This window comes from Pleurodeles waltl, chromosome 6 (genome assembly GCF_031143425.1).
Source record: "Pleurodeles waltl isolate 20211129_DDA chromosome 6, aPleWal1.hap1.20221129, whole genome shotgun sequence".
Taxonomy (NCBI): Eukaryota; Metazoa; Chordata; class Amphibia; order Caudata; family Salamandridae; genus Pleurodeles; species Pleurodeles waltl.
The window spans coordinates 1,631,346,654-1,631,923,369 of NC_090445.1; the positions used below are offsets into that span (position 1 = coordinate 1,631,346,654).

General features: G+C 43.6%; 1 protein-coding gene across 1 annotated transcript; it reads right to left on the minus strand.

The window, feature by feature from the left end:
• Positions 1-100,081: 100,081 nt before the first annotated feature.
• Positions 100,082-452,435, minus strand: BRINP1 (BMP/retinoic acid inducible neural specific 1). The gene is made up of 8 exons (XM_069241525.1): positions 452,134-452,435; positions 351,862-352,129; positions 217,539-217,729; positions 207,409-207,578; positions 195,103-195,208; positions 125,753-125,989; positions 120,747-120,969; positions 100,082-101,418 (listed from the first exon to the last, which is right to left on the minus strand). The coding sequence occupies exons 2-8, from the start codon at positions 352,077-352,079 to the stop codon at positions 100,275-100,277; spliced, it is 2,289 nt and encodes a 762-aa protein (XP_069097626.1). The 5' UTR covers positions 352,080-352,129; positions 452,134-452,435; the 3' UTR covers positions 100,082-100,274.
• Positions 452,436-576,716: the final 124,281 nt, after the last annotated feature.

Consider the following 576,716-nt stretch of genomic DNA (forward strand, 5'->3'; position numbering starts at 1 on the left):
CTTATCCCCCCACCCAACATGCTTGCCATCACATACTCCCGCCCTTACCCTCACACCCATCACCCCAACAACCCACAGATACCCCACCAACACAACCCACACACCCCAAAACCAAGCCCTGCATGTAACACCATCACCCAAGCATGTCCAGTACAGAGACTCACTCATGCCCCAAAATCAGCAATCACACAAGGACCAAGCCAATAGTTCAAGCACTGGAGTAGAGGGTCACTCACCCATTGCACACGATGGCACACACAGATAAAATAACTATGCATTAATACCCCAACAGGACCCCTACCCAACGTCACCGGACAGGCGGTGCCAGACATATCCAGTCCCCCCACAGAAGAGGCCCACAGTGATGACAGCAGCTCTGCACGCCTGAATCAAGATGACCAGCCCGGCCCATCTGGGACCTCTGGACAGTCGGTTCCCCAGCCACTGTCACAAGCCACCACAGAGCCTCCCCCCTCAGGAAACACCAGCACAGCACCCACCCAGCGGGCCCATCCCTCTGTCCCCAGGACACATCAATCAGCAGTGTGTCCACCACTACAGGGAACCCAGGCAAACCCACTAACACAGGACGATCAGGGACCTGAGGGCAGTGGCAGTGGCAGTGGGCACACGGTTCAGGGGACAGAGGCACAGGATAACAGGGAAGCTGGGAGGACTGCTGGGTGACGGGGGGACAGGCCCAGGGAACCAACATTCCATGAGGCACTCTCAACATCATGGGAGCTTACTATCATTCCCAGGAGACCATGGCCTAAGTTTCAGGAGACCCTGCGGCTGCAGGAGGAACACTGCCTTGGGATCAGGGAGGACTTGAAGTCCATTAACACCACCCTGGTCACCATTGCAGGGGTGCTGGCAGACCTTCTCAACACCAGGAAGGACACTGTGGCACAACAAGGGGCCCCTGACACTAGCCTGGACGATGAACAGCCCTCCACCTCCGCTGATGCTAGTGGACAGGAGGCACCGCCACAGGAACAACAGGACACCAGCACCCCACCCCCTGCAGATGGAGAACCACCCCGCAAACGGTGCCTGAGATCCAGGAACAAGACAGAGAACATTGCCAAGACCCCGACAGGAAATGAGACCCCCCCCGAATGTCACTCTCCTGTCCCACTATGTCACCCTGTCCATCCTTAAACTGCCATTGCTCCACTTCCTATACCCCTTTGGACAATGCACCTGTGAAACAAATAAAATAGACTGGACTCTGCCATGGACATTCCTCCACCATCTCCCCAGACCATTTTACAACCCCACCCACTTATTTGCACAGGAATAAACACGCTTCAATCACAAAACAATCTGGAGTCAGTCTGTGCTTTCACAATTGTGTAATTGCAATAACTATGGAATATAACAATGTCAATGTACTTGTTCACATACCAATGTAACACAGCTGTAGTCCAGGAGTTAACAGAGCAGAGGGCACAAAGTGGGACCCAGATCTGTGAAATGGAAAGTCAAAGTGACAAGTCAGGGTCCATACACTGAGTGGAAATGACCACCATCTGGCCCATCCTCCTGCAGAAAAGGCTCCTGCTGTCGCAAAGCCAGGTTGTGCAGCATACAGCAGTCCACGATTATCTGGCACACCTTCTTCGGTGAGTAGTATAGGGAGCCACCTGTCAGATGGAGGCATCGGAATCTGGCCTTCAGGAGGCCGAAGGTGCGTTCGATCACCCTCCTAGTTCGCCCATGTGCCTCATTGTAGCGTTCCACTGCCCTTGTGCTGGGATTCAGCACTGGGGTCAGTAGCCATGACAGGTTGGGGTAACCAGAGTCACCTGCAAATGTCAATGGATATCTGTTAGACACACACTAACCCTTAGGGACAGCCCCATACCCAGACACCTATGTCAACTGTATTGGGACCTTGCCCTCAACTATTAGCCACACAAGGTGCCTTTGGAGTTGACCTATCACATAAGGGATGCTTCTATTCCTCAAAATGTAAGCGTCATGCACAGAGCCGGGATACTTGGCATTGACATGGGAGATGTACTGGTCTGCCAAACACACCATCTGCACATTCATCGAATGGTAGCTCTTCCGGTTTCTATACACCTGTTCATTCCTGCGTGGGGTACAAATGCCACATGTGTCCCATCAATGGCACCAATGATGTTGGGGGTATGTCCCAGGGCATAGAAGTCACCTTTCACTGTGGGCAAATCCTCCACCTGAGGGAAAACGATGTAACTGCACATGTGTTTCAGCAGGGCAGACAACACTCTGGACAACACGTTAGAGAACATTGGCTGGGACATCCCTGATGCCATGGCCACTGTTGTTTGAAAATACTCACTGGCCAGTAAATGGAGTACAGACAGGACCTGCACTAGAGGGGGAATTCCTGTGGGATGGCGGATAGATGAAATCAGGTCTGGCTCCAACTGGGCACACAGTTCCTGGATTGTTGCACAATCAAGTCTGCATGTGACTAGGATGTGTCTCTCTTCCATTGTCGACAGGTCCATCAGGGGTCTGTACACCAGAGGATGTCGCCTTCTCATCACCTGCCCCAGCAGACGTGCCCTATGGAGGAGAACAGCGAGCAGAGAGTCATCCAACACTGAGGTATCACAATTTGTTATTTGCAGAAACGTTAATAATCTGCAATGTGTGGGTATCTGTCTATATTCCCGGCCCAGATAGGTGTGAAGCAGTTAACATTCATCCCATGTGGCCTCCTGAAATGGCGGCTGTCTGACCTGTAAGGTGGGACAAGGGGATATGAGGTAACTGCGCTGCGTTGTACACCGTCACGGTGGGCGGTCGAAGACCGCGGCGCAATTCTGCATTGGTGAACATTGGGCCCTATGGGTCCCAGGAGCCAATGACGATGTACGCTGGCGGTGACGATACGCACCACCGCGGACATGACCGCCATTTTCTGTCTGTTCCCTCACTTGATACCTGACCTTCAACAGGAGAGGACCTACACTGCAAGTGCTGCTGTGACCTGTGTCTGGAAGCGACGATGGCTACAGTGTCTGGGGAAAGGGCCCCTGCCATCACTTCGGAGGAGTTGGAGAAACTAGTGGATGGGGTCCTCCCCCAGTACACGCAACTGTACGGTCCTCCAGACAAACAGGTGAGTACACTGTGTGTGCATGCTGCATGGGCAATGCCTGTTTAGAGTGGTGTGGATGGAAGATACATGGGGGGGCTGAGGCCTGCATGTGCGGATGGTGAGTGTATGTGCGTCAGGGCATGGGTGGGAACTGGTGGGCAATGAGTATGACGGTCCGGACGGGGAAGTAATTTCCTTTCCCCCTGTAACATGTGTCTAGGTCAGTGCCCACCAGAAGAAGGGTATTTGGCGTGCCATCGCCAAGGATGTCTGAACCCTGGGGGTCTCCCACAGACGGAGCACCCACTGCTGTAAAAGATGGGAGGATCTCCACCGCTGGAGCAAGAAGACGGTGGAGGCCCAGCTGGGGATGGCCTCCCAACGTGGGAGGGGTGCCCGTCACCCCATGACCCCCCTTATGTTCCGGATCCTGGCGGTGGCCTATTGGATGGGCACTTGAGGGCATCACAGCAGCCACAAGGGGGTGAGTACACTCTCATTCAGCTGACTCTGCGTGCATTACGAGGTGTCTGGGTGGGGGAGGTGGGCAGTGGGTTCACCTAGGCCAGGGCGAACTTGTTAGGCAAGGTCCCTTGTGAGGCATGCAATGTGGCACCTCAATCCCACCAGTGGTAAGAGCCATCTACACCTAGTCAGGCTCTTGTGACTCCCAGGTGTGCAGCAATCGGTCTTAGGCCTCGTGCCCCATGGTCAGCTGAAAGTTCTAGGAACTGTCAGTGCATGGCGTAGTGCAGAGGGCTGCTCCGTGTGTGTTGTGTCCGCCAACGGTAGTGGTGTTGCATGCACTGAATATGTCTTTCTTCTGTCCCCCCCCCCCCTTTTTGTGGTCTCACTCTTCTTGTATGCATTAGCATCATCAGGCGGAGGAGCACTGGCACCGGAGCAGGAGGGAGCTGCAACCCACTTGGCCCTGGAGGGTGATCCAGCGGAGACTGAAGCCACCAGTGGGACGGAGGGCCAGGGGAGCTCCACGGCGGGGACAGGAGCAGACAGCAGTGACAGCGACTCCTCCTCTGATGGGAGCTCCCTTGCGGTTCCAGGCATCTCTTTGCCCACCGCATCAACAGGTACAGCCGCCGCCCCCTCTACCAGCACCGCCCTCCCAGCAGCCCCTCAGCGTGTTTCCCATGCACGCTCACCCAGGAGGGTGGGCATCTCCTTCGCCCCAGGCACCTCAGGCCCTGCCCCAGTCAGCCATGCTGCCCTCAGTGAGGAGGCTATTGACCTCCTGAGATACCTCACTGTTGGGCAATATACCATTGTGAATGCCATCCAGGGTGTAGAGAGGCATTTACAACAAACAAATGCATACCTGGAGGGCATTCATTCTGGGCAGGCAGCCCAACAGAGAGCATTTCAGGCTCTGGCCTCAGCACTGATGGCAGCCATTGTCCCTGTGTCCAGCCTCCCCCTCCACCTTCCTCCACCCAGACCCAATCCCCTGTACCTCGGCATATCCCCAGCACACCATCAGACCAGCATGCACACACATCAACACACAAGAGTGGACATGGAAAACATAAGCACCACACATCCCACAGGCACTCACACAAGCACCATCCCCATGCAGACACAGCAACATCCACTGCCTCCACTTGTCCCCCTCCTCCACGTCCTCCTCCTCCCTCCCTGTCTCATCTCCACTCACACCTGCATGCACTACATCCTTAGCCACTACCTCCATCACCAGCACGCCCATCTCCACACACCGCTCATGTGCACTCATCACCCCCACTACCATTCACACATCCCCAGTGTCCTCTCCCAGTGTGTCAGTGAGCCCTCCTCCCAAAGTACACAAACGCAGGCACACACCCACCCAACAGCCATCCACCTCACAACAGCCTCCGGCTCATGCACCTTCACCAAATTCAGCAGACGTACACCTCCTACAACCACTACCTCTACCTCCACTCCCAAACCCCGTCCATCTTCCCGTCCCAGTGTGTCTAAAAAACTCTTCCTGGCTAGCATAGACCTCTTTCCTACCCCCCCTCCTCCCGTCCTTCACCTAGGGCCAGGCTTTCCAGGTCCCAGCCCAGCACCTCAGCCACCACATCCCCAGGCACAGCGGTGCCAGCAACTGCGGGGTCATTGAGTCCGCCACCCATCAGGGCTGCCAGTGTGCCACGTAGCGAGGGCAAGGACATTCCTCCACCTGCCAAGGTGAAAAAGGTGCCCACATCCTTGAGGGAGAAGCCGAAACTACCAGCCACCAAGGGCTCAGCAAAAACAAAAGGGGATTGAGACAAGACAACTGTGGCACCATCAAAGGTGGGGAAGGGACAAAAGCAGAAGAGCAGGTCAGGAGAGGGAATGGCAGCACCGACTGATGGACCAGTGTCACACCTTCTGTCCACGACCACGCCAACCTGTACGGAGGCGAACACCGCTAGCTGCCCCACCACCACAACTGCCACCTACACCGCCACCTGCACCGCCACCTGCACCGCCATCTGCACTGCCTCGGGTACGTCTACAGCCTCAGCGACAGTCCCCAGCCTCTTCCTCAGTGGGCAGCCGTCCGAGGCTGCAGGAGACGTCCTGCTTTGTCCCTCAGCAGGTGCTGACCCATGCACCGCTGCCACAGACACCGCCGCCAGCACCGCCGCCACAGACACCGCCTGCATAGACACCGCCACAGACACCGCCGCCACAGACACTGCCGCAAGCACCGCCACCACAACCACCGCCGCAAGCACCGCCCCTGGCCCCGCGGTGTCCTCGGACACCAGCACCACCGCTGACATGGCTACCATCCCCAGTGGTTAGTCGTCTGAGGCTGGAGGTGAGTTCCTGGACCCTGGGCAGCTTCCATGAGGCATGACCTTCATCACTGTTTGCACCTGCAGGTGGAATGAGAAGCCGCAGCAGTGTGGGGTATGTCGCTGCCTTTATGGCGTATCATGCTACCTGAACCTCGACAATCTCATGGCACGCACACCCAGGTGAGGGAATTGTACCGGCCACACTGCATGTGGAGCATTCTGGGCACCATGTCTCCTCCAGAACCAGTGGAGTATCACATCCACTACCTCAGTCCTTGGCAGGATGAAGCACTCTGGGCAACAGGCCCCCTCCAGAACCAGTGGAGTATCACATCCACTACCTCAGTCCTTGGCAGGATGAAGCACTCACAGTGTTACAAAGGAAGCGTACACACTGCTAAGCAGAGTAATTCTTTGAGGCACTTCTCTGGCCAGTGTGGAGGCACTGAACAGATTCATTGTAATGCCGCAAAACCTTTTTATGGCTGTTATCACTGAACACAAGGGACCAAATAAAACAAATATTTGAATCAATCTTCCCCTTGGTACACTCCTGAATTAGAGAGACCAAAAACAAATGCATCTTTAGGGAAGGTCTTGGAAAAAGTTCTCACTGATAGACTTGTTTCAGCAGGCAGGGTGTGAAAATATGTGTTTTTTCTGTGTTTTCCCTTGACAACGTTCAAATAAAATGGACTGTGGGATATAAATATTCTCTTCTGAGAAAGATTGTTAAAAACAACTATCTTGTGCAGTGTCTGCATGAGAGCTCTTAATGACTAATGAGTAATTTAAAATATGACTTTACGATAAAATAGAATTTTTCATTACAATGCAAAAGACACCAAACCTGAACAGTTTGCCTGTCCTCATTCTGAATATACAGCTTATTAAATGTAATCCAGTGGGATAGGTAGGACTTGCAATAGCGAGAAAAAAAAAAAACACAATTTAAGAATTTTTCACAGGACATGTAAAACCTAAAAGTACGTCGTACTTTTTAAATACATTGTTGCACCCTGGCCAGTGGGTTGTGTAGGGCCTACTCTAGTATTGACTTATATGTATTAAGAAGAAAGGTTTAGGCATGGCAAAAAGTTTATTTTGCCAGGTCACAATCGCAGTTTAAAACTGCAGATACAGACAGCAATGGCAGGGCTGAGACATGTTTAAAAGGCAACTTAAGAGGATAGCACAGTTAGTGGCGCAGGCCCACTAGTAGCATTTAATTTACAGGCCCTGGGCACATGTAATACCACTTTACTAGGGACTTATAAGTAAATTAAATATGCCAATTGGGACAAGCCAAAGTTACTATGTTTTAAAGATTGAGAACATACCCTTCAGCACTGTATGGTTGTGGTAAAGTCCACAGAGCCCTAAGGCCAACAAAAATGAAATCAAAGAAGTGGCAGAATAAGGCAAAACATTTGGGGTAATACCACTCTAAGGCTGGCAGGTCAAACGATTAGGGATTTCTAGTTACCCCACCATGATGTTTATCAAGTGTCAATACAGCTTCGTAGTGCAAATAGTATCTGTCATAATGTAAGATATGGAAGAGTTCTTCTCTAAAGTGTAAGTCTATTCCAAAATTTCATTAAACTGAAGAGAAGGCATATACTTAGGGGCTTATTTACAAGCTTGTAAATAAACCCCTCAGTCTGTAGAGTGGTCATTTTTATGTATCCTTTGCACGTTTGCTTCAGGCGTTAGGCCTTTGTGCACTTTGCCCTGGATGTATTTTATTCCTTTGTTGGCAGCATCGGGCCTCTGTGCACTTTGTCCTAAATTTTATTCAGCTTCGTACTGTTATTTTTCAAATAGCCAGTTCTACGGTCTTGTTTTATTTTTTATATCACACTGTTTAGCCTACTTCAGCACTGGAGTTCTCAATAACACATTCTTGCTCACTCTGTGCTTCAGTCAAGGATACAGTCTGGTACATTGACGATAGACGTGGTAGGAGTTTAGTCTTTGGGTTGCAGATATACATTCTTGCGTATGGACGTTTTGTTATCACATTGACATGTTAGTTATAAAAACACTTCCTTGTCCTAATACACGCAAGAGGGAGATTCCGACCAGGGAACCACAACTAGACGCTGACTGCCCTGTTGCAGATGCTGATCCAGATCACAGGCCTTTGCTCAGGTATGAGGGTTAATGTCTTCCCAGGGACTCTGAAAGGCAAGCTTAGAGCTTAACATGCTGTGCTCGAAATAGAACTTAATTAGAGAGAATGGAATCTATTAACACTATGATAGCGTTGTTCTTATGTTTCACTCTCATCGTGACTATTTCAATCCTACTGTTTTGTATGGTTCTGGTTATTGCGGCTCATGCCTTATTATCTAAAATGCAGTCGTTTTTATTAAAAACAATATATAAAACTTAAACTGCCTTTGTCATTTGTATATGAGATCATACCGTAAATGAGAGAGCTGGTTGGGATCTGAGTGACCACGACTTCCCTGAGAAGTTCCAAAGATGTCATGCGCTCGGCTGCCCAATCATCCCTTCCCCTTGGGAGAGATGAGGCACTGCTAGTTAGCCGGAGCAAAACCCGATTGAAGGTGACAGAGGTCCTTCTAAGTGGGTAAGACTCAGTCCCCCACACCAGGAACGACCCTGCTACCTAGAAATCCAGTGGTCTCATTTAGGATAATGAGAGCCCACGCGACAAGTCTCTAATTCAGAGGTTGCTTCTGCCAGTGCCACAGAATCAATTGCTTCTACTGCAGTTCCAAGACTTTTGAGTCACGGAAACACGTTCCAGTCCTTGTGTTTCTTTGTAGGCATCCACTCATGATTTGAATCCAGGGGATTGAGCATACCACACCAGATGCCACGCCTGCTATGATATTACTTAGAGAGACTCCAGTGTCTGTAGTTATGGTCAGTGCTATAGCGTCAGTCCCCACTCTAAAAGCGGCAGGCCTAACAACATTCAACTTTTCTTCAGGTAGTTATTTTTATTATTGGCAAGTGTGTTGTAAATGCTACCTTAGATCCCCAGTGGTGAAAAGACATATGCTTGTGGTGGGTCTTGTAGATTTATTACCACGCTGGGAATATTTTCTGGAGTGTACCCTGTAGAAAGGCTTAGTGGTAAATTTGTAACAAGTACCATGGAAGATTCAGTGCTCACAGAAGAGAGCAGTCAAGCAAGATCCTAGCTCCTGCTCAATTTAGATAGCCCTGATTCATGATGAATTTCACTATACAGTCTTCATCTCATCTTGTACTCAATATAAAAAGAAGTTTCAGTTTAAATCCTGCTGAAACTGGAACTACAGTCTGGTGATCCATTCTGGCCATTGCTTGACCTTGCACTGCCTTTAGACATCAAACTTCTGTGCATTTAGCTTTCAAAGGATGTAGGTAAAATGGCATAGCAGTGGTCGGTATTTGTTTTCTGTAATGGGAATTATTTTGCCAGTCTCCGTTACACCCCCACATATTATCTTAGAGAACAAAATTGACGGGAAGCCATAACTTTAGAGTTTGTCTCTTTCTGGATTAACCCAGAAAGCAACATTCTTAAAAGCTTGCCAAACAATGTATAACTAACAAGCTAGCATTGTTCCAGTCTAAGGGGGACCTTCCAAGAACTACTGTTCACACCTTATTTCATTTCTGGTCCACATCTTTGAGAAATTTTATTGATTTATCATCAGGCATATGCACAAGAAGACAGTACATGCATTAACCAAATTGTGGCAAATCTCTTCAATTATTATATAAGGGATTTGATGTAAACCTTTTAAAAAACAATTATGATTGATGAATCAAGTTGTTTTTAACAAGATGTCCTGCTATATATAAAGCCCATCTGCTCCACAGATGAAGGAAGCTCAAATAACCTTCATCCCTGTGTACACAACCAGTATGATGTGCCGCAATCACTATGCCTTCATGAAGGACCCCATTTTCACAGCACACATACCAATACCACAAACCACACATTCAGGACGAATCAAAGGACCCAGCAGTAGAGAAACTCAATGGGTTTCTAAGACCTGTAAATATGTCTCCCAGAGGGACATTTGAAGTTCACACTAACTTTTTGTCACGTAGCTACTGAAGGAGCAGAATCCTCCTTATGTGTATAGGTGTATCTTACAGACAACTATCACTCTGCTGCGGGAGGAATAAAATCAACACAAGACCTCTTCACTGGTCTGGTGTATATCTAGGCAGCTAGCAAAAAAAATAATGGTTTGAAAGGGCACAGCTATCTTCACTTTGAAGGGACTATTCATTTCCATTCATGAAATTACTTAGTCATATTATTACAGTAATGAGGAATTATAACAACAGCTACCATGGACTGTAAAAACCGACGTAGTTTCTGTGCAGGGATGCGTCCAAAAACTCTTAAATCAGATAACTAGCACTGTAATTCATTTACAAAGCCTTGATGGTCCTCTGATTGTAAATCCTCTAACTTGTAACTCTGTTTTTCTTCTTGATTTTCAGCACAAAAGTTTTCTTTTAGGTTTGGCAGTATCTACCCTGCATTGTGAAAGTGCTGCTTTGTGTTTTTTGTATTATGAGTGTCTTACTGTGAGAAAGTGAAGTATAAATTAGAAGTGATGGTTGTCCACCACAAATAATGATGTCATTATTCATGTTAGGGTCAGTAAAGGTTTTCCGTAATTTAATAATATAAGCCTAAGTTCAACCCCTGGTAGCCGAAAGGCTTAACCTAAGTGTGTAAAGCACTTGGAAGCTCCAAAACTGTCACAAATTTGAAAACTAAATAAAAATCTCACCACAATTAATATAAATGGAAAGCTTTTTAAAGAATAAAATGACACCACAATGTCAAAAATGCAATAAGGTGAACGAGAGATGTGAATTTTTTAAATTTTAAATAGAAATAGTGCCAAAAAGTGGAAAGTGTCAACCACGGGCCACTGGTTGCACTAGACCAGAACAAAGGTAAGGCTTGAGGCCAACCGCAATGGAGCATGGGTCAGATGCAAGGACACGGTTGGTCCCTGTCACAGAGTTGTCTTCGGACATATAATGTTTTCAAAAAGTACTCTCTTCAGCGGGGCAAGGGTGCAGGCTGGATCACAAGAGGGGCTTGCCTGTGATAGGTTGATGAAGGTTGAGGTCTTAGGGAAGCCGCTGATGAAGGCTGGAAAACCTCAAACTAGAAATGTCTTGAGTTTCATCGCCAGGAAGCTGTCTGGAATGCTGCTCAGTGTCGGGCCCTGTGAAGATTTCTACCTTCTGATTTAGACTCTTCCCTGAAAGTTTGGTTTCCTCAGCAGACTAATGCTGCAGGCTGTATCCAAATAGGGTCCAATGTCGTCAGATGTTAGTCATGTCGGGCCCGTTGATTCAGACTTGCTGCTGTGCAGAAATATGTAACAGGAGTTGTGGCAAAGTCAGGTCCAACAGTGAAGCACCCATGATGGGTCGGCCCGCAGGCTGGTCCCTGTTTTTCAGCGGTTCTCCAGGCAAAAAGTTAGCAAAATGTTTTCAGGCACAGTTATTTAGGTTTGGGCAGGAGGAGTACACTCTGACACCAGCCAAGCATTCCAAGACCTCAGGAACAGGACTTAGGGATCAGGACTCCCTCCAAAAGAAGCTACTGATAGGGTCTAGAGCTGCTCCAATTTGAAACTGCCCAGCTAGGCTCTTTCTGGAAAGTGGACTTCTTGAAGCTTTTGTGTATTGTACCTTAACAGAAGGTCAGCTAATTGAATCTTTGAGTCCCCTTTTAGTCCCAGGTACAAGGTTCACGTCACAGGTCTCAACAGCAGGTGGAGTTCTTCTTCTGGCTTCCATAGGGCCAAAAGTGATCTGAAGAGGGTTTCCTGGGGTGCACATTTACACCTGGCGTTAGCATGTGTGTGGGGGTGACTCCTCGTTCTTCCCTAGCAATAATGCAAATGTTCCCAGGGGTAAACCTACAGAGCTTTGCAGATGTTCCTATGTGCTCTACCACAAAAAATCCTAGAATGACCGTTTGTACCTAAAACCAAGATGACAGAATCTTTCTTCCTTTGTGAAAAGCTCTTGTGCGTACCCTAGAGTGTGGCCAGAGAACTGAGCACCCCCTCCTCGTTTGTCACTCAAAACAGGATCTGCAGGCAGCTCATCTGCGACTGGGTTTGGTACCTGGCTGGTTAACAGGACAACAGAGATGTTATGCCTAGGTGTTAGCTATATCTGCCTGGGAGATGGTAGGCCAGTTTGAAGATAATGAATTTATTGGGCATTGCCCAGAGGTTCATGATGACAGGAGAACAGGACACTCCTAACACCCAAAATATATGCCTCAACCCTGTGAGCAAGTTCACACCTCATCAAGGAGCTATTCTGCTTCTGGGTGACTGTTGGCAGCTCATGCAAATTGGCTCCTAGAGGGTTTAGGCAATCAAAAGGTGTCTTTTTAAAAGTACTTTTTGTAAAATATTTAGTACAAATCCTACTTTATCAATCAATTGAATTTCTAATAAATATTTTAAATTGTCCAAGCCTTAACTTTTTAGCTGGTTCCTAGGTGGAGATAAAGTTATTTAATATTAATATTACTTTATGGGATTCCAAAGCAGTTTGACAACCCTCACATATTTAGCATCTCTAAATGCTCCAAGTCAGAACAGAAAATTAATAATCAAGAAACAAAGTTATGGTTTGATCTTCTCTCTGTAGTTCTCTCCCAAAACATGCTAAAAACCCTCCTATCCCAGTAGATAAAGACACCTATCTTACTTTTTAATGCTGTATGTGTCTACTTCCCCTGACTTTTCTGTTTTGAAATGGTTATATTCTAATAGAGGCCCCAGTTCTGTGGATGAAATTGCCCGTGTCATTTAAGAATTAAATAATAGTTGTGCACAGGGACCAGATGATATACTCACATGTCTAGTTAAATGTGACTCCTGCTCATAGATGGGTATCCTGAAGCAGCTGTTTGATTTTTATTTAATTTAGACAAAGTCCCTAAGTCTTGGCAAAGTACTAATACAATTCCTGTTCATAGAAAAGGAGGTTGGACAATTTCCAAAAAAGTATTGTCCAATTCCACTTTTAGATGTCAGCAGGAAAATGTTTGCCAACTGTTTATTAAATCATTTAGATTCTTGGGTGAAAGCTGCAAAATTATCGCTCATCAAACAGTTCAGCTTCAATAAGGCTTGCTCTACAATTGATAACATCATGTGCTTATATGTAAATTGTGAAAAGTATGTGAGGTTGTGTAAAATGAAAGTTTATAAAGCATTAGTTTATTTTAGCTGCTTTTTCAAATCTGTTGATCATTTAACATTTTGGCATAAGCTTGTGAGATTGGGCAACCCCCTTGATTTATTATCCCCATCTCTTCATTATGATAATTGGATGAAAGTTCTCCTGGGGACTGTAAATGTGTATTTTGAAAAAAATCAATTAGACAGTGGCCCCAAACCATGTTGTATTTTGCACCTCTGCTATTTTCTTTAGATATATCTGAATCTCCTTTCTCTTTAGGTCAAGTTGTTACAGATCCATTTAAATTTGGATCAAGGGAGGTTTCCACCGTGCTGTACGTGGATGATTTAGCATTATTGTCACTCACTCCTATTGGCTCCCCGAAGCAAACTGGGCCCAAATTTAAGAAAAGTGGGGCTGCATCCAATGCCGTGCCACTTTTTTTGCGCCCCTTAGCGCCCCCCTACCACCACCTTGTGTGCACCGGATTTAATTTCGGGTGCACCGTGGCGCACGGTAGGGCAATAGCATAAACAATTTTTACGCTGAGGTACTGTGCAGGATTAGCACCAAAATTTTTAAAATCCTGCAGAGTACATGGGGGCCAATTGAAAACAATGGTATGCCCCCTTTGAACGCCTGCTTTGTGCAAGTGTTAAAAGTAGCCACTAAAAATGAGAAATGAAATTTGCACCAATTTTGTGGTCCCCCTGATGGGGAAACGCTCCCCTTGAATTCTTTATGCCTGGAGCAGGCATAATGTGGCAACAGGGGTTACAAAGTGGCGCAATGCATGCATTGCGCCACTTTGTAAATATAGCGTTGCAAATTAGTTCTCACTGGGCCATATTAGCATCCTTATAAAAGCTCTTAAATCTGGTCCTTTGGTATTTTAGCTTCATTTTCTGTTGCACATAATCTCTCTGTAAATGAGACGAAGACTAAAATTAGGAGAGTGGGTGTCAAGGATACCAAGGGGCAGATTTAAGAAAAGTGGGGCTGCACCTAGTGCTGAGCCACTTTTCTTGCGCCTCCTTAGCACCCCCTACCGCCACCATGTGTGCGCCATATCTAAAATACGGCACACCATGGCGCAGGGTAGGGGACAATAGCATAATTTTTTTAATGCTATTGATGTACTCTGCAGGAGTAGTGCCACAGTGGTGCCACTCCTGCAAAGTACATAGGGGACCATTATAAATAATGGAAGCCCCCTTTTAACGCCTGATCTGGACAGACGTTGAAAGTTCAGAAAAAAATGGTGCAAGGAAATCTCTTAGATCTCCTTGCACCATTTTTTCTGACCCCCTACCTAGGAAACAACCCCTCTTGCATACATTATGCCTTGGCCAGGTAGAATGTGGCGCGCGGGTTTATGCATTGCACCATTTTGTAAATATAGCATGGGGAAAATGCCACTTTAGCGCCGCCTTAGTGTAAAAACATTACGCTACGGCAGAGCTGAAGTGGCGCTAGGGGCCTATAAGTTTCCAAGGGAGAATTAGTGGTAAAAGAGTTTTCTTACCTAGGTAAAAACATGTAAATAAATTGTCATGAGTCATAAGACTCCATTCAGCTTTCAAAATCGAAGTTCAGAGAATCGGCCTTTTTTACATTTTTAACGTATCATGTAAGAGAAATGTTCAATCCTTTTCAGAGGCGTATATTGCTAGTTTTGTTCCTGTCGCACTGCATGGCATGGATTCAAGGTCTCTTTCCTTGCTCCAAACGATTTTTAACATTGAATCTGTTCTGTGGAAACCATACCTTGGCATAAGCTCTTCCAGTTTAATTGAAATGATACATCTTGATCTGAGTTTGATTGGTGTAAGTTTTCAAGCTTACTGTGAAGTTATTCGTTATTTTCTTCAATTATGCAGGAGTTCAGCAAGCACACTAAAAAGTGTTTGAGGGGAACTCGCAAATGGACAACAATAAAGGGATTTACACATTTCGAACTGTCTATAATGATAGTTTACAAGAGAATTACCTGAAAAGTGCTGAGGTGTTATCCTGCTTAACTAGCAATACTTTAAAATGTTACTTAAAAAAGTGCACCAAAAATTGAAGTTTTTACCATGACCTTCAATAGTGTTTACAGATAAAAAGACTTCAGAGGGGTTGTATGTTTGCACAATGTGGTGAGATGCAATTTTAGTTAAAGGGAAATGTATGCCCTATTGTATGTAACAGTTTTATGAAATTTAGATTTAATCAGATTCAGTTTGTTGATAATGTGTGAATCTAGAAGGATGGGTTATCCTGCCATCCATGCTGTCATCATTGTGGGGTTGTGAAAAAGGACTTGAACCCTGTTTTATTTGTTAGTCCGCATCTTTTATATCTGAAGCAAAAATTATTTTTCCTGTGATTTTAAAGTAACGCACGTAGAAGCATTTTTCTTATTTTTAAATACTCCCACTGTGAATATTTGGTATCGTCTATTGAAGTTTTTTGGATCATTTCTTGTAATAAATTGATTCATCTGTTTGTATTATAATGTATAATGTTCATTTTTATCATGTATTTATGTTTTTTAAATTGTTTACTTTGTAATGTATTGTATTTATACATTCTTGTGGTTTTAAGTGCAATCTGTAGATACACATTAAAAACAAAATAAATACACGTAGAGCCTTAACATTAACAAATAACAAATGATTATTGCATTCCAATGCTTTCCTATGGACCAGCTAACATTGCTACAGCGAAAATAGCTTTTGAGGACTTTTCACATGTTTTACATTCAATTTTACCTGTCCCACTTTTAAATATCGTGCAAACTGTCTTACAGGGCACTAAAGCTTACCTATTGGTGACATTAATATTTTAAAGGAGTGTTTAGGTAAGCTAAAAGGGGTTATTTTGACAGGTTGAATTTGCAGTTGAAATTTGAACAGTCAGGTTATTGGTGGCAGCCATTCAGTCATGTATTGCATTGTTACTTTATTGGTGGCACATTGTGTAGATCATTTATCCTAACGACTTTGGGCCATATTTATACTTTTCGACGCACAACTGCGAAAACGCAGTTGTGCGTAAAAAAAGTTAACGCCGGATAACGCCATTCTGAAGCGCCATGCGGGCGCCGTATTTATTCAATGACGTTAGCCGGCGTTAGCCGGCGGCGCTGCCTGGTGTGCGTAAAAAAAAATGACGTACACCAGGCAGCGCCGGCGTAGGGGAATATGGAGCTTGGGCGCCAAAAAATGGGGCAAGTCAGGCTGAGGCTTCTGTCCCCTGGGCATGGTCATTGGGCATAGTGGCATGTAGGGGGGCACAAATCAGGCCCCCCTATGCCACAAAAGAAAAAAAAAAAAATACTTACCTGAACTTACCTTATGTTCCCTGGGATGGGTCCCTCCATCCTTAGGCGTCCTCCTGGGGTGGGCAAGGGTGACAGGGGGGGTCCCTGGGGGCATGGGAGGGCACCTCTGGGCTCCTTCCGAGCCCACAGGTCCCTTAACGCCTGCCCTGACCAGGCGCTAAAAAACAACGCAAAAGCGGCTGGACGTCATTTTTTTGGACCCGCCCACTCCCGGGCGTGATTTTTGCCCGGGAGTGTAAATACGGCGCACATGCCTCGGAGTCAATTTTTTAGACGGGAACGCCTACCTTGCATATCATTAACGCAAAGTAGGTGTCCACGCTAAAAAATTACGCAAACTCCATGGACTTTGGCGCTAGACGCGTCTAACGCCAAAGTATAAATATGGAGTTAGTTTGGCGTCGGAATTGCGTCCAAAAAAAACGACGCAATTCCGGCGCAAACAGAGTATAAATATGCCCCTTTGTACCATATGTAAGGGTTGTATGGTTAGGTTAAGTATGCCAATTAGAAGTATAACAACTCAACATGTTTAAGGGGTCGAAGTACAGGCATGGGTTCTGGTTAGCAGAATTGCTGAGCAAAAAAGTCAGAAAAACAGCCCTTTATGGAAAAAGAGGCATTGTCTTTCATTCACATGCATTATCCCTCAACTAGTGAGAAGATTTGATTTTGTTTTTTCCAGGCTTCATTATTTATTTTGGTCCTACAAGATCTCTAATATCTCAAGTTTCATTTTCCAGATGTGCATTAAACTTCCATCTGATAGAATGTTGTTTTTCTACAATCTATCACATCTGCCTCAAGAGTTTGTGAAGATGGGGCTCTTCTCTCCTCTGAAGCAAACAAGGTTTAATTTGACACAGTTAGAAATGGGTCTCTGGTTGGCAGTCAGTTTGCACTCTGACCAAGCAGGGACCCTCATTGAGGGGGAAAGGTTCCCAACCTCCACTGAACCATCTTTCTCTTAGGCAGACAGGAGGTAAGAAAGTGTCTCACTTTCTTCCTCCACCCCATCATCTGTTGCCAAGAGCATAGTCACTTCCGTCCTCTCAAAATGAGGTATGGGGCGGTTCACATGCAGGCCCCTCAAAGGGTTCCTAGGAGTCTGCAAGTTCACCAAATAGGTGACATCAGTCTTGCGCTTCACCTCCTCAAAAGCCATCACTCACACATTTTATCCAGGATGAATATTAACCAGAGTGGAATTGTGGTCATGCTACTATTTCATATCTTCCCAGGCTGGCTTGCAGGTTCTCTTGGGCAAGCTTCTCAAAGTGGGAAGTCTGGTTCCTAAAAGCCAGCAGATGAATGAATACATCCTGGTGGGGGCTTACTGGAGGCTTTCTCCAAGCCTTCCCTAACCAGACTCAGAGGTCCCTTGGCCATAAAGCAACGCAAAAGGGCTAAATCCAAGACCCTCTTGTGGCACCTCCCTGTAGGCAAACAGAAGGCATGACAAGAGGATGTCCCACTTACACCTCAAGTGCTCTAACAAGCCCATACCCATGCCTTTTCAGGTGCTGTTGAATCTCTCAACCAGAGTGTTTCCTTGTGGATGGTAAGGAGTGGTAAACTTGTAGGTTACCCCACACTCCTTCCACAGAGACTTCATATGGGTATATAAGAAGTTGGTACCCCTATCAGATACCACCTCTTTGGGGAACCCCATGCGGGTAAAAACCTCCATCAATGCATGTCTCACCATAGGGGCAGTGATTGATCTTAATGGAATGGCTTCTGAGTACTGGATGGCATGGTCCACCAAGACCAGGGTAAACCTGTTACCCATGGCTGACTTGGGATCCCGAGGCACCACAATGTCAATACCAACCCTTTCAACAGGTGTACTGACAACGGAAAATGGTTGAAAGGGAGCCTTACATTTCCCCCCAACTCTTGTCACTTGCCTGTCAAGTTTTGTAAGACCTGCAGTGCGCCTCAGAGTGCCTGCGCATTTGGGGTCAGTATAAGTGGGTGACAAGCCGTTCAAAGGTCTTGTCCTTCCCCACATGTCCAGCTAAAGGAACATCATGAGCCAGACCCAGTAGGAAGGCTCTGAAACACTGGAGTAGCACCATCACATGGGAAGACTTAGGCTCAGCAACCTTAGGCTCACTATAGAGGAGGTCGTCTTCCAGGAGGTCAAGTGTGATCCAGACTCTTTGCCAGACGCCTGGTCTGCAGCCTGCTGCCCAAAACCCTCCAGAGTAGGGAATGTTTTCTGTTCCTCACAGAAAGCTTACCTGGTGGGTCCTCCTTCCTGCTGCAACTGAGTCAGCTCGGCTACCACCCCCAGTCAGGCCACCTGTTCCCCTGTAGTCTCAGGGGCATCCCTCTCAGGATCAGCCTCCTCCCAGACCGTGGGAACTTCTGGGGCGGGTTTCCTGCACCCCTTGCCCTTCCTCCTTCTAGCAGGCACCTGGGCCACTCTTTCAGGTTCCAGGGCCCCCTGATCACCCTGATGGGCTGCCATTGACTGGGTGGAGACACACACATCCAAGCAGACCCAACATCTCCAAGTAAGACCTGTGTTCCACCTCCTTCCAAGAGGAATCCTCCAGGTCACTGGCAAGCAGACATTGTTGGACTCAAAGCTACTCTCAAGGCACCTGAGCCCCTCTCCTTTCAAAGGGAACCTATGCCAGTCTGCACCGGTGCTCTGAGTTGTCTACTGCAACTACTTGGTGAAGTGCATGGGGAACTATCTGCACTTCTCACAGTAGTCACACTGCCTCCTGTGTCTCTCAAAGCCTCCACCTTCTGTCCATTGATGGCCACCCTGTACTTTTTAGTGTTCTCAGGCACAAGGGCCCTCTGGACCATCTCACTGTCTCCTAGTGAGACAAGGGTCATCTCAGCTGGCCCCCACCCACCTGGAACCAACTCCTCCGCAAGCGCTACTCTGGCCAAACCCTGTGACTGAGTACCAGTGGTGCTGTGTCCACTTGGGACATTTGGGATCCCCTCTCACATGACCCTCCTGGTCACATGCATAAAACTTGTGGGGACCCTTCTCTTCAGGTTTCCCTGTAGAGACCCATGGCTTCTTTTCAACTGTGGGCTGGGAATTCTTACCCTGGGATCTGGGTTGGGGCCCTATAGAGACCTCCCCCTGTTTACCCTTACCCCCCACTTCTTCTGATGGGGACCCTGCACAACCTTGGCGGAGTCTCCCCCATACCTCTTCTGGACCCTGGTGCTTCCTCATAGATCCACTTCCTGAGCAAGCTTTCTGGGTTCCATCAGATTGCTGTCAAATAGGTGCTGGTGCAGCTCTGGAAAACAAAGACTATACAAGTGTTCCTAAGCAATCAAATTGTTCAGCCCCTCATAAGTTGTCACCTTACTGCCCTTCACCCAACCATCCAGTGACCTGGAAAAAGAATCAACACATTCTAACCAGGTTTGGGATTCCTTCTTTTTATAGAACCTAAACTTGCCCTTATACTGCACTAGGGTGAGACCACACCCTGTGAGTTGGGCGTCCTTCATGATAGAGTAGGTGAGTCTCTGAGGATCCCCTGCGGATGTCAGTGTCCCTCCCCTCTACCTCATGGTGCTTCCACAGACCTGCCCCCAATGTGCGTCAGAGGCCATGTTCATGTGTAGAGCAGACTCACACCTCTTGAACCATAGATAGATGCCATCCTCCCTCTTGTAATCCTTCACCAGATCTTTAGGAATGTGTACCCTCCTCTCAGGCTGCATTGAGGTACTGCTGACACCATCTCTACTAGACTGGCTCCTAGGATCCAGCTCCCTTAAACAGAGCTCGTGAGCCAAGAGCATTGTTTTCTCTTCAATGGCCAGCCTCCTCTCGTCCATCTCACTTTCCATCTTAAACTTCCCTAACTCAAACAGGTGCACCCTCTCTGCCTGCCTGTCCTGCAACTCCTCAGGAGTCAGACCCTTGGATGAAACACTGCTGCCTGCCCTGGAGACTCTCCCCCCAGGCAGAACAGGTACATCCACTTCACCACTTGGATTACTTTGCACATCCTCACTCTCCTCCTCCTCCTCTGTGTGCCTCCCAGCCTTCTTGGCTGTCACCCAGGCCCTCAATGCCTTTTGCAGCTCCTCCTTTCTGGAGGAGTTCTTGATTGGGCAGGCAAGATCCTTACAAAACTGCTTCAGTTGAGCCACTGTGTACTCCTCCAGTTTCTCCAACTCAAAAACAGCCTTTGCTGCCACAGCTGGTGCATCCTCAGATTGAGACGTATTGGTGAGTACTCACAAAAAATTCAAAGTTCCAAAGTAGTTCAGAGAGTTCCCAAGAGAAGTTCAAAAATCAAAAAAAAATTAAGTAGAAAAGTCCAAAAAGAAAAAAAGAAAAAAGCAAGTAGTATGTGGGCATGTAATGGTCTGCACTGAAAACAGTAGCGTACACTAAATCACTATATGTCAAGTACAAATACAAGTTCTATCCTCACCGCTGATCACCAATGTTAGAAATGGGGTCTCTGGTTGGCAGTCAGTTTGCACCCTGTCCAAGCAGGGTCCCTCACTCTAGTCAGGGTAAGGGAGACACTTACTTGGGATAACCCCTGCTCACCCCCTTGATAGACTGGCACAAGCAGTCAGGCTTATCTCATAGGCAATCTGTAAATTATGTGTACTAACACACACAGTAACTCAGTGAAAACACTACAAAATGGACGCCACACAAGTTTAGAAAACTAGGCAATATTTATCTAAATCAAACAAGACCAAAACAACAAACATACAACATACCCAAGTCAAGATATGAATTTTCAAAGTAAAAAGAAAATACTCGAAACATTGTGTGTACAGTAAGTACCTGCTTTGTGTCAAAAATAAAGCCACACAAGTGAGCATGCGTTACAAAAGTCAAGGATGAGTCGATTCTTTACTCGCAAGTGAGACCGTGCTTCGTTTCTTCTCCGGTTGGGTATGCAATGCATCATTTTTCTCCCCGTAAGAGGGTGATGTGTCGCTTTCTGGAGAGGGCACCTGGGATCTGTGCAGATTCACGATGACTTTGATGCCCAGTGACGATGCGTGAGAAATCCTGGTCACACGGTGATGAAAAACAGTGCTGCATGGGGTTTGCTTTGTTTTCAGCAGCCGCAAGCAGTTGTTGAGCAGTTTCTAGAGACGCGATGCAGGTGGTGTGGTGAAATCAGCTGCGTGGCGGGTGGTGCGTTGTTTTTTACAGCCACTTTTCAGCTGGTGTTATACCAGCTTCACCTTTGAAGGTCCCAGGGACTGGATAGGGCACCACTTGGCAGGGCAGGAGTCTCAGCAGAGAGTCAAGTGCTGGCAGAAGAAGTCTTTGATGGCCCTGAGACTTCAAAATAGGAGGCAAGTTCAGTCCAAGCCCTTAAAGATTCTTCACAAGCAGGAATATACCACAAAGTCAATTCTTTGACCCCTTCCTCATGCTGAAGCAGCAACTGCACGCAAGCCCAACATAGCACAGTCACAGGCAGGTTCAGTACTTCTCCTCAGCTCTTCAGCTCTTCTCCTTGGCAGAGGTTCCTCTTGGTTCCAGAAGTAAATCTGAAAATCTGGGGTTTGGGTCCACTACTTATACCCCTTTCTGCCTTTAAAGTAGGCAAACTTCAAAGGAAAGTCTCTATTGGTCACAAAATCCTGTCTTGCCAAGGCCTGGCCTCGGACACACACCAGGGGGTTGGAGACTGCATTGTGTGAGGGCAGGCACAGCCCATTCAGGTGGAAGTGACCACTCCTCCCTCCACTATAGCCCAGATGGCCCATCAGGATATGCAGGCTACAACCCAGCTCCCTTTGTGTCACTGTCTAGTGGAGAACAGCCCAACTGCCAGTCTGACACAGATAGGGAATGCAAAAGCAGGCAGAGTCACAGAATGGTTTAAGCAAGAAAATGGTCATCTTCTAAAAGTGGCATTTTCAAACCAACAATTTAAAAACCGAGGCCCAGAATTATGAAAAATGGTGCCGCACTCAGTGCAGTGCCACTTTTCTTGCGCCCCTTAGTGCCCCCCTAATGCCACCATGTGTGCGCCATATTTAAAATACAGTGCACCAAGGCGGTAGTCTAGGGGCCTGGAATCATAATTTTTTTACGCTAGTCTAGAGCTTTGCAGGACTAGTGCCAAAAACATTGACGCTAATCCTGCAAAGCACCCAGAGACCCATTGAACACAATAGGAGCCTCTTTTTAACACCTGCACTAAGCAGGCATTAAAAAATGCTGATTAAAATGGCTCAAATGAATCTCATAGATTCCTTTGTGCCATTTTTATGGCTCCCCTAGCGCTGGAACACCCCTGCATACAATATGCCTGATGCAGGCATAATGTGGTGCAAGGGGTTACAAAGTGGCACAATGCAAGCTGCATTTTTGCCCTTCCAACGTCACATTAGAGTAAAACAAATTACGCTAATGTGGCGTTGGAATGGCACTAGTCCACCATAAATCTCGGCCCAACTTTACCAAAAGATGTATTTTTAAATTGTGAGCTCAGAGACCCCAAAAGGCAGATCTCCATCTGCTCTCAAAAGGGAAACTGCAATTAAAATGTGTTTAAAGGCAGCCCCCATGTTAATCTATGAGAGAGAGATAGGCCTTGCAACAGTGAAAAACAAATTTTGCAGTATTTCACTGTTAGGACATGTAAACCACATCAGTACATGTCCCCCTTTCACATACTCTGCACCCTTCGCATGGGGCTACCTAGGGCCTACCTTGGCGGTGTCTCACATGTGTGAAAAGTTAAGGTTTGGGCCTGGGAAGTGGGTACACTTGCCAGTTCAAATTGGCAGTGCAAGACTGCACACACCTACACTGCAGTGGCAGGTCTGAGACATGTTTATAGGGCTACTCATGTTGGTGGCACAACCAGTGCTGCAGGCCCACTAGTAGCATTTGATTTACAGTCATTTGGGCACCTCTAGTGCACTTTACTAGGGACTTACTAGAGAATCAAATGTGCCAATCATGGAAAAGCCAATTACACATACAATTTACACAGAGCACACTTGCACTTTAGAACTAGTCAGCAGTGGTAAAGTGCCCAGAGTAACAAAACCAGCAAAAACAGAGTCCATCACACAGCCAAAACATGGGAAGCAGAGAAAAAACAGACAGTGTAGACTACACCAAGGATGCCACGTCTACCAGACACCTTTCAATCCGGACTAACGTGTCTCACACACTCCCTGTAGTCAGTCAAGGCTCTGCTACTTGACCGCTCACCAGCTGCCTCCTGTGACACCTCAAACTCCAACTGGATTGAAGGCTACCTCGTAGAGTTGTAGTTACTACACTGGCTCTTCCTTGTCTCAAACTCTTGTACCTATCTCCTAAGACACAGCAGTCAGAGGTAGTTTTAAAGGTTTTCATTTTTCACTGCCACTTGAGCTTAGTTATCCCTCAGCCAGTCAGTCTCCATCTGTCATCGCTGGAATGCTTGCTCTTTATTTGGAACTTAGAGCATAGAGTTTCTCCTTAATATAAGTCAATGGAAATGTGTGCAGGTGAGTGAAACTGTTACCTGCAGGAAACCAGTGAGCGGGTGGCAGTATCTTCTCATGAGAAAGCATGTGAAAAGAACCTGAGGACTAGCTATAGAAAATAAACAAGTGCTTACTCCACTGCTTTCTACAACTCACACTTTGTGGTGCAAATCCCCAAAATGAGCCCATTTACTCTAACATGTCTGCAAAGTTTACTGTGCACCTGAATCCCAGCAGCCATTTTTTCAGTGTTGCGCAATTGCCCTTTGTCTGCAATGTATAGTAAGCGTAGCTTCATTGTGCTAAGACCTACTCTTCCTCATTCTAATTATATTTCACACTACCCCTCTTGGAAGTGATGCACATTGATTTACTTATCTTTTTTGCTACAAGATTAAATAAATAGGCGACTAATTATATCTTCTAATAGCAGGGATGGTTAGAAAATCATGGGAAGGGAAATGTATGTGCAGATTTAAGAAAAGTGGCGCTGCCCCCAGCACAGCACCACTTTCCTTACGCCTCCTAGCCCCCCACTACCACCACCATGTGTGCACCATACGTAAAATATGACGCACCATAGCGCAGGGTAAGGGGCAATAGCGTCAGAATTTTTTAAGCTATTGATGTACTGTTCAGGGTTAGCGACAAAATGTTGGCGCTAACCCTGTACAGTACAAAAGGGCCCATTATGAATAATGGTGTGTCCTCTTTTAACGCCTGCTCTGAGTAGGTGTTAAAAGTGCCAAAAAAAAGATGCAAATAAATCTTTTTGATTTCTTTGCACCATTTTGGCCCCCCTAATGAGGTAACCCCCCCCCCCTTGCATACTTTATGCCTGGTGCAGGCATAATGTGGCACAAGGGGTTACAAATTGCGCAACTTTGTAAATCTGGCGCTTTTTTTTTACATAATATTGCTACATTAGTGTAAAACAATGATGCTAATATGGCGATATTATGGCGCAAGGTCCTGTTAAATCTACCCCTTATTGTTTTATTGGATTTGTCTCCAGGGTGATCCACCTCATATGTTAGGACTGAGCTAGGTTATGGTATGATTTAACAGAATAAAGAATAGTTATAAGCAATGGGAGTATATCGTTGCTTAAAGACAGGAATAGTGATAGGGATTTGAAATCTCAAGACAACATATATTTTAGCCAGGTAAAGTGCTGCCATTCCATCTAAACAAGTAATTTTTCTGTTCTTGTGCTTCTGTTTGCACAAGGCTATGGCATTTGGCTGCAGCCATGCCCCGGCTATGCCCTGCTGAAAATCACAGGATATATTAACATTTCATGAATACATTTTCCTAGCTCATATGCTAGGCCTTGTGAAACCACTTATTTTAGAAACCAGAAGAAATAGCATTAATCCCCACAAAGGGATGCCAAAACCAGCATACGGTTTTCCACACTTTCTCTTCCATGGCTTAAATAAATGTATGCACATTATGAACAGGGGGATATTTTAATGGTAAGAATGGGAATGCAAATGAGCACTTATTTCCTAGACGGATATGGAAATATTGTGGTTGTCCAAAGTGATAACATCTTACCGACTTCACACCGTTAATAAGGACCATGTATTTACATATGTACCTCTGCACCTCAATAAAAGGTATTTTCTGACGAAGCAAGACATGGTTCCCCATAAGTTATAGTAGCACAAATGCTTAAATATGCTCCGAAGGATGTGTTTATATGCTGATTTCGCAGGTTAAGGCTTTAACACAACACAAACAATCATATGAATGTTTGTAGGAGCTTCAAACCATTTTTACTAACTGTGACAAATTAAAAAGAAAAGAGAAGTCTTTTGTGCACCCAATTTTAGCTTAAATGTGCAAATAACATGTGAATTTACACCCATATACTGCTTTCATTACACTGCCGTTACAGTTTTCTGTAACACCTCAGTTTGCGACACCTTGCGTAAAGCCGTCTTTGATCCTTGTGCACCTTACCTAAAAATCCCCCCAAAATTCTAAGTAAGATGTGGACCATTTAAAACGTGCACTTCCCTAGTCTCTCCCAATGAGAATAGTCATTATATACATTCTACAATGCAGTACAATAATATTATACGAGTATGGTGGGATTTCCCATTGAAAGAAAACTGCTGCACCAGCAGAGTGGGAGTTTTAAAATAGTAGATACTCATAAATTTTAGCAAGGCAGATTCCCACTGTGCCTTTTGGCAAATACTTGATCCTTTCATGGGCAGACGTCAATTTATATCGAGGGTGAGAATTGGGAGTGAATGCCCCAAAAATTGATTAGAATATAGGAGATGGTGTTTCTCCATTAAGAAAAATATTCCCCCCTGAAAAAAATGTTTAGCATATGTCTTTGCAATTTATTAGGAATTTCTGAACGTCCTAATAAGCATTTGTGAGCTTAGTAGTGAGAACATTGTTTCTGGGAAAATATTGACAGCTTCAGAATACCACTCCTGTGAACCTGTGTGGTTTATGAAAATGTCGTAAACGTACTCCAGACTTAGTAGCAATCCTCTTATCTTTAACCAAACAAAACAGGTTTCACTAACCACCCAAAGCGATATTGAAGTGCAATCCCCATATGCATTCTGCACAGTGAAAATAAAGGGCTGCACTTACAAGCCCTTTGCGTAATCGCTGCATCATATTTTTTTTTGATGCAGCGGTGGCGCTTGCAGTGCACCACACTGCTCCATATTAAAGAAACTGAAGCATTGGGCCTAATGTGTCAGTTTGTAAAACCCTGCGTCACATTATACCTGTGCCAGGTATAATGTATGCAGGGTAGGCATTCGCACAGAAAAAGTCACGCAGAACTAACACAGTGAAATGTACATTTCACTGTGTCATTCTTTTACTTCACTGTATCAAAATTTTACTGCCTGCTCACAGCACATGTAAAGTGGACTCAGGGATTTTTCATAGGGGTGATTCCCCGCACTGCTGGAGTTGTGTCAGTTTAACAATGCTACTCCATCAATGTGTGAGTTTAGCACCAACAGATGCATCAGAAATACTTACAGATCTGTGAAAATGTGCACCATGGAGGTCTGTAATTTAAATACAGTGCATCCATGGCGTTGTCAGAGGTGTGTGGAAAGCGCAAGAATTCTGACGCATCTATGGCGATGAGGCCCAAAGTAGTGAGGACTGGAAGTCTTACAAAAAAAGTATTGAGATCTCTGTATTCAGAGAGGCAGGCACCTGGTGGGAAAGGTGACACAGGGCACTTATGATTAGGTGAAAAGTGGTGCAACGCAAAATGATTGCCCCTGCCAAACAAAACATGATGAGGGTCACCTGAGTGTCCCATATTTCATAGATATTCATTGTACTTGTGTTACTGGGGGACCATGAAGGATTGAGGGTCTCCTGAAGGGTTAGGACCTTCCTGCACCACAGGGGCTTCTGGCATCTCCATTACCCACCTGCAGGTGAAGCAGTATCCTAACCCAGAGACTGTAATCAGACTCTTGCTGTACTCCTTTTTAGGGTCGAGCCTGCGTTGCATGCGCTCGCACATGCGTATCGCAGCGAGACGCTTTAGTATTTAGAAAAGGGCTCGGAGCCCTGTCAACTTCACGTCAGTGTTTTTCATTGGTTTGGGTTTGCCTAATAAAATCTGCTTGCTTTCATTAGTCGAAGGCACGCATACGTCATGCCTTTTCTGGTAGCTAGCCCTGCTCGAGCACAGCAACCAAGTACAGAAAACATGCGAGGCTCGCTGTTTTCCATCGGGCTCGTGGACTTCTTTTTCTCTAATTTACGAGCACGATCTCGCTTGGCAGAAGTCGAGCGCTTTACATAGTTAATTTCACTTTTTCAGGTTATGTACATAAATGCACTTTTGCCCAATAGGTGAAAAGTCGGGTTAGGAGTTTACAACGCGATCAGCCCTAACATGAGCAAAACCGAGACCCGTTGCATTGTAAATGCTTGTTTCATAGTGATGTAAATTTCCTTAGAGAACAAATTTATCAGACACATCTATCATCACCCCAGTTTCAATATTGATATTTCACACTGCTGCTGGTACTACCAACCTACCTTTGCACTGGCTCAGGTTTTATTTTGAACACATATTTGCACTGCCACTATTATTCACTATGCCTCAGCCCAAATGTTTGTTAGCATACCCGTGAAACATTGCACCAAAATCAGTGCAATGCATATCATGCAGAGATGGAGTGAAATTGTCACGAGTTAATCTTTGTAATCATAAAATGGGTGAACTAAGGGGTAGATTTAAGGAAAGTGGCACTGCACCACTTTCCTTGCACCCCTACCACCACCAACCATGTGTGCGCCATATCTAAGATGCGTAGCACCATGGCGCATGGTTGGGGCAATAGCATCAAAATGTTTGATGCTATTGTTGTACTCTTCAGGGTTAGTGCCAAAATATTGCTGTGAACCCTGAATAGTAGAAAGGGGCCCATTGAAAACAGTGATGTGCCCCCTTTTAACACCTGCTCTAAGCAGACTTTAAAAGTGCTGAAAAAAATAATGCAACAAAACCTCCTAGATTTCTTTGCGCCATTTTTTCAGCCCCCCCAATGGGGGAACGCCCACTTTGCATACATTATGCCTGGCGCATGTATAATGTAGATCAAAGGGTTACAAAGTGGCGCAATACATGCATTGCACACTTTGTAAATATGCCGGAGGGAAAAGGCCACCTTAGTGCTGCCTTAGTGTCAAAAAGATTACGCGAAGGTGGCGCTAAAGTGGCACTAGACCCTCTTAAATCAGGGCCTAACTGTTTACAACATTGTTCTGATGCTTGTAATTGTGGTTTCAAAGATCAGATATCTACTTTCTTGCATTAAATAAATTGCGAAGATCCCTTATTAGTTTATAACTAGGTAACTACATCTATAACCTTTTTAGCATCGGAGTAGATTTAATAAGAGACATACAAGATTACGAGACGCTGACAGACATTTTCAGACTTGACAGACATTTTCAGATTTGTATACGTTCCTTCTGTTACTCAATAAAACGGAAGCTTGGTGTTAAGAGACCGATTTAAGATGTTTAAAAAAAATAATAATACGTGAAAAGCCAGGGACAGTGCTCAAAAGGAGAAAAGTGAACTAAATATTTAATGCAACGATAGACGAGAAAAGCTCATGATTTAGCATTTTCTGCATAGCGTCTTTCTTTTTTGCTCTCCACAGTGGGCCCAACGTGCTTGGTTTTTCTTAATTTCTACAGATGCTGAATAGTCTTTCAAGATCTCTGCAAACTGCATCATTCCTTATTGGTATTCCTTCTGTTTCTAGACATTACGCCTCTCCTGCTTGCCTTCCTAACTCCCTGGGATACACCCTGGATCTCATTTGATTTATCTTTTTTGCTGCCTGCTGAGATTGTACTTCTCTGGGTCTGTTTAACTTGCTCTCTGCGAACATTACATCTAACCTGAAGAGCCCATTAACTCTAATATGTCTGCAAAGTTTCCAGTGCACCTAAATCCCAAAAGCCATTTTTTTCTGTGTTGCACAATTGTCCTTTGTCTGCAATGTATAGTAAGCATAGCCTCATTTGGGGGTTTTGCACCACAAAGTGTGAATTGTAGAAAGGGGTTGGGTAAGCACTTGTTTATTTTCTATAGCTAGTCCTCAGATTAATTTCACATGCTTTCTCTTGCGAAGATCCTGCCACCTGCTCATTAGTTTTCTGTAAGTAACAGTTTCACTCACCTGCACACACTTCCATTGACTTGTATTGAGGAGAAACTGTATCAAAGTGTACTTGAATGTATGGATTGTACCATGATATGCTCCAACTGGATTTTGGGTGGAAGCTGTGATCATTTAACCCAACAATGACTGCACATTATTTTGCTTGCATAGGGGATATCTTTCCATTAAGCACATTAGACTTTAAGACCTGTTGTGTTTTACTTTGCATCGGCAATTAATCCGTATTCTCTCCCCCTTTGCAGATGATTCTGTAAATTGTGAACTTGTCATTTGCAACATAGCAAGCTAGCAACACCATATAACAACTAGCTTTTTATTCAATGTTATAACATCTGAGGACGATATGTGCGAGCCAAATAGCTCATACTGATAAATTATTTTTGGTCCTTCGATTACACATATTGGGACGTCATCAAATAAAAATGCATATGATATGACGTCCAGTTGACCAGCTGATTTGGTGGATTAACGTTGGGGCATCTTCTACTCTTCTGTCTTTCCTGCGTGGACTGTCTTACTTTCAGCAGACAGTGTGCTTGCTCTGCTCAATCTCTCCTCAGACAGAACGTCTCTCCGTCTTGGTCTCTGTTGCTCTATGTAGTCGGGTTGCTTCTACTGCTTAGATTCTTTTCTTCTATTCAGGCATTGTCTTTATGCGTTTTAATCTGTCCTCTTCTGATGGTGTGTTTACTCTGCTTGCTCTCTATTACCTGAACCAAACAGGATGCCTCTCAAGCTTATACCCTCCTGCCCTCTGCAGAATGCGTGCCCCTCCTGCTCCATGTCTCTTTCTGCTATGTTTTTTCACATTGTAGTCTACTGTTGCCTGACGCTTGGGTGTCTCTCCCTTTAGTCACACCTGTTGTCTCCAGGAGAATATCTGTCTTCTGAAGAAAGGGTGTCTTTTTCGTTTTTTTACTTTTCTTCCTTTATGGATACTCAAGAATGGATTTAGAATTTGGCAGATGAGTTACTCTCACATATGTGATGGCACTTGTAATAAGGTGGAGGGGATATCTTTCATGTTTGTGACTGGGTACCCATCAGCCAAATTCTAAGGTGCCGATTTTGAGTTGGATGGAGAAGTACTCCATTGCAGTGGCCACTGAGTATGTCTCCTTCAAACTCATGATTCACCCACCTGATTTAGAGGTGGGCAGACCAGCTGTATGTCGATGATGGAACCTACTCTAGCTCCTTTGCTGACATACAGAATACAGGCTGTCAGAGGTTAGTTATCAGACCATCGACCCAATTTAGGGGCATATTTAAGAGCCCCTAGCACTACCTGAGTGCCACCATAGCATAATTTTTTTACACCAAAGTGGCTTTTCCCACGCACCATATTGTCAAAGTGGCGCATGCATTGCGCCACTTTGTAAACCCTTGCTTCACATCATGCCTGCAGCAGGCATGATGAATGCAAGGGGAAGGCGGTTCGGTGCTAGGAGGCCCGCAAAACTGGTGCAATGAAATGTAACAAATTTCACTGCACCATTTTTCGCATTATTTTTAATACCTGCTCAGAGCAGGTGTTAAAATGACACACTCATAGAAACCTATGGACCTCCTTGCATTTTGCTACACTAGTGTCAACATTTTTTATGCTAATGTAGGAAAGCACCACAATTACGTCAAAAACATTGATGCTATGGTGCTAACAACCACCAGGGTGCACTGTAATATAAATACGGTGCACTCATTGTGTCGTTAGGTGCCGGTAGGGGGCTGCAGAAAAAGTGGCGCATGATCTCTGATGTGACACTTTTTCTTAATTATGGGCCTTAGAGTGAATAGTGGGACTTTTTTTTGCTGTCCGTCACAACCAGAACAGTAGAAATAAAAAAACTCCAGTTGTGTGGGGGACATTCATCTTAAGCTTTAACAAAAGCAAATCCTCTCTTATGGAATTTGTTTTTGAAAAAAGTAAAAGTTTGTAAAAGTTTGATGGCTGATCGTCATGTTTGACTGAGATGTTTGTCAAACTTTTACAAAATTGACAGGAACACCCTCAATGACGGTTTCTGAGAATATTAAGAGATATCTGCAGGGCCGGCAGATAACTCTAAATTTGGGGGATGGAATGATCCTCATGGCGACAAAGTAATTTACTCCATCATGCTGAAAAACATTACTCTGTCCTCCAGAGAATCAGACTATCACTCTCTTCCACTCTATCTCTCTTGTCATTGACAATATGCCTTACCAGAATGGACATTTTTTTCCTTCTTTGTCTCTTCCCCAATAACCTTATTTTCCAAACTGCTTGATGAGATAAACCATGCAGTGAACATAACTGGTCAACCTTCAGCCCGGTGTGAAATATGTAAATTTTATCTTCATGTAAATGAAATATATTTTGCCATTTTCTTCTTAATGTTAACTATGATACCAAGAAATGCCCATCCATGACATAAAGTCTCACTCTCTTTTCCAGCATTGTAATAGACGAATTCTCAAGTAGCTTGTTAATCTTTGAAAGGTTACTTTTTTTAATGTTTCTAAGGTACAATGTGTACTGTTCTGCTTTTTGCCTCAACATTTGAAAAGTCTTACTTTGTTTAATTAGGTCGAGCATAGCAGTGTGCAAATTCAGCTTTTTCCAATGTGTTGTTATCTAGTTGGGCTTTTAACCACGCCCACCTCACGCCCATCACTATCGCTTGTTCATGGGCTTGCCCTTCAAAAATCCTTTGTTATCATTGGTAAATGCTTTACGTTTTTCCTCCTTGGGGCGGTTTGGTTACTGCCTGGGACATTGACGCTATTACATGGATAATTGCACGTTTGCTGATGGGTTTGACTGCAAGCAAACTTCTTTTTCCTTTTGTGTGTCTTCTTCATGCTCATGGCGTGGTGCTTTGAATCAGCTCACTTATGTGAAACTGTATTACTTTTCATTTTCAATTTACATGGCAAGAAAAGTCCGGTTAGGAGTTTACCACGCTTATAGCTCTAACTCGAGCAAAATAAGAGACCCATTGCATAGCAAATGCTTCTTTTTGCCATGTGATCCCCATTAGAACCCCATGTATGAAAAAGTATAATTTTATCCCATGTACTGGTGTATTACATATTTAATTTCCCTCTGTGCCAGAGAACCCCTTGTTGCCTCTTTCTGAGATTCACAGATTGTTTCAGCAAAAATCACAAGCCCTCAGAAAACCATCCGCAAACACTGCTGGCCCATTTCATGGCCACATGCAGTTTGGAAAGTGATTTAAATGTAGCACAGTTTGTCACTTCTCTTTCCGACACTTTGTGAAGATGTTAAAATGTTGGAAAGTGACTTTGTTTCAGGGAATACAGCAAATTACCAATCTGCAGATTTAGGTTTTGACACAATAAGGGAAACATAGTTACTTGATAAGAAAAAAATGCCATAAATCAAATTTTTCAGGTGACTTTTCCTAGGTTTTTTTTCCTTCTAAGATATAATTTCAAAAGATTCTTAACACAAACACTGCTCACCCCTGTTGAAAAGGGAGATTTTTGCCTGGTATAACCATACCCCGTATTATTACTGATATTGATACTGCCCTTGATGAGTCCAATGAGTAAGGCAAATATCGTTTAGTAAGGTATTTTGAAGAATATCACACAGAAATCCTTATTTTTATACTGCTTCCCATTATAGTTTGCCCAGTATTTTACTTGTCGGCTTTCAGGCAATGAAGAGTATAGATGAAATACCCCTGATCTCTGAGTTATCACATATCTGGTAAGCCCAATTTGGCTGGTGTATGTATGATTGTATGTATATGGTATTTCTATATCATGAACCTAGCCAAAAGCATTGGTGACTGAAGTTGACACATAAAGATATTACCATAGGATTGACTAAGAAGCTCTCATCCAACACACTTAATTGCCCCGGAGTCCTTGGTTTATGCAGTAAAATACCACAAATAAATAGATAGATTGCTAAATAAATAAATCTAGACTTCTAGATTCTCACCTGTGAGATTTGCATTCCCGACATGGGACAGTATTAGCGGTGCATTCAGTTTGAGACGATATACTGTGTAGGATCAATGGAACATAGCTTTATTGATGAATTGTGGTCTAAGTGCTGCATTTGAGACTGTAGATTCTCTATCACTTTATCTTAGAAACCAAATGGGTGTCAAAAGCTGCATCACCTTCTGTTTTTTCCCTATCTGACAAAGGCAGATAGTTAAATGGACATGGTACTGGTTACAGTTGCAGGTTACAGAGTTCCACACAGTCTCCCCACCATCAGTTTAGTGTGAGTGAAAACTTTACTCAATAAACTTTATAGTGTTGTATTTGTGAAAAGCAGACGTATTTCTACAAAATACTCTAGATATTAAACCCAAAGTACATAAGTATTTTATGCACTTGAGTGGCTATCTGAATCTATTTGGTTGAATTCATTTAGGATGCTGAGTTAAGACACACAGCAAGACAGAATTTACGTAAAAATTAAATACATATTACATACTCTCCTTCATGCAGTGACGAGTTCAAAGGATTATAACAAGCACACATGGGGATGAGGTCTACAGGAAAGGGGTGGATTGCATTAGATATCCCTAGTTGGGAAGGTGGCTTTGAGGCCGAAATTAAGGGTAGGTTGAGAGGAAATATTCCTGCTCTCAAGCGGAAGGATATTCCTGTGAAGAGTAGTGACTAACTAGGAAAAGAAACGGCATTATTGTGTGATAGGATTCAGGAGCAGTGAGAATGTGAAAGACAAGGCTGAAGAGGAACTTCTAGTAAATGTAACAGATAACAGCTGAACTTACAGCCCTCCTTATTGTCCCTTTCCTCTTCTGAACCTCTTTTAAGTATCTTGCAGGTGCTGCAGCACCTCCTGCACCCCTACTTCCAGGGCTTATTTTATTTACTATATGTGTTCGACAAATGCCGTGAGAATATTTATGCAATGTGCCCAGGGGCCTGGAGGTAATAAGGCTAGGTGTCCTGCATCCAGACGGTATTTAGGGCCTGATTTTGAACTCAGCGGATCGGTTACTGCATCACTACAGTGACAGATAGCCCATTTGCCGAAATATAAATCACATTGAATAAAATGAGATTTAGAATTTGTGGAACAGGATATAAGTTCCATTTGTGACGGAGTAACCCATCTGTTGAGTTCTAAATCAGGCCCTTTGTCTATATTCTCAGTACCCGATGAGTTTTTATGCTATGTGCTTAGTGCTCTGAGGATATTATATAATAACAGTGATGAATGAGGGTTTTGAAGGTAGGGCGTATTCCCTGGGCCATTTTCCCAATTTGCCCATTGCACTCATGGGGAGAACCCTGAGACTCACACCAATTACACAAACTGTATGCAATTATAACAAGATATTTATTGTTAAAATGATCTACCTACAAAATACTAAAAACTACCCTATACTAAACTAACCTATATTGCCTATACTTATAATACAACAACATCTATCTAACCTATGCTAAATTTAACTTACACATAAAACACCACACTCTAAAACATTGGCCCTCCACCCCTTTAAGAAACAAGAAACAAGTAGGGCAGCAATTACTTTATTTACAAATTTATTGTTTGTATTTTTTTATATAAACACATATAAAACACAACATGACCCCCCACCCAACAACCCACCAATAAAAACTTAAGAATAGTAATCCACCCCCAACTACACTTATCCTACCTAATGGCTACACTGCACTAACCTACCACTAACTGCATAAAACCCAAACTAAAATATGGTACAACTTTAAAAGGGAGGGGAAGGAACTGGGAGGTAGTCCATTGCTGTACAAGTTCATTTCCTGGACTTCTTGATCTTCTTCTTCTTTATGTACTTTAACAGTTTGCAGTAATCTGCCAAATCTTCCTCCAACTTGTCCAAATGCCTGAGGATCAGGTTGATGTCCCCACGTAGGTCAAGTACAAACTGGGATGGCCCAGCGGCTGGTGGTGGCAAAAGTGGTGCCTGTGTTGCGACTGGTGCTGCTGATGTGTATGGGGTGGGTGCAGCTGGGAGCTCCGCATGGTTGATATGCCTGCTCCATCCTTGTCTTGGGTGGCTGTATGGGTCCCCCATGTGGGAATGCTTACCATTCCCCAGAAGCTTTTTCAGCATAGAAATGGCATGCCATGCAGCAGTATTCTGAGTGCACCTCCAGGATGTGGCAGTAGCGTTCGGACCTCCGGTTGAACTGGCGCCTTTCTTCATTGGTCATGTTAGCAGCTGTAAAATGAGGACACGCAACCATGAGTATCAGCATTGGGTGGAGTATGTACAGATTTGTAACTTGCACTGCTACAGCTGATTACACATACAGTCCTACACACATTCCTAAAATAAATGAATTGCTCCTCATCTACCCTGTGCCATGTTGGTTGTATGGATGCCCTGAAGGCCACAGTAATTGTGTCACAGCTTTGGGTGCTGCAACTGTATCCAGGAGCATCTTACATCATTAGCAGATGCATGTCTGATATCCTCACAGCACCAGCTACACACAGAGAATTCTTATACATCCGTGATGTGACCTACATCAGTCACAATTTACATGGTGGCTGCACCATATTGATTTCACTGCTGTCATCTGGGGTTAGGAGATTAATAGACATTAACCTGAAATATCTTGAGTGGAGTTGTCCACACATTGTGTACACTGATTTCTGTAGTTCTGGACATTATGGCTCCTTGCTGTACCACTACCTCATCATCTAAAGAGGGTACTGTTGCACCTGTGGTGTGTGTATGTCTCCTACAGAATCCCCCTAGAGAGTAATGCAGTTGGAATCCTACATCTGTGCCGTCTTGCCAACAAGTGTGAGCTATGTGTGGTACACATTGCTGATTATGGTGCTGAGACATTGTTGTTTACAACAGGCATGCTGTGTACACATGCAGCTGGCCTGTGACCTATGATGGCAAACATCCATGAATATGTGGTCAGCCATTACTATTCCTTTTACCCACAATTCCATGCCAGCACATGTTGCCCTTATAACTACATGCAAGCCAATCTCATTTCACAACCCCACAACATACATGATGGGAATGTGACGAAGCACCATGCTGACGGACAATTGGCAGTGCAGCACTCTGCCATATTCACAATGCAGGGATGTAATGTATTGAATAGAAGAGGGTGCATCACTGTGTTGTCACCTACGCCAGCGCTATTCTTGCTTCCAGTACTTGACACAGCCATCCTTACCCCATGGTGCATAGTTGGCCGCGTTGAGGGGGAGATAGTCATTGTGCATGGATGGGCACCTTCCTACACAAACGAAATCTTTAAAGGGTCTTTGCACTTTCGATGTGTGCTGACAAATGCAGCACCCATTGAAAGAGCAAAATGTGGAGGGTACAACAACATATATGTTAGCTCATTGTGGCCACACCCTGGTGTGTTTTCAAGATTTGCTACAGCCTCTAGTGTGAGAAAATGTGTAGATCTGGGTGGTGCTAAGGCACAGCCACACAACACCCATTGCACGCTCCTTCCACGCAAAGTACTGCATGTAAAGAGCCCGTATTGACAAGTTAATGTGAAGCCACAAAATGTGCCCTAAGCCCACCTTTTATACATGGTGCAGGGCATAGCATCCCTGCAGCCTCACAAATATTGAAGCTCCAGTGGTGCTTGGGCCTCCTACATATGCCCCATGATGTCACCATCCATCCTCCTATGATTGCTGATCATTGGTCCAGACAACTACATCACTCATTGCATTCCATGCTTCTAATTAACTCAACAAACCCTGGAGTAGCTAACATAAGGCACAATACCTAGTGGATGCATCGGGGTCTTCAAATCTCACCACCTCTCCGATTGTGTATGGGGCAGATCCACCTGTAAGACATGAATGTTAAACATTGTTTAGTGGAAATCCTAGTTAAGGTAAATGGACAACATAGTTCAGTGTAAACTTGTTAGGCTGTGTGAGGAAGTCATCCTAATGGAAGATCAGTAGATATAAAAGATAACTATGATCACTCAATCACACGTACTATCTGATAAGGTAGACCTACACCTCCACAAACCATCACTGTCCATGACACTCCAGTGGTGAATTTCACTGCATCATGTCTACATGGCATTGTCATGCAGCTGTCAGTTAGCACAACCCCTCCATGACCATTTGGGACAGCTTGAACATGTATATCCCACCTGAGGGCCATGCTATGGCTGTTGCAGTGGCTGGCTCATCATCACAACCATAGCATGTCAGCCTGCATCAGATGTGGTATACAACTATGTCATGATCATAGCAAGCTGATGAACTGCTACACTGGGGTTGTGTGAGTTTTCCAAGGTGTTGATGATTGACACTAAACATCCTTCAGTGAAGTAAGTGAAATGTGTGTGCCATCACAAGACAGTCACACTATGAAAATTGCAGTTGCAGTGGACTCATGTGAAGACAGTTGTAATTACCTGTACATTGACTGATCTGAATCATGAACGTATTGCCAATGGTGGTGTGTGCCCTGCCATTGTTGCCATGGGATACCATTGTTGAACCAGTGAGGGATGAGTACATGGGCATAGGAACATGGCTCAATACAGACACACTTGCTCAGTGGCCAGAAGATCCATCTGGTGTTGCAGGTTAGTGAGTGATGTGCCAGTGATGGAGCAGAAGCAGTGCAACCCCATACTGTCAGTGAGGAGCAGTATGGGGACCCAGCACATATTTGTGGTAATGGAGACCATATAGGCTGACTCTGATACACAATGCACAGGTCTAATGAATCTGCCAGTAGTCTGGACCCAGTACATGGTCAGGCTCTGTAACATGGCCTTGCATAATGACACCTATTTGGCTACAGTAATGCAGCACCTATTGCATCTATACTGTTCTTGGGGGCCTAGTGCACCCCTTACTCACATCCATGTGTGTGCATAGTTATAATTAAGTCACAGAATGATGGGAGTGTGATCCAACATCATGTATACATGTGAAGGCCAATGATGTAAATGTAAATGTAAATTAGCACTTGTATAGCGCACTACTCACCCGTTAGGGTCTCAAGGCGCTGTACTCATACCGCTATGGAACCCCTCCTGGCTTTTCCCTGTGAGGCGCCCACTCCTGAGCACCCCCAGGGTGAAGCCAGGCATCCAAGCACTGTTGGGGCCGTTGTGGAGATTAAGCAAGCTATTGCCCAGAGTTGGACCCATGAATTAGATTAGGCACCGAGGCGAGAATTATCTGGTCAAGGGGAATTGAGCCCAAGACCTGCCGAAGCGGGACTTGAACCCTGGTCTTGAGCCAGATCTCTGCTTCAGGGTCTGCCGCTCTAACCATTGAGCCACACTTCTCCGCAATGATGCACTTAGTAGGAGATGCTACAGATAATGGAACCTGCTGCAGAGTACATAGGGACCCTTCTCAAACATATCTATGCCCATATTTCACACCTTCACTCTGTAGCCCTACAGAGTGTTTGGAATTCATACTTAGGAAAATTTGTTGTGACTCTGAGGTTTGGAGTTTGCCCTCCCTAACTAATTTTTACACACCCTTTCATGCCTGTTTCATGGCACAGGCGTCATTCCTAGCTGTGTATTTAAAAATTTAACTGTGCATAGATCACTACACTTGGGACTATATATATGGCGGTATTGCAGCACCTAGTGCTGTGTCTGTTTAAGTGAGGGACCTAGCGCACTCCTAAAACCACCATGTGTGCGCCATCTCCAATATACTGCGCACCATGGTGGTATTTGGGGGAGTAGGGTCAAAATTGTTTGGCAGTAGTCTGGTGTTTTGCAGGATTAGCATCATACTTTTTTCCCCTAGACTCGCTAAGCACCCAGGGCCCAATGGATCGTGAAGGGAGAATCTATTTTAACGCCTGCAAAGAGCAGGAGTTAAGAAATCCGCCACAAATGGGGTTCAGCAATCTCATTGACTTCTTTGTGCTAAATTGGAGGCCCCCTTTGCACCAGAATGGATCCCTTTCATACATTGTGGCTGGCAGAGGCATGATGTGTGCCAAGCTTTTCCAAAGTGGTGCAATGCATGCATTGCGCCACCTAGTAAAGACTACGTGGGGTAAATGGCAGGTTAGCGCCGCCTTTCTGTCAATATTATGGCACCATGGCAGCGCAAAGGTGGTGTTAGTGGCTGTTACATATGCCCCTTCATGATGGTTATGAAGGGTTCATCATACATGTCTCCTGCATTGGCTGTATTTTTCTACATTTGAACTGCAGACCTCAACTGGTACAGAGACTCTTCATACAGTTTGCATAGAATCAATCAATCAATCAATCAAAATAATTTGTAGAGCGCGCTACTCACCCGTGAGGGTCTCAAGGCGCTGGGGGTTATCGGGGGGGGCAGAGAGGGTCACTGATCGAACAACCATGTCTTGAGGTTCTTTCTGAAGACCAGGAGGTCTTTGGTTTTGCGAAGGTCGGTCGGGAGGGATAGAACATGCTTACAACCATTACAAGCAGCAATCAGACTTATCTGCAACTGTCAGTCAAATGCTAAATGCAGCAGATTGTATGGCAATGGAAGACTTACCAACAGTTCCGCCAATTCCCAAATGATCCAGCAGATCCTGCTCCCTTGCCACTAGATCTGCCCACCGATGCTTGAGCTGGTGCCCATTGTGTCCGGTCTTGAAAATTCTTGCCAGATGGTATATGACCTTGGCCCACCCCAGCTGCCTTGCCTCGGTGGGGTAGCCCAGGATCACCCTCCCTCCCAGTTCCAGAATCAGGGGCAGGTAATGGGCCACCAACCAAAAGAACCACCCAGTTCATCAGACGACATTCTCCCCATCCTACCCTTCCCGGACATTTCAAAAGGGGAAAGGACATCACCCAAAATAATATAAGAAAGGAAACTTAAACCCCACACCTACCCAAGCTCCTCAAACTACCCCAACAACTAAACTACCCCAGACAGACTCCCCACAATGCAATGGCAAAAACAGTACATTATAAATACAAATTAAGAGTAAATAGACAATTTAGACATCAAAAACACAGGACACATCACAAGAGACACAACAAGACCTCCAAACACACCACAAATCCACCAGCACTTTCAAAACACAACCACACACAGGGTTGTCACAGGGGAACAGACTGTGAAGTGAAAGTGAAACTACACTTTCTGTAACATGCTTGCCGGCAGGATATCCTGGTACATCACTTCTTGGGCATGTGCGTCACATTTTCAGTGGGGTTTTTTGACGCATGAGAGTCATGCATCGATTTTTCTCCAATGTGCTCCGAGAGTAGTGGTAACATTGAATTGCTGCTCAGGGTCCAGGTGTCATTTTCTCAACTTTACAGTGTGGTGTTGATGCATTTGCGTCGTTTTTTACGCATATCGAAATAACATAATTTTTTTTCAATGTAGCCCTTGAATGCACCCTGACTAATTTCACATGTTACATGGGCTGTTCTACTATGTGGTATATGTTTTTTAGCTACATGTGCAGGTCTATTCATGAATGTCATTATGGTGTCATTGGTATGTGCAACCAATACATGTATTCATGACTCAGCTATTGTTGGCACATGTGTGCTATGTGTTTACATATGTCTATGACTAGTGAGTAGCAGGTGTAGTACATAGTTATGTCTGTGGGCAATAAATGTCTACATACCTACAAACATATTTGTATTTAGGCCCTGTGTCAAACACATGCTAAGACATGTGTCAACCATTACATTTTGTACTCAGAGTATGCAGTGGACTAGGACTGCATTGATACCACGTATTTCCTGTGAAGTTGAGTGTGCATGTGTGTCTACTCACTGGTTACTTATCGTATTTAACTAGTTATAGGTCAGCTACACATGTGCCATGGAGTTTACCATGCATCTTAGTTGCTTCAAATGTTATGGACACTTGTGTTGGTGAACAATTCTATATGCCATGTGTCCGTATAGACATGAGCTGTGTCATTTGTGTCATGTATCACAACATTGCTTTGTCAAGGGGATGCGCAAGCTCACATTGACATCTTCCTGCATAGACAGAAGTTCTCTTTTTTACTATTGCCTGTGTAGTGACATCACTTTTGCCTATCTTCTGTACAATTGATGAGAAGATGTTTACTCTCACAGGTTTTGTGACACCTATGCCATTAGTTTGCTGCTAGGGTAGCTTTTGTACTGAATCCATTCACCTTACTATGGCTGGCCCATTATGGTGGTACATGTGTGCAGAGATCTTTGGAATATGTGTGCACTGCTCCAAATGTATTTTCATATCTGTCAACATTATGTTAGTCAGGACTGTCACATACAATGCTGTACCCCAGTGTTGCAGTGTTGCAGTGTGGCATAGATGGCAGGCCTACTCATCTTCATCAAGGTGCAGGTTAATGGTGCTCCACTTCACTCTGCCCCCTGTGCACGTGCATCAAGCATCTGACATTATCATACATTGATGTTGTCAGAGCAGAGGTGTGTGGGTTTATTAAGCTGGGATCTCTACCATTTATGATAGCTAATTTCCAGCCTGTGCACACTCCCTAGTAGATGGAGACATGCACAAATGTGGTCAGCCCTGGTTGTAATGAATTCCAATGCAGTACTTGATGTCAGCCTTCCCCTCTCAGGTCCAGAGGTCGTGTGTTTACGCATGTAGGACATGTATGGATGTTTTGGAGTCCAAAGTTGTGTCCATGTTCAGCCTGCTTAGGGGTTGCATAACTGTTGTGACATAGGTTGGACAAACAACATGGTACTGATGGAGGTGTATGTGACTGTCTCCTGTTCTGGTACCATGCGAAGGGCAAATACCATGGTATGGTAGTGGCAAACATGTCTGGGTCATATACTAACGTGCCCACCCTCTCTGTGCATCAGTTAAAGTTTGACATGTAGACATTGGTGTCTTACAGTGTCTGTTTTGGTGTTTGTGTGGTTATTATCCATTTTTTCTGCCATAACTGGTGAGGTATGTTTGTCTCCTCCATTGCTCTAAGTCTTTTGTCTGCTAGCACCTTGTACACATCTTCTACAGCAACGTTGTCAGGTGATATAGGGACAGGATACAACATGTGACTTATGTAATGTGGAGATATTCCCTTCTCCTATAACTGTCAACTTAGTAGTTAACGTCCCATCAGCGAGATTAGTGATATGTAATGAGTGCCAGACGCACATGACATTACACATGCCTCAGCACTTGAGTAGTCTCCACGTGACATGACGTGTTGGATCAGCAAGAATTTGTGAGTATCTCAGAGCTGTCCATCCACATCCACCGTTGGACATGGCAATGCAGTTCTCCCAGCATGCCACAACCTAGCTGACTCTTACCATGACTAACTGATGTCAAGGTGTATTATCTTCTTAGTGCTGTATTTATCCTTTTCCAGATGCTAATGATATGGCTGTGTCTACTCCTACTCAGTGTGATGTGGGTCTCAGACAGTATAGGACAATGCTGCACATGTTCACACATGTCACACATGATTGTGATGTTGGAGGCCAGTACATGTATGAGCTATTTAGTTAACTTTGGAAACATGCAATGGATCGGTCATGTAAGTGACAATGAGTGGTTTGTATTGCTATGTGCTGCGTAATGTTGTTATATGGGGCATACTGTGTAGACATGCAGACACAGGTTAATCATTGTGGATTATGGCATACCCGTTGCTATCTAGAATGGACACCCATACATTTGTCTTCATATATTTCTCATTTTTAACAGTAGGCATGTGTGAATCAAGCCTATTTGTGTGGCAGTTGTGCATCCCATGTAGATAGGGTGTGTTACACACTCTGCCTATATTCCAGTCAAACTATCATTTGGCTGGTGCATTCTCCATTAAAAATCATACACCATACAATCTGTTATATGTTTGTATATGGATTCAACACCCCTAGCTGCTTTATGTCATGGCCAACTCATTGGCCATTCCCCAGCCAATGTGCATGTGCCAAACATGATTTACAGTCCTCCATGTGTCAGGGATGTGGCCAATTGCAGTGGCAGGACATATTCCCATGGGCACACTGTGCAGGCTCAGATTCCAACACTGACTAAATTCCATGGGCAATTACTGAAGAAGCATTGCTACCTATGATGTCCCCCTCCCTTGACACACATGTACGTTGCAGGCAAAGCTACAATCACACAGAGTAGTGACAGTGTTCAGTTCTAACATTACTTAACCTCCATTTCTTGACTGCCCCTACTTATGTGTGCCACCTTGCATGGAACCTGCTAGGCATGGTGTTGTGGTGGTGAATGGCCTATGAAATTGTACATTGCCCACATGACGTAACATTATATGTAGTGGTACATGGATCTTGGCCTTCAGAAGTCACATACCTGGGATTTGGGTGTCAATAATATGTGAGATGGAGTCTGTAGAACCCCCTACATCACCAAGGATGTGTGTACCATACTTGTTATTTTTGTGTATCTGACATGCTCCCTGAGATTATATTCAAATTCCAATTGTACATGTATTGGACAATGAGTAGGCCAAGAATTATGTTGCTAAACAAACTTTATTGGAGTTATTTACAAAGTACTTTTTTGGTTGACTAGGTATAACATTTCTCACAATTGTCTGTCTCCTGCGAACTCCTGCTGATGTGTTTGGTTGTTCCTCCTCAAGGTCCTCAGTCCCATCATCCTCCTCCTCCTCATTGTGGACATTTACTTGTTCATCCCTGGGGACATTGTTTCTGACACACATGTTGTGCAGGATAGCACATACTAGTATAATCTTGCATACCACCGGGGGAGCATACAGGAGGCTTCCTCCTGTTATGTCCAGGCACCTGAACCTGGATTTGAGAAGGCCAAAGGTCCTCTCCACCACATTGCGTGTTTTCCAGTGTGCTGCATTGTAGGTACGCTGTTCATTGGTTGTTGGATTTGCAAATGGGGTCATGACCCACGGCTTTATGCCATAACCTTGGTCAGCTGCAAAGATAAGAGGGAGAAATTTAATGATGAGTTTTGAGGGATCAGGAATATTACATGGCAGTAGTTGGTTGCAGTTTGAGTGGTGAATCAGAGGTGATTGTGGTGTTGTGTATGTTCCATGTCTTGTAATTGGGTTAAATTTGACTGTGTTGATGTACATGACATTCTTGGGTACTGACCCAAGGACCTGTATATGACCATCAGGATTCCAATACGGAAACTCATCATGTATGTAACATGTTTTGTGTAGTCCATTTCAGTAGTAGGGTCCTTATATCGGATGAAGGTTACCACCTCCTTGCAGCACAATGGTGTCAGATATGTAGCCAGCATAGTTGCCCTACAAAGCCAGCCTATTCCGTTGATGGTGGCATGTGGCATTACGCAATAAGTGCAACACTTAGTGGGCCTTAGTGGCAGATGATGGTTTTGTCAGACATCTTGGCCCTCATTACAAATCTGGCAGTCTCAAGAATTCCAGCCTCATAGTGGCAGTTGGACTGCCGTGGTCTTGGCAGAATGACAGCCACATTATAACCGTGGTGGACCCACTACGGTTGGACGACCAACATTGCTAGGTTGCCATCTCCGGCCGGTCTTAATCTGCTCTGGATTTCGACTCCCAAATCTGCCAGCCTTTGCATGGCAGTTCCACTGCCATGCAAGGGCTGGTGAAATGGGGGTTTCAGGTGCCCCCTGAGGTTCCTGCACTGGCCATGCACTTGGCATGGGCAGTGCCGGGCCCCCATGGACAGACCTGTAGTGCTTTCCAATGCCCGAATTACATGCAATAGAAAGCACAACCGGTGCTGCTGCATCTGCCCCAACGCCACATTGCAACCGGATCAATTATGAACCGGCTGCAATGTTTTGGCACTCTTCCCAGCTAGGCCAGCAGATGGAACAATTGTTTCCTCCTACAGGCCCAGCAGTGAACTCCAAATAGGGCTGGCAGTGTTTAGACCACAATGTCGGTCTAACAGCTGTGGAAGTTTGCCAAGCTCCCTCTTGTGGATAACAAACTCATGATGAGTGTCCAGGTGTCCAAGGGTGTGTAGCACATATTAGTATGATGATTACATTTGGTACAGGTATATGTCCTAGCTTCTTAGTAATTGGATTTTCAACCAAACTTACTACAAATGCACAGTGCAGACTTTGGGAGGGAGGCCAGCTATTTTTCTGAACTGTCACTTAGTACAGTGTATGTAAGGCCAGTCATGTCCTCCATTCTCCTAGAGGGGCCTACTATGGCATCCATGTATATTCCAGTTTAGCAGTAAATCAGCACCATGGTGTACTATAGTTACTCTACAGTACAGTCATGATGGTGTTAAGGGCGCTAAGTGGGGCATGTGAGGTGTCAGTTGAGTTTTTGTGGCACCATTTCTCATGATTCTGCCCCATTGTCTTTATTGGCAGGTAGATTAGTCTTCCTATGTGTGTAATACAATGCATTCTACAGATGTATGTGCAGCCTACATGGATGTCAGGTACATGTAGATGGGATGTTGTTCTAATTGGCACTACTTGGGTGGCATTAGATGTAGATTGTGCCTGCGTCTTGCACAACATGAATGAGGTGGGGATGTGCCTGGGTGTGACTTTCTTTACATGCCATAGGCCATAGACATGGCAGAGCTATTGTTGGTTTGGTCTAATGTGTGTGAAGTATACTTAGTACTCAACCAGTAGACACTGGCAGTGCCAGACTTGTAGTGGTTTGTGGTCTTCTTCTGTATGCAAAGAGGACATAGCTCAACCTGTCCTTCACGTGTGTGGCTGTTAGTTTGTGGCTGTGTTAGGTACCTGTGGGTGTGTGCGTTTGTGATGTCCAATAGAGGAACATCTTTGGCAAAGTAGGTCACAAAGTAAACAATTAACTACCACCAAATTCCTGAAGAAGCCATGGGCTTGATTATGACCTTGGCAGAGGGAATTACTCCATCACAAACGTGACAGATATCTGGTCCACTGTATTACAATTTCCATAGGATATAATGGAACTTCTAATATGGTGGGCGGGATATCGATCACATTTGTTGCCTGTACATCTGTGGTCCCATGCCCATGTATCTTTGTTGTGGTGTATATGTTGTTTGTCCTGTAGGGGTGGTGTGTGGTGTGTATATTGTTTTGTTGGTTGACTTACCAACAAGTAGGCCAAGCCATATTGTCCATCCTGGAAGCACTAGTTGATGGGGGAATGCCAGAATATGTAGGCATAATGTATGCTGCCGGGGTACTTGGCTGAGATGCTTGTGAAGAGCCCATGGTGGTCCACAATGTCCTGCACATTAATTGAATGGGTTGCTTGCGGTTTCTCTATACATGTTCCATAGCTGCAGGTGGCAGCAGTTGGACATGGGTGCAGTCCATTGCACCCAGCGCATGTGGAAACCCAGCAATTAGATAGAGTCCTTGCTCAGTCTCCTGCTGCAGTTGCTGGGTGTTTGGGAAGCAGATGTGGTGTGAGGCGGATAATGCCATCTAGGACCTCAGGCATCAAAACTGATATTGATGGCTGGGAGACACCAGCCACTACTGCCCCTGTTGTCTGAAAGGATCCAGAAGGCAGCATGTACAGAACATGTGGAGCTTTGTGATGGTTGGTATCTTGTACAGAGTTTGTTGCCTTGCTGTAATGTCTGGTGCAATCTGGTTCAGCAGGCGTAGAATGGACCCCCTGTTGAGAAGGTAAGTCTTGATGATGTCTTGCTCCCTGAGGCGAAGGAGGGTTGTTCTCGGCCAAAATATCCTCTCCTGCCTTCTGCGTTGCCTTTGTGGGTGCTGTGGTGGTGTTTGGGGTTTCTGTTGTGAATGTGCAGGGAGCAGCTGTCATTGCAGATGTCTGCGGGGTGTTCCTAGCTGGAGCAGTACGACTTCCATGTTGTCCTGGAGGTAGCAAATATTCCTTCTGTGATTTTTCCTTAAGTAGTGGTTTATGTGCCTCATTTTAATGCCTGGTCAGAACCAGGTGTTACAATTTGATGCAAAACATGGTTAACTTCAATTTTTTGGGTCCGCCTCCCACCCGTGCATCATTTTAGCACGTGCTACAGACTTAGGCCCTCATTACGAACATGGTGGTACAGACCGCCATGCCGGCGGTGGTGGAAATAAACACCACCGGCATGGCGGTCTGTACCGCCATATTCTGAATAAGGAAGGGCTGCCACCGCCAGCCTACCGCCAACAGGCAGCCTGACCATGGCGGAATACTTTATCCGACAGGGCAGCGCTGCAAGCAGTGCTGCCCTGCAGACAAAGAACCCTTGTTCCTCTGGCCTTTCCCTAGCAGGTTCCCCAAAGGCTGGCAGAAGGGGTGCTCTGGGGCCCCCCTGGGGTCCCTTAACTGTCCATGCACTTGGCGTGGGCAGTGCAGGGGCCCCATGCAGTGCCCCGTCACCCAGGTCACTGCCTGATTTACAGGCAGTGATCTGTGTGACGGGTGCTGCTGTACCTGCCGCACAGCAGCACTGACGAGGGCTCCATGTGGAGCCATCTGCAATGTCCCAGCCCTGCATTCTGCTGGGCCGGCAGGCGGAAACACTGTTTCCACCATGTCTATTATACAGCTGGCGCGGTCTCAAGGGGGCTGGCGGTCTGTGAAAAGACCGCCAGCATGAACACGGCGGGGTTTCCCGCCGTATTCATAATGACCCCCTTAGAGTCAGTTTTTGGATGGGAACGCCTACCTTGCACCTCATTGACGCAAGATGGGTTCACCCATCCGAAAAAATGATGTTAACTCCTATATACTGTCAAGATATAAATATAGAGTTAAGTTTGCGCCAAAAGTGCGTAAAAAAAAAATTACGCAAATTCGCCACAAACAGTATAAATATGCCCCTAAAGGTATTATATAACAAATAGCGGTCACCCATTCTTCGAGTGGTAATGGCACTGAAGGTGTTATATAAAAATAGGGGTCACTCTTTCTCTGAGTGCTCACGGCACTGAAGGTGTTATATAACAATATGTTCGCCCAGTTTCTGAGGGCTCAACACATAGAAAGCCCTATGTAACCATAGCAGTGCCCATTCTCTGAGTGCTCACGGCACTGAAGGCGTTATACTATATCCTCTAGAAATCACTTTGCTTTCAATAGAAAGACACATGAATGGAAACGGGGAGCAGCAAGATGGGTTATTAGACACAGAAGCCCTACGCATGAAGCTAACTCTCTGGAGCACAATGTAGCAAGGGATATGTTGGAATTCACACACTTGATGAAAATTATTAAAAGTTCGAAAAAAAATTGGATTTGTGTTAGAAATGGGGTTTCTGGTTGGCAAGGGTATGCACCTTAGCCAGGCAGAGCCCACCCACTCTACTCAGGGCAAAGGAGTTACACTTCCAAGATAACCCCTGCTCACCCCCTTGGTAGATTGGCACGAGCAGTCAGGCCTATCCCAGAGGCAATGTGTAAAGTGTTTGCATAACACACACAACACACGTGATGCACTATCCCCACCACAAAGGAAGCACAACACCAAGTTATATGAAAATATACTGTATTGTACACAACACAATTATTAGACCAAACACAACATGTCAGTAATATCCTGCTACTCAAGCAGTTGTCAGAACGTTACACAATAGTTGCTCTGCAGAACCAGCAGTAGTCACATATAACACACAGGTTACTTATTATTCTGCAACATAAGCAGTAGTAAGAAATCACATTACTACACAAATGCACTTGTCATAAAAATATCATAAATGCCCATACCAGGAACATTATACAACATATGGCAAGTCAGGAAAACATTTTATCATGTCATGCCCATAAAAGGAACATTAGCATACATATATAAAACATCATAAAAATAGGTAGGCAACTAATAAAATCAATAATGTCCATATAGGAAACTTATGACATATATATGTCTTTTGAAAGTACCTGGTTTTCATGATGAGGCACCTCCAGTGCCATGAGGAGATAACAAAGGGGGCCCCTGGTGCTCCTGTGTGCAAAAACGGGGGCCAAAGCCAGCACCATGATTGGGGGAGGAGGGGGGCACCATGCACCCCCTCTGGTTTATAATGGACCCCTCCTGGGGCCTACGATCTCTGGGGCCCCCCAGCCCTCTACTGGCCTTCCAACAAGGGGGGCCAATACAATGCAAACCAATGACAAGGGCCATAGATGTGGGGCCTCACCAGACTGACACAATGGAGGACCAGGAAATTGATCGGGCTCCGCAGGGGCAGGGGGAACCTCCGATGAGGCTTCCTTCCTTCCCCCCTGCCCCTGCTCTACACAGTAGAGGCTCCGGAGGGGCAGAGAGCCTAGGAACAAGGCTTTCCTCCCCACCCTGCGTCTCCTTCCTTGGGATCGGCCCTCCCGAGCCGTGGCGGTGTGCAGGCACCAAAGCAGGTGCCTGCCTGTGCCCCGGGGCGCTCTGCAGAGCTCACTTTTCCCCGGGGGTGCAATAGGAGCGAGCCCCGGGGGCACAGAGGCAGCGCGTCACTTGCGCTCATGAAATTTTAAACACCTGGGTCACGGCAGTGAATCTCGGTAATCGATAAGCGATTTAGCAAGCGCGCCGCTGGTAAAACGAAAGTGCTGTCAAGGCGCTTGAAGATAATTAAAGCAGAGCGCTCCTCCCAGCGCTCACACAAACTTCAGCGAGGAGCCTTCCAGACGCTATGAGGTGAATGAGGCACTCCTCGTGCTTTAAGTAGTTGCAGGGGTCAGGGGACACATCACCCTGCCCCTGGGGAATAAAATTAAGGAAAAAAAAGGAGCAGAGGTGGCAGTGCCCAGCAGCAGGCCAGCGCAAGGGGGGTGCAGGCAGTTCCTTACAGTGACCAAGCAGGTCCTTCCAGCATTCTTTGTCCAGTTCCAAAATTTCTCCAATTTGTGGGGAAAACACCCCTGTACTTATTCACAGTTTTACAGTGTGATACAAAGGAAGGGGAGAGGAGGTTCCAATCAGTTACAACTGGTTCTGGGAGTGCCCCCTCTCTCCTCCAGCACCAGCTCCAAACATCAGTTGGGGGTAAATGACCCTATTGTGTGAGGCCAAGGCACAGCCTTTACAAATGCAGGTGTGCCCCTCCTCTCCCTTCTCTCAGCCCAGGAAGACTATTCAGTATGTACATACACCTCTGTGACACCTCCACCCTCCGTGTGTACAGGCTGTCTGAAAAGTATGCACAAAGGCCAATTGTCACTCTGCCCAGACGTGGATTGGAGTCAAGCTGCAAAATACCAGAGTCATAAGCACAGAGAAATGCTCACTTTCTAGAAGTGGCATTTCTGTAATAGTAATAAAAAGTCCACTTACACCAGTAAGCAGTATTTTTACCACCATTACAACCATACCAAACATGCCTACGCTACCCCTCATAGATCGGACAATACCCCCTTCATATAAGACAGGGCATTTCTAATGCAATCCTATGAGAAGGCAGCACTCATAGCAGTGAGACACCAAGCTAGGCTGTTTGTCACTACTAAGACAGGCCACGCAACCTGGCACATGTCCTGCCTTCTACATACATAGCACCCTGCCCATAGAGATAGCGAGGGACTACCTTAGGGGTGACTTACATGTAGTAAAAGGGGAGTTCTGGGCCTGGCAAGTAAATTTAGATGACAGGTCTTTGTGGCAGAAAACCGTGCACACAGGCCCTGTGCTAGCAGGCCTGAGACAGGTTTGAAAGTTTGCTTCAGTGGGTGGCGCTGCAGGCCCACTAGTAGCATTTCATTTACAGGCCCTGGGTATAGAGATACCACTGTACAAAGGACTTACAGGTAAATTAAATATCCCAATTAGGTATAAGCCAATCATAGCAACTTTAGAAGGGAGTGCATCTATACTTTAGCACTGATCAGCAGTGATAAAGTGCACAGAGTCCTAGAGCCAACAGCGAGAGGTAAAAATAGGAGGAAGGAGGCAAAAAGTCAGGGGATGAACCTGCCACAAGACCAGGTCCAACAATTTGTAAATATCTTTGTTGCCTGTTTGCACTTATTATTGCTTTAGGATTAGAAACAGTTATTGTTTGTATCACTTTTCATATACTTTGCGTTTTGAATGTGTTACCTACACCTCTCACCATCTCTTATTGACCTTGTTCAGGGATGATCCCTTACACAAATTATGAGACTCTAAAAGTGGTGCGTATCTCACAATCCTCCCTCCACAAGATAACAAGATACATCTTGACCAGAGGCTGAAGAGCATTCCCTGTTTGTTGCACTCAACTCTGCTTCATATCTACTTATGATCGCAGAAGAACGTGGGTGTCTAACCTGCATTATAATGAAAACCATTACATTCTGAACCAACCCTTTAACCCGGCATACCATACCCTTATCGTTTTATGAACAAGACAAAAATCTTCAAACTGACCTCATTAACACCTGATAGGCTGTGTGGCCCAAAATATCCATTGGCTGCCTTAAAAAGCGCTGAGTGAATGGGTTCAATTGACTCTGAGACTCAGGTGAAGATCCATTTTGTGTGAGGACCGCTGCTGTCAAGACTGACTCCAAGTGGTGAACAGTATTTCTTGCAAGACCTTTTTGTTACTGGCCCAGACCCCTGTCCTCTAAAATAAATAATTATGTCCCAAGTCAAGTGTGTACATCATAGTCGTTAATTTTCAAATCATTACAAAGGTTTGTTATGGTACTTGGTCAAAATAAATATGGCCTCCGTTATTTATAATGGGCCCCTATGTACTCTGCAGGAATAGTCACAAAACTTTGGTGCTTCTCCTGCAGAGTATATCGATTGCGTAAAAAGAAAATTACACTAAACCCCCCTACCTTGCACCATAGTGCGCCATATTTTAAATACGGTGCACACATGGTGGCGGTAGGGGGGCGCTAAGGGGTGCAAGGAAAGTGGCGCTGTACTAGGTGCAGTGCCACCTTTCCTCAATCTGCCCCACAGTTTATATCTGATAAAGGTTTAATGTGCTGCATAGCTAAATACTTTTAAGGTCCCAAAGGCGAGACATATTGGCTATGCCAATGCTTATTTTTCTAAGATATAAGCTTTTTTTGTACTGCATTGGCAGGTGCTAGGGGCCAATTTGTAGCATGGTTAATCATATGAACAACGTTTTTGGTATTTCTGTCCTCTTCCTTAGTGGAAGGAGAGTGACCATGGTTGATATGGGATCACTTAGTATTTACTGATATACACATTTATTTGTCGGTCGTGTATGCTTTAGGCCCTGTTTCTTGAGGAGGCGCAATGGCTTCTAAAAGTCTTGTTGAAGGATTTCAGGCCTCTTTGAACAGATATCGTTTAAGCTTTTCTAACACAGCAAAATTAGGGGGAGTCCTGAAAATTAGATCCAATGCATTCTGCACCTGGATAAATTTCCCTCTGTGGTGGATATGGTTGTGTCTGGCTTTAACCTTTCAGTTTGGCTTACTCAATCTTAAATTGAGGTTGATTGTGTACAGCGGGAAAATAACATGTAAGTATTTGGAACAAAATTACTTAATTTTTTTAGGGTAGTACAGAGAAAGTTCACATTTATTCATTCCTGTAAGCTAACTAATTTCTTTGAGGGCTGTTGACAATTTCTTATGTATGAAGTAAGGGCAGGCTACTTGGTTATGTAGGCTCAATATCTTTGAGTTCTCTTCATTGTGTGGGGTTTGGAGTAGGCAATATTGCAACAGTCATGTCTTGGTAATGCTAAAGCATACTTTGATTAATTGAGATACACATAGGATCGGGAAGATCCTTCCTAGTAGAATAGCGTGGAAGGTGATGTTTTTGAATACAATGCTGGTTTGGTATTGAAATGATAGATGTATGTTGAACTGTACTCCTGAATTCTTTACTACCCAAGCAAGAGATGAACTAGCTTCCCCTTTCATGAGGAAAGGCAAAATAAAATTTACTAAGTGTCTCCCTCTATGGATTTTGGTTTCAATACCATTTCGACACATGAGTCTCTCTATCATCCCGTGATTATCGTTTTTCGATAGGTGGTAATGAAGTTGTTCTGTATCTACAGCTGCCCAGCTGGATGTGGGTCTGGTCACTGTGTGCCAACGCTTGCGATTCATGCTGATGTCACCTTGCAGCTGGGCCAGTGGTCTCTAGCAGATACTGAGCAGTAAAGGTGTCAGTAAAGAACTGTGCTCTTCAACCAGCTAGTTTTTCATGTTACCGATGACAACGATGATCCCTTTACAGATTGTTGACTTATGTTTGACAAAAATAATTGCAAGATAGTTCCAGTGATCCAGGACAAATTCTCCGGTAGTGTTGTGCGGGCTACTTTGTCTCATGCTAGAGGTGGATCTCAGAACATCCTGTTTCTGGTTTTCACCACTATAATACAACAAAATCTCCCTGCTCTTTATTCATATTGAGTGTTCCCTATTCTAATCTGAATGTTGCCTTTGGCTCACTGGAAACTGGCTACCCAATACATTCTACATGTACTCCTGCTACTCATGGGATCCCTCATCAGCGAAAGTGGGTTAACTAAAATCGCATTTCTACTGTCAAGGACTAATGCAAGGATTTTTCTTTCACTTGTTCACCTAGAAAGTGACTTAGTGCGGCTCAATAAGTCATAAGGCTGTTACAAAATTGATATATTAAGCAGTCTGTTAGTCAGCAACCCACTTTGGGACTTCATAGCAGACTTAGAAGGAGAGTAGACTCTTGCAAAAACCCTTATCAGACCTTGAATGTTCAAAGCATTATTACACACCTTGACTAATCACTGCAGGGCTAATTAACACCTATATCATCAGAGTTTTCAGGGTAGTTGAAACTTTCTCCTTTCTCAAAGTGAATTCTTTCTAAAGCCCAATGAGCTGAATGTCTGTCCCCTAATTAAACAGTTGCTTTGATGCTGGTCAAATTTCCAACTACCAGTAACATAATGCCCGTCTGCAAGGAAGTATGTTTTGACCCATAAACCTCCTCATGCTCACCAGTGTTTTAATTTTATTTTTGCTTTTAAACCTTCTGCATTTGGACATGTACTGTGAACATATCTTCTTAATTGAATCTCTTTTACTGTAAACTTCTGTTTAATATGATTTATTCCACTTCAGTGGAGCTCGGGTAAGAATCTCTGCCAGTGTGCTTGTGAACACTTCTGTACACATGCAGTGCACGTGCAGGTTAAACAAGAAAGACTGTTGTCATGTTTAGCATAGCATCTGCGCACTGATAGCTCTGTGACAGGTGGGGTACAAAGTAAGTTGGCTAAGGCAGTATAATTCAGTTTGAAATCCCAAAATAAATGTAACCTTTTCTTTTGATTAAATTGTAAAATCTGTACTGTTTAAACTGTTTTAGGTTTTGGGTACAATAGCCCATGTTTATACTTTTTTTAGCACCACATTTGCATCATTTTTTTACACAAAAGTGGTGCAAACTTACAAAATACGGACCATATTTATACTATTTGACGCAGGCTAACGCCATTTCTTAGCACCACCTGTGTGTCAAATGTATACTTTGACGTACTTGGCATTTAGGCATTTTTCCCCCATGCATTTTACCCTATATATGTGTTGTTTCCTGAAAGGTTGCACTGTCCTCTCCTGCAATTCCTGTAATGATCTCCTCCGGGATGACGGCTACAACCATCTCCTCCATCTCGTCCAGGGCCTCCTGCTGTTCTGGACTCCCACCTCCATACTGCAGTGCTGCCTTCCTGTTCCTTGCCATTTTCTCCTTTGTCCTGCGCTTGCAGTCATGCCAGCATTTCTTTCACTCAGTGACAGTTCTCCTGACCTCTACCACACTGTTTATCTTGTCCACAATTTGTTGCCAAATTGCCTCTCTAAGAACTGGTCATTTTTTATGCTAACCATTGTGCTGCGTCGTAAAGCAAAATTACGTTAATACAGGAAAAATGACTCTAATCTGGTTTGCAACATGGTAAACGTCACAAACCGGATATGCGTAATTTCCCCCCGCAATAGCGTCTAAAAGCGATGCAAAAGCAGCAAACAGTGCTAAGGAGCCCCAAAATGGATCCCAGAAGCCAGGAGAGACCCCAGGAAGACCTCACTCTACCAGGAACCAGCCAGGAGGACACAGAGAAGACCCAGGGGAGAGACAAGAAGAAAAGGAAGTGCCGTTTCAGTGCAGAGGAGTATGAAATACTGGTCAGAGAGGTGACGGAGCACCAGCATCAACTCTTCATCACCTCTAAATTGCCAACTGGGAGGAGAGAGGCAATTTGGCAACAAATTGTGGACAAGATAAACAGTGTGGTAGAGGTCAGGAGAACTGTCACTGAGTGAAAGAAATGCTGGCATGACTGCAAGCGCAGGACAAAGGAGAAAATGGCAAGGAACAGGAAGGCAGCACTGCAGTCTGGAGGTGTGAGTCCAGAACAGCAGGAGGCCCTGGACGAGATGGAGGAGATGGTTGTAGCCGTCATCCCGGAGGAGATCATTACAGGAATTGCAGGAGAGGACAGTGCAGACTTTCAGGAAACAACACATATATAGGGTAAAATGCATGAGGGAAAAATGCCTAATTGTCAAGTGCAAGAAGGGGGAGGTACATACCTACTACACAATGCATGTCAGCCATGGAAATCAGGCAGTGGAAAGGGCAAAGGGGCATGGCACGGGTGCATGGGCTGTGCAGGGGCATCCAGGGGCACAGCACAACACAACACCAACAACCTTTGCATGGGGGCACACCACCATGCCAAGGCTGCTGGAATGGCAAAGCCAGTCCAGAAGGGTAAGGCAGATTATAAAACTGGGCTGCTGTCACAGGATAACTGGTATTGTCAGAATGTGAACTAGAGGACAATGCCTAGTCTCAGGGCAATGCCTGAAGCGGCATTTACCATTGACAACATTTGACACTACTACTTGTGCTGTGTGTGCTGGTCAATTAGGGTTTTGGATGACTACATGATCACTCTCCTTCAATTCCTATCCAAGTGCAACTCCTGTCAAATGCTCATGCCCATAGGCTCAATAAACATCAGGCACTGTCACTTACATTATGAAGTGCACAGCAGTAATCTCAAACCCATGCTGCCCATTCCAGGGTCTACCCCGTGCCTGTGTTACAATAGCTGCAATGCCAGCTTGGAACATCTCAACTGTCATACTGCTAAGAAAACAGCATTGAGGGGGAGGGCATATGTGTGTAGCTAGTGAAGCACACCCGCACAGTCAAAAGAGGAAATGGCACTCTGGCAGGCCCATCAGTGCAATGCAATGTAGCACACATAAGCAAACATCAACATGACACACTACCAATGCTGATACCTGTATTATGTCATGCCAATGCAACACATGGTATGTGCTAGGTCTCAGCAACGTATAGATGTATGTGAAATATCATAGACTGGGTCAGGGCCATATTGTTATGTGTGGTGCATGTGGCATCAGAACACCAACAAGCATTGCAAGGCCTCACCATGCTAATGGTAGCAGAGGAAGGGTTGAGTAGGAGAAGGTGGCAAGACACAATTTGGACAGAACCTACACCTAGAGGATGTGACGCAGAAAATTTCCAAAACGGCCCACACTACTCGTGACATGCAGGTGGGCCCATAGGCCTGTAAGAATGCAAATATTAATGACAGGAACAATGAACGGGAACCTAGATTACAATGTTCCACTAACAGGAAGTCAGTGATGTCACAACAAAGACACACTATTTGTACAATATCTCATTGCAGAGGACGATGGCTCTCCTGTGGATCTGCCTGTCCTGGACTACCCTGATGACATGGATGACGAGATGGCAATCACCAGCCAGGAAACCCTCCAAGATGTCCTGGGAATTCTCCAGACCCCACCTCCTGTCGCGAGGAGGAGCACAGATGTAGCAGCCACCCCAGAGGGCCCACCGACCACCCCAATAGAACGACCTGCCAGCTCCAACACAGCTGAGGACTCTGATGACACTGGGACCACCTTTGAGAGGACAGTTGTGGGAGTACAACAAGAGCTGGCCAAGGAGGTGCGGGTGGGATGCAAAATATGGCTAGGACAACCACAAAGCTTTGTCCAGCTGTACATGGATTTAGTGAGTGGAACACATGTAAGGAGGCCTGCCAACTAGGAGTGAGTCAACCATTGGTCAATCACATCTTCATTCATTTTTCCATTTGTAGACCACCATCACTATCAGATCTCACTGACACATTTCCTAAATCACCCACATTGATGCAAGCACACATCTGGCCTTGACCTGCATGCAAGCCTATAATATACCACTTAAATGCCACTTAAATGGAGTACAACATGTGGGTCTAGATGCTGGGGGACAGTCACCCATACAGTCCTACATGTTCATTACATTACAGGGATGTGCACGTTTGCGTGTAAAACTGATGCATCCCTGTCTTGTGTAAATTAGGGTATGACTTGCTGACAACATTCTGACAATGGACCACCTCCAAGTCAAATGTGGGGCTACATGTGGCTACAAATCACCTTGTTCACTCTGCCTCTGCCTATTGAGCAGGACTAGACTCCCAAGGTATGACTCTCTGCCAGTGAATATCTAACCCTTGCATGGAACACTATGTCAACCTCCAGTCAAATAACATATCAGATCACATGCCAGCTCAACATATCTTGCTATGAGTCCAACACACAAGAGCCAATCACACAACAGCTGTAATCACAACACAGGACAGACATTTTCACACTTACTGGATATGTCTGGGTCCTCAAATCGAGCCACTTCCGTAATGGTATAGGCGGCCGGTCCACCTGTAAAACATGGAAAGGAGATATATGCTCAATGTCTGATCACTGTACAAATGTGGGAACAACATATCACAGTGTGGCTGCAGGTGGGGATCTGGCTGCAGGTGGGGATCTGCAGCGCAGAGTTGGAGGCAGCCACTGGTGGTATTGTCTGGCGTTGGGCTGCACATCTTTGGCGGTGAGTCGCCCGCTTGCCCCCCTCTGCCCCAACTGAGTCTGACCAAAAGCAAGGAGCACATGCGGTGGCTGGCGGGGCGGTGAGTAACGACTTGGGGCTGGACAGAGGCTCCCTGCAACCTGGAACATGGCCGGAACAGGGCGTTTGTGCTCTGGTGCCGGGGCCGGGAAATCGCAAGACCCAATAATGCAGAACAGTCAGAAACTAGAAACAGTACTTGCCACAGTAGAACACATTGGAGATTCACTGGAGCGTGCCCGCACATCGTTGGAAGCCAAAATAGACAAGGTGGCGAGTGACCTTGTCCTGCTGCATGCGGACCATCGCAAGTTGGCAGACAAAACCAGCGAGATCGAGGCTAAAGTAGATGAGTTAACATGCGTGGCCTCCCGGCTGAAAACAGAAATGGAGGACGTACAAGCCAGGGTGGCAGAGTTGGAGCGCCGAGTGTAAGACGCAGAAGGCCGCTCTAGGAGGAACAACATTCGAGTAGTGAGCCTGCCGGAGGGTGCCGAGGGCCGGGATCTGTTGGCCTACTCGGAGAGCTGGCTGTGGGGGCTGGTACCAGAGGGCGAGCTCACCCCCTTCTTCTCTGTGGAGCGTGCCCATTGAATTCCGCACCCCTTTATCATTCGCCTCCTCCACTATACAGACAGAGACGTTATACTATGAACGGTGAGGGCCGCCCGCCTCCCCGACTGGACGGCACGCAGATCTTACTTTTCCTGGACTATACCCTAGCGGTGCAGAGGGACCGAGCCTCCTACCTGCCCCTGAAGCATAAGCTACGATCCCTCAGCCTAAATTACTCTTTGTTATTTCCCGCCAGGTTGCGTATTGTGGCGGAGAACAAATCGCATTTCTTTGCCACACTTGAGGCGGCATGGGGTGGCTTGAGTCATCGGGACTGACTTCTGGTGGCGCACCTGAACGGGCTGGGCCGGTACCTCGAGGCAGACGCAGTCGGGCCAGACGGGACCGAAGGAGAAGTGAAGCTCGCACTAGCCCTGCCGCATGCGCGCCAGACCTAGAACAACTAATCCAAGAGAGAAGGGAAGCAATCCACACTGCTGCAGCGATAAGTGCGTCCCCCCCTGGTGTCGGGGTCAGACACAGAACTCTTGCAGCCGGCTAGTGATCGTCCTCTCACACCAGACCGCCTGTCGGAATTAGGCCTCACTGAAGGCCACCCTGTGATGCCGGCCACCGCGGATGAACTCTGTTAAAAGATCCTCGAGCAATGTTGAGAAAGTGTACACTGTTGGAACCGCCCAACTAACTAAACTTACATTAGTATGGTCCAGGAAATGAGCAGGTAGCGGTTCCGATTGACGAATGCGTGTGTTGGACTCTGTGTGGTTGTGTGTATTGCGGATGGCGTGGCGCCCACCCTCGTGCGCTGCGCTCCCCTGCGGTAGTAAAGTGTGAGATTGCCCTTGTGTTCCCCTCTATTTTCTCTGTTATCTGCTATAGCCAGATAGAATGGCTTGTGTTTGAACCGCTTTTCAGCAGGTTTGGCCTACCCCACACTCCCTACTAGTGGAGACACATAGGCCCTCATTCTGACCTTGGCGGTCGGCGGAGAGGCGGCGGTCGGACCGCGAACAGACCGGCGGTATTAAAAATGGCATTCTGACCCTGGCGGGAACCGCCAACACAGCCCGCCAACTTAACACTCCGACCGCCACAGCGGTACAAACAAACAGCGCGGCGGTTCCCGCCAACAGCCCGGCGGCAGACAAAGTACCGCCCACCCTATTACGACCCACCAATCTGCCACCTTTTCCGGGGCGGGAGCACCGCCGATAAGAACACGGCGGAAACAGACTACGAACGGGAAAACGCTCACCTCTACGCACTCCACGCGAGATTCCGGCAGTATGGAGCCAGAGTTACAGGTCATCCCCGCACTCCTATTCCTCCTCATATACCAGGAGCACGCCCGGCGGCGCGGAAGACATCGGTGAGTACTGCACCTACGACACAGGGGAGGGAAAAGATTACCGGCACACACCCACCCACCCACACCCACCACAACACACACATCAATGCATTCCCACAGATCACTGTCACAACCCACAAACCACCCCCCTCCGAAATAATGCAAAGACCAAAAGAAGAGATCATAAACGGCCAGATATATTGAAATATGGACACCAGTAATCCAAATAAATAAATAAACTATGTACAAAATATATACAGCTACTAAATGTAGTCCAACCACTGTCCGTGGATCACAGGGGTCCTGTGCAAAGGGGCAAGGCCCAGTCCCACGACAAGAACTCCACGGAGAGAACACTGCAGGGGCATCAGAAAGAAAATAGGACAGGCACCTCAGGGGGAAGGGAAGGGGGGGCACCTCAGCCACTTGAGTACACGACGCCAGATCCACGAGGGGACTCCATGACCACTGGCCCATCCTGGGGAGTGCAAAGCCACAGTCCATACAGTCCATACAGTGGGTGGCCTGCCCACTGGGCCATCCTGGGGAGAGCAAAGCCACAGTCCATACAGTCCATACAGTGGGTGGCCTGCCCACTGGGCCATCCTGGGGAGAGCAAAGCCACAGTCCATACAGTCCATACAGTGGGTGGCCTGCCCACTGGGCCATCCTGGGGAGAGCAAAGCCACAGTCCATACAGTCCATACAGTGGGTGGCCTGCCCACTGGGCCATCCTGGGGAGAGCAAAGCCACAGTCCATACAGTCCATACAGTGGGTGGCCTGCCCACTGGGCCATCCTGGGGAGTGCAAAGCCACAGTCCATACAGTCCATACAGTGGGTGGCCTGCCCACTGGGCCATCCTGGGGAGAGCAAAGCCACAGTCCATACAGTCCATACAGTGGGTGGCCTGCCCACTGGGCCATCCTGGGGAGAGCAAAGCCACAGTCCATACAGTCCATACAGTGGGTGGCCTGCCCACTGGGCCATCCTGGGGAGAGCAAAGCCACAGTCCATACAGTCCATACAGTGGGTGGCCTGCCCACTGGGCCATCCTGGGGAGAGCAAAGCCACAGTCCATACAGTCCATACAGTGGGTGGCCTGCCCACTGGGCCATCCTGGGGAGAGCAAAGCCACAGTCCATACAGTCCATAACAGACCCCACTGCCACTGGAGGAGGCAAGTTGGCCAGAGGACATCCTGCAGCCCTGCCCGAGATAGATCCTGCCCTGCCACGTCTGCCAAAGGGCCAGCGGTTCTTGCCCTGAAGGGCCCAGTTCAGCGGTTCTTGAGACGGCGGGGCCCAGTTCAGCGGTTCTTGCCCTGAAGGGCCCAGTTCAGCGGTTCTTGAGACGGCGGGGCCCAGTTCAGCGGTTCTTGCCCTGAAGGGCCCAGTTCAGCGGTTCTTGAGATGGCGGGGCCCAGTTCAGCGGTTCTGGAGACGGCGGGGCCCAGTTCAGCGGTTCTTGCCTTGAAGGGCCCAGTTCAGCGGTTCTTGCCTTGAAGGGCCCAGTTCAGCGGTTCTTGAGACGGCGGGGCCCAGTTCAGCGGTTCTTGAGACGGCGGGGCCCAGTTCAGCGGTTCTTGCCTTGAAGGGCCCAGTTCAGCGGTTCTTGAGACGGCGGGGCCCAGTTCAGCGGTTCTTGAGACGGCGGGCCCAGTTCAGCGGTTCTTGAGACGGCGGGGCCCAGTTCAGCGGTTCTTGCCTTGAAGGGCCCAGTTCAGCGGTTCTTGCCTTGAAGGGCCCAGTTCAGCGGTTCTTGCCTTGAAGGGCCCAGTTCAGCGGTTCTTGAGACGGCGGGGCCCAGTTCAGCGGTTCTTGCCTTGAAGGGCCCAGTTCAGCGGTTCTTGAGACGGCGGGGCCCAGTTCAGCGGTTCTTGAGACGGCGGGGCCCAGTTCAGCGGTTCTTGAGACGGCGGGGCCCAGTTCAGCGGTTCTTGAGACGGCGGGGCCCAGTTCAGCGGTTCTTGAGACGGCGGGGCCCAGTTCAGCGGTTCTTGCCTTGAAGGGCCCAGTTCAGCGGTTCTTGCCTTGAAGGGCCCAGTTCAGCGGTTCTTGCCTTGAAGGGCCCAGTTCAGCGGTTCTTGAGACGGCGGGGCCCAGTTCAGCGGTTCTTGAGACGGCGGGGCCCAGTTCAGCGGTTCTTGCCTTGAAGGGCCCAGTTCAGCGGTTCTTGAGACGGCGGGGCCCAGTTCAGCGGTTCTTGAGACAGCGGGGCCCAGTTCAGCGGTTCTTGAGACGGCGGACGGTCTATGGCCAACTGCTAATTGCCTGGTGGTGCCCTCCTGGGCAGCGGGGATGGTGCTCCTTCACTGCCCACCTGGGCTGTGGGTGGTGGGGCCCTCCTGGCCAGCTGGGCTGGGTCCTCCCTGGGCAGCGGCTATGGGGGTGGTGGGCTCTCCCGGGGCAGCTGTGCCGGTTCCTCCCGGGGCAGCGGCTATGGGGGTTGTGGGCTCCTCCTGGGCAGCAGGCCTGCTGCCTGACCTCTCCAACTTGCTGCCCTTGCCCTCCTTAGTCGTCGGCCTGTGGCCCTTGCCTCCCTTTGGAGCTGTGGCTGGTGACTGTCTCTGGGTGGTGTCCGGGGGGGATGTAGAAGGCGGGCTCCTGCGGCGCCCCTTCCGCCTTCTGCTCCTCTTCACAGGGGGTGGGCTGGCTGTCCCCTTGCTGCTGGGCGAAGATCCAGACATGCGGGCTGGCGGGCTCCAATACCCCTGCACCCTTGTCAAGGGGGCTGCAGGGCTGGTGGTGGCTGAGGTGCTCTTCTTACCCCGACGAGAAGGAGGGGGGGGCTCAGGGTCAGGAAAGAAGTTAGTAGTGGCGAGGAAGAGCTTCTTGGGACAATGGAGAGTGGTAGGTACAGTGGGAATGGGAGTGGAGGGAGAGGATGTGGTTGTAGGTGAGTCACGTTTGCTGTCTTTGGGTGCAGGTGCAGGAGGGATAGGCTGTCGTGAGGTGGATGGCTGTTGGGTGGGTGGGTGGCTGCGTTTGTGTGGTGTGGAAGAGGGGGTGACAGACACAGTGGGAGAGGACACAGGGGACGTGTAAATGGCAGTGGGGATGGTGACTGCACGTGTGCGGACTGGAGTGGAGGGTGTGCTGGTGATGGAAACACTGGCTGATGGTGAGGTGAATGGAGGTGTGAGTGTAGACGTCACAGGGAGGGAGGAGGGAGACGAGGAGGTGGGGGTCACAGAGGTGGTAGTGACTGTTGGCATGTCTGCATCGGAATGTTGCGTGTGTGAATGTCTGGGTGATCTGTGGTGCTTATGTTTGGATGAGCTTCTCTTGGGTGTTGAGGTGTGTGCAGGCTGGTCTGATGGTGTGGGTGGGACAGGCAGAGGAACAGGAGACTGGGAGGAGGGAGTTAGTAGAGGCAGGCAGGAGACAACGACAATGGCTGCCGTCAGTGCTGAGGCCAGAGCCTGGAACGATCGCTGATGGGCAGCCTGACCCGAATGAATGCCCTCCAGGTACGCATTGCTGCGATGAACCTCCCTCTCCACCCCCTGGATGGCATTCAAAAGGGTAGTCTGCCCAACAATGAGCGTTCGGAGGAGGTCAATGACCTCCTCACTGAGGGCAGCGGGGGTAACAGGGGCAGGGCCTGAGGTGCCTGGGGCGAAGGAGATGCCCGGCTTCCTGGCAGAGTGGGCACGGGGCGAACGCGGAGGGGCTGCTGGGAGGGCGGAGATGGTGCGCTGGGTGGCGGCTGTACCTGTAATGGCGGGGGCACGGATGGTGCCACCCCCGCAAGGGAGCCCCCTTCCGAGGACGTGTCCGTGTCGCTGCAGGCTCCAGTCGTCCCCGTCGTGGAGCTCCCCTCGCCCTCCGTCTCACTGGTCCAGTCTGACTCTGTGGCATGGCCCTCCTGGGCCATGTGAGATGCAGCTCCCTCCTGCCCCGATGCCACTTCTCCTCCGCCTGATGATGCTGATGCACACAAGCACAGAAAGACAAACAAAAAGGGGGGGGGGGAGAGAGAAATAAAGGGATATTGAGTACATGGATCTCCGGTACAGTTAGCGGACATGACAGACACAGATGCCCCCTGCACTAAGTTGCGCACTTGGGGTCCGCTACGCATTCCGTGGAACATGCCCTACACGCCTAGAGTTGTCAACTGCACCCATGGATGACACGGCCCAGGGATGGCTGTACTGACACACTACTGAGGGTGGTGGCTGGGGACACAGGGGCTTACGGGGGTGCCCAGCCTACAGATATCGCCCTGGCCTAGGGGGACCCACAGCCCTCCTCCCCCACCCAGACACCTCCACTGCACGACAACAGAGTAGATGATGCTTGTACTCACCCCCTTGTGTCTGCTGTGCTGCCCTCACGCGCCCATCCAAATCAGGGTAGGCCACCGCCAGGATCCGGAACATCAGGGGGCTCAGTTGACGGCAGGCACCCCGCCTACGTTGGGAGGCCATCCCCAGCAGAGACTCGGCGGTCTTCTTGGTCCCGCGGCGGATGTCCTCCCACCTCTTGCGGCAGTGGGTGCCCCGTCGATGGTGGACCCCCAGGCCCCGGACTTCCTTGGCGATGGCACGCCAAATCCCGATCTTCTCATGGGCGCGGACCTATGTGACACGTACAGGGAGGGAGAAATACCACGTTCAAGTTACTCAGCATTTTCCTTTCCAGTGGCCCAACGCCCCCCATCCCCGCCAGGCCCCCCGCCAGGCCCCCCGCCATGCCCAACATGCCCCCCATCCCCGCCAGGCCCCCCGCCAGGCCCCCCGCCATGCCCAACATGCCCCCCATCCCCGCCAGGCCCCCCGCCAGGCCCCCCGCCATGCCCAACATGCCCCCCATCCCCGCCAGGCCCCCCGCCAGGCCCCCCGCCATGCCCAACATGCCCCCCATCCCCGCCAGGCCCCCCGCCAGGCCCCCGCCATGCCCCAACATGCCCCCCATCCCCGCCAGGCCCCCAAGCCAGCCAGTGGCCCCAAATCCAGATAGAATTAAACTCACTTGTTGGTCTGGAGGACCGTAGAGTAGCGCATACTGGGGGAGGACCCCATCCACAAGTTTCTCCAACTCCTCTCCAGTGAAGGCAGGGGCCCTTTCCCCAGTCGCAGCAGCCATTGTCCCTTCCAGACCGAGGTCACAGCAACACTTGCAGTATAGGTCCTCTCCTGTGAAAGTTCAAGTCGCAAGTGGATAAGTAGATAGAAAATGGCGGTCACGTCCGCGGCGGTGCGTACCGCGGCGGTGCGTCCCGCCACCGCCGGCGCCCTTCGCCATTGGCTCCTGAAACCCATAGGCTTCAATGTTAACCAATGCGGCTTCGCGCCGCGGTCTTGGCCCGCCGCCCGCCGCGGTGTGCCACGCCAGCGCATTGACCTCACATCCCATTGTCACACTTCACAGGTCAGGCAGCCGCCATTTCCAGGGCCCACATGGCTCAATTTCAACTGCGTCACACAGGCCTAGGCCTTGCATAGCCACTCATACAGGCCATTCACTGCATAGAGAATCGTATACTGTGCTAGCTGTGAGTACGTACCTGTGGGTTGCCTGACTGTGTGCTCCATGTTGTCCTTCCTAGGCACCGTCCGCTGGGTTGGGCGAGGAGACGGATGAATCCTCCCGTGTACCGACCGCTGGTGGACCTGTCGACAATGGAAGAACGCCACATTATCCTGACCTACCGTCTTAACCGTGCCACTATCCATGAACTGTGTGCCCGGCTGGAGCCCGACCTGATGTCCCCCATCCGCCAACCCACAGGGATTCCCCCTCTGGTGCAGGTCATGTCAGTACTCCATTTCTTGGCAAGTGGGTCATTTCAGACAACCGTGGGAATTGCTTCTGGGATGTCTCAGCCCATGTTTTCAAAGGTGTTATCCAGAGTGTTGTCTGCCCTGATGAAATCCGTGAGGAACTACATCATTTTCCCTGAGGTGGGCGAACTGGCTACAGTGAAGGGTGATTTCTACGCCCTTGGACATATTCCCAACGTAATTGGTGCCATTGATGGGACCCATGTGGCTTTGGTTCCCCCAAGAGACAGGGAGCAGGTGTACAGGAACAGAAAAAGTTACCATTCAATGAACATCCAGGTGGTGTGTTTGGCTGACCAGTACATCTCGCATGTAAATGCCAAATTCCCAGGGTCAGTGCATGACGCCTACATCCTCAGGAATAGCAGCATCCCTTACGTGATGGAACAGCTACAGAGACACCGTGTATGGCTAGTGGGGGACTCTGGGTACCCCAACCTGTCGTGGCTACTGACCCCAGTAAGGAATCCCCGGACCAGGGCAGAGGAACGGTACAATGAGGCCCATGGGCGTACTAGGAGGGTGATCGAACGCACCTTTGGCCTCCTAAAGGCCAGGTTTCGCTGCCTGCATATGACCGGTGGATCCCTAATGTACTCACCTAAGAAGGTGTGTCACATCATCGTGGCCTGCTGCATGCTTCACAACCTGGCTTTGCGCCGCCAGGTGCCTTTCCTGCAGGAGGATGGTCGAGACGGTGGTGTTGTGGCAGCGGTGGAACCTGAGGAGAGTGACGAGGAGGAAGACGACGGGGCTGAAACAGACAACAGGGACAGAATCATTGAACAGTACTTCCAATAGGACACAGGTAACATTTCAAAGATAATTTAGTAAAAGTTAACTACTCTGCAGCATCTCTGCTGCCTGTCTATTTGCCCCAGTGTATGATGACTGAGTTTTGGCTTTTCCCTCCCTATTTCAGATCTGGGGTCCCCACTACGAGTCCTGTGCTTCGTTTCCCCATGGACTACAGCTTTGTGGCAGCTGTTTGTTGACTTCACCATGTACAAGGACATATTTGCACTGTCATGTCAATTACAATCTATTGAAATCACAGCCAGACTCCTGATATTTTGGTGCAAAATAGGTGTTTATTGAAGTGCTCAAAATGGGATGGGTGGTTTCAAGTGGGTGGGGGCTATGGTGAAGGAATGTCCATGGCAGAGTCCAGAGTAACAGTCACACAGGTGCATTGTCCAGAGGCCTGTGGAGAGATGGAGCATGGGCAGTTCGAGGATGGACAGGGTGACAATGTGGGACAGTGGGATGACATCAGGTGGTATCCATTGCTGGCGGGGGTCTTGACATCCTACTCTGTCTTGCGAGATCTCAGGGCCCTCTTGCGGGGTGGTTCTTCTCCTGCAGGAGGTGGGGGTCTGGTGGGCTGCTGCTGTGCGGGGGCCTCCTGTCCACTAGCGCCGGCGGAGGTGGATGGCTGTTCTTGGTCCCGGCTAGTGGCAGGGGCCCTTGGGTGTTGTTCAGTGTCCGCCCTGCTGTTTACGAGGTCCTGCAGCAGCCCTACCATGGTAACCAGGGTGGTGTTGATGGCTCGGATGTCCTCCCTGTACCCCCGATAGTGTTCCTCCTGCAGCACCTGGATCTCCTGGAACCGGGCCAGTACCGTCGCCATCGTCTCCTGGGAGCGGTTGTATGCTCCCATGATGGTAGTGAGGACCTCGTGGAGAGTGGGTTCCCTGGGCCTCTCCTCCCCCCCCTGTCGCACAGCTGCCCGCCGAGTTGCCCTGTTTCCCTGGGCCTCTGCCCCCTGGCCGGTGTGCCCACTACCACTGCCCCCAGGTCCCTGTTGTTGTTGGGGTGGTGGGTTATCCTGGGTGCCCTGTAGTGGTAGACACACCGCAGATTGACGCGCCCTGGAGACAGAGGCATGGGCCCGCTGGGTGGGAGCTGTGCTGGTGTTCCCAGAGGGGTTAGGGTCTATAGTGGCCTGTGCCTGTGTGAGGGGAACCGACTGTCCAGAGGTCCCCGATGGTCCGGGCTGGTCATCGGTGTCCAGATCGACAGAGCTGCTGTCATCGCTGACGGCCTCTTGGGTGGGGGGTGTGGATAATTCTGGCCCCTCCGCCGCGGTGTGTTGACGGTCGGGTCCTGCAGGGGTATAGAGGTATGGTTATAGTTTCAATGTGTGGCATATGGGTGTATCTGTGGGTTCCCGTGTCCCCAAGTGCTGGCATTCGTGTGTGGGGGCTTTGGTGAGGGTGGCTTGTGGGGGGGATGTGTATATGCATTGGGCATGCTTTGGTGATGGGTGTCCATGCTTAGTGGACGCATGCAGGCCTAGGTTTTGGGATGTGTGGGTTGTGATGGTGAGACATTGGCGGGGAATAGGTGTGCTGGGGGTGGGGGTGAGGATGGTGGTGGGGGTGAGGGTGGGGGTGAGGATGGTGGTGGGGGTGAGGGTGGGGGTGAGGATGGGGGTGGGGGTGAGGGTGGGGTTCGAGGATGGGGGTGAGGGTTGGGGTCTGATTTGGCATGCAGGTGGGGGGGAAGCAGTATTGAAGCTTCAACTTACCAGTATCCATTCCTCCGCCGACTCCTGCGAGGCCGTCAGGATGCAGGATGTTCAAGACTTCCTCCTCCCATGATGTGAATTGTGGGGGTTGAGGTGGGGGTCCTCCGCCAGTCTTCTGCACGGCGATGTTGTGCCTGGATACCATGGAACGCACCTTCCCCCGTAGGTCGTTCCATCGCTTCCTGATGTCTTCCCGATTTCTGGGGTGCTGTCCCACTGCGTTCACCCTGTCGACAATCCTCTGCCATAGCTCCGTCCTCCGGGCAATGCTGGTGTATTGGACCTGTGTGCCGAACAGCTGGGGCTCTACACGAACGATTTCCTCCACCATAACCCTGAGTTCTTCGTCTGTGAAGCGGGGTTGTCTTTGGGGTGCCATGGGGTGGTGTGTATGATGTGTGGGGTGGAGTATGTGTATTTAAGTGAGTTGAGTGTGGTGGTGTGTGTTGTTTTGTGTGTGGATAGTGTGTGGGTGATGGTGTTGAGTGGCTGTGGCTGTTATGTTTTGGATGCTGGTGTCTCGCTCTTGCCTTCTTTACGATTTTGTAAGCGTAGGGGTTTGTGGGTGATGTGGGTGGGTGTTTTATATTGTATTGTGTGTGTGGGATTGGTGTGTGTATGTGTATCAGGTGTGTGGGATTCAAATCGTCCAATGTGGGTGAGTTTTGTTCGTTGGTGGGTATTCTGACCGCGCCGGTGTGTCCCGCCAATGGAATACCGCGTTTGAATGACCGCCGCGTGGATTCGTGGGTCGTAATGGGATGGGCGTATTTCTGTTGGCGTGGCGGTGGAGGTTTGGTCACCTCCACCTTTCCGCCGACCGCTGGTCTGGCGGTCTGTTGTGGCGGTCGGATTTTCGGAGGTTTGCCTTCTGCGGGTCAGAATGACCGTGGCGGGTTTCCGCGACCGCGGCGGGATTATGGAGGATTTCTGACCGGCGGTCGCCTTTTACCGCCGAGGTCAGAATGACCCCCATAATGTGTGGTTGTGTGGTTACACGCTACTGTTTTCGTTGTTGGGTTTGGGCGGTGACCTGTTGTCTATCTGCTCTGATGGCATTAGTTATGTTCTGTTCTTGCTGGAGGACACCTATTGAGCACCCGATTGTTGGCTGGGAGTGAAAGAATGTCGATGCGGTGCTGCGCGGAGGGGCAGGGCGGGGAGAACTGAGAGGTGATCTATTATCTATGGTATGTCTACATATACAGCAATTACCTGGAATGTGAGAGGCATTCACACCCCCAAGTGGCGATACGCTATCTATTCCTATCTTAGAAGACACTCAGTCCATTTGGCGTTTTTACAGGAGACGCACCTAGTGGGGCTGGAGATCCCCCGGTTGCCCCAACGCTGGAGAGGACAATTATATGCGACAGGTCACTCAGCATACGCCAGGGGTGCATTGATTTGGATTAAATCTGGCACTCCCTTTGAGGCGGAGGAGCAGGTCGTGGACCCACAGGGTAGATTTGTGTTGGTTCATGGGAGGCTGGCGGGTCATACTGTTGTATTAGCCTCTATATATGCCCCAAACACAGACCAGACTTCCTTTTTACATGGCCTGTCTCAGCACTTGGCGGGTTGGAGTGGCCTTCCATGGCTGCTGGGAGGGGGACTTCAACAGTATACTTGATGTGGATTTGGACCGCTCCTTCCCCCGTTGCCCACGTCACCGGTGGAGGCTGCCTCGCGCAGTCTGGTGAGCTGGACTCAACAGTGGCAATTGGTAGATATATGGCGGCAGAAACACGCGCAGGACAGGGTCAACTCCTTCTACTCTGCCCCACACTCCCTCCACGTGCGCCTAGACAGAATGTTTTGCACTGCGAGCTTCACCCCGGTGATAATGGGCTCGGACTATTTGGGGCGCACGCACTCGGATCACAACCCATTGCTTGCGTGCCTGCGTTGGGGGTCCTCCCGTCCGGCTGCTCCCACCTGGAGGCTGAGGCCGGAACTTCTAGAAGACGCTGCTTTCAGAGCATCACTGAGTGCTGTAATCCCAGAATGTTTTTAGCACAATGAAGGCACGGCTTCGTCGGGTTTGGTAGAATGGGATGCATTCAAAGGTTTCATCCGGGGTCACTGTCTGGGAGCTCAGTGTAACTTGCGTCGTTCTGTTGAACGCGATCTGACCCAGGTGGAGCGGGTCTTGTTATGACCCGAGGGGGAGGTAACCAACAGTCAGGCTGAAGATTCGATGTTACCAGCGATACGCGCTGAACACCTGTCGCTGGTAGAGTGTCTGCGATGTCTGAATTATACTGTGCACTCTGCGAGAACCCATGCTTCGGCTGACAAAGCGGGTAAGCTCTTGGCTTGGCTGATCCACTGGGATTGTGAGAGGAGTCCGATAGTGGAAATCCGCTCACGGACAGGGGGACTGTTACACACACCTGGGGAGATGCAAGCCAAATTCACGAGGCATCACAAGGCGCTTTACGCCTCAGGGACGCCTCCCGGGGATGATTCGGGTGCCAGGTTTCTCACTGTGAGAGCTGCCATGCTTAGAGAACGACCAGATTGAGGCACTTGAGACACCCTTCGACCTTGAAGAGATCAGGTCTAGTATCCGTGAGCTTGCATCTGGCAAAACGCCGGGCCCGTATGGGTTGCCAGTTGACTTTTACAAGGCCTTCGCGCTACAATTGGTGCCCAGGTTGCTTCGTGTATATGAGGCAGCTGAGCAGGAGGGTTATCTATCAGCTACTCAGAGGGAAGCGATTCTGGTCTCCCTTCCCAAGCCTGGGAGGGATCCAGTGGAAATGGGTTCATACAGACCTCTGGCAATGCTGAACACCGATTATAAAATACTAGCTAAGATACTGGTGACGCGCCTCGCGCCAAGTGTGCCGGGTCTGATAAATCCCAACCAAAACGGGTTTGTACCGGCTAGAGACACCTCCCACAATATCAGAAGGTTGTTCCGGGTCATGCAGTATGCGAGGCGTGATTGGCCGCGAGCGGGCTGCCTTGTCCTGGATCTGGAGAAGGCCTTTGACTCTCTAGAATTGCCCTACTTGTTTAGAGTGCTGGAGCAGTTTGGTATGGGACCATCCTTTATCCGTCTAGTTAAACTGCTATACACCAGGCCGCAGGTCCGGGTGAGGCGGGATCCGAGATATTGGAGCCGATCCGGGTGCACAGGGGCACGAGACAGGGCTGCCCTCTCTCGCTGTTGTTGTTTTCACTCTCTATGGAACCTCTGGCGGCGGCCTTGCGCAGAGAGGGGAGTGACTGGGGAATCCCTCTAGGGGACGGCCTGCACATAGGCCCATATTTATACTTTTTGACGCTAAACTGCGCTAACGCAGTTTAGCGTCAAAAAGTTTTGCGCCGGCTAACGCCATTCTGAAGCGCCATGCGGGCGCCGTATTTATTGAATGGCGTTAGCCGGCGCAAGCAGACCGGCGCTGCCTGGTGTGCGTGAGAAAAACCACGTACACCAGGCAGCGCCGGCGTAGGGGGAAAATGGCGCATGGGCGTCTTAAAATGGGGCAAGTCAGGTTACGTCGAAAAAATCGTCGTAACCCGACTTGCGCCATTTATTTTCGACGCCCATCCCCCATCAACATGACTCCTATCATTGTAAAGATAGGAGTCATGCCCCCTTGCCCAATGGCCATGCCCAGGGGACTTCTGTCCCCTGGGCATGGTCATTGGGCATAGTGGCATGTAGGGGGGCACAAATCAGGCCCCCCTATGCCAAAAAAAATTATTAAAAAAAAATAAAAAAAATACTTACCTGAATGTCCCTGGGGTGGGTCCCTCCAGCCTTGGGTGTCCTCCTGGGGTGGGCAAGGGTGGCAGGGGGGGTCCCTGGGGGCAGGGGAGGGCACTCTGGGCTCATTTTGAGCCCACTTGTCCCTTAACGCCATGCCTGACCCAGGCGTTAAAAAGCGGCGCAAATGCGCCGTTTTTAGCCACGCCCACTCCCGGGCGTCTCTTTTGCCCGGGAGTATAAATACCACGTAAAGGCCTGGGAGTCATTTTTTAGACGGGAACGCCTCCCTTGCATATCATTAACGCAAGGAAGGGGTTCACGCTAAAAAATGACGCACATTCCGGGAACTTTGGCGCTATTCGCCTCTAACGCCATAGTATAAATATGGCGTTAGTTGGCGTTAGTTTAGCGTCGAATTTGCGTCGAAAAAAACGACGCAAATTCGGCGCAAACGGAGTATAAATACGGCCCATAGTGTTGTTGTATGCTGACGACCTCCTTCTGTACAAGCAGATCCCGCCGGAGGCTGGGTTGCTCCTACAGCACTTTGCGTTGATATCCGGCCTCAAGGCCAATTGGTCTAAGTCTTGCCTCTTTTCCTTTGACCTGGGGCTTTCGGATCCGGGGCTTAATTTGGCCGGGAGTCCTGTTCTGTGGCAACCATGCACGTTCAGATACCTGGGCATTCGAGTCTACCACCGCGAGGAAGATATATTCGAGGGCAACATTGCAAGAGCGGTGTACTCGGTCAGGTCTGAAATGTGGCGGGCAGGATAGCACTCCTAAAGATGGTGGTCCTGCCACGACTTTTGTATTTTTTCTCAAACCTCCCGCATTATGTTCCCCCTGGTTTCTTCAGGGCTCTGGAGACGGGGCTGAGAGACTTCATCCGGGATGGCGGCCGCTGCAGAGTTGACCTAAAAAAGTTGTACCTACCACCCGACAGGGGTGGACTCGCAGTCCCCAATTTGGAACACTACTACCTGGCGGCCCAGCTTCAGTGGATATCCAGGTGGTTGGCAGATGCCCAGCTTGCAGACACGGCTTCAGAGCGGGGTCCCTGGTCGCTCCAGCAGATACAAAACTTATTTCACTCGCTTACACGTGCATTGACCCCACAGCCGCTGTTTCTCAGGGTAACCTATAAATGTTTCTGTAGATCCCTCCGCCTCACGGAGTCGGTGATCTCCTTTGCGCCGGCCCTGGCGCTGTCGGGTACGCCAAGGGGCCCCAGAGTCACGTCGGACTCCGAATTATGCGCATGGCACGAAATGGAGTTGTGCACATTGGGGGATCTCTATGAAGAGGGCCAGCTGCTACCCTTTGCTAGGCTCCAGGAGCTGGGGTTGCCGCCTGGTCAGTTTCTATTATACTTCTCCTTGTTACGGGCCCTGAAGTCCGGGTGGGGGGATGTCTCGGTGGCTCCTCCCACTCACCTGCTGATTCAATACCTGCAGGTGATGGGTCGGGGTCGCCCTTGATTAGCTGGCTTGCAGATGCCCTGGAGAACTCACACTGCCCTGGAGAGCGAAACGCTACGCGCGGCGTGGGAAGTGGACACGGGCGGTGCAATCGCGGAGGCACGGTGGAGCTTTGCTCTCTCAGTCCACCTTAATGTGCCCCATAATTCTCGATTTCGCTTAATTCAGTACTATATAGTACACAGAGCCTACCTTATGCCAGCCCACGTGAACAGATACTTTGCCTGCGGAGACGTGGCCTGTCCCCGATGCCGCGAGATTGGCGCAGACTTGTTACACATGGTGTGGTCCTCTTCTAGCTTGTGCTCCTACTGGTGGGTGGTAATTGACAACTTATCTGACTGCCCAGCACAACGGATACCCTTCATGTGAGAGGCATGTATACTGGGGCTATTCCCCAGAAGCAAGCAGCACAGAGCAGAGGTGCGCTTCACGGCCTTGGGGCTTATTGTGGCAAAGCAATTAGTGACTCATAGGTTGAAGTCACCAGATCCCCCACCAAGGCGGAGGGTACAGCACTGAAACGGGAGGTGTTGGGGCTGCGCCAGTTCCCTCTGTCTACCTGCTGGGAGGGGCTGATGTTGCGGCTGCGGAGCGTGGACAAGGACCCAGTGGAAGGAGGTTTGGACTAGTACGAATGAGTATCTGTTGAAGAAGAGATGCACTGCGTAGGATGACTGAGGGGCATATTTATACTCCGTCTGCGCTGAATGTGCGTCCAAAATTTTGACGCACATTCAGCGCAAACGTTGCCCTATATTAAACTTTGACGCCCGCGGATGACAAAAGTCCGCCGTGTGCGTCATTTTTTTGATGCGGCAACCCGCCTTGCGTTAATGATATGCAAGGTAGGCGTTCCTGTCCAAAAAATGACTTAAACGGCCGTGCGTCGTATTTATGCTTTCAGGCAAAAATTACGAATGGCCGGGAGGCGGAGCCGTAAAATTACGCACAGCCCGATTTGCGTCAAAATTTAACGCCTGGGTCAGGGCAGGCGTTAAAATGGGGCAAACACACCTGTATTTAATCAGAACACACAGAAGCAACAGCAGAGCAGCAGAGCAGCAAAAGGGAGACATGGGGGTGATTGTTATACAGCGTGCACACAGACGCAGAGCCCAGAAGCTACAACAGCAGCTACCACAACACCAGCAGGGACCCCAAAGGCAGGGCAGAAGGCAGGAGAGGATATTCCGCCCCAGAACAACTCTTCATGGCCTCAGGGAACACGACATCATCCAAAGGTACAGGTTGAACTGGCAGGCCATTCAGCAGCTGCTGCGAAAAATTGAGCCGCAGTTGGCACCCACTTTGCTGACACCCCGCACCATCCCAACAGAAACCAATCTGCTTGCCGTACTTCACATGCTGGCAAGTGGCTCTTTTCAAACAACTGGTGCCCTGTTTGCCGGAATATCACAACCATCATTCTCTGCCTTTTTGCCCAAAGTACTGGATGCCATCATTGGACTTACACCCCGCCACATCTGCATCCCTAACACAATGCAGAAGCAGCAGGAGACAAAACAGGGGTTTTACCTCATTAGTGGCTTCCCACACGTCCTTGGTGCAATTGACTGCACACATGTACGCGCCTTGTGCCACCTGCTGCAACTGAACACCTCTACCGCAAAAGGAAGCACACACATTCCATCAATGTGCAGGCCATTGTCGATCACCAAGGATTGATCACCAACATCGTGGCTAAATATCCTGGGAGTGTCCATGACTCATTCATCTTCCATCACTGCACCATCAATGAACACTTCCAGGATGGACGGTATGGCAATGGACTACTTGTTGGTAAGTACAAAAACCTACTTATATACACACTGCACAGCAACCCTCTAGGGCACACAACACATACAACACAACAGCAACATGTGAACAGGAACACACTGAGGTCGTGACATCCCTAGCCATGTTTCTTAGTTCACCATTGAACCTGTCACACATTGGAAATTAGTGTACAGTCAAATGTTAAGACGTCAAAGATCACAACGTGTGGAGTGGGTTGCCTAAATGTCACCTTGCAAATTGTAAGTGTCCCAATGACGTTTACATTAATCCATTGCATAAGTCTAAAGGTATGGGATGTACAGGGTACATTGATATGAACGTGTTAACAACACTGTCAAAATGAATCTGTGTATGGAACTATCATCTCACCCCCAGTGAAGACGCAGGGACACCTCTGTCACAAGTCACAATGCTAGGGAGGGCACACTGTACTGCAAATCCCAAAACATACTGCTGACAACCGGTTAGCAGCCAAACACTCATTCAGCCAAGGAAACAACACAATGCAGATGGTACATCCTACAAGCCTAGGATGCGACATAATAACACAAAAGAGTCACAGACAACACAAGACAACTACTGCCATGATAGGTGATTTCAATAGGGCTAGCTACATCAACATGATCACATTCATTTTCTCTTTCAGCTGATCAGGGGTATGGCATCCAGCCATGGATAATGACACCTATTGGCAACCCAAGTACTGCAGCAGAGCGTGCCTACAATGACGCCCATAGGAGGACACACACCATAGTCGAGAGGACCTTCGGCATCCTCAAGTCAAGGTTCTGGGGCCTCGACATCACTGGTGGTAGCCTCCTATATTCCTCGGAGATGGTCTGTAAGATCATCCTAACATGTGCTATTCTGCACAACATTTGCATCAAAAGGAACATTCCCCTCCTGGAACCAGAGCCACACATGCCTGAAGAGGAGGAAGAGGAGGATGCTGGCCTGCAACATGAGGGGGAACTACAGAACACGGCTGCTGGTATACGCAGGCGGCAACATATCGTGAACAATTTCTTTTAAATATAATCACCATCACCACTTTATAAACTAATTTAAATAAACACATATAATAATCACCATATCATTGTTTGGCTATTCATTTTTGAACACCTTCATCTCTAACTATCATGACTCACATTGATCATTTGTGACACAGTTCAGCATGATTACCTATTTGGATGTAAACTCAGACAGCTTTATTCATGCAGTTTTTGTAGTGTTTCCTTAGATTTGTGTGCACTGGTATATGTGTTAGTATTGCATGGTGACAACATTTTGCTGCCACTATTTGGTGACTTAGATATCCCTTGAGGAAGCATTATTCTGTCCAACACAGCATGATGGTGTATGGTTTCTCACTTCATCAGATATTACCCTCAGGAAGGGAAGAGTATGATGCAATCATGGCCACTGTGCAGATTTATCTGACTACATAATATCAGGACAGGTGTATTGACAAGCTACGTAATTTGACAGTAGGCACATTTCAGTTATCTACTGCACAGTTGATATGTCACATTACCCAGAGACAGATTTGTTGTGTAAGTGCTATTTATTGAAAAGTGCTATAGTGCTATCTGTACATTGTCCATGATTGTGAGTCCATTAGAGTGACATCTTACATTGTGATCCGACACAAGGGGTTACGGAAATTATTTTGACATGCTGGGGTGATGTTTCAGACAGTGCAGGGGGACAGGATTTGCCAATGAGTAGGAGAGAGACAATCACTGGGCAGGCTGACAAGATATACAGTGGTGAGCAGAACAGTCATTAAGTAGAGTTGTTGCAAGACTGGCATGTTACAAAGCTCAGGACCTTGGTAATAGTTGGCCATGTGGCAGGGACTAGTGCTTCCGGGTACTTTTCCGTATGATGGTGATCTGTTCCATGTCTTCTTCTTCTGATGTGTGTGTTGCCTCCTCTGTTCTTGGTGGTGGTGGTTATGAAGGGGCAATACACACCTCAGTGTTAGAAGACGTGGAGTCAGACATCCCGGTCGCTGCTACCTGTGAAGGTCTTAAGGGCAGTACGGCAGCAAGGAAGATCTGCTGGTTCCTGAGAATAGCAGCAACATCACAATGGTAGGCAGCCAGGACGGCCCTGAGGGGTTCAATGTTGCATTCGTGCACGCGTTGACAGGATTGCTGTTGTAGGTGTTGGGTCAACTGTATTACAGCTGTTCTGATTTCCTTCTGGGTTTTTTGTTGTTCCTGCAAGATAGATGTTAGGGCTTGCATAGCTGCTGCCTGATCTACAGATGACATCATGCACGAATGCACCCCCTCTAGGCTGGCTGCCATAGTTTGCATCCCCACCCGCACCTCCTTGGCCAGCTCCCGCTGTACCCCAACTACAGTTCTCTCAAAGCTGGTGCCTGTGTCGTCTGAGTCCTCAGCTGTATTGGAGCTGGCAGGTCTTAAAATTGGGGTAGTGGGTGGATCCTCTGCAATGGCTGCTTGTTCTGTGCTCCTCCTTGTGACTGAAGGTGGGGTCTGGAGGGTTTCAAGGACCTTTTGGATAGTCTCCTGGGAAATGTTTATCAGCTCGTCATCCATGTCATCAGGGTAATCTGGGACAGGTATATCCGCAGGAGATCCATCTTCCTCTGCAATGAAACAGGGTACAATTAGTGTGTATGTGTTGTGGCATTAGTGATGTGACATGCCTGCCTTGTGATGAATTCACATTGTGATCTTGTTTCGTGTTTATGGCTCCAGTCTTTTAGATGGGCATTCTCCCAGGCCTATGGCCCACCTGCATGTCCCATGTATGTTATTAAGTTATTAGACTTGTCGTCATCATCTCTTCTAGGTGTTGGTTTTGGCCAAATAGTGATGTGCCACCTTCTTGTCCTACTCAACCCTCCGTCTACATCCATTCTCATGGTGAGACCTTTCACTGGCTGTGGGTGTTCTGATGGCACTGGCAGCACACTTAACAATCTGGACCTGCCCTAGTCTCTGATCTTTCACATCCACTTAAATGTATTTGACATGTAGCATATCCTATGCATAGCAATCTTATGACACGATATGGATGTTGGCATTGGTAATGTGTACAGCTGATGTTGGGAATGTGTGGTACATTGGATTGCCCTGATAATCGTATCAGTGTCCTATTTCCTCCTCTGACCATGCGGGTGTATTTCAGGGACCAGTTACATGTGTCCGCCCCTCAATGCTGTTGTCTGAGCAGTTTGACATTTGGGATGTTACACTGTGACCCAGCCACAGGATGGACCCTGACATATGCAGCATGGGTATGTCCTTAGTGCTGTGTAGCGCCTATTGTTGTTTACATTGGCTGATGGTTGCAACAACTATGGGCATTGACATTTGACAGTACTGGGGCCTTTGTCTTTTTTCAGGGGATTGTTGAAGTTGTCATCCTCAACCGTCTAATTTAGGTGTGTATGATCCATGGGGAGGTTACTGCCATTGGCAACTTGAGCTGCACACAGAGCGGAAGTGGTAGTGGCAACTGTTGTTGCAGTTACATTCCAGTTGTCGGTATGGCTAGAGGTTGTTAAGAGGGCCCTAGTCAATGTGGGGGGTATGGTGGCTGACGTGTGCCGGGATGTCAGTTTGACGTTGTGCCCTTCCCTCCTGGTGTGGCTTTCCCTTTGCTCCATCGTTGGCATGGCAGCATGCCCCCATGTGACTGTTGTTGGTGTATTGTAATGGTGTGCCCCAGCTACTGTCTGTGCAGGGCATGCCCCCATGCCGTGCCCCTTTACCCATGCCACTCCATGTATATGATGACTTACATGCAATGTGTAGTAGGTATTCCCCCCCGGTTGCAGTTGACATTCGTGCATTTCAATTCCCCATGCGACTTACCCTGCATGTGCGTTGTCTCCTGGTAGTCTGCACTGTCCTGTCCTTGAATCCCTGTGACGATCTCCTCAGGGATGACGGCTGCGACCATCTCCTCCATGTGGTCCAGGGCGTCCTGGTGTGCTGGACTCCCAACTCCAGTCTGCAGTGCTGCCTTCCTGTTGCTGGCCATCTTTTCCTTGGTCTTGCGCTTGCAGTCATGCCAGCGTTTGTTGCACTCAATGACTGTTCTGCATACTTCAGCCACACTTTTAATCTTGTCAACAATTTGTTGCCATATTGCCTCTCTCCTACTGATTGGCAACTTTGAGGTGACAAACAGTTGGTGCTGGTGTTCCGTCACCTCTTTAACCAGAATTTCCTGCTCCTCTGCACTGAAGCGACACTTTCTTTTCTTCTTATAAGTGTCCTGGTTCTTGTCTGGGTCCTCCTGGCTGGTTCCTGGTCTGTTGTCATCTTCCTGGGGTCTGTAGTGGCATCTGGGATACATTTTGGCTCTCCTCTGGTGAAATGGCAGTGTTTGCAGGTTTTTTTGACGCTATTGCGTCAAAAAACGGCGCATATCCGGGTTTGCAGGGTCGTAAATCGACCCACAATCATTTCCGCAGCGTTAACGTCATTTTGCTTTACAACTTGATGCTGCGGTGTGCGTCAAGATAAATGACTCCCACCTGTGGTTTGCGCCGCCGTGCGACAAAGTATAAATTTGACGCCCGCACCGCGCACCAAAATGGCATTAGCCTGCGGTAATATTTTTGATGCAAAACTGCGCCGGTGCAGTTTTGCGTCAAAAAGTATAAATATGGCCCTGAGTGTGGGAATTGGCGAGATCCGCTATAGCGCTGGGAGGCGGGAAGGCAGTGTTTACTGGACTTGATGCTTGGCCCAGCCCCTCTACCGGCATGCCGGTCAGTTGCAGTATGATCCACAACCTGATCGGGAAGGGATTACATGTGAAATAATTGTATAGATGTCTGCAACCAGCAGTTGTTACTGTTGTTTTTGTTCCAAGGTTAGTTTATATAAAGTTCATAGTATCTGCCCCCTTAGCAAAGATACACGCAAGTTGTAAACTTGTGATGGAAGCGATGGTGCGCCAGCGAGTGCTGCCAAATGGCATGCTCACTAATAGACGTTAAGTAGGCTATTAACTTCTTAGGCTGCACCTGCGAAACAGGTTGATAACTGTAGAGTACACAAAAAGAGAAAACAATACTAGATGTAAATCGCAGGTAACGCAGTAAACGGACTACACATTTGAGCAATTGCAGGTTTATGCTGAACAGTATATTACACCATCGTATTACTGTCTTACCGACCAATACTCAATGATATTGCCACTACATACTGCACTATGTTAAAATGATACTACTACCAAAATATGATGTAATGTAATGATAAAATGTTAATAAACAGATTTATGAAAAAAAAATAAGGGACCAGTCGTATTTTTCCCATGGGAAGCAATGGACAGAAGATTACAGGTCTTACCGACTACCAGGCAGTGCATTATGTGACCTGAAGGCTATGCAGGCTAAGGTAGTTGTACTATGGCATGCCATACAGAAAAGGGTAGGAAACAGGAGTCAGAAAGGGAGTCTGGGTGATTGTAGATGATGAATCCCAGGGTACAGATAGCCCATTTACATTGCCCCCTAGAGAAGGGAGGTCAGAGACTTAAAACATGGCTGTGGCAGGACTTATTACCTGGGATGGACTGCACAGGGCATGTCTTGTGAGCATTGCTTGTCATACCTGGGACACTCGTGCTATCCATTTTCAGGATTGATGCACCTCTTGTCACACAAACTCCTTGCAGAGATAGCTAATGTCACACTTACTGATGTCAAGGGTCTGGTCATACATTCCTGTTACTGATGCTATTTCACATCCACCGCCTCACGTATGATGTGCTTATTTGCCTTATGATTGATGATGTCATAGTTATGTGTCATATGCTACAATAGACCATGTTGTCAACATGGATGTCTGTCATAGCTGTGGTCCTATGAATTTGCCCTTCAAAGTTGAAATACAAAAGATGGTTTTCATACAAACTGTGTGTGATGTTTGCTGTACAATCATACCCATCAAATGTGATGTGGCATCAGAAGTAGTCAGATCTGTCTTTGTGACATGCTCCCTGAGGTAATACCCTGATTCCTAAAGAACATGTGATGCATAAATAATTACCCCAAGCCGGATTCAGTGATAAAGTGAGGTGTTTAATTCCATATCGTAACAATGTGTTTATAGCGACTATTGTTGAAAAATGTTTTGATCTATCTGTTGTCTGCGACACATTTATACAGATGTGTTTGGATGATCCCCCTCATTTTCACGGGCAGCGTCCATCTCCTCCTCCTCTTCAGGCAGTTCTTGTTCAGGTTCATATAGGTGGATGTTCCTCCTAACACAAATGTTGTGCAGGATGGCACAAGTCAAACTGATCTTGCAGACCATTTCTGGGGAATATAGGAGGCTGCCTCCGGTGACGTCCAAGCACCTGAATCTGGACTTCAGGATGCCAAAGGTCTGTTCAACAATGGTGAGCGTCCTCTGATGTGCCTCATTATAGGCATGCTCTGCTGCTTTGCTTCGGTTGGCGAATGGGGTCATGATCCATGGCTGCATCCCGTAACCCTGATAAGCTGAAAGAGAAAATAGGAGTAAGTATTTTGTTGTTGCTTGCACCAGGAATGTCATGTATCATGGCAGTTGATATCTTGTTTTGTCGGTGACACATATGTGTTTGTGGTATTGTGTGGGATCCTGGGCTTCTGTGAGGTTCTTTCAGCATTGGATTGTTTGACTTGAAAACTTGTGTTTGGCTCATTGACCTGATATCTATGGTTTAGTTTCAAAATTGCAGTTCAGTGTGTATTTCTCATGCGTTATGTAGTGAGCAAGATGTTTTAGTGTGCGTTTACTGGAGGGGACATGATACTTCCAAACACATAGAAGATTCCACTGTGGTTGGAACATGGTTGCACTACATGGCCTGGACATGCCATCCAATGAGACATATGTCATTGCAGAGGAAATGCAACAATGAGGCCCTTTGCTTTGGCTGGGCGACAATGCACAACACATCTCCATAAGCTGGCAGCACTGAGATGTTCAGTATTGACAATGCACAATTGTCCCATCTGTGGCTAGGTTCTAAGCAAACCTTTGTTGTTCCCTTTGCCAGTGGCTCATGTGCAACCATGCACCTACACTACTGAATTTGCTCCAGGTGAATTTACTCACTGGGCTGTGGAGGTGGATGTATGTGTGCAGGAAGGGCCATCTCCCTGTATATCTGTTATGTAGCTGGAGAATTGGCTCTTTCAGTATGTGCAGCAGTGTGCACTTTGCATTAGTGTCACATCAACATGTTTTCATAGCACAGTCCACTTCCTTATTGCTAGCTGGCAACATCACCCTAGGAGTGATGTGAAATGTTGGTACTGCCTCAGTATTTCCATGTCACCTACATGTGAGTCAGCATCATCATGCTATGTGTCTCATGGTATTTGGCCAGCAGCAACACACATTGCACACCCCTTACACAGTATTTATTGTTTGGGAGGGTGTGGGATTGACTATGTGGCCTTACGTGATATTGGATGGTTAATCTTCCAAGTTGGTCTGCCAGTGCAGGTCATGTCATTGTCACTGTGTGGTTTTAAATTGGTCCCTTGTGGCTCTAGAGTGGCATCTATTGTTATTGGCAGCCGTCATTTGTCCATAGGTTTGTATCCCAGTGGGTCAGGATATCAAACATCTGCCTGTGTCACGCCTCAGTGTCTTCCTTGCTACATGTCAATGTAGTGGTGTATGTCTTGTGTGTCCTACAGGGTTGCTGTGCCGTGTGTATATCACTAGGTTTATGGACCTACCGACAAGAAGGCCATTGCCATATCGTCCAGCCTAGAAGTGCTGATTGATGGTGCTGTGGCGGAAGATGAAGGAATCATGTACACTCCCAGGATACTTTGTCAAGATGTTGGTGAACAATCCCTGGTGGTCAACAATGGGCTGCACATTTATGGAGTTGGTGTGCTTTCTGTTGCAGTATAGATACTCGGTTGCAGCAGGTGGTACAATCCGGACATGTGTGCAGTCAATAGCACCAAGCGCATGCAGGAAGCCATGTATTTGATAAAACCCCTGTTTGGTCTCCTGCGGCTTCTGCTGTGTGTTGGGGAAGCTGATGTGGCGGGTTGTGAGGGAGATGATGGCATCAAGAACCTTGAGAAGGAAGGCGGAGAATGAGGGCTGCCTTACCCCAGCTACCAGGGCACCCGTGTTGCCACTTGCCAACACGTGCAGGACAGCTAGCACCTTGGTCTCGGGTGGAATAATGTGGGCTGTCTGCAGCCTGGCTGTTAACTGTGGCTCAATTTCGTGCAGCAGCTGCTGTATGACTTGCCAGCTGAGTCTGTACCTCTGGATGATATCCTGTTCCCTGAGGCCCAGGAGGGTTGTCCTTGTCCTGAAGAGCCTCTCCTGCCTTCTGCGTTGCATTTGGGGTCCACATTGGTGTAGTGGTAGCTGTTGCTGTTGGTTCTGTGCCCTGCGTCATCTGGCATGCTGCATGAGTAGCACCTCCATGTCATCCTTCTTGAGCAATGATGTTGCCTGTGTGAGTTTTCCCTAAGTAGTGGTGTGTTTGCCCCTTTTTAAGGTCTGCCCTGACCCAGGCATTAAAATTTGATGCAAATTGGCCTTTGCGTAATTTTTTGGGTCCGCTTCCCAGCCATGCGTCATTTTTGCCAGGTTGGATAAATATGGCGCACGGGTGTTTGAGTCCTTTTTTGGACGGGAACCCCTACCTTTCATCTCATTGACGCAAGGTTGTTTGGCGCATCCAGAAAATGACACAAGCTCGGATATTTTGACGCAGACGGGTCTAGCGTCAAAATAAAATATGGTGTTAAGTTTGCGCTGGATTTGCGTAAAAAAAAATTACGGTAATCCGGCGCAAAGGGAGTATAAATATGGGCCTACAATTGTATCTTGTAAGTTTGCGCCACTTTTGCGTCAAAAAGCGGTGCAAATGCGGTTCTAAAAAAGTATAAATATGTGCCAATGTGCCTTAACTGCACCTTTTGATTGGCACCAGGTCGGTAAACTATTGGTATGCCTTTGTGAATAATTTGTGGGTCCTAGCCTATCAAGCGTATATGCTTTCATTTTTTTTCCTTGAGGTTTAGTAATTTTGCATATCTATATTATCATGCCCAGCACCACAAAGAATCATTTTTAGGTTTTGGGGTACTGCCAGAAGTGTAGCAGACCCCTAACAGAATGCCTGCATTTGTTTTCATAAAGGGGCAACCTAAGCCTCACAGGGCCCAACATCAGTGATTCTTGCAGAGGATTACAGGCTTTTAAAACACTTTGAATGATGACTGTGTATGGATCTTCTGATGTTCTGGTTTCCCTGTAGTTATTGGACACCCTGGTTTAATAAAAGAAACAATACTTACCTCCACATAAATAAGACGTCCCTGGCAGAATAGAAGAAATACCAATATACAGTCAGTAGGTCACCACAAATGTCAGGAACTGAACTATGGTAACATGATCTGAAATGGTGATAGAAAAACCCTCAAGGATGCCCTCATGCAAGGCTGAATCAGAAAGCCTCAAGGATGCCCATATGAAAGTCCAGAAATAGGGTTGATTCCAATAGGCATTCTAGTAAATGTGCTGCTCGTCCTGGTCTCGGTGAGACTATTCATATCAGTTAATAACAATCAAAGTGGTATTCCAGTGTTCTGGGTTGCGTGCCAGAACTGTTACTGAATCGTTTAGTCCATACATTCTGGTTCTTCAGAACATTGATAAGTATGTCTGCTTTATTGGGTGTGAAAATGGTATCAAAGTAAGCCTATGAAAGGAATGGAGGGTATTTTAACCTGTCCTCATTTACAAAATACTAAACTTTTGTGGAGCTTGAGGGGGCATACAATTGTTACAGATGCTATATCCCAGAATTTAATTTTATAAGGTTGTTGCTGACGGAACTGACCAAGACCTACTGTGCTGTGTGGAAATATTAGACGTTCATGGAAACTCAGGGGCTTATTTACAAGCCCTGTGGTGCAGAGCGTTGCAGCAAGGGACCTTGCCCCGCTGTCCGGAGCCACAGAAAAAGGGTAGAAATGCACCGTATTTACAAGATACTGTGCGTTTCCTCTTTACCCCTGTGCTGGTGCACAAATTGCTCCCTACGGCCAATACAGGCACCCTTGCACCATGGTGCATGGGTGTTTGCATTGTCACTAGGATTGTTTTTGTGCAGAAAGGGACACTTTCCTTCACAAAAACAATCCTGGGAGGCATTTCCCTCCCATCCTCTGCAGAATGTGGCACAGCAAAATTGCTTTTGTGCAGGAAGGGATATCTTTCTGCACAAAAACAATCCTGCGAGGCATTTTCCTCTCATCCACTGCAGAATGTAGCACACATAGAAAGATGGAACAACAAGGAGAAATAAAGATATTTCTCCTCTTTGCGTCTCCCTGGGGGCAGATACAGTTTTGGCTAATTCCCAGGTTCCTAGGTTCACAGACTCTTGTAAATCTGAGAATGCATCAAAACTAATGGGTGTTGTGTGGGAACACCCACTGCAATGTCCATGTTGTGACTCCCTGACGCAGCATAAGGCAATGCAGTGACTTGTGCTGCGTTGTCTTACACCAGATCTAAAAGGCTTGAAAAGCCACGCAAAGTATAGATATGGGTCTGCACTAAACACCACTGGTGCACCACAAAAAGCAATGCACCAGTGGCACACGGGGCTTGTAATATACCCATCAGTTACAACTTTATCCCAATATATAAGTATCCTTTGGACAGCAGTTGATCCTGACTTGAGGCCAGTCCTTAACCATTCCAGTCAATAAGCTAATCAGCTCCCCATTATTGTCATTTCACTTGCCTGCCCTAGAAAGCCTGACTTGCTTCACATCTTCACCAACCACGATGGCCTAGGAGCCTTGTGTTACCTGAGAAAGATAGGAAGCAAGGACATTGAACAAATTAGAGTTCCTCGCACTGAAGGCATTTATCTCTGAGAAAATTTCTGACTATCCTTCATAGACCCATATTTACTGAGAAATTGACTAGTCAGTGTGGATGCTGTAGGAGAATAGGGGGTTGCCATATTCTCAACAAAAGTTATTCTGCTGGAGTATTGATTTAGATGGTGAATACAGATGTAAACACCACGCCCACAAATTCATACATACCAGATGCAGAGCTCATATACACAGAACTGTCACCAACCAGATTGAAGACCATTATCAGATTTGTTACCAAACAGGTTGCATCAGGCAATGTCCACACACGGCTGGACTTGAGTATATAAGGCTTGAGCTGGAAATATAGGAATGTAGGGGTTGTAAATGTTTGCTAATCTTGCAAGGTTGTATGAAGTATTTTAGATTGCAGCTGGGCAAATGTGGTGGTGCCAGGGCTTAGAAATCTGTATTTTGCCAAGTGATGCACATGTGCCAACGCTGCTTACCAAGGAACAATCACGGAATATAATGCTCTACTTGGCATATGAGGCTTTATGTTGCCTTTGTCTTCTGCTTAATTTGTTTAAAAAAAAGTGCTGGGGCCCTCATCAGGAGCCCGCAATAGCTTGCATCACCCATTGCCCCTGCCAATGCTGCCAAGACAGTACCAACACAGCTACTAACCATCACACTCCTGCAAGTGTGATAATTCTGAATATTCTAGGTCCCAAAAACTATAAGAATGGCCTGGGTGCCAGGTATTAGTAATTTTTTTAATATCATTTGAATTAATAAGCAACTGTTGTGCTAATCTCTAAATTAGAAAAACAGTGCACCCATGTGGCAGACTGTCATAAGTGCTGGTGTTGAAAATTAAGTGGCGGTGCCAAGCACCAGAAACCATTAGGTCAAATTAGGCACTGCTTTTGTTTGTATTTTACCATACAATATTGTGTCAGGGTATATGAGACAGTAGGCATATACATATGTTTTTGGGTTATGGGTGCAGTACCTGGAAATGTGTCTCTTTGCCTGGATACAGGGGACTATGCCTGCAGTTCAGATGTTGTTACAGGTGTATTGAGGTTAATTAGGCATTTATTTGATGCCCTGCCAGGGAATTTAAATCTGTGTTTGCGCAAATGAGGCTGTACTCAGTGCCTTCGTGAACCACGTCCTTTAGCAGCTAAGCAGTAGTGTGGTGTGTCGCTAGGCACAATGGGCTGCTAATCTGAGTTTTATAAAATGCTAGTTATTTATGGGATTCTCATGCCTACAAATCAGCAGATTAAAGTTCCTGCATAACAATGCAAGCAAGAATCATAACACAGCGGAGGGGTTTGGAGCCAAGCATATTGAAGGAGCCTGGGAAAGAGTAGTGATGAAATTGGCAAAAAGCAGACCATACATAGATAGTGGGGGAAACAGGGGATAGGAGAGAGGAAAGGGGGGAGAGAGAGTGAGAAATGCATGGAAAAGAAAGATTAGTAGGACAAGAAAGGAAGAGAAGGAAGTGAGATGTTTCAAAGGAATGCACTCTGGCAGGAAGATAATGTAAAAGACAGGGTGGAATAAAGGATGTGTCTGTGAAAGGAAGGACATTTTAAAATAAGAATAGAAAGAATTAAATGTGAAAGAAAGGGACATGGAGAGAAGGAAGTGTAAGATGAGGATTGCAAGGAAGGATAAAGGACAACGCAAGGGTGACAGGATCGATGGATGCATAGAAAGGTGAAAGGAAGGGTGGATCAATCAAATGATAGAATGTTGAAAGGTTGGATGGATGAATGAAAGAATAGAAGGATGCAATGGTGAGATTATCACTATGGGGAACAGAAGGGTGGATGAATGAATGGGTAAAAGAATGGATGAATGGTTTGAAAGGATATACAAGTGTATAGATGGGTGGGTGAAAGGATGGATGGGTGGGCTGTGGATGTATGAAAGGATATATGGATAAATGATAGGAAGGATGTAATAGACGATCAATGGGTGAACAGATGAAAGATCAAATGATGGCTGGCTGATGGTTAGAAAGGATGGTTGGCTAGATTGTTGCATTAATTGATGGATGGATGGAAAGATGGATAGAAAGAAAGGCAAAACAATGAATGCATAGAATGGAATGGAGAAAGAATGGGTGAATGGAAGGAAAGACACACATTCCCCACATCCACAAAAGCAAAACTGGAGGTCGCTCATTTGCACATCACACACATGGAACGACCTCCATCTACACATCAAAACCTCCTCCTCACTCCTTCCTCACTCCTTGAGTTCTGCAAGAAGTTGAAGACTTGGCTCTTTATATAGGAACCTCAGGGGTCACACAGCAGACACCTGCCATAGCATCTGAATACCCCCTTTGGTGGTTAGTAGGCTGAGGGGGTGAAGGGAACTTGTCTAGGGCTTTCTTATTGGCACGAAAATATGCATTACAGTGGGTATTTTCAATTTTCTACTTATTCCCTTGCACATAGCATGTGACAACAATATGTGAACATGCGGTGTGATGTATGGCCATATAAAGCTCTGTGTATATGATTTCCCACAGGTTATCAGCAGTGGTCCACCTGCAAGGGAATTTGAAGCTTTCAAAAGACTGTCACATGAGCTATTACATGTCAAGATTGCTGAGAGTCCCAGGTGTTTCTAGTTACACTGACAACAGGGTGGGGGCCATTGACATGGAGATTGGTTGGGGCAGATCTTGCCAACCATGAAACATATCAGCCCTGGATGTCTTTTTCAAAAGGCTTCTTACTCTCATCAGTTCCTACAAAAATGCAAGACGCTTTGAGGGGTTCGGAGGATTATAAAGAGTTTTTCTGAAAGTGAGTTTAATCTGTATTTCATTGTCGTACAATTGGAAGGACACATTGTAGTATTTAGGGATGTTGACCACAACAATGTATTACTATTAAAGAGGACTGGCGCAGAGCCTAGATCATTTGCAGATCATTTGTTAGTAACTGCCTCGGTCAGCAGGATGCTGTAGTTGGAGCTGTGGCAAATGTGTCTCTCGTAACAACACATAGGAAAATGTAACTGATTATATGATGTGTGACTGTGTGAGGTGTGATTAGGAAATATTGTGGTCCTGGGTTCAAGTGTTTTTATAACACCAGATTAGAACCATGCTTGACAAGACGTGGATCTTAGAGCCTGAACAATAAAAAGATTTACCCATCAGGGGTTGGTTGACTTTGAACACAGAGAATATGTGGTTTAAGTTATAGTTCATGGTACTTCATTCCATTACTGAAATTGATAGCTCTGACTAACTGAAATCCTTGGCTACACAATGAAATAGAGTTGTAAGCAGTGAAGTGTGCAACTGCAGAGTACAGCAGGACTGGAGAACAGTTGGTTTTTCAGAAAGAGGTATCAGGAGGCAGTACAGGAATAGGAGAATGTGCAGTAATCAGAAACACACAGAACATATATCAAGTCTGGTGTACTGCACTTAGATATCACCTCTCCTATTCATACTCTTGTAGGTAGCTGTCCACCCTCAGGTGGGAAGTTAATCAACTCTCTACTCACCTATTGGCCACTTCCAAGACAAAGGGAGGCCAATGTGTATATATATATTATATATATATATATATTATATATATATATATATATATATATATATATATATATATATTATATATATTTATTTGCACACATATAGTTATAGATTTTTTTATTTAATAACACTTTTGCTGTGCTCATTTCTAAATCAGACAGGCAGCACGCACCACCAAGTGGCAGATTGTCATAAGTGCTGGTGTTGACAATTAAGTACCAGAATCCCCTGGCTCAAATTAAGCACTGACATATTTATTGTTATTTGTTGTTATTTATTATTTCAATAGATTTCTGACTTCACAATGCCAGCTGTCAGAGCCAGCAGCTGAGGTGAAAGGTAGGTCAGGTCACGGAGCATAATTGAAGGATTTGCTTTTCTTTTTTCTGCTCTATTTTTCGAGCTTACAATGACAAACACCTAGAACATATTTATTTTTGTTCTCCTTATATTTTAAAACAAATCTCTATGTTTTTGATGTCTAAGTGTTTTGATGTGTTAATTTTACACTAGAGGTTTTATTTTTATTCTTCATGTTTCCAAATATGTTCACTCTATAATATGAAAGATCTATGCACCGAGGTTTTAAGTGGTTTATGGAAATGGTGATGGTGTGGCCATCTACTAAACGGAATTAAGTACCCCTTGGAATACATGATAAGGATATTACCTTCTGTCTTGCTCCTCTATATGATTGCGAAACTCTTCTGTGACTTGCAATATCTTTATGAGGTATGGCAGGGGGTATTTTATTCCTAAAACTAATGATAAGAATATGAATAAGAATAAGAATATAAGTAAGACTAAGAATGGTATTATTATTTTTATCATTATTAAAGAGACATTGGCATCAAACTACATTTCTGGTAGATCCACTGGAAACTTCAGAAGAGCATGTGACCTTAACAGGCTAATCAACTTACTTTTGCATGTTCATAAATGACTAGTTCTTTCTAAAAGCACTCATGCATCACAGTCCAACAGTTGAAGCAAGGTTTACAACGTCTTCCTCCTTTTCTGTGTGTTTGCATCCCTTTTTCCCTCCATGTGCAGGTATGTCATTCAGTATTATGATGCAAATGTCACATCAGAATATTCTTCCTATAGAAAAGCTATGCTAGACTCACACACACACCCTAGCGATGTGGTGCTAATGTGTGCGCGCGGCACATGGCAGCTGAAACCTCGCCGGTGCAAGGGAAACAGGAGGAGAGTGCCATTGCTATGTGAATTTGGTGCTCTCCTGCTCTCTCCTCGTCTCGCAGCACAGCGCAGATTTTTTGGATGCTGCACTGCACTGTGTGACACCTACCAGAATCTGAGCCCAGATATCTACTGAATTTCAAGAGCTGGAGATAGGATTCATGGGGGTTCAGATCCTAAGTGAGCAATTGGGGACTTTGTTCTATGGACTTATTTGCATCTTGGTTGCATCAGAATCAAACGCCAAACTTTGGTGGTTCTTCATCTGGAAGCCACATGACATCTTTCTGATGGAAAGAGGAATGTCTATGAAGGAAGCCTTGCCTTGGTTTAAATTGATAGTGACGTTACAGGTGCCGGGGAAAAGGTGAAATGGAATCTGATCATAGTCCCTTCAAAATCCCAAGGTTGGTTTCCAGTTCTTGTGGAGCTTTATTCTGAGGTGCTGCCTTTTCAAAAGTACCCTCTGGTTCTGACTGGTCTGGAGGGTATCCCTCCTACAGGTTTGGGCAGACCAGTCCCTTCCTGAGAAAAAAAGCATGGGCCGCTTCTTCTTATTTGAGGAAGACTTTCTTCTGATATCAAACTTCTCTGGCTAGTTGCACTTCTCTCATTTCTGAGAAATGGGGAGCAGCATTGGAGTACATTAACCCGTATGAGTTACAGTGAAGGAATGTCCTTGAATATCAGAATCAACACCATCAAAAATGGATGCCATGCACATAGAAGTAATGGATACTGTTCAGCTTAGTTCAACAATTCGAATTAGTTATAGAGTAATCTTCTTCGAGAGATACATCAGTCTTGTCAGAGGACTGGCCTGTATGAAAACCAAGAGAGTTCTTTTAAGGGTGATCACTCCAATCACCTGCAAGGGTTGGGTCACAATCAGTTATGTAAATGACTCTACCCTAATCGTTTTGACCATTTTGCAGCACTGGGTGGTCTAGAATCTGCGAATATCCAGGCAGACCGATCAAATCCGGTGAGCAATCACTTATCTTCAACCTTTGGGGTTAAAGTCACCAAAACTGTGCATGTAGTAGAGAGACTGAATTTTACACCCACTGTCTCTCAGAAAAAAAGATGGGAAAACAAGAGACCGAGAGTTTGAACGAGAGAGAAATCTCATTTAACAATGATACATCCGCGAACGCCTCCAAAACCATGGTCAGTTTTTTCCATTTGTTTCCTAAAAGCATTCATCAGCAAGTCACCACTGATTCAACGCTTATTCAAAGAGGGCCATTAAGGATGGCACAAAAGAGGGACAGTTGCCTTGGCATTATCTTTTTTTATACTGTCATTCATTATGGTGGATTCAAGAGATCAGTGACGCAGGTTTTTGAACAAAAATAGACAACTTGTTTAAGTGGTTCACGATGGAGAGAAAGAAGGGTTCATTTCTATGGCAGCTTTTACATCACTTGAACTTCAGTGGTTTATTGGACTCATTCGTGTTTCTCCAGTGAGGCAGAAGACTTCAACAGAAGACATTTAGGTAAGAGCCACCTGCTGCTCTGGGAAAAGGTCAGTGATGACTGCCTTTAGTCCAGGGGTGGCCAACTGGCCAAATGCAAGAGCTTTGGGATACACACATGCAGATAGCAAATAATCAAAAATTGAATTATTTACTTAGACGTTCATTATCTTAAAATTCTTGCAAGGCTCTGACTATTATGCACCTACACTAGACACCTTATGCCGATTCACAAAGCTATTAGTGCAAAAAGCATGATTTAGAAGTGCAAAATCATCTTTTCAATTTACTAAATGCAAAATTACACTCACAAATCGATGTACTCATGCTTAGTACTACTCTTGAATAATGTAATATTATGCGGAAGCAGATCTACTTCCAAGGGTGTGGGCATTCCATGATGCACATGTGAGTTAGTGGATGTGCTGTATATTGAAAGCACTTTCCCATCCTGTCCTAAATCAGAGATTACACCTGACGGTAGGTGTAATAAATACCTATAGTAAAAATGAAGTGGTAACAGCACAAAAATTGGTGGAGACATGGGGTGCGAAATACTTAAATAAAGAAACAATTTTGAAAGTGCACTCCTGCTACGCTATTTTGTGACTAAATATGCACCCTCTACTCTTACACAAGTGAATACTCCTGAAAGGACCAGTCGCCAGAGCTTTCCACGATACTCAGGTTTGCTGAAAATTCTCAAAAACAACAAATGTACTTCAAACATAGGTATAAACTAATGGGAGTAAATTTACGTTTCTTTTGCAAATTGGGTATCTAATCTAATCTAATTTAGATAATCAACACCCGTTTAGCCGCCATCCTAAAGATCCTGAGACAATAAATATACCACCAGGAGACGGTAAGAAGCTGCAAGTGCAATTAAAAAAAGGGCCAAATTTAAGAAAAGGGGCACTACATCCAATGCGGTGCCACTTTTCTTGCACCCCCCTGCATCCCTCTAATGCCACCATGTGTGTACCATATTTATGATACGGAGCACCATGGCGGTATTAGGAAAAATAGCGTCAAGATTTTTGACGCTTTCCTCCACTAGCATCAAAAAAGTTGCCTCTAGTGGAGCAAAGTGCAAGGAGGCCCATTGATTACAATGGGTGTGTCCTTTTAATGCCTGCTCTCAGCAGGAGTTAAAAATGACTCCAAAAACGGGGCAATGAAATCTTGCAGATTTCATTGCGCCATTTCTGCAGGCCTCTTTGCGCCGGAACACCCCGTTTGTATATATTATGCATGGCACATTAATAATGTGGCGCAAAGGGTCACAAAGTGACGCAATGCAGGCATTGCGACACTTTGTAAATATGGCGAGGGAATAAGGCCTCTTTAGCGTAAAGAAATTACACCAAGGCAGCGCTAAAGTGGCACAAGGGGCTCTTAAGTCTGCCCCAAGTGTTCTATGACAGTGAAATATAGAATATATGGTAAGGTTTCAATATTTATTTATCACAGTAACCAGTGTTTTTACTGGAAGTGAGTTTAGATCTTATGCGATCAACCAAAAATTAGCTTTAAGAACTACTACTGGAGAGGTGATGGCTTCTACTTGCTGATTTCTTTAACTACTGCATTTGATTGGGCAGAATTTTGAAGGTCAAACTGATAAAAAGTGTTTTATTGCCTGTTGTGTTCAAAGCAGAAGGACTGACTTAGTTATGGTGACAAGCCAGGTTTGCCATTTGTCATATTCCATGGGTCTGATCAGTTATGGAAATGAATTTTCACATATTTGTAATTTTATGACTATGCCAATGGTTGCCTTGCGGGAAAGATTTTATTCAATGCAGCACTCTAGAGCTGTTATGATGACAGCAAGACAATGATAAAAGCTATGGACATGATTGGTACATTGGGAAAAATTACGTCAGATGCCACTGGTCAGACCTGTTTATCATGAAATGTTACAACAAAGGCAATAGGGCTGTAAATATTTTAAAGTCAATACGTCTTTAAGGGTGGATTGTTATTACGCTGTGTTAACGTCGGTAGACAGCTAGGGGCATATTTATACTTGTTTTGCACCAAATTTGCATCTTTTTTTAAGCATATTCTGTGCAAAACTAACTCCATGATTATACTTTGGCGCTAGACCTGTCTAGCACCACATTTATAGAGTTAAAGTCATTTTTTGGACGTGGAAACCTACCTTGCCTTAATGAGATGAAAGGTAGGCGTTCCCGTGCAAAAAATGACTCTCTGGCCTTAGCGCCATATTTATCGCCCCCATACTAACATCATCCGCGGAGGGAGGAGGGGTCAAATAATGTTGCAAAGCTTGCTTTGCACCATTATTTAACGCCTGGGTCAGGGCAGGCGTTAGGGGACCTGTGGGCCTATTTCCATGGTGCAACACCATGGAATAAGCCCACAGGTGCCCTCCTCAGGCCCAAGGGACACCTCCGCCCAGACCAGAGGGACAGCGGTGGATGGGGGACCCCATCCAAGGTAAATATAGGTAAGTAAAGGTAAGTATTTTAGTTATTGTTTTAGAGTGCCATTAGGGGCCCTGAAATGGGCCCCCCCATGGAACTGGTTGCAATGGCCATTGGGGTGGTGGGCATGACTCCTGTCTTTTCTAAGACAGGAGTCATGTGGTATGGATGGTTTTGCATCAGAAAAAGACTCTAGGCAGGTTTGAGTCATTTTGTTTTACTCTAACCTGCCTAACGTCATTTTTTGGTGCAAAACCCCCTTCTTCCATACCGCCAGCCCCGCCCGACTAACGTAATTTATTTACGCTAGCCTACCCTTTGCACTGGCTTGCACCATTCCACAAATATGTGCAGTTTTGCATCAAAAAGTATAAATCAGGGCCATATTTTGTTACACAGACACTTAAAGATTCCTTACAAGGCCAGGATTTTAGTGTTTGCTCCACTCTTTGACAAACCCATGGGAGGGACGAGTTTCACTGTGAGAATCTCAGTTAGGCCCAATTTGGAGGGGCTTTGTATTGTTTGATCAACTATAATTCTACACATATTTGTAATGTTATGCACATATGTCAAGAGTTGATTTATGCCACAGTTTATGTTCAGTAGGCCTGAGTTTCTTATGGCTGTAAGCAAATGATAAAGGCTATGGCCTCATTGGTTCATTGGGGAAAAATTAAGTCAGATGTCGTATTTCTGACCTGTTAATTATGAAGAGATAATAATGACAATAATCCTAACCTATTCATAGTTACAACACATGTTAAACCCAATAGGTTTTTAAGGGTGAATTGTTATTACACTGTGTTAAATGCTGTAAATGGGTCCTAGTTTGCATGGAATCTAACAGATTATAATAGTAGCAATTCGCATAGATGATTTTTATTTGAGAGGTCTTGTCAGCCTTGTGGCCGAGTTGTGTATATTTTTGCTAGCTGTACGTTTGTAATTGTATGCACATCCTTTAATAGTCTGTGTATTAAAGTATTATTATTATTATGATTATTACTTTTTTATTATTGTTAATCACATTATTATTATTCAATTTTCAATCCATTCTGACAGCTTTAGCAGTTTGTCAGACTCTTGTAAATAAAATAAATCATAAAACACATACATACATTTCCATACATAGAGATACTCTGGATCAGCTCTCTTCAGTCATTGGTCTGTTTCAGTGTCTTAACATTGTGTTTCTGCCCATAACTGCATACAGCATGGGGCCCACTTCAGCCATTAGCTAGATTCCCTCCCGAGTGGCAGCAGCGTGACTGGCTTATGCAGTGCTAGGGCTTGAACACCAATCACTTTAGTTTTTTGAACACCAATCACTTTATTTTTACATTTGCTCCTTTTATGGATCCCCATTTTTAATTTCCTTCTATTATTTATATTTTGTTCGGGCATTGTATTGGTGCACCTGATAGCCCTGCAGGCAATGCCACCAGGTACTCATTTCGTCTGGAGTGCATCTGTCCTGCATGGCAACTGTTTCTAAACAAAGTGGCTATCTTGAAGTGTTTTCCAACAGTGTATCATTGCCTTATTGTTCCAACATAGCTTCCACATTTAGAAGCAACACATTAGCCACCTTGAATATGAACTGTGACATATCACTATACACAATGTCATTTCAAGATTGTAAGTCAGTGCTTGGTTTAGTAATTTTTTTAAAATTGTAATTCTCAATTGAAAGTACATGCCTGCCACGGTTATGTGACAGCATTTTCCTCTTTTCTATTTTTGTGTTTTATTGTGGATGGGTGAGTGGATTACTGTAAGAAGGAGGCAGTGAGTGGATGAATGGATGCGTGAGTACAAGGATGAGTGGCAGAATGCATGTACGATGAGATATTAAACAACAGATTTATCTTAGTGTTGTGTTACCCTTGCGGCATGCAAGGTATTGCAATGGCAATGGAACACTAATGTCAAATTTACTAAGCAATGCAACGCAACTTTGCATGGCCATGTGATGCTTGGTAAATCTGGAGTAATGCAAGGCAGCGACTCTGCACCACAGAAGTGTTCCATGGGTGGAGCGTGGGTGTTCCCACGCATCCACCAATGGATTTTGGTGCATTCCCAGATTGATCATGAGTGATGAACCTGGCAATGTTTCAAAATGCTACACCTTGGTAGGGGAGGAGTAATGAGGAGAAATATGTTTATTTCTCCTTGTTTTCCTCTTTCTATGTGTGCTGTATTCTAACACCTGCATACAAATGCCTCTAAGGATCGTTTTTGTGCCTGAAGGTGGCTCTTTCTGCGCAAAAACAATTCTGCTTAAAACGCCGGCACCCTTGCAACATGGCGCAAGGGTGCCTGCATTGCTGCAAGGCAGCACTTGGGCGTCAATGCAAGTAGTATAGGAATGCATCAAATAATGTTAAATATGGTGCATTCCTGCCTTCTCCGTTTCACACAGTACAGCAAGGTGCGCTGCATAATAAACCTGGGCCTGAATTTCTAAATTCCCAGTAACTGAAGAGGCACTTACACATATAAGCCATACCTTTTAGCATTGCCAAAGCTTTTTTAAATTAACCTTACCACACATGAAAATACTATCAGTAAGCCCAACTTATTGACACTTTTTTGATCAGGAAGAATAACAGAATGATCAGTATGAGACAGATGGTGCCACAAACCCTGCTGACTCCTGAGATACTGAACTCTTGTTGTGTTCAAGAGAGCACAAGATATGTTTTGCGTCACTAGTTTACAAGTTTCTACAACTCAAGACTAGAAAAATTATGGTTCAACACTTTCTTGCTCCTGAATTCCACTCCATGTTATATGAGCAGAAGTACTGTTGAGTGGCGGCCGGGACTGGCTATTGATGCGCTATATGGCAGTTCCCATTGTTGAAGGAATAAAGAAAACATAATAACTACCTGCTAATTGTTGATGGCTGCAGAGTTCTGCTCTATTTCTAAAAATAGGACCAATCATTGAGCCCTTCGAGGTTCCATCCTGTGTAGTACTGTGTGCTCACTTCCAGAATGAGTTTAGAGCTTGATAAGACAAGGGCATTGACAGTTTTACATTATGGCTAATATTTATGGGCTTTTGGCACAGGGCAGCGCAGCAAGTCACCTTGCTGAGCTGTCCTGTGTCAAAGGGAAAAGGCAGGAAAGCACCATATCTATGGCATACAGCGCATTCCTGTCCTTTCACACTGCACTGGTCCCATTTTGGCAGCCTAGCACCAATTCAGGCACCCTTGCACCAGGGTGCAAGGGTGTCTACGTTGTAGTCAGGATTGTCTTTGTGCAGGAAAGGGCACCTTCGTGCACAAAAACAATCCTGGGAGGCATGTTCCTCTTTCTACGTGTGCTGCAGAGTGCAACATACATACAAAGTGAAAGAAAGAAGGAAAAATAAAGATATTTCTCCTCATTGCACCTCCACTGGGGATGCATAGGATTTTGGCGCTTCCCCAGGTTTACAAGGTCTTGCACATCTGGAGATGCAACAAAATCTATGGGTGTTGAGTGGGAACACCCACCACAACGCCCCTGGAATGCATCCCTTGTGCAGAATAAGGCAATGCAGCGATTTGCACTGCCTTGCCTTACTCCATATCTATGAGGCTATTGCAAGCTACGCAAAGTGGCTTTGTGTGGTCTCATAGAAATTATTTTAGGGTCAAGGGGCTTGTAAATATGCCCCTAAGTGGCCAATCACATGTGGGTTAGTTTTAAGGTGAGATATTGTCACATTCTGTGTTCTTGGTACTGGAGTATTACCACACCTAAATAATGGCAACTCTAGGTCATATTCATGGGCTTTTGAGGTAGGACAGGGCAACGCAACAAGTCATCTTGTTGCTCTGTCCTGGTCAAAGGGAAAGGGCAGGTCAGCAATGCTCTGTAGCTACGGCATACTGTGCATTTCTGGCCTTTCTCACTTCGCTTGCACTGTTTTGGCAGCCTAGCACCAACCCAGGCACCCTTGCACTATATGTATGCATTGTAGGCAGGATTGTTTTTGTGCAGGAAGGGACAGCTTCTTGCAAAAACCAGTCCTTGGAGGTTTAAGGTTTTGGCGCATCCCCAGGTTTACAATGTCTTGTAAATCTGTGGATGCATTAAAATCCATGGGTGTTGCATGGGAACACCCACTGCTACGCCCATGGAACTCATCCCTTGCACATGGTAAGGCAACACAGCGTTTAGCACTGCCTTCCGTTACTCCATACCTAAGAGGCCTTTCAATGCCAAGCAAAGTGGCTCTGTGTGGCCTCATAGATATGATTTTCAGGTTTACGCCGCTGTTGTATTATAAAAAGTGATGCAAAGGCGGTGCAAGGGGCTCGTATATATGCCCCTCCGGGTACAAAAAGCTCAGGAATGCTTGGGTTGTTTGTTCCAGTCTAGAACAGGAGCAAAGTCTCATCCAAGTTGAACACGTCATGACCTAAAGTTCAGCAAAAACGTGTTGGCCAAATGGTTGCATAGCTTATCAATCAAAGTTATATTTGCTGCGTAAAAAGTCACAGTTTTCTCTCTCTTTCTGTCTCTCTCGTGTTTTTCTCTCGCTCTCTTTCCCTCTCTTTCTCTCTCTGTTTGCCTAAGTACCCACAGACAATTTACGTTTTCTTTTCCAAAGCAGCCAGCTTAAAGATTGTTAAGTATCAATCTACACCACTAACTAAAGCCATCTTAGAAATCCAAATTACCACATTGCAATTCTTGAGTGATCATACCAGTGTAGTGCCTTGTAGGATTGATTGGAATTTCAGTAGGCCTGTAGATGGATCCAGACACTCTGCCGGCACTTCACTTCCATGCATTTAACAAAGACCTGCATTGAACCAACGTATCAATCAAAGGAAGGGCACACAGCTGGTGTGAGCATTTTTTATGGTTGAGTAAAGAAACAACAAACATGCCCAACAGTTTTTATACAGCTGCTAGAATTCTTCAGGTTCCCCTCCCCAAAAGGTTTTCATCCCTCTCACTTGTTTATATTTTAATTACATTTTACAAATTGTCATGTACAGGACAAGAAATTGTTGTGGATTGTCTCAGTGCTGGTGTTAACACAGCTTGGCTGTCATCTGGTCAGACTGTTTCAGGATCTCTGTGTTGTACAGGTCAAGGGCATGGTTTACCCGAATGATCTCACTGTTCGTCAGCTTCAGCCGGTGCTTGAGCATACAGGAGAACAAGTCCAACTGAGGTTTCCCTGGAGCTACTGGGGGAGCCAGTCTGTTGATTCGGTCCCGAATATCCAGTAGCAGCAGCATGACCGAGGAGGAGGAATAGAACTGACCACCCTGTGTGTATGACTGATTGACCTGCTGCACAGCACTGCGCAGCAGGTCTGCATTGAAACGCAGACTGTACCCGTACACCTGCACGTCAGAGATCTTGATATAGAACTGGCGCTTGGCAGGATCAGACAAGTCCACTGGGCCCTGACCAGTGGTCTCATTGCGCAGCACGGTAGGTAGGCGGGTCCGGCTACGTAGGTAGATGTGGACAGTCTCAAAGAAGGTTTTCCAACGATTGCCTAGAAGCAGAGTCCAGTTGTAGCACTGGCTGCTCTGCAGGCGCATCTTCTCCCACCGTGGGTAGCCATGTTCTCCAAACGGCATGTTCCATCCCTCCGAGTGACTACCGCTGAAGGGATTAACATAGACAAAGAACATGGGATCCAGGCTGCTGTTCCTGACCTGGCAGATCCGCATGGAGATGCCAATGACCATGTGAATGTAGTCCATTCGATTCTTGTTGCTTTTGAGGGTGAGAGACATACGCTTTCGCAAGCGTGGATCAAAAAAGGTATCAAGACGGATCTCATTGCTGATGAAGGTGGTATGGATGTTGAGTCGTGAGTCCATTTTCTGGAGTAAGTACTTGAGCTCCAAGTCTTGAAAGTCCAGGTCAGTCTCAAAGCTGATAAACTGCTCACTGCGTTCAGAGTCTACATTCTGTGGTTCGCAGCGGCCTCGATACAGCTTGTAGCCCTTGTTGCAGGAACCACATAGGGAGATGTTGGCCAAGCTGCACATAGCACAGCTGTTGTTGCCACCGATGATGCAGGGGATTGGTCGCTGGCAGAGGCTAGTGCTGCTGTGGCATACACAACTCCTCTGGCTCTCCAGGAATGTGCCCCAGAAACCATTTTCATTGCAGTACAGGAGAGACTGTACTCGAGTGAGCCACTGCTGGATGGTCCTACGGAAAAAAAGAAAAGAACACAGATTTAAATCCTATACTACAAGAGTTCTGGTGAGAGCTGTGAAAAGTTAGAAAACAATATTATAAAGCACGGTGGGTAACTGCAATGTATTATTACAATGTTAACAAATGACCAATTAGGGACAAAATAGTACAAGAACAAAAAGCAGAAGTAGCAATGAAGCAAGAACACGTATTTTTAGACAGATGACAACATAAATAGCAAAATAATTTAGAGACGTTCTAGTGTATAAGAAGGAAATAATGGAGCAAAAATGAACAACGATAAGAGTAAAACTGCAAGCAAAATTCGATGTACTCCAGTCCTGTAGCATACAAAGCACTTAGGGCCGTATGTACTAAAGCTTTTTTCCCATAGACACAGAATGGGTAAAATCCTTTGATACATCTGGCCCTTAATTACATATCTAGTTCATTCAAAGATGGAGCAGTGAACAATTATCATTATTATGCAACACTAAGATAATCACATTCAATGTGAAATTAGCTCTTACTAATTGACAGATCACCTGTGCCCAGCCGCACTGGTGCTTCCGTTCCCACATATACATGTGGAGGTGCCACAGGTTTTCTGACAGTAGAGTCTCTGTTGTCTCTGCTGCAGGAAATGCTTGATTTGATGTGCAGTCCACCACTGGGATGCTAGGCCATAGCGATGGTTTCCCAATTCTGTAAAGGGTAGGAATCTGTTCACTAAATTGTCCTGCAATGGGCCAACATGTGTGGTGTGGTAGTCCCAGGCAGGGAAATCATCCAATAGCCCTTACAAAATATATATGTCCATGATGCCCAGGGAGGAATCTTACTGGGCCTCAGAGAAATGTATTTTATTTGTTTTTCAAAAACAAATTCCTGCTTTAGAAGTATGTTTGAAAAACAAAACGCTTTCGATCAGGTGCACCAAACGTGATGCCTGTCAGCATCCTCTTTGGCTTTAAGTGCAACCAACATAGGGGCTGTTGTGCTGAAGGTTAAGAGCTTCCCATCACGCATGCAGAAATGTCTAAACCTAGCTTATGGATCTCTAACTTGGAAGAAGAGAGCACACCTTCTGCTGACCTGTCCAGCCAACAGGTCACCGTTAAACATCTGCAGCCTGAAAATATACCCAGACGAAATGCATCCATTGTTTCTCGACAGTGTAAAGGAAAACTATCCAGGCATAGCCAAGGGAATCTTTTATCTCTAATCCCGGGTACAGGGACCAGATGGCAAATAGTAAACAATCATTGTGATCAGTACAGTAAGGCCCTGATTTATACTTTTTGGTGCAAACCTGCTTTAGCGCAGGTTTGCATCAAAAAGTTTACCGCCGATTAACGCTATGCCTGGCCGCTAGCTGGGCGTCATATTTAAGGAAAGACGCTTGCTAGAGGTAAGACCCGATTAGCGCCAAAATAAATGACGCTAACCGGGTGGGGGAGGCGTAGGGGAAACAGGAGGTTGTGCATCAAAGAATGGAGCTAGTCAGGTTAGAGTCAGAAAAATTACTCTAACCTGACTAGCGTCATTTTTTGACGCACAACCCCCATAGACATGACTCCTGTCTTAATAAAGAAAGGAGTCATGCCCCCCTGCCCAATGGTCATGCCCAGGGGACTTATGTTCTCTGAGCATGGTCATTGGGCACAGCGCCATGTAGGGGGGCCCAAGTTAGCCCCCCGTGGCACTTAAAAAAAAAAAAAGTACCTGGACTTACCTGGGATGGGTCCCCCCATCCTTAGGTGTCCTCCAGCTGTGGGTGGGGGTGTCCCTAGGTGCAGGGAAGGGCACCTGTGGGCTGTTTCCATGGCCTCTGACCATAGAAAATGGCCCACAGCTCCCCTAACGGTTACCCTGACCCAGGCGCTAAATAATGGTGCTAAACAAGCTTAGTGCCATTATTTAAGGCCCTCCTCCTCCCGTATGGGAGGATCAATAAGGTGCAAAGGCCTTAGAGTCATTTTTTGCCCAGGAACGCCTACCCTGCAAGATAGTTTTCCGCAGGCAAAAAATTACGTTAACTCCAATATTTTGAATCTAGACGAGTCTAGCATCAAAATATAAGTATGGAGTTAAGTTTGTGCCAGCTTTGCATTAAAAAATTTTTTACGCAAATCCAGCGCAAACGAAGTATACATTTTCCCCAAAGTGTCAACCTCTTTTAAAAGAAGTGGTCAGCTACTGAAGGCAAAGGGAGCTTGAACATTTCCTCCAAGGAGGTAGAATGTGTCAACCCAGTAAGAGTCAAACTTTGGGTTCAGGGCATAGAGGCTATTAAGTTTCATGGGAAGAGAAAAGAAACTGCTTTGTGAGCAGTCACACACTCATTAGGAAAAGTAAACTCTAAAAACACAACCTTTGCCTTTGAAGAATGCCTTAACACCAGGCTAATCACTAATAAAGTATCCAATCACTTCCCGTGGCAGACTTAATACCTAAGATCAGAGTTGCAAGGACCCCTGGTCAAATATATCACTACAACAAAAGTAATTTTCCTTTCAGTTAAATAGGACAATGGGGACTTAAAAGACCGAAAAGGTAGAACACAGTAAAGAAGGCAGTCGTATCCTCTGCAGAAAGCCACAAACAAGATCGATTTAACCTGCTCTATTGCACCGTGAACATGTGCTTTTCAGTATTATGTTTGGAGACTGTTTTACATTTTTACCACCTAGATGAGTTTTTGGTCATGAATTATTGATCCCTGGTATTCATACACACACAAGATAGTTTTCAGTGTGTAGTTTGCAAAGACTGGGCTGTGTTCATTAAGGTCCCCTGGGAGAATCACTTCTTCCATCAGAATGACATAAGACCTATTTCCCCAATTTAAATACGAGGTCCTAAAGGTCACTGAAGACACATAAGCAAACAAACCAAGCAACTGAGTGCTGGACAACTGAGAGAGGTTAGCTGCAATCCTCGAACAGAGGCCTCTTAATTATTCAAGAGGCCATGAAGTATGGCTAGAGGTGCTTAAGGGAGAAATTCATGAATATTTTACTAAATATGATGAAATGAGAGTGAATTCGAAGTGAAGTGGTAAAGCTATAGAAACAAAGGCATGTTAGAGAAAAGAAAACTGCAATGCAGCGATCAGGGATAGAGGCTTTTAAATGCCAAAGAATGGCAAACATGGTACTGCGACATTATCACTGTATTGTTCTCAAGGTACCACTGCATAGTTGAAAATTAAAGTGTTCATGTCCTTGTTTCTAAGACCGGACTGCTGCATGATGGTGATCACGGGGCAGATTCATGGAAAGTGGCCCTGCACCAAATGCAGCGCCAATTTCCCTGCGCCCCTTAGCGCCCCCTACCGCCACCATGTGTGCGCTGTATTTAAAATACAGCGCACCATGGCGAAGGGTAGGGGGCAATAGCGTCAATATTCATGACGTTATTGATGTACTCTGCAGGAGTAACGCCAAAATATTGGTTCTACTCCTGCAGAGTACATAGGGCCCCATTCTAAAGAATGAAAGGGCTCTTTACAGGCGTTAAAAGTGCCGTATAAAATGGCATAAGGAAATCTCATAGATTTCCTTATGCCATTTTGTCGGCTCCCCTGACAGGAGAATGCCCAATTTGCATACATTCTGCCTGGGGCAGGCATAATGTAGCACAAAGGGTTGCGGGGATTTTGGCCTTGTTGGGCCACATTAACGTAAATAAAAATTACATTAATGCGGCGTAAGGTAGCGCTAGGGCACTATAAATATGTCACATTGCAGCTAACATTAGAAACAACATGTCTGCCACCATGCACAGTTAAAAAACAATGATTAATATAAATGGTAGTTTATAATAGTGTCCTATCTCACCCTATTTCTTAAAGAAATCTTTGTGGGGAGACAGTGGATGATATACTTGTATTTGGGATCATCATTAACTGTGCTTAATTTGAAGAAAAATGAAATGCCCCACGTTTTTCTTATGGGTGCGCTACCAGCATGGTCAAATGCTGGCAATTGGTGATTACAAGGGTTGCCTAGGTTAGATTTCATTTAAAGTTTCTTTCTTTCTTCCATTGTCATACACTTCTTGTCTCTTTATCTCATTGCTGCAGGGTATTTTTCATCTCTGTGTTTCACTTGGGCCTTGTTTACTTATCTGTACTTCTTTGTTCTTTCTCCTTTTTTCTCTCTTGCACTGAATCATAGTCCAATAAAAAAATTGAAAAATAAGTACCAGCACCCAAACACGAATGACACTGCACACAGCTGCAAATTCCAGAAAACTAAAGCACTGTCTATCACAGCATTAGACATGCACACATGGTAGGCTGGCCAGTGTTATTGTACACCGTCCCCTGATTCAATACTATGAAGACTGCATTGTACATAAGGGCCTGTGAGGGACAACAGGCCTAGGGTTTTGTTATATTTGTATGTGCAGCAGGGAACAGGGCACACAAGGGATTAATTAGAAACTGCAGACAAGATCCACACCCAACTTGGTGTGAGACAGAAAAATGTGAATTACAGTTTTACATTCAGAGGGATTTTCTCGTCTACCTTGCAAGGGTCCACCAGTCATACATAAAGACCTATAACAGGCTGGCATAGATCACAGTGCTTTTAAGTAGAGCTGAGTTGTATAAGACGAGGCAATACCCTCTTAACCCTTTTGACCAGGGTAATGAACAAAGGTAAATGTTATGTGGTCAAAAAGGGGGAAGTATTCCTAGACTTCCACAGTAATTTATTGATTAGGTAATTATGTATGTCCAATCTATGTTGCTTCAATTGTGTTTTATTGTTTTCATTCTTTTCAAACAAGATTTTCAGCAGTATGTATTATACATTTTTTGCAACAAGAAAGAACTTTACTTTTGGTGGTAGGTGCTCCTGATAGTAAAAACGCAGTGAAGGTGAATATTGTGCGAAGAAGTGATGGTGATATATACAATATGTACAGAAGGTGGTTTAAGAACAATATGGACTTCTAACGGCTCCGTCAATCCAGGAAGCCCTGAAGTCACATAAAATTCCTTTAGAATTTTAATCCACATTCAGAATCATGTCAACGTTTTCGACCCCATTTGTAGACATAAATCCATAGAGGGTCATCATCAGGACTGGGGATATTCTGTTAGGATGCACCTGTGGATTCCAGTGAAGGATCAGGGTCTTCTAATCAGATACGCCTTCAAATCTATGGTTCGCTGTAAATCGTCGTATAATTGCTGAGGCCTGGTCAGCATGTGCGATTTTGATCAATATTAATATTAAATCAGCCGAGCCAAAAATGGGGGCTAAAGGCTCACGGTATTTGTCTTTGACATCTTTTAGCTCGGTGGGTGTATACTCGTGTGGCCAGGATCGAGTAGTTGGCAGAAATTGCTTCCCCCTTTTTGACCCCATAACATTTACCTTAAGTAGAGCTGAGGCAGTTCAACCAAGGCATTGAAGCTCTGCTGTACAGGAGCCATGGTTTATGCACCTGCTTGGCAAAGTGGTAGTTTGCTAAGGGAAAACAGTAGAACATAATGGCCCTGTGGTACTGAGAGATTTCTCCCAGCATGTGTGCATCAATACTCTTGTTTCCTGGTTGGGTTCACCAGTCTTTCCTATTTACAACCGAACAGGAAACATATGTTAGAGGGACATCCCTAAATGTGACAGATGTTCTGACATACATTGAATGGTGGCCCTTAGTTTATCAGTCAAAGATTTCAGCCAGTGGAACAAATAGAGACTTTGCTGTTGTGTTCCCCTGATACGAGAGAGCGGGGGAACAATGATTTTGGAGAAAGAGGAACTGCTACTTTTCGATGTCATCCATCCACCTTATTAATTACAAGACTGGTGGACAGCCTCGTGGCCCACCATGCAAAATGATTGCCCCTCCTTCTCTAACACAGAACCACCGACCATACTTAGAGATCCCCACCAGGCAGTCAAATATCTCTGTGTCTTCAGCAAATCTACCACCACGATGGCTCTTCTGAAAGCTGTAAATGTTTACAGAGCTGCCACCATGCTTAATGCACCCACTGGCAGCTCCTGAACAGGAAATAACCACTTTGGGACAACTACCCTAAATATGGCTGGCAAGCTGACAAACATTATTCTTTGGTGGATGGGCTGCCAGTCATAGGTTTACACCCAAGGCATCAGCTGATGCCTCACTGTCAAAATCCAGAACTTCGCCCCAACTCTCAATCGCAAGGGGTGATTGCACATTTGGTAGCTGAGACATTAGCTGATTTTTGGAAGTTGCCTAAAATCCCAAAAACGATTTTAAATTTTTAGAAAGTTTTTCTAAAAGCTAAAGAGCTGACAACATAACAATTATGTACTCACATCATAGAACCCAGATTGGTTAGACAGAAGCGCTTACAGTAACCATTTTTAAACTATGTTTGAGTGACTTCCAGTTGAAAGCAGAAATAAATCAGTTTGGGCACCAGATTGTAAAGGTATCATGGTAAGATATCTAACAGCCACACAAATAAAAATTCTATGCATTGCATTTATTTTTATGTATCAATAATACGTGATACATACAAGGATAATGTATATATTCCTGTATTTCCTGGTAACATTGATGATTAAAGATCAAACCAAAGAGCTTTGAAAAATCCTTTGAACAATGTTGTTTTGTGTTACATTTAACACAAACATTTTTTTTTCTAGGTTTGAGATTAAATGTTAGTGGTTTAAATGTCACAGGATCTCCCTGGCCTTTTGCATACACTCTGTCAACAAGTGTGCCTTAAGAACTGAGATTCCTGCCTCTGACATGCGGACATGGACTTGGTGCAACTTTGAGATCTCACGTCAGCCTTATTCACCTGAATGTTTCCATGCCCTTTGTACTTACAGAGGCTTCCATCCGCTTGTGCTAGGATGCAATAGCAACAAACGTCATCACTTCTTCAACCTTGGATTGAGACTATCTAACAACAACCACTTCTCTACATGATGAACCTTAGCGGGGACTTCAGAATATTAAACACTGAAGTCATTGTCCATAGTGATGAAAATAAAATTGCCTAATGCTGCCTTTTAGGCTAAAATTGCACACAGAGTATGGCAATGTACTCACTGTTTCTGCTGGTACATACTTCCCACATGTTTCCTATTTGGATGGGGTGTTATATTTTAAAATTCGTTCTAACTATATACTTATTGTATTCTTTGTGTCCCTTATTTTTACTGTATTTTATTGAGATTATACACTTTCAAATCAAATGCATCTCAATGGATGTTCATGTTTATTCATATTTTTAGTAACTCAGAAAGTTGGTTATCAATTTAAGAATAGAAGACCCTTACAAACTCGATAAATACATCTTGGTTAAGTCTCAAATAAGTCTCCGGATATAGGGCCAGATGTAGCAAACACTTTGCGAGTCGCAAACGGTGAAAGTCGCCGTTTGCGAGTCGCAAATGCGTGTTTGCTATGTAGAAATGCATTTTGCGAGTCGGAACCGACACGCAAAATGCATTTCCGAGTTGCAAATAGGAAGGGGTGTTCCCTTCCTATTTGCGAGTCGCAGTGGTATGCAATTCCATTTGCAATGGAGTCGCAGTTACCATCCACTTGAAGTGGATGGTAACCCACTCGCAAACGGGAAGGGGTCCCCATGGGACCCCTTCCCCTTTGTGACTGGACCCAAAAATATTTTTTCAGACCAGGCAGTGGTCCAAGGGACCACTGCCTGCCCTGAAAAAATCCGAAACAAAAGGTTTCGTTTTTTTTTTCTAAGTGCAGCTCGTTTTCCTTTAAGGAAAACGGGCTACACTTGGAAACAAAAAACTGCTTTATTTAAAAGCAGTCATGGACATGGGTCTGCTGTTCCCAGCAGGCCTCCATCCCCGTGAGTGCCCAGAGTCGCTATGGGGGCGCAAATTGCGACCCACCTCATGAATATTAATGAGGTGGGTCTTTGCGACCCCATAGCGACTCGCAGAAGGTGTCTGAGACACCTTTCTGCATACCAAATTGCGACTTGCAATTTGCGAGTCGCAGGGACTCGCAAATTGCAAGTCGCAATTTGGTATATTGCTACATCTGGCCCATAGTGTTTAGCCCCTGGTAACAATGGCACAAGCAGCAGGCACCTGCCAAGAAAAAATTCAAGCAGTACAACAATTATGAATTTAAGTACACAGCACGATTACATTTCGAAACCAATTTAAAATCATAAAGAAATAAAATACAGAAACAAAAAGACATCACAATTATTAAAATTGGAGATGGATCAGAGATTGATTTTTCTAATCTGTTAAGGCAAAAAGTTCCTTGACTGTTGAAGCAGCATTGAAAACAACTGTAATTATTTGGCCTCACTGATGCATGATTTTATGCTGACCAGCGAAATATGGAAGCTGTTTATACCAAGCAAGTTGACCCAGTCCTAGATTTTACCCTAGGGATTCAGACCTTATTTAGCTTCTGGTGGGTTGACCACGGCCCCACCAGGGGAACGGTGATCATGATCCTTGACATCCTGGACGAGAGCAGCTAGTGGTATTTTGAGATCCCTACCTTTGCTGCTCTAACGGGAGTCAGTGCAATGGCACCCTTTCACAGCAGGCCTGTTTCATGGTAAATGTAGCTGAACCATCACAGTGGAAACAGCTTTTTGGCATTCAATCACTGCGAGGGCACACTTTTTCATATATCGGGGCCTTGCTTTGCATATTAGGTATCTCCTATTGTGGTCTTAAAAGGTACATATTAGTATGTGACTTATTAATATATAAAAATAGGTGTTCTTACATGGCTGAGGTACTTTTCCTTACTTATGCCTCTGTCGTGCCTTTAAACTGCAGGTCTCCTGGAGCGGAGTGATGCTCCAGAGAGCCATATGTGGATTGTGCACGCACACACTGCTGCCCACATGTAACATTTAGGGCCTGATTTAAGGAAAGTGCAGCGCCACTTTCCTTGCGCCCCTAAGCGCCCCCGTAATGCCACCATGTGTGCGCCGTATCTAAGGTACAGCAAACCATGGCGGTCGTTAGGGAAACTAGCGTCAACAATTTTTATGCTAATTCGGAGCTTCGCAGGATTAGCGTAATTTTTTTTACGCTAATCCTGCAAAGCCCTTTGAGGCCCATTGTAAACAATGGTGTGCCTCCTTTTAACACCTGCTCTGAGCAGACGTTAAAAGTGCTGAAAAAAATGATGCAAAGAAATCTCTAAGATTTCTGTGCACCATTTTTTCGTCCCCCTTACCGGGGGAACTCCCCCTTTGCATACATTATGCCTGGTGCAGGCATAATGTAGCGCAAAGGGTTACAAAGTGGCACAATGCATGCATAGTGCCACTTTGTAAATTTGGTGTAGCGATGTTGGCCTCTTTGGGCCACATTAGCATTAAAAAAAGGATGTTAATATGGCACAAAGAGGCCATGGGGCTCTTAAATCTGACCCTTAGGTTCACGTCAAGGGCGCCGTGCCAAGATTCACTTTTCTGCAATAACTATATTAAACAGTATTTGGTACGAAATGTAAAAGCACTTCTTAAAATCATTGATTACTTCGAAGTACAAAACATGTGAATTAAGGTTGAAGCAGAAATGTGTATTAGCATAGGCATTTGCCTTACACAATAGCCAAGCTACATGGGTGCACATTAATGTGCAAACTATTTTTTTCATTTGACTGCAAGGTGCTCCCTGTTTATTACTCCGGTTTTGAGACAGGGCTGGGAAGAGGAAACAGCAGAACGGTAGTCAAAAGTTTCGAGGTGGTTAGTAGTAACGCTTGAGGAACCATGAGGAAGGTAATAATTGTACAGTAGTCTGGTTAATTCACTATGGCATCAGGGGGACACACTGGAAACTGCTGCCCTACACCTGGACAACTAACCCCATGTCTGGGGCTGCAGGGGGGCTCAGTGGATTTGCACAACGGGGGCTGCTAATGTAAGAGTAACGTCTGTAAATGAACGTGAACGCATCACCCTGTATATGTATGATCCGTACAATTCTATGTTACGTAGTCAACTCTGCAGCACCTTAGGTAAACATTACTTTCCTTCTACACTGACCTCACAAAACATCCAAGGTTTTGTGGATTAACTTTACCTGACTGCCAGACAAAATGTTTGATTCAGTGGCTCAAGAAAAAGTGAAAGCCTCGTAAGGCGCAAGGGTTTATCTTTTAAACAAGTGGCTTACCAAATAGCTATGGAGTAATGAGCAAAGCAGCATATGTACTCATAGCATGATGACTAAAGCTGTGTCCCATGAGAAGGCCATTAATGTCAGTAAGAAGATTTATATTAAAGGTAAGTGAATTACCTAAAGCTACCTCAAATAAACTGTGTTGCGGGGGAGATCTTTTTTTGTGCAGGAAGGAACAACTTCCTGCACAAAAACAATCTTCAACGGCAATTTGTCTTTCCATGTGTGCTGCAGAATGCAGCACATATAGAAAGAGCAAAAACAAGGGTAAATGAAAGCATTTCTCCTCGTTGCGCCATACAAACACACCCCTGGGGTGGCGTTAGATTTTGGCACTTCCATAGATTCATGATTTCTTGTAAATCTGGGGCAGCGTCAAAATCCAATGGTTGTTGCTTTGGACGCCCACAGCAATACCCATTGCACGCCCCTTCCACGCTAAGTGCTGCATTTGAAGGCACCATATTTACATTGACTATGCTCACTGTGAATAATACAATTTTCCTTCTGCATAATGTGCAGATGTTCCACAAATGATCTCTTCTTCAGTGGCATGAACTGATGGGCCAATGTGTTCTTTTTAAAAAAAAATATATATATTTCTTTTGCCAGGATGGCAACTCCACAGGCACTGCTACTGCCTGCAGCCTGCACAGGCACTGCAGGCATCACCCATCTTTAAATGGAAGTTAAAACAACTTCAAGATGGCCGTCGGTGCAAGTTCACATAGTTAATCACCTTTATAATGCTTTCTTTAGAAACCATTCGAAGAGGGCCAGCATGCACGCACAAGCATGAGTGGCCGCCTATGAATGTTTTTGGCGATGTATAACAAAAACCATTGGTATATATATACCTGTGTGAACACATTCATGTGGTGTAATGATGGCCATCTTTGAATCAGCTTTGGTATGCATTCCTAAAACCAATCAAAGGAAACACGCAATAGCAAGGGCAGTAGCCTAGCTGTCCCAGCCAGACCAATTTGCTTTGCTTCTTGTACCTTAGAGTAAGCCTCCCCTAAGTCATCTAAGTCACCAAGGGCATATTTAAGAGCCCCTAGCTCCACCTTAGCACTGACATAGCGTAATATTTTTTTATGCTAAGGCGGCGCTAAAGTGGCTTGTTCCCCACTGCATGTTTACAAAATGGCACAATGCATGCAATGCACTCTCTGAAGTCAAATCTTTGCCATTTTCAAACTGTGGACTACTGTAAAACAATAACATTAGTGTACACTTCTGAATTCTGATTATATCTAGTTCCTAGGTGTACGAGACGGCCATCTTTGGACAGAACTGCTTTACTATATCTCACATTGTCTCGCTTTATTAGCTATTACCTGAGCACTGCATATTTACACATTCTTGCACATGTAGCTCTTTGTGCAGATAGCCACATTGATTGCCTTCATTTTTATCTAATACTGAACTGAATATTATTCCATTACATGAGCTCAATACTTTTTCTTTCGGTTTTATGTCCAGTACGTTTGTTCAATTGACACAGCGTTAGGTAATTCATCTACCTGCGATATAAATGTACTTACGTCTATTAATGGGATTCCCGCACATTATATAGCTTTACCCGTCTCCCCTCAACTAGAAACACTATTTTGCACATTGCTCCCAAAGGACCCATTGCTCTTCATTCGCCACATAGTGCACTGCTGCAGACACAGAAAGGCTGCGGGGATGGAGCAATTGCTCAAACACTGAAATCAGGGGTAAAGGTCAAGGCATCCAAGAAGATACATGCCTCTAAAAGCGCACTCCAGAATATTTTATTGCCATTTGTCATTCCAGAAATAAGGGAAGACTAAACCAAACAAATGAACAAACATAATCAAAGCAGTTTCAAAGAGTGCTAGCTGCAATTCTGCCTATAAGTAAATACTGAGTACTCAACACAGTCCAATACACTCCAACACAGTCAAATATTAAATCAGCCCTCGGCTCCTAGTTTAGTCTCTCCCTCTTCCTTGCAAACCTGAATCTCTATATCTAGATATATATTTTCTATGTTTCCTAACTTACCTTTTGTTTGTTTTGTTCTTGCCTAAATCTCATTCTTTTTTTTCTCCCATCTATATCTTGGATACTTCTATCGCGTCTGCATTCTCCCTGATCAATTCTTACATCTTCTATCTTTCCTCAGTGTCCCACATTGGTTACATGCTTGTCTCGATTTCTTCCTGATTACTTGCCTACTTCCAAGTACTTCATGCTAAACATTTCCCCGTTTCTACTGAGTTATATTATTTTGACAAAATTAATGCCTTTTGTTTCTTGATGTTTTGCAACTTCCAGACCCTTGCCTGCTCCCTGCCAATTCCCTTCTCCTCTCCTTTCTATAATATGTATATATTATGTAGAGCGGGTTCTTGACCCACTACATCAAGCGAATTGTAAATGTTTGCGGCAATGGCGTGGTCAGAGTTTTCTGACAGATGGTGGGGAGAGACATGGGAAAATAGCCAAAAGAGATGAAGGGAAGAGGTCACAAAGAGAAGCCTAGCATGGAGTGAGCCATGGGAAGGAGGAGAACAGCTGGTGGGCAGGAGGAGACTACAGTAGGACAAAGACCAGATTATAAATAGCTCTTCCAGTTGTAGCTGGAATGGTGATGAAAACAGAAAGGTATTGAGGGATAGAAGAATTGGACAGGAGAATGACTTGTGACTAAGGCATTTACATAATGAAGAGGAACATGTAAACAGGAGTGAAAAGGAGAAGTTTTACAGGTGTTGGCTAGAGAAAGCTCATAGAAATAAACTGGAGAAGGAAAGTGGGGAGTGGCGAAGAGGGACGTAGGAGACTGAGGCCCATATTCATACTTTTTGCCACAAAACTAAGGAAATGCAGTTCTGCAGCAAAAAGTATAGCGCCGGCTTGCGCCGTTCCAAAGCGCCAGCTAGCGTCAGAAAAAATGACGTTAGCCAAGTGGGGATGGCAGCATGGGTGAAGGAGGTTTTGCCTCAAACATTGACACTAGGCTGGTTAAAGGCAAAAATAATGCTGTTAACCAGCCTAGCGTCATTTCCTGATGCAAAACCATCCATACCACATGACTCCTGTCTGATAAAAGACAGGAGTCATGCCCATCACCCCAATGGCCAGCACAGGGGACAAGGGTCCCTTGGGCATGGCCATTGCACCCAGTGCCATGCCGGGGGGCCCATGTCTGGGCCCCCAATGGCACTTATAATATATTTCTTTAAATACTTACCTATACTTACCCTACTTACCTGGGATAGGGTCCCCATCCTCTGGTGCACCTCTGGTGTGGGTGGGGGTTTTCCTGGGGCTTGAGGAGGGCACATGTGGGCCCATTCTATGGTGTTTAACCATGGAAATGGGTCCACAGGTCCCCTAACATCTGGTCTGACCCAGGCATTAAATAATGGTACAAAGCAAGCTTTGCACCATTATTTAGCCCCTCCTCCTACCCGTGCATCATTTTAGCACAGGGGATAAATATGGGGCTATGGGTTTAGCACCATTTTTTTAGATGGGAACGCCTACCTTGCACCTCATTGATGCAATGTCTGTGCACGCATCCAAAAAATGGTGCTAACTCCAATATTTTGATGATAGACATGTCTAGCGTCAAAATAATAATATGGAGTTAAGTTTGCACAGAATTTGTGTAAAAATAATGATGCAAATTCTGCACAAATATAGTATAAATATGCCCCAGAGTATGAAGAGGGATAAGTAGCAATGAAGAGAGATAGGCAATAAAGATGGTCAAACTATGAGGTAGAGAGGCACAAAGAGGACAGGTGATTTAAAGTGTTGTGTGGTGGGGTAAAAAGACGAAGAATAAGGGTAGATAAGAGAGTGAGTTCTGATGGAGAAGAACAGGAGATGGATTGAATTGCCGACCAGGACAGCTAACAGATGGAAATAAGGAACTACAGGAAGAGAGCAAAAGTAAGTTCACAGGAGACGGATGTCATGGGAGACAATCAGGGAATACACTGCAGTTGTGCGAATGGGTATCATAGCATGACATATGACTGAGAAACAGGACTAAAAGAAAGGGAGAGTAGGGAGAGAATTAAGATGCACAGGTATTTTTCTTAAACGAAGAGTGACATTTTTTGTCAGGGACAATATTCGCAGGGAAAGGAAATGGAAAACCAATTGAGATGAAGAGTTTCTAATAGGATTTTCAAGCCATACCATCTTTTAGTGGCGAATAAGATGTCTAGAATCTATATAGAGATATATATGCTTCTAATGTCTTACTGGGCCAGTGTTCATCTTCGAGTCAACCCTTACTCTAAAGCAAAAGCTAAGTCAATCTCTGCCTTTTATGAGGCCTAATCTAAATGAGAGCAAACATTAATAATGTTAATACATCCTGTTCGAGTTACTCCTTAATGAGGGTTGAACAACATATTTCTCTATACTTCCCCTAACACATAATACACATTAGTGTGAGCTCAAACACCCAGTGTAATGATCCACAACATCTCTTAAATACCTTGATATCCAGATCTACTCAGAACGTGAACCTATACAGAGAGAGAACTATGGTGGAACCTTCAACATGTTTACAGGCATTTAGAACATTGGTTAAAATTCTCTCTAAGTATGGTTGGCAGAATTATTCTTCTCATGCCAAAATTTTGATCTTTTTGACCTCCTCCTGCACACTATGGGGCATGTTCAAGAGCCCCTATCGCCATTCTAATGCCACATTAGTGTCATTTTTTTGCTCTAATGTGGCGTTAGAAGGCCAAAAAGGCAGCGCCATATTTACAAAGTGGCGCAATGCATAAACGGTGCCACTTCGAACTCTGTGCTACATTATGCCTGCGCTACGCATAACGTATGCAAAGGGGGCATACCCCTGTGTTAGAGGGGCCCAAAAAATAGTGCAAGGAAAGCTAACAGATTTCCTTGCGTCATTTTTTTCAGCACTTTTAACACCTCCTCAGAGCAAGCGTTAAAAGGGGGCATGCCATTGAATACAATGGGCCCCTTTGTACTCTGCAGAAGTAGCGCCAACTTTTTGGCACTACTCCCGCAGAGTACACCAATAGAGTAAAAAAATGAAGTTATTGCTCTCTACCTTGCTCCTGTGTGCAGTGACACTTTTCTTAAATATGCTCCTTTATGTGCCACATCTCAGTCGCTATTGATCAGAACAAAATGGGCAGGCAAACAGCCTAGAGTTTAAATGGTCTGCATTTGTTCTCCTTTTTCAGGACGGCAGACCTGAAGTGCCAGGCCCCCTCCTTTACAATAATTGCGCACAGGCACAGTTAGGGGCATATTTAAGAAAAGTGGTGCTGCACACAGTGCAGTGCCACTTTTCTTGAGCCCTTTACTGCCCCCCTAGTGCCACCATGTGTACACCATATTTAAAATATGGCGCACCAGGGCGCATGTGATGTACTGTGCAGGAGTAATTCCAAAATGTTGGTCCTACTCCTGCAGAGTACATAGGGGCCTATTGTAAACAATGGTGTGCCCCCTTTTAATGCATGCTCTGAGCAGGCATTAAAAGTGCCAAAAAAATGGCACAAGGAAAACTTTTAGATTTCCTTGTGCCATTTTTCCAGCCCCCCTAATGGGGGAACGCCCCCTTTGCATACATTATGCCTGACATAGGCATAATGTGGTGCAAAGGGTTACAAAGTGGTGCAATGCATGCATTGCACCACTTTGTAAATATGGCGCAGGGATTTTGGCCTTGTAGGGCCACATTAGCGTAAACAAATGATGCTAATGTGGCACATGGAGGCGCTACAGCAACTGTACTCACCCTACCTACTCCTTATCGGCAACCTACATATCCCTCTCACTGCTAAGGCTAAAGAGGGGTCACCTCACTGGGAAAACTATTTCACAGTGGCCAGTTTGCCATTTGAAGAGTTTGTTGGGACAGCCAGGGGTCCTCCACTAGATGATTTCCTCCACCAAGGGCTTCAAATGATGCTAAAACAACTTCTGAGAGAGTTACCTGGTGTTCCTCGTGAGCTGACACAGCTTTCATATCATTGTCCCTCATGGGATAAAGCAATTAGGTCTGATTTAAACTTTGGCGGTTTAGATGCACACAGAGCATCTATGTCATCAAGTCAATGATCCGTCCACCAAGATTATATGCGGGCGGACCGTAGGTTTAATCATGGCAGAAACTGTTCCGCCTCTGCCATGATTAAGCACCTCCAACGGACCTATGAAGTATAGGTCATCGGAAGCAGACTTCCAATTCCACTCACCTGATTTAGATCACCACCAGGATTAGTGCTAAATGCTCCCTCTCCACTAAAGAGTAATGCTATGGGGAGAGGGGCAGTTTTCTTTTTATCACGTTCGGACTGGGACACCAATGCAGCCGTAGCTACTTTTGTCAGACAGGCCCCCAACAGGGAGCATAGCGAGTGAGCCTGACCGCTACAATAGGGATTGGGCGTTCCCCCACGCCAAGAGAATATGGGAAAAAGCCTAAAAAATGGTGCATTCATCAACACTTTTTCATTATATATTCAAATGTATTGATTTTTAAAGCATAGTAAATGACAACCTTACAGTGTACCAGGGTACAGCAGTCTTTATTGGGGTTCTTCAATGATTCCCTCACCATCACCCTCTAACATCTCTCTAGAAGCCCTCTCTCACAAATGTTTCATTTGTTTTATAGCACCTCGCTTACCAGCATAGGGTGTTGAAGAACTTTACATTGCACACATATATAGAGACAATGAATCATACATGTGGAAATCAGTGTATAGAAAATGTTGACAAAGGGGACCACAAGTTGTAGGATTCACGTCATCTACACTGGTAGGCACTTTTGAAGAGTGCTGGTCTGGGGAAGCATAAATTCTGGATTCTGAATGTAATACAGTGGTTAGGGTTGACTTTACTAATAACAATTTATTTCTTCACAAACAAACCCTTTTTAGAAAAATTATGATAATCAAAGACTGGGCAAAAAACATAACTTTCTAACCTGCGCCATGCAGTTTTCTTGCAGCTCTTTGATGGCAGTTCATAGCTCACTGTGCTAGATTATATTGTAATTTATGAACTGCACAGTAACAAAAGGAGCTCTGTGACAAAAGCAGTATCCCACTGAACTATTCTCATAAAATACTGTTCTGTGATATGCATAGTACACTTTCTTTGCAGCAGGTATATTAACCCTCTGTGCTACCTTAGATGAGTCAGAATTGCCACTAGTCAAAACCCTGATCCTTCTCTAGCAGGTACATTATTCACCCTAGTTATCTTGACACTGTTATTGTTGCCTGAAAACTGTTGGATAAACAAGGAAATCGGCAGTGTTTTTAAAACTGCTGCATGCAACAAAACTGCTCCCCAGTAACAAAAGCACCCCTTCCTGCAACCTTCCAGCCTCTCAGGGCAAAGCTTGAAGCTGAATGCGGCCAGACTGGCCTTGTTTTTGATGTTCAAAAATAATATCCTCCTTCTGAATTTTCTTTTTGAAATGCAAAAGAAAACAGTTTGGTGCATGCTTCTGTCGTGTTGATGGAGCCATGCACAAAACTGTAAACAGTACTGACAGAAGCTGCCATGACAGCGGTCCTGCAACGTTTTGGAAATAACTGCCAGCTGGGTGGTAATTTCTAAATTTTGCGGGCGGCACCTTCACAGGGTGACAGAGTAACTTACTCCATCTCTCTGATGGAGAAGTACTCCACACACCAACAAACAATCTTCCAAAATGCATCATGCGTTGGCGAGGATTACGCTGGGCAGGCAACTAAATGACACCCAATGAAACTACAGTTGCCAGCAAACCCAGGTTTCTTTAAACGGTCGACACAGAACAATTGATTTCAAGTACTTATACTTGATCTACTACACTCCTGATAGCAAAGGAGAACTGCAGATTCATGTGACTTTGTGCAGAGACACACTGAGTGGACATCCTGAGGCTGGATTTCTACACCTGCCATGGAGATGCTCCCACGTGACACAATAAAAAAACAAGTACTTGAGTACTTGGGATGCACCTAGCACCGGACTCATTAATTGCCATCTTAGGATATGTATATGAGATTCCCCAGATTGGTTACAGTCATAACTTTGTTTGGCTAAGAGACACATAACCATGGGAGGGGTCAGTGCCCCTACTACTGCCAGGCCATGGCGTGGCATACAGGCTTGATAGATTGCAATGTATATAGTGAGCTGTATGTCCAGCTCCAACATTCCAGTATGCAACCAAGCAACACCTGGCAACCGCTGGACAGCTTGTTGTCTGGACAACGTCCATCCCCTGTTGTTTAACATAACTGACCTGATTTTGAGGTCATTCTGAAAAAAAGCTCACATATGCATAATTTTGTCATTTGATTACCTAGGGAGACAATATATTTGGCTGTACTATATACAAGTACAGAGATTGGTGTGAGAATAGCTTATCCTCTCTACCGACTATCCCCTATTAGCTCTACATGAATATTGCAGAACTATGCTAGTTACTCTTGGCGTTGTGTACTATTCGTGACAGTATCTATGGTCCCGCTCCAAGCATGATTTGATGTTTCCATTGTTCCTTCTTTTCTTCTGTTCTGTGCAATTATAAACATGATAAAATAAAGTATAAAAAAAAAATCTTCCCTACCCCACCTCCACCATAGCATGTATCGTGATGTGATCCTGGTTTGGGCAACACTAGGACAAGATCGATTAGCAATAAAAATCAGTCTCATGCAGGCTGTAATCTGTCCCTTCTCTTTGTCGCTCTCATTTGTTTACCTTCAATTCTAACCTATGCTCCACCTCTATTACCACTGCTTTGGAGAGGAAAATAGCAATATCTTTTCCGAGTAGCAGCTCATCTTTTCAACATAATCCCTACATTTTTGCATCAATCTTTGCTGTTGATGCAAAGCTGTAGGAAAGAGGCCCAGAACGCCCACTCATTCTTAACTTAGAGTCTATGTTTAATAGCATATAGAGCTACAACTTATATCAGGGCCCTAGACGGGGCGTTACTTGCACACACACAACAGTGGCTTGTGGATATTTACCTCCACTGATGCATTAGGTTGATGTATTCTGGAGTGCTGTGTCCTATGAGCAGAATCCCTAGCTCTACTGGTTATTTACCTATCCTGATATCTGCTTCCCATAGTCTCTCAAATGACAGAAAGGCTATACAAGGCATCAATGTCGGTTACCCACCTTTCTCGAGGCAGCTGGTGGTTGGGGTTGTGCCTGCAGCGGACACTCAGGCCAAAGAGCTTACGGGCAGTTCGTTGAATCTTCTGGCGTTGGGTGTCCATGGAGCTCTGCAGCAGCTTGTAGCGGGTCTGCAGGTCCCAGTCATTCCCCCAGTGCTGGTGGATGCTCCCAATGGTCAGGAAGTGATTGTTCGGTAATCGTTTCATGAATGACTTGAACTCATCTGGTGAAAACACATCCACAAAAAGAAAGGCTTCAGTAAACTCAGTGTTGAGCTCAGTGCAAGGTATGGGGCAGACTTCTGAACACTGTCCCAGGCTCTAGCACTAAAGACAGTGAGCAAAAGGTGAAAGACTATGAGATGTGTACTGGGATGACAGAGTGAAAGCATTAGGGTGTAGAAAGGTGACAAACAACAAAACTCACTAGGGAAAGGCCTAGATCTCAAACAAACTGGACACATGGGAACAGAGTAAGAAATGCTATCAATTGTTGTAAGCATTGTATAGGCTAAAGTAAGTGATAAAAAACGAATTAATCTAAGATGAACTATCATTCGTCATTTGTCTATAGATACATACAGCCCTTTTGTAGTAGCCACACACAAACCTCTCATGCTTCGATCTTCAGATTAACACAAAATTATCATGAACGGTGGCACCTCTCCTCCCCCAGCTACATTTTAATGCATAGAGTAATATCTCATTATCTGTTGTAAAGGTAGTCTGCCGAACTGCGCAAAACACCACCAGGAAGAGCGATACAGAAAAGTACACACAAATGTCAAGGTTAAACATAAAATGGACGGTCCCTACACTCTTAGAAGTGTGTGAGAAGGAATTTCTTGATCAACTCACAATTAACCCTCATGCACTGGGCTCTCCATCCCCCACCAGAGCAGGAAATGGGATTAAGGTGGGATGTGAGCTGTAATGTTAGAATTTCATTATCTGGTTCAGGGTTGAGGGAATACTAGTGGTGACTATGGGGTGGAGGCGAGAAATTATTGCTCTTGCCCACTCTATTCATGTATTAGCAACTGGTGGACCAATGTACTTGAAAATTTATTTGAGATCCACTTAGATATAGTTTGGGGATTAAGGGCCAGATGTAGCAACCGTTTTGCATGTCGCAAACTGCGAAAAACTCAGTTTGCGACATGCAAAACGGCCATCGCGATGCAGAGTCACATTTTGTGAGTCGGTACCGACTCGCAAAATGTGATTCCGACTCGCAAATAGGAAGGGGTGTTCCCTTCCTATTTGCGACCGCATCGCGATGCTGAGTTGCTTTGTGACCACGAAAGCGGTCGCAAACCAACTCGCAGTTACCATCCACTTGAAGTGGATGGTAACTCATTCGCAAAAGGGAAGGGGTCCCCATGGGACCCCTTCCCCTTTGTGAATGCCCAAAAAAACGAAACTAAATGGTTTCGGTATTTTTTCTTTTTGCAGCTCGTTTTCCTTTAAGGAAAACGGGCTGCAAAAAGAAAAAAAAAAACTACTTTATTAAAAAAGCAGTCACGGGCATGGTTGTCTGCTGTCTCCAGCAGGCCACCATCCCTGTGAGTGCCTAGACTCGCTATGGGGTTGCAAACTGCGACCCACCTCATAAATATTCATGAGGTGGGTCTTTGCGACCACATAGCGAGTCGCAGAAGGTGTCTGAGACACCTTTCTGCATTTCATATTGCGAGTTGCAATTTGCAAGTCGCTATGACTCGCAAATTGCAAGTCGCAATTTGAAACCTACCTACATCTGGCCCTTACTGAGCACAGCAAGTAACATCTGATGGCCTCTGGGTACTGTTCAAATTGGACAGCCCGGAACAGAGACAGAAGTGAGATGATCAACCCAGTGTAGTGCAAGCTCAGCCCGATTAACGTACTCACTAATGCTGGGGACTAAATAAATGAAGGACCGAACGATGTTGTCTATAACAAAATAAATCAAAATGTTAATATTTATATAACTCAATCATTTTTACTTTAAAATAATGAAGATTTATTTAGGAGAGCAAATTTGGATCACCTTTTTTTTTTCTTATTTTCCTCATGGTTTTTCAAGCAATATGTCCTACATAGACCCTTGACCTTCATTTGCCTTTCTCTTTGCAGCCTAAATTCCTCAATTATGTTTCCCCCGAGGGTTCCATTTCCTTTATCCTGTGGAATAATATTACGGTTTAAGTCTTAATGTTCATGCTCCTCTTGCTCCTTTCAATGTAATATAGCTTTTCAATTTTTGGTTGAAATGCATGTATTTTCCATAAATAGAAATAAATGGGATGTACTGTTTTTTATTGCCACCATGAGACTGCATACTTAGTGGTGATGACGATTACCCTGCGCAGTACAATTTGGTCATGATTCATAATTGTTTAAATTGATAAGATAATGTAGATGATACTCTTACTTGGAATTAATGAAATACTGAGTATATTTGCTATGGCTAAATACAATGCAATGAAAAAGAAGAAGACTATTCTTGCCTAATTTTGAGAAAGGTTGGTTAATCCTGACTCATGGATCGGAGCATAAACATAAAAGTGTAATTATATGTGTAAATGTCAAAAGTGCAAACCTAACTGAGGAGCAATGGATCAGTGCCTGCTAAAGGGACAAATGATCTTAGAAGTGATGCCAATCATGCCTGAAACATACCAGAAAAAGTTGACAAAGAGTTTTTCCTACCGAAAGTCATTTTCGGCCACAGTTTAATTAGGCTTGGGTGAAATTTTAATTATGTCGAGTAACTATAGTAATGCTGGTAATTCCATGTTGCTATTTTGATGCAAAATTACAGAAAATTATATGATTATGCCCGTTCATGTAATTATAAATAATTTGGAAAAAATATCCTACCACAGGATCACAGGAACAATGCATTTATTAGTGTGGGCAGCTACTGTATACTGCTGTTCGTGTTCTGTTGCATTTAGTGCTATTTTCTTAGAGCAAAATGCATCATCAGTTCCATTTTTGGACGTGAGGGTGCATTTTGTGCCAAAAAAATAGCGCTAAATGATGGTTTATACTCCTCATGTTATCCCATGTAAACTGGCATGATTTTGCTGTAACTTCAAGAATTCCGTTTCAGCAAATGCCGCTAGATTCGCTATGATACATCGACCCCTAATTTTTATCTTTCCGTGGAGTTTCGAGGAATAACCGATGGAAACATTGGGGTTATTGAGGTATGGTCAGGCTGCATACGATTTCTTCAGGACAGTAAAAGGATGTACTTCACTGTCCTGGAAGACTACAATTTACCATATTTAAAGTTCTGCAGCAAGCGGGCCAAGATCTCTGTGCATCTAGAAGAGCCATTGCCATAGTCAATACTCCCATGCAGTAACGTTTTTTTTTTTTTTGTTTCATAAAAACAAACTCACAAAGTTGGAGTCTCTTTTAGCAACAGAAAAAAAAAAAAACATCTTGACACGCTGGACGTTGTTTGGCCAGTAACTCCCTAAACCAGAACATGCACTCTCTATGAACCCCTATAGACCCCTATTATGAGTGGTTCAGTTAATTGTGATATGTGAGGTAACTTCTGCTACCGCACACATCACAGGTATGATTTCTGTGATAAATACCGGCAGATCAAACCTCCCAATATATATAATGGTGAAAATTACAGGTATTTACCGGAATATGTTGATTTTGCCATGGTAAGTACCAAAATCTGTTTGGTATTCTACAAAAACTCAGAACTGCATTGTATTTATCATACCTGGTAAGTTCGACTGGGCGGAGTTGGATTTTATCAGCTGTGATAATTAGCATACCAATTATCAGGCTACTAGTAATGAGGGTCACAGTGTCAGACCTGGAATCAGAACGCACAGCGGGCATCAGCCTCGTCCCCTCTGAGACAAATGTCATACATTTATTCTAACACTGAATATTTATTGTCAGCAAATTTAGCAAAAGGCTCTTCGATTGCTTTGGGAAAAACATTGCACAGAGGTAAGGAAACCCATATTAACAGGGCTGGCTTTGAACTGAGCTAACAATATTGTTATAGCCAAAGAAAATGAAAAAGATCAAATTTTTTTTTTCTTCTTGTGGTAACTCCTACAACATGCAAGCAAAGACAACCCTAACTCAGAGAGCGCGTGGGCTGTAAATTACTAAATTATATATAAAAGGGATACAATAACCATGATTCATATTCTTATTCATAAATTCTGTCTTGTTCCCCTTAAAGAGACGTTCATGCCACAGCTCGATTTGTTTCTGGGAGAAAATGGTTGAATCATATCACCCACAGCTTACCTTTTGAGATGGCTTCCCATAGATAGCACAAACCTCTACAAATGAGCCTACTTAGGTCACAAACCCCCACACTCTCAACAGTTCCCTTTACTTGTCCAAAACGTGTATGAGTCCAATGGGATCGCGAGTATTCTGTGGCTGTGTACCTGTCATACTTTTATCGCGACCCCTGCCTTCGAAAACAACACAAACCACAAGTCATTCACTCTTTGAATGTTCTCACACCGTCTGGATTGCAATCCCTACTTCTGTTTACACCAGCCTCACCTTTATTCTTCAAAAGGGAACTGAAATACCAATTATTTAATTAAAACTATCTCCCACACTTCACACTAGCTTTCAGCAACCAGATTTCGTTCTTCGCTTGATATTCGGTGATGTACCTCTCTCATTCTCAACTTTTGATGTTGATTTTCCATCTCACTAAAACCAGCAGCATATTATTTAGGGATCTGTGTACATACCCATGTCTGTAGAGGGTCTGCTATGTTAATTTTTGCTATGTTACACATTTGCATGTTGTTCATACCAAATACTTCGACCCACCTACCTCTACAATTCGGTGTTGGATCCATATTGACCTGCTTTATATGTCTTTTGCGTAATACGTATTGGCGTTGTTGTTCCCATGGGCCTTCTCTATTCTAAATGTGACTTATACATGAATAAACAATCACACAAACATTAAATAAGTACATGTACACATGTCTACTTTGATGTTTATACCTGAATTTTCAAAATCTTTGTAGGCGTCCGTCCAGGTCTTTCCCATGTTGGCCAGAGTATACTCCATGATCTGTATGTCAGTGATGGGGCAGTTGCATTGTGGGTATTCTTCGGCACATTGGCACACACACTGGCTGCTGTGACAGATGTATTCTCCCTCACCATTGCACATAATATAGCTCAAGGCCGATTGGACAAATTTCTCCTGCAAATATTGTGGGAAGATGATTTGGAGACCTGGGTAGAACAAGACAGAAAGAGTGCAGGAGGAAGGTCAACAAAGCAGTTTGACAGAGTTTGGAAAGCAATTTGGCGGAATGAGATTTCTTTCCAACTGTCAGGATCAAGAATCCCAGGGTGGAAGATTGATGCCTAAAGCCTACAAAGTCTATTGAGCTGTAATGGCGTGCATTCTGCTTCACTGTGGGAGAAGACAGTCTATGTACTTTGCTTTCATCTGCAGAACTTGTTGTATCTCCTAGTAGTGGAAAAGAACATTGTGAAAAGAAACATTCAGTTTTCATGACTAAAGTAATATTTACACCTGTAAGCGCACTGGATTATTAAACAAGGATTGACATAGCCAATAGGTCTCGCCTTTGGCATCTTTAGGTGCTGACAGTTACTTTCTGTACAAAGCAGAGGGAAATTGAGGGGCATATGTATAAACCCCTAGCACCACTTTGTGCCACATTTGTGGTATTTATTTTGACGCAAATGTGGTGATAAGGTGGCATTTCCCATGCGCCATATTTACAAAGTGGTGCATTGCTTGCATTGCAGCACTTTGTAAACCTTTGGGCTAAATTATGCCTGTGCCAGGCATAATGCATGCAAGGGGGTCTTTCCCCGTTAGGCGGGCTGAAAAAATATTGTGAGGAAATCCAAGTGATTTCCTTGCACCATTTCTTTCAGCACTTTTAATGCCTGCTCAGAGCAGGCATTAAAAGGGGGCATACAGTTATATATAATGGGCCACAATGTACTCTGTAGGTGTAGCACCAACATTTTTGCGCTACTCCTGCAGATCATATCAATAGCGTAACATAAAATGACGATATTGTCCCTACCCTGCGCCATGCACGCCATATTTTAAATACAGCGCACACATGGTGGTGGTAGAGGGGTGCTAAGGGGCACAAGGAAAGTGGTGCTGCACTTTGTGCAGCACCACTTTTCTTAAATCTGCCCAAAAGCACCCCAAGACACCATCTTAAACTAAATAAAGCTCAATTCAAATTGCACAATAGGAAATGATGAGATGACAAAAAAATGCCTCAAAAATTTGTAAGCGCTTCTCTTTTGGGACTATATCCCACACCTCCATTCCAAAAAATTTTAGTAGAAAAATCCTCACTTTTCCTAACCATCATTTTACTGATTCTCCTCCAATTGTCTCTCATGCATGTCATGCTGGTACAACATGGACCATGTTATTAACTTGTAAGGAAGATGAAACAAGTGAACTGCAATGTTTGTAATCATGTTACAATTTATACTGTTATGTAATCTCTTCTGCTCCCACTATACCCATGAATCTCATGTCTCACTTGTTATCTATTACTGTACTATAAAACGTACCCAGTTCCTGAGTTTTGTGTGAATATGTGCAACTCTTATTTTCAAAACTGATTTTCTTTTTTTAAACAAAAAAAAAAGTCAGACAGTGAATTTTTAGACAGCCTGCCCACTCCCCGTCCAGACTTGAGTCCCGGGTAGGAGAGGGAACAGTGGCTATTCTAGTGGCATGAAAGCAAAAAGCTAATTTGTCAGTGTCCTGAATTTCTCTTCTTAGGATTTCTCTTCTTGTAAGAAATACAAGCCAAAGGTTATATACAAAAGTGTAAGGCTTAGTGGAGAATGACTTGAAGATTAAACATTCCATCACAGGCTAACGCACTTCCCAAACAGAAGAATTTAATGGGGCAGTTATGTCGCACACAGCAGTGAGGATATCCCTGAAAAACTAGCAAGATGTTGGTGTGTGGTGCTTTCTGCTGAAACACCACTCCTGGCAGACACACAAAATAGGTATACAAAAATGTCACAGCTATGTTCTCTGAGAGGCCCGACAGGCACACATGCTACGCCGGCTAAAAAAGTGGAAACACAAGCAGGAGACATTTAAGTTGTTTCAGGTAATTTTTCCTTGAAGTTAGTTAAGCTGCTCAGTCCTACTTAGACCCCCTGGATGCTACTTTGAAACAAGTAGTGGCAAAATCATCAGGTCTTGACTTCAGGACCTTTGGACTTTGCTAATGCTAACAAGTCGACCCGTCATCATGGCTATATATATTTTTTTTCATTTACCTATCCAAGAAGGATCAGTAGATTTTAAAAAATGCAAGGAAAAAAACACAAAAACTATGGAGAGAGCAGCAGGCAGGTGGGATTGAGGGGGTTGGAGGGGATAAATAGTACATCAATCACACTGGGAGCAGTTGACAGGCACAGATTAAGTTGAATCAATCTGTGCTTAGCACCCTGCTCCACAGAAATGCTAGGAAATTATGTTTCGCCTGTACTATCCAATTAATGAGCCTGTAAATAAGAGTGATGCTGAACTGCACAAATTGCAAGCATGGGCAGGCTCCAGCCCTTTCCTGTATACAAAAGTGGCTTGCAAGTGCCTCCACTTTATACCAATCAACTCTATGGCATTCCACTTTACACCACTCCACTCTTAAGTCAATCCAGTCAATGCCACTCCACTCTAAACTTTCCATTGTCTATGCTATACAACTCTATGCCACTCCATTGTATGCCACTGCAGTCTGCTCCACTTCAGTCTACACTATTCCACTGTATGACATTAAGCTCTATGCCACTTTGCACCACTCCACTATATGTTATTCCACTGTACACCACTCCACTCTACTCCACTCTATGACCTTCCACTTAATGACACAATTAAGCAACACTGCTCTACAATGTAAAACACTTTATTTATTAAAAAGTTAAAACCACTGAAATTCAAAGAAAAGCATATTGGTTAAAGATTAGTTATAGTTAGGAAAACTTCATTCTTTTTATACAAGCTAAACTACACAAGCATTATAAAAGTGAAAGTTTTAGTTATAACTTAAATTTATAGTTTACGCACCACTTTCAAATTACTATAACTCGCGCATCTCCGTACGCACCTCCCTATGTCCTCTATTCACTGAAAAAAACAAATGTTAAAGTGACATTATTGTTAAGTGTGATCAAAAGATCTGATTTTGTTTTTTAAAAACCCTTAGTAATTCACTGAACAAATTAAAGATTAAAGTGACATTATAGTTAGGTGAATGTGTCCATGGCAACATAATATTTTGAACTAAAAGAAACACAGAAGTTCATCAGTTATAGTTAGAAGAGCTAACTATAACTTGCACCTCCCATGAACTGTGTATGACCTCACATATTACATCAGTCATAACATGTTCTATGACATCAGTTATGACATCACTGATGACAACTCAAATGACATAATGGATAACATCACTGATGACATCATCCAAGCTTCTTTTGTACACATTACTCTATAAATGAGTATGGCATTAGAGGTCTGAACATTTAAGTAAAAAATCAGGTCAGAATGATGTGAAACATCATTAATCTCATCACACATACAACCTCCTTAGGTGCAGCAGGTTTGTGTGATGTGCAACCATAAACTTTATCAGTAGCCAAGTTCATATTGACAATCAACCACAGATAGATGGGTAACCCCCTACTGCATATGGTGGTCAATCCTTATACAGTGGTTCAAAGAAAACCAAGTTCCACCAGATACTAAACTTCTGTTACATAACTTATGCCCTACCACGGACAGCCTTTGATTACTTCTATCAAACTCTTCACAGACACCACACCTATGGTGAGAAATGAAGTGGACATGAGTAGCAAAGTGGGCACTAGAAACAGTGTTTACCCTATGCAGAGACTTTACCCTGTACCACACTGTTTGCAGACAGCCAAACTCTCATGAGGAATGCACTACAGATTATTAAAAGTATCTACCAAGCACAGTGTTCACTCTATGCAAAATGGCTCCAAAGAAAGACTACTCACTGTAAACACCGAGGCCTAGAGGTGCTCAGGTCAGAATACCCACAGCCTTCTTACTCTGCTGAAAACTTTACAGATAGCCCATGTTCTGTAACTAATCAATCACAGGTACAGTGGCATGTACCTGATGCACACACTCTTCTATCCTTTATAGAAACTGTCACACAGAGACAATTATTTCAAAACACTCAAGAGTGCCTTCAGTTAAAAGGGTCATACATTGCAGAATGTGGCACACTGAAGCTCAGCAAATCATTTTGCTTTGCTGCACTGCGTCACATGGAAAGGGGAGCAATATGCAATATTTAAGCCAATATGCCACATTTCTGAGTATCCATCTGTGCTGGTGCCCAGTTGGCCGCCTAGTGCCAGTGCAAGCGCCCTTGCACCATGGTGCAAGGGTGCCTGTGTTGAATCCATGATTGTTTTCGTGCAGGAAGGGGCACCTCCCTGCACAAAAATAATCCCCTGAGGCATATTCCTCTATCTATGTGTGCTGCAGACATAGAAAGAGGAAATAACAAGGAGAAATTAAGATATTTCTCCTTGTAACCCCCTCCCCTGGGAAGGCGTAGCATTTTGGTGCATTCCCAGGTTTACGAATTCTAATAAATCTGGGAATGCATCAGAGACCGTGAGAGAATCCACGCAATGCCCATGGAATGCCTTCACAGGGTAGAGTAAGGCAACACAGGGATTCGCACTGCGTTGCCTTACTCCAGATATATAGAGCCACACAGTGCCACACAAAGTAGCCTTCCGTGGCTTCATAAGTTGCATATAAGGTTTATGCCATTCATGTACCAGGTTGTGTTGTGCAAACGCAATACAAACCTGGTCATAAATATGCTTATATATATATATATATATATATATATATATATATATATATATATAATACATAGTGTCTTTGCCCTGTTCAAACCTTTTTCTCAAAACCAAACTACTTGTATCCAAAATACTGGACACAAATCATCAGCTGTCACCTGCACTCAGCGTTAGTCCTGTACAAAAACATTCATCATGTACATAGGGCTGTATTTGTGAGGGCCTTGCACCATTGTTGAATCTCTTTTTGTGGCGCAATGGCGACACAAACCACTAACTCATATTTATGAAGCCACACACATCCACTTTGCATGGGTTTGAATGGGCCCATAAATATTGAGTAAGACAAGGCAGAGCAAAGCACTGTGTTGCCTTATGCTATGCTAAGGAGGCATTTGATGGGTGTTACAGTGGGTGTTCCCACGCAACACCCATGGAGTTCGATGTATTCACAGATTTGCAAGACCTTATAAACCTAGGGATGTGCCAAAACCTTACACTTCCTGAGGGGAGGCACAACAATGAGAAATCTCACTATTTCTCCTCTATTTTTCCTCTTGCTATGTGTGCTGCATAAAGCCTGCAGGGTTTGTATTTGCACAGGAAGGTGACACTTCCTGCATGCAGCACAGGCAACCTTGCACCATGGTTTGGAGCTATGCTGCTGAAAAGACCACCAGCACAGGGGGAACGGACAGGAATGTGCCTTCTGGCATTGATACAGCACATTCCTGCCCTTTCCCTGTGATGTCGGCAGTGAAACAAGGTAAGGTACCCTGTGCCACATATCCATAAATATCCATAAATATGCCCCTAAAGACCTATACACACCGATGACCCATGATGATGTCATAAGTGATATCATCAATGGTGTCATGAGTGATGCAATATGTGAACTCTTTAGCATTGTATGGTGGGGCACAAGTTATACCTACCTCTGCTAGCTATAATTGATGAGTTTCTTTTTTTTTATTTTTTTTTTTACTTCAAACATTATGTTGGCACTGGCCTATTCACCTAACTATAGTGTCACTTTAACCTACAATTTGGGGGGGGTCGTATGCTCCCCTTTTAAATTATTTTGGTTCCAGGAGATGGGGTCCTTGAGGTGTTTGGAGGCTCGGGGAGGATGGCTGCATGCCAACACCCTTCTAAAATTCATTGTACTGCACCCCTAAGCCATGATCCACCTCAGAGAGATTGTTTCTTTAAAGCACAGGAGTCTGCCCTTTTCTAATTTGACTGTAGATTCATGGACCCATTGCAAATTCATGGTAACATTTAAAAAAAATAAAAATGTTTTTTAGACCTCCCCCAACCAGGCCTAAGGGGGCAGGCTAGCCCTACTCTGCCCTCTTATATCTTTTTTATGTTTTTTGTTTTTTTCAGGACAACGGACTGGGCCTAAGATGGCTGCATTGTTCTTGATGTGGAGGCAGCCAATCAGATATCATCTTAAAATAAGTCGGCTCCGCACTATGACATATACAAATGTTTATGAGCCTTAATATCTGAAAAACTACTCAATGTATTTAGAACTAATCACAAAATGCAAACTTTCTGGACCAAGCTCTAGCATTCTGGAAAATTTGGTGTAATTCCTTTCCTTTCCTTTTTTTGGGCTGTACCTATGTCTAAATTTCCTATGGAAAAATGAATGGGGAAAACCCATTTTGAGACCCTGTCTTTTCTTGTCCCCCACTTGACAGATCACCCCAAAAGTTTCCAGGAAGGAGCTGAAGTGGGTGAGTCTTTTTTTTGGGAATGTTTTGTGAAGGTTTCTCAAACAGCGCCATAATTATATGGAAACCAAAAAAATTTTTTCCTTTGGAAATGTGGTCTTAACTATTACTACCGAGTAGCGCTTGCTACTCAAGAAAAACTGTAACACCGCCTGTCACCGAGGTAAATGTGGTGCTTTGATGATCTACATAACTTTGGTACTTCTTATGAGTATTATAGAGTTATAACCCACAGCACCTTATAGTAATTTCTCATAAGTAATTGTCTGAATTGGCACGTTAAAGTTTGTTTTCGTGTTTGTTATAGAACATGACATTATTCACCATAAGTCAAGTAATAAATTTGCATTACATAACATGACATCTTACTCTAAGGCACAATACAAACCACGTGACCAATTAGTTGCCTAACATACTAAAATTATATTGAAAGACATATATTTTACTTGCCTAACAACACAACACCAACATATCATATGTAACGCCGCTTGTATAACATATTCCCCGCGCCCGGCCTGAGAAGCTCACATTGACTACAATCTCATGCCCTTGCCATCCTCAGTGCTGTTGTTGCAGCATGTCGGATGCCCCCTGCCCTGTGTAGTCGCCTCGCGCCCTCTGGACACACAGCTGCTTTCACCTTGAGAGTTCTGCCTGTCAGAACCTGTCAGCATCTCCGGTGCACGAGACGCTCCGATCCTGCCCTGTGATTGGGCCTTTCGTGAACACTGGCTCCGGAGTCTCAGGGCGGGCAGGCTGGCAGAGACAGGAGTTTATGGCTCGAGCGGATGAGCTGAACTGCACCGCAATAAAGGCGAAGAGGTCAAATACCCATCTGTTTGTGCTCCTGTTGCTCAGAATTACAGGACTCGTGTCTGACAGCTTGGTAAAGTGGAATGAAAATAAGGCAATAATTCACGCGGTGGAATGGGGCGGCAAGTGCAGCGGGGGCAGTGAGCTCATTCACTGGCTAGGCCATATTCCCCGATGGCTCATTTATAACTCACAGGGTCAGGGTGAGCAGAAGGTGGTTGGAGGGTTATCACTTCCACGGGCCCCGAGTAGTTTCAGAAGTATGCAATAGTAATGAAAAATCTCTCGCCCTCTCTTCCCCCATTCTCTTTCGTTCGTTCTGCCCTTGTCGATCTCTCCCTCTCTTTCCCTATCTATCCCTCACACATTCACACTCGTTCCGCAGTCTGCCCACAGATTTCTACCCCTTCGTCTCTCTCTCTCTCTCTCTCTCTCTCTCTCAAGTTTTAACTATCTTCTTCTCTACTTTTTCCTTTCCTCCCTTCTATATCTCTCCTTTCTCGTTCTTTCTCCCTCCCTTCCACTCTTTTCTGCTCTCTCTCATTTCGCACCTGCTCTCTTTCACTCCCCCTCTTTCTTTCTTGTCATCCCCCTCCCTCCCAACACCTTTTTTTTCTCCCTTTTTATCTTCCTTATCTACTTTTTCAATGCATGTGTTTCATGCAGAAACGCTTTAATCTATGCACAGACACAAACAGCCAGGTGAATGGCAGTAGTGGGTAGATATGGTGAATGACAATTAAAATGTCAGGTGGCTCAATATAAATACATGTCCATGTAGAGGTTGGGAGGCCGATGGATAGGCACTGGCTCAATATAAATACATGTCCATGTGGAGGTTGGGAGGCCGATGGATAGGCACCGGCATGAAAATGGAGCAGTGGAACATTCATGGTATGAGTGAGCGGGGAACCTGCGGAGGTCAGTGCTGATCATTGCAGAGGGGTTGTGAGCTTCTGCTGAAGCCCATGCAGGTGGGTGAAGCCCTGCTGCTGCCTGTGAAACGTGTTCTGGCATAAGCAGCCATGTGTGTGAACACATTGGGCAGATATGCACACCAGTGGTGCCAGGATCTCCAGCACCGGACTGCAGCGCAGTGGAGAGGCAGTCATGAGGCAACCTGGCATAGGACCCCCACAAGGTCCTAAAGAGACCACGTGGTATCACAAGAGCATAGGCCATTGACTGCCTTTGTGGTATAATGGTCCCAGCCATATTCTATGAGCCCAGCTCCCACAGTGACACAGACTGTGTTTGTGTCAATAGGGTGTGTGGGAGGGGTGGGATGGGGAGGTGTTCTCTGCTCTTCCAGTTCTCCCAGAACACTCAGATACAAACCAGAGGACTAGAAGAACACTGACTACTGGCTAACTGGGCAGTGGATAAGGGACAGGAAATTATATCTCTGACGATGCCCAATGACCGCTACGGCAAGCTGATCGAGGAGCAAGTGTGTTCCATAGCCCCAGTATCAATCAAGGCGGCATCCTGCTGTTGCTGTTGTTTATGCGCAATGGCTGTCCCACGCAACAAGGACAAATGACGGCGCTCCCATCAGCGCAGCAGTGTCGTGAACGTATGATGCAGCATTTTGGAGCAACACTCCTGGAGCATTTGGAGTGTGACTGGTCTTTGTCATTCAGACCGGTTTTGTATTGTGTGCAGCCCGTGTTCCGGTGCCTTTGGTGCTCTTTTGAACATGCACTGGAAGTTTGTCTTTCACAGCAGCGCCCCCCAGCAATAGATGCCGATCTGTTGATGTTCTTGCTGAGGGTTCATTACCAGACATGCGCACCGAGGCTGCGTTTGCTACGTGAAGCTAATTATGAGTTACCCTTCCTGGAGGAAGTTGCCATCAACTCATCAATGGGCACTCCACGGGATGCCACCTTGGTTGATACTGGGGCTATGGAACACACTTACTCCTAGATCATTTTTGGTGCGGACTTCCCGGTTCTGTCATCTGCTGAAGTGGAAGATCTCCTACTTTCCATGACTCGTACTTGATTTGGAACTTTTCTAAATTGACATTTTCATTGAATTCGGTTATAAGCCACGTGCTCATGTGTTAAATTGCTAAGTAGCGTGCTTGTGTGTCCTTTTAACTTGTCAAAATTGAGCAGGGGTTTATATATATCTTAGGTTGGGAAATTTTAGTTTGGGCTTGAACCACTTTCTACCGACAAGGGGAGGGTGTTGTGTAGCCATTTTAGTTATAGATCCATGCACGTTAGTTTAATACATTAGGCCACTGTGCACCTTGACCTAGATATATTTTATTCAGCTTTGCATTGTTATTTTTACAATAACCAGTTTTATGGTCTTGTTTTAATTTCTTCTATCTAACTGTTTTTGCTTAGCCCAGCACTATGTTCTCAAACAACACATTCTTGATCACTCTGTGCTTCAGTCAAGGCTACAGTTTGGTACATTGCCAGTGAATGTGGTAGAGGTTTAGTCTCCAACATTTGCAGAAAATACACATCCTTACGTAGGGACATTTTCTTAGATTATCAGCTATGTTATTATAAAACCACTTCCTACTCTCATTACACGTCAAGAGAGAGACTCCAGCCAGGGAACCACAACTGTACGCTGAATGCTTCGCTGCAAATGCTAACACAGACTACAGGCCTTTGCTCAGGTATGAGGGTTGATGTCCTCCCGGGGGAACCTGAAAGGCAGGATTAGAACTTAACATGCCGTGCTCAAAATATGATTTATATAGAAAATAGTCCATCGATTCTAGTGGCAATGTGATAGCATTATTCTTATGCTTCACTCTCATCGTCACCATTTTAATATGGTTGTGTTGTGTTGTTCTGGTTATTGCAGCTCACGCTTTGCTATCTAAAATGCAGTTGTTTTATTAAACCAATCTTTAAAACTTATACTGCTTTTATTGTCATTTATATATGAGACCGAATTGTGAATGAGAGAACCGTATGCGACCTGAGTGACCACGACTTCCTTGAGAAGTATGATATGTCATGTGCTCGGCTGCCCAATCATCTCTACCTTTCGGAGAGATGAGGCACTGCTAGTTATCCAGAGCAAAACCCGGATTTAGAGCGACAGGTGTCACCCACCGTGGGTTAGACTCAGTCTCCCACACTGTGGACAATCTTGCTGCTCAAAATCCAGTAGTCTCATTAGAATAATGAGAGTCTACGCAACATTACGAGGAGGGACAGGTAAGATATGGGAATTATCTATAAAACTGCAGTGCACCTGCCACTATGTTTAAGTAGTTGGTCAAAGAAACCCTACTTGTAACCCCACTTATAACCTACCACCACTTGTAACCAATCAGAGTCTAAGTGGGCTAATCCAAGACAAATAAAGCTTTATTTAAAGAAACGTTCACAAACAATTTCAACATGAACCCAGAAACAGCCTAAAGAACAGAGGACCTGATGTATCTATTCATTTTACCCATTCTATGACTATGAAAAAATATATTGATACATCACACCGAATCTTTTTGTTTGCTTCCATTGCAAGGTCAGTTAGGGGGTGGGGCAATTAAGCCCCAAAAATAAAAAAATACAAAGTGCCAATGTAGACGGAGTCTGGTTGATAAGTTGCTGACATTGAACCCTCAGGTCCTCGGTTTGAGCCCCCTCTTTACAGGCACTTCATTGAAAATCGTGTGATACCTGGAAATCACTTAATATAACTGTGCCTAAAAGGAAGTATATGAAATTGAAATGCGAATGTGAAAAATAATGTAATTATCTAATTCATAGATGTAATAATAGAGAGCCGTTGATTTTCACACGCTTGCTCCTTATTAAACCAATACATACATACATATATACATACATACATACCTTGAGTATTCAAAGCTCATCTGAGTTATCACAGTGGGTTGTAGAAATGTCACACTTCAGCAGTTGTTTGTGTTGAATAAGAGTCTGATGAGCCTTTAATCATCTATTAAAATTACTCATGATGTTTTTCTGAGGCAGCCCCTCCTAAGCTCCTCTTACAGGCCAGCAGTATGTGCTCTGCCATTGCGTGTTGCAAATATATACAAAGAAAAAAGATCAAAACAAGTACGAAGTGGGAAGGCTATTAGTTGGGCTCGAACTTGAAAATCCATGTTGTGTAAGTTTCTACGGCTCAGCAGACCCCCACATACTCTCTCCCATTCCCCCAAACTGAACTATCGAAATCCTTCCACGTTCAAAATAAGAACCTTCTTGTTGCTTTCTAAAAGAGTGTGAAAATCCTCAAAGTTAAGGGACATTGAAATACCCTCTGACTCAAAGCTTAAAAGAACCATGTTCACACTAATACCTAATAGGTTTGTTCCCATTAGGCTAAGGTTTTCATAATTTGCGACCATGGACAGAAATTGCTTGGAAATAAAATACTGGTGGAATAGCAAATCCGTCATTGGTGGTTGAGGGATTTTACTCACTTTACCCTGATCAAATCAATTCTCACCATCCTCTCTCCCTTACTGTCTCCTTCTCTTTCTGTATAACCCTAATCTTATAAACAATTACCTTGACGACGCTAAATAATAATAACATCTTAAAAGCTACATAAGTTAAAAAGTTAGCTGACATCATGGTCGGATGGTTCGGATCTCGATTGATATATTCTTCCAGGGCATAATATCTTACACCTCTCCCAGTGAGTAGGGTTTCTGATATTAAAAGAGGTTACTTTTGTAATTGCATTTGGACAGCACTTCATTTTTTGGGCTACAGACTGCTACTCTCAAAGTTACATTTATGTTATTCATGGTTTTTGCGCCATTTGGCTCCTAAGGGTAGCAGGACACTTTTTATTCTCTTAGCACAGACTGAAAGGCCACCACTTTGTTCCAAGCAAAATCCTGCTTTTGGGCCTGCCGAAGTGAAAGTCACATGCTTCACTGCAGCGAAACATTTGACACACAAATACAAACAGAGATAGATGAAAAACCGCGCATAGACCTATTTTTAGTGCTTCTTCCTAACAGTCCTACCACCCACTCACAATGTTAGCAAGTAAAATAATCTTAGCTGTTTCTCAGCTGTATCTACTGTGCAAGGTCATCTACTGGCAAGAAAGGAAAAATGGGTTCATGCATCTGCTGAAGAGATCTAAGTTGATTCTGCGCTTCTCAGGATTTAATAATGTCAAACTAGCTCAGGTGAAAAATGCACCTGCTAGAGAAATTTGCAAACGACATTCTGGTCACACGTGTTGAAACTCAGGAAATAGATTGCATGCTCATTTTGCCTTCAGCAGTGCACCTCATACAACTCAGAGATCACTAACTGACTTCTGGTAAAAATGGCTCGGTTAGTTCATAACTTTGTTTCAGAGGCCCAGGGTAACCTTCTGCTCACAGACGGTAATCCTGATGCGTAGATCAGGTGGTTACGTTCTTCCTCCGAACATCAGCAGGTAAAATGTGTGCGATAAGTTTCAGTCCCTACAAGGCTAAAAAGCAGCGTTTTTTTCAAAGCTGATATAACATGTGCCATTTACTAGATAGAAATTAACACTTGCTATGAAAAGTCAAAAATCATGAAATACAACTTTCCGCAGTTTCTGCTATCTACCTGTACTCATTTGGTATCATCGCAAATTTTCTTTGCTTTGTCTTTTTAAATAATTTTACAAGGAAGATTTGATCATATCTTAGTTAACCTCTTGGCAAACATGTGAAAAGATATGGCAGAGTGCATCTTCCTATATCTTGGAGAGGCGGATGCACGTTTGGCAGTGTCCAGTTGTGTTGGCTGTGACTTCAAACACACTTCAGGGCATGGCTTGATCTGTTGTACGGAGTAACACTAGTTACACTAGAGTACAGTTTCCAGGGACAGGCCTAAAAAACTGAAATCTATTGGAATGGATTTTAAAATAAATCCAGCAAATACATTCAAACTCGGGGTGACAAATCCAGAGCACAAGAGCCTCCCAAACACAAAGGGGGTCATTCTGACCCTGGCGGTCATGGACCAACGACCGCGGAGGCACCGCCAACAGGCTGGCGGTGCTTCCGGGGGCATTCTGACCGCGGCGGTAAAGCTGCGGTCAGAAAAGGGAAGCCGGTGGTTTCCCGCCGGCTTCCCGCTGTCCCAGGGAATCCTCCACGGCGGCACTGCAAGCAGCGCCGCCATGGGGATTCCGACCCCCTTCCCACCAGCCTGGCTCTGGCGGTTTTCACCGCCAGAACCTGGCTGGTGGGAACGGGTGTCGTGGGGCCCCTGGGGGCCCCTGCAGTGCCCATGCCACTGGCATGGGCAGTGCAGGGGCCCCTAACAGGGCCCCACATAGATTTTCAGTGTCTGCGTAGCAGACACTGAAAATCGCGACGGGTGCAACTGCACCCGTCGCACCCCTTCCACTCCACCGGCTCCATTCGCAGCGGGCATCCTCGTGGAAGGGGGTTTCCCGCTGGGCGGGCGGGCGGCCTTCTGGCGGTCGCCCGCCAGCCCAGCGGGAAACTCAGAATGACCGCCGCGGTCTTTTGACCGCGGTATGGTCTTCTGGCGGTTTCCGCCAGGCCGGCGGCATCCGCCGCCGGCGGGTGTCAGAATGACCCCCAAAGTGTTTTAATAGAAGGGATTCTCTCTAGGATTGCTACCTTTTTCTGACAAAATACCAGCTATGCATGCAAGTTTTGGAGTTCTTGAATGGCCAGAAGCTTCCACTCAGAAAAAAAGTTTGTGTACAATCCTCCGTTTCCTTTTGACAGGCAATTTTTGCCCGTATTTGCTTAAAAACACGTTTGAATGTGTAGGCATGATGAACTTTCTTTTGAAAATGTTTTCATCTTGTATTTGACACTTTCAGTTTATGCGTCAAAGGAACAAATACAAGATTTTTATGATTTTACTGATCTTTTTACCTATCTTTGCATGAAAGCACCAGCCAGGCCTAGATCCAATTCAAAGACAATACTAGAATGTGACGTTGACAGAGCTGCGTGCAGGGTGCACATCTCCATAATTTGGTAATTTGAGAAGAAGTTCGAACCGTGGGTCTCCTTCACATAACCTTACTGAACGGGGGGCGCATGGGGGTTGGGGTGGGGCGGGGTAAGGGGGGATTCAGGTCTTGTTATACCTCTTGGGTTTATGAGGAGGTTACCTGTCATTTTGTCACACAGAGGTCTCGTGTTTTTAGATGTATTTTAACCAGGCTGGCTGTTCTAGGCACATTAGCACTCGGATCAGCCTTCCAGAGGGCGACACTGTCACTATTAAAGGCATTGTGAATGGCCCACACAAACATGCGGCATATAAATAATAGGTCTTGCTATTAGCTACTGAATGGGTCATTTTTATCATCTAAAAACACGAAAGGCAGGATGAAAAAACTACAAAGACAAAAATACGTGTACAATCCTTGTGTGCGTTTTATACATTTATTCCATGTAGCCACTTCTGCACAAGTCACTGTTCTTGTACATCAAGTGAAGTTTTAATTAGCAAATAACGTCACACACATTTTTTATACTTACTGTTCCTGCCTGTACTTAGGCCCGCTATTTATTATTACTATCTTAAAACATCACTCCACATGCTTATTAATATGGAATTCAGATTACCAGATGATGTCATGTCGCAAAGGACGTAATATTCGGATACAGGACTTTTTTTTCCAAATCCAAGTTTTCAGGTAATTGGATTAGGCGAAGTGCAACAGGACTACAACTACCAACCTGCATTAGAGTTTCCGATTACAATTCAGAAAAGGACCACAACGTTCCTGGGTCACTGGAGTCATCTGGTAATATAGGCCCAGATTTAAAAGGCCCTAGCGCCATTCCAATGCCACATTAGCGTCATTTTTTTACACTACTGTGGCGCTGGAATGTCAAAAACTCCACACCATATTTACAAAGTGGTGCAGTGCTTGAATTGCACCACTTTGTAACTCGTTGCGCCACATTATGCCTTTCAAGGGCTGGGGGGGTGGGGTGAAAAAATGGGGCAAAGAAATCCAAGAGACTTCTTTGCATCATTTTTATTGGTATTTTTAACACTTCCTAAGAGAAGGCGTTAAAGTGCGGCTCCCATTGTTTTTAATGTGCCTCTGGATGCTTTGCAATATTAGTGTCAACATTGTTGACACTAATCCTGCAAAGCGCCAGACAACCGATAAAAATGATGGGGCATATTTAAGAGCTCCGAACACCACTGGAGCGTCACTTTCATGACGCTCCGGTGACGCTAAGCACTGCTCCATAGTTACATGGAGGTGTAACGCCACTTTTTTGTATGGGCCCCTCTGACAGATTTCTGCGTCAGACGGGCATGCAATGGGTGTTGTGGTGGGCGTTCAACCAAAACACCCACTGCTTTCGATGCTGCCTCAGATTTCCGAGTTGTTGTAAACCTGAGGCAGCGCCAAAACTATGCTACATCAGCATGGCAAAACAAGAAGGAATGCTTTTATTCCTCCTAGTTCTTTGCTTTTTCTATTTTTTCTTCATTCTGCAGCACACATAGAAGAAGCAAAATGTCATGGACGATTGTTTACATGCATGAAGGGACTTCTTCCTGCAGATAAACAACCAGTCAACGTGACACTTTGGTACTTCTATGTGGGCTGCATTTTGTAGCACACATAGAAGTGCCAAATTGCCATTATTGATTGTTTATGTGCAGGAAGGGATAAACAATCTATCCCTCAATGCAGTCACCCTTGCACTATGATGCAAGGATGCCTGCATTAGTGCTAGGCAGCTTAATTCAGCGCCGGCGCAGGAGGAAACGCAGGGGTGTGCCATATTCCTCTAAATACGGCGCACCTCTGCATTTCTAAAGTGGCGCAGCGTGGGGCTGCTATTTCTGGCGCTGTGCCACTTTAACATAAATGTGGGCTTGTAATGCTAGTACCGCTGACTACCGCTATGGTGTGCTATGTTATAAATACGGCACACACATGGTGGCGTTAGGGGGGAGCCATTCTTCATAAATCTGACCCTTAGTCTTGAATAGATGGAAAAGTTTAAATAAATCAAACTTGCAGCCAAAGTGAAATGTCACTGTTCACGTACATATATTACAGGGTACTAAACAAAACTTGCCTGGTTGCTGCAAGCTTATGTTTCTGCTCAATTTGGTGCTGCTACACATATATAGGACATAAAGCAGAGTCAATGCTAGAGTTCCTTAGATTGCCTGGAACTAGTGAAAATAGCAAGGGAAATAGTGCGCCCAGTGTTAACGAAAAGTCAAGGTTAGTGGGATATTTCTCATCTAAGAAAAATAGTGAAATACTATATGTCATGTTGCATCAGACATTATTTTATAGTGTGTAAAAAAAAGATAAAGTTAATACCCAAGCTTGGTAGCTGCAAAAAGGTAACGCATTTAGACAGCTGGTTTTATCATTTTAACTGTGCAAATCAAGCATCACCTACAGAGGCCGGCAGAAGATGAATATAAACACAGCTGCCAGGGAGGCAGAACACGTCATGGTCACAGTGATTTCAAACTGCGTGATTGGACCTCTCCATTCAAGGTGAATGCAAACTAAAAGGAGCACAAAGTTCAGGTAAACAAATTTTTAAGAGGCAGACTTCACTCAAATGACAGGTTTGCAATCTTACTTAGTTAATCTCTTCCTAACTTATGCTGGAAAAGGCAACACAACAACTGAAGGCCCCCTTTAAGCATAGGGGAGTATGAATGCTTTCCAACTCCTCTTTGTGCCTTAAACATAGCATTTTGTGGTATTAACTGAAGATGCAAAATGTGGGGGAAGATTTACAAACACCTCCTCCCAGCCCACATCGTACCCTTCCCTCACCCATTGAGTTGGGACCTGGGAGCAGATGGTAATTGTGATGGTTAGTCCACAGGGATTTGGGATTCCATGTGGAATTCCACCTAGAAAATGTGGATCCATGCAGTTATTCTGTGTTTTGCGTGGATACAATCATACTAGGCAGATGGATGTGTAGAGATGGCACCAGAGTCTTTACTTTCATCTGCCTGGTATTTCCACGCCCAAATACACCTACGTTGTAATTAGGGCTTTTTGGGCTTCACTACCATCCCATTAAGAAGCACCGGGTCCTCCTACAGAGCTCTCCTCTTGAAGCATCCACAATTCCACCCTTGACAGTACAATACCTACAGTGCAATTTACATCAGTGGCTCGTCTCTAGTGGTAGGTAGATTATGAGGTCAGTCAACCAATAAACCTTTGAATAAGAGCTTGTTTTTCTGACCAGAAAATTATGTGCACTGAAGTAAAATTCAGCTGTACATAATGTTATGCATTGGGCGCTTGGAGAATGGACACCCCGATGCCAGTATAGAAAACAACACCATGAACTAGACTTAAAGATCGTCGTCCATTAAGTAATAAAGAAACCTCCCAGCAATCCAGCAATCCCCTGACTTCCTCTACACCAGTTTTATCATTTTCTTTTGTCCATGAACATTATGCCGTCGGGGAAAAGATTGCTTCTCTCAAGTGGATGTCCCAGTTTAAGACTAGTGTACATTGTACAGGATAAACCTTCCGTGTCCTATGGAAACCATTTCATCTCATGCTATTCGAGTCATGGGGCTTGTAATTCTCTCATTTACCACAGAAACAACGAGCATGTGCAATGTACACCATACGAAAATAAACATACCCCTTCATCACAGAGACAAGACAATCTCAAACCAGGACAATCTTTTGTCATTGCCACAACAAAGGCTACAGAGCTCCTGAGTCACCACTAAATGATCCACAATTCAATGATCTCATAATTTACAACAACAAAGTTGCTAGAATCATTCACAAAGAAAGTATGTGGTTTTCTAATGCACCAGAAAAAGAGACACCTATGAGATAACGGATTACAAGCCATATTGCTATAGTCACGCAACAGCACACCAGAAGTCAACACTACCATCTCTTAAACAGAAAAGATACACCACAGGTGAAGAGACCAACTATCCCATTTAACAGAGATACTAGCAGGTTTCTTTCAAAATTGCATGCATGATATCAGATGTCATAAAGAATGAGCTATCTCATGTACCATAGGGACAGCCATGTCCCTTCATCAGAAATAACTGAATATCTCACTCTCCAGAGAGAAGAGACTATTCATTGCACCATGGTAAATGTTGAGATGCTCCACCCTTAGAAAAAACGGGTCACTTCTCTCACTAACTAGAATATACATTTTTAAATACTATGGGTATTGGTCTATATCGTATAGGAAGGAACATGGGTTCAAGTTTATTAGTTAAATCCATATATTTGTACATCCTATCAAACGTTCTCTGCTATTGAACTCACAGGACTGTGAAAATAGGCACTTATATAGAAAACCAACACAACAGTACAACAATATAACCCAGCATAAGAACATAATAAAACAAAAAACACAACGAGATAACAACAGAGCAACACAAAAACAAACAAATATGACAGCAACTTAAACAAAATGGAATGGAATACTACTGAAAAAAACTACACAATAAAAATATATAACATACCAATGATCCATCTATGTAAGTTAACTTTGCATGATGCCGCCTCACTGATTAACTACCACTGGGCACTATAAATATTTGTGTCTCTGTACATATACATATTAACCTACATTCAATTCAGACTTTGCCAATTAACTGTACATTGAGGCTTCTATACCTACAAAGCACATTCCAATATATTATGAATCCAGTCATCAGATAACTTCTCCATCCTACTGAAACATGACCACCCTTGAAACTCTATGTAGCCTCCCCGAAGCAAGGAACATCTTATTCAGATAAGATGCACACTACCCACAGGGTTATTAATGACAAGGCACAGATGCATTGTCAACTCGAAAATTGTGCCTACTGCAAAGAAGGATGCTCATACTCAGACTGGCCTTTTCTGTGTGGACCAGCAAGGTCTGGAACCTACTCCTGAGAATAATGATGCTCTACAACCACACTAAGGGTTCAGGCTGTAGTGATTTAGTTGTTCCTAAAGACGAACGGCTGCACCCACCCCTTAAACCTAAACCCTGAGCCACCAACCCTAATAACCCCCAGCCCCCCACCCCACCCCAAAAACTAAAAATACCCCGAGTCCCCACCCCCACCCCTAAACCTAAACCCCCCAACCCCCAACCCACCCCTTAAACCTAAACCCTGACCTCCCCTCCTCCCCAAACCCTAATCACCTCGAGCACCCCACCCCACCCCACACCCCCCCAAAAAACCCAGCCCCAGTCCCAGCCCAACTTACCTCCTCCTTCACCGCGTCAACTCCGACTCACTTCTTCTGTAACTTAACCACGCATGTACGTGGTTCAGACATGCGTGGTTAAGGTACCAGAACCAGGAAGTCGTGGAGAAGGAAAGCATTGTTTCGCTTTCGTTTTTCACAACTTTGTGGTTTCGGAGTCGTTGTTCCGGGTGTTTCCCGTACGCACTACCACCGACAAAAAACACACACTCTACATAACATTGCACGGTAATTTCCGACTATAATGGAAGTACTAATGGTAGATCGTGCATGCCTCTCATATTACACAGTATAAATGAGCATTAGATTGACAACATTAAGGCTGTGCAGAATTGTTTGTATACAAAAGTAATTTTCAAAAACGCGGTGACAGTTGTATGCAAATCACATAATAACTGTTTACTTTATGTATATTTATCTTGCAGGAGTCTTGAGGTCAGCAGAACATGTCTTGCAGGAGCAGTGAAGCTGGTTGTGTGCAAACGCAGCTTGCACTGCAGAGGCAGCAACTTTCAGCCTCTTACTTTACAAACTGGATGGTCTAGACATTGGAGATGATGTCTAGGCTGCTGCTCATCCCTTTTCAAACACAAGACGTTCAACGATTAACATGCCTAAAACATGTAATTCTTATGTGAATTACACATGCTAAGCCGGGAAAAATATACGCATTTTCACAAACACCAAAATTGCAACCTAACTACAGTTTCTGAATTGCCTGTGCTTTTCTTTTAAGACGACACCTTCCTTGTTATTGAGTACTGTGCTTATCCCTGGATATGAAATCCTACATCTAGTCCTGCCTGGGAAAGTCGAAAGAGATTGCGTTGTTATTTACCTACACGCCTTCTTGTGGACAGGTACCTAGTCTGATTTATTTAGCCTATGAATGTCTCTCAGTTTTCCTGCAATTACCACCAGCTAAGACTGATATGTTTCACATTGTGCTCCCTCCTTCTGGGAAAGATACACTCATTGCAAAGCAGTTCATTGATTTCTGCCCTGCTCAATTAATGGAGTCTCAAGAAATTATTATACAGCTGGTGGCTTTAATTTAAATTAGAATAAATGTTCCTTAATGTTTGTTAGACAACATCTTGGACCAAAATTTGACTCATGGAGCACAGGCACAAAGGAAGAGGAAGATAGTTGATTTTAAAACTTTCAAGCAAGTATACATCGCTTTTTTTAAAGTACCAAAGTGTGTAACGCTCTTTGTCTCAATTTTAAAGAAAATTAAAATTGCAGCTGGAAAAACAATCCTAAAGCTTTACCATGGACATCATTTAGGAGTCGCCAGGGGTCTCAAGGGCTGTGACCCCTGGCATTGCCTTTGCGACCCCTTGCACCAGAAATGTCAAATTCAGTGCAAGGAACACAGGGGCAATTCGTCCTTATGGACGTGGGTTGGGGCTCCACTCTCTTGGTTTTCGGTAATTTTCTGTATTACACTAATAGTGAATAATAATATTTTATTAGCATATTAATACATTGTTATATATTTATGTAATTAAAATAGTGTACAATTAGCTGGAATATGCCCTTTTATGGCAGCTGAGGTGAGTAAAAAATGCTTTTAAATGTATGTTGTGTGCAAACTTGCCAGTGAGTGTGTTTGTGTGACGGAGAGAGAATATAAGTGTGAATTTGTGTGTAAGTGAAAGTGGAGGTCAAGGAGCATGTGATCTCACTTCCGCTACCCCAGGCATTTTGGTGAATTGACACCCATGAGCTTTACGTTAAATTGTGCTGGCAAGAAGGCTCAAATTCTAGCCCTAGAAAGTTCAGTTTAGCTGGTCATCCATTTGACATTGATAATACAAGTAACCAAGTTAATACTGAGTATTATTTGTCCCTCTTTTTCTTTACTTATGTGAAACCAGGAAGATATTTTAGGAATTTCATTTGATTTATGCAAACCCAAGGATCACTTGCATGCACAACTGTAGCTAACTGTAGGCAAGAGTGTTTAATCAAGTAAATAGTTGATCTAAAAATAATTAACGTGATGAGCATGTAGTCTGCTGAAGGACTTATTGAGAGTAGGAGTGTTGACAAATGGCTTTGCACTCAGTGGCAAAATACATTGAATTGAAGTAGGTTAATCAAGGTTATACAGTTGCCCATGTAGGTTCAAATATGTGTATAAAAAGGAATTTGAACAGCTAGTTATGATGAGTTGCCTTGACAGCAAACTTGTTCAATGGATCAATAGATAATTCCTTTGCAAGAAGTACTCTAAAACTGAGGCCCAGATTTACTAGAATCTGGTGCATCAATACTGATGCGCTAGATTTCTTGCACCACCCCACTGCCACCTAACGACACCATGGTTGCGCCATATTTACAATACGGCATACCTTGGCACACGTTAGGCCAATAGCGTCAACATTTCGCTATTGTGGCGGTTTGATGCACTAGCGTAAAAATTTTGGACGCTAATGCAGCATGTGCATGGAGACCCATTGACTTTAATGGGGGCATCCTTTTAATGCCTGCTTTGAGCAGCATTAAAAATGACACCAAAAATGGCGCAATTAAATCTTGTTGATTCATTGCTCCATTTTTGTGGCCTCCTAATGCTGGAATGCCCCCCTTGCATACATTATGCCTGGCACAGGCATAATGTGACACATGGGGTTGCAGAGTGGTGCAATGCATGCATTACGCCACTTTTCTAAATGTGGCACAGCAATTTTAGCCTCGTTGAACCAATTATGCTTATGTGGCACAAGGTGGTGCTAGGGCCTTGTAAATCTGGCCCTAGTGCTTTCTCTATTTGCACCAGAGGATGACAAAACGAAGCCCATCAAGGATGAGATGTTCTTTAGTGCATGCAATGTGAATACAACACCTGGAAAACCGTTTTCTACCCTTAGCTTTGGGACTGTAGCAAACAAGCATGAGATCCTGGGCAAGCCACCTAATTTGTCTTCTCTTACATAAGAACATTGCAGGCACTTGATGTAGGAAAGTACCATCTTGCCTGGCATGTTACCCCCATATATCACTGTATATATGTTGTTTTAGTTGTATGTGTCACTGGGACCCTGCCAGCCAGGGCCCCAGTGCTCATAAGTGTGCCCTGTATGTGTTACCTGTGTGATGACTAACTGTCTCACTGAGGCTCTGCTAACCAGAACCTCAGTGGTTATGCTCTCTCATTTCTTTCCAAATTGTCACTAACAGGCTAGTGACCAATTTCACCAATTTACATTTGCATACTGGAACACCCTTATAATTCCCTAGTATATGGTACTGAGGTACCCAGGGTATTGGGGTTCCAGGAGATCCCTATGGGCTGCAGCATTTCTTTTGCCACCCATAGGCATAGGGAGCTCTGACAATTCTTACACAGGCCTGCCATTGCAGCCTGAGTGAAATAACGTCCACGTTATTTCACAGCCATTTACCACTGCACTTAAGTAACTTATAAGTCACCTATATGTCTAACCTTTACCTGGTAAAGGTTGGGTGCTAAGTTACTTAGTGTGTGGACACCCTGGCACTAGCCAAGGTGCCCCAACATTGTTCAGGGCAAATTCCCCGGACTTTGTGAGTTTGGGGACACCATTACACGCGTGCACTATACATATGTCACTACATATGTATAGCGTCACAATGGTAACTCCGAACATGGCTATGTAACATGTCTAAGATCATGGAATTGTCACCCCAATGCCATTCTGGCATTGGGGAGACAATTCCATGATCCACCGAGTCTCTAGCACAGACCCGGGTATTGCCAAACTACCTTTCCCGGGGTTTCACTGCAGCTGCTGCTGCTGCTGCTGCCAACCCCTCAGACAGGTTTCTGCCCTCCTGGGGTCCAGCCAGGCTTGGCCCAGGAAGGCAGAACAAAGGACTTCCTCAGAGAGAGGGTGTTACACCCTCTCCCTTTGGAAAAAGGTGTCAGGGCTGGGGAGGAGTAGCCTCCCACAGCCTCTGGAAATGCTTTGATGGGTACAGATGGTGCCCATCTCTGCATAAGCCAGTCTACACCGGTTCAGGGATCCCCCAGCCCTGCTCAGGCGCGAAACTGGACAAAGGAAAGGTGAGTGACCACTCCCCTGACCTGCACCTCCCCTGGGAGGTGCCCAGAGCTCCTCCAGTATGCTCCAGACCTCTGCCATCTTGGAAACAGAGGTGCTGCTGGCACACTGGACTGCTCTGAGTGGCCAGGGCCAGCAGGTGACGTCAAAGACTCCTTCTGATAGGCTCTTACCTGTGTTGCTAGCCTATCCTCCTTCCTAAGTAGCCAAACCTCCTTTTCTGGCTATTTAGGGTCTCTGCTTTGGGGAATTCTTTAGATAACGAATGCAAGAGCTCATCAGAGTTCCTCTGCATCTCTCTCTTCACCTTCTGCCAAGGAATCGAACTCTGACTGCTCTGGACGCCTGCAAAACCGCAACAAAGTAGCAAAGATGACTACTGCAACCTTGTATCGCTGATCCGGCCGCCTTCTCGACTGTTTTCCTGGTGGTGCATGCTGTGGGGGTAGTCTGCCTCCTCTCTGCACTAGAAGCTCCGAAGAAATCTCCCGTGGGTTGACGGAATCTTCCCCCTGCAACCGCAGGCACCAAAAGACTGCATCACCGGTCCTCTGAGTCCCCTCTCAGCACGATGAGCGTGGTCCCTGGAACTCAGCAACTCTGTCCAAGTGACTCCCACAGTCCAGTGACTCTTCAGGCCAAGTTTGGTGGAGGTAAGTCCTTGCCTCCCCACGCTAGACTGCATTGCTGGGTACCAAGTGATTTGCAGCTGCTCCGGCTCCTGTGCACTCTTCCAGGATTTCCTTTGTGCACAGCCAAGCCTGGGTCCCTGACACTCTAACCTGCAGTGCACGACCTCCTGAGTTGTCCTCTGGCGTCGTGGGACCTTCTTTTGTGACTTCAGGTGAGCTCTGGTTCACTCTTCTTTGTAGTGCCTGTTCCGGCACTTCTGCGGGTGCTGCTTGCTTCTGAGTGGGCTCTTTGTCTTGCTGGATGCCCCCTCTGTCTCCTCACGCAATTGGCAACATCCTGGTCCCTCCAGGCCACAGCAGCATCCAAAAACCCTAACCGTGACCCTTGCAGCTAGCAAGGCTTGTTTGTGGTCTTTCTGCGTGGGAATACCTCTGCAAGCTTCTTCACGACGTGGGACATCCATCCTCCAAAGGGGAAGTTCCTAGTCCTCTTCGTTCTTGCAGAATCCACAGCTTCTACCATCCAGTGGCAGCTTCTTTGCACCCTCAGCTGGGATTTCTTGGGCATCTGCCCACTCACGACTTGAGTGTGACTCTTGGACTTGGTCCCCTTGTTCCACAGGTTCTCTCTTCTGGAAATCCATCGTTGTTGCATTGCTGGTGTTGGTCTTCCTTGCAGAATTCCCCTATCACGACTTCTGTGCTCTCTGGGGAACTTAGGTGCACTTTGCACCCACTTTTCAGGGTCTTGGGGTGGGCTATTTTTCTAACCCTCACTGTTTTCTTACAGTCCCAGCGACCCTTTACAAGCTCACATAGGTTTGGGGTCCATACGTTATTCGCATTCACTTTTGGAGTATATGGTTTGTGTTGCCCCTATACCTATGTGTTCTCATTGCAATCTATTGTGACTGTACATTGCTTGCATTGCTTTCTATTGCTATTACTGCATATTTTTGGTATTGTGTACATATATCTTGTGTATATTTGCTATCCTCATACTGAGGGTACTCACTGAGATACTTTTGGCATATTGTCATAAAAATAAAGTACCTTTATTTTTAGTATATCTGTGTATTGTGTTTTCTTATGATATTGTGCATATGACACCAGTGGTATAGTGGGAGCTTTGCATGTCTCCTAGTTCAGCCTAAGCTGCTCTGCTAAGCTACCCTTTTCTATCAGCCTAAGCTGCTAGACACCTCTTCTACACTAATAAGGGATAACTGGACCTAGTGCAGAGTGTAAGTACCCCTTGGTACCACTACAAACCAGGCCAGCCTCCTACACTTGAAATGTTCTACAGAGCAAACGTGTGAAGCTCTGTTTGGTGTATGCAACCTTGAATCATCTTGTAATTCCTCCCCTCATATTGATGTACAGTGCTCTGTTGCTCCTTTGTTAATATTGAGATAAATAAATACAAAGGCATGCACATCAAGGACAATACTCTAGCACCACACTCCCCTCTTTACTTCTTCTGCGTACAGACATCACATATTCAACCATGAATACCACCACATACTCATTTCATGTAAACCTTGATGCACTACATGCTTCACAGATAGGGGAAGGCGTAGACTCTTTTCAATCTGTAAAAAGGAAATAGTGCTTAACACCTTCGTAGTAACGATCAATGAAGCTAACCCCAAAAGTTTATAGGAAATACTGCAATCACATCCAAAACATCTATCCCAGAGAAACCTTTTGCCAAGGACCTTCCTGACAGCACATTTACACAATTTAACCTCCGAGCTGATGATGTTGCTACATCTATCTGTCACCATTGTGAGGGAGTAACTCGTCTGCCGAAATCTAAATCAGGCCCAGGGTCTGTAAGGTGGCAACAGTAAAGAAATGGAACAAAATCTCCATAGAACATCTACTACCTATTCTAGAGTCCAAACCCACACCCATACCACTTTAACATTCAGTTGTATTCAGTAGAGCAAACCATTCCATTCTAAGTAACGATTTCAGTAATCATGGCATCGCGGGCACCATCCTCGATTTGTTATTGGCTTCCTCTCCCAGCCATTCTATATCTTGCTGATAATGTTTGACCCATTCCTTTTCCACTCCACTTCTGGCACGTATCTCTAAGGTTCAGATCTAGACCTCCTGCCTAGAACAGCGCACTCCTCCTCCACTGGGATTTATTATATGATTGCTCATCGTCGCTTACCACTTTATTTATATTGTCATGCTCTTCCTATATTTATCAACAAAGCTCAACAGCCAAATATCCAACTCTAACACAACTCTCAATCACCTGATGGCCATTCAACCCCTGTATAATGTAGCAAAAACTATGATAATCTTATTCTCCACCTAATTTAACCCATGTCTGAGGTCCTACTCAGAATATGCTAATTCTTTTCATCTCAGGCAGGAATCTAGGACCATGAAAGTACAGAAAAACTCACCCAAAGCCTTTTTTCTCAACTATAGGTACCACAGCCAGATACATGTTTCTCAGTATCAGTAAGCGTTGACCCACAATCCTTTCTAATCTGCATATCTGTAAAATCACTTGTGTCAAAATTAGATTGGTTTGCTTGTTTTCTTGTTAAACTCCTTAAATATGCCACCCCCACCCCGATAAAGTCAGCAACCCTGCAACGTGAACACTCAGATTTTTCTTATAGACAACCAACCCCACTCCACTGTAGATATATTTGTAGACATTCTTATTGCAAAAGAGCTCAGTTTAACATATATTTACTGGTCTTCACCCAAATTACCTACTGTGCATGGCATAACTGACTTCCACAAACTGAAATCACATTCTGAGTTCAGTCACGCCCTCACACTCAACTTGATGCTCAACCCCCACCCCCAAAGCATAATGCAACCTATGTATGATCTGTAATATATTTATGATTGGAGTGCTTTCCGCTTTACATTTTACCATATTGTTTATGTACCCACCCTACTGAATATGTTTTAATGCACCACTTACTTTAATATGTACAACATTTTGAATTTTATTGCTCTTCAAATGAAATACAAATATGAACATGCATTAATGGCAAATTAAAGATTCTGCAGTGGTCAATAGGCTAAAACGACCTCTGAATTATTGCCATTTAGATACAGTGAGTTGTCTTAAAGTCAAGATTGCACTCTGCGGCGGCAATTGATTGCCAAGCTGCTGCCTAAATTATAGTCGGAATCTATTATGACCTGTGTAAACAGCACCCGTTAAATCTTTTCGAAAGTGGTTGACAATTACCCCGGGCATGGATGAATATAAATGTTGTTTAGGAAACAGCTAATACAAAGCAATAGATATTTTGACTATTCAACAGTGCAAACAATCAATATATGTGCCTCATGTGAAAAAACACTATACATTTGAAATACCAATTAATTAATGTGTTTCATGAATTACTGCAAATGCAGGCAGACCATTGTCTGAGCCTGGTCAGGAGCCCATAAGGCAGGGAGGGGTTCCTGAGATAGAACCGTGGGGATTGAGGCTTTTTATCACCTGTGTCCGGTCCCCTGTCCTACTATGGCTCCGTAAAATGGGGCCAGATTCAACCCTTTCCACACTTGACTCTCAGTAGTAGTGAGGGATTGCAGGTACAGGCTTTTCAGGGAGGTTAGTGTGAGGGTGACTCTGGCTTAAGAATCAATACCATCCCTCCAGCAGAGCATAACCCATCCCTGTGTTTGTCCTTGTAAAATGAGAAGAATTTTACTACACAGAAAGCATTGAATTACACTACACACTCAATTATCCACGAATACTCAGTTGAAGGGTGCAAGTCTGTGATCTAAGGGCCTCTGTTCTATCTCCCCACCCATCGCTGGAGAGTCTCCCCCTTTCACTGGGTTCCCGCTTTACAGGTTCAGAGTTTGAAGCAACCGTGTGGGTGCTGCTTGTACAGGAGTTTGAATTACCACTCACTCTATCAGGTTTGTAGCAGCAGTGCTGGGCCAGTTTTGGCCCTCCTACGGCAGCGGGATCTCACCAGCAGAAAGAAGACTCCAGCTGGCATGGGGCAGTCTTCTCTATGGCTGTGTGGAGCCAGCCATGCAGACTGTCACTCAATGGGTTGCAACATGACTTGAGGCTTCTGTAGAGCCCCACTTCTGAGTGGTGGGATGACGATCACAGCTCACTTATACACCCCGGTGGGTTCCTGACTCACAATCTTAATGTGCCTTACTCTGATACTCCTGTGAGAACTTGATGCTTCTTTTTGAGAACAGCAAACACAAACTTGAATATGATAATTCTATGATTTTACAGCATGGCAAAAGCCAGGGGCACACAGTCGCTCAAGGTAACCACCTCCAACTTTCATGAGGGACTCCCAGGGAAATTTTTGGTTCACTTAATCTTCTGGATTGGTCCCGACCCAACAACACAATAGGCAGTGCCTCAATCATGCAGTACACATGTGGGGTGCACAGGTCACCAGCTGGTACTTATTTCAGCTTCACTCAAGCCTACCACACGTGCACATCACTCCAGGTGCCTGGTGACTCTTAATGTTGCACTGCCTAATCCGGGACTACTGTGTGTCTTTTAACGTACTTGCTTAGTTAGTCTCTGTCAGCCTTACCCAATGTTAAAGGCCATTACAACATGCTCTTCTATAAACTACTTATCCTACAGAGTTAGTGCTTCCTTCCCTCACTCAGGGGTACGATATCTTGGCACCCAATAAGGTCCAGTGATGCCTTCCTCAGACCAGAATCCAGGTGATTTTCCTTTGCCTCTGAGGAGTTGCCTCTCTGTGCGAAAACAACTCTTGGCTACATGATAGTCTCTGAGTACTCTGTGGAACACTCCTTCCTCAGTAGAAGAGGCTACAACAATGAACAACAATGAATACTGAGCTCCTATTTTTCTACCAATTTCATTGACAGAGGATATGTATTCCAGGTCTCCTTCCTTGGAACCGGTTTGGGTCAGTTCTCCTTCCATGTTTCATGGCTAGACCAACATGCAGACTTGGTGTATGTTTTTAAGGATGCTTCACCGGGCATGACTGTCTCCTGGTAGAGTGCCCGCCAGTTAACCATAATGTGGTGAGAGCTGGCTGCACCTAGATTTTTACCTCACAGAGATCAAGAAGGGAGTCAAGGATCAGTGCCCCTTCAAAAGACTCCTTTTCCTAACAGCAGATACCGCAGGCACCACCCTGCACCCCCTGCCATCTACCTAAAAAAACAGCAGTCAGAATTATTTACAGCCCAAAGTATCAGGTGAGGCCCTGGCACTTCTAAGGAGAGCCGGTACCCACCATAGCTTCTAGTTCTCCGCCCTCCCATCAACGAGATGATGGCAATTCACATATGTTGTTTGGAAAAAGAAATCTCTCTTTCATCTTGTACTGTGGTCTAGGCTGTGGGCTTCCAAATGTTTGCATTCATGATATCGGGTTCATTGTGAGCAGCAGAACCTTTTAAATGAATGGGCGGATAGGAACACATTCATGTCTCAGGTAAAAAGGTCTGTTACTAACATAGTATGCTTCCACCATCATGCTCAAAGCATGAAACACATGACAAGGATGTAAGTCCTCAATCACTACAAGGATGCCCTTGGTGCACCTCTCCTTGTTTAGAGCATGGTACAGAACAGAGCATTTTCAAAAAAGGGGCCTAGGTCAACATGCACATAGAATATGTGTGTTGCATGACCTTAAATCATAAACCGGGACCACAGGTATATTCAGTGGACATTCTTGTCCTAACAACTGTTATTTTAATATAAAATGCTAAACATTGCATGAATTATTTTAAACAAATATAATTACAAAATAATTAACACATAACTAAATTTTGTGCATACACATTTCTGACAAAGGGTCGGATTTAGATATTGACGGTTGGGTTACTCCAACATGAGAATGATGGATATCCAGTTTGCGAAATCTAAATACCTTAGGAAGTAATAGGATTTCGATTTTGGTGAACAAGATATCCGTCACTGTTGTGATGGAGTTACCCATCCACCAATATCTAAATCAGGCTCAAAGTGTCAAAACAGTCTGCTTAAGGTCTCCATATCTTGGGATTTAGATTTCGGTATATGGGCTATCCCTCACCGTTGTGATGGAGTAATCCATCTGCCAATATCTAAATCAGGCCCAAAGTGTCACATCAGTCTGTTCCAGGTCAGAAACAGTCTTATGCAATTGGCTTGACCTAGAACATGGAAGTTCCTAAGCTGAATGTCACTAGTTCTGGTAAGTTGAAGATGTGTAAATGCTGATCCAGCAAACAGACTAAGAAGGAAAAGTCAAAAATAAGAAGGTGGTTGGAACAAGGGCTCTTAATAAGTGACTTTTGAAATGCAAAATGGACTACTTTCTGAGCCACTGCATTAGGTTTATGTTATCGGTTTGGTATTTTAGTCATTATGGCCAAGGAGTGACATCATATTTTATTTATCACTGTTTTTGAGGGTATTACTTGTTGTCTTTAACCCATGCATGAGCAGTACTGTGACTAATATGTAGATGCACCATGCTAGATTTGAACTGATCTCTTGTGCTACTTTACTAGCACAATTGTGGAAGATAAGAGATCTGAAAAATGTCTATGAACACATTACACATAAAAAGTAAATTCATGTAAACTAGGAAAGCATAGAAGAGTCACACCTCAATGTGATGTAACAATTTGTATGAACGACAGGGAATTTTTACAAGTCAAGAAACTGTCTTGTGACAAGTATGATGCTAGTAGTTCTTAACTTTATGTTTCACTGTTAAATAGGATATTACTGAATATCTTCATTTGCAGGGGTGGCTCCTCCATGAGGGCGGTGGAGCGTTGCCCCACCCCTGCCAGCAGCGGCAGCTGAAAAACCTTTACAAGTAAACAATAACAAACAGGGTTTGTTATCATTTCCTTGTAAAGGGACGGGGCCACGGTGGTGGCGAGTGTGAGGGGGAGTGCTCAGCACTCCCCCTAAGAGCACATGTGTGTTTGGCTGGCTGTCTCGAGCACCTCAGACACACATGCGCAGTGGGCTCTTTCCAGCCCTGCAACTGTGTGGGCTGGAGAGAGCCTGCACAGGGTCTCATTCTGCCTGAAAGCACCCTGGCTGGGCACTCCAGGCCAATCCTGACGCTGCTTTGGGCAGCGTCAGGATTGGCCCAAGGGCAGGCTGGGAGCCTGTGCCTGCCTCCAGCCAGAAAAGGAGAGGAGCGTGGCGCGGCGCTGCACGGCGTAATGGTAAGTTTATTGTTATTTTTTAAAAATTGTATTAATATTTTCGTTCCCCGCCACCCCATGCTCCTCCCTCTCGCGCGCCACCCCACCCGGACCCTCCTCTTTTAACACCCGTGAGCTGCGACTGTTCATTTGTGCTGGGAACATGACCGCACTTCAAAGACAACGGACTATCTCATAACCATATTTCTTCCATACTTAGAGCACTCCACAGGCTCCCTAGAAAGAAGAAAGGACAGCTCAAAGTGCTGATTACAGTACACAGGACACTTACAACCCTTGCCCCCTTTTCTGGTCCCTAATCTTACTCTCTATTCACTCAGCTATGCTTTCCATTCTGGTAGAAATTTCTTTCTGTATGTACCAATAAGCAAATAAGTCACTTTTGGAAACATAGGGCCTGATTTAGATATTGGCGAATGGATTACGCCATCAGAACTGTGCCGGGTACCTCGTATTCTGAATTATAAATTCCATCCTGGGATTTATTTTTCTGTGGACAGTGTAACCGGCACCATTGTGAGGGAGTACTCGTCTGCCAAAAAGTAAATCAGGCCCAGAGTCTGTCAGTTGGCAGCAGTAAAGCAATAGAACAAAAACCCCAAAGAACGTCTGGCAAACTCTCTTCTCTCCACTACAAGGAAGAAACTGCCAATTTTTCTTTTTAATTACTAAGTGACTGCCTTTTTATTCTTTTTGATAAAAAAATATAGATTTCAGGATTCTGCATACCTTATGTATTCTCTTGAAATGATAAAAGTATATGGGTTTGATTTAGAGTTAAACAGTAACAGAAAATGCTCAACGAATGACACATTTACTTCTGTGCACCTGGACGCATATTCTTCATTTGTTTATTTGACAGATGGTAGTTATTTTGCTAGGAAACGTCACTGTCTTCTCTACCAGTGGCAGCCAGCAGCTTTAGAAAGGAGGGGGGCAGGTGGGAAGCACACACTGCTGACCCCACCCCACTCTGTGATGAAGTGTCACTGATTGACACTCGCCCTGGGCGCTTCAGGGCTTAAACCCTTTTCTCGTCACCCAGGGGAGGGCCTCGAGGCACCTTTGCTGAGCCGAGGAGGTCACGCCCATAGGACCTCCTCAGCCCAGCAAAGTTTAGCTCAGGCAGCCAGGAGTTTGCGCAAATCACGCATGTCTGCTCCTGCTGCCTGACCTGAACATGAAGAGTGTCTGTCAGGCTGACCTTTGTTCACCCTGACAGACACTCTTCATGAGGGGCAAAAGGTGGGGGAGGGTTGGCTCCTCCACCCTAAAGGATGGGCCACGTCTGTTCACTATCTACCCTGCTATGTTATGGAGTTAACCACCAAGTGATAGAAAACTGGCCGCCTAATAAATAGTGACTCATTTGTTCTAATGACCGAGTCTCAGCTTAGTGTAATCCTGCCGCTTAATATTTTCTTTTCATTTAATGTTAAATATATTGTCCGCACATGGTACGAAATACTGAACATCCTGCTAGGGAAAATAGATATATCAGCATTGACAATGGACCCCCACCGTTGGGGTACATTTCAAATGCCAACATTTGGTGGCAGGAATAAAGCCACTTGTGGTTGATTTTGGTGGATTATCCACTTGCATATTTATGCATCAAAGTGGCACCTCACTTGGGCCCAGATTTACAAGAAACTGGTGCAGCGCTGTGTCAAAATCAGCAGTGCAGTGCTGTGCCAGTTTGAAACACAGGGATGTGCAGGTATTTACAAGAATACGGCACAGCCCTGCGTTTCCCCCTGTGAGGCACAAAATTAAGCTGCCTGTATCAAAGCAGGCATCCTTGCACCATAGAAGGGATTGATCTACAATGATGTTTTGTTACTTCTGTGTGTGCTGCAAAATTGATAGGAGGTGTAAAGCCACAAAAAGTGGCGTTACACCTCCTTGTAAATATGGAGCAGTGATTAGGGCCACTGGATCATCGCAAAAAGTGACTCTCCGGTAGCAGTAGGGCCTTGTAAATCTGGCTGTTGGTTTTTACAGCTACCTTAGTGGATAAGCACAGAAACCTTTGCATTTGGAAGATTTGCTTGAAGCTGATTATTGTTTTAAGGGGCATTGTTTGCACTCACGATTTGTCTACTGGCCTCCGTGTGTAAAGTAAGTCCAGAATCGTGTTGTAGACAGGGGCCCCTTTTTCATTTTTATTGCTGAATATAAAGTTTGTCGATATTCTTCACAGTCTTCACTGTCATACCTCTTTGCAGACACTGGAATCATGAATGTTCCATTAGGCATTTGTTGTTAGACTTGGTGCAATCTAGGCTACCCAATAATGAATATAAATGTTGATAACAGCCATCATTGGGAAGTACATGAGATGCATTCTGTAAGCACTGCAGCTAGACAACCGTATGTTGAGGACGCCGCTAAACAATTGTCATCACAGTAATCCAAGGTAGTGGCACACCTCACAGAATTGGTACACGTTGATTATGGTCAAAGCAAAATGGAATTAAGAATCTATACCGAAAAGTAGCACCCATTTGTGGAGCACAAGACATTTGTTTATTTGCTACCAAGATTCTGCTCTGTGTAAAACTCTACTGGCTAAAGCCTGCATGAGCTGTCCAGAAAATACGATTCCATAAATGCTTTTTTCACAGCTAAGGACTTCAGTATTGTCATCAGTGGAATTTCCATGTATTGCATCCAACAGAAATGAGGAAGACATATCTGTTACATGGTTGAGGGATCCTGGGTGATAAATCATTTACTCTAAATGATTAGGTAGTGAGTTATAATAAGACAATGAATATCCCAGGGCAAACTGAGAGGATGTGCGGTACTCCACATGTAACCCTCTGAGCCATACTGCTTTGGAGGTCTTTAATAAACTCTGTATAAAACTTAAATTCTAGTAATTTGCATTCACGAACAGCTGAACCAATAGAAAAAAGTCCCCTTGCTGTTTGCACAGACCACAAAGCCACGACCATCAAAGGAGCATCTGCAAGTAACATTGATGGGGAAAGGATGCATGGCCATGTTCATACTTCTAATTTTCCATGCACAAAGAGTATTAAATTGTGCGATTAACACAATTTAACATGTTTCCTATCCACATGACATCATACCTGATCAGTTAAACACAGGCATATCACTTTAATAGTTGGAAGACTTCTACATTTCTTTTTAGAATGATCTCTATATATGTATCTAATGTGAATATCCTGAAAATATGACATGGGCCTGTCCATTTTGGACCTACATAGTGTAACCCAGTCCTTAACTTATAGTATGTGTTCATTGTTGCGCTGTACAAATACACATAGCATAGCAATCTATATGTAAAAGCGCAAACCCATCACGTGTAATGAACAGTCCAGCTATCAAACCTCCTCCCATTAATATAACGCCTATTTTGCTGCTGATGGAGAAATAATGTACAAACATTTGCAACTACTTTCCAACTGGCGAAAAAGGTGGAAAATTATAACTTAAACTCAGACCCATTTCTACACAGCCCTAAATTGAACAATATTACTGTGTGCCATAAGAATGTATTTTTCTTGAGGCTTTTAAAGTGCACAGTGCTCCAGCACAAAAGAACATTGCGTGATGGATTAAACTGTTTAGAAGTTAGAACACAGATTAGGCCGATATTTGAAATATTGTGATGCTTTTATTTTTTAGGAGAATTCATGGTTTGAAATATAATATTACAGCAACCCTTTTAAACAGCACACAGTTTCACGCCAAGGGGTGAAAAAGACAAGAACAGAATAAGGGCCTAATCTACTTCCTCTGTGAAAAAGATGTTTACACTCTGACAAGTTACATGCTTACGTACTATTTCGAAAACTGGAAAACATGATCTATTTGGCAGGGAACGCAGCCAGGAAAAAATAACTATCATTCTTGCTCAAAATATAACATTATAAAGCTTGTCTTTAAGCAGCCTTTGCAAGACACCAGAGGTTACACAACCGGAAGGCCAGAATATTTCTAAACCTCCACCAGCATGAACAGAGCAAATGCACACTTAATGTGCTCTATTGGTTTCCATTTAATGCTAGGATTAAGCCTGGGCCACTAACAATCTTGCATAATTTCCAGCATTTCCCATTACAGTTGCTACTGAAAATGGTTGAAATTACCACTTAATTGAGGTTTCATTTCGGTAAAAATCCGTTTGTGGGAGGACATGAAGAATGAGAATGAAGAAAATGCGAATGTTTAAATGTCACGTGTAATTCTGCGCTGTTTTTTGTGTGCAAAATGCTTCCTCACCATGGAACCATTCGATGCTTTGCTAAGAAATAACGCATTATGCGGCACCGGCATTACTCACAATAATGTTCAAAATGCATCTCTGTCAAGAATGCATTTTATGCTAAACAATAGTGCAACATTCTCGACCGCTATTTGGCGTAATCATGTGTAACTTTGCCTAATTGTTTAGGCATTTGCAAAAATTACGCAAATTTCCCCCAGTTTAAGCAAGGATCAAGTTCATATTATTTTCACTGGGCACAATGAGAACTGATGGAAAGGGCCAGAATGCCTAAAGAGGCTATAACCTCATTTCATACCTCCAACCAACTTACATTCAGCATCCACCAAACGTATTAACGAGAGGTCCATCGAGCAGGTAACACATGGCCTCTGTCCCCTAGTTGGCACATTACACCTTTCAATGTATACTCAAGGGCTTAGATTGAGGAAAGTCATCAGCGTTTCATCACATCAGATCCAGTTATAATGACAAGAGGTTCAGGAAACTTCTAGCAACTGAACTATTCAGTCATAATCTTAACAGAGCTATCATTAACACTCGAAAACATCAGACATGGCAGAAAATCTTTGCAATTGAATGTAACTTTCCTCCTTTGTATGTGTGCCTTCTTTTCAGTCCCCACCACTCTGAAGTAACCGAATAGCTACATACAGAACTTCACAGAACTTCCAAATACATGAATAATTGAGCAAACACTAAACTGGCTCTCCTTTCGACCTAAAAAATGCATGGACATCAATGGTTTCTTCCCATAGACAATGGATATTAAGTGAAGCCTTCAACTGACAGACGTACCTTGATTTTTAGCTGTAACGTGAGGATAACCAATGTCTTAAGCTTTTCGTAAGCTGAAATATATAAACTCCTAATAGTTTTTCTAAAGCTTTTATACAAGATTATAAATTGGAGCATTATGAGATAGACAATATAAAAATATGAAAAAATAATAAAAAAATAGGTCTTGAATGTCTGTGTGGGACATTCATCAAATTTACAATGTGCCTTCAGAGTAGCTAAATTTAAATAGTATGTATATCAAGATCAGAGAAGGTGGGTGAAGATCCCTTTGTGAAGTGAGGGAAAGTTTTCTGGCTTCATCCCAGGTGATTTTAAGTACTACCACTTGCAAATTGTCCCATGAGCAGGACATCCTTGGCCAGAAAATTCTGTGGTGTGACTGGCGGCTTGAAACCCGCCACAGGACTTATACAAGGTGTAGGTTGGGATGTGAAAGTATACAGTAAGGCGACAGGGATTGTCTTCATACGCTGGGATAAAGTCTTAGGGGGTAATTTTGACACTGGCGGTAAGAGACCGCCGGGGCTAAAATGATGGAAGCACCGCCAACAGGCTGGCGGTGCTTCCTGGGGGATTTCGACTGCGGCAGAAGCGCCGCGGTCGCACCGCCGGGGATGGCGGTTTTCCGCCACGATGGCCCCGGCGGTAGTAATCCGCCAGGGTAGCGCTGCTTGCAGCACTGTTTAGGGGATTAGGAGTCCCCGACCTTCAGCCTTTTCCTGGTGGTTTGAACCGCCAGGAAAAGGATGGAAGTACGGGGAGTCGCGGGGCCCCAGGGGGCCCCTGCACTGCCCATGCCACTGGCATGGGCAGTGCAGGGGCCCCCTGACAGAGCAGACAGTGAAAAGCGTGACAGGTGCAACTGCACCCGTCGCACAGCCGCAACACCGCCGGCTCCATTTGGAGCCGGCTCCATGTTGCGGCCCACATCCTAGCTGGGCCGGCGGACGGAAACTCGGTTTCCACCCGCCGGCCCAGCGGGGATATCAAAATGGGCACTATGCGATTGCAGCCGCATCGGCGGCCGCCCGCCGGTTACAACTTGGCGGGCGGCGCTTGCCGCCTGCCAATGTTGTAATGAGGCCCATAGTCTTTCCATTATCTCATCTTTCAGATAATTTGTTGAGTATGTGTGACATTTTTCATATGTTGTGTTGAATCCATTTCTAAAGCACGCATATATTGCAGAGTTTCTTGTTGCTAATTAACCAAAAAAGCCACCATGAGGACATTACATACAGGTGCGCAGTGATATCATACCTCTGTGGCGGATATTACAGATAGTCTCCTCCCTACTGGCTACGTGTCTTGTTGGAAATTCAAAATCCAATATTTATTTATTCGTATTCAGGCCTTCAGCCTAGTGATCGATTACCTGAAGCTATTTTGTTAACATCTTAGTTACCCTAAACCACGAAACTTTAATCAAAGACAATAAATTCTCGTAAAATTAAATCTAAATATTTTTTATGACTGAATATTTTCCATGCTTCTGTGTGAATTACAGAAGAGTAATCGTTTTGATTAGCTGAAAGGTAAGAGCATAGAATGTGGACCACAATAATATGTTTAGAAATGCTTCGGTACATTTGAGGTTGTGGTCCTAAACATGACCAGAGGGAAATATGTACTAAACAGAAATACCCATATCATTACAAGACACACAGGCCTAGGTTCACTATTTGTAGCAAGGCACCACGGCAACTGAAGTTTCTGCACTGCCTTGCATCAAGGGGAGAGATGTCACATCTACTAATATATGACAGATTTTTTCAGTCCTCGTCTGCTGACGCATTTTTGTCTGCCATGCACCAAAACATACACTCATGCGTCAAAATGCAAGGGTGTGCGCGTCATAGTGCAAGGGAGTGCATGTTCTCTGAAAGCATAGGTTTACACTGGAAGGAAATCCTTCCAATACACAAATTCTTTTTAAGACGTTTTGCACCTTGTATGTACACTGTCCAAGGTAGCACACATGCAAAGATGGAAAAATAAGGAGAAATAAAAACATTTCTCCTCGTTATGCCTATTTGAAGGAGAAGTAAGGTTTTGGAGCTAATCCCTTTCTACAACTGTTAGTAGATACAGATTTGCATCAAAACGCAAAATGCGTGGTTGGTAGCATGAGAACACCCATCTACCACACATGGAATGCCCCCACGAATGAATAAAGCACAAGGTAGAGCATAGCACAACTTTGCTCTACTTTGGTGAACTTTCCAACACAGATCCTTTTTTGCAATAGATAGAATATCCCATCTTAAAGTGTTAGTAAGTCTATTTCACACCATACAGACTCTTCCATAGGTTATGCTAATCTTTATGTGTATAGCCACGGACAGCATGTAACCTTAATGTCACAGTCCGTAGGGCACTCCAGTGATATATATTTTCAACAAAAAACTTTTGCAACCACGTCAATTCCATTTTTGATGTGTATATTTTCAGTGGGGAGCTGATAGGTTCAGAATACTCTGCGGCCAATGCTTCCTGAATGGTTGCACTTTGATACAGTTAGAATGATTGCGGGGACCTCAACTACTGGCATGGTGGTACATAGCGTTCCTAGAACCCTTGAATACAATAGATATTTTCAGATTGTTTCCATTGAAGTGATTACGAATGCTTGCAGGATACCAAGGTCAAACAAACACTGGAATAGTTTTCCCTGGACTCAAGGTCAGGAAGTCCATATTGTGTGTCACTTCTGATGGCTGCATTTACGAAAGAAACTTCTCAAACAGAGGACCTTATAAAAAAGTTTCAGCGAGGAGAAGATTTCTATTACAGTTACAGAAACACTGGCAAGCATGGGAAAGCCCCAGAAGGTACAAATAAACAATATTTAAATTTCACAATAGGAAGTGGCTAAACAATAGAATTTTCCTTCACTTAACAAAAGCAATAACATGATCAAAATAATAAAATAAAAAAATAACGTTTCACAACTAAACACTTACAAAGACACTTTTTTGTGAATAAGTTTGGCTTATATTTAATAATAAGTGGTTGGCTTTCGAACCATATGCATCTCTCTATCTGCAATGACAATAAAAACGTAACCAACTGAAAAGCGATGTCACATCACTCTAATATTTTATTTTATAAAATAGTACTCCTGGTAGTTCTTTATGTTTAAGCCCTGGCTCAGAATGTAACTAGCCTTCCAGTGGTAAAAACTTAAAAGTTTTTACAGAATTCTGAAATGTATTACTCGCTTAACTTTCTCAAACCTTGGCTGTAGTATGTGAAATACATTTCCCTCAGTCTCTGTATGAAAAATCACAAATAAAAGTGACACAAGACACCGACGGGAACTGGTTCCGGAAGAAAATGTATTGATGCCTATTCACGCATCAGTCTTACAATTCCTCTAGGTCATTCGCTGCTCAAACTACTCTCCCGTAGGAGAAAATGACACACAAAACCATAATCAGGGAGGCGAAAACATTAGGTAAAATATGCAGAAGCTAGCAATCGGGATTTATGGTAGATTTCACTCACTTAAGACAAATTTCGCCTCAGCTTAGTCTGTAGTAGAGATGAAATGTTCTCACAGTGGAACATATTCTACTTTTGAGCTGCAGTAGGCATCAGTTAAAACAATAAGAGCTGAACATGTATTTTAAAGTTTAAAAAAAAAAAAAAAATCTAGAAATATTTTGTGACAATACCAAATTACTTCTGTGTGATAAGCAGGAAGCCATGGATTACGAGGAACAGTGCACTAAGAACAAGCTAGAATGTATTAAATATGACTCTGGCCTGTCGGTTCTAATCAATGGTCTCATTCAAGAATTGAAATGCTTTTAGGGAACATTAGCTAAACTATTCCTCACTTTAATATTCGGAATCTTTGCTCGGAGGCAAAATCCACTTAACACCTAGATGATAAACAATGCTGAAAAACCTGCCTGATGCATTTTTTAATCATTTATTGGCATATTTATGTCTTTTTCACAAGCGTGGACGCTCGGTGCAGTAAAGAATGAAAGACTGAATTCTGAAAAGATTGATTAAAACTATGAGACTTATATAGAGTTTGGAGGAGAGGTTACTCCATCACACACACGACTGATGTCCCACCAACTGCAATACAAATGTCGTAGGCAATAATGCACGTAATATTCCACATGCGATATTCGCAACATTAGTGACATATTATCCTGTCTGCCAAACCCTAAATAGAGCTGTATGTGTTTAACCCATGATTATATCATTATATGACTCTAGGGGCCTGATTGCAACTTTGGAGGAGGTGTTAATCCGTCCCAAATGTGACGGATATACCACCAGCCATATTACGAGTTCCATAGGATATAATGGACTCGTAATACGGCTGATGGTATATCCGTCACATTTGGGACGGATTAACACCTTCCTCCAAAGTTGTAATTAGGCCCTTGGTGTCCCTCATAAGCTGCTATCCTTGATTCCACTGCAAATAGTGATAAGAGAAAAACATACCATACCATCTGTCCTCTGCAGAGGATTTGTGATAAAAGAAAAGCTTGACTCTGGCAGGTATTATTTAATTAGATAACTTGAGGCTAAATTTTTTTAAATAATATTAATAACAAATAATAATAATAATAATAATAATAATAATAATAATAATAACGGATTCAGCAGGAGAGGTATTTGCTTATAGAGATTCATGGTTAAGTTTTTTTCTTACGTAAGCTCTGTGCACAACCGATGTAGCCCATTTTAATGGCATATATAGGACAGGCATTGTAAATCAAAACAAGAATCTAACCTCCACAGATATTCAATGCAGCTCCAGCTGCATCATGTACTCTCCCTTTTGCACAGTCCCTCAAAGCAACTGTATTCCAGCAATATGGGTTATTTGCAGCTTAGTTAGGAGTTTCCATAATTATGCTGCATATCAAGCAGTGGAGGCTATGCATGAGTATCTGTGGCGTGTATCACCATTGCTCTATATTACCTAAAGAGTAGAGGCATAATCATTCTCAATCTGTACATCATCACATCACCCCTTCTGGCTCAACTCCACACTCTTCCAGCCCTCAAGAAAATATAGTATACAATATTACATTTCACAGTGCCCACATTACACCTTCCAACAGCTCCTCATAAAGCACCTTAAATCTACACATTCCACCACGTAGTCTACCACAATAGCATACCATCTCACACTACATAACTTTTCATCATACTGTACCACAGTGGCAAACACCACTCAAAGGGCCACCGAGCAAGAAGCAACTACTGAGCCTAACCATAGAGGTTAGGACCTTTTACTCGTGATGTCTCAGGCCCAGACCTACTATGGATCCTGAGCAACTGGGCCCAGTACCCCTTCAGCACTAGACTCTCAGTGGTAGTTCTGGTCAAGCAGTCCAAGACTTCCCGGGGAAGAGGACATCATAAAAACAGGGAGCAGAACTCATATTATACCCAGCAATAAAGGAATGTCCAGTCAAATACTTGATTTTATAAAAATTGAGGATTTGTATATGACCACAAAATAAAATTCGATATTCACCAACAATACAGACAGTCCCTTGAGGTCAGGTCCATAGTTTTTCATAGCCAAGTTTCTGAGTCCCACTCCAAAAAGATTGCATCACATCTCACAACAGCAAAGAAAATGACACTTAATCATACCGTCAAAGTAGCCATGAACACAAGCATTTAACAGTTGATCTTAAATTGTGCCGAACATGTGTAGTTCACTTCTTTGGAAGACTTGTTGTTTTCCATAGGGCATGTTCTCGATGCAATACACCTTTTCACCAGGCATGGTACAATGTCACATTAACCGTATCTAGCATGAAGTGAATACAAAAAACAGAAACCTATATGGCACACAAGCACTAACACGTACTGGACCATTACCATGAAAGATACTCTATTGTCAGACTGTCAGGAAAAACCGAATAGGCCCAAAACAGCACCAGGCAAAATCAGTGAAGAATGTAAGAGAGCTCTCTGTTACAACTCTCACACACAACATCAAGCTATCCATCACTATCCCTGCACACACATGCATGTTGATAACGGAATATGAAAGCTATCCCTACTGCAGCAAATGTAGTTGCACCAGAGGTTTGAGGAACCTCTCTTTAATAGCCATCAGAAGTCCACTAGCCCAATGCAGCTTCCTTTCGTTAGGGCCCTTTTGCCCCCCCTTGTTTTCATACTGCCCAGAGGGATCTTCTTAGTAGTAACCTATGGCCTGAAATCAACAACCTTCAAAAAAGTGGAAAAAGAAGCAATACATATTTGCTAAATGGAAAGGGGCAAACGCTCTGTTGGCCAGGAAGTTAAATTATTGTGGTGGCAAGAACATTATATATAACACTGTTGAAGTTGATGGGCACGATCATATTCTTATTGTAGGACCATCCCAATGTTGGGGACAACCATTATTGACTGATAAGGTCTAAACAGCGCTAACTAACCATTATTAATAATTCTATACAATATTATCACATGACATATAGCAGAGCATAGCATAAACATAATGTACCACAAAATATCAGAAGGGGACATTGCAAAATGCAGCTACTAAATACAGAATTCAAATTGTTTAATCTCAGAGTCTACAAACTTTACCCATTGGCAGTTAGTTTCCTAATATTAACAGCATTTGTAATGTTTCCTGGATGGGTAATAATCAGTTTCAGAAGAGACTATATTTTTCCATTCAAAATTAAAGTGATTAATTGTATGCCTGCATTTCCAAGTGAAATAACAACTTTTATATTACTTACATTTTTCCCCAGCCAAGAAATATACAGTTGGCACAAGGTGTTTAGGTAACTCTTATAAAACTGTGTAGGCAAATGGATGTCCATTGTGTTGGGGCTGAATCCATAATATTAATTTCTAGATATTGTATAGTTAAGTCAGCTGATCTGCAAATATATACCTTTTTCAATATGTTTAGTTCAAGAAACCAGCTAACATTCAGTAGTACAGATATGTTCAAGTTAGTTTTAAAGCCAATGATCTCTTCAAAGTATACGACAAGAGGCCTGGAAGCGGTCAGTAATAGCCACTATATTCAAAAACGGATACAGAGAGGACTCCACGTATTATAGGTTGATTTCCCTGACTGACGTTGAAGTGAAGATTGTAGGGAAACTGATTTTGAAAAGACTCACTACCTGCGCTAATGAGAAGGGAATTCTCTCTGACCTACAGTATGGGTTTAGAACCGGTAAAGGTACAAATGATCAGAATTTAAATTTGCATCTCCTAATATCCAAATACACTAGGGTGAACAGGTGTTCTGTCCACTTGGCCCTTATGGATCTCAGCTCATCCTTTTACTGTGTTAGCAGAGATAAGCTTTGGTCAGGGCTGGGTCCTTGGAGGTTGATCAAGCACTTGTTTCCTTTATGAGAGACTTACACAGCAGCCTAACAGGGGTGGTTAGATACAGACTCAGTGAGGAATATTCCCAGTCCTTTGAACTAAAAAAATTTGTCTGACAGGGTTGCATCCTCATACTTTTTTATTTCTGCTGTATATGAATCAGCTAGAGGAGGTCCTCATTGATATCAGTTCTCATACCCCTAGTGTTTGTGGTGGATCAATTCCAGTGCTTTCATACACTGATGATGCAGTTTTAATTGCTTGTACAGCTAGGAGCCTCCAACGACTTTTAGAAACATTTATTGATTTTATTAATAATTTTGATTTATCTACAAATTTTAAGAAGTCACATCTGGTGGTAGGCTCCAAGAATACAACATCCTGCAATCTCTCAGTACAGGGTCAGGTCTTAACGAGAGTAGAAAATATCTCTTACTTGGGCTTGTTACTTAATTTGTGTCTCAGCTAGAAACCTCTGCTTATGAAAAATGGAAGGACTTTACAAAGAGCCATTTCAGGGCAATACAACTTTGCCAGATACATTGGGCATAAGCCCCCTAAATCTTTACTAGATATATACAAGGCTAAATGTGTCCCGATGACTACCTTTGGCTGAGAAATTTGGGATTGTACTAATATTGATTGTATTCAGGTGATGAAAAACAAGTTCTTGGGAAACTTACTGGCCGTTAGCTAAGGAAAACCCACTGCAATTATCCATGAAGAATTGGGCATGTACTTTTTGTTATAGATTTTATTTGTGTTTGTCCGCTTTTATTATGGTGTTCTGTTTGGCACAAGGAGAACTTACATTTTAAAAGGCTCATACGCCAGGATTGTTTGTTTTTTGATAAAGCACCCAAAATCCCATGTTTACAACATGTCAAGAAATCTATTTATGAACTAGGGCAACCAGGTCTTTTTACCAACCCTAGAGACACAGTGGAAAGTGATTGCACATGGGTCAAACAGGCTTTCTCCCAGAGAGTGGCACCTGAATGAGAGACTTCTATCTTGACAAAGCATACCATGCACAGATACATACTGGTTAAATCTGTCAATGGGAAAGACCTCTACCTTCTCCTGAATATGCCAAGTAGGCAGCGTTGTTGCCTGACATTCTTGAGGTTGGACGTTTTCCTCTAGATCGCGTTTCCTCTAGCTAGCATTTCTGAAGGGAGTTTGGTATAAACCTCCTAACATGCCTGTTTGCAACTGTGATAACATCTCGATTTGTGACACTCTGCATATATTACTTCTCTGTCCAAAGTTTTCCAATCTCCTACACAAGTATATCAGGCCTCTCTTGATTTCCGAACATTTCAGACAAACTAGACCAGCGTATCTCTTCTTACAGCTGCTAGCGACACCTAAATTGTGTTTTTTTTGTTTACCACATTCTTTCTGGTATCCCATCTGTAAGCCATTAAGTATCAGAATGACATCAGGACAATGACAATACTTTTTAGTGTTATCTTAACACTGAATTTTGGTTTTATTTGATGTATCTAATGTATTTTTAACTGGTGCATGATTACTGTGACACACTGTTGTTATTTTATGAGACGTGCACTTTTATGATTTTATAAAAATCAAAAAAAGCCTATTATTGATTGATTGATTGATTAGTTGATAAGACAAGAGGCCACCTAGTGACAATAGCCCATCAACATCTAACCTATTTATTTTTTTGATCTTGAACCTAAAGTATTATCCCTCAAATTTAAACATCATGCATTTCCATTGGAAAATGATCAGCGTCTGACACTGGAAAATAGCATAACAGGGCAAACCTGTTGAAGGAATATATGTAACATGGCATTGACCTTATATTTGTCTTTTTTGCTCTTATCACAATGTGAGGTCCTATGTAGGTTATCAACCCATTTCACAACACCAACAAGTTATGGCATGATCACTTCCAACTTATTAGCCAGTAATTTAGTAGTTTAATATCCTTATTGTTTAGTGTGACTGGCCTGTTTAAACCCCTCATTTGCATTGTATTGAACAGCTTTGGAGATCAGTGGCATATCCACCCCATCCATTCAATTACATTAATAGAGTGTTAGGAGATGTTAGGAAGGATAGTCATGGGTACAACTAATGTGTTCTGAAAGGTCTTGTAGAAGTCGTTAATAGTTTCTTCTGGACACCGGCTTTGTTGGGTTATGTGAAATTATGATCTCTACCACCAACAGCAACCTATATCGAGAGGTCATTTTTTGGAGTTTGTCTGCAATTTATAGATTTTTAGACATGTGTTGAAAAAAATTGTTTACAAGCTTAATGATTATAATAATAATAATAATAATAATAATAATAATAAGAGGACGAAGAAGAATGAGAAGATTGTTAAGATCTTTTACTCAGTTCTACATCCTGCACTTAGGTCATTTTTAAGACCTGTAATTAACAGATATTACTATTGCCCACTTATTGACTTCTCCAATACTCTAGCCCTTTTGACATGCTTATGACTGTCACATATGTTTTCTGTTTTCTACCCTTCATGAAAATAATGTTGCTGTTTGTGTAAGGCACATTCCACTTCATAGGTTAGCAGCTTAGTACTACTTTGTGATTTAACATAGTTATTTTGCTTCTTAATCAATGATATGATACATGATATTATGATATGATATGAAATGATCTTTGTTATTTTTAATAAAGAGCAGTGTCACTTTGAAATTCCTTGATTCAGGCAAAAACATAGGGTTGGACTAAATGACCTAGGAGCAAATAACCACATTTTCAAACTCTGGATGACAACAGGTTAGAAATAAACATCAGTGCGAAACAAATGAAAAAGGGAAATGGCAGAAAACGGGAAAAGAAGGGAGTTCACAAAGACAGAGAAACAAAAGGAGGGAAGCAGAATGAGGAAGAACTTGCAAGAGTGGGATGAAGAGACAAAAGCAGAATGAGGAAGAACTTGCAAGAGTGCGATGAAGAGACAGGAATTGTAGGGCAGTGGAACAAAGAGGCATGAGATAGACTGGAGCCCTGATCAGGAGATACACTACGTTTGGAGTGGTAGCACTAGAACTGTAACAGCCCACCAGTACTGAGCAATTACAAGTTAATTCCCATATAATGGTGAATACACTTGTGAATCAATGTTACTGCACTGAATTCCACATGGTGTTTCCTTTTCCATTTGGATTAAAACTCACCTGTTCTGAGTAGGCGGCAAATAATAGTGATGGGGCTGGTGTAGGAGAAGGGTGGATGGAGGATGGAAGAGAGAAGGAGAGGACATAATTTGAAAGGGAGAAGCAGTACATGCTCCCCTTCTTCCTTAGAAGGGAGTCAGCTAGGGCCAAGGAATGGGACCGAGCTAGACAGCAGGCCAGTTCCAAAGGAATTTTTCTAGGCTTGTTTTTGGCTGGTAAAATCAGTTTTCTGTTCCTGCACCCAGTAAATCCATTTGTGAGAACAATGGCCCACTCATGTTCTGAGCACAGCAGAATTGTACACGGGATATCTCCTATGCTCAAATTTTAAGTGATATTTGGAAAACCCAGAAATTGCTTGTGCTAGCAAACAGACTCCTAAGAAAAACTTTGCTCCCCTAACACTTACTTTTTTTTTTTTTTTTTACAAATGAATTATGCCTAGCTGCTGCAAAAGTCGAAATATTTTCTTTTATTCAGCAATAATGCCAACCATCACCTTCTCCTGTATCATACCAGCCCTGTATCGAAACACATGATGATAAGGAAGCCCCTTAAAACTGAAACATGATAGAGAAAAGCCTCTGAATAATTACAATTAGGTAGACTAACCCTATGATTAGACGGCCTGGTATTTAATGTTAATTCCACAAGCTACCCATGCGCGCGCACACACACACACACACACACCACCAAGGAGGCTGGGTACACGGCACGCGCAGGGTGGGGACGGTTGGATGGACATGTGATTTGCTCTCCAAAGCCCTGGTCCCTTTCTGTCAGGCTGTCACTGCGTGTCCAAGAACTCGATCCCCCTGAGACCAGGGCACGCGGCAGGTACATGACAGCGCAGGGGCTCATGGGTGAGCAGGCGCTCTAATCACTTTGGAGGATTGAAGCCTACAACGAACTCTGCAGCCCGTGACTAATTCCTAATAAGGTCTCTGCACACTGCAGTGAGAGGAGGAAGTAATTATTGTGTAAGCCATCACCAGATTGGCGCGATACCATTAAGAAGGATTTCCGAGAAGGTCAGACTCAGCACTGACAGTTGGATCCTGCCTCTGCTATACCAGAGGGCAAATCTGCTATAAATTATAGGTAGGACACCTAGACTTATTATATATATTTTTTTACATATGTTTGTATGTATCCACTTTTAGTTTTTTTGCACATTTTGTTGGTAATTAGCAACACTTACGGGCATGTTTATAAGCCCTAGTGCCTCCTTGCGCCGCCCTAGCGTCATATATTTTTATGCAAAGGTGGCATCAAGGGGGCCTTTTTCCCTTGCTAGATATTCAAAGTGGCGCAATGTTGACAGTGCACCCCTTTGTAACCCCTTGCGCCTCATTATGCCTGAGCCAGGCATAATGTATAGAAGGGCACATAAAAATTATGCAGTGAAATGTACAAGATTTCATTGCACCATATTTCCCATCATTTTTAACTTCTAGCCAAGGCAGGCATGAAAGTGGCGTTCCCATTTTTTCCAATGGTCCTTCACATGCACTGCTGGACTAGTGCCATCATTTTTGGTGCTAGTCGACCAATACGCAACAATAGCATAAAAAATTTAAAGCTATTGTGCTAACATGTGCCATGGTGCGCTGTATTGTAAATACGGTGCTACCATGGTGACATTAGAGGGGTGCAGGGGGACATGTGAAAAGTGGCACATCATACACTTTCTTGTAAATATACCCCTTAGTTTTAGTTCTGTGGAAATATTAGGACTTTTTAAAAAAAATTACTTAGCAAGTTTTAATGTATTAGGGACTGGTTGGTTTCTAATTCTTTCGTGTTCCTGTATATCAATAAATACAGAACAGGATTTAATTAGTGTATATCTTTATATGACTGTCAAAACAGAAAAAAACGAGACGTAATTATGTGGCACACAACACAGCGCAAACGAGGGATGTGCAGATAATTTACATACATCACTCGTGTTAACATGTATGGATATTCATTAACTGCATGGATACACAGCAGACGTTATCAAACTGTCTTCACCATTCCAGGGGCGTAACACAGGCCCCTCCAGCTCCTGCTCTGCAGGAGTCCCTCAGTTCTTCAAGACCTGCCAACCCATCACGGGGCCCTCCAGTCAGCACAATACCAATGAATATCAGTAGGATATGAGGGACTCAGGTGACCCTCATTACATTCTGCAAAGGGGGCGCCATCATTGTATGTTATACCGCTGATTCACACTGCTGATTTTGCATATACACATGTAAGGTGCACACACCAGTGGCAAAATGAGAGCCCTGAAGCCATGCAATGCAGGGGTCCTAGGCCCTGCTGAGGGTCCCCTCAATCGCACAGTGGCTAGTTTGTGGTCTTCGTGTGGTGGCAATCCTGAGAACGATAAAGTGCTTTCTGGGAGATCTTCTATGCAGCTGGGTCTTTGAACAATGATTTCAACTGCTGCCACCAACTCACTATTAGCCCAGTGAGGTCTTGGGTGATTTGTTAGGAAGCGGGGTGTTCAATGGTGGTTTTAATAGCTTCTGTCATACAGCCCTACGGGTGCCGACACTTTGAAGGAGCAGTCACATCTTATTTTGTATTTACTTTTTTTTTCTTATAGCCCAAACTTAGCCTACACGTCTTATACGGTAGGAAGGGATTAAGTGATTTGCCTAAAATCACACAATGCTGGGACTCAACCATAGTTCCCCAGTTCTACAGTTAGCAGCCATGGACTTTCGGTCACATCCCCTCCATCTCTTTCAGCCCTATAAATATTTGTAGGTGACTTTCACAGTCTCCAACAAATATGCCACTCACAATACGACTTCCAGTAAGCCGCATGCTGATTGGTGGCTGTCCTTTGATAAATCCTGAGGCCCATGATGTTAGTCCCTCACGGCATGTGTGCGAGTCTGCGAGCCTGCTGGGGTCTCCCATCATAAAACTTCCACTGCTCTTCTTGATCAGGAGGGTCACAGGCAAGAACGCTCTGTAAATGTTGTCACTTGCCATGTATTAGCCCCCTACTCGTGGACTGGAGCGCCTTGACTGTCCTGGCGCTGAACTCACCTAAGAGGCAGGAGGACCCTGGGCTGGTTGAAGGTAAGTTGAGAAAAAACACACTTCTGTAGTGTAACTGCAGTGGTGGTAAGACAACAAATTAAAAATTAGAGACAAGCCAGGGATTTGGCTTGTGCATGAGCCTTGAACCATAAAAACGTTCGGCACGTAATTTATGCAACATAAGTGTGAAAATATGATAGTCTCCTTTAAATTTTGAAAAACGTGTAATTCTTTACCATGTGGAAGTGATTCAGCTCAGTATGTCAGATTATATGACTGTATTTGAGGGTTACTTACTGAAAGTGATAGGTTTTAAACATCAATTTTTTATTTCCAACCCGCCAAACCTTTCCCACCTGCCTTGAAAACAATGCTATTTGTGAACCAAGAGACAAGCTAGGTGTAATGTGGCCCGTATCTGTGGCTTACAGTCTTATTATGAATGTAGCAACATTGTCGTCTATTGAATCAAACACAGCTGCTTAGGCAGAGTACACATTTATCAATATTCTCTTTAAAAAATGAAGTTGTGAATGAAGCCAGGGTTTTCTGGTTTTACAATTGAGTCACTAGATGGGCATCTTTTTCTCTCTTCTATTGTATATCAAAGTTTAAAGTATTTCTATTATTCATCATCATCATATATACTTTATTCGACCATGGGTCATAAAAGTTACATATTAAATTGTACAAAAAAGGTACGTTTGCTTCATTATGCTTTTACACTGGCTAAAAATAATAAGGTTTAGAATAAGAAAAGCTTCTATAGGCAATGGCATACTATAATCCACCATTATTCCCGATACATAGCTTAACATTTAGATACCAGGGTTTCTGAGACGTTTACTTCATAACGTTAAAATAGTACAAATATTTAAAAGCTCTTAAAACAATATGAGGTGGTTTCAAATACAAATTTCCCAGGTGGTATCATCATCAAGATAAATACAAACTATCCGACCCAAGATATAAAGATTTAAAGTGCTAATTTGATGTTACATAGTAATACAATTCCTTAATAATTTAGATGGCATACTTTAACAAAGAGAGCCTACTACCGGCACAATCATTTGGCAAGTTTAAGCACTGTCAAGTCATTAAGACACAAGCACAGTGTGATAAAAAGCTTATATAATAACTTAAAATGGTTATCGGATTCATGTTAAAATGGCACGAGTACCAGACAGGTGCATAAAAAATAGCTCTTTGTGGCTAATACTAGTGTTAAAATGGCAGAAACACATGATGATTACCTACATAATGTCTAAAAAATCTATTCCAAGCCCTGTCCAAACCACATGGTCAATAATTCGTCATCATCTTCATCATCAACTTAGTTCATCAATGACCATAAAAGCACATAAAACAAAATATAATAATTCTTAAGTGAATAAATAAATACATGTCTGTAAATAGGTGTAAAAACATTAAAACAATAACTTGAATTGCACATATGACTCTAAATCTTACCTATATAGAGATAAGACCTTAAATAACTTTTTGAAGATGGCAACGTATGCGTCAAGCTGTTGCTAAATACTTGCTTACTGAAAGAATTACGTCAGCTGAATTATGGCTTTTTAGAACCCGTAGAGCCAAAGAGCAATTCTTGAATCCCATGTCCCTGCAAATCTTGCGGATCCATTTTGTTCGCGGAATCGCATAGGCTGGGCAGAAGAACATGAAATGCTCAATGGTTTCAAAAATACTGCCACAGGCAGGGCATATATCGGGAAGATTAATCGACCCCCACCTATGAATCAATGACATCAGGGGCAGAGAGCCAAAACGAAACCTTGCATATAAGCTCTTGCCTTGCAAATCCGGTATAACATCCAAATAGAGTTCAAACTTTGGGGACCATTTAATATCAGTAAAGGAATTAGTTAAGCGACCATGGGATTTATGGGTTATGTAGTTGTCCTTAACGTAAGACCAATAGGTTAACTCTAAAACATTTTTGTGCCGTCTCTCTAATTTATGGGGATTTTCCCAATAGTCACCCAGACCCAAAAGCCGGAGCCAATGGGCCACATGGCGAATCCAGGGAAGAGTATTAGCATTTTGGCATTTCAATAAATCGAGTAATGCGGTCTTATATATATCTAGTTCGGGGGTTATCCATAACCTGATCCAATAAAGGAGAGGTCTTAGAGTAGCTAGATCTGCTACTCGGCTTAACCCCAGATCTAGAAATAATGGAAGCAAGGGTGTGGTGCGTGGACATGCAATTAAAGCCCTTGCAAAGTTGTTTTCCCCCACACTGATCTTATTGCAGTTAGCGTAACCCCATACCTCCGCTCCGTACAGGGCTGCACTTTGAGCCTTAGCTGTGTAAATTTTTATTGCTGGGGAAACAACCTTTGTAAAGGAGCTTTGATAGAAACGCAATATGGATGAGGCTCTATGTTGAAGGAGCCCTGCACTTTTTGTAATCTGCTCTTCCCATAGTAGTTTACTGGTTAACCTAACTCCCAAGTAATCTATAGAGCTTACTTCCTTCAACGGTACTCCCTCAATATGAATGAAACATCTTTTCCTAGGTCCCTTGGATAACACCATCAATTTGGTTTTGTTAATGTTAACCTCCAACCCATGATCGCTACAGAATTGGTTAAACCGGTCAACAAGGGTTTGCAACCCCATTGGTGTCTTAGAAATGAGGAGTGAATCATCGGCAAAGAGCAAGATAGGGATTTTTTGTGTATTCAGGGAAGGGGCATCATTCTGGCCTATGGACACAGCCTTTACTACTTCGTTGATAAATATGGTAAACAGTAGGGGGGCTAACACGCAACCTTGGCGAACTCCTCTTCTGATTGGGATCCGTTCTGTCAGTTCGCCTTGTTCACCCCACCTCACTTGGGCATAAGTGTTCTCATGTAGTCGTTTTAACAGGAGTAATAGATCCTCTGGGATTCCCAATCTACCCAGCACTTCCCACAGTTTGGCTCTTGGGACCAAATCAAAAGCCGATCGCAGGTCTATAAATACCACATACAGGCATTGTTTGGCCACAAGTACATATTTCCAATGCAATATGGCCAATCGAAAGACCTGGTCTATCGTGCTTGTTTTTGCACGAAACCCTGCCTGTAAATGGGAAAGGATTTGGTACTCCTCAACCCAATTGATTAGCCTCTGCAAAATTTGTTTAGCAAAGATCTTTTGTAGGTTGTCTATAAGGCTAATTGGCCTATAGTTAGCTGGGAGATTAGCATTCCCTTTTTTATAAATGGGTATGATCTCTGCCCCTTTCCATGTACCTGGAATTTGCCCCCCTGCCGCTATACTATTTGAGATGGCATTTATATACCAGGACCAGATATGTGGTTCCGATCTATAAAGGTCTCCAGGAAGCTTATCTGGTCCAGGTGCTTTGCCAGGTTTTAGGCTATTTATAGCCTCAAGGGTCTCTTCTATTTTAAAGATGAGGCAACGCTCAGGGACACACTGAGACTCCACTTGGGGGGCCATGCGGGAATTTGATTCCAACAATTCTGTTGGAGAGTGGACCACATTGGTGTCCATTGGGCCCTCTGGTAGGGCATAGAGAGTAGTAAAATGCTCTACCCAGCTTTCTGGTTGGATATGGTTGCTGGGACAACTCCTACCTCCATTTTCTCTTTTAGACAGAAGCTCCCAGAAACGCTTGTTATTCTTCTCTCTGGAAGCATCTAATAATTCCTGCCACAGGGAATCCTCCCACTGCTTTTTTGCATTAGACAAAGTTACTTTGTATAGGGACCTGGCTTGTTTAATTTCCCCCTGGGAACCAGACATTACTGCAACTCTTAACCCAGACTTAGCCTTTGAGCACCTCTCATCAAACCATCCCTTGCGTGCCCCTTTCCCTTCATGTGGCTTTGACCGCCTTGTTTTATAAAAAAAAAAAATGTAGTTGAGTATTCATGTTGTCATGTATTTTGAGAATCGGAATGTTCCCCACAGCCTGGTCTTCATACTCAGCCAAACTATTTTAAAAAATCTGATATATTGCTCTAATATGGTGAGGGTTGGACACCACTTTTGGCCATGTAATCTTGGTGAATTTATTATTCCAACAAGGTGGCGGAATGATTGTGACATGGTTATTAAGTGTTCTCCTGAACATTTCTCCAGAAAGAGTAAGGAGCAAGGGGAAATGGTCACTATCACATCTTACTTCTACTTTCAGATCTACCAATTGGGGCCACAACCTAACATCGACCAAGAAGTAATCAATAGTGCTTGTCGACATGCCCCTTTTAAAAGTAGGTGCGCTGTTCATATCGGATGGAGTTCTGCCATTACAGGCCCTAAGGCCATGATTTAAACATAATGTGGCTAATTGCATGGCCACCCGAGATTTTTTGCAAGGCTGGGTAATAGATAGTTGTGGGATCCCCCACTGCTCATCTTCTTCATCAGTTAAACCACTTATGAGAATAGAAGGCTCGAAGGTACAGTTAAAATCTCCAGCTATGATTAGAATAGTTGAGGGGTGGAGGCTGCCTACAAATTCAGACAGAATAGCCAGGGTATGGGACTCGGAGCCATTTGGGACCGATCGTATATAAGCATTAACAATAACAATTGATAATCTTCTGTTAAACGTAATACACATGGCTTTTAGATCTACAGAATCAATTCCCAAAAGCTTATAGTCACACTGCAAATTCTTGTTAACAAGTAATAAGAGCCCACCTTTTGCCCGGCCCCTCCCCTTCTCTGGAGGTATAGCAGGTGCACTAAATGAGAGAAATCCATCTATATTGGTGGCATCCTCCGCCCAAGTTTCCTGAAACAAATATATGTCTATTTTTTTAATAAAAGAGGCCCATTCACCATCATCTAATTTCTTTGCCAGGCCGGCAACATTCCATGACATAAGTTCTAACGTACATTTATCTTGGTTTGTCACCACGATTGTGCATCCAGCGTCTACCGCGCTCGGGTCATTACTACAAGTGTTTGATGATGATGCTTTGTCATCCCCCGTAAAATGTAAGGCCTTGGAGCAGGCCGTCACATTAGTTACTAGTTCAGTAGTCAGTCATACAGGATTAGGCAACGGCCTGGGATTAACTTCCTTTCGTGCAGCACCTCCGCGGGAATTAATTAAACCATCAGATCCTGCCAGTCCCATGGCTGGTCCAGTATTTTGTGGGTGTAACATGAGTCTAATTCCCTCCCTGGTTGTTGCATTATCCAAGTGGGTACGACAATCAAAGTCCATTAATTGTGTCACCATATACTTGTCTTCAAAATAGATAGTTATTATGTCAAGATTGGTCCCTGTGATGCTGCTTCTCTTGGCCGATATTATGTCAGAACGAATAACAGAGAGACAACTTCGTCGGGAACGTATCCAATGTATGACTTTGTTGATCAAGGAAGCTTGATTCTCAGCTAACCCTGGCGATAGTTTTGGAACATTAGTCAAATAGATTTTATTTGTTCCCTGACTTATAAGCAGGTCCTGTTCTTTATTAACTATACTCTCAATATTGTATCGGGAGAGAGTGATGTTGTTAGAGGGAGTCTTATGTGACTTGTTAGGGGTTTGTGTAAAGCTGGAATCTTGGACAGTTTCCGGTGGGTCGGATTTACTAGTCCTACCTCTGGCCCTGTCACTAGTAAGATTACTTGACCAACTACCTTGACGGTCTCTGTGCCTAGGTACATTTGTAGACCTCCTTCTGGGCCTCATATTGTCAATATTGGGATCACAGCGGTAGTCTTCCCTCCCTTGAAGAGCTGTCCCCCTTCTAATGGGGAGACAACAATTGTCCCTTAACTCCGTCCCCATTGATGGGGCAGATAATGGGAAGGCTTCTTCCCCCCTGACCTCCCCACAGACTTTACAAAACCCGGCACAAGCACGGTTGCTCTTCATAAGATCTATTAGTACTAAAACCAGTCCCTTAACTTCATCAACTCTCTGAAGAACTGTAGCCAGGTTGTCTCTACTAGCTGCTGGTTCTTTGCCTTCCGACTCGAGCTGGGGGATCAGTGAAATAACACTAGGGTTGGGTTTTCCAACTACTGGCTTGCACTTGGGCACACTCGTGGGCACGGGCGAATCCTCTATTACCAATAGAGGTTCAAAGCGATTAGTACAGAATAAGCTAGGGACCACCTTGATCACCGGAGTCAGTGGTAGAAGGGTTGGTGTATGTGGTACATGTGGGAGACCCAGCTGGGATACTGGAGGACTCGCTATGTTATAAGTGGGTATCGGGAAGGGGCCCCTACAATTATGCGGCCCCCGTCTCCATCAACCCCTATTATAGTATCTGTAGGATCCCTTGACCCCTTCTTTTTAAATAACTCTGGGATTTTCCTATCCTTAGGGGGGCCTCTCTTTAAATTAGTTTCCCCTAGAGTTGTTTGTGTACCTAACATAGACTCAACTTCTTTAACTAGGAGATCTATTTCATCCAATGGGTTAGACCCATTGGGTATAACTGGATTCAAAGGTCTACTTGGGCGTTTTTTTGCGATTTTAGTACCTTTGGATTGCGCTGGTAAATCTATAGCCTTCCTTTTCCCCATATTGGGAAGATGCCCGCAATGGGATAGCTTAGAGGAGGAACTAATGAGGGAAGGGCTGAGTAAAGAATAGGCTTCTCAATTTAGGAATAGTAGGATGGTGCTATAATCTGTACGCTCTTAAACAACTCTTAGATAACAAGTAATTCTCTTACTGCAGGTGAAAGAGATGGGGCCCAGCCCAGCCTCCTCCGGTCTCTGACGGGCTAAGGACGGGCCCGCCCTTGGCCCGGGCTTCGCCCGGGCGCCGCCCGCGCGCGTCCCGCGCTGCGGGAGCGCGAGGATAATTTAAAGGGCTCCTGCCCTATTGCGTGGCTCTCTTCCCGGCCTCCCGGCTGTGACAGCGCTTCCCGCGACGGCGGGAGCGCGAGGATAATTTAAAGGGCTCCTGCCCTATTGCGTGGCTCTCTTCCCGGCCTCCCGGCTGTGACAGCGCTTCCCGCGACGGCGGGAGCGCGAGGATAATTTAAAGGGCTCCTGCCCTATTGCGTGGCTCTCTTCCCGGCCTCCCGGCTGTGACAGTGCTTCTATTATTCTTGGCACAAGATGTTAGAGTGATGAGGTCGGCAGGCACAAGCTACACGAAAACCCTGTTTTGAGCTTGAGGAACAAAGAGGACCTCAGGCTGGGCCAGAACTAAGCGTCAGGGGCTCCCTAACTCCTATATTTGTTTACTGGAGCGAGACAGATCTCCCTTTCTCTGCTGATACTGTGCCAGAAAAGTTCCAATAATCTGAGATTAATATGATTCTACATATCCCTGTATGTGCACCTAGTTCAGTCAGAGTGATTTTACAAAGAACATCATCACTAGTCCTGTTTTGTAAACACAGTGGCATATTTCAGAGCCCCTAGGGCTACCAGAGCATACCTTTTTGTGATGCTCCGGTGGCGCTATACCCTGCACTGTATTAAGGCGGCGTTAATCCATTTTAGTGGCTTAACGCCACTTTATAAATACGGCCCCTTCACACACACCACTTTGCGTGGAAGGGACGTGCAGTGGCTGTTGTTGTGGGCGTGCCACAGCAACACCCATTGCATTTTGAAGCTGCCTCAGATTTATGAGTTTTCGTAAACCTGAGGCAGTGCCAAAATCTAACGCCACGTCAGGGGTGGCGTTAGCAAGGCACAACGAGGAGAAATGCTTTTATTCCTCTCGTATTTTGCTTTTTCTATGTGTGCTGCATTCTGCAGCATGCATAGAAAGAGCAAAATGCCAGTAGTTATTGTTTATATGTGTAAAGGTGTCCCTTCTTGCACATAAACAATCATTTCAAAACTACACTTTGGCACTTCTATGTGTGCTGCATTCTGCCGCACACACAGAGGTGCCCAAATCAAAATTCATGATGGTTTAAGTGCAGGAAGGGACCCTTCCCACACATAAAAAAATCAAACCACTCAATGCAGATATCCATGCACGATGGTGCAAGGATGCCTGAGTTAGTGCTAGGCAGATAAATTTAGCACCAGCGCAGCGGGAAACACAGGGGTGCGCCGTATTCTAATAAATACGTTGCATCCCTGCTTTTCTAAAGTGGTGCGGCACTGCCAATTTTGGCCTCTTTTTTTAGTAAATCTGGCCCACAGTGTCCTATTAGCATGAGAGTTTGGCCAGGTGGAAGGTGCCATGAGAGGTATTACTGACAGCTGGTATTTGCAGCACTATGGAACAGAAAATACTACTAGGGGATATGACACTCATTTTCATATTGAGCTTCATAACACTTTTAACATATTGTAACTATTGTAGGAAATAAGAGCTCCAATTTCACAATTTAGTTTCTAGTGTCTGTATAGAGAGAAAAGGACACCCGAGAGAGGAGGGAGTGAGTTTATAAAGACAAAGGCGAGGAAAGGCAGGAAATAGGGATTAGAGAGAAAAGAGAGAGACTAGGGATAGCAGTAACAAAGAGACAGAGACAAGCTGGCTATGAAGAACCATGTGAGTAAGAAAAACACCAGGCAGAGTGAGAAAGAAAGAGCGAGAGACAGGAGAAAAAAGAGAGACAAAGGGAGAGATATTGCAATCAACAGCTCAAACAAAGAGTAGACAGAGAAAGGGAAAAGATGACCAGCAGAAATAAGTGCTGAAAAGAACTCGTACAGCACAGAGAAACCAATGTATGTGTAAGACAAAGAAAAGTAACAGTGTGTGTGTGTGTGAGAAAGTGAAAACAAGAGAAAGAAATACAAAGAAAGTGACAGACAATAGCAGAAGAGAGTAAGAGGACATTACAGTGAGAAAGGATACATGTAAATGGAAAGGTTATAGAGGGATACTCTGGTGAGAGAGGGAGATAAGTGTTGAATAGAAAGAAAGGTGAAAAAGAGACACTATTGGGGTGATAAGTGAAATAGAAAAGTAAGAGACAAAAGACGACTAGGGTAGGAGACAGGTAGGGGAGAGGAGTGAAAGAGGCAGAAGAGAGGAAGAGGGACAAGGCATTGACGCTAAGGTTCTGCCCTTGCTAGTTGAGATAGCAGCAGCTATCAGATATGTATACCTTAAATTGGAGGCAAACATACAATGGAAAAACAGTCCCGTTGGTTTAGAAGAGAGATGACAAATGTAATCCAAGGTGAGTCAGCAATTTCGTGCAGGCTGAATGGGAGGTGTGAGTGCAACATCTGCCTCACCTCAGCTATATCGCTATAGTACAGTAAGGCCCAGATTTACTAACATTCTGTGTCGTGTGTGCCAGCTTATTGGGCGCAACTACAACATAAAATTTATTTCAGAATTTACACAGCGTTGCAAACCTAATTTGCATGGCTTTGTGTAGACTTGCAAAAAAAAAAAAAAAAAACACAAGGAAGCAGGGAGGCGTTAAATGACTGGGGCACGGGCGTTCCTGTACACGCATCCATGTATTTTGAAAAAAAGCAGAATAAATAAGCAATTAAAGTTTCGCAGTTGGCGAAAATGGGAAATTGCCAGCTACATGAGAAAGTGGAGTTTCCCATTATTGCTCAACGTTGTATGGTCTGCCAGTCTATGATCACTTTCTGCATTAGGCTATCCCCAAGCATGGCATCTTGGAGCTGGAAATGGCATAGATAACGATGCACCTCTCACAGACTGCCAGTAGACCTAGGAAGGGCATCCTAAACAGTGTACAGATCCAGGTTGGGCGGTGGGCTTATTAGGAAGGGTGCAGGTGGGCAGAAGAGGACACACTGCATCTGGCAGGATGATTAGACATGCTGCGTAGGGGCAGGCTTTGAGCAGGTCAGGCAGGCTTAGGAACCGTTAGTGGCAGATTTAAGAAAGGTGGCGTTGCACACAGTGCAGCGCCAATTGTTTTGCACCCCTTTGTGCTCCCTAATGCCACCATGTGAGCGCCATATTTATAATATGATGCACCATGGTGGTAGTTAGGGGACTAGCATCAGAATTGTTGACGCTAGTCCAGCTCTTTGCATGATTAGCATAAAAAAGTTTGACGCTAATCCTGCAAAGCTCCGAGAGGCCCATTGTAACCAATGGAAGCCTCCTTATAACGCCCTCTCTGAGCAGGTGTTAAAAATGCTAAAAAATGATGCAAATAAATCTCTTAGATTTCTTTGCTCCATTTACCCCCCTCCCTGTCCCAACGGGGAAACACCTCCTTTGTATACATTACCCTTGATGCTAGCATAACGTAGCACAAAGGGTTACAAAGTGGTGCAATGCATGCATTGCACCAATTTGTAAATGTGGCGCTGCGTTTTTGGCCTTCTAACACCACATTAACATAAAACAAGCATTTGCAATGTAATGGGTCTAGCATTTGCTCGAATTAGAGTTATTAGCGTTGTAAACTCCTAACCGGACATTTCTTGACACATACATTGAAAATGAAAAGTAAAACAGTTGACATAAGCAAGACGATTCACAGTGCCACGGCCACCATGAGCATTAGTGCGAAGCAGAGACACTAAAAGAAAAAGAAGTTTGCTTACAGTCCATGAACGAGTGGTAGTGTTGAGTGTGAGGTGGACGTTGTTAAAATCCCAGATACATACCAACACATCGGAAAAGTAGCGCTTGCACGTTGCTATGCTTGACCTAAAAATGACACTAATGTGGGGTTAGAATGGCGCTATGGGCTTTTTAATATGTTTAAATAGTTTGACAACCAGGACCAGCATTATTTAGGCAGTGCACTGCCCCTCCGTGTGCAGTGGTGGTGATAGATTGTGTACACAGAGATCGGTTTCCTAGACCCCATGTCTCTAAGGACTTAGTCAATGTGCCAACCCAATTCAGAAAAACTGTTGTGCTGCAACACTACACAGCCCACTGAACAATATATTTGTGAGGCGTGTTCAATCTAGCACTAAGTCACAAGACATTATAGGAAAAATTAGTGAGACCACAAACCCTCTTTGATTAAGGAATAACACACTCTGTAAAAAGGATGCATTTTAATTATTTATTTTCAAACTAATATCCTAGTCCACTGAACTGGATGCACATTTTAACCCCAATAAAGTTTGAATAACAGATACCACTGCAGCAGGATTACTGTTATTAACACACAGCAATCTTATTTTTATTTTCTCCTTCTTCTATGCCCTTGTCTAATTCGAGAACTCTAGCAAAGCAGCAAATGAAAGCTATTTTGAGTTTCAGAGAAGGAATACACCTGCATACCTGTTTGAGCAATGAAGTTGTTTGAGCAATGAAGTTCTCTGCCCAAGAAAATAGCAGGACCTGATATTCTTGTCTCATGAGGCCAGCTGCCCTGATTTATCGGCACTTGAAGGCTAATCTGCTAGCCTCCCCATGAAAAAGGAGATATAGGCTCTCATTACTCCACTGCCTGCCAAACACGTACCACCATCAGGCCACCTGTGTGGTCAGAACACCGCCAGCCCTATTAGGAGTTCACCGCAGGGCCTTAACATTGATGCCACTGCCCGTAAATCAGGTAAAGAAAAGCACGATGGGCCATGCAGAGGCTGGCGGAAAGGGGACTCATAATCCCCAGGGCAGTGCTGCAAGCATCGCTACCCTGGTGGATTACGATCGCCAGGGTGTCAACTGGCGGCAATCTGGCAGTGCCTGCAATCCGACCATGGTGCTTTCGCCATGCTCGTAATGTTGCAGTCGGACTGCTACTTCGGTCCGACCGTGACCCAGGTGGTCTGGTGACCGCCAGGGTTATAATGAGGCCCACAATGTATAACCTATTCCAATGTTGCCTGGTGTGAAGACTCCTCTCTCCAGTTCACTTTCTATGCTAAATTGTTATAGAAATTTTTTATTATTGAGAACTCTTGGTGAAATCAGCTAATGGAATGTGAGATGACATGATGCCCTTTCAATTATTTTCATTCTATGAGTCTGTGTTCTTTGAATGCCATCAAAACCGAGATATTAAGTTTTTATTACTCATAGAAATTAATAACAAGCTGATGTAGAAAAATGAAGCAGTCAGCATTTAGATAAAACATTGCAAATCTATTCATGCAGGCTTGATTACCACATTGCAGAACATAATATTATAAACCCAACATGCATCATTTAAATCACGTGTGTTCAGCATTTTTATCAATTCTTTAGCATTTGTAACTCAAGCAAGGGAATGCCCGGAATAGAAAAGACACAATATTCATGACAGCGCACCTTCCACTAGTTGTACTGAGTGCAAACAAGGAAAATACAAACTATTACATAGAATGCTCTGCATCCAGGGCATGGGTCAGTGTATCAGTCAAGGGAAGAGGCTGTTTGAAGCAGGCGCTGTGTCTTTCACAGTGCAGGCAGCATGTGGCCTGCTTTACAAGCACAGATAAAGTTCCCCCTGTAGGAAGGTGCAGTGCGTGACTGTACTGCCTACAGGCGGATGCCTGGGGAGTCCATTGAACCCATTCATCCCCTCTCTATGGGTGCCCTCAGGGACACTGACAGCGCATCACCCCTTTGTGACACACAGTCAGGGCGACTTCTGACAGGCTCTTTACCTTTATGCCCACACCAATAATATGGCATGGGTACAGAGGCAAAGACTCCATGCAAATGTGAATGCTACTTAGGATCGAACTGGTACTATATGTGTGCACAAGCAACTACGGCCCCTTCTGTAATACCAAAGCATTCCATGGTGCAAAAAAGAAGACACCACCACTTATTGCATACTAGGGGATCACTTGAACCCAATTGTCTTTAAAATGAAGAGTAGATGGAGTGGAGAATGGGTCTCACAGGAACAGATGTGATGGGTGGCTGCTGAGGATCACAAGCCACCCACATTAACAAAATTGCCCCATACTTTTTAAAACTATGACTAGCTAAGAGTTGCAAGATGCATGGTTTCATAATTTACAAAGCAACACATACTGCAAGTATACATAAAACATAATGATTGACAATTAACAACAGGGCACACTGCTGGTGTACACACACTGAGGATTCCATTGCTGAAAGTGTGCAGTAATGGCAAGGTAAGTCTGACGGTTCCCCTATAATGGGTGAATGGCTGTATATGTCAGGGAAGTCAGGGTTAAGTATTACCATGGCATCTTAGTTTTTTTAGGTTGGCATGAGCCATTTTCCCTCTCACGGACTCATAAAATGACTAAACATTGCCTGAGCCTTCCTAGGCAGTCTCTGAGCTGTTGGGCCTCATGGCTTCACTACAAACACCCTTTCTACATGCCAAGCTATATGAAATTCAGGAAAGGAATACAAAAACTCAATTACAACATGGACAGTTTTGGGAAAAGAGTGACGAAGATCATCTGATTCATGTATGTTTGCTCCAGCTAGAGCCTTGTTACTGGCAGCATAGAAGTGAGTACTAGTACGTTTGAGGAGAATCATGCTGCATACATACTTAATGACTACAAAAGTTGCACATTGTTGTTCTGTGGATATACTAGGCACAACATTTCAAAGCTACACGTGTAGGCTTTCAGGAGCACCTCTGCAGGTTCCATAGTGACAACCTCTTGGAGGAGCAAATTACTCCACCATCTTCTCATAGTGTATTGTGGCTTGCTACCACAACTGATAGGTTGTGTGTTTTAAGGATATGCAAGTCTCATAGCATAGCAGTCACAGTTCTCTACAATAACTACAATGCTCCACAGTCTGTGGGGTCTTGGTCAGGAGACTGGAAGGCGCACCTTGAAGGCACACCTCCTTTGATAAAATACTTATGAGCTTTACAGTTACCTCAAAAAATGGTGAAAAGTGTGGGTTATGGTGTACTATTTTACAGGAAAAATATAAGTATTGCTGAGTGGGTAGTTAAGCCTCCCAACTATTCAGAGATGTTTCTGGTTAAGAAGCTGAATGCCATTTCAAGACGTCTTTTGCTTTGTGGCTTCACAAAACACATGCCACACATCACATGATTTAAATATGATTTCTGTCAGCCTTTGCATCTAAATGTACTCTGATCTCCCCATCTGCATATTATAACAGCTCTGGCACTTGAGTGCCATATAAGAAAGGAAGCCTAACATTCCATGGTCTCTTCTGTGGATAAAAGCCACCACTCATCTTGCTAAGTTAGAAACTAACTGTTAGATCTGTCAGTTTTAGGGTTGTCTCTCCCAAACGTTTTGGCTTCCTCCCCTTATTTTTGCTGATATCATTTTTGCTGGCCTCTTGGAGTTACCTTTTTACAAATAAGCTGTAACTTCCAATTGGGAGCAGGTAAACTGTTCATTTTTTGTCCTTTGAATTGTAGTGAATAATCTTCTATCATGGCAAAGTCAGATTTTAAATTGCAATTTTTTAAATGTCACTTTTAGAAAGTTGCCATTTTCCTGCCTTAGCCATCAGTGCCTGTAAGCTTCTCTGGGTCACATGTCTTGATGTAGCTGACAGTTGGCCTTTGTGTATTCCTTCAAGACAGCCACACATAATAGAAAACTTAGGTGTGCCTGGATAGGCCATCACTGGCAGGATAGAAGGGCACATCTGAGCACATCCCAATTTACACTTGAATAGACTGTGTCCTACCTCTACACAAAGGGCTGCATGTCTCTTGTAGTTGGCCTGGAGCCAAGGCAAGGAAGGCAGACAGCATGTGCACTTCAAAGAGAATTTCTAGAAGCTTCTCCCACAATCCAGAAGAGGAGCACCAGGTAGAAATATCACCATGCATCTGGGCCTGTGGATACCCTCCCAGGAAAAAGAACTGCTGTGCTGCTAAAAGGACTTCTACTTTGCTGGACTGTAGTTCTAAAGGACGGATCCCCTGCCGTGCTTACCAGATGCCAGCTGTACTCTTGTCTGGGTGAGAAGGACTGGACCTGAAACTGTTTTAACCCAGGATGCCAGAGTGATTCCAAGGGCTAGTTGCCTTCTCTCCTGATTGAGCCTTAGGGACATAAGGCTTCATCAACATCGACCCCAGCACCTGGACTCTGCCATCTGTGAGTCTACCCTGCCAAGTTGTGCTACCCTAGTCCTGGAACCTTTGAAGTGGGACTAAAGTGCTCTGCCAACCTCTGGGGAACCGATGCAGCTTCCCTGCTGTGTAGTAAAACCCCAAGCAGAACCGATACATCACCGCTACTGCATGGAACCAATGCTGCTCGACGCATCGTGGACACAGGCCCTCACATCCCTCATCCATGGCAGCCTTGATAATGATGCCGGACTGCGCATGGCTGCCTCACAGCGCCTCAGAATTAATGCAGTACCCAGTCTGCATGACACATCTTAAACGCTGGACTCTGCATCACAAGCCCTGATTGACGGGATTTTCTGCGATGATGCAGGACCTCACACCACAGCCTTGCCACATCTTGGAACCCACACACCACTTCGTCTGCACACCACGTCTTCTACGCGGATCCTTGCAACGCTCCATAAAGCAGGATTTAAGGTACTTTGTTTAATTGGACTTGGTCCCTGCAGCAACCCTGTCCTCCATTGTGGTCAGCCTGACCTGGTCCGGAACGACCAGATGTCCACAGTTAGCACTTTGTGTTTTTTTTGGTGCTGTTTTTACTTACATTTTTAAACCTACATCTCTCCGGTTCTACTGATTAGGTTTTTGTTGTTTTGGTCTTGTTTTGTTTATTAAAAATTACTCTAATTTTCTAATCTGGTGTGAGATCCTTTTTGCTTGGCGTTTTCACTATATCACTGTTTGAAGTGTTGCACAAATACTGTGCACATTGCCCCTAAGTTAAGCTTGACTGCTCCCTGCCTAGCTTCCAGGGATTTGAGCACAGGTTAAATTGGGGTTTGCTCATGCGTTACTTTGACAAAGATTGTGGTTGCTGCAGCACCAGGGATCACACCAGAGTCAACCAACACCCAGTTTCTTACAGCAACCAACCAAGACTCCACCAGAGGAGACTACCTATGGGTGAAACTTTCAAAACTGGCACACCTACATATAGTGCTTTTTCACTCAACACAAAAGAGGGAGAGAAGAAGTAATGAAGAGAAGGGGTCCACTGTGTTCCTTCCTGTTACGCAATGGAATGGGGCATGCTGCTACCTGTGAATTACATTGGAGAACTGAATGATATCAGAGCAATGTTTTAAGTGAATAGGTGATGGAGGGGGTTCTTGTGGGTTTAAAATATCTGTCTGGTTGCTGTTATTACGTTAATATAGAATAGGGCATATCAATCACAAACTCTGCATGCTAAAAGAAATATACACACATACATGGTGTCTGTTTGTCTGCATCTGTAAAAAAATGAAGAGATAATGTGGAAAGTCCTGCAACACTGACACTTATGTGCCCAACAGCAATGAGAATGGCTAGATTCAATGATTTTTATTGCACTTTTTGATTCACATTGCTGTTGGGCACATAGGTTTCAGTGTCCTTTGAGCATGTAGAGTGTGTGATTGAGCTGCACTTTGCACTTATGTAATGAGTGGTTTCAGGGAGTAAGACCTATGGCCCTGACCTTGCCACAGTGATGGGTGGCTTAAACATGTAGACCAGATACAAAGAGGAAGTTAAGACCATTGAACCCCTCACAAACTTCCCAATTTGTTTCCCAGATTTTTATAATACCTACTGGAGTGTATTTTAAAATAATAACAGCCACCGGACAGGTATTTCTAACTCACAAGAAACCCCTGCATCTCCTATTCACTAGAAATATTGGTCTGATACCATTCAGTGCTCCCAAGTAATTCATAGGTGGCAGCACGTCCTGTTCCATAGAGGACAGGAAGGTAGCAAATGATAAGTATGCCACCAAGGCTAACACTTGTGGGTGAGGGTTCTCCTTACATAAAGCGTTTGCGTTCTCAGTAAGGAAAGTCTGGTCAGTGGATTTGATAGAGCAAGGCTCTCTCAATTGAGTACATAGCGCTTTTCCTAGACAGTGATCCACGTGTGGTTTTATTGCAGGGAATTGGCTACCTTATGGATTTCAAATTTGTCTCTGCTCAGGCCAGTCAATGGTTTCAAAAACTCTATTTCCATAATAGGGTTTCCATCAACAGTCCTTCCTATGTTCTAAAAAGGATTCAAAACTGCCATATTTAGTTATACAAAAATACATTTATACGTTGTAAGGATTTTACTATGGTTAATCAAACTCAAGCAAGTTACAGGAGAGGTGAGCATTACAGAGCAATATTATCAATTAGCTTTATCTCACACATGAGGTGGAACAGTAATGCATGCAGCATATAGCAGAGAGGGGTGGTCAAACTATGAAACTGTGTTTGAAAGTAGTTAATGACGCATACATTTGCAAATTTGGCAGGATAAACTAATTTTTATTAGCCACATTTTCGTTTTCACTAGGGGTGTGCAAAATGTAAATAATTTGGGGCCACATGTACGAATACTAGGTTTTGTGACTTGCAAATTGCGAGTTTTAGTTACTCGCAAAACCTGATGTACAACAGTGTGAATGACACTGTTTACTATTCCCAATGGGGTCGCAAATGACCTAGCTCATAAATATTAATGAGGTAAGTCGCAATTTGCGACCCCATTGTGAATGGCCGTCCTCACAGTGATGGTGGCCAGCTGGGGGGAGCAGACGACCATGTCTGTGACTGCTTTTAAAAAAAGATTTTTTTTTAAATTCAGGAAAATAGTATGCATTTAAAAACGAAAATGAAAATATTTTCGCTACCATTCACAAAGGGGGAGGGGTCCCATGGGGCCCCTTACCATTTGCGAATGGGTTAGCACCAATTTGAAATTGGTGTTAACTATGATTGTTTTGTGACCGCATTCACGGTCACAAAACAATCTTACATCGCACAGCGACTCGCGATTAGGAAGAGAACGCCCCTTCCTACTTGCGGCTCGCAAACCTATTTTGCGATTCGATAAATAGATTACTGATTCGCAAAATAGGGTCTGTACATCCCAAAGTGCTTATTTCTTTTTGCAAATGGGCCAATTCTGTGAATCAGGCTGTTTGTGACAAGAAAAAAGGTACGTACATCTGGCCCTTAGTTTTGTGTAATTACATGAAATTTCAGCAAAATTATGCAAAATTATACATACTAAGATGAAATGCACGCCCATTTTTTAACACTATACTTTAGGGCTAAATGCATCCACACTTTTATTTTTGACAGCAAGACGTAATTTTCAGTTAAAAATCCATCATGAAACACAAAAGTGAAGCGAGCAACAGGCCCTCGAATTCTAGCCAATTGTAATATACTCACACAATTATGATAAAATGTTGCTGATGACATTGTGCAATAATGCAATATATCAGAGTGATGAAATTTAGGGAATTTCATGAAAAAATCGTAAATCAAAACTCCAAAAAGTATGCAAATTATTCCAGCGTAATTTAAATTTCGCCTAGGCCTCCTTTTCACCCTGGCTACAAGCAGTGATTTATCTGGGAATGGGGAGAAAAGACCCTTAAAATTTGTGGCAGTGAAATGAAAGGGAAAAATATTTTTCATGGAATAAAAAAAAGGAAAACCTTTTAAAGGGCAAAGGTCCATTCAAAAGGTATTTACACACACCTACGTATATCAGGGGTGGTTTAAATCACAAATATGATTTGAAAAGTTTCACAAAAAATAAGTAACGTTTGCTAGCCAGTATTTCTTGTGAAAATGGAATACAAGGAGATACTTCACATTCAAAAGGCACACAAGATATTGGCAAGAGACTGGCTCAAGGCCTTGATTTTACTGTTCCGTGACGTAATTTTATACTCAAATGCGCTTCCTACGGATGAAAAAGCGCAGTAAATATTTCACCTGCCAAATCTTGGGAAATTTCAAGAAATTTACAGGACAAAAATTCACAAAGTACAGGCCCAATAAATATGTCTGTGTTACTTTGACATCTGCAAAAAAGATTTAACTTGTGATGCAAATGGAATTCACGAAAGAATTTTTGAGCTGGTCCTGGGACATTTTGACTGCCTCTACGCTCAAGGATCATTTGTAAAATTCTGCATGAATTCAAAAAAGCTCAGAAATTCACTCCAAAAACAGGAGAACACGGTAACGAGTACATTCTCTGACCTTTTTGAGAAATATGCTGTGCACGTGCATGTGCAAACTGCTGATTTAGCACAAGTTCAAAAGGCATTTGATAGATTTAAAAAAATCTAAATATGCCATGGTGCAGACATTAGCTATTAGTCAGTGGGAATGAAAAGAGATGACCGGAGTTCTTCACTCAGAAATTCTTTAAACTGTTGCCCTTCCTTCATCTGCATCTAATCTACCCTGTGCTTACCTTGGAGATGAAGTTTACTTTCGGTGCTCTGCAGTAGGACGGAACTCACAGAGTCCAGGTTGTCGTAACTGCTACATCCCAGCGGACCAGTCCTGGTTTCCGTGACCTACAAGACAGAGAGCTTTGTGATTTTTTGATTCTGTTACTGAAGACATCACTTACATATGTTAGTCTACGGAACTGTGTCATCGTTTCTTGTATTGCTGGGTATATAATAAATCACAATAACCTCTTTAAAGGGGAACCTTAGTCCCCACAGGTGTATATAAGCATTTGAAGTATGTAGTACAAAGTAACTACTATAAAACAAGGAGCTCTTCATGCAGAGTTTTTTTAGTAGGTAGTTCAGATGTAGGTGTAGAGAGAAGGCAGAAGTGAGGAACACTGGTGTAAGAATGTTAGATTACAGTGGCGAGGGGAAGGCACTATTGGAGATGTGAAGTGAGTGGAAGATCAGTGGGTGGAAGGGATGGAGCTTGATAGATCTCCACTCGAATGACATTGGCCCCTCTGTGAGAGCTATAAAATTAGTCAGATTCTATATAGCCTGTACGAGCAGTGGGCAGTATTTATATTTCTCTCATCTGGAAGTTCCTATCAAGTCCTCAGGGTGCCCCAGCATGTGAGGAAGCTTTCTTCATCGCTTTCACTATAGCCAGCTGCCGAAGGCTATACATTTTGTTCAAGGCCCTGAACCCAAGTTATAGGCCCAAGCCAAAGGTGAGGGCTAATAATGAGGTTGAGGGCCTTTAGCAACTAAAGAGAAATAACATAATACGCAATGATACCAATGTCCTTCTGAAATACCTGTGGAAACGAAAGAGCAACAGTTATCATGGCCCGCGTATAAGTTGGGCTGCTATTCGTGTTGCTTATGGGTGTGGTGCCACTTATTTGCAAACTACACCCCATTCATGGGAAAAAGCACTCATGAATATCATGTATAAAACAATAGACAAATATAGGACAAACTACATTTAGAAAAACATGTAAACACATAGACGCGTGAAGCACCTCTAGAAACACACATGTGGTGCATAAGTGACCTACTTTTTTAGTGTCTACGCTCTCGTATTATAGATCCTCTGCGTGGAGTGTGTGCCTGTAATAACACACTGAAAATATATGTAGAATATTAGACTCACCAAATGGCCGCTTCTGTGACGTGTTACAAAAGGGGGGGTTAACGCACTTACTTTGTCAAAGCGACACTTCCGCGTGGTGCCTAATGCTCACCTTCCCGGGGACCGAAACACCATGACACGCGTGGGCGTAAAGTTTATAAACTCACTGCAGCTGACGCGTCTTGACCTGCTACTACGTGTGGCACTAGACCACTCGATTTTCAAAATGGCAGCCTCCAGTGGCCCAATTTAGGGCTTCGAGGACCCCCCCAAATTAGGAGTCGTCTGTTAGTGTCTGTTTTGGCACCGACCTTAGTAAAGAACTGGAAAAGAAGGTGGGGGGGTGGCCGGCTGCATTTATCAGGGGGGTAGGAGCTACTTATTACGTGAAAAATAGCCATGTGGATTTAAATATAATAAAGGATCAATATATATATATATTGTTTTTTTTATTGAAATCCCTAAAGTAACATTTACTGGTGTATTTTACATTTACTAATAGTGCAATACTGCCAAATTTGTTTTTCACTATTGTAAGGCCTATCTCTCCCATAGGTTAACATGGGGATTGCCTTGAAGTATTATTCCCCATTGGTAGCAGATAGAGATACAGAGTTTGGGGTCTTTGAACTCACAATTTAATAATACATCTTTTAGTGAAGGTGGTTTTTAAATTGCGTGTCTGGAAATGCCACTTTTAGAAAGTGGGTATTTTCTTGCTGAACAATTCTGTGCCTCCGCTTGTCTGTGGAACACATGCCTGGGTCAGGATGACAGTTGGGGTGGTTGTGAATTCACTCTAGACATTCATGCAAAGAGAGCTGAGGTGTGCCCTGCATATCCTGATGAGTCTTCCTTGGCAAGCCCCTGGAGTGTGTCTGGGGCCAGGACAGGGAGAGGGGGGGTCTTGTGCAATACAAAGTCTTTCTTTTGAAGTTTGCCTACTTCAAAGGCAGAAATGAGTATAAGTATTGGGCTGCTGACCCCACAACTTGGATCAAGAGGAGACTCTGTCAAGGAGAAGCTGAATAAATGGGAGAAGGAGTGCTGTGTGTGCTTGGTGGGGTTGGCTTGCAGTTGCTGCTTCTGCTTTGGAAAGGACAAAAACTGGACATTGCTGTGCATCCTACTTGTGAAGTTTATCCAAGGGCTTGGACTGAGCTTGCCTCCCGTTAAGAAGTCTCAGGGACAGCAAAGACTTCACCAACCAGCCTCTGGGTTCTCGTACTGAAGACACCGATGCACCAGGTGGTGCCCACTCCAGTTCCGGGGCCCTTGAGAGCATAAAACCAAGAAGAGTCAGGCATTCCAACTTTAGACTATTCCAGAACTGGCGCTGCTGCCCACTTCCACACTTCTGTCTGCACCCAAAGCCATGGTCCTCGCTGAAATGTAATAAACATGATCAATGTCGTAGGCTTGGCTCCGCTGGCCCAATGCTGCCACAGCCCCTCTGAATTCCCATGACATCGTGAGTCCGAGTGCCCTGTCACAGATGTCTGTGACATCCGACTCTGTCGAGGCTGCTGTGGCCCCGTGGTGTGACCTCAACCATGTGACGTTGCCTCATCACATCTTGACCCGCTGGATTCATTGACCCCACCGGATCGTCAGGAACCAACACCTCACTGCCAACATCACCTCCCCTCCGCTGCCTCCGCAAGGAAACAATGCCTCACCTCCATAAGCAACCAACACCGCACTTCCTGCGTAGCAGCCCTGAACCTGCACTGCCTCCAGCAACGCCTCACCTCCCCGACTCCTTGCCACATTTTTGACTCTGCCTCATTTCTAAGGTACTGTTCCTGGGTTCCATGCGACCCCATGACCGACGCCGCACTTCCTTGCAAGTGGCATCGGACCCCATTATGTTTCACCAAGTAGTTGCTGTGAACAACTCTGAGCACCAATACAAGGTGGTGCAGGTTGCCTTTAAATGGGGGGGAGGTCTCAGGTTACTTGAGGATAGCTGTGAGTCCAACCATGCTTGTTGATTGTCTGCTAGGTAAAGACCTGGAGGAATCCTCTTGGCATGAGGTCCAACACAGGTCAAACTTGGAGATGGTGGGTCTGCCTGAGTGGGCATGCATGACCACTTGGTGTATGGCAGCCGGTATGGGTGATAAGGAGGACCTGTAGCCTGAAAAAGTGGCCCAGGTGCCTGCCAGGAAGAGAAGGAGCAGGAGGCATGGGAAACTCATGCCAAAAATTCCCACAGTCCGGCAGGAGGCTGAATCTGGGGGACACCCCGGAACTAACAGGGGAGCAGATGGTCGAACTGGGGGATGTGCCTGAGCTGACCCATTGGCAGCAAGAAGGGGGTCCCACCAGGGAGGAGTTCTGAGAGGTGCAGAAGACATACCCTTCTCTTGAAGTTCTGCTGAGGCAGGCTGCAGACCAGGTAGCTGACAAGGAGTCCTGATCTCATTGGATCTAGAATGGAGAATGGTTTCCTGTATATTGAGCATAAGACTGCTGAACCTAGGGTAGCAAGAGTGCTGGTATTACCTGACCGTTTCAGAACCTTTCAACTGGGTCTGGCTCATGATGTGCCTTTGGCAGGACATTTGGGGCAGGATAAAACATTTGAGAGCATTGCCACCCACTTTTACTGGCCTCAAATGCAAAGGCACTCTGATGCACATTGTAGGTCCTCCCAGACTTTCCAGGCAAGTGACAAAGGTCGGGGGAGATGCAAGGCTCCTATCCAACCATTCCCCGTCATGAGCACCCCTTTTGAGCAGGTGAGGAACGAAATTGTGCTCCAAGACAGCCTTGGGCAACGGGTACATCCTGGACTTGGTGGACCATGCAACCCAGTAACCAGAGGGTATGCCTCTGAGGTCAGTGACGGAGCCCATGGTGAGCCAACAATTGATGGGGATCTTGTCCCACATGGGGCTTCCTAAGGAGGTGGTATCCGACTGGGGTACCAACTTCATATCCACATATATGAAGTCACTGTGGAAGGAGTGTGGGGTGACCTACAAGGTCACCACTCCTTACCACTCACAAGGAAATGGGTTGGTTGAAAGGTTCAACCATATCCAGAAAGGCATGATTATGGGTCTGTCAAACTCCCTGAGGCATAAGTCAGACGTCCTCTTGACCTGCCTTCTCTTTGCATACAGGGAGGTGCCAAAGAAGGGACTTGGCTTTAGCCCCTTTGAACTTCTGTGTGGGCACCCTGTAAGAGGACCTCTTAGCCTGGTGAAAGAAGGCTGGGAGAAAGCTCCCAGTAGGCCCCCAGTATGTATTTAGCTATGTTCTGGCCTTCAGAAACCAGACTGCGTGCTCCACTTAATTCGCCCAGGTGATCCAGGAAGCAAGCTAGGAGGCTATGAAGAATTAGTATAACTAGAAAGACTCTCCGTTTGTGTTCCAGCCTGCCCAGAAAGTATGGGTCATGGCCCCAGTGGAGCTTTGTGCTCTACAGGACAAGTGGTCTGGACCTTTTAAGGTGGTGGAGAGCAAGCTTATGTCACCTACCTGGTGAACTTGCAGACTCCAAGAAACTCTTTGAGGGTCCTACATGTGATCTGCCTCAAACCACATTTTGAGAGGTGTGACCTGACCATGCTCTTGGCAACAGATAATGAAATGGAGGAGGAGAGTGTACCTCTTCCTGACATCCTGTCTGTCAAAGAGCAAGATGGGTATGTGGAGGGTGTGAACCTCTCCTCAACACTGACTCTAGAACAGCAGAGGGACTGTCGCCAGTTGCTGGGGCAGTTTGGTTCTCTGTTTTCCTTGACCCCAGGAGTTACCCATTTGTGCAACCATGATGTGGACACTGGGGACAGTCCCCCTGTGACAGAAAAAATCTACAGGGTGACTGACAAGTTCAAAGCAAGCATCAAGACAGAGGTCTCCAAGTTGCTAACCTTAGGGGTGATAGAGTTCTCCAGCAGTCCTTGGGTCAGCCCAGTGGTATTGGTCCCAAAGGCTGCTACCCCAGCTCCCACACCTGAACTTAGGTTGTGTGTGGACTACTGTGGTCTCAACGCTGTCACTAAGACTGATGAGCACCCCATCCCCAGAGCTGATGAGCACATAGACAGGCTAGGAGCTGCCAAGTCCCTTGGTACAATTGACTTAACGTATGGGTACTGGCAGATTGCCTTGGCCAAAGAAAGGTCAGAGTTTTCAATGCTAGAGGGGAACTACTAGCTCTGAGTCATGCTCTTTGGGTTGAAAACACTCCTACCAAATGCTGGGGTCGGAAGTATACCTGGGGAGTAACCACCTGCTAATGAAAGTTACAGGCTGGTCTAGACCCTCTATGTTTAGCTGTGCTGGAACTGTCCCCAAACAATTGTCTGAAGCTTTGGTCTGCACAACAAATTCCTTTGAGGAGCTGTGTGTCTTCAGCATGGGTGCCCTGCACATGGATGCCTTCAGTGCATTATAAGGGGTCTGACAAGCCTCAGTTCAGATCACTTTTTCGGGCTGCTTCTTGGAAGTCAGCTCTGTCAAGGGGGCAACAATGTTGCTATAGCCCTTGACAAATCTCCTGTAATAATCGTGAGACCTGAAAAGGCTCTCATCTATGTCTGGGTCCTGGGGGGTTCCCAAGCCAGAATGGTGTCAATCTTAGGTTATAGAGGAGCCACCTGGTTGTTCCTCACCTGGTGGCCCAAGTATACCACTGACCCCTGCCTCGGCCAAGTCCCAGAGAAAAAAAGTAAAAAGAAGAAGAAAAGGCAACAAGGTAGTGACACCCTGACCCTTCAGCTCTGGTGCTGGGGTCCCAGAGGGACCCTGCTAGGGCATAAAAAGCATTTATTTTAAACATCCCACCCTTTTCTTTTAATTAGATGCCAGGTGGGCAAGGCCCTGGGGCATTGGGGGCTTTCATGAAGGAGGGGGACACATGGGGACCCCCTCCTTCGGCTTCTATTATCCATGGGGGCTGACACCTTATCATACACTGGTAATTACCCCACTTATGACATCTTTGATAACATAATTGATTATATCAATGTAATATTTTCAGTAAAATGTTTGACAAAAAAACTGTTCATGGTGGGACACGAGTTATAGTTACTTTAGGGCATGAGTTATAGTTACTAGAGATAACTCTAACTATACCAGGTGAATTTCTATGGTTTTCTACTTTTAAAATGTAAGCCTAACTATAACGTCCCTGTAACCTTTGGTATATATACACACATATATATATATGTGTATTATCTAGTGCCGGTTGCCACTAGGTATTTATAGTTATGACCTAGTTCCAATGGAAAAAGCGTTATTTGTTTTGCTAATAACTTTGGCACTGTTTGATGAATCTTCACTCAATTTTCTGAAAACAACGGACATCGCTTGAGTTGTTGTCTGGAAAAATTGGGGGTAATCTGTCAAGTGGGGGCTGAGAAAAAGGGAGGGGTCCCAAAACAGGTTTTCCCCATTAATTTTTCCACAGGGATTTTGATCAGCAATAGTGCCTAAACCACTGAATGGAATTACACCAAATTTTGCAGAAAGGTAGATCTTGGTCCAGAAAAAGGCCTTTTTGTTATGGGTATTTGGTGTAAATCTGTTCAGTAGTTTTAGAGAAATTAAAAGAAATTTAAATTTGTATATATAGGGATGCAAAGGATTTGCATCCTCTCCCGATCTTGTGCTAAGATTTGATTGGCTGACAACAATTCAACAAGGAAGTGCTGTCAGCCATGTTGGGACTAAGCTTCAGCCGAGTCTCACAAAACAGGTTAAAATAAAGAAAAGGGGCCAAGGTAGAGTCACCCTGACCCCTTTGTTCTGGTGGTGGGGTCACAGAGGTACTCCCCCCCACCCCCAGGCTAAGAAGCATTTATTTGTATTTTTCTTTTGCTGCGGAATCGCAACGTGGCTGCGAGTCCTCACCAAAGCTTTCAAAAAATGAAGCTGGGCTCCCGCACTTTGTCATTTTGAAGCCCCCGGGTGGGCCAAGTTCCGGGGGCATTATTTAAGTGTGGGGGGCACCTTCTACTCCTCTGGGAACTGCCACGTCCCTGGGGCATTGATCAATGTTAATGCAGGAAGGGCTGCCTGGCACCACCGCAGCCCGGGGGCCACCACCTCCCAGAGGCGTTTGTTTAATTGTGTGCAAGGTGGCGGAGCGGCACCTCTGAAGCCCCAGGGACTATCAACTCCCTGGGGCATTCATCTCATTATGTGCAGGGGGGGTCACGCAGCCCCGCACCCCCACAGCCAGAGGGTCACCACCTCCCCAGGGCAAATGTTAAAAAAATAGAAAAGGGGCCCAGCACACCACCGCCTCCATAGGCTATTCTCGTTGGAGGGGGGCCGCGTGGCCCTCCTCAAGGAGCCACAGATGGACCTGGGGATCACCACCCCCTGGGCCGGCTCCTGCTATGTCCTGGGGTGCCAACCCCCGGGACATAGCTATTTGCTGTGACTTGACTGTAGCCTTGACAGCTGCCACAAAGTCACAGCAAACACTCTGCTTTCTGGCAGAGGGACCTGTCAAGTAGGAGCTGTACAAGGTGGTGGTTGGATTAACGTATTGAAATGAAAATTACTATATTTTTTTTTAAACTTAGAAATTCACTAAAAAAAACAAAGGTTACAGTGATGTTATAGTCAGGAAATAGAATTTTAAAAAGTATAGAAATTCACTTAAAAAAACAAAGGTTACAGTGACGTTATACTTAGGCTCACATTTTAACTGTATGTAACCCTCGAAATTCACCAGTTATAGGTAGAGTTACCTTAAGTACCTATAACTCGTGACCTAAGGTATCTATGACTCATACACTTGCCCTGCACTGCTAATTACCCACAAATTAAGGCACTCATGACATATTTGATAACATCATTGATAATTTCAATGTAATATTTGCAGTAAACTTTTTGACGAAATCAATGTGCATGGCGGGGGCGCAAGTTAAAGTTACCCTAGGGCATGAGTTATAGTTATTGTCTTCTGAAAATTCCAAAGATTCAGAGAGCTAGTGGGGAGGAAGATCTTTTGAGTATCCAGTTCCTAAACTTTGGAACTCAATGCCACTGGCGGGGATCACCACCTTCCTGAGGTTTGATTATTATTTTGGAGTGGGGCCATGTGGACCCCTTCCTGTGGCTCACTGTGTCCCACGGACAACCACCTCTCTGGGGTTTTACCCAAAATAAGGAAGGGAGCTTTGTGGAGCCCCCTCCTGCGGCTTTACTATGCCCCAGGGACCAGCACCACCCTGGCTAAATAATTAAATAAAACGGGGACTGCTCTGACCCCTGGTCCCGGGGATCACCACCTTCCTGAGGCCAGATGCATAAGTTACACTGGGAGGGGGCCATAAACGGCAGGGCTCGTCCTCGTATGCCTGAGTGCCCTGACCCCACCAAGGGCACCCAGTTTATACTGATGGGGACTGCAAGGGGACCCTTAAGGCTCCTGCAGTGCCAGCTGGCTCCCACACCCTATTTATCTGCAGGTCCGTGCAGCCCCCCTCATTATTATAAAAAAGCCTGAGGGAGGTAGTGGTCCCTGGGGCTCAGTGAGCCACAGGAGGGGGTTCCACATTGCCTCCTTCGAAATAATAATAAAGACCCCAGGAAGGTGGTGGTCCCTGGTGGTCTTAAAAGCTCTAGGAGGGGGCCCTGTTACCCCCCTTCTTTATTTTTAATATGCGCTTGCCCCCAGAACCTGTCCCATCCCAGGCCTTTATTTTTAACAGGCTTTGAAAATTTCAAGGGGTTTCACAACTCCATTGCACTTTTTTCCAGTGAAAGATTTTTAGCTCTGGCACCAATGCTAGGGGTTCGGGTATTCCTACCTTGCCTGTTTCCTTTTCTTCATGTTTTTTTGGGTCTCGGCTGCATTTGCAACCCAAATGGCACTCAACACTTCCTGATTGAAGTTTTGCCACCAATCAGATCTCTGCACGAGATCGGGAGCATTTGCAAAGTGTTTGCACCTTTGGAGATACAATTTTTTTTTAATAACTCAGAAACTACTCAACTAATTTACAGCAAAACACAAAACGCCCTCCTTTTGGACCAAGAGCTACCTTTCTACCAAGGCTGATGTAATCCATCCAGCAGTTCGGCTGTAGTTGTGTTCAAAATCCTTATTGGAATTAACATGGGAAATACTGTTTTGACAACCCCTTTTTCTCGGCCCTAACTTGACGAATCACCCCGATACTTAGCATGCACAATAAGGCACTTCATTTGGAAAACTTCATGCAGATTTGTCAAACAGCACCAAAGTTATAGGCAAGTCAAAAAACCTTTTTGTTATGGAAACTAGGTCCTAACTATAACTACTTACAGGCGACTGCGGTGAACTCCGCTTCGCTGGCAGATTTCAGGGGGTTTTGGCACTCTGCGCTCCAAGCGGAGCACTGAGTTCGGCAAAACAACTCCGCTAGCCGGTGACAGAGGAGAGTTCACTGGTGCACCTCTCACCCACCCCTACTTTACGAGCATTTAGGTGGAACTTGTGTAAACGTCCACGAAAAATGAAAATGTGGATATTTTACAGTCTTTTGAATTCATTATTAGTGAACAATGTTGTATTACCCAGCAGCCAGTGTAACCATGAACTAATAGGTATGTTAATGTATTTGGTGAACGCAGGTGTGCACATGATTTCTAATATTATGTGGCAGCGGCTTGAAAAGGCCCAGCACAAAGATTACTTACTGCTGAGTTTTTTTGTTGACTGCCAAAATCGTACTTAAGAGAAATTCAAGTTGAAAGAGCGGTGGTGAGCCCTACAAACGTAGAATTTAGTAGCATAGTTTTCCAGAGAAATTTTTTCTTTTGCTCACCATATACACTTGAACCAATATTGAATTTTCACATTTAAGGAGCAGTTCTTCTCCCTATAATGTTCACACATGGAATTTGTGGTTGGTCTGATTCAAACTTCTGCAATATGCAGTGCATCCTGCCATTAGTTTGGCATGCCTAATGTGAAACGTGGGAAAGTCAGAATCGTGGCTGCAACTTCTTGTCTTCCGTGAGTGGGTGGGACCTAGTGATGTCAGCACAGGGAAGCTGACTGTACTGAGTAATCATCCCTGCCTATCACCTGGAGCCAGTATCTCAGCGTGAGGTGGGGCAGCCAGATTCTGCCTGATAGCAACTTCTGTGGTCGATTGCACAGTGCTTAATTTGTAAATAAAACGTGCTGGTGCCCAAAGCTCTCCTCTGAAACACGGGTCTGCTGCAATTAAATATGTGAGCATGGAATACTGCGGCAGGTATTCCTGAGGCTATCTCTGGCCTCATTAATCCATTTTCAGCCACTCAATGCCCCTTCGGCTCACTCCTGCAGCATTATGCTTTCTCCATTTATGCCACTTTTTCGTTTCTCGCTTCTTCCATCTTTTCTATATGTATCTTTTGCTCGTAGTACATGCTTGAGGCAGAAAAAAAGGGCCAGCCCTCAAAAATAAGTGCTGGTGCCCCGCACTGGAAACAACTGGCACAACTTAAGCACTGGAATCGCCACTCAGGCCATATGTCACTAGGCTCGCTCCATCTCCTGTTGCCTTCTACATTTCTATCTCCCCCTCTTCCCAAGCACCGCAACTGTCTGCTCCAGCCTACGCCCCACCCTATGCTCCTGCTGCAGAGTGACCTTTATGTGTAGGGCTGAAGTAGCCCTCTGCATCGCCCACCAGGACTCCATCCCTCGTTCCCACAACCTATCCTGAGGCCGCAACGAAAACAGTGAGTGAAACTCCTACCTGCTGCTAATTGAGGTTGCCCACTGCAGTAAAGGCTGCAATGCCACCCCCTTACCCATTCCCTGAGAAGGTGGAATGCAACTGCCTTGTGGACCCGCAGTGCTCATGTGTGGCAAGGATAGTTCTCACTAGGACAGGGCAGCATTCTGCTGCATCCGGAACGCCTTGGAATATCACTGAGTTTTTAGGTAACTCCGTGGAATTCTGCAGAGTAGAACTCCCCAAGCTTCACCCACCCGATATATATGTTCAGTTGCCCAAAGCTTGCAGCGAGTGGTGGTTCATCAGGTGCTTATCAGCATTTAAGTATTGCCAAATATTGCAGTACAATATTCCCCTCTATTTGAAAATGCCAGCACTGCGTTAGATTGTGAAGGAATAGTCCTTTATTGAGAACTCTTGGTGTAACACTTATCTGCAATACTTTCTATCGTCGTTCCAAAAGTGAATGCCATTACTTCATTATTTCACATTGTAAACACAGAGTAAAACTACGCAATATGTCATAAGTGAATAGTAAAGTGATTGCACAAAATAAAAAAATAAAATAAAGACATTTTTGAATCTATGGAATGCAATATACATTCTTGAACCTCTGTACAACCTGATCAGATGTTGACTGTAGGGCAACGCACTGACAATTGTGGTATCTGAAATACAAGCACTCATTCAACATTCGTGTGTTGTATCTCAGAGCCAGCATCATAATAGTGAAGTCAGTGGGGTAGCATTAGCCCCCGCAGTGCTGAGGGGGGCGTTCTAAGGAGGCCCCTCAGCACATCTAGCCCTCTTCACGGGCGGCGGGACCTTGGCCTGAGGGCTCCTGACTGGGTCCAGGTGTCCCCTCCATTTACTTTACAGAGGGAGCCCCATCAAGTTTCGTTCTGCCACTGAGTGAAATCTTCATGTGTGTGTGTGTGTGTTTGTATGTGTCTGAGGTTATGATGTAACAGGTGGCGCTCCGTCATTTGACTGGAGCGAAAGAGTGTAGTTCCACAAATTCGGTATATTAAGGCAGAGTGAGAAATGCAGGTGACCATTGTCACAAGGTATGTAAGGAAGTATATTCATGAAAATACACTCGCAAGAAATAATATAAAAAATATTTACACTCACATTTACATTTGTTGCACTTTGTACCCAACTAAGTTGCACCACAATGACAGACAGGAATAAACAGCACGCCAACTTAGCTCTTGGGATCAAGCCCTCCATAAAACGCTGGTTGACTTGTAAACAAAGGATGCCTGCATTTCTATTCTGTTTCCATTCTGTGACAAGCTATTTAGTCAGCCCTGAATTATACTCTTTCATGACGACTAATTCTCATTAACTGCTTTCATAGTGACAACCCCATTTTAATTTCTCTCAATCTCTGATATGCTGTGTTAATATGTTGTTCTTGGTCTCTATTTCACAAGACCATTGCATTCTCACTCCTCATATCCCAAAAAGTATATGGAGACAGATTTATATACCTTAATAGCACCAGTGGAGATCTGGATCTCATGGAGACGCCGCATGGTGCCATCTCGGTCAACAAAGTAGGAAGATGCCAGTTGATGTAGTGCTTCCACGCTCTGTGTGGCATTGCCAGACTTGCGGTCCAGCCGGCTTTTGTCCATGTACATGGTAAGTGCTTCCTCACCTGCAGAGGAAGGAAAAGCGAACATAAGAGAATGTTGCAGAACATTTAGATAACTAAAGTAAATGTAGAATGCAGAAATTTCTTCACATCTTGTAATCTTACTTTAAGCATAGTCTGGGTTATTAGAGAAGAGCCCTTCTTCAATATCACACAGGGAACGTATGCAAATTCTCAAAGTCCCCAAATGAGGACTGGACCAATTAGGTGGAAGATAATTGAAGACATAACAGTAGAATATAACGATTTCAGCAAACCATGTGCAAGCAATCGCTCAATATTTCCATAAAAAAATCTCCAAATGATCTCAACCTCCTTGAAAAGAACAATGTTGAAACATGTTCTAAAAAAAACAATATTAGAACAGTGAGATACTGACAGATCATCAACATATTTGCAATCTTCTCTGAAGCTCCCGGTTTGGGTGAATTTTTTATAGGTTAGCACCAGATCTATTGGAGAAAATGTGAGAGTGTTAATGGACCCTGGATTCATGTCTGTCTTACCATTAGAACATAAATAAATATTTCGGCCTTATGAAATTGTTTCGTATAAAAAATTAGCATATTCGCATACTGACTCTCTTATATCTATTCATAATATTCAACTCAGTGAAATATACTAAGCTGTGGGAGTGTGTTGTGTGTGTAATCAAGTGCTATGTCCGATGACACCTTTTAGATTTACGTTTCTTGCCTAAGTCTGGGAAGGAAAATGTTACTTACCCTGAAAGCATGTGTTCATGGTATGTAGTGCATGGATTCACATGCTGTAGATACTTTTGCCATCTAGTGTTGGGCTTGGACTTTATACAACTTGTTTTTCTTTGAAGGAAGTTCTTTTGGGTCATAAAATCTAGTAACTCCACCTATTATTGGTATTGCGCAGGGGCATTGGCCGAGTTTTTAGATTGTTTTTTTCCACAAGGTGGGTGAAACTGAAGATGAAGCATAAATATGCACTGAAGATGACCATGCAAAAGGAACAAAATAAGAATGAGAGGAAAGTAATAGAATCTGCAACAAGCTCAGTTGACCTGGGAATAAGGGTGGGCCCATGTGAATCTACAGCACTACATGCTACAAACAGATGCAGACAAGTTAACATTTTCCATTTGTGGCATGTGTATCTGTAGATACACATGCTGTGCATTAACTGTAAAGCTGCCCTCCTACAAGCAGTGGCTTATCAAGAGAATGTTGCAGCAGACTAAAAAAGTGTATGTAGGACAGTCTGGCCAACTCTAGCTTGCTGTCTGGCCAGAGCATCCACACAACAACATTTAGTGAAGATATGTGGGGTATACCGGGTATCTGCTTTGTAGATCTCAATCAATGGTATGTTACTTAAGAAAGCCATGGAGCCCCCGTTCTTATGAGTAGAATGTGGTCTAGGAAGGGAAGGAATGATTTGCGTAACATGTTTATATACCTTTGACTAACCAGAGTGCTATGCCTGCTTTGGAAAGAGAATGTTAGCTATAAGGCTTGGAGAATGACACAAACAGTTGTTGCGAAATACTTTTGTTCTATCAATATAGCACATTGGTGCTCTCTTGACATCAAGAGTATGCAAAGGGTGTTCTACTACATATTGTGGTTGTGGAAACAAGAGTGGCAGTTCAATCACCTGATTAAGATGGAAACTCGAGACCACCTTAGGAAGGAATTTTGCATTGGTTCTGACACCACATTTCTAGAGTAAAGAGTGCATCTTACTGACTTGTAAGGAAGTGATGGCCACAAGAAAGTCCACCTTTCAAGACAAAAAGGCAAGAGTGAAGGGGTTCAAAGGGAGCACTCATGAGTCTAGTGAGGGCAATATTTAAATTTCAAACCAGAGCAGGGGGTGTCCTGGGTGTAATAACTTTTTAAGGCTTCCATAAAGACTTTAATAACAGGCATTCTGCATAGGGAAACCTGTTGTCTCTTCTATATGTGGACTGACAAATGCAATTGGATTGAGGTATAGACTAGGCCTGATTTCTGAAGGTGTAGAAGGTAACAAGCTATATACTGTATGGCGCTGTGAGGGGATTAATGTGTTTTGGGAGGCAGTAGTGTACAAAACATTTTGATTTGGCAGCATTAATAGGCCCTGATGGTGAGTAAGCTTGCCTCTTTAAAAATTGACATGCACCCTTCTGGTAGTTTCAGGTAACCAAATTCTAAGATCCCAGGAGCCAGATAACAAGGTTGAGTTCCTGAGGTTTGGGGTACCTGAGAGTGCTGTGGTTTTGTGTGAGAAGGTTCACCTGTTGGGGGGCTTCTTGTGTGGGACTACAGCGAGTTCTAGCAGTGTGGAATACAACAGCTGGCATGCCCAGGTTGGTGCCCTTAGAATTAGTGTGAGAGATGTCTGTCTCCTCATCACGAATGGTAGGAGTGGGAGAGGTGGAAAAGCATAGGCAAATATCCCTGACCAACTCATCCATAGTGCATTGCTCCTGGACTGTGGGTGTGGTAGTCTGGTGGTGAAGCTTGGGCATTTTGAGATTTTATCCGTGGCCAACTGATCTCTTTGTGGAAGCCCCGAGCATTGATATTATGGTAGTAGGACCTGAGAGTGAAGCTCCGATTCATGTACATGTTGATGCATCAGGGTGTGCATGTCTGCTATATAGTTGCCAACACCCCTGGAACATGTTGTGTCAATAGGTGTATTCTGTGAATTATTGCGCACCTCCAGATCCACTGTGCTACATTGGGCAGCTGCAGTGAATATATCCCCCATTGTTTTTGTAGGTAGAAGATAGCAGTTGTGTTGTCTGTGCATATCAAGATATTGTCCTGAATGATGGGGAGAAAAAAACAGGGAGCATGCTGGATCACCTGAAGCTATAGGTGATTGATGTGAAGAAGTTGCTGGGTAGGGCATGAATATTTGAGATGAGCTCCCGAACAGGTGAGTGAGGCAGCCGTTGTAATGGCCCCTTGCACACAGTGGGTCGAGGAAGAGTCACCCGTAAAACATTGTTTGTGTTCTTCCACTGCAGAGAGTGAAGTGTGCTACCCTAAAACAACACTAGATCTTCTAGATTACCCTCTGCTTCAGGCCACTGTGCCGCAAGCACGCCTGTAATTGACTCATGTGTAGTTGGACATGAGGGACTATAGCTTTGCAATACACCATTATGCCTAGGCGGCTCATCACAATTCTGACTGTTACCTGCCCATCTGACTGAAAAAGAGACAGCAAGTTTTGTAAGGCTTATACTCTGGTTGGGCTGGGGTAAGCTTTTCCCACTCACACATCCAGGACTGCATCAAGAAAAGACTGTACCTGAAGGGACTGAAGGTGGGATATGGTCTGCTTGATGGTGAAACCCAGACTATTCATGCAGGGTGTGAACTGTGGCCTGGGTGTGCTCTAGACAGAGTTGTTGCATGGTGCTCTTGATCAGCCAGTTGTCTAGGTAAGGGACAACATGGATGCTGCTCCTCCTGAGATCAGCAGACATTTGCTAAAGAATTTTGGTGCACTGGTAACAACGAAGGGGAGCACTTTGGATTAATAATGGTGTTCACTTACCACAAACTACAGAAATCACCAGTATGCTGAGTGGATGGGTATGTGAAAGCAGGTGTCCTTCAGAACCAGGGCAGTCATGAAGTCGTCTTTCTGCAAGAGTAGCATAACATCCTGTAGAGTCATCACATTGAAGTGCTCCGAAAGAATGCATTTGTTGAGAGGCCTGAGATTGAGGATTGGCCTGAGGGAACCATCCTTCTTTGGGCTAAGAAAGTAAATTGAGTATACTCCCTTTCCACTGTATTTGTGTGGAACATGTTCAATGGTCTCCATGTCCAGGAGGACTTGTACCCCTTTGTGAAGGAGGCACAGATGTTTTTCAGACAATCTGTGTTGACAAGGGTGGATGTTTGGTGGAGTTTGTGTAATCTCTAGACAATAGCCCTCCTGTATAACATCTAGATCCCAACAGTCTATAATGATTTATGCCCACCGGGGCGAAATCCCTTGTAAAATTTCCCTGACAGGTGTTGTGAAAATCAGGGGAAAAGTGCAAGACATCACTGTTTGCGGGGGTAGCAGTTGCTTTAGGGATGGCAACCTTACCTTGACCTCTTCCATTATTTCCCCAATACCCTCTTCTAGTAACCTTGTGAGGGACACTGCTGTGTTAGCTTTATGAAGGTAGAAAGGTAGAAGAGGTTTCTGGAGTGGGGGTCTTGGGTGCACTACGAAACTGTGTGCACCAAAAGTAACCCCTGGGGGGGATTTGTGTTTGTAGGGCACTTATGACCTTAGCCGTCTCAGTGTGCTTTTTAATTTTCTCAAACCTCTTATCTACCTAACGGCTAAAGAGATGTTGACCATCGAAAGGGGCAGTGGGTAGGTACTGCTGCACGTCCGGCTTAAAGCCTGGAACATGCAGGCAGGCATAGTGCCGCAGCAGAATATTAGTATTCATACTATGAGCAGCTGTATCAGCTGCATCCAGAGGATAGTGAGTGTTAGTGTTATTGATGATCTTCCCTTCTGCCACTAACTGCTACCCCTTCTTACGTTACTGCTCTGGGAGGTGCTCTACCAAATCTGCAATTTGGTCCCAGCTTGGATGGTCATACCGAGAGAGCAAGCCAATTGAATTTGCAATTCGTCAATGGGACATCAACTGCACTGCCACTCTCTTTGCCCCCACATTAATTTTCTTCCTGTCCTGGGGCTGTATCATACTTACAGCGCATTTTCCTTGTCTGTGTCAGGTGCATCTTTTGATAGATGTGTCCGGGGCAAACAAGAAAAGTGTGCCTTATTAGGAACAATACGCTGCCCCCAGGCAGCCGTGAACTCGCACTTGAATCTTGAAGTCACCTAAGTGGCCTTTCAATCTTGAAATGTGCTCCTGAGGAGCATGTTCAACTTATTTTTTGAAGTTTTGACAGCTATTTTCTCCCTTTCTTAATGGCATTGTCCATCAAATAGGAATTGTGTGCTGCAGCTCTTTTTGTTTTGTCTTGCATTGTTTGGACATTGGTTGCCGATTAACCTTATGGTTGCTGATTAACCTTACACATCCAACTATTTGGCTGTGTTACATGTGTCTAAATTGTATTAATAAACGTTCAATAGCATATCTTTGGGATATTCTTTACTCTGTAATTAATTAATTTCTGTTTTTGTTCCGCTATTGCTTTTTTTTTTCATTTTGTATTCTCTTTTTTGAGCACTTTTATCAGTTATTAAACATCCCTCATTTAATTTTCTTACCCTCGTCATAGTGGTTTCCTGTAATTATATCTAGTTAGTAATGGTATCCCCAACTATCAACAAAATAATAATAGACAAAGGACTATGCAACAAAACCCAGAACGGATGTTTCTACAAAATGTATTCCTATTGCACAATCAGTGATTATTCATGTTTATATTAGATTATAACACTTTTAGGATTTGCATTCAATATCATGAAAATATGGTCTTAAAACACAGCTTAATACAATCTTAGCCAAGTGAGACCTATTTCTGTTAATTGTACAGTCGAGAAAACAGGAAATATGTACTGTGAACTACTCCCTCCTCTGCACCAATGATGTCTACTTTCATCTGTTAGATGTAGAGCCTGTTGGATCAAGAGCAGTATTTATTGATATCCGTCTCCTCCTCATATAATTGATGCTCTATATATCTTCTTCCTTCTGCATTTACATATTAATAACCTCTTTTCCTCCTCATGTTCTCTCTGTCATCCAGATCGCTATTTCTCTCCATTTCATTCTCATTCTGAAGCAGTGAAGCCAAAAGGCCAACTAGTCTAATATCTCAAATATTTGATACTTCGTATTTTCTACTTCTTCCACCTCACTTCTCTTCTACTCTTCGTTTTCTAGCTTAGCCAGTCTACTGACTACCAAATGTCTAAAACCCTTTCTGTTACTTTTACAGACATTGAGCATCTTTACAGTTGAACTGCGACCTCTAATGTCTATGAAAATAGAAAGCTATAGGTTGTGGGTAGATGAAAGTATCATTTGTTTTGGATTTCCCACATTCACATGAATTTTTAACATTAATAAATTATTTATCATGTTGTTCGGCTTTATAAGAGACTTTCTGACTATCAGTTTCACATAATATTTTCTTCTCTCAACAATTACTTCATTCTGAGTCGCTTCACTATGGACCTCACTGTTCCCCCATTAGCTGCTTGTGATGTATCAAGTACTCACTTGCCTTCCTAGAATCCACCTCCTTTTCATATTCATCTTCCTTACCGATTATGCTTTATAATCTCATCTCCCACCTATATCCCAGTCCCTTTCTTTCACCCTTTTCTTTCAGTTTTAATTCTCTACTAACCTGTTCACCGCCTTATGTCATTCTCTTACCGTTTCACTTACCCCCACTGTCCATTGTCACATCACTTGCTCTATCTTCACTCTCCTTTTCTACAGTCTTTCCATTCTCTCCCAAAATTCTCTCTTATCCACCTCTCCCTCCTTTTGTCCTTCATTACCTTATAAAATCTTTCTACCCACTATCTTATTCGCCTCTTGTACTTGTCTTCTTACACTTAACATCTTTTGTTTTTTAAACATAATTTTGCCTTGTATATTAAGTTTTGCAGGAGACCATCTAGCCCCCACATTTTTTGTTCTTTTAGCAGCTTTGATTCCCTGTGCTGACATATTGTCAGAAAAGTTCTCAAAAGAATTTGTTCATTATTCCTTAGTTTGCATATAAATAACTAATCCATTGCAGCTTTTGAACCTTTTTGCACATATTTTGCAACATATTCCAATAGTACAGATAGAGATAATTTATTTATGATACACATATTTTGCTCCAAACATCTGCCATCTTTTCTCACTTTTCTCACTTAATTTCTCACTTAATTTCCTTGTTTTCTCTCATCATCAATCCATTCTCTTGCTTCACTCCTCTTCATTTCTTTTTTCCCCATTTTGTCCGACTCAATGAGTTCCCTTTTCTCCTATAGTCAATCTTCATATTCACCTTAAATTGTCCCTCCACTTCTTTCCTTAACTTCTTCTTCCCTTCATGGGAATCTTTTTTATTTTCTTTACATATGTATTTTCTAACTTTAAATACCTGAACATATCAAAATATTAATATTTGTCAGACGTACAATTGAAGGGTAGGTATAGTAAAAACAATTGTTTAATAACGGATATCATTATAGTTAGGAATATTGGCCTAAGTTAAATCCTTTCTAAATGGCGTTTTTGAAACAGGATCTGCCCTAGAAGAAAGATAGCTCAGTCCTGGCCCATTCTTCTCTCCTCAAGGCCGTACATCATTCGTCTTTTTGGATGAACTCATGAGTATAAATTGAAATAAAGAGATAGAGTTGGAATTTGAGATGTGAAAGGACAGAGTTTTGCAAGACTGTAGGGAAACTTGAATAGTATCTGAGTACTCCATAAGCAACTGCCACTATGCAGAACCTGTCACATGCCAATTAAATTGGCAATCATCTTTTCTCAGTCCTATCTGCATAAAAGACACTGGCTTGTTGAAAAAAATCTAATTTTTGTCTGAAGGCTTCATGGCCTATGGAGCAGAAATGGAGAAAATACATTCATTTCAAAACAGGAAAGAAACAAGTCGGCCTTGTCCACATGCATTAAAGTGCTTGTGAATAATTCACATCCTTGGCCATCGCAATATTAAAAATATATTTCATGCGGTGACTCTATTGTTTTGCAGCAAGCCACATGGGTAGGGACGCCCTTCAGGCGCAGGAGTAATTCTCTTTTCAGCACGGCACTGTCGGCCTCCAAGTTTGTGCTTCATCTGAGGTGTGATGGTGGCTCTCAAGGTCCAGCTACTCGAGCACCGCATGGCCTCTGAATATTTTCCTGCAGTCCTTGGACAGGGGAGGCTTATTATTCTTTACGAACGAATGCGGTACTGCAGGTGACTGTACTTGTGCGCCTTTCAAAATGAGATGTGTGTGCTTCTCGCTTGCTCCATCCCATCTCATTCCACAGCCTTTGAACAGGCTCCTTTCTAAACAACCCCACTTCCCAAGTTGATTTTTCTCACGAAATCACTCTGTATTCTCCTTTATTTTCCTGTGTCCCTGCCTTACTCAGGGCTGGCCCTTCTCGAAGCACTAAAGGCAATGCTCCAACAGTGACAGTAGGCTTTAGTTGTTACTAGAGTATGCAATCAGAGCAGTCTAAATTCTTAACAAATATATATTGTTTAGGTCTGGCCTTAGGGAGAGTTCTAGCTGTCGCGCCAGACTATTGTTTTTTTCCCTCAAAAAATGCATACCTGATATACATAGAGAGACAGGATTTTGGTCAATTGGTTTCATCCACGGGTCATTTAAGTTGTCATTTACAGTTTGCTTCTGTCTATTTTCTGCACACTGAATGCGGAAATCTGTCTTCCCACCTTACCCGCTGTTGTGCCTGGCCTATGAGACAGTTTAAAGCATCCCATTAGACTATTGTTGTTTTCTACAAAAAAACATTCATAATATGCATACATAGAGGGACTCTTGGTCAGTGGGCTTTATTCACTGGTCTGTGAAATTACCATTCATATTTTGCTGCTGTCCACTTGCAACATAGTGAATGGGGCCATGGGTCAGGTCACTTTATATATTGGGTCCCTTCACCTTATATATGTAAATTTTCAACAATATAAATACATATTTATAGAAATATATTCATATATATATATATATATATATATATATATATATATATATATATATATATATATATATATTTTAGAAATATATGTATATATGTGTGTGTGTGTATATATATATATATATTTATATATATATATATATACACCTTTTAACCTATAACATCCTAAACCTAAAAAAATCCTTTCCCATTCCAAAGTTTCCTTTCCATTACCACAACAGAAAAACCCATGACCAACCTAAACCCTAAAAATCCCCTTACCTCCAAAAAAACCATACTCAACACAAACCCTACAAAATCCCTTAACACCCAAAAACCCATAGAACCCTAAAAACAGAAAATCTCCTTACCACCCAAAAACCCATACCCACCCCAAAACCTAAAAATGCCCTTACCCCAAAAAGCTATACCAACCCTAAACCTTAAAAATTCCCTTACCACTCTAAAACTCATACCCACCCTAAAACTTTATTTTTCCTTATCACCCCCAAAAAAAAATAAAACATACATTCCCACCCTAAACCCTAAAATTTCTCTTACCACCCAAAAAACGATCCCCACGCTAAGCACTAAAAATGTCTTTACTACCCAAAAACCTATTCTTACCTTAAACCCTAAAAATCCCTGTAGCACTCAAAATCCTAGAGTGCTGCAGGGTACTCTTTAATGGAGCTGCTCTCCACCTGAACTTGGGAGCAACCCAGAGTTCTCTTTTCTGTTTGTGTGTGTGTGTGTGTGCATATAAATATATTTAAAGGCTGTTTCACGCTAGTAAGACTCTTTAACTGAGACCAGAAGTTTGCATCTTACGTTTGTTTATTTATGTGCTCGAACGTCAATTGAGCTACCTGCATCGCTTGATGCACCTAAACTTCCAGATGGGCCACAGCTTTTATATATATATATATATATATATATATATATATATATATGAAAAAGGTTAATACCTGCAAAATACTTTCATTGAATTGGAAAACCTTTTCCACGCATATGCCTTTACCATTCATGCCTTTACAACGAAATTGATTGTAAAGGCATGTGTGGTAAAGGTATAGTTGTAAAACCCTGTGTGGTAAAGGCAGTGAGTGGTAACGGTGCCTGCATTGTACCGGCTGCGTTGTAAAAGCATGCGCGGTAATGGCACGAGTGGTTCTGTCATACGACCCTTACCAGCACCATCTGCTTCACTCTCATCTATCACACAGCATCCGAGTCTTTCTTTTCACACATTCACCCCATTTGTCTGGTCTAGGCCTTAGCTCTCCTGTCATCATCATCTCCACTTATAATACATGGGTAGAAACGATACCCACCTCCCAGTGTGGCAGAGATGAGGATGTGTGTGCCGTATTTCTTGATGATGGTGTCAATGAATTGTTGCGTGGTGGGCCTCCTGCCCAGCAGGCGGATGCTCCTCTGGAATTCAGGCATCAGTGGTACGGGGTTCCGGTGCAAATCCTTACGTTCAATGGCTGTGTTCCTAACCTTCCAACGGGCAAACTCCCTGCAAGAGCCATCAAAAAGAATCAAAACTCAGGGTCAGAAACAATCAGTGACAGGATGTGAAAGAAGAGATCGAACATTACAGGAGAAATGTCTGGGTAAAGTGAAATGTACAGACTGGAGAGAGAGAGACATAAAGTTGTGAAGAAAGGACACATGGAGAGAAAAAAGACTGAAAGTGATGGAAACATCAAGGAAAGAAAGCAAACGTAGAAGTTGAAAGAAGAGGGATAATGTGAGTGGGATGAATGACCTTATATGAAGAATAGAGGTAGACTGGAGGGTGAGAAAGAGGGGCTTAACAGAAAAGTGCATAAAAGGAAAAATCAAAGTAAACATTATGGAACAAATTAAAAAAGAGACAAAAGATTAAGGAGTTAAGAGAAAAGAAAAAAGGAACGACAGACGATATGAAAGGACAAGGAGACAAAAGAATCATTTTGAAATGGCACAGAAGAAATTGAAATGAGGAGTAAAGAGCGAAATGTGATGGAGCAAACTATTTGCAGTGAGAAATCAGGCACATCAGGAAGACACTAATAAAGTCGAATATATGGGAGAGTAAAGAGAGATAGAGAGCAAAATTAACGATTGCTTTAAAATGGAAAGGAAGTAAAATCAAATAAGGGAGTAAAATGAGGTCTGAAAAGGAAAGAGATTGGTGGAGATACAGAGAGAAAGTGCATATGAGAGAAGAGAGTACACGGAGAGAAGATTTATCTGATATTTACACGTGGGCACAATTATTGTCTTCAAACATTTGAATGCAAATCTATTATCTAATACACATTGTTAACGATCACAATAACAAGAAGCCACTCTTTTCCAGTACACATATGTATTGTTGATGTAAACATAATACCTTGCAGAAACCAGTAAGAAAGAACTTGGCGAAACACATTTATCTGATTATTCTGCATCCAAGTGATGTGAATAAATACAATTTGAACGTGTGTTTAGGTCCAAGGCTGGTAAACAAAGAGAAACACCGAGGCCAGTGTTGGAGCTTTCGAAAGCACATAGAGAGAAACAACATCTGAGGTATCCAAGGCCACTTAAATAGTAATCAGAAAACTTACTGAATGACAGTGTGTCATTATTTATTTGGCACACGTGGGTGTACAGCGCATCTTTCACTGTAGTAAACATATGTAAAGCCAATGTTCTGTGGTATTTAAAAATACCCGAGGGTAGATTCATTAAAAAGTACAACGCAGTGAAACAACCAAAGTTGTGCTACAGGGAAACAGCCGGCCTAAGCCATATTTACTAAGATGGCCTGCTGCTGTTCTATTCCCCTGTGCAGGTGCACACACAGGCAACCCAAATCCACACTCACACACCTTTGCACCATTGTGCAAAATGTGTAGATGATGCCCACCATAAGTTTTGTCCTGAAAAGAGTAACCTTCCAGTAACAAAATGCTAAGTGTAGATAAATGCTAAAACATTTCACACATTGTGTGTGTGTTGTACAGTGTAGCACACAAGCAGTGTGTGAAATAGTAAAAAACACATTCTTGTACATGATGGGTGTCTCGAAGAGACGTTATTTTGTAGTGTAAAGCCAGGTCTGACAATCTTTGTGGAAATGGCTTCAAATTCCATGGGTGGGAGCGTTAGAAGAACCCTTTGATGCAAATGAGCACAGAGTGCTGTTTGCAATACTTCAACATCAAATTTACCACACAAAGATGGTCATCCGCTAGCAAGTAAAACATTTATCAAGACTTGGTTTGCATCACTTTTTGTGACTCTGAAGTCTTGATACATCTGCTTCCCAGGTAGTGCTAATTTGCACAGAGCTGCCAGCTACCACCCTGTCATTTGGAGCAATGTGATTTATTGCATTCCTCCTCTGCTTTAATTGATGTTTTCAGCCAAAGAAGAGCACCTAGGGTTTCATTACAAGTATGGCAGATTATGTTTCATGTGGGGACACCACTATGCAGTATTGAACATGCTAGATCCCATGTCCGTGGCCCTTGTTTAACTGGGTACAATCTGAAAGTGGTACAACAGCAGCTGGAGAGGGGCAGTGGCTTTAGGCAGACACTTGCGTTTCCAGATTTCTATTTCAAGTGTATAAACCCTTCAGCCACATCTTCCCCGGACCGGCTCAATTGCACTCGAAGACAAACAGCACCCGGAGCCTGACTGAAATGAGTTGGATGCCATACTGGACACGGGGGGTCATGGCCACTGGTGGCTGAAAAGTAGAGGTGCCTGCTACAAACCAAAGGAGAGCCACAGTAAGAACTGGAGGAAAAAGGTCTCTATGGATCATACATTGCCAGAGAGCCCTGATACTACTACAGTGGTGCAGACAGCGGCGATGGTCACCTCATGGACACACCGAGGCCGGGCCCAGGAGATGTCTGGCAGACGTAACCCCACCGCTCTTTTCTTTTCTCTTCCCCACCTCCCTCTCCATACCCTTCTCCTTCTACTTCACCTACTCCCACTGCTCCCTCCTATTCTACACCTCTGTTCTTCAATTGTTATTTCACTGCATTAAACAGCTCTCTGGATTGACATAGAGGCAGACTTAAGACATGAGATGAATGATGCATTAGGACCATTACCAGGGATTGGGCTGTGAACGGGACACTAGTCATACCAACACATTCCACCCCTGTAGGATTGCTGAGCAATAGAAGAAGTTAAACACCATTAACTTGTGTTAAGTAGGTCTCAGTTTCCTTTTGGGGTGAGATTCTCTATGGGTGGGGAGACATGAGTTGAGTTTTGTGGTGTTTAACCAGAGTGGAAGGGGTTACAGGTTGAGGGGTTATACTCAGTTGCATGCAGTGTTGGGGGGGGGTTCTGATGTCCCTTGGTGGGTAGGGGGATGGGACAGAGGAGGGAGAGAGAGGCGAGCAGGGCGCGAGAGGGGTTGGACCTAATATGCGATCAGTGACAGTCTACGGATACTCAACTGGAATGTGAAATGCCTGAATACCTTTGTGAAAAGGTATAGAACACATTCCTAACATAAACGAATGGCTATTCATATTGCAATGCTACAGAAGACACACTTCTTAGAGGGTAACACCCAGAAAGTGCCGAAGAAATTATGGGGACATCTTTACTCATCCACTTTTTCTCCCTAAGCCTGAGGAGTACCCATAAGGATAGCCCTGTGGTTCCTTTCCAATTGCGAAGATTCACAGCAGATGTCAGGGTCAGGTACGTCCTCAAACACGGTGACCTAGATGCGAGGGAAATATGCCTTCAGAATACGTATGCACCACCCCGATTGATTCTTGACGTGCGTTAATCTGATGGCAGACAAGTTATTGGGCAAATAGCCATAAATGAGCTGCTACGCGCACACATTGCTGATGGATCTGTGGCTCCTGCAGTGAGAGAGCACCAGGCTTTAATGGGTTTCTGGGATAAATTGGAGGACCCGCCATTGACACAAGGACAGATGTAGGGGCTTGGAAGGGAAAATACAACTGGAGGAGCTGTAGGAAGCTTGTGGAATATGGCCACAGGAAAAAGTCCAGGACCGGACGGATTCCCAGTGGAGTTCTACCATGAGTTTGGCCCAACACTCCTACCTGTGCTACTGGAGACCCTCCGAGAGGCATGGGCTGTTGATAGCTTATGTCTGCATATGCATGAGACCCTAGTGATCATGCTATCTAAGCCAGAGAAGGATCTAATGGACCCAGAAACTTATCGACCTCTGTCCATGCTCAACGTTGACATCAAGCTGCTGGCCAAAGTTCGGGTGCTGAGACTGAGCAGAGTAATAACTCAGGTCGTCCACAGAGATCAATGCGGGTTTATACCAGGAATACACATGAAGTTGAGAAGATTATCCCATGTTCTGCATGAGACAACTGGCATGGAGATTCAAGCAGCGCCGGTAGCCGTAGTTATTGAAAAGGCATTTGATACCCTATTCTGGGAATACTTGTGGGAGGCACTAAGTTGACTGGGCCTGGAACAGGATTTCTCACCTGGACTGGGCTGTTATATGCAGGGCCACATGCCAGAGTATGAACTGAACGGGACAGGTGGTGTCACCTGTTTTCCCCGCTGAGAGAGAAAACAACAGGGGTGCTCCCTGTCCCCACTCCTTTTTGCACTCTTAATTGAGCCATTAGGGATCCACATTCAATAGGAACTGAGCACTTATGGTGTAACATAGGGGAACACAACACATGCTGTGGCCATGTATGCAGACAATGCCTTAATATACCTGTCATACTCAGCCCAATTGGTCCCACTTCTCATGAGACTCATGGCCGACTCTGGAGCGATATTGGGGCTGAAAGTTAACCCACATAAGAAGATGCTCTTCCCCACTGGCTTCCCTTGTTGGTCGAGGGAGACCTTCCAGCACTGGAACTGCAGTGGTGGTCACAGCATTTTTTCTATCTGCAGATGCAAATCACACACGACACAAACCAACAGTGCTACATGGGAAGAATCCTGCGTGGACTTCAGGCATCGATACGGTTCTGGAATACGTTGTACGTCACCGGGATTGGTAGAGTGGCATTGAGCAAGCTGGTTTTACTACCAAGATGTCTTCACACCATGTAAAATGCATTCTGTATGCTGCCACAACCTCTTTTCATACTTTAAATAGATTATTGTTTATTGATATCCTGAGTGTGGACAGGGAAGCATAGCAGTGAAGAGTCCTGCGTGGACTTCAGGCATTGACACGGTTCTGGAATACGTTGTACCTCACTGGATTTGATAGAGTGGCATTGAGCAAGCTGGTTTTACTACCAAGATGTCTTCACACCATACAAAATGCATTCTGTATGCTGCCACAACCTCTTTTTCACACTTTAAATAGATTATTGTTTATTGATATCCTGAGTGTGGACAGGGAAGCGTAGCAGGGAAGAGTCCTGTGTGGACTTCAGGCATCGATACGGTTCTGGAATATGTTGTACGTCACCGGAATTGGTAGAGTGGCATTGAGCAAGCTGGTTTTACTACCAAGATGTATTCACACCATGCAAAATGCATTCTGTATGTTGCCACAAACACTTTTTCACACTTTAAATAGATTATTGTTTATTGATATCCTGAGTGTGGACAGGGAAGCGTAGCAGGGTTAGACTGGAGTTACTAATATGACACTTGGCCCACAGAGGATTGGGTTTACTGGATCTTCAATTGTATTATTTTGCAGGATTACTGCAGTATGCGGCTCTTTGGTGCGAGACCGTAGAAACTGAGAGAAGTCTTTGCTGACTGTCTTAGTAGAAGCTGAAGCCCTGCCTAGTCTACTCATGAGGGCATGCAGACTTCCTGCTGCCACCCCCTTCATAGTTACACAGGTGGCCTGATCATGGGAGTTAACTGTCAAATTGGTCTTGAAGCGCACTCCGTACACCAAACTCCTACCGATTTGGTGCCTTAGACCATTCCTGGTACTACGCAATTCCACGGGCCTGGCACGATTGGGGAAACGGAGGTTGCCAGACAGTAGAAGACCGATATTTGAATGGCAAGTTCCTGACAGATGAGGAGGCCATGACGCAATTTCGAATAAACCCGGGTCAGTTCCTTCAGTATGCGGGTATCACTCAAATGATCTACGAGATCTGGCCGACATTCCCAGATGAACCCAGCAAATCAAAGGTCCTTCAGATAATGATCAACCCTAACTCTGACAAAGGCATTATTTTTTGACTGCAGGCAGCCATCAAAGATAATAGACACAATAATATGGAATTCCTAAAAGAACAATGGAATGGGGGGCTTGATTCCCCTCTAACTACGGGAGAGTGGCAATGCCCTGGAGCACTAGTACAAGAGATTGTGAGTAATGCCAGATTTAAACAAATGCAATTCGATTACCTGCATAGGGTGCACTTAACCCCACAAAGACTCCACGGTGTTTATCCCACATGGGATGCTGACTGCAGCAGGTGTCACATGGCACCGGCAGGTTATGTACACATTGCATGGAAATGCAGGGTAGTGCACCCCTTCTGGAAGACTGTGCAGAAGGAAGTGCGGAGGGTGAGAAAGATAGAGGTGACACATTCCGACATTGCCTACTAGGACTGCTCCCACTTCCAAAAAAGGGAGGTAAAATGGCATACCGCTTTCCTCAGCTGAGCCTGGTTTTAATCAGATGCAGAACTGCGATGCGTTGGAAAGTGGTGGAAGAACTTACTGCAGGGGGCAGAGGAGTGGACTCAAAAGGGTCCAAGTGGAAGAACATGCTGAAAGAGACCTGGATACTTAGGGGAACTTTATGGACAGGGTGAGGAAGGAGCGGGGAGAGAAGATGAGACGGAATTCGCCGGCAAGCCCCGAGGGAACTGCTGGAGCAGGAGTAATGAGTTAGGAAGCTTGGAACACACATTACTTAAGGGTTCACACCTTCATATTCAGGGGGGCTTTTGTTTAGATGGATCGACTGTGGCCCTACCTTGTGGCCCGACTCCCCTGTGTTTACTTACCGCTCTCCTAGGGACGGGGGAATTCACCTCACTGCTGCATATTATTGTTGTTCAGTTTTTTCACTTTTTCTTTCTTAGTTATTAATAGACATGCTTCAATAACCTTAACCAACTCCAATGTCTAACGGCAGTTGTTGTATATATCTTGGAAATGAGAATAAAGAAATTTTAAAAAAAGTGTATACACACAAGATTATTTTTAACCTATTCCCACAGACATTTGTAAATGCATGCAGTTGTAGTACATTTGCTCTAGAGCAGAAGTCTTCAAAATTTTTTTGGTGCTCTCAGCCCCTCAAAGCAACATTTTTTGAAGTTGGGACAACTTTATGGAAATGCTTGGGGATGGGGATTATGAGATAATTTCAGGAGCATGTTATTGTATCTCACAATCTGTGCTACATGTGAGTACTATACAATAGTAAATATGTCAAACAAAAACAGAAACTGACCAAAAAGCACTCCCCCACATAATTGGGGTCTTATCACCCACTCACACTACTGGGCCCCAGAGCAATTGCACCTGCTGTACTAATGATAGCAGCACCCCTCTATAGCTGGATGTCTTCTCTGCTCTGCCTCTTTCACTAATTCCCCACCATACCTGGCCAACACTCTGGTCCTTAAACAGACTCTCTGTCCCTTTCAGAATAAAATATTCTTGCACATGTTACTCCCACTTTGCAGTAAGGGTTTCCTCAGCTCTACTGCTAGCAAGGCCCCATGCCTCATTGGAAAGTAAGACAGTCATGATTGTGATGAAGTGTGGCTCTCACACCTTGGGCCTCTGGACCAATTAACCGGTTTCACTAATGATAGTTACAGCCATGCAAAGCAAGCAGTCTGCTTTTCTCTTTGATTTAAAAAAAAACATTGACACTAATCTTACTCCATTCCCCTAAGGGTGCACTGGGTCATAATTGGGATTTAGTTAGCCCCTCACACCCCTGGGCCTAGTAGCTGTTGCACCTGCAGCACCAATGATACCTACATCCCTGAGAAACAGGCTTCCTCCTCTGCCCACTCCACAAGACCACTTGAACGCCTGATGCCCATGGTAGGCCCTCTGCTCCTCTGTATAATAAAAAAGAGAGAAAAGCCCCACATGGGTCCTATGAAGGAATGATGACCAAGGCATTTATAGTAGCAAGGACAATGGACTATACTTTTTTGCTAATAAGATAGCCATATTTAGGGTGGAAAGGCCTCCTCAGACCCTTGGGTCCAATGCCACTGCACCCGCTGCACTAATGAAAGTGCTGGGCCTTTCTTAAAAATGACTTCCATTTCCTGTCATCTTCCCCAGTGCATATCTCTGAGAAAGCTATCTCTGTCTGTTTACAGATGGAAAATTATCACCCAGATAGCACCGCCTCCAATGGGCCATGTCATTGATGTTTTTAATAGAACTCGGTCCTTTCCTCTTTCTCCTGGGCCCCTACTCTGCAGGTCCAGGGGTGTGAATGATCAGAGCTCAGCATCTGAATCAGACTTCCCGAACCTCCCTGCCACCCCTTCAAGTCACCAGAAAGGACATGCATGTCCGGGATTTATGGGAGCCAATGAGCCCATGATTTTTCATTTTTACAAAAACAGTTCCCATACTCTTTATTAAAAAAACATTCATCTCCGAACAGTTTAACTGGATTTTGAGATGGCTCTGGGTGAAAGTGAAAGAGGAGGGGATGAGGCTCCCATGTGCTGTGAAGTTGAGGGCAGGACACAGAGCTAAAAAACAAATAGCCCTTCTCACCAAGGTGTCTGCTCCCTGAAAGATTTGTAAATGTGTGCAATTGGATAATCGCAAAATGTAAAGGCCGCTTGGGACTCAGTATAGGCTTTAATTGATGGCATCACTTGAGGTTTCATGATGACAAAGATGTATTGTTTTGAAAGGTGACATAAGAGTGTCGAGTCCTGCAAAGTGCCTTTAGTGGACACTTACAAAAATGCTTGCACTAAGTACAGTCTATTTACAGATTACTAAATATATACTTTGCAATCAACTGTTTTATATTGAACACTAAATCATTCTGTTGCAGCCTAACTTATACTGTGTGTAATTCTGAAATAAAATAATGACTTGCATACTCACAGTGCTTTATATCTTAAGTTGTGACCTCGTAGCACTATAAATACACAAGCTCTGTTCCCCACTGTGCTAACCAGGATTCATTTCTGAGACTCTGGTCTCGCACAGACAATTGTAGTAACTGCATTAACCATCTGAGGTTTGATACAGTAAAATAGTGCATTTCCTATTGCTTAGTTTAACTTGCACTTAATTTTCATTCAAGATGTGTGCCTCATTTTATAATCTACTACCTGAAGGTGAAAAAAAAATAGATTCAGAATATTTTGTTCTTTTTAGTCATGACTTTGAACCCACATCCTCACGGTCACTGTTCTCATGCATTTTTTGTAGCACTTCAGCTGCTGCTTGTCAATTAAGATAGCCTGGAAACGCGCTAAATAAACAACCTCACGCTTGCAGGCAATCTTCATTTACAAGTAATTACTGAGGCATTTGGCCCCCTTGATAGGAGAGAGCCACCAACCCCTAGGGAGGCGTGCCCCACAGTCTGAAGACCTCTGCTCTAGAGAAAGCCAAACCACTGTCCTGGCCGCCTACTTAATCTATGTGTCATAATCAGGGCCACTGCAATTATGTAATTTTGTGGCTTTGGCATTTTCTGCATAACTTTCGATTTGCTGCACTTGTCACGTAGTCCATCATCTTCTACATAATTTGCATATTTTAACAAAAAAGTAGCTTCTGGCTCAAAGGATCCAAAGTTACTTAAAACTCTACTACACATTTTGCTATGCAGTGACAGACCTTTGGTGTATAGAGGCAGGTCACTTTCAGAGTTTAGGTAGTAAACTGATATTAATGAGGTGAAAATTTTGCCTGTACAGAGATACCAAGTGTTAAAATTACAAAACTGTGAAGTAATGCCACTATGAAATGTACTGCACTACATTACAAAATTTGCCTTTTGTTGCCGCGTAATTCAGGCAACCATGCCACACAGTTTGGTCCTTCTTTTCCATATAATTCCTATGGCCATGGCCATGACATAAAGAAAATACTATTAGATCTGTAAACATTTTCACCAATACTGTTGACTCTTGCACTACGATTCTGAGAGGCACCAAGGGCGGTGAGTAAATTGCCCAAGACTCTAAATTGTTTTGCTGCACCAGATTTTTACTAAAGATTTTTGCTAAAGAAGGAACAGGTGAGAGTCCTGGCCAAACAAACCTCAGCAGATTTACTTCTTTGAGTGAAAGCATGTCAGAGTTAACACATTGTGTTTGTGTGTGTGTCTATGTGTGTGGTTTGTGTCCACATGTGCGTGTGTGTGCATGCATCCTTTCATGAGTACATGTGTGATTGCCTGCAGGAACTGCATGCATGTGTATGTGTGCACGTGTGTGTGTGTACCTATTTCTCTTGGGTTTAATACCACCAGACTTGGCAGCTTAATGCAGTAGGACCTGAGCACTTCAACTGTTTCTCACTGGCTATTGAAGGTGGGGCTCTGCAACAACAGTATCATTGCATCCTGGCACAGCCCATCTAAACAGCACTGAGGAAACTCCTTGTGATCTGGGATCTTCATCAAAGCACATGGGCCCATATTATAGACATGGCCCGCAGTCCCTGTTTGTGCTGTACCCTATTACAAATAATGTACTTCCCTGAGGAGAGACACAAACTGGTGCTGCCCTGGGGGCACCGCATTCAGTGAAATATAGAGTGGCTGACCGAAGCAACCAGTCTGTCCTTTTCTGTAGAAGTGGCACCCATCTGCATTTTAAAAAGTGCACAGATATTTCCCTGCAGGTGGGGACTGTGATTGACTGCACCCACCTGATGAGGGATGACTCGGGGATAAATGGGACACCATTTCACAGCTCAAGAGGTCTGCTTTAAGGGGGTGTACTGACAGTGAACCCCCGTTTTGTGACAAACTGTAAGTCTGCCTCTTAAAGGTCTTTTTGACTGTAACAGGGCACACAGGCAAAATTATTCCCTCAATTGCATAGGGCCATGCTCCTATGCAGATGAGGCAATGCTCCCTCAAGATAATGCTAGTGCTAAAAAGAACATTCTTTTATCTACTTCTGCTGCCACACCTGTAAGAAGAATCATCAACAACTCTTTAACTACAGGAACTTTTCCTGAAGACCTGAAAAAGTCATACCTACGTCCGTTATTAAACAAAACAAACCTAGACCCACAGGACCCCAACAACTACCGACCAATCACAAATGGACCTTTCCTGGGCGAACTGATAGAAAGAGCAGCATTCGACCAGATGTCACAATTCATTGAAGACAATTTCATACTGTCAGACTACCAAACTGCATTCCGTCCAGGAAGAGGCACTGAATCGGCACTCACAGCAATCTTGGAAGATCTTAAAAACACAGTTGACTGCAATGGAGTTGCTGCACTATTTCTCTTGGACCTCTCTGATGCCTTTGATACGGTTGACCATGTCACCCTAATTCAAAGACTCCACGAAGCCGGCTTAGAAGGGACTGCTCTCGACTGGATTACATCCTACCTTCAAAACATATTATCTATTCTCCCCCTTCTCATCCAAATGCTACCTCACAAAAGCAGGGATCCCCTAAGCATCAATCATCTCACCTTTGCTTTTCAACATCTACATGATATCATCACCAGAACTGATCAATGATTTTCAACTCACATGCTACAACTATGCAGATTACACACAAATACTACTTAAATTGGAATGCTCCAAAGACAATGAAAACTCACAAATCTTCAGTTGCCTCAGAGCCGTTGATCAGTGCATGACTTGGAGGCATCTCAAACTAAGTGCTTCCAAACTGGAAATACTCCCATGTGGTGACTGGAAAAATTATGAGCCACTCTGCGCCTAGCCTGACAATCTTGGATCACCACCTCAACTATCCAAGGAAGTTAAAAACCTTGGAATTACCATGGAAACCAAGTTAACAATGAATGACCAAGTGGACAAATTAGCACGAATAAGCTTCATCACCTTGACGACTGTGACGCATCTTCCCCCACCTCGAATTTCTACACAAGGTGCAGGCTACTATCTCTCTTGTTCTATCCAAACTGGATTATGCCAATGGCCTCTACCGTGGATCATCTCTATCTATTATGAAAAAACGACAACGTATGCAGAACTCCGCTGCCAGGCTACTATTACATGTAAAGCCAGAAGCACACATCTCCCCTGCCTTGAGAGCACTACACTGGTTACCCGTTGCCAGAAGATCCACCTTCAAGCTGCTTTGTATCACCCACAAAACTGTACTTGGAACAAGACCACTTTTTTACCAGAAACAAAATAACGAAATACATTCAACAAAGAAACCTTCGCTCAAGATTGGCGCCCCGCCTTAGAACACCACCATACAAGAAAAAGACTATCGGTGGTACATCCTTCTCCGTTCAAGCTGCCAAATTATGGAAATCATTACCCCCAAATATAAGATCCATGGATAACTATCTTGTCTTCAGAAGACTACTCAAGAGATAGCTCTTTCCTTCATAACCACCATTTTCAAACTACAATGGTCTTGACATGCCTTTGTTGATAAATATTTTTTATCTGATTATGTGTATATTCTAGATATGTATAGTTTTTTAAGAAATAAGTATCGCTGCTATGTCACAATAATAAATTACACACATACTCTTTACACCTGTAAGGGATTTGTTTGATATGTATGTGTATATACGTATATATGTGTATGTTATTCTATGCTTAACATGTTCATAGGTCATCACATAGCTCCTACATAGGTTGTTATATTAGATACCTATGAATCCCTGCTCTCGTTTTTATATCACTCTGATCAAATGTTTTATTATCATAAGCATTTCACGATTTAAAAATTGAGGAAAGAAAAATAATGTTAGAAAGTACACTTATTAATCAACTTCAAAAATTACAAATCTTGAAAGTCTGTGTTTATACAATACTACTTTTCTTCTCATATTATTATACCCATTATTATATTACTTGAACATATATTCCCTCACTATGTATTTACATATCTATTTATTTATTACTCTATTCCTACTGTACTAGAGAAAAATTAAATACAATTAAATAAAATAAAATATAAAAATAAAATTCAAATTATAAATAAGTGAATTAAAGTAAACAACAAATAATAATAATGAATACATAAATTAAATAAAAAATAAAAATACTGATTACAAATTATATATATATATATATATATATATTTATATATATATATATATGTATATATATATATATATATATATATATATGATTATACATAAATAAAAAGATTATAAAATTACTCTCTTGTAAGCTTTACTTTGGCTCCCCATCACCCTTTGTCACATCTCTATCAATCTATCCTCCATCCCCACTCTGACTCATCACAAACCCATTCTAATACTTTCATCTCCAAAATAATCCTGTTTAAGCTCTTTCCTCCTCTTCAACATCTAGCTCACCCCCAAACTTCAGTTTACTTTCAGATCTCCCAAACAACCCTACTAAATTCTCCCTCATTTATCTCACCTTTGACTCATCCAAAACCCCTCCTACTACTATGATCTCCCTAACCCTTTCCACAGACTCTTGCCTCCTCCATCTCTCCTTTACTCATCCCAACCCTCATCCTATTACTATAAACTCCCAATTAACACTTCTGGATTCTTCCCCTCCTCTATCCCTCCATTACTGTAGTCAATCCACCTAACAAACTCACATATCCTCTGCTCAAATTAACTCCTAATAATAAAAATACTGTACTCATATTTCCCTATTCTAATCCACCACTAATTCCTTTTGGGTTCCGGAGTAGCACGCTACTCGCAGAAAAAGCGCCTCTACGCCTCGTTAGGGGTAGTAAGCACTATATAAATACTCTTTCAATTACAATGTGTGGCAAGACTATCAGTATTACACAGGGTGCCTCACAAGTGTCCGTGGCTTTTTCTGTAATACCATATTGACTTAGGGCTGCTCAAAGCAGGTACACACCCTATGGTGCAGTGCCTGCGGGACACTATGCATAACAGAGCCCCTGCTGTGCTTTTGATCCGGAAGTACTGAGCCTTTTTCCCACTACTTCTGGTGAGATAAGCAGCAGAGCTCTTGATGGTGCTTTGTATTTCATTTCTAAAGGAAGTGTTTTTGTTCCCTATCAAGAGATACAGGAAAAGTGATAGAGCCAGGTGCTGACAGCATAGGAAAGCTTTACAACAACACCAGAGGTCACAAATCCTTCTAGAGAAGGTATTAGATGGTAGGTCCCATACAGCAGCACTGCCAATATGTAAATAGATGCCCTGTACCAATAGTTTGTCACCTTTCGTTTTGAGGGGGTGGACTGATATACCAATGGCCTTAGTGTGATACTGAGACATGTGTGGTATACATTCAAGTGCAAAGCGACATTCAAGGCTTGGAAGCTCTTGGCTGTAGATGCATTTGCTACAGTGTGTTGTGTTGCGTATGAGTGAGTGAGATGTTTGTAAGTTGCAGGCAGCTGAAGTAAGTCAATGGATGGAGGGCGTTTATTTTCCTTTAGAAGCAGACTAAATAGAAGTGCTTACTTGACAGTCAATCAGTGGCTCCTTTAGTTAAAGTGCTGTCAGCAGGGAGTATGCATTTGCTGGTCAATGAGGCATATCATCCAGCTTGCTGTATTGAAACGGCCCTGAAAGCTGATTCATGGGTTTTTATGGTCCTAAAAACCCGCCCCTCGTGTTCCAGAGCAGCTACTGGACTTTTAGGTCACATGCGCTCCACGGAAACATATAATGAGCACTGCTAGCCTTCGGGACAGGGCGCACAGACTCAGCTAATTCCCATTCAATAACTGGCGTCCCTCTTTTAAAGACAATGATTTTTAGGAACAGATCTGCTGAGCAAATGTGCATCCACAGCTCCGGAAATATACCGATAACATGCGGTCTAGAATGTCGGTGTCAAGCAAACTTAAAAATATATTTCAGGCTAGATTTAAAGCTGAATATCTCAACGGAATTCTGGGATACGATTGCACTTCCTGTGGTAGCTGTGGTAATATACTGCGAGATAAAAAAAAAAAAAGTTGTCATTCATTGGCTCTTATCAAGCACCAAAAGTTTTAGATAAAGTTTCAAACTAAAGGAATACCAAGAGAGATCCGTCACTTCCGGCATGGATATCGATGTTTTAAGGACAGTGATGTACTCTGTTCTTGTAAAATTGGCAAATAATTTATTCAAAAGGGTATCTACTGAAAACAGTGTATAAACAATAAGGTAACAATTGTAGGTGAATAAGTAGTGTAATTATTAATATCGCAATCCTCCTCTGAAGTCGCTCATAGATGCTTTGCAAGGGAATCGGCCTTCCCAGTTTGTGGAACAGTGGCTGCACCCCTCGTCCCAGAGGCCTGCGCAAACTCTGAGTTGTGGCTCTTAAAGATGGACTCTGGGGAGAAAGACTTTGGGGAAGGAAGCTCATGAAGCGAGAGGGGAGTTATGAGGGAAGAGAGGCTTCGGTGCAAAAAGGCAAAATCATTTTCTAAAAAATAGAAAAACGTAGTTATCAGCAGGTTTTAGTGGCCCTGAAATGTATAAACACTGATAACAACCAATTTTCTGAATTTGTGAAAAAAAGAAAAAATACCCACTGTGATTTACAAAAAAAAACAACACTGACACTGGAAAACATAGCAGAGCCAGAACACACACCAGCACCTCTGGGGGAGAAAACATGTATCCCATAGTCCCAGACTCCTGCTTAAGACCTTGTCCCAGACCTACAGCCATCCTGAATTTCATTTACCCCCTGCCCTGAGCAGGTGGGTAATGCTCTAGATAGAAGGACAGAAAGTGGCACTATTCTATTGCATCTCCAAATTGATTCATCTTCCAAGGAAGGGCAAAAAAGCTGTGAAAGATTACAGCTATCATGCAGTGAGAGGCAGTGACTGCAAGGGAATGTGATCTTACACATCTGACCTGATTGGACTGGAAATTCTCATTCTGTCCGAAATGAGAACAGAATTTTCAGCTGGGTCTGAAGTGAAGGGATGAGATGTCAGAACCTACTGAAACTTTCATATATCAGATCTTGTCAAGCCAAAAAGTGGATCATACTCGAGGATTAACATTAATGCAGGCTTCTCCAATGAGTAGCTCGCAGGTTACTGGTAGATCTCCATTTACCTGGAAGTAGCTCTCCTGTGTGCAGCTCAGTTCACTAAATTAAAAGCTTTTGCTGGTTCAATTAATATATGCACACCAAACGTTTTAAATGTCTATTCAGACCTAAATGTGTGCATTTTCCGAACCCATAAGCTGATGTTTGGACAAAAATGGCTGAATTTTAACAATATAAATTTAAAGATGTTAATTGAGTGATAAATCATGCAGTACTGAAGAGACTTATAACTAATAATATGATTTGGTGCAGCTTGCAGCTATTTGTGTTACATATTACCCATTTAGAGGCTTTCTATACTGACAAGACATTTTTACACTACTGCTTGAAACCATGCCGATGAACAGAAGTGAGAACTGCTTGTGTCTACCTTGTTTTGGCCACTAATGTAATCTTGTTGGTATTCCAAAAGAATAACAACTATAGAATATCGTGGAACCAAAATATTGTGGCAAAAATATCAAGGACCAAAATATTGTGACGGCAAGTTTACATAAATAAGAATACGTTTATTATACTTAACTCCACATGTATCTAACTTGAGGAAATGTAGAAATGGAGAATATTAAATGTATACATACTTGTATGTGCCTACCTTCTCAGTATTGTGGTCCTTGATATTTTACCACAATATTTTTGCCCCACAATAGTTTTGTCCTCAACCAATTTTGTGGGGCATGGTGACTATTAAACCACTAATAAAATTAGTGGCTAAATTTGGAGACCCCTGGATTAAAGTATTGGAATAATAAATGGGCCAAAATTAATGTTGTTAATTGGTTCTCTTTGAACATCCCAGTATGGACCATTTTCTTCTGGTCATGACCACACCGGGTAGGGCCTGCAAGACAATAGTGAGCCAGAAATGCAGGCTCTTTATTTATGTAGCTATCAACAGTCTTATCTAACACATCGATATGGAAGCAATGGTGCATTGTAGAGGGTTATAAAAGTGAGGAAGGAAAAATGCAGAATAAGAGCAAGGAATATCATACGAGACTTGATGTTAGGTATATATATTGTAAATCAAGTCTTCTGTCATTGGGTCTCTGCAGTTATATAGGAATAAGTATCTGGTCATGTCTAACATGTCTATGTCTCACACATGCACAGTAAAGTCACACATAAAGGTAAGCACAGGATATGTATAGGTAGCAGGAGTCATGGTATTACAAATACAGGTATGTCTAGTTTATCTAGCTGTGTTGTGGGTTAGCACTGCACAGGTCTCACAGGTCAGGGGTACACTGCAATCTCACAAGGCATGTATGTTAACTCAGGCCAGGGCTACACAAGTTACATATATAAGATCTGTGAAGGTATTGCAGTTGACACCAGTACACATATCACAAGTTACATCTATACAGGTAACACAGAACATGTCTATGTAGGTTGTCCTAGAGCATACCTATAAGGGCTAACACGGGTCAGACCTTTAAAGGTTAAAGGTTATAGTAGACCAGGCCTATGAAGTTAATCACAGATCCTGTATGTTGACATCAGAGGACAGATGATAAAATTCAACAGGAATCTTAACCTGATCCATAAAGATGTGCTAGATGTGGATCTCAAGACTTTTGCAATAAAGATTTGTATCTGTAAACTCTCTTAAAGCTTTTGTAGCAGGAATAAGCACAAGAGAAGACGTGGTGACCGTGTAGTTAGGATCTCTAATTTATTTCCCTTCTGGGCAAGACAGAAAAGTCCTCTCTTCAAGGAACACCTTGCCACTGTACAATCCACCAATAATTGGTTTCCTGTTAAATCTTCACCCCATACTTTTCAACCTTACATTAATCACCATTTGAATCAATGCTCCGTGCTTGCTCTGACATAGCCCTCCTTTCTAAACCCATTTGCTTTATTGACTATTTAAGCACCATTCTGTTCTTACTCTTTGGACACCCACCATCGTACAGCATTCCATGGCTTTGTAACGAAGACCTACCTTTATAAGTAACCCTCATATAAACAAATATATAAGTAGTTATGCAAATTTTAAACTAATGTTGGACTGTGGGGAAGGTGCTCTGGAGTATTCATAAAGTTAGCAAAATTAGACGATCTTTATTGCATTTTATGCATCCATTCATCAGTATCAAAAGATAATCTCTTCCAGCACTTCTGGATATATGCAGTCAGTGAATGCCTTTTCTCACACATTCCATAACATGAACTGAATCACTTTTATGAACTGGGATGAATAAGAGTACTGTGTCAATGTTTTGTTGGTGAAAGGTGGTCAATTGGCAACAATGTATTGAAGTCTGATGCTGCTCAGAAGGCTTCCCACCCTGTCCACCAGCATGCATTAAGCTGCTCAGATGAGTGTGACAAACAGTTTCTTCTCTGAATCGACCGAAACTCTTTCCAGTTCTATGATCAATCTCAAAGAGATATGGCTGGAAATGGAAGAACAGATGACGACTGTCCAACAGTACGAACGCATAAGCTCGAGAGTGAGCAATGTCCTGGGTATAAGAGTTGTGGGAGTGATGAGGCATCAGTACAGGGAAAGAGTTCGAGGATAGACAACACTGAGTGATGTGATGGTGCTCAGTCTCAACAGCATTAAGACTGTCTATTATGCAGAGTCATCTAGAAGGAATTACGGTAATACTAATTTTGGGTCCTTTTCACATACATCTTGGAAAAAAGAGGCAAATTGACGTTAAATATATTCTATCCTACAATATGTTCAGCTTTCCAACAAACAAGTGACATGATCGTTCTTGAAAAGAAAGACCAGATTCACTGTAGAACATAGTTTATTAGCTAAATTAGTTTATAATCATGCAAATAGAGCAAAGCCAGGGTTTTTATTGGAAGGAAGCAGCACCCTCAAATACCTTGGTGAAATGCTTCATTATCAGGTCCCCCCTAACACCAGTTGTGATTTGTTTAACGTAGTGAGCTTCTGGATGGTAAGGAGCTCGCATAAGAGTCTTGCTGCGCATTTAGGGGCATATTTATACTCCGTTTGCGCCGAATTTGCGTTGTTTTTTTCGACGCAAATTCGACGCTAAACTAACTCCATATTTATACTTTGGCGTTAGATGCGTCTAGCGCCAAAGTTCATGGAGTTAGCGTCATTTTTTTGCGTGAACACCTTCCTTGCGTTAATGATATGCAAGGTAGGCGTTCCCGTCTTAAAAAATGACTCCGATGCATATGCGTCGTATTTATACTCCCGGGCAAAAATGACGCCCGGGAGTGGGCGGGTCTAAAAAACCTGCATTAGCGCCGGATTTTAGCGCCTGGGTCAGGGCAGGCGTTAAGGGACCTGTGGGCTCAGAATGAGCCCAGAGGTGCCCTCCCCTGCCCCCAGGGACACCCCCTGCCACCCTTGCCCACCCCAGGAGGACACCCAAGGATGGAGGGACCCACCCCAGGGACATTAAGGTAAGTTCAGGTAAGTATTTTTTTTAAAAAAAGTTTGTGGCATAGGGGGGCCTGATTTGTGCCCCCCTACATGCCACTATGTGACCATGCCTAGGGGACAGAAGTCCCCTGGACATGGCCATTGGGCAAGGGGGCATGACTCCTGTCTTTGCTAAGACAGGAGTCATTTCAATGGGGGTTGGGCGTCGTTAAAAAATGGCGCAAATCGGGTTGAGGCGATTTTTTTGCCTCAGCCTGACTTGCACCATTTGTGGACGCCCATACGCCATTTTCCTCCTACGCCAGCGCTGCCTGGTGTACGTCGTTTTTTTTAACGCACACCAGACAGCGCCGGCGGCTAACGCCGGCTAACGTCATTGAATAAATACGGCGCCCGCATGGTGCTTCAGAATGGCGTTAGCCGGCGCTAATTTTTTTGGCGCAAAACTGCATTAGCGCAGTTTTGCGTCAAAAAGTATAAATATGGCCCTTAGTCTCCATAGCAACCTGATTTCTGACCACGCACTGATTTGGCATCCTAGTATCTACCCGGTTTTAAAGGTCTTGGTGAATGATATATTTGTTTAAAACTGCCTTGTGGAGAGGCTGGGACTGCTGCCTTCCCTCATTGGCTGACCTAAGGTCAACCAGTGAGGGAAGGCAGCAGTCCCAACCCTCCTGGGACCTGGAGGCTGAAGGTAAGTGTGTGTGTGTGATGTTTTAAATTGAATGTTTGGTGCACGCATGCATGTTTGAGTGTTATGAGTGTTGTTAATGGATGTGCTTGCATGTGTGTGTGAAAGAATGAGTGTGTGTAATCTTTTTAAATGAATGTTTGGTGCATGCGTGCAAGTTTGAATGTTATGAGTGTTAATGGATGTGCGTGCGTGTGTGAAAGAATGAGTGTTTGGTTTGTGATGTTTTAAAATGAATGTTTGGTGCGTGCGTACATGTTTCAATGGTATGAGTGTTGTTAATGGATGTGCGTGTGTGCGTGCGTGTCTGTGAAAGAATGAGTGTGTGTGTGTGTGTGTGTGTGTGTGTGCCTCCCAAACACCCGTCCCCCTCCCTCCTAAAGCTTCCGGACGCCACTGCTAATCAGCCCTAGTATTCAGCAACTCCATCATTCTGCCAGGCAGCCCTGGGATTCTGAGAAAAAGTTTGGGCACTTACCATTTTACAAATTAAGCATTGCGTGCAGGTGACATATTTTGTGCACTTAATTGGAACTTATATGCATTAAACTTTTTGCGATTAGAACAAACTCCTAAGGAAGATGCCAATTCTTCAGACTAAACCTCTTTGCAGGCTATTAAAGACACACGGCAGACATGGGAAAAACGAACTGTTGAATAGTTGTGTCGGAAAATAAGCTGCATTGACAAGTCTTATTTTTAACTGACAGGTGTCATTTCTGAACCTCAATGGAGCTCGTGAAAATGTCATACTGCAGTCACTGGACTATGTATATGCAAATATATATGTAAATACATTTTCCTCGGAAGAGAGCTTCTCTACAACTCGGTCACCCACTGTGTGAAGTCCTTGACTGAGGAAATCTGACCTTGGATTAACTAATGGGTAGGTGTCTACAGATTCCTCCCCTTCTCCAAGCCTTGCTCATTACTTGGTGCTCTCCGGTGACTAGAACATGGAGGGCATATTTAGAAGCCCTGTGGTGCAGGACAGCACAGCAAGTGACCGTGCAGAGCTGCCCTGTGCCACACGGAAAGGGCAGAAATGCACCATATTTACAAAAGATGGTGCATTTCTGTCCTTTCCCCCTGCACTGGAGCACAAATTGCTGCCTAGCACCAATGCAGGCACTCTTGCACCATGGTGCAAGTGTGTCTGCGTTTTCAGGAGGATTGCTTTTGCGCAAGCAGGGACACCTTCCTGCACAAAAGCAATCCTGGGAGGCATTTTTGTCTGTCTTTCTTGCTGTGTGCTGCAGAATGCAGAATGCAGCACACATAGAAAGAGGAAACAGTGAGGAGAAATAAAGATATTTCTCTTTGCTGCACCTGCCCTGGTGAGGCATTCAGGTTTCATGCATTCCCAGGTTTATAGATTCTTGTGCATCTGGGAATGTGTCAAAACCCATGAACACTCACTGCAACACCCATGGTACGCTTCCCTGATGCAGTGTATGCAACGCAGCGACCTGTGCTGCGTTACCTTACTCCATATCTGCAAGGCCATGAAAAGCCAAGCAAAGTGGCTTTGTGTGGCCTTGTAGATATGGGCCTGCACTAAGCGCCACCAGTGCGTCACAAAATGTGACGTACCAGTGGCACACAGGGCTTACAAATATGCCCCCATGGTGTACAAGTCCTCAAGCTCCAACCAACTTTGCCTCAAAGTACTTGCACGTACAGCTAGCTCTGCCATGACGAGAGCTCATTTGTGCCTCAGCTATGACCAAGCACATACACATATCCCAGTTCTCAGACATGCTTTATTCTGCTACCAGCACCCACACCACTAAAATGGCCACTCAAAGACTGCAAACCTGGTACCTTTCTACCCCACTCTGTCACCAGCATCTGCTATAACTTACTATTATATTTGCACCACATGAAACAGGACCATACGCATTGGTCTTTTCTTGGCCACACAAATCAACTCCCTTATCATTCATACAAGAATTCACTCTTCAACCTCTAAAGGAAAATTAACATTGCTTCAGGGCCACATGAATTGCAGCATTGTGCAATTTAATTTACAATGATAATATGTAATTGCCTGGCTTGCAATTTAACTAAAATATATATGATTATAAATGGTTGACTACATTTTAAGTAATAACTAGAAATATTTATATATTTTATTATATTAATCCATGTGCTCCTAACAGCCTTGTAATATTTTGACACCTGCTTGACTCTTTGTCCCCCAAATCTATAGAATACAATCTTGAATCACCCTAAACAAACACCCCCTGGACCTGATGCATTCAGTGTGAAAAGAAAAATACAAGTAAATAATAAAGTCAAGTACATTTGATAAATCAAACACTGCTGTGTGGTCAGGTAGCCTCAGCCTTTGGAGTACCTCTTACCCTCTAGTGTTTCAGAGAGAGAAGACCCTTAAGGATCCGTTTTAGGAAACTTAAATCCCCTCTTTCCTGGTAGCGACAACTGACTAGTCTCCGTTAAAAGTATTATCTAAGATTTGCCAGGGGCATGTGCTGTTCCCTAATATCTGCTGTACTTACTCCATGAAGAGCTTGGCATCGTCTCCTCTTGTTATACATCATCCACTGATTCGTGCCTCTGGAAATGTCTCCCTCGATAACACTGGCAGCAGAAAATCAATGGCGGCAAGATTTGCTTCCAGAAAGGTGAAGGATCTTAATGTAGTCAGTGTTAAACACGAGACAGCCTTGCCAGACAAGTAGCGGAGGCATCTTGAGACAGCTCTTCTTCTTGTCTGAGATTTTGCTACAGCCCACTCATGTGCAGGCTTCAGGCACACTCCACCTCCACTGAGTGATGCAAATGTACTTGACAAGTTAGAGCAACTTCTTCTATTAGAAATAAACATATCGATGGAGTCCTCAAGTGACCTCTTTTGAGAAGTATTGAGAAGCTCCTGACCGGGAACAAAGACGTTGTTGGTGTGTGGTGGACACAGATTTCTAGTAGTAAAGCAAGAATTGGGACTGTATCACGGTGTTTCTAAAGCATATAATCTTTGTTCATCACTTTTTTGAGGATCAATTTATTGATTCTCAAATGGCTTGTGCTGTAGATTACTGGTCTCTAGAAATAATAGTTTCCTCTTCTTGTCTGCCACAACCCACCACAATGAAATCTTAATTGGAATTCCACATCTCTTTGTTATGGTGGATAATCTCAGTGTTTTCCAAGACACTATAGATAGCAGTGAAGGGCAAAGGAGGCATGGAAGGATTCACGATTATTTTCGAGTTTGACATATTCAGGTTATTCAATAATATCGTCGAGCTTTGTCTATTTCTTTCTAGAAAGAATCTAGCCTGTCCTGCAGAAGATAAGAGAATCTGATTTGCCCTTCTTCGTTTATAAACATGTTTATCAGTTTAATCTCTGCCAAGTATTGCCGCGTCGGAGGACAGGTCAAATGCTGTTAAATTAAACAACAAGCCATGCCCGGCTGCCAAGAAAATATCGGCCATAAAAAAGACATATAGGAATGAAAATTATCTTGTGGCACTCTTATTAATGAGGAATTATTCAATATAATAAATGATAGTGAGGTCAAGACGTTTTTCTTCCAGTCTAGGGAATAAAGATGTAATTATATAGGGAACCATGTGCAGAGTAGGCGCCACGTCGGTACGCCGTATGGGAATGAGTGATGTTAAAATGAGCGTCCATCCACTGAGTACGGATGGCCTGTGTGAATGTACGAAGATCTTACCGGAGTGCAGGCACGCAGTATTGTCCCCAGATGGAATCAATTTATTATTATCACACTCTAGCACAAGTGTCCTACACTAGTAATATTCCATAACACGGGGACAAGATTTCCAAAATGAATCAGTGAATGTCAAGGGCGATCCATTCCTAGGATAAGGTCCTGACAGAAATGTAAATGTTGGGGTTCTCTACTTCCAAAGAGGATCCCAGTACACATTCGGAGCACTGTAGTCTAAATAGGATGTTAAATAACCTGACCGAAAGGAGCGAATTAATTTGTCTGGGTAACTTTCACAATCAACAATATCGCTTGCTCTTAAGTCTTAAATTATCACAAATACGCTGGACAGAGGGGCCAGCTTAGAATGAATAAAAAGGATAGAATACAGTTTTCGATAGAGGTGATGTACCAAAATGTATATCAGTTTAGGTCAGCCGCGGTATGTGGTAAATGGCTGTTGTGCTTACAGGTACACCGAAAGGCCGCAGCATTCCCTGCGTCAGAGGTCATCCACCATCAAGATCTATCACACGGTATTTACTCTTTTTTTATACCTTGCCTTCCGGTTGATGATTATATTGGTTTATTCTCGTTAAAGGAGAACGTCCAAAAGATTGCACCATACCAGTGTTTCATTGATGGGAGTGGTCTACAGTGTGCAGTGCATTATGGGACTAGACCCATCTATGACACCAGAATCTCCAACATGCACAACTTCTAACCCTCCCAGATTTATTTAAATATTGTTATAAGTGCAAATCACCCATTGCATCAACGGAACGATGTAAAGCGGGAATGATCACAGTGGGACAGAGGTCCATTATGAACATTCACAGAGACTCACGCAGTGCTCAGGGTCGTTTGCTGTTTTGTGTCTGTGCCAATCTTCCCAGATTCTTACAGGAGCCACGCCTCCCCCACAGGTGTATCCTGTGAGTAGCACAGTGCAACCACTTCATACTACCCTACTCACGCTTATAGAAGCAAGGTAGCTCAGAATTGTGACTGTTTGTGCCACACTCCTCACAAATATTACAGCCATGACATATGTGAGCGGGACACACACCAATACTTACAACAGATATTTTGCATTTACAAATGCCATTTCGGTGCTTCACAGTGCAAGATGGTACATTCGCTCAGAGCAACTACAGAACTACCCAAACCATGTCAAGTTTTAGTTCAAGATTTGGAACTCGAATTAGATCCACATGAATAATTGCAATAAAAACAGTACAGTCAGTTCTTAATTTGTAAATAACTGAGTGCCAGGGCCCTTGTCAGGCGGCCACTGCAGCTTGCACCACCCATTGCCCTTGCCAGCGATGCCAGTAACAGGACCAACACAACCAATGACCATCATACACCTACAAGTGTGAATGTTAGACTGTTCTAGACACCTAAAGCTATAAGAATGGCTTGGGCAACAGGTGTTATCCGTTTTCATGTATATTGAATTAATAAACAGCTTTTGTTGTCCTGGTCTCTAAATTACATAAACAGTGCCACCATGTGGCAAAGTGTCATAACACTCTGACAATTAAGTGCCAGTGCCGAGCACTGGAAACCACTGGTTCAAATTAAGCACTTCTTATAGTGATAACATTAAAACACCAAAACCCTGCAATTCAATTCATTGCATAATATCAAAAAAGGGATCTAACACGTTATTCAACATAAATGTAAGAAGCACTTAAACATTTTAAAAACTTAGTTACAAAACATTTCATTGGGTTGAGAAAACAATAAATGAATGTCTTCAGCTGTCGTTCAGGCATTAAGGCCCTCATTACGACTTCGGCAGTCTTACAAAAAGACCACCGAAGCCGCAGGCACCACTATACCACCTGTGCTGGCGGTATTTGTGGCTTCCTACTATGACTTTTCCGCTGGGACAGCGGACGGAAACAGCGTTTCCATCTGCTGGCCCAGCGGAAAAGTCACATCAACATTGCAACCGGCTCATAATAGAGCCAGCGGAAATGTTGATGTGCAGCGGGTGCAGCAGCACCCGTCGAGCATTTGGGCAGTGAAATGCACGATGAGGCTGTGCCTTGGGGCCCATGCACTGTCCATGCCAAGTGCATGGGCAGTGCAGGGGCCCCCAGGGGCACCCGGAGTCCCCCTTACCATCAGCCTTTCCATGGCGGTGTTTACCACCATGGACAGGCTGGCGGTTGGGGAGTCATAATCCCCAGGGCAGCGCTGCTTGCACCGTTGCCCTGGGGGATATGACCGCCTGGCGGAAGCCTGGCGGTCCAGTGGAGGGGCCGGCTTTATGGCTATGGCTAATGAGCCACAGTCATCACACACTGCCGGTACACTGCCAGCCTGTTGGCGGTGTTACCGCCAGTGTACCGCCGGCCACCAGGGCCGTAATGAGGCTCTGTATTTTAAAAATAGAATTCTTAATAACACTTAGCAATGCAAAAGCAGAACGGGGCAGAAAAAAATTACATGGTTCAAGTCTTAGATACCATTATTACAAACGTTGTGTACATTTATTGATCTATGCCATTTTGCAATTAAAACTTTTAAGGGCAGAATATTTAGGCACAATAGAACCTACAACTATTATAAGAGTGAACTTTGTGTCACCATCATAGTGTTCAAGAAAAACACCAGCTTCACTGATATTGAGTAATCTTTGTAGATACCACGCTGCTCACAAATACTTTCATGGATACAACACAGTTATAAATGTATTATGTATACCAATATCCTAATGCTTACATACACCAAGCTCAGCACACTGTTGTAAAGGTAATTTGTTTGTGTGGGTAAATTGTGTGTAAACGTTAGACCTCCCAAACACTCTTGAACCATCAAGAGTGATTTGAGTGTCAATACGGTACTCTTCCCCCAGTTACCATAATCTAAGAGGTGATGTCCTATAAACAATTATTCTTCCACAGTACTCTCCACAAATGCTGCTCCGGACCACCTTCCATTTCAACCTATATAGCTTCCTGAAAAAAAAATAGTGCGGGCTGATGTTTGCATCACTCTGATAAGAAACTCACGTGTCGAGGTATTGGCTAAACTGAAAGGCACTTAAGGAGTGAGTCCTTCTAGCAGCAATATACAGCCAGTGTCTCTTCCTTCCAGCAACAATCGATGCAGCCAGTGCCCCCCCTTCTAACAGAGATCTATGCAGCCAGCAGTAACCTGAACAGTGACGACTCTGTCCAGCAGTAATCTACACACCAGTGACAACACCTTCCAGCAGTAATCTCCACAACCAGTGCCACCCCCTCCTCACTGCAATGTACACAGCTAGTCACACCTCTTTCTAACAGGAATCCAGGCAGCCAGTGACTCTTCCTTCCAATAGTAATCTACACAGCTTATTACATCTCCTTCCCGTGGTGATCTACACAGCCAAGGACCCATCCATTCAGCAGCAGACTACACAACCTGTGACTACTTCCAACAGTAATCTATACAGCTACTGGCCCCTCTTTCAACAGAAATCTATACGCCTGTGCCAACACCCCTTCCAACATCAACCTAAACAGCCTGTGGCACTCCTTTTCAGAAGAAATCTCTGTGGGTTTCCAATGGCAGTATCCCCTTAACACAATAGACTCTGCACCCTTAGATTAAACATGCCTCAATCAAGAGGAAATTCTTTGCTGTCTTACACAAGTCATAATTTCGTACAGCAAGTCTGTGAGCAGCCTTAAAAACTCCTCCCTTCTATTTCAAAAGCAATTTTTGTAGGCTTCAGACATCATTCTTCATTTAATTGTAAATAAAGAATCCCCTAACTATAACATACTCAAGAGGAATGAAGACCATGGGATCATCTCCTTCAAGTAAAATAGAGAAAACATATATTAAAAATTAATCTGTGAGAGTACTATGTATATATGATATCAAAGAGGGGCAGTAGCTCAACAAAATAAAAATAGAGAGAAAGAAGCACTTATGCCATCATAGACATTGTATTTGTGGACCGACCAACCCACAATAAATTTCACACATAACCACCTTATAAAATCATTTTCTTTAATACCTGCTACCTCCAGAGCCAAGATGTTCCTTCCCACCTTAACCACCATTGTGAGTGCAATACGTTCAGTGCAAGGCTCTGGACCCTATCAAAAGGGTCTCAGTTCTCAGCACATCTTCATCCACCTTCAAACACATCATCCATGCTTATAACAATAACTTTTAGATTAGCTTTTTTCAACAATTAGGGCCCTATTATGAGTTTGGCGGTCTGAGGAATGCCAAACCCCTGCTGGCGGTAAGATCGCCGCACTCCTGGTGGTCTGACCATCAGATTACAACCCTGGCAGTTGGACCGCCAGGGGACCACCACCACCATCAGGTGGGGTGGTGGGTGTCGGAGTCGTGGTCAACCACAGGGGTGCTGAGTTCATCACCACCGTGCTGATCACGAGTCCCCTTTCCGCAAGCCTTTTCATGGCCTATCCCCACCATTAAATGGCTGATGGAAAGGCAGTGCTGGGGGCCACAAGGATCCCCCAGCACTGCCCACAAGCATGTTGTGGGCAGTGTAGCTCCCCCCTGCCCAGCATCCTGAGAATGAGCACTGTCTGCAATGGCAGACAGTGCGCATTCTGAGGGTGCTGGAGACACCCTCTGTGCGACTGCATTGGCTCCATGAGGAGCCGAGGCCGATGACGTTGCACTGTTTCCACTGAGTTGGCTGGTGGGAACCTCCTAATACAGAGGTTTCTGTTAGTTAGCTAAGTGGAAACACTGTAATTGGGCCGGTGGGACCGCCAGCTCCATGATGGTCTCCTCCCCTTGGGTCTGGCAGACCAACAGTTGACCCACCAGTCTCGTAATGAGCCCCTTAGTCCATATTTTAAATTTCTGCTTAACTCAAGAACGATTTTTCATTTGAGTTGCTACTAATACTGACATGTCTCTATGTTCTTAATGTTCCCTCTGCCAAAACAATCTATTGACTGGTACACATTGGATGATCTCTCCAACTAATCATTATACTCATCCTACAGGGCTATTTCACCTGGGAAGATACAACGACAAGCAATCTGCTTAATTGACCTCACTATTATTCGAAGTATCATACGAACAAAACCAAGTCCTATGAATGAATAATGTTTCCAAAAACTGTACATCCATCTCAGTAATCGCTCCCTCCACAGAAGAAGCAGCCTCTGTTGTGTGGCAATACTCTGCAATAAAGAATGTAACCCAGACATCAATGCTGGATGTCACAAGTGACCCCTATCACCACCTACATTTTTCCCTCACAACCTATTAAGAATTTCACCAAAAAACAGGGAATATGCACACAATGGCATAGTTTACTAGACTGCAAAGATGAAAACCCTGCATCACGCTCTAAAATTCACAATCTAAATAGGGCGATCAAGTTATTTCCCATTTTCTGTACTTTGTCAGAGTCCACACAAGGTCAGCTTACTGGACCCTGAACGTAACTTCCTCTGTAAATGGATGGAACTATTCAACACATCTCCCATGTGTACATCTGAGAGCGAGGAATAAGTCAACTTTTGTTGACCAAACGAATTCATATGTGCATCCATCCTCTTCCAGCCCCAGCAACTATTTCAATAACATGATGTAACTGAGTGTCCTCATCACACACGACCTTTCACCCTTATTTGCCAACCCCCATATCTTGGACCTAGACCTACTTGGCTATGTTTTATGTGCCCTCACAGCCATCATCTCTGTTTGCATGCATGGGTTCAGGCCCCACAACACACAGGAAGGTTAAAGATGAAAAAATAACTTCATTAGATAAAACCTAGACAGGTCATCTGAGCATCAGGTTGCCCAGAGCCATCTGAGTGTCTGCATCAAACCGTACAAAGTCACATTAGAAATACCGTTTCAAACACCCAACTTCAAACGTGCTTTACAGTAAGAACTTACATAATAACAAATATATAATTGAGTGATTAATTAAGCAAGTAAAAAAAGAGAAAACAAATGTATGAAGGAGGCAAGGAGGAAAGATCATGAGGCTAGTTGGAGCTTGAGAAGGAGCAAGACAAAGAGAAAATAAAACAGGCTGTGATGAAACAGACAAGAAGAGAGCAGGGGCGGTTCCTTCGCAATGGCGAAGGAGCATCACTTCCCCGGCTAAGCCAGGAGCTGAAAGATAAAACGATATTTCATTATTGTTTTATCTTTCAGCTGCTGACTCAGCCATCAGCAGGTGCAGAGAGGGGTGGGGATTGGCCACGGAAAGGGAAGGAGGGGAGTGGAATCTGTGCACCCGGTTGTGCTACACAACCTGGCTGGAGAAACTGCAAAGACCCCAGAGCAGTGTCTGAGCGGAGGTCGAAGCTGCTCAGAGCTATTCTGACATTGCTCTCATGCTAACTTTAGCATGAGAGCAGTGCCAGAATCGCTGGGGATCCTGTGCTGGTATCCCAGTGAATGTTGGGACACCAGAAGAAGAGCAGAGGTGCAACGCAGCAGGAGGTGACGGGAACAGGTACTTTTTTTAATTACTATTTTTTTATTCCCCCCGTTCCCTCCCTTGAAATTTGTGTCAGCAGCCACTGGACGAAAGTGAGCGAGACAGAAAGAAAGAGGAAAACAAGACTGATGAAAAAGCACGGTGGTACAGACAAAGAGAATGTGAGAAAGTTAGAATAAGAAGAGGACAATGACACAAATATTTAAGGTAGAAGAGACAGAAGACAGCAGAAATAAAGAAGGGAGTTGACAATGAAACAATGAAGACAGCAGAATAATGAAATATCGAAGGATGTGACGGTGAGGAAAAGGAAGGCAAGAACTTCGGAAAATAATCATCTGAGGTGAAAGCGTAAAGAGCAAAGCTTAAAAGAGAAAAAGGGAAGAAATAGATGGAAAGTCAGTCTCATTGATGGGAAGAAAATATGAAGGTATGAAGTTCTTTAAGGAGAGAGAATCAGTCAGGCAAAGACAAAGGAGAGAAGAGAAAAGGGAGGCGGGAGAGTGGTGTTGAGGTCTATAGCAGGACTAGATATTTCCTAACTCTCATTAGAAGATAAACACAGAGGACAGAATTCTAGCTCGAGTATCAATCACCATTAGAGGCGAGGCGGCACACAGCAGAGTCTGCGAGCTCCGTTAGCTCATATCTTAACCTTCCCATGGACAGCACCGAGTCCGAGGGGACCACAGCAAAGGCTGCGCAATCTTTAATAGAGCACAGCATGTCAGAGCCAATTAAAATATCGCTCTCAGAACAGATGACAAGACCAGGGGCCAAGTGTGGAAACAAATTCAGCAGAGACCCCAGGGCCACCGCTTCAGACTAAAAGGAATAATTAGGTGGGGAGACCTCCTGGGCAAGGTTAGTGGGCTAGGAGGGTGTTGGGAAGGATGCTGCAGTCCCACATGGCCTCTTAGCTCAGGCCTAGCTGGCTGCTTCTGCACATTCAGCACACAGCGGGTACCCTTCCAGGGTCTGATCCGCTCATTCAGCGCAAGGATGTGCCGATATGCCAAAGCTAAGAGGCCCACATGGAGCACACACACAGATATGTAAATATCATGAGTCTTAACTCACAAATGATGGACATCTGTCATTAAAAAAGAGTTATAAGTAGCCCTGATCACTAGACTCCATCCCCAATGAGCACCCATACATATGCCACCAGCCCAGATCTGTAATGTTTAGCACCAATATCTAAAGATCCCTATCCAGTCCTAAAGGTTCTGCATAAAAACAAGACCTTCCCCTCTCATGACAACATTTAGCAATGGGTGCCTGTCGAGTTAATAGATGTCAGAGTGATATAAAACACAACATTGAAAACAAGTTCTCTTGAACCCCAGAACTCATACTTTCACAGGCAGCCAGACTCGGTAGAGATACTCTTCTGTCTGGCAATATGATGCTGTCCATGTATATACATCTTTACAATCGGCAGATGTCATTTTATCCCCATTCTTCACCTGCAGGGTCCTCAAAGACAGAAAATACAAGTTTTTTTTAGCAGGGCTTTTGAGTTAAAAGGCACTTGCTTGGTATTATAAACCTTAAAGTGAATAATGTTACTGCATGTGTGATAATTGAAGTAAATGGAGATCTTTCAGTGATTAAAGTTTGACTTTTTTGTCTTCAAAAGCTTTAGAATAGTGCTTTACCAATGGAATTACAAAAGGATGGTCTAGTCAATATTTATGACTTGTGAATTGAAAAAAATGAATAAAGCAATAAAGCAAAGTTCACGTTCCTTAACACACTTAGGCTGAACGTGCCGTTTTATTTAAAGGGCACAACGTGGGAGCAGTGTTCACTGTTCAGTCTCTAAGGCCTTCATTTGGATTACCTTGTAAATTAAAGCTCGACCGATAACAGGAGAAACCAGTCAAATTATGCGTGAATTATGCGTGAAGACGATGCTGTCCAGAATTTGCACCTTTTACTGGGAAATACCTGGTCAAACGTGTATGGGTACACATTCTCGAAATTATGGAAAAACATTGCATTGAGTGTGCAAACACATATTCCCTTGATTATTTTCAATTTCTGAGGGCCAGATATAAAGTGTTGCAGATGAGCCATAACCCTACAGCATACCAGTTCGAGGGTTTGGTATTACTGCTTCGCAATGCCCATAGATCTTACAATGAAGGGTTACACTTTTTTATTTCAGCTGCTGACAGATTTTAGTTTTTTACCTTGAAACTGTCACTTCATAACAGCCTAATCTTGTTCCAACCTTTTTAATTCTCGTTTCGCACTTAGCATTGTTAATAAAGCACCTATAGTTAGTTCTCTTCTTTACATTACATTTTCTAAAAAAAAATATAATGGTAATTTTTTTGCTTCCAAGAACAGGATAATTTGTCTTTGGAAAGACCCTACCTCTATGGGTTGAAACACATGAGCGTTTATGTGCATGTAACCACAGCAAACTGTGGGTGAGTCCAACATTTTCTTGTCTGTCACAAGACATGTATAACAAAGATTGACTTGATTTGTTTAAGTGAGTGATTATTACATTAGGCATTTTATTTGACCATATATGCTGGCAGGTGGTCATCTTCTGCATGTACAGCCCCCTGGCCCGGTACAGACGGATGTTCATCTTCGCCAACTGTGACCTCCTGCCAGAGTGCACATGAGTGCTTGTCATGGGCACTTGTGACCTCTGGGCTGGATACAGACAGATGCTTGCTTCCGCAGTTGCAGCCTTGGGACTGAGGATTGGACTTCCACTTCTGAGGCAATGACTGCACCTCATTGAGGTACACCACTTCAGGCAATGGCTGCACCAGATCTTCATGCATAATTATGGGATGCCAAATAGCAGGGTGCCATTCTAACTGATAGTATCTTCACACAGTTAAGTGCAGGAAATATACTGGGAGACCAGGAGAACCTCATGACAAGGGGAAGGATCAGGTACGCTCCTGCTGACAGCTATTTTGGGGTGTTTCACATGTCAGAAACATGCTGAGCTTCCTCACCTGGACAGTCTCAACTCCTGCAGGATCAGGCATTCTCCTTCTCCCTTTGAGCAGGCAGTCAGACCTCTAGTCACCAAGCAAACCCTCAGCTTTTTCAGCAAATTCACACAGCCCCTGGGAAACTGGGGCCCATATTTATACTTTTTTAGCACCGCATTTGCATCATCTTGTGACACAATAGCTGCACAAACGTACAAACTATAATTGTATTTTGTAAATTTGCACCACTTTTGCATAAAAAAGTTACGAAAATGCAGCTCTAAAAAAGTATAAATATGGGCCTAAATCTCTTCTAATACTCTGCAGATCACTCCCTCCCTTGGTGAAGAGGAATTTGAAAGTAGAACAAACTGTTGTGATTTGCATTCCACTTTTCAGTAAGAGATGTCCATCTGGCACCACTGTCTAAGTTTATGGAACTTGTTTAGGTTGATTCATTTTTAAATAATTTTCTGACTGTAGTACAGACCCAGGCCTTAATTACGAGTCTGGTGGTCCTGGGACCTCCAGATTAGCCAAGGTGGTCTAACTGACGCCGAAGGGGTGGTCAGACTGTCACATTATGACCATGATGGTTCAGACACAGTTGGACCGCCAGCCACGTCACTTTTCGGCCACCCGACAGCCTGGCAGTGCTGGCAGTCCCAATCCGCCAGGGCAGGGCAGTGCTGCCGTGGGGATTACAACCTCTCCCTCCGCTGGCATGTACATAGCGGTTTCCCCACCATGTAAAGGCTTGCAGAGACGGGGGCCCATGTGGGGACCCCCCTCGCCAGACCCGTCGCGCAAATCACTGTCTGCCTTGCACAGTGATTTGCACGACGGGTGCTGGTGCACCCAACGCACAACAGCATTGCCGCCAGTCGTATTACGAGCTGGTGTCAATGTTGTGCGTTTCTCGCACGGCCAGCATGCAAGTTTCTGCCCACTGACCCAGTGGGAAATTCATAATAGGGCCAGCGGGAACCGCACTGGCGGTCTACTGAATGTGGGGCTTTGGTGGGCGTTTTCTGCCTGCCAAACTCGGAATGAGGTCCCCAGTTTTTTGTAAGGTGATGGCTCCCACAGCAGGTAGTGATGATGCTGGCTCCAATTAGGAGTATCCAAAACATGTGTCAATGAAGTGTACATACTTTGCATCTGGCTGTCATCAGCCTTCCTGAACAAATAATCAGGGATAGACAAAAGAGTAAAAATCTGCTAACACAACCCCATCTCCCATACCATTCACCAAATGGTAGTGCTCAAGAAATCTAATCAGCAATGCCTTGTCAAAGGTCTTCATAGAACCTCTAAGTGAAGTATTTTCTCCATCCTTCTTCACTTCTGTGTCTGAGTTTCGAGCCTCCAGGTACATGAATATAATATATATACTTTCACTGTCAGGGAAAGCTGTATCCACTCTCCATCTTGGGTCAAGCTAAACCAGGGCCCATCCAAAATGCAGCGCAGTTATCCCAGAAAACATACTTGCATTGCACACAGAGTTTTGCATGGGCCCCCATATGCACAATTTAGGCAGACTCACCATGCATGTAGATAGATCATCAGCACAAGGATATGGGTGGCACATTTAAGCAGAAATTGAACCCAAGAGTAGCAGATAGGTAGCAGATAGGTCACACTCCTTTCTGACACAAAAAAGAGTAAGTTACAGACTATTAATTTGCTGAATTTGACATACTGTCACCACCAGTTAATGTCAATAATCCATAACATGGACAACAAGTCGACAAAAGAGGGAACAGTCATTCAGCCCCTTCCGGTCGCAGAACCAGATCTGGACCTTGGCATTACCATGGGCGTGCCTAGTCCTCAGTGCATACTTAGCAAGTTGAAACAAAAACAAGTCAGGATATTATTTTCATTTGAAGTTGGTATTAAGGACATGGAGGTACACCCATCCAAAAAGTGAATTTCAGAGGTTTTTTCCAAAGAAACGTTTTCCTGAGTTATTTGATGTTAGTTGTTTAGATGTATGATGGTTGTTGTGTTTCCTATGACGATGGGTAAATGTGAGAATAAGGTAGGATATGTTTGATGGTGGCTGCAAGGGTATTTCTGCTGGCACAGTTGACACATGATGACTAGTGCGTGGACATGAAGGCAGACATGTTGTTGGGTCAGGTGTGACTTTGGCCTTGTGTAGCAGGGACTGTGGCCAGGCCCTGCTTCCAATAAGCTACAGCCACCCATCCAGTGCTGTGCAAGGCCTTTGGCTGTGCACTTCAAGGCTGACTACAGTGCCAGGCCGTGTGCCCATTCCACTGTGGTTTCCCAAATCCCATTGCACACAACCTGCTAGGTACCCATCCTGTGTTATGCGCAGTCTTAAAAAAGGCCATGTGCCCAACCACTTTCAAGTGTGTAGCAGGGATTGGTTGCAGAGACCTCCAGGCTTTGCATACGGCTTAATTTGTTAGCTGATAAAGTTAATTCTGATTAATTTAATGATGTCAACGTTATTAGTGAATTAAACTCTAATTGTTCTTCCATTTATGTTTGCTCCTGATGAATCTGCTTAAAACTTGACAACCAACAGTAAGCTAAACCTGCTAAACGTCTGCCAAATTGTGGGTGGATTCATCAGGATAAAATTCATTGGCAGCTACACACCCTTTTCCATAATCTTTGAGTTTATTCCCCTTGATAGACCTGCATGAAATAGAGAAAACCAAGAGTAGGCTAAACATGCTAAACCTTTAGCAAATGTAATGCCAATCCATTAGACTTTATAAATATTATTACTAGTCCTAATATGTTATGATGATCCCCTTTTTTAGCTCCTCCCCACATTGGGTCTGCACAAAATCTGAAATACTTGCACGGGGTATAACTGTGTGTCTGCCTGGCACATTTGATAGACATTCATTAAACAGCGCTAAAGTAGAATGCAATCAAAATTTGTATCGCCCCCTCATTATCATTGCCCCCTTTCTTTATGGAGAGGCATGAAACCCGACACACCAATAGGAAACTAATCCTTCCTAGCATCTGCCAAATGGTTTGCAGATTCATCATGCAGTGACAAACGTATAAGCAAATGAATGCTTTTTGCCCCCACTTTTTAAAATTGTTCCCCATTACTGCTATGCACAACTTAAAAAATACCAATAGTAATCTTGAAGTACTATGACAAATTTCAGGTGTATTCACAAAAGGTGCAAAAGTTAAAAGCAAAATAATGAATGACTTTTCAATTGCCAAAATATACCAAGTGTTAACTATTTTAACCCAGCTCAGTCTCTTTTCCAAATATGAATATCTCAAGAACTACAAAATAAAAAAAAAACATGCTTTGTGAGTAAAGGTCTACTTTTATGCCAAGTTGGCTGCAAAACCATTCAGTGGTTCTGGCTCTAAAATTCAGTAAAATTTAGTTGGGGCGGTAAAATGGGAAATGATACACTTTTCACCCCTCCTTCAATTTTTTTCATAGGTAGATCTTCAAGAAACCGGGAACGCCAAAACCTAGCTGACTGAGTTAGTAGACATGCAAATCCGTCCACAGTGTCAAAAATGTAAGAAAATAAAAAAATGCCCTTTCAATGGAAAGTGTGGCTGAACCAAAACTAAGCAGTGACAGACACTGTGAAAAAGAGACATCTGAGGTGGTTTAGAGAGTGCATTATAGAAGCTGCTCTAAACCCCAAATTTGGGAACTACCCGGGGTTATTTATTATTGTTGGGGCTTCCTTATTTCTGGACTAAGCTATGTCTCTCTGACGCACTGTAAGAAGAGCGAAACACATGTCAGGAGCTGCTTTTATTCATTCCTGGTTGGCTTGAATGGTATTCTACCAATCCCAAACTGTAATGCTGTGCCCGGAATAGCAAAAGGCTTTTGACATTTTTTAGCGATTTGTGGATGACACTATCTAATCCTGTGCTTAAAGACTTTTCTGCAAGAATGACTCGGCATGGATGGCACAGTGTTAATGTTGTGCCTTAGTCCCATTAGTGTCTAATATTAAAAGGTCCCTGAAACATGTATCTTTCAGGTTTTTTTAAATGTAAAAATATGATGGAATGCCTACAGATTGAGGCTGACATGCAGCTCACCGTTGAGACACTTCATCTGTATCGAGGCACATATTTGCGTGAGTGAATTGGATAAACATGTGAAATAGGCAGAATGAATTACAAGGGGACTTTGATAGGTTCCAAGATGATGACCATATAGTAGTAATATTTGCTGTCATTTTGTGTCCTTGTTTCTATTGCACCTTTACACTAAATGATTGCTTGCTATGACTGTACATGTAACCTGTGAACAAAGCTTTGCATCAAAATGTGCCTGGTGAGTCTGATGCCATTTTTACAAAATAAAGGTATGATCAGCTGCCTAGCATTAAATATGGGGCCTCACACATGGCTGATGCATTTCAGCTACTGCCTTTTTCAAAAAAGATGAAAATGTGAGATAAAAAATCCAAGCACTGATCAAGAACTCGTATGTTAGATCGATAATGGAATGCTAATTGATATAATTGACCACGGAATATACCTAGTTAAATTGGGCACAGTTTTACATTTGCCTCATTTCAAACCATTTTGACACTACTGAAGCATAATTCACTGATATCTTAAGTATTTTGGGCGCCTGGGGCCAAACGTATTTTGGGAGCCCTTGTTTGGAACAGCTTTGAATTTGTGATCCAAGTCAAGCTCTTTCATGCCATCTTTGGCAGGGCACTGACAGTGCACAGGCTCACTGATCCAAATTCTAAATATGATTTAATCTACTATTCAAGATAATGACGTGTTTTCGATATTGTAAAATAGCAGAGGTTCACTAATATTACTGTAATAATCTCATACGTGAGGTCATATTTTAACCTAATAGCACTTTTTTATGGATGTTGCATGAAACATAAACACAATATTTCTCTGCAAAATATGTGTAACACGCTCTCTTATATCACCCACATTACAAGCATATAAAAGGAAAAGGGTATTTAAAGCAATATGTTTAATAATTATTCCAGGTCATCAGGGCAGGACTCTCTGCAGAACGGAGCTGGCTCTATCAGGGGGCCCTGGCCCAGAACCCACTTTGCCCATGCCTCAAAACGCCTGGCATAATTCACAGTAAATTATCCTTCAGCACCAGAGGTATCAGCGGTCCTTTTTAAATAAAAGCATTATTTTGGCGTGCATTAAAGCTTCCACGTTTGTCTTCTGCCTATTTCCACGAGTCATCCTTATAGGATACAACACCTCACTCTCTGGCCTCATTAAATAAAGCTTTCACACTGGGGCCATCTTTCCAAAGGGCTCGGCATAAGCCTTTAACGCCCCCTACTCCACAGAATCCTGGTCTGAGTCCCTGCAGCTTAGCTAATTTTAGACTTGCTGTTTCTACTCAAGCTTCCTGAAAGAAGGCAGCTTCCGGCCTCATTAACACTTCGAGACAAAAGAGCCCTCTGATCCTGAAGAGTGGGGGCATTTTACTTGGCTGTTGGACATTAAAAATAAAGGCTGTTAGAATTGTTGGAGCTACAGCCATGATCAAGGCACACTTTAGAGCTTTTGACATCATGGATAATAATATTCTTTTTAACACATCTTCAGTGAGACAGGTCTGGCAGAATTGGAACTGCTATGAAGAGCAACCTCTCAAGTTGGGAATACCTCCTTCTTCAACAACTATTTAAACATAAAATAAGTTTGGACCAAATAATGCGCTCACATGCGTGCACACACACAAACGTATTATATCCTTCGTTCCATCTATCATCCTTTTGTTTATTTCTTTTGCCTTTTTCTTTTCTTTTACCCTGTCATTCGATTTCTTGCCTCCTTTACTTTTTCCTTTTTTCCTTCTTTCCTTCTTTTTTGCTTATTTTCTTTCCTATGTTTTCCCCTTTTTTCTTTGTTATTTTTGCCTTGTTTCCGTCTTTCTTTTCTTCTCTCTTTCTGTTTTGTCTTCTTTCTTTCATGCTTGACTTTTTTCGTCTTCTTTGATTTTTCTTCTTTTCTTTTTTGTTCTTCCTTTCTTTTTGTCTTTTCTTTCTTTTCTTCTTTCATTTGTCCATTCTTTCCTTCTTTCTTGTGTGTACCTTCCTTCCTATTTTATCCTTCAGTCCTTCTTTCCTCTCTTTCCTTCTCTCTTCCACATTTGCCTTCTTTCTTTCTTTTCTTCTTTCTTTCTGACTTCTTTCTTCCTTTGCTTTCATTCTTTCCTTTTTTCTTTCTTTAATGCTGTCTTTAATTTTTACATTATTTTTACCTTATTCCCTCCAATTTCCATTTTCCTTTTTATCTTGCTACCTTCCTTCCTTCCTTCCTTTTTCTGCCCTTCTTCCTCCTTTTTTTGTCTGCCTTCCTTTCTTGTTTGTGTACTTACTATCCATTTGTTACCTTTTTTCCTTCCTTCATTCCTTCCTTTCTTCCTTCCTTTCTTACCTTTTTTCATGCCTCCTTTCTCAAGGGTAAGGCTAGCAGCCAATGCCAAACCAATGGCTTTTTGAGGTATGTGTTAGCCTAGACCTTTTGCTTTTACTAAATGTATTTATAACACAGTTACTTTTAGAGGGTTTCAGCCAGACTGTATCCATTAGTCTGTGATTGTGTCATTTTCATTTTTCTTCAACCTGCTCCAGCACGCATCAAATGCCAAATGTAGCCAACTTCAGCCATTGACTGGCTTTACTATGACTCACGGCATGCTGCCCTTTCACATAGAACACATTCATGTACTAGGTAGTTCCCTTCAGTGCTGAGTGTACGATGTAATGTATACTTTTTTGAGACCAGAAAAAACACTTTTGCCTTAAGCCAATATTTTTATTTAGATTTAATGCGGACCCAGCAGCTTTCCCAATGATAAAGTGTTGCAAAAACCATCTCAAAACAACGAAACAAAATCCAAAAGGCTGTCAGTCAATGACAGACCTATTGGCTTTGCAAATGCATGTTTCCTGTATTGTGGTGTCACAATCTGGGCAGATGCACCACCAAATTTTACAAAAAGATTGTGGGGGCTGCAAGGAATGCAGCAGGCCCTCATAAATCATATATTAAAAGTAACTCTAATTTTCCTGAGGTGGATACAGTATGACCACAGGGAAAGTTTATAGTATTTGTAAGCATTTCTATATCGGGAGCGTTTGCTCTTCAGCTAGGAATTTTAGGAAACATTTGTGGTTGGTGTTATGGCTGCATTATGTATACTGTTGAGGCTTATGTTCCTATAGTGATGTGACGACCTCTTGACAAAAGGAATAGGCTTGCCTTGTTTATTGATGTGGACACCCCTTGAAAAAAAACAACTGGCTTGCCTTCATACAATGATGTTGTGGCTCACTGACAAAACCAATAAGCCTGCTTTGTATATTGATTTACCCCTTGACAAAGCCAATAGGCTTGCCTTCATTTAATTATGTGGTGACTCAGTGACAATGTCAATAGACTTGTCTTCATATAATGATGAGTTGACCAATTGACAGAGCCATTAGGCTTGCCATGTATATTTATGTGGTCAAACCTTGACAAAGCTGATAGGTTTGGTTTCACATAATAATGTGGTGACCCCTAACAAATCCAATTACTTGCTGTTAAACTTTTCATCCTTGGTGTGGTCTCCCGTAACTTTTTGCCTCTGTTTCCCAGGTTGTTGATGTGTGCTGGACTCTGATTTTGCTGTTTTTGTTACCCTGGGCACTTTACTACTGCTCACCAGAGCTAAAGTGCAAGTGCTCCTTTACAAAATGTGTATGTAATTGGCTTATCCATGATTGGCATATTTGATTTATTAGTAAGTCCCTAGTACAGAGCACTAGAGGTGCCTAGGGCCTGTAAATCAAATGCAAATAGTGGGCCTGCAGCACGTGTTGTGCACCCACATAAGTAGCTCTGTAATCATGTCTCAGACCTGCCACTGTAGTGTTTGTGTGTGCAGTTTTACTGTAAATTCGACTTGGCAAGTGTACCCACTTGCCAGGCCTAAACCTTCCCTTTTCTTACATGTCAGACACCCCTAAGGTAGGCCCTAGGTAGCCCCAAGGGCAGGGTGCAGTGTGTGGTTAAGGGAGGACATATAGGGGGTCATTCTGACCCCGGCCGGCGGCGAAAGCCGCCGGCCTAGCTGGAACCTCCAGAATACCGCTGCGCGGTCAAAAGACCGCCGCGGGTATTCTGAGTTTCCCGCTGGGCGGGCGGGCGACCGCCAGAAGGCCGCCCGCCCGCCCAGCGGGAAACCCCTTCCCACGAGGAAGCCGGCTCCGAATGGAGCCGGCGGAGTGGGAAGGGTGCGACGGGTGCAGTTGCACCCGTCGTGATTTTCAGTGTCTGCTAAGCAGACACTGAAAATCTTAGTGGGGCCCTGTTAGGGGGCCCCTGCAGTGCCCATGCCATTGGCATGGGCACTGCAGGGGCCCCCAGGGGCCCCACGACACCTGTTACCGCCAGCCAGGTTCTGGCGGTCAAAACCGCCAGAACCAGGCTGGCGGTAAGGGGGTCGGTATCCCCATTGTGGCGCTGCCTGCAGCGCCGCCATGGAGGATTCCCCAGGGCAGCGGAAAACCGTCGGGACACCGCCGGTTTTCCGTTTCTGACCGCGGCTGTACCGGCGCGGTCAGAATGCCCATGGGAGCACCGCCAGCCTGTTGGCGGTGCTCCCGCGGTCGTCAGAATGACCCCCTTAGTAATGTGTTTTATATGTCCTAACAGTGCAATATTGCTCAATTAATTTTTCACTATTGCAAGGCCTGTCCCTCCCATAGGTTAACATGGAGCTACCTTTCAATCTGATTAAAGTGTAGATTCCCTTTGGGAGCAGATGGACATTTGGAGTTTGGGGTCTCTGAGCTCACAATTTAAAAATACATCTTTTAGTAAAGTTTATTTTAAGATAGTGTGTTTGAAAATGCCACTTTTAGAAAGTGAGCATTTTCTTGCTTATACCATTTCTGTGACTCTGCCTGTTTGTAGATTCCCTGTCTGGGTCAGTTTGGCAGTTGGGCTGGTTGCACCTCACACTAGACAGTGACACGAAGGGAGTTGAGGTGTAGCCTGCATATCCTGATGTGCCATCTGTGCTAGGAGGGAGGGGAAGAGTTGTCACTCACACCTGAAAGGGCTGTGCCTGCCCTCACACAATGCAGTCTCCAACCCCCTGATGAGTGTCTGGGGCCTGGCATGGGCAAGGCAGGATTTCACATTCAAGAGAGACTTTGCTTTGAAGTAGGCCTACTTCAAAGGAGAAATTGGGTATAAGAAGGGCACCCGAAATCACAGACTTTAGAACACCTCTGACTTGAGAAGAGCTGAAGAGCCGAGGAAGAAGAGCTGCCCTGCCTGTGACTGTGCTTTGTGGAGCAATCCTGCAGTTGCTGCTTCTGCCAGAGTAAGAGGGCCAAGACTGGACTTTGTGTGCCTTCCATCTTGTGAAGATCTCCAAGGGCTTGACTTAGAGCTTGCCTCCTGTTGTTTGAAGTCTCAGGGACAGCAAAGACTTCTCTCTGCCATCACCTGGAGTCTCTGGAGAGACTCCTATTCTGCCCTGTGGTGCCCATCCAGTTCCTGGGACCCTGAAAGGAGAATCTGGCAGCCTAAGAAGAAGAAATCCACACACAGAACGCCGTGCAGGGAAAAGATCGATGCAACTCTGATCTGCAGCTGAAGAAACGACTCGCCGTCAGCTTCACGGCTGAAAATCGACACTCACCTGTAACGTGACAGAAGAATGAACGCATGGAGCTAGAGAAATAACGTGCAGCATCGCTGACGGGGGCTGGGAGATCGCAACCCGCTCTGCATGGTTTTCGGATCATCGTGCGGCTGGATTTCTTACGCAAACACCGCTGGGCGTGTGAAAATAACGCAAGGCCTGCCCGGACCCGAGAGTGCTGACCAGATCGACGCATCGTTCTCCTGCAGAGAGAAGAAATGACGCGCCCGACCCCACGAAAGGAGAAACAACGCAAGGTCTCGCTCGTGAGTGAAATTGATGCATCGTAAGCCCTTTTTGACGCACACTTGCCCATGCAGGGTTATTTTTGACGCACCCAAGGTACATTTTCACGCTAACAGTGTTAGTGTGTGTTTAAAACTACATGAAGACTTGCTTTTTAATTGATAACTTGATTTGTGTAATGTGGATTTTTGTCTTTTTGGTCTTGTTTTGTTTAGATAAATATTCTCTATTTTTCTAAACCCGTGTTGTGTCATTTTGTAGTGTTTTCATTAAGTTACTGTGTGTGTTGGTACAAATACTTTACACCTAGCACTCTGAAGTTAAGCATACTGCTCGAGCCAAGCTACCAATGGGGTAAGCAGGGGTTAGCTGAGGGTGATTCTCTTTTACCCTGACTAGAGTGATGGTCATTGTTTGGACAGGGGGTAATCTGACTGCCAACCAAAGACCCCATTTCTAACACTTGCCTTGCATATTGATGTGATCACCCCTTAACAAGGCCAGTAGGCTTTCCTTGTACACTGATGTGGTCACCCCTTGACAAAGATAATAGTCTAGGCTTGTATATTAATGTGGTCACCTGTTGGCTAAGCCAATAGGCTTGCCTTGTAAATAATGATGCTGTGGACCCTTAAGGAAGCCAGTAGACCTGCACTATTTAAAATAGCACCCCTTAATATAAGGATGAGAACGCTCATCCGCTGGGCATGCATTCAAAAAGAACTAGACACTCACTGAAAAAACTTTAAAGTGATGTAATGAATGAAAAAAACTAACATTTGCCAGTTATATTTAACTAAAGTAACCATAACTCCTGCCTTTGCCATGAACTGCTTATGTCTTCACATATTACATCATACATGGCATGTGCTATGTCAGAGATGACATTTGAAATGATGTAATTGTTGACAACATGGTGCAGGGCAAGTGTGTGAATCATAATTACCTCACTTAACAATAACTGGTGAATTTCAGTGTTTGTTGGAGTTTAAAATGCTTTTTAGGTGACATTTTCACCTAACTATAATGTCACTTAAACCTTTGTATGTTTTTCAGTGAGCTATATATATATATATATATATATATATATATATATATATATATATATGTATAGATAGATAGATAGATAGATAGATAGATAGATAGATAGATAGATAGATAGATAGATAGATAGATTTAGACATATATTTTAAAGGTTAGAGTAAAGTTATGGTTAGCTTTGATTATAACACATCAACGTATGTTTAAAAACCTTCAGGAAATCACTAATACGCAGTTACAGTGCAGCTATGATTAGGAAAAAGAAACACACCGAATTTCACAAGTGATTGTTAGGGTCACAATCCATAACTTGGGTAACAGCCATAAACCATAGCTCACACACCAAATGCAGTGTCCATTGCCTCACCTTTAATGAGATGGGATTACAAAAGTTGTAAATCATCCTACAGAAGAGAGTGCATATCACATTATCCTTATCACTCTTATAGGGATTACTATGAATGTAGTATTATTAATTAGTTTGATAAGTGATGTTGTTTATAGATATTTTGTTTTCAGGTGTTGTTAGTTATCAGTATAAATATAGTGTGGTCATTATGCTTTGTTGTTGATGTTCAAGTTGTGGTTTACAGAATTACCCAAATCAATTTTTATGCAACTTGTGTACCCCTACTCAGGAAAACAGAACCCAGAATACATCCAGTTGGCCAAATAGACTGTTTTAGGTCCCTGGGGCAACAAATGTGAATCAAAGGCCACAGATCCATAAAATATTTTTTTAAACAAAAACATACAATCACGTGAGCCATGAACTGCACCTGTATGAAAGATTGGGCATAGTGTTTGGTCAGCTTTTCAGCCAAGGCCCACTGATCAATGCTGAATGACACATGGAGCTCAGGTTGGGCGCAGGACTTGGCTGTGAAGCAGACCCTCTGGCCAACCCGACTGCATGCAGTGTTAGCTGCCTACTTGGAGACCTGGGTGAAAGCGAGGCTGCAGATTAAGCTCTGCATTCAGGCCCTGTTGTGCAAGGTCATGCACCCAAACTCCACTGCACATCGCTCAAGATCGTACGCAGTGAGTGTTAGTTGCTTGGTAATATAGCTGCAGATTCTAGTCAAAGTCCAAAACATGGGGGGTTGTGGACAAGCTCTGCTTGGTGCCAGTCCCTGTGGCTAAGCCCCACTGCTGCCTGGGGAGATTGGGTTCCAATTTTGCTGGCTGAGCAAGGCCGGTGCCATGCACTGCATGGGTTGGACATCCAGAGATTGGGTGCAGAGCCTGTAAGCAGGCAAGTACCTACACCCTAGGATAAATATAGGGGAAGCATGGCATAGTCCCTTGCCAAAGCCATGCCCCATGCCCAACCCTATTGTTCACAGCCTTTGGCCAAGCACAAGACAAATTGATCAAGTGGAAAGTTGAATGCAGGGTCTGGCCAAAGGTCAGGCCCTGAGCTTAACCCTTGCATCACATGACCAATGGTTAGCTAAACAAACAATAATTGACACGCCTCCAGGTACTGCTCATGTTCTCACACATGACATCACTGACAATACATGATCTGCATAAAATCCCTAATGGCTTCTAACATACCAGAAAGATTGTGACCTGATTTATATGTGTGATTCAAAGGCTGGCATAGGCTATATATTGTAATAACTCACAATCTAAACCTCTCCTATTGCCGGGTTAACTCACTACATCAAAAGGAAGAAAGAACAATATGATCCCTAATACCAAAGGTAATTGGACTATTTGACACAATTATTAGGCTTCAGGAAGAGCACCAGTTTGTCTCTCAGTAATTGGTACCGTTGATGTTCCATTCACATCTGTTGCTGGACAATTGCTGGCATTCATTACTTGGTGATTCTTACATTGTACAACAAAGAACACGAATCACAATCAGAAGTAGCAAGAGCCGTTCCTAATCTGACCCCAACCAGTAATCAGGGCACGTACTTCTACAAGCTTAAGAAAGAAGGCTCCCGGTTTTCAGACAGTCGCTGCAAACACGACTTGCAATATCAGTTCTTGTCAATCCAATTATTTTAAACAAAATTTGTAGATTCACATTTTGTTGGCCAAGTGAACAAAAGTTCAATCTTCGCTCACTCCAAAATGTTTCTCCAGCAGTAAGCTATAATTGACCTTCTGTTTTGTCAAGACAAGTATTTTAATGCCTCTCCAAGATGGGAGCAAATCCAATTTTGTGCCAGTGATTTGTTTTGTTTTTTATTTCCGGAAAGAAAATACCGTTTGTTTTTTTTGCATGAGTGAACTCTTTTCCCACCTCCAGTTTTTGAACCCTCCTGTCACGTCATGTCATTGACTCGTGTTTTGAGCCTTTTTCTCTGTTGGGTTCTGTGACCCAGCAAGGTATTTTTTAAATGTACTTCAAACTGGTGGGCGTAGAAAGCCCTAGGATACATTTCTCACTGAGTAGAAGAGAGAAACCCATTCCTTCCGTTTTTTAAATGAAGGCTGTTTAAACTTAATTCTGCGCTATGGTCGACTAAATCCTTAGCTGGGGTACCTCCATAGATCTTTTTAAAGAATAAAAAAAAACTTACTATGAATTTTTTAGTTTCCTAGCGTTGTGAGAACAGCTTTGACTTTCTGCATTTTCGTTCAGCTTTCTGCCTGACCACGTATCGCCATCCCCACCCCATTCTTCCCTTAGGGATTCAAAATCTGATTTTAATACATGAGTATTGGTATTGTTTTACCTGCAGAGAACACCACACTGGTAGAGCATTCTATCAAAGCTTCGCCTACCAATTATAGAGGTAACTAAGCCCCTCCAAACAAGCTATGGGGAAATTGGAAGTTTTCTCACAGTGGAAATTAAAGGGAGGGGAAAGCAGAAATGTACCCTTCCAAAGATGTCTCTCAAAACCACCTGACCAAAATCCACCCAGTACCGTTTAAACGGAGTTCAAGACATCCCCTTGTCTATATATGTTCCATGGTTACAGATGGGATGGGGTGAAATATGGTGTGTTCGTGTGTAACATGGCTGGGAGAATATATGATGAGCAGTGTTCTTCCACAAGAAGACCCCATGAATACAGCACAAAATGGGGGTTCATGTCCATTTAACCACTGTGAATTTATTGTACCTTATGAAGCTTTTCCTTGCAAAGTATTTTCGCTTGTCTATGCATACATGCCAACATTATGAACATGGAAAGAGGGAGATTTTGAAAATAAAGTTGGAGGAATGTATTTTCCTCATTCACTTACATTGGAAGTTGAGGAGATTTTAGTTGGAAGACAGCAAAAATAAAGCCCCATTTGAGCTAAAAAAATGTTATTCCTCATCAAGGATCAATTTTGCTATTCCTCATGAAGGATCAATTTTGCTATTCCTCATAATGGATCAAATCATGTCTTGGCCCTCAAAGTCACACTATTGCTTTCCCCTTCTAGAAATATTGTATCGGTACTGACATGGAGTGGAGGTCCCTAACCATGAAAGCAAGTCTGCACCTAGTTCCTGTAAACAAGTTACAAATAAAAGCATTTGCTTTCGAGAACCATTTGAATCATCATTCTACTCCTTATAAATCTAGAAGTATCGCTATTCAAATGTGCAGTAAGATCTGGACAATAAATCCTCATATCTCTCTCACTAGTGTAAGCTAGTGGACACCGTGTACAGCCTATATCTCATACTTAAGTGTGCTACACAAGCATTTCAACTGCAGCCAAGTGTTTAAGAGGCGAAGGCATCTATAATTTGGTACCTCAAGAGACCTTCTGTGGTTGCCAAGACCATTCTTAGTTCTATTTGAACCCATGTTAAAATAATTTATTTTTAATTATTTTGAACTTGTGAATACACTTCTAATTAACTGTGACATGTCATCCTGAATTACCACTGGATCCCACGAGTCCTGATTCAACGAGAAATCGAACCCTGACTCAAAAAAACAGTTATGCGCTGATACGTTCATCTTTGTGTGTCTGGGTGGTTTTAAGAGATGCTCGGCTATCTGGGCTCAAACCCACTGAGCTGCCATTCCTTCCACCCAGTATATCTCTGAATTTAAGACAAACGGGATGCCCAAAACTATGCCCGGAGATTAAATTATTCACATAGAAAGTGGGCTGTGAGTCTGAATTTATTTTCTAACAAAAGTGTACATTTTGTGTGTATGGCAGCAGTCATTAACTTAAAACTGTGGGAATAAGAGAGTCAAACAGATTGGTTGTTAAACACACAGGTACTGCCTTAGTGGAGGTTGTGATTTGGGCGTAGAGTTATGAAAACGTTGGATGCACCACGGTAGATATATCATAGCATGCTTGATACAGTTGTATTCTTCTGTCTGTTTCTTTTATCCATTCAGCAACATTGTAATAGTAAAACAAGAGACCTCAGATATTTCAAAAGATAGCTGAAAACAAATAAAATGTCACTGTGATTATGGCCAATTACAGCTCCTGCTATCTCTCAAGCATAAGACAATAGTTCGGATTGGATCTCAGCACTCGAAAGGCTTTTTTAAGCATCATTTAATTCTCCTACATTTCATGTAAAGAAACACCTAAGGGATGATTTAAGAATTAGTAGGTGACCTGTATGCCCCGCTAGGAGGCCCCACCTCCACCCCTAGAAGAACACCACCTGCCCCAATTAGAGATCCCTATCATCCTGGCAGGGATCCACATGCCAAGAGTCCATCTGCTAGTGCGTTGGATGCTCTTCCGCCAAGGCTATCAGCATTCTTTTATTTCTATTTTCAGATATAACCTTCCAACCAGAGATTTGTTTCTAAAAAAAAAATGATCCTACCAATAGTTGATTTTCCCCAACTAGTAAGCTAAAATGTTTATCAGGAATTTCGCATTACATAAAGGTGCTCCTCTTGATGCAGCACATGGCTGACAGGCAGCAGAAGCTGGGGAAGCTTCACTGATGGTTACTGTGCAATTTCTCACCTCCAAATGAATCTGGGGAACTACGACAGGGCAGGAGCCCTACAATAGCAGTAGGGCTGCCCTTCCATCAAATAGCTCTGACAGGATATTTAATTCATCGGGTATAGTAATTCTGTTTTATTCTGTATGAGTACCAGATCTACTGTTACGCTCTGAAGTAAGCCTTGACTGCACAACATAACCTATGTCAGCTACAGAGAGGGAGTAAACCAGTTATCCAATCAGAGTGAAATAGTACACGAGGCCCTGAAACATGAATAATACATGACATTACTAATCACAATTACTTCCCAGTAACCATTGACCGAGACGGTGGCGAGGCAAAGGGCTACAAACACCCTAATATGAATGAAACAGTCTGAAGGTGTCCTTGGCCTGATTCACAAAAGTAAACTAACAAGTTTGTGTCTTTTTGTGTTGTTGTTGGTATTCACAAACTACCAGTTAATATTAAGTTTCCTTCTGTACAGGCTGCAGTGGGGCAGAGAATTCGACACTTAAAAAGTAATACCTGTCCTATCTTTTTATGTGCAGAGTTCTGTACAGTTGCAAACTTACTATTAACCAGCAGTTTTTGAATACTAAAAAAAACATGGTAAGGTTACACAAAATTGTAGGTTTACCTTAGTGAATCATTCTCCATGTATCTAAATGGTAATAGCATTTTGAACCTTTTCCTTTCTTACTCCTAATCAGTATGGTGCAGTATGGTGCAGTATGGTGCTGGCTTATTGTGTTTTAAATATCCTGCAACAAAATGTGTTATTGAAAAGGTTGATATATATACATATATCATCAATGTATGTTGATTTAAATTTCAATTTAAAGCTACTTATTTGAGCTCCAAATGTATTATACAGTGCCATCTATTTGCAGACCGTTGGTCCTCGTATAATTACGACGAGTCAAATGGCCATATATAATGGAGTGCTATTTTTATTTGAGAAATTATACGTTGATTCTTAGAGAATTAAATTTGTGAAGTGATCCCGAAATATACATTAATGTGCATGTAATTTTTCCACCATTGGCTGCACCGGAAGTCTGTCTTCATTGGTTGTAAATTGTGACGTGGTTTAAAGCTTTATTTCAATGACAGTAATGAAGGACCAATTGATTGTGGTGAACAAGACCTTGTTGTTAGGTCGAAACACGTTCTGTTTTTTCCTCTGTCGAACTAAAGGAAATGGAACTCAAAACACCCAAACCGGTGTGGCTTGTGTTTTTCACTGGAATTGGTGAAGGTTTTCGCAGGAATATACAATTAGCGGCGTCCACTAACAAAGCCCCCACCCGCTTGGCTGGGCGTTCACTTCTCCGCCTGCTCATCAATATATATATATATATATATATATATATATATATATATATATATATCTCATAAAGGTATGTTAATGTGTATGTTGATGTGGACTCAGAATAGAAAAACTTTATGTATCAATATTATACATTTCTCCACGACCTTTTAGTTGTCAATATTTTTGTAGACGATATTGTGATATCCCTTATGAGCATTTAGTTTTCATGTCATGAATAACACAATCTATTCATGTGGTATCCATGATAAATATTACAGGTCCCCTGTTACTTGATATCGGGAACTAGTATTTTATCACAGACGGCCTTCTCACTATGCATTTGAGGTGAAGAATGGGATCAAGGATGGGCTCAACTCGAGGATGAGTACAAAATGGAATCAGGGATCTTAAAATTAGACTACCAGAACAATGATGGATCCCCCTTTAGTTCATTGTAAACATTCTCAGACTTGCAATATTCCATATAAAAAATAAACACTATACCTAGGTTTTCCCTTTATGAGTAGCCGTTTCGGTAACAAAGGGTTACATCAGTGTGTGCTGGTTAAATTGAACGTCAATGTACTCTTTTTAACAGATATCGTTATATCTACAAATCATTTTTTGTATGTTTTATATTAAAGAGAGAAACATTGGAGTGGTTGCTCACGAAGCTCTTTATCCCCTGAATAGTATCTCTTTAAAAGGATCCTACAGCAGGATTAAGTCACATCAAATTTACGATGTTTTCCGAGGAACACCATATTTTCCATTTCAATATCTCCAGGCAGAAGTTCACATGAGTTTCAGAGGCAGGGCTACTTTAAAGTTTGCATCCTCAGCCTCCTGTATCAAGCACTGACACACACCTTTCCCCTCCCTTCTGCCTTGAATCTCCGATAAATGATAAATTGCTACCTAGTGAGCATCGATTAGTTTCTGGAATAGTGCATATTTTATCCTGTCCTTATTTTACTCATCATAATAACAAAAACGGTGCACATTCTTAAAGTACTTTAAACTCCATAGAATGTTTTCAGAAAAAAAGCAGCAATAGCAGAGAACTGGGCCAAGGTAAAAGGAAACTGAGCAGTGAGTGGCATAGCAAGGGCTCCATGCTCCCTAATACAAACAAGAAAATGTAGACCAGTTTTTTTTCTTTGTAAAACGTAGTCTCTAATTGGGGTGAGGTGGGCCCCTCACTACCTTGTACCCCAGTGTCAAGGCACCTGCTGCCCTACTGATAGCTACCTTGAAGCTCAACTGCATTGGCCAGTACACCTGCTCTCGTCCTCTCTCTTTCACTCTCTATATGCATGTATTTTTCTCTATTTCTCATTCTCACACTTTTTTCTCTATTTCTCTCTCCCCATATATATATATATATATATATATATATATATATATCCAAAACAAACAATTGCCAAGCAATTGACTCGTTGCACTCCAGGAGATTTCATTGCTTTATCCAGAAGTGTACTTTAAATGGTACCACCACCAACGCATTTCGACCTCACGGTCTTGCTCACAGTTTAAACTGCTTAAAATCTGGAGTGCAACGAGTCAGTTGCTTGGCAATTGTTTGTTTTGGAAATTGTAGCGGAATGGTCCTTTTCTCATGCGTGTACCCGTGAATTTGCACGCCACAAGGTGGACCATTTGATGGACTCTATATATATATATATATATATATATAATGAAAAAGGTGGTTGATGCCAACGTAGCACATCCGAAACCCAATACCAATCAGTCTTCAAATTACAAGAAGCAAACAGCGAATGGTGCAATCCTGGTTGAAAAAACCCAACCACCAAGGGTTTCAATGGTACACAAAACCACAGGCGGACCTAAGAATAGGAAACATCTATGGCATGTGCTGTAGAAACAAGATGCGAAAGAAAAAAGCACAACCAGGGTACTCCCAGGTCAATAAAGTGTCCGTATGAATCCAGTTGTTTTTGAATGTTTATTTCGCCAGAAAGGCTAGTACTAATGGTTCAAGAAGTGAACAAGTCCATACATGTCATAAATAAATACATGTTTCCTCGACTACTACTGCTGAGCCTTGAAAAAGTCCAATAGGACGAAACACGTGTTGGCTGTTGTTCTTTTATGACATGTATGGACTTGTTCACTTCTTAAACCATTAGAACTAGCCTTTCTGGCGAAATAAACATTCAAAAACAACTGGATTCATACGGACACTTTATTGACCTGGGAGTGCCCTGGTTGTGCTTTTTTCTTTCGCATCATATATATATATATATATATATATATATATATATATATATATATATATATATATATATATATATATATATATTATATCTTATTCTTCATACATTCCTCTCTAACACTCTACCCCTCTCTCCCTCTTCTTTTCCTACACAGACCCACCTCCCTTTGAAGATGTTATTTCTCCCTCAAGTGGACAAAGACATAATCCCCCCCTTCTCAGCAAACATCTGCAGTCAAGTTCAGGTAGTCTGTGAGGGTTGAGGAGCAATTCCATTTTCCAAAAGGTAGAAGGAGAGAAGCAGCAAACTGGATAAGGGGAGAAAATGTTGCACAGATATTTGATGTAAAATGGGTCCTCCGAAGCAATCGTGATATATGAATGCCCTTACTTCACCCTAGGGACTACAGGGGCTTGTGTTATTCCCCTTCTGATGGATTTTACTATAGTTCACTGCTGCCCCTGAGTCTTTAGGAAAACGGTGTGAGATCCTGAAATGTGAGCTCTCTGAGCTAACAATATAATCAATTTATCTGGCACAGTCCTCTCAGTACAACTTGAAACATTTCATAATGATGCAAGAAATGTTTAAAGCTTTCTATTAGCCTCACTTGCAGGATGTGGGTCCCTTGCTCCCTGCACCACTGGATTCAAGCTAGCCTGGCTAATGAGGAGTGATTTCTTGAAACCGGTCCCAGGATGCTTGTTTCCGGTCCAGGGAAGACCTGGCTTGGTAGTTTGGGTTGGACTGTTCCCATGGGGAGCTGGGTCAAGACTGATTTGCATATGGATGGGTCCAAACTAGGGTGATGTGGCAAGCAAAATAATGACCGAATAAACCCAGATCTGTACTGTGGGAGAGGGTTTGAAAAGTTTTAACAATCCGTCCATCATATTATTTTGTGGTGTTGCTATGTGCGCCCTAAGTGACTAGGATATGCCCATATGTATCCTCCTCACAATCTGAACTACTTTCCCTTTCCACTGGCATTTAAGCCCCCCTCATGCACTGCTTCTCACATGATGATTAACGTGATACACCAGTGTCAACGTCAGAAAATCAGAAGCTCACACCCCCCACAGTCTTACTGACAAAGCTACATCCCTGGGTGGGAAATAAGTCACCAGGGCAGCGGAGGTTATTATATAAATCCCTCTGGCAGCAGGACGGCTACCCGCCAAATTCTAAACAAGAGCCTATGTTTGGTAACTTCAAAAGGTGAAAAACATTTTTTTGGGTTAAAGGGATATTTGGAGTTAATTTGAGAATTATAAGTAGTAATCAGTATGATTGTCAAATGAAAAAAATAATTTTGTCAGTTACTATGTGGTGTATTGAGTCACAGCTCCATTGGAAGATTAGAGGGAGAGTATTTCACATATGACAAGTGCTTCTAACAGACAGCACTGTTAAGTTATTAGGAAATGCTTTTCCTCTTAGTACCCCAGTGTGACTCAGTGTGATAATAATTTGATAGGAATCGAGGCTCCCAGGGTTGACTCACTTGGATGACTTTGAGTAGGTTAAGATTGAGCATTTTACAAAATGGTCTACTTTATTCATGTGTTTTAAATTCAGTGACTCCTCTCCTTGGTGCTTTCTCTAAAAAGTGAGAAAGTGTTTAACAGGTTTGGATGTTCCTTTCTTTCTTCATACTCTGCTATTGTGGCACAAAATGTATCTCCAATTTTGTGAAATGGTTTCGAGCAATTTAAACCGCTGCAGTGAATTTTATAGTCAACTCTCTACGGACTTTGGGTTGGAGAGTAGGAGGGTAACTCTAGGGAGGGGGATTCACTGCTCCTCACTCTTTTATGCATCACGACTAGAAAACACAGAAATTGCCTTTGGAGAAAATGATTAAATTAAGTGTTTAAGAATGCGGGATACCAAGTGCTAGCTTAATGTACTATACCAGAAGATGCGCTAATGTATTCTGCTGTCACAATCATTGCTGCCCATTATCTGGGAATTAGGCAGATGTAGGAATGTCTAGGGATGTAATGAGGCCCAGACTGGAAACCTAAAGCAGCCCTCGAAAAAATGTTCATACAAGCTCTGCTCCATTCCTCTCTCTTCCCATTCACCCATTCTGTCTCTCTTTCTCTCTCCCTCTCTCCCTCTTTCTGTCTCTCTCTCTCTGTCTCTTTCTTTTCCCCTGCTGTGTCTGATGCCATGAAGTCGAGACAGAGTCGGCAGCCGTTCACCTTCCAAACCAGCCCGCAATGGCTACTGCCGCCGGGGGAAATACCCCATGGAGTAAAGGGCCAGTCTGGCTATGGATGTAATGATTCCTTTCATCCTTTTACTGCTCCTCGATAAGGCAGAAGAGCTATGCTTGGATGGATAGTGTAAAATCCACTCCCAAAATAAAGTAGCCCCTCTCTTCAGGGTTCCGGAGAGGGTTCCGGAGAACTATCTTCTCTGGAACCCTGAAGAGAGGGGCTACAACAGCAGCTGGGAAGGCCATTACATTTCTGCCTCAAGCTCAAGGTGGCCTCAACTTTAGACATTTGCTCATTTTTATGCCTTTTGATGTGTCTAGGTGCTTTTTTCCCCCCTCTAACTAGTGGATTGAAGAGCTAAAAGTGGTCGTGGCTCGGTGGATTTCCGAGAAGATATCCCCCTAGAATAATACATAGGTCTCTTCTCTGAACAGGGGTATCGGGCTTCTTACGGAAATTGACCCCTCATAAGATGTTTGGAAATATGTTCGTTTCTGGCTATTTTCTAAACGCTGAGAGCTACGAAAACTGAAAGTGACCTGACCTTCATTGGTTGGTCTGAGAGGGTCTGCTTGTATCTTATTAAATATATGTCTTTATATAAAGCATTGTTTGATGGTTTTATAGGGTTATCCCACAAAGGCTGAAACACTTCCATTGCAGTAAATGCCCTGAGACATACCTAGACATGCATTCATGTTTTTGATATTATGAACTGCTGATACAGAAAATTATTTTATTTAATTTGAAAAAGTAGTTTTATCTGGGGAGGAAAGGGAGGCAGCATTTCAATGCATATTTTTAGGTTTCCCAGAGCCAGAGAGAGTTGCATTCCCGGTATCTGAGAATAATGCAAAGCAGCTTGTCTTCCAACCACTTAAGGTCCCAGAAAGATAAGCCTGTGGATCCATTCTGAGAAAGCAGTGGATAACCATTTAATGGTAGGAGATGCATTGTGGCCTCGAGCGGAAATGCATTGTCAAATGATGTTACTTAGTCGAGAGGGTGTGGTTAGGCCATTAGAGAAAAGCTGCCCACGTGCCCTTCCCCACATCGACTGAGGTCGCATCTCTCTCATTCCACTTATTGCACGAACTCAGTTAAACACGTTCGCCATCATTACGAATGGCCCAGTCTTTGGTGCCTTTACCGCACGTGACTGATAACAATACTGTGGTATGTTATTTAAGAGGTACAATAATGAACACCTATTATGATTTTTCCCCTAAAATAGACCATACCATGCAGACTCGGTGTTTGCAGCGCAAAATGTGCATTTCTCCTTATTTTTATCCCTGTAGGCTCTGCCAGGGTAAACCTGCCAAAATTTAATGGGGGTTACGCTTTGAGATAAAAACTGCTAAACTCATTACTTTGATATTTTCTCGCACCTACCGACAATTACCGTATCACATGTAATAGGTGCCATAGGCACTCTACAGAAGTAGTGCAGTAGCTGTGTGTGTGGGGGGGGGGGGGGGGGGGAGGGGCCCCATCCTATCCTATGCTTGCTTTGGAAAGGTACTTGGCCGTGGGCGTCAGTCTTCTTCCATAAAGCAGGTGCAATTTCAGGGCAACTTACAGTGACGGGAATATGGGACCGATTGCATCCTTTGAGAAGAACAACGAATTGCACAGTGCTGTGCAAATAGTGGCAATTTTAAACGAGGAAGCAGTGAAAGGCTCAGCAAAATATGCGAATGGGATGTGTCTGTGTGCACATGGAAGGGGACAGCTCTTTTTCTAAAATGTCGCTGCTAGAGCTGATGCATGTCTAAAGTTCTGAATACCAAGTGTGCTTAGTTTTGTCGTAATGTCTCGTTTTTAATCACCCTGCACTTCCTGTTTCATTATCATACACAAACACGATCTCTTAATGCCCGTTTCTCCCATTGTCTGTGTTCTATTTATTTTCCTCATTCTCTCTATCTTTTTTGATTTCTCTCTCTCGCTCTTGGTCAAAGTCTGAAAATTAAATGTAAGTCACTTTCACCAAAAATGAGTTATGACGTCCACCAGCAGGAACTTCTGCCCCAACAGAGGCACTACATTTTACCAGAAATCTACCTACTGAGGGGCCTGGTAAAGGGTCGAGGGAAGAAATCCCCTTGTAGGAGCCAAGCTACAATAATTCCTAGTGGGACAATTTTAGTTGAACTATTGCAATTTTGCATATCCAGCTGAGAGGCCCCTTCCAACAGTGCTGAACTATGAGGTATATCCATTACTGTCATTTCCATACTTCTGGTGTACAACCTATTCCAGAACCGTACCTATATTACAGACTTCACCATACACTAACATCTAAGCATCACTGTGCCGTTACCCAGTATCACACAGTCTATAATAAGCATAGACCTTGTCTATTTAACATCACATCACTCCTAACACCAAACTCAGAAAACCCTCTGGAACGCTACATGATCCCTAATATCACATGACTTATAAAGTACTGCTAAAACTGCCCTCTTTTATGACACAAGCCTAACCTGCAGAGAAAAGGTGCCTTGACAAACATGACAGACAGATTTTCTTTTCATCACCCAATATCATCGCTAACATGCAGTGCATGTCATCTCTAAAGGTCCTCACAAGTCGAAAATAGTGCAAGATCACATGAGCACCTACATGAACCACAGACTGCCAACTGTCATCAAAATAAAACAGGATCTTGAATCTGGAACAGAAAATGCAACCATTTATCACTGTGTAAATGTGCGGCTAATCTTCCTTACACCGGCCCCACCCAGCAGGGGCCCAAATTCTGGGGGTGTTTGGAGTATTACACTCCCAAATCAATGCATACTGCTGTTGGCAGCTGGGTCCAGGGGCTTTGAGTTGGCCGTGGCAGTGCTAGTGTTGGGTTTTCAAGTCACATGTGCCTTCTTTTTCTCCTTCCCAGACCTAGCATGGTCAGAATATTGAAAGACAATTATTAGGTCATATTAAAACCTGATGATAATGACCATGTCAAATATAAAGATCTCTGCCTTATCATTTTATCTCCTAGAGAATTGTTTTTTACTTGTGTATTGCAAGTACAGTGCTTGCAGTCTTTCTCACGAGGAAACCTAAGCAAAATAATTGCTAAATGAACAAATATAACGAAACCTTCCTTTAACCACTCACTAATATTCACAGCCTTCCCTATATTATTGTAGAAACTAAATTAAATGAACACAAACAAATGTCAAGTTTCATAGGCAGTGTTTATATGTGACTCACGAGAACATGAGCATTTGGTCAACATGTCCAATTTGTGGACCTTTCACCAGGTCTTTTTATTCATGAAAATCACAAAAGGTGTGAAACATACATATCCAGTTATGATACAGGAAATAATATTGATGTGTTGCTGGCCACAGGAAGTAAGAATTACTTAAGCCTCAAGCACAGAACCAATTACAGTGGATTGACATCATGTGATACAGGCATGATACAAGATGGTGACAGGTAAGGTGTCTATATATCCTGGTAGCTGGGATCATCAAATTTGGCAATATTGGGGTTTACACAATACCGGCCCAATGGAATGCAGGCCTTTGATTCCAGCTGTATGTGGTCATCGATCTGCCTGACTGTTGTTGGGCGAATAAAGCAATGCATGTCACGTAAGGTGTCCCTGAGCCAGCCTTGCACTACAAGCTATTCAGCCAGGTACATTACTGTATCTGAGGTCATCCCACTTCTACGCATATTTTGAAAGCCTGTGCCCTCATTGAACATCACAGGACGTGGACAAGATAAGATGGATTCCACACAAAATAAAACAGGCTTCCACATTGTTACAAGTGCTGCTAATATAACTCAGATGGCTACACAGTAATGATTTGTATGTTTAGGGGGAACACACTTAATGGATTACATACTGTCCGGAATTAGTCAATTGTCCCCTTTAACCCAGATACACCAATGTGGGTATCTTGCAACAGTGTATGGTTGTTTTCCTCAGGCCTTTACCTGTAGCCAACACAATGCCTTGCGAAAAAAAGTGAGCTCCAGACAGTTCTTTGCAACATTACATGGTGTTTTGCCTGACAGGCCAAAATTCAGATATGTGGTAAGGATGGTCGTATGATGGTCCCTATGATATGGAATAGAATGTGTCTTGTAAAACTGATCTAATGTTCCCAATGAGTCAAGACTATGTCCTGGCACCAAGTGATAAGCTGTATTGCACCCTGTGATCCTGCTGTATGTATGTAAGCAGAGCATGCCCAGTAATAGAACACCATTAGCATAAAACATGTCCCACAAAGTATAGAATAATAATGCATTGCTGTTTATACACTTCATACCAAACTTCTGCTTTACCTACACGCAGTAAGTAACATGTGACTGTTACCATTTCACCCATGGTGGAATAATGGAAGGCTCAGTCTGCCTTGAGGAATCGAACTTGTGATTTTCAGATCACTGTTGATGTCACAAATGAGTTGGCTCCCTAAGGCAGTGTGCACCTTTGCAACTGTTTCTATTTTCTCCTGTAGTGTCTCTGGTATTTGCTTACCTCTGCACAGGTGCTGGCTCTGAGCACAGTGATGTTATCAATGTTCTGGGAAATAGTTCTATGTGTGCCATTTTACAGAAGCTCAGAGTACCAGCATCATCATGCTCCTGGTGGGATAAGTGGGGCACCTGTCTCAGTACTGGACATCTTTTTGAAATAAATTGTTGAACTCTCTCTGGTGAGTCTCTCAAACAACAATGTAATGAGATAAACCAGAAATGATGCAGCAAAAGCTCTTCATGTCTCAGTGTGCAGTGCTCAGCACAGGGGACTGCAAACCATCTCACACGCGGTGCAAGCTATGTTCATCTTGCAATGTTCCTCCTGTATAATATGATGTCATGGACGCTGCAACTACACAATGATAACTGATGTATGTATTGAATCATAGGAAGACTGTATTATAGCAAAGGTGGCAGAAGAACTGAAGATGGATTATAGTATGTTCTCTTCCAGCCCTCTTTAAATTAGAATGCACACGTATGATACAAGAGTCAATATATGGCAAGAGGGATATCATCTTTTGAGCCGGATGAAAAACATGGCAACAGAGCTGCTACGTTTACAATATCTGGCTCTCTTCTTCCCTGTTTTCTGTCAACTCCAGCTGAAGATTTTGAAACCCTCTCCCCTACTGCTAACCATTCTCTCACACAACGATTTTTACCTTCCTAGCAATGTTACCTCTTTCTCTCTCCTTTTGAAGAAACATCCACTAGTTTTAACATTGCTTATCCCATTTGTTGGCTGCTGTTTTTATTCTCCAAATAGACCACAACATGGAGCCTAATGGTTGGACCTAACCCTTTGCCTTTTTCCTCTTATTTTTATTGACCTGTTTTTTTGGCTTTAGGGCTCTGGGCACTTTACCACTGCTAACCAGTGCTAGTGGGCCTGCAGCAATGATTGTGCCATCCACATGAGTATCCCTGCAAACATGTCTCAGGCCTGCCATTGCAGTGCCTGTGTGTGAATTTTTAAACTGCCATGTCAACCTGGCAAGTGCACCCACTTGCCAGACCCAAATCTTCCCTTTTATTACCTGTAACACACCCCTAAGATAGACCCGAGACAACCCCATGGGCAGGCTGCAGTGTATCTAAAAGGTAGGACATGTACTGGTGTGTTTTACATGTCCTGATAGTGAAATCCTACTAATTTCGTTTTTCACTATTGCAAGACCTATGGTATACCTATCCATATGGTAACATGGGGATTGCCTTGAAATATCTTTTAAGTGTAATATCCAATTGGGAGCAGATGGACATGTGGTGTTTGGGGTTTCTGAACTCACAATTTAAAAATACATATTTTGGTGAAGTTGGTTTTTGAATGGTAGCTATGGCCATTATCTTGGCCATTTTCTTGCTTATCCATTCTGTGCTTCTGCCTGTCAGCTGAATACATGTCTGAGTGGATGACAATTGGGCTGTTTGTGCATTCACTCTAGACACTCACACAAAGGGAGTTGAGGTGTGCCCTGCATAGACTGATGGCCCGTCACAAGGCTGATGAGTATTCTTGAGCTAGAGTAGTGGGAGAAGCTGACACTTCCACCTGAATAGGGCTGTGCTTGACCTCACACAAAGCAGTCTCCAACCGTGTTGAGTGTGTCTGGGGCTAGGGCAGTGCAAGGCAGGGTCTTGTGCACTAAAAAGACTTCCCTTTCCGTTTGCCTACTTCAAAGACAGAAAAGGTATAAGTACTGGACCTCTGACACTACATAGTTAGAATCCTTCTAGATACAGGAAAGTCTGCAATGAAGAAGAGCTTGATGCTGTAGGAGGGACTGCCTCTCTGCCTGTTGCTTTGTTGTGCTGGTCTGCTGCTTGTTGCTTCTGTCCTGGAAATGATAATACTGGACTGGGCTTTCTACATCCTGCTTTCAAAGGTTCTTCATGGACTTGGACTGAGCTTGCCTTCTATTAAGAAGTCTCAGGGACATCAAAAACTTAATCTGCCACCCTTCTCTTGCTGAGAGTCCTGACTTGCCAAGTGATGCCAAATCCCTTTCCTGGGCCCTCGGAGTAAGGTCTGGTGCAACAAGAAAGAAACTAGTGCACTGTCTTCCAGAACAACTTCGGAACCGGTGCAGCTCTCTGACCTCGTGCAGCTGCCTGCACCTAAGCCGTTGTCCCCACTGAGTGCAATGACTGTGACCTACAATGCAGGCCCAATGCTGGTGCAGCGCCTCCTAAGTCCTGCCACAGTGTGAGTCAAGAGTGCTGTGTCACCGACATCCATGGCACCCGACTCCACCATATCATCGGTGACCCCGTGGTGTGATTGTGACATTCAAAGTGGACGCCTTGTGACTTGAACTGCTGGATTCATCCACCCCAATGTGTCGTAAGCAACTGACGTCTTGCTGTCAATGCCACATCATCTCTCTTGCAACCACAAGGAACTGACACCTTACTTCCCCTGCCTAGTGGTAAGGAACCAATGCCTCACTTCCCAGTGGCAGTAAACAATCAATGCCACACAGGCTCCAGCGATGCCTTACCTCCTTGTGCAATATCTTTGTTTCCTCATCGTTTTCTAAGGTACTGTAACCGGGGTCTACACAGCACCATGGCTGGATGTACTTCCTCGCGGGTGGCCCTGGACTGTTGGAAGCCACTCCATGAAGCCATTATGATAGCCCCAGTTGGAGCTACTGTGTTCCTTTGCACTACACTATATTTAATCTTCAAAAATTCATATCTTTACTTGTGTATGCTGGATTTTTGAGGTTTTAGCCTTGTTTTACTCAGACAAATATTGGCTATTTTAATAAAGTGGTGTTGAGTCCTTTTGTGGTGTCTTCACTGTGTGTGTATGTGTGTGTGTGTGTGTGTGTGTGTGTACAAATACTTTACACATTGCCTCCGGGATATGCCTAACTGCTTATGCCAAGCTACCAAGGGGGTGAGCAGGGGTTATGTTAGCTGTGTGACTCCCTTACCTCGTGACCGAGGGTGTAAACCACTGCCAACTAGAAACTCCATTTCTAACACTAATGAAAAAGATTTCATTCATCAGGTAAAATTGTGTACTTTTCTGCAAAATGTTCAACTAACAACGCACAAGGTAGGGCATTCACTGAACATCTGTTGGCTCTTTAAATGTGGTCACACCAGAATATTTTTCAGACCATCATCTGATTAACTTTTTTATCTATCAAGCTAGTCCTGGAATATCCTGTCTTCCATCAACGTCACCTTCCAGACAGTGAAAGAAGATTTCATCAGAGTCACTCTGTTCTGCTCTAATGTACCCTCCAAATTTAAAAGATCTCGATGTCTAGCTATTCTGCCTCCCGCAACTGGCATGCTGCCATGCACGATTCCAACTTTCCAACACCTACTTGGCATATCAACTCCAGTACCAGGTCAGCTACCTGGTTTAATGATAAGCTCCATCAGCTTCATGGTGTCACAGAAAGCAGAAAGAGCCTGTAGTAGTAATCATTGCTTCGCTTTCTTTCCTGATGGGGAAGAGCCTTCGAGTCTAAATCGATGCCACCTCATACAAGTTTTATCAGGTTTCCTCTGTTGCACTTTGCAGATGAGATAAAACCTTGGATTGTATGCACTCCTCACTGAGGAAGCATGCCACACAATAGTTGCAGTTCGCATCAGTCTATGCCTTGAATAAAATATTTCTAGCTACTTAGGCATAAAATCCACCCTATACCATTGCCTGCAAGTCTTCCCTGGTCAAGTCGCTAAGTTAATTACTTCCCCACCTTGTTTTGGTAAGGCACTTCTTACTCTTGTACATCAGCAAAGGTTCTCCTTTCATGCCCAATTTCTCTCGAGACACTATGCCAAGGCCATTATTCCATTATTGAAAACTTGCCCAATTATTTTAAAAACATTTGGTTAAGTACACTTGTTTGCCAACTCTAGAATCTTCCAACAAGGTTCTCCTGAGAGTGCCATATATTCTAAAATCTAGAATTGGAGATTGATCGTTAATCTTCTAAATTCACTGTTAATGGAACACTCTTCTTAAACGCAGGAAAAATTCCTCTCTGCTTAGTTTCAAAAACAAATAAAAGCTGCTCTTTTTAGCTAACATCTTTAACTGAATTTGTTCACATTCGAAATCAATGTGTTTATTTTGCGTCAAGGATCCCTCTAGGTATTAGTGTAATTTCCAATCGCTTCTTAGCATAACATAATTTAACTTGTCATGACATAGTATGTCATAACGCAGCATAAGATTTGCCTGGTTGCGGGCTTCTTGTAACTGAGCGAATAGCGCTTTATTGTTTGGGAGCATGCAGCAGTTCGACATTGCACATGAAGAAGTTACAGAAGGTAGACCCACTCCCCAGGATAGAGGAGGCCTTGAGAAGCAGTGCACAGTCTGCAACCAGGAACAAAAGGTATTTTGCACTGAAAGGTGACCCAAGTGCAGCACTGAAATCGCTTTCCATCGTGGAAGTAACAGCACAAAGTTTTTTTGTGACTCAGAGCTACTAAAATAGCATAGCCTGACGTTGTGTTAAATTTAGCATCAAAGGAAACCAGGCTCAAACCAGGGCAAGTAGAATATTGTATGATAGTTCTACACCTAACAAACAATTTTTGCAAAATTACTTATTTCCCGTTGCACATCTATAGACAGCTGTCCTCTTGTTACATTTTGTTCAGGAGGTTGTGCTTAAAATACCAGTCAATCTAGACAGTACTATCTCACGTTGTACCATAGTGAAATGCTTAGCATCATCCTAAAACAGCTTTTTGAACAAGAGTGCAGCTGTTGACTTCATTGCTACATGATTCTTACTAAATATAGTGCTGTGTGATTTCTTTTTGTTCACCCATTGCAGTGCTGAATGTCTGGCTGGTAAACTAGGCCAAGATGCAGAGAAATGTGGTTGACTTGGCTCTTTGTAATCACGTTCCTTAGTTTTTGAGACCTTCATTGTGAATGGCCAGTAAATATTCTTGGTACTTACCGCTTTAGGATTTACTGCTAGTTGGGCTTTATTTTGGGTGATGATGGAGATGGGGCATTTTTAGGGCATAACAAACAAAATGTACACTTACTGTGAAGATTTTGATGGTATTCCACCTTCTTGCAGCACCTGAAATTGTCAGGTGAAATACCAATGAGCAGTCGTTTTCTGGCTAAATTCATAAGTCTGGTGGGCTCCCCTGCGAACTACTGTTACTGGCCCCATCTGAATTAATGAACCATTTGCAGGAAGGAGCACAGTCATACTGCTAAAAAATCTACACTAGGCTCTGATGACCTCACTGACTACTGTCCATCACCCATCTACTATAAGATCATATCAATACTAACCATCTCCTTCACAGCCACCACTATGGCTTCAGGTCACACTGCACCATGGGCACTGCTACCTTACGTATTGTAGATGAGGTTCTCTTGAACACAGATGGAGGTAACCCCTGCCTCATCATATTTCTGGCCCTTTCAGCTGTCTGTGATACACTCATCCATCCCACAGTCATGCGCATCCTGGAATCTCTAAAGGGATTCACCAGCCATGTCCTTTACTGGTTCTCCTCCTAACTTTCCAACTCTATCACCTATATAAGATCTCTATCACCTCTGAAGTCCCCCAGGGTTTGATACTGTCTCCTGTCATTTTTCACCTTTGCTTGGAGCCAGGTGGTGCTCTACTCACAGATAACAGCATCAAGATTTACTAACATGCTGATGAAACAAAGCTGTACTTGAAAGTCTTCTTTGCTTCTGACATTCATTGCCACAAAAGCTGCTTGAACAACATCATGTCCAGTGTCTATTTGAATGTCAACAAAACCAAGACAGGATTCCTATTATTTTCAAAAACCAATCCACAAAAACAGTGCAAACCTGAGTCGATGACATGAACCTTGAGGGCTTCAAACTCCAGCTATCACTAAATGCCAACTCACTTGGATTCACTGTGGACACCAACCACACGCTCATGGAACACACTGCTAAAAAGAACACAAAGACAGCCTTTTATGAGCTCTCTCTTCTAAAGAAAGTTACACCGCTTCTTCCAGAAATCAATTTAATCACTGCTGTTCTAGCACTTGTTCTTTTGCATCTAGATGGTGATAATGTGGTACTCTATGGCCTCCTATACTCCACACTGGCACCCCTTGGGGGCATCCTACATGCCACAGTATGTCTCATCCAGGTCTTGAAGAAATTAATAAATATTATCACCCCATCCTGAAGGAACTCAATTGACTCCCCTTGCTGGCTTGCATCATCTTCAAAAACAGCTGCATCATTTGAAAGCCATAACAAACAGTAAACCCATTTATTATGTAGAGACGTTTCCAATCTCTGGTGGTATGTAGCACACCTGCAGCCAGGACACCATCATATTACATACTAAGAAGTGTACAAAAAAAACCAAATAAGACAGCAGGCAATTACATCTATGCATTCAGGATCTGAAACGGCGCCCCAGTAATCACCTGCTTCCTGTTTGAAGCACGGAGAATAAAGTTTCTTTGTAACAAGGAATGTCACACATTTTAGCTTTGAACCAAACAGTGAGTCATTTGGATGCTACAGTGGGGCCGGAGAACACTGGTATCATAGTCCAACTGACTCAGAAAGCAGAGTGGACTAATGTACAGATTTCAAACATCTACATTTAACCTCGAGGTCAAGAATTCAACTACCAACACTGGTCTTTGAGCCAATGATTCTTCTGAGGTTTCAATTAATCCCCTGAATCTGGGCAATAATAATGCCTTTTGTTTTATTGTACCATTTTAAACATCCATACCCCTGATGAGGCCATACAGCACTTCAACTACTATCAGATTTCTGGTGCTCTTTCGGAGTATACATTTGGAAGGAGGTGAAATGTTGTTGTCCTATATATGAGAATAGGAGCAGCTGCACACAGGGGTACCTACCAATTCTTCATGGCTGAGTGAGTGTGGTATTTAGTTTGTCCCATATGGATGCTTTGAATGAGCTCACAAAATCACAATGATGCACTGCCTTTTAGTCAAGATCACTTTATTTTGCTTGCTGGGACCTGTGAGTCATACTTACATTGTTAAAAGAAAACCAAGAGTCCCAGAATGCACCGAAAATCTGTGGTTAAAAATGATGTATGTGCTTTTATTCATTTTTTAATTGAAATAAACTATTATGTCTGCGTGACTGTGTAATAATCACAAACTATGAAGGGGACGCTAGAATACAAAGGACTGATCTAAAGAGAGAGGCCCAGATGAACGAGGCTGTTAAGGAATAATGTGTTGTAAAACTAAAGTTAAAGAGAGAACTGAGTCTGTGTGAAATAATGAGAAGTGGATGACACAGCTAAAGAGTCGAAGATGTCTACAGGTGTCTTGGAAGGTACAGTGACATCTGCTAGTGTACAGTGTGCCTATTCTCCAAACTAGGAACTGGGTACTACATAAAGTCTGATCAAACAATGTTGGTCAAATGGAAGACCACGGATGCCAATGTTGAGAGGGCAACAAGGCATGTCGACTCAACAATGTCATGGCTGCATATGTCAAAGGAAGAACAAAGCATGTACAGGACACAGCTGGATATATCGAGAGAACAATAAGGCATATCAATAACACAGCTGGATGGATCAGGGAGACAAACAAACATTGAAAGGTCACAGCTGTGTATAATGAGAGAACGATGAAGCACACGCCAAGGGCAAAACTGAATATTTCAATGGCACAGTGCTGAATGTCACGAACACATTTAGACACTTCAAGTGTACAACCAGTCTTGCCAACCACAGGGCTAATTATATAAAAAGAATAACCAGGACTGCTAAGACAAGCTAAACATGGAAAGGGGACTTCTAAATATGTGTACTGTGCATCTGGGAATTTCAAGAAATACTTCAAGTGGATGACCTGGCATGCCAAGTGTCACGACTCCATCTTGTGCCCTATGTGCAGTGGTTTTCACTCACTGGGCTCATGTCACCTTTCCCCTGCACCGCCTCCCTGCCCTGAGTAATCCAGATCATGCTTTCCTTGTGGCGCCTTCCAGTCTTGAGCACTCCATGGTTTGCCTCCCAGGAAGCCTGGACCATTGACCCTCCTGTTCTGTTGCTATGCCGTTTAATCTGTTTTGCACCTGGAGATTATCTTGTGTCATTTTAGGATAAGTATGCTTCCTTGGTTACCCATTGAATTTACCCATGATGTACCAGGTTCTTTTATACTTGTTACATTTTTCCATTTACCATTTGCTCCTGCCCAGTTTCATTGGAAGTTTCCATGTTGCCACATGGGACACGTGCCTTTCTGGAACACTCTTTTCTTCCAATATAAATGCCCCCTCTGAACCTGCATCGGTGCTTAGCCTCGTCCCCATCCTGTGCAAGCTTTGTCCATACAGTCAGCTCCTGAGTCACTCAGAACTACTAGCGCTCCACTCTTCCAATCCTTCCTGATGATGCTATGACCCTGGTTTCTGCAACGCTTCTTGGGTCTTGCTTGTAAAGCTACAATTCTGCTTCCTCTTGAGCTCTTTGCATACAGCCTCCTGTCGCCTTCGGATTCCAGTTAAATTACTAGGCAATGCTAAGTACTTTCTCTTCAGGTTAGTGCACAGTAATCCTTTATAGTGGTAAGCAGGCCTGACTATCAGTATCTTCAAGACTCTAGACTTGTTTCCTATTCCTTCTCTGTCAATTTCCTCTGGTGTTCCTTGTTTGTCCTACTCTGGACCCTCTCTCCAACCTTGGCGCTTGAACTGTTTTTGCTCATGTACTATAGAGGCTTCATTCTGTGTTTTTCCGTTGAACAGAAGTGTCAAGAATATTGTTCTTTTAGAAGCGTTTGATATCTGTATGAGCCTTGTAACTTCCAGTAAGTGTTTATAGCATACTTCAAGAGTGTCAGTAATTCCAACCTATGTACCTAGCGCAAACTTGGGAGTGCTAGTAGCCCCAAACCATGTTTTTAGTAGAACCTTAGGAGTGTCGGCAACTTCAACCGTGCTCCACGTGTAACCTTGTTCTGAGTGTGACCTTTCTTCTAGCATACCTTGGGAGTTTCTCTAAACTCCAACCAATGTACCAATAGTAACCTTGTTTCTAGAATGCATTGACAGTGTCCCTAACTGCAATCTAAGTATCACATGCAACCTTTAGCATGCCAGTAACTCTAACCTATGTTCCGAGTGTCAGAGGTTCCAATCAGTATTTAAAATTCCTCCACAAGAGTTTCAAAGGATTCTCATCCAAGAATCTGATCATTCTGCTCTGTTGCAGTGTTTTTTCAGAAAACCTGTAAGTGTTGGTTTTTGAAGCAGTGCATTGTAAATTATGTAGAGGCATACTAGTGTATTGATGGTAAGTGCCTGTTCTTGTTGTTCCCAGTTTATTGCGTCTTTGCGAAAACAGAGGTGCTGGTATCATAAACGTCCACCTTCACATACCCAGAATGTCTCAAGTACAACGAATCCTGCTAAACCGAGTAGTACTGCTGCTGAGCAGATTCAGTATCACAAGTTTTGCTTTTTACTTTGTCCCTTCCTCCTTCACCTTCAGGATGGTGCGGGATCTAGGAGTTTCATCCCTAGATCTAGCATTATCATGAGGGGGAGTGGCAGTCCAAAAGTGAATGAACAATGTGAATTTTCTGGCAGAGGGGATGCGAGGGGCTCTTTATAAAGTGTAATCCACCCCAGATGTGAAAAATAAAAATGTACATAGGAGAGAAATAGGTAGTACTGAAGAAACAAGCATCTCAGCTTCTAGCAGAGCGTTCACTATGTAGAACTTTCGCGGTTTTTCCTTCCACAAAGCTGAGCCCAATTTGTACAAGGAACACAACTCTGCTAACATATCATTGCTTTAAACTGCATTCTCGTTTATTAATATAGAGACACCTCTATATACTATCCTCATGCCTTCCACTTGCCAACTTCTCTACTTACCATATTAGTCCTCTCCAATAATCACCTTTGTCTCTTCTGTAACTTTTCCATCTGCTACCTTGAGCCCCTGCACTCTCAGATTAACCCATTCCTCTACAACGTTTAATTGCATTTAACACCATTTGTGCCCTCAAATCTGCTTCTTAACAGCCACGCCCTACCTCCTACATGCTACAATCTATGCATAATCACTTACGTAGCCTCCACCACTGGTATCCAACAACTACATAGTGCATTAAATTACATTATCAGTAATTTGACTAGGATTAAATAGCTTTGTGATTTAATGGAGAAGTAAATAAAAATAAATTCAAATGAGGAATGAATAATTGGAGTGCCACATCACAGGAGCAATTACATTGTGTTTTAGTAAAGTGTATGTAATATAGAACCAGTGGTGCTTCAAATTAACTATATAATTTGGGTATATTTTATAGTTCATCTAGCTAGAAAGTACATTTTATTCGCTGACAGATACTGAGGAATACTAGCTTCTAAATTATTATAAGGCACACTTTGGGCCTGTTTTTTAAAAAGTTTTGCGTAGCCTTTATGTAATTTTTTGACGCAAAACTGGCGCAAATTTACACAATATAATTATATTTTGTATGGTTGCGCTGCTTTTGCGTCACAAAAAATATATTTTGTAAGGTTGCACCGCTTTTGCATCAAAATATTTATATTTTGTAAGGTTGCAGCGCTTTTGCGTAAAAAATTACGTAAATGCAGCGCTAGCTTTTCAAAAATCAGGCTCTTTATTTCTCTCTGTAGAGTGAGTTGAGAAGGTACATGAGGGCATTTCTAAGGCAAATGATTAGTCCTGAAAAAATATACTTTGTATACAAAGGCCTTGAAACGTCCTCACAAAACAGATAAAACACCATAACCATTTATTCAAGAATCACACAACACTTAATTTGTGAACTCCTCATTAATATAAAAGACACAAAACCTAATTGTGTTAAAGGGAAGGTGAGAAAAGTCTAGGGTGCAGAAAGAGAGAGAGAAACGAAAGATGCTTGTTTTACACTCGAGCAATAAGCACACCGATGTTGAAATTATTCAATGAGTACCTCTGATGCGCTATTACCAAATATAATAAAATATCTCTGTGTTACTCTTCGGCCCAAATAACGTTTCTATTTGCTCGGTTGAACTTGGTAGCAACAGCGGCCATTTGTACTAGTTTAAATCCAGGTTGAGAATTGAGAAAACTTAGATTTACAACTCATTTCAGCTAATTCAAGCCTTCATGCTGCAAACAATAATGAATGTATGTTACATTTCACAAAACCAGCCACAATCTCGAGCTGTCTGGTGACCACCAGACAAACACTACCTAAACACAGCATTGATATAACAGTTTTCTTTTGCACTTAAATCTATTTTTTTATCGTGCAACAAACATTTATTTGCGGTACAGTTTCTAACCAACCTGTACCTCCTGTTGTAAGAAATCATGGTAAATGTGACTTGATGGATGTCTTTACTAAAATACTTATGCACATGGTGCTTTTAAAAGGTATCTTTAATTGCCAATAACTCAAAATCACAAATAAATCCCTTTTCACAATTGGCATTCGTGTTATAGCAGTAAAAATCAAAGCAATGCTCTGAATACTTTACCCATTTAAACAGGTGAAATCTGACAATTTTCTCCTTAATTCTCTTGCCCTTCTGCCCTTCTTTCTAGAGTATAATTCTTTAAGTAGTGAACTCCAGCTCTGCTGAGCAAGTGAAATGACAGGTGGCGGGAAACAAGAGAAGGATGGAGAAGTAAAAGATGAAAGAGGTAGATGAAGACATGAAGAGATGTGTGGTAGTGAGAGAAGTATAGAGAGAGATGCTTGGATGTCCTACTAATTTACTTTATCCAATTTATGAGATTGATGTACACAGACTCCATGTTTGACAGCAAAGGGCCAAGTCATAAATGATGTGCTCTACAGTTCAACAGTGAAAGATGCAATCGATAAGAAAATGAAGCCACAGTTATCAGAAATCTGAAAAACATGAAATGAGTTATGACTCAATACATTGATCCATCAAATAACACATCTATTACACTTTCAATCTAGTAATAATTTATGAGTACTATTGGTTGTGAATTTCCTCAATTGTCCTTGACATCTCCAGGGTGTGGATGCTTCTGTAAATAAATAAATTGAATACCACACTCTTGAACTTCACGTTCTAGAGGTCAGGGCTTCTACAAAATTGGTTAGATGTGCATAGCATAGGAGAATACTATTGAGGAACAGGAAGCTGGAAAGTGTTCCAGAGAGATCAATGCCAATGGAAGGTAGGTAGGATGCTGAGAAACTGAATATAGGTTAGGTTAAGAATTGACACAGAAATTGGAGAAATGTGAAATTAAGATGTGATGTTTAAAGATTGCAACACTTCAGAAATATTCAATAAGTTATGACTATCATAGCTTATGGCTATATGCGTCTTTTTTGTAGTGATATTTTGCTCAGCTTTAACAAGTGTATTATTTTTGGAAGCATTGTTAGCACTATTGTACAATCAGAAGCCCAGGGAAGCGTTGTTTAGAAAGTGTGAGCCGAACACCCAATTGCTCTCAAATGACCGTGCTTTGTGTGCCATCAGGTAGAATACTATCAGAACACTGTGGACAAAATATGATGCTACAAATTTATCATAGTCAAAATAGCCTAAATATGTGTGTGTGTGTGTGTGTGTATATATATCTATCTATCTATCTATATATATATATATATATATATATATATAGATATATATATACCCACACATACATACATTGAAAAAAACAAAGGTTACAGGAACGCTATAGTTCTGAATTTACTTGTACAAAAGCAAAGAAATTTAGCAGTTATAGTAAGAGTTATTTCAAGTAACTATAACATGCGGTCTAGGGCAACTATAACTAGCGCCCTCACTATGCACAATTTTCTTATCAATAATTTTATTGCAAATGTTACAGTGATAATATCAAAGATGCCAAAAAAGATGTCATTAATTATATAATATGTGGAGTAACTAGTTGTGCATGGCGAAGGCACGAGTTATAGTTACCTTAGGGTGTGAGTTATAGTTACTTGAAATAACTCTATCTAACTATAACGTCCCTTTAACCTTTGTTTTTTTCAGTGAATTTCTATGTTTTTTAACGTAAAGTAATTTTAATTACATTATTCCAACCACCGCCAGTCCCTGCAGTTAAGCCTTAACAACCACCCAACCCCGCAGTGTGCACAGCCTTTGGCCATACGCAGCGGGGTTGGCCACAGAGCCTGTCTCCGTCAGTGGATCTATGAGTAGGTGTGGGAGTCTATGAGTGGGTCTGAGTGGGTGCATAAGTGTTTGAGTGGGTGTGTGAGTGAGCGATTGAGTCTGCAAGTGCATGTATGAGTGAGTGAATTAATGTATGAATGAGTATGTGAATTATTTTTGCATACTCTCAAATATTCTTGAATATTCAAAGATATTGGAGGATATTCTTGAATATTAAGGAATATTGCACATGGTGAAAAAAAATAATTTAAAACCCTTAATTTTACCCTCAAACACCTCTCTATTATACCTCCACCCTGACCCCTCATGCCACTTATCATTTCTATTTTCAGCCCTGGGGACCCTATCCCTTAACATAAAATGGTGGACACAACTTTCTAATTGGTTGCGGCCAGCCAATCACAGCATTCCTGTTGTTACATGCATTTGCAAATTCACCATGATTATCGTGAAAATTGTGCGGCCAGAGATATACAAATTTATTTTCCTTTTAGTTTCTCAAAAACTACTCAACGGATTTACATCAAATAACTGAAAGCACAATCTGGGTACCAAAATCTAGCTTTTTACCAAATTTGGTGTAACTCCATCCAGTGGTTAAGGGCTGTAGTAGTGTTTAAAGATCCTACAGGAATTAATATGGGAAACTTAACTTTTTTGACCCTCCCTTTTTTTGACAGATCACTCCAAAACTTTCCGTATGCAACAAGAATCACCAGGGCACTTTTTTTGGAAAATTTCGTGAAGATTCATCAAATGGTGCCAAAGATATAGGGAAGTCAGAAAATGATTTTTCTATGGAAACATGGTCATAACTATTACTACCTAGTGGAAACCGAAGGCTGGGTGCAGTGGTGGTTGGATTAGTGTATACTAATGAAAATTACTTCATGTTAAAAAAGCTGTAGAAATTCACTGAAAAAAACAATGGTTACAGGGACGTTATAGTTACGTTCTGAATTTACTCGTACAAAAGCATAGAAATTCAGCAGTTATAGGTAAATAAAGTTCTTTCAAGTAACTATAACTCATGCCCTAAGGTAACTATAACTTGCGCCCTCGCCATGCCCTGCTAATTGCCCCAGATATTACAACAATCATGACAACTTATATAATATAATTATACATATAAATAAAATATTACCACTCAAATTTTTTAAATAAAAAACTGTGCATGGCGAGGGCAGGAACTATAGTTACCTTAGGGCTGTGCAGACAGTGCTCATTTCACAGAAGGTGCTAACTGATTTGCAAAGAGGAAGGTTAATCTTTGGGACACCTTCCCTTCTTGAATTGCGTTATGGGACCTCAACTTGAGCTGGTACTGGTCAACAAAACTACTGTCTGTTTACGTCGATGTATTCCCAAATGAGAACACAGCTCCAGGCCCTTTAATGAACATTGCTGCTTTAAGAAAAAAAATGTTTCCCTTTTGGGAATGCCAACACTGGGATGGTGGTCTGCTGTTCTTTGCAGGCCACCATCCCTGTTCTATGAGTCAATCACAGGGCATTGCAAGCAGCACTTATCTAATAAACATTTTGTGACCTTTTGTGACTTAAGATTTGGTAACTCAATCTAATACTGCATAGTTTGCATTGCAAAATCAGACGCAGATCGCAAAAAGTCTGTGTGTAATTTTCCACCAATTCTTGCAGTCTGTTTCTTAATGAATTGAGATTATTGTTTTCAATCTTCTGCAAGAAATGATCTAAATGTATGACTACTATTTATTAACAACATTATGCTCCAGTAAATGTGAATGTTGGTTGTCTGTGCTTTAAAAGATTTCTATTTCAGTTAATGATGCACCCTCTGAGTTTAAGATGGAAAAACAGTCTACACAAATTCTGATGGCTCTTATCACTTTACACACAAAAATGGGTTTGGAGCCTCAAATCCAAATCACAGCTTGAGAGAAAAAGCAAACCAATATGAACAAATGGACGACAAGTTCAAAGTAAAGGCCATGCAAAGATCACAAAAATACAAATAAAATTCTCTTGAAGATAGACTGATGATACCCATAAATACACGTCAGAATAAGTTAACGAACATCCTGCACAGCACATATGTATAACTTGCAATACATAATTACCTCTTCTATGAAAGGGACTACAACTCATGATGAATTAGGAGCTTAGAAATGTTATGAACCTGCATCAACACACAAACAGAATACTCTCTTAACCACGACTAAACGTGTGTGTGACAGAGTTCCTTTTTTCCTGTTGTGTCTCCTCTTACAAGTACCTCAAGGTGTTTGATTGGGATGTTCTAAATTCATGTGATTTGCTTTCATGAAATTGTGGGGGAAATTATGAAAAATTATGTGCAATTACATAAAATGCAAATCTATCATATAGTGCTATATTTTAGTGCAAAATGTGTTTTCATGTCAATTTTAGGCCACAAAAGAGCATATAAAATAGCATAAAAACACAATTGCTTTGAACAACAGCTGTTATGTTATGACTGTTCAAATTGTTCCCATGCTCCCACGCCATTATTTTGCAGCAAACTGTGGCATTATTACACGAAGTGGCTCAATGGCTTAATTTTAGGAACTCTGAGAAACAAGCATAACACAGTGTTTAGAAAGTATGCTATTTAGGACAACTTAAGTAAATTTCTCCCTTTCCAAGCTTGTACACGCTGGCGACACTTAATAAGCTTCTTCAGTGCCATATCAACTTGCTCCGGTTGCTATAAATAGGACATTGATTGGTATGTCTTCCTTTAACTTTGCATTCAAATGATGGCTGCTTTGAGAAATCCTAGAAAGGCAGTTGTAGTGCCCAGGATTCATGGTAGATCATGTGGGAATAAGAGACGTTTGTTAGTAATGGAGGGCACTAAAGGTTCTCAGTGCACCCTGCCAACACATACTCTTGTAGCTGCCTGCAGAGAATCAGCCTATTTATGTGTCAGGCACGCACTCAACAGGCTAAAGCCACCTCCCTGCAATTATCAATTCTCCCAGGGCATTGGTGTTGTAGACGTTTCCTGTTCGCTCCATGCCTGAGTAGTTGTTGTTTTGCTCTGTTAGGGGTTGTCCTTGGTCATGCTTAACAGGGAGGCATTCGCTTATGGACATGTTGCAAAGCACAAACCAGATCTGGAGATAATCAGGATGAGCATCATGCTATGAAGCCATGGAGTATATAGAGTGGCAGTGAAGCTTGTGAAAGCACAACATTTGCAGTGAATATTAAAGATGCTGTATCCTTGTGGGTGAGATAGACAAAGGAGCAGCTGTCAGGGCTATTGATGGCTATGTGGTTCTTCAATTGAAGCACAAACAGATCAAATTCTACTCAAAAGGCACCAACATGTGACTTTGACCAAAGGCAGACCATTTACAGATGTTAACTAATGATCTGTCTGTTTCTGATTGCTGTATTCAGGTGTTAAACCTGTACTAATGAGGGGCAACTTTGCCAGACAGCATTATTAGGTACTGAAATTTCAAAAAATGAAAAATACCGTCACAGATTGTGTTCTATTTTGCCACATAATTTGCCTTTTCTTACAACATAATTGCATACACGTGCAGCATTCTGACCCCCCTTTGCTGCATAATTTTAGAAATTCTTTATATGGGACATTGATTATGACATTGGTTAGGATACAGTGAGGTTTTCCATTTGGCTTGACGGAAATGTTTTGATATTTCTTCCTATGTTCAAATTGCTTTTTTCCGTATGTGCATTGTTCTAAATTAACATTTCACATTGACTCACCTGGCTGCCTTTGTTCTCAATTTTTTTCTGGAAACTTCATTGTGGTTGTTTGTTTGGGCTTTTTGGTAGAAGAGTCTGTTAAATGTTCTTTTCAGGTGTTGATGTGCAATTTATTTTATGTTAGAGCATTTTACCATTATCCTCGTTTCTTCTTACCTCTGTAACTTCCAATGTTCTATATACCCTCCTTGTTCCTTTCTCTCTCTTCTGACTGCCATCGTGCTTTCTAGTCACATCCATCCTACTTCTACTTCTATTTGCCAAGTTCTCTTTCTAAAGATTTCTTATATCTCAACCATATCTTCTAATTTTCGTCCATTTTACAAAGGTGTCTTCATTGTCCAGGATTTAATTATTTTAGCAAGTGTGAATATCACGTTCTACATAGACTGAATAAAATAACACTGATTTTAATTAATACTGTTCCTCGTGATGCCTTTCACCAATACATTTTCTTCCAATTACTTTACAATACAATGTTATATTTACTATCAACTAATATCTTTCTATTTAATCTTTGCTCTAAGTTTCAGACACCAGAATATTTTATTGATATGTAAAATAGGAAGGCTTTGTTTATTTTATATATTTATGTTTCGCTTGCTTAACACAGTCAGACAATTTTTACACAAAAAATCATGTCTTAAATATATTGTTAAGACAAATGATGGGCTGTATTTATGTGGTGCACTTAGACCCCTGAGGAACTGTTCAAATTAAACTCTTTCCTGCAAGAGTTGTGTTACCAGTCCCAGAAGTGAGATTAAGATCATTAGAAGACCTCAAAATTGTAAATGATATACAATTTCCATTAAACTCTTATTATTGCATGTGTATAACAACATGTGGTAGATAGAGAACCCTATAAACGGAACTACTGCCTCTAATATAGCACTAACCTGGAGGTTAGTGCTGGAGATTGCTACTGGCAAAAGGGCTGTAATCGTATTAGAGCTTCCAGTTAATTGAGGTCTGAATGTTTTGAATTAAACAAGGAAAAATGCAAAGAATGCCATTAGAATGTTGAAGCAGCGTACCTAAGCCAGGAACGATTAGCCCTGGTCACTCCATTGTGTTCAATGTCTTCAATGGTGCGCCTAACTTTTCAGTGTTCTATTATAACATCATAGACCACTCTGCGGCCCACACCAGTCGTTACAGATGAGTCACGGGCAAACTTAAAAAAGATGGCATGTTATGAATGGTGTATCCTGAGGTGAAGGCCTTCGATGCTATTGGAAAGTTCCACTCATTGGGGATAAAAGTTGTAAATTAACCAGAAAAAAATAAAAAGAAACATTTGGATGTTGAAGTATAAGGCCTTTCCAGGCCACTCCTCACCCACTTCCACGCTGTTCCTTCAAGGAGCTTTAAACGTTTCAATACTTTACTAGACGTAGTCGAAGTATCAGGCACTTAAGTTAAGTATGACTTACGTTGAGCATCCCATTGGTGACACTACAGTAGTAGAACATTCATGGACTGCTTATATTGATGGAAGGAGCTATACTTTTACTTAAATTGTTATTTATGCGTATTCAGTAGTTAGGATACTGCTGTACTTTTTGGCCAAGTATTTTTTTATTTGACATTAAGCGCTCTAAGAGTTACTTCGATTACTGAGTGCTTAACGCAACCGTATGAAGTTTGTTTCAAGGCAGATGACACATTTGAAACTAATGAGAGGCATTCTCTTTAATTGCAGTAATTGCAGTGCATTCCAGCTTTGCAAATGATGTATTTTATGAATGCGGTGTAAGTTATTCAGAGGTGAAGAAAATGTGCGGATGCGTTGGGATTTAGGATAGATTAAAATGCAAGCAAGCTTTTTGAAACCTATTATTCTGTAATATCCTGCACAGTCTGGTTTTGATTGGAAAAAATGTGTTGTGATGCTGACAGATTAAACTGTTAGATCCAGTTACAAGGTTTGCCAAAGTGCTTGTATCCGCACATTCCTCTTTGGAACAAAAGAGCATCATCTCTTGGTGCAGGTAATGAGTTGGAAGCAGCATGTGCTGATCCTCAGCTGCGTGTAACCACTTGTTAGTTCTATTATGATTACATGTGTGGAATACCAATCACAAAATGCGAGGTTGAAACTGCCAAGAAGCTGGGAAGAAATTACAATACAGCCATGTACGATGTGCTATCTGTGGATTTGTAAGATTTATATAGGCTAAAATATAAGCATGGGATTATGTGTTAAATATCCTACTGAGAACAAAGGAATAAAGATGCATTCTCATCCTTAAACACACACATGGTGTTGAACAGAATCATTCTGGATACAAGACGAAGATTTGGCAATGCCAATTGTTTTATCGTTTGTATGGTAAAGATGTTGTCTTAAGCTTCAATAAGACATAGAACATGGGTATTGCATGTGAGTTAGCAGTGCAAGCTTCCTTCACACATGCTGACTAGATGTAGCAGTCTCAGTAGTCTCAGCAGCAGGGCGAGGTTCAAAAATGAACAAACATGCAAAGGCGTGAAAGAGATAACATAGCGACAGCGCACCATAACACCGGCGGCAGCAGTGTAAGATCGCTGCCACACCACAAAATAAGTGTATTGTGTGTAATAGCAGTGCAAGCACACCTTGCCCACAATGAACAGGTACGGCCTGTGCACCAGCAGTGCATGAGTCACACGCAACATGCATGGCAATGGTAGCTGCACTACAAGCTATCCTTGCACACGTGCACACACAACACACATACACACTCTCTCTTTCACTCTTTCTTTTACAGAAAGTCAGCGGCGTGGTTGTGCTCCACAGACATTCCCAACAAGTGTGCTTTACACATCATATGTGCAATTCCCATAGTAGCTTCTGATAGTGCCATTTTGAAGGGGTGTGTTATAAAAGAAGGTGAAAGAAGATTCAAGTGGGAATTGTAGAGGTCAGTCTGATGGCTACATTGGTTGTGGTATGGGTAGGATCTAGCCCTTGGCACGGAGATGCTCGGGGTCAATAGGCGGAGGGTGTTTTTGCCGGTGACACATTTGAAGGACAGGCACATGCCTGGTGGGTCTCACTAGTAAACAGCTACTGGAGGATAGACCCTAGTCCATGGGTATGCACAAACATTTCTCCAAGGGGTACAAACTATGATCTGTTGTGTGCCTGAGGGTCACATTAATGGCAGCAAGGTGGGAGTGGGCCTTTGGGGGACAGGGAAGCTAAGGTGGGTGTAGGGAAAGCAAATCACATATGTTGTGTGGTCAGTGAGTCATGGAGATTTGTTGCGGTTTTCTTTCCATACTGCCCTCAAAGTAAGCCCTCTCTAGAAGAGTCACAGATTTGAAAATACTGTGTTATTCTTTTTCTGAATTGCTCATCCTAAACTGCACCTTGGGGTAAGCCTATCTGCTTGCTATTGCTACTGTGGGAGAGGCAAGTGTAAAACTAAAAATAACTTGATTATTGAACCAAATTGAAATGAAATACAATTGCAGAACATGAAACCAGAAAACACAGAATCAATCCCTTCTTCCCCATTTGACCTAATTGTTTGATTCTAGGCAATTGCCTAGTTTCATTTTGCCTCATTTTTCTTAATTATGACATTTAAGAGCACATAATGTTCTCCATGTACAATAACAATCTTAACCTACCAAAGTGTTCCACTGGCAATTGACTTGTCTCTTAGTTCACTATTGGCATTGTTGTCAGGGTGTTAGGAGTCATGAATATTTCTGCACTCCTTATTGAAAATGATCAGTTTTAAATAAAGTACTTCTGAAAACACTCATCTATTCTTATGTACTAAGGTGTAACACTTCTGCATGCTAATGTAATACATCGTTTGAATTTTTAAGAGACTTTATCATATTTTTACACGTTTGTTGCAAGATGTATTGAAAAATGAATGTACTCCTGAATTTAAGTTTTGCAGGGCACCTCATTTGTTTCTTTTCTTTTACTTCAGTCAGCCTGCAAATATACACTTTCCTGTTTAACATATGTTTAATGTTAGTGCTTCCTGAAGTAAACAGCAGTCTAGTGCAGTCATTCAGCCAAGTGAAGGTCAGGAGGGCCTCATGCGGCCCCGGGCTGTACTTTGAGCACCACAGATCTAGTCAGACTGTACCATCCTACAGAAAGAGTCTACAAACCAGCACTGATGCCAACCCCATGAGTCACTGGGTGCCCCGACTTTGGGTGCAAGTTCTCTAAAATGGATAGTTAAAGGGTGCCATCCCAATAAAAGTCTCCTTCTCTGCATTGAAGGGAGTAGATCCAATCAATAGACAAAAGGCGGGAACATGGCACATCTAAATACTGTACGAGAGGCATAGCACTTATCAGTTTATCATCCCAAGGGTGAGGCTGTACTCGCTGTGGTGGAGTTTGCACATGTGCCAGTAAGGACAACACTGGTGCATCCCACTCCAAGTTAGGGCATTCATAAAGGTAAATCTTTGTTGTAAACTTTAGTTCAAATAAATATCTTGAAGACCCCATTAACGTGGCGGAGATCTCCGACAGGAGTGGGTTGATCATCACAGCTGTAAATCTATTAGATTTCAAGCAGGTCTTTTCTTGAACATTTGAGAACGCTGATGACCACTGTTGTTGGCATTCCTAAACTACGACCCTGACAATCACCCTGACAATCACCCCATTCCCCTGAGGTTCTTGGATCTGTGAAACCACAGGACAGCTTCAGCGTTGATTGCTGTGAATATTCATATGGATGTTTTTTTGCAACCAACAATCAAAGACATGTCCTAATACTGTGCACCAGACCTAACAACATTACCTCTTCGAAGTACATGAGTTCACAGAACATATTATGACAATGTGGGCATTTTACTGACCAACATAGTTGCTAAGAGGCCTCATGTGTGACTTACCCAGTAATACTTTGAATGATAAGATTTATGAGCATAGGCAGGTTTTAGGCAGGTTTTAGGTAAGGTGAACAACCCGAATGTGCCCCACAGTGGTAGAATAGCGTTACTGAAACAAAAGCCTGAAAATTGTTTCTTCAGTTTGTGGAAGCCTCTAACCAGCACAAAACTAGTTTACTTTGGTGCTCCGAATCGTTCCTGCACACAGTGTTAAAAGTTAATTTCAAGTTCCAGAAAGCACTGCCTCTAAAATATAAAAACTGGCTAAAGGTGTCAAAGGTGCAAGGGAACACATGGGAGAATGGAAAAAGGTAACAAGAGTGGTAAGTGAACTAAATATGTATGGATAAGCGAATCATTGAATCACACTTATGTGAATCAGAGCTCATTAAGCTGGTTAAATGTGTGCAGTCTACAGATCACATGCCGATGCCCCTGCTGCCCATCATCATTTTTTAGGAGATGCTATTAAAATTAAGATAAATTAATATCATTTTGACTGCCTTCCAGGTTTTTAGAGAGCGGATGGAGGGAAGATGAGGACATTAGCAGGCTGCCCTGCTCCATTCCCATATGCAACTCTGCTAGCAGGAATGTAGGAGAGTAACACACACGCGAACGTGAATCACGTATACATTTGATTGCACGTTTATTCTAAAACTGACAGTTTTGCTGGGGCAAAGACTGAGAAAGAAGCTAGGGGTGTGGGAAATTTACATGATTTGCTTTTGCATAACTATGCAAAAATTCTGGGCAATTACGTGAAATTGTACATAATTACGCAAAACACAAAAGGCATTAAGGGTTATATTTTAGCTCAAAATGCATCCTCCATTCTGGATGCGGGGACACATTTTATGCTAATATAAATAGCAACAAAAACACGAGTTCTGCAAAGGAAATCAGCTTACATTACTGTCACTAGCATTGTTCCCACACTTCTGCGCTATAATTTTGCTGCAAACTTGGTGTAGTTACATAACAAAGTATAATTGCATAATTGTAGAACTTTAATGTAACAAGTGTCCAACAAAATTCCCAAAACGACACCAGTGTAATTTCGCTTGAGCCTAGAAAGAACCTGACCAGAAGTTCCGCCAAATGTTCGGTCACTCTCAAGATCCCCCCTCCTATTCTCTTTGGCTTAGTATCTCAAAGACGCAGAGACCCATGTGGGACAATTAGTGCTTTTGCCATCCATTGAACCCTACTTGTATTTTCAATGATCACTGCCTCCTTTCCAGCATCTTCTGCCTCTACCCTGCGTAGGTCCTAGTGGGCTTAATTGGGCTTAGGAGTCACTTAACTGCTATATGAATATCTATGGCTCCTTAGTCTTGAAAAGATCTAGCACCACGCCATGTGAGTGCTGGGCAGGCCTCGACATGCTGTACACTTTTGCTGGAACAGGATGACACAAACAATGCTTTGGTGTCATTGGCAAGCACTTGGAAACACCACCAACTGCTGCCATTTGAAAACTAGGTGTAGGTAATTGGATCCAGAGTCATAATGCCAATGCACTTTGCCATTGTGGTTGTGCATGTGTGTTCAACTATGTTTGTGTGTGTCCATTCATAGTCATCAAATACTTTATAATATGGGTCATAATGTGATCCTTTTTTGGCATTTGAAATATTTGTGCCCTTGGCATATTGTGAGAATGCTTGGCATAGTAGATTGTATCTTGGACCTATGGTGCTCCTGGCATACAAATAACCTGGGAAATTGTGGACATTCTTACGTGTTTGATGTTGCTGTGGCACACACGTGGCACATACGTGGGCAGAGACATTTTGGGATTTCTTGACAACATGGTGGCAATCCCTGGTGATATAATGGTCGTCTGAGATATCATGGTAGTTACTCCTAGCATAAGATGGCATAATGGTGAACATCCTTGACATTATGGCGTCCGACACTGGTCTAATGATGTCTTTGGAATCTTTTGCATTTAACAAACAACTCTATAATAATAATGCCATGGCCTTTTAAGTGATGTTAAATTTATCATCTGTTGCTAGGGGTCCCCGGATTTGTGGAAATGACAAGGGAGGATTTTCATGGATCAATTCAAAGACATTCAAACAAGGCTCCCAGGCAACGTCCTGGGTACATAAATTACTGTCTGCACAGTGGGGATTGTAACTAATTTCTAAATGATGACGTTAGCTCCTAAACGCTGCCAGAAACATATTTCAGTAATTCGTCTTTTGTACATGGGAAGCTTGGTGGAAAGCCCACCAACATGACCTGACTGACCTCAACTTTGGTTAGATGAATCAATGATGATTTGAAGATATGACACTGCTGAAAAGCATTCGTTGCTAGTATTTTCAATCCAAATAAGAATGGAGTCGAAATTTAAAAATGCTTAGGTACAATAAACATAGATTTGCACATTATCATTTTGTTCATATGATATATTTTTCAAATACCAAAAAATCAGACAGGCAGTGAAATGTTTCATTATTTGTCATTGAGAAATGCTTTTTCTGGTGTGATCTACATGGAGACTCCTTCCACAATCCAGCCAATATTGTATTCAAGCTTTTTCAACCATCCCTGGCATTGTCATACCGATCTTTGCAAATCTAGGTTTTTGGCTAGGATAGTAGTCTCAATTCTTTGTGGGCAACAAGGCCTTATGGTGGGTGCCCCCTGCATAATGATGGTCATCCACAGTGGTACGTGTTATCCTGCACAGTGTACCATTCTTGCATAGTATTTCTATCCTTGGAATAATTATGGACATCTCAGACATTGTTGAGATTGTTTCAGGTGTATTGGAGGCTCTAGCATAACGAGACAATCTAGAGCAGTGTTCCCCAACCCCCGGGCCACGGACCGTTGCCGGTCCGCGGATCAATCGGCACCAGGCCGCCCGAGGAACTTCAAATCTTGAAGGCATGTTTAAATACAATTAAATTAAAATTATTAAATCACAACAAGCGGGCCACGGAAAAATTATCAAACATTTACCGGTCTGCAGCGATAAAAAGGTTGGGGAGCACTGATCTAGAGCATAGTGTGTGTGTGCATCTTTGGCATAATGCTGGCCATCTCAGACATAGAGGTGTCAATCCTTGCTAATGATGGTCCTAGTGGCCTTCCTCAGCATATGATTGCAATTTGTGACTTCTAAAGTATATGCAGCCTAAGCCATACATTCCAGAGATAAATGGCAACACCTGGCTTACTATGGGCTTTTTGGAATATGAGAGTGTTGCATGCACATGGGAAGAAGAGTTTGTCACTATGAGGTAACTGTATGTATGAGTAATTGACAAAAATGACAAGCTGAAATTTGAGCACCAAATAAAAGTTAAAACTCTTTTGTTTTTGGTAGGATACTGTTAGAAATTGGGTTTTTGGTTGGCAGTCAGGTTGCCCTCTGTCCAAGCAAGAACCCTCACTCTAGTCAGGGTAAGTCACACACAATCCAAAATCAGCCTGTGCCCACCCTCTGGTAGCTTGGCACAAGCAGTCAGGCTTAACTTAGAAGGCAATGTGTAAAGCATTTGTGCAATAAATCATACAACACCATAGCATAACACCACAAAATACACCACACAGTGTTTAGAAAAATATATAATATTTATCTGGGTATCCTCAGGTCAAAACAGTCAAAGTTGCAATATGAATTTGTAAAGATATCACTGAAAAGTGATATAAAGGGCCTCATTCTGAGGCCGGCGGGCAGCGGTCGCCGTCCGCCTGGCGGGATCCGCCATATGGCCGCTCCGCGGTCGAAAGACCGCGGAGGCCATTCTGGCTTTCCCGCTGGGCTGGCGGGCGACCGCCCGAAGGCCGCCCGCCAGCCCAGCGGGAAACCCCTTCCCACGAGGAAGCCGGCTCCGAATGGAGCCGGCGGAGTGGGAAGGTGCGACGGGTGCAGTTGCACCCGTCGCGAATTTCAGTGTCTGCTAAGCAGACACTGAAATTCTTTGTGGGGCCCCCAGGGGCCCCACGACACCCCATACCGCCATCCTGTTCCTGGCGGGCGAACCGCCAGGAACAGGATGGCGGTATGGGGTGTCGGAATCCCCATGGCGGCGCAGTAAGCTGCGCCGCCATGGAGGATTCCTGAGGGCAGCGGAAAACCGGCGGGAGACCGCCGGTTTTCCTGTTCTGACCGCGGCCAAACCACTGCGGTCAGAATGCCCTGCGGAGCACCGCCAGCCTGTTGGCGGTGCTCCCGCCGACCCCGGCCCCGGCGGTCCTTGACTGCCGGGGTCGGAATGACCCCGAAAGTCTCTTTCAAACACAAAGTACCTGGTTTCTGGTGGAAAATCTCCTCAGAGGGCCACAGGAGAAGAGATACGTGGAAAACTGGTGTGTGCGTCGATTTCTCCTCAGCACACACGGACTTGCGTCGTTGTTTTCCACGCGGGGAGTCGTGCGTCTTTTCCGGCGCGCGGACAGTCTCTTTCTGTGGTTCGCGGGGAGTACCAGATGTCCCGGGTTTGTGCTGGGATTTTCCTGCTTGTTTTCCGGCTGCGCGTCGTTCTGCGGGGCTGCGCGTCGAAGTTTCGATCTCACGGCAGACGTCGCGTCGATTTCTCCTGGGGAGTCGGGCGGCGTTGTCCTTGCGAGGCCGTGCGTCAAAGTTTTGATCTCACGGCAGGCGTTGCGTCGATTTCTCCTGGGAAGTCGGGCGGCGTGGTCCTTGCGAGGCTGTGCGTCAAAGTTTCGATCTCACTGCAGGCGTCGCGTCGATTTCTCCTGGGAACTCGGGCGGCGTTGTCCTTGCGAGGCCGTGCGTCAAAGTTTCGGTCGTCCCGAAGGCGTCGCGTCGATCAACGTCGGTGTGCGGCGTTTTTCTTGCCGCAGAACAAGCTGTGCGTCGAAAATTTCGGGGCACGGAGCGTCCAAGTGGAAGAGAGAATTCTTTTTGGTCCTGAGACTTCATGGAACAGGAGGCAAGCTCTATCCAAGCCCTTGGAGAGCACTTTTACAGCCAGACAAGAGTTCAGCAAGGCAGCAGGCCAACAGCAAGGCAGCAGTCCTTTGTAGAAAAGCAGACAGGTGAGTCCTTTGAGCAGCCAGGCAGTTCTTCTTGGCAGGATGTAGTTTCTGGTTCAGGTTTCTTCTCCAGCAGGTGTCTGATGAGGTAGGGCAGAGGCCCTGTTTTATACTAAGTTGTGCCTTTGAAGTGGGGGTGACTTCAAAGAGTGTCTAAGAAATGCACCAAGCCCCCTTTCAGTTCAATCCTGTCTGCCAGAGTCCCAGTAAGGGGTGTGGCAGTCCTTTGTGTGAGGGCAGGCCCTCCACCCTCCCAGCCCAGGAAGACTCATTCAAAATGCAGATGTATGCAAGTGAGGCTGAGTACCCTGTGTTTGGGGTGTGTCTGAGTGAATGCACAAGGAGCTGTCAACTAAACCTAGCCAGACGTGGATTGAAGGGCACAACAAAGTTTTAGTGCAAAGAAATGCTCACTTTCTAAAAGTGGCATTTCTAGAATAGTAATATTAAATCCGACTTCACCAGTCAGCAGGATTTTATATTACCGTTCTGGCCATACTAAATATGACCTTCCTGCTCCTTTCAGATCAGCAGCTGCCACTTCAACAATGTATGAGAGCAGCCCCAATGTTAGCCTATGAAGGGAGCAGGCCTCACAGTAGTGTAAAAACGAATTTAGGAGTTATACACTACCAGGATATATAACCACACAAGTACATGTCCTGCCTTTTACCCACACAGCACCCTGCTCTAGGGGTTACCTAGGGCACACATTAGGGGTGACTTATGTATAGAAAAAGGGGAGTTCTAGGCTTGGCAAGTACCTTTAAATGCCGAGTCGAAGTGGCAGTGAAACTGCACACACAGGCCTTGCAATGGCAGGCCTGAGACAAGGTTAATGGGCTACTGAGGTGGGTGGCACAACCAGTGCTGCAGGCCCACTAGTAGCATTTAATCTACATGCCCTAGGCACATGTAGTGCACTCTACTAGGGACTTACAAGTAAATTAAATAGTCAATCATGGATAAACCAATCAATAGTACAATTTACACAGAGAGCATATGCACTTTAGCACTGGTTAGCAGTGGTAAAGTGCCCAGAGGTCAAAAGCCAACAACAACAGGTCAGAAAAAATAGGAGGAAGGAGGCAAAAAGTTTGGGGATGACCCTGTCAAAAAAGCCAGGTCCAACAGATACAAACTGTTATTGACAGACCACTTCAAACATTTGTTTGGGGATATTAATTTTGCTACCGTTGGAAATTCCAATATTTTGGAAAATGTTAAGTTGGTGTTAGAGGAAAATGTGTGCCTTTATCATAACCAGAAAAGTATTGTTTGGAGGCAAAATATGTGCATTTAATGAATGTTCCAATCTTATATTTGAGGAGATAATATGTTTGGTACATGAGTTTAAAATGTCTGAATTTTAAGGAAATTGTAAGATTTTGGTGTCAAATCATTGCAATTCTTTACCATACTCAAAGTGAATATTTGAGTTGTAATTCATGATATTGTGTGTACATTTATTCCATCTCTACAACTGACAGAGGCAGAAGACTTTGAGATTTGTGTAACCTATGTTACTGCGTTGTTAGACTGTATAATGTCTCCATAATTCTAGAAGTAGTTGTACTGTTTGAGTCTGCATTAGTGATCAAGGACGAGTCAAAGATTTGTTGACCAGAGCCTAAGATTGTGATATATGTTAAGATTTTTATGTTTTCACCCTGATCCTTCCTAGAAGATTTCTAGCAATATTGCATGGCTTACAAACCACTTGGAAGGGAAATTATGGCAGAAAAATAGTATGCGGAAGATAGAAAGGACTAGTGGTGCCACATAACTATTGAAATAAGAAAGGAGGCCATGTGAAGGCTTGAGCCCAGTTTGCCTGCATCACCTATATGTTCAGTGGATTTCTAGCCAACTTTAGGAATGGTGTGCTGAAAAAAGGAACAGTCTTGGCACCCTCTTTTCAAAGTGATAGGATTGGGGAGTTCAGTTCCCCAACACCCACGTCAAGGGTTTGATTTGCTGATCAGTAAATTAACTTTTTGGAATATTTCATGAATGTACCTTAAGACTTGCTTTTGAAAGTGTGTTTTTTGGTCATTTCATTTGAAAACGGTGATTTAAAGTATACAGTGTGGCCCCACTTAACAAAGAAGCAAATCAGGGCAGCTCATTACACCCAAACACATTTAAAGTTCACCAGCTACCACTGAAGTTAGTAAATAGTAATGATTGCTAATTATTTGAGTTCCAGCTGTTAATTTATTTTGTGGAACAGAAGAGCGCAACATTACTAAATTATAATGTATGCCATGAGTCCAGCTGCCAGATCCCAGGTGAGCTTCATCTGATGAGCGAAAGAGCTGTGTCAAAAGACAAAGTACAGGCACAGCGTGTCCAGCAGCATTTACTAAAAGAGTAGCCAAAAAGAAAAGGTCATGTTGATTAACAGGCTGCTTGGGCAAAATGCCCAGCAACCATCCTGCGGGGTATAACAGTAGCATAACCTTCGTTTCTCTCACCACAAGATCTGAACATGCTGAGCCAGGAGAAACTAGCCCACGTCTAATCATATGATCTGAGTCTCGCGAACACCTCCCTAGTAATGACATAAATAGCCAGAGGTCGTACAGCAGAAGTCAGATTTACCCTACTTGTTGTATATTACCACCTTCTTCTGAATGTGCCCAGTGTTCACCATATAGCTAGGGTGGGCGAAGTTGGGGAGCATTTTCACATAGAGTGGCATGCCAAATTTACACTAGAATGATGGGTTTTATGCATTTTACTCTAGGCAGCCGTGTCAACATTGGAACTCTTGAAATGTTTTCCATTCACCATTCTCAGCATCGTTTCACTACAAATGATTCTGAATGCCTTTCACACACCACCATCCAGTTTGCGTAGTGAACAATACTAGTGCCGCAAACATGGAACACATTGAGGGACATATTTACAAGCCCCTTGAGCCCCTTAGCACTGCCATAGTGTCATTTCTTTTACACTACGGCAGCGCTAAACAGGCCCTCACCCTGTGCATTATTTATAAAGTGGTACAATGCTAGAAATGCGCCACTTAGTAAACACTTGCGCCATATTATACCTGTGGCATGTATAATGTATGCACTGGGGACGTTCCCCTGGAGGGAGGCCCAAACAAAATGACACATTTTTCACCCAGCCATTCAAGCATAATTTTTTAACTCCTGCTCAGGGTAGGTGTTTAAGTAATGCTAGTGCTATATCCTATGGGCCTCCATGAGCTTTGCGGGACAAGTGCGAAATTAAGGGCACTAGTCCAGCAAAGCACCATAGTAGAGTTAAAAATGTTGAAGCTATTGTGCTAACATGCGGCATGGTGTGCTGTATTGTAAATACAGAGCTACCATGGTGTTGTTGGGGTGCAGGGTGAAGCAAGCAAACTGGAGCATCAGAGCCGATGCGCCAGTTCCTTGTAAATATGCCCCTTAGTTTCACAGTTCCCACAAGACAAATCTACTCCTGGCAGCACTCCTGGGAGAGAAAGCTAGATTGTTGTTGTAGAGATAAAGAAAAGAGGAAATTAATTTTGATCCATACAACACTAAACTTGTATGTAAAAAAGTATGTACAGAAACACATGCAACTGTGCATTCAACTCTAAATTGTTCCTATGTGTTATGTTTTAAACAGTTGAAAATAAGCCTCATCACATCTGCGGACTACATCATTCTGTTTCAGCTGCTTTTGGCGTAGTTTGTATAATTTGTAACATTTTCTTTATTCACGGAATAAAATATTTAGGCCTTTTATTCTCCACATAACTCTAGTATAAGCAAATTAATTATTCTAAAGCAAGGCGTTGCAAATTATATCATGCTTCTCTAAGTTTGGGGGCAGAGTGGAACAAGATGTTACAGCTAATTGAAACATTTATTTATCCTCATTAATGCACTGGGAAATTCTGGTATGCAAACATTCGAAATAAAGAGCTGTTTTTCACCAAGTGGGTGACTGTCAAAATACATAGAAGAAAAAAAAAAGTTTGAGTAGTCCTTGTTGTGATTGGGAGCTCGGAGGTGTAAAGATGTCTCCTGTTCTTGAGATTTGTCATACTAAATGTCGCAATTTATGAGTTCTCATACAGATCTTTAACAAATGAGCATCTGATGGCATTGGCAGGCTGCTTAAACCAGGTACTGCGAAATGTGCTCTACTCATACATTTTACATGCACAAATAAATGAACTGAATATTAGACAAATTAAAATGCATTTTGTTTCTCTGGTTTCTGATTTTCTCATGTTGTGTTATGTCTAATGTTCTTAAATGTATAGTCTCTAGCCATAGCCAGTGCTTCATAAAACAAACAAAGTAAGTAAATGTAAGATTTACTATTGTGTCATGAGAATATATGTTCTGCGACTGGTCCATCCAACCTTGCTTTCCCGTTATGTCAGACCAATAGGGTCTGTAGTTCCTGCAGACATTGCGAGAGAACACTCAAAGGATCCATCTTTGTATCCCCAATATACCTATAAGGTCTGGAGAGGATAACCTACCCTGCATCTGGAGGGCGTTAAAGACATTATTCAATGACATAGGAAGATGCTATTAAGAGAACAGTGGATTTGGAAAGAGAAGAGTATATAGCGCACAGAAAAAGGAGGGCGTTGAAGAGAACTGGATGGTATGAGCTGAGGAGAAAGAATGGACAATAATAAGAGTTTGGAAGGGAAGAAAGTTATAAGGGAGAATGTATAGGAAGCGAATGGGAGTATGGACAAAAGAAAGAGGATGTGAGAAGTGGAGGGCATGGAGAAAGGGATAAGAGAGGAGAGGGTTTTGTAGAAGGAAAATTAAAGGAGAGAATATGATGCAGAAAAGTGATGGTGAGAGATGAAAGAGAAGGATGTGGGGGGAAGGAAGGATGAGTGGAAAAGAAGATTGGTAGTGATAAGAAGAAAGAGGGAAGCAAATGGGTGCAGAGAATTTGAAGGTTTAGGGAGCCATAAGTATGACATGGGGACAGATGTATGTATGGAACAAAGAGGAGGCTGTGGGAGAAGAGAGACATTCACATGTAAGACATTGATTATCAAGAGCGGGGGAAAGGCAAGTGGTGCAGCAAGCATTATTTGAGCAGCCACTGTGACATAATTTACAGCTGGGGTAAGACCAAAAACACTCCTTGAAGTAATAATCTGTGGCTCAACAATACCAATGCAGTGCGAATTAAAAGACTTGACCCCATAGCCAAGGGAAAGGCGAGAAAAAGAGCAAAAAAGCAAAAAAATACACCATGAATGCCAAATTAAAAGATAAAGTACAGAGGATGTCTGGCAAAAGAATGTTAATGCTAGAAACTTTAAAAAGAATTCTAACAAGAGAAAATAGAGAAAAATCCGTCTTTTTTGTTGAAATTCAAGAGGGATGATATCCACCATTAATGTCAACAGCAGTTCTTTAAAGTCTATTGAAGAATTACACAAGATTTGGACGAGGTCTGGAATAGTGTAAACGGCACGGCTCGTATCATTGGTGCGAGAACCCTTGAGGTACAGGCGTGCGAGGAGGCTACCTCATCAATAGCACATGTACAACACACTGGTGCGTCTGCTATGTTTCTGTCACTCATACAGTGCACAACCTGCCATTGGTGTGGCATGACATCACTTGTGAGGATGATTTTCCAAAGAGTTGTGAGGTTCCGGTGAACATGAGCCATTCATAATGTGAATGGGTTTCGCATTAATGTTCTGGGGTGTGTGACGGGTGATACCAGAGGGCTGTACTGAATAAATGATGTATCTTCTAGAAGTGTAGGCTCATCGCTCATCTCCTTGGACACCTACTTTGGTGTACGAGGAGGAATATGTGTTTGAGGTTATATATTCACTGTACCTTGTCATAATAACATATTTTGAAGGGACTGATAGCTCCTCATCACCACTTTACAAGGCCCCAATGAAAGTATTTTAAGACTGTGCAGCTTGCAAAATTTGCTAATTTTAAATTATGTCACACTCATGAAATTCTGACAATTTTGCGTTTGCAAACTTTCGTACACATTTTTGATGCCCAAGTCTGGTGAAACAGAATATCTTGCAGGAGACATTTTCCTCTCAAACCAGCCCCCTTTGTCTTGTATGGTAATTAGTTTTTGACACTTACATTTGTTACCCTATATTTGCACATACCAAAGTAAGATTTTTGGTTAAATATTATTTTAAATATTGTAATTGGGTTGTGAGAGGAAATTATAATGTATGGAGGTGCAAAGGAGGCAAACTGGAGGAGATGGGGAGAGAGAAATCAAGAAGAAAGAGGAGAGGTGGGTTGAGAAAAATTGGATGTGAGGAGAGAGAAGGGGGTGTGGGAGAGACGCAGAGCGTGTTACAGGAGAATACATGATTAGAGAAGGAAGTTGTGAGAAGCTGGAGATGTGGGAATAAGAGAAAGCTAAAACGGCAGACGAGGATGAGAGAAGATGTGGGACCAAAGGTAGTGTAACAGGAGTGAATACAAAATTGTGGTGGAGAAGATGGGACGGTCGAAAGAGAATAGAGTCTAGGCAGATATAAAGTTGCATCTACTCCAGCGCCTGTGGACACAGCTCACATGCAGAGCTAGATTCTATGAGACTTTTCATGCTTAAACCCCTCTTCTGTGGGCAAACATTTTGCAATCAAACATAAGCTAAAGAAGAATGAATATATATGAAAAGTATGCTTTAGATGAGCGCATACTTCCACAAATAAAATAACCAAGCTTATATATGGGGCGATAGGAATAAGGTAAGAGAGAATGTGAAAATGTGGTGAAGGAAGGACAGAAGAGAGAATAGGGGATGAGGGACAGAAGACAAGAATATGGAAGAGACAAAGACATAATATTGAGAATAGAGGAGAAGGAAATAGGAGAGAAAATCAGAAACTGGGAAATAAGGGGTTGTGCCTAGGAAAGTTTGCATCTTGAACAAAGGAGAATGTTGGAGCGAAGAGTAGGATAATGCGGGAGAGAAAGAAAAAGTGGGGGAGAAAATAGAACTAAGTTCTGAGATAAAAGGATGTGTTGGGGAAAGTAGAAGAGGATGTAGGAGAGAAGATAAAGGAAGAGAGAGAATAGAATCTTGTGAGAAGAGAAAAGATAGATGAGGAAAGAGATGCAGGTGGACAGATATTAAAAAGATGTGGGAGAGAATTAGAAATACGTGATGAGAGATGCGGGGAGAGAAAGCTGAAAGGGGTAAGAAGAGGAACATGGAGTGGTTTCTCTAGAAGCCTTTGGTGCTGCTCAGCAAAATAGCACTTTTGTTTTCAGGGATAATGCAATAATGCAAGCAGATTTTCTCCATTTATCGTTCATTCTGGCACATTATCCAGAACACATTTGTTTGCTTGAAGGTCTATTAAAGTAAAAACAAGCATTTCTATTTGGAAAGAGCGTGCCTGAGATTCGCACTTGGTGCTCTCATGGTGGCCAGGCTGTGTGTGTGGGATGGGCTGTGCGCCTTACGTTGTCCATGAATCCCTTTGCTCTCTAAGAGGCCTAATAGAAACGCCGGAGAATATTTGAAGCACGCCAAGTGCTCTCAAGAGAGCGGTTTAACTCATAGTTTTCCGAGATACGCACAGTGATTCAATTGTGGGCTAAATTGTGGATTTATCAGTTAACTAAAAGCAAAAACATTATTTGAAAAATACTAGCGAGGTATGTCGAGGTGCTCCTTTATGAGTCAGAATTAAGTTTGGCAGTTGTGTCCATGTGAATGGAGAACCAAGAACGCAGTCAAGGGCATTTTTCAACAACCAATGCATCCTGAGCTGACTTCGAATTCAACAAGCATTGGCAAAGCAAATCGGTCTTGTGTTGGCTGCCAGCCTTTTGGCTTAGCCAACACTCAGGGTTGGGCTAGTGAAAAGGGAAATACGTCAGTCTGGGCCATTTTTTGTCTGTTTGTGGGCCTGATTTAGGTTCTTGTGGACCCTCTTTTTGCTGTTGATTAGGTTAAAGTTACCATAAACATTGCCTGCAGCAAGCTGCAATCTATGCAGTCTGTTTTACCTAGCAGAGCACTTAGCAGGCCATTACAAGCTCAAAACTGCAGATTTGCAAATGAGTGCCACTTTTATGTTGGTTCCAGTGCCTATGTTTCGTTTTGCCAGTTTTGTGGTAAACCACTTTTGTCAAAGGTGCTAAGCTTCCTCCAATATTTAAAAAAAAATAATTATAAAAATGTTTTGGCCTCAAAAAAACACAATTGCCATGACAGTCACTACACTGAAGAGAACTACTTTTGTGTGAATGTGTGCCTTATGAAAGAGCAGAATACTGTCACGTTCAGGTTAGCCACTGGTTGCAGTGGCCTGACCATTCACCCATGCTGTGGGTTGTAGTGGTGGAAGAACATTGTGAATGATACAACAACAGACCTATAGATGAAGAGGGCTCACTGAAAGCACCAATAAATAAGTATATTATAATTTTACTAAAATCAAAATGTTTTGTCAAACAACAGTTCTAAAATGCATTCAAATGCCAGATTGCAATTCAGTGTTGTGTTGCTTTTTTTCCTGAGACATTTTGCTCTTCAAACTGTCTGCAAAGGCTGTGGAGGGCCGTTGTCATAGATACAAGAGTGTGTAGTCCACCATTGTTTGAACAGCAAATTATTCAAACTCTTCCAGAATTTTAGATAATTGCTTTGGTTGGCACAAAGTTCAAGAGAGAAATAGCATGTAGACTACAGGTGCGGCTCCTCCATGAGGGCGGAGGACCGTGGCCCCCCTGCCAGGAGCAAGAACAGCAAAACCTTTATGAGGAAATGATAACAGTGTTTGTTATTGTTTCCTTGTAAACAGGTGGGCCACGGGGGTGAAGTGCTCTGAGGGGGAGTGCTCAGCACTCTCCCAGCACTCCCCCTCAGAGCGCATTTGTGTTTGAGAGCCTGCACAGGCTCCCAGTCTGCAGGGCGCTTCCAGCCAATCCTGATGCTGCTTTAAGCAGCATCAGGATTGGTCACAGGGCAGACTGAGAGCCTGTGCCTGCCTCCAGCCAGCGGAGGAGCGGTGCGCTGTGTGGGAGCCAAGGTAAATTATTATTATTATTTTTTTTTAAACTGTATTAATATCCCCTCTTGCCCCCCCACCCGAGCGCCACCCCGCACCGCCCCTTTCAACAACCACGAGCCGAGACTGGTAGACTACAGATTTAAGCAAAGTGTGGGACTGGAATCATGGTACTGTTGGGGATGTAAATTCAACTGCAGCATAGTCTGTAGCTGCCATCCCAACTCGACTTTTGGTATTGTGTGACCTTACTCTAATCACTTGTTGGTTATGAGGTAGAAATGTTTATAAAAAGACTGATTTTGGTATTAATCAATATTAATATGTGCCATTCATTCATTCATGGTCTCATACTTAGCTCTCTCTGTACATCTTCCCATGACTGACACTACACGGGCCAGCTGAATAGTAAAGGGATTTAGGCAAAAGGACACATTAAATGTTTATAAGTGTACCATTCTTTCTTTTCTTCATTCGTGTGTGCATCCGTTCATCTCTCAGTACTAAGGAACTGAGTATTGTGGAAACACCAGCTGCTATAGTTTGTAGTAAAGGACCATTCATTCATGATTTCAACCGTCCTTGTTTTCGGTCTTTTTTACACTCATCAGATTTTTCCAATCATGCTGCATATTAAGATATTATCACATCATATTCTTAACAGGCAGCGGTTCATTGTTAAAGATTTGATTCTGAAAGAACCCTTAATTTCTATATGTCATCCATGCATTCATTTATACATCATTCCTGGCTAACCCCGTGTGCATCCTCCCGTGACCCCGTTATCCCTGCAAGCTGCACCTCAGTGGTAAGGGCTGAGGCTTTGCACAGCTGCTTCCCAGGCATTATTAGTGTTGCAATGCACAGCCCCAGGGTGGACAGGCAGCTTTGATTGACATGAGGCACCGTGAGAGGTTTGTTGCGGAGCACTGCAAAGCCTTATCAGAACCGTGTAATAACACCCCTCCACCGAGCTCTCACAATGCAGCAAAAGCCAGGGAGTCTCAAAGGAAATCAAAAGGTTACAGCGGCTCCAATTTAACCAAAGTGTGTCGAATCCAACAATGCCAGCCATTACTGCAACAAGATTTCCTGCTTCACCGACATCCGCAAACACCTCGCTGTCTGGGGAGTTCCTTTGTATACCCTGGGCTGAATAGGCCTCCTAGTGCAGACAAGGACTAACGCTTCTTCCATTGATGGAGTACAGCTCTCTTCGCCGCCATGACACCCCGGGCCGGCTGCGTCCACTGCTGTAGGACCTTCTTTCATTCAGGGCCGGACTGGCCGCAGCGGGCATCGAGCATTTTCTCGGGAGGCTGGAAGGGTGGGGGCAGATTTTACAGTTGTGGGGCCGGTTTTGTTACTGGGGGGCAGTGCTGCAATATTGGCCTCCACTAACAAAAGCAGCAGTACTTCACAATTGCAGAGCCCCCCCACCTGGGGGAGGGAGGAAGGGGTCAGAGATGGTCAGGCAAAATTGCCTGGGCTGCTTTGGGTTCCCAGTCTGGCCGTGCCTTCATTACGCCCACTACTCTGCCATTCACAACACTGGAGACTGCAGGCAAAGGCGCGTGCCGTGACTCTGCCTTTCTCCTAAATGCGGGCAAGTCTATGGGACCTGAAGAGAAGGCTGGAAACTTTGGGAACATGCTGCAGTACCCGAACTCACCCAGTTTACAATCCCTGTTCCCTATGTTAGGGGAAATTAGACGAATTGTGTCCTTAACGGGCCATTTAATAGTGTTTTGCTGCAATTTAAACTCTTATTTCCTAGGGCACCAAGAGACTACTTCTTTTCTACATTATGCCTTAACTAGTTGGCCTCAAGTTAATATGTTTAACTTCTCTCTAATTAACTTTAGGAATTCAGGGCATGGACATATTGTAGTAGCATATGGTCCTCCAGGGCACACTCTCTGAGAATCCAGCAAAAGCGGAGTCTTCCTTAATGGGCCACTTATCACATGGCTATGCCTAGTGAGGGATAACCTCAGCTTGACTTAGTCCACTTGAGTCTTTACTACTTTTGCATCTTGAACAAGGGTCCTGCACCACGTGTTCTCTTTTATCTCCAACAATCTTTGCAGAGCAATGATCCTTTAGCAGATGTGCTCTTTGCTAATCCATACACACCACTCTCCCTCCAAGTCCTGAAGGTCAAGTGTCATGGACCAGATGTGGTCTTCTTCATCCCTAGTCCATTAACATCAAGGAAATCAAGCCAGACGACATACAGCACGTCTTCTTGACAACCCATCTCCATACTATACAGATGAACAAACTCAATGGGCAGTAGTCTTTGAGTCAAATCAAAAGCATTTCTTTTTAGCCTCAGCTACAGACAACTTTAGCTATCCGTTGGCGAGACCTATAGTTTCTATATTACGTACATATAGTAAGGGTTTGGGTCAGCCCCTTGCTCATGACTGGACAGCTTTGTTGTCTCTTTCATTTCCTTAGTCTTAATACAATGGCTTTCCTCGCTAGTGTTTTGTTTTTCCTACCCCCAGGAGTACTTCAGTCTCAACACGTTTTGATTGCATGGTGAATCCTTCTGCTTTTAATATTAGACCTCGCTTGCATTTGACAAACTATTTTTAATCCCTTTCCTTTTGTCCCTCCTCTTTAATGATCTGCCGTCTTCCCTCTCCCTCCATCTACAACCCAACCGCCTCTTGCGCTGCGCACATCCTTATTTTTCAAAAACTTATTGCCACCTCTCACACTATCGACAGGTGGCCAATTTGAAATGGTGTTAATACCATCTAACAATGACAGCCTGCTCATGCACACACATGCACAGAGGGCATCTATAAGTTGTTTTACTTTTATTTAGGCCACCTCTCATTCAAAACCAACCACTTCTAATGCACGCTTTTCTGTGGCAGCCATCTTTGAAGAGGATTTATTAAACTAAACTAAAATGCATTCAACAATAGATTCCATTGGTGCACATGAATTATGGTTGCAATCTTTTAACAACATTTTTTAAAACATTACAAAACACATTCAAAGATGACTCTCATGGTTGCTGCAAATGCAAGTTATGAGAAAATATGAGTTGAGATTCCGGGTGGTTGGAATTTCCATTTCCAATCAGTATTTTCATTCCTATATGCTCTAATTACGAATTAAGCCTCCTAAAATAGGAGTATTCTGCAGATCTGATTTCTCAGATCTGAATTCCAGACATAATTCCAAAACTTCATCTGTTTAAGATACCCATTCATCACTTGCTCTGAGCAGGTGTGAGGGTGCCAGTGCACGGTGGGGTGTGGAAGAGGGGGGTGATAGTATGAGAGAGGAACAGAAAGGATGCTGCATGACAGCCGAAGCATTACATGGTCCCTTCCACACCTTGGAAGGGGGTTAAGTGGGGGCAAAAGAATAGGACCAGGCTACAATGTACCACATTTACAAGGCGGTTTAACTAGACCGCTTTTCTGCCCAGTAAGATCAGGTCCATTGATCTGGGAAATCTGGGTTCAAGAAGAAAGATTCACTCAGGGTTGAATGGAATTCCATACAGAAATTGTGCTCCACTCAGCTCATAATCCGGGCCTTACAATAGCTGCACATTCCTTTACCAATCTTACTCCCACTGGGCCTGCAATTGACCTCTCAGTAAAAAGGATTGACGTTGTGATACACTCAAGGGGCTGACGTCTTAGCATAATCTTCTTAAAATGAAGGCATCTCCCTCCTCAATGTATGAGAACTAAGATCCTCACATTCCAGGTTCCTATGAAAAGGTTTATATAAAGTCACTAATAGGTTATGACCAGGGGTAAATATGGGTATAACTATTAGGATACGTGTAGCTGGGACACAAATGGGCACTATGTAGGGGGAATTACACTTTTGATTTTTAAAATAAAATTACATTTTACATTTTTGCAATTGCATTATAGTATCCACATATTTACAGTTTTAGGTGCAGGGATATTAAGTGATTTGCACAGTCAATTGTCAGAGCCAGAATAACAGCCCACTTGAAAGTTCCAGACTTTACAATGACTTGCCGAGACATAGTTTAAAGCTGCAGACCTGTATGTGAGATATCAAGGATCAAGAAATTGACACCCTGCAACCATTCCCACAATCACAAGTTAGGAGATGCTTGAAAAGGCCACAATGGGTGATGAGGGAGTTGCTGTAGTGGTATGGCCGGGTCAAGGACTGGGAGAGAAGGTATTGCAGTTGGTGGGAGGACCACAAAGCATACAACTGGGCTACGTGTGCTGAGCAGCATTAAATGGGAGGGAGCCCAGGGGAATTAAGGACTTGGGCAGGAGTTCAGGTTGATCTTATTTGGAAATATTTCAGAAGAAGCCACAGCAGCATTCACCACTGACTGTAACCTGCAGATAAGCACGTTTACTAACATCATCCATGTGTAGTAATCAAGTTTACGTGGTCACTTTCAAAATTACTCGTTTTTATTATAAGTTAAAAGTACAATTCTAGTTAGGCTACCTGCACATGCCCCACCAAGGGCAATGATGTCCTCTCTGTTAAGCTTATCCAGGTCCAATGGAGAAAAAGCACTGTAGTTATAGCTCATTCTGCATTCACCCATTCAGAAAAAGAGCAGTGAGAGATTGACAAGAATGTCACAGCACTTTGACCTATACAAGACGTAGCTGAACACAAGATAATGCCAGACATGACTTTGCCTCAAGGACATCTATGGACAGTAGAAAAGAGGAATAGAATTACTACACCTGTTCTCAATAAACAGTAACTGGGATGTGACACAAAGCCTTTGGAAACAAGAACAGCCTTCATTTTGTGGGCATAATAAAGTATATCAGCAACGTGTCTGGGAGATGGATGGTGAAAATAATGGAAATGATCATCTGAAGTAAATATTTGCACATAATAGAAGCAGTGCTCAATTTGAGCCGGGAGTTGTAGGTGAAGCCCACCGGGTCCCTTTTGCGGGGAGCAGTACTTATTTTTCATCAGACTGTGACACAAAACAAAAGAGATAAAGACAGAACGGGGGGGCACGAAGAAGGAAGAAAAGAGAAAGATGGAAAAACAGTGTTGTAGGGAAAAGGCAGGGGTGAAAACGAACCTGATAGAGTTAGTAAACACAAAGAAAGTCTATGGAGGTGGATGAAAAGAGGCACAGGATAGAATCAAATTTAGACAATTTTGGTATTCAGCAATCCCAACATTTGGCAGTGTCGTGGTAGGCTTCTGAGAAAAACTTTGGCCCCCTGTACCTTTTCTTTTACAAATTAAGTGCTGAGAGGCAAAGAGTGTGCTAGGCTCTCAAGATGATCCTTGCCCAGAAAGGATTCAGAAATGAGTTACTACCGTCATTGGATACTGGAGTGTTACTGAACTGTCTAAGGGCTAGATGTATCATGCTGCCAGTTTGCATTCCCTAAATTCGATTTTTAAGAAATCATTATTTAAGAAATGCTAAATGAGAATATGAAAATTGTGATTTGGTAATAGTGATTTCCTTAAAAATGCAATCGCTATTACCGAATCGCAATTAGGGAATGGGACTCCATTTATCCCTATGGGCCTGTAGGCCCATATGTGCGAATGGTTTCGCATTTGCGAATTTGTGAATTCCCCTTAGGAATTTGCAATTTAGGCAGTGCAAATCCCAGGGTCCTAGGGGCCTGAGGCACCCTTTGATGCACCCCCAAAAAATATTAGTGGACATGTGAAGCGCACGCATGTCATAGGGGCATGTGTGTGCTACATGTCATTTTTAAAAATGCATTTACAATGCATTTTTTAAATTGCTCATGGTTACCACCAAATTGGATTTGGTGGTAATTGTATTTCTTAAATGCACAGTTCCCATTTAGGAAATGCATGATACATGTGCTTAGGAATTCCCTATTTGCGATTTCCTATTTAGAGAATCACAATTTGCGATTTCCTAAATGGAGTCGCAATTTCAGGGAATCGCTATTTTAGTGATTCTTTGAAATTGCGTCCATTACTTACGTTGATGGCATTACTCCTAGTCCTAATCCCTCGCCTTCCTTTAAACCAATGAGGCTTCCTGCCTCCCCATAGACCCTCCCTTCCCCTTAAACCCCCCCCACCCCCACCACCTCCTGTACAAAAACAAGCCCAAGCAGCAACTCAGGCGGTCCGTACCGGGAGGGCGGGAGGGAACGGAAAGGAAGGCGAGGGAGTAGGACTAGGAGTAATGCCATTAACGTAAGTAATGGATGCATTACCTCCCGTCCCTCCCTCGCCTTCCTTTAAACCAATGAGACATAGCAAGAGAAAACAGGAGTTGCAATAAATGTAATCACAATCAATAAAGACCACCGAGTCCCCACCCCCGTATTACATCATAGAGGATAAGACACGGTGACCCAATACCGACTCCAAATTGCCCAAGTCTGCCAGCCTATAATGACGAACAAAGGTGGAAGGTGAGGCCCAAGTGGCGGCCCTGCAAATTTCCACCACAGAAGCACCCTGAAGCTCAGCCACCGTAGCCGCCATACCCCTGGTAGAACGGCCCTGAATCCCTTGGGGAGGAACCACCCCTTTCAAAGACTAAGCCAGCAGAATCAACGAGCGAACCCACCGACTCAAAGAAGCCGTGGAAGGTTTCTCACCCTTCTGGGCCGGACCGAAATTCACAAAAAGAGAATCACCCTTACGGAAGGAGCAACTATTCGCAGATATTCCAACAAGGCCCTGCGCACATCCAAAGAATGCAACCGAACCTCCTCATCCGAGGAAGGATTCGGACAAAACGAAGGAAGGATGACCTCCTGGCAAGCATGGAAAGATGAATTCACCTTCGGAACAAAAGAAGGAACCGGAACAAGCACCACACGATCCGGGAAAACCTTACAAAAAGGAAACGAGCAGGCCAAGGCCCCCAATTCCCCTAAACAGCAGGCCGAAGTAATGGGCACCAGAAAAAAAGTCTTCAAAGAAAGATGTTGCAAGTCTCAGTCCCCCAGAGGTTCAAAAGGGGCGACAGTCAACGCATCCAAAACCAAGGAAAGATCCCAGGAAGGAAAAGAACGCACTGGGCGAGGAAACAAGTTAAGAAGACCTTGAAAAAACTGAGGCATCAAATGACCCTCATCAGACAGATTACGCCAAGGACCCCTAAAAGCCTGAATCGCTGCCCACTGCACCCGTAGAGAAGCCACCGACAACCCCAATTGGGCACCAACCTGTAAAAATTGAATCACATCAAAAATAGAAGTGGACGTAGGATCCAACTTATGCCGGAAACACCAAGAAGAAAAAACTCTCCAATGTCTACCATAAGACAGCAAAGTGGAATGCCGTCGGGAAGCCAGCAAAGTAGAATTCAAAGCTACCGGCACTCCCAAGCCCATTCAACTTCCAGGCCGTCAAGTGCAACCTCCTCAACGACCCCTTCGAGAGGCAAGGAAACTCCAGAGGCGACGGACAAAGAGGAAAAGTCCACACTTGACCTGACTCCATCAACTGAAGCAACGGAAACCAATTCGCCCTCGGCCAATGGGGCGCAATCAAGATAACCCTGGCTCCCAAACGACGTACCCTCAACAGAAACGCCCGGAGCAACTGAAATGGCGGGAAAGCGTACAAAAGACCCAGAGGCCAAGGACACAACATCCCGTCCACCTCCCAATGCTTAGGACAACGAAACCAGGAGCAAAAGCGACTGAGGTTCACATTCTCTGGAGACGCAAACACATCTACCACCGGAAGACCCCAGAGGTGAACTAGATGAAGAAACTGCGACAACCGAAGGGAGAAAAGCTGCGAGGAAGGAATCACCCTGCTCAGAAGATCCGTCCGAACATTGACCACCCCCTGAATGTAGGTGGCACGCAGGGAGAGAACCCATTCCTGAGCCCAAACAAAAATCTTTCTCGCCAGACGGAACAGAGCCCTCGACCGGGTTCCCCCCTGCCGGTTCACATAAGCTTTGGTCACCAAGTTGTCTGTCCGAATAAGAACCGTAACCCCTTTCAGGGAGACCTGAAAATGAATCAGAGCCAACAACACCGCCTTCAACTCTCGCCAATTCGAAGAGCGTCTGGCCTCCAGCGGCGACCAAAACCTCTGAATCTGTGCCGACCCCATCCAAGCCCCCCAACCGGAGAGGCTGGCATCCGTCGTCACCACCACTGGGAGCGGAGGAGATAAAGACAACCCTACCTGAAGATGAGTGGACATCAGCCACCACCCCAACTCCCTGCGAACCAACCCTGACACCGGAACCCGAGTCAGCAGAGAACCGGACCCTGGAGACCAAGTTCATCAGGCAACCAGTTCATCAGGAACCAGTTTATCAGGCAAAGAAGATGGAACCGTGCCCAGGGAACCAGAAAAATCACCGACGCCAAATGACCCTGCAGGCGTAACCACAGAAGCGCCCGGGGAGCAGACTGCGACACGATCGACCTCACCAGGGACTGTGGACCAACAACCGCTTCTCCGACACAGTCACCAAACCTTGACGAGTCAGAAACCGAGCCCCTAGAAACACCAGATCTTGGGAAGGGACCAAATCTGACTTCCCCCAGTTGACCAAAAACCAGTGGTTTTGCAGGACCACCAGAACCCGGGCCACATGCCTCCGCAACTGCTCCTGAGAGGGCGCATGGATTAGAATATCGTCCAGATAAGGATGAATAAACACCACTTCTGAATGCAGAAGAGCCACCAGAGGGTCCAGCACCTTGTTGAAAATGTGGGGAGAGGACTTGAGGCCGAAAGGCAGAACACAAAACTGATAATGCTCCAGGCCTACTGCAAAATGTAGGAACCGCTGAAAAGACCGAGCCACTGGAACATGCAGGTAAGCCTCCTGCAGATCCAGAGACGCCAGGAAATCCCCCTGACTGACCAGAGGAAATATAGTCTGAATGGACAGCATACGGAAAAGTACCGTCCTGATCCAGGAATTCACCCCTTTCAGATTGAGGACAGCCCGAAAACCCCCTGACACCTTCTGAACCAGAAATAAGATTGAATAAGTGCCCAGACCTCTTTCACCCACAGGAACTCTGGAAATGGCTCCCTTGAGAAGCAAGTCCCAGACCCCACCCAACAATGCCTGTCTCCGTGCCCCGACAGCAGGCAGCGGAGTGGGACGAACCCCGGAATCTGGAGGCACCATATTGAAATCTATGGCGTAGCCATTGTCCACAATGTCCAGCACCCAATGATCGCTGACACTCTCCTGCCATACTGGAAGAAAGTGCCTCAGCCGTCCCCCAACCTGACCTATGCCAGGGTCACAATGATTGTCAGGACCCCTTCTTGAACTCACCCAGGTTCGAAGGGGCAGACTTCTTAGGAGAAAAACGGGGCTGAAAACAACGTTTCCTGAAAGAAAAAGACTTGGAATCCATCTTGGGAGCAGAGCGTGAATGATTCCTCCACCCCTTGCCAGAAGCAGAACCACCTTTGTAAGGCAAGGCATGTTTCTTCTCCTTAAACGCCTTGGAAAGCATGGAAGGCAACTGATCACCAAACAATCTACGACCTTCAAAAGGCAGTCTCAGGAGAGCAGATTTCTCCCCCAGGATCCGCCTTCCATGACCTCAACCAGAGGGACCTCCGAGCCCCAATCAAAGCTCCCGATGCCAGAGCCGAAGTACGGACCACATCAGAAGACATGCCAGCCAGCAACCTGGCCTGCTGCTCCATGACAGCCAGGAGTTCTGAGCACTCTGAACCTTCCTGAACTGCCACTGCCAGTTTGTCAAAATCCTGCACCAAAGATTGGGCAGAATAAGCCGAATATATACCCGCTCTGAGGTCCAGATTCTCCACCGTAAAAGCCCTCTTGAGACCAGAATCCACCTTACGGTCAGTGGCATCTGTAGGTACACAATCCTCCGGATTGACCGCCATCTTGCCAATCAGGGTCGCCAAAATGGAATCCAGACGAACAGAGGGAGGTAACACATCCTCCCCCTCCAGTAAGTATAGTTTCTGAAGGAATCGTGGCACTTGAGCCTTATCCACATTTTTCCATTCCCGAAACACCATACCCTTCACAGGACCCTGAAAAGGCATGGCAAACTTAGAAGGCGTTTGATACTGAGGGAACAAATGCAAATCGGATCCCGCAGGCTGAAAAACAGGAAAACCTAAATTGTCCCGGACATGCAACATCACTTCCCACATCTCTTCCCTGGAGACATATTTTCCACCAGAAGAAGTAGATGGAGCGTCATCATCCTCATCTCCCGAAGAGGACCTCTCCGCAGTCCCAGGAGGATGGGCCGCCTGAGAACGACTAGGCCTGGCCACCCCTGCCTGGAGAGCCCGAGAGACAGCCACCTCAATCATGTCCTGAACCTCTTCTCTGGACATGAGTGGCGCAGAATCCCCTCCCGAAACCTGGCGACCCCCAAGCAGACAACAATGAGTTTAATAAAAATTTCGCCCCGTGCTAGAAGTCGATGATGGAAAACAGAAAAAGCCTTCTTCAACTAAAATGAGCAATTAATGGAGAAAGATGTGTTTCTCCCTCTTTGCCAGCAGTTAACATGAGTTATATGAACAATTGCTCCCATTCTTGAAAGATACTGAGGATGTGTTAGAGGAAGGAGATCATCTTGGGAATAGACTAGTAAAGCTTTTCAAACTGTTAGTAGATTAAGGATCATAGAAAGTAATTCCTCTGGCCAGAGAATAGGTTAAAGAAACATAATGGGCTAGAGAATACGTTGCCTTTTCCTGGTATAGGTAGAATTACAGAAAGTTTTTTCCCTGGAAGTAGTGGTAGGTATAACACACCCTCTCCACAGAAATGAGTGGATGTTACAGGGAAGAAGTCAACATGTATATATTAAGAATGGATTATGAAAATTTTATATGGATGGGCTACAGAAAAAGTGTCCTGAATGGAAGCGGAAGGTAAGTTACAGGAAGGGTTTCCCGCTGAAAAAAGAAAGAAAGGACTTAGTCGAGAATTTTCTTCCTTCTGAGAGGTGAATTAGTGTAACTGAAAGAGTACCATCCTCTTACCTGTAATGTCTCTGGACAATTTACATTATCAGGTTCCCTCTGAGTAGTTTGAAATGGGCAACAGGAAATTAGTTATCATGGAGTGTTGACTCTTCATGGGGGTTGATTAAAAGGTACAGTGCGACTTTGCCCCTACAATTGCATCTCCAGAAAAGTGCAAAAAACACATTTGGACCGAATGACCAAGGCAAAATTCAATTTCGCCCTGTTTGTTCAGTCCAAATATCAGCACAAATGTCAGTTTGAAGTTGCACCAACCCCAGTGCAATCATCATTCAAAAATGGTGGTGGAACATTGTACAGCCACAGGTGCAATTGACGTAATGTTGCTCCATGGAAGAGAATGGGCATTTTGCGGTTTCCGTGCAGGGATGAGTTTTGCTTGGATTAGGTTCAGAGTATTTTGGGATAATGTGTTCCTCAATCTCATGTTCTTTGATGCTCATGTACCCTAACTGTGGGCATCTGGGATGTTTGGCCAGTGGGATCCCTTCCAGTTTCAAGATCGGGCAAGCTGAGTCTGGCTGATGGCCCCTTGGAAGCTAACCTCATTAGCAAGAGGTGGTGGAATCAAAGACTCCGCCGCATTGAACAGTGTGATGCTCCATTATCACTTATACCAAGATTCACTGCACATCAGGAGCAGCGAAAATTGCTAAGGGCAAAGGCACGGAGCCAGAAATAGCAAGGAATGTAATGAAATTGGTACTGATTTATATAAGCCCTGTGAGAAAACAAGCAAGGGTCTACAGAATGAACAACTCGGGAGAGCGTAGCTTCAAGATTCGGGTCTCTGGTTTTAAACCAAAGGTCCCGCTAGGGTCTGATATCAACCAGGGCCGCTCAGTAGAAAAGATTCACACTTTTTTTTAGTTTTAAAACTATTAAATTCTGCATGTTTGCTATGTTGTTTGAAGCTCCCAAGTTTTTAGCGCCTTCTAGGATTGGCTACATAAAGGAAGTGCCAGAGGCGGTGAAGTTGAGTCACAGACTGAAGTAGCCCCAGACTCCAGGGTGGTTTTGAGAAACAGGTTCACCTAAGGAGGTTAGAACAAGTTGCTCTGATAATGTGTTCTTGGCCCTGGTGGGAAGCAAAGAAGAAAGTGACACCCTAGAATCCTTCTAAATTAAAATAAAGAGAGAACAATATCTTCGTACATTAGGAACAAGGCTCTCTTTATAATTAAAGGGGCGGTGTGATTAAATAAACAACGAAAGATGAAAAATTAAGAAATTAAATGATAAAGTGAAACATGAGATAAATTAGAAATAATAAATCATTAAAAAATAAATATAAAAATATTAAATTTACATTAATAGTAACTAACACAATATTGAACAGAGTAAAAACGTGGTGATGGACATCAGGAAAGGATGGAGATTAGATGAGAACATAATGAATAATTGACTTAGTTGTGTGGTACTATTTTTGTAGAATTTTAAAAGTTGAACACGACTAAACTCGGGACGATCTACCCAAAATAGTGTGTCTGTTAGATCATTATAATGGCTTCAACCCCACAGAGATTTCTAGGGTGAACGTTGCCCCTATTGTGGTCGAAGGGAACAATTAGAACAGCATCGGTTTGGAAGAGACACAGATTTCATTTGTAGTAGGCCGAATTAGTTTGGACATTCCCCATTGAAACCTTTTATATCACAAATTAATGTTAGGCATGTAATCCCTCTTTTCTGGAGCTCTATAGCTGTCTTTTGTTTCAGTTTGGTGCCCCCATTTTACTTCAGAAACATTAACTTTCGCCCTATTTTTTAGGATACCTGCTGCATTTAGGAGTACATTTACAAGGAACTTGTGCATTGGCCCCGATGCGCCAGTTTCCTTGCACAGCCATGTGGCCCCTACCGACACATGGCAGTTCTGTATTTACAATACAGCGCACCATGGCGCTCCTTAGCACAACTGTGCCAAAATTTTGGAAGCAGTTGTGGCGCTTTGCTGAACTATTGCCGCTAGTCCAGCAAGGCCCAGGGAGGTCCATAGGATATAGCACTAGTGTTACTTTAAAGCCTGCCCTGGGCAGGCATTAAAAAATGATGTTTGAATGGCGCAGTGAAATCTTTTAGATTTCACTGCACCATTTTTTTGGGCCTCCCTTTGGGGGAACGCTTCCCTTGCATACATTATACCTGGTGCAGGTATAATGTGGTGCAATGGTTTACAAAGTGGCGCAACGCTACCATTGCTGTTTAGCGCTGCTGTAGCATATAACATTTTTTGATACTGTGGTGCTAATGGGTACAAGGGTCTTGTAAATATAATTTGTAAATATAATCTATATAAATTAGTCTTTTTAGTGCAGACTATTTATAGTGATGAACCATGCAGAGTGAAATCACATGGGAAACATTTCCGAATACTGCAAGAAGTTGCACCGGATACACCTAGTAAGCGATATATAAATACAATATACAATTGCAACCCGATGGCCTTGTTTGCATCATATTTTACAAAAATATATTTTGCACTAGGGCTCAGAATCGGGCTTGCCCTTTTGTACTATGACATGATACAAATCCATTCCATCTGTGTCACAACATAACCTGGATTGAATGAAATGCTCTGTCTGGCTTCTGAAGAATCAATGTGATCTTTCAAGTGGTTAATGTCAATAATACAAGAGTTGACCAGAGGCCACAAGTGAATGCAAAGGGGGGGAAGTTTAAAGATGTCCTTATATTGCTTTAACACTTCGAAAGAAAAGTCCCCAAATCTGCAAAAATGGGTCACACTAGATGACCTAACGACATCACAAGACAAACCTTGGCAATCCCTGGTTGTGTCCAGAAAGAGGTTCATTCTGCGTGTCTAGTCTTTTGTGTTGAGGCTGCAGATGAAGGCTTGCCCTCAGAAGTCTTGAGATACTATAAGTAACAGAGTGCTGCTCTGCCAGTGCTCTAAAAGCTTCTGTAGTCACTAGAAGGTCTAATCAGGTCAGGCTTTGACTTTCTTCATGCAAAGCGTTCTAGTTGTCAATAGTTTATCCTCCCTTTAAGCATCTGTGTTAGAGTGAAACAAGTAATTAGGGTTGTTAAAGTGTCTATGTACTAAAGAAACTTTTTAATTTTTACTCTCTATACGAAGTGGGTAAGAAAGAAATTAAAGCAATGCTCCTAAGGATGTCACTTAGTTTCTCTTAATTCACCTTAGTATCATGATAGTTGGACACAAAACCTGGAGAGTGAAAATAAAGGAAAAAGGAGAGGCTCCCAATGCACACACCTCATACGTTTGGGGTTCCATTTCTAGTTCATATCACGACAGAGGAAGATTATTAGAAAGATACAGAGGAGGATGACAGGAATGCCTCAACCTGCACAACTAATGTGTCAGAGCATTCATTACAGGCTCACATTCAGAAAAATACATCCTTGGCCAAAGAACTAAAGACGACAATGTATATAATGTCACAGAAATAATAAAGCCTTTGAATAACAAATAATGCTTAGAAGGTAACATCTGCAAACAAAAAATGTTAGATGTCCACTTGCAATATATGATAATCAGCTTGGGTATATCAGGTCCATATGTCAAACTGTGATGTGCCTTCACTGTGGGCCAAAGTACTTCAGATTTTTTTTTTAATTGGATAGGTGAACATTCCCAGTTGGAATTTATACACGTGCAGAAGGTTGCTCATTCCCTATAGTGGCTGGCGTGTCGTCAATATCTGTTGATTGTATGGGATGTATGGGATATAAAAAGAATATTCTTAGAAAGAGATGAATAGAATTCAGAAGATGGTCTGTCCTGATTGGGAAGGATGAATTAAAAAAATATCCTCCATGGAATGGACAAGTGCCTTGACATTAACCTTTTCTTCAGTGAAAAATAAAGAAGATCCAAACGCAGCAACACCAAGCCTGATTTTCCTTTAGCATCTACTGTTTTGCAGAGAATACCACAGTGGGCATCCTTCAAAGTCCTATTTCAGACAGATCTCCCTGACATACTCAATTCCCTCAAAGCTATTTCTAATGAACACAATGTCTTCCCACCATCTTTCATCAAAACTCTCTCTGGGGAAATTCTCTCACTCCTATACATCATTATTGATGCCTCTTTCACTCATGGCACTCTCCCAGAAACCCTCAAGACAGGCCAGAACCTCTTATTCGTAAAGAAATCCAACTTAGATCCTGATGCCCTCACCAACTCTCACTTACCCTTCATCGACAATATAATTTTAAAAGCAGTCTTTGCTAAATTCCAAGATCACATTATTGCTCACCATCTCCTGCATTGCAACCAATCTTGCTTCAGATCATGCTGCAGCACGGAGACCACTACCTTACACATTGTAGATGACGCCCTGCTGATCATATATGAAGATGATCCCTTCCCCTTGACCTGGAGTTCTCTGCTGCCTTTGACACAGCAGAACATCCAACCCTCATCTACACTCTGGAGTCTTGAATGGGATTTAATAGTAATAACATTCCCTCGCTTTCGCCCTGACTTTCCAATCAACACTAGTTTGTCCACATGAGTACCTCAAGGGCCCATAATATACCTATCACTTGCAGCGTCCCTCAGGGTTCCATAACATTACCTGCCATAAACAACATCTATATGGGGCCTGTTGTGCCACAACTCACAGATAACAGCATAAACATTTACCAATATGCTGACGATGCACAACTTTCTCTGAAAGTCTCCTCTGAGCCAGACATCAAGCATTGCCTGAACCTCATGCAGATCTAAATCTCCAAAACTTACTGAAGCTCAACCCAACCAAGACAGGATTTCTGTTATTTTTCAAGAACATAAAAGAAGAAATACTTCAAACATGGCTCAATTTCATGACTTTTGATGGCTTCTACCCCACCTTTCACCAAATTACAAGTCACATGGATTCACCTTGTATATCAATCTCACCTTCAAGGAACGATGTCAAATAAAGGCAGGCTGGTGCCAGCTCTCTCTTTAAAACTGTTGTTTAAACACTTGTACATTTGCATCTGGTAAGCTATAACAACTTACTCCATGGCCTCACAGACCCTACCCTGGCACCCTTTAAGGGCATGCCACCGCATGTTTCATCCGGGACTGGAAGAAATCCTATCACATCAAAGCAGTCTTGATGAAACCCTCTTGCCAATCCACACCTTCTTCAAAACCAACAGCATTTGCAAAGCCATCATTGCCATCACACCTGCTTATCTTGTGGAGTAGCTCTCCATCTCTGCAGTGTCTCATCACTCCTGCAGCCAGGTCATCATCAGGCTGGACTCTAAGATATATACAAAATGTTAAAAAGCCAGGTAACAGCCCTTTTTCATCAATACCCTCAGGATCTGTACACCATCCCCTTATCCACAAGGACCGTCCCAAAGCTGTTCCCATTTCCAAACGATTTGAAGACACGCCTCTTTAAAGAACCCTATATCTCAATGCATTAAACATCCACTATCAAATTATCTCTCCTATCACTTGTTGGCTTTATGCTTGCCTTTGACCTTAACTAGTCTTACGCTGACTTTTTTGATAGATGTGCGCTGTATAATTACCACATACATACACACATGCCATGTGTACAGATTGGAGTACATAAAGCAGTTTACCACAACTCTGACAATGTGTGGTAAAAAAAGAAATTAATTACAGAAAGTATGCACATTGTTAAAAAATGAGATTTAAATCCGTGAGCAATACTATATTACAAAAAGAGGTTTACCAAAGATCACATGGATGGAGACTATAGAAAGGCGTGTATCAAGTGACTGATTTTATATGTTACAGAAAGAGGATCATTCTACGAGAAAACATTGGGCTGAGACACAGGTTTCTCTTAAACCCTGAGGATGCTTTACAGGGAGATGACATGAAGAGTAAAGTATCATTTCAGAAAAACATTCCAACCCAAAAACCAAGATTAGATTAAATAAAGAGAGTTGCCATGTGGGATGTGGACGGGGAATAGTTGTTCTCAAGCACAGAGGATAGGGTATAAACAGCGCCCACGGCTAAGCATAGATTACATAAATGGATATTTCCACAGTTTATATTGTAGGTGACTAACATCAGTTTACAGCAGGACCTGAGGCAAAATTACAGAAAGATTACCAAGGTAGCCAATTATTACTTTCAGAAAGGAATTCACCACACAAGCCAGGAATGAGTTACAAAAAATATGTTTACTCAAAAATCTGAAGAATTACAGAAAGGGGTAACTTTTGGAGGTCAGGATAGGTTACATCAAAGGGACATTAGTAATTGATCTGTTAGAGCATGTAGCGTATCCTAGTAGCCAAGAACTGGTAAAAGAAAGAGAAGCCATGAACTTAAGTGTTACAGGAAGGGGTTACCTACAGGAGTGAAGGATGTGTAGTGTACTCAAAGAGTCTACTCCAAGAACAGACAACACATAGAAAATTACCACATGAACCAAGGAACTTCTGCAGAAATGAGTATACCATAAGAGCAAAGCGTTAAAGAAGAGAAGCTTGCACCTGCAGCCAAAGATCCATTACAGAAATGAATTTGTTCTGTAAGTTTAGGATGTATTTAGAAAAGCCTTTTCTATAGGAGAAATGATTGGTCACAGAGAGTAGTATGCCCTTGCTTAAATCAATCAGTTTACGTTTCGACATGACAGGCTGTTGAAAGGAGCTTAGCTTGAAACTGGAATTGCTTACAGAAAGAAGGTTACTCCCAGAAATATGCATAAGTTACAAAGGTGAGTTTACCCCAGATCCAATGATGGACTGCAAAATAAAGTTGCCCCCAACCAAATATGGCTTATACAAAATTGTCTGTCCCAAGAAACTGAAAAGTTTAAGAAATGAGCTACATACATGAGCCAGTGATGCACTATAGAAAGTTGTTTAACCCCTCTAGAGAGTTAATATTTGGTAAAGGGGTTTCCCTTAGGAGCTGTTCATGGTTTACAGATGGGACTGTTCTGGCTTGAAGTGATGTGCTGTGGGTAAAAGTTCCCAAATGCAGAGAATATTTGGTTACAGAAGGAAGTCACCTGTCTGTCTTTTAATGTGGATATGTATGTTTATTTTTTCCTACAACCAGTGCTTAAATAGACCGGTACTATCCGGTACTGAGTACCGGGACTTTTTTTTATTTTGAGAGGGAGAGTATCTGAATTTCTCAACAAAAAATTTAATTCTTTTAATTGGAGAGTCCCGGCACTTCTCAGAAACAAGCAGGTACTCAGAGTACCTGCACTTCTATATTTCCATTTTAAGCACTGCCTACAACACATTCTGTCCTGCAGTATTATAGAATATTGTCATTTTTCGCGTTTTGTTTTCAGAGTCTCAGTTGTATACCACCCCATACGGCATCGCCAGGAGGGACCGCCAGTGCGAATCAGGCAGTGGGATGCTTGCCACAGTGGCGACCCCAGGGAGTACGCCTGCCTGATGGGCTCTTTACCAGAGCGCGTGGGCGGCCTGGGGTACTTCAGAAGAGGTGGCAGAACTGCTCACTTCTCCCTATAGTGAAAGGTGACAGCGTGTCAACGCATATGCAATCATTCATCACACATCCACAGCGGCGATAATTGCAAAGAGTAAAGGCACGGGGGCGCAAATGGCGGGGAATGCGACAAATACGGGATTTTATTCATACAGATAAAGTGCCTGGAACGTGCAGGCACAAGAATTCAATTCCCTCTTGATGAAGTGACGGCAGCAGCAGGCGCTCGGAGTCGGACAGCAGGTTACCAGGCCACATCACTTGCTGTGCACAATGTAGAACGTGTGTGCTTGGAATACATCTGATGTTATTTGGTGGAAATGAACTTAAAAATGAAAAGCTGTTGTACTTCGCGGTTTATCATTCTTTCTTTATTTTTTCATGTACGCATTAGGCCCACGTTTTACCACCAGAACATTGCTAGATTGAGAAATAATTTTCTGGTACATTCTAAACTCAGTTATTCTGATAGAAATTAATTTATTTATTAAGTAATATATTGTAGCAGGCTGAACACAACAGTAACCAAAAGGCCACTATGTGGGGTTCCGTGTGAAACAGATGCTGCAGATATACTGTGTCAATTACGAGTAAGTGCAGCCCAGTCCATTTACTGAGGTCAGGTGAGATATTCCATTCCCTACCTGTGGCTAAGGAGGAAGGATGTGACTTGTTTGATCTGTTTTTCTAAGATGCTCAATTGGGATCAGTGCCCAGAAAACATTGCTTAACTTCAATGGAAACTTTGAGCCTATGTAGAAGGGATGAAAAAAGTTGTTTGGTAGGGCATGGTTCTACAATTCAAAATATGAGTTGTTTATCAACAGTCCCCGAGGGAGTCTCCTGTCCAGTCCAGAAGGGCTGCATCTATTTCCGACATTCGGGAACACATTCAAAAGATAGCTGTAAGTCAAATGATTTAAAGACAAAATAATCTTCTATGGTAAAGGTTAATAATCCAGGAAATCTGCCCTTCTTTTGTCACTCTCAAACCTACGCAGGGCACCCACACTGCCCATGCCCTTCGCATAGCTCGAGACGTCACATATACATGTTTGTGTGTGAATGTTCTAGGAGGGCCTGTATTACATAAATGGCCCACTGCTCCAGTCTGCACCCTTACAGTAAATGCACCACTTCTTGTGCAGGCACATACTCGCACCTGAACTGGGAACAGCACATCAGTGAAAGACAGACCAGCTGTTTTAAGTCACGGTGCACCCTTCACTGCACAAGTGGCAACCCAACCTGAGTGTGTAGGAGGGGCAGAACTCCCAGTCAGATGTTGCATCAGTTATTGTGTTAGTCTTTTGGGGCTTCCTGAGGGGTCCATGAGACCCCTTTGTAGCATCCCAAGGGGCACCTTCATGAAGTGCACTGTCTGTCAGAGGTCTGCAGTATGGCATATCTGCAACATGGCAATAGTGGCATTAGGTTTCCTCATTTAAATTGGCTTATTATCCATGTCAATGTAGGCATGCCCACCTGGGATTGAGTCAGTGTACATTTAGAGCTGGTGTGGTCAGTTTTACAGAAGAGGTGACACAAGCATTTACAGCTTCTCCTGTAACACCAAAGGGACTGGGGAACAACAAAAAGTGGAAGCACACGCCTGGTACGACCCTGGGGAACTTTCTATGAAACAGACCCTAGGGTTCTCTACTGGGATAGGAGCGAGTAAACCAACCATCTGAACTAATATGGGGCTCTGTACCTACTGTATCCTTCTGTATGTTGACTGCATTGCTCCAAATGCTTTTTTGTGTGTTTTGTGAATTCTTTTTGAGTATGTCACTTAACAAACATAACAATAGTATGGATCTAAATAGAATACAGGGGCGCAATTGTTGACTATGGAGTGGAACAGGGTGTAACCACTGAATCACAGCTCCCTCATGCTCCCCCCGATATGCAAAACAGTTGCTCATGTGTAAACTAATAAATACAAACATCCCTGCAAGTGTTCTGCCTTTGATTTTATCCTTAGGGCAGATTCTACTTTGTCCTGAAAAAACCCACGGCTGACCCCAATGACCTGAAGAACTTCCGCCCCATCTCTCTTCTCCCCTTCCCAGCCAAGGTCATCGAGAAGGCCGTCAACAAGCAACTGACCAACTTCCTTGAAGACAACAACCTGCTCGACCCCTCCCAATCGGGCTTTCGCACCAACCACAGCACGGAAACCGCCCTCATCGCAGCCACCGACGACATCAGAATCCTGATGGACAATGGAGAAACTACCGCCCCCATCCTACTGGATCTCTCGGCTGCATTTGACACCGTATGCCATCGCACCCTAATAACCCGCCTCCGCTCCACTGGAATCCAAGGTCAGGCCCTAAACTGGATCATCTTGTTCCTTTCTGACCGTACCCAAAGAGTCTACCTCCCGCCTTTCCGCTCAGAACCCACCAAGATCATCTGCGGCGTTGCACAAGGCTCTTCGCATAGCCCTACACTCTTCAATTTATACATGAGCCCCCTTGCGAACATCGCTCACAAACACAACATCAACATCATCTCCTACGCCGGCGACACACAGCTGATACTCTCCCTCACCAAAGACCCAGCTACCGCTAAAGCCAACCTCCATGATGGAATGAAAGACGTTGCAGAATGGATGAAGCTCAGCCGCCTGAAGCTGAACTCTGACAAGATGGAGGTCCTCATCCTCGGACACTCCCCGTCCGCCTGGAACGACTCATGGTGGCCCACGGCTCTGGGCACCGCACCAACCCCTCTGACCACGCTCGCAACCTCGGATTCATCCTGGACCCCCTCCTCACCATGACCAAGCAAGTCAACGCCATCTTGTCTGCCTGCTTCTACACCCTCCGCATGCTCCGAAAGATCTTCCGCTGGTTACCCACCGACACTAAGAAAACCGTTACCCACGCCCTCGTCACAAGCCGACTGGATTACGGAAACACCCTATACGCAGGAACCACCACCAAGCTACAGAACTGTCTCCAGAGAATACAGAACACCTCTGCACGCCTCATCCTTGACATACCGTGCCACAGCCACATATCCGCCCACCTGAAGCACCTGCACTGGCTACCCGTCAACAAGAGGATCACCTTTAGGCTCCTCATCCACGCACACAAAGCCCTCCACAATAAGGGCCCGAATACCTCAACAGACGCCTCTCGTTCTACACGCCCACCCGCCAGCTCCGCTCCGCCAGCCTCGCTCTCGCCACCGACCCTCGCATCCACAGAACCACCGCAGGAGGCAAATCCTTCTCCTATCTGGCAGCCAAGGCATGGAACTCCCTCCCCATTCACCTGAGAACCACCCAGGACCACCTCGCATTCAGGAGACGCCTAAAGACCTGGCTCTTTGAGCTGCAGTAAAATTCCCCCCCCCCCAGCGCCTTGAGACCCTCACGGGTGAGTAGCGCACTCTATATATGGATTGATTGATTAATTGATTGGTAATGCGACAGGGGCTTTTACTGCTGAACGAGTCTCATTACTTGGATCACAGTCTCACTCACTGGGTGTGATTCTCATGAGGCTTTAGTCTCATGTAGCACCACCCACCAGCTGACAAACAACACTACCTCTCCCTGCCAGAGTGTCATCCATCCTCAGGTTTAGCTGTTTTAGCTGAACTTGCTTTTCGTGTATTGTTCTTCCCCAGGAGTGCAAATCTGAATGGCACTGGAAAACAGAAGAGGTATTCACTAGCTGCCTAAGCCCTTTAACTAATGTGTCCCTCTCTACTGTTATTGAGGCCAGCACATGAGTACCAGTCAGAGAACAGCCTACCCTAAACTGGGAATATGGGGAGACACAACACTTCTTGCATTAAATGCCCTCAAATGAATAGTTCTCACTATAAATGTTTATTTAGAGTGACAGAAGAAAAGAAGGAAGAGACAGCGTTAGCATATTCATATTCATGTGCTAATAGAATTATTAATCTTGGAGGTGGTCTCAAACTCTAGTTATTGCCCTTTTCCTGTGTATGCATCCATGGCTTTAGCTAATCGGGTGAGGGCCGATACCGAGCAATAATGAGCAGCTTGCGGTCAATTCAGCTATACTAGAAGACCAGGTCAGCTTCCTATTGGCAGATATTCTGGTTCTCCTCTGATTCTCCACTGTGGCCAGGCTACTGGCATGCTGGGGTACTGTGGGAGAATCTTTGAGGTTTTTTTTCAAACAGGACAGCCTACTCTTCCCATTCTATAATCTATTTACCTCTCACTCCATTTTTTTAAAAATATTTTTTTATTGAGTCAAATACAAGAATATTAACTTAACATTGCCAGGACAGAGATATACAGTTGTGAATATATATGCATAAGGAATATTATACTTATAAATGCATTTTAAACATGTAAATGAATTAGGCATATACAGCAATATAGTATCAAAGACTCCAAGTTTGAATAAAGAAAGAAGAAAGAGAGAGGGAGAGGGAGAAGAGCTATAGGGATAGAAAAGGGAATCAAGTGATAGCCATGTGGAGAGAGAGGTAATATACATTAGTTACAGCAAATGTAAGATGAAATAAGTATATATAAGAAGAAAACAGGAAATACATTGACATTTTTTTAAACGGAGGAGAAAAATCAATTTCCTTTGCAGTGCGTGAGAGATAGTTACTTAATGGCAACCATAGCTGATGACGTTTGAAGAAAGTTCCTGTTGAATCAAGCTTGTAGCTGTCAAGTCTATAATAATAACATACAGAATTCCACCACTGTCTGAGAGTAATGTTCTCTGAAGATTTCCAATTAGAAGTAATAATAGAGATTACAATAGAAAGCAAAAGGTCCACCAATTTTCCAAGAGGCCTGAATGAACTCCAGATATCGTGTATGCCACGCAAAAACAGTAATTCATATGACATTGGTAAGGAGATCTGAGCTATTGCTGAAATGCGAGACCATATTGAGGACCAAAAAGTAGATAGGGATGGACAGGAAAAAAACATGTGAAAGTCAGTACCCTGCTGAGTGTGGCAGCACCAACAATTGTCATTTTGTGCAAGTTTGAACTCTCACTCCATTTTTGTTACCTCAAACGCCATTTGTTTGGATGGCTGAGGGCTGTTTTCTGTACCCATCACCCTCTTGCCTCTCCACATCTGTCTCGGTCCCTCAGCTTCAGCTTTTTGACTCCTTCCCACATTGCAGATGAGACTGCTTGTGACCAAGGCATAGTCTCTCAAGGTATCATTGGACAAGGAGAACACACAATTCAGATGATTTACTCATTTTATTGAGTGTATCATCGAAGATATCATCTGAAGCATGTTTTTGTTTATATCATCTTAATCATGTGTGTTCTCATTGGCTAATGATACCTTGATAGCCACTGGTGTTTGCAATATCTAGTACCATTGCCCACCTTGATCTATGGGTCATTCCTGTGCTTTTTGTACTAAACATGGCCTCAGCACTATCCCAAGGGCAGGGCATTTCGGGTGTTCTGAACCATGCTAAGGTCAATGGGACCTTTGAGAGTGACCAAGAGTGAGACTGTGGTCCATTAAATGTCTACTGAGTGAGTCTTTGCTCAAGCATTCGGGAATCATGGCAAATAATTGAAACTATGCTATATCACATATTACTAGCCCTCAGTAAGTGACAATGGGCACTAGGGAGTGCAGCACATTCTTTAATGAGACTGTGCTCTAACACATGAGAGCGACTCCTAATGTCAGAGACTGTGACCTGGACTGTGAGACTTGCACCTAATTTGCTCTAATGTGTACAACTCACACTGAGTGAGATTCACACCCAGTGAGTATTTTTGTGCTCAAAAGCAAGGGAGTGACATGCAATAAGCGAAATTGTGCTTGAAATCATCAGATTCATGCCAAAGGTGTACAATTACACTTGTTTTGCGATGCTGCCATTTTGCCCCTTCTGCCAGGTGAGAGACTCCCACAATATGAGTGACATCAAGGAATGAGATGCATAGCTATTGTGTCACACTGTGCTCCAAGACATGAGAGCCTCAGTCAATGAGTGAGATGTTGCTTTAGGACTCAGACTCCCACTAAGTGAGAAAGGCGGTGCACCAATTTGTGGGATTCACACCCAGTATTAGAAAATCTTTACTAAGAACTGAGACTTGCAGATAACAAGACAGTGCTTCTAGAAGTGTGTCTCACACCCTTGCTTCACAGTTGAGGCTCATACTCAGTTTTTGAAGATTAACTTACTATTTTCTGCTATATAGGGCCTTGATGCCTCTCCTTTTTTGTTAGGTCGAGCATTGCAGTGCGCATGAGCTGCTTTTCCGACGTGTTGGTGTGTATCTGGGTTTTTAACAACTCCCATCTCACGCCCATCACTACCACTCGTTTGTGGGTTTTCCCTTCAAAAAACCTTTGATTACAGTGGTAAATGGTTTACCTTTGTCCCTACTTGGGGAGGTTTTGTTACCGCCTTGGCCATCGCCCCTGTTACATGGCTAATTGCACTTTTGCCGATAAGTTTAACTGCGAGCGAACTTCTTTTCCTTTTGTTTATCTCTTCACGCTGACGCTCATGGCGGCCGTGGTGCTGTGAATCGGCTCCCTTATGTGAAAGTGTTTAACTTTAAATTTTCAATTTATGTGTCAAGAAAAGTCGGGTTAGGAGTTCTAACTCGAGCAGATGCGAGACCCATTGCATTGCAAATGCTTGTTTAGCTTTGTGCTCACTTTCTCTCTAGCTATACTTCATAAGCCGACTCACGATCTGGACCCTATAGCTTCTGTCGCTGTAAAATATCTTTATCCAGATACAGGGCTTTAGAGCACCTGGAAGGGGCACAGCAAAATAAGAAGCATAATATACTGCTGTAGTTTAATCACACTTTTGGTCAATAATTTTTTGTAGAGTGAGGTAGCAAGGTCTCTAAAGCAGACAAAAGTAGGCCAACCTGCACTTTCTCCAGCAGGGGGAGCACCGTGGTGACTGATGATGAGATTCAAACCTCGGCACTTTAGGAACATAACCCTGCAGACTGTCTCTAGTCTCTATTTCTGTCTTGCAGCACGAAAGATGAATGAATAGCGAGGGCATAGTCATACCCTACACCAAGTATACTCCTGGTGCAGTTGAAAACGAAAAGTTCACAAAGTGGGAATCAGGGAAAGCGAGATTTATAAAGTTCCTTGCTGACCAGGATTGGTGAAACAATGATGCAGCCAAGGTGAGATCACTATTTCACTAGAGATACTCTTGGCTAAAATACTTCATAACACGTGCCTTAAAATGAGCAGTTGCTGCCACTGTATGTGTCTAAAACTGTATCATATGTATGTGCATATGACTTTTCCCATTGTTCCAATGGAGGGGGGGTATAGCTTTCGAGTTTTGCAACAAGGCTGCTGTGGTTAGAAGTCTTTCATTGTAGGTCCTCAGTCAACTTAGATTAAACTTTTGACCATATGGGTTGGTGACCTTTGCGACTTATTCACGTGCAATGATATTCCTGGAGAACAGAAGATTTCCAGGGGCTGCCAGGGGTCATATTGGGTTGTGAAGAGACCTGTCAGAGCAGAAGCGCTTGTGTGATAGTTACTGTGTGATGCGTTTTTTTTGTTATTTGTGGGTCTGTGTTATCATGTCGAGTAGGCCAATCTTTTTTAGCTTTATTTCCCTGACACTTCCACAAATATTGCTGGCAGCAACGACGAACACATAAAGTATCCCACAGCTTACAAAACACATGTAGAGAGTGTTCAACTGCACCGATGTGCAACTATGGACCACTTTTTCATCTATTAGATTGACTAACGGCGACAAATTAATGTTGGTGCCCCGGTCTATTTTCAATCTCAGTCCAACCTTGAGATTGCCTCTTAGTACTGTACACGGAGCATAGCCCTCCAAGAAAATAAAATACACTTTTAAGTCCCTAATGCTCATGTCCCCTAAGTTTGCATTTGAGTTGATGTATATGTTGAACATTGATGTACTTGTAAGTCTCTTCAATGACCGCTATAAACACATTTTTCGTACAATCGAAATCACTTTTGAGATCTTATGTCGTTTTAGTCTTATTTATTTTGGTTATTTGTACTTTATCGAATTATATTAATTTAACGTTTTTATCAGTTACAATAATAAGAACATTGCACCATCTAATATATGAGAAATGGTATAATGGCCCAAAACATTTGACGTTTAATTTTGATTTTCTCACTCACTGCCAAAGACAACGCCCCCTATCTCTTGATATCCAGTGGTTCATCGACGGTGTGAGAGATCGGTGCAATGACTGTGTAAATAAGAGGCGTGTGGAAGTAGAATGCCTCAGCATTCCGAACATTCAAGTGATGCGCCTTGTGGCATGTGAAGAGGCGGTGCTTTCTTGGCATTACTTCTCAATAGAACTGCGTGAGTGGCTGTGTGGGCTCGCTCCCATCTGCTGAGCTCCTCCACTGATAAGGGCACATGTCACTCGAGGGCCAGCACAGAAGGCCTGCTCCAAGGAGATGCTCTAACAGCAGGTGGGGACTGCAGTACGCGGATGGAGTCACATTTGACTATATTACTTACTCTGTGGGTGTGCCTGTGGGAAGTATGTGCACAGGAAATAAGTGCATGGTAAATACAGCTTTACCATTATTGCTGTGTCCGATGTTAGAATGACCGGTAATGCACATTGTATTCCATCTCTTTCCCTAGCTCACCTCTCTCTCTCTCTCTCTCTCTCTCTCTCTTTATCTCTCTCTCTCTCTCTCTCTCTCTCTCTCTCTCTGTCTGGCTGAGGTATAGAGGTACAAGCGAGGCATGAACGAGTGCAAGAGGGCTCTGTGCATGGCATTATATCTTGGAGGGGGCAACCAGAGCATTTAAACCAAACTCCCATCGCCCTGACTCTTTGTAGGGGTAAGGCCCAAGTCCAGCAAGTTCTTTCCTTGCAACTTTTCATCCTCACAGAGTGGAACTCTTTACTTCATGGGAAGCACACTGCTTGACCAAAAACCAGGATAAAACAAACAAGCATTGGCAAAGCCAACTGGTCCTGACTATGGGTTTCGACAATGTAGACCTATCAGCTTTCTTGGTCATTTGTGACAATGTTGTTAGTATTGGCAAAAGGAAGAAAATGGTTAATGCTGATGCGGGTCAGCATCAGCAAAGACAAAAAAAGTACAGATGCAGTGATGTATACAGACACATCTGGCATCACGTATTCATAGATATGCATCAGTACTGTAGGGGTGGCGTCTCATCACGATTTATACAAACACATGCATCACCAGGCATGCATGCATATGATATGATGCAGTGACCATTTTGTATTTTTAAAATTACTATTAGGAGATGGTGGAGACCCAGTTTCTGGCGATAAGTTAAATGAAATAAAATGTGTGTGAAAGCACACTTATGAAAATGAGCAAATAGTTGATTTTGTGCTATACTTTAACACTTAATATGCCATTGCCTCAATTCTTGATGCAATGACACTTTTAAATACACATGATTAAAAAAGAAAAGTTAAAAGATAAAAAATGAAAAGATAAAAGGTTATCTGTAAAAAAATCAAAAATATCTTAAATTAATATGTCACACTATAATGGATTAAACAAATAAATTAGAAGAAACATAAAAAAGAAAAGAAGCCTCACAGCACCCTTTTATTACATGTTCACAGATTTATGGCAATAGCTATTGGTAGGCCTGAAGAGGGTGTCACCCAGTCATCTGGTACTACGGAAGTCTCTGGGGGGAAAAAAAGTCAGGATTCTGAACCTGAACTTGTGGTTTGGTCCCATAAATTAAGTGAGGTCCCATAACTAGTGTTATCGAGCAGATCTATGGCCAATAAATTTATACTGGCACATTTTCTTCTTAAAAATGGGGCAAGTGTTTGTGCAGTCTAATTGGAGTGGCCAGCTGGGCTTCCTAAGTGAAACTGCTGGTGTGTGACAACATGCCTACCACGGCAGTGTGGAAGAAGTGTGTAGAGCTTTGCTGTGCACAATATGCAAGATTAATTTTAAATCCAAATCAAGATAATGAGCTTCAGATGCCTAAAACTGCTGGCAGGGATAACGGGGTGGAAGAAGAGTAGTGGAGTCTGAAAAGGAAACATAATCTTCTTAAGTTCCTTTGCACATGTTCAGGTTCATTTTTATTTGCATAGATACTCAAAACCATTGCAATAATTACAAAAAGCATTAAAAACCTAAATGTATACATCATACCATATTATACATGTGAAATAAAATCATTCTTATAGTTAAACCAGTTAAAATTTGCTGAAAGGAAAAGGGATGTCAAAGAAGCACTTACGGGCTATAACATATACCAGTTATTAAACAGAAGGTGCCAAGTGTGAAGGCTGAAAATCAAGGGGTCCAGTACAGAGGCTACTTCATGGAAGTAGAGATCTAAAACCCTTGCCTGACTCGAGTCAGAAACCATGTGCAAAAAGTATGGGAGAATGTAGTCTGGAGGTACAAGGTGCTTGGTCACTACTTCTATTTCAGATGTGGAACAATGACCAAAGCAGTTATGAACTGGCTACCAAGTACAAAAGTTCATGACCGGAAAGTGCTGTGTGCCAAGACAAATTTGGAGATCAGAAAGCTCTTACTCAGAGGAAGGTTCGCATGGGGTGAAGGCCAGAGAAGCATATGTACAAACTGCCAAAATCTAGTCAGTTATACATCCCTTGGCAGTTTCCTGCACACCAGTGCAAGAAATGTTACCAGTCGACAGTTCAACTGTGGTTCGTCGGAGGCAAAGCAGGCCAGCACAGCCTGTCTCCATGAGTGGATTCCTCTTTGATTTAAAGGAACTTTAAGAAGTTGTTTTCTTAACTCCAGCAGCTCTTCACAGATGCCTAGCAATTGCGATAAATCCTCAGTGTCGTTGCCACACGGCTGGCAGATCTTTGTTGTGGATTCTCTCAGCAAGTGAGGTAGATGGGGTGCACAAAGTAGCAAACTCAGGCGGGACTTCAAAAATTGCTCTTGACAATTTCACCTTATCCACTAGGGAGAGGAGTTTAATTGATTTCCACACCTTTTTTGAAGACAGGATGACTAGCAGGGGTCTCCCACAACTGGGTCAAATACATCCTGGCCAAGGATTCCCCGAGATATGCTCTAGCAGGTGATAAGACCCTCTGTTGAAGCCCAAGCCATAAATAGTGATTGAAAGTACAGGGGGCCGCTTCCCTGAATTTACTCCAAAAGTTGATGAAAGCTCCTCACCTCTCCAGGTACTGTTTTTGCAGGCCAAACTCCAGCCTTATTTGTGTAGGCGAGGTGTGGTGGGGAAACTGAAGATGATCCTGTATGCTTTCTCTAGCATGCTATCTAGGGTTTTCGGATCCCTGGCTCTTTGGATCTCACTGCCATTTACTATTTTGGGCAGAAGATTAGTGTGCACTACCTGAAGGAGAGGGGAGAATGATAGCCCATTTAATTTTGATTTTAGACTTTTTAGTAACACTGCTAGTGCCAGGCCTTTCCTTTTTATGGAATCCCTTTGTTGCATAAAATTGACTGCTTTATCAACGTTTACGCTTAGGAATTTGTAGTCTATGGCTGGCTGAATTTGCGTCTTTCCCCAGAACCATGCCAATGGATTTATCCTGTTATTGCCAATTGTCATAGTGCATGTTTTTTCAAAGTTGATGTTCAGTCTGTTTTTTTCTGAGTATTCCTGTATCATGTTGAGAAGGCGCTGCAGGCCTTCCTTAGTGTGACTAACTAGGACTTGATCATCGGCATACATGAGGCTTGGCAATGCCAGGCCCCCTAATATCAGGGCATGAGAACTGCAGGTGTTGAGTGCCCAAGTCAGATCAGCTAAAAACAGATTAAACAAAGTCGGAGCCAGGACACATCCCTGCTTCAGCCCTTTACTTGTTGGTATTCACATATAGAGCTATGTTCCTTCTCCCAGCTTCACCTCCACCCATGTATCCATGTGAAGAGTGATCAGCAAGTCTAGGAGGGTCTGGACTTTGTCCTACTCAGGGGTGAACCTTGTCCTACTCAATGAGTGCCCCAAGCCTCCTTTGAAGACAGAGCAGGTTTAATTGTTTGAGCCGACTTGCTCACTAGCCAAAGAAGTCCTCGTCCTCCTAGATGAATACCCCAGAGCACCTTTAAGGACAGAGTGGGTTCGATTGTATGGGCCAACTTGCTTACTGGGAGGGGACTTCGGGAGTTAAAGCAACAAAAGGGAGCTGAAGGGGGTGGGAGGGAGGTTGGGAGACTGTACACAGCCATAGAGTGCATGGCACAACGTTTTTAAAACATGTACCTGGAGCAGCGTGCAGCTACTGTAAGGACACAAGCCACAAACAGGAAGCTGTGCTACGTCCATCCTCCATGGCAGGGACAGAAGACCCTGAAAGAATGCAGGAGGAAGTGAACAGGTGGTAAGAAGCAGGAGGCATGACCAGTAAGAAGCAAGGAAAAAAGAGTGACATGGAAGCCATCCAATGGTAAGTATTGGTTTGTAATGGGTGAGCTATAGCCGATGTAAAAGATTTTTTTAAACAATAGTTTTCCTGGCAGCGCATGCACGCTGTAAGGTGAAACCTAAAAATTGCTTCTCTACTGTACATGGAGCTTACCCTAAATCTACGTCATTGCATAGGTTTTTTTTAAATAAAACTGCAATTTGTTTGCAACTAGTACTAATTGTTGCCGAAAATGGATATATCATTTGTTTAGAATTTACTTTAGAACCATTTTCCTTGTGACTTTAAAACCAAATGAATGTTCACAGTCATTTAAATTCTGAAGTGCTATAAATGGGTTGCGAAAGTTTTGCTTTTGATGTGAAATCAAACCCAAAGAAAACTTTAAAAGACATGTGCGGAAAGTGTGTAATTTGCAAAAATTACTGGAAGTTTGGTGCAAATAACGCTGCAACCCCCTAGTCCTTTAGCACAGCCTCACACCTTGTTCTCATTAATGTGAGTTCTGTGTTGTTATAGACAGCTACACAATGCCCAAATAGGTCTGCTGGCCAGAGAGTTCTGAGTTTGAGGATTGAGGAGTCGTGCTAAGCAAGCAGACTGGTGGTAATTCGTCTCCTGGAAGGGCATGTTTTTCAGCGTTCTAGACAGTGTTTTTTTGCCTCAGTAGCCTGTGTTCTGGGTTAATACTGCGTCACACCGATGCTAGCCCAGTGCCAAGGCAGGATGCTCCTGCAATTATGTCAACACTCTATGGTAAGTAATGGCTGCAATATTAAGAGCACAGAAGGACAGTATCGTTTACTAGAGGGCATTATTATGCAGCACCAAATTGACAATAAAATGTGTACTAATAACTATGTATCATAGCTTTACTAGTTTGCGGCTAAACTTGGTTATTATGGAGGAATTTAATGACGATTGTAGGGTGATTTTCATGTGTTTGGTGGTCAGGAAATGATGTACTTCTTTTCAAAAGATTTTTCATGTTATGTTGAAATAATCTATGAAATATGTTGGACTATAACTTACATTTAAAATATATCAGAGCAAAATAACTTAAGAGTTGCCTTGGTTTGCTCACTTTTCTCACTGCAGGGTTTGCCAGCTTTGCACATTTGGCCACACGGCACATGGCGCACCGGTATATCATTCATCCTACTGAGTTGAATTGGTTGTAGTGAATCGTTTGCCCAATTAAACACTTCTGTCAATGATAGATCAGGCAATGTGGTGAGCGGGAGATAGGGGGATTACAAAGGCTTGCCCAACTTCATCTTTGTTTCATTAATATTGCTTCTCATTGTTATGTTCCAAAGAATTGTCCTCAATGTATTGCAATTAGTATGGCCTTGCAGTGCTGAAAATGCACATCTTTGCTTTGTATAACCTCCACTTTTTTTTGCACCACATATTGTTTTTTTACATCGACTGATTGGCCAACGTTTGAGAAATAAGAATACAATTAATGTATTGAAAAGCACATTAAAAGTTTCAATTGTTGTTTTTGTTGCTGTTGCTCTTCTTCTTCTTCGCTTCTCCTTCTTCTTACTGCTACTAATACCACAACTACTACTACTACTAATAATAATGCAAATCACCATACATATATCCAATGCATATCCATCGGCCAGTGGTTCCCAACCTTTTGACTTCTGTGGACACCCACTGAATCTTTATTGGAATCCAGGGACCACCCCCCACCACCACTGAGTCGTTAATGAAAGCTGAGGCCCTAACCTGTTAATATTATTAAATTTTCTAAGCAGTCATGGACCCCATGAAGAGGCTTTGTGGACCCCGAGGGGACCCTGGACCACTGGTTGGGAACCACTGCCATAGGCGATAGACAATGATTATGATTAAAGACACAACTTGACTATTACAACACAAAAAATGGTCCTTAACTGAGTCTGTGACTTCTGTGTTTAAACATCTGTTATAAATGTGCTTCTGGAGAGCCTGTTATTAGCTAGACATAACACTCTCTGGAAGGAAGAAGCAGCTCAGTGGGTAAATACATAGACTGCATTAAAAGTGTAAGCATTTGTAGCCACGCAATGTTATTGCGATGGGGCTTACTCAGCTATTCATCCTTGCATCAATAAGAAACAGAGGACCTCTGAACTGAATTGACTGATGTCAACACCACTTGCTTAGAGCACTGCAGATTACAAAAGTGTAGGTTCTAGAATCATGTACAGCAAGTTGTAATTATTGCCAGTATTCTGGGAAGTTTGGAAGCTTCTAAGATCTCAGGTGGCTTACATCCGAACAAGTTCATAAAAATACAGACTCAAGTCTGAACTATACAAAACTGCTAAGTTTAGAAGAATGTTAAAACACAGAATTCCAGGTTCATCAAGAGCTTACCTTGGTTCTGGGCTTCCCGGTACTTATCATTTGATGGCTTTATTGACACTCTAAATTGCTTCCTTTTAATGTGATAGCTTTCCTAACAGTAAATGTTCTGTTTGTCCTTCCCCTTGGAGCATTGCCTCTTTACCATTTTCCTTACTGGCAGACTTCATACATTCCACTGCTTACGTTTAGGGAACTATTTTTTTCTTTTTGCTAAAGCAGTCCATGTGAGTGTATGAGTTTTCCAGGTGTCTCTGACATGTGCTTCTCTTCCCCCACATTCTGTACTGTTCTCTCTCTCTTGCCGCTGTGTTTCTCTCCTCTGCTGCACTCCACATTGTTCTCTCTTGTCTTTGTGCTTCTCTCCCCTCACCTGTATTCATGTTCCTCTCTCTTTCCTAAGTGCTTCACTCTCGACACTGATGCTTGTGTCTCACCTTTGTGCTCCTCTGCACCCCCCAGCATCTCTGTATGGCTCTCTCTCTTGTCTGTGTGCTTCTCCCTTTGCCCTGCTGTTAATCTGCCTCATGGTGCTGCACTGTGTGGCATGAAAGGGAGAGGTCTACTACGCCATATATCTATTAATATATGGCACACATCTGCTTTCTTATAGCACAGGGGCACTTCAGGCAGCCTAGTGCAGTCACTCTTGCATCATGGTGCTAGGGTGCTTAATGGCAGGATTGTTTTTGTGCAGAAAGGTACTCTTCCCTGCAGAAAAACAATGCTCAGGGGCACATTCGTATTCCTATGTGTGCTGCGAGCTGGAGAGAGCATGCAGAGGCTCCCAGTCTGCCTGGGAAAGCCCTGGCTGGGTGCACCCAGCCAATCCTGATGCTGCTTTAAGCAGCATCAGGATTGGCCGCAGGGCAGGCTGGGATCCTGTGCCTGCAGCAGAGAAGACGGAGGAGCGGTGCTGCAGCGGCGATGGCAGTAAGTGTTTTTTTTTATTTTATTGTAATTTTTATTTACCCCAACCCACTCCCCGTGCACCGCCCACTCCTGCTTGCCGCAAGTCGCAACTGAATGGATGCTCTATGCAGGGAACAAGGCAAGAAGGAGGGCTTGTTTGTTAAAGGGAGTTTGGTAACTAAACGGTTATTTTAGAACAAGGTGTAATGAGACCCACTTGAAAAATGGCCGGTCATGTTGCAAACATATCAATGTGTTTCCTATCAGTTCCGGTTTGCCATCTTCCCTTCCTTTACCCCTTCAAAGTGTCTGAACGCTTCACATAGTTTCACATTTTCACCACTGCCTTCTGTATGCTTGTCAACTAATCCTAAACTCTGAGCTTTCAACATACTCACCCCCTTAACATAAAAGCAGGAGCCAATGTTTGGGATTAGGCTGCTATCTTGGCCTCCCTTGGCCTTGTATCCTGAGGTCTGGCTACAAGCATCACTTCTGTACACAAGGCCTGCAGAGGCAAAATAGGGTCAGTGCATCCCGAAGCTGGGCACTGCCCTGCTCAGAAGTCAATGATACGGCATGGGGGCACTAGGTAGAAATCCAGTGACCACATCAGGCACATGAACTAAACTCGTAGACTCTGGGCTCACTCGAAAACTTAAAATACAGGCTACGCCTTCAACACTTTCCCTGCTTAAAAGGGCACAATTATGTCCATTGGCAGGCAGAAATTCAAGTGGACACAGGAATTATGCCACAATAGGATCGAAAACCCACCCAGATAGCATAAACCAAAACAACTTTATCACTGGTGTTTGTTAGTGATGCAGAATTGTGTGAAGAGAGCTGGTTGGGTTGTGTTTTCACTGAGGACCACTTTAGGTAGAAGGAATTTTGTTTACTAACTGAATCCGGAAAGTTCCTTGGCTGATTCAGGTATGACATTAATTACTGTTCATATAGAAAACCACACACTAAGTTGTCTCCAGACACTCAAATAATCTTTTTTGTTCATGCTTGCCCAATTCATTGGTACAAACAAGTGACAGTTGAAGGATGAATGGTCGGGTGAACCCTTTCGGGATTATTCAACGTGGCCTGAGGGTTTCAGAATGGCGCTCAGCCCATTATGTTAGATTATGATTAGAAAGCGCCTTTCCTTCTGCTGAAATGCCATTTTACCATGTTCAGACGTCTCCTGTTACGCAGTAATGATGCGGTCCCGCCTACATGGGGTAGATACGATCTCAGAGCAGCTCGTCTCTGAAGTAACATTCCATCAGAGCGCTGTGTGCACCGGACCCTGCCTCCGAGGGCGGGAGCTAAGGACCTGGCCGGCTCCTGCTCGGCTAATAACTATCCATTATGATTTACAAGGAAGCCACAGACATCTCTCCGACTCACGCTGGTGCTTTGTGCAGAAACTCATAACATTAGCCAACAGATTTCCCGATTTTTGCATATGAAAGTTCGATTAGGGTTCCATGTTTTCAGCATGGTTCTAAGGAAGGGGTGTGGTCCCAAGGAAGGGGTGTGTCCTAAAGCAGAGGTGTGCTGCTAAGGAAGGGATGCACAACCTTTTAATAAAACTAGCAAAGTATTGGGGGTAAATTCGGATCGCACTATTTTAGAAAAACTGGATTTTCACAAAACCTAAGGGTTTTGTGCTGGCCTGCATTTGACATGCCAACCTTGAATATATTAGCAGGATATGGTGGGAAGAGGTGTGGGTTCAACACCAGGGGCAACTTCCAGTACACAATAGCTTTCGTGTGTGAAAGCTGATCTGTTGCTGCTGTTTATGGTGCAGTGGATGCCTGTGTCACTTTGCTTCATTTAGTATGACACATGCACCAGTGCAAAGCCCTGTAATCTGGCCCAAGGAGCCGATAAACCCATGCCTTGGTCACCAAGGGTCCATGAAAGTTCAAAGCTAGTAGAGGGAAGGTATGCTTCCTCAAGTGGTTCTCATCAGGAGGTGGGATCTTATGTCTGTTCCAAGGGGACTGATATACATATTGAAGAGGCCAATGACAACAATATATCCTTGTAGGTATCCACTATTGAAATATATTTCAACCTAGGCATTTCCCTAAATTAGTAATTTGGTTTCGAAGTTTCACTATAGATGTTCCCACTTCAGATGATTTAAGTGTTAACTGGAAACTCATCAAGTGAGAAATAAATTTGAGACAGAATGAGAAGGCTGATGAGGATTAAAGAGAGGTGTAAGAGAAGGTGTCATAGAAAACCACATACGGGGTTGCCAAGTCTGGTCATCTCCACCGTGTCATCAATGTAGACACAAACGCCAAACCCAAATGATGTGTCTGGTACACAGTAGGCCAGGCGTGTGCCGCAGGATGTGATGAGATGAAAACCTGAAAGCAGCTATAAAAGACTACCGCTATTGGAAAGTGTTGAATTTAACTTCAATTGACAATCTTAATTCAGGTGGAATTTACAAACTTCTATTTTCAACTGCCTCTTAGTATGGGTGGAACAAATATTTCATTCATTTTCATCCAGGCCAAAATGTCAAAACAGGTGAGTTGTGGAGCATTTGGGAAAAGCAAAACAGCGAGAAAGTATGAACTTACAGAGAGTGAAGAGGAATTCTGGCTTCCTCAGACCTACCAGTCTCTTTGACATCCATGATCCTGAAAACAGAATTCACAAATTCATGCGCCCTTTCACGTTCCTATCCCAGGGCCATATTCTCCCTCAGGACTACAAACCCAAGTATAATGCAATCAGTAGGTGGGGGTGAACTCAAACCTCCATACCAACCAACCTTTAAGTTCCACCAACTAAATGTGTGGGTGGAGTTTAAAGAGGAAAACATGTCTGTGGACAGGAACAAAGTCTTGAGAAAGGATCGTGTGACCTGGATTTCACATCACAATACCGTGGTCTAAATACTGTCTGAAAGAAGAATTAAAAATATTGATTACAAAAAAATTGCCCCATTCACTGGTTGCAAAATAATAATTCCTGGTGCCCAGAGTTTTACTTGGAGGCCTGAGGCTGATGCTATGAGTGTCAGGCGTGCCAAATACCGAGCTGTTTGGATCGAAGTCTGATGATTAAAATAGGTGGACTAATGCCTTACCTGCACTCTGGCACTTATAGGCCTTGACTGGTGTTACTATTTAAATGAGTGTTGTCATTTCATAACTTCACACGTTTATATATTCATGATTTCATAGTAGGTATTTAATAAAACCAGTGACCCCTCGAGGGAATTCAATAAGGACTGGAAGAATAGCTTTACATTTCAACAAGCATTGCGAGTGAGCTATTGAGTTACATTCTTCATTAACTCTTTCATGTATTCGTCTATCCACCCTCTCTCTCGATAGCATAGACAATGACTCATTCATATATTCATGTTAAGCCTGCTTCAGTTTATTTGCTTGTCAGTTCATTCTTTCATTTGCTGATTCAGTGTTCTTCTCACTCCATTATAAATCCACTTCATCATTCATGAATTCACTCATTTTCCAATCGCACATACGTCCACTAATTCTCCATATCACACATCAAGTCATTCTTTTACTCATGCCCGGGGTTGGACTGGACTATTTGGCAATCAGGCAATGCTTGTGGGGCTGGACTAATAGATCAGTGTGTGGGCCATTTTTAGGTCGACCGCACAAGTGCTCTGACTTGTTGTAATTTCTCCGTGGTCTTTTAACCACGTCCGCCGCACACCCATCACTATCACTCATTCATGGGCTTCCCTTTCAAAAATCCTTTGCTGTTATTGGTAAATGCTTGATCCTCCTTGAAGCAGTTTTGTTCCTGCCTTGGCCACAGACCCTGTTACATGGATAACTGAACATTTGCCAATACGTTTGACTGCAATGGAACTTCTTTTTCCTTTTGTGTCTCTCCTTCGTGCTCGTGCTCATGCTCATGCTCATGGCGGCCATGGCTCTTCTAATCGGCTCACTTTTGTCAACTGTTTTACTTTTCATTTTCAAATTTAAGTGGCAAGAAATGTCCAGCTAAGAATTTAAAACAACAATAGCTCTAACTCGAGCAAACGTGAGACCCATTGCATTGCAAATGCTTGTTTAGCAGTTGTGGGTCATTTTTATGGCCAGTTGGGATGGTTTTTACTGTTGATTTCAGGGATATTGCCACTTTTTTTTAGCTGTCTGCAGAGGTGTAGCTTGCTCAGTAAGATTGGGGGTGTGTGGGCTACAGGTGTACCAATAATCACACAATCATATAATGTTAAAATACATTATATGACAATCAGGGCGTAGGAGAGCATGAGAGAGGCTTAAGGGGCAGTGGAAAGGGAGAAGAATGTGGATTGGTAGGTCTAGTGAGAGAAAACACAATATTTTGTAAAATAACCAACATTTTGTAATACTTTTCTAACAAAGAGGGAGACAGTGTATGTGCATTTTTGTCTGCGAATATGGAAAAACGCCTGGTGGCATCTGGCACACATCTCACCATACGCAACTGAAGCTCCTGTACCCATCTAGTTACCAGAAAATACATTTATTTGGGGGATGTACCACCCCAGACACCCGTTGAGGCTACGTCCCTAGCTTTTTGCTTCGTTAATACGGGCCACTTTTATTTTGGAGCCCAGCCCTATTTTTTGCCCCAGTCTGACTCTGATCATGCACACATGGATTCAGCCTATTAGTGCCTCGTTCACTAAATCCATCCCTTTCAAGTTTTTTTACATACTTACATATGAACATTTTCCTTTCTATATTTATTCCGTCATTAAGTAACATGCCTAGTTTTTCATTGATTTGCTAGTTCATTAATCTGATTACATTTTAATTGTCCAAATTGTTAACTTAATCTGCAACACAAATAGGAAGTAACTCTTTTCTAAGCATATTCACTCGTTCACTTCCTTATTTATTTCTTTGTTACACATTTGGTTATTCTCCTAATCATGGATTTAGTCACTACGAAAATTAATCCCTTATTTATTAACTACCCCAATTTGCGTCATTCGATCATTCACTCTCTTACTCATTCATTTGATTATGTTTTTTTCATTTGCTTACTCATTTATAAAATCTGTTATGCATCCAAGTACTCCTCTGTTCTATCACTCTCTTGTTCTCTATTTTCACTCTACTGGAATTTGCACCCCTGGAATTTCCCATTGTTTAGAGCAGCACTTCAGAGTAGTCATACCTGTATATCTTATATCGGGTTGTAAATCCTTGACGGTGTCTTTCCACAAAGGATAGGTAGCTCCGTGAATGATGGAAGGGTCCTCTGTCTGAAATAAGCCAATCAAATTCCTTGGAGACATGTTGCTCAACAGTGGTGGCTTCCTGGTGGGCGGGCTGTACTGTGATATGGTCCCATATAAACAGGAAGGAGATGACCTCAACGAACCTCCAGTTCATGCTTTTCTCCCTGCCTTGCTCCTCTCATTCTTGCTCCATTCTGTGGAGTCCTGTTATGAGGAAGACAGAGACAGACATAAGTGACGCATCTTCAAGGAAAAGCCAAATAAATTCTTATTTATAGTTTATTTAGATTTATCTCAGAGATCCAATGATCAACACAGACAACCAGAATTTCAAGAGTAGAGATGGATTAAATAATTTGTTTTGGCGGACATATAGTTAAATCATACACTGTTGAGACCATACGTGGATTGGCCTTCTTGAAAGCTAATTGACTTATTTAAACCTCTTCCACTTCTACAAACTGTAGATAACAATGAAAGTCCCATAAGTCTATGGAAAACCGGTCTATATGATATTCGCCAGAGTATATCCAAGTGTTAATAGCAATCAAAGGTTTGATCTATGAGAAAGGTTGATTAGAGTCAAGATAGTCTCCTTATGTTCTAGTACAGGTTAATGATAGTGCTGCATTTCTTAAGTCTAGACATGGACTGAGCTACTGTTGCATAAGGAATCATGAGACGCTGAAGCTTCTGAAAGGCAACGTTATCCACACAGCAGCTTTGTATGACATGTGGCCTACTCTGACACATCCCTATTAGTCACTCAAAAGCATCAGTCTTCTTGTTTCACAGATAGGCTCATTTGCCTGAGCAGAAGACTAAACTCCAACAAGAACTGGGGAGGTCAACTGGGACAAGCCCCCCCTGTGTCCCAGGCCCTAAGTCTTAGAATGATCATCTTAGTACTTTCCAACTCTTCCGTCCCTCCTCCCTTTTCCCGTCAGTGTACACCTTTGACATTCACAAACCCTCTGAGTCCTTTGTTCACTGCAGACAGTGCATGATGTTACTTCCCTTCTTAACAGTGTGCTTATTTGTGGTGCTCCAGGTGGGAGCCACACTGCAGAGAACAGCTCAAGGCCAGCAAGGCTATCAGGTGTCGGGGGAGGGAAATTGAAGCAGGCAGCAGGATCAGGAGGGATAAAGGTTCAATGTCTACGGATTAAAAGAAGTGTCCCAGTCATAAATCTATGAGAACTCATGCGCATAATCCTAACTGAATTATTTCAACAGTTTAGTTAAGGTATTTTAGCCTTCATCTACAGTGTTCCACTCTCATAAAAACATTTTACGTTCGTTCTTGAGAAATTAGGGGCTGTTATTGATACCAAAACAACTTGTTTATAGGGGATAATATCCACAAAACATAGGGGGTCATGATGACCCCTGCGGTTGCCGGTAATATGGAGGAAAGTACTGCCAACAGGCTGGCGGTACTTTCCTCCATATTATGACATTGGCAGTTTGGCTGAAGCCAAACTTCTAATGTACCACACGACTGCCACAGCGGTAACAGCCGCCGAGCTGGAGATATCAATCTCCAGCCCGGTGGCCGTCACTTGCCCACCTGCAGGATTATGACCCCTCCTACCACCATGGTTTTCGTAGCTTCCTTACTGCCATGAAAACCATGGTGGTAGGCACTATCAGTATCTGTCACTGATAGGGGTCTCTCCAACCCCTCTCCCCCTCCACAGGTTCCCCCCACCCCCACTCCTCTCCAGACCCCCTTCATACAGACCTCTCCCTTCACTCACCCACACGCATACACACACCCATTCCCACATTCATCCATGCATGCGTACATCCATTCACACACACATCCACACACACTTACATACATACACGCAGACACGCACTCACACCCCAAAACATGCACACATATACAACACGCAACACACAACTGCATACACGCATGCACAGACATACACACACACACCCACAAACACACAACATCCCCCACCCCCTCCCTGTTGGAGCACGCACTTACCTGTGTCCAGGGGCTCCTCCGGCAGGAGACGGGACGGGGCACTGCTGCCGGAAGCAGCGTCTGCCAACACAACACCGGCAGGCCATATTATTGGTCATAATACGGCCGGCAGCGGTCTACTAGTGTGGTGCTGCTGCTGGCAGCACCGCCACCTTACGGCCATCTGCCGGCATGGCCACAGCCGAATTTCCACTATCCTTCTGACAGAAATCTGGCTGTGGTCATAATTTGGCGGATGGCTGGTAGCCGCGGTGACGGTCTTTTGGCAGCCGTCGCCGATGCGGTAGGCGGTTTATACCGCCAATGTTGTAATGAGGGCAATAGTGTTTTACTTCATAAAAAAATATTAAAGTTAAGTCAAGGTTTAGGAACATTAATTTACCTTTTACACAAACTGTTTTTCTGGTAATAGATACTGTTCATTATCATGACACATTTTCCAACCAGTTAAATGTAAATAATTTCCTGAATGACTACCAATATGGCTTCAGATCCTGTTGTAGCATGCAGACCGCTACCTTACACATTATAGATGATGTCCTCCTGTTTGTAGGTGAAGATACTTACTATTGCTGATCCTCTCAGTTGCCTTTAACACAGTTGACCCTACCCTGGAGTCTTGAATGAGATTTACTGGCAAAGTCCTTCACTGATTCCATTACCTTTTCAAATGACTCAAGTTCATTCACATGGGCATCTCCAGGTCCTAAAAGATCCCCACCACCTATGGAGTCCCCCAAGGTTCAATACTGCCCCAGGTCATCTTCAGTCTCTGCATGGAGCCCCAGGGTGCCTCCTCTGTGATAGTGGAGGAGCGTCATTTTCCTACTCAGAGTCAGGCAGTGACAAATAAAATGATAATAAAACAATTTTATTATCATTTTGTTTGTTGCTTTCTCTCTGATGGCCATGGAATGTAGGGCAGGGTGGGGCCGTCCAAAGGGAGGAGGAGTGGTGGGCACTGTAAAGTGGGCATGTTGGTTTGGCTGGCCATCTTAAGTCAGCCAAACCAATATGAGCACTTACATTTCTCCAAAGCAGCTGTACTGCACAGCCGGATGGAGAAATGGCACAGACTCTCTGTGCCTCAGTGAGCATTAGTTCAGCCCATAAAGGCCAATCCGGGTGCTGCTCTCGTGTTTGGTATAGCATGAGAGCAGCGTCTGGATTGGGAGCCTGTGCTTTTTTGGGGACTGCCGGAAGGAGAGGGAGCTGACAGCAGGACTGGGACCAGCGGCGGAAGGTAAGTTTTTTTATTTTTTTATTTTACACCCCCAGACACCCACCCTCCAACACCCACTCCACCACACCACTTTTGATTGACAGTAACTGCCACTGTAAAGCCCTTTGGGCTCTACTCACAAATAACTGCATTATAATTCACCAATATGCTGACAATACAAAGGTCTTCCTGGATGTCTTCTCTGCTCCAGAACTCTAATGCCTCAACCACTGCTCATATCTCATCCAGACATGGATGTCCCATGCCTTCCTGAAGCTCAACCCGACCAGGGCAAAACTCCAGAAATTTATCAAGAACAGCAAGCAAGATACAGTACAAACCTGGCTCAAAGAAATGAACCTTGATGGCTTTGAGTCTCAACTCTCTCCAAACGCCAAGTTTCTTGGATTCGCCCTGGACATCAATATCACAGTCAAGCAACACAGTACCAAAAGCTAAATATGGTATTTTACCTACTTTTTCTTCTAAAGAAAATGAAACAGTTTAATCCAGAAAGTGACTTCTGAACTGCTGATCAAACCCTCATACTCTTGCATCTAGAATAGATCATGGTAATACCCTACTGCATGGCCTCCACGTTGCCACATTGGCCCCCCTTTAAGACATCTTACTTGCCACAGCATGTCTATTCCAGTGACTGAGTAAATATGATTTCACCCCCCCCCCCCCATCATGATGGAATCTTAGTATCTCCCCTTGCCTGCTTGCACAATCTTCAAAACCAGTAGCACAACGTACAAAACATTACAGCCAGCACAACCTCTTGTCCTGCAGACAAGCTCACCACCTCTTGGCTTGGAAAACGCACACCTAAGAAACTGTCAGCTGGAGACTAAGAAGTGTAAAAAACTAAAAAAAACAAGGCAATCCATCCTTTTCTATCCATGCACCAAGTATCTGGAGCAACATCCTTATATATATCAGGACTTCCCCAACAATGATCCAATGTACAAAACAGCTGAAGATACGACGATTTAAAGAATACTACATTACAATGCCATAACCAGAAGCCGGCTACCTCTCCCATCATTCGTTGACTTAATGCTTGCATTTGACCTTGTACAGTCCTGTTGTTCGTGCTATTCAAATATCACATAAATACATATATAGAACATAGAGCAAATAAACATTTGCTGCTGAAATAAAGTGATGTGTTTTGTAGCGGTATAGAAAATTCACCATTCTGGAACTGTTGTGTTTTGCATAGGATTTGAATGTCAAACTGAGTGCTTTGAAAGCATTGCAGATTAGCCATTTCTATATGTAAGTATGTGAGTTTACAAAAGGCTTAGAACTGTTTCACAGACTGTTAATGCCTGTAGGTTGCATTAGTGATTCTCTGGAAGCTTTACTTGAGAGGAGATGGATGTTAGTTGCACATCTGCATACATCAGAATAACAAATTGCGTGATCCTGGAGAAAGGAATCAATGTCTCTACGACTCAGTTCACTTAACTGGCAACTTTTTTGGCACCACTTATAGGTCAATTACACTACCCTTTTTCTTTGCTTATGTCAAATCATCACCTCTTTGGGAGGCCTATCTGTTCACATTGGGATAATGTACAGCGCAAATGATACTTTGTGGCAGATTTACAATGCAACGAAGTAAGGTAACTCGCTGCACTGAGTCAACAGGAAAGAAAAGGATATAGCGCATTCCTGTTCTCTCTCTGCACTGACCCATTAGTGGCAGCCAAGCACTAACGCAGTCACCCTTGCACAAAGATGTCTCCATAGCAGGTAGGATTGCAGAATGCTGCACATGTAAAAAGGGGAAAACATGAGGAAAAATAAACATATTTCTCCCTGTTACACCTCCCTGAAAACATAGCATTGTGACGCACTTTCAGGTTTACTATTGTTAGTAAGTCTGGAAATGTGCCAAAAACCATGAGTGGAAGCAATGGAACACCCACACTCCATCCAGGGAACGTCTTACCGAAAGGTGGCTCTAAGTGGCATAGTAATTCTCACTTAAGGGCTTGCATTGCCTTTGTGACACCTCTGATAACTTAAGGGCAACGCAAGACCTTGGTAAATCATTTAGGGCCTGATTTAAGAAAAGTGGCGCTACACCCAGTGCAGCCCCACTTTCCTTGCACCCCTTAGTGCACCCTAACACCACCATGTGTGCACTGTATCTAAGATCTAAGATGCGGCGCACCATGGCGGGATTTAGGGAACTAATGTCAAAATCTTTGATGCTAGTTCGGAGCTTTGCAGGATTAGCAGCAAAAATGTTGACTCTAAACCTGCAAAGCACATTGAGGCCCATTGAAAACAATGGTGGGCCTCCTTTTAATGTCTGCTGTTAGCAGGCGTTAAAAGTGCAGAAAAAAATGACGTAAAGCAATCTCTCAAATTTATTTCCAACAATTTTTTGACCCCCCTGAAAGGGGAGCACCCCCTTTGCCTCTGGCACAGGCAGAATGTAGTTCAAAGGATTACAAAGTTGCACAATGCATGCATTGCGCCACTTTGTAAATTTGGAGCAGCGATTTTGGCCTCGTTGGGTGACATTAGCATAAAAGAAATAACGCTAATGTGGTGCAAGGAGGTTCTAGGGGCTCTTAAATATGCCCCTTAATTTTGAGCTGGTTCACCCTGCTCCAACTTCTCAAAGGTAGCTGCTCCCCTGCCTAGAACTCTAACATAGTTGTGTGTACTGAGTTCGTTGTTATGGTTCTCAATGAAGCAAAAGGATTTACCTAATTTTGCAAAATTACTTCTTAAAAAATACTCAAATATTCAAATACTTAAAGTAAGTGACAACGTTAACATATTACTGAGAGCCACATAAATGGTTTATCTTAGGGTATTAAATGAGTTTGTATAAAAAAATCAAAAGGGCAGATTTAAGAGCCCTTAGGACCTCCTTGCGCCACATTAGCATAATTCTTTTGATGCTAATGTGGCCCTGCGAGGTCCAAATCTCCATGCCAAATTTACAAAGTAGAGAAATGCATGCATTGCACCACTTTGTAACACTTTGTGCTACATTATGCCTGCGACAGGCATAATGTATGGAAAGGGGGCATTCCCCGTTAGGCCGGCTGAAACAATGGCGCAAAGAAATCTAAAAGTTTTCTTTGCGTCATTTATTTCAGCACTTTTAACACTCAGAGAAGGTATTAAAAGGAGGCATCCCATTGTTTACAATGGGCCTCAATGGGCTTTGCAGGCTTAGCATCAAACATTTTTATGCTAGTCCTGCAAAGCACCAAACTAGTGTAAAAAGATTTTATGCTACTTCCCTAACGTCCGCCATGGTGCACCATATTCTAGATTTGACGCACACATGGTGACGTTAAGGGGGCGCTAAGGGGTGCAAGAAAGGTGGTGCTGCACTGGGTGACTTTTCTTAAATCAGCTCCTAGATATTACCATGAGCAGCCGTGAAGAATAACAGCATCAGCTTTCTGGCACCATCTAATAAGTATCAGAATGAATTTCAGAATTTTATTGTACTCATTCATTCAAAATGTTTGTGCTTTGTTCTCTAACCCTTTTTAATTGGACAACCAGTACATGCCAACCATTGCAGTCAAGGCACTCAGATTATACATTTTCACAGGACTCCTTTGGGTTTTTGAGATGCAATCTTCAATTTATTATATTCCAACAAAACATCTATCTCCACGTTTAAGCAGGACTGGAGAGATATTTTTACACATACACAATTTTCAAATTTTACTACACTCATTTGCACAGGAAAACCCTACAAACTAGTACCCTGCTGGTATTTCATGTGACTTTTGATTGCAAGGTCTACCCTCGTGTTGAACTTGTACCACAAATACTAGCAGTAGATTTCATGAAATTTTGCATAATTTAATGTACTTTTCTGAAATTTCATGATATTTGATTAACGTTTTCTTTCATTATGCAGTACCAGGGTGTTCCATTACTGTACCTGAAAGATTTTATTCTATAAAAATTATTTTCTTTTACAGCACACAGTAAGCACTGAAGTGAGAGTGGCCTTCCCAGATTCAGGGACATTGTCTCAACAATATCGTCTCCCAAAATTCCCATAATGAGTTTACTTTCTAAAATAAAAAAAGCACCTAAAAAGCCACAAGCAAGCAAGATGACCCTGTTAGTTGGTTCGGCGTCAATAATGGATGGTAAAGATTTTCTGCTCCATTGTTCCACTATTGGTCTTCTGTTTCTTCTTTCTAATTGATAAAATTGTACCCTCAGTCGGTGGAATGTTTTAATAGCATTATAGCCCTTTTGTCTCTGGCTATAGTGATTAGTAATGCTCCTTTCCCTCGTTATAGGCTCTAGCCTTCCAGTTCGGAGCCTTTGATAACCATTATAGCCCTTAGACGTGGGCTATAATCCTATAGTAGAACAATATAATATTAAGATTTTCATTGACAATAGTCAGGTGGTGCAAGGGCAATAATTCCTGGTACAAACCTTCTGCTCCCGCATTACAACGCGTGTATGTGATGTTCCTCCTTTTTAATTTAGAACATTCTACCTTCAGTGAGTAGGATGTTTTAATAGCATTATAGTTATAATGTTTATTAGATAACTTCCCTTATTAAATCAGTTTTAGGGACTTTAACAACCATTAAAGCCCTTGGTAGTGGACCACAATGCAAAATTAGTAATCCTGAAATCAGTTAGACAACAGATATATTTGCTTCTGCCTCAATTTACAACCTATTCTATGAACAGTAGATTCTAGGCAGAATTGTCTATATAGTCATTTCACTCTTAATGTTTTTTTACCCTCTTTTAAGTAAGTTATCTACCAAGACAAACGTGGTACTTTTAGTGCAAGGACAGATTCAACATGTGTAACTCATAAAGTGAATGCATTCAGCTACTAGATATGTTTCACTGAGGAATCAGGTAGGGATCTGCAATTTGTTTTACCTGAACAAAGATTGTCATAGAAGCAGATTATTGGCCTGGTTACATAATTTCCAGTTTTTTCTGTGTTTACTATCTGGCAATATTTTCTCTTAAGTGCCACCTCACAATGAAAATGGATGTGCTGTTTTTTTCTTGAGATAACTTTAAAAATCTATGGCCCAGATTTGCTAGATTTTCATGCAGCGCAGCAGGCAAAAAATCAGTGCTGTGCTGCGTGAGAAAGAGAGAGCAGGAGAGCACCATATTTATAGAAATATGGTACTTTCCTCCCCTCTCCCTACCTCCGGTGCAGAAATATGCTGCACCACACACCCACTTTTGTGCCATAGTGCAAGGGTGTATGCATGAGTCTAGCATAGGTTTTGTACTGGAAGGGTACCCAAAAACACTTTAAAGCTTTTCCTATGTTGTATGTGTGCTGCACAGTGCAGCACACATGCAAATTCAGAAAAAAAGGAGAAATAAAAAATGTCTCCTTTTATCGCCTGCTTTTAAATAGCGTTAACTTTTGCCACAAAACCCTGTCTACTATTGTTTGTAGATAGGTTTTTGCATCAAAAGGCATGGGTGGTTGCATGGGAATGCCCATGTATCATCTACGTAACTTCCCCTTTGTGCTAAGTAATGCATAGCAGTGCTTTGCACTTTTTGCATTACTTTTAGGGTATATTCAAGTGCAAAATAAGTTTTTCGTTGGAAAGTAAATAGGTAAAAAAAGATTTTGGGGTTGATTATGACTTCGGCAGATGGAAAAGCTCGTCTGCCAAAGTCCTGCGGCCACTAGTGCGACTGCCTTCCTGTGGGCCCCAGTAAGAGTCTCCCGCTGGGTCAGCGGGCTGAAACAGTGTTCCGCCCGCTGGCCCGACGGGAATGGCCTACAACATTGACGGCGGCACATAATAGAGCTGGCGGCAATGCTGTAGTGCATAGGGTGCACAAGCACCCATCTGGATTTTCACTATAGCGATGGGGCTGGCCAGGTGGGCCCTGCACTGCCCGTGCCAAGTGCATGGGCAGTGCAGGGGCCACCCTGGGGCACCCCTTATCCACCACCCTTTACATTGGCAGGGCTACCGCCATGTAACCGCTGGCTGAGAAGGGACTTTTAATCTCCAGGGCAGCGCTGCGTGGTGGATTAGGACAGCCAGCACTGCCCGTCCCTCCTGTGGAGGAAAAGTTGTGGTGCTGGCGGTGTGACTGTGGCGCAACCGCAACGGTCATAATGTGGCTGTCGGTCCACAACATTGATGGCAGTCCGACAGTCATCGTTAAGACAGCCAGGGTCGTAATGATGCCCTTTGTGTATATTTCTGTCACTTTTGTGATGCAAATACGGCATACATTTTTTTTAAATGTACCCCATATCCTCATACATTAAAGTTGCTTGGAAATTGGCAATCTTTTTTTCTCAAAACATATTTAAAGTAGTGCAAAATCTTCATTTTGAACTTCAAACCCTATTTTAAGGACACTCTGTGACTATGGGTAGCCATTGCATTGTTTGCAAGAACCGCAGGCTGTCTCTGATATAAAAGCCTACAGAGCATCTTAGCACACCCATTCAATCGATGTACCTACTGTGAGGGAATGCACTTGCATTTATTTGGGTTCTAGAAGATCCCAGACAAGGTGCTCATTGAATCCCAAAACTGACTGTTTCATCATGCCAGAAATTAACATTTTGCAAAGCAGAAGAAGGAGTCGGGTTAAGCAACAGAAGGTGAGGAGATGACCATCGGCATAGCGAGGCAACAACCGAGAACCTTTGAAATAGGATATCTGTGCTGCTCGGGAGCAGTACATCACCATCAAATTCTACCCTTCATTAGTGACCTATTCCCAGAGCTGCTGAGTGAATGCAGTGTGGCATTAAACATTCATGCAAGCCATCGGATGCTGCCTTGCGCAAGCATTAAAACTGGCTAAGTGCTAGCATGTTGTGCTTAGAACAACATTGTGGGGTCTATTAAACTGAAATGATAACAATGAAGACACTCCAATTAATTTTGGGTACGGAGAGGTTGTCCTCCTCTGGGACTGATGATCTCTTTGAAATCCTTAAAAGAGGCACTGAGGAACAGTAGGAGTGTCATCACATTTCACAAGGATATTCACAGCGGGAGAGTTTCCCTGCAGGAGAATTTGTTATAACTATCTACGTGAATTCAGAAACAGGAGCAATGTATACTAATTCTTCATTCCTCGCATGGCCAAATTGAGTGGTCCAATGGTGCTGGACAAAACACTTTATCTCCCTGTGTTTAAAAAAATTGAAAGAACTTTGCAGAAGACTATGTCCCGAAATTATAGGTTTAAAAAGGGCTCGTGGAGAGCCGCAAAATTTTATGAATAAATAATCAGCACCTATGGCCCATGTTTTTGCCTAAGTACTACAAGACTGCTTGAAAAGGTATTTTCTGGGAGATATATATATATATATATATATATATAGGAGATGGAGTCTTTGTTTTGCTAATAACTTTCCTGCTGTTTCACCGATCTTCACATAACTTTCCCAAAAAACTGTTTGTCCGCTTAGGCTCCACCATGGAATGTTTCAGGGGGATTTCTCAAGTGGAGGCAGAGAAAAGGGGGGAGGCTGGGGCTTCACGGGGAACAGACACTGATCAACAGAGTGGGGAACTTGGTTTTGTTTGGATGAGATGCTTCAAGGATTATTAAATTCTTCGTTTTTTTTATTCTACGCACAAAATACCTGTGATTACTGGGCAGACTATAGAATCTCAGGTACATTAAATACATTTCCCACAGATGTCGTCTAATAATAGGGGCAGAGGCGCCAGACAACCAGTGACTGGCACAGCTACTGTCTTTTTGCCTTCATGCACAATTGGTCACCCTGAAGGAACTGGCTCCTCATTTCATAGGGCAATGAAGTGCCTTAAAATCATCTGGAAATCCTCAGGAAGCTGCATCACCAAGTAAGTAAATAGGGACTTGTTAGCCAGACTTGTGGAATCGCCTACGCACTCTGCCAAAGTTAACCTAACTTAGCCAGGAATTGACATTAAGCATTGTAAAAACCACTCCTGGGCCCCTGTCCACAAAGTGCTCTGCCTCATTGCATTTATGTATGGTGCAAGGCTGTTCTCCCCATTGTTTCAAATGCCCTATGTCAACGCCTCACATACTGCCCATATGACTCTTAAAATTTCAAATTTTGTTATGTGGCATGCACTTAAGGTTTCATTGTTTGAGTAAAAATACTGTATTAGTGTTGGCACCTTGTACCATACAAGATGCTCCATACTCCACACAGTTTGATTGCAATGCTCTTTGCCAACTTCATGACCTCAACACTGGCCAACTCTGGTGTGCTGGAGTGAAAATGGATATACTCTTTAGAGAAACAACAACCCTAAGCATGCTTTCATCCATAGAAGTGTCTACCAACAAAGGAAAGCTCAACCTCGGTTACCCTCACCCAAGAGTGGATCTGTGGGTCCTCAGAATATCGCATTTGCCTAACACTAATTACTTGTACTTCAAAACCATGGTCCTAAAATGTGCTAGTTGTGGTGCTGAAAGTGCCTTTGTTTAACACTGAGCCTTTGGATAAACAAGGGGATCTAAGGCTGACATTGATGCATTGACTAACGCCGAGCAACAGGCAATCCATAGCACATTTATTCATATAGAGCGCAGTCTCCATGTATATCTCAAACATTTGAAGATAGAGAACGCCTTTAGAGCTAAGCGCGTTTGTGTTTGCCATGTGGACTTTATTTTAACAATACATTAAATATTCTATGCACTTAAAGAGGTGTTTCACATAGAAAGTAAATGCCTTTTATTGGACCTTTAGATGTATTGACTATGGTGAGACACTGCATTTTATTATAAATGACTCTGTAGGTGTCACTCCAACTACATCCTATGGAGTGTAAGCCTTGATTGGTCACACAAGACAAGCCTGTGTGAGGTACAGTAGCCAATGAGACTTTGCCTAGTGTAGACACTCATAGGCCCAGATTTAAGAAAAGTGGCTCTTCATGTCATGAAGCGCCACTTTTCTTGCGGCCTATCGCACCCCTTAACACCATCATGTGTGCACCATATTTACCATATGGCTATTTTGTACTTTGCAGGATTATCACCAAAAATGTTGCACCCAAAGTAAATATGGTGGGGAGTTTTTTGCCACACTATCGCCACATTAGCGTAAAAAAATGATGCTAACGTGATGTTAGCTGGTGCTAGGACCTTCGGAAATCTGGGCCATAGTACCTGACATCCAGGCCAGTAACAGGATCTCTTTGAACCAACTTTGGGACTGAAAGGTGTTCACTGCTTGCTCTCCTGGTTCGGGGACTGGCTAACAGGGGGCACGGTTACAAAAATACGTAAATAGATACATGGATGAAAGGTACAGATTAGAGATTAATCAGTGCAAGGCATTTTGAGAGTGACCAGACTGGGAACCAACAAAGAAGCATTCATTCTGTCTGATGTGTTCTGTGCAGTAGCAAAGATGAAACTCACTGAAGCTGTGCTTTTTCATCATAAAGCTCTATTGTATGCCTTTGTTTCAGTCTATAGGAACTGGTGTGTTCAGGAAGGATACCGGGATATATAGAGCTAAGAGAAGCTGGCACTGCACCTCTGCATGTCACCCTGCTGTCTGCTTCACTGCCTGTGGGAGACGAGACAGAAGGAATGAGGGCATATGGGAAACTTGGAGCCTGCTTTCAAATTTAGCGAACAAGCTACTCCATCACAAACGTGACAGATATCCCGTCCGCCATATTATGATTCCATTATATCCTATGGTACTCATAAAATGGCAGACAGGATATCCCATCAGGTTTATGACGAAGTAACCCCATTCCCCCAAACTCTAAATCAGGCCCTGAGTCTGAGAGTGGAGAGACATCAAAGCTTCAAATTGAGACAGTAACAAACTGAGAGAGGATAATGGGCAAGACAGAGTGGAGAGGGTGTGAAATGAACAGGAGGAGATGCTAGTGGAGACATTAAAGGCACAACGTACACTCAGACTGGAAGACTGGAGAAGGAGGGGAGACTTAGATTGAGAGACAAAGAAATTTGAGTGGACAAAGAGAATAGCTTGGTGAGGTCCTGAGAGGTGGAACTGAGAGTTTAAAAGAAGAGCAGCAATTTGAGACATGCAACTGAGAATGTAGAAGGAAGAAATGCGAAAGAGAAGAAAGAAAAAAGAAATGCAGAATGTCTGACTGGGGAGATTGAAGAAAGGAGAGTGAGGGGAGAAGAGAGACAGTGTGGAGAGCCTTGAGAGAAGGCACACTGAGACATAGATAAAACACCTGGCAGTAGACCAACCACTACTGCAATCTTCCTCTAGGGTGCTGTGTAGTCACTCAAAGGATCTCCTTTACTATCTCTGTTCTTGAATGGAAACTCATTCAGCTGATACATTATTTTGAGATCTTGGTCTATAATTATGCTAGTGTCATCCAATTCAACAGATACTCAGTCCAGATTGAGAAACTGCATGATTTTAGTGTCTGGATGCATAAAAATACATTAAAATTAAAATACACTTATGAGCAGGTTCTAAGGACAGGTCAAATAACCAAATTGTGGACAACAAGTCAGAGTACTTCACAATCTGTGACAATAAAAGCCTAAAAGGTCAGAATGAACATCTTATCCTTTGTTGAGTAAAACAGGTTTTGTCAGTTGTGGTCCTTAAGAGGCCTGCACCCTTCTCTGCAGTGGTTAATTTGGGCCAGTTGCTGGTTTGCCCACCAGCACACATTTTTGATTAAAGAGGCATGAGATGGATTCCAGACTATACAGCCTTGGTATTCTGCACCCAGGTGTTAGCCACAGGCGTCTGAGCAGAGCTTTGGGCACTGCTACATATTCTTCTACAAACTAAGCACTGCCTCTCTGACGTTCTCCCAACCCAAGGGTAATACAAGGCAGATGTACTTGCATACATTAACACTGCTAATGTTGCACACAGCAGAGTTCCATACCATCAGTTCTACTGGCTGTAGCTGAACTATGCACTAGAGATTGGTATTAGGAGCTCTCCTTGATAACCTGTACATTTATTTGCTATCTTTTTGCAGTTTTGATGATTGGTCTTAATCTTCTGCATTGTCCATGAGCACCTTTTCAAGAAAGGTACACCTTTTTGCCAATGATACTTGTGCATAAGATTCCATCAAGTTACTCTAGCTCCAATGTCAAAGTGCCATAAAATAACCAAAGAGTTCAAAGCAGCAGGTCTAGGTGACATTTATTTACAGTAGTTTTTCCACATCTATGGGAATCAAACCTGCTCTCTGGCACATCAGCATTATCTGCTTGATCATCCTAGATTATTTACTTTTTTTTGGACCCGACCTTTACTGGTTTTGGAACACAATGAATTTTCCCTCTGGTAAACATGAGTAAAGTATGTGTGCTCCCCCTTTAATCAAATTTACATTGGTTACACCTGACATATTTAACTTGCAAGTCTGAAATATATTCCAATATATTCGTATTCCTTGCCTGAAGCGCCAGAATGCTAATTTACAGTAGCTCGCAAGCTGCTGTCCCGCCAATAACGTGACCTGAAAGAGATGTGAGCACTGTTCCCAGAGCAGGAGCAATGGCCAGGGTGTGGGGAGGTGTTTCTCAACCCTTTTGCAGAAAGGCCAGTTAGGGTATACCCGGGAACTTCATTTACTTGTTAAGTACATGTAAGGTGAGACCTACAGAAGGCAATCCTTTGACCGTCTAAGCCAGACTGGCACCAACTCAGTGGGAGGGGGCTACATCCAGAAGCAGTTTGGAGTGACCACAGAGGAGTGAAGTGCTCATTTTCCTGGCCATACCTCTGCCTGGGCAAACAGGCTGTGCACAAAGGGAGAAGGGCACCCCACTTGGATTTTGAGAGTAAGGTGAGCTGTGGAATTATTTACAGCAGTAGAGACTGGAGCTGCTACAAAGGACTAGGGTCTCCACTGGCATCTTTTACCCCATTGGATAGAGAGGGGCCAGGAGTCATCCCTGCTCATTAACTAGTGCCTAGCATAAATGTGGCACCACAAGGCACCTTCGACCGGCAGAACATCAGAAGAGGGCTGGTCCTGCTCTCTATGACCTGAGAGGGGCCCTGAAGGACTGGACCTGCACCCTCTTGTACCCAGGACAAAGAAGTGGACTCAAGAGGTCGATGGGCTGACCCCTGTGTGGCTACAGGGCACACAACAAACTACAACAGGCCTTATTCCTGAAGTGACCAGTTGCCCATCACCAGTTAGACTTGGACTTTGCTGGTGGCTCAGCTGGAATGAGTCTTTGTCCCCAAGTGCTGTTCCTGAGGTCCTGGTAGCCTTAGAAGAGGCCAAGATGCCCAATTTTGGTACACCTTTATCAGATACAGCTTCAGCCTTGCTGCGCTTGAGGGATTTGTACTCCATAAAAAAGATTAAGTCAGAAGTAAAATCTTTAACTGAAAAAAAACTGTTGGTTGCATCTAACCTACGCTCTATCCTGGTCTGTTTGAAAACGTGCCCTAGTTCCGGTCTTCCACTTTGATAAGCTTTCATTGGCACTTCAAAGATTACAAAAATATATATCTCTCTGTTTCCCTTTATTGGCTCTCTGACACTTTGGTGTGATTTTGCATTTTTTATTGTTTTGTGTTGTGATTTATTTTATGACTGTTTTGGGACTGCATAAATAATTTACACATCACCCTATGTTAAGCCTGTCTGCCATAGCTACCAGGGCATTGAGCTCTGGTTAATTTAGTGACTTTAGAATTCAAACTGACAAGTTAGTAGTATTTTTCCTTGAGGTAGGAGACTGCCCACTCAAACAGTAATCCCTGACAAGAACACTTCCAACCAAAGCTAAACACCTATCTCTGTTGCAATTGCACACAAAAGGATATCTTGCAGTTGTTGATGTCACATTTGAAGGTGCAAAGTCTTTAGAATAAGAAGAAACCATCTTTGAGAGTGTGGCCGAGACAGAAGTGTGAATATACTAGTATAAAGGGTTAAGACTTAGGGTGTAGTTGTAAGAGAGGCTCAGCTATAAGAGTTGTAAAATGGGATATTAAGACAGAGACTAAAGTGGAAAGTGAGACTAGGGAAAAGAGTAGAAACAGAAGTAAATTGGGGCTGAAAATTTTACAAGGGAAAATGTCCAAGACAGCAAACTAAGCAAATGAGTGAAAATGTGGCCAGTGCAAGGTGTGGGGTGGAGGAGTGCAGAAATGAGTGAAAATTGTTTAAGGGGACACACAGAGCGGGAGGAGTGTCTTGTGTAAGGGGATTGTTGATATAGCTGTTTTTTTTATTGACAATGACTCAATGCTTCAACCAACACAAACAGAACATGATTATTAAAGGATATAGTATGCCCAAATATATAGGGTCATTTTGCTTTGTCTTCTCAAGTTTGAATGACACAAAGCTAAAGGCTCAAATACACAAAATGGCATAGTTATGAGCCCTGTGCGCCAAAGGACCGTCACTTTTTGTGATGGTTCGGTGCGCAGACTACAAAATCATATCTATGAGGCCATGCAAAGCCACTTTGCGTGCCTTCAAATGGCCTCATGGATATGGAGTAAAGCAAGGCATTGTAATTCACTGCGCTGCCTTACTTTGTTTCAGGGAGGCGTTCCATTGGCATTGCGGTGGGTTTTCCCATGCAAAACCCATGGATTTTGACACATCCCCAGATTTATGAGACAAGAGAATGTGCCTAAACCTTGCGCCTCTCCAGGGCAGAGGTAACAAGGAGAAATATTTTTATTTCTCTTCTGTTTTTCTTCTTTCAATGTGTGTTGCATTCTGCAGCACACATGGGAAGAAGAAAGCACTTCTATGGATTGTTTCCGTGCGGGAAGGAACCCCTCCTGCGCAAAAAATCATGCTGACAACACAGGCACTCTTGCACAATGGTGCAAGGGTACCAGCATTGGCACTAGGATGGCGAAACTGCGCAAGCGCAGAGGGAAAGGACAGAAATGCACCATATTGCATAAATACGGTTCATTCCTGCCCTTTCACTTTGGCATAGTGTAGCACAGCAAGGTGACTTGCTGTGCTGCCCTATACCAAATCCCTATAAATGAGGCCCTGAGTGCGCTGATACAAAAGCCACTGCCCCTCAGCTATACACAACACTTGAGCCCATATCTATGGGCTTTGTGGCACAGGGCAGCACAGAAAGTCACCTTGCTTCACTGCCCTGAGTCACAGGGAAAGGGCAGGAATGCACCGTATTTATCCAATACAATGCACTCATGTTCTTCCCCCCTGCACTCTTGCCCTTTTGGCAGCCTAGCACCAACACAGGTACCCTTGCACCATGGTGCAAGGGTGCCTGGGTTAAATACAGGATTGCTTTTATGGAGGGAGGGACACTTTCCTGCACAAAAGCAATCCTGAGTGGCTTTTTCCTCTTTCTGTGTGTGCTGCACAATGCAGCACATATAGGAAGAGGGACATACAAGGAGAATTAAAGATATTTCTCCTTGTTACTCCTCTCCTGGGGAGGCATATATTTTTGGCACATTCTTAGATCTTACAGTTCTTCTAAATATGGGGGGGAACACTCACACATCACCCATGGAAACACCTCTCTGGCGCTGAGTAATATAAAGCAGAGATTTGCACTGTATAAGGTTGGCATCGCTCTTGCACCACGCTGTGTGGTGCAAGAGCGAAAACCAGGCCATAAATATGGCCCTTGATTTGGATAGGATTGATGATTTTCCCCTATCAAGTGCATGAGTAAGTCCACATGCTGGAATTGGAAGAGGCATATAGAAAGAGATTTCTGAACTGGGAAAACACTGTCCTCATGGAGGAACAAGAAAAATTCCTCCTTGCTACGTTTCTACTTCAATAACTGATTACGCATGTGAATTCTCCTTTAAATCACAGATTCCCAGAAGTACTCCTGAATTGTCTTTGTACATTTCTGGAAGGTTTCACATTTGAATAAAAAGCACCCATAAAGCTGTGGGTATAAATATGACTATCCAGCTACGAGGTGTAAATTGGGCCCAATGTCATAAAGACAACGTTGATCACCCTTACAGTCTCTATGTTGTACATGGGTTAATCATACACAGCATGCTTTATTTACTCTTTCTCTCATCTTATAGGTGAACACATTTACCTGGTGTCTTTATGTAACTCAGAGATGCAAGCGAGCACTAACGCACATCCGGTAATTTGGTGTTCACAGAATGAATCCCTTTGTGTCTCTGATAGAGGCCGCATATAATGACAGTTGGCATTGTTTCTTTTGTTTCCTTTTTTTCTTTGAGTCATTCTTAAAATGTCAGGGTGTGCATGAATCACAGCATGAACTCAAGATTCTTGGGGGCATATTTAAGAGAAAGTGGCGCATCAGTCCTGATGCACCACTTTTATAGCTTCGCCCTGTGCCCCCCTAAAGACACCATGTGTGCGCCGTATTTACAATACGGCACACAATGGTGCATGTTAGGACAATAGGGTGAAAAATATTGATGCTATTGTTGCACTTTGCAGAATTAGCACCAAAAAGAATGGTGCTAATCCTACAAAATCAAGGGAGGCAGCATCACCTTAACGCCTGCCTCAGGCAGGCATTACAAATGATGCTAAAATGACACAGTGAAAACTTGTAAATTTGACTGCACCATTTTTACGGGCCTCTCTGTGTAGGAATGCCCCCCTTGCATACATTATGCCTCACATAGGCATAATGTGTCGAAAGGGCTTCCAAAGTGGCACAATGCATGCATTGCGCCACTTTGTAAATACAGTGCGGGTATATGGCCTCCTTAACGCCACATTAGTGTAAAAGAAATTACGCTAGTGTGGAGCTTGGTGTTTTCTAAGATCTACTTCTCTTGTTTGAGAAACAAAATATATTTCCTTTTACATACAAATTAGGCCAATTTAGTTTATATTAGAAGTTCTTAATCACAACTAGTGCGTGTCCAAGCTGGCATTTATGCTATGATGTGACTAGGAGGTGCACATGGCATATCCTGGGATTTTGAAGGAGGTGAGGAAAGATTATATGCACAAGGGGTGGGTAAAGGGGGCTTTATGCCCCGGGCCCTGTGCTACTTGAGGGCCCTGGACTCATATTGAACAATCAATTTGTACATTTTAAATCAAGCCTTCCTGTTTATTAATGAGGCAGTTAAAAATGAACATACTGCTAGATGTCAGCAAATGTTTGTTTTTTACACAGCTGCGCTAAATCTTCAGTCAGTCCTGGAAAGATACACAGAGATGAAATGCCCTTGCATCATCCTTTTCAGAGTCTCCACAACCAGCATGCCAGCAACCTGTGGAAGAGGTACTAGGTATCAACCACGTAGGGCCACTGCCTGTGACCCAGTTAGCATAGCAAAGGTAAGTTGGTTGTTTGGGAGGTAGCTAACAACATGTGCCTGGAAGGTTGATAGAAGTTTAGACCGTTGAAAAATGCTGACATGGCAAGAAGAGCTTAACATTCACCCTCCTTCAGCTTCTTCCCTCCTTCCTAGCAAGCGCATTCTCTAACAAGCATTGCAGGGCCATCATGCCAAGAATCATGTAATGTGATGCCACCTAACTAGCTTCAGGAACTTGATACCAAAAAGCCCACTAACATAAAATGAGGACTCTTTTGTAAGGATCAGTAGAATGGTACTGTGCTCAACACAAATGCCAACAATATATAAAGATGGTCAAATGATCAAGAAGATGGGAGGCCATGGCTTAAAATATCACACTCAAGATTAAAGTAAAATCCAACCGATATACCACAATGTTCATTAAGCAATGCAAATACAACACATCCTGACTGATGCCGACTTGTATGTGAATTAATGACATCCATGGGTGGTGTGGTCTGCTAGCAGGAAGTAGGCAAGGTTAAGCACCAAGTATATATGAATGGGAGCCACAATCCGTCATAAAGATGGGGATGATAGATTATGTTTCTCCAAGTGCTTCATTCAGGCATGATTTACACCAAGGCTTCCCTTATTTAAACCTGTACTCTTCAGGATTAAGGTATGCACAAAACTATACATGCCAAAAAGTGTATGGTACATATAAGTGAGGATTTGATAGATTCCTCACAGTCCATTGTAGAGCCATCCAGGGTTTGGATACTGGGTGAGATCAGAGGATGGGCATTCTCAAACGCCTTCTCTCTCTCTCTTTAGTAACATCAGTTGCACCCAGGCTTTTATGTGACTCAATTATTACTATTCACTATAAAATGTTTCTCTAAGTAGACTACAGTCTTCAGCTCAGTAAAATCAAGAACACCCCAAACAGACTTCCTATAACTTCTTTATGTTGAAGATTTGGGTGTCTTCTATATTTCTGGCACAGCCATTGGACACAGAGATGCTGCCTTCTCTTCTGATGTTTCATATAATTCATAACCACTAAGAATGGCTCCTTCTTGATTTCTTTGCTCAGGATTTAGCCATCAAGATTTACTCATGTCCACCTCGGATTTAGGACCCTGTTCAAGACAGGTCCTCTCTTCCATGTGTGCACACTTTGAGGTATCAACTGTTACGGAAATTTCAAGAGGTGTAGACACCTTGAGGTATCAACTGCTCTTGAAATTTCAAGTAATTTATTACCTTCCTCTCAATGTATGAAGGTGGATATGCCCACCTCAGATTTAGGATCCTGTTGGCGATAAGTTTCTTTCATGAATTCTTTGGTTCGATTCAATTTTCCTTAGTGTGCTCTTTGTGTCAGTAGAAACAAAATTTAATGTTTTACTTTCTGTTGAATCTCCTCCTGTTTAGTCCCCTAGAAGACAAATTAAATGGTTTCTTTGAATCAGTCTCAAATTATTTGGCGTGGGATATCCTTACAACAAAGCCAGCACTCTTCACCTCAAGGGAGGATTACTGGATGCTTCCCTTCTCTGCGTACAAAGAATAGCATTTGTTAAATGTAGAAGAAACAATACTATAGTTGTAGGAATGATGTGCTCCTCTCTTTTTCTCAATATTGAATTGACCAAGTTTCCATTATCATTCTCTTCCATGGGTAGGGTTTTTTTGATTGTCTCTATTTATGCAAATGTTTCTTAACCATTTTTGCAATCAGATTTTTCCTCAGAAATTTTACTACTTGACTCCTCTATCTTTCGGTCCCTCACTTGTATGTTTTTTACAACAGCTCCTCTCTATTCTTACACTTTCCACCTATCTTTCAAACTTCCTTTACTTTCTCTTTATCTCCTCCCCTCTCTTTCACTTCTGCTCTTGTTCTCTGTCCCTTTTTTCCCATGCTCTATTTCTATTTATGTATGATTGACTTACATGATTTGCCCTAGATTAATCTCGATATTGCTGACCAGAGATTTTGTCACTTAGGGGCATTTTTGCTAACATTCCACATAGCAAAGCAATTAAAGTTGCTGTGCTGCGTTGTTTCAAAAGGAGTGAGAAGAACAGCACCTTATTTTCAAAGAGGTGGTGCCGTTCTGCTCTCTCCTAGTGCTGGCGCACTAGTGGTTGCCTAGCTGAAACACAGAAACCCTTGCATTATGCGGTATGTGGTCCTGCATTGTGGTAAAGTTCGTTTTTGTTCAGGGAGGCGCCCATTCATGCACAAACATTATCCTTTGAGCTTACTTTTTTTTGTATGCATGCAACAGAATACAGCACACGTGTAAAGAGGAAACAACAAGTAACAAGCATTTACAATGCAATGGGTCTCGCATTTGCTCGAGTTTTGAACTATGAGCATTGTAAACTCCTAACTGGAATTTTCTTGCCACATAAATTGAAAATTTAAAGTAAAACAGTTTCACATAACTAACCAGACTTTACTTGCCATGTAAACTGAAAAGTACATTTAACATTAGCGAGCCGACAGCCACCATCAGCACAAAGCAGACACACAAAGGGAAATAAAAGTTTGCTTGTAGTGAAACCTATCGGCAAAAGTGCAATTATCCATGTAACCGGCAAAAGTGCAGTTATCTATATAACCGGCAAAAGTGCAATTACCTGTGTAACAGGATCAATGTCATGCAAAGTGCTCTATTACTGCCCAGTGAGATCGCGCTGCAAAATAAAGAGAAAAAAGTAGTCCAGAAACCAGACCGAAAACATCGAGCTTCGTATGTTTTCAGTAGTTGATCGGTGCTCTCGAGGAGGGCTAAACACCCGAAAAGGCATGACGTATGCATGCCTTTCACTAATGAAAGTAAGTGGATTTTAAAAGGCAAGCCCACTAACCAATGAAAGTGACTGACGTGACATGGGTGTGGTTAGAAGCCCAAAGAGAGATTACAAAAGTGGACAGAGCGCTTTGTGGTCGTCCCTAAAAATGTATAGATATTTCTCCTAGTTGCAACAGCCGGTGGTAGGTGCACCATTTTAGCACAAGCCACGAGTATTAGAGTTTATAAATTTTGGTTTGCATCAAAATGCATGGATGAATGCACAGGTATGACCATCCACCACACATCTGCTCCCTACCTGGTGCAAGTTATGCATTGCCTTGTTTTCCCTTTTTTCTCATTTTATTTTGCAAAGCCAAGCAAATCAGGATTTGTGTTGCTTTGTAAATCCCAAAATAAATGTTGCGTGGGGCTGTCCTGAAAAGTGATGCAACCCGACACAAAATCAAATTAAATTTGTGCCCCGGGCCTCAGTTTCAAGAATAGGACAGCCAGACAATTAGAGGATGTTGAGAGCTACTTGGCTCTTTCCTACTATGTAACTAAATAGTGATGGGTCTTCTTAGGAAGACCTTGAAAATGTATCATATCCTTCCACGGAAAAATGCCCCTGTCTGGGCTATTCTTGTTTTCAGAAATGACTCTGACTAGTTCACTCCTGACTGAATTGTCTCAAAGCGTTTTGTTTTTTACTTTTCTCCAACTCTATGCTGCTCCATTCACTTTCCATTGGATTGATAATTCCCTTGACATCTCATCAAGAATCCTTGTGTAAAGGTAAAGGCATTTGAGAAAGTGATGTCCTTATCACACCACAGTTATAAAACCTTGAACAACTGAGGGCTGCATGAGTAAATGGTCTTGTTAAATAGTGTAGAATATACACAAAGAGCCCGATTATGAATTGCAAGTAATATTCTGACCCAAGCGTTAACCCCTGTTTATGCAAGAGCTGGAATTAGGAGGTTGAAGGTATTAATCCTTCTGATATTTATCGGATATGTTAAATAACCCAACCTTTAATCAATTTCAGCAGGTCCAACCTGCAGAAACTTAACAGGGGAAAACCTACACTATTTCCGGTATCATACAGATTTTGCTGCATTAAACACCAAAATCCACATGTTAATTCCCAATAAACTCATAATATGTGTCATTTATAATATTCAATGCCTTGATTTAGTTCTTATCAGGGGCAATAAGTAACGCCTCAACTTGTAAGGCTCTTATTAGGAGGGGACTGGTTAATTGCAATTATGACTTTTGTTATAATTATCAGCTGGTCAAATATACAGTTAGTTATGGGGGGGAAATTGTCAATATTTACCAGAACATGAGGATTTTGGTAAGGTAAACACCATATCTGCATCTTATTCCCACAAAACTGGCAATGTGTTGGTAATTAACTCACTGGATAAATTCTGACTCAGCAGAGAAAGATCTTATCAGGTGCTGTAAATATCACACAAATTACAAGACCACTGGTAATGAGTAGAAATAATGAGAGAATGCGGTGACTGTTCGTTTAACTAGCCAAAGGAACAATCAATCAAAGAAAAAAAATATCAGGAAACAGCAAAAAGATCAAAGAAAGTGTATATAAATGCTGGCATATCTTGCGAGCGATTTCTAGGCCCTCTGATGTAAACTAACACACCATTGAACACTTTCAGATGAGCAAAGAGTATAGCATAATTTGATTTCTCGCTTGCTTTCTGACAACAAGTCTAGCCTCGAGGAAGATGTTGCAAGAAACATTAATTGGATTCTACAAATGTAGAACCTGTAAAGTATGTGAAATCGCAGTTGAGAATAGATTCACTAGAGGTGTTGATAACAAGAAGTATTTTCAGAAGAGTTTTTCCCAATTGTCAAGTACACTTTGGTGTTTACTTATTTAGGCATTCCTGTAATGTTTCATTTAGGCAGAGAAAGTTATAAGAAAAGCTCCAAAGGGATTTTCGCAGCTTCGAGATAAATGCATATGCATCCTGAATAAAGGAGGTATCTTGTTGAGGGGCAGAGGAATATAGAGGCACAAACTGAGATTCTTTGCACTGTTCACTGGCCTCATATCACACACTTACAAAAGGAAACATTGTGGCTATGGGTTTTTTAGACACAACTACATCCAAAATTGTAATAGAAGATCAAAGTTGAAAATCTATCATTTAATCAAGTACAAACAAAGCTGCCTGAAAATTAACCAATGGAGGGACGTTTTTTTCTTTGAGCTGAGAGTGCTGCTGTTTTGTAAATAAGATAAAGTATTCTGTCATCTATTAGACTTTCTCTTTGGTTAGTCTAATCAACATTGAAACACTTCACTGGCAATATCCAACTCTTAATCAAATTATTACCATATTCAGCCGCAGTAGGCAAATTAAATACATCAAAATGATTTACAGGCGCATTTTTCTAGTGATATTTTCATGAAGAAGCTGACGAACTGACAATGAAACATATGGCGTCAGGTGGTGAGAGACAAAATCTAGGGAGTAGTACATAGGGAGATAAATTGAATCCAGTAAATATTTATCAAACTTTAGAGATCAAATTTATAGACATGGCTGACGACTGCAAAGCATTCCGAATCCATTGAGCAAATTGCATTTCTAAAAAGGTTGAGGTTATTCAAACCATATGATTTAATAACTACCTTTTGTGTACGTACCCTTTAGAAATTTTTCAATGCACTGCATTTCTGTAAAGAATCTATTTTAATATTGTTAAGGGCACAGTGACTTCTAATGAGTGATAATGATAGACTACATGCTTCTTTAGAAATCGCTGCATTACTATGGAGAGAGCTGCATCCAGCGGCGCTACAGAAATTATATTCCAGGTGATGGATATATTGCAATTTAACTCTTATTACACTGAACAATTGAACATTAATTTCATCTCTGGATGGATGTACGGAATGTAGGTTGGAATAGGCTTTAACCTTTTCTATGGGATAGCGAGAGCATGGAATTGGTGCTTTTGAGAGGAGTTCTTTATATAGTCCAGGGGGCAGATTTATGAAAAGTGGTGCTTCACATGTGCAGAGCCACTTTTCTTGAGCCCCTTAGCGCCCCACCGAAGCCATGATGTGTGTGCCATACATGGCAGTAGTCATGGGGACTAGCATCATAATTTTTTAAGCTAGTCCAGTGCTTAGAGGGATTAGCATAAGCAATTATGACGCTAATCCTGCAAAGCACCCAGAGGCACATTGTAACCAATGGGAGCCTCTTTTTAATGACTGCACTTAGCAGGCGTTAAACAATGCTGATAAAAATGGCACAAATGAATCTCATAGATTCCTTTGCACCAGAATGCCCCCCATGCATACATTATGCCTGGCACAGGCATAATATGGTGCAAGGGTTGCAAAGAGGAGCAATGCAAGCATTGCGCCACTTTGTAAATATGGCACAGCGTTTGTTCCCCTCCAACGCCACATTAGCATAAAAAAAGATGTAATGTGGCGTTCTAATGGCTCAAGGGCACCATAAATCTGGGCCCAGATTTCTGTAAAGGTGTCACAGAACCTAAAGTCTTGGAGGCAGTGTGAGACAAAGGGCCATTCATCAACACTGCTAAATGGTCTGAAGAGTTGCTATGGGTCCTCACATTCTGTAAATGGGATGCTGTCTGTGTACCATTAACCATGAAGATGAGGTTCCACATACGCATTAGGCAAGAGATCCATATGCCCTTTTGGGAATATTTAGCGCTACATATCAAACAAAATGGGTGAGCATCATCCGAGCCTTAATGGAACATATTGATGCCCAAGTTGGTGAGTGTAACCTGCATTATTCCTTTATTTATCAATTATTGTCAATTGATTTTAATCAGGGGAAGAATTAAGCATTATGTTCATGTGTAGGATAACTATTTAGGCTATGTAATTTTTAAGTGCAGTTTAAATGGAGTTGAAATCGAGGTTTCATTCACAGTGGAGCATGGCATTCCTCCACAAAAGAAGAATGGGATTTTGGGGCAAGTAGAAAATGTTTCAGCACAATAGTTCACTAACATTGCATGGTAGAAAATAGAGACCTGTTCACAAGGCAAGGTGCTATCTTGTGCATGTTTGGGATATTTAGTGGCCTGTAGTGCATTTTAGCACATTTGGCCCATAACTGTGGATACGAACTAGACGGATTACATAGACACTTTACATTGGTACCTTCTAAGCCCTTTAACGCAATCCTGGTTTAACCCTCTATAAGATTTAGAGAAGACAATGTGAGGTTTGTGTGTTCCAATTTAACAGTTTTTTTGTGATACTTAGTGGCAACATCTGCATTACATACTGGACGAGTATTTGGCATACTGAAGACCGTACCCAGTTGATGCATGTAGCAGAAGAAAGGAACTGTTGGTCATAGGAATGGTCTCAGGTATATTTAAAGATTTTCTTCAACTAAACTAGTTTTTAAATTAAAACCAAACCACGCAAAGGTTTTGTGGACGGGAAGAACCTTACACAGTAAGGAAGCCAAAAAAGAATGTCTACTAATTTTGTATTCTGAACAAAAAAAACTCATGCACTAACTACGCAACTCAAACCTTAGGATCGGGGTTAAAGTCCTTGTAGTGTTCCAGCTATTCAAAAGCAGCACTATCCTAAAAGGACTACTGACAATCTAGTATAATCAATGTGCTGAGTGGCATTTTCAAACTTACCCCCCCATTGGCCAGTGCAGGGATTTTAAAGTCCTCTGAGTGACCTCCAAAACTCCATACCAGTTAAGACCTACACGTAGCACAGTAATGATGCCTTTTAGCAAGCCCCAGTCCATCAGATGCTGCTACGTCCAGCTGTGCTCAATAAATGCTGGAATGTTAAAAAGATCTTCCTTGGTATGTCTTTATAGTTATAGAAGCTGCCTCTTCACAGATCTTACGTTCAGAAGGAAGCTAGAAAGGTGGGGATCTCTCTTTCTTCCTTTAGTCTCTGCACCCCACGCTCACTCATCCTGCTTTTGATGTTTATTTCCAAAGAATAGTAGCTTCTCAAAAGTGGTTAACAGTCATGTGAAAATATGAATGAGAAAACCAGGAACCTTCAGTCGATTGCCTCCAGCAATCGGGTCTATAGCAGCATTAGACAGAAAGATATTAGATGATATGAAGCCTTACTTCAATTTAGAGCTCTTGGTTTGTTTTTTGACATCTTTAGTCATAATTTAAAAATACAGAATACCATATGAAATTTCAGCTGGGTCATGGATACCAGGAGCCGGAGGAGCTTTAGGGGATTGGGGCAGAATCAGAAGATCAGCTGACTGGCGGAAAGTTGTGTTTGTCATGAGCCTACATATGGAACAAAGGCAGGGGAGGGATGAGGGGGAAGTGAAAAAGATCAACGTGTAAAGCATAATGACACTTGGCACACAGCTGTTACTGTAGAGGTGCATCGTGCAATTTGAATGTCAGCAGACAATAGAAGCCAGCCAAAACATCTGTGAACAGGCCCCAATGGTACAAATGGGAGTTCTGGAGGATCCATGGTGGCCTCCCTAATCTGCTCCTAAAACAGTGCTGTATTTGGGCATTTCTCCATCTCTGGGTGGAGGCAACTGGAACTCCTCTTGCAGTAAGTCAAAGGACTTAAAGTCACCCTACGGCACAAGCTGCCCCAGAGTTAGGAATCCAGCCATCCACCATGCCTCCCGGCAGGTGGTCGGCCCAACCATGCAGTTATCACTGTTATTCCAAATTGCCATGTGATGGCATAAGTGGGCATGCATTTTTAGTAATTTGTGAGAAAGAAGCCATGAACTCACAATGGCACTCACCACTTAGTTCTACATGGTAGAAGATGGAGACCAACGTTTATAGAGAATCTGCAATTCTGGGCCACCAGAGGTAAAATACTGCTCAATGGAGACACATTTGGGGCTGCCCTTAAACTCGACCATGACATCACTAGTTTTGATAGCTGCAGGGCCGTTAATTAGTGCTCCACCAGTGGGAGGCTAAGACTGCCCTGACATCTATGAGCTATCAGTTGGACATTTTCAGTCTAGGTTTCATGTTATGTTATGTTATGTTATGTTATGTTATGTTGATTTGTATAGAACACTACACACCGAGAGAGTATCTAGGCCCTTGGACAGGTGTGTGTTTGTGGTCCCATGGGTGTTTTACGAATAGCCAGGTCTTCAGCTTGTTGGGGAACTCAAGAAATGAGGTGGAGGCTCTGATGTGTTGAGGGAGGTCATTCCATGTCTTGGCTGTGATGTGGGAGAATGAGCGACCTCCAGTTTTGCTTTTGTGGATGCAAGGAATATGTGCAAGTGACAGTGAAGCAGACCATAAGTTTCTGGTTCGTTGGTAAAAGTATATGCTGCTGTTCAGGTATTCTGGTCCAGTGTTGTGTAGGGGCTTGTATGTGTGCATGAAAAGTTTGAATTATTGTGCTTGTAAATGGGGAGCTGGTAAATCTTCTGAGTTGTGATGTAGGTGCAGCAAGGAAAATTGAGCATGAATCTTGCAAGGTGTTCTGGATTGTCTAGAGTCTATGTAGGATTTGTTTGGAGATTACGGCATAGAGAGTAGTGCCATAGTCCAGCCTGCTGGTGATGAGTGCTTGTATGATGGTCCGTTTGGTGGTCTAAGGGAACCATTTGAAGATCTTTCACAGCATGCAAAGGATGTGGAATCAGGTGGTGCACCTTGAGTTGACTTGAGCCATCATGTTGAGCTTGGCATCTAAGATGATCCCTAGATTTCATGTGTGGTTGTGGCTCCAATTACCACAAAGTAGAATCCATGTGGAGGCCAAAAACCAGTATTACTGCCTTGTCTAAGCCTAAGGCATTTTGTTTGCATCCAATCTGCTACCTTGGTTTGTCTTCTCTGTCAGGGAGAGGATAAATTGGGTGTCATCAGCTTAGGAGATAATGGTGATTTCTTGTGATTATATAATTAAATAATGCTGGCAAGTGGTGTCATGTATATGTTGAAAAAGCTGGGGCTGAGGGATAATCCCTTTGGGACTCTGCATATCACTTTCTTGGTCTCTGATGTGAAGGTTGTCAGCCTGACCTTTGGTTTCTTCCTTTAAGGAGGGAACAGATGCATTTGAGAACAGATTGTTGTATTCCAATCTCATGGAGTTTTTTGATGAGTGTGTTGTGGAAAACAGTGTAAAGGCTGTAGAAAGATTGAGCAGGGTGAGGGCCGCTGTTTCTCCTTGGTCCAGGATGAGTTGAATGTCATTGGTGGCCACAATTAGTTCTATGATGCCAGTCAACGCAGCCACATTCGTTCACAGGGGCCTGAAACATGGGGACTGCGTTACCACTTTTTATTGCACCAGGAGGCGGCAACACCTTCTCTTCCCAACCATCTGCCTTAGTGCTGAAATGGGCTCCATCACTCTTGCAGCTTAGGATGCCAGTCAAGATAGGCGCATTCCTCCACAATGGCCTGACAGTGGGAACTGCAGGTACCCCTATGCCTTGTGCCAGGAAGCGCTGTCACCCGCTTTTCCCCACCCGGTGCCCTAACACTGATAAGTGCTCCTTCACTCCTGAAGTGTGGGACGCCAGTCAAGATAGCCGCATTTCTTCATTTAGGCGTGACATCAGGGAATGCAGTTACCATTTTGCATTGCACCAGGAGGCACCGGCACCTGCTTTTCCTTGCTCACTGCCCTAGCACTGATACGCACTCCAGCACTCCCACAACACGAGACACCAGTCAAGACAGATGCATTCCTTCACGGGGGACTGACAGTAGGGACTGCAGCTACCAATTTGCATTGCACCAGGAGGCACAGACGCCCAATTTTCCCCACCCACTTTCCTATCGCTGATAAGCGCTCCAGCACTCCCACAGTGTGGGATGTGCCCAGGTGTGTGCCCGGGTTAAGACTGTGCCAAGAGTGCGCCTGTCTTCACCCGTCATTGCCTGACATCAGCTCGACTGGGCCACCCCCTTTCGCTTCATTCCCCAAGCGGGGATGAGGTACTGTTTTTATTTCCCTGTTATATACTTTCTGGCCCCCCCGTCTTGTGAGTTGTGCCTTGTTTCCTATGTTGTGTAGTGCCAGTGAAGTATGGGGAAACGAAGGGCAGCTTCCTCAAAGCCATCATCCCCACATGTGACCCCACAAGTTACTACTATCAATGGCTATCTGGCACATGTGGTATGGGTATTGTCGAAGGCAATTGAGCTGGCAGAGAGATGTTTATCTTTGACCAGGGAAGGTCTCCTCTGGCTTATCCAAGTTTCACCCACCCACCTGATGATCCCATTGTGCAGCTTGGCTATCATAACTCAGTTGAAGGGCGTTCGACAGATGGAATCCAGGAAGTGGTTCCATTATCTACAGGATCACCTTTGAGAGTGGGCCCACCAGTTGATTTGACTCATAAGCCTACATAGCCAAGTTTAAGCTCCATGAAGAAGTGCAGGATACAAGCGGTTGCGCCCAACAGTCAGTTTAATGAGTGCATGCAAACAGAGTTAATGCAATGCTCCGTCTCTCAAGGGGGTGCCTTGCCTGTTGCTTAAATGAAGAAGTTCAATGATGCTCTTAATGCCAAAACCGATCAAATTTTACCAAGCTTAACACTCATTGAAACTAGATTGTCGAAGATTTTGGATTTCCTGAGTAATGTAGGAGAATCAAAAACTGGACCTAGTTCCTTAATTGTGGTTTGACTAATAAGATCTCCCCGGACGATCCACGGACCCTGCAAGAGAGCATCACCAGGCTGGAACCTTCTCTTGAAAAACCTTAGCTTTCTAGGGCAACAAATAATGATCCCCTTGCTTCTGTTGGCCCTTTAGTTTCCACCTCAGGTTCTCACCTTTTGAATGTTTCTCACCTCATCCATCCTAGGTCAGAGACTGTAATCAATTTACTGCCTGAAGCTACCCTATACATAGTGTCAATCACCAGGTCCATGTCGGAATCCTGTGATGAACCTAAAAACAAAGTGATTAATTGGTTTAATAGGAATTCTAATCTGGGAATGCAGATATACAGATATCTTAACACTGTGAGAAGGGTGAATTGGTTGGGGTATGATATTAAGAGATGGGCCGGGGATTGTGTAACGAGAAATTTGAATAGGTCCACCATTGCTGCACATGTCCTGAAAACTTTAGGTTCATTCAGATCTACTAGACAGAGTAACATCCAGGCCCTCCCTCTTGACTTTTTTTAAAACCTGGAAATGGTGTGCCCGACCTTATGGAAACAGGTTCCGCAGTGGCAGGACTTTCGGGTTTGATGTCCTGTTCCCTCTGTATCTCCAGTTTTTTAAGAACCGCAAATAGATTTGCTTCCTTGTCTAACCTGGACTCCTGTGACAGACTTGCCCTTATCTTTGTCTACCGCTATTCCTCTACTCATAATTCCCCTACTGAAATTCCGGTTAGTAACCCTCATGATCTCCTGTTGTTATCATGGAAAATTGTGGGCCTAGCAGTAATTGGGTTTCTTTTGTTAGGCAATACCAGGTGATCTGCTTACAAGAAATGTGAGAAGAGGTAAAACAAGTTTTCCTTGAAGGATACAAAACCTATTTTACCTCAAATGTAGCTACAACAGCAGGGAGGGTCAAAAAAGGACTGATTACTTTTGTCTCCTCCTTAAATTTGTGTGGAAAAATCAAAGAGTTTGCCTGGCATTTGCATTACTTAAGATTCCCGGGATGAACACCAGGTCACATGAATCCAAATGGTTTGACCACAAATGTTAAAAGGCCCTTTGAAGTTTGAAGGAAGTGTTAAAGCAGGTGCCTGAGATAAGGATCATGTTATTGCCTATCACAGAGCATCGAAAGTGGAGCTCACAAACTGTACAGCTATTTTAAGAGAGAAAGCATGGGATGATATAGCCCAAGCAGGTACTACTAAAGATAGTTCCTTGTTCTGGTGCGTAATAAATCGGTCCTGCCTCGCAAGTGAGGCCACCATATTATGGTGCATCAGTGGATAGCACATTTTGAAGGGATTTATAACTGTGTGCTCAGGGGATATATTAAGGATCTGATTGTGTTTTCGTGGTGAAGACCATCCTCATCTTTACATTAGAGGAAGATAGCCAGGGAATTTCGCCATTTTCATGGAAAAAGGCCACAGGGCCTGATGGGATACCCCTGAACTGTTTTTGGAGGACATCGAGATTTGAGGGTCCAGTCTTGTCGTGACTTCTCTTTTTAGCACCTAGGTTGGACACCCATACTTTAGCCTTTAGGCCCATAGCCTGTTCTTTTAAGGCCTGCACACATGTTATTTGCTTTTATTAATGTTATTATATTTTACAACAGCTAGCTTTTCAGCTTGTTGCTTTAACTTTTTATCAGCTGTTATTCCCAGAAAATGTATTTTTTTTGCATTCCACATTTATCTGCACTTTGTATGCATTTCGTTCTGCGCTCTACTCAAGGCTGTTATATTTATCCAGGATAGCTTACTTAATATTTCTGCGACAAGAATAAGGAGTCACGCAATCACGTCAGGCTTGTTCTCGGAATACAACAATGTTTTGTTATAAATATCACCACACAGAACAAAGGATGGTAGAGAGAACATTCCAGCCAGAGAAGCTATTGTATGCTGTGTGCAACTTCATCGCAGCTTTGCTGATTTTGGCCTTGTCTTCCCCGTCAAGTAAGAGGCTTGCCAAACAGACCAACAGGCAAGACCTTGGCCTATTCCATAGGACTAGTATGGACAGACAAGGCTAACACTGCTATGCTTTCATGTAGAAAATAGGGTGTAGGTAGGAATCCCTAGACACATGATCATTCCAGGGGGTTGGGTGCTGCTTATCTGTTCCTCTCTAATGGTCACAATTTTCACTGTGTCATGTTTTATCCTCCTAATAAATGCACCTCATGTATGTTATTGTAAAATTCAGTAATTTAAAGAAATGCATTGAAACTTGTCCTGCATCTCTCTGCCTCTCTTTGCGTGTGTGGAAATGTTGTGTAACTGAAAGAAAAAGGTATGGTCTGTCAAACATGACTTCCCTGAGGAGTCGGAGTGTCATGCGTTTAGGCTACCACAAATCACCTTTACTTTTCAGGCTTTGGTGAGGTTCTGCTAGCTGGCTGGAATGAGTAGTCTGACAGTATCTAACTAGTGAGGGACTGACTCAGTCACCCACATGTTTTGGTGTTGCTGCCCAAAACCTAGCAGTCTTGCCCCCATAGTAAGAGTCCTACGACTGCAGCAGTGAGGGAGGGCCTTCTGCCCTCATGGTCCACTGCTGTAATTGACAATGCATTCAAGAAAGGAGACAAAGATAATCCCCAGTGTTATCAGCCGATATCCTTGATTGACTCCATTGTGACAGTCCTGGGAAGGGTGTTATTAGGTAGACTAATGTTGTGAGTTGATGAAAATAACATAATCTCTGAGGTTCAATAAGGTTTTAGGACAGGAATGTCTACTACTGACCAATATTTGAATCTATATTGGTTATAAACATGTATACTGTTGCCCTGTCAGAATCAATCCACCTGGCCTTTATGGATTTAACATTTCGACAGGCTCAATCATGAGAAGCTGTGGTGTTTGTTTCTCGCAATAGGGATGGACCCTGATATTGTGCTTCTTTTAAGGATTTAGATGCCCACACCTCAGCAACTGTGCGGTATTCTCAGGGAAATGCTTACACCCAACTCTTAGAACTAGTAGAGGGGTTCTTCCTGGGTGAATTCTTGAACCCTCCTATTTACTCTTTATGTTAATGAGTTGGAGCAAGCCATTCTTTCTGTGGGGGCCATTTGCCCAAAAGTCGAGGCAACACCACTTCCAGTACTAATAAAACACTGACAATGTGGTCCTTATGGCTAAGATCACTTTTGGTGTCCAGTTGTTACTGGAAAGGTTTGTAGTTTTTATGGCTAGCTTGGACCTTGCAGTTAATTTTACCAAGTCCTATGTGATGGTAGTGGGCTCGCAGACTATTTTCAGAAATACATTTTAGGTGGGTAATCACACCCTGGGTAAAGTCCCGTTTTTTTCTTATCTTGGGGTCTTGTTTGATTCTAATAGATACTGGAGACCCATGATCGTTAACAAGAACGTGGAGCTCGTTAAGACCAATGCTGCTGTTCTGATGCCATGTGCGATTTCATGCGTCATGATGTCACGTACTGTGATGTCACATGCCATGATGTCACTTGCATACTGCCTAACTTGGTTAGTCCAACCCACTTTTTTATGGCTTGTGCACCTCAGAAACTAAATGAGGATGTCCTGTTTGGAAATTGATACATTTCTATTTGGGTCACCTAAAAACTGTTAATGAGATTTGGCTTGGGATGTGCTGTTTAAAGTGAATACTCAATTGCATGGGGCCGCCCTATTTTAAGATAAAGATTTTCAATTAGGAATTAAAAAGTTTATGTTGTACAGTGTGGTTAGTCCTGACTCTATTAACTAACCTTTGGATGAAGATGTCCTGATTTAAGGCAATATCTTTTTGAGGGGACTTGCGTAATAAGGTTAATGGGATTTGGAGTGGAATGTTTTCATAAATGTTAACGAGATTTTGAGAAGACGACATAATTTATGTCAAGGATTATGGGCTCGGAAGTAAACCCACCTTTTTACAGAAATGAAGCATCATAGGAAAGTCATATATGGACAGACCATGAGATTTTATCTTGGCTGCTGCAATAATAACTCAATTCTGATAACAAACAATACAAGCCTGGATAGGCTTTGAACAATACTTTTCCATCAATAAAACAGACTTTGCTCTAAACTAAGTATTTGTGGTCTTTCAAAACCACATTCTCATCATTAGCCATCAATAATTCTGCCTTCCTTGGATTTATTGTGTGGTTTCTCAAGCGGCCACGTCTTCGAGCTGCCCACGAGCCCTGGCGCCAGGTTTCACTCTCTGCACTGCGTAAAGAACTCATTTCCCATTCTTGAGATGGATTCTGGGCCTGATAGATGCCATTTCGAAAGTCATCTAGCTTTTTTTGCTTCAGTGCGCAGACTTCATGTGCTAAATGTTCTCCTGGTAATAGCATCTGAGGGTGCGCCGTGCACACAACGAAGTGCATCTATACAGTGAAGCATGGGTTTGTTACATTGATTTATTAATGTAGTACCAACTTGGCACCTACACTAAAATGGAATCACGAGTGCTTGAGCATGACAGGCAGTGAAAGTCATGAAAATATTTGTTGTGCCATCCTTTCTTCATCTCACACAGTTACAGGGTGAACACTTCCCCAACAAGGCCCCTCTCTCCAATATAACTCTGCCTCTGGAATTATTCAGCTTCTTAATAAAACGGGGGAAATCAGCCATCTCCAAGCAGCAAAAACATCGCCATTCCCCTGAGCCTTCTAAGGGTCTCAGGATAAACATGTACCTACCAAATTTAAGTGGGATACATAGGTCTTTACATCAAAAGTTCGATCCTATGAAGAATTTTATAAAATATATCTAATAGACTCTGTCCTCATCGCGACATGCTTATTTACTGCACTCGGTACAGGGGGGCAAGAGCCAGGGAAAGGTAGTGGGGTGTGGGGGAAGGGAGGCATTAAGTTAAGAAAGAAAAAAAACGTAGCTGTCTCTCGCCGTTCGCCACACACCGCTCTTCTGGTGTGTGTGTGCACAGGCTCAGGCTCCCAGACTCCCCTACGGCCAATCCAGATGCTGCTGTCATGCAGGTAATACCCATGAGAGCAGCATCGGAATTGGATGAAGAGGGTTGGTTTTGCCCTCCCAGTGGGACTGGGAACCTGGCTGCTGTTGTTCTCCACCCAGCAATGCAAATGGTTTGGAGAAATGTCAATGTGCATGTCGGTTTGGCCGTCCTAAGACGACCGGCCAAACCAACATGCGCACTGACAGCAGTGCCCACCACTCCTCCTGGTCCTCCACGATTTTATTTTATTGGCCCGCCCCCAAGACTCAGCTCCTAATGAAAAATGAAATTATAAACACTTTGTTATCATTTCATTTTTTATTTGCCTCTGCTTGCAGGGGGGCAATGCTCCTCTGCCTTAACAGAGGAGTCGCCCTTGACTTGATCAAATCTGACTCTGCTGAGTCGGAATTTATCGGGTGCGAAAAATACCAGCCAATTATAAATTTTGGGGGTATAGCTTGGATTTGGTGCTTACCACATCAAAGATCAACATGTGCTTGTAAATGGCAGATTTATTCCCCCTGATAAATATCGGCAGTATCGCAAAACCCATAAGTGTGATATGCGCTGTAATAAGAGTTATCTCTCATATCGAATGAGCTGGGCCGCTGGTATGGAGGGCAGTGTTCATTTCCAACTGCAGTTTAAGAAAATGTGAAAAATAATGATTTTCTGTCCCAACAAAATTTCCACCACAAATTGCACATTCTGTCCTGTCTGTAAATGAAGTGTTTGTCGGTTTCTCTTCCGCTGCTTCATATTTTGCCTTTTACCTGCACAGATTGCAGAAGCTTTGATCTTAGATTCTCGGTGGGTGTCATCCACTCTTGTGGAGATGAAACACTACATATGATTGACATTGTGCATGTGGCTGATTCACATGTTTTCCTCACATGCTAATCAGGAACCCAAGTATTTTGATTTGATGTATTGATGCAAATAGGATTTAAAACCCAAAAGAGAATGAAAGGATATATATTTATGAAAAGATGTTTCACTAGCATCGTGGAAAGTGTTAGGCTGGAATAACTAAATTAGAGGTGGCATTTAAATAGGAGCTTTATAACCTGTCCATTTTGCTTTGTAAAACACAAATAATTCAAGTTCAATTCGCTTCTACTCTGGAACTATTGCCCTAGTCCATCACTTTGAAAAAGTGGTGGTGCAGAATCTCATTCCCCTTTAAGACACTTGGAAAGCAAAATGGCCGCCAATAAAATCTGACTGTATCATCCTAAGTGATTGTAGGTGCAAAAACTGGCGGAATGGCAGCCTCTTGCCACTGAGCTGTGCTAGCAGCATTTAAAGGGGTTAAAACAAACTGATCGCACTGGCACACTGTAAGACACTATGTGGGAAAACCGGAGAATGTGTATCACCCTTCCTCCAATCACAGTAGATGAATCATGTTTCATTGGCGCACCTTCACCCACCACGCTTTAAGGGCCATATGTATGAACACTTTTTCCCATAGACAAAGAATGGGTAAAAACCTTTGCTACATCTGGTCCTAAGTTCCTTCTGAAATAGTGACATAAGATAGCAGTACTTCATTTTCCAATATTCTAAGTTTGATTAAAGTAAGAGATGTAATTACAGGAAGAGCAACAGTCCCATCAACATTTTTGAAAATGGATTTTTAGTTGTGTGTGATTTTTCAAATAAGTAGGCCCGGGTGGCATTTGTGTTATGCTGCCGCAAATACTTTCATTTTGGTAATTTCACGTTACTCGTGGTGTGTGAAACATCCAAAATTGTGCTTTTATGCCACACTGCATAATTACAAGCTGTTTGTGGTAAAATACACCGTCCATAGTAAAAATACACTGCAAATGCACAGGAACAATGCAAATGACAGAGCATGCACGGCTGTTGTTCGCTCTGCTTTAATTCTTTTGAGCACTTTTTTTTAGCACAAACTGATTCCTCGTGTTACAAACAACACCAATTTCACGCTAAAATAGAGCACTAAATGCCAGTTTTGCATTTTATATAATTATGTTTAATTTTACCAAAACAAAGCAAATTTTCAAAATGTGCACTTCCCTACATATAGGTTCAATACATGGAAATCTGTAATACATATATACCATATATGAATGGAAGATTCTATGGTCCGGGTAAAACTCAAGTTCATTGTTTGCTATTTGGCAAAAGTAGTACATGCTGGATATCAGTACTATCCCAAATTGTCTTGGAAACATGTCTGTTTTATTTTGGTTGGGATACAGGGTACCACAGATTGTGAAATTACTGAAATTAAGCAAGGGGCAATCGTGGATAACATAGCACTATTTTAGGTTTGGTGGAACAGAAGCAGCCAGTAAATCAGTAGGCCAGATCTGTGACTGGGGTTGAGATTAGCACTGCGTCCATCATCCTTTTGTGTTGCTAAACTCACCCTGAGTGATCAGGGTATGCCCAGATGTGGGTCCCTTGCTCACTGTGGCACTGGATTCAAGCTAGCCTGGCTGATGAGAGTTGATACCCTGAAACCGGTCCAAGGATGCTTGTTTCTGCTCCAGGGAGGACCTGGCTTGGCAGTTCAGGCTGGGATGGACCCATGGGGAGCAGGGTCTAGACTTATTTGCATATGGCTGGGTCCAAACTGGGGTGGCATGGTGAGCAAAAGAACAATGGATTTAACCCTGATCTGTGACTGAGGGTGAGTGTTTGAAAAGTTTCAGCACTAAGTCCATCATCCTTTTGTGTTGCTAAAGTCACCCTATGTAGCCAGGATATGCCCAGATGTGGGTCCCTTGCACACTGTGCCACTGGAGTCAAGCTAGTCTGGCTGATGAAGGGTGATACCCTGAAACCTGGCCCAGGATACTTGTTTCCAGTCTTAGTCACCCTAAGTGGCCAGGATATGCCCAGGCGTGGGTCTCTTTCTCACTGTGCCTCTGGATTCAAGCCGGCCTGGCTGATGAGGAGTGATACTCAAAAATTGGTACCAGGATGTTTATTGCCGGTCCATGGAGGACCTGGCCTGGCAGTTTCGGCTGGACTGTTCCTGGATTTTTTCCCATGGGGAGCAGGGTCAAGACTTATTTGCATATGGCTGGGTCCAAACTGGGTGGCATGGTGAGCAAAACAACAATGGATTTAACCCAGAGCTCTGACTGGGGGTGAGTGTTTGAAAAGTTTAAGCATTCCGTCCATCATCCTTTTGTGTTAATAAGTCGGCAGGCTCCAGCCCTTTCCAGGCAGAAGATCACCCACCTTATTTAGAGATGGGAACAGTAATGTTTCCGGGGCCAGAGCATCTACTGGCTATGTTTTTGGAAATCCTTGATCCAGAAACCCATCTGCCACAGGTTCACAGTGGTGTAGGCCCCAGCCTATTAAGAACAAGGATTAAAACACAAATGTTCTGCCCGAGACCCCGATGTGAGACATGGCGGTTCCCAGCAGGAAAAGGAGAAATGTCCTGACACATAGGGAGAAAACTCCCTGATAGCAAGAACAATTAGGGGCTGAGCTAGCGGCATCAACATGACCACCTACTCAGTATTCAGTTTTGCTTACATTTCATCTGCTATCCAAGCGGATGCATTTTTGGCAAAATAATCCCCACTAACAAGTGGGGATCTTCATGTAGGATGACTAGTACCCTGCTGGTTAGGGGCAAGTGGGACACCAGAAGCATGGCGGGCCACCAGCTCAAGTAAATGACCCTCTCTCCATTTTTCCAATGGGTTATAAAGCTCTAAATGCCTTATCTGTAGTGCACTGTAGACTAGTTGACCAGGCAAAATGCTTTTTTGGATTGATTAGGAGTGGATAGGACACAATGTATTATAAGACATAAAATGCACACAAATAACAATACATACATTTTGTGATCCCGGAGCTCTCTGACCATTTCAAAGGATTTTGTTTATGACTTCAGGCTTCTTGGTGATCTTTGAAATTTGTAGTTACTTACATTAACATCGTTATGGATGGTTAATGTTATTATATTGTGTATATGAGTTTAAAGAAACATTAAAGCACCAAAATAAAACAAATCTCACCAAACAATCCATCAAGGTTCCTGACCTCAGGCACAGACCATGCCATGTGCACCTTTAATTTCTCACATTTGCATATTTGACCTGTAGTGCGTATTTGCCTTTTGTCACTACTTTACGGTAAACTTTAGTCTTGAGATTCCAGAACGCCTTGTTCCTCACGTTCAATGTGTCCTTTCCGAGGCCTATCCACGGGACACTCTCCATGCAGGTGATAATCCTGCAAGCCCTTACCTCTGGCTCATGCTCCCATTGTGCCCTGAACCTTCTTCCTGAAAGGGAGGAAAGCTGAACTTGATGTCCACACCTCTTGTCTGTCTTGCTCTTGCCTCTTACAGCCATTAGCACGCAGTCGTTTCCCGCTTCTTCTGTGATCCTGTCCCAGCAGGACAGTCTTTCGGCGGTTAATGTGATATTACATATGGTCCACTGTGGAATCTTTGATCCCTTTTGCCTGAACAATACGACACAGACAATGTATCAGTGGAGAGCCATTTCTCCTAAATGTAAATTGCAGGTTAATGCTGCACTCCTGTCTTCTCTGCGGTAACCTTTCAACATGCAACGGTGCATCACTCAGACATTTTTACGACTGAGATTAGAGAGCTGTGATGCTAAAACGTTCTCTCTGTAGCAGTGCTCGGGGGAGTCCTCTGAGCTGTTCACAATCCCAAGCATCTCTTTTTCCATCACAGCACTAGCTTGGGTGATGGATGTCATACGTTTGATGCATTCGATGTTGAGAACTTATTTAACCTCACGTCCATGTCATATCAGTGTTTTTACAGCTAATCTATCAAAGTAAGTAAAACAATGGTTTATTGTTGTCCTTGAATCATACTGAAAGTTGAGTTCTTCACTGAAGCTCTTTCCGGAATTCTATGCCCTGCTTGAATGAATGTAATATTGGGGGTGCTTTATTTCCTATAATACAATTGCCATACCTCTTTTCAATCGAACTCAAGCACATTTCAGCTGTCCCAATGTGCCATGGTTTCATAGCCCTCTTCTGAGTCAACCAGGATAAATTTGTGAATTGATGTTAACTTTGTTTAGCTCCAACCAGCAGCAAAACTCAGCTTTTATCGAGTTCATAAATATATCATCAGTCATTCATCATTTGAAAATATCTCAACTTTGAATTGAAAGACTCCTTTAATATTTCTATCTTTAAACATGTTTGGGCTTTACTAAATCAGGTCTGACCATTTTTCATTGCTGTTTTCTGGCAGGGTAAGGTGATTGTGCAAAAAAGTGATCAAAGTTCACTGGTGTTCAGCTTTAGCACTGAAATATGATTACATTTCCTGGATTTTTTAACCTGGAAAACAAAGCCCTAAAAATAGCATTACGATGTTTCTACCGCATTTATCGTTTTCAGTTTTTCATTTGAAAAACAAAGCATAAATATTTGCATATGTTTCTGTCAGTGGATGCCATCTTGACCCTTAGAGCATTGCTTTGATAAAGGATACAGATTAGGGGATTCATATTTCTGAACCAAGAGGCAGGGTAAAAATGTGAGTGAAAAAAATGTACTTTAAACCCATGAAATTCGGCCTAATGAGGTATTTGTGCACATACCATCATCTCTGCAAATAACATTTATGAAGGATATAAAAAATTCTCGATACAAAGGCATTACAAAGGACAGACTTCAGTAGTCAAGGAATTTGTGTAAATTTGACATTTCTGATATGAGTAGGGCAGCAAGTCAGACAATGCTTAATTTGGACATGAGGCTCGCTCGTTAACGGATTATAATAGGAGTAATAATCAATGTATGCAAGGAACAAAGAACGGTCTCTGTTGAAAATCTACCGGGTCACATCAGATTTTTGCCTCCTTTTGCTGAACTCATTTTTGTTGGCTGAAGGACTCTGCACACTTTACTCTTGCTAACTAATGGTAAAGTGCCAGCGCTCTGCTTTTTAAGCTTGGTAAAACGGGCATATACCTATTTGGAACATTACATTTACTTGTGAGTCCCTAGTATATGGTTCTATAAGTACCAAGGGCCTGTCAATGAAATGTTTCTAGTGGGCTACAGTACTCATCATGCCACCCACTAAAGTAACACTATAGCGCATGCTTCTAGGTCTGCTCCTGCAGTCTGGGTGCACAGCTTTCTATTTCAACCAAGCAAAGCAAATGTTTTCAAAGGCTTAAACCTTCCTGTTTACTATCTATAAGTCACCCAGGAGGTACGCCCTACAAGCCCAAGGGGCAGGGTGCATGCTCTTGAAAGTAGAGCATGTATATTTGATATTGTACAAGTCCTGACAGTGAAAATGCCCAAAAGTCGTTTTTCACTGTTGCACAGTTGGCTGTCACATAAGAAAATTCTGGGTGACAGCATATAATCTTTGATTTCAGTTTGGAAGCAGCTAGAAAACAATGATTCAATGAATCTTTTTAATAGCAATTTAAAATCCATTTTAAAGGTCAAGTTGGGTTTTATATTACTCCTTTGAAATTACACCTTTTGAAAGTTGTAATTTTGCTGCCTAAAACCAAAAGGCTTTTCTGCCTGTGTCCAGCTGTCACCTGACCCCAGATGGCTCCGTGTGTTAAGAGGTGTATTGCTCTCAGACTGTTGACAAAGGACCATAGGAGAGGGGTGGGGCCTCCTGGTTTAAAGGTGGACAAGGGCTTGCCCTCCACGCACAGGCTGGCACTGGTAATAAAAGTGGACCCCACAGACCACTCCTTAGAGCACTCTTGGACCCGTGAAGATCAGAAGAAGGACTGCCCTGCATGTCTGCAACTTGAAGGAAGACTAAATCTGCTTGCCTAGAACCCAGTATCCCAGGAATGATTCCAAGGGTCATTTAGCTGATCCAGTGTTTCAGTTACAGGGACACAAGTTTTCAGGGGCTAATTCCCTACAACTTCCCAGCAGACTATTGCCAACCTAAACTGCCCTGTACCCTGATGCTGGCCTCTATTGAAGTGAGTCCTAATCCCCAAGTAGTGTCCCCCAGGACCTGGACCCCTAGCTGGTGGTTAGAGTGTCCTCCTCCTGTCCCCAACATTTTCCCAACTTTCTTCCTATAAAACCTATAGAGACCGAGATTGCCAATGAATTCCCATGTCTGTTGATTGACATCGAATTGGTGGTTGGCCTATTCAAACAAGGCTAGTTTGCCCTACCGAAGGGAGATATGACATTCACAAAAGCTCCTGAGTCCGAACAAAGAGGGCTTCATCAGGACCTATGTCGAGCAGAATCACATTGGCTCTGAGGCCTCCCAGGGCACAGACATCACACTTCACTGACTTAGAGTGCTCCTGCCTTTGTCAATGACGACACTAGGCCCCGCTCTTCAGTAAACCTACTGTCAAGCCCCGTTTAGGATCCAGCTTTCAGTTTGCCCCACTGATGACTCATCGATGACTACTTTTTCTCCATAAAACTTTCTAAGTCTGAAGGTAAACTTTCTCCTGTGATAAATCTGGTCTCTGTATCCAATCCGTACTCTATTGCAGACTTAACTTTTTACTTTGACCAGTCTAGCGTGATCAGATAACTGCAGTTGATGCTTTGTACTTTTTGGCACTATTTTAAATTCAAACTTTAAAAATTCATATCTCCAGTTCTGATAATTGTTTTTTTGTCAATTTATTTATTAAAATATTTCCTATTTTTCTAAATTAGTTTGTGTGGGAAAGTGGAGTATTATATGGTGTCGGCGGTTAGTCCTCGCCATGTAATATTCTTTCAATACCACAAAGATGGTCCTTGAATTCACACTAATAAATTCTTAGCTCAATCCTGGCAGGTTGGCAAAGAGCAGTCAGGTTTTACTTAGAGGAGCATGTGTTAAGCATTTCAGAGAACCAACATGGACAATAAGTCACTGACACGACTTGAAGGAAATCAGACACCAATTTTTAAAAATAGAGCTCAATTTTTAGATAAATTTTGACACCAAAATGAACAGAATTGGCTGAGTATAACCAGAGTTATAGATTTTAGAAACAATATTAAATCACAGCAGAACTGGCAATTAAACATTGCATTGAAGTCTAGTGGAGAAATGTCACAAGATGCAAAAACACTCTTAGAAAGCGAACTGCGTGAAACCATTTTAAGGTTATGGTTGTGGAGTCCCTAGGACCAGTTCACTACAGTCAGTGCAGTTTTACCTGGCCCGTGGTGTCTGGGTACAGAGTTGTCCTGGCTGTCCATGGTGCTGAACGGAACTCGCGTTGAAGTCAATGGCAGGGAGCCACTGGTGAAACTCAACCACTTGAGGGTTGTGCTGTGGGGAACCCTTGCAGGGTTAAGCTTGTGAAGGTCCTAGGACTAGGCCACAACAGTCAGTTCACTTCACCCCTGGTACATGGGGTCCGGATGCAGAGTTGTCTTGGTTATCTGTGGTGCTGAATGGAGCTTTCACGGTGCTGACTTTAATGCTTACAAAGCATCGCTGACAAAGGGATGCAAAATCTCAGCTGGGTTGCAGAGGTCAGCTGCAGGGTTCATGCTGTGCCTTGCACCTGCACTATTGAGTGTGGGGGTTAGTTACCCGACTGGCAACCAACAAACCTTGGCAGCAGTAAAGGTGCAGGATACTTTTAAGAACTTTCATTGGTCCAAGGGAGCAGTGCTGTGGCCTGAAACATGGAGGCAAGCTGGACTATGACTCCCAGAAGGCACTGGACCACTTGGTTTTTGAAGATGCCACAGTGGGCCTGATGGACGGTGAAGATTCTAAATCTGAGGTTGCTTTTACATGCAGTTTGCAGGGGACTAGTGCCACTAGTCAAAGGTATACTGAAGGTGTACCTGGCTTCCACAGGGGTCCTTCTGGTCGGGAGTGATGAGTTAAATCCAAGGACGAAGGTCATTCACGCAGTTCCCAGTCTGTTGCCTCAGGGACAAAGTTTCCCCCTTTTACTTTGCAGCAGGGGGCAGATTCCAGTTGTCAGTGATGTATAGCTTCTCTTGGTCCTTCTTGAAGTTGGTTGATCACATCTGAGATTCTGTTCTGGTGTCAGGGGTGTCCCTTAAATCCTGGAATTAGGGGAGTTAGGGATGTGGAGACTAGTGTCAAATGGGCAACTAGCTCCTACAGCTAATCCGCCACTGAGGTAACCATATCCGGTGGCACAAGTCACCTTTAGCCTCCCAGAACCCTCTATTCTGCCACTCCTAAGATGGCAGAAATCAAAATTTAGTGCACAGACTTAGCTGCTCACACTAGAGGTGTGGCCAGCCTGCTGGGAGTGTGCACAGTCCTGCAGACCTAATTTCCCATCTGTCCACGAGCAAATGTGCCTATCAGGGGTGGTGAAGCCTTGGAAGCTCAACGCCCTAATGCCTCTATTCACTAGCTCAGCTGGGGGTGGGAGGTGATACCTCCTTTCTGCCTCAGCCTTTTGTTTCTGACCTCTGGGAGCACCCAGACTGCCTGGCAGGAGGTCTGAAACCTGTCTTGATGGCAGCAAGAGTGGGAAAAAGTGTGGGCTGCTCTGCCAGAGCACAAAGAAGTGTGACAAACAGGTGGGCAACCTCTAGTGTGCCACCTGGGTGCATGCCAGTGGTTCCTCGACACAAGATCCATGTTTAGGGAGAGAAGGCAAGTTGTTTGAAACCAAACTCAACATATTTAGGCAGTACCACAAGGGAGTTAGCATCCCTGGTCAACTGGATGTTCCATGTTGTCCTATGGACCGGCCTGCACTTATAGTGTCCTTTAATGGAAAGGATGCTATAGAGACATAGAAGCTCATGCTTATATACCTGCACCTTAAATATAGTGCACCATGCCTCCTGAGTTGCAAAGGCAATACATGTAAGGCAATGCATGGGACTGTGCCACTATTGGTGAGAGCACAGTCAAACCTGAGCAGTTTGCACTAATCTGGCAGTCTACAATGGCAAGCCTGCCAGCAGTACTCTGGGAGGGTCACCTAGGGTGGCACAAACTCATGATTCAGCCATGGGGACCCTGGATATCAACTATTAGGGACTTATAAGAGGGTAGAGTCCTGCCAATCAGGTAATTACCAAGTTGACATAACAATTTAGGTAGAGAGCACAGGTGTTGGGGTCTGATTAGAAGGCGTCCAGTGCACTAACGGAGCCATACACATCAGCACAGGGGGCAAAAATTAGGGGGATGACCATACATAAAGGGACACATTCCTAGAGTTTGTGATTTTTCTTCTGTTATTTTTTTACTTTACTACTGTTGAGCGCTGCATAAATAGGCTAAACATTGTCTCTAGATTAAGCCTGACAGGTTATAAATTATGTGTAATTTCATCTAAGGTTGTACAAATGATTGTATGCCTCTCTAGCTTAGTGCAATGATGAATGCAATGGAAAATACACCAACTCATTTTTAAATATGATATTAAACATAAAGATAAGCAAAAGTGGAATACTCAATAGGTTGTAGCAAGTGAATTTAGCACAAACTAGAGTAGAACTTAATTTTATCAACTTGCTTTACCAATGATTCAGGATATGATTTTGCCTTAACTATTTTTCCATCCACCCTCTATGGACAACTGAGCTAGGAGTTAAGAATACTAAATCTAAATTTACCTGCATACTGCATACTTCACATAATTATGTTACAGTAGTTGATATTCAAGCTATGATATTTTTGTAGGCCAATATCAGGAAATACAATATTACTCAAGCCAGTGGGAAATATGTAGGTAAAACGCGTAGTGTCCCCCTCACTGGAGGACTCTCCTGGGTTCCCTCCAGAGGACTTAGAAGTGACCACAGAAATTGCACATGCCCTGTCCAGTTTTAGGGTGACTCACCAGTGTGAGGTTTAACCCAAAGAAATATTCAGATGTGTCATCCTTCCATCCAGACCTCATAATATCAACTACCAGTGGATGATGGTGAACACAATTGCCTATACTGACATTTAAATGTGTAGATACCCAGGCAGCCGAATTTATCAGTCATCCATTGCCCAAAGTTTTGCTCAGAAGCCTTTGTCTTGCAATATGGAATGTTGGGGAAGGTGAATATCAAGGCTACAAAGTTTTTATCCACCACCAGATATTCCCTATCCCTTTAGCTCACATTTGCAGGTTCTTTTTTATCCTTGCTTTGCCACCCATCTTCCTCCTTCCTGCTTTGTGTCATTCTGTTCTTTGCTCTAGGTCAAAGTCTGATGAGGAAAAATGCCAGTCATCAAAAATGGATCAAATTAAGCACTGAATAACAAAATTCAGTCTTCTCAGTTTTCCCTAGTGGATTCGAGCTATTGTAAATTGGTAAACCCATCAGTAGCCGCCTCCCACTAATGTAGTATGGCCTTTATGGTTTAGTGATTTCTTCTCCTACTATTGCCCTCAAGTGTTCGGATGGTGGGGGAATCGACATGAGGCCCAACTCATGTGCTCATGAAGACGTGGAGCATGTGATGGAGAGATGTTAAGGTTATCCATTTGAACTACTAACTAAAATAACATTGAATTTTTGTATTGTAAAATTATGGTTAACAATGTATTACTGTTACAAGACGTTCTTTTGTAACACAAATTAATAGCCTGATTTAGGTAGATGTGTGGCAAATGAGCTGATAACTCCAAATCTTACAACTGAAACAGGGTTTTGCAACACTTAACTCCACCCTCAGGCTCCTTTCTGTGCACCACCTGGTAAACCGCTCTTGTGTATTGCACTTGGTTCCTTTGTCAAAGGTATTTTTGGAGTTGCATAACTTTTTTCCTCACAAAATAGATGTAATTCTCGCAAGAACTGTGAAAAGACACAAATAAACCAAAGTTCTATGTAGGTGAGATAACTTTGGGTTGGGAATCGGGACTTGCATTTTATATGTGAGCACTATGAGTCCCTCGCGGGGAAAAAACAAACTTGGAACTTAAATTTAAAATGTCCCCATGTTACCAGGACAACGTGAGTTCAAGGTAATCGAAAATCATAACAAACTATGGTCTTGTACACAAATTGCTCAAGCGCATTCATTAAGGGTTCATTTTTTTCCTTACTTGGTTCATCTGAACTGGCCAAACATGCCTTTTTTGGTGGCTGCTTCATCATAATTAGAAACTCTGGGATCTTGCTCCTTGATCACCATGAGAGCCCATGAAAGTGAATTAAGAAAATAAGCCTCATCCTGCTCCAAAGATTAGCTTTGAACAGGCTTTACCTATGTTGGATTGAAAGAAGTGCCAGAGCAAAAAGGTCTAACATTCTCTGATCTACATCTCCAGAATGATCCATCTGTTGCACTTGGACACCTACATCTCTTTCCGGGCAGTGGGAATCTGACACGTCTTGGGGAATATATATAAGGGCATATTTCAGGACAGACATTCTGCAAGCCTCGGGAACAGTGGTGAACCACTCTTTCGGGGAGACCTGGAACCCCCCTCACACCAGTTCAAGAGCAGCTTGGCAAGCATGTGGTACTCTTAACTGATACCACACAAACATGTGCACCAACAAAAATTGAGACAAAATAATTTGGAGTAGTTCCAATTACAGCTGGGCCCTCGTGCATTCTTCAACTCTGCATTATGTAGATAAATCAACATTTAAGCAATCAATGTAGATGAATGAGCAAAGCATGTCTGTACATATTTCTGACGTGGAAAAGCCACACTGCACCCTTACGTATGTCTGGACTGCAAAACCTCATACCCATAGTGTCCTGCTTTATACATTCACCTTTTTTACTGCTATTTCCAGTCGCATTTTGTGCTGATATCCTTTCATTTCCTCCATATGCTGCACTTCTTGTGGCATTCTGGACACGTGCTCTAATTCCACTCTGCTCTGCTGTCTGTGCATGCTCGTGCCCAAACGACCCTACTCTTCTTGCAGCCACTTTGCTGTTGCTTGATGGAACCTCCCCTGTGGTTGTGTGCTTTATTCTGCCCTGCACAGGCACCGTGCATTTCCATTTTCGATCCATCATTCTCTTGGCAGCATCACTCCCAGCCCACATTCTGTACCAGACTCCCATTCCATTAAGCCACCGAGCGTCAATAAGAAAGCTCTGTGACTCACTGAGAAGACCTTGAGCCTTCCTCCTCCTGCTCATCAAGACTCTCTCTATCTGCAGTCATCCACCGTCCTCTGAAGCTGACACTCTTCTCCTCTAAAGAATATCCAGAAAGGTCCATTCACTAGAGGAATCAAGCCCTGAGTGCAGCTCAAACCACCTTGCGTCTATGCGGCCCTGGCCAACATTCACAGCTCACTCAAAGGAGGCAGGACAAGCCTCTTAGGACTGCATCGAGTTTCTCTTAATGGCATGCACTTTACTTTCTTTTAGCATTGACCCCATATACCACTGAGCAAAAACGTTTTTTCTTATCCATTTACCAACTGCCTAGAAACATTTTATGCTGTGGTGAACAAATTGTTCTTTCTAGATAGTCACCGCCCCTTCTTTGATTAAGGCCTATTTTTCAGTCAATCTTTCGAAATATGTTTTTTCAGTCTCGCGATTTTTGTATGTAATTCAAGTAAGAGGAACCTTTCTGTAAAAAATATATATGCCTTTGGATTTATCACGTCATCAAAGGTTCTAGACTATACAAATTAGACAGGAGAGCTTTCACTTTTTCAGAGATGACATATGTCTTCTGGGAGCAGATGCTAGATTTAAGATCTAAGTTATGCCCCTTTAGCATGCCCCTTTTGAACATGTTCTAAAGCTCCTATAGTAAAAGCAAGACACATTCCAGGTACTCCTTCAGATTGTAAACTGCTGTTTTTCCTCGAGTCAGGAATGCCCTGAGTTTTGCACTAAAGTCTCGTTCCCCCCCCCCCAAAATGACCAGAAAAAAACACTGGTCAAATGTGAATGGGGAACTTTTTGAAAAGAGTAACGTATGCTCAAGTGTGTGTGGAAACGTCAATCGAGTGTGATGCCTCATTTTCAGCAGGGCAGCTTGTACTTCTAAAATTGCCCCACGAGCGAATTCGATTACTTTTCTTATTTTCATCTTCCATGTTACTGGTTCCAATAACACAGACAACTTCTTACCTTCTGTGAATGATCGTCCCTCACGTTATTTCTTTCTTCATGTAAATCTCTTCACACTTAGGGGCAGATTAAAGAAAAGTGACACTGCATCCAATGCAACGCCACTTTTCGTATGCCCCTTAGACATTGTGCTGCCTTGTAAACATGGCGTAGCGTTACCGTAAAACAAATGATGCTAATGTGGCGATATATGGTGCTAGGCCCTCTTAAATCAGGGCCTTAGTATTGTCATCAACTGTTGGGATTGACATTAGGGGCAAATTAGTGTGCTTTCTCTCTCCCCAACGTTCTCTGGGCAAGGACAAAGAGGTGGTTAAAGTAGTCCGTCTTCTAACGCAATGCATGTCTATTGGTAAACCCTATCATCAATGGGATCTACCATTTGGAATCTCTTCTACCAGGTAGATCACCTCCTACCAATGGCGTTTGAAAGCCAGATGTCAAAATTTGCCTGGCCTGGGTCTATCTTATGTTGTATGTCAGCCTATTGTCTGACTTACATATCATGTCACATAAATATTCTGGACTTATTAATATTCTCAAAAGTATCCCTCCTTTGGGTGTAGATTTCCTAATACAAATACTGCCAGGGCAATATTTTGGAAATCATGTTTAGGACACAATATATATGTTAGACAATATTTAGACAGAAGTCTGTCAGAAATGTTTGATTGAGTTCTGTTCTTAGTATCAGGTTATTCAACTTTTTTTGTTACATTCTTCAACATCTTTATTTGTAAAAATTCAAGTATAACCCAAACAAGTCTGTTGCACACTTTGGACATTTTCATATCCTGCACCCTCATTTTACATGTAAGGATACAATATACCCCATAAGTTCCCTTCTCCCCAATTCGCTTCGCACCCTCTACTCCCTCTGCCATCCCACAGCATCTAATCTCTCACAGCGTATGGATAACCACAACTATAAGTATGTACCGGCCATAAGCAGTGCACATATTACAGTAATTTTGTCGATTAGCAGGTATAAGTTATATACAAGCCTATTCCATATACACTAGCCCAGAGGAGTGTACATTTTCCCCTCATAACTAAACCCTGCCCCACACAAATTCCTCTAGAATTGCTCCCCAGGCTATTCAGTCATTCTGCACTTTTTCGTCCCTCGTGGTCATTTATTAGGTCGAGTGTGCAAGCGCTGTGACCTGTCTTATGTATTGTGGGCTTTTAACCATGCCCATCCCTATCACTCGTTTGTGGGCTTAACTTTCAAAAATCCCTTGTTATCATTGGTAAATACTTTCCATTTGTCCCTCCTTGGGGCGATTTGTTTACTGCCCTGGACATCGAGACTGTTACATGGATAATTGAACAACTGCTTATGTCAACTGTTTACTTTTCAATTTCAATTTAAATGGCAAGAAAAGTCCAGTTAGGAGTTTACAATGTTAACAGCTCTAACTCGAGCAAACGTGAGACCTATTGCATTGCGAATGCTTGCTATAAGTGGTTCTTTGGCGAGTGCCCATTTCAGCCTATCTCGCACCCAAACTACGCCACTGGGAAGGGCGTACCCAGCCATCACATGTCAATTCTGACTTTCCTGGAGTAAGGCCAACTGCAGAATTTTTGATTGTGTTTTTGCCTCCTGCAGTCATTCTACAAGGCCTAGTAAAAGTTGGTGAGTTTGCAAAGACAGTGGAGTCCCTGACGCCCCCTACACTACCTCATTTACCATATGCCATTAGTCCAGGGTACCAGGTCAAGACTAGGCCATGTGTAAGAATGTTGCCCCTTCCATTCCACTACAGAGGCAATCCCTAGATCTAGATGGGTATATTTATGTTAACATATTTGGGTCATATATGTACGGAGCAGAAGACCAAAATGTATTAACTCAAAACGTGCATTCCCTTATACGTTCTGCACCAGCTCGCATGCCCTGGCCCGTTCTCTATCAGTCAGTGGTACATCGAGCTCTGCATCCCAGGCTCTCCTTGCACCATAGTTAGGTGTAGGATAATCAGATTTCTGTGCTCTATATGTAAGTGCTGTCAGATGACGCCCTATGCCTATCTGCAAAATGCTGTTAAAAAACGTGTTTGTGGGTGGGTGGGGGTCGTCCCTGGGGAAATCCATCCACATTTCCCTGCTTGTTCCAGGTAGTTTGGCATACTGCAAAAACTGCCCAAGGCCAACACCAAAGGCATCCTTTGCCTTCTGAAAGGTGACAAAACATATCAGGATATTATACTTAAAACAGAGTCACCATTTCCATGGTACCAAAACCGACAGTTGTTTTAACTATAGAAACTTGCAAATGCACATTTGCGTCTCAAACTGCCCATTTAGAACTGACTGTTTTTATCAGTATAAATTACCGTGAAAGGTCACGCACATCATTCGTCTCGCAGTTTAGAACTGTGGTTCTCTCGGGTTTTTTTTTTTACAGAGATGGCAGCAAAGATCTCCTAGCGAGGACAGAAACATCAAAACTGTTCTTTTCCACTTAAAATCAGTTTCACACTCCACATAGTGTCTGATGAGGTATTCATATCATTTCATTCATAAGCTTATTGCATGTCTTTGCCAGGTGAGAGTGCCAAGAATTTGTTCTATCTCTGGGCTAGCCTGCCCTTCACATAGTCCGTTTCTTCGACTTCTTCTTCTAAGAAATTCTGTCAGACACAAAAGTAAAAAATGGTAATTGGACACCAGCTCATTGCGTTACCTATCTATGGTATTCCCTGCAAGTCGAACTTCATTTGTTCCTCACGTTCCTTCTCTTTCTCATAGGCAATTTAAAACACAACTTCTTAATTACTTGTTCCCATAGTTTCTGCCATGAGTCCCTATTCTTCCTCTATTTCATTCAAATATGTTCATCTTGTAAGCATACAATTCATGGCATTTCATGTGAACACATACACAGAGACTACAGACTACGAAGTATAAATTCAAACATGCATTGAAAAACCCAATAGGTCTCACATATACAAGAGCTATTGGCTTTGGCAATGTGTTTTGCCATACTGCACAGCAGTGTGGCTGCTGTTCAGCATGGCTAATAGTTCGTTTAAGAGGGGAGTGAGGGAGTATAGTGTGGTAGAGTGGAGTGGGGGGGGGGGGGGAGGTAGAGTGCCCTAGAGGTGAGTACAGGGGAGTAGAGTTCAGTGGTCCAGTGGCAGAGTGTCATTGAGTGTGGTGGGGTGGAATATGGTGGAGTGGATTGGAGTGGACTGAGGAAGTAAGGTGGATTGGATTGGAGTAAAGTTAGGTGGGGTGGATAGGACTGTGGTAGAGTGTAGTGGATAGAGTTGAGTGGGGTGGATTGGTGTGGGGTGAATTGGGTTGGAGTGGGTGGATTTAAATGGGCTGAGGTGGATTGGATGTTGGTGGATTTGAGTGGGGTGGATTAGATTGAACTGGGGTGAGTGGTTTGGATTGGAGTGATAGAACTGGGGTGGGGTGGGGTGGATTACATTGGGGTAGATAGATTGGATTGAAGGAGGGTGGGTGGATTTGATTGGAATGGAGTGGAATGGATTGGATTGGAGTGGAGTAGACTGGACTGGATTCACAGGATTGGAGTGGGGTGGGTTGCAGTGGAGTGTGGAGGATAGGATTGGAGTGGGGAAGATTGGACTGGAATGGGATGGAATGGATTGGAGTGGGGTCAATTGGTTTAGAGTAAGGTATATTGGATTGCAGTGGGGTGGATAGGATTGGAGTGGGGTGGGTTGGATGGACTGGATTGCAGTGGACTGGGATGGGGTGGGTGGATTGGGAAAGAGTGGGGTGAATTGGAGATGAGCGTGGTGGATTAGCATGAATGGGGTTGATTGGAATGAGTGGGGTGGATTGGAATGGGGTGGATTGGAGTGGAGTGTATTGAAATGGGATGGGGTGAATTGGGTTGGTGTGTGGTGGTCTGCAGTGTGATGGATTGGATTGGATTGGGGTTAATTGGAGTGGCGTGGGGTGGATGGATTGGATTGGAGTGGGTGGTCTGAATGGGAGTGGAGTGGATTGGGGTGGGGTGGATTGGAGTGAGGCGGTTTGGAGTGAAGTGGATTTGACTGGCATGGAGTAGATTGAAGTAGGGTAGACTGAACTTGGGTGGGTTGTGTTGGATTGGGGTAGAGTGAGGTGGATTGGAGTAGACTGGGGTGGGTTGGACTGGAATGGAGTGTGGTGGATTGGAGTGGGGAGGAGTAGATTGAATTGGGGTGGGGTGGATGGGGGTAGAATGGACTGGTGGGGTGGATTGAACTACAGTTGGGTATGGTGGATTAGGATGGTTGGATTGTGTTGGGGGAATTGGAGTGGGATGGGTTGAAGTGGTGTTGATTGCAAGGGGGTGCAGGGATTGGACTGGTGTGGGGTGAATTGGATTGGAGTGGGGGATTAGAGTGAGTGGACTGGAGTGGGGTGGACTGGATTGAATTGAGTGTGATTAATTAGATTAGGATGGAGTGGATAGAGATGGGGTAGATTGGATTGGAGTGTAGTGGATTGGATTGGATTGGACTGGACTGGACTGGATTGGATTAAGGTATGGTGGATTGGATTGGGGTGAGGTGGAATGGATTGTGTTTGATTGTTCTGGAGTGGGATATATTGGACTGGAATGGATTGGATTGGTGTGGGGTGGATTGGATTTGTGTGGTGTGGATTGTTTGGAGGGGGTTGGACTGGATTGGAGTGGGGTAGATTGGAGTGGTTTGTAGTGGGGTGGATTGAACTGGAGTAGGAAGGATTAATGTGGACTAGATTTGACTGGAGTGTGGTGGATTAAAGTGAAATGTATTGGAATGGGATGGACTGGTGTGGTATGGGTGGATTGGATTTGAGTGGATGGATTGGGTTAGATTTGAGGGGGGTGGGATGGACTGGAGTAGAGTGCGTCGGATTGGCATGGGTGGGATGGATTAGAGTGGTGGGGGTTGGATTGGATTAGAGTGGGATGGATTGAAGTTGTGTGTGTCAGATTAGAGTGGGGTGGATTGAACTGAAGTGGGGTGGGCTGGATTGGGGTGGATTGAACTGGAGTGAATTGGGGTGGGGTGGAGTGGACTGGATTGGGGTGAGTTGGATTAATTTGGAGTGGGGTAGATTAGGGTGGACTGAATTATAGTGGGGTTGGAGTGAGGTGAATTGGGATGGAGTGGGGTGAATTGGAGTGAGGTTGATTGGAGTGGGGCAGAATGTTTTGGTTTCAAGTGGGTTGTTTGGGACTGTAAGGGGGCTGAGTGGAGTGGGGCAGGTTGTTTTGGATTAAAGTGGGGCAGATTGGAAGGGCAAACTGGAGTGGGGCAGGTTGAAATCGACTGGAGTGGGGCAGGTTATTTTGGATTGCAGTGGGGGGATTGGAGTAGGGATGATTGTTTGGGACTGGAGTGGGGCAAATTGTTTTAGATTGAATTGGGGCAGATTGGAGTGGAGTAGATTGTTTTGGATTGGAGTGGGGCAGATTGGAGTAAGGTAGATTGTTTTGAAGTTGAGTGGGGCAGATTTGAGTGGGGTGGACTGGAGTGGGAGAGGTTGTTTTGGATTGGAGTGAGGCGAATTAGAGTGGTGCAGATTAGATTTGGGTGGGTTGGAATGGATTGGGGTGAGTGGTTTGGATTGGAGTGGGGTGGATTTTGTGGGATGAGGTGTGGTATATTTGGGGTGGAATGTAGTGGGGTGGATTGGAGTGGGGAGTATTGGGGTGTAGTGCACTATTTTGTATTAAAGCATAATTTCAGAAATTACACACAAAAAAATATTGTCAGTTTGCAATATTTAGAACAAGATAATAGTCATCTTTTGAGAACAGTGCCCACAAGCAAAAAAAGATGACATGGCAAAATAAAAGAAAGTTACCTATAAAAAGTAAAACTTTGCAATTCAGTTTGTCTTGCTGGGACACATTTTTGCCAGTCACAAGCCTTCTGGTTGCAGGGCACTAGAAGTTAAAAAGAATAAAATAGTATCTCAATCAATTGGGAAGGAGCGGACGGGCACTGATTAAGTTGAATCAATCAGTGCTTGCTCCCTGCTCTACAGAGAGGAACAGAAGTGATGCTTGGCTTCTAGTGCTGAATTACGAGGCTGTAAAGAAGAGTGCCAGGCAAGCCACCAAATGGTAAGCGACAGGCAGGCTTCACCCCCTTTACTGTACACAACAGAGTCTCACAAGTGAGACGAATATGTGAGCGCATGCACACTCAGGCTCAACCTTAAAAAGGAAGATGCCAGAATACTGACCATGCTTGAGCACCTTCGCACCATGATCCTAACTTAAATCAACTCAAACTCTCTTCTCAATCAATCAATCAGTGTATTTGTAAAGCCGCTACCACCCGCGAGGGTCTCAAGGCGCTGAGGGTGGGGGTGCTGCTACTGCTCAAATAGCCAGGTCTTGAGACGCTTTCTGAAAGTCAGCAGGTCTTCGGTCTGTCAGAGGGGCAGGGGAAGGTTGTTCCAGGTCTTGGCGGTGAGGTGGGAGAAGGATCTACCTCCGGTAGTTGCTCTTCGGATGCGAGGGGACGGTGGCGAGGGCAAGGTCGGCTGAACGGAGTTGGCGGGACGGGGTGTAGAAGTTGAGTCGTCTGTTGAGGTAGGCTGGGCTGGTGTTTTGGAGCGCCTTGTGTGCGTGGGTGAGGAGCTTGAAGGTTATCCTTTTGTTGATGGGGTGCCAGTGTAGTTTTCTCAGAAGGGGAGTGGTGTTGCTGTGGCAGTGGGCATCAAGGATCAGGCGTGCGGAGGCGTTTTGTATGCGTTGCAGTCATTTGAGGAGTTTGGCCGGGGCTCCTGCGTAGCGGGCGTTTCCTTAGTCAAGTTTGCTGCTGACGAGGGCTTGGGTGACTGTTCTTGTTGTATCTGTGGGGATCCATCTGTAGATCTTGCGGAGCATGCAGAGGGTGTTGAAGCAGGATGAGGAGACGGCGCTGACCTGCTTGGTCATGGAGAGTGTTGAGTCAAGGATGACACCCAGGTTGCGTGCTTGGTTGGTGGGTGTTGGGGGTGGTCCTAGAGCGGTCGGCCACCAGGAGTCGTCCCAGGTTGAGGGGTTGGTGCCGAGGATGAGGACCTCTGTCTTATCTGAGTTCAACTTCAGTTTGCTGTTCCTCATCCATTCGGCTATAGCCTTCATTCCAATGTGGAGGTTGGATTTGGCAGTGAGGGGGTCCTTGGTGAGGGAGAGAATCAGTTGGGTGTTGACGGCATAGGAGATGATGTTGAGATTGTGTAGTCGGGCGACATGGGTGAGCGGGCCATGTAGACATTGAACAGTGTCCGCCTCCACCCTTTTCGTTCCGAAGCCTCCAAGATCATCTGCGGCGTTCCCTAATGATCGTCCCTCAGCGCTACAATGTTCAACGTCTACATGGCCCTGCTCACCCATGTTTACAGGGCTAATCATGTGGGTGGGACAATCAGAGCTGCAGGCCCACTGGTAATATTTGATTTAAAAGCCCTGGGCACATATAGTGCAAGCTACTAGGGGCTTACTTGTAAAGTAGATATGCCAATCATGGATAATTTAATCACCAATACCATTTACACAGACAGCAATTGAACTTTAGCACTAGTCAGCAGTGGTAAAGTGCCCAAAGTCCTAAGGCCAGCAAAACGAATTTCAGAACAGGATCAGAACAGAAAGTAAGAATCTAAAATGATAAAGGAAACCAGGCCAAGAGCTGACAGGTCTAACAGGAACCTTTACACATTTAAATGCAATTCAAAATGGGTAATGCCAATGAGTCCTTCTTTGTCATGAAAATGTTTTGTTTCATTGTGTGAGCGAAATCATGTTATACCACAGATGTTGTTCAAAATATAGAAACTGAGGAGGGCATTTAAGAATATAGAAAAAGAAGAAACATTTTACTTTTCGTTTGAAGGTCTTTTGGTGCCTTGGAGCAGTGTACATTTAGAATATAAACAATGTTGCTCTTCCAGGCTGTTTCTCAATTTAAACTGGTGCTTCTAGAGAGTGGAGATTGATAGTTTGAACACAGAGTAAAAGCAAAGCTGAAGGCCAACACTAAAATAAAACTGGAACAATGATAGCAGAAAACAGTGAGTGAATAGCAACCACATGTTTATAAACAATCCAAAATTATAGGTGGAAGTAATAGGCACGCATATGCTTATATTCAAACTGAATCCCAAGTAAAGCAGGGAAGATATGCTGGACACCTAAGGGAGATTATATTGATCAGAGCAGAGCCAATGGGGTGGTCATAATCAGTGTGACCTAATTAGGAGATTAAAAAGCTACCTTGTGAGAACTGGGGTTACTAATAATGCCAGTGGTCCCCGAACAGAAATTCAGTAAGGGAACTAAGGGCATATTTACTAGAAGTGATGCAGGGATGCTCTGTATTAAAAGAATATGACGCATCCCTGTGTTTTCCCCTGTACCAGCTGAACTATCTGCTACGCACCAACACAGACACCCTTGCACCATGGTGCAATGATCACTGAGTTGTGGGGGAGATTGTTTTTGTGCAGGAAGGGACACTTTCCTGTACAGAAACAATCTTTAATGGCGAGTTCCTCATTCTATGTGTGCTGCAGGATGCAGCACACATACAAAGAGCAAAAAACGATGAGAAATGAAAGCATTTCTCCTCATTGCGCCACTTTTGGTGCTGGATCAGGTTTGCGAAATCTCATAAATCTGGGGGCAGCGTCAAAATGCAATGGGTGTTGCTGTGGAATGCCCCTTTTAAGCGAAGTACAGTGTGTAAATGGGCCATAATTACAGTTTTTGTGGCTTAACACCACCTGTACACCGCAGTGTACAGCACCACCTGAGCGTCACAAAAAGTGATGCTCCGGTGGTGCTAGGGGCTTTTAAATATGCCCTCTAATGCGCAAAATTAGAGGTGCACCGGAATCATTTGTCAGTTACAACGGAGGTGTTAATGAAAATATTATACTCACCGGTGGGAGTGACCTAATGATAAAAAGTGTAAATTAATCAGGAAATAACCCAATAATAATACATCATGTTGGTCAACCGAGGGATAAGTTTCAAGCCATATAGGACAGAACATGAGTATGTGGACGTGCTGAGTGCATTACGTCCCTGTGCAGAATGCGGGTGGAGAGGGAAAGCCTCCTAAATTAGTCAGATTAGGTCCAAACACAGCATGATGTGCCAGTATTGAAGTAAACTACAAAAAGGCAGAGGCCAGGGGCTAAATATTATAGGGTAGAAAGCGGGAGGGAAGGAGAATCTCCTGATTACGTCCGACTACAGTAATTGCTGTGTCAACGGAGAAATCAAAGGGCAGATGCCTCGTCTCCAGAAAGGCCACAGTCGGCAGAGACTGGTGGGCGAGCGCGGTAAGGCCTCCACTGACCTTTTACGCTAGCCGATCTATTAAGCGTGCACAGGTTAAAAGAATAAATATGTTCACTGGCAAAGGAGAGACATGGAACTCAATGTGCACCTGGAAGGAATGCAGCCATCCATATCAAGGGGCGACTCGCTCCACCAGGCAGATGTGAAGATGGGGGAGAGAAGAACCGGAAGTGGAGGAGGGGGGAGGGGTCTAGTCACAGAGCCATCTGAGGTGAATCAGCACAGTGGCTATGGAAAGCACCATAGAATTAACGAGAATAATGCGGTCATGGAGACACACAAGTGCATATCAGTTTAACATGCTGTTAGAAAAGAAAACAGTGTCCTTTGAAGGCCACAAATGCGGAACACAGAATCAATCAATACAAACGAAGCGTAGTATGAGCTCTTACTTGCAGCACATGTTGTGCATAAAGAACCGGATATCATATGTTTAAAATAAGTAAACAGGAATTTAAATACAGTTAAAATTCTATAGCATCAAGGACCTAAGCAAGTGCTCCCATTTAATCAATAAATCAACTATTGTAATCCATCAGGATAACTGTCTTTGTGATCAATTTAGTCATTACAGTTCGCCATGTACTGATTAGATGTAACTCCACTCTGTATTGTTCAATCCTTTTTGCAAATAATTGCATTTTCTATTCTCTTAGACTCTAGTCTCTGTAGAATTTGAGAGAGAGCGCCCTCTCTAGCAGGCAAATGTGCAACATCAATGATTTGCCATCTTACGTCATCTGCAGCTTGATTCTGTTCGATGGCCATCCAAGGGTGTAATGAGTACTCAACATCAGATGTGATTACAGTGCTGTCCTGGTCTTGCCTTTACCTGCTGCAAGGTTTGTCCTATGTAGATAAGTTGGCAGAGACGTCAAATGCAGTATTCTACATTGGAAAAGTTCAAATCAGTGGGAGGTCTCTGATCACCCTATATAGTGCTGTGGACTAGCTGTTTATTGTGTGTAAACTGACATGCTGCATAGTTACCACGTCAGTCATGTCCTAATACTGGAGACAGGCCCCAGCTCAATGTGTTGCTGAGTGGAGTGTTTCTTCCTCCTGAGTGAACAATATGTCTCTGATGTTCTTACCTCTTTTATGCACAAAGAGTGGCATCTCTAATTACGTATTAAATATTTGTATGATATCCAGTGCTTCTTCATTGACCTGGGTATGTCATAAGTGTGTGAACTGAAAGTATCCACACACCAGTTTCTCTGAAGATTCTTTAGTTTTTGGGTTGAAAGAGTTTCCCCAGAGCAAAATCAAGCTATCTTCATGGCTGTTTTGCATTCTCTCTGTGGGTAGCATCCCTCTAGCAGTTTCATCTGGAGCAGTATGGCCTCCCTAAAGTAGTCAGTCCAGTATGGGCAGTGTACAGAACTGGCATAAGGCAGGCCGTCCCTTAGTGGATGCTGGTAAAAATTTTGGAATTTGTGGGCGGTACTCCTTTGTGTAGGCTTACGGCACAGAGTGTTAAGTCTACCATTATCATGTTTAATTTTTAATTCCAGGAATTGTATCTGATGATTACCATTATTGTAAGTAAACATTGGGTTCCCTTGGGTGTGCTTTAAGTAAACCACATACTCTTTCAATTTACATTGGTAATCACACTGGATCATAAAGATGTTGACAATATAAAAGTTTCAACCTTTAATGGACAGTGTGTACAGGTTGTTATTTTTGAGTATGAACCGTTGTTCAAATGTGTCCATGTATAGATTTTCCAAATTTGGAGCAAACATGGCTCCCATGGATGTATCACTGCATTGCTCATGGTATTATTATGTGAAAAGTAATTTGTTTCTAGTGCAATTGTCAAAAGATTGATCAAAACGTCTGTGGCAACCTGCACTGGATGTGGAGGGTACTCAGAACCTGTTCTATTATTTCAATGCTTTCTTTATGGGGTATGTTAGCGTTAAGTAATTCTATTTTGAGTGTTACTAGCATCTCTGAGCTTGGATTGAATTCCAAACTTTCAATGAGATTTAAAATGTACACGTAATCTCTCAAATATGTTTCAAATTTGGGAACAAAGTCTTTGATGAAAACACAAAGATACCCTTAAGGATTTCAATACAGAGCCATTCCCAGAAAATATGTCCCTTCCTTACCTTCCCTCCTTACTTCGCTACAGTATTTATGCTTGTTTAAATGAGTCCTTTGACCCCCATAGTTTTGTAATATAACTGTATACCAAGGTTCCCATCAGCAAATAGGTTTCTCGTGTTGTTCAGAAGTGAACAGTACCTGTAACATTCACTATAGGTGAGCTCCAACTATTGTCTATTTGTGCACACTATATAAATGTCAATGAATCCCCAGTAGGTGGTTATATTGCCTTTACTTGATGTAGTCTCTAAGTAAGGGGAGCCTAGGCTTTAAACCCACAAAGGAAAACAAGTTGGAGAGTATCACAATTCCTGAAGGCATGTTAAGCTGTGTAATTCCCCCTGCTTCACCTCAAGTAACATCTGTGCTAGAGGAGGGCTGAACTCATGGAGTTTCACTCCATGGAATTCCACAGAGTTACATAAAAACTGTCCAACATATTATGGACTTCTGCCAACAGTCGGAAAATATGCCGCTTCCACTGCAATTACTGAAATTTAGCACCAGCAGTGTGAGCAGCGCTGAAAAATCAGCAAGAATTACACCATGATTTGCACAAGAGCGAGCCACGATTCAAGTTGGTTTTGCTGCCGATCGAGTAGAAAATCTACTTGAGCGCCAGCAAATCTACTTGAACGGCAGCCCTCTGACCACGATTACTCGTGACCACCTCTGTTAGACAATCACGCTAGGACACTTGCTTGCTAGATCACATTTTCTGGAGCCTCATGGGAAAAAAATTCATCCACAGCGATCGGCAGAATTCAGCCAGAACTCCACGTTAAAGAGTAATGCAGAGTGACCAAAATTCCACCAATTCTGTGGACAGAATGAAACATTTCTCCTGATCCTTATCTGCACCACCCTGCCAACTGCAGATGATGATTTAATGCAGTCGGATGTCCAACACAACACAGCAAGACAGCCAGATGTAGGTAATCGTTTGGTGTGCAGCCATGGCCACTAGTGAGAGGACAACATTGGCAGACTTTAGAGCTACAAGCTCAGTGGCAATGCACCCCCAGCCAGGGAATTACAGTGTATGCCTCTTTTGCAGCAGGCTACGTATGCTGCTACAAACAGCTGCTAACAAAGCTTGCAAAGTTTAAAAATGTACTAAATTGTGTAGCAGGAGGCTTTACAACTTAACACACTCCACACTTACTTTCAAACTCTGACAAGTACCTCCATAGAAAAGCTTCTGCTTGTTTCAATAAAGTATAGACATTAAACTAGAGGCCTCCATTAGGAAGAGGATCCAGGTTCAGCTGCGCATTCTCTCCACTGATTAACCTATTCACCCTCGATTTTGGTGATGAATGTACAACAAAACCGCTGATGACCGACAGACCATTACTATGGCAGAAGCCATATGTGAGTCTAATTCTTTAAAGGTCAACATTTTGTCTGCACTGCACTGGTAAATACATTTCTTTGGACTATGCATTTTACCCAACATGTTTACCTCACAAATCATATTGAAGCAATTTATCACCTTAATTATTGCCATAAATGCAAACTATATCACTCTAAGAGATCCCAATGATTTGGGCTTCTATGAGAGATGGCTGTCACTAGCTGACAAAAATAACTTAAAGTGCCACTGTCTTTGGCATATGACATTATTGGAAGCATCTGCTTGGAATAATTGAAGTTGGCGCATTTATGTGGAAATTTCCATAAGTACATGTAATACAAATGATCTAATTCTGGTGAGAAAACCTGTTGTAAAGGGCTGCAGATGGTCTACAAAAGATCATGGCGAGTTGTTCCCTTTTTCTGCACGGCAACTTTTCAAAAAGTGAAAGAAAATAGGATTTTGAAGCAGTACTAAAAAGTTAACTTACATTCTTAAAAGGGACAGAGGCTTATGAGGGCTGATGAATTATTCATTTTACAGTCCTGCTACTTAATCAGACATCGACAAAGGAGATCAGCCCTTTCTCTTTCCTTTGGACAAGTAAAAGCTGTATTTTTATCATAAAAAGCAAGCTATACCCCTTGAGAAGTGATTGTAATCGCATGAGTCCCACTGAGACAGGCAGGAATGATTTGAGTGGACAATCTCCACTACAAAAACACTTCAGTGCTATGCTTAAAAAAGTCAACTTTCTATCCTATATTTTTCGGTAAGTTTTAAAGAACTGATGCTGAAACGTTTACATCAGCTACATTTTAGGCTTTTGGTCAGGCAGATGTCTCATCTCTAATTTCATGATAATCAGTGTAGCTCTCTTTCTCTGATCACTGTGCCCATTCCTCCTCTGTCGCTTGTCATTATTTCACAGGCTGAAACTATAGTCACTGGGCAGAGTGGGTAGGCAGTCCTCGAATTGCATCTTGTTAGTTGGCTTTAAGGAACCTTCTTTAGCAGGCAGCACAGCAGCAGGCACTGGGCGGTGTCAGTAGGCAGTCACTGAATATGTCACTGGATCACTGGCTTGCAGGTAGATTCTTCAGCAGGTAGAAAGGCAGCAGGTCCTAGTCTGGTTGCAGTTGCTAGGGAAATGGGCCACAGCGGATACTTTCCACGTTCTGAAAAACAGCACACCAGGCTTACTAGGAAATTGATGGTCATCGGCATGCTGTTTAGTAAATCCAAGAGATCTTTATAGGAGCTGCATCTTTTGGTGGGAGTTTAGTACAGCTTAAAATTTGCAGTGGTGTTTTTCCAAATACTCAGCAGGAACCAGTTAGTAATAAATCTGTATGTGAAGGCTTCTGCCAGAGCACGACATTAAGGATACTACTCTATTGATTGCAGCCTCAATGACATTTTGTGCATTGGCACATGAAACCAGATAGACTTCAATCCTCACAGATCTATAGATATACAACTAAAGGCAATGATCCACTGTGCATTACTTACAAGCAAATCTAGCTCTGGTTATCACTTATGTGTGGCATCTAGCATAAATTAAAAAATGTAGGCTACTGCAGACCTGTGTTACCTACACCAACCAAGGATTATTGCACCACAGAATCACCATTATCTTCTGGTGGAGAAAATTTAAAGTAAATCATGTAACAAGGCATCAGAATTGTTGTTGAGTAACCAGTAAACACTTTTTAAACACTATGGGCCTCATTCCGACCCTGGCGGTACAAGACCGCCAGGGCCGGGGGCAACGGAAGCACCGCCAACAGGCTGGCGGTGCTTCATTGCCCATTCTGGTCAGAAAAGGGAATCCGGCGGTTTCCCGCCGGATTTCCCCTGCTTGGGCAGAACCTCATGGAGATTCCGACCCCCTTCCCGCCATCCTGTTCCTGGCGGTTTTTACCGCCAGGAACAGGATGGCGGGAACGGGTGTCGTGGTGCCCCTGGGGGCCCCTGCACTGCCCATGCCACTGGCATGGGCAGTGCAGGGGCCCCCTAACAGGGCCCCAGAGAGATTTTCACTGTCTGCATTGCAGACAGTGAAAATCGTGACGGGTGCAACTGCACCCGTCGCACCCCTGCAACACCGCCGGCTCCATTCGGAGCCGGCTTCAATGTTGCAGGGGCTTTCCCGCTGGGCCGGCGGCCGCTCCTTTGGCGGGCGCCCGCCGACCCAGCGGGAAAGCCAGAATGGCCTCCGCGGTCTTTTGACCGCGGAGCGGCTAAGTGGCGGTTCCCATTTGGCTGGCGGCAACCGCCGCCAGCCAAACTCAGAATGAGCCCCTATGTTTAGCAACTTAAATAAAGCAATTGAATTTAAAAATGTAGACATGGCCATCTCATACGCTTGCCCACACTAAGTGGTAATGAGGAAAGCCCAGTTTGTAAATTATAGAGAAATGATAGGGCGCATAAAAGGTGGGGAGAGATATGTTCCCACAAAAGGAAATCTGGAGTGATCATAGTTTGAGTGAGACTTCAAAAGGTCAGTAAATTCCTTTGATTTGAGCACACTTAGCATTCTAGGAATCAGAATTGCAAAGAGAAGAGCAGAACACCAGGGGTCTGCAGAGTCGATTTTGCTTGCTGACTACAGAAAGACTAACTATATTGACATACAGAGCATAGAATGATGCAAATAAAGCTAGACTCTCTAGTGACTCCTGTATCTTTTGCTTGTACCAGATTCAGAAACACACTAGCACCTTGTGAGTGGCTGGGTACTGTTTTAATTTCTACTTCTGTCTTAAAAGTAGAAAAAATATTCAGTGCTCCAGCTTTAATAACTATAGACTCTAATACTCGTCTATTGCTCACGAAGATGGAGGGTTATATGCCTTCTTAGCAAAGAAGGCCCTGTACACTGATCTATATGGGAGGTGATAGACTATGCATTGGGCAAGCACTTACATGTCTGATAGACCTCTGACAATGTGCTTGTCTTGTTTGTGAATGTGGTGTGTAGCATGCTTTGACCCTATAAGACATGGTACAGATATGTGGTGTAGATTTTCTAGGTAATACTAAAAATTTTACTTTTTGTTAATGGTTTTCATGGTACAATTATTTTTAAATCAAAGCAAACAGTGTTTGGAGACTGTGGTTATCTGCTATGTCACAGACACTGACATTCAATGCCAGACACAAATATTAGCCTAGGTTTGTAAACAAAAGGCAATCTTTGACACTGGATTCCAGTAATGTAAGGTTAAGCAATTAGACATCCACCCAGAACACATCCAAACAGCACTTAAGTATTTAGAGAAGACGTAATACATGAGAGCACCCAGATCCTGTGTGTTACCAACAAGCACACCAAAATTTTAAATGTTGAGTGTTAAGGTGACAAGTAACCTCCTCCGTCAATATGGAGAAAGGCTTCCAGGCATACATCCACAACCAATGACAGGTACTGATTACTGCTAAAATATCCAATATGTAGAATAATGACCATGAAGTCTAGCTCTCCCACTATGCAATAGCATTACTCACCACTCTTGGATAGGTGATAAATCTATTTAACCCATGTTGGGTAGGAAATGTTTGTAGTGCACCTTGACTGGTCTCTATGATACGAGGTATTAAATATACATCTTGTAGAATATTGAACATTAGGTCTACCTCTTCCATAAATCAATAACATTAATAATATTATGAAGAAATGTTTTGGAAAATAATAACTACTGTAAACTTATTACTTATCCTGTAATCTCTGAAAGAACCTTACTATAAATATGTCAAATTGCACCAGATTATAGCACCAGATTATTGTCTCATTTATGTTAGGATGGTTCTTTCTTTTCTTTTCATCCGTGTTGTGTGTTTTACAGCCCTGAAAAAGAAAAATCTGGGACAGCTGTATCATCTTAAAATTAATCACTGTTATACATTGGCCTATGAATTTACAATTAACTGTACTAGTGTATTATATTATTATAATTCAGTGCATTGTTTGGTTAATGCATTTGTTCATAAATTAAAGACTATGCATGTAATGTAAGAAATTGTACCTCGATAATACCCTTCAAATCTCAAACAGAACTGTGAATCTGGTCTTAAACTCAAATTGTATCTACCACACTTCCCAGATTACAAACCATGCAAACATTCTGGGATTCGCCCTTGACACAGACCTCTGTTCAAGCTGCAATGTTCCCAAAACAGCAAGACAGCTTTGTTGCAACTATATCTCTTGCACAAAATTAAGCGGTTTCTCATGGAATATGACTTTAGAACAGCTGAACAAAGTTCAGTCATCTCCCATCCAGACAGGAGAAATGCAATGCTCAATGGCCTAGTCAATATAACCTAAGCACCCCTGAAAGGTATCCTGAATGCACTGGCATGACTCAACAACCCAACCCAACGTTATAAGGCCGACAGTGGCTCCCTCATTCCATCCAGAAATATCTTTAAGATCAGCTAAATCAACTAAAAGCCCTGAAAAACAAAGCACAAACTAACATGGCAAATGAATGAACCATAGCTGGGAGACAACACCACACAAAATGCCACAGTACTGCCAAACTAGAGGTAAAACATGGAGGAAAAAACAGTGGAAAAGCATTCTCTGTTTACATTCTTAGGATTCTAAACATCATATCTATCAACTCTCCTACAGATCACACAAAGTTAAAGCACGCCTCTTCGCCCTGGGCAGTACTTTATATCAGAGAACACATACAGAATAATAGTACTAATTAAATAAAGGACACACCACATTCAAGGGTGTCATTTAGGGGTCACTAGTTGTCGCCTCTGCGGCCTCCGCTTGCCCCTGGTGACCCTTGGCCCTACCTTTACGACCCCTTACCTAAGAGGTGGCAAAATCAGTGACTGTAACACAGGGACAACTCATCTTAATGGAGGTCAACTGGGGCTCCTCTTACATGATTTTCTGTCAGTTTTATTACACAAATTATGAATAAAATTAATCACCATTAGTGTGATAAAAAAGGAGTACAATTAGCTGCAATATGTCCCTGTGTTGCAGCTTAGGTAAGTAAAAAGCTTTTAAATGCACATTATATGTGTGCTTGTGGTTGAGATTGGGTTTATGCGAGAGAGTGTGTGAAAGTGTGCATACATGTATGTGAAAGTCAAAGTAAAGGTCAAATGGCATGTGATGTCACTTCCTCTACCACTTGCATTTTGATGAATGGATGCCCATGACCACCCGTGACAAGTTCTCTTGGTAGTGGTCAGCCTGATAGATCCAAGACAGGTAATTATTCAAAGCTATTTTAAAGCCCGAAAAAGGTCATAGTGCTCTGATATGTTGCAGAGGGAATTCCACAGAGTGGCCTCATAAACAAATAGATATTCAGGGCTTAGGTTTAGAATTCATCAGACAAGTTACTCTGTCACAAGCGTAACAGATATTCCACTCACCATATCACAAATCACATTGAATATAATGTACTTGTCATATGGCTGGCAGAATATCCGTCGCCTTTGTAACCCGTGCACTGAACTCTAAATCAGGCTCCCAGTTACCATCTTAAGAAATGCCAGAGAAGTCACTGGATCTAAGTAGAGTTCTAAGGAGGAGGTTGTGTAGTGTGCAAACAAGCATTAAAGTCTATTAATAAAGTGCCAGCGGAATAATTTCACCCTGGCCTGGGTTGTATACATGGCATGAATGGGGGAGGACACCGAGTGATTTGCATGAACTAGTTTTTAGAGAACAGCTAGCAGCTAGGTTCTATCGGTGCATTGCCTTGTGCAATAGAGAAAAGAATGAGCGGAGGCAGCTTCTTGAGATGTGATTTTTTTTTTAGATATGGTTAAATACAGGATAATATCAAACACTGGAGTGAAATCTAGTAATGTTATTTCATGTAGGAACCTAGGCAAATATTGGGCTTGATTTTAGAGATGGGGTACAACACAAAATAACATAAAAGCATTTTGCTGAGTTCTGCTGAAGAGGACTTGTGAAGGTAAACATCTTGGCACTGAGCAGGGTTCTGGTGATGATGTGTCATGCAAGTAGATACCCAGGCACAGCCCTTCAGTATACAGATGAGGTGAATGCAGGAGTTCACCCAGCCGAGGAGCTGGGTTCTAGTGAAGGGGTACACGCAGAAGACCGCAATGCATGGAGTTGGTTCCTTGCCATGCAGTGCTGTGATGGGAGCTTGTGTGCATGGGACTGGTTCTAGGGACCAAGTGACAAAGAACTCTCAAGTATTAACCTGGGCTCGAAGGATAAGCTACAGTGAAGGTGATGCTGGGGAGAAAATCCTTTTATTTAGGCTGTTTCTAAGAGGGATATTTATTGCAGGAAAGGGGTAGGCGGCAATAGAGATGTGGTGCTGAGGAAAACTCCCAGGTGTCTTCACACGTCATATAAATGCAGCAGATTTCCCATGAAAAGCAAATATAGGCCAAGCGGAACTAAAAGTGCTTAAAGATTTTCTTTAAGGCTGATCAGCAGAAATTCTGTCTTTGTAGCTTGCAGGCAAAGCCAGTTAAAATATTCCTCAATCGGTTTTCAATTCCAGGACAGCAAACTGCCAACTAGGAAATGTAATCAACATTGTGGGATACTGTAAACCGATCAGTTACAAAAACAAGCGTTCAAAGGCTTGAGGGAAGGGAGGCATGTATGTTAATACACTACTAGTAATCCTGTACCCTGTGGTTAGAGGATTAACTAACCGGTCACAGGCACATACCTTCACGGCCATAACATGAAAGGACTGGCTCAGGCAGGGATCATTGAAATGGTTCTGGGCTATTAATGGCACATTCACAGGAATTAGGAGATCCCCTTCAGTAGTAATATAATTTGTGAAACATACTGGTTGGTTCTTGTATGCTGCACATCTAGAATCCAAACATGTTCGCGGAGGATTATAATGTAGACACATAGGGACAGATATACAAGGCCCTAGCACCTCCTTGCGCCACATTAGCGTATTTGTTTTTACCCTTATATGGCTCAAGAAGGCAATTTTCGCCGCGCCATATTAACAAAGTGGCGCAGTGCATGCATTGGGCCACTTTGTTACACTTTGTGCCACATTATGCCTCCATCAGACATAGGCCCTGATTCTGACTATGGCGGGCGGCGGAGGCCGCCCGCCATAGTCCCGCCGACAAATGACCGCACCGCGGTCAAAAGACCGCGGCGGCCATTCTTACATTTCCGCTGGGCCGGCGGGCGCTCTTCAAAAGAGCGCCCTCCGGCCCAGCGGAAATGCCCCTGCAACGAGGATGCCGGCTCCGAATAGAGCCGGCGGAGTTGCAGGGGTGCGAGGGGTGCAGTGGCACCCGTCGCGTATTTCAGTGTCTGCATGGCAGACACTGAAATACTTTGTGGGGCCCTCTTACGGGGGCCCCGCGGCACCCCCTACCGCCATCCTGTTCCTGGCGGGAGACCCACCAGGAACAGGATGGCGGTAGGGGGTGTCAGAATCCCCATGGCGGCGGAGCGTGCTCCGCCGCCATGGGGGATTCTGCAGGGCGGCGGGAAACCGGCGGGAGACCGCCGGTTTCCCGCATCTGACCGCGGCCGAACCGCCGCGGTCAGAATGCCCTGCGGGGCACCGCCGGTCTGTCGGCGGTGCTCCCGCCGACCCTGGCCCCGGCGGTCTCAGACCGCCGGGGTCAGAATGACCCCCATAATGTATACAAAGAGGGGGTGTACCAGAATTAGGAGGCCCACAAAAATGGCGCAGTGAAATCTACAAGATTTCACTGCATCATTTTTGGCATCATTTTTAACATCTGCTTAAAGCAGGCATTAAAGTGATGCACCCATTTTAATCGATGGGCCTCCTTGCACTTTCCTGCACTAGTGTCAAAAGATTTTACGCTAGTGCAGCATAGCGCCACAATAGCATAAAACATGTTGACGCTATTGGCCTAACGTGTGCCATGGTGTGGTGTACTGTATATCTGGCACACCCATGATGTCATTAGGTGAGGCAGGTGCAACGCAAGAAAACTGGCTCATCAGCACTGATGCACCAGTTTCTTGTAAATATGCCCCATAGTCCTGGTCATAGGCCAGACTGCTGGATTCAGGCGAAATGTTCAGGTTCATTATTGATGATTAAAAATGAGAGACACTCAAATTCCTTGTATGCAAATATATATTATGTGGCTATCTGGAAATTCTGACATGAGTTTGACCCTCCTGGATCTACAGTATGCATTACTGGTCAAGACAAGCCAATTTCCATAATATATAATGCTTGTACTTTTAAGCAAGAAGCTTGTCACAGCTGGTGACCAACCACTTCCAAAACTATTTAAATGTGTTACACATCCAGTGCACTTTTAACCAAGATTGCTATTGTGTTCCTGGAATTAGGCTTGAAAGAAATTGCACAACTTTATTTCTGCACACTTTGGCACTCATTATGGCAGCTTCGGAGAGAGGGTTGTGAATTCTGCTAAATCTGTGAGTGCGGAAGTAAAGTGAATTCTACGTTGAACCATGAGAATCCTCCTAGAAATTCAGGATTAATAGGGCACTCAGTAATTCTAAGTCAAATTCACCTGGTAATTCTTTCTTTTCCATGGTGTTTCAGCCAGAGGGTTTCTGGGTGAAACATGACAGGTACAGAGTTCCTTCCTACTTTGTAAATCCGAATGGGGCCAGTAACTCTGCTACAGACCCCATTGCGAATACAAGGGACCTCCTAGTGAAGGTCATTATGGCATTCTGTAAAAAGTTTGCAAACTGCAATCAATTCACATACTTTTAAAAATTGTCAGTACTAAAATAAAATGTAGAAAAATAAATGTTGTATGAGAAAACCCCTGCAATTAGGTATTTATGAGATTTTAGTTTAACAAAATATGAGAAACAACCTTAATCGTTTTTTTTCACTTATATTTCCATAATAAATGCCTTTAAAAATATTTTTTGCACATTATTATTTGAATGACTATATATACAAAAGTGTGGTTCTAAAAAATGTACATTTTGAATTGGGAATTTTGTAAGAAGTGTTACAATTTTGCATACAACAAGAGGGAATCCTCTTGCGTCACTGTATCTATTGAATTAAATTTTAAATCCTAGTGCCCTGGATTCCACAAGATATCATGTATTACCAGAATTATTGGCAAGAACTGGAACCTCTGAGGAAGGGCAGCTGTAAAGATCTGCAGTGCGTCTAAGATGTTCATGAGCAGAATAAAATCTTTAGCAGTGTGGCACTCTCGATTCCATTTCACGTCATCTCGACGTCAAGGTCTAGTGGTAGGCTTCATTGAATGGAATGCCTTGGAGGTGTCTTCAAATCACGAGGATCCCACATGTTCCTAGAACACGCACAGGTCTAGCTGGAGTATTTATTCACCTGCGCCATCATAACAACTCATATGAGCAGCGGAAGTGACGACACAAGACCTTTGACAATGATTACATCACAACAGATGTCAACACAAAACCTTTGGCACTATGAATTTACAGGATGTTGCTGTAGGAATGCTTCTATAGAGGATAAAACTAACAACTGCCTCGAAACTCTCATATCTGTGATAGATGGAGAAAAGGGATCTAACTGCAACTGCAAACTCTAATGACACCTCAAAGGTGCTGCTTTCTGTAACACAGAATGTCTGAGCTTCCGTTTCCTGTCACATGTTGTGGTGGTGGTGGGCTGTTGGTTCGCTGAGCTCCCCACCTATTCAAAGATACTGGCTCGAGAACATAAAAAGATTACTCAATTGACAGCTGCAATACACAGACACATACTTTTTTTTATGTAGGGCGTAGGAGTCGCACTCAGTATGCCTAGAGGTAAAGTACATAAAAATCCTATACAGTTGTTCATTGCACAGCATTAACACCAATAACACGATAATTAAAGATATCACGGATCAACTCAGGTAAACCATAACTTATGTTAATAAGTTCCAAACTTTAGTCAGTGGAAGAAAACCTAGATACAGCTAATCGAACAAATCTCACAAAAATTGTAATCCTTAAATTAGATATCAAGTTAAAGACCTCGGAATTTCTTAGGAAGCACGTTTTGCTGCCCTCCTTGGCTACGAACCAACTCATGGCAATGTGAAAAAGGCGCTGACAACCTGACATCGGACCTTCTATAAATCGTGGTTATAGTATTGCAAGGTCTTGACAATGATCTATGCCAAAAGGATTATCAAAGCTCAGCTTCAGCAGTTCATACTGTAACACTGGGCCAGAACCATAGACAGCCTTGATAACTGACCATGTAACACTCTGGCAGACAAAAGTGAAACAGCCCAAATTAAGTTTTTTTGTGTTTTAACTCCCTCGGACACTGCCAGATGCTGGGATTGCTGCACAGAAAAGACTGTTTCATCATTTTTGTACCTGATGCTGCCTTCTTCCATCACTCTGCACTTCCTGTCTCTTTATCTCCCTCTCACGGGTCTTTTTTTCATCCATTATCCCGTTTTCACACTTTTCCTTTCTTTACCTCCTTATTTCTCCATTTGTCTGCCTTTCTCTGTTTCTCTGTTGCTCTGGGTCAGACACTGATGATGAATTATCAACTGGCACAAACTAAGCACAGCTTTAACTTATTACCACTCATTCGCACGTGATACTAAAAACACATCCTAAAGGATCTAGAGATCATAGTCCAGGTCCTCCAACCTCATTGCTTCCAGGGATAGAAGCACCCAGAGAAGCACCCATAAACTAAACCGATCTGTACAAGTCATGCACGTCACGTGAATTGAACTAAACATATAATGCTGTGGCATGCACCCTGAGGATACGCCACAGCCAGACCAAAACATGCCCTTTGGGACAAGCTTGTCTATGAAAAGAGAAGGAAGACATGTATGAAGAAATATCAGAATGGTAAATGTATCATGGCAAGCCCAGACAGACAAAAAGGCAGTCTAAATTCCATCTGCAACCACGGAGGCAAGATTAAAAATAGGTCTAAAATCAGGAAAATGCCCAAGAACAGCAGTGACCCAGACTGTTGACATTCCCAAACCTTAACAACAATATCAATGCTATAGCAACCCCTTACCCCAAAGCACAGCTGACTGTACAACGTATGCTATCGCTAACTCAAATCACAAACCCCAGTATTCTCTTAATCCAAACTTTAAATGTAACCTTCTCAAAATCTAAACCCATATGACCTCTAACCCAATTTAAAATTGACAAAACGGTTATCTCAACCGCACATTTAAATTTGACTTGTACGCCTTCGCCATATCTGGCACCTCCACAAACCCTAAAAACAAGCCTTACATATTTTTCTGCCTTGAATATTTGATCTGTGACAATGAAAAAGGCATGCTATCCCAGTTATGTATAGACAAGCACAAAGCTGTAGGTGCAGATAAAGACAATGGCCGCTTGGAGCTATCACGTGCAGTCCTCCTTGAATGCCCTCGCAGACAAGCTTCCATCTTCTTACACACAGCGACAAGTCGCCCTGCACACAAGCAGGCAGGCTCCAGGAGCACCATATGTAGGTGAGTGGAGGGAGGCACACGTCACCTGACACTCACGCGACAGGCAGGCTGGTATCTCTCAATCCGTGGAAACAGATGGAGGTGATTTCAAGCAAACATGTATTCCCTCCTACCCGGCAGGAAGATATGGCCTTTGTAGGCAGGATTTCTCGCACACACGACTAGAGTAGGCGGTTTTCGACAGACAGGAAATATTTCTATTATTTTAACAATTGCATTTCACATTGTGCAGCCCACTTTCAATCCAGAGGAGGTGCATAGAGAACATTTTATTTGCAGCAGCAGGCTATGAAACAAGAGGTTTCTGCTTGTGTTGTCCATTGGAACACGTAAAAGAACGCCCCTCTCGGAGACGGCTGCCCCACACCCAACACCCCTGCCCACCCTTCCACAACCATCCATCTATCTATCACCTGTATCAGAGGCCATATAACTGGGCACACATACCCTCAATGCAGTTCTAGAGCCACCAAGGGTTAGTGCCATGCTTCTGTCCCAGTATGAGAGACAGTAATAATTTTTCCTGTCTGTGAATGCATGCTGTGCAAGATGGATTCAAGCACGAACAAGCATTTGCACTTCAATGGTCTCGCATTTGCTTGAGTTAAAGCTATTAGCGTTGTAAATTCCTATCTGGTCTATTCTTGGCACTTAAATTGAAAATGATAAGTAAAATAGTTGACATAAGCGAGCCGATTGAAAGAGCCATGGCTGCCATGAACATGAGCGTGAAGGAGAGGCTCAAAAAAGAAAAAGAAGTTCACTCACAGTCAAACGTATCAGCAATTGTGCAATTATCCATGTAACAAGGGCGGTCTTCAAGGTGTAACAAAACAGCCGCAAGGAGGGACAAACGTAAAGTGTTTACCAATGATAACGAAGGATTTTTGAAAGGCAAGTCCATGAATGAGTGAAAGTGATAGGTGTGCAGTGGTCGTGGTTAAAAGCCCACAATACTTACAACAGGTCAAAGCGCTTGCGCGCTCAACCTAAGAAACAAGACAGACATGGCGTCTAAAGAGGACCAGCCTTCTGATAACAGGGTTTAACAGATGCTGACAATGCACGATGCAGTTTATGATGTCAGTCATTTCAAGCGTTGGCATTGGATACACAGCACCTGTTCCCCCCATCAAATATGGTTGCAATAGGAAGAAGCGAGTGAATGTGACAGTAGCAATATTCAACAGATGTCCCTTTGAAGGCATTGAGGAAATTGATATCAATAATATTTATATCATAATAACTGGCGCCACTGCATCCTCAGGGAAGTTAACAAGCACCATTAGAGAGCCATTACACAAATTCCCTGAGCCAAAGCAAGATTTGTACTCTTTCATGCTGCAAGTACTCTGAAAAACTGTAGTGGTGAAGAACAGAAAAAGATAGACGGGCAGATACACAAACACACACAGTCTGTGACTGAGAACTTAACTGCTGATTCAACAATGATCCAGCCATTATTGTTTCCAATGGTTTGCTTCTTTAATCGGTATTGCTGTCCCAGGAGGTGTTTTACTTGTGCTAATGTTAAGGACTATCAACAGATGCTTTCACCTAATCTCATTTGGCAGCATTTCAAGCAACTGGAAAAATGGCTTATCATTACATTTACAAGATGGAGTCACGTTAGAAAGGTTCCAACACAGGCAGAAGGAGAAGCCTGGAATATCCCAGGGCTCATGTCTCAATCACCCCCTTATGGTGTGAGTAACAAAGTATTTTTCTGTAAGCATATCATATTCCTTAGAATTTCACAGTTTGCAAAACCTAAGCACAGAGTAAGACCCCACTATGAACAGAAAAGTACTAAGACATGAAGAAACTGCTACATCTCGGCCACCTCTATTTCACCAAGAACACCACCCCCCTAACCAAAGGATTGGCAGAGGTTTATTAGGTATGGGATTGCTAAACATCTGCACTAAGTAAAGAAGTATTCAGTATAAGTGCAGTGAACACACCATATATCAATTCCCCCAAAGTAGTAGACCCCCATGGTCTATTCAAATGGCACCAGGTTTATTCGTCAAGACACAAGAGAACCCATCAAACATTCAACTCAACTGTAACACAGCTAAACATACCAGAGGCAGCAAAATACTAAGCCACAGCCCCAACATTGCAAATACAACGCATTCAACTCAACAACCCGCACTCTCAAGTTACCAGCACATGGTCAGTGGCAATAAAGATGTCAATGTTTCATTCTCCAGCATCACAAAAAGCCAACTGAATGCCTCAGCTTCTAGAATAAAACTTGAGGATCAGAGACAAAGCATGAAGATTATACCCAGGGCCACTGGAATTATGCGATTGTACAGCTTCAGCAATTTTTGCATAATAACAGATTTTCCGCATTTGCCACATAATCCATCATCAGCCGCATAATTTGCAGACTCTAACAAAAATATTGTTGCAGTGCAGTGAAAGGCTCTTTGCAAAACTAGACTTGTGACCTTTTTGTTGCTTATTGCTATATTTGAGTATTAAAATGGTACTAATGAGGTTCCCATACAGTGTTATCAAGTTTAAAAATGTTGAAATAATGAACTAATATTATTAAAAAGTGTGCCACATTACGCACCATAATTTGCCTTTTACTTCTGCATAATGTACTAACCCCTGCTCGATATTGTGGCCCTCTCATGCCGCATAATTCCAGTGGAACAGATTATACATTAGAACCAAAGGCAGAGAGTAAACTACTGGACAATACAACTAACAATTACACTCAACCACAAACATGGCACCAGAAAGAGAGAGAGGTATAGATCCAAATGCATTGTACTTCAATAGCAAAAAAACATAAAACAAACACTAGCAAAGTCAATAGGTCGCACCCAAAAGACGTATTGGCCCAAAAAAACACCAAGATGAAGCGTCTACCACTTCAATTTCTAGACATGCACATGCATTCAACACTCATGCCTACTAAAGGACATAGGCTTACTTTTTAAAAAAGTGAAATGATGGATCTGTTGCAGGAATGGACTAGTGAGAGAGTGGGGGTGAAGTAATACTGTGGATGAGGGGTGAAGCACCATGGCAGGCAGGTGTTAAAGCAACAAGTGAGGGTGACGCAGCAGGGGTAAAACAACAATGCAGTGGGTGAAGCAATGTGGTGTTGGGTGAAGCAACAGTGTGGGTGACAAAGCACAGCAGGGGTAAAACAACAATTCAGAGGGTAAAGCACTGAAGCAACAGCGTGGGCGAGGGAGAAGAACTACAAACTGAGACTGAGAGCTTGAGTGAAAGTGCCACATGAAGGACACACAGAGAAGCACAGAGGTGAGAGAGAACAACAAGGGTGTGGATTGGGGAGAGAAGGATATGGGCAAGAAAGAGCAATGTGGAAAGGTGAAGAATAGTGCACAAGGGAGACAGGTGGAAAGCACATGCACTTTGTAGGAGTGCCTAAACTTAAAGAAACAATTAGCTCCCTAAAAGTGATCAGAGCAAGCATAGAGGCTAGCTAATCAAAAAGGTGGTCAAGAGACTATGGGCCTGAGTACGATCTTGGCAGATTGCATACTCTGTAACTAATGTGACGGATATTCTGTCCGCCGTATTACGAGCTCTATAGGGTATAATGGGATTGTAATAAGGTGAACGGGATATCCGTCACATTTTTGACAGAGTAACCCCGTCCGCCAAGATCATTATCAGGCCCTATGTTCCAGGGGAATGATAAACCTGAGATAGACATGTTGAAATAAGGAAAGCCACTCTACAGAAAGCAAGTAAATAGAGTCACAGTAAAGCCAATCAATGTTAAGCAATGAGCAGGCTGCCTCTTTATGTTCTTTGTAAGCCCATAACACATATTTTACTCCAAGGCAGCTAGTGCTGCCTAGTTCACTCAACTTAAAAAGTACAATAATCACAATGTTGTGTTACTCATCACAGCACTAATACCACTAGAATGGCCTTAGTCAGCTCAATATAGGTAACACCCTAATGTACCAGTCTACTTTGCCAATGGAGATGCACTTCTAATCTGATATACTAGACAATCAGCAACAGGTAGTCTTAAACAATGTGAAACCAAATGGAAAAGCCTTATGGCTCTCTCTGTCTCTACGCCCAGGCACAAAAACAACCATCAGGCGGACACATTCCGCAAGCATGATTCAAACCAAATAGGTTAAGAGTCAGAATATCGTAGTCAGAAATAATGTCTGATATAAGTATTGTGTCCTAAATAGTGTTTACACAAATATCCAAATGGTTGTAGATTTTCTATTAACTTCAATGAGGCAATATTTATGTAAACAATATTTAGGACATTATATTTATTTCACAAGATAGTCTATAATTGTCTCATACCACACCCATCAAATAAAGCTGGGGCAGTAATGCAAAGTACGCTCAAAAGATGAAAAGGATATTTTAATTGTCAGTGCCCTTTAGAGTCAAACCATTGTGTAAATGTAAGTACCCATTTCAAAACATATCAAACTCTCAATCTGCCTTATTACTAAATAAGTGCATAGGAAGCAGAAACACTTGAACTTTGAGCGATCCGAGAAAGACGCCCACTGCCTGATCCACCTATATTCTGAGTTGCCTGTTTGACCCATCATCAGGAGGAGGAATACCCTTCAGTTTCATGGGAGCATGCCTGCTTATGACCAATTATGCTCTGGTGTTGAAGCCTCCTTCAGAGCAGGAACAAAACCAGAGACCAGCCAGTCTTAGGGTATAAAGCAAGACAATTTAATACATGCACAGGAACTGATGGCTTGAGAGGCTACGTCCAAGAAGTCCGAATTGCGCAACTTCAATACAGTCTTTTATGCATGAAGACCACAAAAATTTGAAAATACATCATCCAATCAGAACAACAGAAAGGTAATTTCTTCATCAAGTACATGGTGTGATGTTGATCAGGTGATGCATGGTGTTACACATATATTAGGCATCTATCCAATCACAGTTGAACAACATTTCATGATGGTGGCATGATACAAGATGATCACAAGCGTGACCTGCACATTTCTCAGACGGTTGGGACTTTCCAAGCCTCACCAAACCAGTTTCTTCATAACCTTTCCTCAGACCTATGTGGACATGCTGATGTCTGTCTCTAGCTGGGTGAATAAAGCAATGTATGTTGCGTGAGGTGTCTCTTTGAAGCAAGCCTTGCATTACAAGCTGTCTGTCAGGGTTAATTTAGTAAATGTCATCCAACCTTTTGCTTATGTTTTTCAGGCCTGTTCAGCATTAAGTATCACAGGATGAAGTCAGGCCTGGATAAATAATAAAATGGATTAATTAGCCAGTTTCCACACTGGTGCAAGTCTTTAGTTGCTAAGTAACTGAAAGTTCTTCAATGGATTCGATAACAAAAAGGTAATACTATGTTATATTTTGCATGAATAATTGCATAGTTTTGACTAACAACTGCATACACATCAAATTGAATTGTTCATGAAAAAACGGCATTTATTTAAGTAATAAATATATTTTAAAAAGAAAGTAATTGAGTGGGTACTGCATCTCAGCTCACACTACACTAATGAGAATGTTAAAAAAACAGATTATCATTGAAAAAAACAAGATTCAAGGAAATTTATAATATGGAAAGGGAGGATCTTAGAATGATAATTTTTTAAGTTTAGAGCTAGATGTTAGTTTACCAAAAGAATGGCATATATATCTAAACAATGTGTTTTGGGATATTTTTCATCATGGAAGTATGCAAAGTTGAAAGAAAATGTAAGTGCCATTTAGACCGGTCTGGGCATTTCAATTGACCATCAGGTCAGTGAAGGGTATAGCCACTGGTCCTATGGTGGAGGACTAACAAAAGCTACAAGGCACACATGTAAAATTAATCAAAGTCCATTCCATAATCGAATCAAGTCCAACGAGCATTTATTGAAGCATCTCTTCAGAAATTATAATGTCGAACCAGCCAACACGTGTTTCGTCATGTTTTGTTTAAGGGAAGTGGGGTGCTATCTTCCCGCTCAAGTGCACCGTGGATTGGATATTCCATGTTCAATAATTTATGTCACAGTTGTGAGCGCCAAGTCCTACATAAAGCACCCCTTTTATGTCCTATGGCGGAGGACCTCTGTGCCTTCACAGGACCCACTCACTTGGACGGTGGCACCACTAAAGGCATTGAAAATTACAGAGCAGCTGCCATTTTTGTTGCATCACTCAGAAAAAAATGTTTTCAAAACAATGCTCATAAGCGGGGAACATCCTTTTTTACGACTTTTTTTTTCCGAAAGTCGTGGTTAACGAAAGCGCAACAATGCTTTTTTTAACCACGACTCCGGTTTTTTGTGCCTTAACTACGTATGTTCTGAACAACGAACATGCATGGTTAAGGTACAAAGAAGTGAGTTGGCGAAGGTAAGTGGTGGGTTTAGGTTTTTGGGAGGGGGTGGGGGGTCAGGGGGTTTTAGGTTTTGGGGAGGGGTTGGGGGGTGGGGCGTTTTTGGTTTTGGGGAGTGGGTGGGGGGTCAGGGGGTTTTAGGTTTTAGGGTGGGGTTGGGGGGTGGGGCGTTTTTGGTTTTGGGGAGTGGGTGGGGGGTCAGGGGGTTTTAGGTTTTAGGGTGGGGTTGGGGGGTGGGGCGTTTTTGGTTTTGGGGAGTGGGTGGGGGGTCAGGGGGTTTTAGGTTTTGGGGTGGGCTTGGGGGGGGGGGGCGTTTTTGGTTTTGGGGAGTGGGTGGGGGCCAGGGGGGTTTAGGTTTTGGGGTGGGGTTGGGGGGGTGGGGTGTTTTTGGTTTTGGGGAGTGGGTGGGGGGTCAGAGGGTTTTAGGTTTTGGGGTGGGGTTGGGGGGGTGGGGCTAATGATTTTATCAGGAATGCCTTTACAACGAAATATCATTGTTAAGGCATTTGTGGTAAAATCATTAGTAGTAGCAAAGAGGTCGGTGTTCCGACCTCGTTGTTAAGGCAGTAGTTGTTTTTGAAGTCGTTGTTTCGTCGTACAGTCCTCATAAGCTCTAAAAGTATGAGCATATGTCTTTGAAAACAAAAAAGCCCCCAATGTATTGAGTCATAGCTTGATTAATCTGCCCTAGACCGCCATTCCTTGCATAGCTGTCCAGGACATGGGAATGTACAGCTGGTCGGAATTAGGGAGGGGCGACCATCAGTGTGACACAGCACCTGATAGGCTGATAGGCCACCAGGTGAGATGTTTTTGCAGGCAAACCCAGCTGAGGCTCTACCACTTCAAACCAGGTGTTTTCTTCACCTCTAAATGATGTAGTGGAATTGCAATTTTGGCAGAGCAGATGTCCCTCCTGCCTATAGCAGGATTCCTGCTCCGCCAAAACCTAAATGATGCTGTTGTGTCATTAGCAGTGTTCAGCAAGTGATAATAAGTAATCTGGTAAACGATCAGGCAGGTTTTGGATGTTCTAACAAACATATGTCCCCTCATCTGATGATCCTGCTTGCAGAAGTGTGGGTCATGACAGTGCTCGTTGTTCATGTGATTCATTCAACTGCTGTGCAGTGGATCATTCAACATCATTTGATGCTCTGCCTCTTAAGTCCTGCAACACCTTTGATTCAAGCTTTGACACCTTCCTGTTGAGTGAAGGTGCAGTTTTCAGATGATGATCTTTGACTCTGCCATATTTTCCCTTGCATTGCCCATGCACTAAATTGATATTTGTTTAAAGAGTGTCTGCAGCCCTTTCTCTATGTTCTAAAAATGCAAAGAATGTTCCAGTCATTATATAACCCTTTAAAGTATGTACATAGAAATATCCTGGCGCAACATCCCATTAGCTGCCAGTTTTCCAAATGTGAAGTACCATGGATGCGCCCTAATTAATGTACAGCATGAAGAATTTATTTTCTGGATGTTAAAAGGCAGAGGGGGATACAAGAAGGAACAAAATTTCCATAAACAGACAAGCGTCATTGAAAATGTAAGAGACAAAGATAGCCAAATTTTGGATATAGGTTGTCTCTTGCTGGGTACATTTAAGACTGTCGTCGCCTCTCGTCCCTTAGGGTTTTTCCTCTTTTAAAAAAAACTAGGTGCAGTGAGGTGGATTTTTTGTTCGATAAAGTGCCCCTGATAGTTGTGGCTCTACTTGCGCCTGGCAAATGGTCCTTTCAAGCTAATTTAAAGCAGTGTACAAGTCGGGGGTACATGAGGGTTGACGGTGTCCACTGACTATTTTCACAGGGCAGACTCGCCCACTCTACCAAGAAGTTGGAACCCAGTAAAATATGGTGACTTTGTCCCGGTGTAGCGGGTCCCTTTCAGCCATCGCTCTGAGCAGCAACGTGCAGGATGGGGTGCTTTCTTATTTTAAATCCCTGCTGGCCCATGCCAAAAGGTCAAATTAAGGGGGCAGCAGCCCTCCTTTTGTTTTGATTATCCTAGCTGGAAGCAAACGCAGACATTCTTGCATTCAAAGTAAAACCCTCAACGTCATCTTTGCACGCATACAAAGAAACACACACAAAAACAATACCTTCCCAAGAAGATTCTTCTTATGTACAAAAACACACACAGGTGGATTTTCGTACCCATACGCACAGATCGGTCGCACATATCTTTGAATGAGCGCACGCACGCACAGTGGCGGCCCGTCCTTTAGGGCGGAGGGGCCACGCCCCCCCACCTTTTGCCCCTCATGAAGAGTGTCTGTCAGGCTGAACAAAGGTCAGCCTGACAGACACTCTCCATGTTCAGCTCAGGTAGCCAGGAGCAGACATGCGCGATTTGCGCACACTCCTGGCTGCCCGAGCTGAACTTTGCTGGGCTGAGGAGGTCACGGCTCCTCTGGGCGTGACCTCCTCGGCTCAGCAAAGGTGCCTCGAGGCCCTCCCCTGAGTGATGAGGAAAGAGTCACCAATTGACAATCTCCCTGGGCGCTTCAGTTTAAGCCCTGAAGTTCCCAGGGAGAGTGTCAATCACTGACACTTCGTCACAGAGTGGGGGGGGGTCAGCAGTCTCACTGACCCCATCCCACTCTGAGCTGGGACTGCTGCCTTCCCTCATTGGCTGACCCTAGGTCAGCCAATGAGGGAAGGCAGCAGTTCCAACCCTCCTGGGACCTGGAGGCTTAAGGTAAGTGTGTGTGTGTGTGTGTGTGTGTGATGTTTTAAATTGAATGTTTGGTGCAAGCGTTCATTTTTGAATGGTATGAGTATTGTTAATGGATGTGCGTGCGTGCGTGTCTGTGTGTGAAAGAATGAGTGTGTGTGTGTGTGTGTGTGTGCGCGCGTGCGTGTCCCGCCCCCCCTCCTAAAGCTGCTGGCCGCCACTGCGCACGCATACAAACATAACTGAATGCACAAACACACACATCTTTGAATGCGCGCGTGCGCACTCACATATACACACCCATATCTTTAAATGCACAGGTGGGTTCGCATCCCAAATATACAGATATACTCCCATGCACACTTATCGTTACACATATAAAACACACACCAGTTCGCGCATGTCAACCTACAGTGGAATAAATCGGTGCCCACTCACATCGCCTCTTCTCACAGATGCGCTCTACACATACAGATATTCTACACGCACACACACGTCGTCAGAAACAGAAACACGCACACCCTCGCCTTGCAGACACATCCGCGCAGGCACACATCACCGCCCCAGCGGGGACGCGCTTGGATCCGCTGACGCACGCGCACACCGTGATGCCTGCACGCCTCAGCTGCCCGGCCGCATCCTGGCGATGCCTGTGCAGCCCGAGTTAACACCGAGCCCCCGGGCCTCATATTCTAATCACGGCGCTTTGCTTCAGAGACGAGTTTACACTTTTATGAGTGTCTGCATTTAGAGGGTCCCTGGGACATACCGGGGCGGACAGCGGGAGATGGCGCGGCGTCGCTGCTGAGCAGCAAAATACTTCAGAGGGAGAGAAATAGAACAAAATCAATTACTGGAAGAAAACAGAGGGTTGCTGGTCGACCTGCAGTGTACGCCTGCATCCTGGATCTGCAGAGACCGGAAAAGACCAGCAAGGTGTTTGTGGGCTGGGGCGGGTGGGGGGGGGGATGGTGTGAATAATGAAAGGGGGGGGGTGCCTAATAGAGGGTAAGAGCGGTGGGGGGAAAGAGGGAGAGGCAGGCGAAGAGGCAAATAAGTGAAGGAAGAAGTCGGAAGCAAGGGGAGTAGGAGAGGATGGGGCAGTGAAGAGAGAAGTTGGAAAGGGTGGGGGGTTGAGATGGACATGAGGTGAAAATGAAAGGCAAGGGGGAGACCGTGGAATTAGTGTGAGGGGGAGAGGGGAAGAAGAAAGGGCGGAGGAAGTAGGGGGGAGCGAAGAACGAAGCAGCAGAGCGTGTACGGGTGAAGAGGCGGCGTAAGGAAGGGCAGGGAGAGGCCTGGAGGGAGAAAGAGAAGCTTGAGTCCATCTCCCCAGGAGCGGGTCAGGGAGGAAGAGTGTGAGGGGAGAAAGGAGTCTGAAAGGAGATGTGTGGAGAAGTGCAGGGGTGGTGGTGACGAACGGTGACTGAGGACTTGACTCATCATGGGGGGGGGGGTGGGTGGGTGGAGGGGTAACAAGAAGTTTTGCAGAAAGAGGCGCTTCGACGTGGCTAGAATTTGTTCCAGAGTTACCAGCCGATATCCCTCACGCAATTCCAGCCACTCCGAGGTTTCTCCCCAGAATAGGCAGTAGCTATATGGACCTGGAGCTACGGGCCCTTCCTCGTGAGTTCTTCCTCATTCTGGGGAGACAACTGCTGACAATTCCCGCCTGCTGCTGCTTTGAGAAAGAGGGAAGTGTCCGCTACGGGGCGGTACGGGGTGGAGGCACGGTGGGTTATAGGAGGCTTCTGTCTGTTCCTCCTACACCCCTCTCCCAGCTGCACCCTTCAGTTACTGCCGAGGGGGGGGGGGGGGGAGGGAGGTAGTTGTTAGGCAAGGGGCCGCAGTAGTAAAGACAGGTCCTCGCTCAGAATTCTCAGATCTGGACTTTGCAGACCTAATAATTCCAGCCCCGATACACTTGTAATCACAGGTGGCGTATTTCCACCCGCAATTATCAGACGAAATTGTGCTCCTGGTAATGCGGTAATGCGGCGAAAATGGAAGGTATTTTGAGTAAATGAGAAGGGAGCGTGGAGAGGAAATGACATGCTTAATACGGCCAAACAAAGGGGCGGCCAACAGAAGAGGGCGGGGGGAGGTGGATAGCACTTGGTAGAGGAACTCTGACTAGGGAGTGAGGTCTGGGAAAGGATGACTGTTTATGGGGGTGTCGAGAGGATCAAGAATCGAGGGTGAGAAGAGGGGCCGTCAGCGAGGGGTGTAAGCCCCAGATGGCGAGCTGCCATTAGGAAATATTCATCGAGTGACTGCTGAAGAGCGGGACTGAGGGAGGGGTCAGGACAAGGAGGTTAAACCATTAACAGAGCAAGTAATGGGAGGGGTGAAGTGAGATGCGCGGAGTGAAGAGAGGGGCCCCGAGTGAGAGGTGAAGAGACGGAGGGGCTCCGAGTGATGGGCCAGACGATGGATGATGAGAGGATCTGTGAATGGTTCCTCGGGAGAGGGGCAGAGAGGGACTGTTTGGGAGAGAGAAGGTAAGCGACAGGTGAGCGGAGAAGCAGTGTGTGAGAGTGAGGCAGGGCCAGCGAGGGGAGACAACGAAAGGGTGGCGAAGAGAACCAGAGTGAGCGAGGGGTCTGACCAGCAGGCGGGATCAGGAGAGGGGAGAATGAAATCAGGAGATATGGGAGAGGTTACAGGAAAAGGGAGGGAGTGAGCAATGGAGAGAAGGAAATGCAGAGTCTAAGACGGTTTCTAGGCGTGCCTTGATACGCGGTAGGTAAATCACCACCTTTGCCCATCCAAAAAGGCCACATTACGCACACCCTGGCCCAGACAGAGACGCTTCAGCTCATATACGTGGGGGCTTCGTAGTCCCTGCTGCCTACACTGAATCAATGCGCCAATAAATGGGTGCGAATACATCCAAAGGTCACATCATGTACTGTTGGCGATGAAGACGTAATATTTGAATTCTCCCATCCACCCATGGCCTTCCCTTCATCGCCCCCTTGCTCACAGGATACGGGCACGTACAACAGGGAGAGCCTCTAGCAAGCATTTCTGTCGGAAGAGCAGAAAATGCCGGACTACCTAATACAAAAAAAATGTAAATATGTTCGCTGTGATGGCGTCCCATGCAGGCTTGCGCCGTAGTGGGACGTCACTGCATACCCGGACGGATGGCCCGCCTCCGGAGTGTTTCCTATGTTTGCACAACTGGGTTCAGGACGGCTCGTAAAGTGCTTCCTGGGTTCGTTCATACCGGACGTGAAGTGCGTGTACATGGTGGCATGGGAGGAGTGCTTTTGTGTGTGTGGCTTTTATGCCAAGGGCCTGATTTACTGCTAGTGTGGTGTTAAGGAGGCCATTCTCCACCAGTTTTTCAAAGTGGCACAATGCTTGCATTGCGCCACTTTGCACCCCCTTGCACCATATTATGCATGCGCAAGTCATAATATATGCAAGGGGAGTGCTCTGCCGCAGGGAAGCCCATAAAAAAGGTGCAGTGAAATTTACAACATTTAACTGCACAATTTTTAGCGTCACTTTCAATGCCTGATCAGAGCAGGCGTTAAAATGACGTGCCTATTACTTTCAATGGGTCTCTCTTTACTTTGCAGGGTTAGCGCCACAATTTATGGCACTATACCTGACAAGTACCACATTAGCATCATACATTTTTATGCTATTGTCCTAACATGCGCCATGGTGCGCCCTATGGTAAATACATGGCTCACATGGTGTCATTAAAGGGCGCAAGGGGGGACAAGAAAAGTGGTGCATCACAGCTGAGGAGCCACTTTCTTGCAATTCTCGTCCCAAGTATGTTGGGATTTGTTGAGATGCAGTGTTCAGAGTGACTTCAAGCAGAGCTCTTTGTTTGCTGTGGTGTGCAACTTGTCTAGATTCACAAGGCGTAATGGATTGTATGTGTGTCACGTCATCATATACAAAGATATCAGTTTGCAGTGTCTCTGTGCAGTGTGTATGCCAGGTATCCATTTTGTTTCTTGTTTCTCCTAGTGCTATAGTACCCAATTTAATGTATTCTTCTTTCCATATGTTGAATGTGCATGTCTCTAGCATGTGAGAAATGTATTGCTAGTGCTTATAAATGATACATATTTTGTGTGGCGTGCCTCTCTGCGGGTGCCAGGTGTTTTCCATTAATGTTACATTTGGTGGTTGCTCTGTGGTGCGTTCCCTGGAATACAAAGTGGTGCCATTTATCTGCTTATTCTATGCGAGTTTCATCTCGATGATGATCAACACCGGTGTGGGAGGGATTAATCATCTTTGCATTGCAAGTGTTTTGAAAATATTATGTATCTTAATAATAAATATATGCTCGTGAACAATATGTTGGCTAGCGTATGTGCCTACGTTTGTCTGTATACATAGGTATGCAAATGCACAATCCAAGATGACTATTTCTTCAGTGTTTTCCTCAAAATGCCGTTTTTCATGCCAGCAGACTAGTTCTTGATCAGTAATAAAGAAGTGTAAACATCTGCTGATCACTTCTGCACGCCCATGATGGGCTGGTGCTCTACAGTGACCACCCTGCTACGTGTCATTAGAAAACTAGTTACAGCCCTGGCCTCCGGTTAGCAGCCAATGCATTCTGGGTGTTTTAGTCTGAGTCTGCTTCGATCAAAGCAGCACACCTAATAGCAGTGATTGGTCAGTTAAAAGGCCATAGCAAGCAGTGTCTGTGGAGCCATCTGGTAATCTTATGGTCGGTGGTGTGTTTGATGTCCTTAACCTGTGCCATCTGCCTCCGGGTAAATTCTTTTTCTACTACTGGGGCCAACTAAGCAACTTTTTATGTTTTTAATACCAGCCTATTGTGCTCTTTGCAATCACCAGACCTTTAACTAAGAGCAGACCAGAAAACAGCAGCACAAAAAGGCACCCCCCCTGTTAAGGGATTTCAACTGAGTGCAATGAAAGCATTACGCGCAGGTATGCAGACTGTCACAGGGAGGTACCCACGCACACAATTCATAGTAACCATGCAAACATTGCGGGTAGTAGACATAAGGTAAGGTCCACTCACACAGTACTACTTGCAGCCAAAGACAGACATCTCTCAGTGATGTTCATCAATCAGAGATAGTCCCACACACCTGCCTCTGAGGGATATCTAATGGTGCATATAATATTTTGGCAAGGTGTACGGAATTGTAAAATACTTAGAAGGGAGAATCAATACAGCACTTTATCACAAACAATAAAATCACTTACTGAATGCATTTATTCTCACTGATATGTCGACATAAAATACAAAAGATGACAGGAGTAAGGTAAAGTTTTTCTCACTGGACAGGAGACAGGCAAAGGCCCAGAATTCTCAGCAGTGCAGATGGGGGTAAACACACACCTCCTTCACAAGTGGCCAACATAAATAAAAGACCTCTCACATACGTCTACATGCATCTTTTAAAGGCATCCTGAAAATCTGGAATGGATCTGTCCTTCCTGACCCTACTTTGGACATGGCCACTCTACTCCTTAAAGATTCTTTTCTTATAAGACACAGAACCAAAGCTGTGGGTGCCTTGTCCTTTGCTTCAGTCCAGTGTGTGAGTAATGCCTTGTTATGCGTTATTTTTTATTTTGCATACAAATAATTCACACACTTCTACATATGACATATCTGTCCCTTTAGTAACCTTGATTCGAATACAAATTGGAGGAAGAACACATCCCCACATAAAAAGATAGAAATCTGTGCAGGTGGTCATGTGGGCGCACAGGCAGTTTAGAGAATGGTCTTGCAAACCCTGGTCCATAGGTAGGCTAAGAAGCCCCTATATTGTTTGAATAGGCAGACATGAATCTGTGTGAGTGAACGAGGCCTGCGACCTGATGAATCTAAGAGTTTTACCCATTCGGTATCTATGGGGAAATGTGTTGACATATAAGCTCCCTAGTTAAAAATACCCATATCCTTAAAGGTAAGTAAAGCTGTACCCATCTGGGCCACAGTAGGTAATATGGCCCTGCCAAAGAGACCAGGGTATATGAAAGATTTAGGTTTGCAGAGATTCTGATTCATTCATCAATGTTCCCCAGAAATCCTGCTTCATTCTCCCAATGGATACACTGTGTCATTGGCCAGTGGGGCACACATTTGTGTCAGTGGCCCACAGAGACCCCTTGTCATTCTCCATTGGAAACACTGTGTCAGTGCCCATGGAGATCCTTCTTCATTAACCAATGCAGACACTGTGTCAATGGCCCTTGGAGCCCCTGTGTCATGAACCATTACAGACACCATTTTAGTGGCCCCTGTGTCATGAACCAATGCGGACAGTGTGTCAAGGGCTCATAGAGCCCCTAAGTAAATATCTAATGGACACACACTGTCAATGACCTGCAGAGTCATGTGTCAATGGTCACAGAGACCCTGTATTATTAGCCAATGGATACGCTGTATCACTGGCCCACAGAGATCCTCAGTCATTACCAATGGAAACAATGTGTCAATTGTCCACAGAGGCCATGATTCATTAACCAATTGAGACACTGCTTAAGGGCCAAAGAGACACTGCAATATCAACCAATCGAAACACTGTTTCATTTGTCCACAGACCCCCTGAGTCATTACCAATGGAGACACTGTGTCAATGACCACAGACACCCTGCATTATCAATCTATGGAGACAATGTGTGATGAGCCCACAGAGATCCTCAGTCATTACCCAATGGTAACATTGTGTCAATTACCCACAGAGGCCCTGAGTTAATAACCAATGGAGACACTGTTTGATGGCCACAGAGACCTTGCATCATCCACAAACCACCCACAGAGAACCTGCTTCGTTCATCAATGTAGACACTGTGTCACTGGCCCATTGAGACCCTACTTCCACTCCTTGTATCACTTAAGTCTAAACACACTATGCCGTTAGTACTTGCACAGGCAGAGCATATAACCCAGGCTACCCTGTGTCCTCACTGAATCCAAGGAGACTGCTTAATTATCCTATTGACACCCAACATTATTAAACCCCTAGATACCCTGGCTGTATTACCATGGTCAATAGACGGATATCCTTTGTCACTAAAATGAACGGCTTGATCATTAACTGGACATTCACTGACCTTAAAGGATGGACATCCTGTGTAGTGTAAAATATATGCTATCATCGACCCATGTATACTTTGATGAATGTATCATTAACTCATTGAAAGTCTGTCTTGTAAATTCCCAGATATCGTGTCCCATTAGCCCCCATGTTATCATCCCTTTCATATATATTTCAAATAACTCTTTACCACTGTGTGCAGTTAATCCCACAGCTCTATGTGTAGTGATCCCCAGTACAATTCTTGTTAACATGTGACGCCTTTGTCACTGCCCTCCTACACTGTGTGAAAATGATCCCTTTAAAAAAAAAATTGTCTTTAACCGAGGGACACAGCGTGTTAGAATTCACGGGATATCCGTATGGTGTTACTCAGTGAACATTCTGATTTATCATTCACTGGACATGCTATGATATTACTCAGTGGACACACTATGTTATCATGCCATGGACACCCTATGCTATCATCCTTTGGCAACCCTGTGTTATCATCAATTATATAGTACATCCCCATGTTATCATTCATTGGCTCTTTATGTTATCATCAGTTATACACGTTGTGTTGTCATCCACTGGCCTCTTTACATATCATCGATTGGGCATTCTATGCTATTATCCACTGGACTCTTTATGTTTTCATCAATTGTACATCCTATGTTATCATACATGGACTCTTTATGTTATCATCAACTGTACACCCTTTATTATCATCCACTGGATTCTTTATGTTATAATCAACTGTACATCCTGTGTTATCATCCACTGGATTCTTTATGTTATCATCAACTGTACATCCTATGTTGTCATCCATGGACTCTTTATGTTATCATCAACTGTACATCCTATGTTGTCATCCATGGACTCTTTATGTTATCATCAATCTACATCATGTGTTATCATCCACTGGACTCTTTATGTTATCATCAATTATACACCCTGTGTTATCATCCAATGGACTCTTTAAGTTATCATCAATTGTACATCCTATGTTGTCATCCACTGGATTCTTTATGTTATCATCAGCTGTACATCCTGTGTTATCATCCAGTGGATTCTTTATGTTATCATCAACTGTACATCCTATGTTATCATCCATGGACTCTTTATGTTATCATCAACTGTACATCCTATGTTGTCATCCACTGGATTCTTTATGTTATCATCAACTGTACATCATGTGTTATCATCCACTGCACTCTACGTTATCATCAGTTGTGCATCCTGTGTTATCATCCACTGCACTCTTTATGTTACTATCAGTTGCACATCCTATGTTATTATCTATGAACTCTTTATGTCACCGCCAGTTGTACGGCCTATCTTATCATCCAATCCAGTCCTTATGTTATCATCAATTGTACTTCCTGTGTTATTATTCACTGAACTCCTTGTTATCACCCACTTGACTCTTTATATTACCATCAGTTGTACATCCTATGTTATCATCCACTTCACTCTTTATGTTACTATGAGTTGCACATCCTATGTTATCATCCATGGACTCTTTATGTCACCGCCAATTGTACATCCTATGTAATCATCCACTTGACTCTTTATGTTATCATCAATTGTACATCCTATGTTATTTGCTGGACATTATATCATGCATAGCACATGCTGTGTATCATCCTCTGGACACCCTGCTAATCAGCCACTTGACACCCATGTTCTCCTTCACATGACACACTATGTTATCATCCGCTGGGCACCCTATGATATACACCGTACAATACATGATATACAAGAGGCCCGCTATCTCATCCACATGACACCTATGATATCATTCACTGTACATTCAGTGTTATCATTCACTGGGCATCCTATAATATCATTCATTGTGCATCATGATATCAGCAGGACATGCTACATTAACGTCCACTCAACATCCATGTTATCATCCACCAAGACAACCCATAATATCATACACTACAATACATGATAGCCACTGGATGGGCTTTGTAATCCACTCGACACCTATGTTATCATTCAGTGTACACTCTATGCTATTATCCAATGGACACGGAATGTCATCCTACACCAGGTGTACTATTGTATCACCCATTGGACTTTTATGTTATGATCCATTTGACAACCTATATTATTATCAACTGCACACCCACTGACAGCATCCACTGAAATTGTTATGTTGACATCCACTGTGCACTCCAGGTGTATCGCCCAATGAGCATGCTATGTTATCCTGCACTGGGCTTCTGTTACCACCCACTGGACACCCTATGTTATCAGCAACCTGGTACCTTACGCTGCTCGCAACTGCCCCCCTCTGCACCTAAAGTCTCATGCATAGGTCACCTTTTGTCATCATTCAATGGACATTGCCCTTTGAAACTCCATTGCTTCTGACTTACGGGAGGCAACCTGGTGTTATGGGGTGTCACCGGCTGGGCACCATGCGTCATCACATTAGCCCCGCCCTCCCTGGTTCTCCATCAGTCTGTTGTGTCCACAGTTCTCATCCTAGATCCTCTGCTACCCCAATAATGTAAGCACTGTGAGATGTAATGCTCGTGGGTGTTCATCTAGAAGGAGTCAATCCTTCCAATGTACTCATCGAGTCCCCTAGTGTGTGACGTGAGACGGTGCTCTGGCACCCCCTCCCCCCCCCCCGCCCTACTCTGGGCCGAAAGCCTCCACCAATAGAGGCGGGCGGGCCGCTCTGCTCCGATATTAGAAGAGCGGGCACATAGCTCACTTCCCCCGCTGTGCTGAATGTCACCTCGAGCCCCGGATGTGGTGATGGTATCAGCTTGGCGTGGATTTGGTGCTGACTCTGAGAGGAGTCCGTTACTTCAGCCTCGATATTTCGGGGATCCGCGTTCGCGCAGCTCTCTGCTCCAAGCTGCAGAACAGAACCCTGTCACAGAGGTGCGCATACGTGCTTCTTTAGCAAATGTGCAGGCAGAGCCTGCTGCACACCGCCAAAGGCAGCAGCTAAGATGCGTCCCACCGAGCGCGGACAGGCAGGAGTTCCAACGAGCGACGGGTGAAACCTGCAGGCACACACAGGCAGACACACACGGACGCACACAGACAGACACACACAGACCCAAACGTGCACAGGCATACACTCACACTGCACACACACACAGAAACACACACGAAAAGGCAAACACGCACACAGGCACAGAGACACATACAGACAGAAACATGCACAGGAGCAAACAGACACGCTGGCGCACACAAACGCACGCACCGGCGCTCGGAGACAGACTCACAGGCAGGCATATACAGAAAAGCACACAGACAATGGCACACGGACAAAAATACAGTCGCACTCGGGCACACAGGCGCGAACACCCGCAGAGTGGCGTAACGCAATTTGACCCCCTCCCCAGCCCGTCACAATGATAAAAGGGTCTTTCAGTTCTCATAGATATTCAATGGCCTTGTGGTGAATACCCCCCACCCCCACACACACACTTGAAGGGCTGGGTGGCCCTGGAGGCTTGAGTGGGGCCTGCGCCGCAGGGGCTGCAATGGCCTGAGTTATGCCCACGCTCACAGGCGCACAGACACAGGCCCGCACATGCACCTGCGCAAACGCAATTGAGAAGCTTACTTTTAGGTCCACGTAATTTAAGTGAAGCTTAGTCCCATGCTAAAATGCCCACAAACCTGACCGAATGGAAATAGACATGGGGAGGCTCTAGGTTTCTTCCTTCTTCACCATCGTAGACACAAACTGTTACCAGAGATCCCTATTAAGAACTGGACAATCTCATACATTCACAGATCGGTGTTGGATACACAAACTTGGACCAAAATCGTGTGCAACAACATCACACAAACACAAACCTGTGGCTACAACGCCAAGAAATATCGAAAAGGCCTGCCTGCTGTGCCTATATCAACAAAGACTGCAGCTAGGGGCTCTAACAACAAGCAAACACAAACCTGTGACTACAACGCCGAGAAAGAGCAAAGATGCCTCCCCGCTGCACCTACCCAAATCAGACCACCACCAGGCATCCCAGCAAAACCCAAACCTGAACCCACGACACCAAGAAACAGCAAAGAGTTTCACCATCGCTTGATAAAACACAGACAATATAACACCGAGTTGCACTACTTACAACAGTACAAGTTATACTGGACAAAATGCATACCCAGAGGTCCCAACAACACCCAAACATAAACCTGTGCCTACGAGACTAAGAAAGAGCAATGAAGCCTTTCTGTTGCACCTGCCTCAAGGCAGAAGCACCAGGGTGCAAAGCTCTCAAGCTTAACCAGTACCTACAAATGGAGTAGAAGATGTCAACGCAGGCATCAGTCTGGGGTCGTACACAAAACCGCACCAGAATGACATGCCAACAAAACACACACAAAGAACAGAAAGACACCCTTCCTGTTTCACGTGCTGAAACAGACTACAGTCTGGGGCCCACGTAAACATTTCCAACACAACATGATGTCCTACCCAATCCAGGACAAACGAAGGGGCACCCACCCTCCCTGCAGTATGAATCTGAATAAATAACACAAAATGGTGGCAACTCACTGGCACTTTCATCCCACAGAACAGGCTGTCGAACACTCACGTAGAAAGGCAGGCCCATAGCACATTGTGTTGAGAAGTAGGGGCTTCTGTCAACACACATCAGAAAAACTTGTCCTCATCAACAACGCAGGACAGGGAAGTGAGCTCACATGAACACATGCAAAGCAACCCAACACTACAAAAGTCCAACAAAAGGTTTGCAACCTACACTGCCCCCTGGGAGAAAATCACCGTGCAGGAGGCACCCATATAGACACATATGCTAAGAATGAACCCGGCATCGATAAGTAGATGTGTCCAGAAATAGTCCAGCTTCTCACTACCTTTTCGAACGAAGATCACAACATGCGGTTCCTGCAACCGACACGCGCAACCTCGTCACCACCACATGAGCAGAGAAAAGCCCTTCACACTGCTTCAGGCGCACACTTACACCCCCTCAACCAGGCTATCCAAACACCGATCCTGACAGCAAGTGAGTGACCCCACAGCACCCTTCCGCCGCTGTGTAACACAGACCTAAATCAGAGGACACACATAGGACCCCACAGCAAACAAAGATGGATCCACCTCACAGCTGACCGCACCCACCTAAACCTGAGCGTGGGGCGATCTGGGGCGCGGCAAACCCCAGACTGTAGCAGCCTGCCTACGTCACTGGCACCCAGCCAGAAGAATCCTTTACACGACTGCACTCGTCCAATAGTGCCCAGACCATACACTATGAGTGGAGATACACAACTTACGGGTGGATAGGCGCCCCACAAAATGAAAACAAACACCAAACGAGACTTCATGCCAATAACAGAGAAAGGCCAGTGTTGCTACCGCACCTCCGAGATATCTTGTATGTTGGGCGGAGGTGGGGTGGTACGATATATGTACGAGACAGGCGGCTGTCCTTTCGCGCGCTGCGCCCTTCCAGGCACTTGCCTATATCTGGTATTCTGCGGTGATTGCCTGTACCGGAATACTGATAGGGGTCTATATGGGGTTTTATGGTGGAGGGTGGGGCAGAAATTCAAAATCTTGAACTAGAGAAGAGTGTCTACAACAGCAAGATGTGCCCATCAGAATGCAGGACCCACCGAAGCGCATATCTTTACTGAGAGGGGCTGGTGGCAAACTAAATCTCTACAGACCAGCATGTTCACCCTAAGCAGAGATGCGCCCACCTAATTACGTACCGTTATTGGGGGGTGAGAGGAAAGGGGGGTGCGGAGCCCAAACCAAATCAAACTAAAACCCTTGTACAGAGAGCATTCACTTCCGGCAGTGAGAAATGATTTATTCACAGTGTGGCACAAACACAGAAATGTCCAACGCATGGCCACCACGGGGGAGGGAAGTGGGGTTGGCTGGGGGGAGCGCTCTGTCAGGCGGAGGCACAGAAAGGAAGGTATGGGTCATTCACACCGCCGTGCCTGCACTAGGAGCTGATGCCAGGCGCCCAGACCTCTATAGGGGCAGCCAGAAAGCATAATTCAAACTCATGACCCACCCCCCATACGCGCACCACAGCCTAGGGAGTCCATACCGTGCCACAGTGCGGTTTCGTGTCAAAACAAAAGTAGCTGTCTACACCAGTGACCCCGAGCAGAGGTCACACCTAATCAATATATATCCCTCACCGGAAAGACTTGGCAGCCCACAGAGCCCCGCCCCCAAAGGAGAGGAGCATCCTTCTCAATGGTGAGCTCATCCATTGAACAACCATTGAGAGACCAGGTAAGCCCAGACAGACACTCCGGCCCCTCCACCGAGCCTGCTTAGACCGACATCTTTCCTGCGAGGAGCGTGTCTGGCCGCATCGCCTACGCGAGGGTCCTCTGCTGGGTTCAGTGTGAGTGCACTGTAGATCTAAGAGCCCTGCGGGGAGCTCATCTGAGGTACATCTACAGAGTTCAGTGTGGGCGCACTGTACGTCTAGGAGCCCTGCCTAGAGCTCTGGTGAAGATCCTCTACAGTGCTCCGCCCAGTGCCCTCTGCTGAGCTCATCGGAGTGACCTCCGCAGAGTTCAGTGTGAGTGCCCTGTAGACCTAAGAGCTCTGTGTAGAACTCAAGTGAGGGACCCCTAGAGCTCAGTGTGAGTGCACTATATATCTAAGAGCCCTGCCTAGAGCTCTGGTGAAGATCCTCTACAGTGCTCCGCCCAGTGCCCTCTGCTGAGCTCATCGGAGTGACCTCCGCAGAGTTCAGTGTGAGTGCCCTGTGCTCTGTGTAGAACTCAAGTGAGGGACCCCTAGAGCCCTGTGCTCTGTGTAGAACTCAAGTGAGGGACCCCTAGAGCTCAGTGTGAGTGCACTATATATCTAAGAGCCCTGCCTAGAGCTCAGGTGAAGATCCTCTACAGTGCTCCGCCCAGTGCCCTCTGCTGAGCTCATCCGAGTGACCTCTGCAGAGTTCAGTGTGGGTGCCCTGTAGAAGTAAGAGCTCAGGCGAGGGACCTCTAGAGTTCGATGTGGGTGCAGTATACATCTAAGAGCCCTGTGTAGAGCTCAGGTGAGGGTCCTCTACAGTACTCCGTCCAAGGCCCTCTACCGAGCTCATCTGAGGGACCTCTACGGAGTTCAGTGTGAGTGCCCTGTAGATCTAAGAGCCATGCGGGGAGCTCATCTGACGGACATCTACAGGGTTCAGTGTGGGTGCACTGTACGTCTAGGAGCCCTACCTACAGCTCTGGTGAAGATCCTCTACAGTGCTCCACCCAGTGCCCTCTGCTGAGCTCATCGGAGTGACCTCCGCAGAGTTCAGTGTGGGTCCCCTTTAGAAGAAGGAGCTCAGGCGAGGGACCTCTAGAGTTCGATGTAGGTGCAGTATACATCTAAGAGCCCTGTGTAGAGCTCAGGTGAGGGTCCTCTACAGGGCTTCGCCCAGGGCCCGCTGCTGAGCTCATCTGATGGATCTGTCCAGAGTTCAGTGTGAGTGCCCTGTAGATCCAAGGGCCCTGTGTACAGCTCAGGTGAAGGTCATCTATAGTGTTCAGCCCAGAGCCCTCTACTGAGCTCATCTGAGGGACCTCTACAGAGTTTAATTTGTGCACTGTACTTCTAAGAGGCCTGTATAGAACTCAGGCCCAGGGCCCTCTGCAGATCTCAGGCAATGCCCCCCTGGAGTTCAGTGTAGGTGCACTGTAAAACTATGAAGCCCGGGTTGAGCTCAGGTGAGGGTCCTCTACAGAGTTCAGTGTAGGCTCACTGTAAATCTAAGAGCCCTCTGCAGAGCTCAAGCAAGGGTCCTCTAGAGTTCAGTGCAGGTGCACTGTACATCTAAGAATCAGAGTGAGTTCAGACTGAGGTCCTCTACACAGTTCAGTGTGGTTACTCTGTAGCTCTAAAAGGCCTATGTAGAGCTCAGGCGAGGGTCCTCTAGAGTTTTCAGTGTCAGTGCACTTGAGATGTAAGGGCTCTCCGCAGAGCTCAGGCGAGGGACCTCTACTGAGCTCAGTGTGTGTGCACAGTGGAGCTCAGAAGAGTTCTGTGTAATGTGCTTTAGAGCTAACGTTAGGGTCCTCTGTAGATCTCAGTGTGGTGCGCTGCAGAACTCAAGCGAGGACCCTTTGAGGAGCTCGTTGTGGTACGTTGCAGAACTCAAGCGAGGACCCTTTGAGGAGCTTGTTGTGGTACGTTGCAGAACTCAAGCGAGGACCCTTTGAGGAGCTCGGTGTGGTGCGCTGCAGAACTCCAGAGAGGACCCTCTGAGGAGCTCAGTGTGGTTGCACTATCTAAGATAAGAGTCCTGTTTACAGCTAATGTGAGGGTCGTCCGTGAACTCAGCGTGAGAGCTGCAAAGCCCCAGAGAGAGTCCTCAGCAGACCTCTCAAGAGGGTCATCTGCTGTGCCCAGTGTGGGTCCCCTGCACTGCTCAGGCGAGGGCTCTCTTCAAAGCACAGGCGAGTGTGTTCTGAGGAGCTCGGCTGAGCGTCTACTGGGTGGCTCAGGATGATCTTCAGCATAGGCGAGGGCCACTCCAGGGCCCAGGCAGTGGCCTTCTTTAGAGTTCATGAAGGCCTTGCTCGGACCAAGGCTCATTTTCAGAGCTCAGATGAGGGGACTTTGCGGAGCCCAGGATACGTTCTCTAAAGTTCTCAGATCAGATGAGGGGCCTTCGCGGAGGTACGCCACAGACATAGAAGAGGGTACTTCGCTGAACCCAGGAGAGGTCCTCTACAGATCTCTCATGAGGGTACTTTTTGGAGCCCAGGAGAGGTCCTCTAAGGTGTTCAGATGAGGGGGCTTTCCGGAGTCCAGCAGTGGTACGCCACAGACACAGATGAGGGTACTTGGCAGAGCCCAGGAGAGGTACTCTACAGAGCTCAGATGAGGGGTCTTGGCGGATCCGAGGTGAGGTCCTACAAAGAGCTCAGATGAGGGGACTTCGCGGATCCGAGGAGAGGTCCTATAAAGAGCTCAGATGAGGGGACTTCACAGAGTCCGGGGGGGGGTCCTCTACAGAGCTAAGCTGAGGGGACTTTGCGGAGCCTGGGAGCGGTCCTCTGCAGCGCCCGGATGAGGGGGTTTCACGGTGCCAGGAGAGGGCCTCTACAGAGCTCAGATGAGGGGACTTTGAGGAGCCCAGCAGAGGTCCTCTACAGCGCTTAGATGAGTGGACTTCGCAGAGCCCGGGGGAAGTACTCTACAGCGCTCAGGGAGGGGACTTCGCGGAGCCCAGCGGAGGTCCTATACAGAGCTCATGTAATGGCATTTGGAAAGCTCGGATGTGTGTGTTCTGAGGAGCTCACAAGAAGATCCTCCGAGGAGCTCAGCGGAAGGAGCTCAGGTGAGTCCCCTCTGCGGAGCTCAGGGGAGGGACCTCGGCAGAGCCCAGGAGAGGTCCTCTACAGGGCTCAGGGTAGGGTCTTTATCAGCGGTCGGGCGAGGGTCCTCTGCAGAGCTCATGTGAGGGTCCTCTGCAGAGCACATGTGAGGGTCCTCATTAGTGGTTGGGCGAGGGTCCTCTGCAGAGCTCATGTGAGGGTCCTCATCAGCGGTCGGACGAGGGTCCTCTGCAGAGCTCATGCGAGGGTCCTCATCAGCGGTCGGACGAGGGTCCTCTGCAAAGCTCAAATGAGGGTCCGCTGCAGAGCTTAGCTGAGGTTCCCTCGGCAGAGCTCAGAAGCCATCCTCTACATGGCTCAGGGTAGGGTCCTCATCAGCGGTCGGACGAGGGTCCCTTCTGAGTTCACTTGAGTTCTTTCTGCAGAGTTCGAGTGAGGGTCCTCTGAAAGCTCCGTTGAGGGCCCCCTGCAGAGCCCCGGTGAAGTCCTCTGCAGCGCTCAGGTGAACGACCCATCAAACACACAAACAATCACCCCAACGCACGAGACGCCCCAGAATTCGGCACCCGCCGGCCCCTTACCTGACGTTAATGCCCCTCTCTGCTGGGGGTTTGGCAGCCGGGAGCTCTCAGTCGACTAGGAAGGACCTTGGCAGGACGGCTCTGTAGACAGCGGGCATGCTGGTCGCAGTGCTGGCGAGGCGGGCGTGCAGGTCCTGGGGAACTAGCAGTCCTTTTCATGCTCAGACAGCACAGCCCGCTCCCTGCTCCAGATCCCGGGCATTAAAAGGCGGCTCCGAGCCCCCTCTGTCCCGCAGTCCCCGGTAATGCTTATGTCTCTGCTGGTCACGGCCAAGCCATCCCGAAAGGAGCGGAATCAGACTGCCGAGCCTGGGAGGGAGGCAGCGGTGGGGCTCCGGGGGAGGAAGGGAGGCAGAGGCTGGGCTCCGGGAGGAAGGGCCAGGGCTGGAGGGGCGGAGCTCCGTCTGCAGCCTTATTCTAGGGAGCGCTCAGCTCATAATTAGATGTAGGTGGAGATGGGCGAGGGGAGGTTGAGGGAACAAGAGAGCGTGAAGGGTGGCGAAAGTAGGAGAGGGGAAAAGGAGAGAGAACCGACAAGGGGGTGGGGGGAATAGAGAAACGGAGAGAGAGAGCAGACGAGAATGGAAGGGGGGAGAGAAGAAGAAATCTTGAAATGTCGAAGGATAGAGGGCGAATGGACCCGGGAGGAGGGAGGAAAAAGGGGAAGAGGAGAAGAGAGAAGATACAGGATGGGCGTGAGAGAGAGAGGCAGGAAATCAGCACGAGATAAAGAGATGGAAGAACGTGTGGGTGAATAAGCAGCTACGGTGACTAGCGGAAGAGGGGGAAGGAGGAGAGGTGTTGAAAGAAAAGTGCAGGGGTCGTAGATAGACAGTCGCGACAAGAGGAAGAAAAAACGGGGGCGTAAAGAGAAAAAAGGACAAGAGGAAGAGGAATTTCGGAAATAAAAATAGGATGAGAGAATGCAAAGGAGGAAGATAGCGAGGATGGGAGAATATGAAGGAGCAATTAGAACTGGGGGTGTTAAAGAGAGAGAGAGGGGATGAGGGATGGAGTGGAAGAGCGAGGTGGGGCGACAGAGGGAAGACGCCGATGTTGGGAGAGGGCAGTAGAGCTGCCAAGAAACCACCGAGCGGCGCGGATGAGACTGAGTGAACGGGAGGAGAGCGGTGGAGGAGAAAATAGGCAGAGGAAAAGGAAGTGGGGTAGCGAGACAGCCGGGAAGAGGAAGAGAACGAGCGCAGAAGGCGAGTAAAATAAGGAAAGGGAGAGTAAACGGAACAGAGGCTGGTGAATGGCGAGGCCGCGGGACGGGCGAGGTGGAGCGGGGAGGAGGGGTGATGTGAGGGGGAGATCGCGACAGAGACACAGGCAGAGAGGGCTGCAGGCCTATCGAGGTTTGCTAGTCACAGGAAGGCGAGTCGAGTGGTATTAAAAAGGGAAATGCGGGGTGAACAGAAGTCAAGGGAAGATCCGCTAGAGAGAGGGCGCGGGGAGGAAATGGCGCGCGAAGTGGGCAGCGGCAGAGAGGTGCAGATGTGTGAACAGGTTCGACCAAACATGGGCGGGTGGAGGGCTCCCAGGGGGGTGAGGAGAGCAGAAAGCGAAGGTGTGTTTGGGAATCGGAGGGGCAGATGGGATCTGCAGACACTGCCAAAGTTCAGAGGAGTGGAGAGGGGAGGGCAGGCGTGTGTAGGATGGAGAGGGGCAGGCACGTGTAACTGTCAAAGTTAAGGGGCTAGGTCACGGGGTGCGGACGGAGGGAAGCGCACGAGAGGGAACGAGATGGGGAGGAGGTGGACTCAAGAACCCTTCGATTCAATGTGAGGTGGAGGGCGAGACACAGTGAAAAAAATAAAGCGGAATCTGGCGAAGAAAGGAAAGAGGGATAAAACAAGAGAAAACAATGCGTATAAGCGAGAGAACCCCGCCAGCGATGAGTGAAACTGCGGAAACAGGAGAAAAGGCGGAGAGAGAGTGAGAGTCAGGGGCGGTGAGGGGAAAGAACCCTGAACCATGTGAGAGACTGCGAGAGGAACTGACAGAGAGAGACAGCGAGAGGGGAAACTGTGTGACGAGAGCTACAGGAGATGTGTGAGACTGTGGGAGACAGAGGAAAGGGGAGACGGACAGCGGGAGACGGAAAAGAGAAACATCGTGGGCAGAGAACTGTAAGGGTGTGTGTGAGACTGTGGAAGATAGAGGAAGGAGGAGAGACAGTGGGAGAGGTAGAAGAGAAACATCGTGGGAAGAGAACTGCAAGGGATGTGTGAGATGGTGGGAGAAAAGGAAATGGGAGAGAGACATTGGGAAAAGGAAAAGAGAAACCTCGTGTGGCGAGAACTCAAAGGATCTGTGAGACTGGAAGACAGTGGAAGGGGGTGAGACAGTGGGAGAGGGAGAAGAGAAACATTGGGGGAAGAGAACTGCAAGGAGTGTGTGAGTCTTTTGGAGAGAGAGGAAAGGGGAGGGAGATAGCGGGAGAAGAAAAGAGAAACATTGTGGGAGAGAACTACAAGGGATGTGCGAGACTGTGGAAGATAGAGGAAGGGAGAAAGACAGCGGAAGAGGGAGAAGGGAAACATTGTGGAGAGAGTACTGCAAGGGTTGTGTGAGATTGTGGGAGACAGAGGAAATGGGAGAGAGACATTCGGAGAGGGAGAAGAGAGACATCGTGGGAAGAGAACTGCAATGAATGTGTGATATTGGAAGGGGGAGACAGTGGTAGAGGGAGAACAGAAGTATTGTGGAGAGAACTGCAAGGGAAGTGTGAGGCTGTGGAAAGTAGAGGAAGGTGAGAGAGACAGAGGGACACGATAAACATCGCGATGAAGGTATCAGGAAAACCCATGTGAGAGACTTTGGAAAATAAGGAAGGGGCCGCGAGACTATGAGAAATGGAGAAGAGAAACAGTGTAGGGCAGTAATGTGTAAGACTGAGGAACACATACCAAGGGGCAGAGAGATAGTAGGAGGAAACGGTGTGGGAAAAAATGCCTAGAGAAGTGTGAGACAGTGGAAGGCAGGAAGGAGGAGAGAGAAACATTGTGGGGCAAGAACTGAATGAAAGACAGAGGAGGGCCAGAGAGACAGAGGGAGAAGAGGAACAGCGTGCGGGCAAGAACGGAAGGGGTGTGTGAGACTGTGGAAGACAGAGGAAGGGGCAGAGAGACAGTGGGAGAGAGAGAAGAAAAGCGGTGTAGGGGGAAGAAGGGAAAGTAATGTGTGAGTCTGTGGAAGATAGAGGAAGGGGAGAGAGATAGTGGGAGAGGGAGAAGAGAAACAGTGTTGGAAAAGAACTGCAAGGGTTGTGTGACTGTGGAAGATACAGGGAGAAAATAAAATGAAGGAGATGAACTGTGGTGTATGTATGAGACTGGAAGATAGAGGAAGGGGAGAGAGATAGTGGGAGAGGGAGAAGAGAAGCAGTGTTGGAAAAGAACTGCAAGGGTTGTGTGACTCTGGAAGTTAGAGGTAAATTGATACAGAAAGGAAATAAAATGAAGGATATGAACTCTGGTGTATGTATGAGACTTTGGAAGATAGAGGAAAAGAGATAGACAATGTGAAAGGAAGGAGTGAAACACTTTCGAAGATGAAGAAGAGATAGGGTGAGAGAAAGTATGAGAGGAGGAACAGAGAGTGGAAACAAAACTGTGTCAATGAATGGGTGGAAGGGGGAGAAGGCGAGAGAAATAAGGTGAGGAAAGAGCTCTGCCAGTGGGTTGTGAGAGAAGAAAAGAGAAGGGCGAAGAAACGACGAGAGAGGAGGAGGGGGCACTCGGTGAGAAAAGAAGTATGCCATTGATGATGCATGACTGGAAGAGAAGTGCGGAGAGACAAGAAGGGAGGGAGAGGGGAAGGAGTTTACGGACAGAGCTCTGAAAATAACGCGCGAGACTCAGGGAAAGGAGAAGAAGGGCTGGGGAGACAAGGAGAGAAGGGGAAACGAAGGGTGGGCAAAGAACTGTGCGAGCCACGTGGGAGACAGGGGGAGAGAGAGGAAAGAGGGGAGGGAGAAGGTGAGAACGAGGGAAGAATGAGAAAGACATACCAGAGGGCGGGAAAATAACTCAGTCAGCCGTGCGTGAGAACGTTGAAGAGAAGGAAAGGGGAGTAAAGCATGTGCGAGACACTGGAAGAGAGGAAAGGGAGGAGAGGAAATGGAAGAGTGAGAAGTGAACGAGTGGAGCATAATAGAGGGCGGGAAAATATATCTGCCAACTGTGTGTGAGACCAGGGAAGAGAGAGGAAAGGGAGGGGAGCCGAGTGTGAACAACCGGAAGAGAGAGAGAGAGGAAAGGGGTGAAAGAAAATGGAGGACTGAGAAAGAAATGAGAGGGGTACAACAGAGGGAGGGAAAATAACTCTGCGAGCCGTGGGTGGGAGAGGGAAGTCAAACAGGGAATGAGATGGAAATGGAAGGGGCGAGGCTGTGGGGACGAAGCTCTGGCAGCGGTGGTGATACTAGAGCGAGTGGAGGGCGTGGGGAGACATTGAGCGAGGTGCAGGGGACTTGAGAGAGGAAACGGGCTGTGACAGGGCTGTGCGAGGGAACTCTCCAAAGTGCGCGTGAGTCTGTGGAAGAGAGGCCAATGGAGAGAGAGTGTTGCAGTGAGAGTGGAAGTGTGGGGAGAAAACGGCGTGGACTGTGGCGTACCAAAACGTGAGCCTCCCTCCCCAAACAACATGGAGGGGGGCCCTTCCGGAGTCACTCGCGACCTCTCTCAGGCCCGGGTGCTGTACTGAGGGCCCTCCTGGAGGTCGAACACCCCCACCCCCCGCACCTCCGGGGTCCTTTGTTAAACAACTGGAGCGGAAGTGGTACCAATGTGTACCAATGATGAGTGAGATGGGCTTGAGAAGGTTGGAAGGCCATGAAAAGGTGCGTGTGAAAATATCCTGGTGGGTGTGTGAGTGACCTCTGCCAGGCACGCGAGGGAGAGAAACAGAGGAGGGGAGGAGAGCACAGAGCGGGAGAGAGAAACTAGAAAGGGCAAGGCGGCGACCTACTGCCTACATGAGAGTGAAAGAGAGCGCCACCAATGCACAAAGGTCATGGGCTGGGGTGGAACTGTGCAGGTGTGTGAGTGGGCTTTGATAAGGGTGGTTGCTGGGGCAGGGAGACAGCAGGAGGGCAGCGCTGTCTAACGGCGCAAAGAGACTGCTACGGGCACGAGGAGAAGGAGTGGATGAGCTGAGGATCTAGTGCGTGGAATCGAAGAAGATGGCAACACAAGTGCACAGATGTGTGAGTGTGTTAGCCAGGTGCGTAACAAAGGCCCCCGCAGCCCCCGCAGTGCGGGGTGTTTGGGGGCTATCCATGTTCTGTGCAGAGGGGAACCTCCAGTTCTGTTACGTCATTGGTGTTGGCCCAGGGAATGGTGCAGCCAGAGGGGGCAGTAATGGCGGGAGGGGGGCAGCGGCGCATGCTAAGATGCACTCACATTCACCAAGGATGGCCGAGACCGAGAAGTAGTGAAATAGAGAGAGGTGGAAGCAGAGTGAGGGGGGGGGGGGGGGGAGCGGTTAGGGAGCAGAGCGAGCCAAGGAGGCGAAGAGGGAGGAATAGACGCATAGCCAAGGAGGCGCACTCTCTAACCCAGAAAACAGGGCAGGGGCGGGGGCGAAGTTTAAAGGCTGGGGTGAGAAACATGAGGGATGCCTGAGGGAGAGAAAGCGAGAAGAGAGTATAGAGCAGGAACCAGGGGATTACAGACGGAGGACTGAAAGTTCAAGGTATGCATAGAAGTTTACTTGCACGGAATTGTTTTAAAGGCTGAAGCTGCCGGGAGAGCGGGGCAACGAGCCAGTGACCTGCACATGCTGCTACCCCGATCGGCATGGATGATAAAATACCACCTTTAAGCAAGGAGAGCAGGCTCGACAGCAACCAGTGCGAGAAGGGGGATGAGGGGTGGCGGGGGAGAAAAGGAGGGGTCAGAGAAGGCGGCGGGGGCAAGCAGGAGATGGGGGGATTTAAGGTGGAGAGAACAGGTGATGACTGGAGAGAAGAGGATGGAGGAAGAAGTGGCAAATGGAGGGTATGGGGTAGAGAGGGGGCTGAGGACATTGTGGAGGAGGGAGACAAAGGAGCTTGAAAGCGTGAAGAAGGTGAGAAAGAAGAACGTGAAAGGAGAGAAGAGGTCAGCAAGAGATGTGGTTGGGCGAGTGAGGAGAGGAGATGTTGAGATTAAGTAGAAGTTAGATCTAAAGAAGGATGAGCAGAGATGGTGAGTGATGAGGAGATGGGGGACAGGAGGATAAGCAGAGAAGGTGGGTGATGAAGATCAGGAGGCGGAGAAGCAAAATGATGAGCAGAGAAGGTGAGTGATAGGTGGAGGGAAAGGAGGATGAGCAGAGAAGGGGTGATGAGAATCAGGAGATGGAGGGAAAGAAGGATGAGCAGCATGTTTTAGGGATGAGTACATCTCTGTTTCGCCGGCCGTCTCAGTCCAGCCAAACACACATGTGCACTTAGGTTTCTCCAGCCCGGTTGTATTGCTCAGCCGGGCTGGAAAAACTGCACAGACCCAAGGGCTGTGTCTGAGCAGCAGTCACTTCTGCTCAGACCCATCCTGATGCTGTTTTCATGCTACGTTTAGCATGAAGCAGCGCCAGGATTGCTGGGGAGCCCGTGCTGGCGTCCCAGTGAATGCCGGGACACCAGAAGAGGAGCGACGAGTGAGGCGGCAGGAGACAGCGGGCGTCGGTGATGAAACAGTAAGTATTTTATTTCCCTGTTTCCACCATCCCCATCGTCCCCCACCCCCAACTTGACATTTGAGGTGGCCGCGGCTGCAAGAGACTGCCTTTAGCAAAGCAGAGCCCTATCAAGACCAATGTGTTGCCAAAGTGCAACACACCACATGTACGTTTTGGGTCTTCTGGCTCTGCATACTCTTGGGCAGTGTGTGGTTTCAACTACGATATGTGTTTGCAGCAGGAGTTTAAAAAGCACATGGACTGAGGATGCATGGAGACTCTGAAATAAGGAGCAAAGCCTTTCTTATATTCCATGGGGATGCCTCCTATAACGGATGCCGACCACCTTCATACAGGCACCCACGTTGTACTCCAAGGAGGACTGTTTTTCAAAGTGCTATTGAGAAGCTGGGCTTGCTGATGGTTTGGACACCTCCTACTGTTGCAGTTGTTTGTTTGGTTGCAAGAAGGTGGTGGTAATAGAATTGCTTAGGTCGGTTTTTAATGCATATGGGGACATTTTCATCTCACAGTTTAACATATTAAGGCCTTGTATGAACAATGTTGCCCTACAGCTTAGTCCACAGAGAGTGTTGGTAGTTTTTAGGAAGGTGGACCCATACCTCTGAGCACTCTGTTTCTAACTTGACCTGGAGGATCCCTTTGGTGACAAGGAGGTATCAGTTCTCGGTAAGGGGTGTAGGGATGGTTGACATAGACCAGCTGTCACCGGTACAGTGACACGTTTTTCACCTTGATAAATATTTTGTAAGAGTCATTCAACTAGGTTGGTCCTATCATCCATTTATGTGAAAGGATCTGAGTTAGAGCAATGCAGAGATCGAGTTTTTCTCGAAAATAGTGAAAGTTGTTTTCTGGTCTAATTGGTTGTGGTAAAATGTTTAATTTACTTGTTGGGTTAATATAGTGAGCACTACCTAATTCTGAAAAGGCAAAACATATTTGTTTGCAACTAAAAACAACCATTACATTCTCATATATATTTTGAATGTTCACCTCAGAAACTTTGTATTGAGTGTACAGGGAGTGCAAAATTATTAGGCAAATGAGTATTTTGACCACATCATCCTCTTTATGCATGTTGTCTTACTCCAAGCTGTATAGGCTCGAAAGCCTACTACCAATTAAGCATAACAGGTGATGTGCATCTCTGTAATGAGAAGGGGTGTGGTCTAATGACATCAACACCCTATATCAGGTGTGCATAATTATTAGGCAACTTCCTTTCCTTTGGCAAAATGGGTCAAAAGAAGGACTTGACAGGCTCAGAAAAGTCAAAAATAGTGAGATATCTTGCAGAGGGATGCAGCACTCTTAAAATTGCAAAGCTTCTGAAGCGTGATCATCGAACAATCAAGCGTTTCATTCAAAATTGTCAACAGGGTCGCAAGAAGCGTGTGGAAAAACCAAGGCGCAAAATAACTGCCCATGAACTGAGAAAAGTCAAGCGTGCAGCTGCCACGATGCCACTTGCCACCAGTTTGGCCATATTTCAGAGCTGCAACATCACTGGAGTGCCCAAAAGCACAAGGTGTGCAATACTCAGAGACATGGCCAAGGTAAGAAAGGCTGAAAGACGACCACCACTGAACAAGACACACAAGCTGAAACGTCAAGACTGGGCCAAGAAATATCTCAAGACTGATTTTTCTAAGGTTTTATGGACTGATGAAATGAGAGTGAGTCTTGATGGGCCAGATGGATGGGCCCGTGGCTGGATTGGTAAAGGGCAGAGAGCTCCAGTCCGACTCAGACTCCAGCAAGGTGGAGGTGGAGTACTGGTTTGGGCTGGTATCATCAAAGATGAGCTTGTGGGGCCTTTTCGGGTTGAGGATGGAGTCAAGCTCAACTCCCAGTCCTACTGCCAGTTCCTGGAAGACACCTTCTTCAAGCAGTGGTACAGGAAGAAGTCTGCATCCTTCAAGAAAAACATGGTTTTCATGCAGGACAATGCTCCATCACACGCGTCCAAGTACTCCACAGCGTGGCTGGCAAGAAAGGGTATAAAAGAAGGACATCTAATGACATGGCCTCCTTGTTCACCTGATCTGAACCCCATTGAGAACCTGTCGTCCATCATCAAATGTGAGATTTACAAGGAGGGAAAACAGTACACCGCTCTGAACAGTGTCTGGGAGGCTGTGGTTGCTGCTGCACGCAATGTTGATGGTGAACAGATCAAAACACTGACAGAATCCATGGATGGCAGGCTTTTGAGTGCCCTTGCAAAGAAAGGTGGCTATATTGGTCACTGATTTGTTTTTGTTTTGTTTTTGAATGTCAGAAATGTATATTTGTGAATGTTGAGATGTTATATTGGTTTCACTGGTAATAATAAATAATTGAAATGGGTATATATTTTTTTTTGTTAAGTTGCCTAATAATTATGCACAGTAATAGTCACCTGCACACACAGATATCCCCCTAACATAGCTAAAACTAAAAACAAACTAAAAACTACTTCCAAAAATATTCAGCTTTGATATTAATGAGTTTTTTGGGTTCATTGAGAACATGGTTGTTGTTCAATAATAATATTAATCCTCAAAAATACAACTTGCCTAATAATTCTCCACTCCCTGTATATGAGATAAATACATGGTCAATTATCATCGCAAACAGCAATATATTTTGATTTTTTTGGCGAGATAAAGGTAAATAGTTGTACAGATGAATGCAATACTTAAGTGATGGTTAGAAGAGTGCAGGGACCGTGAGAAATGTGAGAAGAACGAGATATAGCTGTAGGTAGCATAGAAAAGACAGGTGGGAAGGAAGAAGAGGTATCAGAGGAATTTAGGAAGCAGAATCATGTGGGAAAGGGGTAGCCACACTGTATGACTTTATGTAGTATTGATATAGTGTTTGCAGAGTGTATATATTGGTGAGCATGGTAGAACTGTAGGGATTGGTATGAAAATGTGATAGATGAGAAATTATGGTGGTTTCACTTTTTCAAGGTAAGTATCTGGTATGTTCTAGAAATCTCTGAAGGATTTAAGAATTAAATCCGTACAGTACCCTGGGCCTTCCTGCATTTGCAGCCCCTGAGGAGACACATTCTATGGATCTTGATGCAATGAACTCATTACTATTCGTTGATGGTTCCAGTGATGCAATAGATCTGGGAACGCAAAGATTGTTGGTTGGCACCAGAATCTCTCTCCCAGAATGCACCTTTCCATCTTTATCTGGTTTTGATATTGACAATGATTGTATCAAGGTGTGTTAGGAGTGTGGTATTCACAAGCTTGGACCTCCTCCTTCCTCCTCTAGTGCCTCCAAGAACCTGGGGGTCATCCTAGACAATAAACTCAACATAGAAAAACAGATCAACACAGTCTCAGCCACCTGCTTCCTCACCCTATGCATGCTATGGAACATTTTCAAGTGGCTCCCAGACACCATGAGAAGAACAGTCACCCAAGCATTCATAACCAGCTGCCTTCATTACAGTAACACTCTCTACTCGGTAATCTCAGACTACCTCACAAAATGACTCCAAGTCATCCAAAACTCAGCCAGCAGAATCATCCTGGAGAAGAACCCACATCTTGCCCCACCTAAGGAACCTCCACTGGCTGTCTATTCACAGACACTGTTAATTCAAAATCCTTACCTATGCATACAAGGACCTCCACAACCTCGGACCCTCCTGCCCCAACCATCAACTGAACTAACAACCCTCTAGCCACCTTGACTCAGCTTTCCTCTCGCTCCCAGTCACCCCTGCATCTGTTGCAGCACTTTTGGAGGCCACACTTTTTCCTTCATCGTAGGCCAAAGCCTGGAACACCCTCCCATCCCACCTGAGAACAGCCCCATCCCTCCAAGAGTTCAGGAAAGACCTCAAGACGTGGCTTTTTGACTGGAGTTCTGCAGCCCACAGCACCTGGATACTGGGTCACAAGTGCACTATACAAATCCATAGGCAGATAGATAGATCTTCCAAACAAGGAAGGACTGATAGCCAAGTGAAGTTAATAATTCCTCAATGTGTAGTCAGCTGTATTCCATGCCCCACCTTTTGTTGACCAAATGTTTCTGAGGAGATTTCTAGGCTACATGGCCACGAAATCCTATCTACATGGAAAGAGTAGGGTGCATTCCAGAGTTCTGTTTGAAATTAAGTTGAAGTTGGGATCTTCAACAATATTTAATTCTGCTTCCTCTAAGCATGTCAAATGAGGGAGCACCTTTTTGATAGTCTGAATAGAGTGTATCTATAATCTAGCAGTTTCTAGCTATGCCCAGAGAACTCCACTAAAATGTTATGATGTGTAGGACTCAATTAGGCAATGTGTTAGCCTATAGAAAATGTTATCCTACTTGTAGTGTCTTGGGCATTTGAGCATAAAGACCCTGTGGCTAAGGGGTGAACTCAAGGAAAGGGATTACACAATCAATCTGGGAGATGTTAAGGTGTAGTCTTTAATGGTTATGGGATATTGAGATGTTATTTGCTTGTTGTTCACTGAAGAATAAAGGCATTGGATATGAGCTCTGTGTGTGGCGTGCTCTTGTGCATGACCCGGGCTGGGGAAGATGCAACAACTGGCAACAAGTAGAGGATAGTGTCCTGACAAAAAAGAACTGCCCTCCCTAAGCGTTTGCAAATAAATATCAAACTGCTTGTGCACCCCAAGCCGGTGCAAAGAAGTCTGCAGTTGTCGTATGTGTAGTGCAAGCTCAACTCCATCTCCCAATGAGGCCTCATGGAGAAGTTGAAGTCATAGCAGAGAAGCACCTTCAGAAAAGACCACCAAGACTTTGCGGCCAGTCTAGGAAAAAAGAAGGTGCTGGGCCATAACACCAAGCCATCAATCATATAAAGAAAATGCTAAAGGTAGTGACAACCAGATACAAGACAGACAGCAACAAGCAAATGTAATGTTTGAAGACAGCAACAACCAGGCACAAGAAATAAAGATATAGGGGGTTATTACAACTTTGGAGAAGGTGTTAATCCGTCCCAAAAGTGACTGTAAAGTGACGGATATACCACCAGCCGTATTACGAGTTCCATAGGATATAATGGACTCGTAATACGGCTGGTGGTATATCCGTCACTTTACCGTCACTTTTGGGATGGATTAACAGCTCCTCCAAAGTTGTAATAACCCCCATAGTCACCTGTGAGGCAAACGGTCACAGCTGCAGCCAGACACAATGGCTGAGACCTGCTGGAAAGGTCGATTTGCTTAAAGTAGCAAGTGGTGTCCACTACATTCTGAATCTCATCTTGAGTGAGGTGGCTCGAACAACCAGCTTACTGTTATCAAAGTCACAAATTGGTCATCAAGAGGTAAAAGCTGCTAAAATAGCATGAAGAAATGACTCAAATGCATCAGAAAGTCGAACGCAGAAACCAGAACATGCAAGAAACAGAAACCATACTCACCGTTAGAAATGAAGAAGGTTCCACAAACCCCCTGAGCCAGTCCAGCGACCCAAGTTCAGGCACAAAGCTGGTACTTCCAGAAGACACGGATGCAGGTGCACAATGAGCACTGCCTGAACAGAACACACTCTCAATGTCAGGAGAAAGAGAGATGAAGTACACAGCAGCTGCATTTCTAAAACCTCCGCTCCCATTCAATACCACCAAAAACCAGAATATTGGTGCTAGATGGACCACATGGATCAAGACCTTCAGTGATTTCATAGATGCTCAGGAAGACGTAAATGATGAGAAAATCAATGAATACTTAAAGAATCTCAGTTGTGATTGAGTGAAAGAAGTAATAAAGAAGATATCACAAACTGAGACAATGTAATGCCGTCAAATCAAAGAAGCATTAGGAGCCAATTTCAATCAGATGCTGAACATCGACTACGAAAGTTAAATTTTCAATCAAGTGAGACAACAAGTTGGGAGACAATGGATAAGTTTGTTGAGAAACTTGATGTGCTCTTCAAACATTGTAAATTTAGCGAATTTAATGATGACGAAACCATATGCCTCAGCGTCATTGATGGTTATTTGTCAGGCTCATTCTAAAGACGCATGTTGGGATAGACACTAAGCTTAGAGAAAGAACTGATGGCTACCAGAGGTAAGGAATGAGCAGATTGACAAGCCACTGACTTGGAAGTGGAAAGAGCAAAAGGTGAACCGGCCCTGGTCACAAAAAGTAGACACAAGCACAAAGCAGACACCGCAAGTCGATGTCTTCAAAGAAAGAAAGACTGTGTTTCCAATGTGGATTTTCATTCCTACATGAAGATATATGTCCAGTCATCAGACAAACATGCAAGGGGTGTGGAAAGGAGAATCATTTCATAAAAGTTTTCAAAGCGAAGAAAAAAACAAGTGCATCATGGTGAGGCAAGAAAATAGATGCCAGAAAGTTTCAGAAGCATTCTCACCACACTCACAAAGACAAAAGGCAACTTCAACTGTGATGGGTGAAAACCAAACAAAGTCAATAGTTATCAAAGTCATCCTGTGCAAGTTCCTCGATGTCATCATCGAGCGACAGTGAAGATGATGAATGTGCAATGATCATAAATAGAAAGGAGTGAGGTGCACATGGGGGCCTTGCCACTTGCAAAGAAGGCATTCAAATACAAAAAGCAAGGCCCATATTTATACTTTTTCTGTACCACATTTGTGTCATTTTTGACGCAAAAGCAACACAAACGTACAAAACGTAATTGTATTTTGTAAGTTTGCTCTGCTTTTGCGTCAAAAAGTGACGCAAATACTGTGCGAAAAAAGAATAAATATCAGCCCTAGTGAGTTAACAAAACAAAAGAACTCAGATAGATATTGCCCCAAGATCAAACTCAATGTCAACAGTTGTCCCATAGCCTTTGTAATTGATAGTGATGCATCGATCAACATCATGTCAGTTGAACAATTTCAGTTTGACACCTGTATCACATCTTAAAGCATCAAATACGAAGATGTATACATGGGTCAAATTCAAACCATTACAAAGTCAAGGATCATTCACAGCAAGGTGAAGAGCTGCACCTTATGTGTGGGAAGTGATCCACAGTTTACCAGATTGCGTTGTGACATTTGGACGCTAACACCAGTGCCAGGTGGTATGCAACTGTGGTGCTCAGCCATGCGAGGAGCGAAGAGCAGAGTATACACAGAATATACACCGGGACGCACTGAGATATGCTGAGGTATGCACAGGCGAGGTGAGACGTGGAGGGAGTACATCCACTGATTTGGCCCTTCCTGGACAACCTGCCCCCCCACCTCCCCAGGCCCAATTCATTCCAGTCATTATACTGTGCCCTGCAGGAGCTGGGAGCTGCAATTCAGCATTGGGCTGCATCTGGGTCATCCTGGTTCCTACTGCACGTGAAGGGAGGCCATAAGGAGGAGCCTGAGCTCCGAGGCTTGCTCCCAGATCATCGTAGGGGAGATGAAGGTGAGGCAGCAAGCAGCAAGGCCTGGGGGTTGGGGAGCGTGGTGTGCAGGCACCCAAGCCCCCACTCACCATCAGTCATTCACGGACCACGCTCCGGCCGGTGAAACTGCAGCGTGGCATTCGGACCCAGGCAACGCATGGAGCCACCAGACCATTCAGTCAGCAGTAAGTCAAGCACCAAGCGCCTGTTACGACTCACACCAAATCGCACTAGATTCGCACCAGCATGGTACAGGCACAGGTCCAGTACAGACTAGGAGGTGGTGCAAGCAATTGTGCAAGCATTAGTGCAAGTGATAGTGAGCAACTGCAGAGTTTATTACCTCACGAGCCAGGGATACTTATTGGACATTTATTGAGGGTGCAAGTTACTTCAGGGCTCTAGGCTGCAGCTACCTGCTTGCACGGAAGCGGCCGGAGTTAGACCGGTGCGGCTTGTGCCTAAAGGAAAGCTTCCAAGCACCTCAGCACCTCAGTACCTTACCACTCAGCAACTCAACACCTCATTACCTCATCACCTCTTCACTGGCACAGGCACTTATCTCTAGTTTGGGTGCCTAACCATCAACTACCGGCTAAAGGAGCAGAGGAGCAAGGATGACACTAACTCAGGGGAGGAGAAAAGCGCCAAAGAGGTTAAGGCAAACCTTCCCCGGACCAACCGACCTAATGGTCCAACTGATTGACTCTACTGAGTGGAACCCCTCCACTAACCCCATGATTACCAAGAATCCCGTCAACACCTCAAGTAAACAACTTGGACATCATAAAAAGAGGCATACAAAATCACTGACTTTCTGTTAACTAAGCCAGCGGACAAGTCCATCCCAGCTCACAATGGCTCACAGCCGGTTCAGCAGCATATGGACGCTGCCACTGGGACAAACTTTGCAGTGACAGAGAGGCCTCTTCGGAACAGGGAAAGCTTCCACAGCATCACCCCAAGCTCCCCTAACAGAAGTACATACTGGCAATCAACAGGACTCCTTCTCCCAGTTAAATCTTAGCAACTGGAATAACTGGAGCCAGAACTCCACTCCACAGTCCCCACAAGTACCGCAATTACAGCTATTACAGCAATCACCTAGTGGAGGCGTATCAGCAACTGCACAATGACGCATGATCCACCTCTAATTGACCTCTCTGATACTTGTGGCACTGTTTTTTCAAATGAGCTGGCAGCTTGTGAGGTATCAACTGATGCGGCCCAACCATCTAACACCTATACTACACAAGGAGGAGAGGAGTATTCGGAAAATCCAACAGTTATTCCAAAACAATGTTTCCCAGTAGGAGCAGATCTTTGGCATAGATGGAGGCACACCCCTCATCCAACCCACTGCGCTCCGGTGCTACAGTCAAGCAGGATCAGCAGGATCATGCAATGGACATTGTGCCAGGCCGTTTAGAGGAGGCGAATGCCCCGGCAGACTCTTCTCTGGAAGCTAAACTCAAGGCGGACCGGTCAGTTTCAAGGGAGGCCGGGCCCCGTTGGACGGCCCTCCTATCGACCACGAATGCAATGTCGGCAGCAATTTATTATCAAACAGGAAACTCAGGTGGACTTACTCAACATCCTGGCAGTGCATATCATGAGTATTGACAAGAAGCTTCAAGGGTTGAATGATCTGATAAGAAGGGTTCAGACCCATTCTTACAGTTAGCAAGTGTTACGTCAATGTGCTTCTTTAGGAAACAACTCACCTAAGACTATTGAAATTCTAAATGACATCTTGACAGAAGTCAGGACCCAGGCCCCTACATCTCAGGATGGGCTTTGTAGGAGGGAAGGGCCCTGTACATCAATTATCTTGATAAGAATGGCACTGACTGTGAAATCAGAAATCCAAAGGCTACTTCCTTATCCTAGCTGGAGGTAGGCCAGAACTCATCTGGGGCAGCAAAGACTTCAAAATTCAATCATCAAGTCCCGTCAAGTCTGTGATAGTAGGAAAAGCTTCAAACACCTGAGGAGCAAAAGAGGTCTCTCTTACTAAAAGGAAAAAGAAACGACAAAGGAAAGCTCAGAATAAGGCCAAGGTGGCTCAGCAAAACAGTATCTGGAAGTCATTTGCAAAGTCTATTGGCACGCAGGGCAAAGTCCATGAGAGAAAAATGAGGGAGATTTGGAGGACAGCAGTATATATGTTATGGAACAGACGACTACGCAAAAGGTTAATGAGGAGAACCCAACACAAGCCATTTCCGCATGCAGAAATCAACTATCTCAGAGAAATCAGTCACTTAAAGATATCAGGTCACCGCCCAGCTCCTGAGCCAGAAACCCAGTTCAGTGCGAGGTTATGACTAGCAACTCTCCGGAAGAGGATCCCAATATCGATCTGATTACTGCTCATGGGAACCAAAGGGGCATTGCTGGTTGGGAAGCCTTCAATTGTAGGGAAAATAACCAAATTCCTCCAGCAATTGATTATTGTCAGGCCTCACAACAGTCTCCACAGGCAAACACCACTCCGAATACCGGCAAGAAACATTCCACAAGGAATGCCACTAATCTTAAACTGCCGACATCAATAAGCTCCTCAGGAGGGCAGACCTTACAACAAACTGAGGCTTTGAGCAACTAGAAAATCCTTTTCATTCCCCGGTATAATTCAAAAGGGTCCCTTGACATCTTAAATAGAGGAACGATCATCAAGCTCTTAAATGCAATTCGGCCCCTAGCCCAAATCAATATGGCGGAGCTGCAGACAGTGGAGTTTGTTCCGACCCCGAATAACAGGGGCAAAGAGGCAACACTTACATCTTGGGCCTCTCCAGCTACCACCGCTCAAATTCTAGCACATCAGGACATTTTTAGTTCATGGGGCATTACGTTATAAAGACAAGAACTCTGCCGATATCCTAGTCCCCTGCTTCCGCGAATAGTGTGGAGGGCCTCAGTGTTGAAAGGAGCCGTTGGAGTGGACTCGACTCCAAGCAGATGAGAAAATATTACTAGAGTAAGGAATCAAAGTTCGCTTCAACAGAGGAGCAACCATTAAGTATTGATTGGCAGGCCTCCAATCTGGAATGAGGCCAAGTGGCAATCCATTATGGACCACAGTTGCAATTGGTCCTGACTAAAGATCTTGACGGGAAACTGCCATTGAGGATGGCCTCTTTATATGTTCTTGGAATTTCCATGGTCTGAAACAAGTGGCAACAGACGCAGATGCGTTGATGTTCCTACAGAAACGCAATATCATGATGCTTCAGGAAACCTGATGTATGGAGCTGATTCAAATCTCAGGCTATGTCAGCTGGCATGGTCCTGCAGCAAGATCCAAAAATGTGGGCATCCCAAAGGTGGCCTCACCATCTTTTGTTCTACTAAAACTAATTGGACCATCAAACAAACTGTCGCCAATTAAATTGGAACCTCAGGGGCTAAATGCGCCCAATACTCAACTTCTATTAACCAATGTGTACATTCATCCGAATAAGGAGAAAAATAGGGAAAACATGGAAACATCCTCAAAATGTTGATGAGGCAGTATGAGGAGGGCATTCATATTGTGTCCGGTGACTTTAATGTTGTCTTGAGCAAAGGCTATATAAAACAGGGTAAAAAACACCTTGGACTGCATCTGAACAACAGGTTCGAAAATCTTGGCCTCCGTCGCTTGATGACTCACTGTCAGGTGGAGCAACACTTCCTCGGGGTCTGTATGAAGCTCAACAGGGCCCACCTCCAAATACCTCCAAATCTGAATGCTCTTATAGCTCAGATTCTTGGAGTGATCTGATGAGGGGAAGGGCGTGGGATGGGGTCAGCAGGGAAAGAGACCTGCAAGAAAAAATAGTCGTACAACTCTTAATAGTCTTACTATTCATTCATAGCAATTTTAGAAGACTTGTATATGTAAATATCCCAGCGCAGGATTAATTTACCACTTTTCAAAAACTTATTTTCCTATGGACAAATATAAGTCGTCCTTATCAAAGAAACCAAACTCTTGTAATCTCTGCTGCCAATTCTATTTCAATCACAAGATTTGTGCCGCAATTTCCAAATGAGTTCAGTGCACTCGCTTTCATATAAATTATACCATCATTCACACTTGTGAGTTCAATGTGAGTCAAAGATTCATAAACTAATATACACTCCACAGCAATACCCAAAATATCAAGCAACTCAAGAAATGGTGCATTAATGGATAGTGGTCATTCACTCTGCAACAATCTTAAAACACCAAGTGAAACGAACCTTGCTCGTATGTTAGTTCGGGTTAAAACATTAACACTCCATGTGCCTTAGTGATAGATGGCCTTACCGTACAGAACACGACCTGTTCTGTGATTGCGCGTAGTGGGAAACAACTTCCTAATTGCTGCACGTGCTCTGCCGAAGAGGAGGATACGCCCAGGAAGACAGAAGATGCTCTTTTATTGCAGCCGTGATAAAACTGGAGGCGAAGAGGAGAAGGCTCTTCTAAGCTGGAGCCTCGCAGATGAGAATGAAATTGGCACAGGGAATCAGCTGACCTTCAGAAGGAATCTGGAAAAGGATAGTGAGAATTGGATGCTGGGCGGGGCCGGTTTTATACTAGGTGCCACACCCAAACTGCCACACCCAAGATGGTGGCTGTACAGCCTGCTGGGAATTGTAGTCTCCTACAGACTACTACAAAAACAATATAGAATGAAGCACCACAACTCTAGCACACAACTATATGGACCAACAAACATTTGTCTAAAAATGCAAGACATGCCAAATAATACCATCAGATATATCATAAGGTAATATAACACTTTAACAAGAAAATGAGCGACAAGACCACCAGTTGGCTTTGCAGGCGGCTTCATGAGCTTTCCCACAAGATGGTTTGGCACACAATGGTAATAATGAACGCGCAAGTAACTTAGCTTGGGCAGGCCCTAGATCGTGCACCAGCCATGTTCTGACACTCACCTATGGGGAGCTTCTCCCCCACCAGTAACATTTTCAAGTGGTTCAATAAAATTATCATTTGGCTTCACTTTAATAAATGAAGCAGCTCTGCCACTTGTCGCCGCCTACAATATCTATGCACGTCTAGAGAGCGATCACTTTCCACAAGCCAAACCGTTAAGACGGGTATGGAAGCAACTACCAACTGCAAATATCATCATTGCCGCTTCGATCAGTTGCAATACAAAGGAGTTAAAATGGCAGGGGCACGGCATTAAGAAAGTGATGGAAGAAGTATATCGCTGTGCAGGGTCACTCGAAGAGCTCAAGAGAGAATTTGAGAACCAGGAACAAACTGCATTGTGCTCAGGAGCACGGGTGAAGGCATGGAAGCACCTGTGGGATTCATTATTGAACACATTTCCTGATAAAATCCCTTTTTCAGGCTCTGCAATTGTTGCAAATAAAAATCTGAAAGGTATTAATGAAGAGCACCCATGGTATAACAGATCTCAAGGTAAATTAAAAAATCAAGTCTCACGTGGGACCAAAAAAGTGGCACTGGAAGTGGCGAAGGAAAAGAACCACGATAAAACAAAGCTCCTTAAATTGAGATCACAGTATAAGAAAGATTGCTGGATGCAAAAAAAGCTGTACTTTTAAGATCTGTGGTCAAAGCTCCTGATGTCCAACAAACTGAAGAAAAACTAGAAGTTCTGGTGACTGGGCTGGTATATGGGAAAAAACGTCATTTTAATGCAGGCATTGATGCTGCTTCCTGGGTAGCCCACGTCTCATCGTTATATTCGTCCTCAGACCAAAAGGTGTTGGGAGGGGACCCTCAGCCAGCAATTTGTAGCATCTCAAGTTCAACCGACTTTGGCTTTAAAGTAAAGTTGAAAACAGACGCTTCCCTTCTCGACCCTGATCAAGACAATGCTATCACGGATATAGACATTGAACAGCTAATAGACATTATAATAAAGCTAAAAACGGAAGGAGCTGCAGGTCAAAGTGGTATTCCTAAAGGCCTTTTAAAGGTGATGCGACATACTGGGCTTATTACTTGGCGCTCCTTTTTAACAGTCTCCATGGCACAAAGCTGCTACCAGATGCCTGGAAAGGTAACATCTTCCTTCCAATTTATAAGACCGGCAATCCTGCCTCTCTGCTATATACAGGCTAATAGCCTTGATTGATGTTGAAGCAAAGCTGTATAATTATCAGTTTGGATGCACGAGAAACATCCCTCACCACAAAGTCAGACTGGTTTCTGAGTAGGCATGGGGACTTCAACCAATTTGATTGCCCTGGCTCTGCTTGGTACAAAGTCCAGAAACGCTGACTATTCGCCTGTTTTATTGATCTTAAGTCTGCGTTTGATCATGTCCCAAGAGCTCGCCTATGGGAAAAAAAAGAAAAGCTATGGTCTCCCCAGTAGCCTGTTGAACTCAATGGTGGAATTATACTCAGGTACTTGCGCGCAAATTAAAATTGGGAAGGTGGCCATGTTACTAACAGATTTCAAACATTAAACAGTCTAAAGCAAGGATGCGTCTTAGCCCCTATGCTTTTTAATCTATACCTAGCAGACCTCGCTAATGCTCTTTCACTGATAAAGAATCACCCACCCATTCTGGCTCAGGAAGCAATTGCTTGGTTACAGTACGTAGACGAAATAGTATTACTAAGTCAAACTCCAATTGGTCTGCAGCGCAGCATCGATGCACTCACTTTTTATATAGTCAAGCAAGGTTTGGAATTGAACTTGAATAAAAGTAAAGTAGTCAGACTGGTGGACTGGAAATTTTCATCTTTTTCATGGTTCATCAACAGAACCGAGGTGGAGGCCGTTCCAGCATATAAATACTTTGGTTTCATAGTGAACCACAATTTAACCTTTAAACCTCAGCTTGTTGCTGCTCAAGCAAAGGCACAATCTTTGGCCTACGGGTTTAAGATCTTAAAACAAAAAATGAGTTGTCCATCATATAACCATCTTCTCTCTGTAATGTCTGCACGGCTAATGCCAATAGCTACATATGGGGCTGAAACAATGTTGAGCAAAGAAATAGAAGTTTTAAATCAAATTAAAACAAAGGCCTATAAAACAGTGTTCCATAAATCCAAAATCAGCTTGGCCAGCTCAGGGATGCCTAGAATTTGGTTTTAAAAACTACAAATTTCAGAGTAAAAACCTGCTGGTGATTGCGAGCTGAAGAAACAGAAACAATCTATGATGGCGTGAAATCAAAGAGCAGCAGCGCTGCAACATTATAGTCTCATGGGGAAATCATCTAAACAACTCTATAAAGGAACTGGGCCTGCAAAACGTCTGGGGCATGAGCTTGAGCAAAGCTTAATTCTACCGGATCATAAATGCTCTACCTCGGTCACTTTTTCTTACAACAGATGAGAACATGCTTGCCAAAAGACAGCATTCCTGGGCCGTATTATCATCATATAAAGCTCTCCGAGTACAGGAATATTTATCAGCATTTTTCATGCAATCGCTGAAATATCGATTCATGCTTCTGCACTTTGAGGCGATTGATACCAAAGATATTGCCCCTTCCTAGAAGCTGGAGCTTAGGACTCAATCTTGTTGCCTCTGTGGGTACAAACAAGAGACACTTGTCCATGTGTTTTGTGCCTGCCCTGCGTTGGCCAAACAAAGGAAAATATGCCGGAAACACATGTTTATGGTCCTGGGTATACGCTCATGTAGGCCAGCTATCATTAGCTGGTTAAGTGGCTGTTCAATTTCTCTTGCTTGTCGGGGGCATTAAGTTTATGATGCTGACTTTAAAAAAACTGTCAAATATTGTTGAAATTGTAGCAAAAAAACAGGATGGATAGGGGTTCTGCCGTTTCTAATTTACTCGATTGCTTGCAGATGGGTAGTTATTTGGCCAAGCACAGTCAACAGAGCAGGTTGTGATATATCAAAGTTTAGTTGTAGGGTCAGTATCTATCATGCGGTGTCATCAAGTATTTGTAGACTCAGGAGCAAGGAAACTCGTTATTCTGATTTGAGGGGATTACAGGATTGCTAATCAGGTTGTACTGCTATTGTATTCATATGGCTACAAGAGTGGTCTTTTCTTTAAGACCCCGCTTTTGGACCATTTTTAAAGACAAGTTTTAAGTGTTATGATCACTAGGTGGGGTCAATCCACTGCGAAAGTGAGTAGTCTAGAGGTATATCAATGAAAAACTATCGGGATGCGCTTTTAATGTTTTGTTTGTCATTGATTTTTTTTTAACCATTATTAAAGATTTTGTGGGTGTTTATTAGCCCAACAATGTGATGCGTTTTAAATTGGCGTTAGTTTTAATTCACTATGATAATAAACTTACTTACTTACATTCACAGCAACCTTGCGGCACAAGAAGATGTCTGTGCAAGTTCCAATCCACGTTCTTCCATCTACTCCCTCTAGTGCATGCTTACTTAGTTTTTTGTACTGCTGCTGACGTGGGACTGACAACTATCAATTACAAAGTAAATACACAATCTGATATTGTTCATCAGTTCCCCTCCCTGGTCCTTGGCATAGGAAGGTTCAAGATGATGAAGGTGCAACTCCACATCAATGAGGACGTCTGACCTGTTTGACAGACGCACTGCAGGATAGCATATCACCTACAAGAAGCAGTCAAGAAGCAACCAGAAGCCCTGATGAAACACAACATTATCAAGCACTCTACTGGTCCCACACCATGGGTGTCACCTATAGTGGTAGTGCCAACGAAGGGCATTGAAGGTGCACTGCACATCTGCATCACTATGCACCAGGCCAACAATGCAATTGAGAGAGAAAAACATCCTGGTCTGCATATTGCAGACATGATCATGCAGCTAAATGGAGCTGAAGTCTACTGCCATCTTGACGTGAACAAATCAACTCGAGAAGCAGCCCCCTGAATGTGACCACTCACGACCGCCCATGATCACCCATGATTCCCGGCATTAGAAAAATGGCAATAGGGTACACCAAATCTCACACTCATTTCTGGAGTCTTGCGGGAACAAATTCTGCCATGCAGTTATTGGTGGAATTTGGCCAGAACTCCGAGTTACTCTTGGTAGATTCCGACAATTCCACAGATGTAATGAAACATTCCGCTCACCCCTATCAATAACCTCATGAGCAACATCAAACATCTCAGTGAGTGGATCATAACTTGTGCTGACTCACAGACACCCCACAAACATAACACACAGAGAAAGACACAGAAGCAGTCCAGTTGGTACACTGAGGAACTCTAGACAACAAAACAACACTGTAAGCAATATCAAAGAAGATTGCAATCAAGACACCTTCAAAATGCCAGCGCAAAATATAAAGCAGCCCTGAGGTTATATGACCAGTAAATCAAAGAAACTAAGAAGAAGGTGCTAACTGAGCACATAGGCAACATTTCCAATGGCAGCAAAGAAATCTTCTCAATCATCAAAGTCTTCACCTCACCAGCCTCCACCACAAACAGCATCACCCCCCCACAGGAGATTTGCGCTAAGCACTTGGATTAATTCAGCAACAAAATCAAAACCATCTACAATAACATTGACCTCCAACTGAACCACTCCACCCTCACCCCTAGCCTATCCACAACAAAATGTAGAAATACCTTCACTTCCTGGAAAGCACTTACCACTAAAGAAACAGCCAACATCTTAAGGGACATCCACTCCGGGCACCAATGGACCCCTACCACATCTGCAATATGGGTGGCGCCCACATCAGCAAAGACCTCACCCTCATCCTGAACAACTCTATTACAACTGAGACATTCCGAGATGCCTGTAATACGTAATGTTCAATGCACTGCTGAACAAAGCTTCAGCAGACCCCATTCAGCTAGGGAGTTACTGCCCAATTTACCTTCTACCCTACCAAAACAAAGTCATGGAGAAAGCCAGCAAAAAGCAACTCACTCATAACCTCAATGCACACCAGCTTCTACAAACCACACAATCTTATTTCTGGTGCAACCACAGCACTGCCACAAGTGACATCAGGCTGATCCTTGATCATGGAGACACAGCAGCCCTCATATTGCTAAACCTCTCAGCAGCCTTTGACACAGTCTCACACTCTATCCTGATCAGAAGACTACATGAAACAGGCATCCAAGGACCCACTCTCAACTGGATCATCTTTCTTCACAGTAGGAACACAAAAAGTCAACCCGCCACCCTACATATCAGAGGCCAAGAACCTCATCTGCAGTGTACCCAAAAGATTATCTCTCAGTTCAACATTATTAAACATCTATATGACCCTGCTGGTAGACCTCATCAGATCACACAACATCAACATACTTTTCGATGCAGACGACGATCCCCAACTGCTACTCTTCCTGTCGAATGAGACCCCTGTTACAACAACTTTGTCACCTGCATGGCAATAGTAGCCACCTGGATGAAATCCAGCTGCCTCAAACTCAACACAGACAAAAAAAAATTTGATCTTCAAAAGGGAAGCCTGTGCTCGGGACTCCACATGATGGCCTGCTAACCACAGCCCCACACCTGCCCCGCTGACCAAGCTAGAAATGTGGGAATCATCCTGGGCACCAAATTGGACACGACAGCCCAAGTAAACGCAGTGACCACCACTTGCTTCTGCACCCTGGAGATGCTTCAAATGATCTTTGATTGGCTACCAGAAACTACCAGAAAGATGGTTAGCCAGACCCCGATTACCAGCAGACTTGATAATGGTAATGCGCTGTACACAGGAACCACCAGAAAGTTCTAAAACAGGCTAAAAACCATCCAAAATGCTAAAGCAAGGCTCTGCCTCGACTTACCATGCTGCATTAACCTACTACACATTGTAGAGAACTCCACTGACTCCCCTTACACAAACACACTCCTTTCAAACTGCTCACAAAGCACTACACAACAACTGTCCTTCTTAAATCAACAGCTGCATATATTTCCACATATTTTCCCGACACCTCCAGTCAGCCAGCCTCTTAGTAGCAAATGTACCCCACATCCACAAAGCCACAGCTGGAGGTTGCGCCTTCTCCTTCATCACCCTCAAAACATGGATCAACCTCCCACACCACATCTGAGCCTCCTCATCACTTCTCAAATTCTGCTAGAAGCTGAAGGCTGCCTTTTTGAATAACCTCGCTAAGGAGACAGCCACCTCAACCTCCTGCAATGCGCCTAGATGTGTTCACTGTGTTAACTTGCTATATAAATATACATAGCAAAACCTAACATAACATAACATATCATAACACATTTTTCTTTTCATAAGGGACCATAAGAGTGAAGTGAAGTGACCCCTGGGCAAAATCCACCATCAAAAACATGGTGAAACAGTAGTGCAAACATTATGAGGTTGTGGTTTTATTCTACAAACAAGTGCAAGAGTATTTTACAGTCCATTAAAACAGGCCCACAGTCACCTGTGTTTGTGTAATTAATGGGAAGGCAATCAGTTTGTTTGTATCATGTTGATGATGTTACAAACCCTACCTAGAATATCACGGCATCCTCATAGGGACGAAATAATACCAGGGAGGCACTTAAAGAAAATGTGAGACAAGTGATAAGAATTTGTTACCAGGAAATTCATGGATGGATTCTAAAAAGCTAAACTGTAGTAAGCATACATTGCTAGAGCCCCGGGAAAAATATTACAACTGGGCAGGCTGCACATGCATTATGCAGAGTGCGGTGTGAGGGTCACCACAGTCAATTTTAACAAATATACTCACCTGTGCTTGGACATGGCATAGGGATCAGCTGGATACCACATAATAAGTGTGGGAAATGTTTAATTAGTGCACAGTACAAAAATAAATAAATAAATCTTAGTGCAACCGGACTAGGGGAAATGAAGGGTCACTTACCCGTGGATATAAATATGTCCAAAATGATACTGGACATTAGAGGATGTGTGGCTGGTTCAGGAATATAGAAATATGCAGCTAGGCGAAAGGATGAGGGCTGAAATACAATCTTTCAATCAAAGATAGTGGGAGCAGCATGGCAGGATAGTCTCACTGTCCAAGGAAAATGCTCAAAGCCGCGAGTGAGCTAATACGAAAGATGGTGGCTCACGCGAGCGAGGTTTGGATGCATAGAGCTTCCAAAGAGCTGCAGCGTGAAATTGAAGCGAGGTGTGGAACACGGAAGCATTCACCCCAAACTGGTGAGAGATTGCAGAAGAAATGTCTAAGGTCGTGGTTTATAGTTTGGCAGAGAGGTTACTCCGTCACAACAGTGAGAGGTATCCTGTCCGCCAAAATATAAATCCTATTATATCCTATGGGATTTATGTTTGCACGGATGGGATATCCATCACCATTGTGACGGAGTAACCCCGCCGCTAAACCTCAAATTAGGCCCTAAGATACTAGGCAAGGTGCTCATGTAGTAGTACCCAGTTAGAGGTAAACAACCTATGTCACTTTAACAGAAGATCACTTAAGTGTGCGAGGTAGTTTAAAAATAAGGAAGAATCTACTGTAGAACTGACTTAAATATACGTTGCCTCCAATTATGGTGGTCATACAGTGAATTTAGAATAAATGGACACCTACCAAAATTACAAAAAACAATAAGTACAGCAAAACCATCAGGCAATAACTCAAGCAAAATTATGTCAAACCATGCAACAGAGTAATACAGCAGTATTGCTCATAAAAATGACCAGTCATTGGATCTAATTGTTGCAAAGGTAATCCAGTTGGTACATCTAATACAGATATGAAAAAGGGCCATGCCACCATCATATTTGATCGATTTATGATCACATTTATCCACCCATTTGCACTCAGGTTTTTGTAAGGTATAAGACAGGTCACCCTTCATTTTGAAGGCATTGCTGCTTCGATCACTTCCCATTTGAAGTCAACTGCTTTGTTGTTGTATTCGCTAAACGGCGGGACCACTCGGGCATTCAGCAATTTACACCTAATTTGACTTCAGTACTGCACAATCCTTGCTTTCCGTGGCTGAGATGTCTGATCTATATAAATAAGGTAACACCAACACCAAACACAATAAACCACATTTGTGGAGTTGCAATTACTGTGAAACCTCAAGGCAGAATTTATAGTGCAATGTGTAATGTGTAAGAGTTGGTGACAAGCCACACATCCACCACATTTCCGATGGCATTAGACGGGAGGAAGGCCCCAGCTTTTTGTGATGCCGTTACTTCCCTTTGTGTGTCTGTTACTAGCATGAACTACATGGTTTTTGTGTTTTTACCTCTCTTAAATGCCAAGATTGGTAAAACAAATGCAGCATCAATGTGTTTCGAAATATGCCAGTGTTTCAGTATTTTCATGATTTTATTTGTGTATGGACAGAGTACGGTGACACATAAAAGTTTGTCAAAGGGAGGTCTAGTTTTGCAACAATAGAGCTTTTCCCTAAGGCCGTACCAAGATATTTTCATGGCTATTATCACAACTCATCTAGGGTAAATCCTCCCTAACAGTTAATTTTTAAGCATACTAGCTATTGAAGTAGTCATTTTTTTGGTGCGATTCTGTTGCATTTGAAAGAATTGGCCAAAAGGTAGCCCATCAGTTAGAACACGCAGAGGAAAGCTCTGGTTTTGGAGTAATGCATTTCTTTCTGTTAGTTTATGGTACAGGGATGTAAGGAGTTTATTGTCTTCAAATTTATGAACTTGAGATTGATCTGGGTAGAGTTGAATACACCATGAATTTCTGCAAGTTCTCAGTAGTAATTCATAAAAATATTGTCTATGTACTGTTTCCAACATTTGGTTGTGTCTCTGTAGGTGTTGGTCTCATTGAGTACATACTTCTGTTCAAATGATTCTACAGATAGGTTTGTTGACATAGATGTCCTGCAAGATTGCCAAAAGTATTTGGACAAAATATTGAGTTGTAAATATCGGGAGACAGAAATATCATGAAAAGAATATTGGGATACAAAAATATTGTGATGCAGAAATATCGCAGTCAATAATGTTTTGTCAGGTAAGTAATATCGTTTTTAAGAGTATCGTTGTAAATATCTTTATCAATAATACAGTTGTAAAGAATATTGTTTTTTATTATTTTAAAGTGTTTTAGTTTATATACTAATTTTATGTGTTACTATTTTGTATATAATTGTTATTAATTTTTTAAATAGTTTGTGATTGTAAGTGATGTAACATTTTTAATTTAATTGCTAATAGTGATTTATAGGGTCATAGCAGGCTGTTGAGTTTGTAGGGGGATAGGGTGGGAAGCAAATTGAGAAATATTACATTCTTAATTAATATTTTAAGTAAACGTGATTAATAAAAATTATGTATATTACGTTATACTGATTTAATTTACTTCCATTTTAGTTGCATATTGCTATGGTTGTAGCAGTAGAGGGTGGCCTGGTAATTATGTAAAAATAATTAACAATGCATTTTTAGTTTGTTAATAAATAATCAATTGATTATTATGTACATTAGGTAAAACTGATTTATTTTAGTTCTAATTTAGTTGTGGGTTGCTAGGTTTCAGGGGTCTAGGGTGGGAAGTTGATTGATTTATAATTACAAATAATAATTATTCATATATAAATACATATCGAATTGATTAAGAATTATGTAAATTGTGCAATAATTATATATTTTAGTTATACTTTAGGTGTGGGACACTGGGGTTGTAGGTGTTTTTGGATAGGACGTTAAGTAATAATTAAATAACAATTAGTTGTTAATTGTTAGTTAATTATGTAATCGATTATCAGTTTTGTGCAAATTATGTTATACTTATTTATTTTAGAAATATTTTAGGTGTGGGTTGGTAGGTTTGCATGATTATAGGTTGGCAATTTAATTAAGGAATAATTAAATAAGGGTTATATTTAATAGAAAACTCATTATTACATTGTTTACAAACTTTATCAACTGGTTAATTTAAAAAAAATTTTTTTTTTAATATATTTATTTTCAGTGATAATGTTTACATTAATAGTGTTAGATTTTCTTCTGAATTATAGAGTTATTCAAATATGTAATGTGTTTGAACTGAAGTGGTTTACCTACTGTTGCTTACACTGGAGTAGGAATAGTAAATTTACCCCTCCGAAGTCCAACACTTTCCCTACAATTGCAAAGATGGGAGTGGAAATTGTAAATTTAATCCCTTCAAGGTCCAGCGCTTTTCCTACTTTTGCACAGACTGTAGTGGGAATAGTAAATTTAAGCCCTCCATAGTCCAATGCTTTCCCTACTGTTGCGCTGTTTGGAGTGATAATAATACATTGAACCCTTCTGAAGTATTACACTTTCTCTATTATTGCATAAACCAGTGTGGGAATAATATATCTATTATTCCCAGACTCAAATACATTATTGATTAAATATATTTATTGTTACTACTTGTTTAAAATGTTAATATTTGTGTATATTTTTGTGTTTGGTTTTATATTTGTGTAATATTTTTGTAACTGTTCTTTTTGTTGTTAATTATTTCTATTTGTTTGGTAATTTATTTCATGTGTTTTTGAACTGAATAAATATACATATAAATATAAATATATATATATATATATACATATATATATATATATATATATATATACACTGTTTTTATAGTAGTAAATTTAAAGAATTAACTTAATATAATTTAAAATATGTATTTTAAATAATTGTGTTACATTACATATGTACATGTACATGTATATATATATATGTATATATATATATATACATATATATATATAAAAAATACAAACATGTATATGTATGTGTTGATAAGCAGTATATATTTAAATATAGTATTACATAGATGTATTTAATTAAAATTACATTAATGATATATATTAAAGTATTTACAATTTACTATTTTAAACTATATACATATTGAGAAATTATATTTTGGTATGTTTTTTCAATATTTTAGTACTTACGATTATTGATTTATAAGGTTAGGGACATTATATTTTTGTAAACAATATTTTTGACATCATGTTTGTGTTACACAACATTGTTTATTTTGATATTGTATCAGTGATCCTTTGCTGGTAGTATTCATTGTTGTAGAAAAATAATTAGATGTGAGAGAAATGGTAAGGAGTTCTAAGATATAGGGCCTCATTACGAGTGTGGCAGTCCAAGGACCGCCACACTCGTGGTGACATTTGGAACACAGCACTCCAGGTGGTCCGACTGCCACATTACAACCCTGGCAGGCGAACCCACCAGGGGATCGCCATCCTGCAAGGAACATCATTACCGACACGCTGACGGCAGTCAGAGTTGCACTTATCCACGGCGGCACTGAACTCAGTGCTGCTGTACTTATAACAAACCCACCATGGAAAATCTGGCTGAAAGCCAGTGCCTGAGGCCAAGGCATAGGAAATGCAGGGGCCCCCCTGCCACCACCATAGGAACGCACACTGTCAGTTTTGCAGATAGTGTGCATTCTGATGGTGGTGGTGTGGTACAGTATTGGCCTCAGCTCTTTTAAGGGAGTCAAGACCAATATCATAGCACGGTTCCTGCTGGTCAACCCAACGGAATGTGTAATAAATGTTCCCACCGATCAGCCCGGCGGGAACATTGTAATCTGCTTGGCGGGGACGCCACTGGTTTGAGTGTGGCATCCTCCCTGCGAGTTTGGTGGTTGGCTAGTCTGGCTGCCAAACTCATAATGAGGCACATAGTCCAAAGGAACTTGAAGAGGGGTAGGTCTTGTATCAAGGATCTGTTTGATGGTTTCTGTCCGCTCATCCTAAGGTATATTGGTGTACAGTTACTCTATGTCAAGGGTTAACAATAGACTAGTCTTGGGGTTGAAGTCCATGCCTAATCATAGAGGTGCCATCCCTTACATAAGTCTCAATCTGGGGTACAAAGTCTTTAATAAATATATTAATATCTTTACCCACAGGTTCAAGAATAAAGTCACAGCCTGAAAGTAAAAAAAGGAAAAAATTGAAAGTGATTCACATGTCTATATCTACAAAGTAACTCTATTGCGAACCCATCTGTGGACAGGATTTTATAATTTTGACTTAGGGGCTCATTACGAGTTTGGTGGTCTCAGCGCGGTACAGCCAAACTCATGGGGAGGACGCCACCATCATGGTGGTGGCGTACCCTCTGCCCTATTACAAGGTTTCCGCCAGCCTGACCTGGCTGACTGGCAGAAACGTTGAAACAGAGCATTCCCGCTGGTCTGACTGGCGGGAACAGTGCTACAAGATAGCACTTGGCTCCCTTAAAAGAGCTGAGGGCTATCTTATAACAGAGAGGGGGCCATCCAGCGCCATTCTGCTGGGTAGGGGGGTCCCTGCACTGCCCATGCCACAGGCATGGGCACTGTATGGGCCCCCTGTGGTCCTCTGCACTTGTCTCCTCTGGCCTTTTCACGGTGGAAAAACACCATGAAAAGGTTGGCGGAGAACAAGGTTGTAATCAGCAGGGCAGTGCTGAGTTCAGCACCATCCTGGCTAATTACAACCAGGACTGCCATCACCCCATCGGGATCTAGGATCCTGGCCGAGATGGTGGTCGGATGGTAGTCTGACCACCAAACTTCTAATGTGGTGATTGGACCGCCACAGCCGCAGCTGTCTGACTGCTACCAAGAAGTTGGTGGTCGGGTGACCACCAGCCTTGTAATGAGGCCCTTAGTCTGTCATTACAAGTGGTCCAGAAAATTCAAGCCCCTGCGTAAACCACCATTTTTCCACTACCTGGAGTTACAGAGTTGTTAATTCCAAGCAATTGTATTTTCCAGGAGGTCCTACTCTTCATCTTTTTCTTATCTCTTTCTCACCACATCACAGGTTCTGATGTCTTATTGAACTACTGGCCTATTGAGATCTGACTGTGGGCCTGATTCTGAGTTTGGAGGACAGGTTAGTCCATCACAAACATGACAGATATCCTGTCCGCCTTATTACGATCCTCATAGGCTATTATGGGATCATAAGATCGACAGACAGGATACCCATCATGTTTGTGACAGAGTGTCCCCTTCCTTTAAACTCTAAATCAGGCCCTGTGTGTCAAGCCTGTAATGGGAAATTGTATTGGCCCAGGCGGGCAGAAAGGTTACATTGACAGTTGGTCTGCATTACATGTATTGGTATGCTTGGAGGGCCACCTATTTGGCTAGGTGTGTAACTTTAAGGAATCCACAAAGATCATTGCGGTCTGCAGTGGATCCTAAAATAGTTGTCCTTAAATGGTGTTACACTAAGCACAAGAAGCCACTACTGCGTAATGAAATCAGCTGCCTTTCTCACTATGTTCTTCCATTACTTTTAGGCTCATATTTATACTTTTTTAGCACCGCATTTGCAGCATTTTTTGATGCAAAAGCGACGCAAACGTACAAAATACAATTGTATTTTGTAAATTTGCACCGCTTTTGCGTCAAAAAATGATGCAAATGCGGTGCTAAAAAAGTATAAATATGGGCCTTGGTGATTTTAGAATGGAGTTTGAAATTGTATTTCTTAAATCTGGAATCATCTAACTTTGATGTCTGCAACCATATGTTAATTGTTTAGCAATTGTCTGCTAGAATGTTTAATGATTAGGTTGAGACTACCAGATAGTCCAGCTGTCTGGTTGCAAAAGGCCTGTTGTGGGCTTACCAAGAATTTACAAGGGCTTATAGCTCAGCCAGTGCTTATTGGCACTCTCATTTGGTTGCTTTTTATTCAATGGTTTCCTTTTCCCTGCGTGTCTATCTTGTTTGTTCCTCTCCTGGAGTATAGCCTCTCTACTATCTCTCTGATTGGCTGGGTTCCATTCTTCACCTGCTCATTTTTATGGATTTTGTTTTTTTTTGGTCAAGAACTCTGTGACAGTGCATGTTTTTCCAGCTCTCTCCTTCTCTCCGCTGTTTGCCCCACCAAACCTATCCAGTACTCCATTTTTTCTTTCTTGTGTAGTTCTCCCCTTCACAACCTCGCTCTCTGTGTTGTTCTCACGATCGTGTGTTACTTCCCAGTACCTGTGTTGGTGTCACTTTTATGAACTTCTCATTCTCCCATATGCTTCTCTCCCCAACACCCTTGTGTACTCTGTTTCACTCCACACTCGTACCCACATGGTGTGTTTTTCGGTCCATCTGTGCTTCTCAGCTGCTCCCCATGTTGTTCTCTCCCTCGCTACCACTGACTCCCCTTATTCACTTCTCCATTGCTCCCTAATCCCCGGCCCCCTTTTAAAAAGAAATATTTTGCTTTTGTGCTGAAAAAAATATTTTTTTGATTTGCTGATCCAAGCGGCATCCCCCTTTAATGGATTTGTGAATAAAAAATCAATGCAAATCGCTCCAGCGTCTTTCCTTTGGTACAGACATGCATTCTAACGCATGCATTCGCCCACGTCATCAGACATGCGCGCTCAAGTGGAATGATGCAACTGTCTGCAGTGGGCACGTCATTGCACTTTTTTTATTTATTTATTTATTTGTTTATTGACGTTGCTGTACAACCTTCCGAAAAAGCCCAATGTTGTGCAGCATCACTAAAAGACATTGACAAAGTCAATACCTCCTTAAGACATGACCTATTGCCTTTGCCCATGCTCCATTTTATGTTGCAACATATTTTTTTGTTTTCACATGGCATATAAGCAAGTCAAAATTACAAATACGAACATTACAATTTAGAATTGTTCCTAAATGTAACAAGCCCAACGCATTTTATTTCTGGATGCGATGTTTAGTAGCATCCAATTTTTCTTGAGGCAGCCAATTTTACCCACGCTTTAAATAACCTTTCATCTCCTCCTAAGTCTCTTTGGTGGAAGCGCCCAGCTGACCGTAGTTACTGACTTTGACAATCAGAGGTTTTCCCTGCAGCATATCCCACTTTGACATGAATTGAATCAGAATTGTTTCTGGCACCCCAGTTGCTGCCAAATCGCTGTCTTTGCTGTTCTAGTAAGGGATTTGAGATCTGTTGTGAGTCATACAATTAAAGAGCATAATCCGTGGATGAAATTAGCACTCGTTCATAGGTCTACTGACGTGCTTTTTCCACAGTAATAGCTCTCTTTACGCATACTAAAGGAACTAGCAGCAAGGGTAACATGCACCTGCAGAACCCACAGAGACAGCATAGGATTCACCATTGGCGCACATTACTTTTGCTCAAAAATGCATACTCTTGTTGAGCCTATTACCATCATCATCAGGTGCTTCAAATGAAGTATTTTATTTACACTAGAGTGCCCAATTGCTGATGACTCAAATGTTAGCACAGGGGCTGCGTGGAATTCCACACTTAACATCTGATATGAAATAGTCCTCAAAGGTGGGTCTGAGAATTCGTTCACTATCTCCACTATCTCCCCTATGTATCCTATGGGGCACTTTGCCAACAAGGAAGAAAGGAAAATACAGGTCCCCTGGTGTGGTGATCATTCTAATGTGCTGACACTCAGGGCCGTGGCACCTGGTGTGGCAATCATTTTTGGCACCCCCCCGCCACCACAACTTTCTCCTCAGATTTCCTCATTACCACCAGGCAAAGGTGCCCATCATCTCTCCTTACTACATCTCTCACATACATTAATTTGTTTTAAAGTACTGGTAAAGGCTGGCTTTTCTAATCCACTCAGCTATCCACACAGAATACAGATCTGTTCCTTGCAGCCAGAATATTAACTCTGTGCTACTTTATGGTGAGTCCAAGCTGCCACTACACAAAACTCCTATTTCTCTCGCTAGCAGGAATATTACTCACAAGAGTTATCTTGATATTTGTATTGCCGCCTGAAAGCTGGACCACAAGGAGCTCTGCAGCAGGTGTTTTTAAATCGTACGTTATTGCTAAACACAGCACCCATCCTGAGGTCAGTATTTCCCTCCTGGTCATGTCGCAGTGTGGCCGCATCAGTCGCACCGCCCTAAAGCCATCCCTGCTGATACCCCTTTAATACCAAACAGAGGTTCATTAAAACAAAAAGATCTGTTTCCCTCTAGTGATATGATCCCTTCTCCAATGAGCTATCTTTTTCCTTCTTCTTTGACCGTAAGGCCTGTATTTATACTTTTTCAGCACCGCATTTACGCCTCTTTTTGACGCAAAAATGGCGCAAACTTACAAAATACAATTGTATTTTGCAGGTTTGCGCCGCTTTTGCATCAAAAAATGACGCAAATGCGGCACGAAGAAAGTATAAATATGGGCCTAAATGTTTTGGCAGCTTTTTACTTTGATGAATACACATATGGGTTAATCAAGTTCTCTGAAGGGAATATGTAGTGGTGCATTCCATCCTTGACCTCACCCAAATGGAAACTACTACATCTTTTCCTAGACCCTCTGGCTGGGGTGGCTGTCAGCAATGCCTTTGGCTGCGAATGTTGCTTTTGGGGTCCGTCCACTGGCATTGGATATTGTTGTCTGAAAGGGTTAACTAACATTCCCTTATTTTCCTTAACTCTCCAGTGGTAGCTGTCATGAGAGATATTTTAAGTCATAAGCAAAATTGGCAGTAGCCCAGGGTGACTACCTTCCAATGATGCCACCCCCATCCAGAAAGGGAACTCTCTCTGCATCTCACTTCTCTGTATTCTCGTATCTTAAGCTTGAATGTATATTTCAATATTATTAGACAACATAGAGCTTGAATTAGACAAAAAAGGGTGATAGAATTCAAATTTGTTGAAAACAGAGACCCCCAAAATAGTTCTATCCTGGGATCCCTAAAATCCTTAAGATGACATGGTAGCTGTGGAACCTTCTGTTGTAGAACTGAGGGAGATGATACCTTGGTAGTCACATATATGCAAGTAAAACTAAACTCGGGAACTTTCACAAGATGAAGCTGAAAGCACAAGCTGAGATAGCTGGGGACTATAGCTCACCCAGTGGGAGAGCAAGGGTGCTTTGATCCCTTAATCAAACAAGAAAAGCTTTCCCCTAATCCTGCTCATGAACAGTGAGTGCTGCACTAAAGGTTTCCTAGGGAACTTGAAAGTACTTGGAGCAAGTGATACATTTTATAGCACCATTTCTTACAAGCATGAGTGAAAATCCCTAGATTTCACAGGAAGACCTTAAATACGCCCGAGGTTCATGATTTATTGAGAAGCACTAATCCTTCCAATGATTGTTTAGTGGGATCGTCCCGCAAGAGTGGCTTGAAAAGCTAGGGCAATATCAGTACAACTATACAAAAAAGTAGCTAAAAATCTAAAGGCACTCAAGCAGCTCAAATCTCGGTATACATTTCACCATGACATTCTGTCCATTCGTATAACGTATACAGCTCCTTACGCTTACCTTCCACAATCTCTAATTTTATCACCACGTCTCATCTCAATAGATTTTTATTCATGTAACATGATTAAAAATCTAGTGTAAAGAACAATGCAATGAAATGAAAGGTTAGGCACATTTCACAATGTCACACCTTGTGCAGCAAAATTTTGACTCAAGTTAGATGAATGGTATGTGCTGAAAAAGAAGAGCTATAAATAAATCATAAACATTGTTGGTTCATATATATCAATCATACCTATCATGTTTAGTTGATCTCACAAACTCAGGTCTCAAGGATGTGTTATACTTACGGAGGAAATTGTCATAAAAGAACTATCAACATATCTTACAAAACACGCCCAGAGCAGTCATGACATAAGCACTGTAGTAAGTAACAAGTGCCCTCGCATATCAAGCAAATATAATTGCTCCTCAATCAGTTTTAGTTATATATCAAATAACAAATAAGATATATTTGTTTAATAAGTGTATGTTTTTCAAAACATTACCTTGCCATTTTCCGAGTGTCCAATATTTTTGTCTTCAAATTCCAGCTTTTTAATTTTGGAAAAATGACACCTTGTCTTGGTCACCAAGACTTCTCTTTTATACCTGCTCTCCACATGAATGAATTCTGCCTCACTTTACTATGTACTACTGTCTTCTAATTAAATTCAAACTCACATGCCTAGGTGCAGCCTCATAGTCTCGCGTTCAACCACACATGTATTTGATATTATGCCAGGGATGACTGCAATAAGCTCGGATTGATCACCATAAAGCAGAGATGATCAGCAGATGTCAAGGATGAACAGCACATGTCTGGGATAGTCGCAGCATGCAAGAAGTGGTCATTGAAAGTCAAGGGTGCCCACCAGATATCGGGAGTAGTCCCAGCTGCAAAGGCTGAACATTTCAAAGATTCTCTTCAGCTGTCCGATACTGCTATAAGATGTTACAGCACGCCATTGAGAAAAACTGGTATTCCTAAAAGCATTGCCAAAGGAAAATGTAGAGGTACTACTGAAAGTGCTGGCTCAGGGTTCACGTACTGTACTTAGGCCCAGATTTAAGAAAAGTGGTGCTTCACCTAGTGAAGTGCCACTTTTCTTGTGCTCCGCCCTAACTCCACCATGTGTGCACCGTATCTAAGATATGGCGCACCATGGCAGTATTAGGAACAATAGCATCAACATTTCTGATGCTATTGTGGGGCTTTGCTCCACTAGAGTCATACATTTTAACGCTAGTTGAGCAAAGTGCAAGGAGGGCCATTGATTCAAAAGGGTGCATCCTTTTAACGCCTGTTTTCAGCAGTTGTTAGAAAGGATGCCAAAAATGGCGCAATGAAATATTGTAGATTCCATTGTGACATTTTTGCGGACCTCCTTGCGCTGGAATGCCCCTTTGCATATATTATGCATGTCACATGCATAATGTGACGCAAAGGGTCGCAAAGTAGTGCAATGCATGCATTGCACCACTTTGTCAACATGGTGCAGTGATTTTGCAAGCCTAACGCCACATTAGCGTAAAACAAATAACGCTTATGTGGAGCTAGGCCTTCTTAAATTTGAGCCTTAGTGTTATGTGATGGTATGGTAGTTACACACACATAGAGATTACACAAAAAGACATTGATGGCAAAATGCTTTTGAAAAACCTGTCAAAAATTACCTTTTTTTGAAAGCACTAGGGTTCACAACACCTCTTGAATGTTGTTGACAAATTCAAAACACTAGCACACAAGGCTTAAACAGTAATTTCTTCATACTTTATGGTGCCTTCCATGGTCTAAATCCTGCAAAGGCAAATGAGCAGTTCGGAAATCCTTTTCCAAAGCATGGTTTACCTGCAGAAAATAGTACTGCTAGAGGAACAGCAACTTCACTGATGATTTGTTACAGAAAGTATGGGCAAGGTCTTGTATTATAAACCAAGGGCAGACAAGGAAAAAACATTTCTATTTACTGGATGATTAGATGGTGTGGGAAGGGTGAGATCCTGAATGTGCCAGATTAAAGGATAGATAGTGTCATCACACAGTGTGAGGATGAAAATAAGTTCTCGTCAAGGACTAAACATGGTGTAGGTCCCTCTAGTTTCCTTCTTGATTACCCGAGGAAAGAATGACTCTTCCAACTAGCAATGATGCCACACCGCATAGTAATATACACGTGAAATGTAGAGGGCCCCAGTTAGGAAGAAAAAGACAGAAAAAATCCTTGCCCATCTGGGCAATTCTTGATTGTGGCTAATAGTTGATGTTGAGGCTAAAAAGTCACCAAAACCACCCTGAAAGCAGTGTTTAAAAAGAGCCCAGCATAAGAAAAAGTGTATCCCAGAGTAATCCTTATAGGGAAAAAGAGAGTCAAAAATAAGGGACAAAAAGGTAACTGGGTAAGCAATGAAAGGGGCAAAAAATAAAGGAATGAAAGGTTACAACACATCATTCTAAAGCCCAAGACTCCCTATATATTACACAGGCAGGAAATTATATCTCAGGTAAAGAAGGTGGCAGCATATTGGATTAGAAGCTTCAGGCAGCAAATATTGGAGAGACAACTATCTTGTATAAGCACAGATGTAAAGCTAGGTATGTCAACTCTTCGAGTAGAAGGGTGTTTCTATAGAATTGATAGACATGTGAAGGATAACAGAAACAGAAATCCACAGGGCACTTGGTGAACTAGAAGCAAAACCCTCACACATCCATTAGGAGGTAATGCTTCATCACAGGGTATGCTCCTCGTCAGACTGGCGCTGCAATATCTGAAGGGTCCCTCAAGGGGGCTCTTTGCCGGAGATCTTATCTGGTCGTGCATTCCATAATCCAAAGTTTAATAGGAGTAAACTTGGACCTACAGTCAGAAAAACAGTATTAAAATTGGCTCCAGAAACTCACAAACCCAAATTTATTGATCGTCGAGGGTCTAGGTCAAGGTTAAAAATATATACTGTGGAGTGTGTAAGAAATAATGTTCCACCGCTCAACCGGAATATGGGGGTGAGGAGAAAAAAGGTCAACATGTTTCACGCCTAAGGTGTTCATGTGAATCATGTGGCGTTTTTTCAGGACCAAAATCAAAAGAATTCAAAAACCAAAAAATATATTAGACTCCTACTCTATGCTAATAGCAAAAATGTGTACTGGAGAAATGAAAGTAATTAATTTACTCATAGAGCTACACACCTAATAATGTAAGTCGAAGTGTGCTATCCGCAATTTGAGACGGTGCTCCATGGGAAAATGCCAGCGACAGCAGAGGCTTGTTTTTCATTTTTGCATACTCCGACGCACATACTGTGGGATGCATACTGCTGTCGCCTTCCACCCTTGATGTCTTTACATAGGGTGCCAAACAACCTGTAGTGAACATGGGAAATGAATTGAGACATTCACATATAATGGCACATCTGAGAGAGAAGAGGTGCATGTCCTATGGGAAGACGTTCTAGTGCAGTGTCTCTCAGCAATGTCACTGCTCAAGTGATGGGCCTCCTAGCCATGACATATCACACAGATGAGTGTCACAACATCCAAAGAGAACACCCTGCGATTCTCAAATCTGAAGGACACACATGTCATCCTTCACAGCAACTAAGCGATCAAACCGGTGGATCCAGATCACACAGAGTCCCTGTGCACCCTCAACCGCAGGTAGAGGAAGAACTAAAGAGGCTGCTATCACAGGACATCATCGAGCTCATGGAAGGACCAACCCCATGGGTGCCCCCATCCTGCTGTGCCAAAGAAAAATATAGAGACAATACGAATTTGTGCACTTCCCGAACACAGCTATCGAAAGAGAATGGCACCCAGGTCCTCTCCTAAATAACATGATCAGCTGGTTCATCAACTGGACCCAGACCCGCAGTCCCGCTACATCACCACATTTTCCACCCACCTAGGACTATTTCATTACAAGTGATTAAGCTTTGGGGTGTCATCAGCAGCAGAAATATTTCAGGAGATGGTGAGACAAGTGATCAAGCCTGTAAAGAACTGTCTAAACTACAGCGATGACATCCTATTATTTAGTCGCACAAATGATGAACACGACTCAGCACTGCGGGAGGTATGCAAGCAGTTAGAAACTTCTGGTCTGACACTGAACAAGGACAAATGCTAGCTGGGAAAGAGAGAACTCATTTTCTTTGGACACAGTTTCTCGCAAAGGGATGTGGCCAGACCCCAGCAAGGTAGAAACACTCTGCAAAACACAACCTCCAGTGGATTTAGCAGAAGTGAGGTCATTTCTGGGTTTGCTCGCTATTGTGTTCGCTACATTAAAGACTTTGCCACTATGAGCACCCCACTTTGTGAACTAACCAAACAAGGGTAGCCATTTTTCTGGACCACGAACTGTGACAAGAAGTTCAAGGACATTCGGAATGCTGTCACAGCCGTGTAAAACCTCACATAATTTGGCACGTCCTTATGCACAGAGCTCACTGTAGATGCTAGCCCAATGGGGTTAGGAGCTATTTTCGCACAACATAAGCCCAGAAGAGACTCACCAAGACACATTGTTGCGTATGCAAGGAGGAGCCTTTTGGACATAGAACGGGCATAGTCCTAACCAGAGAAAGAAAGCATAGCAGTGGTCTGGGCACGTAAGCACTACCACATGTTTCTCTATGGGAAGCCATTCAACATCATGACAGACCACCAGGCATTGGTCACCATCTATGCAAACCCAATGCAAAAAGTCCACTGTGCATTGAAAAGTGGGGAATATGTCTGATGGTCTATTATTTCAAAACAGTGCACAAACCAGGGAAGGACCACAACCCTGCCGGCTACATGTCGCAACATCTAGTACCCCGGACAACAGAGACATCCTCCATGGCCGAGGAACACCTTAACTTTGTGCTGTGATACACCTCAATAACGATGGAAGAAATGGTTCATGAGACAATGACTGATGTCACACTACAAACAGTCAAGACACTCATGCAGCAACAGAGGTGGAGACATGTGACCAATGGCAGCCGAGAAGATGAAGGGGTCAGGGGTGAGGAAATACTTGCATTCAAAAAGGTGAAGGAGGAACTGTCAGAAACAGAGCAAGGAATGCTCTTCCGTGGCACCAGGGTAGTCAGATTGAAGACACGTTGAAAATGGACAGTCAGCCTTGCACATGAGTCTCACAGAGGCATGGTGGCAACCAAAAAAATGTTATGATAGAAAGTATGGTTTCCCGGACTTGACCATCTGGTAGAGGACATGATTATGAACTGTCATCTCTGTCAGATGACGGGCAGACCACCCTAACCAGAGCTGTTACACATGTCTGACCTTTCAGAGGCTGTATGGACAACACTGGCTGCAGACTTCTATGGGCCTATGGACACCGGTGGCTACCTGCTGGTTGTCATCGATGAATACTCTAGATTCCCCATAGTGTGCGAGGTGTCATCAGCCACTGCCACGTTGCCATTTCTGAATTACATTTTTGCAGCCTGGGGCATACCTCTGAGATTTAAGACAAACAATGGACCCCAATTCTTAGGAGATGACTTTCACAGATTCACGACGTATCTCGGAGTTCATCACAGGAAAATAACACTGCTGTGGCCACAAGCAAATGGCTTGGTAGAAAGGTTCATGGGCAACATAAAGAAGGCTGTCCAGTGGGCAAAGCTGGTGCAGATCTCTGTAGAACAATCACTTTGCCAAGTGTTTCAAGATTAATGCAACACCCCACATAGTTCCACCGTGAAGTGCCCATTAGAACTGGTACTAGGCAGAAAATGCAGGACCCGTCTGCCTCAAATTGAACTCAAGGCCCCGTCAGACCACAGTGACATTGTCACACGTGACCAAGAGGAAAATGAAGCAACAAGTTGACACACTGTGTCATGCCATGTCATCTGGAATAAAGCTGGGAGACCTGGACCTTATACTCCATTGGCAAATATGAAAATCTGACAGCCCTTTCTCAAGCCAAACTCTGAAGATAACCAACATCAAAGGGTTGATGATCGTGGCAGCAGCAGGCTCTTACTCCACAACAAGGAACAGCTCTCACTTCAGGAAGTTCAGAACGTCAGAGGAGGACAAGGGAGAGGCATGGTCAATTGACGAACAGACATCTCTGAGGAGGACACGGGAGGGGGTGGGGGTCGGGGTGGGGGTGCCCCTCCCACCCCCCCCCACGGGCTGAAGACCCAAGAGAAGAAAAGGACCCTGGAAAGGAGAGCTTCTGTCTAATGAGAGTGAGCAGGAAGTCCAAAAGATTGATTGAAGAATTATGAAGACTGACTCGAATAACAACTATTGAGACAGTCTCCCTCTCTCTCCCCCCTCTCTCTCTTCTTCCCTACATCTCTATATATTGGTTGTGTAAGGAGAGCACAGAGCATGCCCAGCAGTACCAGCAAAGGCGACTGTGAGGAATGGGTATAATTTGTCAACAAAAGGGGGAGATGTCAGCACGATGAGCATATGGGGAACTAGGACCACACGCACACCAGGTGTACATGTGGTCAGGTCACCGGGCACCACTTCTGGTAACCAGGGACTGGGACCTGGGTTCTGGGGAGAAGCAGGGGCAGCACTACTGGCCAGCATTTCGTAGACGATGAACACACCTGTCATCCTGCCTGCGTGGGTAACAAAAGGAATCAAGAAATGGCTACACCCCTACCAACCTCCTGTGTCATCCTTTGGGTTGGGGGCATTGCAAAACGACAGTGTATGGTTAAAATTGTTAAGCTAGAAAGACAGGATGAGCTATCAAATTGTGGGTCAACTTCAGAAAAAAATGTCAGGTGTAATCTGTTAAGTAATACACAACTAGTCAATCCATCAAGACAACAAATGTCTGTTAAAAAACATTGCAACTAAACATGGAGTTATTTCATCAACTATCAATGTTTTAGATTAAAGGAGAAAAATCTGCACTTTGTAAGGAGTGTATACTGTAGACATTATTACTTGAAACACATCAGAGGGCAGAATATCATTAAGAAAATAAGCAAATAACGTATTCTATTGTTCAGGAACCATTGATAAATGCTGCAAATATTCAAACGGTTTAAAAATCAAAGACTTATTTTTAGCAAACGTGGCTCAAGAAATGAAATAATCTTGAACATTAGAATGCAATGTATCCCACTGAAAAGATTGAAGCACGAAATCCATCGTAGCTTTGCCTTATCTATCACAAAATCATGACAAATAATCATTGCATACAGCTTTCTTTCTTTAGTTCAAATCAAATTGCTTTTTAACAAAAATACAAATTATTTGATCATGTCATGGTGGATTTAAGATGAAGATAATTAGGCCCTTTTTACACTTTTCAGAAAAGACTGAACAATCCCAAACACACTATGAGTGGGAATTATAGGTTGATCAAATGCAAATGACACTGGGTAAGATAGAAATAAGAATTCAGTCAAAAGAGATTTTGAGCCAGGAATGTAAGTGCTGGTAATGCCATGTTGAGCAAAGAAAATGACATTCTAGTCTCTTGACTACCTACATTGAATATTTTGAAAACATTGCAAATTCCTATTATCAGTTTAAATTTAAAAAGGTTCTCTAGTTTTCATCCTTAACTGTTTCCATTCAGTGTAAGCTACCTTCACGGCTAATTACTCTCTCAAGGACTAAATAGTTCTATTTTCTTTCTGACAGAATGTGCAGCAGTTAAAAACACATAGGGGTTGATTATGACCCTGGCGGTACTGCTCCGCCACGCCGGCGGTGGCGGCCGGATCGCCGACAGCATGGCGGTGCAGGACCGCCAAATTAAGACAACAGAAGGGAACTGGCTGTATTGCAGTCAGTTCACCACCTGTACCGCCAGGGGGGTCGAGCCGCCTGGCCGAAGGTTGACCACATTCGACCCGCCAGTCCACCTAACACAGCCTGCAGGATTTTGAGCACCCTTACTGCCAGGGATTACGTGGCGGCAGCCCCGCCACGGAATCCCTGGAGGTAACGATACTGGCAACAGGAATACTCATTCCTGTCACCACTGCAGGACTCCCCAACCCCCTTCCATGTAGAACCCTCACCCCACCCCCGACCCCACCAGAAGCCCTCCACCCCCAAGCAGTGACACCCCCTCTCTCAATCCCCATTCCGAACCCCTTCACCCCGATCCCTATTCTGAAACACCCACCCCCAATCCCCATTCCGAAGCCCCCACCGTCTGTACATCCACGCAGGCACATTTCACACATACATACATACACGCACTCTCATTCACACCCACATGCACACACGGCCACAACACCCCCCAACCCCTGCATACATGCATTCACACGAGCATACACACACACACAAACACACGCAACACCCCCCACCCCTCCCCATTCACACAAACACACACCTCCATTCATGCACACAGCACTCAACCCCCCCCCCATGTCAGTCGATCACCTTGCCTGGTGGTCCGGGTGGTCATCCGAGAGGGAACGGGGTCCATGGCGATTGCTCCGCCACCAGCACCCCGTCACTATAACACCGCCACGCCGTTAACAGTGATGTAATACGGTGGGCGGTGTTGTGGTGACGTGGCAATGGCGGTGGCACAACCTCCACTAGACCGCCGACCGCCAGTATGGCTGCTGGCTGCTTCCCCACCTAACAGTGACGGAGAGCAGCCAGCAGGCATAATAAAAGACAGCCAATGTCAAAATGACCACTATTATATTCTAATTGATCACTTTATTACAGTTGCAAATACACAGCCTCTACCTCTCTTTCAGAAGTATCAATCTCTATAGTGATTTTCCTAAAAGTGTTAGGAAGGCACAAAATTGATGTGTGAGTGAACATCTTTTTGAGCACATCCAATGCCATCTCAGCTTTAGCAACCCAACTAAAAGCTTTGATATTTTCTTTCTCTAGAACACTAACAATGTCCCTGTTTATATATTCAAAATCCTTAATGCTAAAAATTGGCAAAAGCAAGAAAATGTTGTGATTATCTGAACACAACAAAGCATCATGAAAAAATGAGTTGCAAAGTGTGTTTCTCACATTCAAGTTTCACTATATATGCGCTAGGTAGGAAATTATATCACAGGAAAAGGGACTGCCATGATATTGGACCAGGAACTACAGACAGACAGCTCTGGAGAGGTACCCATCTTAAAAATCTATCAATGCCTACTGTTCTAAGAGAAGAATACAGAGAAAGACCAAGGACAAATTAATTTCGGATCCATAACCCCGATAACCTCTCCTCTGCCAAACTTTTGCTGCACCCAGCACTCCACAGCTCCTGTGGAACACTCCAAAAAGCCGTTGCAACTGCAAACGCTGGTTAGGGAGAGAGGAAAAGAGTGGAATTTTCCCTTTGTATGCAGAGCATAAGAATCAATGACGAGCTCACTTCAACTCGCATAGTTTGATTTCAGCGGATTATGGTGCCACTACTGAGCCCTGTTCCAATGTGTGACATTGATTAATTTGTGCCTGAAGTTGAAGATGGTAGAGAGACACTGTTAGAGAGCAAACATTATTGATAAAAATATAAATCTGATAAATAACATCTACTAAAAGGCCTAATTAAAGAAAACGTGCTCGAAATGTAAACATACGTGTTTGAAATGTCGTTAACATGGTGTCCAGCACTTTGAGTTCTATGTGAAATAATAAATAACTGTGAAAACATATTTTAATGAGTCAAAACTATTTGAACTGACAAAAGATTTTTAATTTTGTTTGATTGAAATTAATGATTTGAAATTATTATTGATTACTTGAATAATGAACTAATTATAATTGACTATGGAAATTGTTTTATTCTTCATGCATTAGCATAGTAAAATGCTTAATCTTTAGTATTTGTCCACAGTATAGTGTTCAAGATGTTATGCTGACGTCATTGAAATCTTTTGCAAATATTGGATCTTTTTTTTGCACTAATCTGGTGTTAGAAGACCAAAAACACTACACCATATTTACAAAGTGGTGCAAAACATGCATTGCGCCACTTTGTAACCCTTTGCACTACATTATGCCGGTGCCAGAGCAGACGTTAAAAGGGGGCATTCCATTATATACAATGGGCCCCCTATGTACTCTGCTCGAGTGGCACAAACCTTGCCACTACTCCTGCAGAGTGCATCAATAGAATAAAAAAATGACACTATTGCCCCCTACCCTGTGCAATGGTTAGCCGTATTTCAAATACGGTGCCCACATGATGGTGGTAGGGTTGCGCTAAAGGGAGCAAGAAAAGTGACTGCAGTGCCACTTTTCTTAAATATGCTACTTTTTTTCAAAAGTCAGGTTTGAAAAACAAATATAAAATGAACCCCACACAAAGGGAGTTTTTTCCCCGCTTGTGCGAATGACATTATTTTGATTTTTCTGTTTGTCGCCAACAGGTTTTCTCCAGCAGTGACAGACAGAATAAAAGACATAAGACCATCAGCCACAAATAGTTAGATGATCTGATGCCATTACTCCGATGGTCAGCGCTCCATCAGGCCATCTGTGTAAGTTTTCCATCAATGGAGTCAGCAAAGGCATCGCTATTGGAAAGCTGACTACCTGCTCAACTCTAAATGCGATGGAAAGGACGAAGCAGCATATCTCACTGTGCCGTGTGACCTAATGTTAATTCCTGTCCCAAACAGCTCAGAGGGTCAAACCAGTGAAGCGACATATACAAAGAGGCAATAATACTTGCATTAGTATTTAAATACTGGTGTCAGATAAGGAGAAAATCTTCACTGTTGAAGTCATATCAAGTGAGAAACTGCACCTGTGAAGTCATGCTAAGTTTCCTTATTTTGTATGAATTTGCCCAAAGCAAAGTAACTCTACCCAGCCAGCCCCTGAAAGGCAGAATTTCCTGTGGAAGGATGACTCGTGCTGGACATCCCACGTAAGGAAATTTGAAGGTGGGCAGGGCATGCCAGAGGGCACCAAATGACAGCTCGAATCTAGGTGAGGTGAGCTGCAACGGCCAGGTCAGAAAAGCTGTGGTACAATAGTAGTTAAGTTCTGGTGCAAGCAGCAGCAGATAAGCCGACCACATACTCAGAGTCCTTCCTACTGAATAGAGGAGAATGGCACTATATCTATGGTCAAGAGAGTCAGGTTCTTTCAATGCTTTGGCCTCAGAGATAGACTACAGCCCAAATTTAAGAGAGCCTAGTGCCTCCTTGCTCCACATTAACAGCTTTTTTTTTTACGCTAATGAGGCCAAAATCGCCGCACCAGATTTACAAAGTGGCGCAGTGCATGCATTGCTCCACTTTGTAACCCCTTGTGCCACAATATGCCTGCGCCAGGCAGAATGTATACAAGTGTGGCTTTCCCCCATTAGGGGGGCCCAAAAAATGTGCAGTGAAATCTAAAAGATTTCTTTGCGCCCTTTGTTCCAGAATTGTTAACGCCTGCTCAGAACAAGTGTTGAAAGGGGGCACACTATTGGTTACAATGGGCCTCTATGTACTGTTCGGGGTTATCGCCAAACTTTTGGTGCTAACCCTGAACAGTACATTAATGGCATCAAATATTTTGACGCTATTGCCCCTTACCCTGCACCATGGTGCACCATATTTTAAATATGGTGCGCACATGGTGGCGGTAGGGCGGCTCTAAGCGGCGCAAGAAAAGTACAGCTACACTGGGTGCAGCCCCACTTTTCTTAAATATGCCCCTACATGTTCTGAAATTCCCACTGGGCCCAGTTTACTTTTTTGGGTTGTTTTAAGTTGTCAGCACAGCAAGTGATGCCACTATGAGCCTTCAGTGTCTCACAAAGTTCTCATAGTACTTTTGAGTCCCAAGTATGTCCTTGCATGTGCCTACGGGTGGGAATTTCCCAGTCCAATATCTAGGGGCAATGTGCTTTTTCACCACTTTATTGGTGTCAAAGACAGGTAACTGAGCTTGTGCCAACCTGGCCCATGGATGCTTTAGTGGTAAGCATTAACCCTTGTAATGACTGCAACAATTCTCTGAGGTGTATGGGGTGATTCCCACAACTGCACCTGAACAGTGCATTATGGATTAGGTAAGTGACCTAAAAGGCATCCTGTCAGGACACAACTCAACAAAAATTGCAAAGTTACTGGTTTATTTTTCAGTGAAAGTACATAAACCAGAAACAGGCACTTCCTTTTTCAGTTTTGTGAATTTAATCAGTGCGGTCTGACTGTAATCACTGATATGGTTGAAAAGGTGGTCAGAAACTGGCCAGCTGCACTTTTCAAAGAGCTCAAGAACAATGGGAATTGTTGTGAGTCCATGTTGGTGACTGCCTTACAAACTGACCACTGTTTAGAGGTTACATGATGGTTTAACCCCGACCTAAGTCCCACCTCTACCTGGTCCAGCATGCAGATGAGTAGTTTCTTAGAGTTTGATAACTGCTTTAGAATAATCTAACAATTTCTGTTTAGATGTAATTATTGGATAGACGTGCACTAACCACTCTAAACTGACTTTGGGCCTGATTTGGTGGATGAGATTACTCCATCAAAAATGTGATGGATATCCCGTCCACTGTATTATGATCCCATTAGATCCTATGGAAATCTTAATACGGTGGACGGGATATCCGTCATGGTTGTGACCGAGTAACTCATCTGACAAACTCTAAATGAGGCCCTATGTCTGCTCCTAGGAGCACATATGCACACACTCACATTCCTTATTGTCCAATGAGAGGGTACATGGAGGTCTACATTTCCATTTGGCAGCATGGGAAGGCCCATTAATTGGTAATTATATCAACAAATCAAGTGTAAAAGCAGGGGTGTTTATTGAAGCTCCTGCTCTTTGATATTTATATTCCACATTGCATATTTATCTATGGCACTGAAGAATATAAGGCTCTTTCCTTGGGTGGACTCCCTTTTAAGGCTAGCATGATTGCAGGTGGTATGATTTTATTAGATCACAGTAAAGCAGATCTAAGGCGCTTGTTTACCAGATTGAAGGAATATATTCCTAAAAATAAACTCCACATAAGCCACAGCAACGCAAAAGTGATTGCAGTTGTGGGCGTGTCAGAGCTTTTTTTTCCTTTATATTATTGTGATAAGGTGACACACACAGGGTAAATCATCTATTAACCTCAGAGGTCGACTCGGACCTTTTGACTGAGACAGGAGTGCAAAGTCATCCAACGCAAACACTGTGAACCAATAAAACATCAAATACAATATCAAATAATCAATATAATTAATAGGAGTCAGTAATTTAAACACACCATGACCTATGTGACCATAGATCACCACACCAGTTTAGTAAAGTTTAACATTTATTGCCCTTTAGAATAATAAGTTCACGTAAATCAAAAGCAAGACCAAATGATAGAAATACAGAAACATCACAGGCTGCCCAAAACAAATCTCAATCAAATCAATGCATTTAACATATGACATTAGAAAAAAATAATGCAGAACAACAACAGAATCCAATGGCAAATAGAAATGGCTTACATTTAGTTTGTGCAACTGAAAAACACACAATTAGTTAATATACATTTAAAATTAGATATTTAGGTCAGGCGTCCCTAACCATGACTCTAATTCAAAAAGCATGTGTGGGCTTCATGAAAAAAGGAAAATCAGACAAAAATGAATTTGGAAAACATCTAACTATGGCGCTAACAAAATAAGCAGTTGGATTTTCTGTGGAAGGAAAAACCTGGAAGAAAAACAAATGCGTATTGGTCATACCTCTCCTAAAAGGATCAGTAAACAGCACACACTTCATCAGCAGAGCGCTGGAACTTCAGGTCTTCAGGCAACAGCATCAGGACATCAAGAGAAACAGTTCAGCAAGTTGGGCCTAATATAATTGAACTGTTAAAATCATAGGAATAGAGCTAAACAGCATATGAAAAGAACTGAAGCTAAATGGAATCTGACTTATCACACCTAAAACATTGCTATATTAAAGCCCCAAAAGTTACTAACTATGCTTCTATTGGTCATGCCTATGAGGTGGTTTAGTTTGCAGCCAATGAAATATAAACTGCGCATTAGATGTATCTCTTCACATTTTCTGCAACAGGGATTGTATTAACAATGTCACTCCTCTCTGGACATCATCTTCCATGATTAATTACATTTAAAACTACGTGGAAACATAAAATGAGCTTCCTGCCAAAACTGAAACAAATATAAAATGTTAAATGGAAAGCACCACATTGAGCACTGAATCCTTTTGTTTAGTGTGTACGTTATTATCTCATCACAAGAAGAAAATTGTTGCAAGCAAAAAACATAACTTTTCCACAGTGTGCAAGTCACACAGGATGTTTGCAAAGCTAGCTTTCTTTTTAAAACCATGTGACTTTGGAAAATTACTAAAACATGAGGTCTTCAAAATAGTGCTAAGCAAGAGGTATAAAACATTTCATTATAAGTTAAACCATACATATTTCAATACAAATTCATAACAACCTTGCCGGTATATTAAATGATGTTCAAGCAAAATACATTTTCATTACTCATTTATTAAATTCATGTCGAACTATTTTGTGGCTGACACCAGAGTAGGTACATTTCAAAGTGCACATTTTCAGTTAGGCCTTTAAACACACATTATTTCATTATTTCATATTGTGTTTTAGTGACACAATTTTATTAATAATGTTAACACTCCAACAATTTGCTCCTCTGACTACTATATATGTAGTCACAAAAGAATATATTTATTAATTCTTGTATTAATACTAACGAAATGTTTCAAAACTTTGGGCCTGTGTAAAACTTTGGCGGAGGGGGTTAATCCGTCCCAAATGTGATGAATATCCCGCCCGCCGTATTACGAGTCCATTATAATCTATGGAACTCGTAATACGGTGGACGGGATATCTGTCACATCTGGGACGGATTAACACCCTCTGGCAAAGTTTTAATCAAGCCCTTAGTTTGTTTAGTAGATCTACTGTTTCTCGGTTTTCTCTAGGTTTCAGAACTTCTAAATTTTTTTCATCTTTTCCATTTTAAATTCTTCCCTCCTCTGTTCATTTTTCATCTTTTGTCTTTGTATGAATCTATACAATTTGTAAACTCTGGTTATGCAAATGACACATTCAACCGTTTTAATATGATTCCCACAACACTCTGACCAAGGTTTCCCAACCAATGTTTCACTTCAGTAAAACTTGTGCCTATATTTTCCCACACACTTAGCTCTTTCAAACCTTTTAGGTCAGAATTTACATCTGTCAAATTCTTTATGAAATTTCGAATTCCTTTACTGTTATCACTAATAAATGTACAGCAATGAATTGCTTTGAAAATCTGGCAGACTCAGCCTTCCTTTGTTAAAAGGTTGTTTAAAGCAAAACAGTTCTGAAGAACCATCAAATACACCACAACCATTTCAGTATTCATCAGTATGATTGCTCCAGAAAAATCTTTTGAAATCTATCTACAATAGTAGACAGCTTTCTAATTTTCATGTCATTCAGAACAACTCCTACAGAAGGAATAATTGCTCCAAATATATCTCTAACTATTTCTGAATAATTTGACCTTTTTGATCTTAATCTCAAAATTTCATGTGTTTCATCAATGTTGTCAACTTGAACTTAGGAAAAAACACTCCTAAATAGAAAGTACCATCCCATCCCTTAGGGAGACGATAAGTGCACTTTTCCCACAGATGTAATAAACCACAGGAATCACAGGATCTTGTCCATTCAGCATAAAGTCCCATGTATTCTTAAAAAGAAATACATGTCTGCATTCACTTGTTTCCACAAATTTAGTATCAGTTCTGGATTGAGATCTGTATATACAAAGCTTTCCTACATGCTGGTAATGTAAAGCAAGCTTCCCTTTTGTGTTAGTTGCACTATTTGCATAGGCATTCTTGTAAGTGTGTTTCACTAAACCCTTCTCTATATTCTCCTTCAATTATTTTCTTTTCTAATTTGTCTGATCCAGGAACGTTTACTCAACTTGTAAAAGTGTGCATATGAGGTTGTTTGTGTGTGTGTGTAAGCAGTGCCAAATGTTAGTGTAGGTTTGAAGAAACCTCCTACAATGTCAATGTTCTTAGCTCTAGCAATACCACTCAAATGCTGGTTAATTGGAACAAATGAATGTGTTCTTGGTTATATAATCTTGTCAATAAAAGACTGCAACTAATTCCACATGTTAGTGGTAAGCTTTGATATGTAATTCCTTCTTGAAATGATGTAGGAAATGTGCACACAAATAACACTCTCTCACATTCATTGTCTCAACATATTCATACAATAAGCAATAGAAAACATTAGAACAAAGATCTCCCTGTGAGTTGTCTAAGTGTAAGTATTTTTCATCCTATTACATTTCTGTAATTTAGAACGTGTAGTACTCGCTAGAGGAGGTGTATAATTAGCTTCAGCTTTACTAGAAACACACATACTTATAATTAACAATAAACGTATCCACACACACACAATTGCTAATCCAACACACAAATACCTGTAACACCTATTGTTTTTAATGTGATTGTCATCCATGAACTGTAAAGAATCAGAAAGTGAAAGAAAAGTAAAATAGATATAACTATGCAGCCAAACACAAATCTAAAATAACCTTCAGTCTTCTTTGTATTTATTTACAGCAGCTTTCAGACCTTTCTCCAGAACTTGTCAAAAATCAGTTTAGCAGCTTTGTCAAAATTAGTTTCAAATGTGTCTTGTTAAATCATAATCTGTTGATCACTCTTACTTCCAGTGTATAATGTCTCGCTTGTTCAATGTGATTTCAAAACTCAGTTGAAATGCAATCCCAAGCTCCACGATCAAAACAAAAGGACATAAACCTGTGTTCCCATTCACCAGCTGGGAGATATGCTCATTCACGACCTGTGTATCTTCGAGTTGCACCTCTCTTTCTTTTTGATCTATGATTTGCACTTGTTTCCCCTTCACTCAGATCTGTTTCTTCTGTTGTTTTAACTTCCTCATTTATGCTCGACAATGCATCAGGAACCTTTCCAGTTTTATTTAGTGCAGGCCGCTTGTTTCTTTTCACAGTTTTTCTAGACAGTGATGGAAAAACTAGACTTACAATTCTTCTTTGTTCAGCAGGACTTTTTCAAGTACTTTTTTGACTTTGACTTGCTTCACCTGCACCATTAGCCACTTCAGGAGGAGTCAAATGTGCATGACTTTGATTCAACTCAACCCCATTTTCGGCTTCTTCAAGGACCGAGATCTGCTTTATCTTTTTTCCCAATCATCTGCTTCTGGGAGAGTCCTCCTTCGACCTGACTCTCCAGCTATATCCATTTCTGATTCTACTGTTTGAGGAATATCAGGATTAACCCCTATTTCATCTCTCATAGGTGTACCTGGATCCTCACCACCTTGCTCTGTCTTTGCTCTTTCAGTCTCCACTGTCTCTCTTCTTGCGTTTTGAGACTGTACCACGTCTGCTAATGCTCTCAGCAGCACTGGATCTTCTTCCAGAGGACACGTCACTTTGCAAGTATGGCTCGCATGGACCCAGTTCAAAACTCTAGCACACTTCACAGCAATCATCGTAACCAGAATAATCTGGTAAGGGCCTTTCTACCTAGGCTCCAAGCAAGTCTTCCTTACGTGATTCTTGATCACCATCCAATCACCAGCTCAGAGACTGCGACACTGGTCTTGGGGTGGTGGCACTTTTGCGCTTCCACCAGGTGAGAAAAAGAGAAAACCACATCAGCTTAACCTGTGCAGTAATATAACACCAAGTCTCTGTGAATTTGCAGGAACATCTGATAATCTCATTGCTCTGCCCATGAGGATTTCATGGGGCGAGGGGCCAGACTTTCTGTCAGGTAGATTTCTCATGCTCATTAGAACCAACGGTAAAGCATCAGGCTATTTCAGATTTGTGAATAATCTAGAAGCTTCAGGTCGGTAGCTACAATGCAGCTTCTGCTCAATGTTTAGGCTGAACATAGTAATTTTATCACCTCATTATTGAAGTGACTTCCTCTATCTGATTCCAGAGAGGCTGGAAACCTGAAAATGGGGATCATCTCTCTAAGTAACAGCTTGGCCACTGTGAGGCTTTCATTTGTATGTGTGGGGTAGGCTTCAATCCAGTGACTAAAAATACAGACAATCACCAACACGTATCTTAAACCACCACACACAGGCATCTCAATGAAATCCATTGGCATTCTGCTAATTGGACCACCTGCTCTTCCAATGTGACTCAAATTAATAACAGTTCTTTTTCCCACGTTCATTTGTTGACATGTAATGCATCTGTGACAAATTACTTCAGAAACCTGTCTAAACTTTTGATTGAACCAGGATTGCTTAAATGTTTGAATAATTGCATCTCTGCTGATGTGTGTTTGACTTTGATTGTATCTTGCTATTTGCATCGTAGACAGTTTGGCAAAACCACCTGTCCTTCATTTGAAACCCAAATTTCATCCAGTTCTCTTTGAGTGCAACCCAATTTTATCCAGCTTTTCTTTTTATCATCTGGAACCTCATTTTGGAGTCTTGTTATCTCCTCCCAACTGTCAATTACTGTCAATATGCAACTTTGACTTGTCTCATCAGTGTTCATTGCACCAAATATTTCCATTCTTCATTAAATGTCACGCAGCTAGGTGTAATGAAGCGAGCATCCTGATAGGAATTTCCCATGGAGATAATAACGCTGGACTTCTGATGTGCATTGCACGTGACCACATCAATTTGTTCAGGCAATTGTAGGGCTTGTAGCAAATCATTAATCGTATCACCATTTCTAACTGGTGAGCCAGAAGAGGTCATGAATCCTCCCTGGGACCATAAATGCCCAAAATCATGTACTACACCAAATCCATACTGGCTGTCTGTAAAAACTTTAATTTTAAGCTATGCAGAATTACAGCAAGCTCTAGTAAGAGCCACCAATTCAGCCACTTGTGCAGAAAAAACTCCTTGAATCCATGAAGCTTGAGTATGCCAGAGATAGTGCACACAGCATAACCAGCTCTCAAAGTTTCCATGATGTCTCTTAAACAGGAACCATCAACAAAAATTATTTGAACATTTGTCCCCAACTGAGTATCCCGAATATCAGGTCTGGGTTTGATGTACAGTTCAGTTACCTCTAGGCAGTCATGTTCAACTTCATTTACATTTTCATTTTCAACATTGTCTACTGGTAGCAAGGTTGCTGGATTAAGGACAATGCAATGCTTAAGGGACACATTTGGTAAAATTGTCAACTCATATCGGGTCAACCTGGAAGTTGTTAAATACTGAGTCTTGGTTCTGGTAAGCACAACCTCAACATAGTGAGGGACCAAAGCAGTTAAAGGATGTCCCTTCACAATGTTCTCAAACTGAGTGATGCTCAAACCAACCGCAGCTACCTGCTTAAGGCAGCCTGGTAAAGTGGCAGCAACCAGATCCAATATAGCTAAAAAATATGCTACATGACGATTTACGCCACCATGTACCTGTGTCAGGACAGAAAGTGCACAACAATCATGTTCATGACAAACCAGTAAAAATGGCTTAGTGTAGTCAGGCATTCCCAGAGCTGGTGCTCTGCACAAACTCTCTCTCAGCTCAGTAAAATCTTTCATACAAGCTTCGTCAATGGGCATTTGATCAGTTATGTCTTTGTGGGTCAATCTCTGTAATGGCTTGAAAATAACAGAACATTTGGGAAACCATTGGCGGCAGTAACTCACCATTCCCAAAAACATCATGACATCTCTTTGAGTAACTGGAGGGTTCATTTGTAAAATAGCTGTAACCATTTCGCTGGACAGCTTCTTTGTGCAATTCTCTGTCTGATGTCCCAAGTATTTCACTTCTTTCTGCCAGTACGGTAATTTTGCTGGGGACATTTTATGTCCATTCTCACCCAAATGATTCAATAAGGGAATAGTATCTTGTCTGAGTGCTTCCTGTGTCTTTGAAGCAATGGGTAAATCATCAATGTACTGAACCAATGTTGATTGGAAAGGCATTTACAGTTATTCTAAATTCGTTTTCAACACCTGATTAAATATGGATGGGGATTCTGAAAAGCCTTGTGTAATCCTACACCAAAAATACACACAATTGCAGAATTTAAAACGAAATTGGCTATCCTCGTGTAGAGGCACTGAGAAAAATACTTGTGACAAGTCCACTACTGTGAACCATTCTGCATCACATGTAATTTGGAACAGAGTCACTACTGGATTGGGTACCACTGGACAACATTTGACCACAATTTCATTATTTTTTCTCAAATCCTGAAGAATTTGAAATTTCCTACTTGGTTTTTACAAAACCCATAATAGGTGAATTAAATCGGATGCTCCACACTTCTTTGTAAACTCCCTGATTATCAAAACTTGCTATTACAGGAGTAACTCTTTCAATTACATCTGGTGCCATGTGATATTGAGGAGTCTTCAGAAAAATTGCATTTGGTTTCACCTTAACTTTGACTGGTTCAACTCCCTTAATTAGACCAATGTATTTCCCAGAAAGATCCCAAACTTTTTAAATAACTGCCTCTCGTAAATCAATTGTCAGGTTAAATACTGTAAATGTGGGATAAAGAGTAATCAACTCTTCATTAATCAAATTACAATTTCCAATTGGTAAACAAGATTCTTCATCATCATCGTTTGTTTGGATGGCAATTCCACCATTTGTGCAAGTAATCGAACATCTTGTTTTGCACAGCAAATCTCTTCCCAAAAGGTTTACTAGTCCTAAGTCACAGACCACAAATCTGTGCATGCCTTCAACATTACCAATTTTAACAGGAACCAGTTCAGTAATCTGATTTGTTAGGTGCTGATTTGCTACTTCTACAACCTGTACTGTTTTCCCAGAAAGTGGCACGTAAGGGGCTTCTGCAGTTCTCATAGCAGAGTGTGAAAGAAACATCATGACCCATTACTTTTTTATTTACAGGCTAAGACATCATTTGCATCTGCAGTTGCATTTGCGTTTGCTGTGGTACCTGAAAATGTGGCACCTGCATCTGCTGTTGGGGAACCTGCATTTGCTGTTGAATCAGCATCTGATTATTCATATTCTGAACATTTTAATTAGGATTCTGAATTCTCAGTCCTCTCAAATTTGGAAATTGATTTTGTTTATTCATCTGCAGAGCACCTTCCTGTATCACTATTGGACACTTCCATTTCGAATTAAATCGACCACCGCGAGCGTGACTAGTTAACATCATCTTCATTGTCTGCATATCACCTGAATTAACATTAGTATTAAGATCAACACCTACACATTTTCCATTTCCAAAACCACCACATCCTTTGTCTCTCATCATTCCCTGACTCTGAACCATTTGCATGTTTTCCTCTTGTTGTGGAATTCCCTGTATCCTTGACTGTGCTGCTCTAATTTGCATCGCCATTGCCTTTTCCTTCAATCTCTTCTGCCTCATTTCAATCTCATCACTGCAGTATTTAGCAAACTGTAATACTTCAACTGGTTTTGCTTTCCAGCAAATCAAATGACTCTTAAGCATGTTACCAACTTTAGGTCTCAACCCTTCAACAAATCTGAACACAAAATAAATCATGTCTTTGGGCTCAATTGTTTCTGTACCACTGTAATGTTTGAATGCTTGCAACAACCTTTCATAATATGAATGTATTGTCTCTTTTGCTTTCTGAGCTGTCCTATCAATTCTCTGCCAATGCTTTTAGAAGAAATTCTTGTATTAAAAAAATCTTTCACTTTGTAATAGCTTTTCATTACTTCAGGAGATGGTGTACCTGTAACTGGATCTCGGGAAGGTTCTCTTGTCAGCCAATCAACACTCCTTTTGCACTCGATCCATAAATCAGCTGGTACCGCTATCTCTAACAGAATATTTAAATCTTTTCACAAGCATTTAGCGAGTTTCACAAACCTGTCTTAATGCTGGTGGCATTCCACTGATTTCTATCTCAACCTCGGGTAATCATTAGTGAATGAGAAAATATCACTCCTGCACCAAGGGACATGAACGTAATTCTCTTAAGATATTTCTCTCACTGGTAATAACTTTACTGGACTATCAGTCTGCTGTGTATCAATAGAATTCAAATTTGCAGACTCTCTTTTCTTCTGATCGCTTTTCTTTACCCATCTGTCTTCCCATTTATCTAATGCTCCCCAACTGGGAATATTTTGGATTAATTCCTTAAAGTGAATTATCATTCCAGGTGATATCATGTTCTCAATGTCTTTTGAATCAGATTCTAATCTATAACTCCTCTTCAAATGTTTAGATTTCTCAATTTCCACTTCATATTTTTCTGCAAATTCTGACTCATTTTCATTATACGAGTCAATTCTAGTTAGTTCAAGTGTTCCTTCAATCACTTTATCTTGATAGGTTCAGTGTTCTTTCCCCTTCAGCAACCGTTTTCGTTGCTGATGTTCCACTCATTTTTTCCAACCAGTCTGTTAACTGTCAAGTCTTGTAAAGAAACATTATTATTTACATTTGGCACACATTGTGGAGTATTACATTGCAGACCCATTACTCTCTCTGGTGTCATCAGAATTTCAATATAGATCTGAATTTGAATTCTCCAAATTTTGAGAAATCCTCAGTAAGTTAAATCTATAAGCGGGCATGTTTTTTCAAAAGTCTTATTCATCTGAATCTTAACTCTCGCAGTAGCATTGGGTCTCTCAATTACTGCATTTGAATTAAAAGTATTCTGTAGATTACTCTCAATATTTCCCTGGGCATACAATGGTACAACTGGCCCAATTGTAAGAGGAACTGTTTAAGCTTCTGGGCTTGAATGAACATTCTGATTTCTCGAGTAAATTACTCCAGACTTCTGACCTTTGAGTACTGAGGAACTTGTTTGTGTTACTGGAGTATATCTTGGCATTGTCTGAGCTTGATTAACAACTTGCACCGGAGTCATTGAATTAGTTGTAGACTCCATCGGAACCATCATTGGTTTCTGAAACATCTGCGATATCTGTGATGGTGACATCACTGGTATTATCATACTTGATGCAGAACTTGCAATAGGAACTGTTGAATAAACTATAGTTTGTGCTACAGTCTGAATCATTGGAGTCTGAGTTACAGTAATAGTAGGAACATTAGTTGTGACCTGTACCTGGCTCTGTGTTACTACAACTGGATGTTGTGCACTTGGACTCAAACTAGTACCTGAACTTGCCTCTTGTGCTGCATATGGTATGTGATGATTTCTCAATTACTGCATTATAAATTCATCATTATCTGAGCCACTCTCCTAAGTCAGCGATTTCTTAGTTTCATCTGACTTTGACTCAATTTCGTCAAAATCCCTATTCTTTTTCTTTGTCTCTGGTCTAACACTTTCCCCTTTCTTTTCTGTGATTGCAGGATACATTCCAATACCCTGTAAAGTTTCAGTTCTCCAAAATATCTGGTCATTGTCCCATCTTGCTTCTAGCAACGTTTTCTCAGCTTTTCTCATTCGTCTCTCAAATTTTATTTTCTCTTGTTTTCTGGCCACTAATTCCCAAATAGCTAAGGGTTTAAATTGTGCTGGTCTTGGAGGGGGTTTTAATTTATAAAGTACTCTTCTCAAATTCTCTAAAATTCTCATATTACAACTTCCATGAGTGGGAAAGGCTAAGCCCCCTTCCTTTACTGTAATTTTGCACCATTGCTTTAAACAACTACATGCTGAAGGACCTTTCTCCTCAATTACGATGTATGCTGGTGCACCTTCTGGTGGGGCAATTTCTCCTAATCTCCCTGGAATTAAACATCTCCTCTTATTGCACTCTTTATTGCTTTGAAATATGTCATTTTCACTATTAATTCACTCAAAACTATGAATTAAGTTCACAACAGGAAGTAATTCAATCCCGAAATCTCTTTTGCTTGCTACTCCCAACTAATAGTTGTTCACGGTTGTCACCAATCCGTTCGTGGCTCCTTTTCACCAACGGACCAATCCCAGCATGGGCACAATGACATCACACTCACACACAGCAGCTGACAAAGCCTCGCGGACTAGTCCTCCAAACTCGATTCAAATGAAAATTAAATGCAAAACATTGCGAGCACTAAGGAAAAAAAATCAGCAAACCAACTTGTCCACTTACTACAGGTAAGGGGTCAATCACTTTGGAAGCTTTATGGAATTGTCAACTGCAGCTTTTAGCTCTAATAGCTACTCGTTCAACTTCAGCTTTCTTTCATGTGCAAGTAAAATTTGACCTGTAAATTTTCACCCTTGACTAATACTGGATCCTCCTTGAGCTCTCAGGAATCACCAATATCTGTCAAGCTAATATGCTTTTAACACGCATACTAGAAATACTATTTGTCAACCACACACTATTGACCTAACACAGCAAACAAATTATAACAACCAAGCGTCTCATACACTTGTACACTACTCCTGAGTCTTAAACCACGCAGGGTGCATACATCAATAACCACGTGAGCAATTTTTTTAGCACAAAGCACCACAATCACTTGAAGTACGACGACTTCCCTGACCCTTTGGAGTATACACTCCCTAATCAACTACATTGGAGTCTCACACCTCAAAATTCAGCTGCGATTTGCTGAAGCATTGCAAGCGCAAACCCTACTCAAAACTCAAACAAACAATGGGAACATACCCTATAGCAACTAAATAAGCATTGGCTAAACCAAATGTCACCTAAACTAGCATTGGCAAAACCACATTTTCAAAAATCTACATTTTCAACAAGCACTGGTAAAACCAAATCTCCCAATTATTTCTAAATGGCACATAACTATTAAAAACAGGATGTGTCCCTCCTATTGAGACAAAACCATCCTCTGCCGCTAAACAATGTGACTCTGGAAAATTACTAAAACGCGGGCCTTTAAACTAGTGCTACGCATGAAGAATAAAACATTTCATTAGAAGTTTAAACCATAAATCTTTCAATACACATTAATAACCACCTTGTCAGTATATTTAGTTATGTTTAAGCAAAATACATTTTAAGTAGTCATTTATTAAATTCATGTAGAACTATATTGTGGCTGACACCAGACCAGGTACATTTTCAAAGTGCACATTTTCAGTTAGGCCTTAAAACACGTTATTTCATTATTTCATATCATGTTGTAGTGACATAATTGTATTAATAATGTTTACACTCCAACACTCTCACAGATTTAGCGAGAGAGAGCCGTGGTAACTTAGAGACATAGGAATTGAGAAACTGGCTTCTGATAACTTTTTTGGGTATTGTATAGTTTGAGCACGGTCAAAGCTCTGAGGAATGCAACTGGAAAATCTTCTAGGCAGTTCCAGAGTCCAGTTGGTGGTTGTCGCTTAAAATTAGGTTGTGCAGATTTTTTTCCTGCACTCTGGCATAGGATAATTCCATTGGGACCTCGGTTAACCAAAAAGTACATATTGCTAAAGTAATAGTTATCAGACTGTATTCCAACTAAGCAATGTGCTTCTCAAAAGTAATCTACAATTTATTGGGTCTAGCCCATTTATTATCTGTTACTGACAAGTCCTATCTACTGTACATGTCTCAAATGCAATTTGTGGAGGTGAACAAGTTGACAATAGTCACTGCTGCATAGCTGGATCATGAAAATAGAAGTCCAATGTAATCTATAGATTGGTAATAATACTGATATACTCTCTAGTTGGTATATTCAGTCATTGTGGGTTATAACATAAATGACATTCTCAGAGATTAATAGACACCTGATGATTTAATAAGGGAAAACAAGACAGTCAGTTGACAACCTTAGAAGGATGAGCTATGTAGCCACAAAATTTACTTACGCTATATTACTGCTACAGAACTATTTAGTGTCAGCTCTGGTGCATCAATGTCACCACACCTTTTTCAGTTTTAGATTGTTGCTACCTGACATGTGCAAGTTCAGAAAGGCTGGCAAAGTGTTATGTTTTCCTTGTGCAGCTATAAAGTCAAGAGTCTGCATCCTTTTTATGTATATGTCCATTTATGGAATTTGAACTCTAGGCCTGATTTATAGATGGGGTTACTCCATCACAAACATGACGGATATGCCGTCTGCTGTAAGATGATTACATAATAACTCTCAAAGTAACCTGTCTGCCAAACTTTAAATAAGGCCCTCTGTCTTTGATTACAGCCAATTTATGTCTATATGAAAATCACACTGGTCTGTAGCAACAGTTATGTATTACAGTGCTGGACAGTGGTATGAGTGTAAGGATGACCACTTTGCCGAAGAGTTGATTTTAGGAATAGAAAAAAGTTTGACATCAAGAGAAAGCTGTCTTCGTGCCTACTTACTTAAGTGAATTACTTTATGACTAAGAAAAAAAATCATGACAATATGATTATGAGGTGAAGGTCTCTAAGATATATGCAATTTAAATTTTTGTATTGTTGTATGTTCTGGGCAACCACAATACGATTTTACTGATGAAACGTGATTGCTTTAACGTACAATTGTTTTAAGTTATGGTTTTAAATAATTAAGAAATGTATTATGGATCAATTGTGATTTTTATTTTATTTTGTGTTCACTTGTAAAACAAAATAACTTGAACTGTTCATTTGACAGTGGCAGTTGGCATAGCTGCCTACCCCTTCAAATATTTGTTAAGTAACTTCTGAATGACCATCCATGGTAATGGTGGCATCCGAAATTTCTGAGCTGACTTACTTGCTACCTACACAGAAAAATGGCGTGTTGGAATTAGCATGTATTCCTGTGTCTTTAGGTCAAGATATCATGGGGCATATTTACAAGAAAGTGTGCACCACTTTTCTTACATCACCCTGAGCCCCCCTAATGACCAGATGTGTGTTCCATCTTTACAATTAGGTGCACCACTGCACACGATAGGACAATAGCTTCAAAAATGTTGATGCTAATGTGGCACTTTGCATGGTTAGTGCCAAAAATTATGGAGCTAATCCTGCAAAGTCAATGGAAGCCCATTAAAAATAATGGCAGTATCACTTTAACACCTGCCTCTGGCAAGCATTAAAAATGGCACTAAAACGGCGCAGTGAAAGCTTGTAAATTTCACTGTGCAATTTTTTTGGGCTTCCTGTGTTGGAACACCCCCCTTGCATACCTTATGCCTGGCGCAGTCATAATGTCGCATTGTGCCACTTTGTAAATATGGCACAAGAAAATGGCCTCCCTAACACCCCATTAGTGTAAAACAAATGATGCTAGTGTGGCGCAAGGAGGCACAAGAGACTGGTAATTATGCCCCCACATGTACTCAGTCCATACATTGATAAAAACTAAGCTTACTTCCGCCGGTGATCTACTTGCATCCTCTCCTACTTCAACAACAAGGTAAACATATAAATGCCAAGAATTGCTACAACACTTAGGAATCCTCGTTTGGAAGTCCTATCTCCAAGAGTCCTAGCACCCTTCTTGGTATCAGTTGGTATGTCTGCTGACACAGTTACCTCAGTCCACATCTCAGGAGTTTCCCTATTGACTTGGACTTTTGTGAGTCCTGAAATCTTAATGAAGAGCTCTGAGTTGCAGCCTGGGGTGATATTGTTTGTGTGACTATTATTTTGGCTACCCCCATTTCCGGGACCAAGCCTTCAAGTCAACAATCCATAAGTCAAGAAGATGCTTTAGTAGGCAACCATCTGGAAAATTAGACATCTTAGGAGGAATTCATCTTCTTCCCCGAATGTATTCATTCAAGCTCTAACTAATAATATGAATCCAACTATCTCAAATAATTGTAATTTCTTGAGTGTGTCCTAAAAGTAATTTACTAGTTAGTAGCAGGCGTGCAATGCCATTAGGCTAAAGGGGCTAAAGCCTCCTTTTTGTGTCCCGTAGCCTGGGCTGCAGACCTTTAGGAGACTGTCACAGGTAAAGCTTGGGCTGAGTAAGGCTTTGGAAGTAAGCACTATAACAAACGCTTTCTTTCCTCCAAGACAGACACTTTCAGCTACTCCTGCTGCTGCAGGGTGCCCCCGAAGGATGGTGGAGGGGTGCAGGTGACTTACAGCATCCCAGGTCACAACCCCATGGTGGAGGTTTAATTATGGAGAACAATACATTTTGGCACTCACCATTGTTTTACAGGAGTTACACTGCTTACACATAAAAACTGGAATGATAGAGCATTTGCACTTGACAATTTATTTCTGCCGTCTCCCCAACTTGACGGGTGCCCTTTAAGTTCCTCTAAGTAAAGAAGGAAGAAAATCACAAATTAGATTGTTTTCCTTTTTTTAAATGGCTTTCAGTGATTCACTGACAATCGGGCAAGTCAGCCTTTTCAGTCAACATCATCTTGCATTCGAGAGCTTGTGCCTTTGCTTCGTTTTCTCATTTCTGCTTTGTTTGTTTCAAGCAAGATCACCACCTGTTTCGCATATTGCAATACAAACTCAATCAAGTGAAGGTCATCCAAGGCCATAGTGAAAGAAGGCAAGATAACGTGGTACAGCACAATATTATACAACACGGTGTAAATTAATGGAGAATACTATAGTATGACAGTGTGCTAACATGCCACACTAAATGAGGAAATAAAATAAATGGTACCAGGCACCAGATATCATGCCTCATAGTCATGGGGAATAGCAGATACAAATATGGGGCAAACCCAGTAACCCTGGGAGTCTGGGTACCCATCCCTACAAACATATATATACATAGTTTTATGACATGCAAAGAATGTATAACCAATAACATCAAACATCAAACATCAACGTTTCAACCCATCCAACATCTCAAGAAAGTGTCTTCATCAGGACAAAAGGGAGCAACCAACCTTCTATCAAAACTTCTCTAGGGGAAACAAGTAGTCGAATCCACTGCCTTGTAACATCCTGAGTTATTTGGAACATTAAAAATTCATTGTAGTGTCATTGTAGTACAAAAAAACTAAACTTAAACTTTAAGTTCGTTGTTATGAATTATCGCATCACTGTCAACATGAGAATGTTGCTCTTCTTAAGAAACACTAGCACACTTTTGCGCTTTTTGTGACATTTCCACTGTGCCATGTTTTGGAGCACTGATCACATGGTTTATTTCAATTAATAAGTATTCACACAATAATTAAAAAATCTGTGTTTTTGCTACAGAAGATTAGGCAGTGAAACGTTTCTTCCAGGGGAGCCATTGTTTCTTTCTTTTTCACAGTGTTAGGGGTCTTCAGCCGCCCAGTTCAACGTAGCCCGCCAACTAGTGTGCGTCAAGCTGTGTGATGCTACACACAAAGGAGAAGAAGGGGCAACTTGAATAAATCTGGGAAATAATAGCAAGAGCATACAAATTAAGGGGGCTGTCACAAGAGAGCAGGATTAAGGTCAGCATGCATTTGTTCGGATGAATGCAGGAATGACTAACTAATGATTGAAAGAAAGTGGATTTGTATAGCACAGAAATATCCAAGCAAACATGTCATTCAACTAACAGAGGAAGCATTGCAAAGAAAAGTGATAGAAGGAGGCACCATAAGAATCTAAAGGGGAAAGATATGTTGCAGTTGTTTCTGAACATAGACTGAAGGTGTAATGGCAGAAAATTCCATGCTTTGGTATCTATGACAGAAAGAAATTCACAGTCACCAGTCCAAACCTTCTGTAATTTGGAAATGGCCAGAAGATCAGCTGGCCTAGAGTGAAGAGGTCTGGTGCGCTGTGGTGGTACCAGTTGAATGTAGTTCACACAGGTTGAGTAAATTGAATATAGAGCCTAATGGCAAAATCGAAGAGCTTTGAAGATGCAGATTTTTGAAGCGGAAAGACAGTTAAGAGTTTATAGATGACCTGAGATTCCAGAATGATGGGTAAAATTAAGGTTGATTTGTGCCAGAGCATTTTGAATATTATGGATACTAGCCAGCATAGGAAGGCTGAATTATAGGCAGTTTCAGTAGTTCCAGGGCAGGGAGTGTGTTATGGAGATGAGGTAGGCAGATACCATCAGTGAAAAGTGGACAAACATTAGGTTTAGTCTCTGCTAATTTATCCTGGTTTCATATGTACTATAAAACTAGAGTCAGTGAGCATGTGTATGTAGTCAATGTGGGTAGGGGTCTCCTGCTAAAGTATACCGCAAAAAGGTGCCAAGCCCAACCTAAAGTGTACGTCCAGGCTATGCTAGTGGAAGTCAAAGAGAAATATTCAGGGTGGTGAGGTAACAGGTATACTGGGTCGGGTCTGTTATTGATTTGTCTGTCGTGTAGCATATGGGATCGCATCCAGTGACATATCAATGCTTGTCTACAATGATCCTCTAGTTTGCACTTGAACCCATTGGGTGTCATACTGAGCAGTACATCAGACTGTGTATACTTCATGCAGTTTATAGGGTGTGATTCATGATCATGTGTGATAGAATTGTTAGTATCTCATGACTGCCATTTGTGTTTAAAAAATCGAAGTTCTGATTAAAAAAATGGAGAACATGCAAAGTTGGCACTTATGAAAGGGGGTGAAGATGTTGCACACCTCACAAAAAGTCACTTCAAAACAAACTATGGGACATAGTTACAAGGAAATGCTCCAGTTTCCTTGGGCTGCCCTGCAGCTCCCTAACAACACACTGGTAGCGCTGTATTTACAATACAGCGGACCATGGTGTGCTCGTTAGCACAACTGCGCCAAAAATTTTTGCGCAGTTTTGGTGCTTTACTGGACTAGTGCCAAAAATGTTGGCGTTAGTCCAACAAGGCTCAGGGAGGCCCATAGGATATAGCACTAGCGTCTGTTTAACGCCTGCCCTGGGCAGGCTATTATATAATGACGCTAGAATGGCACAGTGAAATCTTGTAGATGTCACTGCACCATTTTATTTGGCCTCCCTGCGGGGGATAGCCTCTGTTGAATACATTGTACCTGCGCAGGTATAATGTGTTGCAAGGGTTTACAATATGGCACAATGGTACCATTGTGCCACTTTGTAACTATGGTGCAGAGTGAGGGCCTGTTTAGTGCCGCCATAGCGTTAAAAAATGACACAACACTAAGGGGCACATGAGGCTTGTAAATATGTAATTGTGCATGGTGGTGTAGTACATTTTGATGGGCAACATTTTATGACAAAAATCGGCAATATCATTTGCTTGTAGATTGAAATGTTTTATTAGTAGCATTTCTAATATACACCACAACCATGAAAAGACACTGGAAGCTTCCCTAGCAAAAAGATTAGGTACAGGAGAGTTGTAGGGGTGGGTGTAACTCACGTAATTTTGCGTAGCGTAATCCCACAGAATTACCCAAAACTTCTTCGAGGTTATACAGAATTAGCAAGAAGAACAATTCAGCTTTAGTGCAAAAATCCCACCTAGCCAGTTTGAGGATACAGTTTGTGCTGAGAAATAGCACTAAGGGGCATATTTAAACTTTTTACTGCAAAAATATTAGCGCCAGTTTGCGCCATTCCACAGCGTCAGCAGGGCACCATGTTTAAGGAATGGCGCAAGCCAGCACTAATATTGGGCTAGCGTCCTCTAAAATGACGCTAGCCGGGTGGGGGTAGCGGTATGGGGTGAGGAGGTTGTGCAACAAAAAATTACGCTATGCCGTTTAGCGGCAAAAGAAATGCAGCTAACCAGCCTTGCATCATTTCCAGGTGCACAACCATCCTAAAACATGACTCCTGTCTTAGAAAAGAAAGGAGTCATGTCCACCACCACAATGACCAGCACAGGGGACTAGTGTTCCCTGGGCATGGCCATTGCCCCCAGTGCCATGCAGGGGGCCCCTTGTTAGGGCCCCTAATGGCACTTTAAAACTAAATCCCCTAATACTTACCTATTCTTCCCTTATTTACCTAGGATGGGTTCCCCCATCCTGTGGTGTCCCTCTGGCGTGGGTGGGGTGTTCCTGAGGCTTGGGGTGGGCACCTGTGGGCCCATTTCATGGTGTTTGACCATGGAAATGTGTCCACATGTCCCCTAACGCCTGATCTGAACCCAGGCATTAAATAATGGCACTAAGCAAGCTCAGCGCTATTATTTGGGGCCGCATCCCATCCGTGCATCATTTTTGCATGGGGGATAAATAGGGCGCTATGGGGAAAGCACCATTTTTTGGATGGGAATGCCTACCTTCCATCTCATTGACGCAAGGTAGGTTCAAGCAAAAAATGGTGCAAGCTCCTATATTTTGACGCTAGACATGCCAAGCGGCAAAATATAAATGTGGAGATAAATTTGCACAGAATGTGTGTAAAAAAATTATGCAAATTCAGCACAGAGTATAAATATGCCCCTAGGTTTGACAGAATATGAATAGCAGCATGAGCAGCCACTTCCACGTGCTAAATGTGCAATTGAGGTGGGATTTTCCCCCAATTTACTCTCAGTATTAGGTGCTAATTTGTGAGTGAAATATGCACCCTTGCGTCCAAAATGGATGCAAGGATGCATTTTGTGCTACGAAAATAGTACTAGATGCAAGAGAACATAAACAGTAGCACTCGTGCGTGCTAAATATCTTCTGGTAGAACTTTTTTACCCCAATTTACTCTTAATATCACAAGCGGGCATAATTGCGCTGCTGTCAGTAATTCCACATCAAAGACTAACATGGAATAACCAAAATTACTTTGGTTGCTCCAACGTTATGGAAATTTCACCCAGGACTTGATCGGTGGTAGCTGCAAAAAAACCAGTACAAGGTATGTCAAAAAGAAGAGATGCAAAACAGATATCAACTATGAAAACCTATTTCTTTCACAGAACAGGTACCATTGTAAGCAGCAGTTGAAATGCTTTTCTCGCTCATAGAACAGAAGTGCAAGCTTTCCTCCCTTGCAGAATAGTTATAGGATAACCAACAGCAATGTATGCTTAACTCCACATTAGACATAACAGTACAAGTTGTGCATGTATCTATGTATCTTTGGTATTTTTTAAAGTTCAAATCTAGACTGGCTAAGCACTTTACATGGGTTAGCCCCAGTGTGAATGCATGTACGGGAGGAGACAGAGGGAATAGGCAGAACTGCAGAGAAGGGGTGAGAAGCTAGCCTTAAAGAGGTGAATGTTCATTTTCCTTCTGGAGGATTGATCCTGTCCTGATAAGAGAGGGGATGTTTTTACAGATCATAGGGGCATAGTCTGAGCAGTGTTCTCGTTCCTGCAGTGTTTAGTTCTCAATCTGGAGATGTTGGAGGTCCTTGTCTGCCACTGATTTCCCAATAGTGTTGTTTTGTTAGAGAGGAAAACTTGGATATTAGTGTAAAGAACGTTATAAATTATGTACTGATCTTTAAAATAATCCAGGCTTTCACAGAGTGGGGAACCAATATAGATCCTGTAGAGCGAGGATGATATGATTGATGATACGATTGATTTCTTCAGTCCCTTAATGAGCTGTTCTGCTGCTTGAAGAATGCCTTTCAGGTTAGAGAGGGTGGTGTCTCGGATGCCATTTAGCAGGGCATTACCAGCCAGATGGGGGAGAACTATGAGCCAGATGTACTAACCATTTAACAGTTGCAGGAGCGCCAATTTGGCATTTACCATTAAAAGACTTTTTTATGTACCAACCCCAGCTTGGGAGACAGAAAAGTTTTTTTTCAGACTCCTAAAATTGATTACAAATGAATAGTGAATTGGTTTTCCAGAAAGAGATTGTGTTGTAGATGTCCTTCTATATACAGACTCGGTATGTCATTTATCAATGTTTTCTGGCCATAATTCGGTCATAAAACATTGATATTTTGCTAACACCTCAAAGGAGGCAGTAATGCATTTGTAAAAGGAAAACAGGGAAGGGTCCCCTAGGGGAGCCCTTCCACTTTGTGAATGTAAAAGAAAGTTTGCTGAAGAGTAATCAGTGGAGGGAACCACTGCCAACTTTTTAACAAAAAGTAGCTTTTCTTTATAAATGAAGTCCTTGTTTCCTTTATGGAAAATTGATTGCATTTACAAAAAGGTAGTTTATTAAAAAACAACCACAGACATGGTGGGTTGCTATTGCCAGCAGCTCACCATCCCTATAATGGTCTGCAAAGCCTACTGGTAGATGCTTCTTCCATCTTCCTACGAGACAGCATCAATCATATATTTACTTGTAAGAAAATGAGCTCCACACTGGCTGGGGATGCAGACTGGATGACCAGTTAATGGTACAGAGGCCCAGTGACACAAGTCCAGCAGTTTCATGGGGATGCTTGTACTTTTCCACATGCATAGGTCGACATCCCGGTCTCCATCTGGCGATTCTCATATGTCTCAACCTAATACTGCAGCAGTTTCCCATGCTGTCAATGCTCAGCATAACAAAAATGAATCTATTTTTTAGATGATTGCAGCTCTTTCACAAGCCTGATTGCCAATACTATTTTCCATGATAAATGTCTGATGCAGTGCTCACATTTTTAAATCTCTACATCTACCTCACACTTTCATAAAAAATAAATCGTATAATAGCAAATTTGGCCAAGGCAATTATGTGTATTATTAAAAGAAAACTAACCTGGAGTTCACAAGAAAAGGAACTGGCTTTATGGTTGTAATAAAATTCTGTGGGTAGGCCTAGCCTGTGTGTTCTTGGTGAATATATACTAAACACTGGTTGTTGCCATTGGGCATATATAGTTAGGTTGACGTTTCCATACAAAATGATGTTTTTCGTCTGCTGATACCTTATGGGCTATTTGACAAATCTTCATGAAATTTTCTAAAAAAAAAAACATCCACCTCAGCTCTTTCCTGGAAATTTTTGGGTGGATCTGTAAAACAGGGGATGATAAAAAGGTAGGGGGAGGGGTCCCAAAGCGCATTTTTCCCATGCAATTTTCTTCAGAAAAACTGAACAGAGATACAGAAAAAAACAGCTAAAGGGAATTACAACAAATTTGGCATAAAGCTATACCTTCACCCAGAAAGCATGTTTTTTATAATTTTCATGTAAAATCATTGAGTGGTTTTTGAGAAATTAAGCTTTAAAATGTATTTATTTATTTAATAGACACATAGTATCCGTGGACCCAAACATTTCTAAAGATAAGATTGGATTAACTACCACAATATCAACAAGAATGTCGTGGCAGCCATTTCAGGAGTCAAAGACTCAGTCCTTGTACTGAAAAAAGATTTTTAAAAACCTTGCCCTGGTGGGTGGGTCTCAGAGGGACACCACACACCCGGGGTCTAAACCTGATTTTTTAAACTGTACTTGTAAGACATTAGGTTACTTGGGTTATTGGATTGAGAGAGGATGAAAGCCTTCTCAGGCAGCAGCCATAATTCTGGGTGAAGACACAAGCAATCCCTGAATTAACCTCTGCTCAACCCTCGGGTAGCTTGGCAAAGAGCAGTCAGGCTTAACACACAGGCAATGTCTAAAGTATGTACTTAACACTTCAAACAGTAACACAGTGAAAACACAGCAAAAGGATCCCACACCAGTTTAAAAAAATAGAGTAACTTTTAATAAAAAAACAAGATCAAAATGATAAAAATCCAGTCAGTAGAACTCTAGATATGCAGAGTTAACGATTTCAGTGAAAATAGCCCCAAAAGGCGCAAAGAGCTAACTGTGGATATCTGGTCGTGCTAGACCAGGACATAGTCACAAGTTCAGGCTGACTGTGATAATGTGAGGGCCAGTTACAGGAGCCTAATTAGGCCTGTTGAACAAGAGTACCTTAAATCCTGTTTTGCGGATTGATGCAAGGATGGGTCACACAGTCGATGCTGTATATCAGTTCCGAGGTAATGCAGAGCTGCGATGTGAGGCCCTGCATCAATGTCGTCAAGGATCCCATTGACAAGAGCTTGTGTTGCGTAGTCTGCGTCGGGGATGCTTCATGCAGTTGAGGGAATGCCTTGGTTCTGAGGATCTGTGAGGCTGCTGTGCGTGAACCTGGGTCGTCATAGAGGCTGCAGTTGACAAGAGATGCGAGGGCCTGCACTGGCAAAGCTTTACACAGGTGAGGTTCTGATGTGGCTGCGGGGTCAATGCAGAGCCCTTTGCACCAGTAGAACCCTCACAGCACAGGAGATGCATCAGTTCTGATGGCGATGCGTTGAACAGCAAAGGTGATATGCCAGTTCTGCTGGAAATGCTTCACACCACTGAGGAATGTGTTGGTCCTGTTGGATCCTCAGAAGCTAATAGACCACGTTTGGCCCACTTTCAAGGGTAAAGGACTAGAGTGGCACTACTTGGCAGGGTAGACTCACAGGTGGCAGAGTCCAGGTGCTGCGTTCAAGATTATTGGAACCTTCTGTCCCTGAGTCTCTAGTCAAGAGGCCAGCCAAATAGCCCTTGGAATCACTTTGAGGTCTAGGTTCAACAGATGCAGGACCATCCTTCTCACCCAGGCACAAGGGCAGAAGGAAACAGGTCAGAACAGCAGGGCAGCAGTCCTTCTGAGCAGCAATCCAGAAAAGTGGCAGCCCTTTCGGTAGCATAGCTGTCTTTCTTCCTGGTAGAGAGGCCACTGGTCCAGAAGTGTATTGAAGATGTGGTGTCTGACGTCCAATATTTAATCCTGATGTCCTCCCTCTGGAAGGTAGGACAAGCTTCTAGAGGTTTCCCATTGAAGTCCCCAGGCATCCTGCCTTCCCTGATCTGGCTCCAGATTAATTACATGGGGTATACAGCCCTTTTGTGGAGGCAAGACGCAGCCTATTCAAGTGTAAGTAGAGGAGCCCAGATTTACCCTCCCATCCTGCCAGTGATAATCCATCCAGGTAAGCTCTCTATTGTAAGTGGCTTTCTAGAAGGAATACACAAAGCCCTTATGCAAGCTACACCCAGTACTACCATGTTTTCAGGAATAAGCACATGCCCTTTAGCACTGTTCAGCAGTGGTAAAGTGCACAGAGTCTTAAGGCCAACAAAATCAAGATCGGCAAAAGTGGAGGAAGACGACAAAAAGTCTGGGGGAAGACTGCCCTAAGGCTGGTTGGTCTAACAGTACTGCAGTACGTTAATATGAAAAAAGGGTGGACTTCCACCCTTTTTAAATAAAAGCTCTGTGGTGTGGACCAGGGTCTTGGGGTTTTGCATGTTTATTTTTTGGGAGGGTGGCATGCAACGGTCCTTCCCAAGTTTCAATTGCCGTCTGCACTTTATACGTCATGACCCTCTAGGCTTATACTTTGCATACTTTGATTGTAATCCTTGCTGCACTTTACAATGTCTGTGTACTGGGACCTGCATAATTGTAATGATTTTAAGTGATATTGATTTTAAGTAACCACACGATAAAATTGTCATTGCCCCCTTCCCAAGCCTTTTCACGATCACAAGGACCCCATCCGTGGGGTCAATATCTTTCTAAGGGAAGGATGGCATGCAGCCCCCTCCCAGGGGCCTTTCAAGGCTATGGATACCCCTTATCCAGGGGCTCATATCTTTTTTTATGGAGAGGGGGCACATGGCCACCACCTCCTGAAGCCTTTAGAAGGTTCTTAGGACTCTATGGGCCAGATGTAGGTAGGTTTCCGTTTGCGAGCTGCAAATTGTGAGTCCCAGCGACTCGCAATTTGCATCTCGCAAAAGGAAATGCAGAAAGGTGTCTCAGACTCCTTCTGCGACTCGCTATGGGGTCGCAAAGACCCACCTCAAGAATATTTATGAGGTGGGTCTCAGTTTGCGACCCCATAGCGAGTCTAGGAACTCACGGGGATGGTGGCCTGCTGGGGACAGCAGACCACCATGTCCGTGACTGCTTTCTTAATAAAGCAGTTTTTTTTTTCTTTTTGCAGCCCGTTTTCCTTAAAGGAAAACGAGCTGCAAACAGACAAAATACCGAAACCATTATTTTCGTTTTTTTCAGAGTAGGCAGTGGTCCATAGGACCACCGCCTGCTCTGATTTTTTTTTTTTTTGGGGCATTCACAAAGGGGAAGGGGTCCCATAGGGACCCCTTTCCGTTTGCAAATGAGTTACCATCCACTTCAAGTGGATGGTAACTGCGAGTTGATTTGCAACCGCTTTCGCAGTCACAAATCAACTCTACATCACTATGCGGTCGCAAATAGGAAGGGAACACCCCTTCCTATTTGCGAGTCGGACTCACATTTTGTGAGTCGGTACCGACTGGCAAAATGTGTTTCTGCATCGCGTGAGGCCTTTTGCGCCTCGCAAACGGCGTTTTTCACCGTTTGCGAGGCGCAAAAGGCTACCTACATCTGGCCCTATCTCCCTAGGCTGAGGTATTTTTTTAAGGGGAGAAAAAATGGGGTCCCCATCCTCAAGCCCATCCCCAAAGGCACAGTGCAGAAAGAAAAGCTGCCTCCACCAGGTGGGAGCAAACTTATGCATCCGGCTCCCGCTGCTACCTAGGATGGGTGCTGACACTAGAGACGGTGGGGACACCCATAAAAATAAAAAATTAAACTGTGGAAAAAGAATAATAAATGAGCAGTTGGAGCCCTCAGGTCTTGAAGTAACTGTAACTCGCCCCGCCATACAAAGTTTTGTTAACAATGGTTTAATTTCATAAGTGATTAAGGATGTTGTCAGTGCAGTCATTGAACATGTTATTAGTGACGCTAACATGTGAGGTTAAAATAGTGAATGGCGAGTGTGTGAGTTACAGTTACTTTAGGGCATGGTTTATATTTAATTGTGATAACTATAGCTTGTGAATTTTAATAATTGTGAGTTCAAAATGTTATGTTTAAACTGACATTTTTACCTTACTTAACTAACCCTAACATTAAGTTTTTCAGTGGATATATATATATGAGGATGATTGAAAATAATAATCTTGGTCTCATCATGTTTCTGTGCAACCCCACCACTTTCTATGATCACACTACTCAGTTCAGGGTTCCTCCACTGGAATGGTCAGTGTCTTAGGGAGGGTTTACCTTTCAAGCATCAGTAGACCTGACAATTAACAGAAATACACTTTAGTGAATGGCTCCGATGTTTTCTTGGTTATAAACAAGTGAAAGCAGATATGAAGGTTTCTCAGGGTTTTACTTTAAACAACTTAGTTCTTCCCATCTTTCAACAGGAGAGTGCACTGTTCACACTTACCCCCTGCCCCTTGAGACGTGGCCTATGTAGTGTACAGGATTTAGATGGTCATTATGAACACGCGGTCGAAACTGCCGTGTTGATGCTGGCGGTCAAAACACTGACATCCCTGGATCCCTGCCGGCCGTATAATGAACCTTCCTGGGGGCCGGCAGGCGGAAACATTGTTTCCGCCGGCCCAAAAGAATGGCTGGCCGGGACATTGACGGCGGCTCCACATGGAGCCGCTGCCAATGCCTCTGTGCGGTGGGTGTAGCTGCACATCTCGAGCAAATCACTGCTCATGCCAAGTGCATGGCCAGTGCAGGGGCCCCCAGGAGTGCCCTGGTGCAGCCCTTCCGCCAGCCTTTCCCTGGAGACTGAGTAATCATTATCCGAGGGGCAGCACCGCTGCCCTGTCGGATAATGATTCCGACCGCCGCCAGGCTGTCTGATGGAGGCAGCCTGGCGGTGAGTGAGGGCTGCCGATGTCGGCCCTCATGGTGTTCTTTATGTGGCGGTGTGCCCGCCATGCCGGCTGGTGGGTTTCCTCTCCTCCGCCGGCATGGCGGGCCACACCACCAAGTTCATAATGACTACCTTAGTCTTCATAAGAATTTCAATGTCACACAAGGGTTAACTTAGTTTAGTTGATGATATGGCTGTAGTTTCTGAGAAAGACTTAAATGCATAAGCTTTTGCTCATATATATGTTGTCATTTGTTTTTTCAGATCAAGCTAAAATTATTGTTGGACTTCCCCTAGTTATTGATCAAGGTTGAGACCATTTCCTGTTGGAACTGGACATCTTGCCATGGTATGAGCTTGTACACCATTTATTAAAACTTCTGGTGGGACGTTTGCAACATTGAGTGAGATCGATGAGGATGACTGAAAAATTATTAGTCATAAAAGGATGTAGCAACATACATCAGGGAAACTACAGCACAGGGTAGTGCATACCACTGTGTGGCCTGAACATTGTCCATCCTTCTGCCGTTGTGTTAGCCTTGGAAGCTAGCAAGGAGTCTCCATCATTGCTTCTAAGGGACATAAGAGTTCTTATTTGTAATGTACACTCTATCTTGTTGAAGTTTGTTTGTTCTATTTGGTTATTCATTGAACCCATGTAACTGCTAAATACGATCAGCTGTGTTTTTTGCATTACCATTATGTCATGGGCTTTTGCTGCTGTCAATTGAAACTCATTATAACTTCATTCAGAGTGGCTGTTTCCTGCTATTTTGTTCATTGGTTACTTTCACACTTGCCTGCATGTAAAAATGCTAATTGGGTTATGTGTTCCTACCTGTGCACACCAGGCCCTCCCCTGCACCACGTGATAAACTTCCAAAAAAGACTCAGTTAAACATTTCATAAAGGCTAGATGAATTCCAGTATTGTTTTGTTTACTGAGCTTCCATTGCTTCAAAATATTTACTTGCTATGCCTTGGCAAAGAAGGTAGGAATGAGAGTCAGCAGGATAATGCAATATGCGTCATCCCCTTCGACGGGACTTTAGGATGCTTGTGCCATACATGCACACTTGCACCATGGTGTAAAGATATTTGTGATGTCTACCATAGAAGGGTACCCTTCTGTTCCAAAATACTTTGTTCAGAAATAGTTGAAAATTTTTATAGCTTTCTATCTGTCATGTGTCTTACAACATGTACGCAAAATGAGAAACGTTTTGAAAAAATAAAACGTTTCTCAAAGGTTATGCCTGCTGTGAGGTGTCGTACATTTTTGGAGCAAAGCCCTGTCTTCCTTTTTTAATAGATTGTGCTTTGCATCAAAATCCATGAGTAGTTGCATGGCCACTTGATGCAAAGTAACGTGAGGATCTACTCAGCCTTACTTTAGGGCTGCTGTCTAACATGAAACAAGAAATCAAGATTTGCACTGGAAAGTAATTTTCAGTTGAAAACCACACCTGTTTGCATCACTGTTTTGTGTCCCAGCCCAAGCCTTGATAAATCTGACATTACAATTCTAACTTAAGAAGGATCTTAAGGTCTGGCTGTATATGTAGGTAAAAAGGCAGAGCCATTTTTAAGCTCTAAGCTGAGAAAGGCGCTGCCTAACATAGCCTTAGAATACCATTCTACGCTTGCGGGCACAATTGACAAACATGGCACTGATCAGGCTCTCTATGTTGGCCACATGGATTCAACAAATATAAGGCATGATTTAGATATTGGTGGAGGCTGTACTCTTTCACAATGGTGACCATAGCCCATCTGCTGAAATATAAATCCCATTATGTTAGATTTCTGTGGATGGTATATCCATCGCCGTTGTGAAGGAGTAACCCCTCTGCCAATATCTAAATCAGGCCCATAGTTTTTCTATTAATTTCTGTACAGCAATATATTTTCTCTAAGTACCAAAAAAATTGAAGATGTTATAAAACAGAACCACAGTGCTATTTTAAGGAAAGCATTTCCACAACCCCTTTCCTTTAAAGGCTGATTTCTCATAAAGCCAGGATAAAATGTAAAACACGTTGCGTCCCAAACGTTTCTAGCAGGGCCAGAACTCTTAAACTTGGATCAAAATCATCCTTTCCTTCCCTGAAGTCTGTTTAAATGATTAACATCCTCTTTCAGCACCTTTAAAGCAGGGACATCTTAAGGTCTTTGTGGGTCGTAGGCCAAACATAAATTGGGGCCCCTTGTTTGGAAAAAAGCTGAATTCATTATTCATTCTTAGCTCATTAACACCCTCAGCAACTATGCTCTGATCACTAACAACCCTCTTTGTTGGTCTTCAAACTTTTAAGGGGGCCCTGCCCTTCAGGTGGCCCACATTCAGTGCAAAGCCTTCGAACATTTATGAGCTATTGGAGACCTGGGGGGCCCCTTTTCATATTGTGCAGGTGACCCTATCATTTTTGCATTATGCCGCTGTCTGGGACTTTCCTGAAAGCTGAATGATGTAGCCCATAGAATGGTGGTAGCCCCTGGGCTACAGCCCACTTTGCCCACTTTGCATCTCTGCTTTCACCACCTTATCCTGATATGTGAGCAGTGGATACAGATGCCTTGCTCTGCAGCTCTTTTGTATCTCGATCCGTTGCTGCCTCCAGCTCAAGTCCATCAGGGTCCTACTAGTCTTAGTAGTGCAGAAAATGTTCTTTTCAACTAAGAATGTCAAAAAGTTTTACTATGAGCATAATCTTGTGCAAACCTTGACTGTTGAATCACCTATGCAGCACTAATTGCACTTACACCCAACAGCCTACAGGCGCTAATTAACTCCTTTGCAAGCTTCATGGATGCGAGGGCTATAAAGATTACAGTAGCTAAAACATATACTATGTGCTATGTGCTGTGGCCATGCTAAGAGATTCCATAATTCCTTTTACATGAAGAGGAAAAGCTACAGATCCCCAAAGGTTTTAGTTATCTGGTGTAGGAGGCTGGACTGGCTTGTAGTGAGTACCAAGGGGTACTTACATCTTGCACCAGGCCCAGGTATCCCTTATTAGTGTAGAGGGGCGTCTAGCAGCTTAGGCTGATAGAAAAGGTAGCTTAGCAGAGCAGCTTAGGCTGAACTAGGAGACGAGTGAAGCTCCTACAGTACCACTAGTGTCACTTGCACAATATCATAAGAAAACACAATACACAGATATACTAAAAATAAAGGTACTTTATTTTTATGACAATATGCCAAAGTATCTCAGTGAGTACCCTCAGTATGATGATAGCAAATATACACACGATATATGTACACAATACCAAAATATGCAGTAATAGCAATAGAAAACAGTGCAATGTATAGTCACAATAGAATGCAATGGGGGCACATAGGGATAGGGGCAACACAAACCATATACTCTAGAAGTAGAATGCGAACCACAAATGGACCCCAAACCTATGTGACCTTGTAGAGGGTCGCTGGGACTGTAAGAAAACAGTGAGGGTTAGAAAAATAGCCCACCCCAAGACCCTGAAAAGTGGGTTCCAAGTGCACCTAAGTTCCCCAAAGAGTACAGAAGTCGTGATAGGGGAATTCTGCAGGAAATACCAACACCAGCAATGCAACAACGATGGATTTCCAGACGAGAGTACCTGTGGAACAAGGGGACAAAGTCCAAAAGTCACGATCAAGTCGGGAGTGGGCAGATGCCCAGGAAATGCCAGCTGTGGGTGCAAAGAAGCTGCCACTGGATGGTAGAAGCTATGGATTCTGCAAGAACGACAAGGGCTAGAAACTTCCCCTTTAGAGGATGGATGTCCCACGTTGTGAATAGTTGTGCAGAGGTGTTTTCGTGCAGAAAGACTGCCAACAAGCCTTGCTAGCTACAAAGGTTGCGGTTAGGGTTTTTGGATGCTGCTGTGGCTCAGGAGGGACCAGGATGTCGCCAATTGTGTGAGGAGACAGAGGGGGCGTCCAGCAAGACAAAAAGCCCACTCAGAAGCAAGCAGCACCCGCAGAAGTGGCAGAACAGGCACTACAAAGTGAAGTGAACTGGAGCTCACCCAAAGTTGCACAAGAGGGTCCCACGAAGCCGGAGGACAACTCAGGAGGTCGTGCAATGCAGGTTAGAGTGCTGGAGACCCAGGCTTGGCTGTGCACAAAGGAAATCCTGGAAGAGTGCACAGGAGCCGGAGTAGCTGCAAAACACGTAGTTCCCAGCAATGCAGTCTAGCGTGGGGAGGCAAGGACTTACCTCCACCAAACTTGGACTGAAGAGTCACTGGACTGTGGGAGTCACTTGGACAGAGTTGCTGAGTTCAAGGGTCCTCGCTCGTTGTGCTGAGAGGAGACCCAGAGGACTGGTGATGCAGTTCTTTGGTGCCTGCGGTTGCAGGGGGAAGATTTGAAGAACCAGAACCTTATGGGCCTGGCGGCGCAGGGTACGCCTGAAATCTCCTTGGATTCACCTGCCTCAACTAACAGAGACACGGGACACTCTGTCAGGCGTAAAAGATCAGATTTTATTAGCTGCAGCTAGTACAGTTGTCCAAGAAGTACACAAGGTATGTTCTCAGGAGACTGCCACTTTACTTTGTGGCGCACAATCTTATATACCGTATAAAAACATTTATTAACTACATACACTCCCAGAACACATAGAAAGGAGCCAGTAAGAATAACGTAAAGATAGAACAGAGCCAATAGAAATGTCGGAAAACAAGACAGAACAAAGTATCAAGTGACTTAAGGTTGCCTCCCCTCCAGCTGTGTTTGTCACCCCTCCCTTGAACTAATTCATTAACCGATCCACAACGAAGTTGCATGTGGTGCGATAAGTTTGTGTGCGTTTGGAGGACAGTTGTGAAATGAGAGAATACTAGCAAAGGACAGCGAAGGCCAGACGATAAGATAAGATCGGCGGAGAATAGTGTGAGCCTACAGATAGTTGAAACAAGGATTAGAAAACCAGACAGGGATTAGTGTACTCGGTCAGACCTTAATACCAGTCTTGTAAAGATAGAGGCAGAAGGCTGTTTTGAACACCATGTTGCAGAATAAGCAGAAAAGGCAGAATGGACTTCGTTCGCTGTGCTGCCTGAGTGAAGGCAACATAAAATGGCGGCGGGCCACAAAATGGCGGGTCGATACGATCGTATTAAAAATCGAATTTCCTCAGACCCTCCTTTTGCCAGAACTCAGGCAAGATACACAAACTCATGTTAATCTGAGTCGATGTCTATGGCCATGAGGTCATCAAGCTGTTGCTGTACCATCATTTTGATATTCTCTGCTCTTTGTGACTTGGGTTTGGGAATACATGCAGTAGCACATAGGTTGCAGATGGCAGGACCGCAGTGCATACAAAGACAACAAGAGAATATAAAAGCTAAAATTACTCCAAAGAATGTCAATACCTTCCAACCCCATTTGGACAGTAATCCCCAAAACCACTCTGAAAAGGACCAATCTCCTTCGTCCTGATGAATCGACTCGGAGATTATGTGTAACTTAGAGATAGCTTGGTGTACTGTCGGAGCGTCATTAGGTATGAAAATACAGCAACTTGATCCGATCAATTTGCATACTCCACCACGGTCCGCAAGAACAAAGTCTAAGGCAACACGGTTCTGCAAGGTCATAAGACGATCAGCCTGTAGTTCAGCTGTAATGTTACTTAAAGCTCCTACAGTGATGTCTATGGTGGTTTCTACGACACGAACCAATTGCCTTATATTTCTGCTGTTGGCCATTGGACCCCAGAAGGGAAGAAATCCTTTGAGGAAATCTCCTCCCTCTTGTCCTGCTGTGTCTTTCGAATCCACAATCCCTCTGCCATATCTATTTTTATGATGGTTCGCAGGAGCGGTGTATGTAGGGGGAAGAAGAAAGGCTATATAACAAGTACCAGAGAAATCAGCTGGCAACCATGTATAAGCCCTATCGTGGCAAACGAAGTATGTACCTTGAGATGGTACTAACGGCGGTGAATTCAGGGCTGAATAAACATATGTATGGGAACATAAACTTTCTCTTTGTCCGGTGTTTGGAGTTCTACCATTTATTTGCAGACAGAAATTTCCTTGTTGGGGTATGACCCGTATCGGAGGAGATTTTCCTTGCTCAACCTTATCATTGAGGCTGGAAATGTAATTAGTTATGTTCCAATTGGTATATGCTTTTCTTTCATCTATGGAAGCTTCACTTTTTTCCATGATTTTAGCCATAGCTACCATTCCCTTTATCAATAAACTATGACTGAAATCTGAACCAACACTATGTGAACTGACAGGTTGTTTAATTTTACTTTGATATGCATTATTGAAAATGACAAAATAAGCCCAAGCGGAACCTTCATAGGAGAATGGAAGAACTAAATATGGCATTCCTTTTTCTACCGTATGTGGTATGAGTCCACACACCCAACAGTCAGTTGTATTGATCACTAACTGATGTTGATGTAACAACTGGACGAAGGAATTGTTAAAGTATTCAGTTCTTCTGATGAGTTCATGCTGGGGAAGAGTGTGAAATAGGTGCGGAGAGATAGTAGAAGAAGATGTAGAGGTAGGAGAAGAGACAACTTTTTGCTGCAGAGTAATAATGATCCAGTTTACAGATGCCAAAAGAATACACAACAATATAATGACGCATAGAGCAATACTACAACGACTACATATTTCTTTACAATTATTCTTTACATTTTTACTTTCTCTTTTATCTAATGTAGCCTCCATCTTTCTAAGTGGATGCTCACGGCAATCTTCCTCAATCACTGTAGTCACGATTATCTACCGTCCTATGACACTGTGAGGTCCTGCAGGCCTATTGCCACTTACTCAGGTCGTAACTAAGACTCCTACCGTGACCCTGCAACCGGGATAGAGTACTACATAGGAGAGAAATTTACAAGTTCTTTGGTCTTGGTCTCAAATTATAGCGTTCCTGTCCAGAGGCAGTCTGGTTTTGAAACAATGTTCCTGGATTTGTCGTGTTCAAGCGTCGATGCGATGGTATTGCTTCTTGAAGGATGTCGTCGTCCTCTTTCTCAGAAAGTGTTCCAATTAGACGCGCATCACTGAATGGTACAAATTGCGGAACTTTCTCACTTTCAGAGTCACTGATGCCTCTACGGACCCACTGATCGAAAGGCAAGGGCAAAGGCACTTTCTTGCAGTGCACGGCATGCACCCAGTTTTTCTTTCCTTCGACTTTAACTGCTGTTCTTGTGGTCAAAAGAACCAGGCGTGGCTCTCTCCATCTGGGCTCCAAATTTCTCTGTCGTTGGAAATTTTTCGTGCAGACTCAGTCACCTGGTCGGATGGAATGACCTGGGTCTGTGGAAGCCTCTGGTAGAGCACTCTGAACCTGTTGATGAAGAACACGCAATTTAGTTGTAAGGTCATGCAAGTAGTCAATCAACATCGGGTATGGCAAGTCTGAGTATTTCTTAGGGCGAGGAACTCCCCATACATTAGCTGGGCGACCAAATATCACTTCGTAAGGGCTAAGCCCCAAACGAGAGTGTACTGCTGTTCTGGTGGACAGAAGAGCCAATGGTAAAGCATCAGGCCAATTAAGTCCTGTGCTAGCTTGCACTTTAGCAATTTTAAGCTTCAAGGTTCCATTGTAGCATTCTACTAAACCAGCCGACTGTGGGTGATTCGCCGCGTGGAACTTCTGTTTTATGCCAAGACCTGCACAAACTTTTTGCATGACTTGACCCACAAATTCGCTCCCATTGTCACTCCAGACAATGCGCGGCAAACCAAACCTAGGGAAGAATTCTTTCAAAAGTATTTTGGCAGTTGATAAAGCAGTATTGTCCTTCAGAGGGTAGGCTTCTACCCATCTAGAAAAAGCACATACTACCACCAGAACATATTTGAGGTTGTTGCATCGTTCCATGTGAATATAATCGATCTGCAACACCTCAAATGGATATGTTGGAGGAGCAAAATGACCTGCTGGAGTTGGGGTTCCCTTTCCCGGATTGTACATCAAGCAAACAATACAATGTTTTACTACATTATTTGCACACTTTGGGATCCCCTCATTTTGCCACACTGGAGCCAGAAGTTTACATATTCCTTTTGCACTTAGGTGAGCTGGACCATGTGCCATAGTAACTACAGGTAGTACATAAGCATCTGGTAACAGCCAACGTTGATGTTCTGATAATTCAACCCAACATCCCATCTCATCTAACATTCCTGTACTTTCCTTCCACTTTCTCAACTCATTCTCCGTAGCCTCTCCTTGAATTGATTTCACACTCTCTACTGTATCTTCACACATTCCCTTTTCTCTTACGCAGTTTGCGGGACCTGCAACATACATTCGACTTGTGTTGTCTCTGGCTGTCTTTTTCGCTACCTCATCTGCAAATGCATTTCCTCGACCAACATCGTCCACAATCTTTTTGTGTGCACTACACTTCACGATCGCTATCTGAGTAGGCATTGTAAGTGACTCAAGAAGTTCAGTCACTAATTGACCATGTTGTATCTTAGTACCATGGGAAGTAAAGAATCCTCTTTCCTTCCATAAGCGCCCAAAGTTAAACGCTACACCAAAAGCGTATTGGCTATCAGTGTACACGTTTACTCTTTTTCCTTTGGATAACACACACGCTCTAGTTAAGGCTATCAATTCAGCTGCCTGAGCTGAATTATGTCTAATGCGTGCTGTCTCCACAATCGTATGCAAAGTAGTAATAGCGTAGGCTGAAACTGTATCTCCATTCGGGAGCTTGAAACAAGAACCATCTACCCATAGTGTTCCATCTGGATTCACTAATGGCGTGTCTTTTAGGTCAATTCTACCCTTAGTCTCTTCTTCAGTACGGAGAAAACAATCATGCTGTTCAGAGACATCTCTCTCTTCTGGAAGAGGCAACAAAGTAGCTGGATTCAGGGTATTACATCGTTTGATGTGTATGTGACTAGCCAAAAGCGTCAGCTCATATCCGGACAACCGAGCACTCGTAAGATGCTGCGTTTTTGTCCTATTTAGTAAAATATCCACTGCATGTGGCACCATAACAATGAGAGTATTATCTAGTACTACTCCAGCAGACTGTCGAATAGAAATTGCTGCTGCCGCTGTCGCCTTAAGACAACTAGGCAATGCTTTAGCTACTGGATCTAACGTAGCTGAGAAATATGCGCATGGTCGCTGTTGATCTCCAAAACGCTGCGTTAAGACTGACAATGCACAACCCTCTCTTTCGTGGACATAGAGCGTAAAGGGCTTACTGTAATCAGGAGTACCCAATACAGGAGCAGAACACAAAGCAATACGCAAATCAGTAAAACTCTTCTGACATTCGTCAGTCCACGGAAGAGGCTGAGGCGTATCTTTTAAAGTTAGCGCCAACAGCGGTTTAGCCAATAAAGAGAAACTCGGAATCCACTGTCTACAATAAGAAGTAATGCCCAAAAAGGCACGTACCTCTCTTTGTGTGGATGGCACTGACATTTGTGCAATTGCCTGAATTCGTTCGGGGGTCAATCGTCGTCCCTCCTTTGACAAGAGATGACCCAAATAAGTCACCTCGCGACAGACATATTGTAATTTAGAAGGAGAAACCTTGTGATTCAGATCAAACAAATGACGCAACAGTGCAACGGTCACGTTTTTGCAAATCTCCTCTGAATCAGCTGCAACTAATAAGTCATCCATGTACTGAATGAGAGCGGCACCGGACGGTAAGGAAAAGGCATCAAGATGACATTTTAGAGCTTGACTGTAAATAGAGGGACTTTCACAATAACCTTGAGGTGCGCGTTTAAACCGGAAGCTTCGGCCTCCGAGGGAAAAACCAAAAATATCTCTACTCTCTTCGGCGATGGGAATACTAAAGAAAGCATTCTTTAAATCAATAACTGAAAACCAAGTCGCTGTAGAAGGTATCATCGTCAACAGAGCAGTGATATCTGGGACTACAGGAAACTGCGGTACGACAATCTTGTTTACCTCCCGAAGATCAATTACAAAACGATAAACAGGAGGCTGAGAAGGATCAGTGCGTTTAAGAACCGGAAGAACAGGACTGTTACATGTATTTCCTCTCGTTTCCTCAACCACACCCTTCTGAATCAAATCATGGACAATTTCCAGAAGTGCTTTCTCACCTTCAGTAGAGATTCTGTATTGCGGAATACGTGGCATTTCAGCATTGGGCTTAAGAGTAACAACATAAGGTGGGATCTCAAGACAACCAACGTCATTCGGACCCGTAGCCCAAAGCGTTTCGGGAAGAGAAAGCAATTCAGGTGGAAATTGATCTTTTGATAACTACATTGGACTAGTCATTTTCTGTCCTAGAGTGAGGTATACACCAGAAGGTGAACAATATATCGTAGCATGCATTCTTTTTAATAGATCTAAACCCAACAGATTTTCACCACAACCATTCGTCAGAAGAAGCGGAGCTTCTAAATCATAAGGGCCTATTGAAACAGGCAAAGGGCAAGAAACTGGATTGCGAACAGGGGCGCCAGAAAATCCTACAGATACATTCGTTAAGCCAGACAAAGGTGCGCCAGGGAGTTTAGAATGAATGATAGAGCTTCTCATGGCACCAGTATCTAAAAGAAATGGCTCTGAAACACCCATTGTAGTGACATTAACATAAGGTCCATTCTGATCCACTGGAATTGACGTAACCCCCTTACTTTGTCCATGGCTGTCCTATTCAAAATGAAGACTTTCATTCCCTCCTTCAATATACTGATCCTCACTGTAATACTGTGTAGACCTAACATTTTGCTGGTCAAAGTAATTTCCGGAATTTGGAGGAACAAAAGAACGCTGCCCTTGGGTTAACACACCTCGACCTCTATTTGCTGACTGAGGACCACCACGACCTCGTGAAGCAGATGTTGCTCCATTACGCTGCAACAATGCCGGACAACTGTTCTTAAAATGACCTTCCTCCCTACAATAAGCACATTGATTGGGACCTAGCAAAGGTCTTGGAATGAATGGTTCAGGCTTTTGATACAACCTCTGAAACTGCGGAGGCTGTTGAAACTGAGGCTGAACATAACGAGGAGGATAAGCCTGTTGCAAGAGAACTTTAGTTTTTAATTCTTTCGTCTTTTTCTCTTGTTTTTCCCTTTCTTCTTTGTCTCTATTTTCATAATATTGTGCAGTAGCCAATATCTGGGCGGAAGAAGAAACTGCCCATGAACTCTCGGAGTCTTTTAGCTTGTGTGATAGTTCAGGAAGCAAGTTATATACGAACTTATCCACAAATAATCGCTGTCCCCCTTCTGTAGCCATATCTTGACCACTGTGATCAATGAATGTCTCCTCGAATCGGGTAAAGAAATCGGAAACACTTTCATCTTTCTTTTGTTTACATGCTGCTAGCTTATCCCAATTAACTCTCAAAGCAGGCATCATTGTTTTCATTAATGTAATAATCCTACCAGGGAGTTCTGAGATCAAAGCGTCGGGCTTTGCACCACCTACTTGACCTCTATCTGCGGCAATAATAGCGTTCCAATCGCCGCCTAATTCTTGAGCGTGATCCTCTCTACGAATTTTAGCCCATATTGTCTGTGGAACTACATTTCCCATCAACATATCAATATCTGCTAGATTCATAATACATGCATCAACTGTTTGCGACAACTCTTTATAGTAACCAACAGGATTTTTGCGTGAATCTGGTAGTGACTGTTTAAGTGCTAAAACTTCAGACCTTTTCCAGGGGACATGTATCCATATGCGCTGAAAATGCGCAGGAATAGCTGGATTAGCACCTGCTGCTGCAACTTCTTCCTTCCATATTGGAGAAACCTCTCTCATGGGATAGTTTTTCAGTGCTGTCCTAACTGAAGGATCAGAATCAGGAAAAGTCTGTGAGAACAATAGGGATCTGAAAGAAATAAGTGTTCTGACAGCGTTTTCAACCTTAGGACCCACAATAAGTCCTTTGTCAAAGTCAGCCTGAACATCTAACAGATCCTGTGGGACCGAACCCAAATTCATATCCTCCCATTCTTTAGCGAGAGTATCGCACATAACTTTAAAAACATATCTCTGCGTAGGTGCATTCCATTGCAGAAAGGTGGACATAATATCAGACGTACTATATTGGGGACCCTTCTTGATCCATTTACAAGCAAGTGAGTCCAATTTTTCTCGCTCTTCGGAGTCTGGGAATTGACTACGAGACTGTCTTCGAGAAAAAGCTGGAGACACATTTAAAGCTTCAAAGAAAGGTGATAAGAGACCAGAGACAGTATCTGCAAATCGCTTACGCGTAGATGGAGAATTTGACATAAGGATAGGGGACAAGGTATTAGGTGAATTAACTAAAGGAGCATTAGGAATTGCCAAAGGAGCAGAAGGCAAAGGAGTTAAAGGCAAAGCTGGCATAGGCAATACTTGAGGAGGCAAATGTGGAAAAGCTGGAGCAGGCGGAAGCACAACTGGCGGCTGAACAGGCTGTAACATCGGGGGTGCATTAGCACCTTGTACATAGGGCGGAGGCAATTTCAATAAGTGGGACATTAAGGAATCTTCCTCAAAATCTTTTCTCTTATCAAGGGAAGAGATAGGCAACGTCGGATAGCATTTATCTATTGCCATTCGATGCTGTCTGTCTGAAATTTCCATTGCATTATCTATTTCATCATCTTTGAATTGCTGAGCAGCCTGTATAATCGTCATTCCCTGTGTTTTCCTATCTCGTTTCGCTTGTTTAATTTCTCTCTGTTTGGCTTCCTTACGCCAAAGGCGAAAAGAGTCAAACATTGCCGGCCGGGCTTTTCTTTTAAATAACGTTGCTTCTAAATTATCTAGCACATCAGTTTCGAAACTACCATTTTCTGGCCATTTTAAAACACCATCTTTCTTTGTATATCGGGTCCATGTCTTATTAAAGGCAATAGGACCAACACCATGTTTAGAATAGAGCTCATATGTGGGAGTTCCAACCGAAGGAATCGGACAGGAGTCCTCAAGCTGGGAGTCCCTATTACAACCAAAGCAACAAAGTTTTCCAAACTTAGTCAGACCAGACATCTCGCGATTTTTACTGGCTGTTCACAAACATCAAGGGGGTAAAACTTTCAGTTTACACAGCACAAATGCACTTACCCCTCGGCTTTGGCCACTGCAATGGCCAAATCTAAGGACCTAAGGACAAAACAAAGACCAAAATTTGTGGGCGCGACCCACCAAATACTTAACTAAGGATGTCTTCTTACACCAACAGAGGCCCGTCTATCGTCTCGCTTTACCATACATCATCAAAGAAAGGGCCAAGGCAGGACGGCAGTCAGGGCAGCAGTCGTCAGTAGCCGTCAGGAAGGAGTAACCACGCTGAAAAAGACCTTCGGACCACTTCGACATACAGGGGTCGCTTGACGTGGCTCGCGATTCCTCCAGAATTTTCTTGCGGGGTTCCTCACGACCTTCAGGCAGAACCGGTACCGCTGAAGCCGCCCCACGTTGGGCGCCAGTTGAAGAACCAGAACCTTATGGGCCTGGCGGCGCAGGGTACGCCTGAAATCTCCTTGGATTCACCTGCCTCAACTAACAGAGACACGGGACACTCTGTCAGGCGTAAAAGATCAGATTTTATTAGCTGCAGCTAGTACAGTTGTCCAAGAAGTACACAAGGTATGTTCTCAGGAGACTGCCACTTTACTTTGTGGCGCACAATCTTATATACCGTATAAAAACATTTATTAACTACATACACTCCCAGAACACATAGAAAGGAGCCAGTAAGAATAACGTAAAGATAGAACAGAGCCAATAGAAATGTCGGAAAACAAGACAGAACAAAGTATCAAGTGACTTAAGGTTGCCTCCCCTCCAGCTGTGTTTGTCACCCCTCCCTTGAACTAATTCATTAACCGATCCACAACGAAGTTGCATGTGGTGCGATAAGTTTGTGTGCGTTTGGAGGACAGTTGTGAAATGAGAGAATACTAGCAAAGGACAGCGAAGGCCAGACGATAAGATAAGATCGGCGGAGAATAGTGTGAGCCTACAGATAGTTGAAACAAGGATTAGAAAACCAGACAGGGATTAGTGTACTCGGTCAGACCTTAATACCAGTCTTGTAAAGATAGAGGCAGAAGGCTGTTTTGAACACCATGTTGCAGAATAAGCAGAAAAGGCAGAATGGACTTCGTTCGCTGTGCTGCCTGAGTGAAGGCAACATAAAATGGCGGCGGGCCACAAAATGGCGGGTCGATACGATCGTATTAAAAATCGAATTTCCTCAGATTCCGTCGACCCACGGGAGATTTCTTCGGAGCTTCTAGTGCAGAGAGGAGGCAGACTACCCCCACAGCATGCACCACCAGGAAAATAGTCGAGAAGGCGGCAGGATCAGCGTTACAACGTCGCAGTAGTCGTCTTTGCTACTTTGTTGCAGTTTTGCAGGCTTCCAGCGCGGTCAGCAGTCGATTCCTTGGCAGAAGGTGAAGAGAGAGATGCAGAGGAACTCTGATGAGCTCTTGCATTCGTTATCTAAGGAATTCCCCAAAGCAGAGACCCTAAATAGCCAGAAAAGGAGGTTTGGTTACCTAGGAGAGAGGATAGGCTAGCAACACCTGAAGGAGCCTATCAGAAGGAGTCTCTGACGTCACCTGCTGGCTCTGGCCACTCAGAGCAGTCCAGTGGGCCAGGAGCACCTCTGTTTCCAAGATGGCAGAGGTCTGGAGCACACTGGAGGAGCTCTGGGGACCCTCCCAGGGGAGGTGCAGGTCAGGGGAGTGGTCACTCCCCTTTTCTTTGTCCAGTTTCGCGCCAGATCAGGGCTGAGGGATCCATTAACCGGTGCAGACTGGCTTATGCAGAGATGGGCACCATCTGTGCCCATCAAAGCATTTCCAAAGGCTGGGGGAGGCTACTCCTCCCCAGCCCTGACACCTTTTTCCAAAGGGAGAGGGTGTAACACCCTCTCTCTGAGGAAGTCCTTTGTTCTGCCTTCCTGGGCCAAGCCTGGCTGGACCCCAGGAGGGCAGAAACCTGTCTGAGGGGTTGGCAGCAGCAGCAGCTGCAGTGAAACCCCGGGAAAGGTAGTTTGGCAGTACCCGGGTCTGAGCTAGAGACTCGGGGATCATGGAATTGTCTCCCCAATGCCAGAATGGCATTGGGGTGACAATTCCATGATCCTAGACATGTTACATGGCCATGTTCGGAGTTACCATTGTGACGCTATACATATGTTGTGACATATGTATAGTGCACGCGTGCAATGCTGTCCCCGCACTCACAAAGTCCGGGGAATTTGCCCTGAACAATGTGGGAGCACCTTGGCTAGTGCCAGGGTGCCCACACACTAAGTAACTTAGCACCCAACCTTTACCAAGCAAAGGTTAAACATATAGGTGACTTATAAGTTACTTAAGTGCAGTGGTAAATGGTTGTGAAATAACGTGGACGTTATTTCACTCAGGCTGCACTGGCAGGCCTGTGTAAGAATTGTCAGATCTCCCTATGGGTGGCACAAGAAATGCTGCAGCCCATAGGGATCTCCTGGAACCCCAATAACCTGGTACCTCAGTACCATATACTAGGGAATTATAAGGGTGTTCCAGTATGCCAATGTAAATTGGTGAAATTGGTCACTAGCCTGTTAGTGACAATTTGGAAAGAAATGAGAGAGCATAACCACTGAGGTTCTGAATAGAAGAGCCTCAGTGACACAATTGGTCATAACACAGGTAACACATACAGGGCACACTTATGGGCACTGGGGCCCTGGCTGGCAGGGTCCCAGTGACACATACAACTAAAACAACATATATACAGTGAAATATGGGGGTAACATGCCAGGCAAGATGGTACTTTCCTACATCTGGGGATTCATATATCTTCAGATATGGAGTGGAGGCATCATAAAGAAACCTGTGTGTCAAATATGCCAAGGATAAATGATAGCCTTTTGCTTTTTTCCAGGAAACTAGACAAGAAATCAATTTGGGAACTACTGACCCTTTATAATACCAAAACCATTCTAGTGGTCACTTACGGCACAGGACTTTGGGGTATGGGCGATAATAGAGCCCCTCAATAACAGGAGAATAGATTTCTTAGGTGACTGGTGGCCGCACCTTACTCAGCCTCTGATGTAATTGTTCATTGGGAATTGGGATTGTATTTGATTTCTGATATTCTAACTAATAAACCTATTTTATTGTGGTGATCGGTGTGGACAAAACAAGAGACACCCTTTACAAGATTAATTATTAAGGACTGTCAGGGCCTTGATGGTGTCTGTTAAATTCCATGGCTAGGTTCTATTAGATAACAGTTACAAGTCTTGGAACACACAAGTAGGGACTTATGGGTCCATCTGGAGGACATTGGTGGGCTCTCCAAGAGGGATTTGACAGACTAATAGCCCCATTATGGGTTTGGCACTCCCACCATGGGAATGCCAATCTCACTGGGAGGACGCCACCTCCATAGCGGTGACGTTCCCCCTGAGCATATTACAATGTTCTCACCGTGCTGACCGGCGGGAGCAGTGTCAGGATATTGGCCACGACTCCCTTATGGAAGCCGAGGTCAATATCCTAACACTCCAGCACCCTCAGAATGTGTGCAAAGCAGACAGTGCCCTTTTTAATGCTGCTGGCAAAGAGGCCCCTGCACTGCCCACAACATGGTCAGGGGCAGTGCAGGGCCCCCCGTAGACCCCAGCACTTCCTTTCCACCAGCCATTTCATGACGGGCTCCCTGCAATGAAAAGGCTGTCAGAAAGAGGGGTTGTAATCAGCCAGGTGGCACTGAGCTCAGTGCCTCCATGGCTGCTTGCAAGCCTGTCCGCTATCTTACCATCGGGAACCATGTTTCCTGCGGGGATAGAGGTCCTTTGGTGGTCTGACTGCCAAAGTCGTAATTTGGCAGACCGACCGCCAAAGCCGCAGAGGTCCGACCACCACCGCAGGTTTGCCAGTCTCATGACCACCAAACTCGTAATGCGCCCTTAAGTGTTTAAGGTCTGTCAAGAAAGAAGGGCTGAGTGTCACGCTAAGAAAGAAACAATGGTGGCCCAGTGTTTATCAATTAATGAGCAAACTAACTGTATGTGGTAACTTACCTTAATTCATAAGACACACCATAGGTATCTTTTAACACGTTTTCACCTTCTCATGTTTTACTACAAAACTGCCTTTCCAAGAAAAACAGCTTGGGGATTCATTATGCAGAAATGTCCCTGTGATAGAAGGTCAGAGCAATCTACAATGCACATTGCACTTTTTTGTAGATTTAATTCTGAGCCAAGGAAATTTTATTTAAAATCCTTACTCTTAAAAGAAAGATTTGTTTATCATTTGGCTGCTTTTCGATATTTACATGATCTTAGTGATGCATCTATTTGCTATAGGGATGCTATGTTCTTTTCAAAGGTACTCCGGATTAGAGAAACATTGAATAATGAAGGAATGGAACTGATCTAATGTAAGCTCACTTGTATTCAAGTACATCCCTGGGATTTGGAAGGTAGATTATTTTAAAACAAGTTACCATGGGGGATGCATTTTAGGACTGCTTTTTTATAATCTAAGTGATCTCAGATTATTTCATGTTTATGGGGTTACAGTACTTATTATATGTGATGTTGTGCTGCTTTTATGGTTTATTTATTTGAACCGAATAAAGATGTTGAACGAACGAATCACCTGTGCTTTATGTAACTTCTGTTTTTCACTGTACCTTAGGGATGGATTCATCATTATTTGACGCAGCACAACTCAGCAAGACAACTGGCTGCTCTGTGTCAAATAGAGAAGGCATTAATGTGCCCTATCTATCAAGGCATGGCACATTCCTGCTCTCTACTTGCACTGGTTCACTTGTGGCTACATAGCATCAATGCAGGCACCCTTGCACCATAGGTCAAGAGTACCTGCACTGCAGGCAGGATTGTATTTTTGCAGGAAGGGACACCTTAGATGAGTTTTCCTCTTTATACGTGTGATGCTGCAAAATGTAGCACATGTGGAAAGAGGAAGTAACGAGGAGACAAAGATTTGTTGCACCCCTGTCCGGCAGACGTACAATAACACATTCCCAGATTTACCATTCCTGGTAAGCCTGGGAGTATGCCAAAATCCATGGGTGGATGTGTGGAAACACCCATGCTCCACCCATGTAATGCCTTCTCAGCACAGAGTAATGCAAGGCAGCGACTTGGATTTTCCAAGGTGGCTTGCCTGGACTGAAAAATCTGACTTAAGGACTGAGTTGCCCTTGCATCACCTTGCCTGATGCAAAACAAACCTCCGATAAATCTGCCCCTTTATCTCAATTTTCAGTCCTGTGAGTGTCAGTTAGAGCACAACATGCATTTTGGGAATTCTGAAAGTGGATGTGCACTTGAGCTGAACTAGTGATGTACAATGAATAACTGGTGAAGTTTCTGGACAATAACTGTAAACGGTACATAGAGAGCAGGGATAATGGAGATATATTGAACCAGAAAGCAAAAGAGTTAACCATCATCTCTTTGCCATTTAAAAGAAGGGTATAATTTTGGTACATGCGTTGAGAGCCACAGTCTTTTTTGTTTGCTAAAATGATATCTCAACAGAAGTGAGGTTAGCATGACTGTGTGAAGTTGCAAAGCCTATTTCTAACTTTACTATTTTAATCAAAATCATGAAATTAAGATGCCTTTAGAGGCACCACAATGTAATTCCAGGGTCGGGATGGGACAGACAATGGGCACCAAAATATTAGTGCCCCCATTTAGTGAATTACAAGGCTACAAAAGTGGCCCACTGTTGCTAATTGGTGCAGCTTAGAACTTGTAAGACACTGTATAGGTGTTTTGAAATGTGTGGGAGACTGCATAGGCTTCAACTTGCCGTAGACAGTATTTGTTTTAATATCAGGGAAATCAGCAGTGAAAACCGGCCCAGGAGGTCATAAAACCCACAAAGAACCATAAAACCACTGGCACACTGACCTGTCAAACCATCCCTATAGGCCAGTCCGACCCTGAGCAGTTATCCTCCGGATGACATCGTCGTGAGGACATTCCCCTCCCCAACCATCCACCTCTCTTGCACTTCCTGTACCAATCCTGTTTGTGAGACATGCACGAGCCTTTTAGTGGCCGTCCCGCAAGCTCCAGCCTCCCTCTCCCGACCCAGCCCCAGAACCCTCATCTCCCCTTCCCTGGGGACCGCCCTTAGGGTGAAATCAAAAACATTGCCCAGGACCCCCAACACAATTTTTCTAATTCTCCTTATTTTCTTGGGAAAAGGCTTTACCCTCAGACACCATTTAGTTTAAGCGATGAACTCGCCATTAAATGTCATCAATAATTCTTTCAGAGCAGAAATGGGTTCTGGGAGCACGGAGAGCGCGCTTCATCACTCGGAGACCTGAGAACCTGGACACCTGGCTGCACCGAACATGAGTCTCACTTAAGCGTAGTCAATAGAGACTGAGGCCATTTGTTTCACACATGGCAGTGAACTGGTTGCATCATGTTACGTCCATACAAAATATAGTGAGCAAAGGTAACAGCGGCAATATTTACCCAGGGAAATATGAATTGTACTCGCACAACTGACACTTGTAGTCTACACAACATTTAAGAACGGGGAGCCAGTTACAGTTATGGTTGCAAGAATCACAATAACATCCATTTGCACCATTTGTGTTGCTTATGCAATAGGGTTTGGACAAATCAATAATTTAACCGGGGCAAGCAAGACACAGTTGATTTCCTATTCTTTTGCTGTGCTTACATTGCAGGGGAACAACATACGTTTATCCAGATTTCGAATTTGACAAATGGAGACATGTTTGAAGCAAAATCAATGTGTTACTGTTGTATTACATAAACTGTACAACAGATCCACAATAGTTTTATAAATTAAAAAAAAGATTCGGGCACTATATTTATCTGAAATTATTTATCGCCAAAACAAACTGTTAGAGTTTGTTTGATACTCGGGTTTCTTCGATGATGCATCGATAATCGTTCAGTAATATGAACTGCAGAAAAAACATTTTGTCGCATTTTGCGTTACACAAATAGAAAAAAAGTGTGTTTACAGGTGTGTTCTGTTATTTGCACTTGTGCAAAGTTTCTGTGCGTCTGTCTGTCTTATTCCATTCCAGGGGCCAACCGGGTCCTGGAACTGCGCATCGAACCATCAGGAGCGCGCCATCTCATCTGGTTACTTTCCCGTTCCATTTTACGAAATCGTATATTTTTCTCTCAGCATGAGGTTCTTTTTTCCAGAGTTTCCCGTGCAGCTGGGCTCTGCCTTCCAGGGCTTTAGATAGAAGCTCTCCGGAAGGGAGGGGTTCACTCCATGCGCCCTGGGGACTTCTGGAACAGGTGTGCACAAATGACCCTGAGGAACAAGTCGGAGGCGGGAAGGAAAGGCTGAAGAGTCCTCCAATCCATGGGGACCCCTCTCCATTTCAGCCATCTCTTCAGAGGCTTCTCGTGGAATACAAACACATCCTGCAGCGTCACCTGGACTGATATCTCTCTCTCTGCTTCAAACACACACACACCAACACACAAACCAAAAGACTAGTACTGAGTCCACAAAACCATTCTCCGGAGCAAAACGAAGATAGCTTCTAAAGAAAGCAATAGGAGGGATCCGTGAACAACTAATGAAAATGATTAGAATATTTTAACTATGTCACAGTCCAACAATATCACATTAGAATATGTCACATTACGTTATATTACATGGTTTTATATACTGATACTGCACTGTATGCTGTGGTCCATTACGTTACCTTATGCTAATTCATGTCATATCACATTAAGATTCTCCTCGCGCCCTTACTGTACTCTCCAATATGGTACGCTGAGTTGTGATATGCATTTTTTGTTGCCGTATGTTAGATTTGTTATTAATACTCTATTTTACATGTAAAAAAATTGATCCAGCATCCCACTTCAAATATTAAAATAAGTTCCAAGTTCAATACAAAGCCAACATAAAAGCACATAGGTAGGCGTAAGTGCCCTATGTAGGGGCAGTTTAAACACACAATGATCCAATGTGAAGTATTGAAGATAATCTTTATTTCACGAATTCCTTCACAATCTTCCTGTTTTATCAAAACACGGTTCAACTTCTGTTGTAGCCAACGTGTTTCGTTCACAAGAACTTCTTCAGGGCTCATGTAACCAATGTATTTCGGAGTAACCAAAAGCCCATGTCACCACATGGTTAGTCATCGGGTTTCACACTCTTGAGAACTTGATGCAAAACTACTGCATAGTTTCATGATTGTTGAAAGATTCGTGCAACTGATTGTTGGGGCCTCTATCACCAGATTGTGAGTTATTTGTTGTATCTCACAGTATGCAAACTCAATTACATGACAACCGCTTCAAGGCAATTGAGGTTTAGGAAATTCAGGAAAAAGAAAATAACAACAAGCTTGCTTAGTTAAGGTTGTGACACAGATTCGGGGACAGATCACTAGATGAAAAACGAGTCTGAAAGACTATAAAAGTTGTTTAAGGACACTCATTATTTTGGTCAGGTGCTGAGGTTCCTCGAAATCTTTTCTTGCTATTTCATTCTGTCAGTATGTCCTCTTGGATAGTGAAGCTAATAGAAAGTTCGGGAAGTCGGAGGAGATTCAGGGAGGTCTCCATGTAAAATCTAAGTTCAAAGAGGGTATATGTTCCATGAATGGAGAAAGGTGTTGCAAGAACTGATGTGTGTACATTAGGTATAGTTACACTTATTAAAAAGAGGGAAATTAGTACTGACCACATATTTAGATAAGAAAAAAAATATGGGTAACATGCATCAATTATCCCAACTATCAGGTAGCATTCCAGTCAATTTTTTTCACCCACTGTGCCACTCTATATAGAGCCAGGTATATGCAAATCAGTTTTGGTCATTCTCCTATAGACCAAACTGCCAAGTCAGGTCCCCTCAAGATAGAACACAAGAAGCACCAAGATTGGTTTCACTCAGTGAAGTATATCTTGAGTCTTATGGTATAGCAGGCATGGAAAACATGCCCAATTACAAGTATATCCCTTTGTTGGACTCCTATGTTTTTCACAGTGCATAATCAATTTCAATACGTTGTTTATTCAAAGTTCCCTCAAAAGGTTTACATGCATAAATGTAAGTGTAGCGACATGTGTCACTCAATTTAATCCAGTTCCATGTCTGGTTTCGATCAGCCAAATTAACCTGTGCACTCTCTTGGAGTATGGCCCCAAACTACTTGTTATTTCTCTTGCACTTACCTTACAATTCTTTATTCATTCTCATTACTTTATCATGTAATATTTTAGAAAAATTCACTTAAGTTCCAATTAATTTTTCAGAAAACATTTCTAATTCATTTATTCATTAATTACGATATAAATCTTTATAATTGAAACCAAATTCTACATATGTTTCGAAACTTAACTGCCCAGTGTGCTTGTGCTTTTTCAGTAGTGTGTATATGTGGTCACCTACAATTTGGAAACTACATAGCTATTGTTAAATTCTTTGTAGGGCATAGTTACTGCTTCACATTTTATAAGGTTCAAGACACTGACATCTAAGGGGCATATTTACAAGAAAGTGGCGTATCAGTCCAGATGCGCCAATTTTGTTACATCATCCCTGACCCCCCCCAATGACTCCATGGCATTGCACCACTTTGTAGATAAGGCACGGCAGAAAGGCCTCCTTAACACTGCCTTAGTGTAAAAAAGTGATGCTACGGGGGTGCAAGGTGGTGCTAGGGGCTTGTAAATATGCCCCTAAATTAGTTACAAATCAACAAACACATTTTAGTAGAACCTAACTTTGTGTAATGTAATCTGGTGCTTATGTGATGCAGTCCCGTGTCCCTGGGATGAGGTTGCTCTATATTTAAAAAACACAAATATTTCAAACTTTGTGAATGTTCATGAGACCCAGATGTTTTTTTTTTAAACTTCAGAGCTAAACTTCTTCTGTCTAAAAGTAATAAGGGTGTAAAATAATGTTTAAAAAATTAAAGAAAGATTCCAAAGGATGTGTAAAATGATAGACTGGTTGGAAAATAGAAAAACCTTTGAACATTCTGTTGACTGAATCCTCAGTGTCTTTCATAATGTCATCAGATTTACAAAAGCCCTTAATTAAAAACGACTGCAATTTAAGAGCTGACATAAAAAGATTTTTGGTAAACCCATCTAATAGAAATGTAAGAATAGCAGAGACACAAGAAGATACTAGTGATAGGTTGTGAGATGAACACCAAAAATCAAATTTGGCTCAATGTCTAGATTAAGATTAGAAAGTTGAAGCTCTCCTAGAATACCTCAACCAGTTGTGAAGAAACAATTTTCTCCAAAAGATTCAACCATACAACATTCAAATGGACAGGGTGAGGTGCACAGGGAGAAGGAGGTTGGTTATTTTCAGAAGAAATGGATAGCGAGCTAGACCCCGAGTGAGGGAGCTGCAGCCCATGGAAACCAGGAGGCAGAGTCCACCTATGCCAAGGGAACCAGTGGGACAGAGGGCAAGGGGAGTACCACGGGGGAGACAGGAGATGATACAACTGATTCTGATTACTCCTCCGATGGGAGCTTCCTGGTGGTGGCGGACCCCTCTGGGAGCACCCCAAGTACAGGATCTTCTGCCACCCCGTACCAGCACTGCCCTTCCAGTAGCCCCCCACTGAGTTGCCCTTGCCTGCTCACCCATGAGGTTGGACGTCTCTTTTACCCCAGGTACCTCAGGCCCTGCCCCAGTCAGCCCTACTGTCCTCAGTGAGGAGGCTATTGGCCTCCTGAGATCCATCTCTGTAGGGCAGTCAACCATAGTGAATGTCATCTAGGGCTGGCATCCCAGACGCAGCAATGCAATGCCTTCCTGGAGGGAATTCACAGTGGCTTGGCAGCCCTACGGAGAGCGTTCCTTGCTCTGGCCTCCCCTCTGACAGCAGCCAGTGTTCCTGTTTCTTCTGTCCCCCCTTCAACTACCACCTCCCAGTCTTCTCTCCCCAAACCCATCCCACGCACACATTCTGACAAGCATTCACCCAAAACAACAGACAAGACTCACACATACAAACACAAGCAGCACACTTCAGTCCACAAGCACACACACAGCCAACATACAAATGCACCCGCATCAGCCACTGCCTCTACTGTCTCCCCCACCTCCTCCTCCCTACTGTCACATCAGCATTCACACCTGCATGCCAGAACCTACCACCTGCACAGCCTTGCCCTCAGTCACCACAACAGAAGATCTGCAGACATGCACCCCACACACCACATGCGCAGTCACCACCACCACCATCACCTCATGCAGCATACCCACCTGACTTTTAGACACCACTACAACATCCATCCACACATCCTGGTTGACCTCCCCCACCCTGTCTGCCCCCCTCCAAAGACACACAAATGCTCACACTCAGACCCCCAACAGCCATCCACCTGACACACGCACAATGTCCATGCACCTACACCCAAGTCCAGCACACCTTCTTCTCCTAAAGCCACTCTTTCTATCTCCACCTCCAAACCTCCTCCCACAGCCAACCCACTGGTCCTAAAAAGCTTTTCCTTCCCTCCTTGACCTCTTACCTCCCCCCTGTCCTGCCCATAACAGAAAAGTTCCACCCCCCTGCCCAGTACCTCCAGCACCAAATCAAGCCCTGTTCCACACCCTAAGACTTCAGCTGCCACTAAGGGGCACATGAGTGGCACTCTGGCCCCCTACCCCAAGCCCACTCCTCTGCCCCCAAAACAGAAGGGTAAAGACCTGACCCCCTCCCAAACCCAACACCAAGGACCCCGTCCCAAGAAGAAGCCATCCCAAATATGGACATTTTAGCAGGTCTGGTTTTGAAATGAAACTAGATACCACAGTAGTACATATTAAGGCCCTCATTATGAGATTGGTGGCAAATGCCGCATGCCGCCAAGGCGAAGGCCGCCAACATATCGTCGCCATGGCTACCGACCGTCAATGCTATTATGACCGTAGACGGAATACCGCCAGAAGGCTGGTGGAATTCCGCCAACGGTCATGTCAGTGGATGGCGGTAAGGTGGCGCTGCTGCCAGCAGCAGCACCACACCAGCAAAACACCGCCTACCGTATCATGTTCCATGATACTGCCTGGCTGTGTTTTGCTGGTGTCCCGTCTCCTGCCGGAGGACCCTCTGCCAGCAGGTAAGTCGAGTTCTCAGACAGGAGAGGGGGGTGTTGTGTGCGTGAGTGGGGTGTGTGTGACTGTGCGTAAATGCGTGCATGCGTGTTTCTGTGAGTGTGTATGAATGTTTCAATGCGTGGGTGAATATGTGTATGAATGTGTGTATGGGTGTGTATGTGTGTGCGTGTATGTTTGTAAATGTGCGGGGGCTGTCGAGAGAGGGAGGGGGAGGGTGGGAGATGATTCTGGGGAGGGGGAGGGAGGCGGGGAGACCCCTATAAATGCCGAGGAATGAATTCCCTGGCACTGATAGTGCCTACCGCCATGGTTTCAGTGGCAGTAGCGAAGCCACTGAAACCATGGTGGTGGGCGGGGTCATTATGCCATGGGCGGCCTAGTGACAGCCGCCGGGCTGGAGACTGAAGTCATGGTCATGCCATGGTGGTCGGTGTGGTACATTGGCAGTTTGGTTTGGGCCAAACCGCCAATGTCATGAGAGTGGAGGTTGGTACCGCCAGCCTGTTGGTGGTAATACCTCCACCATTCCACCGACCGCCAAGGTTGTAATGAGGGCCTAAGTGCATTAAGACCACTGGGGTCTCTAAACCTACATGCCCTACAATTCACTGGAGAATTACAGGTAGGTTGTCTTGGCCAATTAGAATTATGCTAAGTACCCTATTTTTTTAAGGTCAGAGCACTGGCCCTTGGCCTGTTTAGCAGAGCCCATGGCACTTCCAGTCCGTACCCAATAGTATCAGTCAAAAAATGGGGGTGATCAGAATAAAAAGGATGACTTTTCTACAGCCACATTAATAGAGCTTTTGACCTTAGTTAAGGGATTCAGTGCTTTCTCCACCTAGTTGTACTCCGACGATGGCACTTGGATTTGCCCCTAGCCCAGTAAGGAGCAAAACCACCAGCACATGATGGAGACCGTAGAACTGCTATTGTCTAAGTACTCCTGGCCTTTGTAAACGACATGAAACAAAACAGGAAGTTCTCGGGGAATGCTACCATTTAAAGCATCAAGCTGAGGGTAGGTGTGATCAATTAAAATCTTCCTGTTTTGTTTCTTGTCTTGAAAATTGGTAACAATCCTCATGTAGCAAGGAGTGGGATGATGATGAGGGATGTAGAAGTAATGGCTCTTACTTTATTCAACCTGAGAGATGTACAAGAAATATGTAATCTTAGATGAAAACGATTGAATGCAGCCCAACAGAACACAATTACTTACATACACCACTAGCCATAGTGAAGACTGGAGGTGAAAAAGGGTAATAGATCCAGCCTTGGTATAATCAAAGCATATATTTTCTACAGTTTAGAAACTCTAATAATTGATCTAACAAGTAGAAATAATCACTTTATTGATACACAATTGTGAGTGAGGGAGATGAGCCAAATGACCGATGGATTAGGGGATGAGTCTGATGCAAACAATATCTATTGATTGACTGAGCTATCATATATAGAACTCATTGATAGCACTGAATCGTATTTTGGGTGAATAATGAGATTAATCACAAATAGAATTAACTTTAAAGAGAACTGATTTAAAAAGATCAAACCATATGTAAAGTATTGGTTTGAAATAATGATTAGTTGAGTGCAGGCTTTTGTATTCAGTGGGATAGCACAAGGGGAAATTGTCTTTTCCTTACAGCATCATTCCAAGTTGGTCATTGTATGCATAAACATGTTTACGTCACACCATATCACACAGGTAGAAAGAGTTTTCTGGCATTTACATGTGGAATAATACAAGCTGGGAATGGAGTTTAGTTTCCTACAACAATCCAACAGCTGCAGGAGATCGGATGTAGAATAATACTTCGGGGTTTACTATACCTTCAATATCACTTATCATGCAATTGTGGTAGGAAAGCTTTAGTCTCAAGAAGGTGCAATCAGATGACCATGTGGCATGCGAAGAGGCTAGTGAATGAAGAGAAGAATGAAGGAGTAACAGGGAAATAGGTGTTGATGGCTTGAAAAATGCACTCTTGTGCTTTCAGAACAAGGAGGAAAAGGGTGTCTACTAAAGAGTATTAAGGAGTGGTTCCACATCTTTTACAAGGGACCTATGTAGTATTATACTGCTTAGGATCTTAAATCAACCGCCACCTCAGAGGTGTACACTGGTTGCCTGTGCACAAGAGGTGCGAATTCAAGGTTCTCATCATCGCATACAAAGCCCTCTACAACATCGGACCCAAGTTAATCAACTGCAGACTCTCTTTCCACCAGCCACCAGCCAACCAGGGACAGCTCTTGCCCTCGCTCATGTCCAGAGAGTCCGACACAGCTGCAGCTGACTGCACTCCTTTTCCTATCTCGCCACCAAGAACTGGAACGACCCCCCACCTTCGCACCTCGCACACCCTCCTCAACTTCAAGAAAAAAATCAAGAAATGGCTCTTTGAGGAGTAGCTCAGACACACAGCGACAACCCTTGGCACCTGGATACCCCACGGCACGATAAACCACACTTTACAAATCCAATGATTGACTGAAATCAGCCAAAGAAGATCCTGGTATGTTGGTGTCAAAAATGTAAACACTGAGAAGGAAAGGTCTTGGGGGGAATTGTAGACATTTTATTACCTTTGTAAGCATTTCAAAGTATTTCCTCATGACTTAGTTGTTGAAAATGTTCAGGGTACTTCAGTACGAATCCCCCAGTTGTCACCACTTTGGGGAACTTTGTAAAAACAATTGGCTGGGTAAGGAGTAATGTTCAGTGTCTTTTACAGAGGATAGTTAGGATAAGGACCAGTGTAGCCTTTTGGCTAACACAGACATAAAGATATCCTCAGGCTATTGCCAGCAGGAGCGTAGCTTCGGGGGAGCATTGGGAGGGGGGGGTGGAGTCTTGGGGGCTTCTCCCCCCTAATAAATGAATTTTCTGATAAATAATTGGGTATAGATGCTGGCAGTCTGGTATGGTGAGATGTCTGTCAGATTTCACCAGTAATTTTTACATACATTCAGACAAAAGCACACACACACTCTCTCCCTCTCAGTTTTTAAAATCGTCAAAAAGATTGGTAATTTTACAAAATATTGTGTTTTCCCTCACTTACTACCCCTTCCAATATGCATTCCTCTCTCTTTTCACTGTCCCCTAGGTCCTGCCCCGTACCCTGCTTATCATATAATGCATTTAAACATTGTATGCCAGCCTGATTGTCAGAAAATCTTAAACTCACCCCCCAATCTCACTGACCAAGCTAGGCCCATGTTTGCTAGTTTGTGGAACCTGTTTGTGTTCATCTCACGAGGCTCCCTCCTTCTCGCGCAATACAGTGCAGATTTTATGGCTTCTGCATGCCTTTCCAGGAAAGCTGGTAAGTCTGCCGAGGTTCAATGTTTTTCAATCATTCAGGCGCATTCCTAGACTGTTTGTGCAGAAAAGTGAAGCCCAGATTTATGAAAAGTGGCACTTCACCTAGTGCAGCGTCACTTTTCTTGTGCCCCTTAGTGCCCCCCTAACGCCACCATGGGTGCACTATATTTAAAAAATGGCGCACCATGGCAGTTGTCAGGGGGACTAGCATCACAATTTATGACAATTTTGACGCTAATCCTGCAAAGCACCCAGAGGCCCATTATACACAATGGGAGACCTCTTTTTAACGCCTGCACTTAGCAGGTGTTACAAAAATGGGGCAAAGGAATCTCATAGATTGCTTTGCACCATATCTACAGCCCCACCAGTGCCGGAACACCCTCTTGCATACATTACACCTGGCGCAGACATAATGTGGCGCAAGGGGTTACAAGGTGCCACAATGCAGGAATTGCGCCACTTTGTAAATATGGTGCTGCATTTTTGCCCTTCCAACGCCACATTACTGGAAAAAAAATGATGCTAATGAGGTGTTGGAATGGCGCTAGGACGCCGAATGTCTAGATGATTTTCTGTCAATTTGTGGAACGAACAGAAAGAACGAATCCAGGAAGCTGACGAATATTTGTATTACATTTCCACGTGATTGGGGTGCCTTTAGAACCAGAACAGTGCAAAATTTAGACCTATATATAAGCTTCCATTCCTGGTGAATGAAATGAGTAGCGTCATTTAGAAGCCACAGTAGTCATTGCACAAAGTCATAGGTTTTAGGGCCTTGGCAATGTAATATATGTCAAAAGATACTCGAGCAGTTACAGTCTGTCAAAAGAAGTAAACCACTGTGATCAAAGTGACACAGCTGTGTGGATCTTTTTTTAAAGCTGCTACTAGTGTCAATTCAAAATTAACTATCCGTATTTATCTCGGAAGATGCAGTTACCACATGCAGGTTTGTGAGCTTAATGTTATATTTTAATTAGCGGCATTGCCTGAAAGGATGCACTCCAAACCGAGACCGTTATTCCGGCCCCAAATATTTTGCCTGTTGATTCGCAGTGTAAAGGTTGCAAACGAGGTATCAGCATGAGGCCTGTGAATGAGCCCCTCTCTGCCACATTCTTTCATTCTTTACAAAAGCCTTCTTCCTCAGTAAAAGTGCCAATAAAAAAAGTCTTGGACCTGAACACGATGTACAAGGAAGGTGACACACTCCAGCATGCATCTGGTGTTGTGTAAGACTATCGATGCCAGTGCAACTGGCCCTCCGACTTCTCGCTTTCTTGCTGACATGCCACCTCTCCTGGTCTTTTTATTTCTCTGCCTCCTCCCCTGCCTCGCGGGGGTTTCCTCTGTGGTCTTTGGCTCATTTGTAAAAAACAATACTCTTCTAAGGTTGTAAACGGTTGCCCTGCCGTCATGCTCGGGTCTGTGCCAAGATACACAAAGACATTGATAATCCCCCAGGTCGACCTATAGTTTCAGCAAGAGGGAGCCTCCTGGAAAATGCCTCTATCTACTTAGACCATTTCCTTAGTCCGTTTGTCTTCAATTTGACCTCTTATTGCAGAGATACCACAGATTTTCTAACTAAAATACTAGATATTCCGTGGCAAACTCAGTACATTATGGTAACCATTGATGTTGTATCATTGTATACCCGCATCCCACATGAAATGGGGATTCAGGCATGTAGACATTTCTTTAGGGACAAACCTATTAGACTGGTTACCACAAAATAATCTGAATTTAAATTTTACACATTAAATACATAAGCAGGGAATGGAATTCTTGGATGTGGAGATCAGGGTTGAAGCAGGCACTTTACAAACTAGACTGTATGGAAAAACTACAGCTGGCAATAGTATTTTACACACCCTGAGTCATCACCCGTCCAATATCAAATGGAGCATACCCTATGGGGAATTACTTAGAGCTAAAAGAAACTGTAGTACACCACAAAGTTTTGAAAGGGAACAAGCGATAATGATACAAAGATTCAGATTGAGGGGATATCCAAATAGAATTATTAAGAATGTCCTGCCAGAAGGCAGAGGCAGCTCAGAGGGCAACGTTATTGGTCCCCAGAAAGAAAGACACTGATACAAATTCCCCGAGATTCGTGCCTACTTTTAATGCATATTCATTGGAAGTTAAAAAGATTTTAACTAAATATTGGCATTGATCAAGGCTGAAGAGGTGATTGGACAGTTAGTGAGTCCCCTTCCAATGATTACTAATAAGAAAATCAGCTCCCTGAAGGATATTTTGGTACACATGTATAAGTGCAAATTGAAGGGAACCTTTTTGGATAGGCAACAAGGTTTCTACAGATGTGCCAAATGTAAAGCATGCAGATATAGTACCAACCAGAAGGAGTACCTGTTACCTACAGGGAAAAAGGAGAACATTAGGAAATTTCTAAGTTGTACTTCAGATTTTTCCATCTATGTTATTGTGTGCCCATGTGGGTTACAATATGTAGGGGGTACGATTATTCCCCTAAAGAAAAGAATCCATGAGCATTGGAGAGCTATAGTGAAGAATGATGTAACATACCTGGTAGCTCGCCACTGTAACCTGGCTCATGGAGGGAAGGTGGAAAGAATGACATTTTATGGCATTGATAGGGTGCTTTGTACCACGAGGGGCAGAGATAGAGAAAGGCAATTGAGGAAGCTGGAATCTTAATACATCATTCGATTAAATAGTCGCCATCCTTGGGGTTTGAACAAGGATGAGGAATTGTTTGTCCAAATTGGCTAGTCTGGTTTTTGGGATTAAAGAGTTGATTAGTTCAGGGTTCTAGATTATTTTACACTCTTATTTTAGTTGGTAGTACGGCACATGTGGCATCTAATCAGCTTAGTAAGCAATATTGTGGGCATGGTGGTATGTTGTATTGGGATAGAGGAGATAGGAGCATGTAATAAGAGAAGGAAGCAAGCATAATTAAGGCAGGGTAAATGAGAAGTTCAGAGATAGAATAGCAATAAAACACTTCTGAGGGAGAGCAAGGAAGGAAAGAAACTAAAGAAAGGAATAAGGAGGAAAAGAGAGAGAAAAGGAAGGAGAGAGAGAGAGAAAGGAGGAGAGAAGGGAGAGAGGAAAAAATAATAATAATAATAATAACTCTTCTATGTCCATGATGTGAGTTAGCTATGATGTTAGAAATAGGAGGGGCCACATGGTTTGTGCATTTTTTCTTTGTGGGCCAAGGAAGAAGACCGTGATGGTTGAAACGCGTCGCCCCATTTCTGTTTTTGAGTTATGATGATTCTTTGATATGGAATGGACTTTTGGATGTGAATAAAGAACAGTAATTGCATGGAGTGCCAACGTCTGAATTTTAAGTGTTGGTTTATACATACATATATATATAGATATATATTTATTACCTACTGGCCTTCACCAGTAGGTAGTTACAGAGTTACAGTTACGACCCAGTCTCCACAGAAAAAGCATTTTTTGACTTGACTACATCCTTGGTACCATTTGACAAATCTTCACAAAATGTTCCCCACAAAGTGCCCTGGTGATTCTTACTGCGCATGGACACTTTGAAGATGTCAAGAGGGGGTGGAGAAGAAGGGGTGGAGGGCAAAAAAGGATGTGTTTCCCATGTTAATGCCCATAGGACCTTTAGACACAACTACAACTCAAAAAATTAGATGGAATGGCATCCCATTTGGCAGAAAGCTAGCTTTCAGTATCCAGATTATGTTTTCACTTATTCGGTGTAAATCCATTCAGTAGTTTTTGAGATACTAAATGAAATTCAAATTTGTATATCTGGGCTCAAGAATAATTCGCAAATGTTTGTGAATTTTCATTAATGCACGTGCAAAAAGAAGTGATGTAATTGGCTGACCCTCAACCCATTCACAGACCCGTTGAGACCCTCATGCACCCATTCACAGACCTACACAAACACTGATGCATCCACTCACACCCAGTGAAACACTGGTGCACCCACACACAGACCCACTGAGACACTCAAATTCCCACTCACAGACCACTCAGATCCTCCTGCACTCACTCACAGACCCACTCTGACACTGATGCACCCACTCACTAACCTACTCAAATCCTCACACACCCAGTCACAGACCCACTTTGACCCTCACAGGCCCAGTCACAGACCCACTCAGACACTCACGCTCCCACTCACACACCCACTCAGACACTGATGCACCCACTCACTGACCCACCCAGACAGTGACACATCCACTCACAGACCTACTCAGACACTGACGTACCTGCTCACTGCCCACGCAGACTCTCATGCATCAACTCACAGATCCGCACTTACATTGACACAATCACTCACAGACCCACACAGTCCCTTATGCACCCAGTCACAGACCCATTGAGACCCTCACACACCCACTCAAAAAGCCATTCAGACTCTCATGCACCCTGTCACAGAGACACTAACCCATACACTCACAGATCCACTCAGGCCCTTATGCACCCACTCACAGACTCATTCAGACCTTCATGCACCCACTCACAAATCCACTGAGACCCTCATGCACCCACTCGCAGACCCACTAAGATACTGTCTCACCCACTCACAGACCCACTCAGATCCTTACACACCCATTCACAGACCCACACAGACACTGACACATCCACTCACAGACCCATTCAGACAGTGATGCACCCACTCATAGACCCAGTCAGACCCTCACACACCCATTCACAAATCCACTCAGACCCTCATGTACCCACTCACAGACCCATTGAGACCCCTATGCACCCACTCACAGACCCAGTGTGACACTCATGCACCCACTCACAGACCCGGTGAGTCACTGAGGTACCCACACACAGACCATCTGAGACACTCATACACCCACTCACAGACCCCCCAGAGCCTCATGCACCCCCTCACAGGCCCACTCAGACACTGAAGCACCCACTAAGACACTGATGCACTCACTCTCTCACCCAGACAGAGACTCTCACAGCCATACTTACCCCAGACACATCCTCTTACACCTATTCTCACACCCAGAGACATGGGCTGCAGCCAACTCCCTTCAGCCATGCATGGCGGTGGTTGGAATAATGTACTGAAAATAAAATAACTATACGTTAAAAAAACACAGAAATTCACTATAAAAAACAAAGGTTACAGGTATGTTATAGTTAGGAAATATAATTTTTAAAAACCATAGAAATTCACTGAAAAAAACAAAGGTTACCGGTACATTATTGTTAGGAAATAAAATTTAAAAACCTTAGAAATTCACTGAAAAAATTAAAGCTTACAGGGATATTATAGTTAGGTCCTGAATTTACTTCCACAAAACCAGAGAAATTCAGCAGTTATATTTACATGAGCTAAGTATAACTTGCACCCCTGTAATGCACTGCTTATGACATCACATATTAGATCATTCATGACACAGTCAGTGACATCACTGATGACATCACTCATGACATCTCAAACGACAGCACTGAGGACATAGTGATGATGTCATCAAGTGCCTGTAAGTGGTTTTATGTATGTGTGACTGAGTGCTTGGATTTTGAAAACAAAATATTAATTGCAAATTCAAAACAATATATAACGTAATTGTTGACAAAATTCTAAACAGTTTGTCCACATATATTTCAGCATCATGATCACATGTTCGATATTGTGGCTGTCGTATTTGTATAAATATCTCTGCTATGTGAAATAGTAAAGACAATTCCGTCCCAGTGGCCAAACAAATCAATTTAAATTATCACGCATCTCACTGGAAATATATTGCACAGTCAGAAACTGGTGGCCATGTAGAAACATGCCCAATCCTCTATATTGTCACATTGTAAACTTCTGAAATAAATACTAAAAATAAGATAAAGAAGTAGGAAAAGCTATTTCAGCTTTTTTGTTTTTCTCAGCTCCTTGTATTAAGGTAGAGCAAAGTAAAAGAAACGAGTCCTGCCTCATGAGCACTCTGTGCCTTCATGATGAGGTGGCCAACCTCTTCAGACAGGAGGGCATCACCCTGTACAAGACAAAAAACAAGACACAACTTTCATATTAGCAACAGTTAACCTGTGGGTTGACACAAGTCATAGGAGACACACACAAACTAACTCCAAAATCAAACTTAACATCCAAAGATATTACAGTAGCCTCTTTCCCCAGTATACAGTTCTATAAACAGGGGGCAACACATGACCCTACTCTCCTAGATGAAGAGACATCTCCTAACCTAACGGAAACTTGGTATCCAGTTTCAGTTAGTATGTGGATACTAACTGTCTCAGTTTACGTGTACAAATCTCCCCTCTCACAGAGACCTGAATTATATCACGGGCAAAGTAGCATAATAAATCACTGTTACCCCTATGTGTGGTTTTAAAGTGTTGTGCCAAAGGATACAGCTTGTCTCCATTTTGTATAGCTTGCATATGTTCCAACACTCATTTCTCCAGTGGGTGTGTATTGCTCCCAATGTTCATTTTCTCCCAGGGACAGACCAAAGCATATACACAAAAATTAGAATGGCAAGTCAAGCACTTATCAATACATTAATATGTATTTAGAAAAATATTGCTTTGTATTGTGACTAAATTTGCAAGCTTTGCCGCTTACACATTTGTAGAAGCCTTCCGTTTCCATGCCCGTCTTCTAAGTACTAGTGATCTAATTTCTGCAAAGCCTTGCTTTCAGGAGTTACTCTTCCTTAAAGTGATATTAATGTAATTTCCAACTAGATCAGAAAGAGTATTCTCTGTTCGTAATATGTCCCAATGTTTATTAAGTGTGTTCCTTACTTCTCAGGCTTTATTACTGAAGGTAGTAATAAATCTAGGCACTGGAGGTGCATCAGAACTTGTGATCAATTTAGGGGCCAACAAATTGTCTCTGCTAATCATTTGAGCCTTTTCAAGTGTACTCTTCAAAACAGGCTCTTTTCATCTACATTCCTGAATCTAGCTGTCAATCACTTTACGTTCCTCATGAAGGCGGTGTCAGAGCTACAATTCCTATGGGCTCATAAATAGCCCCCTGATGGAATGCTGTTTATTAGAACTTCTATATGGTTATGTTGTGCATGCAGTATGGTTTTGCCTGCCTTGTTGTTTTTCCTATGTAGTTAGGAATTTGGGGCCAGATGTAGCAAAGTATTTGCACGTCGCAAACGGCGAAAATCGCCGTTTGCGAGGTGCAAATGCCTCTTTGCTATGCAGAAATGCATATTGCGAGTCGGTACCGACTCGCAATATGCATTTCCGACTCGCAAATAGGAAGGGGTGTTCCCTTCCTATTTGCGACTCGCAGTGGGATGCAATACCATTTGCGACCGCGTACGCGGTCGCAAATGGCATCGCAGTTACCATCCACTTCAAGTGGATGGTAACCCACTCGCAAATTGGAAGGGGTCCCCATGGGACCCCTTCCAGTTTGTGACTGGACCCAAAATAATTTTTTCAGGGCAGGGAGTGGTCCAAGGGACCACTCCCTGCCCTGAAAAAATACCGAAACTAAAGGTTTCGTTTTTTTTTTAAGTGCAGCTCGTTTTCCTGTAAGGAAAACGGGCTACACTTAAAAAAAAAAAACTGCTTTATTTAAAAGCAGGTCACGATCATGGAGGTCTGCTGACGTCAGCAGGCCTCCATGTTAGCGAGTGCCTATACTCGCTATGGGGCCGCAATTTGCGACCAACCTCATGAATATTCATGAGGTGGGTCATTGCGACCCCATAGCGAGTTACAGTCTGTGTCTGAGACACCGTACTGCATACGAATTTGCGAGTTGCAAATTGCGAGTCGCATGGACTCGCACTTTGCAACTCGCAAATTCGTCAGTTGCTACATCTGGCCCTTAGACTGTTCCCTTTTACTGTCACGGTCACTTTAATATCCAAAAAGGCTACACTTACATTGCTATTCCTTCATTTAGTTTAGCAATAAAGTTAGACGCCTGATCCTTCCCACCTTTCTAGATCAGAAACAGGTTGTCTATGTAGTATGACCACAATACTTCATGTGTACTAAATTCCTTCATAGTCTCTGACACCTTCTGTTCCCACCACTCCTTCATAAGATTGGCGTTGCTGGGAGCAAAGCAAGTGCCAATTGCTGTGTCTTGTATTTCTCTGTACATCTTGTTATCAAAAACAAAAAAGTTGTTCTCTAGACATAATTTCATTATAGTAAATATAATCTCCATAAGAGATAAAACGGATAGTGACTGTTAGAAATGGGGTCTCTGGTTGGCAGTCAGGTTACCCCCTGTCCAAGCAAGGCCCCTCACTCTTGTCAGGGTAAAGGAGAATCACACTTAACCCCCGCTCACCCCCTTGGTAGCTTGGCACGAGCAGGCAGGCCTAACTCAGAGACAATGTGGTAAGCATTTATACAAAGACACACAGTAATACAGTGAACCACTACAAAATGGCACAACGCAGGTTTAGAAAAATAGTAATTATTTTATCTAAATAAACAAAATCAAATACAATAACGATCCGCAATGTACAGTTAAAAATACAAAATTAGCACTTAAAAGCAAGAAAACAAAGCCTTGAGGCACAAGTGCTGAAAGTTGATGTTATTTCGGCATCGTGACCGAGTCATTTCCTACAATGCTATGCCAATGGCATCGTTTACAGATACATTCACCCCCCCAGGTACAGTACCTTAAGAAACAAGTAGAAAATATGCTGGTGCATGGAGTCAGGAAGAGAGGCTTTGCTGGGTCCAATGCGTCACCGGTTCTGGTGCTGCAGAGCAGAAGTTCTGCAGCATCATTCAGTGGTGTCAGGTCCTCACTACAGGGTGGTGAATGTGAAGCAGCCTCAGATGGGAGGCCGGTCCCTCCTTGGTTACAGCAGATGCGAAGTCCGGCGGTGTCACAATGCTGCGGGGTAACCTCACGGGGTCCCAATGACGTCACAGGGCCGCAGTCGTTGTGATAGTGTTGAGTCATCACGGACGTTAGGCTTACGACACACAGGTTTCCGTGAAGTTGTGCGGGTTCAGAGGCTACAGGGTCATCGGACTTTTATGAGGCCCATGGCTTCAGTGCAGGAGGCGTTGGAGTTCTGAGGTAGCAGCGTCGGCTCACAGGGTTGTCAGATTCGTCACACTTAGCGAGGTCCGCGGCCTCGGGGCAAGCGGTGTCGTGGTTCCGGGCAACTATGTCCTTTGCGAAGTGGCACAGCATTGTCCTGTGTTGTTAGACTGTTTTTTTCCAGGAATTCCCTTTGAGGGGTCCAGGAACTGGAATGGTCCACTCTGGCAAGCTAGAGTCCACAGCAAGTAGATTCAGGTTTTGTTGCTGAAGACCTTGCTGTTGCTGAGGCTTCAAAACAGGATTCAATCTCTACTCCAAGCGCTTAGAGTCACTGCTCAAGCAGGAATGCAACAAAGTCCAGCCTCTTTCCCCTTGCACAGGCAGAAGCAGCAACTGCAGGATAGTCCGACACAGCACAGTCAGAGACCAGGGCAGAACTTCTCTTCAGCTCTTCTCCAGGCAGAGGTTCCTCTTGAATCCTTGAAGTAATCTAAAGTCTGGTGTTTTGGGTCCAATACTTATACCCTCTTTTGCCTTTGAAGTTTGCCAACTTCAAAGCAAAGTCTCAAGTGTTTGTAAGATCCTTCCTTGACCAAGCCCCAGCCACACACCAGCTGGTTGGAGACTGCATTGTGTGAGGGCAGGCACAGCCCTTTCTGGTGTGAGTGACCCCTTTTCCCCTCTCTCTCAGCACAAATGGCTCATCAGGATATGCAGGCTACACCCCAGCCCCCTTTGTGTCACTGTCTAAAGAGAGGTGTAAACAGCCCAACTGTCAAACTGACCCAGACAGGGAATCCACAAACAGGCAGAGTCACAGAACAGTTTAACCAAGAAAATGCATACTTTTTAAAGGTAGCATTTTCAAACACACAATCTAAAAACCAACTTCACTAAAATATGTATTTTAAAATTGAGAGCTCAGAGACCCTAAACTTCACATTTATCTCTGCTCACAAAGGGAATCTACATCTCAATAATATTTAAAGGCAGTCCCCATGTTAACCTATAAGAGAGATAGGCCTTGCACAGTGAAAACCGAATTTGGCAGTATTTCACTGTCAGGACACATAAAACACACTAGTATATGTCCTACCTTAAACATACACTGCAACCTGCCCATGGGGCTACCTAGGGCCTACCTTATGGGTGCCTTAAATGTAAGAAAAGGAAAGATTTAGGCTTGGCAAGTGGGCACACTTGCCAAGTCGAATTGGCAGTTTAAAACTGCAGACACAGACACTGCAGTGGCAGGTCTGAGCCATGTTTACAGGGCTACTCATGTTGGTGGCACAACCAGTGCTGCAGGCCCACTAGTGAAAAAATTAAAGTTGATGGACGGAATATAGGCCAAATCAAACATTCACCCCAGTCACAGATCTGGGTCTAATCCATCAGTTTTTTGCTCACATACCATTCCAGTTTGGACCCAGCCATATACAAATCAGTCTTGACCCTGTTCTCCATGGGAACAGTCCAGCCCGAACTGCCGGGCCAGGTCCTTCCTGGACTAGAAACAAGCATCCTGGGTCTGGTTTCGGGGTATCACCACTCTTCAACCAGGCTAGCTTTAATCTGGTGGTATAGTGAGCATGGGACCAACTTCTGGGCATACCTTTCCCACTTTGGACGACAAATGCAAAAAGAACTGTTGATGGACGGATTGTAGACCAAATCAAACATCCACCCTCAGTCACAGATTTGGGTTTAATCCATCATTTTGTTTGCTCACCATGCCATTCTAGTTTGGACCCAGCCATATGCAAAGCTGTCTGGATTCTGTTCCCCATGGGAACAGTGGAGCCCGAACTGCCAGGTTAGGTCCTCCCTGGACCAGAAACGAGCATCTTGGGACCGGTTTCGGGGTATCACCCCTCTTCAGCCAGGCTAGCTTGAATCTGGTGACATAGTGAGCACAAGACCCACGTCTGGGCATACCCTTCCCACTAGGGGTGACAAATGCAAACAGAACAGTTGATGGACGGAATTTAGACCAAATCAAACATTCATGCCCAGTCACAGATTTGGGTTTAATCCATCAGTTTTTTGCTCATAATGCCATTCCAGTTTTGATCCAGCCATATGCAAATCAGGCTTGACCCTGATCCCCATGTGAACAGTCCAGCCCGAACTGCCAGGCCAGGTCCTCTCTGGACCAGAAACAAGCATCCTGGCACCGGTTTCGGGGTATCACCCCTCTTCAGCCAGGCTAGCTTGAATCTGATGGCATCGTGAGCACAGGACCCACGTCTGGGCATACTCTTCCCACTTTGGGCCTTCTATTAGCATTTAATTTACAGGCCCTGTCAAACCTGTGGTGCAATGTACTAGGGACTTACTAGTAAATCAAATATGCCAATCATGGAAAGCCAATTACACATACATTTTACATAGGAGCGCTTGCACTTTAGCACTGGATAGCAGTGGTAAAGTGCCCAGGGTAACAAAAATAACAAAAACAGAGTCCAGCGCTCATCAAAAACCTGGGAAACAGAGGCAAAAAGTTAGGGGAGACCACAACAAGGATGCTGAGTCTAACAGTGACTGTGCTCTCAAAAAAATGTCTATATGCATGTGTCCCATCCTTTTGATGGATACTCCTATTCAGGCTGCTACATAAAAAGTGATTAAAAGATAGTCACTTTTGCATGGAATATCATAAATCCTGAGCAAAAGTATTTACTATCCTGACTGTAGGATGGGAGGGAGGTAACAAAAGGGCGCAGGAAATTATCAATATATTTGGAAGTATTTTCCAATAATGATCAAATAGAAGAGACCATATCTATTTATATATATATAAGTGTGCCATGCAGTTTTCTCGTCAGTAATTTAACTGCAAATGTTCCAGTGATACTATCAATGATATGATAGAAGATACAATGAGGGATGTATTATGTGAGTCACTTAGCAGTGCATGGTGAGGTCATGAGTTATAATTACCTTAGGGCACAAGGACGCACCCTTGCAGAAGGAGGGGGCCGGGGAAGAGTCAGGGCCGGCTCCTGCACAGAGGCATGCTAGCCGCAAAGGACCCATAATGCCCTGTGAGGCCATCCCAGATGTGTGCAATTTTCACTCGGTGGTGGCCCCAGGATGACAAGGTCACTACCAGTAGACTTAAAAAGTATGGTGGGACCTGCAGGAGCAGCACAGCCTCCCCCCAAAAAATATGTTAAGAACCCCACCCTAAAACGGGTGGGACCCCAAAAGAAGAACCTCACAGACATTTAAAACACACACTTGGCTGGAGCATGTGCTCGTCAGTTGGGAGTGCAGCGTACTCTAGGTATGAGGTATATGCTACAGTCTCTGTGGCCTGAAGGTGGCTAACATGAATTTTTCATTATATGCAGTGCCCTCAGGGGGCAAAAATGTATGGTTGCAGCTATTGTGATCCAAACGTGATGCTCTCTAGGGGCCATGTTTTAATTGTGTTTTCCATGTTTCAAACCATTCATACATGCATAAATATTTTTCTTGTACATTATTTTGAAATAATGAACACTGAGAGCCACTTGTGGTCAAGTATACATGTTTGATCACCAGTATTAGGAGTGTTCATCCCCAATATTGCATTTAAGTACAAGCTAATGTTTTGACCTGTGGTTTGTTCAATTAGACCCCTGGTTTGGAAGGTCAAATGTGTTTATAAACATCACCAAGAAGTAGTTCCATCAGCCTTATGTATGTTTGTAAACTGCTACGTAGTATTGGGTAGTGGGTGTGTAATAAATGTACTTTTATTGTTCAAAAGAAAACACACAGAGTGGAGATTCATTCATTGTGTGTTATTATTGTGTGCCCACAAATGGTGATTACCAGCCTACAGCACATCCTTTGAGTTGGCCTTGGACTTCTCTGCTTCACTACCCTGAGAGAGTCAAGGGCTACAATGGGGTGTTTGGCTTCCAGTGGAGGACTACTGTGGACCCACTACTTGTGCAAGCCACATAACTAATTGCCTGTTTTCTTACACCACCACAACCTCCTTCACCACAACGTTGGTATGTGCCATTGTGTGAACGAGTCTTGAGTATTTGACAGTGTTGGGTGCATATATAACACAGAACAGAATGGATGTAAACATACGTGTGAAAGAGTTTATCTACGTTCAATCGGTTATATAAAAATGATAGACCTGCTGGTTTTCGAATGCTTGTTAAATACAGAAAACTGTAAATTATTGTAATGAAAACAACATCGTGTTAATTCATGCACTTCACATCAGGATATGGATTTATTCCTTGTGCATAGAACAGCGATCAGAGATTTTAATAAGCAAGCCCACGCAAGGAAAATGGTAAAGTGTTAAAAAAACATTATTAATATAATTATCTGTATTAATCAATACATAAAGCTTCCTGTTTGCAAAGCAAAGCATGGAATGGTCTTCAAACAACAAATCCATGAAACGTCATGTGCCTATTGAGTGGAAAGTGTTATCTTGCAGATAGAAAATAGACTTTCAAAAGAAACAGAGTGGGAGGGAACGAATGTATCTTGAGGTGTAGAAAGCAGGATGAGAAGTACCGAAGGCACAAGAAACACAATGACACAAGCATTGCAAAAGCCAACACATGTACCTTTAATATATAAATAAAGCCAAGCACAGCCATGCACAAATTATAATTTTATATGTAAGCGTATTAAAACCAGGCCAATTGGCTTTGCCACGTTAGATGCTACCGGCAAGTTTTTTTGTGTCCTTATTTATTTAAATAATATTTTGCATTTAGTCGCTCTCTTTTCCTTAGCAACCAGTCCTTCTTTTCAGCCATTTGTTACAATGTAACGCCAACATGGGTCCATGTTGATGGCAGTGATAGGCACCTATCTTTAATGACCGGAACATAAACCCAACCAGCTGTGGCTGGCTCTGTGCAGTTGAAGTGCAATCCAGGATCATTTTCACAAATTAAAACTTGCTCAGTGATGTATCGCCCTGATTTTGTAATTACTGTGTCAGGGTTCGCAGAGTCAGCCAAGGGTAGAAAAGGGCAAGCCGGGGGGCAGTCATATTTGAGACCTCTGGCGACCCATAACTGACATCCACGGATTTCACCCCTGCTTTTGATCAGCAATCCTCTCTCCATGCCGTATCAGTTACAGAGATATAACCTTCTCACACAAGCTTGGAAACTTCAGTTCGGCAAAGTTCCCCATTGCCACCAAATGCGCTAATGCTAAGTGTTCCAGCCCACAACCTGAACAACTGCCCTGCTTTCATTCACATGACGTATCACCCATCAAGTGAGTGAGATCCAGAAACATTCCAACGGCCAAGGATTAAGAGATAGTTTACACAACTGGAAGGGCAAGTTGGAGCAGAAGCAGGGACATGATTTGGATAGAGGGTTTGAGTTAGAACGGACAGTCAAGGAGGTGGGTCGGACAGACTCACCAAGAAGGATCTTGGCTGGAACAGATGCAGAATTTTGCAAGGCATAGACAGAATACATTTAAGTGAGTGGTATCTGAAGGTTAATGGATGCCAACTGGTGTCAGTCCACCAACTGCCCCTCACAGCTTTGTACACGTTTTCCCATTTCCCAAAGCTACAATAGATCCTTAAACAGGCCTCCTCTTGGTTAAACTTCACTAGTTTATTATTGCACCCCTTTCAAAGTTTTTTTAATTCATAATCTACTTTGTGGACACTTCTGTGGTTTCATTAATTGATGGCCAGTTGAGACATGGCTCAGGTGGGACAAGTTAAGGACCCACTTGGTCTTGCAGTTATATAAGTATGGTCATATGCATTAGTGGATGAGCAACCCTTTGATGTTACAGGAGTACAAAGCTTTAGGACCAAAAAAGCCACTCATTTTTTATAGTTGGCAAAGGCCACAAGAGGACTGGTAGAAGTCATTAAAGCTCAAGAGCCGAGATCCCAAAAAGTGAAAGACATCGTAGAGATACTTTGAGGTGAGAAGGTGCCCACCAATTTTAATAAAGCCACCAGACTCAAAGGCATCACTATGAACCTGAGTAATATAAGAAGAGTTAAACTACTTGTTCAGGTGTGATAACTATGGCATCTTACAGATAGAAGCATGGTCTAAAGTGTTCCTGAAACAGCATGCCTGAGTGGAGCAAACAGGACTTAACACCATCTTGAAGGTGTGAAGACATGAAAACAGCAGTTTCCCATGGAATTGAAAAGGGTTGTACTGACACCTTAATGGTATAGAGTGGGTTATGAACTGACCAAGCTTACCAAAAAATAATGCAGAAAAGCCTCTCTGATGATGTTCAGTATTTGTCTATGTCTTAATCTAGAACAGTGAGCTGCAGGTATTTTGTGTCTTCTATAGGTTTTTTGACAAGTGGTATTTACTCTGTGCAGAATGTTAGTCTTCTGCACTTTGCACAGTCTTCCAGGCAATCAGGTGTCAGCTCCTCTTCTTGCACAGCAGTCCTGTTCTTCCACTCTGGCAAGAGAACACGCTTGACACAAGAATGTGAAATAACAACCACCAGAAACGTGTCTGCCCATAGTAAAGGTCTGCCTTGCACAATAGTGAAGGGTTGTCATGAAGTCAGTTGATGTACAAGTTACTGGCTTCAGAGGGTCACAATTCTCCCAGGCTGGCAAAAGTTAAGCTTTATATAACTTTGAAAATGTTCCTCTGAGAGGAAGGATATACTATCCTTTGCAAGGTGTTCACAAGCTGCAGGTGTAAGTAGTCACAGAACTCATCAGCAGCAAGATATTAATTCATGTCAGGAACAACATCTGTAGGCAAATCAAGTTGTTTTTGCCAGAAAGCTTATGCTGGTAGGTGGCAGACAAAGAGAAGTAAAATGGAGGAAATGGAGTTTCACTGCAGAGAAATCTTAAGCCACACAATGGAAGGGATATGGCTTCTTTACCATTTTTGGGGTGGAGCACTGAGCAGTTGGAATGTGCAGGCTCCTATTTATAGCACAGGCAGAGGACAGTCTGCACAGAACCCCATCTTCATGAGTAGCAATGCACTGGAAGTCTATTTGGACACTCACCATCCATGATTAAAACATATGCACCACATACGTATCTTGACAGTAGGTACCATCATTAATAGCTTTCTGTGTCATTTTGCAAAAATACATGAAATCATGTGAAATTCTGAAACATGTATCTAGTGTTATTCTGTGTGTTAACTGAACATAAAAGCATACCTTTCTTTCACAAGTCAAGCAAGATACTGGCAAGCGATTAGTCTGAGATAAAAACATGTCTCTTAGCCGTTGTTGTACTGTTCTGGTGCGTTAGTTTTACTTTTTTGACCTCCCATTGGCTTTCCTGTTTTTCAAGCTCCATGGGAGTTGTAGTTTCTTGACTGCTGCTGTTAAAAATAAAGCAAGATAGAGAAGCATAATACTCGCCTCCGTGTCTTTAATAAAATTAACACTTTCCGTCATAACTTACTAGGAAAATCTACATTTTTTTACATGCCATAATATCAACCTCTGTACAAAAACATATTTCCAAAGAGATCGCAATACAACCATTCATTGATAATGAGGGCCTATGATAGGTCATTGAAACTTGTGTGAATTACCACCTAGAATACCACAGTCAAAAGTAGGTGGGATAAGATCCCAAAACCTTAGGGAATGAAGAAAAAGCTGAAAACCAATACAAAAAAACTAAGGACATCACAACAGTGCATGCAAACACAAAAATAGTGAAACAAAGTACACGGTTAGTGTGTATGTATGAAACTGTTTTAGCAGCAACACTGCCCTCCTGCATTCCCAGCCTAACTGTTGATGCAGTATGTGGCGGCCATTTTGGGAAGGAAGAATTTGACGTTTGTAGTGTGCAAATGAAATTTCTTCGTTGGAGGCCGTTTCAAGGGTCATGTCAACTACGTGTCTGTGGTTGACACAGTACGCAGTGACCACCTTGTAGGGTGTTATCAACTAAACACTGCGTTCTCTGGAAATATTTTGAGACTGTGACCCAGTATTTAAGTCAGCTATAATGAGTAATATTTTTAATGCTTTCCACAAGTAGGTCAGTGAACCAGCATTCAGATACAACAAGACTTCATTTTCAGTGCGTGTTGACAGCTGTGTTTTGTGACACAGAGCGGTGATATGCACACCCAAGGTCAGCGGGCCAGCAGTGTGGTTACGAGCATGCTGGGAAGTCATTTGGACACAACAACTCTTCATTTCTAGTGCATGTTCACAGCTGGGTTCTCAAAAATGGTGCATTGATAGGGACACCTCTAGTTTGTTTGGGGTCCCAGTTCCATGGGGCAGTGACTGAGCATGGTGACGCATGCACCATTCAAGTAATCCTGGAGATTTTTAGTCTTCCATTATTTTTAAAAAGGACATTGTTTCTGAGTGGTGATGTGCACACCATTTTGAAAGGAAGCAAGGGTACGGTGTGATCACAACAATGTGAAGTGTACATTAAATGAAGTAGTCATCCATAGCAAAATTCAATATGCAGTCTGTGGCAGCACCACCTTCTTTCCTGGAGGTACCTGGAAATCCTTCCACTGGGTGGAATCACTCGTTGTATGCATTTGACACATATTTGGGGGCAATTCGTGTGTCAAGGTATAGACCAGAAAGGAAACACATTTTTTGCTCCATTCACTGGGATTCGAGGGTAGGTCTGTGTTTAAACACCTGCCACCATTGGTAAGAGTTGTAGGAGAGGAGGATTTAGACAAGCATATAGCAACAGTCAAAACGTTGGAGCTGTGGGTATATATATAGACAAGGTTTGTCCTGATCAGACATAAGTCATTCAAAAAAGAACTTAGGTCAGGGGAAGATGTGGATACTCTTGTACCAACTCTCAGGAAGCTGAGTGCAGACTGTCAGTTTGAGGCTTTTACTGGACAACTGGTCAGGGACCAATATATGTCTAAATGCTCAGATAAAACAATCCAGCAAAATTTACTGTCAATGAGTAATCTCTTGCTGGAAGAAACAATTCACACTGCAAAAAGTATTGAGCTGTCCAAAGCATCAGTAATAGAACAAGAGGACAAATCTACTAAAAATTGTGATCTGCTTGTTTGCGTGGATTTTCATAGCCTGAATAAACATATTTGGGTTGGTTCGCACCCTCTGCCTAAAATATCCAAATTCCTGATGATGCTCATTGGATCTAAGTGGTTTACACAATTAGATTTGGCCACAGCATACCATCACGCTGTATTGGACCCATCATCCAGACATCTTACGGTGTTTGTGTCTCCCATAGTTACTTACCAGTACTGCAGAATGCCTTTTGAGCTTGCGTCAGCTGTGACTGTCTTTTAAAGGATCATGTGCCATATATTAAAAGGGGTTAGAGGAGTTCCAGTGTTCCAGGACAATGTGATCATTATTTGTGGCAGCTACAGAAGAATATGATAACACATTAACACAGGTATTAACCATTATGCAAGAGAAGAATGTGGGACTGGAGAGAGAGAAGTGTCAGTTTCTAAAAGAGAAGGTGGAGTATTTGGGATATGTTTTGTCAGAACATGGGGTTGAGCCTCGACCATGATTAGTAAAAGCCATTGTAGAAGCCACTGCACCAGTTGATGAACGTGTTCTGAAATTTTTCATTCGACTGTGTGAATTGTATTTGAGATCTGTGCCAGACTAGGCTTCCGAAGAGAAATCTCTCACTAACATGTTAAAAAATGTCCCTTTTTTGTCAGGAAGTGTTTGAATGGATATATCCCAATTGGTTGGCCACAAACTTTAAAACCTTTCAATCCCAGGGTCAAGTGCACCATCACAGTGGATGCCAGTGGTTTTGAACCTGGGGCAATTCTCACACAAATCAAGGATGGTATAGAGAATCATTGGGCTATGCCTCGAGTGTATTAAGCGGGGCAGAAAATAATTTCTCTGTGATAGCGGAAGAACTTTTGGCCTGTTGGTTGGCGATCAGGAAGTCCCATCCCTATATCTGAGGATTCATTTTGCCCTTCACACTGTCCTTAAGTCACTATTATTTCAGGTGACAAGATCAAAGAGTATACCATGGGTGGCTCCTCCATAAGGGCGGAGGATCGTCGCCTCCGCCAGCAGTGGCAGCTGCAAACCTTTCATGAACTTCATTTATATTGTTTTGGGAAAAGGGGCAGGGCCTGCCATGGGGTGTACAGCACTCCCTCTAAGAGCACAGGTGTGTTTGGCCTGCCGTCTCGGGCCGGCAAAACACACATGCACACAGGGCTCTCTCCAGCCCAACAACACAGTTGCTAGGCTGGCTTTGAGCAGCATCAGAATTGGCAGCAGGGCAGGCTGGGAGGCTATGCCTGCAGCCCTGAGGAGAAGGAGCAGGGCGAATGGAGCGCCGCGCGGCAGAGAAGGTAGGTGTTTTTTATTTTTTTATTTTTTTATTTCATTATCTCCTCTCCCCCCCGTGCGCCTGTGCCGCCCCCGCCCCCATCTGTTAACTGTGAGCTGTGACTGGAGCATACCCCCACAGATTGCTAGGTTGACCACCAACTTATTGCAATATGATTTCATATGTGCCTGACAACTCGAATGGCAGGACAGATTACTTATCTAAATTTCCTATTGCTGATGTGGATGTAGGTATGACTGAGGATGAAGAACATGATAGATGTTTTATAGTGTCCATTGATGTGGAGAACATATGTGCTATTTGTGAAATGGAAATGTGAAATGGAGTGGAGGAGTGAGTTATCCAAAGCTGAGTTACTGGTATAAGTGATGAAGTTTGGAAAAGATGGATGGCCCAAAGATTATACTGTTACATACCAGTTTCAGACTTTTGTCAAAATCTCTTTCGAGCTGTTGGTTGAAGATGGCATCCTGATGCCTGGTGGTAGATTGATACCTCCCGAAAGATTAAGAATTAGAAATATATGTGGTACACATGAAGGACATTTGGGCAAGACTTTGACAAAATGTAGAGTACACAAAGTTTTCTGGTGGCCCCTCTGGATAAACGAGTGGATGACTTTTTTAGTGATTATGTGGTGTGTAGCAGTGCAGAAAAGGGGTTGATAGTGAGCACTCCACACATGCAACCTCAATTATCCTCAATTTTTTCTTCAAGATTTTTAACTTCCTCAATTATCTGAGGAACTTAAAATCCTTGTAATTACCATGGACTCCAAGTTAACAATGAGTGCCCAAGTGGACAAATTAGCACGAACAACCTTCATCACCTTGAAGACTTTGCGAGGCATCTTCCCCCATTTCAGATTTCCACACAAGGTGCAGGTTACTATTTCTTTTGTACTATCCAAACTGGATTATGCCAATGGCCTCTACCATAGATCATCTCTATCTAGTGTGAAAAAACTACAACGTATTCAGAACTCAGCTGCCACGCTACTATTACATGTAAAGCCACAAGCCCAAATCTCCCCTGCCTTGAGAGCACTACACAGGTTACCCATTGCCAGGAGATCCACCTTCAAGCTGCTTTGTATCACCCACAAAGCTATACCTGGAAAAGGACCACTTTTCATCAGAAATGAAATAGCCAAATACATTCAACAAAAAAACCTCGGCTCAAGATTGGCACCCCGCCTTAAAACGCCACCACCATATCTTGCCTTCAGAAGACTATACAAGAGTTGGC

Coding starts and splice junctions, on each gene's coding strand:
- BRINP1 (XM_069241525.1), bottom strand. CDS start 352,079: ATGAACTGGAGGTTCGTTGAGGTCATCTCCTTCCTGTTTATATGGGAC. Junction 207,579..217,538: donor CATCTCTGCCACACTGGGAG/GTGGGTATCGTT, acceptor CTTCCTCTGCAG/GTGAGGAAGCACTTACCATG. Junction 101,419..120,746: donor CACCAGCTGCCTCGAGAAAG/GTGGGTAACCGA, acceptor TTTTTTCCGTAG/GACCATCCAGCAGTGGCTCA.